Here is a 532,250-nt window from a genome sequence, read left to right on the forward strand (position 1 = left end):
CGCCGGGAGCCAGGTGGCCCGCCCGAGCCGGAACTCCGGGAGCGGCGGGCGCGGAGCCGGAGCGGAGCTGGCCCGGGACCGGCCCCAGCGAACGGCCAGAGCGCGAGCGAAGCCCGAAGGGCCGGGCAGCTGGCCGGCTGGCGGGCCTAGGAGGGCGCGAGCGAGGCAGGGAGCAGCGCGGAGCGGGCGGCCGGCGGGCGGGCGGACCGGCGGGCGGGAGAGGAGCGGAGCGGCGCGGGGCGAGCAAGCAAGCGGAGCGGAGCGCGGCGGCCGGGCCCGCACGGCGGCGCTGAGGGGCGCAGAGCTGCGCCGAGCCGAGACGGCCGGAACGGAGTGCGAGCCGGGCGGCCGCCGGCACAGAGTGAAGTGGCGCGGAGCCCAGGGCAGCTGAGGGGCCCGACACTATGAGGAGTGCGGCGTTGCCGCCGCAGCCGCCACCGCCCCAGTGCCCCGCACCGCCCCCCGCCGGGACGCCGGGCAGCGCCTAGCGGGCCGGGCGGCCGCGCCCGGGCGGCGAGCGAGGGAGCGCGGGAGGGGCGCGGGGACGGCGCGAGAGCGCCCCGCCACTCCGGCCTGAGCGGGGCCCCGGGCCGGCCGGCCTGCCTCGCCATGCAGCCCCCGAGGTAGAGCCTGGACGGCGCCGAGGAGCGCGGAGCGGCGCGCAGCCCGCTCGCTCGCCCGCCCGCCGGAGACGGCCGTCCGGCCTCGCGCCTGTCTGCTCCCTCCCTGAAATATGTTCAGGGGCGCTTGGATGTGGCCCGGGAAAGACGCCGCCGCGCTGACTATCTGCTGCTGCTGCTGCTGCTGGGCTCCCAGGCCGAGCGACAAACCTTGCGCCGACTCCGAGCGGGCGCAGCGATGGCGACTGTCCCTGGCGTCCCTGCTCTTCTTCACCGTGCTGCTCGCTGACCATCTGTGGCTGTGCGCGGGGGCCCGGCCCCGGGCCAGGGAGCTGAGCAGCGCTATGCGGCCGCCCTGGGGGGCCGGCCGGGAGCGGCAGCCGGCGCCTCCTCGCGCGGTGCTGCCCCTGCCGCCGCCGCCGCCCGGCCAGCCCAGCGCGCCCCCGGGCACCTGCGGCCCGCGATACAGCAACCTGACCAAAGCCGCCCCCGCCGCTGGTCCCGGGTCGGACTGCGGCGGCGTCCCAGAACCCACAGGGCTGGATGCAGCTTGCACCAAATTGCAATCTTTGCAGAGACTTTTCGAACCAACCACACCGGCGCCCCCTCTGCGGCCCCCCGGCGCCCCTATCCGTGCCCCGGCCGAGTTCCCCTCCGCCAAAAAAAACTTGCTCAAAGGCCACTTTCGGAACTTCACTCTTTCCTTTTGCGACACCTACACAGTCTGGGACTTGCTGCTGGGCATGGACCGCCCCGACAGCCTGGACTGCAGCCTGGACACCCTGCTGGGGGACCTGCTGGCCGTGGTGGCTAGCCCGGGCTCCGGGGCCTGGGAGGTGTGTAGCAACTGTATCGAGGCGTATCAGCGGCTCGACCGACATGCTCAGGAAAAATATGACGAGTTCGACCTCGTGCTACATAAATACTTACAGGCAGAAGAGTACTCAATCCGGTCCTGCACGAAAGGCTGTAAGGTAGGGACTGGCGTCCGCGGCCACAGTGGCTGCGTCTGCGGCGGGAACGGTGGCCGTGGGACCGGGAGAAAAAAGGTTTCCCCCTCTGCCCACCCCACCACTCCTCATCACCCCCACTGTTCTCAGCTACGTTGGGCCCCTCCCCAGAGAAGGGGCCTCAGGGATTAAGGTCAGGTGACCACCTGGCCAACTTCTATTAATTCTGGGTTTGGGCACTGTAGAACTGGTGCTTCCTGGCGCCACGCTCCCACATGAGGAGGGAGGGGTCCCGGGGCCCCTATCAGGAAAAGGGATGGAAAGAGGCTCTGGCTCGCCCAGCCCCCATCCTCAGCCAGCGGTGCCCCTCTCCTTCCTGAGCTGGAATGAAAAGTCCTGGGACTGGCTGGTGCAGCAGAAAGGCCGAAGGCCGGTGGGGGGTGGGGCGGGTGGCTTAACCCTCATCACCCTTTAGCCCCTGCCAGTGGACACTCCTGGTGGCGGGGTACAGCACGCCGTTGACCTTATATGACCTGAAGTAGCCAGACCTTATATGAGCCTGAGGTCAGAACCGAGGCAGGTAGCGCCATGGGGTGCCTGTTTTCTCCCAAGGAGGAAACCTGCCAGCTCCTCTCCCCTGACAAGAGAAGGGGCTGGGAACAGGGCACAGCAGCTTTCGGGAGGGCCACCAAAGGCTGGTGTATTACCAAAGTCCCAGTGCCTTCCTAGCACCTTCCCAGTGCCCCGGGGTGGCAATGGAGGGAAAGCTGGCTTTCTGGCTGCTGGGAACGGGCATTCAGAGGAGAGGCGAGGCTGCTGCAGATTGGGCCTGCCTAGGGCAGAGTGGAGTGTTGAAACCTCTTGACCCTCAGCAGGGTCACTCTTTGACAGTAGATGTGTGGGGGCTGTAAGCATTTGGGATGCGGTGCTCCTGCCCTATTGGATCAGCCTGGCCAGGTACCCTGCCTCTGAGAGGAAAGAACAGCAAGGTCAAAGGGTCAAGTGAAGAGGAGACCAGGTCAGGTGCTGGCCTCACCCATCCTTGAGCTGGGGTCTGAGAACTGGAGAGGGAGACAGTTGCCTCCTAGCCTAGCTTGTCTCCCTCTGAGGCTTTGGGGAGGGGCAGAAGGTGCCCCCCTTTCCATCCAACTCGACCCCTGTGGACTTCTGCAGGATTCCACTCTCTTGGTAGGCTCCTTAGGGATTTGGGCAGGGGACTGGGGAGGAAAGGGGTAGCTCCTTGATCCTGACTTCACTTTCTTGTTCTCCTTTTTCCTGTTCTCGTAACCTAGCAGTCTCCCTCCCGCCTCCCTCAGCCTCAGCTGACTCACTGCCTCACTCACACTACGAAATGAGATATTCCACTTCTTAAAGGTGTACAGACAGATAGACACACACATACTGCCAAACACCACCACCACCATCCTGGGCAAAGTCACACAGAGATACAGAGAGGTCGTCACACCCCCAGACAGTGCCACAGAAGCAGACACGGTGTCATACACACGCACATCTCCCCAGGATGTCAGAGACACACAGGCAGAAGTGCTGTCACATGAGAAAGGACACATTTTGTCATATAGAAATAGAGACACACACTCTTAATGTCAGCCACAGATACAAACACAGCATGAGCAGAGGGATGTGGTCCACTTGCAGACAGAAAAGGATGTCTGTCTTTTGTGGCCTTTCCTCCAACCCCATGGCCCCGGTTTTTTTTTTCCCACAGTCGCCAGGATGAATGAGAGACCACACCACAACTTTCCCATGGGGTTTTCTCCAGGTTATAGTTGGCTTTGAGCTCTGTCTGACCTCGCGCTAAACAATAATCCCTCATGTTGATTATTTTTGCCAAGCAGTCTGATGTAGGAGGAAGACAACCAATCTCTTGGATTCAGGATGCCTTATCATCTCTACCACTTGTTAGTAGTGTGACCTTGGGCATGTCACTTCACTTCTCAAGGCTTTTGTTACCTCATTTGTAAAACAAGGATAATAATCCTTACTCTGCCCATATCCCAAGTCTTTCGTGAGACTGAAGTGGGAAGAGGTAGCTGAGAGTAGTTTGCAATAACAACACCTGACATAGATGTAATGCTTAGGGTTTTCAGTCTCTCTCACATATATTTTGAGATCATGTTTGCCCAGGGAGGCTGATAATACCAGCACTGTTATCCCCATTTTACAGATGGGGAAACTGAGGTGCAGGGGCGCAAGCAGTTTGCCCAAAGGTCACTTGAGCAGGAGCGCCAGGCCTCTGACCCACATGATGTGGGTGCTAAGCCCATGCTTTTGCCGTGGCCTCTCATCAGGTTCCTGATGGCTGGTGCCCTCCCTCCTCGCCTTTGTCTCCTTGTGGCTGTCGTGCTCCTGCGCTCTCTCTCCCTCTCCAGTGAACTCTGCCTGCTCTCTTGCTGCCTGCTGTGCCAGGAGAAGGGCAGTGCCAACTCTACAGCTTTCTTCCTGTCTTTCCCACCCTCCCCAGTGCACTCCCCCTCCACCGAGGCCTACACCCCCAGGCCTCTCGATTCCGGCTATATTCTGGGCACTGAGGGAAACGACAGCCCTGTTTCCCTCCTTCCTGCAGCCCCTCTCTCTTCACCCCAGCACCCCTCCTCTATCCCAGGCCTTTTCTGCAGATGCCTGAGCCTTTCACCCAAGCTCCAGGCCCTCCTGTCCAGCCCCTGCCCCAGATGGGATCCCTGGGAGATAATGCCCCATCTTCAAAGCTTCTCTTGGGCGGAGGGCTCTCAGCCCCAGGTCAGGGTGAGGAGGCTTCCTCCGCCGCTGGAAACCAGACCCGGAGCCCCTGATTCCGGACCAGGTGCCTCCCATCCCCGGGGGTCCTGTCCTGACTGTTTTGGCTCGATCTTCCCTGGGCAACTCTAGAAACCCTGTTCTCTCCTTTTGCAATATCTGCCCCTGTTTTGGACCACACAGGGCCCCACACATCATACCTGTCCTCACTGCTGCCTGTGACACCTCCCAATTTAGTACCAGCTGCGACATTTCCTTAATGTGCGACTGACTTCCTCTCGCACAGCAGGGCGATAACTTAGGCAGGCCGATGCCCATCCCCACTCTGGCCTCTCCCAACCTGTGGGGCCATGCTCCACCCCTCCCTTACCTGCCTCACGCATACCCCACCAAAAGCCCTTGCTTGGCTCTCCTGACCTGCCTACCATTACTGGACCACCAGTTCACTCCCCCAACCCGCTCCATCTCCGAGCCCCACCAGGCCCTGCCTGGTTTTGATCACCTCTCCCTCCATCTCTGCCAGTTCCCTTCTCTAAATTCAGGATAATCCGATTGGGGACAGTAGTGAAGATGGGGACCAAACCCTGGCCCCTTCTCTCATAGCTCTGATCCGAGAGGGGATAGAAGCCCAAGAGAAGGCCATTTCTCAGCCCTCTCACCAGCCATAATGGCCGCATCACTAAAGGTTAGTGCCAAGGAGGGATATGCTAGTTCTGTTCTCTTCTGGACTAGCCCACACCCACTGGGTAGATTGTGTGTTTGGTTCTGAGTCTCACACTGAGCAGGTTAGGAGGAGGCTAGAACCCAAGTTCTCCCAGACAGAGTCGAAGAAACTGTTTCACCTGGAGAACAGGAGACTCAGGAGGATGTGGTCTGTGACTTCAGACTTCAGAAGAGTTGTCAGGGAGCGAAAGGAGAGGCATGTCCTGCTGCTTAGCCCCAGAGGGACTTCGTTGTTAGAAAGTCCCGGGTTCAAACCCAACTCTTTGATTTATTACCTGCGTGACCTTGAGCTAGGGACTTCAGCTCCCTCAGCCTCACTTTTTTCATCTGTAAAATGGAACTAAATCATCAGAATGGCCCTACTAGCTCATTATTAATGAGAAGTCTACACAGTCCCTAGGCCTGGCATATCAGAGTTGCTTAGTTAACAGTTGTTTCCTTCCAAAGAGGAAACAAGAGGGCCTTAAGAGGAGATGAGTTCCTACTCCCAGGGGAAGGGTCTGGCCTGATTCAGGCAGACCCCTGGAGGAAATGCTATGGAGATGACTCTGACTCCTGATTATAGGGCAAGTGGGACCAGCCTACCTCTGAGGTCTCAAGCAGCTCTGAGTTGAGGCCCATGAGCAGAGCCTGCTCCCCGAACAAAAGCATTAGAAGGGAAAGACTAGGGAAGGAGGCCTGACACCCACACACAGGGGAGGGGACTGACAGAGCCAGCATTCGTCTTCTACCCAGACCTGCTGGAGCCCTGCTCTTCCTCCACTCTGGCTGGCAGCTGTTTCTGCCTCTCTGCCTTCCTCTCTCCTCCCACCTGCCACAGCTTTCCTGCCAAGCAGGGCTCCCAAGCTAATGCTGGTGCTGCGAGCAGGAAGTTCAGGGCATTGGGCAAAGGGCAGGAGCCCCAGGTCGGCATGTGGTCTCTATTGTCACTCCAGCTGGCAGTCCGGGAGCAGTGCCCCACAGTCAGCCTCCCTGACCCAGGCTTCTTACGGGCAGAGAGGGTGCTCTGGTCCGAGTTTGGGGGTGGAGGAAGGGGGATACAGTCAAGAAGCTGCCTCCTGGGAACCATGGCAAAGCCGCCCCTGAGAAGAGGCCTCCCAATCCACAGATGCCCATTGCCCACCTACGTGAGTGTGGGGCTTCTGGGAAGGGCCTGGGACAGAGAAGAGGCAACATGTGGAGCTCGGACAAGCATATAGTGGATGAAACATGGGAGTGGGAAAGTGGTCTCATGCTTCCCACCCCTCTCCAGACACCCCCACCCCCATCCTGACCCACCCCCACTCCCAATCCCCATATTCCTCCCAAATTTTGACCCACACGCAACACCCCCATCCACATACCAGTGACCTCACAGCCATCCTAGTCTTTTACTATATCACCCTAGACCCTTCCCAGACCACACCCACATCTCACTCCCTAATCCTTACCCAGTCCTTACACTCCAACCCCTACTTCTCCCTGCAGTCACCTCCACCTGCTCCCTTCTAATGGCCAGTCTTTTCCTGTCTCCCATCCTACCCCACTCCCCTCATCTCTCACCTCTATCTCCCACTTGCCCAACCTCAACCCCATGTCTTTACCTCATCCTTCTAACTCCCCCACCCCAACACTGCATCTCTTGCCTTGTCACCTCCATGCTGCCTTGCCCCTCATATCCTTCTTACCCCACTCACACTTCACCTTCCTTTTCCCCATCCCTCTTCCTGCTCCACTTTCATCTTCTGGTCCCCTCTTCTCCTGTCCCCTTTACCCCTCCCTGCCCCTCTCCCTCTCTGCTCATTTTTTTCTTCCTCCCATCTCTCCTCCCCACTTAGGGTGGACGTGTGTGTGTGCACACATACACACACTCACACATACACAATCTTCTTCATGGCGACTTCCCATCCTTCCCACAGGCTAGTGTCTGACTACTATAGTCACCATAGCAACGGGAACCTCCAGGAAGGATAAACTGGTATCTCCTGAAGGTGGGGGCAGGGGGAGTTAGGTGGAGGAAGGGAGCCCAGCAGCCTCCCACCCAGTCTCATGGTCTGACTAGAAGAGTCTGCTGAACCCAGTGGAGGTGAGGGCGAGGCAACGGAAGACATTGGGTGGGGCCAAGTTTAAAGGAGGGTCAGGGATCTCTGAACATATCACAAGCACAAGAGGATGTACTTCAGTCTCCTCCCTGGGCGTCGGCACCTCAGGGGAAGGGCACACCCTGCCTTCAGTGTGTGGGTGCAGATGGAGGACGACTCCTCAGGCTTGCGGGTGGGAATTTGCCCTAGAAAAACTTCTCCCTCAGGGTAGTCTTGTTGTGTTCCCACTCTCTGGTGCTGTTTACCTGCTGTTTGCCTAGGCATACTGGGCATCAGATCTGCCCCCTCCCAGTCACGTCTCAGCCACGTTTGGATTCCAGCTGCAAGTGTTGGCTGGAAAGCCAGGGGCCGCTTCTGAGGGTTCTAAACAAACATGGACCTTCAGAAGCACCGTCCTCCGATGCTGACCCAGGAGGTCTCTGGGGAATAGGTATATTGTGTTCCCGCGGTTACGGGCGCACAGACCAGGGTGTGTGCAGGTGAGGCTGGGCTGGACTTTTCTCCCTGAACGTGAGAAGGGGTTCAGGAAAGCCTGAATTTTTGACACCTCAAGCCAGGCAGGTGCTTAGAGAGGAGAGCAAGGGCACTAGGCATGCTGCCGCTGGCCCTGAGGAAGGAAGGAGTTAGCACGGAGTGACAGGGGCTGCCAGGGCCAAAGCTCCTGCTTGAATAGATTCTGGAGAAAAGAACTGGAACCTGAGCCACAAGTCTCTGGGCCAGAAGGCGAAGGCAGCCTGGCACCAAAGAGGAAAGGGAAAGGGGAAAAGAAAAATGCAAGCTTTCAAGTGCCTGGCAGATGCCAGGGGCTTTCTATGCATCTGTAAACTCATTTAGTCCTGACAGTCATCCTAACAGGCAGGGACTATCGTTATCCCCTTTTTATGAATGCGACCACTGAGGTTCAGGGAGGGAAAGTGATCCATCCAGGCCACAGAGCTAAAAGGTGGGAGGACCGAGACACAAACCCAGGTCTTTCTGTTTTTTTCCCCAGGGCACACGTGTATAAAGAAACATCTTAATAAACTCCCCCAGCTGTCAGAGGTGATGCTCAGCTGGCTACTGAGAGGCTGGGGTGAGAAGCTGAGTGACCGCAAGGGAGGTCCAGCAGTGCCTACTGGCAACTTGTAGGGGCCCCGAGGAGTGGCTCAGATCCAAAATCGGGACCCACCAACATCCTCTTTGTTCAGTACCCCAGTCTCTTGTCCTTGAGCCCCATTGACAATCACCAGTATCCTCTTGGGATAGTGACAGAGGATTGCTGCCTTCTTTTTCTACAGGCTCTGCCGAAGAGAAGAGAGGGGCTGGGCTCCTATTGCCTGGAGGGAAGGTATCTGTGATAGTGTCAGCCCCAATCTGCAGGGAGGATAAACCAGGGCAGGAGGGGAGTTGATCTCCTAGGCAGGCCTAGTGCAGGCCAGTACCTACTGAGAGTGCTGGGAGGGGAAACAGTGGGACCTGGTCACCCCAGAGCCTGCTGAGGCCTGGTGTGGACTTTGGGCACCCTGTTCCCATGCCAGGATTTTGGTGAGCCCTGGCCTGGGATGGCTAGGCTTCTCTTGGGGGTAGAAGGAAGTGCCAACTCACCAAGTCCTGCCTGGAGAAGGAACACATGGTGTTACTATTGTTTCCTGCCTTTGTATTTGGTCTTCAGCAGATAGCATGGCTACCTACCTGGCTGATTTGTGAGAGGTGAGCATATCCGCTTAGGGTTGAACTAAGCTAAAACTGCCAACCAAGTTAATCCCTCAGAACTGTTATAGACTTGGAATCCATTAAAAAATACCTTTGTTCCAATTGCTGAGAAAAAAAAAGTCTTTGAGAAATTTTGGAAAATAGAGGTATAACAGGAAGAATGCTCAATGTTATTGTGTATCTCCTCCTAATATGTCTTCTTATAGCATGGTTTTTTATTGCGGTAAAATATATATAACATCAAATTTACCATTTTAACCATAAAAATGGTACAATTCAGTGGCATTAAGTATATTTGCAACATTGCACAACCATCTTCATTACTCATTTCTAAAAAGTTTCTCCTAAACTCTTTACCCATTAAACAGTAACTCTCCATTCCTCCCTCCCCCCAGCCCCTCTTAACATCTATCCTACTTCCCATCTCTATGAATTTGATCATTCTAAGTAATTCTTATAAGTGGATTCATACACTGTTTGTCCTTTTGTGTCTGGCTTATTTCATTTAACATAATGTTTTTCAAAGTTCATCCAGCTTGTAGTGTGTATCAGTACTTCATCCCTTTTATGGTTGAATAACATTCCATTGTCTGGACATAGCACATTTTAAAAAATTCGTTCATCTCTAGGGACATCTGGGTTGTTTCCACCTTTGGGTAATTATGAATAAAGCTGCTATGAACATTCATGGACAAGTTTTTGTGTGGACCTATGTTTTCATTTCCTTCCACATTTTGGCTATTGTGACTAATGTTGTTATGAACATTGGTATACAAGTATCTGTCTGAATCCCTGCTTTCAAGTCTTTTGGGTATATACACCCAGATCTGGACTTGCTGGATCACATGGTAATTCTACATTCAACTTTTTGAGGAACCTCCATACTGTCCTCTATAATGCTGCATCATTTTACATTGTTCTGAGCAATGCACAGGCTTCTAGTTTCTCCAAATCCTCATCAACACTTAACTCTTTTCCAGGTTTTTTTTTTATAATAGCCATCCTAATAGATGTGACTGTATATTTTTACATAGTTAAAATCATATAGTTTTCCACCTCGCTCTTTTTTATTTATTTATTGCTAAAGTCATACTGAGTATCTTTCCATGTAATTAAATATTCGCCAACATCATTCTTGATGAGTATACAATATTCCCTCCCATGAATATAGTGCAGTTTATTTAACTAGTCCCCTACTGTTAGATATTTACTTTACTTTCAACTTGCACTATTATAAATAACACTGTAATGAATATTTCTGTTCATAAATCTTTGTCAGACCTATGATTCCTTTTTTCTGTTAAATGCTATCTCAGTCGTTTTTTTTTTTCTGATTTCTCTTCTTGGCTGAGTTTCTTAAATCACAAAATAATGTACCCTCGTTGTACCAAATCTAACTATACAGAAAGGTTTATAAAGAAACATTTAATAATCCGCCCACCCCCTCCCCACTCAATCCTGAGGTCATTGATATTAAGAATTGGGTGTGTATCCTTCCACCTCTCTCTCTGAGATTACAGAAACATTTGCACACAAAATGACTTTTTCTTTCCCTTGTTTTACATACAAATGGAAGCATATACATTCATTCTGCAGGATGAACATTTGGGACTAGTCTTACAGAATCAGAGTATTAACCTTTTTAAGGCTTTTGACATACAAATTTCTTTCTTACCAGTCTCTTTCTAGAAGGATGACTGTAGTTTAAGTACCCTCACCAAAAGTGTGGGACGAATTTACCACCCTTGTCCAGGATTGAGTATATTTTTTAAAACTTTACGAATTTGGAGCTGAAAAAATGGTAATAGCATTGGTTTTTAATTTGTGTTCCTTAGATCAGTTATTTTTCTTGTTTGTGGGCCATTTGTATTGTCTGTTTTGTGAATCGTCTGTTCATGTCTTGTGTTTTTATTATTGACTTTGTACATAGTTGTTTTTATGTATTAATGATTTTTTTCTTACTACATTTGTGACAGTTTTTTTTTCCATTTATTATTGGAATCTTAGAGCTGAAAAGAGGGAATGGGAAAGAAAGAAACTATCCCAGGCATCTTTTAATATACTTTATCTCACTTAATTCTTACATCTATCTTGTGAAGTGCATATATATTGGTCCCCATTTACATAGGGGAAGACAGGCTCAGAGAGGTTAAGTAACTAGCTCAAGGTCATCCAGCTAATAAGACTTGGCACTGGGATTTGAATCCAGGTCACATCCAGGGATTTGATTGCCAGAAGGCAATGGTACCATCCATTCTGTGCCAGTGTAATTATACGATAGGTAAAGCTTTGTGCTAGTTGCTTTATGAACCTCATTTACAGAAAGGTTAGGGATAGGTGTTTTTATTATCTCCATTTTGCAGATGAGGCAAGTGGAGATCAGGGAATTTAAGTAACTTGCTTGAGGTTTCATAACGGATAAGAGCAGACCTGAGATTTGACCACAGGACTATTTGAGGTTAAAGATGTTTGACCCTGTCTTCTCCCCATATATGCTACCTCCGTAGGGACCATTTTCTTGGATCCAAATTGAGACCCAGAGAGGGAGAGTACTTGGCTTACAGTCACATAGCAAATTAGTGACTGTGCCCCTACCTCCTTCCAGTGACTTGTCCCAGTTCACAATGCCAGTTAGTGGCAGAGCCAGAATCTGAACCCAGCTCTGGCTAATTCTCCATCCAACTGGAGCAAAGGCTTTGCAATGAACATTTATGATATGAGCTGGGGAGAAGGAGCAATTAGGTAGAGTGTGTAACTGCCCTGAAACCTTTTTGAAAGGATAGACTCTGGTATTGGAGTCTTCTAGGTCAAGGCGGTTCCAGAAGCCCCTAAATGACAAGACCTGGGACAGGAGAACTCATGCCCAAAGGCAAGAAAATCTTTCTACAAGGAAAGAGCTGCCTTCCCTTCACCAGTTGACAAAGATTATAGCAGGAACAGTTGCCTCTTTTCAACACACTCAGAGTGTGTGTGTGTTTGTGCACGTGCACATGCATGTGTGCACGTGTATTTAGAGGAAAGAAGAAAGGGAGTGCTTTGATGGGGGAATGGAAATGGGCATTTGTAGCCCCTAGTACCCAAATGTTCTTCCCCCTATAGCTCCTTATAAAGAAAACCTTACTCATATAAGGAATGGGCTGAATACACTGATTTTAGAAAATCACTCTCCCATCCAGTCCTAGAAATCTCTCCCCATCTTGACCAGAAAGTCCATCAAAAATGAGTTATTTGAGTAACAAGCTAACTACTTCAATGGTGATAGTGAAATGAAGGGGCCATCCGAGCGGCAATATGGTGTAGAAGAACTTGGGCACTGAAGTCCAGGTAACCTGGCTTCAAATTCCAGTTTGAATTTCTGTCCTCATTAAACAGTTTTGAGACCTTGAATATATTCCTTCATCTCTCTTGAAACCTCACTTTCTTTGAATTCAAAACTGAGGAACAAGGTCATCATAGGCTTAAATGACATACAAGATGCTAATCTCAAAAGGACACAGTGCCTGTGAGCTGGAAAGTGCTCAGGAAATGGTAGCCACCCTTATTATTATTGGCTGTGTGGCCTTGGACGAGCTCTTTAAACTCTGGTCCTTCTGGTCCTTACCTGTAAATATGTCTCCACCTCAGGGGATGGTTGTGAGGATTCAATGAGTTGATAAATGTCAGTTGCTTAGAACAGAGCTTGGTGTATAGTAAGCACTTAATAGATGGTAGCTATTATTATTCTTACCTGAATTAGAGGTACTTAATCTAAATGACTGCTGAATACTCAATTGAGATTGGCAACATTTTCCCTTAGGAGAAGGGAAAGGTACTTTGGGAGCAGGAGGTGAAGTGTCTGGCATGGGGGTGGAAGGTTAGGAGCCAAAAGGCAACTGGAGAGATTCTTGTGAGTGAAAGCACAAATATATGCTTGGGTAAGGGAGGGAAGAGGCAGAGATGGAAGGACTCTAAAGCTGTGATTTACCTCATCCTATGAGACCAAGCACAACTAACTGACAGGTCTTTTTTATTAGGTCTCTGTTCTCCCCAGCCTCTCATCTGTTTAATAAGGCGCTGAGATTGGAGGAAGGAGGTAAGGTAGGGAGAGGGTGCTGGTATCACAGAAAACTGGAGATTTCTGCCTGGACCTTGGCCCAGAACTAGTGGTGTGTGGAAGACAGGCATGCCTTTGGAGGGAGCAGTGGAATTTTATGCTGCACACGTTTGTGACCTGCTCAAAGGAAGCTATGATTGTCACTGTCACATTGGTGCCATTCCTTTGGTGACCTGCATAGCCATTGGGCACTGAACCCTCCAAAGTTCCCCTCCTCTCATATTGGTTGGTTCCCTTTGGTTGTAAGACCACTCATTAATTCCATTGGCCTGTTTGTTAAGCTTATCTGGCTCAAGCTCATGGCCCAGACAGTGGTGATGGAGTAGGTGATCCACAACTAGGCGGTGCAGGGCCTGGGGGTTTGTGGCAAGGCTGGTCAATTCAAGTCTTTTGTTGTTTTTGAGGTTCATGGCTGCATATCAGTTTAACACTTTTATTTTATTTTCATTTTATCAAAGCAACATATATTCATAATTTTAAAAGATAAATAAGCTACATATATACACTCTTCAGAGTTAAACGCTTGAAACTCCCTTAGCTTTTTCTTCTGATATTTATCTTCACATTTTTTATCTCAATTTTTTAAACACATTTATTGTGGTATGATTCCTGTACAGTAAACTGTACGTATTTCAGAAATACAATTTGATGAATTTTGATATATGTATACACCTATGAAACCACTACCACAATCAAGACAGCAAACATTTCTGTCACTCCCCAAGAGGTGCAGATTTCAAATTACCAGTTTATCCCTTCCCACTTCCTTCCCCCACTGGTAACCATAAGTTTGTTTTCTATGTCTGTGAGTCTGTTTCTGTTTTGTAGATAAGTTCATCTGTGTCCTTTTTCTTAGATTCCACATATAAGCAATATCATATGGCATTTTTCTTTCTCTTTCTGGCTTACATCACTTAGTGTGACAATCTCCAGGTCCGTCCATGTTACTGCAAATGGCATTATTTTATTCTTTTTTATGGCTAAGTAGTATTCCATTGTATATACATACCACATCTTTATCTAGTCATCTATTGAAGAATATCTTCACATTTTTAATGGTGTGCCAACACTGCTATTTCTTGACTTTTCTATTTTAAATATTTTTGTATGTATACACACATGTGCAAAAATACACACATATATACATATATGCATATGTATATATGTATCTATCCCATATATATATCCTTGTAGCTTGTATCCATTTTTTAAATTATTTATAATGTAACATTTTAAAATGATAAATGTATATCTCAATGCTTATAATTAAAACAGAAGCCCTCTGCTACAACCATGAGCCTCACTCTTCAGTCAAATAATTCCAAACTTCTAGTTGTTTCTTGTTCTGATATTTACCTTCACATCTCTAAATGGTATGCCAATCCTGTTATTTCTTGATTTTTTTTCTGTTTTAAATATCTATTGACTTTTTATTCTATTGGAGGGGGATTTGGCTTTCTTACTACCAGCAACACTGTATGAGCACACATACTTCCCCTCCCCTATATCTAATATTGTCATATGACAATTTCTGGTTTTAACAGTATTCCATATTTACATTATTAGAACTATAAATATTGTTCACAGCTGAGTCATGTAGAATAGTGTGATTACATTTTCTTTCTTGGCCAACTTGTTTTCCTGGAGTTAATAATTGCCTCTTTTTTTCCTATTTGCTTAGTTTTCTATAACTTTTTTGCTAATCCAGCCCTAATTTCTCCATCAAAGCTGTAAAACTTATGCAACTCACTATATAACCCATTACTTATACCTTTTTCTTAGAGTTCTCCACTTTGCTTCAGTCTGGGCTAGTTGCTGGAGGCTTGGCTTTCAAGTGCTTGGATTTTAAGTGTTTAGCAAGCATCTCTTCTGTATACCCAGCTCAATATGAAATCCTTAGGGAAATAGCACAGATAAGTAAGATACAATCCCTGTCTTCAGGGAGCCTACAGTCTCAAGGATGTTTAGTTCATGGAGATATCTCACCAGAAAGCTAGAGCTCCTTCCAGGGACTTTGATCTAGGCTGTGTCTTTGACCCCACATTCCAGGCAGAACTTCCCCTCTCAATTTCCACTGAATTATCAGAAGAATACAATACAATCTCTCAGAGAACAAATATGGTCTTAGGCTGTATTAACAGAAACAGCTTCTAGGACAAGAGAGCTGATACTTCTGCTTGACTCTGTGTTGATAAACTCTGTCTGGGGGTTGCATTCAGTTGCAAGGGACATAGAAAAGTAGGAACTTAATCTGAATATGAACAACCAGGATAGAACAGAGAACTGGTAACCACATCCCATAAAATAGTTGAAAAAAACTGTGAACACTTGGCTTCTTGGAAGAGTAGTCTACACATAGCCATCCATCTTTCTTCCTTCACATTCCCTTTTAAATTGGCTACAGTTTGGTTTCTGCCCCCACTGCCCCGCTGAAACTGCTCTCACTATGATGAGACTGCTGGCATGTCCTTATCTGCTGACCGCTCCTTATTCTTTGAAACTCTTCTCCCCTAATTTATAGAATGACATTCTCCTGTTCCTTCTCCAAACTCTCAAACCACTCCTCCATCTTTGTCAGATTCCCTTCTTCCACTTACCCCTTAAATGTTAGTGTTTTTCAGGGATCCACTGTTGTTCCTTTTCTCTCTGTGTTCTCTCTCAGCAGTCTCATCCACTTCTTTGGCTTCCGCTATCACTTTATCAGTCAGAGCAAGCTAGTTTACACAAACGACCCCCAAATATCAGAGGCTTAATGCAACAGTTATTTCTTACTCACAATACCTGTCCAAAACAGGTCAGCAGGGAGTTCATGGATAGTCACCATACCAGGCCAGTAAAAGGTCCATTTCAACACTGCTTCCACAGTCAGCAACAGAGGGAAGAGAATGTGACAAATCATACACCAGCTCTTAAAGCTTCTCCCCAGAAGCAATCCTATCACTTCAATTCACATTTCATTGGCCAAAGGAAGTCCTATGGCCATGCCTGAGGATATTTCAAAGGATATGGGAAAGTATAGTCCTACTCTGTTCCTAATGATTAACTCCTTAACCCTTGATGACTCCCAAACCTTTATCTATAGCCCAGACCCTCCTTCTGAGCTCAGGCCATTATGTCCAATGGCCTCCTTGACATTTCTATCTAGTCTATGTTGACCTATACTTAAAAGTTAACATGACCGAAACCTGAATTTATCTTCACCCCCAAATCTAGTCCTCCTCCTGGTTTCCCTTCCTTAATGAATGATACTACTATTCACCCTGCTACCCAAGCCAGAAACCTGTTAGTCATTCTGAACACCTCCCTCTCCATCATTCCCCATATCCATAAGTTATCCTGTTGATTCTGCCCTTTTTGACATCTCTTCTCATATCCATCCCCTCCTTTCCATTGCTTAAATCTGCTCCTACCGCCTTAGCTGAGATCCCCATCGTTTCTCACTCAAATTGTTACAGTCGTCTCCTAACTGGTCTCCCTACCTCCAATCTTGATGCCTGTGCTCCATCATCCACACTTTCAGAACATAAGTCTGAAAATTTTGTCACAGAAGTGATAAGCAATCTTTTAAGAAGCAACTCTTTAAAACTCATCAAGAGCTGTCCATTGCCTGTAGGATGAAGCCTGGCTCTTCCTCAGCATTCAGAACATATCATAAAATGGGCATGGCCTTCCTCTACTGCCTCATCTCCCATCATGGTGCCCTTTGTACCCTCTGACTATGCTAAACTACATCCAGTGACTGAATTCGGCACTATTTCACACCTCCAGGCCTTTCTACCTGCTTATTCCTTTGCCTTCAGTGCCCTTATTCCTGCCTTATCCCACCTAGTGAATTTCTACTCATTTTCTCCCAGCCCCAACTCCAGCCTCTCCCACCTAGACATATTTTCCTGTGCTTTAGCCTTCAAAACACAGTTGATCCCTCCTCCCTTTATGCAATCACTGTACCAAGTACATACTACTTATCACAGTGACTTCTAATGATTGATTCACAAGGTTGTCTCTCCTGCTCCTTAAAGATAACAATCCTGTCTTCCTTATCTATATCATCTGTAGATCCCCAGCACAGGACTAGGCACTTGAAGATGTTCAGAAAGTGATCATTGCATGAAAAAAATGCTTGGGAAGACCTGACCCAATCCAAGGAGGTTTACAAATACCTCCTGCAGTGCTGGCATGGGGACAAGAAGTTTTGGGCCCCAGAAGAGCTAGTAGGAGCCATGAGGAATGTCGCAGAGAGGCATTATCTCAGCTCAAAAGAAGAAAGAACTTCTTTAACTACTAGAGTTATCTGAAGATACAGGCTGCCCTAGGACATAGTGAGCGCCCTGTGATAAGAGGTTCACTGTCAGTAACTGGGTAACTCTTGACAGTAATTTTGGAGTGATAATTCCAACAGCAGATAAAGGGGTGGAGTTACGATTCTCACCGTAGCTTCCATTCTGGAGTGGTCATGAGCCTGCCTCCTCTGCTCACCTGATTAATATGGATCCTGTAGGCTCCTTAAGAGCTGCTCCTGCACCAGGGACACCACTTCTCCACTAACCAAGCCACCACTGGCCAGGCCAGGCCCGACCTGCCATGGGCCTTGGAGCAGGTAGCCTAAGAGGCTTAGAGATGATTGGACCCTCTGGGTCTGCACTGGCCCTAGGTTCTTCTCACCTCTCCAGTCATCTCCCCTACCTTTCCTCCAGGCCAGACCAGGGTGCTTTGACTCATGGCTGCTCATTATCAGCAGCAGCAGGAGAGCTGTTGCTTATTTTTACAGCCAACTTAAGTAAAGCCATCTGATCCACCTGGATTTACCCTGTAATGCCTCTAATCCCAGTCTGACTCTGCCAATCCCAAGGAACTACTCCCAGAGTTATGTCTATGACCTCCTTCCTCTGGGTTGGAGAGATTGACTTTGACCTTACCCTGTTCTGCTCCAATTCTTTGAAAGCCAGAAGCAGGAATAGGAGTGCGTGGCTCTTTTCAGACCTGCCCAAGGATGTCCCTCACATGATGCTAGGTGTGTATGGCTGCTGTGCAAAGAGACATTGGATTGGTCGGCAGGGTACCTCCCTCGAATCCTGGCTGTATAGCTGATGTCTTGCGTGTCTCTGACTCAACTAACCCAATCCCCTTTTCTGGGCTTCAGTTTCCCCCTAAGTAAAAATCTAGGGGCAGAGTGGTTACTTGTGTGCTGTGGACAGTGGGTTTTATCCCCCAGCCAAGCGCAGATTCTTGCTCTGCCTCCACAGTCTCTGCAGCTGCAGCTCCTGGCCAAGTGTCCCAGGGGTGCATTAGGAAAACAAGCAGCCATGAAGAGAAGGTCTGCAGGGAGGCTTTGGATGGGGAAACAGGCCCTAGGGAGGAACGCAAGTTGGAATGCAAGAAGGAAACTGCCGATTTCCTGGTTGGCAAGAACTGAAACTCTCCTCTCTGGAGGGTTTTCCAGCCCCCAGACCAAGGAGTCCAGGATGGCCTCCTCTTTCCAAACCCTCCAGCCCGAGTCTTGGCTCTGAGCTGTGTGTGTATACACGCGCTCATGTGCATTCAGGCAGCACCCTGGGGGGTCAGGAGAAGTCAGGTGCTTCTCCCCAGAGGAGCATAGGGACAGGAATGCCCTGGCCAGGGCTGCAAGCCAGGGAGCAGAAAGGTCAGGCTCTCTAGTTCCCCACACTTCTCCCTAAACTGGCAGCTGCAGCACCCAGGATGGGTGGGGATCCCCCTCATCTTACTGGCTCCCCTTTCAAGAGTGGTTTAGCAGCCCAGCCAGGGGGAGGGGTGGGATAGCCTTCTCAGCTTCCTTTTTGGGTTAATTGGTGTTCCCTCTAGTTACTCGCTGCTTCCTTCCCCTCCCAGTTCCCATAGCAACTCAGCTGTAGCAGCCAGAACTTGATTGAGCCCAGCGGTGGCCTGCTGGAGGTGGGAAAGAGGGTTCTGTAGGGAAAGGAGGGCACTGCCAGGTCAAGGCTTCCCACCCTACCCATCATCTGCCACTACGTTGAGGGTCCCCGACAGGGCATAATGAAGCAGTCTCTTCTGCCAGGGCTGGAGTTGAAAGAGCCTTAAAGCCCAGAGCAGGCCTGGCTCTCTTCAGCTCTCCTCCTGTACCCTCACCCCTGGGTCACACCCCCTGAGTTTGGGATTCCCAGTCACTGGTAGGATGGTACAATAGAAAGAACCCTGGGGCTGGAGTAGAGAAACTGGGTTCCTCACTTGGCTGCCATTTTATTTGATGGTAGTCAAGTCTTTCCCCCTTTTCTGGGCCCCCATTTCCTCATCTGTAAAATGCAGTAGGGTGAAGTTCTCTGCGTATTAAAATTACCTGAGGTGTTTTGGAAAACTCCACAGAGGTCTGGGCCCCACCCACAAGGATTCTGATGGACTTGGTCTGGAATGTGATGTGAGCCAGGCAGGAGCCTTTACAAAAGACTCTCTGAGTGATTCTCATATGCAGCCAGAATTGAGAAACTAGAGCAAAAGATCTCCAAGGGTGTCCCAACTGACTGTTGTCTGATTTAGAGACATCTCTTCCTTCACCCCACCTGCCTGACCTGCAGCCAGCCTCTCAGTACTCCCAACCCGGGCTCTCCTGGCTCCTTCACACCTTTGATGATGAATGCCCAGGCCCCCTTTGACTGCCCAAGTCTTAACTGATGTGACAGGGCCCACGACTTATGCCCATCCAAGGAAGATGGCTGCAGCGACTAAGGCAGGCTTGTGGCCCAGGTGGTAGCATTGAGAGCCAGATTTTTTACCCAGGAAGGACGCTGGGCCACCTCTGAAGCACATGGGCCAGAAATGGCCTCAGCTGGCCATCTGTGGGGCTGAGGAACTGGATTACCTCTCAGCCTTGTGTCATTCTTCTTCCTCCATTCCCCTCATTAGCTCCTGGCCTGTTCCTGCCTCGCCACCCACAGGCCTGGTGTCCTCCTCATGCAATCTGCTCACCTACTCATTGCCATGGTGACTCTGGTTGGGGGTGTGGGGCTTGAGAGAGGGTCATCTAATTAAGGAGGAAGGTCCCACTCACACTGTCAAGCCCCCCTCTCCTCGCCCTGCCTCTCTCAACTCCCTCCCTCTTTCCCAGAGCAGAGGAAGGGAGCCCTCAGCCACCAGAGCTTGTTATTAGGCTCATTGCAGTTGCCTGGGAGAAGGGCTGGACCCCCTAGTGCAGCCTCTTCAGCTGGAAGTGGAAATATTGAACTAGAAGAGCCCAGGGAGGATCCCACAGGGGCCTCAGAACCCCAGCAGTGGAGGAGTGGGCTATTCCACACAGTCTGGGCCAAGGGTTGAGGCTCAACCTGGGTCCAGGATGCAGAGGTTGGGGCAAAGGATGTGGACAGAGACTCCTCTTGGCACTTTGAGGCCCACAAGATGGAAGGAGGTCTCTGAGATACTGGGGCTTTTAGCGCTAAGGATTTCCTTTTGTTTCCTGCCTCACTTTTCTTTCTTTCTCCTCCCATACTTCTGCTCACTTATCCTTCTTTCTTACCCCTGCTTTCCTCTGCTCCCATCTTCCTCACCCACCTTTATTCCCCTGCTCACTCTTAAACCTTCATCTTTCTTTTTTTATTTTTAATTTTTTTTATTGAAGTAGAATTGATTTACAATACTATGTTAGTTTCTGGTGTACAGCATAGTGATTCAGTTATACATATATATATTCTTTTTCATATTCTTTTTCATTAAGGTTATAAATACTCATCTTTTTTAATTTAAAAAAATTTTTAAATTGAAGTATGGTCAATTTACAGTGTTGTATTAATTTCTGGTGTACAGCATGATGATTCAGCTATACGTATATGTGTTTTTTCTTTTTTGAATTAAAATTTTTTGTGTGTTTTTTAGGGGGTAATAAGGTTTTGTTTATTTGTTTGTTTGTTTATTTTAATGGAGGTACTGGGGCTTGAACCCAGGACCTCGTGTATGCTAAGCATGTGCTCTACCACTGAGCTATACGCTCCCCCACATTCTTTTGCATACTCTTTTCATTATAGGTTATAAACCCTCATCTTTCCTACTCCCTCTTTGTGACCTATCCTCTTCACAGCCCCTCTTACATCTCTCATGCCCCCACCCTCTTATCCTCCTATTCTTTCTTACCCTTTGTCTTCTCTCACCTTCACTGCACCTCTTTACCTCCCTCACACCCTCTGTGTCTTATTCTCCTGCTTCCTCCTCAACCCTCCTTTTTTCCCTACCCCCACTATTACCACCATTTTTCATCCTCTAACTCCCTACTCTTTCTTACCCTTTCTTTCTGACTACCCTCCTCCCTTGTGCTCCCAGACCCCACTGCCACTCTCTCCAACCCATGAGGCCCTCTCCTATCCCTCCAGCTCCTTCTTTCCCTGCCTTCTACCTTCACTTGGTCCTTTCCCCACTCCTTTCACTCCATTCTCACTCCTTTGCACGCAACTTTTATCCCAATAATTTCACTTCGAACTTTATATACATAAAATTTAACACAAGTGTGCAAGAGATGTGTACAGAGCTGTCCACCAAAACCTTGTTTATAATAGCAAAAACCTGGAAATCACTTAAACCTCCATCCACAGGAGATTGGTACCCTTTGCACTTCATTCATACAAAACCATTCTCTGTTCTTTTTAGCGCACCATGCACATACTCATCTCCATATCTTTGGTTAAGCTGTTGCCTCAGTCTGGAATGCCCTTTTGTCTCATCTCTGCCCACCCCATCTAAAATCCTAATTTGAGTCCCAACTCGACTGTTATCCCCTCACTGAAATCTTTCCCTGCTTTTCTGTTTGCTTCCCTCCAATGGCCAAGGGTTTAACTTCTCCTATAATATAGATTATGTGCCATAGTTTCAAGTTAGATCTGTCTATCCATGAAACTGGAATTTCTCTGAGAATAGGGGCATGTCCTCTTTTACTCCTCTGGTTCATGCAATCAACAGACTTTTTTCTTTTAACATACATTGTACTGAGTACACAGTGGTCAATGAGACAGACCCACATCTGCTTTCATGCATTTTAGTGAGGTGGACAGAAAAACAAAAGAAGGATGCAGACAAAGTCATATTTTTGGTGAAGAAATAGTTAAGAAGAAGAAGAATGAAGGCGGCATGCTCTAGCTCAAGTGGCCAGGGAGACCTTTCTGAGGAGGTAACATTTGAACTGAGGCTTCAAAGTTGAGAAGGACCCAACCAGCCCAAAAGTGAGGGGAAGAGCATTCCAGGCTGAGAGAACAGCATGTGCCAAGGCCCCAAGGTGAAGAGAAGTAGGACAGGTTCAAGGAAAAGAGAGAAAACCTCTGTGTGGAGCAGGATGAGCTTGAAGGGAGAGGTAGAAAATGAGGTTGGAGAGACAGACAGGGGCCAAGTTATGCAGGGCGTGAAGTCTGGGGTCGAAAGTTTGGGTTTTATTTTCAATGCATTTAAGGGTTTGAAGCAAGGGAAAAACAGAGTTAGATGTCATTTTGAGATCACTCTTACTCCTGTGGAAACAGTGGATTGGAAAGAACAAGAGTGGAGGCGGAGAGGCCTCATAGGATAATTTTGTCCAGGTGACAGATGACCATGGCCTGCACAGAGTTGTGAAAGTGGAGGGACAAATCGCGCCTTGCTGATGGACTGTGTGCAGAGATGCAGGCAGAGAGAGAAAGGAATGCTAACACTTAGGTTTCTGGCTTGAATACCCAGGTGGAGAATTGTGGCCCTTAACTGAAGTGGTCAAGGTGTGGTGCAGTCAGATTTGGAGTACAAAAGAACTGAATTTTAAGATTTACAGCATGCTAAGTTTGAGATGCCAGTGAGATATCAAAGCTCTGTTCCTCAGGGGGTTGATTTTCATCACAACCCACCACCACCCATCACCACCCCCCTGCCCTTGCTTTGCCAAAGTCCATGTTCCTGGTGGAGTTCCTTGCATTTTAGTGTAAATGCTTAAAGTCTGTGTAAGAAGCTCTGAGCACACTGCTCAGAGTGTGGTTGAAAGGCCTCTGGCAGCAGAATGACTTGGACCCTTGTTCAAAATGATTCCTGAGTCCACCTCAACCCTCTTGAAGCTGAATTTTGAGGATGTCATCTGCATATTTAACAAGTGTCCCAAGGGAATTCTGGGGCACAATGAAGTCTGAGAACCATTGCTCTAAGGAGCCACTATGGGAAGGTACCCCAGAAGCTATGAGCACTAGATGTGGGCAGGGCTCTATCCCCACGTGTGAAAGTTGCCTGGGAAGCTTGTTAAAATGCAGGTGTAACTTGGCAGGTCTAGGGCGGGGGCTGGGATGCTGCATTTCTCACGAGCTCCTAGGTGATGAAGATGCTGCCAGTCTAGGTCTACATTCTCAGTAGCAAGGAGCTACATCAGTGGCTCTCAATGGGAGGTGATTTTGCCCCCTCCCCCAGGGACATTTGGCAATGTCCAAAGACATTTTTTTGGTTGTCACAGTGGGGTTGGGGAGGATGTGACTGGCAACTACTGGATAGAGGCAAGGGATGCTGCTCAATATTCTACAATGCACAGGACAGCACCCACTACAAAGAATCATCCAATCCAGTGTCAGTTGTGTTGCTGTTGAGAAACTCTAGTCTTGATGATAGCCAAAGAGTATAGAGCAGGGACCATTTCTTAGCTAAGACACAGTGCCTGGTAGGAGTGGGCTAGACAAGATAAGTATACCAGTGAAGGAGTTTACAAACGAAATGTGGTTTCTGCTCCACTCCAGCACAGAAGCCAACTGGACAGAACATGGATTAAGTAGAGCTTGAAGGCACCTGTGGTGCTTGGTAAGGCAGATTCCCATTTTTTATTAAACATAACCCCTTATATGTGTATTGCACTTGAGAGCTAGCAAAACATTTTCAGATGTGTCATATTATTTGATCCACACAGCACCCTAATGAGGTAGAACAAAGATTATTCTCTCTATCTCCTTCCTGAATTTGGAAACTTAATGCCATCAGCCAAAAGGGATGTTTGCTGAATTGAACATAACTGAAATTTACCTCAATACAGGTGACCTCCGACAAGTCAGGACATCTCTTGGGGCCAACTGTAAAATGGTACGGTTGGATGAGATGGTCTTCCAGCTTTGACATAAGAGTAATTTTGTAATTTTACCAATGAACCAATGAACCAATGAACAAGTCTTGAATGACTTCAAACTGGGGGACTCAGGAGTTCTGGAGATGAGATTAGAGAACTTAGGGTAGGAGGTAATGGTCTTGTCCCAAACCCTTCTGCTCCACACCCTGGATCCTGGGGTTGGGTTGGTGAGCACACTGCACCCTCCCCCAATAGAGTACAGGTGGACCCCTCTTCATCCCTTTTCTCTGAGCTGGGAAGGGGCTGGCACCTGGGCTGACGCTCTTTCCTCTCCCCACAGGCTGTCTACAAGGCCTGGCTGTGCTCAGAATACTTCAGCGTGACCCAGCAGGAATGCCAGCGCTGGGTGCCCTGCAAGCAATACTGCCTGGAGGTGCAGACCCGGTGCCCCTTTATACTCCCTGACAATGAGGAAATGGTGTATGGAGGGCTCCCTGGCTTTATCTGTACAGGTAAAGGCAGGGCATTGGGGAGGAGGGAGAAGCTGGGGGCGGGGAGCAGGGCAGGCACCGGGTTGGGGGGTGTAGGAGCAAGGAGGACAACAGAGAAGCCGGGTCAGGAGAAGGTTGGTGGCTGGAGGAGCAGGTAATGAGGCCCCCATGTTGGGACAGTGCTAAGTGGAATGGGGTAAAGAACAGAATGGCCGTCTCCAACCAGAACATGCCTGGCCAGGGAGTAATCCCCGAGAAACTGTCTGGGGTCCTTGGTCCCTGTCCAGAAAGGGAAGGTGCTAGGGGGCAGACTGACCCGAGTCTTGGGCAGGGTGACCCGAGCAGCCCCAGCTTTGAAGATCTCTCTCGGAAAGGCATAGCCGGCAGCGCCTTGAGCACCCCACCCCCACCTTCCTTATCCATTGACAGGGTTGCTGGACACTTCGCCCAAGCGGCCGGAAACCAAGTGTTGTGACGTGCAGTGGGTCTCCTGTGAGTCGGAGAAGAAGAAGTTCAAGGAGTCTGAAGCCCCCAAAACCCACCACCAGCAATTCCACCACTCTTATTTCCACCACTACCACCAACAGTACCACCATTACCACCCCCGACACGACCCCCCAGGCCACATCAGCCACAAGCCCTCCCTGCTGCCGGTCTCTGGGGGCTCCCGCCTCGGCCCCAGCAGGATCCGGCTCTATGTCCTTGTTCTCATGCTCCTCCATACCATGGTGTCCTTCTCCAGCAGCCAGGGTGGTGGGGGACCGGGGCTGGAGGCACTGCCTGCCCTAGATGAGGGCCTCACTCGGGAAGAATGACAGCAAGGTTGGAGATCAGACCTCCACCACACACCAACATCAGCTCCAGGCCCCCCCAGGGGGAGGGGGAGGGGCTCCTCCCATGGGAGGTGTAGGACCAGGTTGGGGGTGGGGGAAATGGGGGACCACGCATCACCTCCAACCAACCCCCACCCCAAAAGCAGCTCCCACAGAACCGCCAGAGGGCCTCAGGGAGCTGCAAAACTCATCTGGGAGAAAAAGGCAAGAGCAGCAGGGGCCCCCTCTCAGGCCCCCATCTGTGGGGCTTAGCCAAAAAAAGGTGGGGGTGGGGGCTGGAAATGCCCACCCCCACTGAGAGTCCTGACCCCAGGGAAGGAGGCTGCTCACCCAGCCTTTGCCCTGCAGGGAATGTTGGGGGGCACAGAGGGGAGAAGCTCTTTCCCCCCTCCGCATTCCTTTTGTTGCCACGATCCTTAATTCCCTCCTGCCCATACCCCTACAGGCAACGGCAGACGATGCAGTGGCCCTCCTTCCTGCTCCAGCACGCCTTGTCCCACATGCGGCCGCCACAGGGAAGGGCCAGGCTGGGACACGAGGTGTACACAGTTGCAGCTAGGTCGGAGCCCCAGTTTTAAGCTGTGCCCCACTACCCTAGGCAATGAGGTCTAGGAATAGGGTGCAGAACGAATGGTGAGAGAGAGTGGAGACAGGGAAGAGGGAGAGGAGAGGAAAGAGGTGGGCCGAGGGCTTAGAGAGATGGCTGAATGGGCTGTTGCCACTTGGCTTTGGGGAGGCAGATGATCAGTGTCAAGGCAGGCTCAAGGACAGCTCCCCAAATCAGAAAGGGTAGCCTAAGGAGCCCTCTGAAAAAAGAGCACAGAGACTGGGCTCTTGGGCCTTGAAACAGAAGGCTGAGGGCATGTGGTCAGACTGCCGCTGTCTGAAGGGCCATATTTTCCAGAAGGTGCACATACTCCCAAGGGCCGCTCTTGCCCTGGAGATCTTGGCCTTGGGGCCAAAGACGTTTCCATTTCTGATCTCCATGGGGAGGAGGGACTTAAGCCCAAGTGGGTCAGGCCTGGCCTGGGTCCCCAGACTCCCCTATCTTGCCCTAGCCCAGGCCTCCATGAAGGAAATCCTGGTGGCCGTGCCCCAGGGCTTTCCAGAGATGAGCCTCCCTGATCCCCAGCCTGTCCCTGCCCCCAGCCTACCAAAGAGTATTCATCCCTTCTGATCCCTAACCCCATGGGTTGCTATCCCAACTGTGGAACCACCAGACTGCTCCTCACCCTGTAGCAGGTCCCCTAACCCAGCCACCCCTGCCCCTTGCTGGAGAGAGTCCTGAAACTGACAAGAGGACCAGCTGAATAAAGACAATGTGCTGTCTGTTGTCCCTTGGCTGAGAGACTTGTCATGTCAGTCTCTCGTCAGGCTAGAGGGCTGGATGAGAAAGGAGGCACAGAGAGCCCTTTCGGGGGGTCCACTAAACTTGTGCTGATCTCCTGGGATATCTACAGGCCCATAGGAGCAGACAAGAAAGGGAGCCGTTGCCAGGACAGGCCAAGGGGCTTTCAGTGCCAGAAAGGGCCTGTGTTCTAGGATGTGGTGCCAGTGAGTTAAGGGGAGGGGTGGGCCTGGAGTTGCATTTAGGCAAAGCGAGAGGGAGAGGGGGAAGCAGCTGGAATTGGCTGGTGGGGGGGATACATGGGAGACCTCCCTAGTAGAGAGGGAATCATCCAAGGAACTCAGCTGAGTCCCCACATAGGCTTTGTGAGACTGGGGAGTCCTTCCCTGCCAGTGTTCTTTCTCTCAGTGTGTACCCCTCCCCTCGCCCCTTTGCCCTGCCCACAGACTCCCTGTTTGGCCTTCAGCATTTCAGGCCTAGCCACATACCCCATCCCTAGAGTGCTCTTTTCAGCTGGGGAGGGGAAGAGGTGCTGGCTCCTTTCCAGAGATGTTTATGTAGATGTGAGAGATCCTAGGTACTGCCTTCTAACTCCTGCATCCTCAGGAGGGGAAAAGGGACTGGGAAGTAAAGGGGGACCTGCAGGCCCCAGGGAATGGACCCTTGGAGACTCCCATCCCCTCTTCCCACTCACCAAGTGCCCAGGAGACCCCTGGCTCAGACCAGCCCAGGGCCTTGCCCAGTGGCAGGGGAAAGGGGCACCTCACTCCACCTCGAAGTCATTTGACTGTCCTCCACCCTACCACCCAGATCATCCACCACCACTCCAGCTGCCCCTGCCCTCTGTCACAGGCAGCGAAGCTGGGCAGCTTTCTTATGCCATTTTCTACACTGTGCTTCATAAGTAGGACTTTCTTGCACTAGTTCCTATGACTGAGTCTCCAAGCTGGATTCCTAGTAGTCGCCCGTCCCTTCCTCCCTCACCTGGCTACAATTCAGTTGTTGCCCTTCCCCTGCCTCCGTGTTTCGGTGAGAGTCTCTGTATGTGTACTGCTTTCTGTTTTGTTGCATTGTGGGGCAGAGACCTCTCTGCTCTTGTTTAACCCCATAAAGAAATAAATGTTAAGACTTGATAATAACCCTCCTATCATGGTTTTGTTCTGCGGCGTCAAGAGCGGCCCAAGGAAAAAGTCTGTGGCTTGGGGAGGAGGTAGGACCAAAGGATGCTGACCCTGTGCCCCGCCCCTTGTTGGTTCAAGTCTCAGAACAAAAGGGGGAACTCTGTAGTAGGCCATTCTCAACAAGGAAGCCCAAACTCAACCTCCTGCGAGAATCAGGCAGAAAGAGTGAGTGAAGGAAGTGAGCCGGGTGGGGTTGGAGGGCAGACACCAATGCTGGTGAGAATCACAGGGACAGAGGCGTCTGGACGGGCAGCTCCAGCCCAAGGTTGTCTTGTGGGAATGTGGGCCCAATGTTCCCAGGTCGTCTCATTTTTCAAGGGATATCAAGACTTGGAATTTTTCTATGAAGTCTTTCATTTCTAAATGTTGGCTCACGTCTGAAAAAGCTGCACATACCTCTGTAGGTTAAACGTGACTGCAGGTCCCACGTGGCCTGGGGATTAGCAGTTTTCCACCTTTGTTTCAGCCTTTGCTTCTACTCTCCCAGCCTCATCTCTTCTACCCTGCCTCACCGGGCCCATCTTCCCACCCCAGGCCCGAAGGCACTCAGGGAGAACTGAAGAGGCAGCAGACAGAACCATATGCCACTGCCATTTTCCCATGTCCATGGGGGAGGGGAGAGGGTAAATTGGAAGGGATCTGGTGTCCTCACTGAGCTGCTGAATTCCTCTGCTGGGAAAACCCAAGTCCCCCAACGCCTCCCAAAAGCAACAGAACGTGTAAGTCAGGGCACAGTCTCTGGAGCCTGAGTGTCTGAGTTCCAAGTCTAGCACCACCATCTTCTACTTGTATGACTTAGCCTGAGTTCCTTGACTTCTTTGAGCCTTAGTGTCCTCATCTAGCAAAAGGGTTATTGGGAGAGTAGATAGACATAAAGCCCTTTGCACAACATCTGGCACAAAGGAGCCAGTCAAATATTGATCGTTATTATTGTGATTGATCACCCAGTCTTTCTTCTCTTTCCTTCACCTCTACCTAAAACGGTCACCAAGGTCTGTCAGTTCTCCCTGTGGAATATGTGTTCAATTCTTCCCTCCTTTCCACCCGCCTCCCACTCAGCTGCTTCAAGCCCTCAGCAGCTCTTTGCCTGGACTACTATAGCATCTATCATCTCATCTCTCGTTCAGTTACTCCAGTTCTGATCCACCTTGCCCAGCACAGTGCCCTTCTGCACTTAAGACACACTCCGTAAATATCCTGTGAAAGACCCGCTGCCATCTTTAGCTGCACATGGCTGATCTTCCTAAAGGGTACATATTGCATCCGGGATCGGAAACATCAGATAGCTCCACATTGCCTGTAGAATCCAGTGGAAATTTTTAGTGTGACTTCCAAGGCTCTCTGTGTTCTGCCCAACTGATCTTCCCCCACAGGCTGTCACGCACCCCCATCCCAGCCACGTTTCACTGAATGAGCTCTGCTCCTTCTCGCCTCCCGCCCTTTGCTCACATAGTTCCTTCTGCCCAGGATGCCCTCTCTCCATGTCTGCCTATCACTGTCTTACCTAGTTTTCAATGCCCAGTTCCAATGCTATGAAGACTTCCATATCCCTTCTCTCTCAAGGTTGAAAACTCTTGTCCTCTTCTGTACTTCTATAACACTTTGTACCTTAATCACGGTACTTGTTACATTCTGCCTGTATTTGACTTAATCATTCATTTATTCAAAACAAACCTATTGAACAATTACTCTAAGTCAAATACTGTGCTGGGTGTTGGGAATACAGCAGTAAGAGAAAGACAAATATCATATGATATCCCTTATATGTGGAATCTAAAAAAATGACACAAATGGACTTATTTATAATACAGAAGCAGACTCACAGACATAGAAAACAAAGTTATGGTTACTGGAGGGAACGGGTGTGGAGAGGGATAAATGAGGCATTTGGGATTAGCAGATACTAATAACTATGTATAAAATAGATAAGCAACAAAGTCCTACTGTATAGCACAAGGAACTATATTCAACAGCTTGTAATAACCTATAATGAAAAAAATATGAAAAGGAATATGTATATATATATATATGTATAACTGAATCACTATCACTAACTAAACAAGAAACTAACACATTGTAAATCAACTATACTTCAACTTTTAAAAAAGACAGACACGTTTTTGATCCATAAGATAACATGATGCCATGTGATCAGCAACCATCATATGCTTACTATAATATTCAACTTTTTCTCTCACCACATACCCACGAGGGAGCCAGGCTCTCTTGGTCTTGAGCATAAGAAAGAAAGGTAAGGGACTAAAGACAGCTATACACTCACAGTGCTAATGGAGTCAAGGGCACAGTGACTGTACCAAGGAAATGACCCTACCAATCACCAGCTGCCCTTTGACTCCTGGATTTTGCCCTACAGCTGCTCCTCTGAGCGACCCCTTCCCCCTGGGCCCAGGCCCTGGTGCTCTCCCTTTAGGTCCATCCAACTGCAGGTAGCCTCAGACTCTTCCAGCCTCAGCATGTGCAGGAGGGGTGGCGGCAGTGGCTCACAACCCTGGCCGTGCAACAAAATCACCTGGGGAGTTTCCACTCTAGTCCCACCAGCAGCGATTCGGATTGAATTAGTCTTGGTTGGGGTCCCAGCTTCAGTTATTGTTTAACAAACTCCACATGAGGTTCTAATGTGCAGCCAGGCTTGCCAATCACGGGATGAAGAGATGGCTGAGGCTACATGAAGTACTTGTTATTCTCGGATAAGTGGTGCTAGAAAAAGGCCACTTACAATGAGTTCATTGAAAGTGGGGACTTATATTTCACAGTAGAGTGGGGGGAAAGGGAGAAAGGGTTTGATTGGGACTTTATCTTGGAAAATACAATTGAAAATGCAGAAAATATTTTTGTTTAAATTGAAAATGTGGAAATAATCACAAATACGCACTAATTCTTAGAATGAACAAAGAATGAATCAAGCATTGGGGAATAACAATTTTGCTGACGAAATGCATGACAACACAATATTGACTTTTACCACACAATCATAAACAGGGTTTTGTCTTGTTTTTCCAAAACTAGAGAGCTTCTTCAATTATCCCAAGGACCTCCTGTAATCCTTTGAGAGTTGAATCATTCTCTTTGAAGCCTTGATCCTGTCATTACCCAGGTCAATTTTCTCTTCTGCCAGTGGTAACTGGTCTATCACTGCCAAATTCCATTTATCAAAGACTTTATGTGACATTAGAGATAGTCATCAACATCACTTTCATGGACTTCATGAAACCCTGAATCTTTTTCAAGACCTGCAGTTTCACTCTGAAATTTATTTGCATTGCATAATACTAGCAATTAACAAGAGGCAGAAAAAGACAGCATAATGGGTATAGATAAACAATATTAGGGTGTGAAATGTGGAGAAGGATTTATATGTAGGACTCAGAATAGTGAATATTTTGTGTTATGACAGTTTTGCCTTTCATAAAGTCCCTTTGCCTTTTTGGGTTTTTTATCTGCTTATCTCTAAAATGAAGGGATAGGGTTAGATGTTGTTATAAAGATTAGATAATTCAATTAAATAAAGCAATATATGTGATAGCATTGAGCACAGTTCCTAACACAGAGGAGGAACTCATAATTCTTGCTTTTCCATCCCTTCCAAAACATTTTTTAGATTCTTTTAGAAGACATTGAGGGACAAAGGAGGGACAAGAGAGATGGGCAGCAGGGTAACTAGAAAGAAGACTCAGAACTTCTGCCCAGGGCCAAAGTTTCTGTCTGTCCCTCCTGTCACAGAGATCTATTCACTAAATACTGAGCACCTATTAGACTGTTTAGGGGTGTAGAGTGGGTCTCCAAAGATCACTTAGACAGGAAATCTGCCCTCAAGAAACTCCTGGGTTGGTTGGGAAAAAAATGAACAGAAATCGCTCAAAAATACGTCTAGAATCCGACAATTTCTCCCATCTCCATCACAGACCAGGCCATCATCAACTATCTCCTGGACCACTGCACTGGCTTCCTTGCTTCCAGTTTTACCCCTGCCCTCTGACACACACATAGTCTACCCATAGAGATCTTTTTAAAATGCAAATCAGATCATGTCTCTCCCCTGCTAAAACCCTCCAGTAGCTTCCCATCTACTTACCACGGCCCACGGGGCCCCACACGACCTGTCATTTGCCTACCTCCACTCACCCAGTACATTTACTTCACTATCCTTCTGCTGCCCTGCTTTATTTCTTTTTCTCTGATTTACTAAGTTTGTTTCTGTCTCCAGACCTTTGTACGTGCCCTTCCTCAGCCTTGAAATGTTCCTCCCCTAGATTTTTGCAAGGCTGGCTCCTTCTAATTATCAGATCTCAGCTCACCTGTCACTTTCTCAGCAACTCTTTCCTGACTCTTCTAGGTATGGTAGCATCCTTCTTGTCCCCAGACACTCTATCATGCCACCCTGTTTGTATATGATCTAGTGCTGGCAACTATTGGAAATGATTGTGTTTCTACGTTGTCTTTCTCATTCATTGCCTCTATTTGAATTCAAGCTCTGAGTAAACAAGGATTTTGTCTGTCTGCTCCCCATCTCCCCAGTCAGTAAAGGTTCATTGAGTGAATGGATGCTGATGAGGGTGAGTGGTTCACTTGAGCAGGCATGAGTGATGGGAAGATGTGGCGTGGGTGGCAAGAGATGAAGCTGGAAAGATAGCCTGAGGTCAGAACAAGGAAGGCCTTGAAGGTCAAGTTAGGAAATGTCGACTTTAGATCCAGGCCCCTGGGGAGCCAAGCAAGATTGTTGAACTTAAGAGGAATATTATCAGCTGACCTAGAGGAATATTCATCTAGGGCCACGTGCCGGATAGATTGTGGGGTGAAGTGAATGGAGGGTCTCGTTTAAGAGTGCATTAGCCACTAGGTGCCCCAGCTTGGCACTCGCTCGCCTCCAGGCCTTGGTCCATTCAGCTCCCCCACTCTTCCTGGGGCCACGCAAGAGCCCTGACCGCCGTTCCCAGGCACCGGCCGCTGGGTGGCGCTGTGGCTCCTCCTACCCGGGCCGGAGGCGCCAGGGAGGCGGAGGCGCAACCGCCGTACCGGGCCTGGCGAGGGGGTCCGTCGGCGCCAGTGAAGCGGGCTCTTCCTAGTCCGCCTTTCTCCCTCTTCCGCACTTCCCCGCGTTGAGGCCCTTCCCGCCCCCGCCCCCGTCCTCTTCCCGAACCCACCTCCGTCCCAGCTCTCCCCCTCCGGGGCCCGCTTTCCTGTCTCTGGCGCTCCTTGGCTTTCCGACCCGCCCGGCCAAAGTGGGGCTGGAGGCGGGAGCCGGGCGGGGCGCAGGGGCGGCTGGGGCCCCGAGGCGCCCTCTCTGTTCAGTCCGTTCAGGCCTCGGGCCTCCCTGGACTCCAGGGTCGAGAAAGAGCTCCGGCGGCCCCCACCCTGAGACACCAAGGCACCGGGTCAAGCCAGGCCCAAACTAAAGGGATGTCATGGATGCAGGGGCAGCCTTTTGATGGAAAGGGGCCTGACTCGAGCCATTATGGGGCCACTTACCCGTTTTTTGTGTTGATAGCCCTGCTTTTCTCTGGAGCAAGAAACCAGTCATGAGACTCCTCCCTTGGTCCCTTCTACTCCCCAACTCTTGGCCCAGATAGCCTATCTCTCGCTCTATGTATATTCTGTATCCTAAACTGATCCCTCCATCCTCACTGCTCTTGTCTGCCCACTTCCTCATTAACTCACAACAGGCCTCCCTGCCTCCAGCCTCCAGCCCAGACTTCCTTGCACGGGACTGGGAGACTCCTGGAACACCGGCCTGGCATCCTGCCCCTGAAACGGCTCCCATTGCTTGGAAAAGTTGAAAGCTGGCGTTCCAGACCCTCCACGCTGACCTCACTATTTTGGCCTCTCCTCCAACTTACGTCTAGAGTAAAAGCTGGTAGGCTGCCCTGAGTAGAAGAGGAGCCAGAATGGGAAGTGAACACAGTGGGAGGCTCTGGGGGACTCTATACAGGGCTCCATAGGCATCTGTTTGAACAGCTCGAACTCGTGGTCACACTGTCACAACTGGAGAGGTGCAGATGACACAGCACCTACCTCCCCTAGAGCCTGGGAGCATATCCATGTTTATTCCTTTGCCCCGTCTTGGTCTCCCCTGTACCCTGCATCTGTTCTGCTCTCCCGCAGTCTCCCTGTCCCTTTTTCCATCCACATTGCCCACTCCCTTATGCCCCTCCTGCTAGTACGTGAGGCTTTTTCTCAACAAGGACACACCAGCCTTTCACAAAGTGGTTGATGACATGCATGACCAGGTTTCTCCCTGCTGTTGAGTCTCACTTTCTGTATTTTTTTTTCCTGGAGGAACTTAATATTCACAGACATTAAGACTATAGGTAGCTCTTCATGAGGAAAGGTTGGAGACTCCTATATTAAATTTAGCCTTGTTGAACCTGGCACAAAAACATGTAAATTAACATGGAAAAAGCATACAAGTGAGCAGGAAAATTGGCAGAGGCAGATGTATTGGCAAACAAAGCACTGATGGTTAATTTCAGGCCGCCCTGCTCCCTTGAAATCCATGCCCAGAGTTAGATATGGCTCATTCACGGTCTTAGAAGTGGCTGGATAGACGAAAGAGCTTGAGATCCTTAACATAACCCTGAGAAGAGTGGGATATGAGGAGACAGCTCATCTTCCCTGGCTTCATCTCAGGGTAGCTTCTCTTGGGAAATGACAGCTTCCTGTCCCCCCAAACAAGCTCTACTGATAAGAATATTCTCTTCCATGGGGGAGGGACATTGTATAAAAACATAAAATAGGCCCTGTACCCTCACTCTGTTCTCAAGAGCGGTTGAAAACACAGGCATTGTGACCGAGGCGCAGGAAAGGGCTTTCACACGGCTCCTTGGCTGTGCTGACACCCAGCCTGGGTCTGAATGATGGCAAGAGGACTCCGTCACTATTAAGGCTTGCAGGACTAGCAGAGCAACAGACAGCCTCTAAAGCTGAGGTTTCAACCAGAGGCTTCCAAAGGCATTTTGTGTGGCTTGGCAGTGTTGGTCTGTGAAGTGCTTAAATCTGACTTTGGTTTCCTGAACAAGAGGTTTAATAAGAGTGTTTAAAATTTCAGATACTAACCACTATATATAAAATTAATAAACAACAAAGTCCTCCTGTACAGCACAGGGAACTAGTTCAATAGTGTTTAATATCTTGTAATAGCCTGTAATGAAAAAGAACAGGAAAAGGAAAAAATATATATATACAACTGAATCACTATACTGTACACCAGAAACTAACACAACATTGTAAATTGACTATACTTCAATTTAAATAAACAAATAATATTTACAATAAACACACACAAAGAAAGTTCAAATAAGAGTATAGTCATTAACATAGTAAACAAATTTATGGTCACCAGGAGGAAAGGGGGTGGGACAGGATAAATTGGGAGTTCAAGATTTGCAAATACTAACTACTATATATAAAATAGATAAACAACAAGATCCTACTGTATAGCACAGGGGACTATATTCAATACCTTATAGTAAACTATAATGAAAAAGAATACAAAAACAAATATATGTATGTATAAGTATGACTGAAACATTATGCTATACACCAGAAATTGACACATTGCAACTGACTATACTTCAATTTTTAAAAATTAGAAAAAAACAGAGTATAGTCATTAAAAGCATGGCCCAGGTTTGCATCCTGACTCTGCCACTTGTTCTGTGTGACCCTGGGAGGTTACTTAAACTCTCTGTGCTTCACTTTGCTCATCTGTGAAATGGAGATACATTCTACCTCATAGAGTTACAGTGAATTTTGAGGTAGGCTATCTAAAGCACCTAAAACATTGTTTGACACTTGGTCAGTGCTCTATGGATGTTCGCTATTACTATTATTACTATTTTTATTGTATATAAATTGGGGCGAGTTCACATAAAGTCTACATTTCTATCTTCTAAAAGTTCAGCAGTTTGGGAGGAGGGATAAATTAGGAATTTGGGGTTTGCAGATACTAACTACTATATATAAAATTGATAAACAACAAGGACCTACTGTATAGCACAGGGAACTATATTTAAATCTCATGATAGCCTATAGTAAAAAAGAATATGAAAAAGAATATATTATAATGTAACTGAATCACTATGCTGTGCGCCTAAAACTAACACAACATTGTAAATAAACTATACTTCAATTAAAAAGAAAATTAAGAGAGGGGAGGGTATAGCTCAGTGGTAGAGTACATGCCTAGTGTGCATGAAGTCCTGGGTTCAATTCCCAGTATCTCTGTTAAAATAAATAAATAAACCTAATTACCTCCCCCCATTTAAAAAATAAAAATTGAAAAAAAATTTAAGTCAAAAATAATTCAGCAGTTCTGACAGTACTGGGCCCCCATTGCCAGCCAGAACTGAATCTGCCCTCTTCAGACAGAGCGTGCTTGCTTCAGCTCATCCCCACCCCTACGACTCCCTATCTGGGCCCTGACACTGAAGCTAGATGTCTGTGGCCATGCATCCTCTTACACATAGCTTACTTCATGGGTTTCCATTGTCTGCCTGGTTTCTAAATCCAGTCTGTCATCTGGCCACTACTTAAATTGTTCAAGGGGCAAAAAAAGGTCCCCAAGTAGGAATTGCTAGCTAGTGGGTGTTGGACCCCTACCAGGCCTTTGCTGCTTTCTTTTTAATGACCCAGAATGGCACTTAGTTGCAGTAGCTTGAAAGTCAAGGAAAGCAGCAAAGCGAGAAAGGGAGGCAAAATTAAGCAGCGACATTCCAGAGCATTCCCTCCTGAAGCCTTACAGTTGGATTTAAAATCTGGCTCAAGGATTCTGCTGGGAGATATACTTACACCTCTGCCAAATTACATATGTTAAAGAATAGTTATTGCAGCAAGGATAGTATTGTGAATACTAGAAATGATTATAAGGAACCCACTTGTCATCAATAAAGGACTGCTTAAAAAAAGTTTGAGGCATACATACAATGGAATACTATGCAGCAGTTAAAAGAACATGAAGAGAAGTGTGGACGGAATGCTTCTATTTCTGTGGGGGGGATGGGAAATAGAAACATATATATTTGCTTGTATTTGTATAGAATATCTCTGGATGAATATATGAATATAGTATAGGCATAAAATATCCATGGAAGGTTATGTCAAGAAACGTGACCATGGTCATCTCTGGGGAAAGGAATTATGGGACTGGGGAAGGAAAGAGACATACTTTTTTCACTGTATGCCTTTATGTTCCTTTTGAGTTTATGCCATGAAGCTAATAAAAAAAATCTCATTTTAAGAAATTCTGCAGTAGATACAAAAGGAAAATCAATAACAAACAGACAAAACTAATTCCAGTCTCTCAAGAGATACCTGAAATCCTAGAGGGTTGCACAGAAAACATGGCACCTATAATACCCAAATCCTTGCTTAGTAAACTACTCGGCAAAGTCACTACTTCCATCATTATTCCACATCCAAGTGTACTTAAGTCAGTTTCACTCTGCTCCTGTCTGCCCAGGCTGCCTCTTCTACTCTGGTAAGCTTGGCTTGACTCAGCCTCTACAAAGTCTAGGTTTGGGTTGCCTCCTTGGTACCTAGAAGTGAAGCCTTCTGGGGATTTTGGCTAAAGCAAAAAGGGGTTGGCAAGAGCAATGCACCAAAAGACCAGGGGACTTAAACCCTCTTTCTCTAATTGTGTGTCTCCCAGTCACCTGGCAGGGAGATCTGAGTGGGCAGAGCCCCTGAATCTGAGTAGGTCACCCTCCTGACCAAGGCCCCCCTCCTTTACATGACCAAAGTCCCCTTCAATCCAGCAGACTTCTTTCTTTTTCCTCTTTGTTTTTTAACTCTGTGTGGAAAAGGGAACCCTCCTACACTGTTGGTGGGAATGTAATTTAGTGCAACCACTATGAAGAACAGTATGGAGATTCCTTAAAAAACTAAAAATAGACTTACCATATGATCCAGCAATCCACTCCTGGTCATATATCCAGAAGGAATTCTAATTCAAAAAAAGCATGCACCCCAGTGTTCACAGCAGCACTATTTACAATAGCCAAGATAAGGAAACAACCTAAATGTCCATCAACAGATGACTAGATAAAGAAGTTGTGGTATATTTATACAATGGAATACTACTCAGCCATAAAAAATAATAAAATAATGCTACTTGCAGCAACAAGGATGGACCTAGAGATTATCATACTAAATGAAGTAAGTCACACAGCAAAAAATGAACATATGGTATCACTTATGTGGAATCTAAAAAAACGATACAAACGAACTTATTTACAAAACAAAAACAGACTCAGACATAGAAAACAACTATGGTTACCAAAAGGGAAAGAAGGGAAAGGGATAAATTAAGAGTTTCGGATTAGTAGATACAAACTAGTGTGTGTGTGTGTGTGTGTGTGTGTGTATGTAAAATAGATAAACAATCTGAACCTATTATATAGCACAGGGTACTACATTCAATAACTTGTAATCACCTATCATGAAAAATAGTATGAAAAAGAATATATATATATAACTGAATCACTTTGCTGTACACTAGAAACTAACACAACATTGTAAATCAACTATATCTTGATTTGTTTAAATTATTTTTTTAATTAAAAAAATGAAACTGTGTGAAGCCCTGGGCCAGGTGTAAAGGTCCTGAGGAGACAGGGTAAAGGAGATAGAGCAGTTGCCCCCTAGAGACACATAGTCTAGATTCTAAAAAAGTCTGAGTTGGGAAGAATCTGGGGATATAACTGAGGTGATGATGTTTGCCTAGAGTTGTGTGGGGGCCTCAGGCTTTAGAGAGGACCTTCAGACATTCTGCAAACATTGGATGTGTTGGCAGATGTCAGACGCAACTGAGAGCTGTAACCCTTCATTTCAAATTATTAATTTAATGAAAATCAGCCTATAATTCTGATGGATTTACTTTATAATAAGGTAAATGAGATAAATTTTAACTCAATAAACACACTTCTGTTCACAAAGCACTGCATTTATCTGTTTTCTGTGGTAGGGTTCTGTGTGACATTTCATGAAACGGGGGAGAGTTCAGCTGCTTGAAAAGGTTCTTGTTTGGCAGAAGAGGAAACAGACCCAAAGAAAGGAAAAGACTTAACCTAAGGTCACAAAGCCTGGCAGAAGTAGAATCTGGTCTAGAAGCAGGGACCTCTGCCAACCCGTACTAGGCTGTGCCCACTATACTTCTTAAGTATTGAATATGAAATCTGAATTAAGAACTGATTTGGAGTGGGGAGGGCATAACTCAGTGGTACAGTGCAGGCTTAGCATGTATGAGGTCCTAGGTTCAATTCCCAGGACCTCTATTAAAAAAAAAAAAGAATTGAGTTGAGTTAGGGGCATTCTCTCCTTTGGGATTCTAACATGGCTGGAATCCCAGATATCCCAGGATAACTTGGAGCTCAATCAGCCCAGCAAACCACCATTTTCTCCAACATAGGACTTTCTTACGGGGCCTTAAGCTTTCAACAAAGCCCAAGTCTAGACTTCTTTCTGTCAGAGGCACCACCCTCCTGCTTGCCCTGTTTTCTGGGGCTTCCTGAGATTCCCTCAAGCCAGGGCCTGGGCTAGGAAAGCCAGAATTTCTTACTCAACATGGCTTGACTCCCAAAAAGTGGGTCTGAGCTCTGAGCTTCTTTCCTACCCTTCCTGGGGGCTCACATCTCTTGCCTTGTTCCTGCTCGTTCCACCCTCTTCTTCCCAGGTGTTGGACCCCTTCAATGCTCACTTGCTGGCAGACATGCCTGTGGGTCCTCCCCCATAGTCACCACTCCCCCTGAAACCACTACTGCTGCCTCAGACCTCCTGCCTTTTATCTTGCCCCAGAAGCTGAGCCCTCCAGTCCCTTAATTGTTCAGGTTGTTCTTTTCTGAACTCCCTCCAACTGAGCTCCATAAATTGAAGATAATTGGACTGTCTCACTCAGGTTATGAGCCCCTGAGGCAATGTCTTCTTGGTCTGGTACGGCCCTGCCCAGAAAGGGTGGGGGCCAAGGGGAGGGGCAGATAGGAGGCCAGCCCCTGGGGGAGAAGGCAGAGGGTCACAGTACAGGCATTCATCCACCCACTAAATTTGGCAGCCTTGGTCCCTGCTGCCTGCCCTAGTCCTCCCAGGCCAACGGCTGTGTGAACCCTTCTCCACCAACAATGTTTACAACAGTTGTCTGGTATATAAAGTGGTTTTCATATACTGTCCAAGAAGTTCTAGGGTTCTGGATAAAAGACCTTCCTTGGGGGGGGGCACATGAGTGAGTCACCAGTGAAGAGCTAGGAACTTATAGGAAGAAATTCAGACCAAGGAGAAGCCTAGGCAACTTGTCTCTCAGTGGACATGTTCCATTCCATACAATATCATTTTTCCAGGGAAGTTTATCTCTCACCTATCTTTGGCATGGCTAAGAAGGTTGACTTGGCCACATCCAAGATATCCAGGGAAATGGGGATCATTGTTACTCTAAGATGTGGTTACAGCAAGAATTGAGGAGCTAAAACAATAATGTTTGCTTCATACTCAGGACTCCCTCTCTGTCCACGGTCTTGTGATGTCCCATTATCGTGGTACTGCAGTAGGTCAGGACACATCCTGGAACAGCTCTTTGGCCATTCTCCCTGGACATGGGAGACATTCTTTCCCCACCACCACCAAGGCCATGTTCCTCTGGCTCATCCCTTTGCACTTTCTACTGTATCAAAAGCTTCTGTCACCATCCAGCAATACTCCTGAAGGCAGTAGAACCCACATCATACCTTCAGAGACTGGCACAAAGTAAACATCTCTTGAGCAAGTGAATGTAAATGAATGAACGAATGCAGTAATTATGGTCTGAAATTCTTCCATGCTTTACACCTGTAAAGAATCTATCCCCTTCCTCCCCTTGCAAATCCAACATCACAGCATACCCTCGTGGGAAATGACAAGGGAAGAGCATATTTTCTGTCCTCTTGCCTCCTTTGGGACTACTTCCAAATGCTCCAAAGTAGGTGTTTAGGACTTCTGCAAAATGAGGCCAAAAGGGAAGCAGCTGGGCTGTAGTTGAAAGAGCACTCAAACTTGGAATCAGAAGTCCCGTTGTGAGCTCTGTTCTTGCACTTGCTAGCTAGAACCTAAATTGCAAGACAGGAAATGAGGCTGGGAAGTAGGAACAGACTTTGTATGTCACTTCAGAGAGAATTTGGACCTCCATTCATTCAACAAAACCTTACTGAATATCCTAGATACTATTATAAAGATTTTCCATCACTCTGGCTGCTGGGTGAAGCAATCATTGAGGAGCAGGACTGCAGACAAGGAGACAAGTTAGTTATAAAAACCTGAATGAAGGAGCAATGGAGAGAAGTAGATGCACTGGAGAGCCATTTAGGAAGTAGAATTTATAGGACTTGATGATTAATTGAATTTGGGCATTGAGGGAGAGAGGACACTCTAGATAACTATATCGAGGTTTCTTTTGCTTGTTTCATTTTGGTCAAGGAGGGAGGTAATTTAGTTTGTTTGTTGTTTGTTTTACTGAAGGTACTGAAGATTGAACCCAGGACCTCATGCATGCTAAGCACTTGCTCTACCACTGAGCTATACATACCCTCCCCTATATCTGGGTTTCTGTTATGAGAGATTTATTGGATAATAGTGGCACCAATAAAGATGAGAAACAATTGGCTCTGGTTTTGTAGCTTGGTGGAATAGGATTCAGGAAAGTAAAGAGCTTGTTCGGGACATATAAAATATTAGGAGGAGAGGGAAGAGAAGGAGGAGAAGAAAGAGGGAGAGGAGAGATCCAATAGACAGTTGGATATATAAGTCTAGAGCTCAGCCAAGAGGTTTGACTGGACTGAGAGTCTGGGGAGTCCTCAGTATGAATCTACCTAGGAAGGTCTAGACAGAGAATCAATGAAGATTAAGGACAGAACCCTCAAATCTGCCAGCTTTTAAAAAACATATACAAGACGATGTATGATGCAGCCATGAAGACTGAGAAGAAGCGGTCAATCAGAGAGGTAGGAGGTGAGCCATGGTAGGGGAGAATCATGAGAGCCAAGGTAGGTTTTTAAAAGGTGTAAATGGTTAGCACAGATGAGAAGAATTCCAAGCAAAGAAAGATTGGAAATGTCACTGTGGATTCTGCCCTGACCAGCACCCATGGAGTCAGCAGAGTAGTGGAAGCCTGATATCTGTGATTTGAGGAGTAACTGAAAGGTAAGGAAATGGAGACAATGAATTAGATTACTCTTCCAAGAAGCTTAGCTGCAATCAAACACATGAAGAGGTACTGGAGTAGGGAAGTGTGAAAGCTGGAAGATTGTCATGGGACTCTGGGGATGACAGAATTCAGAGGTAGTGAGATTCTGGGTAATGCGAAGATCAGGATATGACCATGAAATTGGTTTTCTGAAGTGTAGTGGAAATGAAAGTCATTAGAATTGAGGGTGTCAAGGATCTGTGAGGCCAGAGCAGTAGCCCTCAATCCTGGGTTGCAAGGGAAATCTTAATCTTCATTGCAATCCTGGCATGCTAGAATCACCTGGGGGAGCTTTTAAAAACTGTCTTATGTTAAAGCCACATCCACAGACATTCAGATTCAGTTGGTTTGAGTTGGTCCCTAGGCATCAATATTTGTTTAAGGTTTCCAAGTGATTGCAGGTTGAGAACCACCGGGCTACAGAAATGGGTGGAATCATCCACATGGATGATTAAATCAGCCAGTGTGACAACAGGAATTGGAATGTGGAAGGAATCTATGAACCAGAGGGAATCAAAATCCTCTAAGAATGTTGGAGAATGGATGACAGTGATGGTGGATGTAAAACATAACAGTGGAGAGCAATGGTCTGGAAGCAGCTGCAGGGATTTAGGTGACACTGACCCTACTTTGAGGCAATGTGCTGATAGGATGTGGGCAGAGGAGCTGGGATGTAGAGAAAGTATTGTGCCCACAAAGAGCCTGGTTTCAGGAGTTAGAGCAGGAGGTACAGGGTGCATTCTGAGAAGGGGTTGAGATTGTAGGGGAGTTTGCTTACCTTAGAGTGGCATTTCCAGAGCACACAGTGGAATCAGGGCTGCCATACTGCTTAGCTCTGGGGATGCCATCCACATTGGACTTGATGAGCCTGGTAAGGAACAAAAAGTCCAGAGCAAGCACTTTGGGAGTGAGAGAGTAAGAGAATGTTTGTGACCATGGGATACTTCTGGGTTTCTTCTCACTCTTCTTGCTTTAGGTTTTGTTTTGTTTGTTTGTTTGTGGCTTCATGAGGGACTAACAAGTTTTGGATTACATTCATTTCAGGTGGGTCTCTTCTAATGGCCTTCCCCTGACATTTCTCAATTCACCTTTTTTAAAAAATTTTTCTCAGTCTTCTTGGCCACTTGCTTCTTACAATTTACTGGTGTGCCCCAGCTTGAAAGAACACTATTGTGACTTGATTTCACTCCATCACCTGCCATTCAAAGGACAGAGAGTCAACCCAGTCCATCTATGGTGGTAGCTGGTCCGTAGTTTCAGAGAAGCTCTTGGGGTCTTTTACTACAGGCTCCAATGGGGCATTCTCTTCTGCAAACCTGATTCTTTAAGGCACAAGAGATGTGGTAGAACTCTCCCAGAGAAGCACAGAGGGACAAAAGGAGTTCCATGGCTAAGTCACAGCTAAAAGAAGTTTCACCTTTGGGCCCCCAACACTGCTTATTAGCTTAATAGAACACTTATTAACTGAATAGATCAGAGACAGAATAGTGACTCTGGTAAAGATTAGAAAATAGATTGCAAGAGGGTGGGCATTTCCTATGTCAGTTTGGCCTAGGAAAAGCTTCTGTTCTGAGCTGGCTAATTCAAGCTCTATTTTCAAAGAAAAGGCTCATGTAATAGTGCCTTTCCCCCACCCCATGCTTCATGTCACCATTACAGCTATTTGGTGAAGAGTGAGAGCACCCAGCCCTGACTTTGGGAAGGAACAGCTAAATCATATTTTGCTTGGGGCTTGGCATGCACACATTCACACATACCTACCTTCAGCTCCCTATAGAACTTTCCAAACCAACCAATCCTCCCCTAGACAAGATGCTAAGTCTAGGTAGTGTTTCTCAAACCCAGAGGAGGGAAAAATGGGTGTGAATGGATGTTCCCAGCATGTGATAGACAGAATGCTAGGATGACCCCCTCAGTGATCCACACCCTTATATAATCCCCTTCCCCTTGAGTGTGGGGACAATTAAATATGATAGGCTATGCTACTATATTTTTAAAAGGATATTTCAGATGTAATTAAGGTCCATAATCAGTTGACTTTGAGTTAATCCAAAGGGAGATTACTCTGGGTGGTGACTTAATTGGGTAAGCCCTTAAAAAAGACAAGAAGTGTTTTCAACAACCAGTGCTGCTGCATTTGGATATCCATAGGCAAAAAATTAAACTTCACTTAAACTTAGTACCTTACATAAAAATTAACTCAAAGTGAATCATAGATTTAAATATAAAATGTAAAACCATAAAACTTGAAGAAGAAAACATAGGAGAAAAATCGTTGGAATCTAGGAGTTGGTGAAGGGTTCTTAGATTTGACATGAAAATTACAATCCATTAAAATTGATTAAAATTAAACAAATTTTAATAAAATAAATAATTTTAAAAATTAATAAATTTGACTTCATCAAAATTAAAAATTTTTACTCTGTGAAAGAGCTTGTTAAGAGAAAGAAAAGAAAGCTACAGCCTGGGAGAAATATTTGCAACCACACACCTGATAAAGGATAGATCTCTAGAATGTATAAAGAACTCTCAAAACTCAATGGTAAAAAACAACACAATTAGAAAAGAAGCAAAAGGCATGAAGCAATATTTCATTGAAGAGAATGCGCAGATAGTAAATAAGCACATAAAAAAAAATTCAACATCATTAGCCCTTAGGAAATTGCTAATTAAAGTCACCTATCCAAAAGGCTAAAATAAACAACAATTTAAAAAATAGTGACAACACCAAATGCTGATGAGAATATGAGAACCTAGATCACTCATATATTGCTGGTAGAAACATATGCTAGTATAGCCACTTTGGAAAAGAGTATAGTAGGTTCTTTAAAAACCACATATATCTTACCAAATAACTCAGCAATTGCACACTTACATTTATCACAGACAAATGAAAACCTACATTGACACAAAAATCTGCACACGATTATTCATAACAGCTTTATGTGGAATAGCCAGAACTGAAAACAACCAAAATATCCCTTACAGGTGAATGGTTAAACACCCAGACTGTGGAATACTGCTCAGCAATAAAAAGGGACAAATTATTGATGCATGGAAAAGCTTAGATGGGTCTCAAGAGTATTATGCTTAGTGGGGAAAAAAAAAGCCAGTCTCAAAAGGTCACACACTGTATGTTACATAACATTCTTAAAATGACAAAATTATAGAGTTGGGGAGCAGGTTAGTAGTTACCAGGAGTTTGAGATGGTGGGAGGGAAAGGGGTGAGTCTGACTATAAAGGACTAGTACTACGGAGACTTTTGAAGCAATGAAACAGTTCTGAATCTTGACTGCAGTGGTGGTTACACAAATTTACACATGTGATAAAGTGGTATAAAACTATAAACACACATTGCACTGATGTCAATTGCCTGGATTGGATATTGTACTATCATTATATAAGATGCAAGCCCTGAGGAACATTGGATAAGGATCCATGGGATTTCTCTGTACTATATTTACAACTTACAACTTCCGTGATTCTGTAATTATTTCAAAATAGAAAGTTAAAAGTGAGAGGGAGAGAGAGAGAGAGAGAGAGCCATGCAGATGTTCTCTTTTTGGCCTTGTAGAAGTAAAAACCCATGTTATGAACTCCTTTGGAAAGGGCTATGTGGCAAGTACCTGAGGATGGCTTCTAGGAACTGAGAGGAATCCGTGACCAACAGCCAGCAAGAAAATGGAGACTTAAGTTCTACAAGCACAAGGAACTGAATTCTGCCAACAACCAGTGAGCTTGGTAGGGAGCCCCCAGCTTCAGACGAGATTGCAGCCCTGTGGACACCTTGATTCCAACCTAGTGGAACCCTGAGCAGATGACCTAGCTAAGTTTTGCCCAGACTTCTGATGTATAGAAACTATGAGCTAATAAACTTATGTTGTTTTAAGCCACTGAGTTTGTGGTAATTTGTTATCCAGCAAAAGATACCTAAGATACAGCCCCAAGTGTGAGATGCCATTGATCAAATAGGAGCTTTCGTTCCAGGGGCCACAGTTGGGACTTACACACTCTGACAAAAGAAACCAAAAACATTGGTGGGGAGGGGCCAGTCTTGGAGTTGAAACAGATGCTCATGGTCTTTCCCCAAAAACATGGTTTTTCAGTTTAGAGTCTTGAACTACCTCCAAACCAACCCAGCTCTGCTGGCTGCTTGACCCTGCAGTCGGCTGTCACATCCCAAATATGCTGCTCACAATCACAAATGAATCTCACATTGACGGCACTAGCACTTGCCCTGCTTCTTGCTGCAGATTTTCAGCTGGAGCTAATTCCTCTTGCAGCCTTTCTGGCCCCGCCTGGGGAGATGGCCTCGCACCCAAGGCCCCAGCTGCTCAAGCAGCCTTATCTAGTTTCCAGGCAGCTGCATCAAGCCAGCTTAAGCCTCAGAAACTGGCTGCTTTCCCCTTCCTTCTAGGCCCTAGAGCCGGAGCCAACAGGACACTCAGGCGGCTCTCACTGAATACCAGAAAGGTCAAAGCCATGAAGTGGGATTGCACAAGTGGGTTGGAAGCTTCCTTTCCATTTTGCTTTCTGCTGCTGAATATCACGGTCGCTGCCTTAGTCTACTCAGGCTGCCATACAAAATACCACAGACTGAGTGGCTTAAATAACAGAAGTTTCTTTCCCCACAGTTCTGGATGCTGGGCTGTTCAAGATCAAGGTGCCAGCAGATTTGGTTCCTGGAAAGGGCTCTTTCTGGCTTGCAGACAGCAGCCTTCTCACTGTGGCCTCACATGGCAGAGAGAGAGAGAGAGAGTGCTCTGGGGTCACCCCCTCTTCTTATGAGGAAACCAGTCTATGGGATTAGGGCCCCACCGTTCCGACCTCAGTAACCTTTATTACCTCTACACAGACCCTATCTCCAAACGCAATTGCATTGGTGGTTAAGGCTTCAATATATGAATTGGTGGAGACATAAACATCCAGTCCTTAACAGCCACCTTCTGTTGTGCTGTCAGCATTCACAAATACCGTTCCACTACAGGTGAGCAGGTCGGGGAGGGATGAGGACAAGAGCAAACTGATCACGCCCTCATTGGCTTGACAGATCTCACTTCTGGTATTGAAAGGTGATATGTATAGTGAAAAGAGCATGGACTTTAATGTCGGGCACATGTTTCCTCTTACTGGTTGTGAGACCTTGGGAGAGTCATTTAAATGCTCTGAGCCTATTTCCTCATCTGTCAAATGGAGATTATAATACATTTTTCTCATGGGTGTTGTGAGTGTTAAATGAAATAATGCATGTGAAAGCACCTATCAGCACCTAGCACATAGTGGGTATGCAATAAATATTAGTGCCTATCTTCACTGGATCTCTCAGCCCATTCCCTACAGTATCCACCTTCACCAGGTCCAATGCATGTTCTGGCTACTACACACACTGATCTCTTGGTTCTGGGTAGAAAAGAAGAAAAGAAATACTCAACATCAAGTACTGGAAGCTGAACTGAAGGCTGTGGTAGGTGGAATTTCTGAAAATGGCCCCCAGGTTTCCACCTCCTCATCCCAGAACCTATAAATGAGATGAGGTACCACTCCCGTGGTTGTGTTATGCTATATAGCCCAGTTGACTTTAAAACAAGGAGATTCAATAGAATATTATTCAGCCTTAAAAAGGCAGGAAATTCTGATGCATGCTACCATATGGATAAAACTTGAAGACATGCTATGTGAAATAAGCTAGTCACACACAAAAAGGATTATCTAATTACATTTCTATGAGGTGCTTAGAATAGTCAAATTCATAGAGAAAAAAAGTAGAACAGTGGTTTCCGGGGGTTGGGGAAGGAAGGAATGGGGTGTTATTGTTTAATGGATATAGAGTTTCAGTTTGCAATGATGAAAATATTTCACAGATGAATAATGGTGATGGTTGCACAACAATGTAAATGTACTCAATGACACTGAATTGTACATGTAAAAATGGTTAAAATGGTAATTTTATGTTTTATATATATATATATATATTTAAATTTTTAATGGAGGCACTGGGGATTGAATCCAGGACTTCATGCATACTAAGCATGTGCTCTACCACCCATCTCCCTATGTTATGTATGTTTTACCATAATAAAAAAAGATTTTCTAGATGAGCCTAATAGAATCGCAGGAGCCCTTAAAAGAAGAGAACTTTCTCCAGCTGGTGGCAGAAGAGAAGGCAGAAGGAAAAGTCAAAGTTGACTCAATGGTGCTGGCTTGTAGATGGAGGGGAGCACCTGAGAAGAAATGCGGGTGACCTCTCTCAGAGCAGTGAGGGCCCTCAGCTGATAGCTAGCAAGGAAACAGGGCCTGAGATCTCCAGTGACAAGAAACGGGATTCTGCCAAAAACCTAAATCAACGTAGAAATGGATTCTGACTCGCAGCCTCCAGATGAGAGCCTAGACCAGCCAAAACCTTGATCTTGGTCTTAGGAGACCCCGAGCAGAGAATAAAGTGGAGCCCATTCGAACTTCTGACCTCCAAAACTGTAAGCTAATAAATAGGAGTTGTTTTCATCTGCTATGTTTGCGTTAATGTGTGATGGCAACTGTAGATAACTAATACAGAGGCCTTGAGGTTTTAGTCATCTGAGAAAGCATCACCCCATGCCTTAGCAATTTGTTGCTATAAGCTATATTCTTGGGAGGGGAGGGTATAGCTCAGTGGCAGAGTGCTTAGCATGCACAAAGTCCTGGGTTCAATCCCCAGGACCTCCATTAGATAAATAAATAAACTAAATTACCTCTCCTAAAAAAAAAAAAAAGCTATGTTCTTTTAGATAGGTATGCATGCAGTTTCCCACCTATTTGTTGAGTGCCTCCTAGGTGCCAGACACTGTGCTAGGCCTTGAGGATACAGTAACAGCATAGAGAGAGCTTGGAAACTTCCAGCCTAGTCCAAGGGCAGTATTCCCTCCCTCTGGCCAAATCTGGAGGCAGGCTTTCTGACCTGTTATCAGAATGCCCCTGGGCCCTCCCAGCTCCTAAATGCTTGGTGCCATTCTCTATTGGTTGTGATAGGAGTGGCAGAAAGGGGCATTGACAGAAAAATCTCTCTGCGGCTCAGAGCCTGGGCACTGTGATTCTGCCACCATAGCACGTCTGCCTCCCACAGGTAGGCTTGTGGGGGCTGGGCAGGGCTCTCAGCATCTTGGGCCAGACTGAAGCCCAAACAACTTAAATAGAACATTTTGCCTGGGCTTCTGAAAGAGAATAGGGAGGGGAGGTGAAGTGAGTGTTACCTGGGGCCATTTTCAAGGTTCATAGTGGGTATTTGGCAAGGAGGCCCAGAGTAAGGGGCACATGGTGGCAAATGTGCTTGAGGGATATTGGCTATTGGGAGAGTGGCTGGGAGTAGCACAGGACTGGCAAGAGATTACAGAAGTGCTCAAGGGAGATGGGCAGGAGCCCAGGCTTGAAAAGCAGAAAGAGTTGGAGTGGGATCCAGGAAGGAGAAGGCAGGAAGGAAGGGGCAAGTGTGAAGAGAGGCCCAGGTCTGGCCAAACTCAGGGCTTCCCTCAGCAACTGTGAGGCTGGGTGGGGCCTATGCTTTGAAGACCCAGTCCCTCTTCCAGGCCCTCCTGGGCAAAGCTGGGGCCTAAGCTATGGGGGAAGTGCCAGGGGTGGGGCAGGGGACAGCTCAACTCTAAACCCCTTAGCAGCCCTGACTGACTCACTGGTAAGCTGTTTATGTGTTTATTTGCAAGATTGGTTTCTGCTTCAGTGAGGGGAAGCTTGGCTCCCTGCCCTTCGGCCCCCAGTTTTGAGTTAAACTCCTCTACAGGGCAAGCTGCCTGCTCCCTGCCCCATTTGGCTGACTTTCCCCTGCCCTCTTGGTTCCTTTGGCCCCTGGCTGGTAGACAAGGAAGTCTGGGGGTGGGCAGCTGGTCCTCTGGGACAGGCCAGGGCTCTGGTTCCCTACAGACCCTGACATCTGGGATGGGGGTGGGGTGGGTCCGGGCAGAAACTCAGGCTCCCTCCGAACCCTGAGAAATTCAAACTGAAATCCTGCCCAAGGAAATCTGCAGTTGTCCAACAAGAGCTTCACTTTAATACATGTGGTAATTTTTTTTGTTGTTGTGCTTATTCAGACTGCAGCAGCTGCAGAGGGAGAGGCCCGCGACGGGGGGCAAGGAGGCTGGAGCAGGGTGACAGGGTGAGGAGAAGGTAATAGCTGGGTTGCTACCCAAGGCCGGAGCCTAGTGTAGGGGAAAGGGAGAGGTGCAGACAGTCAGAGTATAAGAGAAGAAATCCTCAGGAATGCAGGACTTTGTCTGAAAGGAGAGAGGGAGGGGAGGTGCGGTGGCAGCCAAGGGGTGGGGTGAAGGCCTGATTAGGGTGGCACATGGTGTGAATGATGGAGGCGGGGCAGAGGAGGGGGGGATGAGAGAGCCACCCTTTCACTGTTGATGAAGATTGTCTATTACCATAACTCAGCATGTGAAGTATTTTTCTCCTGAAAAACTGGAGAGATAAAATTCTGGAAGGTCATTCCCAAGGATAGGAGAGGGGCACCTGAATGAATCATCAGAGAAACCCTGGGGAAGTAGGTGGAGTTTGTAACCTGAACTGGGAAAGGCCTGATGATTCATTGGGCTCAAGACCTGTCAATCCTCTCTCCTCTGCCAATTGACTGAGAACTGGAGGTGTTCCTCAGACCAGACACTGAAACTCAAGAGAGTGCCGTAATAGGGGGAGGGGAGAGTTTTTGAAATGTGGAGAGCCAGAGAGTCTGCTGCTGACCTTTGAAGGGGCCTGACCTGAGTCAGAACTAGAAAGAACCTTGTGATCATCTGATCCCACTGCTTTATTTTACACTCACAGAACCGGAGCTCAGAGGAGGAAAGTGATTTGGCCAAGGTCACAAAGTTGTATTAGGGAACTGGACAGATGCACTGGGCTTCAGAAAGAGGCCACGTAGGCAACTAGAGAACAGTCCCAGGTATTAGCCTAGATAAGGTCCACAAATACTTGTTGACAATTAACCACTACAAATACAGTTGGCCCTCCAAATTGGCAGGTTTTCCCTCCGAGGACTCAACCAACCATGAATGAAAAATGTATTTTACAGATTTTTTCAGAAAGTCTCCAAAAGCAAAATTTGAATTTGCCTTGCTCTGGCAACTATTTACATAGTGTTTATGCTGTACTTACAACAATTTTCATAGAATTAACATTGTATTAGGTATTATAAGTCATCTAGTGATGATTTAAAGCATACGGGAGGATGTGCGTAGGTTGTATGAAAATACTAGGCCATTTTATATAAGGGACTTGAGCATCCATGGATTTTGGTATTCATGGGGGCCCTAAAACCAATTCCTTGGGGATACTGAGGGACGACTGTATATAGTACCCATTCAACCACTTGTGCCTATGGTAGACATTGCCAACTAGGCACTGCAGTCCAACTTCATTACTGACTCAACATCAAAATCTTTCTTAAACTGAGCACTCTAGACAGCACTGACACAGAAATGAAAGCAATTTGTGATTTCAGGCCTAGAAGCACAGCTGTGAGTCACAAAAGGGTAGAAGTGATCCTGATGTCTAATGGGTGAGATGTCATTATCCCAAGGCTCTTTCAGTTGCAAGCAACAGAAGAGTTTTGCCCTCAGGAAGGGAAGAAAGCAGGACAGCTCCACAGACCTAAACAGTAGAAGTTTGTGACCCTTTCCCACATGAGATCTTTCACGAAATCACTGCCACTTATGAGACTCAGCTCCAATGACTGGCTCCCATGATCAGTTTCAAACTTCACAAAGACTGAAGTTGATTGGAACAACTTGGAACAAATTTTTAAACCCTGGAACAATAAGTAATGGAGGGAGGACAGGGTCATATAGCATAGGGAAGACTTGACCATTAGGCCTGTGTATTGGGGCATGCCCAGAGATACTTTTAGCTGTAGTCAATAGAAAACATATCAAAAGTGACTCTTAAGCTCAGAGGAAAATGTCTTGTTTTACCAATATAATGGCTAGGGATATGGCGTTCAGGGATTGGTTCATTTATCATCAAGGTCCTGGCATATTTCCATCTATAAGCAAAAAAAAAAAGTGGGGAAAAGCTATTGGATAGACAATCAGCAATGACAGGCATGTTGTGAGCCAAACACCATCCTGAGAGGTGTCTACCCCAGATGCGCTTCAGGAAAACTAGAAGGGACCAAGAGAAACAGGCTGAAGTGAAGATGGACTTTTCAAAGGTCAGAGCCAAGATGTCCCTAAGAGGGGTTACAGAAACACCTGCAAGGCCCCCTAAAGTACAAGAAAGACCTCTCTAGGGCTTTCCTCACTTGTGGGACCAGGAGCCAAGGTGGTCCTCTCAGGGGCAAGCAAAGCTATTCATGACAAGTGTAAAGGATCCTAGGACCAGGACATAATCTGGAAATGTTTCCCACCTCACTCCCCACCCAAACCTAAATTAACATAGCAGGTTCTGGGAAGGACAGAGAATCCCATCAGTCCTAATGGTGGCACCAACCCAAACTTTCCAGGCAATGAGTTTGAGTAGCGTGGTTGAGACAGAATTGAGGCCAAGACTAGCAATAGGGATTGAGTGCCCTATAAAGTGTGCCAGCCAAGCCCATCAGTGGAAAGATCTGAGTTCCATTAGGAAAAGGAATGAGTCTTCTGTAAAATCATTGATTTCTAGGGTTCTGTAATTTAGAATCATTTGTTGTGTTCCCCTCAGCTTCTGAGAAAATTTTCTTTTGAAAATTCTCATCTTGTCTCAGGTCAATTCAAGTGAAAAGGGATTTGGCCACAGATGGGTCAAGACACCTAGGAAGATTATCAAGCTCTCAAAGAGGAGGAATGGAGGTGGCTATGATGGGCCACTTGAAGTCTTGGGATGAGAAGATGGAACTGAGGTAGATTGAAAGGTGGCATTTCTATGAGACCAAGGTCCTTCCCGGCTTTTTCCCTTGTGGGGAAGGGATGTAGATGACTGTGGTCTGTAGATAGGACACTGTTTGAGGGCTTTGGGCCTGAAGGCAAGATGGAGCTGGTGAGGATTCAGGTTGGGGCTCTTTTAAGGAAAGACTACCCCCTAGGAAGTTTCAATTCTTTTCTCTCTCTCACCTCTGCCTCTACCTTGGCTATATATGTGAATGTGCACATTACCAAATCTCACAGAGCCCCAATTTCCTCATTTTTCAGGTAAAGATACCAGGTAGGGATGCTGTGAGTATTAAATGAGATAATGTGCCAAGTATTTAACATTCTTGGCCCAGAGCAGGTGATCAAAGAGTCAATAAAACATACTTTCTTTTTTCTTTACTTCAGTTTGTGTGTGTGTGTGTGTGTGTGTCTTTGTATCTTTATGCTAGACACTGGACACTCTGCTAGGAGCTGGGTATTCAGAGATGAAATTATACAGTCCCCCTGCCATCAAGTATCTTGCAGTCTAGAAAAGAAGTGAGTTAAGGAAACATCATTTACAATGAAGTCTTTAGTAAATGTATGTATGTGTAGGCTCAGTGGTAATATGGAGAAAGTGAAACCAAAGTCTACCTGAAGACTAACTGCAATAAGTCACACAAAGAAAGATAAATATCATATTTCACTTATATGCAGAACCTAAAATAAATGATACAAATGAGCTTATTTACAAAACAGAAGGAGACTCACAGACAGAAAAGAAATGGTTACCAAAGGGGGATAAATTAGAATTTTAGGATTAGCAGACACAAACTACTATATATAAAATAGATAAACAACAAGATTCTACTATATAGCACAGGGAACTATATTCAGTATCATGTAATAAACCATAATGGAAAAGAATATGAGAAGGAATCTATCTATCTATCTATCTATCTATCTATCTGAATCACTATGCTGTACACCAGAAACTAACACATTGTAAATCAACTATACCTCGATTTAAAAAAAAATCTAACCAAGGAATTTGGGGAGGGCTTCACAAAGGAGATAGCATTTAATCAGGGCTCTGAAGGATGAGTAGGAGTTTGTTCAATGGACAAGCATGGGGAGAGTTTTCAAGGCAGAGGAAACAGTATGTGCAAAGCACAGAGGTATGAGAGAATATACCTAATTCAGTATTGTTGGAGCATTACCTGTTACCATATTGGGCAAAAAGGGTAAATTTAAAATTATTGCTATAGTCTTGGGCATGTTACTGAATAATTTTGAGCAGGAAAGTGGCTTATTATATTAGCAGTGATATTTTATGGTGATTGGGAGGGATAGTGAAATTAGAGGTTAGATGAAAGATTGCTATTTGGGGCAAGATGAGACCTTAATTGGAGCATTGGCAAAAGGAGAGGAAGAGGAGGCGGTGGATTGGACAGTGATTGAGAAAGCAGAACCTTTAGAACTTGGTGGTGAATCAGTTGTGGAGAATGAGGGAGGAGAGGGGTCTAGCATGTGTCTGGTGTTTGGGCAGCTGGGTAGTTGATGGTAACGTGCTCTGGGGTAGGCAACATGAGAGGAAGAGGGAACACAGGATGGGGCAGGGAGGAAGTGATGGGTTCCATTTTGAAAATGTTACATTGAAAAGCCTATGGGATGTTCAGGTGGAGACCAGCATCAGCAGCACAGGAGAGGAATCTGAGCTGGAAATGGAAATCTGGAAAATGTCAGCAATAGTTAAGAGGAGAGAAGAACAGCAACACTAAAAGGTCAACAGAGGCCTTTGGAAGACAGTCTGGTAGTTCTTCAAAAGGTTAAGCATACAGTTACCATTTGACCCAGCAATTCTGCTCCTAGGTATATTTTCAAGAGGAATGAAAACATATGTCCACCAAAACTTGCACACAAGCATTCATAGCAGTGCTATTCACAATAGTCAAAAGTTGGAAACAACTTAAATGTCCATCAGTGGATGAATGGATAAACCAATTATTGCATATGCATACAATGGAATATTATCCAGTCATAAAAAGGAATGAAGTGCTCACACATACTACAATATGGATACACTTTGACAATTATGCTAAGAGAAAGAAGCCAGACACCAAAAGCCACATAGTCCTTTTCATATAATTCCATTTATATGAAATGTCTGGAATAGGCAAATCCAGAGAGACAAAGAAGATTTATGGTTTCCTAGGGCTGGTGAGGATTGAGAATTTGCAACGATGGCAGGGGTGGGGCAGGTAGGGCAGTGGCTAAGGGGTCTGGGGTTTCTTTGGGGAATAATGAATGTGTTCTGGGATTATATAGCAGTGAAGGTTGCACAACTTAGTGTTTACATTAAAAACCACTGAATTGCATATTTTAAATGGATGAGCTGTACAGTGTGTGAATTATATCTCAATAAAACTGTTACTAATTTTTTTAAAAATATGAGCAGAGGAAGAAAGACCCTCAGATAAAATTGTAGGCTTTTCTGGGGCTAATACACAGAAAATAAGCCCAGGTCAAAAGAGTGTTCTAAAACAAGGGTTAAATGCCATGGAAAAGTCATGGAAGATCACAACTGCCTTTCTCCTTTCCTCTCCCTTTTTTTCCCTCTGCCTGGATAAAGAGACCTCTCCGCTGTGATCCCTAGAAGGCAGGAGGGTCTGTGTCCTCCCATACTTGGGCCCTAAGACCTGTACTTGTGCAAAATCTGGGAGTGGATGAACAAACCAGAAGCTTGTTTAGACAAAGGCAGGGACCACATGACAGGAAAGGACAAGATCATTACTAATGAGAAATCTTAGGATAATCATCCAGTCTCTTCCAGGTGACCAGTTTTTTTTTTTTTCCTGGGAGGAATATGAATTTTGTCAATGGCTGGTCCTGTAAAGCTAAATCCCAGCAGGATATGGCATGATGAAGTAGAATGACCCTTGCATACCCTTTACTTTGGCAAAGTCATCATCAAATAGCACTGAGTAAGTCATTTCCTATGCAAGACCCTACAGAAAGTATTTTAACCAACTGGATCTTCTGCCTTCGATTCTTCCTTGAATGGGGCTTGCACTCCAAACCTATAAAAGACCTGTGTACACTGGAACAGGAGTTCTATCACCTGTGAAAAGATCACTTGTCATTCATTTCTGTAGGTCCAGCATCCCACAGAGGATCTGATATAATACAGGTGTTCAGGAAGGATTCCTAAACGGACCAGTTGACTGGCTGCATAAATGAATGAAGAAAAAAATGGCACCATGTGTAAAGGCTGGAAGATAAGAGAAATTAAATTCCTCTCATAGTGGAGCATAGAAGTGAGGGAAGATACTGAAAGTTCTAGGTTTACTTGAGGGGAGCCTAGTTTGCCTTGCAAGTTCAGACCAGGCAGGGAAAATTTCTGAGTAGGGCTGACCTAATCTGAGGCAAGTGGGAGTGATGGACCTGGGGAGAAGCAGAAAGGCATGCCCAATCCACGGACACTTCACTCCCAACCTTTGAAAACACTGTGCCCAACAAACCCAACAAAACTGCAGGCCCAATTTGGCCTAAGGGTAAACTTCAGGAAGGTCTCTTAAGGGGAGGTGGCAGTCAGTCAGAGATGTTTGAATGGAGGGAGAGAGAAAGCTTGTGTCTTATGGGGAGTATGCATTCCAAGGTCCAGTTGGGACAGATGGCTCAGAGGACGGGGATTTTCAGTTAGGGACATTGAGAGGCAAGCCAATGGTGAAAGGGGAGATTGGAGAAATGAGGTGAGCTGGAGCTGCCAGGGAGAAGTCAAAGTCCCAGTGAAGGAACAATGGAGAAGCCACCCTAGGAGAATAAGACAGAATTTGGACCAAACTCGCAGCACTATTAGCAGAATATCACAAATATTTGCTGAAGGGCTCGTCTTACCCCCAGACTGAGCACAGGGTCCTCATCTGATTGCTCTGAGCATGCGCCCTACCCAGTGCCCTGACAATGCTTACAGACTGAAGGAACAGTTGGATAAATGGATAACTGAAGGAGAAGAGGTGTATTTAATGTGGTAGACAGGGGGTAGGTATAGCTCAGTGGTAGAGCATGTGCTTAGCAAGTGTGAGGTCCTGGGTTCAATCCCCAGTACCTCTATTAAAAAAGAAGAAAAAAATTAATGTGGTAGACAGCTTTGGAAACTAGCCAAAAAGAAGAAAAAAAGCTCTATGTGTCGAGATGTTTATTGCAGCATTATCTATATTAGTGAAAAATTGGAAATACTTAAGTAAATGATGGTGTTTCCACTCAATGGAATATTATGTGGCCATTAAAATTATAATTATGAAGACACTGTAGCAACACAGCAAATAATAATGATATAATGCTAAGTGACACAAGCAGAATATGAAATTGCATCTATGCTATGATTACAAGTATGTAAAAATGATGTATGCATATTGCCAAGCCCTGGCGAGGCAAGCATAAAAAATGAAAGCAGATGATTCATTGGGGCAGCAGGATTATCAGCAAATTATGTTTTCTTTTCTTTTGATTTGTGTTGATGTCATTGACGCCATTACAAAGGAAAAAAATAAAAGTACATAGGTAGCAGACAAATGGAACCATGACCTTGAAAATTGGACAGAGAGGGCTGGTGCCAGAGATGTGAATCCCCCCAAAATGATGCTGCCCGGGTGAAAGAAGGCTAAATAAAGCTGGCATGGAAAAGAAGGGGTGAGTTTGGGAGATGTACACCATTATTGTCTGCCTGCTTCCACTCCTGCAAATCTGGGACCTGGGCACTTTCTACCTGTGCTGGAATCAAGGGAATTCTGGATAGCAAATCTATCATAAATTTGGACCATAACCAAATAACTCATAAAAACGGCTTTGCCAAATACATGTCATCTCTAAAAAAAAAGAGAGAGAGAGAGAGTAGGGGATTTGAAAGAAAAAGACCACAGCTCTGTTACTTACTAACTGTGATCTTTGGGGCAAGTTTAGGAACCTCTCTGAGCCTCAGTTTGATAATCCGTAAAATGGAGCTAAAAATCATTAACTCACAGAGTTGTTGTGAAGAGTAAGTGGAAGAGAATGCTTATGAAAGCCCTTTGTAAATGACAAAGCCTCTATAGCTATAAAGAGTTATTATTACCATTACCATCATCATTATAGTTATTATGTCTCCCAACTTGGCTTGAAATCCATAAGACACTTATTTCAATAACGAGCAAACACTTCTGTAAGCATTTGAAGGAGGAGCTATCAGTCATTCAAGAGTCAATAGAGCCTAGTTCAATGGTTCTCAACTCTGGCTGCTGTTAGAATCACATGGGGAGATTTTTTTTTTAAATCAATACCCAGGTCCCACCCCTAAGCAATTAAGGCAGAATGGAGTTGGAATCTAGGCAAGGGTATTTTTTAAAGCTCCCAATTTGTACCTGGGGTTGAGATCCACTGATAAGTGGGCTCTGAAGCCAGGTAGCCCTGACTTCAAATTCCAGATTAAATTTTGTCTCCTGCACTTACTAAGTGTGTGACCTGGGAGTAGTTACATAATCTCTCTAAGCCTCACTTTCCTTATCTTTGAAATAGAATCAACAATGGTACCTACCGTAGTCCTGAGGATTAAAGGAGTTAATACACGTGAACGACTTCAGCACAATGCCTAGCACACAGTAAGGGCTAGGAGGTGTCAGCTGGTTGTTATTTGTAGGCTCCACTCCAAACTCATCCTCGGGTATCAATCTTGACCACAGCAGAGGGGAGAGAAGATGCAGCATGGAGTCTGCTTTATCACCAGTCTTGCTTTGACTTTCTAACTCCAAGCTCCCAGAGGCTAGTCTCTTTGCTCAGATGTTCTAATACCTTTAGCTTGAATCCCTGACATATGACTTTCACAACTGGCCCTCCTTAATGAAAACTGACTTCCCCTGAAGATATTATAGGCCCATTTCTCTCTTCAATATCCAGGCCTACTGTGTGCTGTGGACTAGTCTTGGTTGTCGCTTGAATAACAAGTCTGTCAGTTAGGCTAGATTCCACTTGCCCACTTTCACCTAAGCCTTGCCCAGTCTGGATCCACCCAACCCAAATATTGCTTCTGAAGCATTTCTGAAAAGAATACCGTCCAGATTGGTACACTCTCCACCTTTCTGGAGCAAAGGATAGACATAAAAGTCATCCTAGATTTCTTATCTAATGGGGAAGTGAGAAGCTAGTAGAAAGAGGCTGGGCATATCGCTCGCTCCTTTTCTTTTTTCTTTTTTTTTTTTTTTTTTTGGTGAGGGCCGTCTCTCTTGAGTGTATCCAGTCTACAGTGGTGACAGGCATCTGCAATAACTAAAAATACCTGAACATTTTTGGAACTCTGTATTAGTTTCCTGTGGCTGCTGTAACAAATCACCACAAACTTGGTGGCTGAAGACAACACACATTTATTTTTTCACATTTCTATAGGTCAGAAGTCCAAAATCAGTCTCCCTGGGCTGAAATCAAGGTGCCAGTAGGGCCATGCTCCTTCTGGAGGCTCTAGGGGAAAGTCCTTCTTCTTCCAGCTTCTGGTGGCTACCAGCAATCCTTGGCTTGGGGCTACATCACTCCAATCTCTTCCTCCTTGGTCACATTGCCTTGTCAACATTCTCTCTGTCTCCCTCTTATGAGGACACACATGATTATATTTAAGGACCGCCCAGATAATCCAGGATGATCTCCCCACCTCAAGATCCTTAAATTAATCACCTCTGCAAAGTCCTTTTCTGCCATCTAAGATAGCATTAACAGGTTCAAGGGATTCCAATGTGGATATCTTTCGGGGGACCAGGATTCTGCCTACCATGCACACCAAGGTGTTTTCTCCTTTAATTCCCCTCAAGCCCTCTGCCCCGTTCCTTCCTGCCTGAGAAACAAGGCCATTTAGGCTTCATGGATTTTGTCCATGTCTCTTCTGTGTGTGTTTTATGGTCTGTTTGTTGTCTGTTATTTGTTTGAATGGCCATCGCAGGGCCCTGAGAGCTTAGTGGCCTGGAAATGAATTCTAGCATTCTTAGGAGAGGTTCCCTTGCTTTGGCTATGTGGATCTGGGCCTCGCTGGAGCGGACCGTCAAGGGGCCAAATGGTTTGTTTCTTTGGAGAGATGGGACAATTGCTGGCCTGGAGTTTCCTGCTTCTATCCTGAGTCCCACGCCCTACACTTTTGACTTGACCCCTTCCTGCTAATACTGAAAGAGTAGACACCCCGATAGCCAAATTGAGATTCAGAGGCAGAGTTTTGGGAGAATTAGAGAAGGACAGCTTTATTGCTTTGCCAGGCAAAGGGGATTCACAGTCCCTAAGGCATTAGCCTGCTGTGACTCCCCTTCACCTGGCAAAGCAATAAAGCTGTCCTTTAATTCTCCCAAAACTCTGCCTCTAAGTCTCAATTTGGCTATCGGGATTCAGAAGCCAATTTTTCAGCAACAGTACCCACTCCTTAGGTGTAACCCCGTAGCCCACTCTGTGCCACGCACCAAGGCTGCTCTGTTGGTAGATACACAAATAATAGCAGGGGAGAGACAAAAGTAAGTGTAATTCCAGTGCAGCCTCCTGAGTGTGATACTAGGGATCCTAAGGTGTTATACCCCACTGAAAAGGGCCCTGACCCAGATGGGAACTGTGTGCAGGTGTTCAGGAATCCCCGAGCTGCCTCCAACAGAATGGTTGTCTCACTTGCCCTAATTCTCCCTGCCCCAAGATGCTCTAGGGCAAAGTATGTTGTGGACACAAGGCTGCGGTCGTGGGTGGTAAAAGAATTTATCAAAGGCCGTGCACGAGGAAGGTTTAGGGAAGTTTAACAGATATGCTGCTACAGGCAACAGAGGGCCACACAGTCAAGGGGTGCCTGTGTGAGCACCGAGGGAGAACATACAGGGTCTTTTATTGGGGGGAAGGGGCTGTGCACACAAGGATTTAGGGGCTGCATGATCAATTTGTGCACAGGTACCTGATTGGTTGTAAGATCTGTCAGGAGCTTTCTCTGAATATTTGGATTTATGACTCTTATAAGGGCAGGATGTGAAGCCTGTAAACCTAGGGTATTATGAAACTGGCTATTTCTTGGGATGGTTTAATTTTGTTAAGGTAAACACAAATCAAGAGATGTTTTTATCTTGCAGAAATGCAGGTAGGCAGAGTGGTCCAGGCAGTGGGGCGTGGGGGTTAAGGTGTCAATAGGCTCCAGGCACACAGAGAGCCCAGGGGTGGGGGTTTTATGACTCCAGAGAGTGCCAGCTGGCTCCACAGAGTACACACATGGCAGCTAGTGTACTTGGAGTCCTGGCTTTCTTATTTGATCACTGTATGACTTTGCCAGGTTAGTCTAATCTTTTTGTTTTGTTTTGGTTTGGTTTGGTTTTTATTGGGGGTAGGGGAGGTAATTAGGTTTATTTATTATTTTATTATTTTATTTTTAATTTAATGAAGGTACTAGGGATTGAACCCATGACTTCGTGCATGCTAAGCATGTGCTCTGCCACTAAGCTATACCCTCCCCCCCAGTCTAATCTTCTGAGCCTCAGTTTTCCCTTGTGGTAAAATTGAGATGGGAGTTGTATTACTAATAGCACTTACATTAATAATAGTTCTATTAACAACCCATATCATAATAGTGATAATTCATAATAACTTATATCATAATAGTTATATGAATGGATGATTGTGAGGATTCAATGAACAAGGGATGTGAACAGGGCTTTATAAAATATAAAGTACCATAACCTGTTCTAGCTGTTACTCTTAGCCCAGCACTCTGTCTTTTCTTCCCTTGCCCACTCTCCAGCTTCCTGCAGGCTAGTTTTAATGCTAAGCTTCTGTTGTAGCTAATTCAATCCTGCTTCTTTCACTGTTTCCTGACTCATTCCTTGCTCTACACACACCAGGAAACAATTTGTTTCTCACCTATTGTTCGGTTTCCAGTCAACCTCTTGTCAGTCGTACATTCACATTTATAAACAACCCTACTAATTCAAAGGGGGTTGTTTATCAGCCTTCCAAATTTATGCTCAGTCTGAATGTAATTTCTCTCCTGAGTTCCAGCCACTCATGCAGTCAGCCAAGATTTACTGAGCATGTACTAAGGGACCAGGTACTGTGTATGCATGTGTGTGTGTTTAATGGAGGTACTGGGAATTGAACCCAGGACCTCACACATGCTAAGCATATACTCTACAACTGAGCTATACTCCCACAACTCCAGGTACTCTGTTAAGCACTAGGTATAAAAATGAGAAGACAGTCCTGGTCTCTGGCCTCAGGGAGCTCACAGGCTGGTGGAGGGGTCAGACAAGCAAACGAGTGATTCAAGTTTAGTGTGAAGGTACCATTAGAAGAAAGCACAAAGTTTTGGAAAAGCAAATGAAGGGGCAGCATAACTCAGACTCAGCGGGTAAGTGTCATCAAGCGAGGCCTCCTAGAGGAGATGATACCCCAGAGAGGGCAATATCTAAGCCAAGGCCTAAAGGATAAGTAGAAATTAGGTGAGATGGAGGAAGAATTTTCCAAACAGAAGGAATGGGATCTGTTCTGGCTAAATTGGAAAGACTTTAGTGTGGTGGGAGTGTGGAGTGTGGAGTGTGAGGAGAGTGCTGGTGGGTGGTGAGTATGGAAAAGGAGGCAGGAGAGAGAGGCAGCAGCACTATCGTATTGGCCATATTCAGAGCCATGTATTGACTTTACTTCCAGGGAAGTGGGAAACCATGAAGAGTTTTCAAGAGTTACATAACACATATGCATTTTAGAAATCCTTCTCTAGTATTGTTTTGGCAAGTCTGGGTCTTTTGTGATTTCATATAAATTTTGGGACATGGAAAGCAAATTGATGGTTACCAAAGGGGAAAGGGGGCAGGAAAGGGATAAATTAGGAGTTGGAGATTAGCAGATACAAACTGCTATATAAAAAAGATAAACAACAAGCTCCTACTGTATAACAAAGGGAATTGTATTTAATACCTTGTAATAACTTATTATGAAAAAGATATGTATAACCAAATCACTATGCTATATACCAGAAACTAATGCAACATTATAAATCAACTATACTTTAGTTTAAAAAAAAAGATTTGGGATCAAAAAAAAATCCTTCTCACTGTTTTATAGGGAACAGATTGGAAGAAAGCAACAGCTGGACGTAAGGAGGCCAGTTGGGAGGCCCATGCAGGGATCCAGATGAGAGCATGTGATGACCCAGATAGGGTGATGGCAGTGGGGATGGAGCAAGTTAGAGCAATGCAAGAGAGATTTGGATGGTAGGGTCAAGGGAATTTGCTTGGTGATTGATCAGATGTGAGGGCCAAGGAGGAGGAAGGAGTCAGAGTTCCCATATTTCTGACCTCGTCATCTGGGCGGACAGCAATGCCATGCACTGGAAGAGGGAGCCCTGGAGGAAGGGCAGCTGCAGGGTAGAAGAAAACAGTTCATGGAGTTTGGGACATGTTGATTTCCAAGTGTCTACAAAACATCCAAACAGATGTGTGAATGTGCAGAAGTTAAGATCAGGCGGGAGAGAGATGTAGCATCAACTAACTAGGGCTGTTCATTGGAGCCATGTAAGTAAATGGGATGGCTCACGGGGAGTGTCTAGAGAGAAATGAGGAGAGGAGCTAAGGACAGGGCCCTGAGGAGGGAGCCCCAGTATTTAAGAGGCAAAGAACAGGAGCACAGAATCTGCCTCTTAGTAAATATGTAATAAATATTGCCAAATGAATGAAAGTAGACTGAGAAGATTAGCCTAGAGATAATTAACCATCTTTGGGATGGAGAAAATGAGAGATAAGCCTTCAGAAAGGATGTCAAGCTTGAACTACATCATAAAGGATGACTAGGAATTCATCAGGAAGACCAGGGAGGAAAATTTCATTTCAGGAAGTGTAAAGAATATGTTCAAAATTTCAAAAACATAAAAAGTCATGACCTTTGCGCATGGAATCCTCCAGATTCCACCTGTGTCTTTTTTCCCTTATGATCTGGCTGTGTATCCCTAATAAATCTTAACATCCTTAATAAAATCCTGTAATAAATCTCAGCCATGGGTATGAAAACACCAAAGTCATGATATGTACTCTGAAGATTTTCTGATTTACTATACAAGTGCCTTACTTTCTTTTTAGATCTTAATTTTTTTAATTTTTTAAATTGAAGTATAGTCAGTTACAATGTGTCAGTTTCTTAGAACTGTATTCATGGCTCTCTACATAACCAAGGGAGCCTAGATACAGGTGTTAAACACATTTCATGCCGCACTCCAACTGAATGGTAGCGACTACTTAGAGTGATGTGTTCAGTAGGACTCAGAGGCTTCAAGTAGACTCAGAGTGCTGTGATTGATTAGCAATGCCTGCCATGGATGATGGATAGAGGAGCTGTGGTACATGTGCCTTATGTCTCTCAAGCCAGCCCAGACTTTCCTTTAGCTTTTACCTCTCCCCTTGCCACCTGACCCCTTAGAGGGTGAGGATGGAATATCATGAATCACAAATTAGCAACTAATTGTGAATTGGCAACTCTCTGCCATAAAGGATATGGTCTTCATAAGAGAATGAATATTTACTGAGAATTTATTCATGGATCAATCACTGACTAGGTATGTACTATATGCCAGGAACTAAAACTAGCCCCTAGGGATTCCATCTAGAATACACAACTGTTCACTCAGCCACAGACTTCATTATGCTGACCTAATGGAATAAATCCCAGGTTCGAGGCTCCACGGTTAAAGAAGGCATGGCTCTTTGATTCCCAGAACATGGGCAACGTCCAGATTTAACTCTAAGGCACTAGCATGCACTAAAGATCTGTTTATTGTGATCTGGTTCTGTTTTTTACCTTAGCTTCTGCGGTGTTTACTGGCCCAGTGAGCACAGAAAAATGAGCGACTTGCTCTTACAAAACCTTGTAAATCACACAAGCATATTCAGCACAATCTAGCATACTCTTTCTCACACAGCAACTGCTCAAAGCTTGTTTTGTGTCTGCCTCTTACTTACCCTGCACCCTTCATCTTTCTATTCTTGCATAAACCTCCGTATTGGTCCTGAAACTCACTGCAGGACTGTTCTGGGTATTGTGTGATGAAGGTGAATGAGTGATAAAGAGGGCTCACCAGAACCTTATCGAAGGCTGCAGGGCTAGTTCTGGGGACTCCAGGAAGGCCATCATTCCTCTCCAGCAAACTGACAAGGAAATAGGCAATCGCTGCAGGCCAAACAGCAGAATTGAAATTGTGAACCCTTTCAAGGCCTGGGAAATTTGAAGCAGCAGAGTGAAGGTTTTAGCAGCAAGGACGCAGAGGTGAGAGAGTTTGGGAGCTGAGACGTCCAGAGGGGCTCATGACCAAGCAACAGGCAGGGTGCGAGGTGGCGGGAAAGGAAAACCAGGTGAAGCTGCTTTGCCCAGTCATGTCAGTCCATCTGTGCATCTCAGTTCCCAGGGTGCAGACAGAGCCATTACTGATCAGAGTGTCATGTCCATAGGAAAGGTGTGGAGGCAGGGGAAAAGTTCTCAGAACTACTGGCTAAACAGTAAATCTCTCTCAAGAGAGAGGGCTTGGGGTTTCTGTAAAGAAAACTTTTCACTGCTTGTACTGGGGTTGCAGAGTTCAAAACCTGTAGTATAGTAACCGGACTCTACTGTTACTATTTTCTATGATTATTTTCTGTTTTCTCTTAGGATTTAGTAAAATTCCTTTAGAGAATATAAGCTACCCTAAGGAAAATTGGAAAATAGGACTTTTTTCCCCCCAGGATCGGCTTGATTTTTAAAGAGAATGGAAACCCCCCAGAGGGCTGGGCATCATAGATTCTTTTATTCATTCATTCATCAAATAGTTAAGGACTTGCATGTTCTAGGCACTCTGCTAGGTACTGAGGATTCAAAGAGGATTAAGACACATCAAGGAACTTAGATTCTAATAGACAAGGCATTCATGTAAACAAGTAGGTGTATTACATGATTAAAACTGGTGCAGAGATAGAAATTAAATCAGGGTAGAGAATGGTGTAATCCCCCCCCTCCACAGGCTTAATGGGTTTAATAAGCTTACCCCTTCAATTCCTATTTGCAGCACCCGATATTCCTTTGAAACACCAGACAGACCCAGCAGTGGCCAACTGTGAAGTTCAGACCTCCAGATTTTAAAAGTTCAGGTTCTCTGAGCATTCTGTGTTGCAGTGACACTTGTCCAAAATTGGTACCTCCAAGTAGTTGGGGTACTTAAAAAGTGCCAGTAAAAAACAGCTTTTTCCTCTTCAAGGGGAAGAAGGAATCACTCAAAACCCAGAAGATCTGGCTGTGAGGTCTTTCTTCCTGGCCCATCTCTTCAGGCTTGTTTTTTGCTGTGGAGCAAGTGACCAAAATCTAACCTGAGAAACAAGAAACAAGACAGCGATGGCTATAAAGGGAGTGACCAGGAGCAACTGAGATTCTCCTTTACTTTACCACATCCAATATATGTGCTTCACAAAAAAGCAAAATACAATAGGTAGATTTACAAAAATCCATTCATCCCACAGTGGTGGAAGGCAGGAAGGGAGAGTGGGAGGGTAAATGGCACAGGGAGAAAAAGTATTCAAATCAGTCCAGGCACGGGGCGCTGGCAAATGCTAGAAAAAAGCTAAAGAAAGATCTGTGGTCCTTTCAGACTCAGATAATTGTGTAATAGTTAAGGTAAGTAAGGCTATTTGCTGTAACTTACGAACTCCCCAATATAAGGGATTTAATTCAAAAAAGTATATTTCTTGCTTACATCAAAGTTTGTATGGGTCAGCTTGGGAAGGGAGGCTCTACTCCACAAAGTCATTTAGAGATCCAGGCTTGTTCCATCCTCCACTAAAGACCCGCTAAGCATCACTCAGCTGGCATATGGGGAGAGAGATAACCAATTTGTCGCAGAAGTGACACGGCATGTGGTCATGTGGCCCCATTTAGCTGCAGGAGGGCTGAGAGATACAGTGCAATGATATGCTAAAAAGGATATTTGAAACCAGGGTTTGATGAACATGTAGCAGGTCTACCCCAGTTGGAATGGTCAATTCAATCTGAAAGGGGCAAGAGAATCTTCATAGAAGACATGACTCCTGAGTGGAATATCTAAAGGGAAGAAGGGATTGGGTATTAAAGTGAAATAATTCCATGGGAAAAAAATGAAACCCCAGGGGATGAAGTTGGGGTTGCTGTGACAGCTATATCTTCCTATATGGAGAATCTCTTTCCAGAACTCATTTGATTTAAATCATTTCCCTCTCTCCCGTTCCTTACCCATCTTCTTCTTTCCTATTCATCCTTAAAAGTCTCAGTTTAAATGTTACTTCCTCTAGGAGAGTCTTACCTGATCAATAGACAGGGGGAACTTTTCCTGCAATGTGGTCCTATAGCATCCAGTGTTTTTGTTGTAACTATTTAAATGTCTATTTTTTTCTTACACTGTAAGTACCATAAGGACAGGGACCATGTCTGGTTATACTTATCATTGTGTCTCTAGTGATTAGTACTGTGCCTGTCAACATAGCAGGCATTGGTAAGTATTTGTTAGATGAATGAGTCTGCCTTCCCAAAGCATCCTCTGACAGCACTTTTCTCAGTCATTCATGCAGTTAATCAGTCAACTGATACTTAGTTTTCATTAAGTGCTAGATATCCTTTTGTATACTGGAGTTAATGATGAATAAAATACTGTCCTTTTGGTTTGATCGTTGTTACCTCTATCCCCATTCCCTTGAAAGAAGTTAGGGTGGCCAACTCATCCTGGTTTGCCCAGGGCTTTCCTGGTTTCAGCACTGAAAATATTATATCCCAGGAGTCCCCCACCCACAGTGCTGTACAATCTGGGACAGTTGGTCACTCTAGAGTCTGCTTCTTGTCTCTATCCCAGATATCCAGCATTGTATCTGACACATGATAAGTTCTTAATGAAGACTTCTTGAGAGTATGTGTGTGGGCTGGTGGATGAATGTGGATGTGGATTTGGATGATTGAATGGATGGCTGGATGGGTGAATGGATGTGCTCACTTTAGGAGCTTCTCAAAATCTAGAGGGAAGGAAAAGTGACACCTGGAGATCACAAAACACTCAGGAAAGGTCTGCTGCAGAGGGCTAGGAGGGAGGTGGGGGTGTCCTTCCAGGAGTGAAAGTAGTAACACTGTTCTTTGGCCATTTGTCTGAATGAGACTGATCTGGAGTTTTCTATAGACCCAGAGGTGAGGAGTGATTGGCCACTGAAAGAAACTTCTAGCTAGGATAACAGGTGTTAGGGTGACCTGGCACAAAAAGTCCTCATTCCACCTTTCTAGTCTCTGGGATTAATATTCCCTGGTTGTATTCTCAGGGAGAGGTCAAGGTATAAATTAATATTTTTAAGACCTCATTTTGAGAAGAAAATGCAATAAGACTATTGCATGGAGGAGAGATGTGGAGAGGTGAGAAAATAGCCAGAGTATGATAATAATTGCAACTAATTACATGTTTAATGACTTAATTGATAAAATATAGCTAATAAAAGTACATTTACTTTTTTTCCCAGCCCAGATTCCTGGTGGAGAGGGGTCAAAATTTTCAAATAATTATTTTCAGGACATTATAGTAGCTGTGTATTCTTAGAAATCTATTCTCTACTGTTTTCTAGAATGTTCCTCCACCCCAACTCCACCCTTATTCTTCAAAAATGAATCACTTTGTAGAAATCTTTGTGGATTCCTCCAAGCACTCAGAGTATTTGGTTCCTCCCCTTTTATGACAGGTATCCTTGACTAGTACTGTGAGTTATAAACGTCTCCTTCCCACTGCCCTGAGTACAGATACAGATTCAAGTATCTACCCTGCCACTTATTAGCTGTATGACTTCCAGCTAGTTGCTTTTCTTCTTTTTTTCTCTTTACTTAAACAACAGAAATTTCTTTTCTCACAGTTCTAGAGGCTATTAGTCCAAAATCCAGGTATTGACAGGCTTAGTTTCTTCAGGGGCCTCTCACCTTGACTTGTAGATTACCTGTGTCTCACTGCATCGTCACAGGGTGTTTCCTCTATGCACAAGTGGCCCCCTTTTGTGTGTTTAAATTTCTCCTTGTGTGCCCAAATTTCCTCTTCCTATAAAGACAAGTGAAATTCCACTAAGACCTATCCTCCTGGCCTCATCTTTTTTTAAATTTATTTTTTAAACATTTTTGGGAGGGGGTAATTAGGTTTATATTTATTTTTTTAATGGAAGTACTGAGGGGTTGAACCCAGGACCTTGTGCATGCTAAGCACAAGCTATATATACTCTCCTCACCTGGCCACATGTTGAAGAGTGTGACTTCAACATGTGACTATGTCCACCCATAATTACTTAACAAAGTAAATACAGTTACAAGCCAATCTCACTTACAAACATAGATACAAATGTTGGCAAACTCAATCCAACAATAAATAAAATTATAAAACTGTAAGACTAAGTTTGGTCTTCCCTGGAATACATGGCACTTTTAACGTTAAAAGGGTCATTCAATTTAATTTGCCATATTAATAGTTAAAAGGAGAAAATGTAGTCAATTCAATAGATACAGAATATATTTTATGTCAGCCTCCATTCAAGATATGCCCAGCTAGTTACTTAATGTCTCTGAGCTTTAGTGTTTCCTTTTATCAAAGGATAACATTATTTATCTCATAAGGTTTTTGCAAGGATTAAATGAGATAATGTAAGAAATCTCCTGGCACAAGTGGGCATTTGACAAATATTATTTGCCTCCCTCTTCCCCTTCTTTGAGGAAGGAACTGTGCATTATTTATACATTTTTGGACCTCTGGCCCAGGGCTTGGCACATAGTGGGCCTCAAATGTTTGCCAAGCTCATATCAGGAGGGAACTCTAATTCGAAAAGACATCTGCACCCCAATGTTCATAGCAGCACTATATACAATAGCCAAGACACATAAACAACCTAAATGTCCATCGACAGATGACTGGATAAAGAAGTTGTGGCCTATTTCTACAATGGAATACTACTAAGCTGTAAAAAAGAATAAAATAATGCCATTTGCAGCAACATGGATGGACCTGGAGACTGTCAGTCTAAGTAAACCAGAAAGAGAAAGAAAAATACTATATGATATCACTCATATTCCACATATCTCTTCTTTATACACACAAATGAACTTATTTACAAGACAGAAACAGACTCACAGAGATGGAAAACAAACTTATGGTTACCAGTGAGGAAAGGGGGTGAGAAGGGATGAACTGAGAGTTTGAGATTTGCAGATACTAGATACTATGTATAAAATAGATAAACAACAAGGACCTACTGTATAGCACAGGGAACTATATTCAATATCTTGTAGTAATCTATAATGAAAAAAAATGAAAAGAAATATATGTATGTATATGTATGACTGAAACATTATGCTGTACACCAGAAACTGACACAACATTGCAAACTGACTATACTCCAATTAAAAAAATGTTTGCCAAGCTGAACTGTTAAAGACTCATGGTCACTTTGGGGGATGATATTAGGCAAAGTCTCAGTTACTGTATTGGTGTAAAATGTGAGAAACGGGAAAAGGAGGCTGGTCAAAACTATTTGCGAAGTTCAACATGAGCCATGTCCAACTCATCTATTTCTGCCTTTTTGATTCAGTACTAATGACATTTTTTATTCACTTTTTTGTTCACATTACACCACTGGCACACTTGTATCTTAGCAATGATCATGTTATAATAAAATTACAGATTTATACTTTGTCTTCTCAGCTAAACTATCAAGTCCTTGAGTGTAGAAAATGTGCCTTAAGCACCTTTGTATCTCCTACACCTAGAAAAATTCTTGCCATAAAAATGCCCTTTTGATTTTTTTTAAACAGTTGAGCTGTTTTCACTTACTTTTACATATCTATGTTTGGTGAAAAACTTCTCCCTAATATAAACCTTGTCTCTTCAACAGAATTGAAATTTCTTTCAAAGGTGGAGGCAATATTTCTCCTACAGATGCTAGCACAGGGTCAGACACACAGTGGGTGCTAATTGCATATTTAATTGACCAATGCATACTTTCCTACAAGAGAGATGTCATTCCACACCATAAAGAACATTTCTGTGTGAAGCAAAAGATATATAAGGTTCTGATATGGTCCATTAATGCCATATCATATCAGATAAAATTTGATTCCAGTGCAATTGAAGAACAAATAACAGTTTACTTTCTTCTGAAAAAAGAAAAAGAAAATGATGTTACTGTTTTTGTAGAAACTGGAGGTGGGTAGAGCTCAGGGGTAGAGCTCAGTGGTAGAGCATGTCCCTAGAATGCACAACGTCCTGGGTTCAATCCTCACTACCTCCACTAAAAAAAAATTAAAAATTAAAATTTTTAATAAAAATAAAAAAGCAACAGGCTACCCCAAATCCTACCATCCAGAAATAATCAGTGTTAATATTTAGTGAACATTATTTCAGACATCTCTCTCTGCACATACTCAGAAAAGAGATGGATGGCTAGTTTAAAAAAATATATTTTATGAAAATAAGATCATAATGTGCAGGCCAGTTTTTATTAAAAAGTATTCCATCTAATTTTACTTGAATTTAATAGAAGACTAAAATGAAACCACCCCCCAAAACAAACATAAATCAAATAAAATATTTGGGGGTGGAGGGTATAGCTCAGTGGTAGAGTGAATGCTTAGCATGTACGAGGTCCTGGGATCAGTCCCCAGTACCTCCATCAAAATAAATAAGTAAATAAATAAACCTAGTTATCTTCCCCCAAAACAAAAATAAAAATAAACTGAAACCAAAGGAATGGCTAACCTTTGGATAAATATTATTTCATCTCAAGAGATACTGACTCCACACTATGGAAGATAAGATTATCACTGTTACACCTTCTCTTATCTCCTTTACCCCAACGTCCAGATTTTTATTAGTTGTAACATTACTCTGTCAATGTTGTTAACTGTTCCATGCTGCTTTGCCACAGCATTATCCAAGTTATTTAGGGAATGTATAAGTAGTACAAATATTTATGTACTTCAGTGACTTCAAGGCTCTACCTGTATTCTTTTATCATGGCTTCTCTAGTCCCAGATTCTTTGATTTGATTTTTCTCTTGGTTGGCTGGATTTCAGAGAGGGCGTTATGAATGCTGTACTCCCTGAGTACTGCCTGTTGCCTATTTATTTGAAAAAGTAATTGGCTGGGTATAATGTCTTTGGGTCTCACTTCAACTTTGCCTCATCATTTTATAGACCTGCTTCATTGTCTTTTGCTACTGGATATTGCTGTGTAGTCTGAAGCAAGGCTGATTTTTCCATCATATAAACATGCTACTTTTTTCTGTCTATACACTTGAAGAATCGTTTTTTTAATCTCTGATGTGCAAAAGCTTATTTATGATAAGTCTCCATATCAGTCACACTTTTGAATTTTTTCTGGAGCACAGTGTGTCCTTTTTGTCTGCAGATTTGGTTCTTCTTTCATTTCAGGGAAAAAATTTCTCTACTATGTTTCTAAGTACCTTTTCTGCACAATTTGTCAAATTCTCCATAGACTTTAGGAAGCCTAGCCAGCCTAGTTAGATTGTCTTCATTTTCCATGACTATTATCCTATGATTGAATTAATACCTTTTTCCTTTAGCTTTGATTCACTATGATTATCACAATACTTTCTTCCATGTCAGTGAATCTATTTTCAGTCGTGGCTATTTTGAGACACACTGTTTCCAGCTAATTTATTAGTTCTGAAATAGTATTATATTAGTTCTTACTAGGTTTCTTTAATCCTGCCATATCCTCATTCTATTATTTATTATCTTGTCTTTTGAGTTCTTGTTTGTTGAATTCATGTTTTATTGAGTTCTGACACATGAAACACTCAGAATTTTCTTGTGTTTCTTGGGTTGTGTTTTCTTCCACATATTTTTATTTTAATTAAACTTTTTACTGAGACCATTGTAGCTTCACATGCAGCTGTAAGAAATAATACAGGGAAACATTGTGTTCTCTTTACCCAGTTTCTCCCAAAGGCAACATCTTGCAAACTATAGTACAAATCACAACCATAAAATTGACATTGATACAATTCATCTATTTTATTCAGATTCCCCCAATTTAATTTATATTCATCTGTGTGTGTGTATTTACCTCTACACTATTTATCACGTGTAACTTTGTGTATCCACAACTGTAGTCAGGATACAAAACAGTTCCAGAACCACAAGGATTCCTTGTGTTGCCCTTTTATAAACACATCCTCCCAACCGACCGTCACCTTACCTAACTCCTGGTAGCCACTAATTTGTTCTCCATCTCTATAACTTTGCCATTTGGGGAATATTATATAAACCACATATATATCATATGTGACCTTTAGGATTGGCTTCTTTCACTCAGCATAATTTCCTGAAGATCTATCCAAGGTATTGCATCAACAGTTTGTTCCCTGTATTGCTAAGTAGTATTCCATGGTGCAGATGTACCATGGTTTGTTTAACCATTTGCCTGTCGAAGTACATCTGGGTTATTTCTAGTTTGGGGCTATTATGAGGAAAGCTGCTATATAACAGTCATGCACAGGTTTTTCTGTGAATAGAAGTTTTCATTTCTCTAGGATGAATGCCCAAGACTACAATCACTGCTCCATATGGATTTAATCTCTTGCTTGCATGCTGTATTTCCTCCCTTTTTTCCCTTGGTTGTAGTGGTATATTGGCATGGCTACCATGCCTTTTCTTTTCCCTTTGCCTTATACTTAACATGGGTCTGGCCAGAGCTTCTATTTGCTTTGCTATAATTTGGTTGAGGGAGGAGGGTATAGCTCAGTGGCAGAGTGTGTGCTTAGCATGCACAAGGTCCTGGATTCAATCCCAGTAATGCCATTAAAATAATAAAAATTTAATAATTAAAAATTTTTTTTGTATTTTGGTTGAATTTTCCATGATACCCTTCCCAGCATATCAGTAATCTTTTCTTTCTTTCTTTTTTTCACTTTTTTTTTTTTTGGCAGAGGGAGGTAATTGGGTTTATTTATTTTTAGAGGAGGTACTTGGGATTGAACCCAGTACACCATGCATGCTAACCATGCACTCTACCACTTGACCTATACCTTCCCCCCCGTAACCTTTTCATATTCCTTTCCAAGATCTTGTTTGAAAGCAGAATGTTCTGTTCAATCCATTATTCTGTAGCCTTCAGGTAAATTGTGGAAAGGGGAAACTCAGTTCAAGCTGTGCCTTTCTTGCTGAGGGAACTGACTCTAATCTCTGTCTTCTAATGTTTTATTAAATATCCACATGTGGCCCATTTCCACCTGCCAGGTGTATATTCCAATCCCAAAGAGCTCAATACTCTTAAGAAACAAGGAAGTAGGGAACCTCGAGAAAACGGCAAGCCTTGACGGCACCCTTTGGCTGCAATCCTGCAATAATATGTTGGGACTTCTCCTCTTGGAGATATTTTCTGGACTCTTCCCCAAATGCTCTGTTGTTTAACTGCCTCTCCCCTGCCAGCCCATTCCAAATCCCTGTTGACTACTCTCCAAGTTGCTGGGTTTTAGGGATAACTTAAAGGATTTTGTTGACTTGGCTTTTTCCCTAAGTACTGCTTCTGGGGGTAGGAACAGAGTTAGAAACCTTGTAGCACTGTCAGAGGGTTTTTAATTTCCATCCTTGGCTGCCACTTTGGGGAATTCATAGTTGAAAGTTTTACTCTTTTGTTTGCTGCTGTGCAAATTATTAGTATTTTTTAAAATTATGATTTATTTTTGTTCATCTTAGGTATTTGGCAGCAGTGGTAGTGGATTGACTAAGTCTGCAGGTCAGCTTTATTCTATCAGCTTTCCCAAGAAATTTCAGATGGTATTTTTTAAATCCTCTTTTGTGCTGAAGAACCTGAGGCTGGAGAGGGACAGCACTTTTAGGAAAGCAAGGAAGTATAATAGAGTTGGGCATCCATGACCAGGAAGGGAAGACACAAGTTAGGAAAGGTTGTATTCCACTGTGTACCTATACCACACACCAGAAACTGATACAACATTGTAAATCAACTATATTTCAATAATAGAATAAAATAAAATGGAATGGAATACAAAAGGATAGGATAGAATAGGATAGGATAGGATAGGATAGGATAGGATAGGATAGGATAGAATAGAATAGAATAGAATAGAATAGAATAGAATAGAATAGAATAGAATAGAAAAGAAAAAAATAAATTAGGAAAAGCTGGCATGGCACACACAAACATGAAACTGCCCTTGGACCCCTAACTGAATATGAACCTTCTTTTCCTTCCTTGCCCTTACCCAACTCTTTCCTAGTTCTGTCAATTTGCCTCCAACTTCTTTCTCATGTGCGTCCCTTCTCTACCTTATTGTCATTACCTTTAGTCAAGTCCTCCTCTTTCTCCCAGATTTCTGCAATATTCTCCTAATAGAGCTTCATGACTCTAGTTTCTTTCCCACGGAAGTCATCCTCCCTACTCTGCCACTGAGTCAATTTTCTTAAAACATCATTTTGTGTATACCCTCTCCATTCAAAAGCCATCAGAGACCACCTGATTTCAAAAAAAAAAAAAAGAAGAAGAATAGAAAATTAAGTTTAGGCTTCTTTATATAGTCTACAAATAATAAGAGGTGCTAACATATATATGGTACTTGCTAAATGCTAAGAGTATTCTAATCGATTTTTTTAAACACCTAATATCCAGTTTTTTAAAAAGATTTTTTATTTTATTTTTATTTTTCCAATGGAGATACTGGGGACTGAACCCAGGACCTCATGCATGTTAAGCATGCTCTCTACCACTGCCACTCTCCCAATCTTTACATACTGAATGATTTAATCTTCAAACCTTTGTGGTAGTTGTAATTATCCTCATTTTGCATGTGAGGAAATTAAAGCAAAGGAGGTCCCATTATTTTCCTAAGGCCTCACAGTTAGTAAATGAAAGAAACGGGATTCAAATGCTGACAGTGTGCTCTCAAACCACCTCATGACGTTGCCTCCCTACAATGCCCTCATATGTGCTGCCAAAGCAGGGCGGAGTAGCTCAAGTGGTACAGTACATGCTTAGTATGCACGAGGTCCTGTGTTCAATTCCTAGGACCTTCATTGAAAAAAATAAAAATTACCTTTCCCCTGCTCAAAAAAAAAATAAATAAAAGACCTTTGCAGCCTTATGACTCTCTCATTACCACCCCCACACCAACATTCTGACATCAAGCTACTTGCTGTTCCCTAAACACACCATATTCTTTCTCACCTCTGTCCCTTTTCACCACTATTCTCTCCCTTGACCGCTCTCACTTTCCCCTGCCAAACTTACTTGGTAAACCCCTGTTCATCATTTTTTTTTCTCCTGTTATTTTTTGCTAGATCCAATTTTGCAATTGCTGGTTTGTCCTTCAGTGAGGCCCTATTGTCTCTAGGATACACGCAGCTTTCTCAGCACAGTAGCTAGTCCAGCCCCTGCCTACCTTGTAAGTATTACCTTTTCATTTTTCCCTTCACACCTCACACACCATCCACACCAAACTACTTGAAATTTCTGGAACATACCATTCTGTCCCATGCCCCTACGCTTCTGTCCTTGTTCTTCCTTCTATTGGAATCCCTGTCCCCCTAAAAGACTCCTACATATGTTTCAAGACTCAGTACAATCATCCTCTCTGTGGTGAGGTCTTCCCTTTCCCTTCCTTTTTTTTCTTCCCTTTTCTTCCCTTCCTTTCCCTGCCATGCCTTGCCCTGCCCTCTCCTTTATTCTCTTTAAGCAGAATGGGCTATTCTCTTACCAGTGTCACTGATGCATGTTGTATATTACTTCCATTGTAACCTTTATCAAACTATCACACAATTATTTTTTACACAGCTGTCAGCTGTCTCCTTTATAAACCTTCTTGAGGGGAGTGACAGGGTTTGTTTTCCCCATTTCTTGGTAAAGTTTATGCTAACTGGTACTTAGCACACAACAGACACTCCAAAAATATGTGTATAATGAGTGAATCTTAACAGCCCCTGCACCTAGCCCAGTGCTAGGACACAGTAGGTGCTCAATAAATATTTGTTTAGTTAACAAATAAATGTTGAAGCCCTTTTCTCAGTGTTACATGCTCTCCTTATAGGTAAGTTCCCACTTATTCAAACAGATCCTTTAGCAGGAGCCTCCAGAGCCTCTGAGTCAGCTTGTGGGTCTCTTTTCCAGGGTAAAGGGGTACCGTGAAGGTGTAGCATAATCCAAGGAAACATGGCTAGAGCATAGAGGCTAGGTCAAGCTAGGAGGAGCAAAGAAGGATAGAATATTTGCCAGCACCTTACAAGCTTGTGTATGCAAAGGTAGCTCTATAGATATGGCTAAGTCTTTCTGGGGCAGTGATTCCTAGACCTAAGTGGATGACAAAATTATTGGGCAATACTTCTTCATGGGTCTCTGCATGTGAAATGAGTAGAGGCATTGACTGCCTGTGCTCCAGACCCTCTTTTCAAGGGTGTTTACACAATGAATAGTCTTGAGAGATAGAGACACTATCTCTCTCCAGAACAAAGACCAGGTTTATTTCTCTCCCTTATAACAAAGATAATCTCTCCTTCTAGAGTAAAGATCAGGCATGTGTATTGCCCATTATAAGAGAATCAGTTTCCTTAAGCTTGGTGTTCTTCTGTAACACAACCCACTGCATCACTTGGCCCTCTTGGTGCCATCTGTGAGAATGAGGGCATGGAAAACTGACACACACACTAATACTCTGGCTACTGGTATTGCTGAGTAGTAATAATAATAACCATATAATATAATAATAATAACAACAACAACAACTCTTCACTCTGACCCAGGAATTTCATGTCTTCTGCCAGAATCCATGAAACCATGACAGGAAAACTTGTTAATTTGCAAGTAGAGTAAAATCTCAAACCCTTCACAGTTATCAACAAAAATCACCTGGAAAGCTTGCTTAAAATGTGTGTTCCTGGTTTCTCCATCAGACTATGATTTGATGGTTCTAGGATGAGGCTCAGTAATACGCATTCTTGATAAGTGATTCTGCTGTCTGCCAAGGTCTTTAGATCTCCCATGAGGAATACTGTCTTTAGGATTATGCTAACTTAGATTTGACTACAGACAGAAGACATCACTTTCTTCTTGCATGGTTAGAGGTAATCACAGATTAGCACATGAGCTCCTTTGGCAGTTTTTCTGGTTCAAAAGAAACCATTAAAATGGAAAATATCTACTCACTAGAAGAAATACATAAGAGAAAGTTATGTACTAGCCCGAGTAAAATGGAAAGAAATGGAACAGAAGAATAAACTCATACCTCTGTCGTTAAGCTCAACTGTTTAAACTTGACCTTTTCTTTGTCCTATGACAAAAAGTGGGAAGTGGTTTTTACATTCACACTTAACTGTTTATTGGATCGGTTCCTCCAGCCTGCATTTCAAGAAATATTTATTGAATAACTATTGTGTGTCCAGCACTGTTCTAGATGTCAGAAATGTAGTGATGAAAAAGACAAAGTCCCTATTTTTGTGGCACTTATATTCTAGTGGATGGACACAGACAATGAACCCATAAACAATACTTCACATATTTTCTGATGATAAAGAAACTAAAGCAGAGTAATGGGATAGAGAATGATCTGATGAGTGTTGAGGGACATTTTAGCTATAGGGGTCAGGGAAGTCCTGCCTGAGGAGGTAACATTTGAGCTGAGATATGATTAAAGAGACATTGTAACTCTAGCTGTCAGTCTCTGCCTGCTAGAGACTTGCCCATTTGCAGGAACTGAACCCCAGAACTTACACACACCAGCTTAGACTTTCTAGTAGCTTCTATGGAAGTTGCTGGTTTGAACTACCCCCTACCTACACACACCAGCCTCCCTACGTTAAGAGGGGAACTGAATCATGTTATGATTCTCCAGCTATGGCCTTGAATCCTCTTCAAACCAGACCAAATCCTGGAATTCAGAAATTTCCACTCAAATTTCTGTGCTTATCACCACTATGCAAATAACACTCTTTCTGGTCCTCAGGCTCCAAATTGGCTCTCAAAACCAGTGCAGATAAGACCTGAATTAGCCCCATCCCCTTGAATTCTGCAACTTGGACTTTTGGTCATCTCCCTTCTTCAGCTTGGGCCCTATAACCCATATCCCAGAGGTTCCCTTCTCCCCATCGCTGCTTGCCAGTCTACTCTATCCTCTCTCTCTGTCAAAGTCCCAACAAGCCTGTTGCTGTGGTTATTATACTGACTCCCAGAATTGCTTCTAGCTTCCTTGCTCGGTGCCCTTGTTGCCTGATGATCAAAGCTAAATGAAAACAAAGATGAGGGAGGCAGCGGTGCCTACATCAGCAGCTCCTATTGAGTGAAATGTTCCTTCCAATCAGGAAGAAGTTGCTCTGGCAACCAGACTTCTCACTTCTAACTTACTCTAACCCCTCTCTTATCAACTTCTATTACAATTGAAGGAGTTTTCTTTCCTGAGACAAGTTGCTTAACCATTTTTACAACCTGCTTGGTGGCACCAATTAGCCTTTTCTCAGGAAGCACAAGTCCTTTATCATTCTGAATGCTTTCCAATAATTATTTTAGTGCTTATCATATGTAAGGCAGTATGTTGAACCTTGGTGGTACATACAAAGCTGGAAATCTTTGATGTATGAGAAAGAGCACTGGATTTTGGAGTCAGGATAGCTGGTATTGTTAAATAACTTCTTAAATTTATAGAAGCCATACAAACACGTGGCCAGAAGCTAAAAGACCACAAAGAAGCATAAAAAGAAAGATAAAAGTATTTATCTCTCATTCCCATTTCTCACATATAAGTATATTTTTTCTTGTGTTCCAGTAATTTTCTGGACATATGCAAACATATATGCTTTTCTTGTTTTCCCTCACAAATGGAATCACTACTGTATATATCATCTTACTATTTGACTTTTTGCTTTCTATTTACTGAGCATTTTCTCTATCATCAAGAATCTATCACATTCTTTTTAATGGTTATATAATGTTCAATTGTATGGATGTACAGTCCCCTGTTGATGATCATTTACTTGTCTGAATTGTTTTTATTACAATGATTTTACAATAAACATCTCAGTACACATATTTTGGTGGAAGTCATAGTATTTACGTTGGATAAGTTCCCTAAACAGGAAAATGCTGGATCATAGGTGTGCACATTTAAAAATGTGAGCCTATATTGCCAAAATGTTCTCTAAAACAATTGTACCGATCTACAGTCTTGACAATAGTAAATGAGGATAACTGTTTCCCAAGAAAATCTGGTTCTGAATTCTATTACTTTCTAGTAGCAATTACTTTGAACAAATTACTTAAACTGGTTAAATTTCCATGCCTCCTCTGTAGAATGGAGATGATAATGCCATCCTTACAGAATTTTGACAACTGAAATGAGATGATAGTCTCAAAAGTTTAGCATGGAGTCACCATGTGACCCAGTAATTCTGTTTCTAGGTATATAACCAAGAGAAATTAAAGCACGTGACCACACAAAAATTTGCACTTGAATATTCATAGCAGCATTATTCATAATAGTCAATAAGTAAAAACAACTCAAATGTTCATCAATTGATGAATTAATAAATAATGTGGTATATCCATGCAATGTAATATTACTTGGTAACAAAAAATAATGAAATACTGGTACATGCTACAACATAGATGAAACTTGAAAGTATTATACCATGTAAAGAAGAAGCTAGTCACAAAAGACCACATATTGTATGACCTCAATTATATGAAATGTTTAGAATAAGCACATCTACAGAGACAAAAAAAAAAGTAGATTAATGGCTGCCTAGGGCTAAGGAAGAGGGAGTGGGGAAAAATGCAGAGTGATTGTTAATGGGTATGAAGTTTCTATTTGGGGTAGTAGAAATGTTCAAAAATTGACCATAGTAATGGTTGCACATATCTGTAATATACTAAAAACCATTAATTTGTACACCTTAAATAGATAAATTGCATGGTAAATGAATTATATCTCAATAGAGCTCTTGTATAAAAATATTAAAGAAGATAATACTTCTGGTTCCAGCTAAGATGGAGTAACAGGTAATAAATTTACCCTCCCACTTGAATTATCACTACCCCTAAAAAATCCAGACAAAATATATGAAACTAAGGTTTCCAAGACACTAACCACCAGGCAATGAAAAATAGTGATCCCTGAGAAATGGGAAACAAATAAAATGAGCCCTAAGATTGCCAGTTTACTGCTAGGAGAGAGTGTTCAGTCTATGACACAATGATGGGGAGCCCAGGTGGATCTCAGCACACTTCAATTTGAGGAGATGGAGCTGACAGTCCAAGAAGACTAAAGTGGTTAGAGTTCATAGGTTAGAGTACTGAAGAGAAGTGAGTTGCACAAAAAGAGACCCTGAAGATCTGTAGAAGTTCTACCTTGAGTACTCAACAGAGTACTGATCAGTGCATACATGTGAGGAAACTACCCAAAGCCAGGGATAGAAACATACAAAAGGATTAAAGGGAGTACAATATTCATATGGAGCCAATAATAGTGCTGGTTCCCACCAGCCAGAATGGAATACTCATAATTCACAAGGCATTGGATAGAATACTCAAGGAAGGTCTTATCTCAGTAATGGGAAATAATTAGCCCTAGATTGAGTACTATTCCAGATCCACATAACAAATCATAAAATCAAGACCTCTAAGGGTCAAAGTTTTTCCAAGTAACATAAATGCATCCCAGAGTAAACTTATATATAAAAATATATAGCACACAACAAAGTGAAATTCACAATATCTGGCATCCAATCAAGGCTTACTGTGTGGGCAAACAGGAAACACAAACCATAATGAGGAGAATAATCAACCAATTGAAACTGATTCTGAACTGACACAGAACTTACAACTAGCAAAGTGGGACACACAAAACATTTATTACAACTGTATTACATATGTTCAAAGAATTAACTACAGATACAGAAAATATAAAAAGCTCTCATTGAACTTCTAAAGATGAAAACTACAATGTGTGAGATGAAAAATACACTGGATGACAGTAACAATAAATTAGACATGGCAGAAAAAAATATCAGTGAACCTGAAGGGATAGCAATAGGAGCTATTCAAAATTAAACACATAGAGAAAACAGAATTTTAAAGAGTTAAAAGAGCATCAGTGAGCTCTGGGACAACTTTAAGCAATGTAATACATGTATAATTAGATTCTCTGAAAGTAAAAAGGGGGTACAGAAAAATGTTTGAAAAAATAATGCCCTGAAATTGCAAAATTTGATGAAAAGTATAAACCCATAGAATCAAGAAGCTCAAAGAACCTCAAGAAATATGAAGAAATCTAAGCCAAAACTCATCATAATCAACTTGCTTAAAACCAGTAATAAAAAGAAAATATTAAAAACAGCCAAAGGGGAAAAAAAAACACCTTAAGTGCAAAGGAAAATGCTACCAGCAGCCAGAGGAAAAGAGACACACTATATTCAAAAGAACAAAGAATGAAAGCAGATTTGTTATAAAAATGCATGCAAGCAGACTATGGCACAATATCTTTAAAAGACTAAAACAAAAACATAAAAACCCTGTCAATCTAGAAATCTTTGCCCAATGAACATATCTTTCAAAAATGAAGATGAAATAACGAATTTTCAGACATACAAAAACCAAACTAATTTATCACCAGAAGACCTGGTCTACAAGAAATATTAAAGAAGGTCCTTCAGGAAGAAGGAAAATGATACCAAATGGAAATACGAAATGAACCAAGTGGAATGAATCAAAAATAATAAATAACATAGAAATGGTAACTACATGGATTAACATATAGTATTTTTCTTATTATTTAATTCTATTTAAAAGATAATTGAGTGTTTAAACAAAACGAAAAACAATGTGTTGTGATATTTATAACATACCTCAAAGTAAAATGTATGACAGTAATGCAAAGGTCAAGAAAGGAAATATAAAAATATACTATTTTAAGGTTCTTATCATATCAGTGAAGTAGTATAACATCATTTAAAGGTAGATTTAAAAGTAGATTGTGAAAAGTGAAAAATGTATAAACCCTAAAATGATCAGTAAAAGAACAAATCAAAGACTTACAGCTAATAAGCTCAAAAAGGAGGTAAAATGGAGAAATGAAAAGCACTCTATTCAAAAGAAGGCAGGAAGGAGGAACAACTAGATGGACAACAACAATCAGGGCAGTCTCTGATCACCACAACACTGACCACACCCCCAGTCAAAGGGAAAACAGTCAACATTCATGGAAAAAAGACTTGGCAACCATCCATACTAAGAACAGTCTTCACAACAAAACTATTAAATGCACAATAGTCTACACAGGAATGCTCCCACTTTAAATAAAAACAAACAAAAAACAAAACAGCCCTTCAATATCACAGTAGATAACTGATACTCCTAAATCAATAGAGCCAGAGAAATATAAGTAAAATGAAGAGGCATAGAAACTACTCCTGATTAAAAGAACAAGAGAAGTCCCCTGTTTTAAAAAAAAATGAGATAGACCTTGAAAGTCTACTAGATCATGACTTCAGAAGGGGGATGATAAAAGCACTGAAGGAAATAACAGAGACTATGAATAGAGGCATAGAATACTATGAAAAGGAAATAGTAACTATAAATAGGAGCCAATTAAAGACATAAAACTCAGTTGCTGAGATAAGAGCCAAGCTAAAGGCAGTCAAAAGTAGACTAGATAATGCAGAGGAAAAAATAAGTGGCTTAGAAGACAGGATAACAGAAGCCACCCAATCAGAACAGCAGACAGAAAAGCAAGTAAAAATCAATGAAAGCAATATAAGAGACCTATGGGATAATATAAATTATGCCAACCTATGCATATTAGGGGTCCTAGGAGGAGAAGAAAGAGAAAAGGGAATTGAAAAGGTGTTTGAAGTAATCATGACTGAAAACTTTCCAAACCTAAAGAAGGAAACAGATATTCAAGTACAGGAAGCAAAGACGGTTCCAAATAAGATGAGCCCAAACAGACCCACACCAAGACATATTATAATTAAGATGGCCAAAGTTAAATATAAAGAAAAGATTCTAAAGGCAGCAAGAGAAAAACAAAGAGCTAGTTACAAGGGAACACTCATAAAGCTTTCAGCTGATTTCTCTACACAAACACTGCTGGCCAGAAGGGAGTGGCAAGATACATTAAAACTCCTGAATGAGAAAAACCTGCAATCTAGGATACTCTATTTAGTAAGGCTACCCTTTAGAATAGAAGGAGAGATAAAGAAATTCACAGACAAGCAAAAACTAAAAGAATTCAGCAATACTAAACCTTTGCTAAAAGAAATATTGAAAGGTCTACTCTAAAAGGAAGAGTATCAGGAAGATACAGAAATGAGAAAAACATAATTGGAAATGCAATAACTACAACTTGCAAGAGAATGAACATGAAGATGTTAAAAAAAAGGAAATCAAAATCATAAAAGGTGGGAGAGGGGAGCAAGAAAATATAAATTTTTTCTCTCTCTCTTCATTTTTTTTTCCTTTTGTCTTTTTTTTTTAATTTTTTAGGATTTGTTTGAGTCTAAATGACCACCAGTCTAAAGCAAACAGAGATAGTAAGTGGTTAACATACCTGAAAAACAGGGTAACCAAAAATCAAAAGCATACAATAGAGTCACAAAAACAAAAAGAAACCAAGCTAATACAAAAGAAAATTATCAAGCCACAAAAAGAAAAATAAAAAGGAAAAGAAATGAACAGAGGGGAAATACCAAATCAACAGGAAAACAAAGCTCAAAATGGCAATAAATATACATCTATTAATAATTACTATAAATGTCAATGGACTCAATGCTCCAATCAAAAGACACAGAGTGGCAGATTGGATGATAAAACAAAAGCCTATAATATGCTGCCTACAAGAGAGCCACTTCAGAGTGAAGGACACACATAGATTGAAAGTGAGAAGATGGAAAAAGATGTTTCAAGTAAATGGAAATGAAAAGAGAGTGGGAGTAGCAATACACATACATATACAAAACAGACTTTAAAACAAAGGCCATGAAGAAAGATAAAGCAGGACACTATATAATGATCAAAGGAGCAATACAAGAAGAGAATATTACAGTTGTTAACATATATGCACCCAATATAGGAGCACCTAAATATATAAAATAAACATTAACAGACATAAAGGGAGAAATTGATGGGAAGACAATCATAGTAGGACACTTTAACACCCTACTAACAACATTAGACAGGTCTTCCAGAGAGAAAATCAGTAAGGCAATAGAGGTACTAAATGACAATAGAAGAGTTGGACTTGGTTGATATTTTTAGGACATTACCTCCCCCCTAAACAGAATATACATTATTTTTAAGTGCTCATAGAACATTCTCTAGAATAGACCACATATTCAGGCACAAAAGGAGCCTCAACAAATTTAAGAGGATAGAAATTATTTTAAGCATTTTCTCTGACAACAGTGGCATGAAACTAGAAATCAGCCACAGAAAACCAAATGAGAAAAAATGACAACGTGGAGACTAAAGAACATGCTACTAAAAACACCAATGGATCAATGATGAAAACAAAGAAGATATTTTTAAAAATACTGTGAGACAAATGACAATAAAAACACCACATAAAAATCTATGGGACGCAGCAAAAGCAGTCCTAAGAAGGAAGCTGATAGTGATACAGATCTTCTTCAAAAAACAAGAACAATCTCAAATAAACAACATAATCTTCTACCTAAAAGAATTAGAAAGAGAAGAACAAACAAAAGCTAAAGTCCACATAAAGAGAGAAATAATAAAGATCAAGAGGAAATAAATAAAATGGAGATCAAAAAACAGTAGAAAAATCAATCAAACCAAGTGCTGGTTTTTTCAAAGAATAAATAAAATTGATAAACTTCTGGCCGGGCTCACCAAGAAGAAGAGAGGACTCAAATAAACAAAATAAGAAATGAAAATGGAGAAATTACAACCCACACTACAGAAATATTAAAAAATCATAAGAGAATACTGTGAACAACTCTATGGCAATAATTTGGATAACTTAGAAGAAGAGGACAAGTTTATAGAAACATGCAGTCCACCAAAACTGAATCAAGAAGAAACAGATCATTTGAACAGAACAATCACTAGAACTGAAATAGAATCAGCAATAAAAAAAAAAAACTTCCCTGCAAACAAAAGTCTAGGACCTGATGGCTTTACTGGGGCATTCTATCAAACATACAAAGAAGAGCTAATACCAATCCTTCTCAAATTCTTCCAAAAGATTGAAAAGTAGGGAAAACTCCTAAACTCATTCTGTGAAGCCACTATCACCCTGATATCAAAGCCAGACAGACTACCAAAAAAGAAAATTATAGGCCAATATTGATGAACATAGATGCAAAAATCCTCAACAAAATACTATCAAACAGAATCCAACAACACATAAAATTGTTTATACACCATGTATGCATGACTGGGACATTGTGCTGTACACTAGAAACTGACACATTGTAACTGACTGTATTTCAATAAGAAAATGCCAAAAAAGAGAGATTTTTAAATAAAGATCTAAGTGTTATACCTGTTAAAAAAATTATACACCATGATCAACTTTGGTTCATCCCAGGGACACTGGGATGGGTCAACATACACAAATCAATCAATGTGATACAACACATCAACAAGAGAAAAGACAAAAAACACATGATCATCTCAGTAGATGCAGAAAAAGCTTTTGATAAAATTCAACACCCATTTATGATAAAAACTCTAACCAAAGTGGGTACAGAGGGAACATATCTCAACATAATAAAAGTTATTTATGACAAACATACAGCCAGCATAATAACCAATGGTGAAAAGCTGAAAGCCTTCCCACTAAAATCTGGAACGAGACAAAAATGCCCACTCTCACCATGTCTATTCAATGTATTATTGCAAGTCCTGGCCATAACAATTAGATAAGAAAAAGAAATAAAAGGGATCCAAATTGGAAGAGATGAGTTAAAATTGTCATTATATGCTGATGACATGATATTATATATAGAAAACCCTAAAGGCTCCACACAAAAACTGCTAGAGCTAATAAAAGAATTTGACAAAGTAGCAAGATAAAAGATTAACATACAGAAATCAGTGACATTACTTTACACTAACAATGAAATATCAGAAAAGGAATATAAAAAAACAATCCTTTTAGAAATTACATCCAAAAAAATAAAACACTGAGGAATAAATCTGACTGAGGAAGTGAAAGACTTATACATGGAGAGTTATGAAACATTGACTAAGGAAATTAAAGATGACCCAAAGAAATGGAAAGGTATCCTATGTTCTTGGATTGGAAGAGTTAATACTGTTAAAATGGCCATACTATCTAAAGCAGTCTAAAAATTTAATGCAATCCCTATCAAATTAACCAGGACATTTTTCACAGAATTAGAACAAACAATCCTAAAATATATATGGAATCACAAAAGACCCAGAATTGCAAAAGCAAGACTGAAGAAAAAGAATGAAACTAGAGGAATAACCCTTCCAGGCTTCAGAAAATATTACAGAACTATAGTAATTAAAACGGCATGGTATTGGTACAAAAAACAGACATATGGATCAATGGAACAGAATAGAGAGCCCAGAAATAAACCCACAAACTTTTGGTCAATTAATCTTTGACTAAGGAAGCAAGAACATACAATGGAGTAAAGACAGTCTCTTCAGCAAATGATGTTGAGAGAACTGGACAGCTGCATGTAAACCAGTGAAGTTAGAGCACTCCCTCACACTATGCACTAAAATAAACTCAAAATAGCTTTAAGACTTAAACATAAGACAGGACACTGTAAACCTCTTAGAAGAAAACAGGCAAAACATTTTCTGACATAAATCTCAGCAATGTTCTCCTAGGACAGTCTACTCAAGCAATAGAAATAAAAGCAAAAATAAACAAATGAGACCTAGTTAAATTTACAAGCTTTTGCACAGCAAAGGAAACCATAAGCAAAACAAAAAGACAACCTACAGAATGGGAGAAAATATTTGCAAAAGATGAGACTAACAAGGGCTTAATTTCCAGAATATATGAACAGCTCATACAACTTAATAAGAAAAAAACAAACAACCCAATCCAAAAATGGACAGAAGACCTAAACAAGCAATTCTCCAATAAAGATACAAATGGCCAATAGGCACATGAAAAGCTGCTCAATATCATTAATTATCAGAGAAATGCAAATCAAAACTGTAATGAGATATCACCTCCACACCAGTCAGAATGGCCATCACTCAAAAGCCAACAAGTGATAAATGTTGGAGGGGCTGTGGAGAAAAGTGAACCCTCCTAGACTGTTGGTGGGAATGTAGTTTGGTGCAGCCATTATGGGAAACATTATGGAGATTCCTCAAAAGACTGAGAATAAACTTACCATATTATCCAGCAATCCCATTCCTAGGAATATATTCAGAGTGAACCTTAATTCAAAAAGATACATGCACCTCAGTGTTCATAGCAGCACTATTTACAATAGCCAAGACATGGAAACAGCCTAAATATCCAGATGACTGGATAAAGAGGTTGTGGTATATTTATACAATAGAATAATACTCGGCCATAAAAAAGGATAAAATAATGCCATTTGCAGCAACATGGATGCATCTGGAGAATGTCATTCTAAGTGAAGTAAGCCAGAAAGAGAAAGAAAAATACCATATGCTATCACTTACATGTGGAATCTGAAAAATCAAAAGAAAAAGACAAATGAACCTATATACAAAACAGAAACAGACTCACAGACATTGAAAACAAACTTATGGTTACCAGGGTGAGAAGGGATAAATTGGGAGTTCGAGATTTGCAGATACTAACTAACATATATAAAATAGATAAACAAGAAGTGTATACTATATAGCACAGGGAACTATATTCAATAACTTTTAGTAACTTATAATGAAAAAATGGGAAAATGAATATACATATGTTCATGTATGACTGAAACATTAAGCTATACACCAGAAACTGATACAATATTATAAACTGACTATACTTCAATAAATAAATAAATAAACACACACACACACACGAAATACTAGATGGAACAAATAGAAAGCAAATAAGATCATAGATTTAAGCCTAATTCTATCACCTAATTACATTGTATGCAAATAGTTGAAACACCCCAATTAAATGTCAGAGAATGTCAGATAAGGTAAAATAGAAAAACCCAATTGTGATTACTATTCTAATGTTAATTTTTTCTAAACAATGGCATTTTTTTCATGTCTGAAAATTCTTACTAGGATTAGTTATTAGTTGCTTTTATTAGTTTTCTTACCTTTTAGAGCTTGTTTCTTTTTCAAAATTTTATTTTGGTAAGAACACAAAATGAGATCTACCCTCTTAATAGATTTTTTTGGGGAGAGCACAATACACATGAATTCATTTGCTAGGCTGTTGTAACAAAGTACCACAAACTGGCTTGAACAACAGAAACTTACAGTTATGGAAATCCAGGTGTCGACGGGACCACTCTTCCTCTGAAGGTTCTTGGAAGGATCTATTTGAGATCTCTCTTCTGGCTTCTGACAGTTCCTTGGCTTGTGGCAGCAAAACTTCAGTTTTCACACGACGTCCTCCCTGTCAGTGTCCAAATTTTCCTCCCTTTTTTAATAGACTTCATTCTTTTAGAGCAGTTTCAGGTTCACAACAGAATTGAGGAGAAAATACAGGGAGTTCACATATAGTCCTCCCCACCCACACACATATACTCCCCTACCCTCAACATCTCTCATCAATGTGGCATATTTGGTACAATCGATGAACCAACATGGGCACATTATTATCAACCAAAGTCCACAGTTTATATTAGGGTTCACTCTTGATGTTGTATCTTCTATAGGTTTTGACAAATCATAATGACATGTAGCTACCACTATAGTATCATACAGAGTAATTTCCTTGCCCTAAATATCCCTTGTGCTCCATCTATTCATTCCTCCCTCCCTCCTTCTCCCCAAAGCCCTGGAAACCATGATCTTTTTATTGTTTCTGTAGCTGTGCCTTTTCCAGAATGTCATTTGGTTGGAATCATACAGTTTGTAGCCTTTTCAGACTGGCTTCTTTCATTTAGTAATGTCTTTTAAGTTTCTTCCATGTCTTTCATAGCTTGACAGATTTTTTTAACTGCATATATATTTTTTAATTTATGTATATGTACTGTTCATTGTTTCTAAGAATGTTTAGAGCTTTAAGTTTTTAAACTTTTTAAACTTACATAGTTATCAGAGAAATAAAGCCAACCACAAAATAAGAATTAATTTAAAAAGATACATACACCCTGCTATTAACAGCACATTATTCATAATTGCCAAGATATGGAAGCATCCTAAGTGCACATCGATAGTTGAATAGATAATAAAGATGCAGTATATATATATATATATATATATATATATATATATATATATATATACATATCCATTACATATATATATGTGGAATACAACTCACCCATAAAAAAGAAGGATATTTTGCCATTTGTGGCCCTTCATTCAGTTGTTTTTTTTTTCACTTCAAAAACCAGAATTTTATAACTGCCAGAGACATTTTCATTACATCAAAAACAACCAAATACCTAAAAATAAACTTAACCAAGAAGGTTACTTATAATCTGAAAACTGAAATGACACAAAGAAATGGAAAGATTTCTTGTGCTCTTGGATTGGAAGAATCAACACTATCAAAATGGTCACACTACCCAAAGCAATCCACCATCCCCCATCAAAATCCAATGCAACCCCCAGCAAAATACTCATGACATTCCTCACAGAACCAGAACAAACAATTCCAAAATTTATAAGAAACCACAAAAGACCCTGAACAGCCAAAGAAATCTTTTGTAGGTCTCTTTTTTTTCTCTCTCTTTCTTCTTTTTGTTCTCTTTTTTTATGGTTTGATGACTAGAGAAGGTCCTTTAACATTTGTTGTAAAGCTGGTTTGCTGGTGCTGAAATCTTTTAGCTTCTGTTTATCTGTGAAACTTTTGATTTCTCCATCAAGTCTGAATGAGAGCTTTGCTGGATAGAATATTCTTGGTTGTAAGTTTCCCCTTTGCATTACTTTAAATATATTGTGCCTTCTGGCCTGCAGAGTTTCTGCTGAAAAATCAGCTGATAACCTTATGGGAGTTCCCTTGTATGTAATTTGTTGCTTTTCTCTTGCTAGTTTTAATATTTTCTCCTTATCCTTAATTGTTGTCAATTTGATGACAATGTGCCTTGGTGTGTTCTTCTTTGGGTTGATCCTATGTGGTACTCTCTGCATTTCCAGGACTTGGGTGACTGTTTCCTTTCCCAAGTTGGGTAAGTTTTCAGTGATTATCTCTCTGAAAATTTTCTCATGTCCTTTCTCCCTCTGTTCTCTTTCTGGGACCCCTAAAATGTGAGTATTAGTGCACTTCATGTTGTCCCAGAGTTCTCTTAAACTATCCTCATTCCTTTTTATTCTTTTTTTTTGTTCTGAAGTAGTGATTTCCACTAATCGGTCTTCTAGCTCACTGATCCGTTCTTCTGCCTGATTTAATCTATTCTTGGTTCCTTCTAGTGTGTTATTCATTTCAGTGATTTTATTCTTCAAGTCTGTTTGGGTGTTCTTTATATTTTCCAACTCTGCTAAAAACTTCACTCTGTGTATCTATACTCCTCTTGAGTTCTCTGAACATCTTGGCCATCATTACTTTAACCTCTTTCTCAGATAAATTACCTGTCTCCTCATCACTTATTTTTCTTCTGGGATTTTATCTTGTGCCTGGGCCTGGGAGATATTCCTTTGCCACCTCATATATCATCTAGCTTTCTATGTATTTGTGGATTCCTTCCACAGGCTTTGGGATTTTTGTTTTCTTACCTCTAGTATCTTCCTCTGGTGGATGAGGCTAGACTAGAGGCTTATGCAGGTTTCCTGGCAGGAGGAGCCAGTGCCTACCCACTGCTGGTTGAAGCTTGGTCCTGGACCTCTGGTGAGTAGGGCCATGTCTAGAGGCCTTTGTGGCTTAGGAAGTCTGCTGATGGGTGTGGCTGTGTACCCACCCTGTATGTTGTTTGGCCTGAGGCTTCCTTACATGCTGTTGGGTGGGGCTAGGTCTTGGTGCTAATGATCCAATCAAGCTGTCAGCCTCCAGGAAAGCTCATGTAGATGAACACTCCCAGATCGTCTGCCACCAGCTTTTATGTACCTTAGATCAGCCACAGCCATCCTCCATGTCCCCAGGAGACCCTCCAAATCCAGCAGGCAGGTCTGGCTCAGGTTCTTATGAAATCACTGCCTCTGACCTTGGACCTGGTGCCTGTGAGTTTCCATATACGCTTCCCAAGTGAATGTAGTCTCCTCTTCCCCTAGTCCCATGGGGCTCCCAGGAACAAGCACCACTGGCCTTCAAAACCAGATATCCTGGGGTCTCCTTCTCTTCCCAGTGTAGGAACCTGAGCTGGGGAGTCTGATGTGGGGCTTAGAGCTCTCACTACTGTGGGAGGGCCTCTGCAACTTAAATCTTCAGCTTTTGGGTCACTCATCTGAGGGGTATGGGGCCCAATTATATCATGAGCACACCCCTCCTACCATCCTGCTGTGGTTCCCCCTTTGTGTTTCCAGTTGCAGAAGATCTTTTTTTGCTCGGTTCCAGTCTTTTTTTCAATGGCTGTTTAGCATTCAGTTGTAGTTTTGTTGTAGCCATGAGGAGAGGCAAGCTCATGGTCCTACCACTCTGCTATCTTCTCTTAATAGATTTTTTTGACAAATAAAAATTATATATATTTAAGATGTACAATGTGATGATTTGATATAAGTATACATTATGAAATGATTACTACAATCAGTTACAATTTTTTTAGTGGTGAGAACACTTAAGAATTATTTTCTTAGCAAACTTCAAAACACAATATATTATTATTAACTATAGTCACCATGCAGTACATTAGGTGTCCAGAACTTATTCATCTTAAAATTGACACTTTTTACCCTTTGGCCAACATCTCCCCATTTCTCCCTCCCACCAGCCACCACCTGACAACCACCATTCTACTCTCTGCTTCTGAGTTTGACTTTTTTAGAATCCACAGATATGTGAGATCATGTATTTGTCTTTCTGTGCCTGCCTTATTTCACTTAGAAAATGTCCTCCGGCTTCATCCATTTTGTTGCAAATGACAGGATTTCTTTTTTTTATAGCTGAATAATATTCTATTTTGCATATCTATGTATAGATATAGATATATCACATTTTCTTTATCCATTCATCTGTTGACTGACATGATGTTTCCATGTCTTGTCTATAATGCTGCAGTAAACATGGAAGGACAATTTTCCCTTTGAGAGAGTGATTTTATTTCCTTTGAATATATACCTGAGAATGGGATTGCTGGATCACATGGAAGTTCTATTTTAAATTTCTTAAAGAATGCCCATGTTGATTTCCATAATGACTCTATCAATTTACATTCCCACCAACATAGAAAAAGGGCTCCCTTTTCCCTACACCAATAATTGTTATGTTTTGTCTTTTAGATAATAGCCATCCTCACAAGTGTGAAGTAGTATCTCATTATAGTTTTGATTTGCATTTCCCTGATGGTTAGTGATGTTGAACATCTTTTATATATCTTTTGGTCATTTGTAGATCTTCCTTGGAAAAATGTTCAGGTCTTTTGTCCACTTTTTGTCAGGTTGTTATTGTTATTGTTGTTATTGTTATTATTATTATTATTATTATTATTATCATTATTATTCAGTAGTAGGAGCTCCTTATATATTTTGGATATTAACCACTTATCAGATATGTGGTTTGCAAATATTTTCTCCTATGCTGTTTGGCTTTTCAATTTTGTTTATTTTTCTGTACAGAAGCTTCTTAGTTTGATGTAGTCTTACTTGTTTATTTTTGCTTTTTTTTTCTTTGCCTGTGCTTTTGATATCATTAACAAGAAATAATGGCAAAGACCATTGTAAAGATTTTCCCTTATGTTTTCTTCTAAGAGTTCTATGGTTTCATTTATTATATTTCAGCCTTTAACCCATTTTGTGTTAATATTTGTATATGGTGTAAGATAAGGGTTTGATTTCATTCTTTTGCATGTGGACCTTCAGTTTTCCCAACACCATTTATTAAAGAGATATCTTTCCCCATTGTGTATTATTGGCACCCTTGTCAAAGTTTAGTTCACCATATATGTATGGGTTTATTTCTCAGCTCTCAGTTCTGTTCCATTGGTCTATTTGTCTGTTTTTAATGCCAGTATCATACTGTTTTGATTACTGTAGCTTTGTAGTATAGTTTAAAATAAGCTGTGTGATGTCTTCATCTTTGTTCTTCTTTTCCAAGGTTGTTTTGGCTATCCACAGTCTTTTGGCTTCACCCAAATCTTTGGATTTTCTTTCTGTGAAACATGCCTTTGGAATTTTGATAGGGATTGCATTGAATCTTAAGGCATCCAAATTGGAAAGGAAGAAGTTGAACTGTCTATGTTTGCAGATGACATGATCTTATATATTGAAAACCCAAAGACTCCACCAAAAAACTGTTAGAAGCAAAAAACAAATTCAGTAAAGATGCAGGATACAAAATTAACACACAAAAATTGGTTGCATTTCTATACACTAGCAAGGAACTATTCAAAAAACTAAGAAAACAATCCAAGTTATAATAGCATCAAAAAGAATAAAACACTTAGGAATAAACTAAGGGGATTAAAGATATAGATATATAGATATTTATACTGAAAACTATAAGCTATTGATGAAAGAAATTGAAAAAGATAAAAATAAATGGGGGAAAAGCCCATGTTGATGTATTGGAAAAATAAATATTGCGATGACTTTTTTGATGTGTCAACTTGACTAGGCTGTAATCCCCAGTTTCAGTCAAACACTAATCTAGGTGTTGCTGTGAAGGTATTTTGCAGGTGAAACTGAAGTCTCTAATCAGTTGACCTTAAGTAAGGGATTTTTTTCCCCCTAGATTATCTGGGTGAACATAAGTGAGTCCAATGGAAGTCCATAAAGCAGAGCTGATATTACCCTGGGATAGAGAAAAATGTTCACTTACACAGCACAGCTTTGGCTAGTATGACCACAGAATTCAACCATGCTCATGACTCATGATCTCTTCCTGATTGCCTGTCCTATGTATTTTTGATCTGTTTAGCCAGTCCTCACATAATTTCACAATTTCTTTTAATAGAGCTCTCTCTCTCTCTCTCCGCACACACATGCATACATCCTACTGGTTCTGCTTTATGATGTCAGTCACCCTAGGATTCCCAAGTCATCCTTCAATTTGAGTGTACTTGAACATCTCTGTCTATCTCTTTAATGACTCTATTTCTTACTTTTCCCAAATTCTGAAATCCTTCCACTATGCTCCCTGAAATCAACAATCACCACCAAATTCTCCTGTATGCACAACTGCTCTCAGTATATTCCCTTCATCTTCTCAATTACCTGAAATAAAACTCTCCTCTGAGGTCTTAACTCTCTCTGAAACCACTTAAATGGTGCAGTCTTTTCTCCAACACTGCTATCACCACAGGCCTGGAGGTGGGGAATGTGTCCTCCTCATTGTCACTTTCAGGACATTCTCCTCCCTCCTAGGCAACAAGCCTCAGATATGAATCTCATGATATCAAGTTATGTCACCCACTATCAGTCCTCACAGCAGTCAACCATGACCCCCAGATCACTCACACTTACTACTTGAAGGTTTAGTACCTGGCTTACTGTCACTCTAACACTGTTCTTGTCATAATTCTTGGTTATTTCATTATCCATATAGATTACCTTTTAATAGTCTGGCCTCTCAACTCCTTGACCTCTTCTCTAACTGATCTTCTCCTCCATCCTACTTTATCCACTATTCCACATGGCCATACCATTGAGCTCATAATTACTTAAAAAAAATTACTATTCCTCTCTTTTCTCAATTTCAAATGTCCCATTCAACTACCAACTTTTTCCTAACTCATTTCTTCTCATTCCCCCAGTCTAATGATACTTCAGCCTCATTCATTGAATCTACTACTCCCACTCTCCTTCATGTCTTCACTTCCCTCTATACCCAGTATGAATTCCATGGTCAATCATTACATTAATGCTTCTACATTGCTCTCAATTTCTTTGTCCCTCTCTCACATCTTATACAAATGGCCAAACCTCAAGTCTGGTTAAATCTAACTCTTCACCTATTATACACTGGCATTACTGAAACAAACAAAAAAAAAAAACACACAGCCATGTTCACTGATCTCATTTTATGTTCAGGAGAAATATCAGTCTGTAGTTTTCGTTCTGTGGAGTATCTTTGCTTGGCCTTGGTATTAGGGTAACACTGGCCTCATACTATGGATTGAGAAATTCTTCCTCTTCTTTTATTTTCTGGAAAAGATTGCATGTGATTGATATTATTTCTTCCTTAAATGTTTAGTAGAATTTGTGAGTGGAACCATCTGGGCTTGGAGTGTTTTTAACAAAATTAAATTTCCTTAACAAATATTAGACCATTTAGGTTGTCTATTTCTTTTTGAGTGAGTTTTTATAATTTGTATCTGCCAAGTAATTTGTCCATTTTATTCTATGGTGTCAAATTTATGGGCATAAAGTTGTTTATAGTATTTCTTTATTACACTTATAATGTCTGAAGAATCAGCTGTCATTAAAATAGAAAAAAAAAGAGTTAGAGCCAATAATAAAAAGAAGACAAAATAGAATAATAATTATTTAAATAATCCAAAAGAAGGTAGAAAAAAAGGAAAGAGGAGACAAAAATCAGATGGAACAAATAGAAAACAAACAATAAGTTGACAGATTAAAATTTAAATCTAAGCATATGTAAAATTACATAAAATAAAAATGGCTTCAATACTCCAGTTAAAAAGCAGAGATTGTCAAACTGGGTAAAAAAGCAGTACTCAACTACATTTGCTGCCTATAAGAAATACACACTAAATATAAAGCTGCAAATAGGTTAAAAGGAAAAGGATAGAAACAATATACTGTAGTAACTCTAGTCAAAAGGAACCTGGCGTGGCTATTAATATCAGACAAAATAGATTTCATAGCAAAAGGTATTACTAAATATAAAGTTTATTTCATAGTGTTAAAGGGTTCAAGTCATAAGGAAGAAATAACATTTCTAAATGTTTATGTATCTAATAAAAAAACTTCAAAATACACGAAGCAAAAACTGATAAGACTGCAAGGAGAAATAGACAAATTCATAATTTTGATTGAAGATTTTAATACCCTTCTCTCAACATTTGGACAAATGAAAAAAATCAGTAAGGGTATAGATTTGAACAACACTATCAAGCAACTTGACCTAATTAACCTTCATGGAACACCACCCAATGACAGAAGAATAAAAGTTCTTTTAAAGTGTACATGGGACATTCATCAGGACAGACCATATTCAAGGCAACACAAAACAACTTACGAAAATTAAAATGATTCAATTTATATGTAGTATTACTTTCACCACAATGGAATTAAATTGAAAATCAATACCAAAAAGATACATGGAAAATCTCCAAATATTTGAAAACAAGATAACACCTTTTTAAATAATCCATGAGTTAAAGCAGAAAATCTAAATGGTAATTAGTACATATTTTCATCTCAATGAAAATGAAAACAAAACATAACAAAATTTTGGGGATGCTACTAAAGCAGTTAGAAGTAGGAAATTTATGGTACTAAAAGAGCTATATTAGAAAAGAACAAAGGTCTAAAGTCAATGACCTCAGCTTCAACCTTAAGAAACTAGAAAAAAAAGAGCAAATTAAACCCAAAATAAGCAGAAGAAAGGAATAATAATAAAAATCAGAGTGGAAGATAATGACTGGAAACAGGGGGAAAGTAGAGAAAAATCAGTGAAACTTGAAACTCATTCTTTGAAAAGATCAGTAAAATTGATAAACCTCTAGGCAGACTAAGAATGCATTACTCATACCAGAAATGAGAGGTGATATTATTACAGATTGACAAAATATTAAAATGATAATGGAATATTACGAACAACTATATGCCCAAGAATTTGACAATTTACATGAAACAGGCTAATTCTTTGAAAGAAACAAACTACTAAGTTTAGGGCAATTGCATAAGGACAGTTAGATTACCTGAATAGTCTTATATTAATAAAAGTAAATTGATAGTTAAAAACCTTCCCACAGAGGGGGCCAAGATGATGGAGTAGGAAGACCCTGAACTCACTTCCTCCCATGGGCACACCAACGTACAGAGAAACTATCTATGAAAACAACCTGAAGACGAGCAGAAAAGATTTTCCATAAGTTAAGACATAAAGAAGGAAACACAAGACAGGTAGGAGGGGCAGAGATGCAGCATAATCAGGAATCACACCTCCAGGTCAGCAACCCACAAACAAGGGGAATATCACATTTGTAAAGGGTTTCCAGAAGGAGCAAGGGATCTGAACCTGACATCGAGCTTCCAAACCCCAGGATCCTGCACCAGGAAAATGAGCTCCCAGAATGTCTGACTTCCAAAACCAGCAGGGCTTGGGTTTGGGAGAGCAAGAGGGCTATAGAAAAAAGAGATTCAGCTTTTAAAGGGCACATACAAAAATCTCACATGCTCCAAGTCCCAGTGCAGCAGCAGTAGTTTGACAGGAGCCTGGGTCAAACCTACTTGCTGATCTTGTAGAGCCCCCCAGAGAGGCAGGATGCAACTGGGACTTCCCCTGGGGACAAAAACTCTGGTAGCAGTCATTTTCGAGAGTGTTCTACCATGATAACACCAGCACTAGCAAACACCATTATGGAATCTTCCCTCTAGCCTATCAGTGCTAGGATCTTACCTGCCCATGAGCAGGCTGGCACCAACCACAAGTCCCCCAGGCCATGCAGGCAGTTGCACAAGGATCTGGATCCAAAAACCAGCAGGGCAGCACCAGCTCCATGCCCCTCCAAGACCATGTAGCAAAACACAATGGAAGCCTAAGCCACTGCAAAAGCCAGAGCCTCGTAGTCAACCAGGCTGAAGGCCAGCACTGTCTACCAGCATGTCCATGGTAGTCAGCCCCACCACAAAAGAATGACTCACACAGCCCACATATGGGGCTTCCCTAGAGCATATAGCTCTGGCAACCAGAGGGGAGTGTGCTGCTTAACCCTTTAGGACATCTCCTACATAAGGCCACTTCTCCAAGATCAAGAAGTATAACTGACCTACATAATACATAAATACAAATACCAAAAAAGTTGGCAAAATGAGGAAACAGAGGAATATGTTCCAAATGAAGGAATAAGACAAAACAATAGAAAAAGGACTAAATGAAGTAGAGATAATAAATCTACCTGATAAAAAAGTTCAAGGTAATGGTCATAAAGATGCACACTGAACTCAGGAGCAGATTGGATGAACAGAGTGAGAATTTCAATAAAGAGTTAGAAAATATACAGAAGAGCAAAACTTGGCTGAAGAATACAATGACTGAAATAAAAAATACACTGGAAAGAGTCAACAATAGATTAGGTGATACAGAGGAACAAATCAGTGAACTGGAAGACAGAGTAGTGAAAATCACCCAAACTGAGCAGAAAAAAAATTTTTTTAAATAAGCATAGTTTAAGAGACCTCTGGGACATCATCACACACACAAACATTTGTATCATAAGGGTTGTAGAAAAAGGAGACAAAGAAAAAAGGGCAGAAATTTATTTGAACAAATAATAGCTGAAAACTTCCCTAACCTATGGAAGGAAACATACATCCAAGTTCAGGAGGCAAAGAGAGTTCCAAACAAGGTGAACCCAAAGAGATCTTTACCAGGACACATTATAATTAAAATAATAAATCATAAAGATAAAAAGGAAAAAGCAACTAGCTACATACAAGAACTCCCAGAAGACTAGCAGCTGACTTTTCATCGGAAACTTTATAGGCCTGAAGGGAGTGGCACATTATATTCAAGGTGATGACAGGAAAAAACTTACAACCAAAAATAAGTTACCTGGAAAAGCTATCTTTCAGATTTGAAGGACAAATGACAGTCAAAGACATCATTAAAAAAAGAAAATTACAGGCTATTATCACAATGAACATACATGGAAATATCCTTAACAAAATATTAGCAAACTGAATTCAACAATACATTAAATGAATTATATACCATGATCAAGTGGGTTTATCCTAGGGATGCAAAGATGGTCCAATATCCACAAATCAATAAATGTGATACATCACATCAACATATGGATGAATAAAAATCATTTTATTTCCACAGATGCAGAAAAAAGCTTTTGACAAAATTCAACATGTATTTATGATAAAATAATGATTAAAAACTCTCAACAATGTGGATGTAGAGGGAATGTAACTCAACATAATAAAAGCCAAATATGACAAACCCAGAGCCAGCATCATACTCAAAGGTGAAAATCTGAAAGCATTTCCTCTAAGTCAGGAACAAAACAAGGGGGCTTACTCTTGCCACTTTTATTCAACATTGTATTGGAAGTCCTAGCCACAGCAATCAGACAAGAAAAAGAAACAAAATGAGTCCAAATTGGAAAAGAAGAATTAAAACTGTCACTGTTTGCAGATGACATGATACTATATACAGAAAACTAAAGATGCTACTAAAAAATCTATTAGAACTAAGTGAATTCAGTAAAGTTGCAGGATACAAAATTAATATACAAAAATCAGTTGCATTTGTATACATTAATAATGAACTTTCAAAAAGGGAAATTAAGAAAACAATCCCATTTGAAATTGCATGAAAAAGAATAAAATACCTCAGAATAAATCTAACCAAAGAAGTAAAGCTTGTACTCTGAAAACTTATAAGATTTTGATGAAAGAAATTGAAGGTGACACAAATGAGTGGAGAGATATACCACACTTATGGATTGAAAGAATTAATATTGTTAAAATGATCATGCTACCCAAGGCAATCTACAGATTCAATGCAATCCTTATCAAAATATCAAAGTCATTTTTCACAGAACTTCAGCCACAAAGACCCAAAATAGCCAAAGTAATCTTGAGAAAGAACAAAGCTATACTACAAGGCTACCATAAACAAAACAGTATGGTACTGGCACACAACAGATACATAGATCAATGGAACAGTACAGAGAGCCTAGAAATAAACCTATACTTACATGGTTAATTAGTTAATGAAAAAGGAGGAAAAAGAATATACAATGAAGAGAAGACAGTCTTTTCAATAAATGGTGTTGGGAAGACTGGACAGCTACATGCAAAATAATCAAAGTAGACTACTTTCTTACACTATATACAAAAATAAACTCAAAATGGATTAAAAACTTAAATGTAATACCTGAAACCATAAACTCCTGGAAGAAAACTTAGGCAGTATACTTTTTGACATTGGTCTTAGCAATATTTTTTTTCAGATATGTCTACTCAGGCAGGAAATAGGAACAAAAATAAACAAATGGGACTACATCAAACTAAAAAGCTTCTGCACAACAAAGAAAACCATCAATAAAATGAAAAGACCACCTGTTGAATGGGAGAAGATTTTGCAAATGATATATCCAATAAGGGGTTAATATCCAAAATATTAAAATAACTGATACAACTCAACATCAAAAAACAAACAATTCAATTAATAAATTTGCAGAGGACTTGAATAGATATTTTTCCAAAGAAGATATACAGAAGACCAACAGACACATAGAAACATGCTCAACATCACTAATCAGGGAAATGCAAATCAAAACCAGAATGAGATGCCATCTTACACTTATCAGAAGGCTATTATAAAAGAACAAAAGTAACAAGTGTTGGTGAGGAAGTGGAGAAAAGATAACCCTCAGACCATTAATTGGAATGTAAATTGATGTACTACTATGGAGAATGGTATGGAGTTTCCTCAAAAAATTAAAAATGAAACTACCATATAATCCAGCAACTCTACTGGGTAATTGTTGAAGAAAACAAAAACAGTAAATTGAAAAACTGTATGCACCCCTATGTTCATTGCACCATTATTTTCCATAGCTAAGGTACAGAAGCAACTCACGTGTTCATCAATATATAAATGAATAAAGAAGATGTGGCATGCGTAGAAATGGAATGTTACTCAGCCATAAAAAGAATGAAATCTTGCCATTTGTGACAACATTGATGAACCTAGAGTATTGTGCTAAATGAAATAACTCAGTGAAAGACACACTCTGTATGTCCTCCCTTATATGTAGAACCTAAAAAATACAACAAATGAACAAACATAACAAAACAAACACAAAGTCATAGATACTGAGAACAAACTGATAGTTGCCAGAGGGGAGGGTGGTGGAAGGATGACTGAAATAAGATTAAGAGGCACAAATTTTTAATTATAAAATAAATAATTCATGGGTACATATTATATTAGTTTGCTGTACACCTGAAACTAATATAATGTTGTAAGTTAATTATACTTCAGTAAAAATAAGGACATCAAATAATAGGTGTTAGCTAGGATGTGAAGAAAATGAAACCAACAGACACTGTTGGTGAGATTGAAAATTGATGCAGCCACTATGGAAAACAGTGTAGAGGTTCCTTAAAAAATTAAAAATAGAACTGTTATATGATCCAGCAGTTTCACTTGTGGGAATATATTCAAATTAAATGAAAACACTAATTCAATAAGATACATGCACCCCAATGTTCATTGCAACATTATTTATAATAGCCAAGATATGGAAGTGACCTAAGTGTCCATCAATAGATGAATGGATAAATAAGCTGTGATATATAATATACACACACACATATACATACAACAGAATACAATACTATATATACACACACACATATATATATATATACACAATGAAATATTACTTATGCCATTAAAAAATGAAATCTTGTTATTTGTGACATGAATGAATCTAGTGGATGTTGTGCTAAGTGAAATAAGAGAGACAGTGAAAGACAAATACCGTATGATCTCTCTTATATGTGGAATCTGAAAAGCAAAACAAACAAACTAAACCAAAGGAAAACAGATTCATAGATACAGAGAACAAACAGGTGGTTGCCATAGGGAAGGAGGGTGGGGGTGCAAAATAGATAAAGTATATTCAGAGGTATAACTCTCTAGTTATAAAATAAGTAAGCCATGGGGACATAATATACAGCATAGGGAATATGGTCAAATAATATGGTAATAACTTTGTATGGAAACAGATGCTTATTAGACATATCATTGTGTTTATTTCATAATATATGCAAATGTCACATCACTATGTAATATACATCATTATGTACAAACTAACATAATATTCTGCATCAACTATATTTCAATTAAAAATTAGAGATGAACTATATAGTATTTTAACAATATTAGTAAGACACATGAAAAATAAACTGTTTCAAAGTTTAAAAAAACTTCTCAGGAAAACATTTTAAGAAAATTTATTTAAAAAGAAGAAAAGCTCCTTTAAAAACAATCATCCCACAAAAAATGTGACAATGAATATATATGTATGTTCATGTATAACTGAAAAATTGTGCTCTACACTGAAATTTGACACAACATTGTAGAGTGACTATAACTCAATTTAAAAATGTTAAAAAAAATCATCCCACAAAAAAATGCCAGGCCATAAATGAATTCACTGATGAATTAATTCAACCAAAAATTTCAGGAAGAAACAATATCAATCCTACACTAACTCTTCCTAAAAAATAAAGAGGAAGGGCTATTTCCTGACTTGTAACAACTGATAACAAAATATTTTCTATGAGGCCAGCACTACTTTGATACAAAATCTTAACAAAATTTCAACCAGTTGAATCCAACAATATACAAAAAGGATAGTAATACATTGTGATGAAGTGAGGATTATCTCAAGAATGCAGAGATGGTTAGAGATGGTTTAACATTTGAAAATTCACTGTATTAACAAATTCACCATATTAACAAACTAAAAAGGGAAAACCATATAACCATCTTAACAAAAGCAGAAAAGCAGTTGACAAAATTCAATATTCATTTCTGATGTAAATTATCAGCAAAGTAAGAAGATAAGGGAACTTCCCTCAAGCTGGTGAAAAACAACTATAAAAAGCCTACAGCTATTATCTTTCTTATTCATGAAAAATCAGGAGTAAGAAAAGGAATGTCCACTTTTACCCTCTTATTCAGCCTTGTATTGGACATTCTAGTCAGTGCAATCAGACAAGACAAAAAAACAAAAGACATCAAGTTGGAAAGGAAGAAGTAAAGCTGTCCTTATTCACAGACATAATCGCCTAAGTAGAAAATATGATAGGATTTTCAGAAAATCTTTTCAAACTACTAAGTGTGTTTATCAAGATTGCAGGATACAAGATCAATATATAACAATTATGTTTCTATATACCAGCAATTAAGAAAAACTGATAATCAAAATTAAGAAAACAATACCATTTGCAATAGCAATAAAATATTTAATGGTAACCAATCCAGTAACTAATCCCAAATACTTAGGTATGAATCTGACAAAAGTTGTGAAAGATCTGAACATTGAAAACTGCAAACATTGTTGTGAGAAGTTAAAAAAGACCCCAAATAACTGGGAAGATATAATGTTTATGCAACAGAAGACTCAACATTAGTAATGTGTCAACTCTCCCAAAATGATCTATAGATTCAAGTGCAATCCCAATCCAAATCCCTGCAGAATCTTTTAGAAGTTTACAAACTGATTCTAAACTTAATATGAAAATGCAAAGGACATAGAATAGCTAAAAACAACTTAGAAGAAGAACGAAGTTGGAGGGCTAATATTACCTGAGTTTAAGACTTCTTTTAAAGTTATATAGACAGCATGATATTGGTGCAAAGGAGATAAATAAATCAGTGAAACAAAATAAAAAGTCCAGCTATAGACTTACATATTTATGGACAACAGGTTTTTTTTAACTTTTTTTAAATTTAATTTTTTATTTTTATGCAACTTTAAAGGTTACTATGCATTTACAGTTATTACAAAATATTGGCTATATTCCTCATTGGACAAATGATTTTTGACAAAGGTAAATAGGTAGTTCAGTGGAGATATAATAATATTCTCAATAAATGATGTTAGAACAATTGGATGAATGTTCATATGTGAAAAAAAAGAACTTCCATCCATGTGTTGTGCCTATAAAAATATTAACTCAAAATAGATCATAGACTTAAATGCAATACTTCCAGATTGAAGATCATGAAATTAAATATAAAACTTTTAGAAGAAAACAGGACAAATTTTGTGAACTTGGGTTAGGTAAAAATGTATTAGATATGACACCAAAACCATAATCTATAAAGAATGGATAAATTGGACTTCATAGAAATGAAAAACTTGTTCTTCAAAAGATATAGTGAAGAAAATGGGAAGACAACCCATAGAATGAAAGAATACATGTGCAAAGCATATGTCTGATAAAGGACTTGTACCCAGAATATATTAAAGAACTGTTGAAACTTGTCACTAAGAACACAAACAACCCAATTTTTAAATGGGCAAAAGATATGAACAGATATTTCACCAAAAAAGATACACAGATGGAAAATAAGCACATGAAAAGATGCTCACCATCAAAACATGGAAAGTTGCTCAACATCATTAGTCACTGAGGGAAGTGTAAATAAAACTGCAATGAGATATACACTATCAGAATGGCTAAAATTAAAATTTTGCATACCGAAAGTTGACAAGGTTGTGGAGGAACTGGAACTCTCATACATTGTTGATGGAAATGTATATGGTACAATCATTTTGGAAAGCAGTTTGGTAGGTTCTTAAATAGTTAAAGATAAACTTACCATATGATCTAGCCATACTTCTCTTAGGTTTTACCCATGAGAAATTAGAGCATGTGTCAAAATAAATACTTGTATGTGAATGTTCATAGCTTTGTTGGTATTGGTCAAAAACTGGAAACAACTCAAATGTCCCTCATTCTGAGTATTGTTAAACAAACTGTGATGTGTCCATATAATAGAATACCACTCAGCATTAAAAAGGAATAATCTATTCCACGTGATTCCTTTTATGTAAAACTGGAAGATATGCAAACTAATGTATAATGACAGAAATCAGATCAGTTGTCTTGAGACAAGGCTGATGGGAAAGGAATTACAAAGAAGCATAATGAAACTTTAGAGGGTAATAGATATGTTCAATACTTAATTGTGGTTGTGTGTATATATGTTAAATCTTATGAAATTGTATATTTTCAGCATGTACAATTTTACTGTATGTCAATTATATCTCAACATAGCTATTAAATTAAAGATCCCAGAAAGCTTTTTTGTAGACATAGACAAGCTTAACCTAAATTTTACATGGAAAGGCACAGGACCTAGATTAACTAAAGCAATCTTGAAAAAGAAGAATAAAGTGGGAGGAATCACTGTAGTCAATATTAAGTTCTACTATATAGCTGCAGTAATCAAAACAGTGTCCTACTGGAAGAAGGATAGACACACAGATTGATAGAACAGAATATAGAACCTAGGTAATTTCTTACAAAGGTGAAAACCAATTCAATTGAGAAAGTATAGACTTTTCAACAAATGGTGCTGGAGCAATTGGACATCCATAGGCAGTAAAATGACCCTCTGTCTAAACCTCACACCTTACACAAAATGGATCATATGGATGGATCACAGACTTAAGTGTAAAATGTAAAACTAAAAAGTTTAGACGAAAAGAATAGAGAAAACCTCCAGGATATAGGACTAGTCAGAGTTCTTAGGCTTCACACTGAAAGCATCATTCATAAAAGGAGATATTGATGAATTGAAGTTTATCAATCAAAGTTAAAAAAAACTTTTGCTCTGTGAAAGACTGTGTTAGGAGGAAGAAAAGACAAGCTATAGACTGAGAGAAAATATTTACAAATCACATACTTGAAAAAGGGACTTCTATCTAGAATATATAAAGAACTCTCAGAACTTACTAAAAGAAACCCTCAGTGCAATTGGAAAATGGGTAAAAGACATGAAGAGATCAAGAAGATATATAGATGACAACTCATGAAAATATGTCATATCACTAGCTACTAGAGCAATGAAAATTGCTCTATGTTGTGGGCACAATGAAATATACTGAGGATGCAGAGAAACTGGACCACTCATACATTGCTAACAGGAATGTAAAATGATACAGCCACTCTAGAAAATGGCTTGACAGTTTCTTATAAAACTAAACACGTGGCTACCATACAACTCAGCAACTGCACTCCTGGGCAGTTTCTCCTCCAGAGAAGTGAAAATTTATGTTCACACAAAAATCTGTATGCGATATGATGGCTACAGTTAACAATACTGTATTGCATACTTGAAAGTTGCTGAGAGAGTAGATCTTAAAATTCTTGTCACAAGAAAAAAATGTAACTATGTGAGGTGATGGATGTTAACTAAATTTACTGCAGTCATCACTTTGAAATATATACATATATTGAATCATTATGTTGTACACCTAAAACTATACAATGTTAAATGTCAATTATATCTCAGTTTTTTAAAACCCTATATATGAATGTTCATAGCAGCTTTATTCATAACAGAAAAAAATCTGGAAACCACCCAGATAGCCCTCAACAACCCAGAGAACATTCAGGTGAATGACTAAACAAACTAGTAATCCATGCCATGGAATACTACTTAGCAATAAAAAGGAATGAACCACTGATACACACCACTTGGATAAATCTCAAGGTAATTATCCTGAATGAAAAGCTACTCCTGCAAAGGTATAAGGTATCTTATTCCTTTTCTATAATATTCTTGACATGACAAATCTATAGAAGTGGAGAACAGATTTGTGGTTGCCAAGGGCTTGAGATGGGATGGAGGAGAGCATGTGTGGGAAGATGGTATATATGGTTTTAAAGGGGTGACATAAAAGATGGATGTAGTGATGGAACTCTTCTGTATCTTGACTTTTGTTGTGAATACAAGAACATACACATGTGATAAAATCACACAGAAGTAAAGAGACATGCACACATAACTGAGTCCAAGTAAAACTGGGTTATCTGAATAAATTTGGTGGATTGTATCAATGTGAATATCACGATTGTGATAGTGTACTGTAGTTTTGCAAAATATTGCCACTGGAGGAAACTGGGCAAAGGGTAAATGCGATCTCTCTGTATTATTTTTACAACTGCATGTGAATCTACAATTGTCTCAAAATTAAAAGTTTAATTTAAAACGATTTCTGCTTAAAACACCTGCAGAAGAACTGAATGATAGAAATTGCATAAATGTTTCTGGCATATTTTACACATTTAGCAAACATTCAGGAAAAAATCATAATCATAACAAGTCATTTATTCAATCAATTATTTGACCTATATTTCTTGAAGGTATACTACATGTCAAGCACTGTTCCAGGCTCTGGGTTATACAGCAACACACAAAATAAAAATGGTCTACACCATCAGAGAACTTACAGTCCAGAGAAGGAGACTGACAGTAAACAAAAAGCAAACAAATCATTGAAAGTACAAATTTGGAGAAGTGCTCTGAAAGAAATAGACAGGGTGTTGTAATAGAGAACAATATGGATGGACCTCTTTTTGATAGGGTAATCTAGGGAGGCCTCTATAAGGAGACAATTTGAGGCTGAGAGCTGGAGGATGAGAAGGAAGAAGCTCTATTTTCTCACGTAGAAAAATGGGGTGGAAGGGTGAGGGTGACTAAACAGCAGTCAAGGCAGAGGGAATAGCATGTGCACCAGCCCTGAATTAAGAGAGAAGTTGTAGGGGGTCAGGGGGAAGGGGTACAGAAAGAAGACAGTTGAAGCAGAGGACATCACCAGGGAGAGGAGATGAGTTCAGAGACACAGCTAAAGTCAAGATTATGTAGTGCCCTGTAGACAATGGTAACGACTTTGGATTTTTTCTGATTGAGATGGAAATTATCAGAGAGCTTTAAGGAGGGGAGTACTATGATCTGCTTCATATTTTAAGCAGATCATACACACCGGTATATGAAGAGAATCAGGAAGAAAGGGGAAAGGCCAATTAGAAGGCTGTTGCAGTTATATACAGTTAAAGGATGGTGGTTTAGCCTAAGGTGAAAAGAACTCACCTGTCATTTTTGGGGAGTGAAGAAATGGTCGATGTTATGGATATGTTAAGGTTTCATACTAATACCTCAGATAGAAGAGATGGTGTTGAATGTAAAATTTTAGCAAGTACCTGCAGATGGTGCTTTCCAGCAGATGGTTAGAAATCCAAGATATCAGCAGGGACTAAAGATATAGATATGGGAGTCATTGTCATTGACGGTATGATTAGAAGGTATAGGAATAAATGACATCACCAAGGGAGAAAGAGAGGCAAGAGAGAACAGAGAGGACAAAGGGTAGAATTGAGGAGAGCACTCGTATTTATTTTATTTTTCTGTTAAAAACTACTTTTAATTGTAAAACTAATATAACTATATTACAGGATACTTGGAAAGTAGAAAAAAAATAATCTACAAAAATCTAACCACCTAAATCAACCATTTTGTCATTTGGAAGTATTTCTTCCTCCTAGGCTTTCATGTACATCTTTTAACTGTATGCATTTAATCTTATATCCTGCTTCCTCACTTAACCATATGTTTCAAAATAACCTACTATCGGAAGTGAGAGAAGAGTTTCCAGCAAAGCCTAGAGAAGTAGTAGTTAGCAGAGGAGAATAAATTAAGGGAATAAGTGGCATTAGACTGTTACTGGGGTGGGGTATAGCTCAGTAGTAGAGCACATGCCACATGTGCACGAGGTACCTATGTTCAATCCTCAGTGCCTCAGTTAAGAGGAGGGAAAAAAAACTCCATAGACTTTTATTGGTAACCTTGAAGAGGAAATACAAACATGTGTCTGGATGACCAGTTTTTAGTTTGGTGGCAAAAGGATAAGGAAGGACAAAATCTGGAACTGGTAACTGGGTGCAGGAAGGGTATTTAGAGAAATATCTGAGTATGTTTATAGACAGAGGAAGGAAGCAGAAGAGAGGGAGAAATTTAAAATGTTGTTGACAAATTATAATTAATGGAGCACAGTCTCTACAGAAGGAGGAGAGGTTGGTATTAAAAGCAGGGAATGAGACAAATTTCTCCCTCTAACATTGTAAAGAAGAGACTGGGTAAGGGAGGAAGTTGAAATAGCTCATGGCAGAAGATGACTAGAGAGTCTCAGTCAAGTAGAAGTTGAAGTCAAGGTTATTTCCTGACAGTGAGGAAGACAAAAATGGATCAGGGGCTTTGGAATGTGAATAATGTTTGGATTGATTAAAACAGGAAGTCAACAAGATTTCAGAGCAGACCAATGGATAACTAGAGTCATAGCATATCAGAAGTAGGCAGGACCTCCAATGTCATCTAGTCCAGTTCCTCGTTTATATGTGAGGGGCTTAGGCTCAGTTTAAGAGAGGTATGCCAGTTCATGAGAGGATGCTCAACATCACTAATTGTTAGAGAAATGCAAATCAAAACTGCAATGAGCTATCACCTCACACCAGCCAGAATGGCCATTGTTAGAAAGTCCACAAACAATAAGTGCTGGAGAGGGTGTAGAGAGGAGGGAACCCTCCTACACTGTTGGTGGGAATGTGGATTGGTGCAGCCACTATAGAGGACAGTATGGAGGTTCCTTAGAAAACTAAAAATAGACTTACCATGTGATCCAGTGGTCCCACTCCTGGGCATATACCCAGAGAAAACTGTAATTCAAAAAGACACATGCACCCCAATGTTCTTAGCAGCACTACTGTAATAGCCAAGACATGGAAACAACCCAAATGTCCATCAAAAGATGCTGGATGTGGAAGGAGTGGTATATATATGCAGTGGAATACTACTCAGCCATAAAAAAGAATAAAATAATGCCATTTGTAGCAACATGGATGGACCTAGAGATCATCATCCTAAGTGAAGTAAGCAAGAAAGAAAAAAGAAAGAAGTAAGCAAGAAAGAAAAATGCCATATGATATCACTTATATGTGGAATCTTTTTAAAAAAGGCACAAATAGACTCCTTATTATTTAAAACTTATATGATTGATTTCTTGAATATGTATAACCACATTTGACTGTCCTTTATGATTGGATTACTGCATTCTGTTGATTCTTATTTTGTACTTGGCTTTATTCCTTTGATAACTATGTAACTTTAAAAAGCTAAAGCTCTAAAGTGTTCTTAGAAGCAATGAACAGTACATATATGTAAATTTTAGAAAATATGAGCAGCATATTGCATATATGTATTTACATGCAATATATTGTATATGTGCAGTCAAATTGTATCCATTTTATCTAATAAAGCTGAAAAATGAAAAAAAAAGAGGGGTGTGCCAATTACACAGCTAGTAAGAGCTAGAGTTGGCATGTGAACCTAGGTCTACCTAAACGCTCATCCAGCCCAGAAAAACAAGCTTAATGCTTTCTTTCTGATCTAGCCCATGGGAAAGACTTTACCTTGTGCAGCCAGAGACAGAATAGGGAAAAACTAGCAGAAGCTTTTTTCCAGCTGCCAGCACTCTCTAAAATCTGAATGTTGGCTGCCCTTTCTCTGAGAGTCATCTTCATGGACAATCCCTGTCTAGAATATTAGAAAGCCAAGTACTGGCTTTCAAAAAAGAGTTGGAAGGCTTTTACCTTAATCAGATAGACAATACTCCTCAAAAGGGCTTCTTTCCTTTTCATTAAAATGAAACTGAGGCTAGCAAGAAATTGAAAACAAGCTAGGATGGCCAACACAGGGGCATGGTTTAAAAAATGATGATCCACCAATAGTAAAGAATACTACGTAGTCATTAAATTGTAACTGTGAAGCCTACAGAAATGAAAACATGCTCACAATATAATGGTAGGAGAAAACATAAAATTCAAAATGGCATATGTACCAGAATTGCAATATGTAAAGATCCTCTATGCTCACTGAAGTTAATACTCAGAAAGCAAAATGGTAATGTGATGAAATTATAAATGTTATGATTTTTTAGTGGTCCTTATTTTTGTTAGAACACCTAATCAAAGAAACATTTAAGTCCTCTGGAAAAGGAATACTTATGTTCATAGTCACTGAAAATAAATGTTTTCTATTGTTAAATACAGTTAAAAGGAGACGTGGAGGGAAACCTAATCCATCAGAATGCTCAACTTCTCCAGCACAGTAAGCAGAGGCATTCAGCAGCAATAAAGCTTCTGACTATCTCAGCCACACTTTCTTGGATACCTCTCTTTAGCAACAGCCCATTTTTCTCCCCTTTCCTCCTCCAGGATTAGAAGCAAATGGCAAGAGCTGGTAGATCTGGAAGGGCAGCACAGGCAGAGAAGAGATACTAATATTCAGCTCCTAAGTATTAGGCCAGTGCTTGTTTCATTTATTTATTTGCTTTAAAATAATTTTAACTTCTTTTAGAAACTGTACTTCATAAAAGGAAAAAAAAGAAATCATTTTAATCTGTAATCCCACCACCAAGCACAATTGTTTCTGGAGATAATTTTGAAAAACTTACAATGAAAATGTCTATACTAAATAAATAAATAAATATTGATTGATTGAAGAAGTATGAAGGTTAAAAAAAGTCTACACAATTAAATGTGTTTTATTTTTGCTTCAACCTCTTAATTTTATTGTGTTTAGGCTTTTCTATGACTATTGTGGTCCTCAGAATTATGATTTCATTTTGCCTCAGAATTATAATTTTTATCATCCACATAATATTCCATTCAATCTATGTGTCTTAAGTCACTTAACAACTCTGGTTTTGTTGGACATTTAGCTATTACCAGTTTTTTTCTAACGATGTATAATGGCATGTAAAATGTATTCCTATATACAATTTTTTCTTGCTTTTGGATGACTACCTTAATGACAAATTTCCAGGAGTGGAATTACTATGTGAAAGAGCATGAATGTTTTTATGACTTCTGATATGTATTGCCAAATTACCCTTCCAAAAAATTGTCCTTATTTCTCCTGCTGCTGAAATGATATGAGGATATCATTCCACCCTCTCCCTCCAAGCCCAACCAACATTGTGTTTGATAATATTTGCAACTTTAATAAGTATAAAATGATCATTGTTCTTTAGGACCAGCATGGTTGAATGTATTAAATCACATCATCTAAGACCCAGAAGGAATCTTATATCCAGGATTAGATCTGGGTGAGTCTTTAATCCTAGTCCAGTGCTTTTTTTGCTTTGTGTGTGTGTGTATGTGTGTGCCTGTTTCATGCCCCTTCCAGCTGCCTAATGGTGTAGATTGTTGCTGGAGAGGGGTGAGGGGAAAAGGGGCAACTACAAAAGCATTCAGCTTATCCCATGCCATATGCTGCTCTTCCACACTACGTAAGAGATGCCAGTTATCTCCAAGCTGGTCACTGAAGGGATGAAGAAAAAGGTTAGCAGATGAGTACTGCTTAAGTATGGAGAAAACCACCCATGGAAAGACTCTGGGCTGGTTTTGATCTCTGGACCTCTACTCATTTGCAGGCATACATAAAACCCAAAGGTGTACAGGCACTTAATAAAAAATCAGTTACACAAGAAGTAAAGCACCAGAAAAATTGGCAGAATTCTTCACAATGCTCCCTAATGTGTTTCTAAAGTGTCCCAGTGGGCCTGCCCATGGGGATTGTATGTACTTGTACTTTGTTGCCAGGCCTGAGTCAAGGTGTTGTATTTCATCCAGATGTCCTGAGTTGGGCTCTGCAAGATAGAGTAGCAAAGGGAGACATGTGTTTTCCTTTACACAGACCTTCCCAGGCCATCACCAGCTGCTTTCAGTCTCAGGGGTGGATCTCTCCACTTGTCAGATTTTCTAGCTCCCGAGGCTTTGGAAAAGCCACCCTGGATTTTTCTAATCAACCTTGGGCATTGCTAATTCTCTTTTAAGTGTCAAGTTACACTTCCCAAGAGTTTTCTTAGGTCATCCCCCTGGCTGCCTCCTGACCTGGGCCCCAAGGGTTATAGGCTTGCTGACCTTAAAGCTTTTTGATTGCAACAGATCTTTCTGGTGTCAAGGAAATTTGTGAAAGACTTTGAATGGACAAAAAAGATTATCGGATGTCCTGACTTGTGCACTCTTCCGTTACGTGCCTTTCATTGGCTTTGAGCTATTTAACAACTCTATAATTTGTGGAAAATTAAGGGTAATGCAAAATGTTCTTATTCAGAGAAATGCAAATGAATTTTTCCTGGTATAATGCAATTGGTTATTGTCCCATGGATATTGACCAGTTTTGCATCTATTTGAAAATTCATCACAGCATTCCTAATTGCCTTTGGGAATCTATGTCCTTTGAATTCTCTTCTGAACTGGTTGTAACATCATACTGCTTCCTTCATTAATTAATGAGTTAAATACAATTTTAGACATGTGTTCCTTTTACATTTGCATGAGAGTCATGATTTTACCTTTAAAAAATTATCCTGTAACACTAGCTTGCCTTTCCACAGGGGCTTACAAGACCGAATGGGCCATTTTGTCTGAACTGAATGCATTCAGCTCTGTTCACTGATATTTTCAATGTAACTTTTTTTTTCAAGGAGAAGAATTCAAAACAGCAATTATATTAGCTATAACTTTAACCAGTGCTCACTCCAGCCAGCTCTTCTCAGAATTCTGTTCTCCAGCTTCCCCAAAAGACATTTCTGGAAGAAGCAATTTACTTTGACAGCAGGTTTTTGGCCCCATCAGAATCTGCAGAAAGAAGCTCCTTGGATTATCCAGAATACGTCTAATCACCCCCTTTGGATGTTGGGGCTTCTTATAAGTGAATTGGTACTTTGCCAGTGGGCTTTGACCTTTCCAAAAGGGCAGCTTTGTGTAGAAATTATTCATACTAGAAACTTCTCATTTCTCCCTCAAATTTCAAAATATTTTAAGAGTGTATTTAAGGGACAGCTTGGCAGCTGCTTCTTCAAAAATAAATGGTACTAATAAAAGAATCAAGATCAGTTGCACAGAGCCTTTTTTGGTGGTGGGGTTCTGAAACGGTCAAGGTAAGATTAGGATTTACACTCAGCTGGTTGACTACAGGAATAAGAAACTGGAGGAAAATCTCAGGGCAAAGTACAAACCAGGAAACGTATCAGGGGTTGGGAGGGAATAGGACTAGGAGTCAGAAGCAAAGCCAGTGATTTCTAGTCAATTTCCTGTTTCCTGCTTTTGGCTCAGAAGAAGTAAAATGGAACTAATTCATGTGCTTTGAAAATGCTTTAAGATTGTCTGGTATAGATACATAAGTGAGTGGCTTGAGAGAAAAGGAGGGAGGAGCAATTGGTTCCAGCCTACTTAATTCATTAAAGTGATGCGCATGATTGTTGGCCTTCTGAGCTTCAGTTTCTTCTGAAAAATGAATGGGTTGGACTAGGTGGTCTCCAAAGGGCCTTCTAGTTCTGACTTCTTGAGTCAATTGTAGAGGCTGAGAAAGGAAAAATGGCTGTGGCTTTAGAAACTCTGGGGGTTAAACAAAGTGAAGCTCTGCTTAACTAAGGGTGTCATACCTGTTCTTGCAGGGATAAGGCCTTTGGTCTGAAACCAACTCCCCCTAAAACCAAGTTCCCCTATTGAGTTTATGATTAACCCCTCTATTCAAAACTTTTTTTCCCTTTCTTGTCTCTCCCCTGTTCCCCTCAAAATTGAGAAATATCAAAGAAAAGGGGGGATTGAAACTAAGCAGGACCCTGTGGGGCTCTCCTAGGTATAAAAGCCCCCCCATGTTCCCTGTTTCTTGTTTGTAGAAAAAGGCTTTAGTCTCCTAAGCCTTCCCTGAGTTCCAAAAGAGTAGGTGCATGCACTTATTAGTTCAGAAGGGGAGGGAATACAGATACAAAGGAAATGCAGTTAAGCAAGAAAAGTAATAATAATAGTTCAGGGATAAAACAGAATCCTAGTTCCTCCTCAAGGGATATACATAACAATTTTACACATCTTTGAATTGTTATGCAGGAACTAAAAGCTCCCCACCCCACCCCAACCATCCAGGTGGAGGAGGGTGACTACAAGCTGAACGCAAACACCCTAGATGATTAGTATTCCTGAAACATCACCTTGTTACCTCACCACCAACCAATCAGAAGAAAGTCATGCACCCTGCAGCCCTTATCCCACTTGTTGCCTTTAAAAAATCCTTCCCTGAAGGCATTGGGGAGTTCGGGTCTTTTGAGCATGAGTTGCCCATACTCCTTGCTTGGTGCCCTGTAAACAAACAATAAATGCTGTACTTTCTGTGGTGCCAACTGATGCCTGCCAAGACCCTGTGGCCCCTGCTGAGGACACTGGCCCACTGTGTTCCCCAACCTTTGCTCCTTCACCACAACCTGGTATCAGTAAATTAGCTTTGCCTTGTGGTAGGCGAATGGACCAAGTTTGGTTCAGTAATAGGCCCAAGTGCCCAAGTTCTGAGGGGTAGTAGTGACACTCAGGCCACTTTTCCGGGCTGCCACCTCCTTCCCTCTCGGAGGTCAATCTAATTTCCCAAGCAATTTGGCACATTCCTAAGGGAAGCTCTTAGGCATAGGCTTGGTGTCTCAACTCCACTTTCTAGGGATCCCACTTTTTATTGCTAGGTAAAGCTTAGCTTCCAGACTCCTCACAAAGGAGTAAGTTTACAGAAACTTATTCTTCAGTGGCCATTGCTGTAAAGCACATTGTAGTCAAGCAAAACCTGTATTCCTAGAATTAATTGGAGCTAGGTTCCCACAGGAAAAACGAAATCCCTAAATTAACTGAGTTGACCTTGTATGAAAAGAAGGGTTAAGCTGGTGGTCAGGACTTCCACAGGCCTATGGACCTGCTGGATTCTGCCTTCTGAGTATTCATTCATTAGTTTTCACAGTTCATGGAAGTTCTGTGATCTATGAGTGCCTACAACCAGTACTCCATAACTCTTTGAAAAGTGGAGAGAGATACATGAATAAAATTACAAATGGACAAATGAAAGAATCAATATAATGCCTTCTGGGAAGTTTCCACTGAGACTTTTCCTTTGCGATAACACTTTGAAGATCCTTTCTGCCACCACACACCGCTTCTCCTTGGTTCTATCTCCTATACTCTCCCGGGTCTCGATTTTTCTGCTGCTAGAATTTTCTTATTCCGTTTTGCTATTTTCAAGATCTAATTTCATTTCTCTTTGGTATCCCATTAGACTGTAAGATCATATTGGGGTGAAGAAAGAGCACCACCATCTAACGTCTAATAGATTACAGCTTGAAAATTACGGAAAACTCCTTATTTCTTGAGTTCCTGAGTATGCAAAAATAATGAAAATTATGGAAAACTCCTTATTTCTTGAGTTCCTGAGTATGTTTATCATGGTATAATGGAAAGAATGTGGATATTTCAATTAGGACAGACCTGGATTTGAATCCTAGTACTACCCCTTACTAGCTGGGGGTTGTTAGACACATTTCTCCACTTTTATTTGGGCCTGTTTCTTTAAAAAAAAAAACATGTAGGAAAACTAGCAATCTACCTCAAAAAATTGTCCTGTGGGGGAGGATACAGCTCAGTGGTAGAGCACGTGCTTAGCATTCATGAGGTCCTGGGTTCAATAACCAGTACCTCCATTAAAGTAATAAATAAATAAACCCAATTACCTCTCCCTCCAAAAAAATAAATAAAAATAAAATTAAAAAAAAAGTTTTATAACAGAGCAGGACCCTGTGGGGCCTTCCTGGGACAGACCCCTCCCCCACATCCTCTGCTTTAGCTTCTCTCTAAAGTACCTAGATAAAAGTATCTGATGCACACCTTTCCTGAGTTGTTTTATAGGTGTGAAAAAAATCACCAATTGGAAGAAGTTAACGACTTGATGACCATAAGCGCATAGCCCACAGTCCTACTGGAGCCCAAGGGCTGATCATGTTAATCCCTGTCACACTACCCTGTTAGCTCACTATCAACCAATCAGAGAATTGTGCACAGACTGATCACATACCCTAGGACTCCTCTCCCTCACCTTGCATTTAAAAATGTTTTGCTGAAACCCATTGGAGAGTTTGGGTGTTCTGAGCACAAGTCGCCCTGGACACCTTGCTTGGTGCCCTGCAGTAAACATTGCACTTTCCTTCACCACAACCCGGTGTCAGTAGATTGGCTTTACTGGGCACTGGTGAGTTGACTTGAGTTTGGTTTGGTAACAGTTCCTGAAGATTCAATGAGATAAACATATCTAACTTTGCCTAGCATAGTGTCTGGCACATAGTAGGTATTCAATATGAGGTAGCTGTTATCTTAATACTTAACATCTGTGTACACTTTCCAATTTACAAAGCATTCTCCCATAACTTATCTTGCTCATTTCATATACATAAAATGCACACACATACATACACACAAATGTCTATCAGACATTGATGCCCTAAGACTCAAGTTCAACTGGAGCTTATCTTCAGGCACTGACTGTTCGCCCTGGAAGTAGGCTTTCACGCTTCTTATCCTCCCATAAGCCAGATTGTTGCCCATAGATTCCTTTCCTGGGCTTTTACTCAGCAAGTGCTAAGCAGGCAAGAGTAGTGCTTCACTTCTTATGATAGGCTGAGTTTACTTAGCATTTCTTAGCCCAGGGCTGCATTTGCTGATTTTCCTGAGTTATTTAGAGGAAAGCCTTTGAATTGGGGTAATCTGTCCATTTGTTCAACATTTTCAGACCCTGAAACTGTTAAGAGATGGCATTTCCCAAAACCTGGGAGTGTGCCTGTGCATCTGGCCCATCTCAGAGGTATAGTGGGAGGACTGATAAGGCCATTTAAAGGCACTTTGCCGTTAAACTGTGTTTGTGAAAAAACAGTTCCCATTTTTCGAAAAATAATTGTAGTTGCAGACAAAAAGTGTCATCTGCCATTTCAGTAAACAAAGAATATTGCCAGCCATCAAGCCATCAGCCACTGCAGCCACCCCCGAGGGTGCACCCTGAGGGGAATTTAAGATGGAGAAAAACAGGATACTAGCTCTACACAGTTAAGCTGCCATATCAAAGGAATCATTTCAATGAGCCCAGACTCTTGCACTGTCCCATACTTAGAAAAGCACTAAAGTCATTAACTTGAGATGTCTGTTTTGTGTGATCTTTTGATGTTCAACCACATGTTTGTTTATTTTTTTCCCAGCAAAAGCTCCTGTATATCCTGGCTCTGCCCTTATCTCTTTGGAATAGTCCCTCAGAGCTGTCTGAGGGGCCTCTACAGTCCTCAATAAGGTCCCCAAATAAAACCTAACTCGCAACTTTTAGATTGTGCATTTTTCTTTAGTTTACAGTAGATTGTATTACTGCATACTGTATTGTTTTTTCCATTGGTGCATCTCCAGCACTTAGAAGGGTGCCTGGCACATAGCAGGCACTCTAGGAATATTTGTTGAATTGATATGATACTTCAACCACTGAAAGCCAACAGTATTCCCTCAATATAATCTAGTGGGTGGGAGGGTGGAGCGGGGGCAGTTGGAGCAAGTTTGGGAAAGTTATTATAGCTCTAGAGTCTTCCAAGTCCTGTCACAGATTGCTTATCATGGAGCCAAGATCCAATCCCCTGGCAAACATAAGTGTGATAAAAAAAAATGAAAGTTTAATTTAAAAAAGGAGCCCTAGTCTAAGAGTCAGGTACCCTGACTTTGTGCCCTTGGATAAATCATTTTCTCTCTATGAGCTTCAGTTTCCTCCCCTCTTAAATGAAGGCAATGGCCACTCTATCTACCACAAATAGTTGTTTCCAAGATGTGAGAACCTGTAAAGACACTGCCAGAGAGTCTCTTAAAGCCCTACTCTGTCAAAAACTGAACCTACAATCTTACTGTCTTGATGTGACATGTGTCAGTGACTCTGTGGACTATGCGGTTTGTTTCTAGGCTACTTGGTGGGACTGACACATATCACAAGGGACACAGATGCAAATAACATTCTGCCAGCAACAAAGTCTTCTATTTTTTGAATGAAAAATTCATCTCATGAAGTGAGAGCCCCCCTGTAAGCTCAGTTACCCTATAAGTAGCCAAAGACTTTATTGCAAAAATGAATATTCCATGTTGATCTTGTGCAATCTTGCTCCTTTACGGCAAGAATGTTTATCTCCTTATCATTGCTTCATGGATTTCTATAAACATTTCTATGCCAGCCATGGCTATAGTCATTTCCTCTAGCCAGTTAGAGGTCTGTTGCTCTTCCCTTTCTTCAGTGAGTGTTTTACAATTCTTTTCTAAACATTAAATGTGCTGGGCATTTTATTTTACTTTACTTTCCACCTAGAACCGTTGTCTTCCCTCCATCAAACCCAGACCCTTTCTGCTTTCAAAACCTTGCTTAAAATTCATCTCTACAGAGTCTTTAATCCATAAATAAAGATTGGGGAGGCACTTGCTCAAGGTAAGCCCTGTGGGGGCTAAGACAAAGCCTCACCCTTTGAAGAGCATTGGCTATAATCTGGGGGAATGAGGGACACAGAATGGGGGAAGAAATAACAATTGTGAGTGGCATATTCTAAATGCCAGAGGAGTTGCACAGGCAGTGTCCTGGTGGAGAGCACTATGGGCAGGCAGGGGCGGGAGAGGGAACTTGAGCTGGGCCTTGAAGAATGTGCTGATTTTAAGTAGGCGAAGGGGAAGGGACTGGATATTGGAAGGAGGAAGGGGAGTAACGTCAGCAAGAGGCAAATAGGCAGGAATGTAGATGTTTGTTCCCGGACAATGAGAGCTGCAGTTATGCAGAGACAGAGTTTTGTTGAGGCCTAGCAACAGCACGGCTGGAATGGTAGTTGAGGGCCAGATCAGAGGGCTTTGGATGTCAGGCTAAGGAGTTAGGTTATTGTTCTTTTCTGTAGTCAGTGAGACTACTAAGAATTACTGTACAGAAGAATGACTTGATTGGGAACCAGATTTAAGCACATTCATCTAGTCACAGTATGCAGTGTGGCCTTGGAATTGGGGGCAAAAGTGTGGTGGCAGTGTTATCAGAGAGTAGGTTCTTGTCTCCTGCAGGAAAGAATTCAAGAGCGAGCCATAGTAAAGTGAAAGCGAGTTTATTTAGAGCGATACTCATTCCATAGGCAGAATGTGGTTCATCTCACTCAGAAGGGAGACTGGCCCTGAGGTGTGGGGGTGGTTAGTTTTTATGGGCTGGGGAATTTCATATGCTAATGAGTGAGAGGATTATTTAAACTATTTTGGGGAAGGGTTGGGGATTTCCAGGAATTGAGCCCCAACCCTCTTTTTGGCCTTTTATGGTCAGCCTTGGAACTATCATGGCACCTGTGGGTGTGTCAGTTAGCATGCTCATGTGTTACAATGAGTGTGTAATAAGGCTCAAGGTCTACTGGGAGCTGAATCTTCTGCCATTTTGGGCCTAGTTGGTTCTAGCCAGTTTATGTCATACCCTCAATGGCTGTGTCATTCTTTTAATGGTCATGCCCTGCCCCCTTCCCTCCTGTCTCAGCAGCAGCAGCCAGCTTGATGGGAGAGGGAATTCTGATTTCCATCTGGTTTATAACTCTGCCACTCCAGGAATCTCACTGTCTCTTCGTGTCTAGCTCTATAAAGCTGAATTTTTTAATCTATCTGCCAGTAGGTGGGAGGTAAGTTTGAGACAAGTATGGAATTTTTGAGCCAGTCTTGCCTGGATTCCAATTCAGACTCTACTAGACACTTAGTTACTATGCAAAATTGGGGGTTGTCATTTAACCTCTCTGTTAAATGCCTCAGTTTCCTCATCCATGAAATGTTCACAACACGAACTTCACACAGAAGTTAATGAGAAAGGCTGGCACATAGGCGATAGATGGTCAACCAACGTTCCTCTCCTTCCTTACCCCTTCTTTTAATTAGCTGTGTGGTCCTTTGTGTCTCTTTCTCTGAGGGAGTTGCCTGATGGAAAATGAAAGAGTAGTTCCTTCCTGCTTTACTATGCTGGAAGAAAAGTCCTTGCCTATCGGTGTTAACTGGAGTAACACATTTCACCAGTCCTCCTTTTTCCTTCCTCTTACTCTACCAGGGGAGAAATTCAGTGATTCCATCAACAAACACTTACTGAGAGTATACTATGTGTCAGTAGATAAAGCAGTGAACAAAATTAGACCAAAAAAAATCTGCTCTTGTGGAACTGATATTCTAATTGTGACTACAGGGGTCACACAATAAACAAACACATGTATAGTAAGTCAGACAGTGATAAGTGCTAAGAAGAAAAAGACAGCAAAGGAAGGGGATACAGAGTGATGGGAAATTGGTCAAGGGAAGGTTCTCTGATAAAATGACATCTAAGAAGAGACCTGGAACAAGTGAGGGAGAAGCCATGTGGTTAGCTGGGAGAAAAGCATTCCAGACAGAAGGAAATACAGGTAAAGAGACCCTTAAGTGGGGGCATGCTTCTCAAGTTCAAAGAACAGCAAAGAGTTCAGTACATCTGGGGCAGAATGCAAGGAGAATAGCAGTGGGAGAGGAGCTCAGGAGGTGGCCAGCTCTCCAATCATGAAGGTCCTTGTAGGCCAAGATAAGGACTCTGAGACAGACAGGGAGCCATTGGAGGATTTGGAGCAAAGTGACAGAATCTGACTTGACATTTTAACAGAAAGTCTCTGACTACAGGCTAGGGAGTAGACTGGAGAGTAGCAAGGATAAAAGCAAAAAGCATGGAGCCCTGGGAGAAGGCTAAAGTAGTAACCCAGTGAGAGGACATGGGTGTTGGACTAGGATAGTGACCAGGAGGTGGTAAGAAGTAGGTAGGTTCTGGGTATATTTTAAAGGCAGAACTGACAGGATTCACCGAGAGATTAGATGTGGGGTATTCAAAAAAGACAGAATTCAAGGATGACGTCAAAGGTTTTGTCTTGTGTGAGAGGGAAATAACTCAGTGATAGAGTTCATGCTTTGCACAAGGTCCTGGGTTCAATCCCTAGTACCTCGGTTAAAAAAATTTTTTTTTAAGTTTTTCAAGGACCTATTGTATAGCATAAGGAACTATATTCAATTTCTTGTAATAAGCTGTAATGGAAAAGAATTTGAAAATATATGTGTATATATATGTATGTATAACTGAATTGCTTTGCTGTACACCTGAAACTAACATTGTAAATCAACTACACTTCAATAAAAATAAAATTAAAAAAAGTTTTTGTCTTGAGCAATGGGAGGTTGAGACACAGAAGTCTAAGGGATAAGCACATTTTGTGGGAGAAGAGCTTTGGTTTTGGTCATTTTGAGTTTAAGATGTCTACTAGACATGCAAGTGGAAATGGAGAAGAGGAAGTTAAATATATGAGTCAAGAGTTTGGAAGAGGGTAATGGGAACTTCGGTAAAGGTTCGATCTCAAACTTTAAGAATAAAAAATGGGGATAGGCATTTGACAAGAGCAAAGTATGTAGTTGCTTTTCTGCATTTCTGCCATGTTTGTGAGTACTGTTATATGTTTTCTTCTCATTTCTTTTTGATGAAAGTCTCTTAGCAGAGACTTACATTTACTATGCATTTACTATGTGCTAGACACTTTGACATATAAAGTACCATTTCAGCACAGCTATCTTACAAAGCATATGTTGTCATCTTCACTTTACAGATGACAAAACTGAGTTTGCAAGACAGGCAAAAATGACTTGTCCTAAGTCACATACCTGGTAAGTGAACACGCTGGGATTCAAACCAGGATCTAAGTCCTAAGCCCATGTTCTTCCTGACTATCTATCTGTTCATTACTAAGGCAGTCAGAAAGTCAACTCTGTCATCTCTATGTCAGTGATTTGTTCTGTGAATTAACCACAGCTCAGAGGTATTCAAAAACCAGTCCCTGCTTAGCTCCTTAGCATTTTCTGTTCAGTTGGTGGGTGTTCAGAGGTTGTCAACTTATTTTGTTTGTGGTTTTTGTGGGGGTTTTTTGTTTGTGTTTTGTTTTTTTTTTTAATTTTGGGTATTTATTATTCAGATATTGTCAACCAATATTAGTTGAATATTAGGCCCAGGTAAAATTAGGGAAATTTGATGGGACAGAGAGCCAATAAGTACTATAAACCAATTATATTTGAACTTCTGGATTATTTACTCTTTTGGATTATCCACAACTCAATAGCAGGACGAATAAGAAAATAATTACATAACTGTCATTTGGTTCTATTTCCTTTATATCTTTTAATAGTGTGTTATACAGCTCTGCACACAGTGGGTGCTTCATAAGTGGTACTGACAGTCATCCTTTGGCCCAGTTCCATTTGGGGAATTCTAGGTAGTCCAGACTACCACAGAAGATTTCATGTGCCATCCACTTGGCAAATGGTACTGGTATCTACTGTGTGGTAGTGCTATGCTATCTACTGGGACTACCAAAATGGAAAGGACATGGTTTTTACCATCAGGTAGTTCACAGGTTAGTGGTAAAAAAAACCTGTGAAAAAATAAAAACACAATGTGGTAAGAGATATCAATGAAAGATGTCCAGGGTGCAGTGAAAGAAAAAAGGGAAATCTGTTTAGAATGAGGGGTAGGGCTTACCCAGAGGGAGCACATGCTTTGATTCTTGAGGAATTTATCAGTGTTCCAAGGTGGGAGCATTCCTGGCAAAGAAACCAGCTTGTGCAAAGACACGTAAGTGTGAGAAGTGTCAGTGACTTTAGGATGGTAGGAGTATGGGTTCCTTGTAGGATGGCGGAAAATGAGGTTGGAGGGGCAGAATATAGGTCATGCTAAGGAGCTGGTATCTTGTTTCCTAGAGTACATGGGGCCAGACAGGTAAGGTAAATGGGTGACAAGGACACTAATGGAGACTAAAGGAAGGAGGTGGGGATGACTGTGTGGAACTTGATTGTCCATACTTGTCTCAAGGGGGCAGGTCTAGCTGACTGTAGCCAGATGGGAATGTGGATCCTGTGTTAGTAGGCTTTCAAAAAATAGAGAGAAGCAGGAAATCTGAATTTTTGATGTGAATTCTCCTGATTTCAAAATCCTGGTAATTATTTTTTTTTTAATTCAGTTTTAGCCAACACTGCACCAAACACATCTGTTTGCTGCCTATAGCCTGCAGGCTATCATTTTGAGACCTGTGCTATAGGGTACTTATGGAAGCATAGAAGCTAACTGAATTAACACTTCAAAACACTTTTTAAAAATAACCATGTACATTCTTCACTGGATCGCCCCATTCCAATATTTCTACTGCATCAGAAGCCATATGTTCTTCCTCTGGAGAACCAAAGTGAGGTCCCAGATCAAACGCAACTTGCAGGACTTCTGAGAGCCATGGTGCAACCCAAACTGTTAAAAGCCTGGTAGAACATGATAAACTGAGACCAGTAAGGCCCCTGAGCACCACCACCACTAGCAGGAGATGGCTGTTATTTGTTCCCTTTTCACTTCAAGGGAAGAAGCGGCTTCCTCTTTTTGAACCATATATACAACCAAGTCAGCAGATAAAATACAGCATTATAGTTGTTTAAGCTCAAACTCCTCATTTTATAGTCCCCACAGTGACTTGCTCAGAGTGACCCAGCAAATCAGTAGCAGGGTCAGGTCTACTGACTCTTAGTCTAGTATTTTTCCTAATAATCCTGGGCTGTGATAATTAAGGTAAATCAGCTTGGTAGTTCCCCTAGCATCTAGAATTCCTTGACTGAACAAGCAGGACTTGGGGTTAGCTGTTTAGTGCCCCTTTTTATTTTCTCATCTGTGTGATGATGATATTCTTTGCAAACTTTATATTTCATGAGTAAGGGCTAATAAGGAGACACAAAGATGTTTCTGAAGCCCTGAGACCATTCACAAAGTGTCTGGAAGGAAAGTTGGCTGTGGTTAATATATTTAAGGTTTACAACCTTTGTACTCTCTGGACTGACCCCCTCAACATATGCTTTGCTTTTGTTTTGTTGTTTCTCTTCTTTTGCCTTCTTTTCAATTTCTCCCTGTGTTTTTTATTTCCCACCAGCCTAGATCTTAGGCCTACCCTCTCAGGTCAATAATACTGCTAATTATTCATAACACATAAATGGGAGGGCATAATGAATAAGAAGCATACATTTCCCCCTTCTATGGTCATTTATCTGTCTATCATCTCACAGTAGTAACTCTTGTCAGTTTCGACTCAACTAATCCTTTCCATCCTTCATGTCAAGTTCTATTGTTCTGACATTTGCAACCTTCTTTTTTTTGTTGTTTTTTGTTGTTGTTGTTCTGAACCCTCTTCTGATTGGTACGGCTGTTGAAGATGCTGCAGTTGCAGCGGTGTACATCTGGAACATTTGGCTGACTTGTTGAACTTCCCCCAGGGACTACTTCAGGGAGAGAAAGAGAGGGATGGAGAGGCCAGAAGAGTTGCCTGTAAACAGAGATGCCATATACTTGTCTGGCCATTCTGTGGATTCTTGTAAAAATCCACCTCATCATGGCCCTCAGTTTCCCCATTTGCTCATTGAAGACACTTGTTCACTTAAAACTTCTGCTGCGGTGGAAGAAGAGAAACTATCCTGGCTGAGGATTCTCTCATACAGAACTTTCTGCAATGTAAAGGGATCAATACATTGAATTAATAGATCAAGAAATCCTGGGGGACTGTTTTATCCTGAGTGGGGTAACATGACTTCAGTTTCACCTGGCATAGATGGGCTTCTTGGTCACTTAGATTGAGGCCTTGGACTCACTCCAGGAGTGGGTCTGACTCTCACCCACCCCATTCTCACTCCCTTTGCTCTCAGGCTCCTGGGTCTCCTTTTCTTCTGGCGTGCCATTGGATTGCAAACACAGCAGGCATGGTTTCATTCCAAACCCAGAACTGTTTTAATTAGCTTAACGTCTGTTAAATGCTTTGAAGATTGAAAGCAACAGATAAGTACTGGATGATGTTATTAACAACTGCAGTTAATTGCAAATATTTCTATTAATACTAGTTTCCGCCTCCTTTTCTTTGCTCTTCTTTCTTTCCAAGGTTCCCCAATTCTTCTTAGCCTCCCCCTCCTTCCCTCCTCCTCCCTCCCGTACTGGCGCTCAAGGGTTAAACTGGGGCGGAGTCCAGGGATGAACGACAGTGGCAGTCACCAACTGGAATGGGGCGAGCGAGGAAAGCTGGGTGGAGCCGCCGGGCAGAGGCGAACCCACACGCCCCCAGACCCCGCCCCGCGGCTGGAGGCCCCGGGTGGAACGGCAGGGGGCGGGGCGCCGAGGCTTGGCGGGCGCGTTGGTTGGGCGTCCCGGCAGCCGCTTGAGGCACGGGGCGGGGTCGGCCAGGGCCTCCTCCCTCATTCCCTCGGCGGGCCGAGCCGCCCCTCTCTCCCGCCCCTCCTCCTCCCTTTCCCACCCCTCGGAGTGGAGCTGCACATGCGGCTGCTCCCTGCTCCGTCCCGCCCAGCCTCCGTCGCGCAGGAACGGGTCCCTGCAGCCCCCAGCCGATGGCAGGACAGTAGCCGCCTGTCAAGGGTCGCGAAAGGCTGAGGCAGACGCGGCTGCTCCCGGGCCTCAGAGAGTGGGTGTCTCTGGAGGCCATGGGCTACCCCGAGGTAGAGCGCAGGGAACCCCTGCCCGCGGCAGCGCCGCGGGAGCGGGGGAGCCAGGGCTGCGGCTGTCGCGGGGCCCCTGCCCGGGCAGGCGAAGGGAACAGCTGCCGGCTCTTCCTGGGTTTCTTTGGCCTCTCGCTGGCCCTCCACCTGCTGACGTTGTGCTGCTACCTAGAGTTGCGCTCCGAGTTGCGGCGGGAACGGGGAGCCGAGTCCCGCTTCGGCGCCCCCGGCACCTCTGGCACCCTGAGCAGCCCCGGTGGCCTCGACCCCGACGGTCCCATCACCCGCCGCTTCGGGCGGCAGTCCCCACAGCAGCCGCCGCTGGAACCGGGAGAAGCCACACTCCCTTCAGACTCCCAGGACGGTCACCAGGTGAGTCACTCCGGAGGGGCAGGGCCCCCTCCCCACGTGGGCAGGGTGGGGGCCCGGGGAAGACTCCGCCACCTCCAGCGGAGCTCGACGGCGGGACCGGGGAGGGGGCGGCCGAGCCAGGGAGAGGTCGTTCCAGGGCAGGTTGTCCGCGGTCTCTTGGCCCAGCTCACCCTGAGTCTCTCGGGACCCCTGGACGGGGAACTCTGGCGGGCGCCCGCCGCCCCCGGCTCCGGCTGCCTCGGGAAAAGTTGGCGGCGCTCCCGGCCGGGCGGCGGCGCGGAGGTGCCGGCGCTGCCCCCCTGGCTGACTAACGGCAGCAGCTTGGCCCTTCTGCTCCCGGTGAGAGTCTCTGCCCGCGGTGCTTGTTTTTTCGTGTCCGGAGCTGATGCCAGCACTAGCAGGCTCTCGTTTGGAGTTGGAGCTGTAAACAGCTGTAATAACTGCTCCACGCCCTTTGAGACAACTTTGAACCTTGTTTTCAGCGCGGGGTCCTGGTGCGCTGACCAGAACGTGGGCTTGTTCACACTTACCTGCAATTTGAGACGGATTGTCCTCGGTGTTCTAGTGAGGATCTGCGCCCCTGAGGAATTCTGGTAGAAATATGCTGTCTTGCTAGACAATTTCCGAACAGCAATTTAAAAAATCTGTGGAAATAAAACTCACCCTTTGCATGCCGGTTCTGACTGTTTTTTGGGGAGTAGAGTAGGGAGGGTTGGTGTGAAGTGTCTTCAATTACTGCCAACTTGAGAGCAGGACTCTACTGATGGAATAATCATTCAAGAATAATCTCTCAAGAGCAGTTTTGGGTTTTGTTTTTTGTCTTTTACAGTCTGTATGATGTTTGTGCCCTTATTAGCAAACTATCAGCTTTGGTGTTTGTTTTCTACTTTTTATATAGCTCTTTATTTAAGTAAATTTAGTGCACTTAAAAGAAGTATTCTCTTGGTTGCCATGTTTTGTCTCATGTAAAACTTAAGAGAAGCATCCAAGAATCCTTCTGAGGTAGTTAATAATAGTTTGTTCCTCTTGGAGAAGAGAGCAAGCTGTGCAGATAAGTTCCTTGAGGTGAGGAACCCAGGCCTTCTATATTTACTACCACATCCAGAGTCACTGTCATACTCTGTTAACATTATTTGTGCTACTTTGATCACCCATCCAAAGCTGGCATCATATTCATGATAATACTGTAATGTTAGGACTGACACATTTTCTGCATTTTGCATTGTTAAGTTGTCCTGAGCCTTAAAATGTCTTGCTAGCACACTTCAACTTATATAACAGCTTATCAAAGAAGAGAATCAGTAGACATGCTTCTCATATTTGAAATTTAAACACTGTGGCTAAATGATAATTAACTAGGATTCTGGTTCCCTTTATCTATCCACCCCCACCCCCAACCATGGCCAGTAGAAATACTTAGCAGCCAAACACTGATAGGCTGTGAAAAAAAGGAGCAATTGAACTTCCTTAGTCAAAAGGTGGCCAAGGCTTTTTGGCATTCAGAATGGACAGACGAATGTTTGTAAAGGATTAGCAGGACAGCTGTCTTCTAGGGCATCTGTGATGGTGTCGGATTCTCACAGGGTCTACAATGGCATTTAGTTGCTTTTCCTTTGTGTGGCACATCTAATAGTTCTGTCTAGGTTTGAATACAGCTCCCTCTCTTCTGCCCTTTATTCTTTCTGTTTTGAGGAGTAGAAGCGAGCATACTGGCTCTTAACACTTGCGGGCATCAACTGGCATCAGAGTTTTTTAGAGTTATGAAGGGCCATGAGTCCATTTTGTTCGTGCCCATGGGAGAACACAGAATTCCTGAGGACGCAGTGACTTCTCCAAGGTCATACAACTATCATCAAAATTAGAATGGAAGTTGACACCCAGTTCAGTGCCCATCCCCCTGTAATATACTGCTTCCTGGGGCCCTTTGTTGGGTAGCTGGGTGTAGTTTCATTATAGAATTTTTACACAGTACAGGGCTTGGCTCTGCATCATTTTCTTCTACTCTACCTACATTTTGGCCAGACTAACTTTATTATTCTTCCTGAACTTCTCTTTCAGGAGAATTAGAGTACATTTTGAAGGAAATTTAGTACAGTTCAACTTAAGTTTTTTTGAGGATGTTAGTTTTAGTGTATGGAAAAAAAAAAGGGAGATGCTGATTGGCTATTAGAATTGAACGGATACTACTACATCTTGGGTAAAATTTCTAGTGCCCTGGTGCACCCTCTGCTGGCTTTGCAAGGACATTTGATTGCAGTATCTGCTGACAGTCAAGATTCTAAGTTGTGCTGACAGAATCTGATTCATAAATAAGGAAGTAAACAGCCTTGTGGGATTTGGCCACGTAGGTCATATTTTTATATTTTAGTTTTCAACACAAACAGCTGCTGTTACAGCAAGTCTTAGATGGAGAGGAAGAAAGATAAAAATATACACCCTTCAATGGGCAGAACATTCAGGTTTCTCACCAGTTTATCTGCAAGGAGTGAAGGCAAACTGATGAGAATAAATTGCAGGAAGATCTCATGAAACCAAGTGGGCAGAAAAGTCAGAGGCATTTCATTGTATAAGGTCACGCAAACCTTTCTATGCTCATGAGATGATGGGCTCAGTTATGACTCAAGAAAGGGATCTAGAAATCATTGAAGATGTATGTATGACATCCTTCAATTTAAAAACTTTCAAAACAGAATATGGAAGGAAATTAGGGTGGTCAAGATACATAGCAGAGAGATCAGCAAAGTTCTTCCAGGCAATTATTAGAAAAGCCTCTCCAGTGGGGACACAGTTGCTGATGATAAAAAAAAAAGAGAGAGAGGATCACTTTGGACTTTCTGGAATCATACCTGTCTCCTTCCGCTGGAAGAGCTCAATATCTGTAGGTTTATCTGGAAACTCACTTAGGATGACCTCAGGAGCCAAATACATCCCATTAGTCTCTGAGTCTGACAATACACGATATTACTGTTAGAGTGAAAAATAAAAATCACCATTTATCAATCTGTGAAGAAGTTGGCCCAGTTGTGATTGTGGTCCTTAAAGCTAAGGCATCATCAGGAAGGGTATTGAAAACAATGACAAAAAAAAAAACCTTTATCTTTTCCATGTAAAAGAGCAAAAATGGATTTGCATTCACAATCATATATGTAATTCTGGTAGCTGTTCCTCAAGAAAAATTCAGCTGTCAGAAAGAGAAAGAAAAATATCATATATCGCTTATATGTGGAATTTTTTTAAAAAAGACAGAAATGAACTTATTTACAAAACAAACAGACTCACAGACATAGAACACAAACTTATCGTTACCAGTGGGTAGAGGGGGTAGGTAGGGATAAATTGGGAGTTCAAGGTTTGCAGACACTACTATATATAAAATAGATCAACAACAAGTTTATACTGTGTAGCCCAAAGAACTATATTCAATATCTTGTAGTAACCTATAATGAAAAAGAATGTGAAAACGAACATATTTATGTATATGTATGACTGAAACATTATGCTGTACACGAGAAATTGACACAACATTGTAAACTGACTATCCTTCGATAAAAAAGAATGCAAATTTTTTTAAAAGGACAAAAATTCAGCTGATAAAAATCCTTAGAAACCCAATTAAATTGGTCAAAATGTTGGAGGGACTTTCTAGTTGTTTTTTCAGTCTGAAGAAAAAGAGGTTGAGAGGGATATGATCAAAGTCTACCAAACCATGAGAGAGATGAGTAAGGTTAATATACTGGTGCAATTTGACAATCTAGTTCAATAAATAGAAAGCCTGCTATGAACCAGCACTGTATTAGGTGTTTGATATCTTTTAATGATTGAAACATTATTTTGTGGGAGAGACAAATAAAGGTAGTATTTCATTCAAATGATTATCCCAAGGGATATTCTAACTGAAACTCTAAGGTTTAAGTGTTTAGAAAAATATGTACGTGTAGATTATTAAGAGTTTATTGGGGACTTTTGGTGATCTTTGGAATATGTTCCTAATTATTTGAAGTGATGTTGTAGAAGTCAACCTTAACTTTCTACAAAACATCTCTTGGTTTAACTAGATAGAGCATTAATGTATCCAGATTTGACATTAATTATTAAGGCTGGTTGATCTAGAAAGTGACTAGGAATCATTAAATACAAGAATTTTTTTAGAGGAGTGGGATCCAGATAAAATAGTTTTCTATAGGTTTAAATCTAGACTTTTCAGTATGACATTCAAGGCTTTTGGTCAACTGACTCCATTATGCCTATCCCATTTTCTCTCTAACTCTACTCCTACAACTCACCCACCATATCCTGTCTTGGAGTCGTTGTCTAGTTGCTATTGCTGTTATTGTGTCTAACAAATTGTGTGTCTTAGGGTTCCTTAGAAACCTGCCCTCTTTTTTGTCTTTTCCCACAATACCTGACACAGTGCTGGTTATAGTTAGGGTAGTTCAATACTTGTTGACTTGGATATTATTGAAGGCCTTTGGAGGTGTTCGTGTAAAACAAAGACCTTTGTAACAGGCCTGTTTTCCTCAAGTCTTGCTAAGCCTGTGAGCTTCCAGCTATGCTTAGGTGAATAAATAGTTCCACTGGTAATGTTTCACTGGTTTCTAGAATCATTAGGTAGTGAAATGGAGAAGAGCCCTAACTATATTACCTCTAAGATGATGCAAAACGTTTTCTGTACAGTATCATTTCATCTCTCTCTTTCTCTCTTAGATTTTGTGAAAAATAACCTGTAATTTATCTGTGACTACCTCCCAGAGAAGATCTCTTACACTAGAGAACTTCTGAGGCCATTTAATCCCTAAGAACATTACCAAGAGAAACCACTTGCTTGCCTGCAGGGTGGCCCTGTTAGAGGACCATCTTTATCTGACTAGTCTACAAATATTCATCAGCTAGCTCTTCATTTCTTTCCTTTTTCTCCCTCTTTTCTTTTTTTCCCCCACTTTTCTTTTTCCCTCCACTGGAAAATAACTTCATTGAGATTCTGCCAGCTGTACGATCTGTTCTGACATTAGGCTCCTTCTTTCTTTGCAATTTGGTCTTTCTTAAGTGGTCCCATGAATGCTTTCTTCTCCTCCATAGTCTGGAAGCAGCCGTGGCCAAATTGGAGGTGGTGTCAATAAACTTGAGGTCAGTCTTTTCCAAAGCCCACTGTTTGGGTCTGCACCAGCAAGGACTTATGCAGGGTGAGCGCTCGCTTCTTGGTTCCCACCACGCAGCCTTTGAGCATGACAAAGTCATTGGTCACTTCACTGTAGTGGACAAAGCCATCTAGATGGCTGATGCTCTTGTCAGACAGACCATAATCAGTAGAAGCATTGTCCTTGATCAGTTTGCCATCCTTGATGAGATAGCCCTGGCCAATCTTATAGATCATCTTGTTGATCTCAGTGCGGTGATGGTAGCCTTTCTGCCCAGCCCAAGCCACAAAGAAGGCCATTCAGGCAGGATGCCACTCCCCAATACAGGCAACTTTGCACAGTCCTTGGTGAGTCTTACAGGGCAGTTTCTTGATGTGCTAATAGCTGGTGACGCCTGGCCAGATATAAAGCTTGAGTTAGAAAGCTGCAAACAAGAACAGGCCTTGGAGAATTAACCCTGTACTAGAATGTGATCATGTGTACTTTAAAGCATTCACAAAGTTCCTCTTTACATTTTGCAGTTGAACATATCATCCTCAGTCTCCCATACTATCCCAGCCACCTGACCACAGGGCTGTCTCAGAAGGAAGACATTTTTCCCCGTGTTTCTATTGAAGTATAACATACATACAGAAAAGGTCACATATTATAATTGTACAACTCAATGAATTATTTTAAAGTGAACATACTAATGTTACCAGAACCCAGATTAAGGAATAGAAGTAGCATCTTAAAACCCCCACCTTAAGACCATACTTATCACTATACCATCCTCCTTCTCCAATGTAAATGACTATCTTGATGTCTAACATCATAAATTAGTTTTGTCCATTTTGAGCTTGACATAAATGAAATCAAACAATATGTATTTTGGGGGGTCTTTTTTGCTTAATGCTATGTTTGTGATATCCATTATGTTGCATGCTGCTGTGGGTTTTTATTTATAGTTTTGTATATTATTTCCTTGTTTGAATATACCACAGTTTATTCATTCATTCTACTGATAATGAATATTTGGATTATTTATTGTTTGAGGTTATTATAAATAATGATACTATGAATATTATTATACATGTCTTTTGGTTATATGTACTTGAATTTCTATTGGGTATATACCTAGGATTGGAATTTCTGAGTCATAGGGAATGCACATTTTCAAATTTATTGATAATGACAGTTTTCCTCAGTGATTGCACCAATTTACATTCTCCCTGGCTATGTATGAGAATTCTAGTTGGTCCGCATCCTTGCCAATACTTGTTATTATCACTCTTCTGTATTATAGCCATTCTGGTGGTTGAGTTTGTAGTAATATCTCATTGTGATTTTAACTGGCATTTCTCAGAAGACTAATCAAGTTGTACTCCTTTTCATATGTTTATTATCTTTTTTAGTTATCTTCTGTGAAGTGCCTATTTTTGTACATTTCTGCACATTTTTATTGAGCTTTAGTTCTTTTCCTATAGATTTGTAGGAATTCTTTATATACTCTGGCTATGAACTACTTTTGTATTTTTTATGCTGCAAACCCTTCCCAAATTTCCTTATAGTATTCTTTGATGAAAAGAAGTTTTTAATTTTATGGTGTCTAGTTTTTCATTATTTTTCTTTATGGCTACTGTTTTTTGTGTTCCATTTAAGAAGTATTTTCCTACCTTGAGATCATGTATTCTCCCATATTATCATCTAGAAGCTTTATGTTTTTGCCATTTACATTTAGATCTACAATCCACTTGGAATTTATTTTTGTGTATAGTGAGATATAGGGGCCAAGATGCATCTTTGCTGTATAGACAGTCAACTGACCCAGTGCCATTTATTATAGAGAATGTCTTTTTTCCCTATTTCTCTGTAGTGTCACCTTTGTCATAAATCATGAGTCTGCATATGTGTGAGATTGTTTCCGAAATGTTTGTTTTGTTCTACTAGTCTATTTATCATTGTACCAATACCATAGTTTTAATTACTGGAGTTTATAATAAGCTCTTGATATCTGGTAAAGCAAGTCCTTCTACCTTGTTCTTTTTCTTTAAAAGTATCTTGGATGTTCTTGGCCCTTTGCCTTTCTATATATGTTTTAGAATCAGCTTGTCATATCTGACCAAAAAAAAAAAAAAAAAGAGTAATTCTTAAGAGAATGACATCAGCAAGATGGTGGATTAGGAAATCCTGGACCCTCCTTTCCCCCACGAACACACCAGTTCAGCAGCAATTCATGGACAACTTCCCTTTGTGAGAAATCCAAGAACTAATTCAAAAGCTCCTGTACTCAAGGAGAACATGAAACTAGACTCACTGAAGCCAGTAGGGAGAGTTGAGGCACCCTCTCATCAGAGTCCTTGCCACCACCATAGCACTACATGCTGAGGAAAAGACCCCCTAGCTCCCAGCTTCTCCTAGGGAGCAAGGGGTTGATTCACATATCTAGCACCCCAAGTTTTCTGAGAAATGGCTTCTGCCTTTCCAGTCTTGGGAACTCTGAGCGGTTTGCCTAGGGAAGAACAGAGATGGTGGCTTGGGCTGGTAAACACCATAGATCTTCCCTCCTGTTGAGCACAGAGCAAGAAGACAAAAAATCCTAGCTCTCAACATTCCCCTAGACAGCGTTTATCTGTTCCTCTAGTGCTCCAACTTCTCTGGGGCTTCCCAGAGAACTGACATGTGACCTGGTAATCTAGGAGCTCTGAGGGGTCCAGCACATTCTGGCATCCTGCAAGAGAACAGAGGCAGTGGTTGGAACTGGTAGATGCCATATATCTTCCTCCCTTCTCAGTACAGAGAGAGTGAATGAAACACCCAGCTTTCAGCTTATTCTTGGAGATGAAAGTGGAGATCTGTGTATTCAGTGCCAAAACTTCTTTGGGGCTGCCAAAAGAACTGGCAACTGTCTTGCCAGGCTTGGAGCTCTGATGGATCCAGCACAATTCAGCCACCTGGAGGTGCGTGGAGACAACATTTTAGACTGGTAAATGCCATAGCTCCTGCTTCTCCCCTCAGCACAAAGTGAGTAGACTGAAACCAGTGCTGCTTGCTTCTCCCTGGGGAGAAAAAGAGTTGGTAGAGGCCCCCAGAATCTCTTACTAGGCTAATTGGTGGAGGTCTTCTCCTGTACAAGGTAATTCCATGAAGATTGGGAGAGGTGCTTGCTCTATGTAAAATGCAGACACCAACAGAGAGTAAAGGAAAATGAAGAATCAGCAAAGATGTTCCAAACAAAGGAACACATTAAATCTCCAGAAGCTTACCCTAATAAAACAGTTATAATATTTACCTGACAGTTCAAAATAACTGTTATAAAGAGGCTCACCAAGATCAAGAGAACAATGCGTGAACAAAATGAGAAATTCAACAAAGAGAAAATATTTTAAAACTACCAAACAAATCATGGAACTAAAGAACACAATAACTGAACTGAAAATTTTATGAGAAGGATACAACAGCAGACTAGATAAAGCAAGAGAGAGGATCAGTGAACTAAGACAAGCCATTGGAAATAACTCAGTCAGAGGAACGAAAAGAAAAATAATGAATAAAGTGAAAAAGCTTAAGGGACTTATGGGGCACCATCAAGCTGACCAATAGAGGCAGTACTGGAATCTCAGAAGAAGAGAAAACCAGAAAGCATATTCAAAAAAATAATAGCTGAAAACATTCCAAATCTTGGGAAGGAAATGGACAACCAGATTCAAGAAGCCTAAAGAACACCAAATAAATAAACCCAGAAAAAATCCACATGAAGATGCATTATATTTAAATTGTCAAAAGTTAAAGACAAAGAGAAAATTTTGAAAGCAGCAAGAGAAAAGCAACTTGTAATATACACAAGGGAACCACCAAAAGACTATCAGCAGATTTTTCAGTAGAAATCTTGCAGGTCAGAAGGGAGTGGGATGATATATTCAAAGTGCTTAAAGAAGAAAAAAAAAACCTGTCAACAAAGAATATTATACCTGTCAAAACTGTCCTTCAAAAATAAAAACAGATAAAGACATTCCTAGACAAATGAAAGCTGAGGAAGTTCATCATCACCACTAGACCTGCCTTACATGAAATGCTAAAGGAGTATATCAACTTGAAATAAAAGGACATTAAACAACTACATGATAGCATAAGAAAGTATGAAACTCATTGGTAAAGATAAATATATAGACACATACAGAATACTATGTTACTGTAATGGTAGTGGATGTCACTTTTATATCTAGTATAAAAGTTAAATGGCAAAAGTATTAAAAATAACTATCAAAAGATACACAATGAATAGATGTAAAATGTGACAAAAATAATAAAGTGCAAATGGGGAAGAAGTTAGAGTGTAGAGTTTTTGTATGCAATTGAATTTAAGTTCTTATCAGCTTAAAGTAGATTGTTAAAAGATATTTTATGTAAATCTCAAGGTAACCACAAAAAATACCTCTAGAAGTTACACAAGAGAAAGAGAAAGGAATCTAAGACTATCAATACAAAAATATCAACAAAACACAAAGGAAGACAGCAAGAGAAGAAATACAGACAAAAGGCTCTCAAGACTTACAGGAAGTAACTATCAAAATGGCAATAGTATGTAAACCGACTATAACTCAATAAAAAATGGCAATAGTAAATCCTTCCCTATCAACAATTATTTTAAAAATAATTATTTTAAATGTAGATAGAGAAATTTCCCTCAATCCAAGACATAGAATGGCTAAATGAACAAAAGCAAGACTCAACTATATGCATTCTACAAGAAACTCACTTTAGATTTAAGGACACAGATGGGCTGAAAGTGAAAGAATGGAAAAAGATAGTCTATGAAAATGGTAAACAAAAGAGAGCAGGGGTAGCTATACTTATATCAGACAAAATAGACTTTAAGTCAAAAGCTATCAGATGAGACAAAGAAACACATTCTATAACAGTAAAAGGGTAAATCCAACCTGAAGATATAACAATTATAAATATATATGCACCAACATCAGAAAACCTAAATATATAAAGCAAACATTGACAGAATCAAAGGGCAATATAGACAGCAATATAATTATATAGGAGACTTCAATATGCCACTGTCAGTAATGGATAGAACATCTACAGAAAAGAACTATAAGGAAAAAGACAGTTCCCTTATAGTTCAACAACAGTATAGAGCAAATGGAACTGAAAATCATATACAGAACATTCCATCCAATAGCAGCAGAGTACACATTCTTTGCAAGCATACATATCTTTCTCCAGGAAAGATAACATGTTAGGTCACAAAACAAGTCTTCACAAATTTAAGAAGATTGAAATCATACTAGGTATCTTTTCTTGAAAGCCACAGGAAAATTGGAAAATTCACAAATATGTGGAAATTAAACACTGCACAACCATTGAGTCAAAGAAGATACCAAAAAGGAAATTAGAAAATACCTTCACACAAAGAAAATCAACATACCAAAACTTATGGGATACAGCAAAAGCAGTACTAAGAGGAAAGTTAATATCAATAAATGCCTATATTTAAAAATAAGAAAGATCTCAAATGAACATCCTAACTTTAAACTTCAAGGAGCTCAAAAAAGAATAAGCTAACTCTAAAGTTAGAAGGAAGGAAATAAAGATTAGATCAGAAGTAAACAAAATAGAATATAGAAAAATCAATAAAACTAAGAGTTGGATTTTTGAAAAGATGAACAAAAATGGTAAACCCTTAGCTTGATTAAATACAAAAATGAAGACATGAATAAAATCAGTAATGAAAGAAACAAGAGACCTTAAACTGATGGCAAAGAAATAAGAAGGATCATAAGAGACTACTATGAACAATTATATTTCAACAAACTGAATAACCTAGAAGTAATGGATTTATTCCTAGAAACATACAACCTACCAAAATTAAATCATGAAGAATTAGAAAGTCTGAACATACCTATAACTAGTATGGAGATTGAATCAGTAATCAAAAACCTCCCAACAAAGAAAAGCCCAGGACCAGATGGCTCCACTGGTGAATCTAGCAAACATGTAAAGAAGAAATAACATTTCTCAAACTCCTCCTTCAAAATGAAGAGGAGGAACACTTCCAGACTCACTTTATGAGATCACCCTGATACCAAAGCAAGACAAAGAAACCAAAAGAAAATACAACTACCAGTATCCAGGATAATATCCCTGATGAATATAGCTGTAAAAATCCTCAACAAAATATTAGCAAATCCAACAGCACATTAAAAGTATCATACACTATGACCAAATGTGATTTATTCCTGGGATGTGAAGATGGTTCAATATATGAAAATCAATTAATGTGGTAAACTACATTAACCAAATAAAGCTTATAAATCACATGATCATCCCAATAGATGCAGAAAGAGCATTTGACAAAATTCATCACTCTTCCATGATAAAAACTTTCAACAAACTAGAAGAAAAGGAAAATACCTCAACATAATAAAGACTACATGTGAAAAGCTCATAGGTAACATCATACTCAATGGTGAAACACTGAAGGTGAAAAACTAAGATCAGGAACAAGGCAAGGATGCCACTCTCATCCCTTTTATTCAACATAGTACTGGAAGTTACTGCAATTAGGCAAGAAAAAAATAAAAGTCACCCAAATCAGAAAGGAATAAGTAAAATTGTTCCCATTTGCAGATGTCATGGACTAATAAATTCAGTAAAGTTCCAGGATACAAAACTAACATACAAAAATCAATTGGATTTCTATACACTAATAGTGAACTATCTGAAAAGGAATTAGGAAAACAATCTCATTTTGGTGAGAATAAAAAGAATATCACACTTACAACTGAACTAAGGAGGCAAAAGACTTATATATTAAAAACTGAAAAACACTGATGAAAGAATTTAAAGAAGATACAAACAAATGGAAAGATATTCCATGTTCATGGATTAGAAGAATTAATATAGTTCAAATGTCCATAGTATCCAGAGCAATCTACAAATTCAATGAAATCCCTATCAAAGTCCAATGGCATTTTTCAAAGAAATAGAACAAACAATCCTAAAATTTGTATGGAACCACAAAAGACCCCGAATAACCAAAGCAATCTTGAGAAATAAGAACAAAGCTGGAGGCATCTCATATCCTGATATCAAACTACATCCCAAAGCTATGATAATCAAAACAGAATGGTATTGGCATAAAGACAAGTATATAGGCCAATCGAACGTAACAGGGAGCCTAGAAATAAATCCACACACGTACAATCAACTGATCTTTGGAAAGTGTGCCAAGAATGCACAATGGGGAAATCCACATTTGGTGGATATTCACATGCAAAAGAATGAAATTGGATCCTTATCCACAAAAATCAACTCAAATTGGACCAAAAACTTAAACCTAAGACCTGAAGCTGTGAAACACCTAGAAGTAAACATAGAAGAAAGTTTCATAATATTGGCAATGATTTCATGGGAATAACACCAAAAGCATGGGCAACAAAAGCAAAAGTAAACAGTGGGACTAAATCAAGCTACAAAGCTTCTGTACAGCAAAGGAAACAATCCACAGAATGAAAAGGCAACCTACAGAATGGGAGAAAATATTTGCAAACCATATATCTGATAAGGAGTTTATTTTCAAAATATATAAGGAACCCCTACAACTCAATAGCAAAAACAAATAACTTGGCTGAAAAATAGGATAAAGACTTGAATAGATTATTTCTCTAAAGAAAACTTGTAAGTGTTCAACATGTATATGAAAAAATGCTCAGCACCACTAATCATCAAGAAAATGCAAATCAAAACCACAGTGAGATACCACTTCACACCAGTCAGGATGACCATTATCAAACAAACAACCACAAGTGTTGGTAAGCATGTGGAAAAATTAGAACCCTTGTACCATGTTGGTGAGCACGTGAAATGGTACAGCCACTATGGAAAACAGTATGGAGTTTCCTCAAAAAATTAAAAATAGAGCTACCATATAATCTAGAAATCTTAAGTCTGGGTGTTTATTCAGAAGCATTGAAATCAGTATCACAAAGTGATGTTTGTACTTCCATGTTCATTGCAGCATTATTCACATTAGCCAAGATGTGGAAACAATAGAAATATCCATTGATACATAAATAGATATAGGAAATGGGGTATATACACATAAAAGAATACTATTCAGCATTAACAAAGAAGGAAATTCTGCCATATGTGACAATATGGATGAACCTTTAGGACATTATGCCAAGTGGAATAAGCCAGACACAGAAAGGCAAATTATGATTCCACTTATATGAGGTATCTAAAATAGTCAAACTTACAGAATCAAAGAGTGGAATAGGTTTCCTAGACCTGAGGGCATGAGGGGAAATGTGGAATTACTAATCAAAATGCAGTAAGTTTTACTTAAGCAACATAAGTTCCAGAGATCTGCCGTACAATGTTGTACCTATAGTCAACAATAATGTGTTGTACACTTGAAGTTGGTAAGAGGTTAGATCTCATATTAAGTGTTCTCACCACAGTAAAATAAAATTAAGGCAAAAAACACTCCCATGATATTTGTTTTGAATGGACTGAATCTAAAAATTAGTTTAGAGAGAACTAATATCTTTACAATATTGAGTCTTCCAATCTGTGAATATGGTCTGTATCTCCATTTATTTAGGTCTTTAATTTTTCTTGGTAATTTATGCTTTTCTATGTAGAACTCTTGTACACCTTTAACTAGACTAATTCCAAGGTATTTGGTAATTTTGAAGCCATTTAAAATATCTGCAATGGAGGCTATGATCCATCACCCAAGTCCTCCTCCAGGAATGGAGGATTTATTTCCTCAGTTGCTGGGAGTACTGCCAGAAGACAGATCTCAGCTGACAGCCCTCTTTTGAATTTGTCTTGGTTGAAGAAAATTATCTCAACCAAGGAGAATCTCTCTTCCAGGACATCCCTTATCCAGTGACTGATCAATGAGAAAGTATAAATGCCTGCGCCTTCCCCAAATCCAGAAACCTTTGAAAGGCCATACCAGTTCCAGAGCTCACCGTGAATTTGGCTAGGGTCTTTTTTGGATTGCTTTTTTCCTTTTTTTTTTTACACATATGTTTGTCCCAAAAGCACTTCCTAGTAAAAGTGGTGCTTGATAATCTAAGTCTCCCAATCTGCTTCACAGGAAAACCAACCTGGGACCATATCATTTAAAAAATCTCATTTTTAATTGCTTCTGGATGATGCTTAGAAACAGTTAATATTTATTTATTGACTTTGTATCCAGCATCTTGCTGAACTCATTTATTAATCATAGTAAATTAACTGTAGGTTCTTGTGGCTTTTCAACATACACTATCACACTGTGAAAAATGACGTTTTATTTTTATTTTTTCCTTTTTAATATGTATACTTAACATTTTTTCTAACCTCATTGTACTGACTTGAACCTTCAGGACAATGTTGAATAGAAATAATGGTAATAGGCTATCTTTGTCCTATTCCCAATGTCAGATGAAAAAGCTTTTAACATTCCATCTTTAGGTATAATGTTTGTTGTAGTTTTTGTTTTAAGATTTTTTCTAGTTATCAACTTAAATGTTCTTTTTTAGTACTAGTTTAGTAAGAGTTTTGTTTTAATCATGAATGGTTATAACATTATTTCAGATCGTTTTCTGCATCTATTGAGATAATCATATGATTTTTTCCCTCTGTTCTTTCAATGTGGTATTAAATCAACCTTGTATTTGCCATGCTTAGCCTTCATATTTTTATTTATTTATATATTTGGGTTTATTGTATAATTAACTTGGATTGTCATATTTCTTCCCATATACAAAATGTAAACCTGGAAGTTAAGGCTTTGACATTCGTATGAAATCACCAGTAATAATCCTGTTTATTTAAAAAAATTTCCATTTGCAAATATTCACAGTGGGTGACAGTCTACATAACATGAAACTTACCATTATAACCATTTTTAACTGTATAGTTCAATGGTATGAAATACATTCATAATTTTATGTACCCATTACCACTATCTATTTTCAGAACTCTTTCATCTTCCCAAACAGAAAATCTGTACCCATTAAACAATAATTCCCTATTCCCCTAGCCCTGGTAACTGCTATTCTACTTTCTCTTTAAATTTGCCTTAATTCTAGATACCTCATATAAGTGGAATCATATAATTTTTGTCCTTTTGTGTCTGTGTTATTTAATTGATGATATAGTATGTGTCAGAATTTTACTCCTTTTTATGGCTGAACAATATCCTACTGTGTGTGTGTATGTGTACACACCATATTTTGTTTATATGTCTGTTTTGATGGACATTTTGGATGTCTGTGTTTTTTGGCTATTGTGAATAATGTTGCTATGGATATTGGTGTTTAAGTATATGTGTCCCTGCTTTTAGTTCTTTTGTGTGGAATTGCTGGATCATATGGTAATTCTGAGTAATTTTTTTTGAAGAACTGACAAATTGTTTTCCACAGTGGCTTCACCAGTTTACATTCCCACAAGCAATGCACAATTTCTCCACATCCTCACCAACACTTGTTATTTTCTGGATATTTTCTTCTGACCTGTCTTCTAATTCATTGGTGCTTTCATTAGCTTTGTCTAATCTCCTGTTAAACTCATCCACTGAATTCTTAATTTCACTTCTCACATTTTTTTTAATTTCCAAAATTTCCATTTGATTGTTTTTAAAAATAGTGTTCATTTCTTTTCCATAATTTGTAATTCAGTATTTTCTTTTTTTAAACTTATTAAGTACAAATATTTGAAATTCTTCATCTGGCAACTTTGTTGTCTCAATCATTTGAAGTATGTTTTTGTTATCTGTTGTTTCTCATGATTGTTTATCACTTTTCCTTGTATTCTCATACACCTGGTGAGTTTTACTTGAGTGGTAGGCCTTATATATGGAAAACTACAGTAGAGATGGTTTGAGGCCTCTGTTGTTTTTCTTCATCTAGAAAGGATTTATGCTCCTTCTGGCTGGTAGTTATGGACACTAGCAATCCCACATCATCTTAATTTAGTCTGAGATTGAGGTAATTTGAAGCTGTCCTTTATTTTAGCCTTCCTTTTAGTATCTATCCTTTCTCAGTTGGAACCCAACATCTGATGCTTTTTCTAGGGTCCCCCCTCACTGATGGGCCTTGAGTTACAATTTTTTTATTTTAGCTCCATGAGCCTGTCGAAAGCTCTGTTGTCTCTCAGCTGACTCTGCTATGATCAGCCAATGAGGAAAAAAACAGCATCTCTGAGTTTTCTTTTTAGCCTGCATCTTGGCTCCATAGTACTTCATTGCTTTGTTAGAACTTGGATGCCTATATATATATATATATATAGGGAGAGAGAGAGAGAGAGAGAGAGAGAGGAGTATCTGACCCAGACTTTTGAAATCAAGAAACAGTTTCTGGACAAAGCATCTTCTAAGCTTAGACCTGAAAAATAAGTTATCTATGGTAAGACTGTTTTAGGCAGCAGGATTAACATGTGCAGAGATCTGGAGGTGAGAGATAACATGGCATATTCAGGGAATAGAAAACTCAGCTTCTGTAAAGCCACAGTTATCAAGACAGTGTGGTACTGGCATAAGGATAGGCATATAGATCAATGGAATAGAATTTTGTTCAGAAACAACACTTACATTTATGGTCAAATGATTTTTGACAAATGTACAAAGACAATTCATTGAGAAAAAAGATAACTATTCAACAAATGGTGCTGGGACATTTGGATACCCACATGCAGAAAGGTCATCTTAGACTCTCACTATACATCATAGCCAAAAATTAATTCAAAATGTATGATAAGCTTAAATGTAAGTGCCAGAACACTGCAACTTTTAGAAAAAAACGTAGGAGAAAATCTTTTAGACTTTGGACTAGGCAAGGATTTCTTAGATACAACATTGAAAACACAATCTAAAAAAGAGAGGCATTAATAAACTGGACCTCATTAAAATATAAAAACTTTTTTTGAAAGAAACATTAATAAATGAATTAAATGTGACAGACTAGGAGAAAATGTTTGCAAAACAAATAATCAATGAACTATTTGTATCCAGAATTTATAAAAGACTCTTGAAACACAATAATAAGGAGACAAGCCAAATAAAAATGGGCAAAAGATAGAAATAAATATTTCAGCACAGAAGAGAATTCAAATGACTACATGAAAAAAATACATGAAAAGATGCTCAATATCATTTTCCATCAGGAAAATGCAAATTAAAACCACAATGGAGACAAATACCATATAATCTCACTTCTATGTGGAATCAAAAAAAAAAAAAAACCAAGCTCATAGATACATAGATTGGCAATCTTCCAGTCATGAAATAAATAGGTCATGGGCTGTAGTGTACAGCATGGCAACTATAGTTAATAATACTGTTTACATATTTGAAAGTTGCTAAAGAAGTAGATCTTAAAAGTTCTTATCACAAGAAAAAAATTTCTGTCACTATATATGGTTACAGATTTTAATTAGAGTTGTGGTGATCAGTTCACAATATATACAAATATTAAATCATTATGTTGTATAGCTGAAACTAATATAATGTTATATGTCAATTATACTTCAATTTAAAAAATTTCTAAACTACAGTGGAGATACCACTTCACATTCACTAGAATGACTATAATGAAAAAGACAATAAGAAGCAGAGGTGCAGAGAAGTGGAAACCTTCATACACTGCTGGTGGAAATGTAAAATGATGCAGCTGATTTGGAAAACAGTTTTGCAATTCCTCAATAAGTTAACATAAAGTTACCTCATGACCTGGCAATTTTACTCCTAGGTCTATAACAAAGATAAATGAAAACATATGTTAACACAAAAACCTCTACATGAATGTTCATAGCAGCATTATTCATGATAGCCAAAAAGTGGAATCAACCCAAATGCTGATGGGTAAACAAAATGAGGTGTAATATTCTCTACAGTGAAATATTATTCAGCCATAAAAAAGAATGTAGTACAGACACATGCTGTAACATGGATGAGCCTCAAAAATATTACACTAAGTGAAAGAAGCCAGTCATAAAAGAAAACCACAATGTATGATTCCATTTATGTGAAATGTCCAGAATAGACAAATATGTGGAGACAAAAATTAGATTAGTGGATACCTGAGGCAGGTGGAGGAAATGGGGACTGAGTCAACATGGGCATGAGAGAGCTTATTGAGGGAGCTTGTTGGAGGGATGACAATATTCTAAAACTGGTTTAACGGTCAAGGTGGTAGTGGTGGAACTAGAGGGAAAGGAAATGATGCAAGATATATCATGGTTATATAACTTGGTGAAGTTACTAAAAAATGTTGAATTGTATACCTAAAATTGGTAAATTCCATGGTATGTGAATTATATCTAAATAAAGTTATAATTGTAAAAACTGTATGGTATATAGAATATGGTTAATAGAAGTGTAAGAAGTGTTGGTTGTTTCTGAGTGATACCTATTTTTAAAGGAAGAGAGTCTTCCAGACTGCATCCCAGTTACCCTCAGATCTATCTCCTAACTGACGTGTACAGAACCCCAGTCCAGAACCAACTCAGTAAGAAACTCCAGGGGTTGGGGTTTGGTCATTTATAATTTTTAAAAGCTCTGTAGATGATTCTGGTGTGCTCTCTACAGTAAGAATCTTTGACTTACAGAATTGTGCATGGCTTGGTATGGTTAGAAGCTAGAGTGAATATGGGGCCTAATGGCTACTTGCATTATTGTGGGCATACAGTAATCAGGAATCTTGGCCCAGAATGATCTCTGTCTCTGTTTCTCTTACTCTCATTCTCTTTGATCAAAATACCTAGCTGTTCCCAGATCCTACTAAGAGTTTTTTTCCAGAATTATAGGATTAAAATACACAGATCATCTATTGTAGTGGTTCTTAACTAAGAGTGCATATTAGTCTTACATAGGGAACCTTTTCAAGATGCATATGTCCTTTACCACACTCAGACATATGTCATTAGAATCTTTAGAGTGAGGGCCATGAGCATATATTGTTTGGGGAAAAAAAGGCTTCTCAGGTGATGTTGATGCTCATTTTATTGCTCTAAAGGAAGAAATAAAGGGAAGAGTATAGAGGAGATGACATTTGATTCCCTGTGACTAACTTCAGCTCCCCTGTTACGGATTATTAGGACTTTATCATCTGTGATACTGGGACAACCTTTGAAGACCACTGGACCATGAGCTTGGGTGGTAGTAAATGCTTAATGAATATCTCTGGAGAACACTATTTGGGAAATCAATTCATAAACTGTGTGTCTTTGCGAGAGAGAGGGATTTCAGTTGCCACTTCCTCAGTTAGATGTTAGTCCTGTGTGTTTGGAATAGCCAGAGGAGGAGGGTGGTTCCTTGGCTTTATGGGAACTCCCCTGCTGCTAGCTGCTGAAATTACTTTAAAATTATAGGCTGCTGAGTGCAACTTCTCCATTCACATCCACTTGTCAATGGGTCTGCATTTCGGAGATGAAGAGTAATTTTTATTGGAGCAATGGCATATAGCAGGGGTTGAAAATAAACAGCCACAATGAAACTGATTTTCAAAAGACTGCTTCTGAATTTTATTTGGTGGTTTGTGGATTGTTATTCCTGTTTCATCCTGCCATACCAATGGTCTACAAGGGCAATGATAGCATAAGCATTTATAAGGTTTTGGATCAATCCACATGGCTCCATGCCTAGAAGCATTACATGCTTCTAAAGCACTTTTGCTGTGTAGTCTAAATGCTTAGGCTGGGGAAACTATGAGGGTTTATTAAGGAGGATCTTAACACTTGTCATAGTCAGATTGAGAGGGAGAAGGAAGAGGGGCAGAGTTTAGGAGTTCCCCTGACTCACACCACTTCACAGAGTGCATATTATGTGCAAGACACATTGCTAGTGGGGACTCTATTCCTTAAAGCTGATTTAGCTTACAAAGAGTCAACCAAGGAGTGCAAACCTACTTTTTTCTTAACGATGTTATATAAATCTTTTTGGTACAGTTTGTTTCTGCTTGGAGTTCCAGCTGACCTCTCAAATTCACTAAGTTAAACTAAACTCACTTCCGTCCTTCCCCTCTCCCACCACACACCCTGAGTTTTTCAAAATTAAAGCCCAGTTTCATTCTTCCAATCACTCAGGCATTAAACCTCGGAGGCATTTTTTTTTACACTTCTCCCTTTCACTTGCTACTCGTAACTAGCAATCAATTGCTAAGTTGATTCATATTTTGTGAGGTTGATTTATACTGTTCATGATGTCTCTTGCATTACTCCCTTTCTTTTGAGTCCCACTGTGACCACTCTGGTTGTGTTTGGATTAGATGATCTTCAAGGTCTCTCCCAACCAAGAAAGTTTGTGATTCTACCTCAGTTACCTGACTCCTGCAGTGGTTATCTTGTTGAGAGTTGCTTTATTCTCTCCTCCATATGCATACCTCAGCTAGATTCTTTTTCTTCAAGTTTGTCATGTCACCCCCTTCCTCAGAAATCTCTTCTGTCTCCCCAGTGCCACTCTTCAGACTTCTTAAACTGGCATTCTAAGCCTCTCTGCACTCAGGCTTGAACTGTTCTGCCACTCTTCTTGCTAGTCTTCATCTGAATCTTGTTCCATCCAGACAAGTGCATTCATAGACCTCTCACATTCTGGCCTTTGTTTACTCATTCCCCAAAGTAGCATGTCCTTTCTTCCAGCTGCCTCTTAGATTCCTTCAGGTCCAAAAGGAAAAGCTCAATTTACACCTTACCACTAAAGGGAATTCTCCCTTGCCCATCCATCTCAACACTTCTCTAAACCCCTCATTTGACACTACAGTGTTGTAGTTTATCTCGTTTCCTTGACTAGATGAAAGTTTTCAAAGACAGAGACAGTGTTATACTTCTTTTTACCTTCTACAGTGCTAATCTGTACTCTTTTAGTTAAATATACAAGCAAATGTTAACATATTAAAACATTCTCCCTAATATTGGACTCTGAAGTGCAGTTGTACACATTTCTTAAGGGGAATATCATGCTACTTTAAGGTTCAGGTGGTTATTAATGGGGTCGACCACCAAGGCTTCTTTTCTTTTCTTTTTTTCTTTTTTTTTTAAAACATTTTTTATTGATTTATAATCATTTTACAATGTTGTGTCAAATTCCATTGTTCAGCAGAATTTTTCAGTCATTCATGGACATATACACACTCATTGTCACATTTTTTTCTCTGTGATTTATCATAACATTTTGTGTATAGTTCCCTGTGCTATACAGTGTAATCTTGTTTATCTATTCTACAATTTTGAAATCCCAGTCTATCCCTTCCCACTCTCTACCCCCCTGGTAACCACAAGTCTGTATTCTCTGTCCATGAGTCTATTTCTGTCCTGTATTTATGCTTTGTTTTTGTTTGTTTGTTTGTTTTTGTTTTTTAGATTCCACATATGAGTGATCTCATATGGTATTTTTCTTTCTCTTTCTGGCTTACTTCACTTAGAATGACATTCTCCAGGAGCATCCATGTTGCTGCAAATGGCATTATGTTGTCGGTTTTTATGGCTGAGTAGTATTCCATTGTATAAATATACCACATCTTCTTTATCCAGTCACATGTTGATGGACATTTAGGCTGTTTCCATGTTTTGGCTATTGTAAATAGTGCTGCTATGAACATTGGAGTGCAGGTGTCATCTTGAAGTAGATTTCCTTCTGGCCAAGGCTTCTTTTCTTTTTGAGCCCTGAGTCAGGTCAGGCACCCTCACAGAAAGCATATTTGACCCTAGAGCCTCCACCTGCAGTTCCTTTCCATCCTTCAAATAATTAATTAATTAATTAATTAATAATTATCTTTGGGGAAGTAATTAGGTTTGTTTGTTTGTTTGTTTGTATGGAGGTACTGGGGATTGAACTCAGGACCTTGTGCATGCTAAGCAACACACTCTACCACTGAGCTATACCCTCCTCCCTCCTTCAAATCTTTAAAAGCCTTCCGCATAGCAGGCACTCATATTCTACTTTGACCTGCTATGTATTTCTTGATTTCTTTAACCAAGCAAGTTTTTGTCTTTACAATGCTTTTGGAATTAATTTCCCCCACAGACTAGTAAAGGTACCTCAGTTTTTTGGCCTTTAGAATCTAACTGATTTTCCAGGTCATGGGAGGCTTCATACCCAAGTTCCCTTTCAAGCTAAAGGCCTTTCCCTATTATATATCAGAGTTACCTAACCTTCATTTGTATTTTTAACAATATCTCATTTAACGTGTAAATACTTAAGGTAAGGACACTCTATACCTTGTGTAACACAAAATATACCAGTGTTCCAAATAATAAAGGTCTAGGGAAAAGCCAGAGTTGTGGCTAATGTTTGTGCACCTGTTGTGTGTTTTTGTGTGTGTGTGTGAGAGAGAGAGAGAGCAGGAGACAGCAGAGATTGATTGTGTTTGTGTGTGTATGCATTTAAGTATTAAACACTAGAATTTTATCCTTTGATAAATGTTGTGTTATATATCACAGCTGCGTAAGTAATACAATTTTGTCTTTTGACATCATCCCAGTAAGAGAAATTTCAGAGTTTTCCCCATCTTTTATTTTTTTTCTGATTCTATAGTCTTTAATTTTTTATTGAAGTATATTCGGTTTACAATGTTGTGTTAATTTCTGGTGTACAGCATAGTGATTCAGTTATATATTTATATGTATATATGTATCTATGTACATATATATATTCTTTTTCATATTCTTTTTTCTCCATCTTTTAGCAAGACTCACAAAGCATATGGTTTGTGACCTGAGGACAATGACATAATAAACACATATTTGCCAACCACAGACAATGTGTGTACAGATTGAAATTTGTGCCATTAAATTATTTATTCAACAAATAATTACTCTTTTCCTACTATGTGCCAAGCATTTATAAGAGAGATGTGACTCACAGGTAAAAATGTAAGCCCAAATAGTATTACTAATTCATAAATTACTTTTTCACACTTTCAATTAACCCATTTTCTCCACAGTCCCTGCATTTACCTACTCATTCACAAAGTCTTGCTTCCTCCTTCAAAACCAAAGTTGCGTCATGCTTGTTTTGGTCTATTTTGCAGACTGGTATGTCCTGAAAGTTGGGGGAGGAGTACTGGAATGAATTCTGGCTCTTCACTTAAGTCAATTAGCACATTTCAATGTCCTTTGTAAAATGGGAAAGATAATACCTTCTGTATCTCCTTCACAGTGCTTTTCTGAGGATCCAATACAAATATAGGTAAAAAATATAAAACTGTACAGTTATTTCCTAGAGGATGTATTGATAAATGTTTCCCTTTGTCTCCTTAAGTGTGTAAAACTTTTATCCTGATTGTTACCTTATATATTACATATAGTTGCCCTGACTGTTGACATAAATTCACAGGAATTGATGATGGCATTGGAATTCTTCATGTTACATGCTTTTAGTTGTATTTCCTTTTTATATTTGCAAATGCTTTCTTTCAGCCTGGCCATGTGAGAGTTTCTTTCCATGTATGGTAGAAGGAGAACTAAACTGGAAATTGGGAGACAGAGGTTCTGGTCCAAGATATGAGTCAATTTGTTTTCCTCTGGTTAAGTTGGATCACCTTATGTAGGTCACTTCACCTTTCTGGCTCTCAATGTTCTTATTTGTAAAATGTTGGAAATTGAAGCTGGCGACCTATAAGGTGTCTTCTAACACTGGCAATTTTATCAGTGCAGCTCAGTAGAATCCCTATTGCTTTCCTCCCTCGCACCCAGATTTTCTTAGCTCTTTCCCCACCTTAAAAATCACTGGCATAATAAGTATAGTCCAAATGCTTTAGCTAGCCATTCAAGACCCACATCAATGTTGGTTTGCCAGCATTATCTGCTATTCATAATAGGAAGTCCCAGTTATATATATAGGTTGGTTTTCTTACTGCTGTTCCTACCTTCATTGTCACTTGTGTCACTCCTCCTGTTAAAATTCTCTTTTTTGACAGTAGAATACTCCTCATCTTTAAGGACAAGCTTAAATTTCACACTTGTTTGTGAAGCCTTTCCTGATCACTTAGTCCTTAGTGACTTTTTTCCCTATTTCATCTGAACTCAAATCAGCATTTATGACATGCCAGACATTCTGCATTGCATTGTAAGAGACAGAAAGATACAGTAAGTCCCTGACATTAGAGAGAAGCTGAAATTGCAAATGAGAATTCTGAGTAGAGGGAGCAGCACGAGCAAAGACTGAGACGGTGCATGAAAGGTGCATTTGGGTAAAGGCTTAGAGCCCATAGACCTTACTTATTTGGTCTATATATTGTCTAACAATGGTTCGTATGATAGTATGCTGCTATAATATGAAATTATGGTTCATTTGTTATTTATTGCCTACTCAGTTTCCATTTCCTTTTCTTAGTAGTACTGCAGTTTCCTTTTGGAGTAGTCTATCTCTGTTATTTTACAGTTTTGGTGGTATGGGAAATCTCAGTGCCTATATTTTGACAAAAGAAGTCAAAAGGATTAGATCTTTCTTCTTATTACTCCTAAAAAACTGAACAGTGGTGGCCCCATGATGTAAAGCCAACCAGCTTATGTTCTCTTTTGGACCTGGCTGGACTTTTTACCTTACCAGTCTAGATCCTTTTACCTGTCACTCCAATCACCCTCTTGGAATTATCCTCAAGTCTCTTGATTTCTTGTCCCCAGTTCTCCCTACTTTGACAAAGCCCCCAAAATTGTAACTGTTCCATTCCCCTCACTCACTGGAATCCCTACAGATTGAACTCCATTTGGACCCACTCTTGTGCTCCTGTCTTCATAGAGGAAGGTTGTCCCTTTGGTCCAAGACTAGTCCTTTCACCTGGGCTTCAGATCCTCTCCCACTCCCCTCCACTTTTTCATGGTTCTTTCTATATCAGTCATTTTCTTTCTCTCCTGTATCTTTGAATCCTCTCTAATGTCTTTTTCTTCTTAGCACATAATTATGTTCCCATCTGGCAGGGAGGAACTTTCTTTGATCCAACATATCCCTAAAGCTACTCTATTTCCCATTTCTCTTAATAGTGAAGCTTCTGAAAAGAATGGAATAAACTTGCTGTCTACAAGTCAACAAGTCAGTGATTCTTCATCTTCCTGTGGTTAGGTTCTGTGCCCTTACCTCTGAATCTGTTTTTCCTAAGGTCACTTATGATCTCCATATTGTAAAATTAAATGAGATTCTTGTTGTAATCATATTTCACTTTCTGTCATGTTTGGTATTGCCCAATCCTCTTTTTTATTTGTTATTTTAAAAAGTTTTTAATAATAAGCACAGAAAGTCATTTGACATTTTGAATTTACTGGTGATAGGATAGAGTCATTTCATTTATTAATGTTCCTCAGTGAATATTTATTGAATGTAAAGTTTATGTTTTTTTTTAAATTTTGTAATTGAGATGTAATTCACATACCACGAAATTTGCCCTTTTAAAGTGTACAATTTACTGTTTTTTAAGTATAGTCACAGAATTGTGCAACCATTACCATTATTTAATTCTAGAATGTTTTTATATCTCCAAAAAAGAAACCCTGTACCCATTGGCAGTCACTCTTCATGGCCCCTTCCCCCACTGGCCCCTATCAACCATTAATCTACCTTCTGTCTCTATGGATTTGCCTATTCTAGATATTTCATATAAATGGAATTATATGTCTGGCCTCTTTCACTTAACAATATTTTCAAGATTCATCTTTATTGTAGCATGTATTGGTACTTCATTCCTTTTTATGGCTGAATAATAGCCCAATGTAAGAATGTACCACTTTTGTTTATCCATTCATCCATTGAGGAACATTTGGATGGTTGCCGCTTTTTGGCTATTGTGAATAATGCTGCTATGAACAACAGCATATAAGTTTTTGTTTGAACACCTGTTTTCACTTCTTTTGGATATATACCTAGGAGTGAAATTGCTGGGTCATATGATAATTCTATGTTTAACTTATTGAGAAACTGCCAAACTGCTTTCCACAGTTGCTGGACCATTTTACATTCTCATTAGCAGTATATAACAGTTCCAATTTCTTCACATCCTTGCTAACAATTGTTATTATTTGTGTTTTTTATTGTATCCATTCTAGTGGATGTGAAGTGATATCTAATCATTGTTTTTTACATTAAAATTTTTTAATTTATTTTTTATTGAAGTACAGTCAATTTACAATATTGCATTAACTTCTGGTGTACAACATAGTGACTCATTTATATATATATATTATATATATATATATATTATATATATATATATATATATACACCTTTCCTTTCCATATTCTTTTTCATTATATGCCATTACTAGGTATTGAATATAGTTCCCTGTGCTATACAGTAGGACCTTGTTGTTTCTCTATTTTATATATAGTACTTAGTATCTATAAATCCTGAACTCCCAATTTATCCCTCCCTGTGCCCTTTCCCCACTGGTAACCATAAGTTTGTTTTCTGTGTCTATGAATCTGTCTCTGTTTTGTAAATAAGTTCATTTGTGTCCTTTTTTTCTAAAAAAAAATTCCACATATATGTGATATCATATGGTATTTTTCTCTTTCTAGCTTACTTCACTTAGTATGATGATCTCTAGGTTCATTCATGTTGCTGCAGATGGCATTATTTTATTCTTTTTTTAATCACTGAGTAGTGTTCCATTGTGTGTGTTTGTGTGTCTCACAACTTCTTTATCCAGTCATCTGTTGATGGACATTTAGGTTGTTTCCATATCTTGGCTATTGTAAATAGTTCTGCTTTGAACATTGGGGTGCATGTAGCTTTCTGAATTAGAGTTTCCTCCATATATATGCCCAGGAGTGGGATTGCTGGATCATAGGTAAGCCTATTTTCAGTTTTTTAAGGACTCTCCATACTGTTTTCCATAATGACTATACCAAACTACATTTCCACCAACAGTGTAGGAGGGTTCCTTTTTCTCCACACCCTCTCCAGCATTTATGATTTGTGAACTTTTTAATGATGGCCATTCTGACCAGTGTGAGGTGTTACCTCATTGTAGTTTTGATTTGCATTTCTCTGAAAATTAGTGATGGTGAGCATTTTTTCATGTGCTTATGGGCCATTTGTATGTCTCCCTTGGAGAAATGTTTGTTTAAGTCTTCTGCCCATTTTTTGATGAGATTGTTTTTTTGTTATTAAGTTGTATGAGCTGTTTGTATATTCTGGAAATTAAGTCCTTGTCAGTCTCATCTTTTGCAAATATTTTCTCCCATTCTGTAGGTTGTCTTTTCTTTTTATTTATGGTTGTCTTTACCATGCACAAGCTTATGAGTTTAATTAGGTCCCATTTGTTTGTTTTTGCTTTTATTTCTATTGCCTAGGTAGACTACCTTAGTAGAACATTGCTAAAAAATGTGGAATGCTTCACGAATTTGCATGTCATCCTTGTGCAGGGGCTATGCTAATCTTCTCTGTGTCATTCCAATTTTAGTGTATGTGCTACCAAAGTAAGCACTAATTATTGTTTTGAGTTGCATTTCCCCAAAGACTAAGTATATTGAGCATCTTTTCATGTGCTTATTGGTCATTTGTATATCCTCTTTGGAGAAGTATCTTTTCAAATCCTTTGCCCATTTTAAAATTTCATTGTGTATCTTTTTATGGCTGAATTGTAGTTTTTGATGTTTTCTAGATACTGAGCTCTTATCAGAGGGATAATTTGTAGATATTTCCTCCCATTCTGTGTGTTATAGTCTTATTTTTTTAAAGTCTATCTTCTTATTTCTGTGGCAATGGGCTTTCTTGTTTGTTTTCCTACCTCTCTGGCTGTTCCTTCTCAAGTTCTTTTAGAAGATCTTCTGCTCATCTCTAAAAAATGTTGACATTCCCTAAGTCTGCAGCCCTGTTGACATTCCCTAGGTCTACGTCCTTGTCTCTTTTCTGTTGTTAGTCTATACATTTTCCCACTGTGAACTCTTTAAAAATCATGGCTTTGATTGCCACTATCTCTGTGGGAATAGCTTTGAAATCAAGATTGCAGCCTGTACCTCTCTTTTTACTACATACCTACTGAGCTCCAGTATAATTTCTATTGGAAATCTCTTTGTGTCCCATAGGCAGTTAAAATCAACTTCTCCAAAACTGCATGTATCTTCTCATCCCAAACCTGCTCCTCCTCCCCTGTTCACTATCTCAATGAGTATCACTATTGTCCATTTCCAAGCCAGAAATCTGAATGCTTTAAATTATTCTTCTCACTCCTTCCCCACCCAAATTGTAACACTGAGTCCTATGGAGTCTACATCTTTAATGTTTCTTCAGTCTCTCCTCTTATTGTCTACTGCCTCAAATCTACCCTCACCTCAGTTTAGTTTACCTTCTAACTTTTTCACCCGAAGCTCAGTTTAAATGTCACCTACTCCAAAAAACTTCCCCTGACTGCTCACTGCCAAGTCTGAAGTAGATCCTCTTTTGTGTTCTCATAAGATTCTAGGCATACTCCTGTCACTGCACTTAACTATAATATACCGTACGCTGTGAATATCATTTCACCGGTCTGCCTTTCTTCCTAAACTCTGTCTTATGTGACCTAATACCTTCAGTGCCTAGAACAATGTTGTACACACAGTAGGTGCACAGACTTGTTTTGTTTTTGTTGCTCAAACTTTTGAAAGAAAGAATGAGAATGTGATACTTTATTATGAATTCCTAGGCAAAACAGCTTTCATCCCTAGGCAGAATAGTGTTCCAGGAAACTGTACTTTTATGAGACTGTAGCTTTTTGTTATCATAGCTGTTTAATTATTGAGAGGATTCTGTTCTGGGTGAGACCTGGGCTTGTGTGTGGTGAACAAAAGATTAGCTGTGCTCTGTCAGACATGCCATCTAACTTCTTCCATTTTACTCCAGTGGGGGTGTTGCAAGATTGTGGCATTGTTACAAGTAGGATAAGGGGTTGGAAGGATGGGACAAACAAACTTTTCAATCAGCAGTTTTTTAACATTGCTCTGGGAGATCACGCAAGAGTAGAACTGAGGAGTATTTGAAGAGGCTGTCTTGTCCAGGCCCTCTGCCATAAAGCAGGTGAATTCTAAAGCATTGGGATAAATGGTCACTCAAGAATATTCAAAGCAAATGGGAAGAAAAAGTATAAAGAACATGTATAAAAGTCTAAAAATGATGTATGTCAAGTAGTCTACAAGTCTACTTCTACATAGAGAAGAGATAAATTAGGAAGCAACTGACTAAGGTGCTACTCTATATACAGAACCATGTTTTCTCATTGCCTTCCATTAACATGTGGGAGGTTTCATTCCTCAGAGAACTGAGCACTTTTTCTGGTGTAGAGTCAAAGAAAAGAAGGAATTAGAGAGCAAAGAAGGACTCTTTGAGTTGCTCCTAGAATCTGGACAAAAGGAGTGGTGAGCCAGCTGCCTTGGGAGAGACCCATATCAGATAGATGAGGTACCCTGCTTCGAGTTGCTTAATTAATTAACTTAACTTCTGTAACTGATCCGTGTATGTAAAATCTGAAGACTGAGGTTAGAACGTAGTGTTGTCAAAAGATTTTTAATTTAAGCAGAGTATTGTGGGGATGTAGTCTACATGATACTTAGATACATGGGCTTGGCAACCTGGAGCCAGGATTTGAATCCCAGCTCTGCCATTTACTACTAATCTTCTACTACTCTTCTCCATTTCCTCATGTATAAAATTAAAAAATAATAAGATATCTACTCTATAAAGTTTTTATGAGAATCAAAGAGGAAATGCATATGAACCTTATACCATAGTGCTTGGCATTATAGTTAAGTGCTCACTAAATGTTAGCTAGTAGTAGTAGCAATAGTGGTAGTGGTGGTGGAGGTGGTGGTAGTGATGGTGGCAATGAAAAAAGGCTACCAATAGTGTAAAGTGGGTACCTAGAGTCTATCACATTTCCAGTGATACACTTGCCCATTATATGAGGGTTAGAGCTATCACAGTGGATTTAGCTTAAAAAACATTTCCATTGTCTTAATACTTTAGGCTCTGCCTCTCCTTCCAAAAATCAATAAAAACCAAAAAAAAAAAAATACTGAAAACTCTATTTTACTTCTGATTCTTAATTTAAGAAATACTGTAGTTCCCCACCCCCCACCAAAAAAAATGTTGACACTTTGCCAATGAATTAAACAAAAACGGAGAAAAAAACAAGAAGGAATGCTCATGTTGTACCAGAAACAGCCGGTGTTTCCATCTGATAGGTTCGTGAATTACAAGCAAGAGAAGTTCATGAATAGTTCAGTATTTGTAATCTGACTGCTAGATTAGGAAAACTTATGTAACAGGTTTCAACCCCAGTTTGAGGGAATTGTTTTAAAAACAACTTCCTGATAATCATTTACAGTCGAGTTAGCTATTTTCCTATTTGTAGTAACAGTTTTTATTCAGCCTGGTTCATCTAAAATTGGTTTTCAGTAATGCACTGGGGCTTGATAACGAAGTAAATTATGTTCTCAAATAGCATTGTGATGATGCCAAGTGCTCTGTGTGTTTTTTATGGCTTCCCCACAATTTTACATTTGAACATGAATGTGCTGAACCAAGATTTCTCTGGACTAGTCTAAGCATCAACTACTCGGCACTGTACTATAGTAAATAAGAGTATAGGTAGAAGAATCATCAGTATGCTTTTTAATTTTTTTATTGTGGTAAATTATACATAACATGAAATTTACCATTCTAACCATTTTTAGGTGTACAATTCAGTGGCATTAAGTACATTCACAACGTGCAATCATCATCACTATCCACTTCCAGAATGTTTTCATCCTCCCAACTGGAAATTCTGGACCCATTAAACAATAACTCCCCATTGTCCCCTCCCCCCAGGCAACCAGCATTTACTTAGTTTCTATGACTTTGACTACTTTAGATACCTCATATCAGTAGAATCATACAGTGTTTGTCCTTTGTGACTGGTGTGTTTTGTTTAGTACACAGTCTTCAAGGTTCATCCATGCTGTAGCATGCATTGAAATTTCATTGCTTTTTAAGGCTGAATAATATTCCATGATATGTATATATCACATTTTGTTTATCCTTTCATCCGCTGATGGGCACTTAGATTGCTTCCATCTTTAGGCTATTGTAAATGATGCTGCTATGAACATGAGTGTACAAATATCAATTTGAGCCCCTGCTTTCAATTATTTTGGGTATATATACCCAGTGGAATTGCTGGGTCACATGGTAATTCTATTTTTAATTTTTTGAGAGATCACCAAACTTTTCCATAGCAGCTGCACTGTTTTATATTCCTAACACCGATGCACAAGGATTCCAGTTTCTCTACATCTTTGCCAACACTTGTTTTATTTTATTTTTTTTTAATAGTCATCCTAGTGTTTGTGAATTGGTGTCTCCTAATGGTTTTGATTTGCATTTCCTTAATTATTACTGGCACACTGAGCATTTTATGCTTCTTGGTCATTTGTATAACTTCTTTGGAGAAATATCTATTCAAGTCCTTTGGCCATTTTTTAATTGGATTGTTTGGTTTTTTGGTTGTTAGTTGTAAGAATTATTTATATATTCTGGATAGTAACTCCTTATCAGATATATGATTTGTAAGTATTTTCTCCCATTCTGTGGGTTGCCTTATTCTGTTGTTAGTGTCCTTTGATATGCAAAATTTTAAAAATTTTGATGTAGTTCAATGTATCTATTTTTTTCTTTTGTTGCCAGTGCTTTTGGTGTCATGTCCAAGAAATCATTGCCAAATTCCATGTCATGAAGCTTTTCTCCTATGTTTTCTTATGAAAGTTTTAGTTTAAGCTCTTAGATTTGGGCCTTTGCTCCATTTTGAGTAAATTTTTCTATATAGTATAAAATAAGTGTCCAACTTCATTCCTTTGCATGTGGCTATCCAGTTTTCCTAACACCATTTGTTGAAATGGCCATCCTTTTCCTATTGAATGGTTTTGGCACCCTTGTCAAAAATCAATTTACTGTATATGTGAGGATTTCTTTCTGGGCTTCCTATTTCATTTACAGATCTGCTTTTGAATCTTGGCTTTGTTACTTACTAGGTGATAATATGTGGGTTACTTAAGCATTCTGGTATCTCCCAGAGTAGAAAGTAAACTCCATGAGGGCAGAACTTATTGTCCCTTTTGTTTACTATTATATTCTTAGTATTCAGAACAACTGATAATTAATTACAATCAATAATATTTGCTGTTTAATGAATAAGCACTAACTTTCCCCAGAAAGCTGTTGAAGAATTAAGTGAAATAATGTATGTAAAGCATTCAGCATACTACCTGGCAAAAAGTATGTAAGAAATGATAGTTATTTAAAATATTCATATTAATTGTATAACTCCAATGAATAAGTTAAATGGTGACTATTAAACCGATACTATAACTAGGTGGGTCTCTCTTCAGATACAAGGCACAGGTTGATGTGGGTATGAAGTTACCTTGAATTGAGTGGCCCTCAACTAGAGGACACAAAAGAACTTAGCACAACCATCTTCCCCCCTCCTAAACTGCTGAGACTGGCTCCCTTATTACTGCCACCCCAGAGACAAAGGCTAGATGAACACTGTTCCTTAGATGCCAAAGGAGAAAATGAAGTTTGTGGTAAAGTGGAGAGAGGAAAGTAGGCATCTGGCAGGCAGCTCCTTAGGTCTGAAAAGAACAAAATTAGTATCACTGTGATTTTGTAACTGCTCTGCACTAACACCAGGCCTGTCAGGAGGATTAGAGGGATTTGGATTATTGAGGGTCTACCATCTGCTGCTAAGTATCAACCATCGGACTAAGAGATTTACATATATTCTAATTCAGTCTTTATAATTTCCCTGCAAAGTAGGTATTAGCCCTATTTTACAGATGAGGAAACAAGCTCTGAGAGATTAAATAACAGACAGTAAATAGCATACCTGGGATTTAAACCCAGGTCTATTTTGACTCCAATGCCTGTGATCTGAAAAAACATAGATCTTATTTAGTTTCCTTTTCAAATTCCAATCCTTCTGATAAGTATGAGAGCAGCTAATACAAATTTGGGGGCTTATCCCATGTTTTATTTTGTTGTTATTTTCTGATACATAACTGCTCAGCCTTTGCATTATCACCATGTCCTGTTCTGTTGTTTTAACTAGCCAGTTGGAGGTTCCAAAGCTGCTAGCAAACAGTTTTTCTGAGAAATGTAAAATTTGCCGAATTATAAGCCTATGCTTTTTTATCATTTGCAGTGGCAATTATAAAAGGCAGAAGCAATTATGCTACATGTAGCTTGTTGCATTTGGCAAGATCTGTGGTGGTTGGGAGAGTTTATATGTTTATGTGTATATGACATACAGGACAATAGTAGAAAACATCTGAGTCAGTAAAATGGACATTGAGGAAGATGGCTTTAAAATTCCCAATGAAAATCACATTATTCTGGACCATATTGTTTCATTCTGCTTCTAAGCCAGACCAGTCATTTTTATGAATTCATGCTATTGTTTCAGGACAGAAAATGTAGCTGGCTCATCAAAAAGTTATTACTTTTACCATAAGATGACACAAAGGGGTATCTTTCTGGGAGATTGGTGCCGTCTTAACCAAAAGATAGGCTGTTGCTTAAATGTATGCATGTGTAAATATAATGGTGTAGCAGGAGTGACACCAGGACTTCCATGGGTGCATTCCCTCTGGACTCTGAGAGGACAAGAGCTCAGACTTAAGACCTGAGCTGCATGGCTTTGAATCCTTGTTCTGACACTACCTTTGTGACCTTGAACAAGTTACTGAAGGAAATCGAGGCTTAAAGTTTATGTGAAAAGTGGGAATAATAACAGGCTATCTACCTCCTAAGGCTGTTATAAGAATACAATAACACATGCAAAGCACTTAGAAAAATTCATGGCTCACAGAAAGTGTTGAGTAAGTGTTAGCTGTTATGGTTGTTATTGCTGATTACTGTTATTGTCACTGGTGGTAGTAGTAGTAGTAGTAGTAGTAGTAATATAGATCTGTCACAGACTGATAATGGGTAGGGAGACAATACTATATAGCTGCAAAATTTTAGCTTTTTAGGCTAGAAGGCCTAGGTTTGATTACTGCTTTTACTATTTATTATTTATTTAAGTGACTTAGAACTTACCTGGTTATTTCTTCATCTGTAAAATGAATAAAATCATACTACTGTGATGTTATGTGATGTTTATGTTACAGAATTATTGTGAAGACCACATATGAAAGCACATATATTAAAGTAGTTGGTAAGGGAAATACTATATGTTATGTGTATATATTGCCATTTACCAATACTCTTATAAAGAACCCAAGAGCATTGAGAATGACTTATTTACAATGACAAAATGTTGATAACTGCCACAATCTGTATAATATAAAAGATAAACCAAGAGTAGAAGGCTTTGAATTCTTATTTATACTATTTGTTGAGTATTTTCTTTGTGCTAAGTACTGTGCTATACACTTCCTAAATCTTGTTTCACATATTCCTTGCAACAGCTCTTTCAGTGGGAGAGTGAGGGAAGAGCTTCTCAGGGAGCGAGAACAACATGGGCAAAGGCCCTGGTGCAGGAGGGAGGTAGCATATTTAAGTAGAATTGCAGATGAAATACTGAGTGCTCAATTAAATCTGAATTTCAGGTAAAGTGAATAATTTTTTAGTAGAAATTATAATATATCATATAATATTTGGGATATACGTCTATTAAAAAATTTGCTGTTTATCTGAAATTCATATTTAATTGGGCATTCTGTATTTTTATTTGCTAAAGCTGGTAACCCTAATTTAAGAGGCTGAAAGAAGGCAAAAGTAGCTGGATTAGAGAAGGTAAGTGGGAACATGGTATGAGAAGAGGTCAGAGAGGTAGGCAGACAGAAGACTATGCAGGACCTTTGGAAGCCTTGAGGAGGGAGGACTTGGTCTTTGTTTTAAGGGTAATGGGAAACTATTGAAGGGTTTTTAGGTAAGGAAGGAACTTGATGGAATTTGAGTTTTGAAATAGTAAATAATACTATACCTGCAGCGTGAAGATCTCACAGAGGAAGGAACTGAAGTTCTGAGAAGTTAACTTACCTGTGGCCACTAAGCCAATAAGTGACAGAGCCAGGACTAGAATCCAGCCCTGATTCCAAAGCCTCTTCTCTTAACTGAAGTTGGAAGATGACAGTGGGAGGGGAAAGCTAGACATGTACAGAATTATTGAAGACAGTGTGATATTGTGATTTATAAAAGAAATATGTATTTGGTCCTCACCTAGTTTCTGGCACACAGCTTCTAAAACCTTTAGAACTTCCTAAATGTGGAGGGTGGTCAAGTTATCTTTTGTTATGTTAATAAGCTGAGTTTTAGAAAGCCTCTAGGTAACCTAAGGATGGGGGTTGGTTGTCAGTGGGGCCAACCATGTGATTAGAAGGTTGTCACTTTCAATCCCACTTCCAGGCCTCTTGGGAGGGGAGAGGGGCTGAAGACTGAGTTCAATTGCTATGGCCAATGGTTTAATCAATCATGACAACATAATGAAGCCTCCATAAAAACTCAAAAAGGACAGAGTTCAGAAAGCTTCCAGATTGGAGATTCTGGGAGTGTCTTGCAGAGGGCAGGGAAGCTCCATGCCCAATCATCTCTTCCATGTGGCTATTCCTGAGTTATACACTTTAATATAAAAAAAAAAGTAACAAAACAAAACCAAAAAACCCCGCAAGCAAACCAACAAAAATGGTAATCCAGTAAGTAAAGTGTTTCTTCGAGTTCTGTGAGCCACTCTAGGAAATTAATCAAGCCCAAAGAAGAGGTCATTGGAACCTCCAATCTGTAACTGGTAGGATCAGAAGTACAGGTGACAACCTGAAATTAAAATTGGCCTCTGAAAGGGCTGGGACACTCTTATAGGATTGAGCCCTTAACCTGTGGGATCTAATGTTATCTCCAGGCAGATAGTGTCAGAATTGAGTTAAATTGTAGGACCCCCAGCCGGTGTTAGGAAATTGGTTGGTGTGTGGAAAGAATCCACATGCTCAAATTTGTGTCAGGATTGTAGATACCCTTAGTAAATGTTTTTCCCTTCAGTTTTCAACCTTAATAAAAATGTTATTGGGGAAAATCTAAAACCAAGTGACTAACCTGAGGAAGCCAAAATACGTAAGCTTCAATGTGAGCAAGCACTATTTCTTCTTTACCGCTGGATCCCCTGTGCCTAGAATAATGTTTAGCACATATAGTAAGCTCACAACAAAAATAGCTATCTTTTTTTATAGAATGCATCAAAAGACATATGACAGCAGAAAGAATTAGTCATATTTTGAATTCTTATGAAATAAAATATTAGATAATGCATATGATAGTTCCTGAAATGGTTTCAGTGAATTTTGAGTGCATATAAATGTGAGGCTTGGTAAATTACAGCCTGCCTGGTCTATTTAATCCAATTCTCAGGGTCAATAGGAAAATGGTTACTCTGTTAACTTGTATAAGCAAAGCAATTGTTGTGTCTATCAGGGGACTAGATATTGGGAACCTACTTACTGACAGATTTATAAGGTAGGGCTATTATTTCTTTACTTTTATTGGCTTATAGCAAGCTTCCCAGCAGAATCACATTACATGCTATGAAAAAAGCACATGAATACCCAAACCTGTTTCCTTTGTCTCTTTGTAGTATGTGAAATATAGTTCTTTTCCCCCTGCAGGTGTGGAAAGAGTAGTACCATCTCAGAGAAATTCTTAAAGCCAAAGAACTGGAGTTGACATTGCCACATCTTTATGAGAAATGTGACTTAATGAGTTTATTATAGTATTTGTTTTCACATAACAAAGAACACTCCCTATCTGGCGAGGTAGTGTTAACACAAGAGCATTGGATTTGGAGTGAGAAGACTTTGGTTCTGCTACCTGCTGTGTGACTCTCTGCCTATACTGTGGGATAACAAACTTCCTTATTGAATAGGATATTGGGAAGTTCAAAAGGAAACGATTGTCAGGGGAAGGGTATAGCTCAGTGGTAGAGTGCATGCCTAGCATGCACGAAGTCCTAGGTTCAATCCCCAGTACCACCATTAAATAAATAAATAAATAAACCTGATTTCCTCTCCCACCACAAAAAAAGGAAATGATGGTGGTGGGGACAGTATAGCTCAGTGGCAGAGCACATGCTTAGCATGTAAGTACCTCCATTAAAAAATAAATAAATAAACTAATAAAACTTAAAAAAAACGTAATTACTCTCCCTCCTAAGAAAAGGAAATAATGAATGTTTGTTATTCATTCTTTTCAAAGATATAATTGAGTTACTAGTTTATGTGAGGTACTGTGTATTAGAGGCTGGGCATATGACAGTGAACAAAATAGATAGTGTCCCAGCCCTGATGTAACTTATGGTCTAATGACAGAGATAATCAGTATGTAAGTAAATATGGGTTTACAAAGAACCATGGAGTGTGCAATGAGAGAATAACAGGGGAGCACCTACTTTAATTAGAATGAACTGAGAAGGCCTTACTAAGGAGGTAGCATGGACAATGAGATATAGAATGAGAAGAGGGTGCTGGATGGGTCCCATATGCAATGGTAAGAAAGCTTGTGGAGGTCATGAAGGAAGGATGATCTTGGTATTTTAAAGGAACTGAAAAAGGAGCAGTGTAACCTGGAAGGAGTGAGTGAGGCAGCAAGTTGTACAAGATGAGGTTGTAAAAGCAGGAGGATCCCATGTTCTCCTGGCCACAGTTAGCAGCAGAGTTTAAATTCTAAGTACAGACTCCTACGACATGGGAGAGAGAGGCAAGGACGTTGAGGAAGTGATTGTAATGGTAGGCCATTGAATATACTGGGTAGGGAGGGAAAATGAGATGGGAGGTACGAACGGGCTCAATATATTGGAGTCTTGATGAAGTTCATCCATTTAGTCATTCAACAAAGAATTTCAGGGGTTTATATATACAGTGTAAATGTAAAAATTAAAATTAAATATAACTGTGAAGTATATAATTATAAATGTCAAAGACTGAGAGAAGACAGAAATTATAATATGTGATATTGCCTAGAAGTAAAGGGCAAGTAGAAAAGGTAAAGTGATCATTAGGCACAGCGGGGACATGTTTTTGGTGAATCTTAAAAAAAAGAGAGAGAGATTTTAAACTTCTCAATATATTTTATATGTGATTACACAATCCTTCCTTGTGTCTTTTTTTGAACAACTTTATTGTGGTATAATTTCTGTACAGTAAAACTACACATATTTCAGATGCCTTGTGCCTTTTTTTTTTTTTAGAGCAGGCTTCCAGCTTAAATATTCCCAATAGAAAGTAACTTCACACTTCAAAAAGTTCATCATTCTTGTCTTTGACCTTTTGCCTCTGGCCTCCATGGAGCTGGTCCAGAAAATAATTTTAAGATTAACTGCTTAAACTCTCCAACTGTCCTGTTGAGCTACTGTCAGTCCATAACTATCTCATGCGAAAGAAATAAGATATAGTGCTTAAAGAGGTATATCAAAATGTTAGAGAATTTTATATTGCTATAATCACAGAAGCAGTTTCATTTCATATGAATTATTTTTAAGAAGAAAAATCCGTACTTGAGATTTGTATAGAATTCTCAGATATAAAATCACTTTCCTATACTCATTCACTTAATAAATAGTCATAAGCACCTGCTTTGTGCCAGGTTAAGTGCTAGAGATACACTAACAAACAGTAAAAGTCCCTGCCCTCAGGAACCTTACATTCCTATGCACAGACCTTATGATTATTAGGGAGGGTGTGGTGTCATTACCTTCTTTTACAGATGATGAAACTGAAACTCAGTCTACTAAATTTGCAGCCAAGTCTTCAGACCCCTCAGTTTTGTCTTTCTTCTATTCTGCACTATTTCCTTGTTAGCATGATAATACCTGTGATCATTTTTGGATACATTTGAAGGATTTCTGACCACAGATTTTCCCCACGCGCTGAATTTATTCCAGTTATGTGTATGTGCACAGGTGTGAGATATCTTAAGAAGTTTTGCCACCATAATTTACATCAGTAGAATATATATTATACTTTGTGGTTTAAATTATGCTGCAAAAGGTGGTTGGAGGGGGTAAGAGGAGGCAAGCGTAATCACACACAACAGAATACTTGTTCCCTACCCCATGATTGCAGTTTTCATTACTGATCCTGTCCTAAGAGGCCATTCTGCTTCTCTAATTCACTGTCATTTAGGTGATAATCTACTCCATTGTCCACTGACCTCCTTGCCTACTGCTGGGGAGGAAGAAAATTTCCCCTACCCTTCTAGCTTCTTCTGGATGGTCTAAGAATTAAAATTGACATGAGACAGATTAACAGGAGAAAAATCAAACAAAGTTTAAAAACATGTATACATGTGCAGACCAAAAAAATTCGCCTGCCATTTAAGTAAACAAAGAATGTTGCCCACCAAAAAGCCATCAGCCACTGCAGCCATCCCAATGGTGCACCTGAGGGAAATTCAGGATAGAGGAAAATGGGATACTGGCCTGAGATAGCTAAAAAGCATATCAAATGAATCATTTCAATGAGCTCAGACTCTTGCATCTTCCCATTTGTAGAAAAGCACTAAAATCATTAACTTGCGATGTCTGGTTTTTGTGATTAGCAGTCATCTTTTGATGTCTGACTACATGTTTTGTTTTTTTTTTCTTTTTCTTTTTTCCAGCAAAAGCTCCTGTATATCCTGGCTCCTCCCTTACCTCTTTGGAACAGTTCCTCAGAGCTCTCTGAGAGGCTGCTTATAGTCCTCAGTAAGGTCCCCAAATAAAATACAACTCGCAACTTTTAGCTTGTGCGTTTTTCTTCGGTGGACACATGGGAGAGACCTAGGAAAACTGAGTAACTCACCAAAATGGCTAAAGTCCTCACCCTAAATACCATCCTCAGTTTAAAGAGGATATTGAGGGTGGGGAGAGTCAGTTATGGGAGATTCCAGGAAAAGCACAGTAAACAAGGGTGATCATGATGCAGATTTAAGTTTTGCTTTCTCCATTGAAAAGATTTTCTAGAGATTTGGTCATCCTCCTCTTCCAGTTACTGCCAGGGAGACATCCTTACAAATGGAGATTTCCCTTACAGATGTAAATGTTTCTTACGGAAGGGTAATTCCTACTTGGTTTTCAGAGTTTTTCCCATGTCTTCTGTTTCTTAGAAAATAACCCACTGAAAATAATTAGTATTCCAAAGAGACGTGCTTTGGGGTGGCAAATTCTGCTCCCTATACCACCATCAAACCTTTTGTCAGTTTAGGCAAAATGACCTTTGTCTTCCTCTCCTAATTTCCCTAGCCCACTGTTTGCCAGGCGTATGCCTTGTCTATGCATCTCAGATAGCCCTGCACTGCTTCAGGAAATCTAGGATTACAGCTGACCTCTGAAATCTGTGCAGCACTCTGTGCCCAGCAAGTGTTCAAATGCTATTGCCTGTCTAAAACTCATGTGGAGGCATTTTTGAGCCTCTCAGGCACCTTAGTTAGCTAAATTGTATCAGTCTGATCTTCAGGGAATATCTCAGTCTTATCTTTTTCTATTTCTAACACCACTATTCTAATTCAGGCCCCTGGAATGCATATACCTTAACTCCCTTTCTTTCTCTCACTTACTTCTTTTTTTTTTAAATTGAAGTATAGTCGGTTTACAATGTTGTGTTAGTTTCTGGTGTACAGCATAGTGATTCAGTCATACTTATATGTATGTATATATATATATATATATATTTTCCTTTTCATATTCTTTTTCATTATAGGTTACTGCAAGATACTGAATATAGTTCCCTGTGCTATACAGTAGGACCTTGTTGTTTCTCTATTTTATATGTAGTAGTTAGTATCTGCAAATCCCGAACTCCCAATTTATCCTTCCCCATCCCCTTTGCCCCTCTGGTAACTATAAGTTTGTTTTCTGTGCCTGTGTCACTTCTTTTTATTCATTTGGCAAAATCACAATCCTGGTAATTTTCTGTCTACTTAGTGCTTGTACCCATGCAATGAAAGAAGCTAGAGAAAAATACATGGCCTGATCTCACTTTAAATTCATGACCACAGAGCTCAAGTTAGACCCTTAATGCTACACTCAGTCCATTCTCTTCTTCCCTTTTGTAGTTTTTTTTTCTCATACTTTCTATCTCCCTAAACCGCCAATACCACTGCCCCCATTCTCACTCTCAACTGAGAACTTTGCTTCCTTTATTTGCATAGTATTTAGGAATTTACAAAGTACTCTTGCATGCCTTTCCTGACCATCTCTCCCTCTTCTGTCCTAGGAAATGGCTAGCTTGAATAGTATTATTATTTAGAGCAAATCATTTTTGTTATTCAGTCAGTTCTAGTATTTAGTTTACCTGTCTGCAGTCAGAAGTCCTTACCATTTAAGCTGCACGGATCAACCTGTGCTTATATTTCTCCTTCTGGAAAAGGGGGATCCTCACACCTACCATTTTCACTCAATTACAGGAACATTGTGTGAGCATTTGTCTGTACTCTGATCCCTTTAAATCTTAGAGTACAAAGAAACAGACTTGTCATCCACATTCTTTGCGAGATGAATGCACAACACTACAAAAGATAACCTCCTTGGACTGGGGATTCAGTGATTACTTTTTTTTGGCTCCAAAGTATATGATCTGCAATTTGATATTCAAGAAAAATACCGTTTGCACTGTAGCCTAGACTAGCTTCTACTTAAATATTAGTGTGCCCTATTTCAATATCTCTCCATGCACTAAATTTAAACTTTCAGAGCAAATAAAATAAGAATGAGCTTTAATTTTCTAAAACTATTCCTCTCTTTACTGAAGAGTTCCTTTTAGGTTAAGCGGGTCCTGGGTAGACTGTAAATGATTTGACTGATAGAAATTCCGTTTATACCACTTTTCGGAACATACCTTTTTTTTTAAAGTTAAACAACAGAAATTTATTATCTCATGGTCTGGAGACTAGAATTTCACAAACAAGGTGTTGCAAGGATTGGCATCCTTTGAGATTTCTCTTCTTGGCTTGCAGATGGCGACCCTCTTGTTTCTTTTTTCCTTTCTTTTTTAAAAATAGTTAATGTAAATTTATTAATTTATGTATTTATTTTAATTTTTAAAAATTGAAATATAATCAGTTTACAATGTTGTGTCAATTTCTGGTGTACAGCATAATGAGGAACATACCTTTTGTGAAAAGTGAGTTACCTTGTACAGGTAGGCCCTGATTTTCACCGACATGCTGTTCCTGAAAACTGCATCATAAAATGCATCATATTATCCTATAGGAACAATTTTATAATGGAGGGATGTGTACCTGAGCAGAGACTCAGCATGAAATAAATCACAGATATAATCAGTGGTGTGGCATAAAAAACAAAGATATAGGAAGTGTAAATCTCTAACCATTTAAAATAGTTAAAAATTATGCTCCAAGTCCTAGAAAACAAACATAAATATAGTATATGCAGTCATGCAAGGTGCACCAGTGCATTCTAAAGTGTGCATAAACCCCTTAAGATACAACCCAATTGTGTAGTAAATTTTATTTAACAATAACCTGCTAGCCTCAAGAAATCTGTTTTTAACAGTGAATCAATAATTGATTTTGCTCTTCTGTAATACAGAAATTCTCATGGGGTTGGGGATAGTGAATGATCTAGATGATCTAATCTTGGCTCTCAAACCTGGCAGTGCATCAGAATCACCTGAGGAGCTTTAAAGATGCAAATATAGGCCCAAACTCCAGAGACTCTGAGTAAACCTGGGGAAAGGGGACAGGAATATGTATTTTTTGAAAATTCACTAAGTGATTCTAATGCATGACCAAGTTTAGAACTCTAGGCACGGACATGTCAGTACCTATTTTTTTTCTTTCTCCTCCCTTTTCTTTTTTCAGCCAGCTGATACATTCAGAATCTCTTCATGACCATCACATTTGTGCAGAGGTTTAATAAATATGTTCAATGTGTTTCTTCCATTGAAAAACATTTTGAAAAGTAAAGAGTGTCTTGAAATTTGAAAACCGTTTTAATAAGTCAGGACTAACTCCACATTTCTCTACTCACCCACTCCGAACTGTAGCTTTGAATAGTCTCAGGGCTTGCAAGAAATGCATGCTGTTAAATCATATCTTAGGAAGTGACAGTTTTTTGACAGCCATCAGAGTTTTTCACAGTTGATTGGGAAGCAATAAGAAGTGCTAGGTCATTAATCACTAGTCATTTTAAAAGGAGCTGCACATGTCACATATTAGAGATATTTGTATAAAGTCTTTCTTCCCCTTGTAGATTGAAATCTCCATGAAGGCAAAGCCTTACCTAGCCTTTATTTTCCCTTATAAATCCTTACACCAGAAGGAACTCAATACAGTTGACCCTTGAACGACATGGGGGTTAGTAGGGCTGACCCTCCACTCAGTCAAAAATCTGAGTACAGGGGGTTGGGGAATAGCTCAGTGGTAGAGCGCATGCTTAGCATGCATGAGGTCCTAGGTTCAATCCCCAGTACCTCCTCTAAAAATAAAGAAATAAATGAACCTAATCCCCCCCTCAAAAAAAACCCATTAAAATCTTTATATTATATAAATAATTTACAGTCAGCTCTCTGTATCCACAGATGATGTAGTACTATAGTAATTAGTTCTGAAAAAAATCCCCAAATAAGTGGACCTACTTCGTTCAAATCCCTGTTGTTGAAGGGTAAACTGTAAATATTTATTGAATAGTGAATTACGTCATAGCACCTCTCCAAACTGGGAAGCCAGGCATAAGATGGTATTTCCTGGCTACTGCCCTTGTACACTTTTGAGAAATCTTTCTCTGAACAGGTTGCATTCATAGGTTCTGACATGTGAGCCCAAATTTTATCACATAGCATTTAAACCTGGGGGCTATGTATATAATGCTATATACCTACCTCTTCTTTATAATGAGGAAACTGAGGCCTACAGAAAAGGAAGTGCTTTAAGGTACTATGCCAAGTTTTTCTCCTTTTCATGTTTTTATCCTCCTGCCCCCATTTATTATATATTTGAGTACCTGCTATGTGCCAGCCTTAAGAAGCTAACAGCCTGTTTCTTCTAGGAAATAAGAGGCAAGGTCATTTTCTGAAAAGGGGTACAGCTGGGGGATTGTGTGCTGGAGGTTTGAAGAGAGTGGAGAAAATTTGCAAAAGTTGTGGAGGAGAGTGAAAAAGAGCATATTGACCAGAGAAACACAGCAAGATTGATGAGCAGTGTTCAGGGCCCTACCATATGTAGTGATTTTTATTTTATGTATTGAAACCCATCTGCCTGTTGTGTGATTTGTCCCATACTTGGCTACTGGATACTGATGCAGAGAAAGTGGATAGTAGGAATGATCAGTGGTTGGACTTTGGGCTAGATGAGTACAAAACCATCATTATCCCCAACATCATAGTGGGGCAAGAGATTTGTGGTTTTAGCAATAATGTTACCACAGTGATACACTGTGGAACCTAAGCTGGATAAGGAGGGAAGTGAGGAAAATTCTGATGAATAGGGAGAAAGTAGAGGAGGAAGGAATCAGTGAACTGGAGATCTTGATGAGCTGAAAGAATGGTGGTAGCAGAAGTAGTTTAACCAGAAATGTGGAAGGTTGTGATCAGATAATGTCATATTTGTATGAGTGATTTTGGATGACGGTCACTTCTAAGATGGAAAGAGTGGGTGGCTGACATGGAATGGAAGGAGAGTCATTGAAGATGAGGAGGTTAAGGATCTGAGAGGTCAGCATATTAGTTGTGCTACCCCACACTTTCATTAAATTTTCTTCCTTTTAAGTGGTAATAAAAATATACCCAACTCCCAGCCAATTTTTCCTCTATTCAAAAGAAAATCATTTAGAAGCAAAATTATTGGAATGTGGTGAATACATTCTATAGTCTGAGGCAATTCATGAGAACTAATAATGTTCAGTAACTGTTTCCTCCATGTTCAGTAGTTTTACTATGCAATTTATTGTCTGAATCAAGCTTTTTTTAGGTAGAGGATGGAATCTTTATTAGCGTTCACAAGAGACATGTTTAAATGTCAGCTCTAGGACAGCTATTCTAGGCTATTCAAAGTCCATTCTACAAGGAATTTGAAGAGCTCTCAGAATGGATATGTTAAATTAGCTGTTGCAGCAAGAAAGATGTGTGAATTTTCAATCTCTGCCTCTGTGCTAGCTCCTTTGTCTTGGCACATGCTCAGGTTTCCGCTTCTAAAAAATACTTCTTCAAACCCCGCTTCCCCATCAAGCCACCTCTCGACTCTTCTTCTTTTGATTGCTACAAATACTCACTTTTCTCTTTATTTATTGGAAAGAGCTATTTTTCTTAAAATATATTGGAGAGAAAAGAGCCATAATCCTATCATTATAACATACACCTTTTGTCATTTGAGGATATACTTTTCTCTGGTTGTGTATATGTATACACTTTTTCCACAGTTTTAATAACAGACTGTAAGTCTTATGAGGGTAGCAGCCCTGTCTGTTTTGTATGCCACTGTATATCAAGTATGTGCATATCATATTAGGAGGGGCTCCATCATTAAATGTCAACAAATGGATGGTGTATATTTTAAATTTAATTTTTTTCTATTTAACATATCAAGCATTTCCCTTTTTCATATTCTTTATACTATTTAACAAGTATTTTGTCTTACTCTATCAGGCATTACTAAACTATTTTTCCTTTGGTTGGATATTTCAAGTAGTTTGCAAATTGTTATTATTACTGGCAACAATGACAAGTACATCTTCCTGCATTCATGTATTTGTTTACTATTATTCTTTTGTTGAACCATTTTTAAAGATAAATTACAAAGAGTGGGATTGCTAAGCAAAAGGGTACAAACATTTTTATTCTGTTAAGCTTACTGAAAGAACATACCTTTCTTAACTGCCTTGGAATTTGGCTTCTACCCCTGCCACTTCAATGAAACACCTCTCTCAAAGGTCACCGATGGCTTCCTAATTGCCAAATCAACCTGTCTGTTTTAAGAAACCTCTTGACTTGTCTTGTAATATTTCACAGATTTATCACAATGTTTTAGAAACTCTTTTCCTCTCTTGGCTTGATGACATGGCATTATTTTGGTTCTCTTTCTACCTCTCTGACTGATTTTCTTCCCTGAACCTCCCTGCCACCACCCTGCCAAATGTAGCCTTTCCCAAATTCTGTGCTATCCCCTCTAACACTATTATCTCTATGTTAATAATCCTCCAACCTATGTCTTTACCCTGACCTTTACCTTTATCTTAAGCTCCAGGCTTGCATTGCTTGATCTCTCATTAGTGTCCTATGTACTCAGTATGACTAAAAATGAATTAATTTTCCCTCTCCAATCAGTTTCCCCTAACCAATGTATTTCTGATAATGTTACTGCCATTCCTGGAGTCTGGGCACCATGAAGGCATTTTGATCTGTTTCCTTCCTTGCTCCATCCATTCCATCAGTTGCCCTGTTATATAAATTCTGATTCTTCAGTGTCTCTTGTTTCTTTCACTTTGGTTTTCCTGAATTCATTCATTCATTAAATAAATATGTATTGAGAACTACCAGGTGCCACTAAGAATATAGTAGTGAATACAATAGACAAGAATCCTGGGCCTTGTGGAGCTGATAACTCTAATGGAGGAGGACACACAAGCAGTTAAGCAAAATATATCAAATGTCAGATAACAGAAAGTTATATGGAGAAAAATTAAAGAAGTTGGCTAGGGAATATGGTGACAGAGTAGGTATGTGCCCACAATTGTAAAGTATATTCTAGGAAAGCTAACTTAGAAGGTGACATTTGAACAGACATTTGAAGGAGGTCAGGAGAGAGCCAGGCAGGTATGAGAGGAGACAAGTAGAGCATTCCAGGCAGAAGGACTAGCAAGTGTAAAGACCCTAAGATGGGGGATAACATAATGTTCCAGAAATAGCAAGGTGGCATTCTGACTCAAGCAGAATGAATGAAAGGACGAGTAGGAGGAGGTAAGATCAGAGATATGGGGGAAGAGGACCACATCATGTAGGGCTGTGTAGGCCATCATAAAGACTTTGGCCTTTTATCAAGTGAAATGGGAAGCCCTTGGAGGGTTATGAGCAAAGGAGCAACCTGATTTGCCTTTTCGGGGGGGGGGGCAGGGGAGGTAATTAGGTTTATTTATTTATTTATTTATTTTTAGAGGAAGTACTGGGAATTCAACCCAGGACCTTGTACATGCTAAGTATGCGCACTACCACTTGGGCTATACCCTCCCTGTACCCTTTTTTTTTTTTTTAAAGCGGGAAACTCTGGCTGCTAGGTTGAGACTAGACTATAGTAGGGCAAAGGTAGAAGCAGGGAGCAAGTCAGGAGGCTGCTGCAGTAAGCCAGGCAAGAGTTGATGATGGCTTGGACTAGGGTAGTTGCAGTGAAAGTGGTGAAAGATTGTTGGTGTCTGGATTTGCTAGTGATTCAGTGTGGGATATGAGAGGAAACAGAGGAATGAAGGATGACTTCAAGGTTTTGCTCTGAACTGGAAGAATGAATTCTTAAATTATTGTTTGTGTGTTTATATGTTTTATCTCTTGTTTCTTGGAATTCCCATAATTTATGTTATTTTGTATCATATATCATATTCTATTCCTTAATTACTCTTCACCTGGGCTGTGTCAGTAGTCTTAGTAAATGTTCAGTGGTCAACCTGAACTCCTCTCCTGGCCTCTCCTCTCACCCCAGTCCATCCTTTACAAAGTGAGGCACTAATTATGACTATCTTCGATGGCTTCCAATTGCACTTAATTCAGCAGGCAGACCCCTCTGTCTTGGGCTCAAGCCTCTCCATAGATAGCATGAGCCCAACCTACTTCTTCAGCTCTATCCTTCACTCTCCCCTTATGTATTCCAGATAAATTGGCTTACTGCTCCTTGATTATAGTGTTTACATCAACATGTAACATGTTAACAGTTCACGCTTACTTGGTATTGCATAATGATTAAGAACACAAAGTCTATAGCTTGGACACTCCAGGTTTGAATTGTGATTCCATTTCTCCTTGTGTGCTTTTGGGCAGTTTATTTAACTTCTGCCTCAGTTTTCTATATGTAAAATAGAGACAATAAGTTGGGAGTTTGAGATTTGCAAATACTAACTACTATATATAAAATACATAAACAGCAAGTTTCTACTGTATAGCACAGGGAACTATGGTCAATATCTTGTAGTAACCTATAATGAAAAAGAATAGGAAACCAAATATATGTATGTATATGTATGACTGAAACATTATGCCGTACACCAGAAATTGATACATTGTAACTGACTATACTTCAAAAAAATAGACGATAGTAATCCACTTCATAGAGATGTTTTGAGACTGAAAGGAATTTATATGTAAAGCACTTAGTGCCTGACACATGTTAAGCTAGCTAATGTGTTAGCTGTTATTGTTGTCATTACTGTTATATATATTTTTTTGTTCCTCCCTTCATCCCCACCACTATAATATCAGCTCCATGAGGGCAGGGATTTTTGTCTGTTTATTATTCTGTCCCAGTAACTACAACAGTGCCTGATACATGATAAACGCTTAGTAAATATTTGTGGAATGAGTGATTGCAGTTTCTTCAGCCTGAGGTGTCTACTACTGCTGCCTCTTTCTCCCACTCTCTTAAGAACCTGTCCAACCTGTAAGGCTCATCATAAATGCCATTTATTGCATGGAATGCATTGTGAGTCTCTGATTCTTCTCCCCATACTAAATTTAATCTCTCATTTCTCTGAACTCCCATGAGATCTTGTTTATGCTTTTCTTACATCCCTTACTTTTCTTTGCCTTTCATGTTAACCATTTGTATTCAATCTTGCTTACTAAATATTAAGTTCTTAAAGCATCAACTGTGTATTACTCATTTTTATATTCTCTGTGGTGTCTAGTATAATGCTTTGAACATGGTAGATGCTCAATAAACATTTACTGTTTGAATTGAATTGAATTTGTTCTCCTATTTATATACTTAGTTTTGTATCAATTTTCAGATTTCTAAGTCATGTTTCCAAAGTATTTAATCCTATGCAATTTATTTCTTAGGTTATCCTGAGTGTTCCAGCTTAGAAAGACTATGCTTTTTTATCTGCAGTTGCAAAAGAAGTAGATTTGTCTCAAACCTTGTTTTAATTGCCTTGGGACTTTGTACCAGATCATAAATTGTCCTGATGATAAAAGGGAGGTTTTTTTCAAATATGGTATCACACAGCTGGAATTCAGTGGTCTAGTAACCTCACTTATGAACTAAGATGGAGAAAAAGGCTTTGTATAGATGTGTCACAAAATCCATGCACTTAAGGTCATGCACTTTTTGGGGTAAGCTCCTCAAATCCTTACTCATAATTTATTTACTTGTCATTATGCTTAAATCATAATTATCAGATTTCCCAGCCAACAGCTGTGGAGAGGCAATTTAGAAATGTTAGAAAGGCTCATAGAAGATAGTAGGAGGGAAAGGCAGCTGACTGTGAGGAAGGAGACAGAAAAAACAAAAAACAGGCCAAGGACTCACAGCAGTGTGGGACTAACAGCCCTATATTGCTTAAATAATCCCTGAGGGCATCAGTGCATTATAATGTAGTGTTGTAATTGATGTTCATAGTAACGACCCAAATTCGTCAAAAAACAAGTAAGTTGTGATCATCCACTGTAATATGCTTATGAAGATCAGCAAGCAGTGAGTGTTGTGTTTAGATTTCTATCCAATAGATTAAATTAAAAATAGTTTGTTTCTGAAGTATTAAACTTTTAACTAGCTGGGCAACTTGGATAACTTATTCCTGAGAGGTTATAGATAATCAAGGTTTTCCTTCATTCAGTATATACTTTCCTGTTCAGGTCCCTCTAACTAGAATTGAAATACAATGGCGAAGCAGCAAGAGGCAGTAAATCCATAAAAATGAATTGTTCACTCACACTACATTTATAACATAGGAAATACAATTATAGAACAGATGTTGACTGATTGAAATGCTGTATGCTCAATCATGTTAGTGTTTATTTGATAAGGAATGCCATTTGTTTGGCTCTGTTCATTTATTCAGTGACTGTGGCCTAGAATTTCATTAGATGTTATATAGCTGTACATCTCTACCCACCAAAATACTGACAGAATCTGAGCTTGAATGAGATTGGATAAGAACATGGAACTTTTGAGCTTGGGGAGTGAAGATGGAAATAAGTATTTATTTGGGAAGATTTTCAATGTTAAACTTCTTAGTTTTGCTTTATTTCATTTATATATAGAGTGTTGGAACAAACAGTAGTTTGGCAGTATTCTTTACTTATTTCACTTTTTTTCTGAAAACTTTCATCTTCCTGAAAGTCTTTTCAGTGACTACCCAGAGAGAGAGAAAACCAAGGAAACTTCCTGAAATGAAACCATTTACAACTGATGTATTTCTGAATAATGGAGAAAACTAAAATTTAATTTTAAAAGTACTACAGTACTAAACAGCTCTTATATTTGAAATAAATTATTCAACTAATTTTTATTCTCCCTTGGAGCCAGTTAGTGAATATCTTTCGTGTTGTGTAGCAAGATTACAGCAAACGATTTCATGGGAACATTTATTCAAATGTTTTCTTTTATTAGCTGATAATATCTGGGTCTTTATAATATACTATAATAAATATTTGAATGAATAGATTTAGGACCTAGATAATTTGGAAGAATCATTTCAAAACTTGGAATAACTATGATATCTAGAACTAGCGTATTAGGCCATATTGCAACATATTGTGCAATTCTAGATACAGTGAAACTGATTTTAAAAATTAAGACCCTAAGCAACGTATTTTAGAAAGAACTTTCTTTATTTTTAAGAATAAAATAAATAGGTTTCTAGCACCGTCACCCAAATATTTTGGGGTTTATTGTACCCTCTTGAGAAAGACAGAAAAGGGGTTTTAATTGTTGCTGGTGCAGTTCAAGAGTTGTTAACCTCCACAAGCTACATACCAAACTGAAATAAGTTCAGAAGGATGTGGTATGCAATATAAATGTAGTATGTTATGTAGCATTACAAGTTTCTTATAATTTCTATCAATAGCCTTTACATTTTTATTAATTTATTTAAAAATAACAATCATAAAGCCAATGCTTGCTAACATAAATAGCATTTAAATGAACAATAAGTATAACGTCTGATACTTCATCAAGAACATTCTTAAGTGAAATGGTATTTCTTTTCCCCGAAGTGCATGGTGGCAAAGAATACCCTGGCCACTAGTATAGTTTGGTGCCCTGCCTTAATCCATGCCAAAGTGCCAGCAGTTTTACTCACCACTGCTTTTATGTTAAACGATAGCTGTATGTGATACAATTCACATACTGTATACTTCACCCACTTAAAGTGTACAATTGAATGTTTTTTAGTATATTCACAGAATTGTGCACCTATCATCAAAATCAACTTGAGTCACAAAAAGAAGCACTGTTATAGCCATAACCAATCACTCCCTCATTTCCCCCTCATCTTCCTCTCCTCCAATCCCTAGAAACCATTAATCTACTTTCTGTCTCTATCGAGTGGACTATTCTGGACATTTCATATAAATGAAATCATATATTGTATGTGTCTTTTTTTTATTACTGTCTTCTTTCACTTAGCAAAATATTTTCAAGGTTCATCCATGTTGTAGCACGAATCAGTATTTTATTCTTTTTATGGTTAAAGAACATTCCATTGTATGGATTCTACATTTTGTTTATCCATTCATCAGTGGATGGACATTTGGGTTGTTTCTGCTTTTTAGCAGTTATAAATACTGCTGCTGTGAGCATTTGTGTACATGTTTTTGTGTGGACATTTATTTTCAGTTCTCTTGAATATATACCTAAGAATGAAATTGCTGGGTCATATGGTAACTCTATGTTTAACTTTTTGAGGGGCTGACAAACTGTTTTTTAAAGTGACTGCACCATTTTATATTCCCACAAGGAACATATGAGGGTTCCAATTTTCCCACATCCTTGCTAACACTTGTTATCATTTGTCTTTTTGATTACATCCACCGTAATGAGTCTGAAGTGGTATTTCAATTGTGGTTTTGATTTACATTTCCCCAAAGGCTAATGAAATTGAGCATTTCTTTTATGTGTTTACTGGCTAATTGTATATGTCCTTTGGAGAAATGTTTCTTCAAATCCTTTGCCTGTTTTAAAATTGAGTTGTTTATCTTTTTGTTTCTGAGTGGTAAGAGTTCTTTATATAGTTTGGATTTGAGTTCCTTATCAGATATAGGCATCACTTGCAAATATTGCCTCCAATTTGTGGGGTTTTTTTAAAATGGAGGTACTGGGGATTGAACTCAGGACCTCATGCATGGCATGCACTTTACCAGTGAGCTATACCCACCCCACCACATGGGGTTTTTCCCCCCACTTTCTTAATGTGGTGTCCTTTGTAGCATTAAAAGTTTTAATTTTGATAATGTCTAATTTTTTAATTTTTCTCTTTTGTTTGTGCTACTGATGTGATTTCTGAGGAACTGTTGCCTAGCTCAAGTTCATAAGAGTTCACTTCAATTTTTTCTTCTAAGGATTTTATAGTTTTAGCTCTTACACTGAAATCAGTGATCCACTTTGAGTTAATATTCCTGTATGGTATGGAATGAAGTTGTACTTCATTCTTTTGCACATGGGTATACAGTTGTCCCAGCACCATTTGTTAAAGACTATCATTTTCCTCCACTGAATTGAATTATCTTGGTACCCTTGTGAAAAATCAATTGATTGTAAATGTAAGGGTTTATTTCTGGACTCTCAATTCTATTCCATCAACCTACATGTCTATCCTTAGGCCAATCCCACTGATAAGTATGTCTATCCTTATGCCAGTACCACACTGTCTTGATCATTTTGTGACTTTATAGTAAGTTTTGAAATCAGGAAGTGTGAATCCTCTGTGTTCTTTTTCAAAATTGTTTTGGCTATTATATGCCCCTTGAATTTCCATATGATTTTTAAGATCAGCTTGTCAATTTTTGCAAAGATCCTGGCTGGAATTTTGTTAGGGATTATGTTGAATCTGTAGATCAATTTGGGAAATACTGTCATATTAACAGTATTAAATCTTCCAATCTTTCCACTTATGTAGGTCTTCCATTTATGTCTTTCCATTTATGTAGGTCTTCTTTACTTTCTTTCAACAATGTTTTGTAGTTTGCGGTATAAGTTTTATACCTTTTTTGTCAAATTTATTCCTAAGTAATTTATTTAATTTTTTCTGGCTATATTGCAATCTAATTGACATATAACATTGTGTAAGTTTATGGTGTCCAACTTATGATTTGATATACATTTTATATTACAAAATGATTACCACAGTAAGGTTTGTTAACAGCCATTATTTCATATAGTTACCATTTTTTTGGTATGTGTGATAGGAACTATTTTTTTGATATGAGTCGTATTTTATTTAATATTCTTCCTTGAATACACACAATTTGAAAAAAAAACCAAAACATAAAGTAGGCATTATTTAGTTTAGCATGTCCCTAAGCAATAACATCTATTAAATCATGGGTTTGCTATCTATGATTTCATAGATGTTACTATATGTATTTTTAAACTTTATTTATGTATTTATTCTACAATATCATATTTTTAAAATTTAGATATAGTTGATGTACAATATTATATGTTATAGGTATATAATATAGTGATTCACAATTTTTAAAGGTTATGCTCCATTTATAGTTATTATAAAATATTGGCTATATTCCCCTTGTTATACAATGCATCCTTGTAGCTTATTTTATACCTGATAGCTTGTATCTCTTAATCCTCCACATCCATCTTGCCCTTCCCCCTTCCCTCTCCCCACTAGTGACCACTAGTTCCTTCTCTACATCTGTGAGTCTGTTTCTTTTCTGTTATATTCACTAGTTTGTTGTATTTTTTAAGATTCCACATGTAAGTGATATCTTACAGTATTTGTCTTTCTCTGTCTGATGTATTTCACTTAGCATAATGCCCTCCAAGTCCATCCATGCTGTACACCAGAAACTAATAAAATATTTTAAATCAACTGTACTTCAATTAAAAATCAAGCAAACAAACAGCCCTCTTAGCACAGAAGGCAACAAACGTGGCAGTTTCATAGTCTGAAGGAACTTTTAATATTTACTTTTTTTAACAACTTTCAAGTTTACAATAGAGTATTGTCAACTATAGTTGCTATGCTGTTGATTAGAACCCCAGAACTTACTCATCTTATAACTGGAAGTTTGTACCCTTTGGCTGTGACTGCCTTCACCCATTCCCCACCACCATCCCCCCTTCTCTGGCAGCCATCAGTCTACTCTCTGTTCTATGGAAGGCCAGGTTTCTCTATGTTGTCACAAATGGCAGGATTTCCTTCTTTTTTATGACTGAATAGTATTATACACACACACATGCACACACACACACACACACATCCATATATGTTGTTATCACATTTTCTTTATCCATTCATCCATTGTAGGACACAGGTTGTTTCCATGTCTTGGCTATCGTAAAGAATGCTGCTATGATATAATGTGTATGTAGAGTCAAACTGTAATAATTCTACCTAATAAAATTTGGTTATATACTCAGAAGTGGGATTGCTGGATCATATGGTAGTTCTGTTTTTAATTTCTTGAGGAGCCTCCATATTGTTTTTCATAACGGCTATAGTAATTTACATTCCCACTAACAGTGCACAAGTGTTCCCTTTCCTTCAAAGCCTCACCAGCACTTGTTTATGTCTTATCTTTTTGGTAATAGCCATTCTAACAAATGTGAGGTGATATCTCATTGTGGTTTTGGTTTGCATTTCCCTAGTGATTAATGATACTGTGCACCTTTTCCTGTATCTGTTGGCCATTTGTATATCTTCTTTGGAAAAATATCTGTTTCAGGTTTTTTGCCCATTTTTTATTGGATTATTTATTTGTTTTTATTTCATTTTTGGTGCTATTAGAAATTAAATTACTAGATTAATTAAATTATTAGAAATTAAATTATTTAAAGTTTCATTTCCAATTGTGCATTACAAATATAGACATACAACTAATTTTTTATATTGACCTTGCATCCTACAAACGTGCTGAACTCATTTATTAGCTCTAATGGGTTTTTTTTGATTCCTTAGGACTTTTTTTATATAATATCATGTCATCTGCAGGTAGAGAGTTTTACTTCTTCATTTCCAATGTGGATGCTTTTTATTTCTTTATATTGTCTAATTCCATAGCTAGAACCTCTAGTACAATATTTAACCTTGGCTTGTCCAGTCTTTCACCATTTAGTATGATATTAACTCTGGGTGTTTCCTCAGTATTCTTTATCCAGTTGAGGAAGTTCCCTTCTATTCCTAATTTGTTGAATGCTGTTATTATGTTTTTGTCTTTTGAAATATTTATTCGTCCCTTTTATTCATATAGTATATTTCTCTAACTGATTTTCTGATGTCAAACCTGAATTCCTGGGATAAATCCCACTTGGTCATGGTGTATGATTCTTTTTATATGTTGCTAGATTCACTTTGCTAGTATTTGGGTGGGGATTTTATGCCTATATTCATGAAACATTGGTCTGTAGTTTTCTTTTCTTGTGATGTCTTTGATTTTGGTGTCAGGGTAATACTGACCTTATAGCATAAGTGGGGAAGTGTTCCTTGCTTTTCTGTTTCATGGAAGAGTTTGTGAAGGATGGGTGTTAATTGTTCTGTAAATGCTTGTTAGAGTTCACTAGTGAAGCTACCTGAGCCTAGAGTTTTTTTGTGTGTGAGTTGATTTTTGATTACTAATTTAAGTTCTTTGCTTGTTATAGTTATATTCAGATTTTCAACTTCTTTTTCAGTCAGTTTTGGTTATTTTTTTCTTTGTAGGGATTTGACCATTTTAGCTAAGTTATCTAATTTGCATATGTAAAGGTGTTCATAATATTCCTTTATAATCATTTTTATATTAGTACAGTCAAGAGTATTGTCCCCTCTTTCATTCCTGATTTTAGTAATTTGAGTCTTCTTTATTTTTTACTTCGTCAGTCTAGCTTAAAAGGTTTGTCAATTTTGTTTTATATATTATTTTGTTTTATTATATTCTTTTCAAAGAATATAAATAGCCTTTTCAGAAAGAAAACATCAAATTAATAATTAGAAAACAGCTAAGTAAACTCTATATAATGGTCTCACTGGCAGTGTGTTCTTGCCTACATGTTTTCTAACATCTTGGACACTCAGTTGCCTCATTTACAAAATGGGGTAATGAGACTTGTCTCACAGATTTGTCTTTAAGGTTCAGTGAAATAATATGTAAAATCTCTTGCACAATTCCTATTCATGGTAGACTTTCAAGAAATGCTCATGTCCTTTTCTTCCACATTATGCTGACCCCACCCCAATTTTACTGCTTTAGTCTTTGTTTGCCAGGTCTAACTTAATAAAGTAAACATTAGAAGTGACTTCTCTTTTATTAAAGTCTGAAAATACACTTTTTTTCTGTGCTGTCTACCTGCCATAAACCAAGATGATATTCATTGTCACTAACACAGGAACATGCCAATTTCTGAATGTAATTAGGTGAAACAATGATACTTTAGTATTTTTTAAACATTTTTATTGAGTTATAGTCATTTTACAATGTTGTGTCAAATTCCAGTGTAGAGCACAATTATTCAGTTATACGTGAACATACATATATTCATTGTCACATTTTTTTTTCACTGTGAGCTACCACAAGATCTTGTATATATTTCCCTGTGCTATACAGTATAATCTTGTTTATCTATTCTGCATATGCCTGTCAGTATCTACAAATTTTGAACTCCCAGTCTACCCCTTCCCACCCTCCTCCCACTTGGCAACCACAAGTTTGTATTCTATGTCTATGAGTCTATATCTGTTTTGTGTTTATGTTCTTTTTTTTTTTAAGATTCCACATATGAGTGATCTCATATGGTATTTTTCTTCCTCTTTCTGGCTTACTTCACTTAGAATGACATTCTCCAGGAACATCCATTTTGCTGCAAATGGCATTATGTTGTTGGTTTTTATGGCTGAGTAGTATCCCATTGTATAAATATACCACTTCTTCTTTATCCAGTCATCTGTTGATGGACATTTAGGCTGTTTCCATGTCTTGGCTATTGTAAATAGTGCTGCTATGAACATTGGGGTGCAGGTGTCTTTTTGAAGTAGGGTTCCTTCTGGATATATGCCCAGGAGCAGGATTCCTGGGTCATATGGTAAGTCTATTCCTAGTCTTTTGAGGAATCTCTATACTGTTTTCCACAGTGGCTGCACCAAACTGCATTCTCACCAGCAGTGAAGGAGGGTTCCCTTTTCTCCACAGCCTCTCCAGCATTTGTCATTTGTGGATTTTTGAATGATGGCCATTCTGACTGGTGTGAGGTGATACCTTATTGTAGTTTTGATTTGCATTTCTCTGATAATTAGTGATATTGAGCATTTTTTCATGTGCCTATTGATCATTTGTATTTCTTCCTTGGAGAATTGCTTGTTTAGGTCTTCTGCCCATTTTTGGATTGGGTTGTCTGTTTTTTCTTATTAAGTCTTATGAGCTGCTTATATATTCTGGAGATCAAGCCTTTGTCAGTTTCATTTGCAAAAATTTTCTCCCATTCCGTAGGTGTCGTTTTGTTTTACTTATGGTTTCCTTTGCTGTGGAGAAGCTTGTAAGTTTAATTAGGTCCCATTTGTTTATGATAATTTAGTATTAATAATCATGTTTTAGTCTAAAAGCACAACTGAGATCCTATATAATAAATTATCATGCTCTGTATTATTTTCATCTTTTTTCATCTCAGTAGTAATTTCATTTTCCTATCAAACTTCCATAGAAATAATTCCTCTCTTCTTGAAGGGGAGCACTATTTCTAAGATAACTTTAACATTTTTGAGAGAAAAATAATGATTTTTTAATGAACTTTGATTAACTTTATGATAATTTAGTACAGTTCTAAAAGTTATCAAAACTCCTTTCAAATCATAGTATACAGTATTCAGGTAAAGAAATGTACCTCTTATCCAATTTTACCTTTTTTTCAAATACTTTATTTATTCATTATTGTATTATTTAATTATCTTTTCTTTACTTTGGTAGGGGGGTTAATTAGGTTTGTTTAGTTTTAGAGGAAGTACTGGGAATCAAACCCAGGACCTTATGCATGCTAAGCATGCGCTCTACTACTTGAGCTAAACCGTTGCCCTGTAGGGTGCATTCTTAAGAGACCTGCCTTAGCTAACTCATGTCCCTTACTAGCTTTGTGATCTTAGACAAATTATTCAACTTCTCTGAGCTTCAATTTTCATGTATTTTAAAGAGTTGTTGTGAAGTTTTAATAAGATAATGTGTGTAAGTATTTAACACAGTGCCCAGCTCATTGTAAGGAATCTTTGTCAAAATAACTTCTCTCTTGTGACCCACCTGGGTGTTGCAACAGGCTCATTAAAGCGTTCTCTGACTGCATTAAAAATTATGGATTTTGGAATATTTGATCTTAAATATGGTTTAATTTTTTTAGATGCATACAAACTAAGTTACTACTGGTAACAGGCCACGTTTGTTTACCCTATCCTGTTATTGCAACTAGCTCTGCCATTGCTGGTCTCTTATTTTGTTTTTTCCTCAGCCTATGCCTGTGCTACCTTATATATTGCCACCAGCTCTTATAATTCTGCTGTATCCCAGCTGGTGTTCCCTACTTGTCTGGGATGGATCAGGCCCCCAACTCAACCAGACCAAATGGTATCTTACAGGGAAAAGTAGACCCCGTTGGTTGGCACATTGTTGTGATCGCAGGAAATGAATCTCAGTAGATGAAGAGACTCTTGCATTGTAACAGTCAGATTTGCATCTGCTTTGGTGATATTACCCAAGTTTGTTTATGGACCTTTATATATATAAGCTCTTATAGCTGGAAGATACTTTAAAGATTATCTAGTCCTATTTGATAATGATGATAGCAGACATTTATTGAGTCTTCATTGTATGTCAGGCACAGTGATAAATGCTTACCTGTATCATTTCATTTAATCCTCATAACTCCTAGATGTATCCTATTTTTGTCTGCATTTTTATAAATGAGGAAACATATTCAGAGAGGTTAATTTGCTTAGGTTGGCATAGCTAAAAATGGACAGATCCAGGTGTTAAATCCAAGTCTAATTCCAGAACTGCATTCCTCAATACACTATATAGTGACTCTCCTATACTACAAGTATCCCTTCTAGAGTATTCCTGAAAGATTATTCTGTATCCTGCTTGAACGCCTTCAAGGATGATCAGTTTACTCTTCTTTTGAGGCAGCTCCTTCCATTACTGGACAATTTTATTGGCTTAGTGGGAAAGATGTTGAGTTAAAATCTGATTCTAACAACAAAATCATACAGTAGGAGGGACTCCTCCAAGATTGTCTCATTCATTCCCTTCATTTTACAGATGAGAAATTTCAACCTGATGAAGGCAGGTGAACAGTCTCATAGAACTTCCAGAAATTCTATCCTCCAGAGCCTGACAGAGTAACTCTATTCTATATTCTTCAGATCAGTACTTTTAATATTTAAGATAGCTTTTATGAGAGGGGAGAGCATACCTCAGTGGCAGAGTGGGTGCTTAGCATGCAGGAGGCCCTGGGTTCAATTCCCAGTATCTCCGTTAAAAATAGCTAGCTAGCTAGCTAGACAGACAGACAGACAGACAAATGCCTAATTACCCCTCACAAGAAAAAAAAAAGAAAAAACATAAAAAAAGAGCCTTTATGATTTCTCTTAATTTTACCTTTATGCCAAACATCCCCAGTTTTTCATTCTTTCCTTGTATGTATGATTTGCAGAATTTCCATCATTCTGGAAACATTATTTGGAACCTACTCTTAGTTGTTTACTTCTCCTTTAAAATGGAGCACACAGAACTGGACCTCATACTTTAGAGATTATTTGTCTGATTCAGAGTATACTGGAATTATGCCTTCCTTTAATCCAGTCATTAGACTTCTATCAGTATAAACTAAGATTGCTGTAGGCTTTTCTTTTCAGCAACTATGTCATAAACTTGTGGCCAGATCAAAGGAACCATTTTTGAGACAACAGGCATTTCTGAAAGCATAGTTCTGAATCACTGATTCAAGAATTATTTTCTTCAGCTCTGAATCTCTGCATGCTGGTTTCATCAGTAATCTATTTGCTTAGAGACTGATTTACTGAACAAATGAAAAGGCATTTGTAATTGTGTATTAGACCTTTTATTTTTATGCCTAGATACCTACATTTGATTGGTTAACTTATAAACACCAACATTTTCCACATTTGCTGTTCAAATCTTATTTGGGTGGACTTGCTTATAGACCATTGACTTCAAATGAAATTGTGAAGCTAATGTTTATCTGAAGCCTAGATGATGAAAAGCTTTCTTTCCCAAACAAAACTAGTGATACTCCTGAGTTAAATGAAAAGAGCCTGACTGGAAACCTTCTCAGCACTGTACTAAAGTCTCTGCCCTCTAGGAGGAAAGGAGAGGGCAGCACAGCCTTTGGGAAAAGGCTGCAGGAGTCGGAGCAGCCGACCTGCAGCTGACCTGAACAATATTGTTAAAGGAAAAAGAAATTGCAGAATGAAGAGAGGATCAGTTTTGATTGGAATTTCGACATCTTAACTAGTCCATGGATGATTCAGCACCGATTTTTATAGGAGAAATCTTGAATAAGAAGGAAGCATGAAGGATTGAACCTCTTTTTGCCACAATTTAGATGATACCAGAATTACTTTGTTACATGAATAGTTTAAAGATGTAAATGCTTACTCATCCTAGTGGGACTATCATTTGCAAATATTTAAGGGTTTTTCGCCTTTGAAAAACGTCAGCTCCCTAGACTACACTCTGTACCTCGATTTCCTTACATATAAAATGAAGATAAGAATACTTCCAATTCCCCCTTGCTTCCCAGTCACCCCATACAGAAAGTCCTTTGCCTTTCTACTTAACTTTTCTAGTGCTTTAAGCTACTCTTAGGACCTAAAATATAAATTGTATGACTTGCAGTTACAGGTATATGATGTTTATGTCTCCTATTAAATTTTAATCTTCTTGAGATCAGGGGCTAGTTGAGTTTTTATCCAACTTTGACCTTCATAGTTCCTGGTGTAGTGCTTATATATTGAATACACTTAAATATTTATTGTAATAATTTCAGAAGCCTTCCTTAAATCATGATTTTGTCTCAACTTTCTGATGGGACAGTGGGAATTTATTTAGGCATAAGGAGCAGTGTGAACAAGAAATAAGTAGAAAAAAAGAAAGAAGAGAACAAAATAAAATGTACTTGACAGAAGAGCCAAGTTAGGAAGCACAAAAGGAATGAAAAATTATGTGGATGGTTTAAAATTTAAGCAGAAAAGTATCAATGACTATTATGAGAAGTCTGAGAGACAGAAAGCTAAGTGGCATTACTCTTAGTGATAAGTGAAAATTGACTTGCATGGTAACAGTGTTGGAAATGAGCAAAATTAGAAGATCTGGGGAAGTGAGAAGTCAATCATCAACGTGAGAGAGCATGCAAGTCATGGTTGTTTTTATCTCTAATAGTTGATTAGTACTAGTTCTCAAGTGCTCAGAATATGAGGAATCTAAGAAAAGCAAGTGCTTTGGAATCAAACAGCCTGGCTTTGCCACTTAGTAGCTGTATGAACTTGGCCAAATTATTTAAATTTTGTTTAGCTTCAGTTTCTCCTTCTGTAAAATGAGTTTTATAGTATCTGTTTCAGGGGATTTTTGTAAAAATCAGATGAAGAAGTATGTGTTGGTGTAATGGTATAAGCATTCAATAAATATTAGTTATTGCTGGCTATGTCTTCATGAAGTTTAATTACAGTGGGAAAGCAAGAGGTGTAACAAAGTAGAAGAGTAAGACTAGAGGCATGTCAGAGATTTGGATGACATGGATGAGAATGTAGTTTGGGAGGAGTTAGGTAGAATTATTATTATTATTATTATTATTATTATTATTATTATTAATGCATGTTTAGCACTTAATTTATAAATGTTTTCTGGTACAGTGTGTCATTTGGTCCATACTTCATTGTCCAGCGATCTGATTGATTTTGGCATGTGTGTGGAAGAGCTGTTGTTTAGTCAAGTTGCTTAAGCAGCCAGAGAAAACAGTAGTGATTGTCAAACAAGTCACCTTCTCCCCCATCACAGCTCCCCCATCCCTATTTCCCTAATCCCTTTGGTTGGAAGGGGCTTGACCTTAGTCACTTTGCTTATTAAAGGATGTGACAAACACATTGACCTTTCTCTTGCTCCCATTTTTGTCACACACACACAACCTTTACTCTTTTGAGCAACACTTAAATGGAACAATGTTTCAGAGTCTGTATGTGGAGCATGGTCTTTGAGGAATGGGTTAAAAACTTCAATGAAACCACAAGAAAGTAATCGGGAGTATAATTGAGCAGGTGGAACAAATTTGTTAAATCTGTTTTGGGAAAACAATAACCAGTTTTAAAGTAATACATCAGCCTCAGGTTCACTGTTCCATAATCAGGGTGGGAATGAAGGAGGAGAGAATGTATAGATTTTCTGCATACATCTGAGAATATAAGCACTGCCTCTAATATGGCTGATTCCAATGGGGAATGGAGGGACCTCTTCCTAGTCCCATCCAGAAAAATTGGGAAGCTTGTCATTAGCTGTACTGTGATGCAGATGTGAGTGCAAAGAACCCGTTCACTTCATCTTGTATATGTTGTGGTTGACAGCAATGTTTCAAACTACCACAAAACAAGGAATTTGGGACTTGAGATTAAAGTCTAACATGTACTACATGGAGAGAAATAATTTCTACTAAGTATTGATCTTTTACTCAAGACAGAGCTGGACATAAATGTTTGGTATAGGATTCTTTTTGCAAAGATTGATTCTTTCCCCTCTTTCTATCTAAAGCAGAGACCAAAAGTATCAGAGAATCTGGATTGGAACAGACATAAAGATCATCTAGCTCAAGTCCTCATCTCCTCTGTGAATCACCTCTACAGTATCTCTACCAAGTGGTTATCATCCAAGGCTTGAAAATGTGTCACTAATGGAGAATTTGCCCTCACTGGAGTCAGCCCATGCCATTTGTTGTTAGAATTAATTTAATAGTATAGTCAGCTACTCTGTCCCTCCCCTCTATGGAGTCATAAACTCTATTCCACTTGATAGCCATTCATATGGAAGACAGAAACCATCACGTCCTCGTCAATTGTCTCCCACTTGCTCTAGGCTAAATAACTTCTTTCAACTGTTCTTTTGTTATTTTGTTATACTTTCCACACTGTGTTGTGATCATATTTTGAAGCCGTATTTTCACACATCGTCTGAGTTGTGAGCTCCTTGAGAGCATAGACTATATCTTATTTTATTTGGGGGGGGTAATTAGGTTTACTTATTATTTTCTTTTATTTAACAGAGGCACTGGGGATTGAACCCATGACCTCATGCATGCTAAACTAAGCATGTGCTCTACCCTCCCCTATATCTTAGATTTGAATGTATATGATGTATAACAAGTGTTTGAATGAGAGAAACATGGTATTAAATCTCTTCACTACTGAGGCTACTCTTATTTGGACATTGTCTGGATTATCCTTCATTAAACAAATATATACTGAATGCCTTCTGCCTGTGTGAGACAGACATGGTCTCTGACTTCATGGAACTTAAAATCCAGTGTGAGTTACAGACAAGGGAATAAGCAGCACAAAACAAGATGGTAAGATTGCAATACAGGAAGGACATAGCACATGGTTTCCAACCTAGGCTTTTGGGGTCAGAGAAGGCTTTTTTTTCCTATTGTTGAAACAGGAAAAATATTCTAGATGTGGTCTGACCAGGCCTGATGATCACATATGTCTGTTATTGTGGCTTTAGGTGATATTAGCCTTTTTATGCTACTAAATTATTGTTCATTCATTCATTCATTCAATAAAATTTTATTGAACACCTACCACACATAAGGAGCTGTACTAGGAACTGGGGCTACAACAGTGACTAGAGTACTATAAAGGTAATGAAGATTAAGTTCCAAGGCCCCTCCCTTGTAGGGGCCCCTTCCAAGGCCCTCTAGCTAATTCTGTATTTATAATTTTGTGTTCTTTTCATTAAAGAACATCTTGCAATTTGTATATACTTCAAGTCCAACAAAACCTGTATCTGCCTCTGGCTAGTATTCCATGGTATGGATGTACCATAATTTGTTTAACCATTCACCTTTGAAGGACTTCAAGGCTAATTCCAGTTTTCTGGTAATTACAAATAAAGCTGCTATGAACATTTCATGTACAGGCTTTTATATGAACTTAGGTTTTCATTTTTTCTGGGATAAATGCCCAGGAGTGCAGTTGCTAGGTGATATGTAGTTGTATGTTTAGGGATTTTTTCTTTTCCCAAGTGGCTGTGCTGTTTTACATTCCCATCAGCAGTGTATATGTGTTCCTGTTTAACCGCATCCTTGCCAGCTTTTGATGTTGTCACTATTTTTTATATTAGCTATTTGGATAGCTGTGTAGTGATATCTTATTGTGGTTTTGGTTTTTATTTTCCTAATGGCTAGTGATATTAAATATCAGTGAATGTATTTATTTGCCATCTCTATATCCTCTTTGGTTAAATGTTTCCTTATGCCTTTGTCCATTATCTAATAGGATTATTTGCTTTTTAAAAAATTTACTGTTGAGTTTTGAGAATTCTTTATATATTCTAAGTATAAGTTCCTTTTCAAATATATGGCTTGCAAATATTTTAAATTTTGGTTGAGGTTCAATTTATCCATTTTTCCTTTTATGGTGTCATATCTAAGAAGTCTTTGCCTGGTCCTAGGTCCCAAAGACCTTTCTATGTCCTTTCTAAAACTTTTATAATTTGACTTTTACATTTAAACCTGTGATCTATTTTGAGTTAACTTTTTTTCTTTTTTTTTATTTTCTCTTTGAATTTATTTGAAAATCAATTTCTTAATCTTTTTTTATTTTATTTTTTTATTTCTAGAGTTCTGAGCAAATTTTCACTCCTTTAATTTTTTTTCTCATTGAATCAACATATTATTCACAGGAACTGATGACATCTTGAAAGCTAGCTGTCCCCATGGCTTTACAACACCAATATGTGAGGTCCCAATTTCCTCTTTATCTTCATATCTTCTTTTTTTTTAACATTTTTTATTGATTTATAATCATTTTACAATGTTGTGTCAAATTCCAGTGTTCAGCACAATTTTTCAGTCATTCATGGACATATACACACTCATTGTCACATTTTTTTCTCTGTGAGTTATCATAACATTTTGTGTATATTTCCCTGTGCTATACAGTGTAATCTTGTTTATCTATTCTACAATTTTGAAATCCCAGTGTATCCCTTCCCACCCTCTACCCCCCTGGTAACCACAAGTCTGTATTCTCTGTCCATGAGTCTATTTCTGTCCTGTATTTATGCTTTGTTTTTGTTTGTTTGTTTGTTTTTGTTTTTTAGATTCCACATATGAGCGATCTCATATGGTATTTTTCTTTCTCTTTCTGGCTTACTTCACTTAGAATGACATTCTCCAGAAGCATCCATGTTGCTGCAAATGGCATTATGTTGTCGGTTTTTATGGCTGAGTAGTATTCCATTGTATAAATATACCACCACTTCTTTATCCAGTCACCTGTGGATGGACATTTAGGCTGTTTCCATGTCTTGGCTATTGTAAATAGTGCTGCTATGAGCATTGGGGTGCAGGTGTCTTTTTGAAGTAGGGTTCCTTCTGGATATATGCCCAGGAGCGGGACTCCTGGGTCATATGGGAAGTCTATTCCTAGTCTTTTGAGGAATCTCCACACTGTTTTCCACAGTGGCTGCACCAAACTGCATTCCCACCAGCAGTGTAGGTGAGTTCCCTTTTCTCCACAGCCTCTCCAGCATTTGTCATTTGTGGATTTTTGAATGACGGCCATTCTGACTGGTGTGAGGTGATACCTCATTGTAGTTTTGATTTGCATTTCTCTGATAATTAGTGATATTGAACATTTTTTCATGTGCTTTTTGATCATTTGTATGTCTTCCTTGGAGAATTGCTTGTTTAGGTCTTCTGCCCATTTTTGGATTGGGTGAGTTAACTTTTATATAAGGTATGAAGATTAGGCCAAGGTTACTTTTCTTGCCAGTCAATATTCACTGTTCCAGCACCACTTGTTGAAAACACTATGCTTTGTCCATTGAACTGAATTTGAACCTTTGTCAAAAATCAGTTGACTATTTATATGTTCCTATTTATGGGGTCCCTATTCTGTTATGTGGTTCTATATGTTTATTCTTCCATCAATACCATGCTGTTTCAATTATAGTAGCTATATACTAATGCTTAATAAGTGATTGAGTCATTCCTCCTACTTTTTTGTTCTTTTCCAACATTGTTCTAGCTGTTCTAGTGCCTGTGCCTTTCCATAAGTTTTAGAGTAAGTTTGCCTATGTCTACAAAATTTCTTGCTGAAGATGAGTATTGCTGCATACAGACATTTTCTTTTTAGAGGTACAAAGAACGGAATTCATCTTGAAAAACTAATTTCCCCTAAATGCAGTCAGCTGTCTTCCAAAATTCTATGTTCCTAGAAATGCTTATGGTGCTACAAGGCATTTGAGCATGGGTAAACTGATGAACTTCCACCTGTAAGCCTTTCAATACAAGGCATGATATTTTCTAAAAAAACGTTAATCTTTAAAAATATTCTTGCTGAGATTTTGATAGGAATTACAATAAACTTGTGGATCAACATGGGGAGAATTGACATGTTTAATGTATTGTCTTCTAATCCATAAACACAGTATATCTCTCCATCTGTTTAAGTCTTTGATTTCTTTTATCAGCATTTTGTAATTTTCAACATATACATCCTGTACATATTTTATTAAGACCTAAGTATCCCATATTCTTCAGAGCAATTGTAAGTGGTATTGTGTTTTTAATTTTAGTTTCTGCATGTTCATTGTTAGTATTTAGAAAAGCGATTGTATATTTGTGTGTTGATCTTCTATCCTGTGAACCTTGATGAACTCACTTATAGATTCTAGGAGTATTTCTGTAGTTTCATTGGGATTTTCTACACATAGCATCTGAAATGGAGATGGTTTTATTTCTCTCTTCTAATCTATATGTCTTTTTTTCCCGACTTCTAATTCTGTGTAGCATAAAGGTATCAAGAGCAGATATCCTTGCCTTGTTTCTATCTTGGGGAAAATATTTAGTCTTTCACCATTAAGTATGATGTTAGCTGTAGAGTTTCTGTAGATGCTTTTAATAAAGTTGAGGTACCTTTATTCCAAATTACTGAGAGATATTTGTTCCTAAATGACTGTTGGATTTTGTCAAATACTCTTTGTGCATCAACTGATATGACCATATAATTTTTCTTCTTCAGGTTTTTCATTGTGGTGGATTACATTGATTGATTTTTGTATGTTGAAACTGCCTTGTTCAGTTGGTCATAGTGTATAAATATTTTTATATATTGTTGGACTTGATTTGTTAATATTTTGATGAGGAGTTTTGCATCTAAGTTCAGAGAAAATATTGGTTCTTAGTTTTCTTTTTCTTTTTCTTTTTCTTTTTCTTTTTCTTTTTCTTCTGTATTTTGTCTGGTTTTAGTATGAAGACAATATAGGCTCATGAAATGAATTGGGTAGTATCATCTCCTTTCTATTTTTTGAAAAAGACTGTGTAAAATTGGCATTGATTCTTATTAAATGTTTGGTAGAATCCTCCAGTAAATTCAGCTGAGGCTAGAGATTTCTTTTTTAGGAACTTTTAAGTTACAAATTGACTTTTCCTGTTGGTTATAAGGCTATTCAGATTGCCTGTTTCATCTTGGCTGAGGTTTAATAGTTTGTGGTTTTTGAGTAATTGGCCCACTTTTTCTCAGTTGTCAAATTTATAATCATAAGGCTATTTTTTGTATTCCCTTATTATCTTTGTAATGGCTGTAAGATTTAGTTTCATTCTTGGCATTGGTAATTTGTGTCTTCTCTCTTTTTACTTTTGTCATTCTTGCTAGAGTTTTGTCAATTTTACTGTTTCCCCCCTCCCCAAGGAACTAGATTTTTGTTTCCTTGATTTTCTCTCTTGTTTTTCTAGTTTCAATTTTGCTGATTTCTTCTCTTATTTTTATTTCCTTCCTTCTGCTCCCCTTGGGTTTATTTTGCTCTCTTTTTCCCAGTTCCTTGAGGTAAGAACTTAGTTTTATTGATTTGAGACATTTTCTTATTTTTAATGATGGTTTTTTTTTAGTGCTATAAATTTGCCTCACAGCACTGCTTTAGCTGTGTCCTAGATATTTTGCTATGTTGTATCTTTATTTTCCCTCAGTTCTATGTATTTTTTTAATCTTCCTTGATACTTCTTCTTGCATTCATGGATTATACAGGACTATATTTTCTAATTCTCATGTGTTGTTTCTTGTGTTTCCTGTATTTCCATGTGTTTCCTGTTATCTTTTTTTAAATTGATTTCCAGTTTCCTTCCATTATAATCAGATAACACAGTATGATTGTAATTCTTTTAAGTTTGTTAAGGCTTGTTTTATGGGCCAGGATATGGTCTGTTCTATGAGCACTTGAAAAAAAATGTGTATTATGCAGTTGTTAAGTAGAGAGTCCTATAAATGGAATTTAGATCCTATTGTTTGTATTTTTCTGATCTTCTGTATCTTTGTTAATTTTCTCTCTTGTAGTTCTATCAGTGGCTGAAGACATGATGTTTAATTCCCTAATATAATCCTCAATTTTTCTATGTCTACATTTAGTTCTATCAGTTTTTGTTTCATGTGTTGTGAGGTTCTACTGTTTGTTATACATACATTTAGAATTGCTATGTCTTACTGGATTGACCCTTTATCATTATGTAATATTCCTGTTTGTAGCAATTTTTTTGCTCTGCAGTCTACTTTATCTGATATTATTATGGTCATTTTTGCTTTTTGGAATGTTTGTATAGTGTATCTTTTTCAACAATTTTACTTTAACTTACCTATGTTGTTGAATCTGATGTGAGGTTTTTTATAAAGAATATATAGTTGGGTCATATATTTTTATCACTCTATAACTCTCTGTTTTTGGTATAATTTCTTGTTTAAGTTTAGTTGATTTACAATATTATATTAGTTTCAGGTGTACACTACAGTGATTCAGTATTTTTACAGATTATATTCCATTAAATGTTATTACAAGATAATGGCTATACTTCCCAGTGCTATACAATATATCCTTGTTGCTTTTCTGTTTCATACATAGTAGTTTGTTTCTCTTAATGCCATACTCCTAACTTGCCCCTCTCTGCTTTCCTTTCCTCTATGGTATCCACTAGTTTGTTTTCTATATCTGTGAGTCTATTTCTGTTTTGCTGTATACATTTGTTGGTATTATTTTTTAGATTTCACATATGAATGATATAATACAACATTTGTCTTTCTATGACTTACTTCACTAAGCATAATATTCTCTAGGTCCATCCACATTGTTGCTAGTGTTAGTTTCATTCTTTTTATGGCGGAGTAATATTCCCTTACATGTGTATAATGGATGTGTGTGTCTGTGTGTGTGTGTATCACATCTTCTTATCCATTTGTCTGTTGATGGACACTTGGGTTTCTTCTATATCTTGGCAATTATAAATAATGCTGCTACGAACATTGGAGTGTGTGTATTTTTTTTTTTTTGAATTAGCGTTTTTACTTTTTCTGGATATATACCCAGGAGTGGAATTTTTGGATCATATGGTAGTTCTATTTTTGGTTTTATAGGGAACCTCCATTCTGTTTTCTATAGTGACTACACCAATTTATAATCCCACCAATAGTGCATAAGTGTTCCTGTTTCTCCACATTCTCATCAACATTTGTATTTGTGGTCTTGATAGTAGGTATTATGACAGGTGTGAGGTAATATTTCATTGTTGTTTTGACTTGCATTTCTCTAATAATTAGCAATATTGAGCATGTTTTCCTGTGCCTGTTGGCCATCTGTATGTCTTCTTTGGAAAAATGTCTATTTTCGTCTTCTTCCCATTTTTTGATTGGGTTTTTTTTATTTGATTGGTATATTTAGGCCATTAATATTTAAGGTAAAATACATATATTGATGGCACTTTTATTATTCATTTTATCTGTTGTTTTCTCTGGTTCTCATTCTTCTGTTTCTTATTTTCTTGTCTTCTCATGGGGTACGTGAACATTTTGGCTTGATTTATTTATAGTATCTTTGAGTGTATCTCTTAATATAATTTTGTAGTAGTTGCTCTGGCTATTACCGTATACATATGTGACTTGTAATGGTCTACTAGTAACATTTTAACACTTCAAGTGAAAACTTCACTTACATTAGGTCTCTACTTTCCCCAATTTAAATGTAATTGTCTTGAGTATCAGATGGTGTTATAATTTTTGTTTCAATCATAAAATAAGATCTATGCAATTCATGAGAAAAGGGATGACTAATTGTGTTACCTATATATATTTTTTGCATTCTATTTTTTAACATTTTTATTGATTTATAATCATTTTACAATGTGTCAAATTCCAGTGTACAGCACAATTTTTCAGTTATACATGAACATACTTATATTCATTGTCACACTTTTTTCTCTTTGAGCTACCATAAGATCTTGTATATACTTCCCTGTGCTATAGTGTATAATCTTGTTTATCTATTCTACAATTTTGAAATCCTAGTCTATCCCTTCCCACCCTCCACCCCCTTGGCAACCACAAGTTTGTATTCTATGTCTATGATTTTATTTCTGTTTTGTATTTATGCTTTGTTTGTGTTTTGTTGGGTTTTTTTTTAGATTCCACATATGAGCAATCTCATATGGTATTTTTCTTTCTCTTTCTGGCTTACTTCACTTAGAATGACATTCTCCAGGAACATCCATGTTGCTGCAAATGGCGTTATGTTGTCGGTTTTTATGGCTGAGTAGTATCCCATTGTATAAATATACCACTTCTTCTTTATCCAGTCATCTGTTGATGGACATTTAGGCTGTTTCCATGTCTTGGCTATTGTAAATAGTGCTGCTATGAACATTGGGGTGCAGGTGTCTTTTTGAAGTAGGGTTCCTTCTGGATATATGCCCAGAAGCAGGATTCCTGGGTCATATGGTAAGTCTATTCCTAGTCTTTTGAGGAATCTCCGTACTGTTTTCCACAGTGGCTGCACCAAACTGCATTCTCACCAGCAGTGTAGGAGGGTTCCCCTTTCTTCACGGCCTCTCCAGCATTTGTCATTTGTGGATTTTTGAATGAAGGCCATTCTGACTGGTGTGAGGTGATACTTCATTGTAGTTTTGATTTGCATTTCTCTGATAATTAGTGATATTGAGCATTTTTTCATGTGCCTATTGATCATTTGTATTTCTTCCTTGGAGAATTGCTTGTTTAGGTCTTCTGCCCATTTTTGGATTGGGTTGTCTGTTTTTTCTTATTAAGTCTTATGAGCTGCTTATATATTCTGGAGATCAAGCCTTTGTCAGTTTCATTTGCAAAAATTTTCTCCCATTCCGTAGGTGTCATTTTGTTTTACTTATGGTTTCCTTTGCTGTGGAGAAGCTTGTAAGTTTCATTAGGTCCCATTTGTTTATTCTTGCTTTTATTTCTATTGTTTGAGAGACTGTTCCAGGAGAACATTTTTGAGATTTATGTCAGATAATGTTTTGCCTATATTGTCTTCTAGGAGATTTATTGTATCTTGTCTTATGTTTAAGCCTTTGATCCATTTTGAGTTTATTTTTGTGTATGGTGTAAGGGAGTGTTCTAGCTTCATTGCTTTACATGCTGCTGTCCTGCTTTCCCAACACCATTTGCTGAAGAGACTGTCTTTATTCCACTGTACATTCTTGCCTCCTTTGTCAAAGATTAGTTGACCAAAAGTTTGTGGGTTCATTTCTGGGCTTTCTATTCTGTTCCATTGGTCTGTATGTCTGTTTTGGTACCAATACCATGCTGTCTTGATGACTGTAGCTCTATAGTATTGTCTGAAGTCTGGGAGAGTTATTCCTCCAGCCTCTTTCTTTCTCTTCAGTAATGCTTTGGTAATTCTAGGTCTTTGATGGTTCCATATAAATTTTATTATGATTTGTTCTAGTTCTGTGAAATATGTCCTGGGTAATTGGATAGGGATTGCATTAAATCTGCAGATTGCCTTGGGCAGTGTGACCATTTTAACAATATTGATTCTTCCAATCCAAGAGCATGGAATATCTTTCCATTTTTTTAAAGTCTTCTTTAATTTCCTTCATCAATGGTTTATAGTTTTCTGTGTATAATTCTTTCACCTCCTTGGTTAGATTTATTCCCAGATATTTTATTACTTTGTGTGCTATTTTAAAGGGGATTGTTTCTTTACTTTCTTTTTCTGTTGATTCATTGTTAGTGTAAAGAAATGCAACCAATTTTTGAACATTTATCTTGTAACCTGCTACCTTGCTGAATTCTTTGATCAGTTCTAGTAGTTTTTGTGTGGACCTTTTAGGGTTTTCTATACATAGTAACATTTCATTGACATATAGTGACACTTTTACCTCTTCCAATTTAGATCCCTTTTATTTCTCTCTCTTGCCTGATTGCTGTGGCTAGGACTTCCAAGACTATGTTGAATAGGAATGGTGATAGTGAGCATCCTTGTCTTGTCCCAGATTTTAGTGGGAAGCTTTTGAGTTTTTCACCATTGAGTACTATGCTGGCTGTAGGTTTGTCATATATAGCTTTTATTATGTTGAGATATGTTCCCTCTATACCCACTTTGGTGAGAGTTTTTATCATAAATGGGTGTTGAATTTTATCAAATGCTTTTTCTGCATCAATTGAGATGATCATGTGGTTTTTGTCCTTTCTCTTGTTGATGTGATGTATTACATTGATTGATTTGTGTATGTTGAACCACCCTTGTGTCCCTGGGATGAACCCCACTTCGTCATGATGTATAATCTTTTTTGTGTGTTGTTGGATTCTATTTGCTAATATTTTGGTGAGGATTTTGGCATCTATGTTCATCAGTGATATTGGCCTATAATTCTCTTTTTCAGTGGTGTCTTTGCCTGGTTTTGGTATCAGGGTTATGGTGGCTTCATAGAATGAATTTGGGAGTATTCCCTCCTTTTCAGTCTTCTGGAAGAGGTTGAGAAGGACTGGTATGAGTTCTTCTTTGTATGTTTGGTAGAATTCCCCAGTGAAGCCGTCTGGTCCTGGACTTTTATTTGCAGGGAGGTTTTTTATTGCTATTTCGATTTCATTTCTAGTGATCGGTTTGTTCAAGTTGTCAGTTTCTTCTTGATTCAGTCTTGGTGGACGGTATGTTTTCAGAAACTTGTCCATCTCCTCTAGATTATCCAGTTTGGTTCCATATAGTTTTTCATAATAGTCTCATATGATATTCTGTATTTCTATTTTATTTGTTGTAATTTCTCCATTTTCCTTTCTTATCTTGTTAATTTGTGCTCTCTCTTTTTCCTTCTTTGTGAGTTTGGCCAGAGGTTTGTCAATTTTATTTACTTTTTCAAAAAAACAGCTTTTGGTTTGATTGATTTTTCTATGGTTTTTTTAATCTCTATTTTATTAATTTCCTCCCTGATATTTATAATTTCCTTCCTTCTGCTGCCTTTTGGGGTTTTTTGTTCTTCTTTTTCTAGTTCTTTCAGCTGGTGGGTTAAATCGTTTATTTGAGATTGTTCTTCTTTTGTGTTACCTATATTAATGCTCTTTCTGCTGTTCCTTTTCTTTTCTGATGTTCCAAGTTTACTTTATTATTTCCTTTGTGTTTGAAGAACTTTTTTTGTCCAATCTTTTAGGGTAGTTCTGCTAACAATAAATTCTTTTAGTTTTTCCTCATCTGAGAATGTGTTTATTCCCCTTTCACTTTTGAAAGATGGTTTCAGATACAGAAATTATGTCCAAGAGTTGTTTTCTTTCAGAACTTGAAAAATACTGTGAAACTTTCTATTAGCCTCCCTGGTTCCAGAATAGAAATCCTCAGCCTTTTGAATTGACGTTCCCCTATAGGTAATGTGTCATTTCTTCTTTCTGCTTTCAGGATTCTTTTTTTGGCCTTTACTTTTCAAAACATTAATTGCGATGTGTCTTGGCATGGATTTCCTTTAAGTTTGTCCTGTTTGGAGTTCATTCACCTTCCTGAATGTTTGTCTTTTACCAAATTTTAGAAGCTTCAATCAATATTTCTTCAAATATTCCTTCAGCTTCACGTCCTTCCATTTCCCTTTCTGGGACTCCAGTGATAGGAGTATTGAATATTTTGTTATTGTTCCATGGGTAACTGAGGCCCTATTCATGTTTTTTCAGTCTATGTTTTCTCTGTTGTTCAGGTTAGGTGAATTCTACTGTTCTTTTCTGAAGTTAACTAATTCTGTCCTTTGTCATCACCAATATACTATAGAGCACTCTAGCAATCTTATTTTTTTTTAAAGTCTTTGTTATTATATTTTTCAGTTCTATATTGTTTCCATTTGGATTTTTAAATATAATTTCTAATTTTATGGTGAGGTTTTTCTATGTTTTCCTTTGTTTTAAGAGAATTTGTAATTGATTTGTGAAGCATTTTTATGATGACCACTTTAAAATCTTGTGAAATAATTCCAACATCTCATTCATCCCAGTGTTGGGCTCGATTGTCTTTTCTCCTTCAGGTTGTGATTTACTTTTTTCTTGCTATGATGGGAGATTTTTTAATGTATCATGGATATGTATCTATTATGTTAGGGGACTCTGCGTCCTATTTAAATCTTTCATTTTAGTAGACAGCCACACTATTTAGGCTTAGCATGTGAGTCTTGGTCTACTTTTGTAGACTGTGTTTCCAGTGACAGTTTGCTTTTTATAGACTTTATGGTATCATTTTGGTTTGCTTGGTTTATCTGGTACTGCTGGGACTCCCACTGGCCCCTGCTGAATATGCCTTAAGGGGCAGGAGGGGTTTCCCCAGGGCTGCAATTGGATGTCTCTGAGTGAAAAATGGGCACAGTGGGATCCTTCTTCAGTATACCACTACCCCTACACTGGTCCAGTGTCTCTGGACAAGAGAGGAGAGTGTTCGGTGTGTGAGATAAAGAAGATTCCTAGAATTGAAGTATTTCTTGTGACTTGAGTCCCATTTCTGATTCCATCTTTTCTCCCATTGTCTTTGGGTAGGAGCAGAGTTTGGGGTCCATAGAGATAAAGGGGCTTCCCAGACTGGTCTGTCTGCTGTCACTGGGTCTCTCTTATATTCTCTGCCTGTTAGCCTCAGTATCTCTGGGTGGGCAAGGCCTCTTATGCCTGGTGGGAAAGGAAAGTACCTCGCCTGGCTGCTTACTTCCGGCTAGGCCTCTGTGATATTGTGATTTATAAGAAATATGTATTTGGTCATTCAGATGATTAAAAGATATTTCTCATATATTTGGTCTTCATCCACTGTTCCTGGCTTACACTCCCCAATCCTTTGGAATTTCCTGAGTGATAAGAGCAATGGGAATATGTTTTATTATAAAATTTGGTCTTTGTCCTCAATTCCTGAAATCACTTAAGATCCTTAAGGTGAAATGGGTGTCTTATTATTCGTAAGCTCTCTTCCACAACTGGGTTTCTGTTAATGAAGTAACTGTTGGAAAGCATCAAAGGATGGGGGCTGGTTGCCAGGGGAATCAACCATGGTTAGTGTGTTGGAACTTTCAGTCCCACCCCTTGATTTCCAGGGAGAGGCGAAGGGCTGGAGGTTGAATCAGTGACCAATGGTCAGTGATTTAACTAATCAATATGTAACGAAGCTAATATGTAATGAAGCTACCATAAAACCCCAAACTGAGAGAGTCAGAAAGCTTCCAGATTGGTGAACACATGGAGATTTGGGGGGAATTGCGTGCTCAGAGAGGAGATGGAAGCTCTGCACCCTTTCTCCATACCTTGCCCTATGCATCTCTTCCATCTGGATTTCCTGAGTACTATCCTTTTATAATAAACTGGTAACCTAGTAAATTTATTCTGCTTTCTGTAAGCCACTCTAGCAAATTAATCAAACCCAAGGAGAGGGTCGTTGGACCCTCCAATCTATAAGTGGTCTTTAAGAAACACAGGTGACAACTTGGATGTGTGACTGGTGTCTGAAGTTGGAAAGAAGGGGCAGTCTGTGATACTGAATCCTTAACCTGTAGAATCTGATGCTATCTTCAGGTAGATAGTGTCAGGATTGAGTTTAATTCTTGGACACTCTGCTGGTTTGGAGAATTTTTGGTGAAGAAACAAATCCCCTCCCCACATGTTGGAATTGAGTCCAGAACCCTTCTAGCTCCCAGTTGCTCCCCTGTACCAGTAATATTGGGGTCTCCTAATGTTGTCAGAGGGACTCCTGTTTAACTCTGGAAAGGAATGAACCAACCTGGGCTGACTTCTTTTGTTAGGGTGGAGGATCTGAAAACACTGGGTCTGATGACCTATCTCTGTTGGGTGTGAGGTTGCAAGACATCCTGTTGTTGTGGTGCTCCTCTCCTAGGATCCTGAAACAGCTCAGCTTCTTACGATCCTTTAGAGTTCTCCTTTGGTTGTCTTTTGTACCATTTCCAGCAGGACAAAACACCATTCTGCCCAAACCAGAACACTTCTTTTCTGTTTAATAACGTGTTTTATACAACTTGCTTAGAACTGAGTTCAAATTCACCAGCTTAAAAACATTACTTTCTTCTTTTTGAAAATCAAGATATTTACCTCTCTCCAGACTTCTGTCCCTCTCTCACTATTTACAATTCTATCTAGACAGCAGTTTGAAAACCTTAGCCCAAAGTCTTTCCAGTATCCTGGAATGTGATTATTCTAGGACAAGTGCTTCTTAATCTTTTCTCATGTCTCTGTATTCAACTTCTATTGTTTGTTGTACCCTTTCTTGTCCTTCTAATTTTTCTCAACAGAGGATACATGGAAATAATGTAGGAATTGGGTTTTTTCCCCTCTTTGTAACCTAACGGTACTTTTCTTATTATTGCTGAAGGCAGTTTGAAATTCCCCTTTGTTATCCTCAGAATATGTCTCCTCCTAAGACTTAGATCATTCAGAACCTTGGCTTTTTTTTTTTAGCGTTTTGCAGGTATATGGCACTCTTTTGTAATTATCATTGGTTATGTCTCCTTGGTTACATCAGCAGAATGATGTATACCAACTTGAGAGTCAGACAGACTTGTGTTTGAACCTCATCTCTACCTCTTCCAAGATGTGTGATTTGGATTGGTTTTTAACCTCTAAGCTTCCAGTTCCTTATCTATAAAATGTAAACAACAATGCTACCAATAGTAGGACCAGCTTCATAAGGTTGTTGAGGATTAAATGAGATAATACACATTAAGCATGTAGCACAGTTCCTGATACAGAGTAAGTACTCAATAGATGCTATTACTGTTGTAATTGTACATTTTAAAAATCCGAGATTATAGGTAACTTTTTATAGCTATCTCTTTTGATAGCTATCCTTTTCTTTATTGTAATTTTATAGTCAGAATTTCATTTTTGAGAACCCTTCAGCCAATCTATGTAAATTAAAGTTCTCAGCAAAGGAGATTGCATATCTTTTAAATTGTGAAATTTCATGTAATTTAATTGCTACTGGCATTCTTATGCCAGTGCGGGTGATGGTCCTCTTACTAAGTAGTAAATGCAAATATTTCACAGCTCTGTCTCCATGCAATTGATGTGTAGGTGTTAAATTAGCCTTTCTGGTTAACCATCCATAAATATTTCAAAATACATACCTCATGTGGGTACCCAGCTTGCTTCTACATGCTACAAAAATTCTGGCTTGTTAGACATTTCACATTATCATATGTCCTACCTGTATTTCTTGTTATATTTTAAAATAAGTTAATGGTTATAGTACATCAGCATACTTTTCTGGTGAAAAATGAAGTTTATCAGATACTTGATTTTAACTCTCTGGGCAAGAATCATATTGAATTTTATATTTTATACAGTGCCCAACCAATTGTCATTCAGGTGTTTATCACTAATGATTGTACCTAAAATGATGTAGCAGTTGTATGAAGGTCAGCAAATTGACATCGTTACCAGTATGTTCTAACTAACCTGTTTCTTCCAGTGTGTTTTCCCTCTGAGTTAAAGTTGGTAATCTTTTTAATCTTGGTAAATTCTTTAGGTTTCATGTTTGATAGCTATAATTCTGGAACCTCCCAAAACTGTCTTAATTAGAGGCATGTTGGAATGTGTTTGAAATTTTTCTGCTGTAGTTCAGTTACTTCTGGGCAGTATTATGTAATCTTAAGGATGAGTTTTCTTCAGGGATTCAACCTTTCCTGCTTTTCTCCACCTATTTTTAAAAATCTCCTCACCTACTCCCCTGGGGAGAATAGGTATCCAAATTGTTTTTAGTCTTTTGGAGATGATTGGAACTAGGTTCTTGATAAGTCTAACCATTGAATGTTCTAGATTTTTTTTGAGGGCCAGCACTGGCATCATGGCCAAATTCTGACTTGAGTAATTTAGATTCTAGTATCAGAAGTCTAACTGACATGGCACAAGGTTTAATGTTTTCCATCTTGGTATCATGAAATAGTGGTGTGCAGTGGCTAGGTATTATGTTTTCTCAATGATATTTCATTTGGTGAGTTGATTCCTAGATGTGATTTGTATATATGCTTGTAGAGTGTTCTTGAGTCCTTTCTGGGAATAAAGGATTGATTAGTGGTGGTTGGGGAGGTTGGAGATGCTTAAAGTTCAATTATAGAATTGTAACTTGCCAGCAAAACTATAGATAAAAGGGACCAAGCCCTTGGGCCTAAACTGCAGGTGACTGCTTTCTGATCTTTATGACCCGCTGCTCTTTCCTTATCTCTTCCTTTAGTGCAATCCATAACTTTGCTTTTCTTAAAGAGACATATTCTGACTTCTTTGTGCAGAATCCTCTTGTTTAGACTGCTTCCACATTGTACCATGTATCTGGAATAATGCCCTCTCCTTTGTCTGCCAAACTCTTTCTCTGCTGTCAGCCTGAGAGGGCTAGAAATCTCATCTCCTTCATTAAACTCTGCTGACCTAAGTGTCACAGAAGTGACAGCTTCCTGAGGCGTAGATCATGTAAACACTTCTTCTTGTCAGTTTATGTAAATGTTTAGTGTTTTTATACTGCTGTCTTGGTATCTTTGTGGGATAGTTATCTGTGTTGTCTGGCATCTTAAATTTTTAAATCCACAAAAGGGAGAAATACTATCAGACTTACTGGATATTCATCTCACAAGTAAGTAGGCTTTTGATAGATTGCTCTTTGATGGCAATGTCCTTGAGGGCAAAAGTGGACAAATAGCCTCTGAAAAATTAGAACCCTTGTTGCTACTTGTTGAACTTCCTAATAGATAACTGAGTTTATAAGCTTAGGAAAAGAGACTTAAATCATTTTATTTCTTGGCCACACAGTATCTAATTCCATGTTTTCAAAGGCTTATTTCTTATTCCCATCAATAGTCAGGCGACTCAATGACTTGACTTTATTGCTTAGCAATCCTACTACATTGCTTAGTAAGCATGATAATGCTGTCTTTGAATTTACAAGCCAGTGACTGAAGAAGTCTTAAATTTCTCTTGGTAAATTCTCTATGAATCTGATTGAACATCAACCTCTGGGAATGCTGTTATCCATTAACTAACTGAACAATAACTTATAGGATAGAGACAGAACCCTCCACAATCAGAGCTCATCCTTTCCCTTATCTAGCTCCAACAGTACCAAACTACTCCTAAGTTCCTATGCTTACTGCCATACCTTAACTCGTATAATGTTATCTCCTCTTGAAGTGACTTTCTTCTGTTTCTCCAGCTCCTTATTCATCTGGCATATTCTTCACTTACCTTAAATGTCTTCTATTCTGTGATCATTTGTTGACCCTTTCCCCAGACAAAGATAGTTACTTCCATTTCTCCCATATAACATCTTCTACACACCTAATTTTAAAGCACTTTGTGTTTTCACCATTTGTGTTTGTGGTCTTACCCCTACTGATTCCACTGTGAGTTTCTTACAGACAGAGATGTTTTATTTTTCCAGAGTCTTGCAGTGTTATTGAGACATCTCATGTACTCAATACATCTGAGAAAGAATGAATGAGTAAACCAAGGGCAGGCATGTCAAAGGAATTGGAAACCGTGGCTGTGGGGACTTATGCTTCTGGCTTTGACAGACTAGCTTGCATCAGACAAACTATCCCTCAAAAAGAATTAGAAAAGCTGGATAAAATTACAAAATGCTTATTTGAAAGCATCAGAGAGCTACTAAAGCACATAGTGATCAAAATCCCAGAGAGGGGGGATGTATTGAGGTGCACCCAACATTCTGTGCTACTTTTCCCTTTAAGGTGTTTGCCAATGTAAGTGGTATGGGTAGAGAGACTGAAAAGCCAAACTGAAAGACAGAGAAACTGAGCAGAGGTTTCAGCGGTCTCACAAGGCTGTAGAGACAAAAAGTTCAAGGCTACCATAGTAATCAGGACTTGAGGGTCCAAGATGGCAGAGAAAAAGAAAGTACAATAAATTTAATCCAATATTCTATGCTACTTTTTGTCTTGTGCATTTGCTGATTTGTAAGTGGTACAGGGCAAAGAAGTTGAGAAGTTAAACAGAAATTGGCAGATACAAATCTGAGTTAGCTAATCAGAGCTTTCAGCAATTTCATAATGCTAGAGACAGGAATTGGAATTTAGAGCCTGCCAAAGAGGAGGGACCCCAGTAATTACCTCAGGTTTTGGCCGTTGGGAATCCCCAAAGGGCTAAACTGGGAGTAAGAATGAACTAGAAAAATACCATTCCTCACAAAGACTAAAGCACAGCTTTGAATCAGCTCAATCTCAGGCAGGATTAAGGTGATTTGTCCTTCATCACCTGGCAGAAACAAAAATAAATGTTCTCTGGAGGAAGATAATATCATCCAGAACTACTCTAACTTTTAATATGCAATGTCTGGCATTTAATCAAAAATTACCAGGCTTACCAGTATGAGTTTGCTAGGGCTACCATAACAACGTACCACAGACTGGGTGTTTAAACAACAGAAATTCATTGTCTCATGATTTTGGATGCTGGAGGGAAAAAATCAGGATATTGGCAAGGTTGATTCCTTCTGAGGGCTGTGAGGGAAGGGTCTGTTCCAGGTCTCTCTCCTTGGCTTGTAGAGGGCTATATTTTCCCTATGTTTCTTAATATTGTTCTCTCTCTATGTGTATCTCTTTGTTCAAATTCTCCCCCTTTTATAAGGATACCAGTTGTATTAGATTGGGGCCTACCCTGATGACCTCATTTTAACTTGATTACTTCTGTAAAGACCCTATCTTTACAGAAATAAGATAATATTCTGAGGTAATAGGGGTTAGGACTTCAACATGTGTATTTTGGGGGACACAATTCAACCTGTTAGAAAAAACAGACAATAGAAAGGCCTTGACATAGAAAGATTGAGATTTTAGAGTTCGGAGACTCAGATTTTTAACTGTGATTAATATGGTCATAATGCTTGATAAGATGGAGAATTTCAGCAGAGAACTAGCTTCCATATGAAAGAAAGGAGAAGATGTGGTATATTTATACAATGGAATACTACTCAGCCATAAAAACCAACAACATAATGCCATTTGCAGCAACATGGATGCTTCTGGAGAATGTCATTCTAAGTGAAGTAAGCCAGAAAGAGAAAGAAAAATACCATATGAGATCGCTCATATGTGGAATCTAAAAAACAAAAACAAAAACAAAAACAAAAAAACAAAGCATAAATACAAAACAGAAATAGACTCATAGACATAGAATACAAACTTGTGGTTGCCAAGGGGGTGGAGGGTGGGAAGAGATAGACAGGATTTCAAAATTGTAGAATAGATAAACAAGATTATACTGTATAGCACAGGGAAATATACACAAGATTTTATAGTAGCTCACAGAGAAGAAAATGTGACAATGAATATATATATGTTCATGTATAACTGAAAAATTGTGCTGTACACTGGAATTTGACACAACATTGTAAAATGATTATAAATCAATAAAAAAAAGTTAAAAAAGAAAGAAAGAAAGGAAATTCTGGAACTGAACATTATAGCAATTAAAATTAAGATTTTTAATAGATGAGTTTAACATCAGATCAGATACAGCTAAAGAGAAGATTGGTCAACTGGAAGCTAGGTCAATAGAAAATAGTCAGACTGAAGAACCAAGAGGAAAAAAAGATGAAAAATACAAAAAAACATGTCAACAATTTATTAGCTTCACTTTAGTGTACTTAAATATATCACTTAGCCTGTTTTGTGAACAATAGATTTACAGTCACACACACATGAGTTAGAAGCCCAGCTCTGCCTCTTATTCTCTAACTGACAATATGATCTTGGATTAGTGATTGCCTGAGCCACAGTTTCCTCATCTGTAAAAGGAGGACAATAATACCTACCTGACAGGATTGTTGTGGGAATTAAATGAGATAATACCTGTGAAAGTGCTTTATAAACTATGAAGTCACATAATGACAACATTTGTTCTTTACTGTGTATAATACACAGTAACTTCTGACATTTCAACTATTCTGAGCAGAAATCTACAAATTTGCCTTAAAAACACTTCAGAGTAAAAGCCTGTTCTATCCATTGCCATGTATACTTGGTGAAGAGAGAGGTGTTTGCTGTGTTTTGCATTATCTTCTCACGTCTCATTTTACCATCTTTGTCAAAAGTTAAATCTGCTTCTTTAAGATTGATGGGAATTTCTGTGTTTTTTTCTATTTCTAAAACGTTTCATAGAAATATATCTTGTTTGGGTACGTTAAGTTTTATTTATGTTTTACCTGTCAACTTATATTTTTGTTTTATTGCTGTTTCTAATCCTTTCACTTCTACAATAAACTCCTTCAATAAATATTTGTTGATGTACTTTGTGCCAGGCACTGTGCTTAGTGTCTATGATAAAAAATGAGTAATAAAGCTAGTGGGGAAGTTTGATGCACAATTACTTCTGATACTAAGATGAGTACTATAGGGGAGACATGTGAGAACAGAAATGATGTTACCTCTGCCAGTGGTGCCACTGAGAAAGTAACATTTGAGCTGCGTCTCTCATGATTAGTAAAGATATCTGGTAGAAAAACAGAAGACATGCATTTCAGGTAAAGAAAACAGGATTGCAAGGGCACAGAGGAATTGAAGGATTTGATGTGTTCAGGGGTTAAATGTAATTTGGCATGGCTAGGGTATAGGATGTGAGGCACGAAAAGGGGATGGAGTGACATATTCAGCTGGAAATTTGGTCTTGGAGAGTAACTAAAAGAAGTAATAATGAAGGAAATTAAGCAGGGAAGTTGCATAAACTCTATATATTGGCAGGGTGTGGGGAATGTACTGGAGAAAAGGGAGAGGGAAGGTACAGTTAGGAAGCTGGTACAATAGTCCAAGTGAGAAATGATGAAGGCCTGAACTAGGGTGGTAGGGATGGAGAGGAGAGCATAGATTCAAGACATGTGACAGAGGTAGCAAATAAGATACATCCATACGCCTTGGTGTAGAGGTTTCTCCCCATAAATAAATGGGTTGTTTGTATCTCTTATTCTCTTCCTAGTAAACGGCACATATAGAGTACCCTTTTGGGTGAGGGTTTAATGAAGGAGCCAGAGCAAATACAGAGCATAGATGAACATATACCAACTAAGGAAAATGAGTCCACTTGGGGAGAAATTGATGTGTACATGCTTAGGGTTTGGTGAAGTGAGTAACTGGATCTGGATGAGTTTGGTCAGAGTAGATATCCTTGGATGACTATTTCCTGACCTCTTTTCTCTCCTTAAATCTCCATCATGTGTCTCCTCTTCACCTTCAGTTCCATGTTTCTCCTTTCAAGAGAAAGCAATCAATTGTGAACTTCCAAAAGTTCTTACTCCCACACCTACTCACCTACTTGTATCTATACCTATTTTCTCTATCTTCTCTCCTGTTACTCTAGAGGAACTGTCTATGCTTTTATCTAAAGCCAAACTCTCCACCTGTGTTCTTCTCCTCTTGCCTACAAAATGACATTGCTCCAGTAGTTATATCCTAGTTCTCCTTCACTTTCTCTCACACCTCACAGCAAATTCCTTTGCAGGTCCATCAGTTCAACATTCTAAACGTATCTAAACTACTTCTCTTTCTTTCACCTGATACTACTCTGATATAAACCACGATCATCTCTGAAATAGATTATTTCAATAACCTCCGAACTGGTCTTTCACTTCCTCTTGCCCTATTTTATTTTCATCTCCACACAGCAGCCATAATGGTCCTTTAAAAACATAAAGTTAAATCATGTCACCCTTCTGCTCCCATTGGCTTCTTATCTCAACATCCTGTAACATGGCATACACAGTTACCTTTTTGACCACATTTTCTATCACTTCCACCCCTTACTCTTAGCACCAAACATGCCAAGCATGCCTCGAGGCCTTTGAACTCTCTGATCCTCTGTCTGGAGTGTCTCCTCTTTCACAGATATGCACCATATAGTTTGCTTCCTCACATCCTTTGAGTCTTTCCTGAAATCACCAATATCCTTCCCAGACTACCCTTTATAACATACAAAACCCTCATGCTCACCATCTTTGTTTGACATCTCCTGCTTTGTTTTTTTTCATGTCATTTATCCACTACTTCACATGGTTTTCATTTACTTATTTATTTATTGTATGTTCAATAAAGAATGACAGAGTTCTTTTGTTTTGTTTGCTGCCATATCCTCAGGAACTAGATGTATTAAGTGCTTGATAAATATTTCTGAATGAGCAAATTAATTAATCACTCAGTGAATCCAACCTGGAAGAGATGAGTCTTGAGGAGGGTTTTCAAAGGATGAAGGGATATGACTTGGTGGAAAAGAAAAGGAAAGACGTTCCAGACAGAGGCAGTGTCATCAAGACAAGGCTGTAAGAATGAGCTTTTGAGGTTTGTAGGACAGCAAGCATATTACTACTATGCAGTGACTGCTAAGAGGTGGGTGGAAGTGGTAGCATTATCTTCTTGCTTTTAAAATTCTATTCTGTTCTTGGTCTTAGGAAGAAAACATTGACTCTTTCAGCATTATCTTGTTAGCTCTAGATTTTTTAATAAATACTCAATCAAACAGAAGAAATTTTCTTCTATTCCTAGTTTTCTTAAAGATTTTTATCAAGAATAGACTTTGAAGTTTGTTTTTTTTTTTACCTATTGACAAGATCATCTGCTTTTCCTTCTTTATTCTGTTGCTATGATGAATTATGTTGATTAACTTTTGAATGTTTTATTGAAGATTTTTGCATCTACGTTCATGAGAGCTTATTTACCTATAGTTTACTTTCTTGTAATGTTTTTGTTTGCCTTTGGTATTAGGATAACACGAGCCTTATATAAAGTGAGTTGAGAGGTTCTCCCTTCTCTTGTATTTCATGGAAGTTTGTATGAAATTGGTATTATTTCTTCCTTGAATGGTAGAATTCACCAGTGAAGCCAGCTGGGCTTGGAGATACTTCTTCTTGTGCAATATTTAACAATAAATCATTTTTTAAAATAAATGTGCGACTCTTTGGGTTATCTGTTTTTCTTCAGTGAGTTTTAATAGTTTACAGTTTTCAAGGAATTGGTCCATTTTGTCTAAGTTGCCAAACTTATGTGCATAGAGTTGTTTGTAGTATTCCCTTATTGTCTTTTTAATATTTGTGTGGTTAATAGTGATGCCCCTTTTTTATTTTTAGTATTGGTAATTTGTGTCTTCTCTCTTGTTTTCTTGGTCAGTCTAAGTATGCATTTATCAATTTTACTCATCTTTTCAAAAGATTATCTTTTGGTCTGATTAAAAACAGGAAAATAACAGAGACAAACAATTTAATTGATTTATTCTCCTATCTATATCATTTCTTTTCCTTGCCTTGAATTTAATTTGCTTTGTTTCTCTAGTGGTTTATGTTGGGAGTTTAGACTTCTAATTTTGGTCCTTTTTTCTCTTCTAATATATTTAATGGTATAATTTCCCATGTCCACACTGCTCTAACTACATCCCAGAAATTTTGATATATTGAATTTTCATTAAGTTTACAGTGTTGTAAACTTCCCTTGAAAATTCTTCTTTGGCTCATGGGTTATTTAGATATGTGTTGTTTGATTTCCAGACATTTAGAGGATTTTTTGCATATCTTTATGTTATTAATTAATAGTTTAATTCCATTGTGATTAGTGAACTTAATTTGTATGATTTCAGTTTCTAAAAAACATTTTGTCACACCTATTAGGATGGCTACTATAAAAAAACATAATAAGTATTGATGAAGCTGTGGAGAAATTGGAACTCTTGTTTACTGTTGTTGGTATTGTAAAATAGTGCAACCACTATGGAAATAGCATGGCATTTCCTCAAAAAATTAAAAATAAAACTACCATATGATCCATTAATTCCACTTCTGGACATATAGACAAAAGAATTGAAAGCAGGGTTTCAAAAAGCTATTTGCATACCCATGTTCATAGCAATACTATTCACAGTAGCCAACAGGTGGAAGTAACCCAAATGTCCATCAGTGGATTAATGGATAAACAAAGTGTGATACATACACACAGTGGAATATTATTCAGCCTTAAAATGTAAGGATATCCCATGGCACCTAACATTGTGTCGGTTTTATAGCCCCTATGCTTCTGTTAAGATGGTGGTAAACTAAAGTTCTCAGAGCTGCAATTACTTGAGGATTTCACCATGCTGTATTTATTTGTTAAACTGATTTTCTGAGAAGCATTAGCATGCAAAGATTACGTTTGGAAGCAGACCAGATAGATTTGAATCTCAGTGCAGATATTTACCATCTATATGACATTGAAGCTATTACTCTCTAAGCTTTGGTTTTCACGTTTATAAAATAGAGTTCCTAATAATCAAGTACCTATTTTATAGAAGTGTTGAAGGAATTGAGCATATAAAACTATTAGCATAGGACCTAATACACAGTAAGTGTCCAATAAAGGCAGCTTTTGTTATAGTTATTGTTGGTAGAGGTGTTGATGGTATTATTGTTGAAAAATAAATGCAGAAATTTACATTTATTAATGTATTACTGCATTCATTAATAATCTCACTGATTTGGACTCATGGCTCAAATGTGATTTGAATTATTTTGCTGAGTCATCATCTTTTAAAAAGGGCAAGGAAATCCTGCTGTCACATACTACAACATGCATGCACCTTAAGGACATTGTACTAATTGGAATAAGCCAGTCATAAAAGGACAAATACTGTATGATTCCACTTACAAAATGTATGTAAAGTAGTCAAATTTATAGAAACTGAAAATATAATATTGATTACCAGGGGTTATGGGGAGGAAGAAAAGGAGAGCTATTGTTTAATAAGTATGATCAGTAAAGAGTTTCAGATTTGCAAGATGAAGAACTTCTGGAGACCTGTTGCACAACAATGAATATACCTAACACTACTTCAACTGTACACTTAAAAATGGTAACTTTTATGTTATGTATTTTTTTTACCACAATTAAAAAACAACTTTTTGAGGTTTGTTTTGTGGACCGGAATGTGGCGCATACTTCTTGTGCTCTTGTAAAAAAACTATGTATTCTGCTCTTGCTGGGTAGTGTGTTCTAAAAATGTCAATTAGGTGAAGTTGGTTAATAGAGTTGTGCAGTTCCATATCCTTGCTGATTTTCTGTCAACTTGTTTTATTGATTGCTGAGAAATGAGTGTTAAAGTCTCCCACTATGATTGTCAATTTTCCAATTTATCCTTTTCAGTTTTATCACTTTTTGCTTCATGTACTCTGAAGCTCTGTCGTTAGCTGCACACATATTCAGGATTGTTATGACTTCTTGGTGAATTGATGCTTTTATCACTACATAATTTCCCTATTTATCCCTTGTAATATTCCTTGTTCTGAAATCTAGTTTGTGTTATTTTAATATAGCTACTTCAGCTTTATTTGAATTAGACTTTTCATGGTTTATAATTTTCCTTCCTTTCATTTTTAATTTAAATATGTCTTCATATTTTAAGTGGGTTTCTTGTACACAATATGTATTTTTAAAACCAATTTGACAATCTCTGTCTTTTATTAGGTATATTTAGACAATTTATATTCAACATAATTATTGGTATGGCTAGATTTAGACATTTTTATCATTTGTTTTCTGATTGTCCCCCTCTATTCTTTGTTCCTTTGTTTTCCCATTTCCTGCTTTTGGAGTGTTTTTGATAGTCCATTTTAATTTATCTATTGGTATTTTTGCTTTATCTCATATTTGTATTTTGGTACTTGCTCTATAGTTGACAATCCACATACCTAATATAGCACTATCTACTTTGGGTTAATATTGTACCACTTCAAGTAAAATATAGATGCTTACAACCATACAGATTTGTTTACCCTGTTCTACTTTATAATTGTTGTGTTTTACATCTACATACATTGAAAATTCCACACACCATGTTGAGTTTACTTCCAGTAGTCATACAGCTTTTAAACAACTTGAGTGTAACTTTTAATATTTACCAGATATTTACTATTTCTGTTGCTCTTCCATCATTCTTGAAAATCTAAGCTTCCTTCTGATACCATTTTCCTCCACCTAGAAAAATTTTCTTTAGAGCAGATCAGCTGGTGATGGTGAATTCTCTTAGTTTTCATTCATCTGAAAATGTCTTTATTTCCCCTTTATTTTTGAAGATATTTCATTGTATATAGAAGTCTTGTTTCACAATTCTATTGGTTTAGTACTTTGAATATGATTTTCTACTGTCTTCTGACCTCTGTGGTTTTTTATGAAAAATCCATGGTTCTTTGAATCTTTGTTCTCCTATATGTAATATGTATTTAAAAGAAACCGATTTCAAGATTTAAAAAAAAATCTTTGGCTTTCAGCACTTTGGTTATCGTTTTAGTTTTCTTTGAGTTTATCATGTTTGGTGTTAGCTGAGCTTCTTGAATCTTGTAAACATGACTTCACCAAACTGAGAAGGTTTTGATCATTATTTCTTCAAATATATTTTCTATATCCATTTCTTTGTCTTTGTCTTCTGAGATCCCAATGACATGAATGTTAGAACTTTAGATGTTGTTCCACGGGTCTTTGAGCATTTGTTATTTTTTTCCCAACACTTTTTCCTCTTTGTCTTTCTTACTGGATAATTTCTGTAGATTTATCTTAAAGTTCACTGACTCTTTCTTTTGTCATTTGCATTGTACTGTTGACCCCATCCAGTTTTTACAAACTTGAAATCTTACATTGTTTAGTTCTGGAGTTTGCATTTTTCCTTATAGTTTCATTTCTTTCTGCTGAAACTACTATCTTTCTATACTTAATATACTTTCTAAACTTACTATACTTAACATTTAAATGTATTTATCTTTACTTGATGGAGCATAATTTTAATAGCTGTGTATTAGTTTTCCTTTACTTCATAACAAATTGCCACACACTTAGCAGCTTAAAACAACATACATTCCCAATTTCTGTGAGTCAGGAGGCTGGGCATGAGCTAGCAGGTCAGAGTCTCACAAGGCTGTAATAAGCTGTTACCTGAGCTACATTCTCATTTGGAGCTTGGGGTCCTCTTCCAAGTTTACATGGTCTTTGGAAGAATTTAGCTCCTTGCAGCCTGAAGCTCCCTCCACATGGCACTCTCCATAGGCAGTTCACATCACAACAAATTGTATCTTCAAGGCTAGCAATGAATCTCTCTCTGTAGTCTCCAAAGATAGTCTTGTATAACGTAACATAGTCACTAAAGTGGCATCTCATTACCTTGCCATATAACTTAATCTAATTGAGGAAGTGGTAGAGCATCAATTTTGCCATAGAATGAATATTTTGTTGCCTAGAAGCAAGTCATAAATCCTGCCTGCACTCAAGGGGAGAGGATTACACAGAGCCATAGCTACCAAGAGGCAAGAAATCATTGAGAGGTCATCTTAGGGTCTGCTTGTCATAAGCTGCATTCAAGTCTTTTGTAATTCCAACATCTGTGTCATATAGGGTGTAGCATCTTTTGGTCGCATTTTCCTTGTTCTTTGTATGTTGAGTAATTTTGGATTGTATCCTGGGCATTGTGAATGTTATATTGTATAAACCATGGGTTACATTATAATTGCCTAGAGAAATTTTTAGAAGATAATCAAATTAGATTCAAACCACAAATTTCTGTCCTGCCTTCTGTGGATGGGAATTCTAATTTCCAAGTCATTGGTTTACTGTTTTATTTCTACTCCATGCATGTGCCACTCAGGTGTTTGTCTGAGTGTTGGGTGGTAGATTATATCTTAGTTCATTCTTCAAAGTTTTTGTTGTGATCCTTGGGTATTTCCTGCACATGCACAGTGTAGGAATGAGTACAGGACTTTATTCACAGAATTACTCACAGAATTTGGAGATCCTTTTCTCCAGCTCTCTTCTGTATAGAATTTCCTCATTAGACCATTCTTGAGGCAATGGGTACCCCCTTTCCTGGTTCCTCTGGCCAGAAATACACGGTATCTCTTGTTTTTGTTGTTGTTGTTGTCGTTTTTTAATTGCTCACACAGTCATCACTGCCAAACAACTCCATGACTGAGCAAGCTACTAGAAAAAAACAAAACACAACAAAACTCAACAGAATTACCTCCATACTCTTGGGCTCATGGTAGTCCTTTTTGTGATTACTCTGCCCTGTGATTCAGGGTTTCTACTGGAGTTTTCACCAACCATGCCACTTCTCTGCTGTGTAGTTCTGCAATTGGGATCCACCCTCAGGGAAAACCTGCAAGAGAAAAAAAAATATATGGGACATCCACTTTGATGCAGGCTACTTCTCTAAATTTTAACTCTGTTTCACAATCTACATGTTTTTGGTTACTTTTCAGCCTTCAGGTACTTGATTTTTGTATTTTGTCCATTTTTAGTTGTATCAGCAGGAGAGAGAGGTTGGAGTGGGCTTATTCCAACTAGGCCAGAACTGAAACTTGTTCTTTCACTTGTAAACTGTCTGTATATTTATATTTCAAGTAGGTTTCTTATAGACAGCATATAGTTTGCTTGTGCTTTTTTACTCAATCTGACATTACAAGGCTTTTAATTTGAATATTTGGATAATTTTCAGCTAATGTAATTGTGGCTACATTTGGGATTGAATCTACCATTTTGCTATTTGGATTTCATTTGTTTCACCTGTTTTCTAATACTTTCTCCCCCTATTCTTGCCTTCTTTTGGAGTAATTGAATTTTTTATGATTTCATTTTATGTCCAGTGTTGGCTTGTTAGCTGTATGTCTTTGTTTTTGGTGGTTGAACTTATTACAGTCTTACTTAAAATGGTATTATACTACTTCACATATAGTGTAAGAAGCATACAAATGTATACTTATTTTGCCCCTTCCATTCTTTGTGCTATTGTTGTCATACATACATTTTACTTCTACATGTGCTATAAACTCCACTGTGCATTGTTATTATTTTTGCTTTAAATGGTCATTTATCTTTTAAGGAGATTTTTTGAATAATAAAAGTTCTTTTATATTTACCATTTATGGCACTTTTTATTCCTTTATATAAATCAAAGTTTGCTTCTGGTATCATTTTTCTTATGCCTGAAGAGCTTCATTTAAAATTTCTTACAGTGTAGATCTGCTGGTAGTGAATTATCTCAGCTTTTGATAGCCTGAAAAAGTCTTTATTTAGCACTCAATTTCACTGGGTAAAAAATTCCATGTTGACAGATTTTTCTTTCATCACTTTAGAGATGTCACTCCACTGTCTTCTAAATAGTGTAGTTTCTGAGGAAATGTCTGCAATCGTTTTTACACGTGTTCCTTTATATAAAATGCCTTTAACTTGGAACCTTTTAGTATTTTCTCTTTATCACTAATTTAAAGAAATTAGATTAGGGGTGACTTAGTATGGTTCTTTTTTTGTTTATCTTGCTTGAGATTTACTGACCATGAATTTTCAGGCTTATCATTTTTAATAAATTGATAAAATTTTGGCCATGATTTTTTTTCTGTCTTTAGCTTCTTCTGGGAGTCCAATGATCTGCTAATTTCTTTTATTTTTAGTCATTTTTCTCTGTGTGCTTCATTTGGATTCTATTGCTTAGTCTTCAAGTTTATTTATCTTTTTCTGCAGTGTTCTGTTGTTAATATTTTCCAGTATTCTTTTCATTTTAGATATCATATTTTTAATCTCTAGAAGTTCTATTTTTTATTTCTGTAAGGTCAGTAGTGGTGTTCTCCATTTTTTACCCAGATCCCACTAATTTGATTGTTGTCTTTGTTTTATTTAGTCAGTCTAGCTAAAGGTTTCTCAATTTTGTAGATCTTTTCAAATAACCAAATTTTGAGTTTATTTATTTTCTCTATTGTTTTTCTATTCACCATTTCATTAGTTTCCATTCTAATCTTTACTGTTTCCTTTTTTATGGTTGCTTTGGGTTTAGTTTACTCTTATTTTTCTATTTTTTCTTGTCTTAAGGAAGAAGGTTATTGATTTGAGATCTTTTTTAATGTAGACACTGATGGTTATAAATTTCCCTCTAAGCATTGTTTTAGCTGCATTCCATAAGTTTTGATATGTTATGTTTTCATTTTTTATACATCTCAAAATTTTAAAATTTCCATTGTGATTTCTTCATTGATCCATAGATTATTTAGAATTGTGTTGTTTAATGTTCACATATTTGTGAATTTCCCAAATTTATTTCTGTTATTGATTTCTAATTTCATCCCCTTGTAGTCAGAGAACAAACTTTGTATGATATATGTCCTTTTAAATTTATTGAGGCTTGTTTGATGCCCTATCATATATTCCAACCTGGAGATGTTCCATGTACACTTGAGAAAAATATATATTCTGCTGTTGTTGGGTGGAGTGTTCTATCAATGCCTGTTAGGTTTATTTGGTTTATAGTTTTGTTCAGTTATTCTATATCTTTGTTTCTGCCTAGTTGTTTTAGTCATTATTGAAAATGGGGTATTGAAGTTAGCTATTTATCATTGAATTGTCTGTTTCTCCCTTTAATTCTGTCAGATTTTACTTCATGTACTTTGGGATTCATTTGTTAGGTACATACATGATTCATTATTACATTTTCCTGATGGATTGGCCATTTTATTGTTATATAATGCCCCTGTTTATCTCTAGTAAAGTAAGTTTTTTATTCTAAAGTTTATTTTGTTTGATATTAATATAGCTACTCCAATTTTCTTTGGTTGCTGTTTGCATGATAGAATTTTTTCCATTCTTTTATTTTCAACTAATTTATATCTTTGAGTCTAAAGTATATGTCCTCTAGACAGCATATAGTTGAATCTTATTTTTAATACAGTCTGACATTCTCTGGCTTTTGACTGGGTTATTTAAGCCATTCATATTTAATGTTGTTATTGGTGTAGTTGGAGTTATACCTATCACTTTACTTTAGTTTTCTGTATGTCTTTTACCCTCTATTTGTCCTTTGATGTTTTCTGTTGCATTAAATGACTATTTTCTAGTGTAATATTTTAATAATTATCTTTATGATTTTTTCACTAATTTTGAGTTACTTTCATAGTTGTTACTCTAGAGATTACCATATACATCTTAATTTATTATAATCCAGTTCACATTTTCACTAATTTAATTCCTGTGAGATAGAGACACTTTACCCACATATAGCTCTAGTCCCTCCTCCCCTTTTGTGCTATTGTTACTATATATACTATGTCTATGTATGTTATAAACCCAACAATATATTATTGTATTTATTACCTTATATAATTTATAATGTTTAAAGAAGTTGCGACAATAAAGGAGAGCAATTCTATATGTTTATAGAATTTATTATAGTAACCTTTTTATTACCATTTTGGTTCTCTTCATTTTCTCCTGTAGATTAAAGTTACTATCTGGTGTCATTTCCTTACTTCAATACAGTTTGTTCTCACCTACCTCCCTGGTGCTGTTATTGTCAAATTTATTACATTTTTATGTTATATTCCCAACAGTTCAATAATAGACATATTATCTCATACAATTAAATTAGTTAAAAGAAGAGAGAAAATACACACTTGACTATTACTTATAATTATATAATTACCTTTACCAGTGCTCTATTTTTTTGCTATTGTTGTGGGATCAAATTGCCATCAGAGATCACTTTCTTTCAGCCTGAATAACTTCTTTTAATGTTTTTTATAAGACAGGTCTGCTTGCAACAAATTCTTTCAGTCTCTGTTTTCTGGGAAGATCTTTATTTCACCTTAATTTTCTGAATAGAAGGTTCTTGGTTGACAGTTTTTCTTTTCTTTCACTCCTTTGAAAATATCATTCTACTGACTTTTGGCCTCCACTGTCTTTGATGGAACTTCAACTGTTAAATTTATTGGATTGCCTTGTATGTGATGAATTGTTTTTCTCTTGCTGCTTTTAACATTTTAACTTTTTCTTTGTGTTTCAACATTTTTGCTTTGATTTGCCTGGGCTTGGATCGCTTTACCTTTATCTTACTTAGAATTCATTGTACTTCATGTATGTGTAGGTGAATGTTTTTCACCAAATTTGGGAAGTTTTTATTCATTACTTCTTCTAAACTTTTTCTGCCCTTTTCTCTCTGTTCTTCTGTTACTTCATTACATATATGTTGGTGTTTTTAATGAAGTCCTGCATTGATCTGAGGCTCCGTTCATTTTTCTTCATTCTCTGTTTTTTGGATTGTATAATCTGTAAATCTTTCTTCAAGTTCATTGACTCTTTCTTCTGCCAGTCAAATCTATTATTGAGCCCCTCTAGTAAATTTTTTTCTTCAATTTTTGTCCTTTTCAATGCTAGAATTTTTTTGGGGGTTCTTATTTTTAAAAAAAAATTATGTCTATCTCTTTAATTAGATTCTGTATTTGATGAGGGATTGTTATGATAACTTCCTTTACTTCTTTAAACATGGTTTCCTCTCAGTTTTTTAAAACATCTATACTATCTACTTTGAATGCTTTATTTGCTAAGTCCAATATCTGAGCCCTCTCAAAGTTTCCATTGCCTACATTTTTTCTTTTGTATGAGTCACACTTTCCTGTTTCCTTACATGTCTTGTAATTTTTTTGTTGAAAACCAGACATTTTAGATGATGTATTGTAGCAATACAAATGCTGATTACAGCTCTTACCCTTCCAGGGCTTATTGTTTGTTATTTATTTGTTTAGTGACTTGTCTGTACTAGTTCATTGAAGTCTATTTCCCTCACAGTGTGAAACCTGATGTTACCTTAGAGGATACAAATTTTGGTATGTGCATAGTCAACTTGGGATGGCAGTGGTTTTACAGCCAGGCTCTATTTGATTGTCTCTTTCTCTGTCTTCCTCTCTGTTGTCTGTCTCATAGTCAGCTATTGCCACCATTAGTTGCCATCTGGTGCTTTACTGTTTTTGGCAGTGTCCTGGGGCATAAATTGCTCCATATGGTCCAGTTAAATTCAGGCCCTTTTGCCAGGGTAGTTTGAGACCAGTATCTGAGGTTTATTCTGACCCTGGTAGGTCTCTTCTTTCCCTGGCTGTTTCTGTTAACCTAGTTGATGTATAGTTTTGCTATCATGGAGCAACCAGTCCTTTAAGTGCTCACCATCAAAATCTCCACTGTTTTTCAAAGTGCTCTGAGGCTTAAACTTACTCATGCTTTGTTCTAAATAAAATCAATTCCCTCTGGGAGATTTAAGGAGTCCTCTATTCTTATGACCTTCCTTCTTGTGCCCCTGGAAGAAACGTCTATACCACTCTTCCAGAATTAGAGATTGAGACAGTAGCCTGATTCTCTCTCAGTTACATCCTTGCTTTATTCACAGTGTGCTGGGTGGAGTGGTAGCTTCTGGACTCCTTGGCTTTTTTCTCCTGATATGAAACCTCATCTTATAAGTGAGCTGAGGTGAGGGCATTTGAGACCTAGTATTCTTGGCCTGACATTCCTGGGATAAAGCTTCTGCCCTAATAGTTGTAGCTGGGTAGAGGAAGGGAGTCCCAGACCTTTCAGCCATACCCACCTGGATTAGAGCTTCTGAAACACAGGGTTGGGAGATGATTATTGTGGGCAATTTTGCCCCACCCCCACATGACACTGTAATCCTGGGTTGTGAGCTGAAGGGAGAGAGAGCCCTGTGATGTTGACTGCAACTGCCAAAGTAGTAGTTGTCATGCTGCGCTAGGGAGCTGGGAGTTGGGGCAGGGGATGGATCATGTCTTAAATGCCACAGACTTATTGCTCTTAATCAAAATTTAGGAGATTTTCTTGAAGAAATGTTTTTTTTATTTTCTGTGTGCCCTTTGGACAATTTCCAGAGAGTTTTAGTGGTTGTTACTTTTTAATAATTTTAACCAATTATGGTTCTTTAGCTGAGTTTTGAATCTGTTGAGCTCCACATGTCACTGTCCTAGAAGTCATTCCCCTTATTCCTTTCTGATGGTTTTATCCCCAGCTTTGAGTAGCTCCCTCTCCTGCATGTATAGTTTTGGTAATTAGCCAAAGACTCAAGGATGACCTCTTTATGGATCTCTGGAGCTCACACTCTGTGTTGCCCCCTTACCTCCTGTACTCTCCTCCACAGTTTTAAACCACATTGGTTCCTCTGAATTCCAGTAGTTTCCTCTTCAACTCAGTGAATCCACTGGTCTCAATTTGGATTCCCTCTCCTTGCACTGTGGCCTGGAAACTGCCTCCACACAGTAAACTGGGGCAATAATTGCACTTTCCTTGTTCATTTCCCTTGTTGTTGGGATCACTGTCCTGTGCTACTTGTTGTCAATATCTGGGGATAAATGTCGTTTTACATCTTTTTTTCCCCTTGATTTTCAGTTGTTTCAGGAAGGAGATTAAACCTGGTTCCTTTTACTCCATCTTGGCTAGAAGTGGAATTCCTGGTCTGGTGCTCTTCTGCTGCTTTCTTTTTGCAGAGTGATTCAGAGCTGAAATGCTAGGTTGGAATTCTGGCTCTCTAGTGGTTAAGGAAAGTCACTTTACTTTTCTGTGCCTCATCTTATTTTTCTACGAAGTGAAGATAATAGTACCTCTGTTCTAGTGCTGTTGTGAGGATTAAATGAGTTAGTGCTTGTTAAGTGTTTTTAACAAGATATGCCCCAAAGAAAATTGAAATAAAGTTTTACTGCTGCTATCACCATCATCACCACCACTACCACCCCTATTACTACTATTACTACTCCTATCTTCATTTCTCATTTATCATTGTGGAAATTGCCTACAGCATTGCTTGTGGTAGAGATGTAGAAGATTAGACCATATTATCTAGTTACTGCTAAATATTAGATATTATATGTGAATTTTTGCATTATGAACTCTCATTTATTTGTATTAGTGTACAAACTTAAGATGGTAGACTCTTAGAGCTAGAAAAGATCACCTGTGTCAATTCACTTAATTTACATAAGAGCAAAGTTAGACCTATACAGCTAATTCTCTGTGCTAAGACTATATAACAAGTCAGTCTCTGACTTCCATTAAGTGCTCTTGGTGTCACGCCATGATATGACTTGGCTTTTCTGTACCTAAAGCTCTCTTCCACCACTATCCAAGTGAAAAATGGTGCTAGTAAATCTCTAAAGTTGTGTGATTTTTAAAAATTGAAGTGTAACCAAAGATAGAGTTAACTGCTCATGAAATCTTAGGGTAATGTACCCTAGGTAGGTAAATGTGTTCAATACCCAGGCATTAGCAGAATATCCATGGCCTGTTTCTGTTTTATAAAGATCTGGCAATAGTTAAGGTGGCTAATTTTGGAAATGTGTTGCATTTCCATCTGGTCTGAATCAATGAACTTAAACTTCATGCTACATGAGATGCAGACATTTTATGAGACACCAGATTTAGAGACAGTTATATAATATTCCCAGAATCTTATTTTGGTATTATAAGAGAAGTTTAACTACTTCTCTGGGCAAAAGTGATGTGATGTCAGTAATGTGTCATGAAGAAAGCAAGTGGATGCTTCCTGTTGACTTAGATACCCTGTTTTGAGTTCTCAGGCCTTCCCTGTGTGAATGATGTACTCTGTGAGGATAACAGGGCATTGGTGCTTTACTGTAATACTCTTCAGCTATCAAGGTGATATTATAATAAAACTGACAACCTGTTATTGAACATCGGTGTGCCAGGCATTGTGCTACGCTCTTTGCATGTATTATCTCATTTAATCCTTACAGACAATTTAGGTAGGTATTATATTCCAATTTTACAGAGGAAGAGATTGAGGCTCAAAAAGATGAAGCATCTTTTCCAAGATTATATAGCAAGACAGGGAAGATATGGAATTCTGACCCAAGGTGTCTGGCTCTGAAGCCCTCTGCCTCCCATAAGGCTTATCATTGGAATTATTAGTGTGATCTTTGGTCATAGCACTGCTATCTAATGCATGGCTCTACTGTGTGAAGACAATATTATAAAGAAACTCCAGCACATCTTTGTGCCCAGGTTAACAGGGGAAGCAGGTAATTAAAGATTGCATATTAGGGGGGAGGGTATAGCTCAGTGGTAGAGCGCGTGCTTAACGTGCATGAGGCCCCGGGTTCAATCCCCAGTCCCTCCATTAAAAAGATAAATAAAAATTGAATTACCACCCCCTAAATAAATAAACAAATTAAATAAATAAATAAATAAAATAATTTTTTAAAAGATTGCATGTTAGATAAGACTTTGGTGAAAAAACACAAGAAGCTAGAGAAGTACTATGGACTGTACCCCTGAATGATATCCACCTATTGGTTTTACAGGCCAGCAGGTGATCTTTGAGAAAAGAGAATGTCAGAGGCTAAGCAAAAAGATACTGTGGTTTAGAATAATAAGCATGGGGGTGAGGGGATTTGCTACGTGCTTTATATACTTCTCATCTGATCCTCATAATGGTGCTTTAAGTAGGTGATATCATCCCCATTTTCAGATAAAGAACTTGAAACTTAATAACTTGCCTAAGGGTACAAGCTGGTATATTCTTGTTATAGAATTTGGCAATCATCCCCCCCTCCCCAGGACTGCCTACTCTAGAGCTCATTTTTTTTTTCTCTCTCTCATTTTGCCTAAAATGGTGTTCAGATAGCACCAACCCTGCAACTAACTCCTCTTCCTCTCTGCTTTGGACTTCAGGATTATTTACCAATTAGAGAGAAAGATATAGTTCTCCATCACTTAGTTTTTTTCACTGAAGAGCTATATGGGATTCTTTAGATCATACTCAATTCACCTGGAGTCTGTGAAGGGCAGGAATGGGGATCTTTGAGCATTTTTCACATGCTAATTAACATATTCCCGTTTCTGTGCTTTGATTTGGAATTCTATCAACTCCTGATAACACTCATTATCTCACAAGTTCGATCACAAGTTCTGATGGGTAGCTATATGTTTTTAATTGATAAAATCTAAAGAATGATTAATTAATAAAAGTCATTTATCTAGGAGATTAAACCCTTCAGAAATGGGGTCCTTTGGGTGAAAATACAATAAAAGTACCTTCAGTGGAAAGGTTTGGAAGTCACTGCACAAACAGATCAGAGCAGCAGTTCTTGTAGTAAATGCTATTTGAGATTGGTGATCTTACCAGCTAATGATTCTGCCTCCTCCATTAACTAACCTTTAATCAGAATTATCACAAAGGAAGAAAACAAATACATGGCTCTGAGTTCCAAAATCTTTTTACATTCGCTCTCTTGTGCTCTGGAGCATCAAAGCAGTCTACTCTTAGCTCATTAAGAAGGAAGAGACCCCACAAATAAAATACTAAAAGCCTTACTAATGGAGTTGACTTATCTCATCTGTGTTCCAAAATATCGAGTGCCCCAGAAACATTCAGCCATAAAAGCTAAATTATGAAAACCAAGATCCTCCACTTCTCCCTCCCTACCCCCTTTTCCCCTCCCCACTCTCTCATTCTCTTGTTTTCTCTCATTCTCTTGCTCTCATCCTCTCTCTTTTGTTCTCTTATTTTCTGTCTCTTCCATTTTCTGCCTCCCCCCTCATTCTCTCTCTCATCTCTCTCTCTCTCTCTCTCTCTCTCTCTCTCTCTCTCTCTCTCTCTCTCTCTCTCTCTCTCGTTCTCTTTCTCCCATTGTTTGCATTGTAGCTGCCTCTCCTTTATGCAAACACTAAGCAAGAAGTCATGTTTGCTCCAGGTTGCCATGGAAATATTGCAAGTAAGCCTTTTAAGGAAACTGGCTGGCTCCATTAGTGAAATCTCACCCAGATATTCTAAGGTTGATAATTTAGGGAGAGTTGCTACATATAGATTACAACTCACAACTCTGAAGTTTAGCCACCCCTACCAACCCAAACTTCTGTTCTCCTACATACAGTTTTCCTCCATTGTGTCTTCTTGGAGACTTGGGTAAAATTTTATTAAGGGAAATGGTGGATTTCTTCAAATTTCTATTAGGACTTGATTTTTTAAGCCCACAGAACCTCTTCTGTGACTTTCAGTGTAATCTTTTTCAAAGCAGAAAAGAGGGTACAAATTGGAGTTTGGGCCTATTAAACCTGCCTTTTTGCAGTGAAAGCAAAAGTGTTTTAGAGTGAGAGAACTGTCTTAACTCCTGCAAGGGGATACAGATAGAAAAAGATGAAGGTTTTCTTGGGCAGGATTTGATATTTCTTGTTGCCTTCAGTGTGATCCAGGTACCTTGATTTTAACTCTCAGGCTGATAGGATATAGAGAAACACCTGTTAAACCTATAGTAGAAAAACATTTGGAAATGAAAACCACAGTCTTATGTTTATAAAAGAGTTGATTAGATAAAAGGACAAAAAATAAGGTGATTTGCAAAGTTCTATTCCTGCCCATTCCCACATGTGTGCAAAGCTTTATTACTAAGGACTGTGCTTTGAAAAGCCTGTTATGTGATATGTTGTAAATATTCATTATGTAAACAAAGTTAGGATTGGTAATGATGGTTGCCTTTAAAATTATAATTTTAACATTATTGCATATTTTTTAAAAAAGAAAAGCAGAGAATCTTGAGGATAATCAGTAAACCAACAACCATCATTTGACTGTCTCCTTTGTGGAGATAGTATAGTATAGTTGCTATAAGCTTGATCTCTTGAGCTGCCTGGGTTCTAATCTCTTCACCACTTATTTGCAGCATGGCCTTTGTCAGTTAATTAACCTTCTCCAAGCTAAGTTCTTATCATCTGTAAAATGAGGAAAATAGAACTTCCTTCATGAGGTTGTGTTGATGATTAAATGTGTTGATGTTTATAAAGTGCTTAAAGCAGTATCCTTATCCGTTTGTTAAATAAGATAAAATAAGCAAGCACTTGGATGGGAGGCTCATCAAAGAATGTAAGACTGGTCTAGAATACTAGGTCATTGGGTAGAGTAGCCAGGACAGAGAAAGCAATTGGCTGGGAGTTGAGACACAAGTTTAGAGTGGCTCTGAAGTAGGACCAGAGGTGCCTGCTATGACTTGATTAGCCTTTTTGTGGCTGCAGAACAGGAACTGATAAAAACGTTTTAAGGCCCAGAGACAGGTGAAGAATCCCTAGATTCTCTTAACAACACTCAACTACATACAAGCAATATAGATAACTCCCTGCTGATGTAAGTTCTAATAGGATATTAGACCCCGAATACCACTGTTTTTTTCAAAGCTAAATTATGACTCTTAATGTGTCCTTTTAGAAATGATCCTTCTCACTGTTTGTTTTTTCTTTTGTTTTTCTCTTTCTTTCTTTCTTTTTGTCTTTCTTTCTTCCTTCCTTTCTCTCTTTTTTTTGGAGGGGAGGGGGCTATCACTTCTGTCAGAAGAATGGATGAAATTTTTAAAAATCCTTTCTCTTATAGTTTATCTTTTTCTTAAAGAAGTGAGTCTAATGTCTTTATTACATACATATTGTGTTATTTTTTCCTATTAACCAGGACTGTTCCTCCTCCTTCCTGTTTTTTCCAAGTATTCTAAACCAAAAGACTTATAATTGCATTCTTTATATATTAGAAGAACTACCAAGTGGTGTTTTGTTAGCCTCAAATGGCAAAAGTCAGGATCTGTGAATGGATCAGGTTAGTAGTTACAAGCGGCACATTTATCTTACTCTATTTGTGGAGTGCTGCAAAATTGAGACCCTTTTTATTTTATTTTATTTTTTTAGGTTGGAGAAACTATTTTATTTTATTTTATTTCATTTCATTTCATTTATGTAGGGCTGCATGGGTTCGGAGAGGTCTCATCCATCTTCCTCCCTCTAAGCTCAACTCTACCTAAGCCCTTTTTTGAAAGATGAGTATCTTATTTCTAAAGGGTCCTTGGGAATGAAACTTTGTAACCTCCTTCTAAGTCATTTCTGTGTTTTAGACTTTCACAGTCAGGACATTTTTCCTTTTATTCAAGTAAAATTCTATTTCAAAGACAAACATCTTTCCATCCCCTCTTGGAGGCTCTATAGTAATGGTGCTTTGTTGCATTGACTACAGTGGACTACATTACTGTGTAAACCTATACAAGCAAATTTTTTTTTCTGGCCCTGATTCAGTAACAGCTAATTTATAATACAAATATCTGGTTTTGTGTCTGCTTTGTGCGGGGGGAGAAGAGACTACAACCAAGGAAGAGGTGTGAGGGGTTTGCTTTTATAACCTTTCCTCGTTACTGCTTGGTTGTGATCACTTGCTAATTTACCATAAACAGCATGAGGTGAGCTCTCCTATTTCTGGTTCTGTGGGTTGGGAATGTGATTTCTAGCAATACGCCAGTTATTTTAAAATTTTTACTCAAACCAAAGAAATGGCAGTATTGGTTGAGGGAAGATCAGCTAGTGATCAACTCTTACCTGTATTGAACATGAGTCCCTTTTCTCTCTCCCAATGTTTGTGTCCTGGTCCTTTTGATTTTCTCATTTTTCTGAATGTAGCCCATGAGAAATTCCCGGTAGATCCTGCTGGACTAAGAAAAAACTAGTTAAGCTGTGTCTCTTTAGTAATTAAAGAGTGTGCTGCAAATAATTTAGTAATTAAAGGGGGTGCTGACTGACCAACCTTAGTTGATCAAGTATCATAGCTCACATTTGTTTAGCCAACTGATTTTCAGGGTTGAGCATTAGTTAAAATCTCTCTTTTTTGAATAGTATTGATTGTGTGATCCTGAGTATTCTATGTTAAATCATCTTAACTCAAAGCCTTTCTTTTAGTAGGTAAAAGATTATCATCTGGCATATATTAAAGACTTACAATAGTCCATACCTCTTTCTTTATAACTGAGAAGATATTCTAACTTCATCCCAGCAGATACTATGTTAGCTGCTTAACAACACTGTGTTCATAAGAAAGAAAATCTTACACATTTAATTCTGCCCGGAGGCACACCGCAAAGCATTGTGAAGAGAAAGCTGGGCTTTCATACTAAACCCATTGTAGATAGTCAAGATGTCATTTTAACAATCCAAAATTTAGTCATCCTGACTTTACCTGTCACATCATATTTTATTTTCTATTAGACACACACCTCTGAAATGCTCACTAAGGGGCAGTGGTGGCAGAATCTCTACCTGGCCTGAGATGTTTACACTGGCAGGTATTGGTGGAAGAATGAGTTTAACATTCTTTGTGCAAAGATCTCAAATATGGACTCTCTCTATGGAATATATATTCTTTTTTTTAAACATTTTTTATTGATTTATAATCATTTTACAATGTTGTGTCAAATTCCAGTTGTTCAGCACAATTTTTCAGTCATTCATGGACATATACACACTCATTGTCACATTTTTTTCTCTGTGATTTATCATAACATTTTGTGTATATTTCCCTGTGCTATACAGTGTAATCTTGTTTATCTATTCTACAATTTTGAAATCCCAGTCTATCCCTTCCCACCCTCTACCCCCCTGGTAACCACAAGTCTGTATTCTCTGTCCATGAGTCTTTAGATTCCACATATGAGCGATCTCATATGGTATTTTTCTTTCTCTTTCTGGCTTACTTCACTTAGAATGACATTCTCCAGGAGCATCCATGTTGCTGCAAATGGCGTTATGTTGTCGGTTTTTATGGCTGAGTAGTATTCCATTGTATAAATATACCACATCTTCTTTATCCAGTCACCTGTTGATGGACATTTAGGCTGTTTCCATGTTTTGGCTATTGTAAATAGTGCTGCTATGAACATTGGGGTGCAGGTGTCTTTTTGAAGTAGGGTTCCTTCTGGATACAAGCCCAGGAGTGGGATTCCTGGGTCATATGGTAAGTCTATTCCTAGTCTTTTGAGGAATCTCCACACTGTTTTCCATAGTGGCTGCACCAAACTGCATTCCCACCAGCAGTGTAGGAGGGTTCCCCTTTCTCCACAGCCTCTCCAGCATTTGTCATTTGTGGATTTTTGAATGACGACCATTCTGACTGGTGTGAGGTGATATACCTCATTGTAGTTTTGATTTGCATTTCTCTGATAATTAGTGATATTGAGCATTTTTTCATGTGCTTTTTGATCATTTGTATGTCTTCCTTGGAGAATTGCTTGTTTAGGTCTTCTGCCCATTTTTGGATTGGGTTGTTTATTTTTTTCTTATTGAGTCATATGAGCTGCTTGTATATTTTGGAGATCAAGCCTTTGTCGGTTTCACTTGCAAAAATTTTCTCCCATTCCATAGGTTTTCTTCTTGTTTTATTTCTGGTTTCCTTTGCTCTGCAGAAGCTTGTAAGTTTCATTAGGTCCCATTTGTTTATTCTTGCTTTTATTTCTTCTAGGAGAAAATTTTTGAAATGTATGTCAGATAATGTTTTGCCTAAGTTTTCCTCTAGGAGGTTTATTGTATCTTGTCTTATGTTTAAGTCTTTAATCCATTTTGAGTTGATTTTTGTATATGGTTTAAGGGTGTGTTCTAGCTTCATTGTTTTACATGCTGCTGTCCAGTTTTCCCAACACCATTTGCTGTAGAGACTGTCTTTATTCCATTGTATATTCTTGCCTCCTTTGTCGAAGATGAGTTGACCAAAAGTTTGTGGGTTCATTTCTGGGTTCTCTATTCTGTTCCATTGGTCCATATGTCTGTTTTGGTACCAATACCATGCTGTCTTGATGACTGTAGCTCTATAGTATTGTCTGAAGTCTGGGAGAGTTATTCCTCCAGCCTCTTTCTTTCTCTTCAGTAATGCTTTAGCAATTCTAGGTCTTTGATGGTTCCATATAAATTTTATTATGATTTGTTCTAGTTCTGTGAAATATGTCCTGGGTAATTGGATAGGGATTGCAATAAATCTGCAGATTGCCTTGGGCAGTGTGACCATTTTAACAATATTGATTCTTCCAATCCAAGAGCATGGAATATCTTTCCATTTTTTAAAGTCTTCTTTAATTTCCTTCATCAATGGTTTATAGTTTTCTGTGTATAATTCTTTCACCTCCTTGGTTAGATTTTTCCCAGATATTTTATTAGTTTGGGTGCTATTTTAAAGGGGATTGTTTCTTTACTTTCTTTTTCTGTTGATTTATCGTTAGTGTAAAGAAATGCAACTGATTTTTGAACGTTAATTTTGTAAACTGCTACCTTGCTGAATTCTTCAATCAGCTCTAGTAGCTTTTGTGTGGATCTTTTAGGGTTTTCTATATATAGTAACATGTCATCAGCATATAATGACACTTTTACCTCTTCTTTTCCAATTTGGATCCCTTTTATTTCTTTCTCTTGCCTGATTGCTGTGGCTAGAACTTCCAGGACTATGTTGAATAGGAGTGGTGATAGTGGGCATCCTTGTCTTGTCCCAGATTTTAGTGGGAAGCTTTTGACTTTTTCACTGTTGAGAACTACGCTGGCTGTAGGTTTGTCATATATAGCTTTTATTATGTTGAGATATGTTCCCTCTATACCCACTTTGGCGAGAGTTTTTATCATAAATGGGTGTTGAATTTTATCAAATGCTTTTTCTGCATCGATTGAGATGATCATGTGGTTTTTGTCCTTTCTCTTGTTGATGTGATGTATTACATTGATTGATTTGTGTATGTTGAACCAGCCTTGTGTCCCTGGGATGAACCCCACTTGGTCATGATGTATAATCTTTTTTATGTGTTGTTGGATTCTATTTGCTAAAATTTTGGTGAGGATTTTGGCGTCTTTGTTCATCAGTGATATTGGCCTATAATTCTCTTTTTTTGTAGTGTCTTTGCCTGGTTTTGGTATCAGGGTGATGGTGGCTTCATAGAATGAGTTTGGGAGTATTCCCTCCTTTTCAATCATCTGGAAGAGTTTGAGAAGGACTGGTATGAGTTCTTCTTTGCATGTTTGGTAGAATTCCCCGGTGAAGCCATCCGGTCCTGGACTTTTATTTGTAGGGAGGTTTTTAATTGCTATTTCTATTTCCTTTCTAGTGATCAGATTGTTCAAGTGTTCAGTTTCTTCTTGATTCAGTTTTGGTGGACAGTATGTTTCCAGAAACTTGTCCATCTCCTTTAGGTTATCCAGTTTGGTTCCATATAGTTTTTCATAATATTCTCATATGATATTCTGTATTTCTATTTTGTTTGTTGTAATTTCTCCATTTTCCTTTCTTATTTTGCTAATTTGTGCTCTGTCTTTTTTCTTCTTTGTGAGTTTGGCCAGAGGTTTGTCGATGTTATTTACTTTTTCAAAAAACCAGCTTTTGGTTTGGTTGATTTTTTCTATGGTCTTGTTAATCTCTATTGTATTTAATTCCTCTCTGATCTTTATTATTTCCTTCCTTCTGCTGCTTTTTGGGGCTTTTTGTTCTTCTTTTTCTAATTGATTCAGGTGGTGGGTTAACTTGTTTATTTGAGATTGTTCTTCTTTTTTGAGGAAGGCCTGTATTGCTATAAACTTCCCTCTTAGCACTGCCTTTGCTGTGTCCCATAGGTTTTGAGTGGTTGTGCTTTCATTATCATTTGTCTCAAGGTATTTTTTAATTTCAGCTTTGATTTCCTCATTGATCCATTGCTTTTTTAATAACATATTGTTTAATCTCCATGCTTTTCTTTTTTTCTCCTTTGTTTCTCTGTTGTTGATTTCCAGTTTCATGGCATTGTGGTCAGTAAAGATGCTTGAGATAATTTCTATCCTCTTAAATTTGTTGAGGTTTCTTTTGTGTCCAAGTACATGATCGATCCTGGAAAATGTTCCATGTGCACTTGAAAAGAATGTATATTCTATTTTTGGGGGGTGTAATCTCTGAAAATATCCACCAAATCTAGTTTTTCTATTGTTGTATTTGATTTCTCTGTTGCCTTGTTTATTTTCTGTCTGGAAGATCTGTCTAGTGATGTTAATGCAGTGTTAAAATCTCCAACTATGATTGTATTCCCATCAATATCCCCCTTTATCTCTGTTAGTAATTCTTGTATGTACTTAGGTGCTCCTATATTGGGTGCATATATATTAATGAGTGTAATGTCTTCATCTTGTATCACTCCTTTAATCATTATAAAATGTCCCTCTTTATCTTTGTTTATGGCCTTTGTTTTAAAGTCTGTTTTGTCTGAAATCAGTACTGCAACACCTGCTTTTTTGGCTTTTCCATTTGCATGGAATATCCTTTTCCATCCTTTCACTCTCAGTCTATATGTGTCCTTCTCCCTAAAGTGGGTCTCTTGTATGCAGCATATTGAAGGTTCTTGCTTTATTATCCAGTCTGCCACCCTATGTCTTTTGACTGGAGCATTTAGTCCATTAACATTTACAGTAATTAATGATAGATGTGTGTTTATTGCCATTTTGAACTTATCTTTGCAGTTGAATTGGTATATCCTCTTTGTTCCTTTCTTCTTCCTTTTGTGGTTTGGTAATTTTCCTTTGTATTATCATGGATTTTATTTAATTTTTGTGACTCCCTTGTAAATTTTTGTCATGTGGTTACCCTTTTTTGTAAATCTATTATCCTATACCTGTTTTTATTAAACTGATAATAACATGATCTCAAACGCATCGTACTATTAAAAAATTTAAAGAAGAAAGAAAAAAAAATTCTATATTTCCCTGCCTCCCTCTCCCACTCTCAGTGATTTGTATGTCTTCTTTTATAATTTCGTGTTTTCTTTATTTTTAATTCATGAGTTATCACCTTTCCAGTTGTACGTTTCTCATTTCTGTAGCATCCTGCTGCTTTTCTATTTAGAATAGCCTTTTCAATATTTCTTTTAGCATGGGTTTAGTGTTGCCAAACTCCTGCAGCTTTTTTTTGTCTGTGAAACTCTTTATTTCTCCTTCTATCCTAAAGGATAGCCTTGCTGGATAAAGTATCCTAGGCTGCATCTTTTTTTCATTCAGGGCTTTGAATATATCTTGCCAGTCCCTTCTGGCCTGTAGTGTTTGTGTAGAGAAATCAGCTGAAAGCCTTATGGGGGTTCCCTTGTAATTCACTCTTTGTTTTTCTCTTGCTGCCTTTAGAATCATTTCTTTATCCTTGACTCTGGCCATCTTGATTATGATGTGTCTTGGTGTGGGTCTATTTGGATTCTTCCTGTTTGGGACCCTCTGAGCTTCCTGTACTTGGATATCTGATTCCTTCTTTAAGTTTGGGAAGTTTTCAGTCATGATTTCTTCAAAAACCTTTTCAATCCCCTTTGATCCTTCTTCCCCTTCTGGGACCTCTATTATGCGAAGATTGGGACGCTTTATATTATCCCATAGGTCCCTTATGCTATTATCATTATTTTTTATTTGCTTATCTTGTAGTTCTTCTGAATGGGTGCTTTCTATTGCCCTGTCTTCTAGATCACTAATTCGTTCCTCTGCATTCACTAGTCGGCTTTGCACAGCTATTAGATCATTCCTCATCTCTGTCAATGAGTTTACCCATTCTACTTGGCTCTTCTTTATAGCTTCAATTTCATTTTTGACATATTTTATCTCTCTAAGCACTATCTTTTAATTCCTTCAGCAATTTGATCACTCCTTTTTTGAAATCTTGATCTAGTAGGCTATCGATGTCTATTTCATTGATCTTTCTTTCAGGGGAGTCCTCTTGTTCTTTTAATTGGGAAAGGTTTCTCTGCTTCTTCATCTTGCTCATACCTGTCTGGCACTGTGGTTTATGGAGTATCAGTTGTCTATTTTGGATCTTAAGGATTTTATCTATCTAATGCCTATTTATGAATAGAACTTAGGGGAAAAAAAAGAAAGAAATAAGAGAGAGAGAGAAAGATTTTTAAAAGAAGGGAGAAAGAGGGTTTGAAAACAGTGTGTAATGAATAATAGAAGAGCGAGTTGAAGCAGAGTATTAATTGGGTTGAGACGTCCTTTTAAAACCTTTAAAAAAAAAGAAAATGAAAAAGAAAAAAAAGGGGTGGGGAGATGAACAGATGTATTTGAAACCTGTGTCTAATCAATAACAGGACATCAAAACCCAAGAGAAATAGAAATGAATTAAGAAGTAAAAATTAAGAGAGTAATTGAAAATAGAACAGGTAAAAACAGATTTAAGAACAAAACAAAAAACAAACAAAAAAAACAAAAACAAAAAACAAAACAAACAGAAAAGGGGTTGTCGGTGTTCTCCTGGAGTCTGTGTGCTTTTAATGTGAAGTCCTTCTGTCTTCGTCCTGTTTTGGAAGCTCAGCTTGTTTTCATAGGCCCTCCATTGGCGCCCTCTTCTGTGCTGCTCCCAGCACCTGTCCGCAAACAGATCGCGCCTCCTCCTAACACGGGGTCAGATGCAGCTCTCCTCTGCTGCGGGCGGGCGGGTCACTGCCCCTCCGGATGCCGCAGTCAGATGTTGCAGACTGGCCAGGCAGGAGGGCGGGTCGTGCCCCCTCCCAGCACCTCGGTCAGGGGCTGTGTTCCTGCCCGACAGGCGGGGGTCCGCTCTCCCTCTACCTGCACCGCCGGTAGCTCCGCTGCTCTGTGCGGCTGCGCGCTCCGCCCTGGTCGCGCTCCGCCCTGGTCGGCACTCCGCCCCGGTCGGACCTCCGCCCTGGCCGCGCTCCGCGGGTGGGCTCGGGGAAGACCGAGGGGCAGCCTCGTCCCTGCTCTGAGCCAAGACCCAGCTCCTTGTTTGTCTTTGTGGAGCAAGTTCTCCGAGGGACCAGGATGGAGGGATCCCACCTGCCCCGGGCTGTAGGCCCGTCTCAGTCTGGCCCTTGAGGCTGCTGAGCCCTTTGGTGCGGATGCAGGTTTCGCCCCCGCCCCCGCCTGGGGGCTAAGCGCCGGAGAATATGGCGGCTGTGCCTGGGCCCAGCCTCTCTTCCCCTGAAAAGTTTCCGCGGGTTTTCAGAGACGAGGGTATGCACCCTTCCCCCGAGAGCACATCAACCTTGCTGTTTTATGGAGGGCCCAGGTTGTTCTGTCCTGTACACCCACAGCCACGGCGCCCAGCCCCTTGCAGGTCCCCGGGGCTGCCTCCGTGCAGCCGCCCCCGTCCTCCGTCCGGCTTGTGCAGCCTGGCCCTCCCCGCCGCTGCCGGCCCGCGTCTCAGGCTGGGTGTCGGGGGAATGCTTTGTGCCCGTTTAACTTAGTTCTGTCAGACAAGGGCTGCTCTGTACAGATCCGAGCCTTGGAGGCTCCCCCTCCGTCCCGCTGGCCTCTTAGTTGGAGAGGGGAGACCCAGCGAGCGAGCGCCAATCTTCCTTTGCCGCTCCCTTCCCGCGGGACCCGTTCCGCGCTGCTTTGCCTTTTGTTCTTTCTTTTTTCCTTTTCTCCTACCAGATTTTTGGCGTCTTTATCTTTTGAAGAGGGCGATGTTCTGTCGGGGTTCCACAGGTGCTCTGGTTGGCTGAATGAGTCTGTAGATGTGGATCTTGGTGTATTTGTGGGAGAGGGTGACTTACAAGCGTCCTTCTACTCCGCCATCTTGCCTCTTCTCCGGAGTATATATTCTTTATGTGGCTACAGATATGAACATAACAGTATCTTTTGGCTATGTAGTCATCATTTTTCAAGTAATTTGTCTGCATTTTTATTGTGTATCACTCAGAGATAGGGTTTATACTGAAGTGTACTTTGGATGCTAAAATAATTCATGTTTGTATCCCTCCAATTCTTCTACTACCATATGCTCTTCTTTGGAACTTTCCTTTGAGACGACTTGTAGATGTCAGGTATAGTGTTTAGAAGGTGTCCATCTTTGTCTATATACACAAAGAACAAGGGTTAGGTGTTATGATTCATCCAGATAATTGAGCGTAAGCCAAAAGTTTCAGTGGGTAAAGGGTAAGACTGTTGCTCATGAATTGGGTGAAATAAGGGTCTTGGATGAAATGCTTCAATGACATGGACTAGATTTTCCTACAGAAAGAAGATTCAGTATAAAGGTGTTACCCTATGCCTTTAGAAAGAGCTGGTTTGATGATCATAGTTTAAGAATTATCTTAGTGTGCTTACTTCTCCCTCTTCTGTTGCCCATATTTGGATTTTTTCACTATTGCTTAGACCTGGGAGCAACATTTATAATCAGCCAATTTTTTTTGAGCAAAGCTTAAGTACAAACTTAAGAGACAAGTTTGTCCAAAAATAAATAAATAAGTAAAGAAACAAATCAAAGAGAGACCCCATCTTTTTCCTTCTATATTGATACTTATGAAACCAATTGCTGAGGTTAAGGTTTTGGATTATATCCGGGTCTCGGTTTCACACAAGAATTATGTAAATCTGATCTGTTTATCTTCAAATGCATTATGATTTTTAAAGTTTACCTCAAGTAATTAAATACTTGCACTAATTGAAGAATGAGATTTATTATTCGGTAACTCTGTGTACCTTAAGGTTTCTTTACTCTCTGTTTGTTCTAAGGAAATCAGTGACTTTTTTTTTTTTTTGCCAGCATTGTTCCCCTGATACAGCATTGTAACTAATGATAGCTGGAATATACTCAATTCCAAGTGGACCGGTGTCATTTTTTCTGTACAGCAAGAGTGAATAAGATTATCTGTAGATTAGTCAAGAAAGAAAATGGCTTTGTGTTTTACCTTTGTAGCAGCCTCTTGGAAAGTTTTTAATTTGATACTGTTATCTGTAAGAAATAGAATAAAGCAGGATGAAGCATGTACATTCAAATGTGTAGCTGACAGCACTCTTGAAAGCAGAAAGTGCTAATTTTTTACTTTGAAAAAAATTGGAAGAGGGCCCCAAATAATTTAGGGGAAGACAAATGATGCCCAGGTAAAGTCACATGACTCAGTGGATAATTCCAGTGAAACCCAGGAAGAACCGCATTAGTGATAGTCTGTAAGTATACACAGTTCTTTACAATAGGTTGATTGCACTAAACAAAGAAGAAAATCCTTTCTCTAGGGAGTTTACAATCTAAAGATACAAGTTGGTACGGTACAATATAGAATGAGAACAATAAGTGAGCCCCATGGTGGGTGGTCTTCATAGCTGAAATGCTTCAAAAACAAGTGCCTTCTTGGAAAGGTGGAGGTTGGAGAGGGAGTGGCCCAGGCGTGCAAAGAAGTTGAAGGCTGTTCCTTTGGGGCTGAGGAGTACAGAGAAGGAAGGGGGCTTGGATCATGTGTCTGAAAGGAGGCTCAACGTAAGAATGGGTAAAGAGATCAGACTGACATTGGCATAGTAGAGCTTGGTGATTTAGAGAAGCAGGTACAATGCCAGCAGAGGAGGATTAAGAGAGAGGGGCAAACAACATACCATACAAATTCTCTATTACAGGAAATACCACACTTTTAAAGACCCAGATATGGAGAATGCGGCTTGTAACAGCTTCTTGTCAGTGTGAATGTGTTCTACAACAGAGAAAAGAATAGTCCAGAATGGTTCCAATGAGATATTATATGTGAAAGGGCTTTGTAAGCAGTAAAACAGTACAAATCTAAGTCATAATCATAGTCTGCTTAGCTTTCACTTCATTAAATTTTTGTTTAGTAAAATATTTTAAGACAAAAGGTTAGCAGTAGAACTTTCTATTTTCAGAGATGTTGACAGGAACAGATTTGTTATTATAAATGCTTCATTTGTTTCCATGTTAGCTCATTACAAATTCTCATAGTAAATGTTCCCAAAAGGGTTCTCTCTCTATTTTCCTTACAACTGAATATTGATCTTTACATCAGTGAAGATCCTCATTCTCATCTTCATTCCTGCCCTCACCCCTTGCTACCCAGACTCTTTTCCACCTCTGTTCATATGGTCATGTATTTTCTTTAATCTCACACTATCATTTTATACTGTGCCTCATTCTAACAAGGATTTGAGTTGGTTTACTGAGAAATTAATACAATAACAGGATAAACAAATTGGCAGAGAAATGAGTACAAAAGGAAAATCAACGTAAGAATTTAAAATTAGGCCAGAGTAAGGTTTACACCAAGTATCCAGCACTGGGGACTTTATAAGCTGTGCTCTTATGTTTGGCCCTGCATGTCTAAGGAGCTAGATGAAGAAGGAAAATACTAGTTCTAAGATTTGCAGGTATCTTCAAGGTATAAATGAACCAATTTCTCGGAAGAAGCACAATTGTCTTGAGACCTGTGAGAAATTCCTCCCATGGGTTTTTATAGATGCCAGTTTGGTGAGTTTGGATTTTATCCTGAGGGCACTGGGAAGCCAATGAAAGCTTTTGATCCAGGAGATGGCATACACGAAGCTGTATTTAGAATAAGTAAAGGAAAGCTCGAATGAATGGGGGGAAACTAGATATAGGAGAATCAGTGAGAGATGAGCTCTAAGAGTCTGGACAAATATGTATCGGAGGGAATGGAAGGGAAAAGAAAGCTCTAAGGAGGAGGGGGTTAAAGAAGGTGGATAGGGTCACTGCTTAGATATGAATGGAGGAATCAAAGATGTGTGCAGGGTTCAGGTCCCCCTAGAGTGATAGTAGCATAATCCCTTGCAAATATAAGGGGAAGAGAGATGTGTTAAACTAGAAAGCACAGAAAGTTATGGAAAAAGTAAGATAACCGCTGTGGATTTTATAGTCATATTTCAGAGCAAGCAGAACAAAGAAAATGGAAAGTTATCACTTATTTAGCACTTTATATTTTATGAAGTGATTTAACCTACAATATCTTATTTTGTCATTATGACAGTCTTGTGAGGGAAGTCTACATTTTACAGATAAAAGATCTGAGACTTGATGATTAACTGATGCATCTAAAGCCATATAACTAGAAAATGCCTTGTTTTCTCCCCCAATGTGTCACACCGCCTCAAGAAAGCCTTCTGCTTGGAGCTGTTGGTTTAATATTACCAGATGACAAAATCAGGACAAGGTTAGAGTTTTTCCATCATTGTGAACCTGTTTTTGGCTTTGCTTTACTATAATTCCACTGGGAACATTTGATATGAATAGGGCTGTTTGCCCCTACACTAAATGTCCCCAGACTGCTTTGCTTTTAAGATTTAATATCTGCTTTTTATAGTTATTTAATCTCTTCTACTGCTGTCAGCTGTTACTACTTGATGTATTTGGCAGCTCCTCTACTCCTAATCAGTTGTGCCCCTGGAAACCAGATAAATATGCTTGTTGCTTCTAGATACAACTTTAAGAGATACACTGAATGAGGACTTAGGGAATACTCTTTTGAGAACCTAAACCTACTGTTATGTTATGCTATGTTTTTATGAGTGAAGAACATTAGTCTTAATGCTTGATCATTCTTAGAATGTATATTTTTGGCCATCTTCTGGGTTATTGGCTAATTTTGGGTAGTTGAAAAGTGCTGAAAGGTGAGGTGTTGGTATATATATTTAGCATGTAATACCTGACCTTTACTTTTTAAAAAACAGATGCTATTGGTGGCAACAGAGAAATATAATAATGCTTTACAAACAGGATGTTGTGAATCTTTGGTGAATAGCAATCTAGTTTCCAAAGGTTTGGAATGACTGCTCTATCCCCTTTATTCCAGAATGACTTGTATCTCCTTCTCTCAGTCCCCAACCCTCTCTGCTGGAAAGGATGCAGACATTCCCTTTTGTCTGCGATAAGTCTTCCTTCCTGAAACAGTCACAAAAACGCAACCAGCCCTACCCTGGTTCACTTGTCTCTCCTTTTTCCCCTCTATGAGGAAGGCTTTTAATAAAGATTTATTGACGATCCACAGGGGCATTGTTCCTCTAGGAAGCACTGCACTCCTCAGTGTGAAATCTGTGTCTCCAGCTGGTTGAATAAAGTGTTTTGTGACGCTTGGTACAGTGTGTGTATAATTCAGATGTGTGGACTGTGGACATGAGCACGCCAGCCTGCCTCCAAACAGAAATGATGTTTTTTCCAAATCTACTTTTCAAATTAATTTTTAAGGTGATGGACAATCAGTCACTAATCAGTACATTTATTCAGCAATGTGAACTGGGTGGAAATGATAAAAAAGGAAGAGGAAAGGTGATTTCCCCTTACACTTTCCTGAAGGATGAAATTAATACAAGTTGATGTCATTAGAACTCAGCAAGGTCAATAGCTAAAACTCTTGGCTTTTCAAATGTTGGTAGGTAAGATTGTATTCTTCATAGTGTTGAGTAGGGAAAGTGTTTATTTCTTTGCAAGGTAGTTTGGGACAAAGAAGCTACTTATATTGTTAGCTAGAGACTCACATATCACCTTGTGTCCAGAAAAATATGAGTGATTTTGGATTAGCTGTGGGCTTTGGAAAATAGAGCTGTGATGCTAGCATCTTATGGCTCTGAATTGGATTTTAGTAGAAAGTGTCTGGTTTGATGTTCTTTGGAACTCATGACGAAAGATAAGATTTACAAAGATGATTGGTAGAATGCAACTCCTGATGCCCTTATATGAACGCATTTAAGGCATGAAAGCATTTTCTAGAAATAGACAGGGCCTCTATGAGAGTGAAGGATCTTTCCTACAAGCCCTTGGGCTTTAGTAGTTTACCTGCTCTGCATGTGATCACGTCAGTATATCTATTTTAGACTAATCTTTTAGAAGGAGAGACATTTGTTCCCTCCACCCTTTTTTTTTTTGCTTTTTGTCTAAGTATCTATTATGGGAACATACATTTGGTGGGCATTCAAATGTCTCTGAAGAGATGTTTATTGGTGAATGAAAAATGTTTTCTGAAGGGAGCAAGTGGTATGCTCTCTAAAGAAAATCGTATTTATCAGTTTGAAAATATGACAATGCAACTGAAGTATCTAGATTGAATGGAAAGCTATGAATTACGCCTGCAGAATGCTGCAACTGCTCCCTTATGTGACCTTAACTTTAGCAGTATAATGAAGGTAAATTATTCATAGCCTTACTTGCCAAATAAAAACAATCAGTGGCTTGATGTGTTATGTTTGGACCTAGCCCTAGAGATGCTTCATTCATCTGGGAGCACTGAGGCCAGCTCCCAATATTTTATTTTTTTATTAATTTATTTGTTTGTTTGTTTTATTGAGACTTAGTTAATGGATAACATTATATAAGTTACAGGTATACAACATAGTGATTCACAATCTTTAAAATTTGCACTCCATTTATAGTTATTATAAAATATTAGCTGTATTCTGTATTGTAAATTAGGAGTTTGGGAATAGCAGATACAAACTATTATATATAAAATAGATAAACAACAAGGTCTTAATGTATAGCACAAGGAACTACAGCCCCTGATGTTTGATGGACATTATGACATTTTCCCCGAAACAGCATGCTTTGGAGTTCTCTGTCTGATGCATTAGTTAGCTTTAGTGCCCTCTGACTAAAAAGGATATGATGATGGGTTAGTATCAGATGTATGATTTAAAGTAAATCAATTAGATTTGAGACTTGAGACATTAATTGCATCTCTCAACTGCATCGAACTTTCCTTTAGAAAGCCAGACTAACATTTACATGCTATAATAAATCTTGATTAGATATCTGTAGATATAATAGGGACAAGCAATGAGATAGTCAGAAAGGGAGAGGTAGGCATAAGGGATAGTTTTTGAACTGAGAAGGGGATAATGAGATTAGACCAATAGAAAGTTTATGTCTCTCCTTGTTCTTTCCCTCTGCCACTACTTTGGTCTAGTACTGAACTCTACTAATAGATCTCTTCCTATCCTTCCTTATTTTAGCTTTCTTCCACCACTACCACCCCCATTCATTCCTTACTCTTGAGACCATCTGTTCTAATGGAAATTCTCTATTGAATTATTAATTACATAATAAGAGAAGGATACTAAAAAAAAAGCTGTTAGTTTTTCTTTGTTTTTGTTGTATTTTTGAAAAATACTTCCTGCTTTCCCCCTCCTCGCCTTTCTTTATGGATGCTACCCAAATAAAACCTTTATCAGGTAATCTCTTTTCTCATATATTTATAAAGGAACCCTATTATAAATGACTGGAACTGAGATCATTGTGTTTTTCCAAGGAATAACTGTCTCTGGATGGCATCTCGATCACTCTGACATCTTGTCTTCTAGGGTGGCATCCCAAGGTATTTATAATCTTCTCAATGGCTAGCATGAAATTCCCAAACCAAAATTAATTTGAAGTCACTTTAACTTAAAATAATTTGGATAAGATCCCCAAATCAAGTTGTCATGGGCATGGTACCACCTGACAATTAGAAACTGGTGCTAGGGAAAAGTGGTTTTTTAACTACTTCATTTCTGGAGGAAACAAGATTCTATTAACACTCTTACCCTAAGGAGAGGAACAATCATTTATCACCAAATAGCCAAAAATTCTGCTCTTCCTCCCCACCACCAAAAAAGGTAAAGGCTGTGAGAGTTGTAGCAACAGTGACATAGGTAATAAGGAAACTGGCTTAGCCAACAAATATATATTCATAGCCTACCGTATACCAGCATTGTTCTATCTACAATTGTTATCCAAAAGATAATGTCTCCTAGTTTGAAAATGCCGATTCTCTAGTGGTGAGTAACCTATAGTTGAATTTAAATTAACCCTCATTTACACTTCTCTTTGGTAGCCAGTGATTCAGTACTACGTAGTTTGGATGACTATGAAGTATAGTGCCTTTGTTTTCCCACTTTAGGATGTCTCTGTAGTCTGCAGAATCTTACGAATCATTCATAACCATCATTCATGTTTGTTGAATTGTGCTTCTAGTTGTTTCCAATGTCTTGATTTTATTTTTTTCTTTTTTAATATTTTATGTTAAAACAATCATTTATTATTAATATGATTTAGTATAAATTATACATTTTAATATGACATTTTAAATTAATGTAAAATTTAATATAAATTTCACATGAAGTTACAAAAATAATACAGAGAGGTCTGATGTACCCTTCATCCAGTTTCCCCCATAACTAGACTGCAGTATCAAAACCAGGACAGAGACATTGGTACAATGTATGTATATAGCTCTATGTCATTTTACCACTTGTGAAGATTTGTGTAATCAATCAAGATATACCACTATTCCATTGACACGAAGATCTCCCTCTTGCTACCTAACCCGTTTGAGTTCAAACCCACCCCCTCCCATCCATCACCATCCCTAACCCCTGGCAACCACTAATCTGTTTTCCATCTCTATCTTGCTAGTCTGCCATTTTCCTGGACTTTGGCTAGAAAGAGCTGGCTTTTCTTGGGGCTTGATCTTAAACACTTAGAAGTCCTTAAAAGTAGTAACATAATTGCATATAACATAATGATTGTGTTAGCTATGTCATATTTTTCCACACTTTTATTGGGGTATAATTGATAAACAATAAAGCACATTTTAAAGTGTACAATTTGATGCATACACCCATCACCAAAATCAAGATAATTAACATATCCATTGCCCCCCAAAATTTCCTAGTGCCCCTTTATATTCCCTCCATCCCCTCTCTATTCACCTCCCAGGCAACAACTAATCTACTTCCTGTTACTACAGATTACTTTGCAGATTCTAAAATTTTCTATAAATAAATTCAGACAGTATGAACTCTTTATCTGGCTTCTTCCACTCAGCATAATTATTTTCATATTCATCCATGCTGTATGTAAAAATAGTTCATTCCTCTTTTACTGTTGAGTAGTATTACATTGTATATGACAATTTGTTTTTCTTTCAACTAATAGTTACTTGACTTGTTTCCACTTTTTAGCTATTACAAATAAAGCTACTGAAGAACATTTTTGTACAAGAGCATACATATGCTTTTATTTCTCTTAGGAAATAGTGGAATGTCTAGAACATAGAGTAAGTATATATTTATCATTTTGAAAACTGCCAAATGTCCAAATTTTTCATTAGCATTAGCAAAGTATGAGAGTTACAGTTGTACATCCTTGCCAAGACTTGACATAGTGAGATTTTTTAATTGTAGCAACTTCTAGTGAGTGTATAGTATTATCTCATAGTGGTTTTAGTCATCTCTGATGACTAGTGATATTAAACATCATTTCATATGCTATCCAGATATATTTTTAGTGACGTGTCTAAGTATTTTGCCTATTTTTATTAAGTTTTTTGTCATCATCTTATTGAATTGTAAGACTTCCTTATATATTCTAGATATAAGTCCTTTGTCAGATACATGTTTTGCAAATATTTCTCCCAGTGTGTTGCTTGCCTTTACATTTTCACAGTGGTGTCTTCCAAAGGGCAAACATTTTTAATGATGATTAAATCCAATTTAATCTTTTCCCTTTTATAATTTGTGGGTTTCTATCATACTTAGAAATATTTGGCAAACTCAAGGGCATAGAGTTTTCCCCTATGTTTGTGTCCAGAAGTTTTATAGTTTTAGCTGTTACATTTAGGTCTATGATTCACATTGACTTAATTCTGTATATAGTGTGTCATAAGAATCAAGGTATATTTATTTATTTTTTGCATATGGATATCCATTTGTTTCTGCACCATTTGTTGAATAAACAGTCTTTTCCCAATGTATTGCCTTGGCACCTTTGTTGAAAATCAATTGATAATATAAGAGCAGGTCTATTTTGGAACTCTGTTTCATTGATCATTTAGTCTTGATTACTGTAGCTTTATATTAAGTCCCAGACAAGCTAGTGTAAGTCCTCCAGCATTGTTCTTTTTCAAAATTGTTTTGACTATTCTAGGTGCTTTACATTTCCTTATAAATTTAGGTTCAAATTGCTAATTTTTACAAACATTTCTTCTTATTTGGATTTAGTTTATTCTTCTTTTACTGCTTACTTAATGTAAGATGCTGAGGTCATTGATTTGAGAACTTTCCTGTTATTTCCAAATATAGGTATTAGTGCTATAAATTTTCCCTAAATTATTGATTCTGATATAGTCATCATTATTCAGATCTTTTTCTAATTTCCCATTTGACTTCTTCCTTGACCAATGTAATAGGTAGAAGTATGTTATTTAATTTCCAAGTACTTGATGGTTTTCCAACTATATTTCTCTTCTTGATTTCTATTTTAATTTCATTGTGATGAGATAATACTTCTTATGACTTGAATACTTTTAAATTTATTAAGACTCATTTTACAGCCCAGAATATGGTCTATTTTGATTCCATGTGGAAGTGAAAAGAATAAGTACTCTTCAAATCCTTAGTGTTTTATAAATATCAATTAGTTCACCTCAGTTGATAGTAGCTTGCAAAGTCTTCTGTTCACTTACTGATTTTCTGTCTACTTATTCTACCAATTATTGAGGAAAGAGTAATGAAATCTGTGAGTAAAACTGCATTTGTCTATTTCTCCTTGCAGTTCTATCTATCACTTTTTGGTTTATGTATTGTGAATCTCTGTCATTATGTATAGGCATAAATATTTTGAATTGTTGTCCATTTTATTAATTCACCCCTTTATCACTATGAAATGACCTTCTTTGTCCCTGGTTATATTCATTGCTCTGAAACCTATTTTGTATGATTAATGTAAATACTATGGCTTGCTTTTGATTGGCAGTAGAATGGTATATCTTTTTTTGTCCTTTTACTTTTAACATATTTCTGTCTTTAAATTTAAAGCATATTTTTTGTAGGCAACATATAGTTGACTGTTCCTTAGCCTGTCTGATAGTCTCTGCCTCTTCGTTGAGATGTTTAGACCATTTACATTTAATGTGACCATTGATACATTTAGGTTTAAGTCTATCATCTTGTCATTTGTTTTCTGTTTTTCCTGTCTATTCTTTGTTCCACTTTCCATTTTTCTACTTTCTTTTGGATTAAATGAGTAGTGTTATAATTCTACTGCATTTGTTGGGTTATTGGCTAAAATTCTGTTTTATTACTTTGGTGGTTGCTTTCGGGCTTATAGTATACACAATAAAAAGAATACCCTATGTGTTTACCCAAGTAATTACCATTCCTGTTGCTCTTTATCCCTTTGTATGGATCCATATATCTGTCTGTTGTCATCTCACATTTCCCTGAAGGATGTGCTGTAACATTTCTTATACTGTAGGTATGCTGGTGATGAATTCTTTCAGACTTTGTATCTTTGAGAAAGTCTTTATTTCATCTTCTTTTTAAAAATTAAAATAATCTTTTAAATTTGAGCTAATAGTAGATTTGAATGCATTTGTAAGAAATAATGCAGAAAGATCCTGTGTACCATTTACCCCCATTGGTAACATCTTGTACAACTATAATACAATGTAACAACTAGAATATTGACACTGTTATGGTAAAAATTCAGAAAAATTCCATTACCATGAGGATCCCTCTTATTGCTATTTTATTAGCCACACCCACCAGCCCTCCCCTCTACCTAAATCATGGCAACCATTAATCTATTCTCCATCTCTATAATTTTCTCACTTCAAGAATGTTATGTAAAAGGAATCATAAAATATATGTCCTTTTGAGATTGGCTTTTTTCATTAAGCACAGTTCCAAGTTGTTGTGTGTATCAATAGTTTATCCTTTCATTGCTACAGTTTAACCATTCACATGTTGAAGAACATCTGGTCTGTTTCCAGTTTTTGGTTATAATGAATTAACCTGATATAAACTTTTTAATACTGGGTTTTACAAGTTTCCATATCTCTGGGATTATTTCTGTGTTGTCTGGTAGTTGCATGTTTAGTTTTATATTAAAAAAAAACTCCCAAATTGTTATCCAGGATAGTTGTGTTATTTTCCATTCCCACCAGTGATGGATGAGTGATCCAGTTTTTCCACATCCTTGCCAGCATTTGGTGTTATCACCAATTTTTATTTTAGCCACTTGGATAGGGTGTAGTGATATCTCATTATGGTTTGAAGTTACATCTTCCTAATGGCCAGTGAGGTGGAATATCTCTTGATGTGATTATCTGCCATCTGTATATCATTTTGGGTGAAATGTCTCTTCACATCTTCTTCTCATTTTGTAATTGGATTTTTTTCACCATTGCATCTTGAGAGCTCTTTATATGTTTAACATACTACTCCCTTGTTGGCTCTGTGGTTTGCAAATACTTTTTCCCAGTCTATAGCTTATCTTTTCATCTTTTAACAAGGGTCTTTTGATGAGCCAATGGTTTAATTTGGATGAGGTCCAATTTACCACTTTTTAAAATGAATCATGGTTTTGGTGCCAACCCTAAGACTGCTTTATCTAGTCCCAGATTCTGAAGATTTGCTCCTATGTTGTTTTTTCCTAGAAGTTTTGTAGTTTTACATGTTACACTTAAGATAGTAATCTATGTTGACTTAATTTTGTATAAGGATGAAGTTTAGTTCAAGATGGATTTTTTTTTAATTTATGAATGTTCAATTGCTCTAGCATCATTTGTTGAAGACTATACTTGCTCCATTGAACTGTTTTTGCTTCTTTGTCAAAAATTAGTTGTGCCATAAAAGGTAATAAAGTATTTATACATGCTTTAACTTATATGAACCTTGAGAACATGCTAACTGAAAGAAGCTCCATGTAAAAGGCCACATATTATATTATTCAACTTATATGAAGTGTTCAGAATAGGAAAATCCATAAAGACAGAAAGTAAATTGGTGCTTGTGCTGGCTGATGTTGAGAAGAGAGTGGGTAATGATTATATTAGGGCATGAGATTTCTTTTTGGAGTGATAAAAATGTTCCAAAATTAGACGCTGGTGATGGATGCATAACACTATATATACTAAATACCACTGGATTATACATATAAAAGGGTGAATTTTATGGTATGTGAATTATGTCTCAATAAAGCTGTTAAAATAAATTAATTGGGCATATTGTTTGTGTGTCCATTTTTGGGTTCTCCATTCTGTTCTGTTGATTTATGCACATGTTGGTCTGCCAATGCCACACAGTGTGATGTTAGCTGTGGACATTTCATATATGCTCTTTATCAAGTTGAGGAACTTCCTCTATTTTTTTCATGAAAGGATGTTGGATTTTGTCAAATGCTTTTTATATAACAGTTGATATGATCATATGATGTTCTTATTTATCCTGTTGATATAGTAGATTATTGTATTCATTATATAATGAAACATATTAATTGATTTTTAAATGTTGTACCAGCCTTGCATACCTAGAATGATCATGTTGTATAATTCATATTATATAGTGGTAGTTTCAATTTGCTAATTTTTTTAAATTGAGTTAAACTTCGCATTACATAATATTCACAGTGTTGTACAGCCATCACCACTATCTAATTTCAGAACGTTTTCAGCACCCCCAGAATAAACTCTTTAGCTATTAAACAGTCACTCTCGCTTTCCCACTTAACTGGCCCCTGGCAATCACTAACCCACTTTCTTTCTCTATAGATTTGGACATTTCATGTAAATGGAAGCATACAATACATGGTCCTTTGTAACTGGTTTCTTTCACTTAGCACAATGTTTTCAAGGTTTATACATATTGTAGCATGCATCAGAATTTCATTCCTTTTTAAGACAATAATATCCCATTCATCAAACTGCCATATTTTGTTTGTCCATTAATTTGATGGACATTTGGATTGTTTCCACCTTTTAACTTTTGTGAATAACACTGCTATGAATGCTACAAGTGTCCATTTGAAGCCCTGCTTTCAATTCTTTTGATTTATATATCTCTAAGAGTAAAATTTCTGGATCATATGGTAGTTTTGTGTTTAACTTTTTTAAAGTTTTAAAAAAATTTTATTGAAGTGTAATCAGTTACTGTGTGTCAATTTCTGGTGTACAGCATAATGTCTCTGTCATGCATATATATATATTAATTTTCATATTCTTTTTCATTAAAGGTTATTATAAGATATTGAATGTGGTTCCCTGTGCTATACAGAAGAAATTTGTTTTTTTATCTATTTTTATATATAGTGGTTAACATTTGCAAATTTCAAACTCCCAAATTTATCCCTTCCCACCCCCTTTCCTCCAGTAACCATAAAATTGTTTACTATGTCTGCAAGTTCTATTTCTTTTGTAGATGAGTTCATTGGTGTCCTCTTTTTTCTTTTGTGTTTAACTTTTTGAGGAACTGCCAGACTGTTTTCCACAGTGGCTGCACAGAGTTATATTCCCACTATTAATGCACAAGGATTCCAATTTCTCCACATCTATGCCAACACTCATTTTCCTTTTTAAAAAAGTAATTGTCATCCTAATTGGTGTGAAGTGGCATCTCATTGTATTGTATTTTGATTTGCATTGCTCTAAATGATTAATGATGTTGAATATCTTCATGTGTTTATTGGCCATTTGCATATCATCTTTGGAGAAATATCTATTGTGTCCTTTGCCCATTTTTCATTGAATTGTTTGGTTTTTTGTATGTTGAATTATAGAAATTTTTTGTATATTTTGGATATTAATCCTATACCAGAGATAGGATTTGCAAATATTTTCCCCTATTCTGTGGGCTGTCCTTTCACTTTCTTGATAGTGTCCTTGGATATATAAAAGTTTTTAGTTTTGTGGGTGCTGGATGTTTTTGTATTCCATTAAATATTCCTTAGCTGTGTTCTGGGATGCAGTAAAGTTTCTAGGGAACAGTTTAATCCATTTAGATATTGTTTTTAAGATTTGTTAGTGGAGTACAGAGAAGAGCTCAGTCTATGTAGTACTAATTATTCCCTACCTCTTAGGCAGCACCCTAGTGGTTACTCTGCTCAATGACTCATGAAATATGAGTTTTTCCACTCTAGCTGACATGAACACGCATTATTCCTGGGCCCTGCATGATCACTGGGTGCTATTCCCTCTAATCCATTTGGATGCTTTCCCCTCTGGCTTTGGGTAGTTTCCTCACATTCACGCACTGGCACTGATCAGTACTCTGCTGAAAACTCAAGTGGGAACCTTTGACAGACCTCCAGGTTTTTCTTTCTGTGCTTCACTCTCTTCTCTGGCACTCCATCCTGTGAATAAGAACAAGATACCTTGGTCTTCTCAGACACTCAGCTCTCTCTCTTCAGCTCAGAAAGTCTGCCATCCTTCACCTGGGTTCTTCCTCTCATAGCACTAAGCTGGAGCAGTCATTGCACTTACTTCATTTCCCATCTCTCAGGGATCATTCTCCTTGGTTTTCTGACATCCAGGGTCTTGAAAACGTTTGTTTTATACATTTTTGTTTGTAAAAAAAAAAAAAAACAAAAACTTCATTGCTTTGTTTTGGTTGTTTCAGGCTGTTACTCCATCTTGACCAGAAGTAAAGCTGTCGTATTGTTTTAAATTATAAAATTCTACTGGTAGCTCAGAGAAATCTGACTCCAGAGACTTCCCTGAACTTGCACAGCCTCAGGTTCTTTAGACATATCATATTTGAAAGGTTAAATATAAAAATGTAGTAGGGAGATGAGCCTAATCATCTTGGTTGTTCTCTTTGTTCATTTTCCAACCCTGCCTACTCAACTAACTGAAAACCTTTTCCCCCTGCAACGTAGTCCTCAAATTATTGTTCCATTTTGAACAAAGAAAAGCATGATTGCTCCTGCTGTCCCCAACCTCCCATGTTTAGGATAAGCTCCATGCATCCTAGTTCTCCTAGGAAAATATTATGATTCCATTATCCATGAATCTAACTTTTAACAAACATCATTTATATTTGTATCCTAAACCATCTTTTGAGATTCTCTTAAGTTTACTGCCCAGCATGAGAAGTATTCCTTCTGTTTTTGTTAGTGTTTTCTAAACTCAGATCCCTGTATTTTTGGCAGATATGTTTGGGTTCACCTCCTCCATGCTGTTCATGTTATGGTCTGACTATGATAATATCACATTTTAGTCATCACCTTTCAAAACTAAAGAGTTCTCACTCATCTTTTTAATCTGTTATCATATAGCAACCATCCTTTCTGTACCCCAACTAAGCCCTTCAATCATTTCTCTATTTCTATTCTTTCTTAAGAAATAAACCCCAGAGCTATGTTATAATATTCTATATTGTATCTAAAATATTTATGTCATAGTATAACAGAGAAGAATAATAGCCTTCTTTTTGTCTTTCTTGAAAAAAATTTTAAAACCTTTTTAAAGTTTTAAAAACCTCACATAGATTTGATATCACATAGATTTGATGTCTTCTGGAAATATTCCTATGTTTCTTTTTTATACAATTATCTTAGAAACACATCACATTATAAATTGTTTGTATCATTACTCACCAAATTTATCCCATTATCTGTATAAAAAATCACCTAATTGGTATAATTTATTTTATAAGCTCAATTTTTTATCATTTGTTGTAAAGTCAACAAATTAGAATATCATTGCTTTAATGAACACCAAAATTTGTAGTAAGAATGTTATAGATGATAGTTACATCCAATATCTGTCTGAACATTTATTTATTATATTTCCTTATTTTGGTTTTGATGCATATCATGGATAAAATCCTAATTGATACTGATCAATAATCATAAATGCCAACAAATTTTCATAGCCCATCTTGTAATCATAGATTATTATTTAATTAACTTATCATGAAACCTAAAGGAAGAGTAGTAGGAAACTTATTTTGAAACTGAATCATTTGCTATCTGGCAAGTGCTCATATTCTTTAATGAAATTATAAGAGAAACATCCAAAACTTACAAATAAGTGCATCAATGATAATGTAGTATATTAGCATCTTCACATTTTACAGTTGATTCTTATAACACGGCAAAGGCATACATTGAATAGATGCACACAGGCTCAGTTTAATTCCAGACAAGTCTTAGGCATATTTGCCATAATATTATTCTTGCTTTAAAATTTTATATAAGCAGAAATGTGTATCTCTGATAAAGGTGAAAGGTATGAACTTCCCAATCATAAACCTGCCCAAAAGAATTTAAATAAATGCACAGAAATGACAGGCCAAGATTTATTCTGAGGTTTGAACAAATACTAGTTGCCTTGCTAAAATAAGTTAATGATTAGGTGGTCTTCAACATTATATATTTGGTATATAACATAGGTGTTTATGTTGTTAGTTTGTAATTTTTACTATAGCTTTAAAAATAGCTAAAAATATTTTTAATTGTTCTCATTTTGAGTATTGGCAGAACCCCTGAAGCACCTCTATATCCTAGAATTCTGGAGACTACATTCTTTTTTTTTTTACATTTTTCAATTGAGTTATAGTCATCTTACAATGTTGTGTCAAATTCCAGTGTAGAGAACAATTTTTCAGTTATACATGAACATATATATATTCATTGTCACATTTTTTTTCTGTGAGCTACCACAAGATCTTGTATATATTTCCCTGTGCTATACAGTATAATCTTATTTATCTATTCTGCATATGCCTGTCAGTATCTACAAATTTTGAAATCCCAGTCTGTTCCTTCCTACCCCCCACCTCCTTGGCAACCACAAGTTTGTATTCTATGTCTATGAGTCTGTTTCTGTTTTGTATTTATGTTCTTTTTTTTTCAATATTCCACATATAAGCAATCTCATATGGTATTTTTCTTTCTCTGTCTGGATTACTTCACTTAGAATGACATTCTCTAGGAACATCCATGTTGCTGCAAATAGTGTTATGTTGTCATTTTTGTGGCTGAATAGTATTCCATCGTATGAATATACCACCACTTCTTTATCCAGTCATCTGTTGATGGACATTTAGGCTGCTTCCATGTCTTGGCTATTGTAAACAGTGCTGCTATGAACATTGGGGTGCAGGTGTCTTTTTGAAGTATGGTTCCTTCTGGATATATGCCCAGGAGCAGGATGACTGGGTCATATGGTAAGTCTAGTCCCTTTTTGAAGACTACATTCTTAAAATCATTCAAAACCTAAATATTTATTAGTATCCTTTGGCTAACTTATTTTTTCTCCTCAAAAAATTCAAATGCTTCTAGTCAGAGATTATTTTCCTTTACAAAATCTATGAAGGTTTTCTTCAATATCTAATGGTGATGGTTTCTTGTTATTCTGTTTTGTTTTTAAGACAGATTTTTGTAAATTTTTGAGTTTGTGGTTCTAAAAAGATCTTTAATGAATATTAAGGATATATCAGTAGGTATTTTGTTGAAAGCTCCTCAGACCTTTGAAATGATAGCCATAAATCATGGTAAGTTGTACTTTTATAAATGGTGATTTCGATTTCTCACCCGTGTTTCTTTAAAAATCTTGGGTGGATAGACCCTAATTAATGTAATTATATATGGTTTGTCATTTGGGGGCTAGGGGTTATCATCACTAAGTTTAGTATATCTAATCTGTGTGTTTCATAAGCCAAAATGGGAATAAAAGACTATCTAATGTCCTCTAGGTTAGTACTAACTCACAGAATTTGTTTTATCTTTCTGATAATCCTTTTCCATCTCTAATTCTATCCGTTTCACTATGATCTTCAAATGGCCCCTGTCACTCTCTTGTATGTCATGTGATATGATCAGAGCCGTGAACTGAGCTAGACTACATTATTTTACTTGTGATGCTATGTGAGTTTTATGGAGAAAGAGAAGTTTTGTGAAATTGCCCTCAAATTAAGGATAAGCCATTTCCACATAACATAGTTTTATGACATTGAAGATAAATTAGCATTTCAGAAAAAAATTGCTAAAAATACATATAAATGTTGAATATGCAGTATATGAAAACAAACTTATACCTTTTCCTGTTTAGGATATGATTTTTACATGGGCCTCCAGTAAATAAGCATTCTTGTGAATTGATTCCTCTTCATGTGATTTACGACTCCTGTCATGAGACACTGCTGGGTTTTTGTAACAATCTAAATTCCTATTCTTGTCGAATCTGTATAATGATCATAGGTAGTTGAGCTTCTGAAGTTTCAATTTTTTAATTTTAATTCAAACCTTTTTTATAATGTTGAATGTGTAAGTTTTTCCCAGTGGTACTTACATACGATTATAGCAATGGAATACAGAAGTCAAAGTTAATATGCCGGGATTTTAGAAATGCTGACAAGTAGAAGCACCCCTAAATATAGCTGAGATTTTCATTAAATATTTGAATTCAAGCTGGTAAGCCAAAGTGAGAATCTTTATAGCTACAGATAAATGAAAGGAAATATGGTTTTGCTATTGGTCCCTAATATTATTGACTGAGGAAAAAAAGTAACTGGAGGCAGGAGGTAAGCCAGACTCCTAGACAGTGATAAACAATGATCTAAAACCCATACCACTAAAGGTTTAAGAGTCTGAATGCCAGGGAAGTACTTGTTAAATGTCTCCTCCATGATTTATTTAGACAATTCTGGCTTTTGAGTGCCCCTTCATTTTCCTTTCTTGAAGAGCTTGCTAAGTAAACCTTCTAAAACTTCTGTGGTAAACCATGATTATATCCTGTGGTTTTGACAATTGAAGGGTTCATTGGATTTTTATGCTGGCTGTTAAGTACAATAATCATTAGTTTTACAAAGTATAAGAGGTCTGGCTATCTCCCTTTACTTTTAAATTGTAGTGAAGACAACCTCTTGTTTCAGCTTGAATCTTGCTACTCCAAGCATTCTTAGTGATAAAATTGAGCAAATTGGTGAAGGATCCATGAACTTTTAGAATGATGCAGTAAAAACACTTCCTACAATTTTTTAGTCTGACCTTCTACCTCGGGGTCAGTAAATATTTCCTGTAAATGACCAGATAATAAATATTTGGGGCTTTGTGGGCCATAAGGTCTCTGTCCCAACTACTCAAGTCTGTTCAGTGCATAAGTAGCCAATTATATGACTATAGACATAAATAAATGAAAATAAATGAAAATAGCTGTGTTCTTATAAAACTGTATTTATAAAAACAAGCAGAAATATTTCCCCAAAGAATTTATACAAATGACCAATAAGCACATGAAAAGATGTTCAACATTATTAGTCATTAGGGCAATGCAAGTCATAATCACTTTGTACCCCACTAAGATAGCTATAATTTAAGAAAAATTAAAAATAATAAGTGTTGGTAAGGATTTTGAGAAATTGGAACCCTTGTATATTGCTGGTTAGAATGTAAAATGGTACAGCCACTGTGGAAAACAGTTTAGCAGTTCCTCAAAAAGTTAAACATAGAATTACTGTATGATCCAGCAATTCTAGTCCTAGGTATTTACCTCCCAAAATTGAAAACAGATATTCAAATACTTTTACACAAATGTCCATAGAATTACCATTCACAATAGCTAAAGGTGGAAACAACTTAAATGTCCATCAATGGATGAATAGATAATAGTGGTATACCTATACAAAGGAATATTATTCAGCCATAAAAAGGAATGAACCTCAGAAGCATTATGCAAAGTGAAAGAAGCCAGACACAAAAGGTCATATATTATAAGATTCCATTTATATGCAATATACAGAAGAAATAAATCCATAAAGGCAGAAAGCAAATTAGTCGTTCCTAGGAGCTATGGAGAGGCAGGAATGGGGAATGACTGCTTAATAAGGTATGGAGTCTCCTTTGGGGGTGATAAAAATGTTTTGGAACTAGATGGTTGCATAATAGTGTGAATGTACTAAATGCCACCAAATTGTGCACTTTTAAATGGTTAATTTTATGTTATATAAATTGCACATCAATAAAGAATTAAAAATAAGCAGCAATCCTGAGTGGCCATAATTTGCTGACCTCTGCTCTAGCTAACAGATGAATATCTTTTATTTTCTATCTCTGTGAATTTTCTTCTTCTCTGATGTCATTTTGGTTACTTGTGAATATGTTGTGAAGCAGCAGAAAAGGCTTTTATGGCCATGGTGCAACTTGACTGCCAAGAACTGACAAAGCATGTAACATCAAAATTTTCTGAGGACTTTATCAGTCACTTTAGTGTTTGTGTTTTAAAGACAGAAACAAAACTTTTGGCTACTGGTCTTAACAAAAAATATCTATTAAGCCACTTATATATGTATATATATACATGTATGTGTATAAATAATGCATTTATAATGGAGGACACAAACGTTAATAGAGAGTACACAGATTAAATCCTATATAAGTATATAAATGTTTTGTGTATATAATATAAATAATATCTCCAAGAGTTTTTACATCTTTATCCTATAGAATAGGGGTTGGCAAACTATGGCTCTTATGCCATATCCAACCCACTGCTTGTTTTTGTAAATAACTTTTTTAAATAGTAGCTTTATTGAGATATAACTCACATAGCATATAGTTTTCCCATTTCAATTGTAAAATTCAATGATTTTTAGTATATTCACAGACTTGTGCACCAATTACCACAATCAATTTTAGAACATTTTCATCACCCCAAGAGGAAACCCCATACCCACTAGCAATCACTCCCCATTCCCCTTAATGACTGCAGCCCCTGACAACCACTATTCTACTTTCTATTTCTATGAATTTGTCAATGATGGACATTTCAAATGAAATCATACAATATGTGGTCTTTGTGGCTGACTTCTTTCACTTAGCATAGTGTTTACAAGGTTCACACATGTTGTAGTGTTTATCAATACTGAATTTCTTTCTATGGCTGAAAAACAGTTCATTACATGAAAGTATATTTTATTTATCCACTCATCAGTTCATGAACATTTGGGTTGTTTTCATCTTTTGGCTGTTATTAATAATGCGTCTATGAAAACTTGTGTGCAAGTTCTTGTGTAGATGTATGTATTCATTTCTCTTGAATATTTACCTAGGAGTAGAATGACTGGGTCTTATGTGAACCCTGTGCTCCTTTTGAGGAGCTGCCAGAATGTTTTCCAAGGTTGCTGCACCATTTTACATTCCCACCAGCAGTTTATGAGGGTTCCAGTTTCTCTACACTCTCACCAATGCTTACTATTATCTGCCTGTAAATAAAGTTTTATTGGAACATCATCACACTCATTCACCTACACGTTGTCTATGATTGCCTATGCCTACTTTCACAGTACAACGGCAGGGTTGAGTAGTGAAAAACACTGCCGTATGACTCATAGAGTCCAAAATATTTACCATCTGGCCATTTACAAAAAAAAAATCGCCAGCTGCTGTTGTAGAGGTTTTCTTGTGAAGTTTAAGTTGATCATGCTTTGAATATCTTAGCAATGTTTGCTATTTAGAGGAATTTCTATTAAATTGCTTTGTATGACTTTCTTAAGTGGTCTTCAGAAACATATAATTGCTTAAAACAAAGTTTACCTATATAACCAGTATCCAAGATACCCAATTATATCTGTTAGAAAATTGATGATTAAAAAAGAGAAAACAATTTATTGTCATAGTTTATTCTCAAAAGCTTTGTGATAAATGATAAAAATACCAGAAAAGGTAAGTATAGTATCAAAACATTAAAAAACAATAAACATGATGTCTAAAATGTGTAAAATATATGTTTTGGAGTATCATCGAATGGGAACTTTTTAAGACAGGAATGATTTGGGGAGGGAATTTTCAGGGAAAAGACGTGTTAGGCAGACTTTTGTGGATACGACTAAATCTTAGAAAAATCTTCAATGCTCATTTTGTTCCCAGAAGCAGCTACAGTCAAGTCATTCCCTGGTTTCTTTTCCACCAAGGAAACTGAATACAGACTGCAGTGGCTAGAGAGGTGGAAAGGTGCTATCAAGATCTTTCCTTTTTTTGTTTTTTGATAAGGGAAAAAATGCTATAAATTAGAAGTCCCATCAAGGTGGGAATGGGGGTGGATGAGGGGTCAGGAATAGAAAGATGAATCAGTTACACAGAAAATTAGATTTCTTGGCCCCTGAGCAGTTTTGTTTACTTTCAGCTGTGTGCAGATAAATAACCATAAATGTTAGAAAACATTAAACAGCCATCAAGGAGCCTTGGATGGAAGGGAGGGGGAGGGTTAAGTAACCTTGCCCAGAAGTTATTTTGGTCTCCTATGACCACACAAATGTGTAGCTTAGCAACTGTCTCTGACCATGAGGCACACTGGTACTGCTTTGTGTGATTATGAAGTGGTGCTTGTTTTAAACAGAGCCAGTTTCATTGTAGAGGAGCTTTATTCCTGGAGGATTCATTGATCGAGTTGTCCCAGTGATAGAGTTCTGTTTTAAATATATTGTAAGAAATCACAGGCATAGGCTAAGGAGCAAGCCAATAAAGCACATGATGCCTGGCTTCTCTGTTGTCAGTTAACAGATGAAAAGATCTTTGAAGCCAACCTAGCACTGGGAGACTTGACATAGCATCTAAAATATAACCTGTCTGAATTCTCAAACTATTACTGGAGCAAAACAACATGTACCTACACTCAAGATGAAAAGAGGTTTGAGTGACTGATAAAGGATATTTTCTCCTTCCTTCACTTGTATTGCAAAATTACTTCTTGTATAGAATGAATTGAGGCCACATCAACAAATTATTTTCTGCGGATCATTCACCCAGGTCACAGAAATAGTCATATTCTTCAGAATCTGAGTCTTGCTTTGATAGGTCTGAATTATAAATGCATCTGTAGATCAACACAGAATTATAGAATAAGGAATTAACGTTCATTATATGTGCAAATTAAGTTCAGTTAAAATTTAACATAGTGGGACTTAGGGCAAGTACACTACTGTCATTGGAGTTAAAAGTTTAAGCAAAGCAGTGAAATAGTTTTCACTGGATGATACGGTTTCTTGGAGGAGTTGAAAATCTTGGAAAAGTCTGAATGACAGAAAAGATATTTTTTGAGTCATGATGGGGAACACAATCTGATCTTGTTTCTTAGCAGAGCCAAAGGTATCTGCAGAATGACCAAACAAAAGAATTTATGAAATTAACAGAGATATTGGGTGAAGACGTCACCTGAGACTTCTAGGGGCAAATTTTCCAAATGAAAGCCCTGGACTAGCTATATCTATTTCCTCTCTACCCTTCTTCCTTAATACCGTATGGTATAGCACTCATGCACTGTAACCATTCTTTTAAAACCAGTATCAATGTAATTTCAGGCTAAATTCACAAACCCATTGACCTTTACTCAATCCTCATCATTCATGATCTCTTTGCTGTATTTGATGTAACTTCTCAAAACTATTCATTGATCTTGGTGATACTGTGCAAACCTCGCTTTCCTTCTGCTTTTTAAAAAACGTTCCAGCTGTATCCCTCCTTATCTCCTTTTTCTTCCTTGTCTGTATTCATCGCCTTATAAGACTATCTACTTTTCAAGTTGCAGTTACATAGTCTCTTGTCATAGATTCAAGAAAGTAGACAGTTGATCTGTTAATGTACGTTAACATCTCAAGTGGCTGGTGGCCAAACTTTCTTAAAATAAGAGGGAAAATTGAGACAGAGAGATGCTTTGTAATTGGTAAGTGTTAAAATAACGTATTGATGTTGGATCTAACTTGAACATAAAGTTACTGATTGCCAGGCCTGTTTTAGAGCCCTTTAGAAGATGTTTCTCAAAGCTTTTATTTTATTTATTTTACTTTATTTTGAGGGGAGATAATTAGGTTTATTTACCTATTTATTTAATGGAGGTACTGGGGATTGAACCCAGGATTTTGTGCTTGCTAAGCATGTGCTCTACCACTGAACTATATCTTCCCCCTTCTCAAGGTTTATTCTATGAGCCCATCTTGAGCATCTTGAGTACTTTTTGATTATTAGTGTGGTGGCTGCTTAACTAAACTATCCAATCCTTAACAAACCCTAATAGCTCTGATTTAGGAGTATTCATACAAGTTTGGTGAATAAAAATGTATAAAGGAAACCTAGTAAGTCAATAGGACCTGTGCCATGAGAAGACATTTTAAGTCCTCTTTGTTAAGATCTCTGTGTGTGTGTGTATGTGTGAGAGAGGGAGAGAGAGAACAAGCAAATGAGTTCAGATCCTACTTTTGCCCATTAAGTTGCTTAGCTACATGGTTTATTTAATCCTGGTTCTGTTGATAGCACATTAATCAAGACAGAATATCCAGCGCGTGACCAACTTAATGACTGAAATAGCTTGCTACCAGGAGTCCCTTAATATATGTAGCATACCTTGTATATTTGCTAAGACTATTCGGGCCTGAAAGTATAGCAGAACAAAGGATGAATCACCTGGCAACAAACTCTTGTTGTTTCTGTTCTCAACTTTGTGTGATATTATAGAACAATATATTTAACATGAACATATGTCTGACTGTCTTCTTGGAGTAAGTGGAGCAAAATTTCTAGATGGTCTACTCTACACTATAATATTAAATATACCACTGGTGCCAGCTATTCAACCCGTAGTCCAAGGTGCCTCATAGAATTTCTTGAATGAATTGTAAACTTTGGCAGCCAGGAATTTTCTTATTACTTATTTTTTTCTTGTTACTTGTTTACTTAGCAAATGCTCTAAATTTGTGTAATCTTCTCATACACACCTGCTCCCAAAGCAGGCAATTGAAGTAATATGGTAAGTGAAATACAATGCTTTGCTTTTCATTTGAGTAAAACATTGCCCTTTGAAGGGTATATATGCTTATACTTAATTTGTGACAGGGAAGATGTGCCTCCTTTAAGCTTTTTTTACTTTGTATTGTGGAAAATTCAAACATAGACCCAGATAGATTGGTATAATGGACTCCCCATGTGTGTATAGTTCATCCAGCTTCTACAACAAACAACCCATGGTCATTTTTTAAAAACAAAATTTGAATTTACAAAATTAGAAAATTAATTGTGGATTCTATATTTACTCCTAAGTACTTGATAAAATTTAGAGATAATTTGGGAAGTTCTGGAGATAAAAATAATAGAATAGCAACAAAATTAAATACCTATATATTGGTGCCAAGCCCTTTTTAATTGCTTTACTTGTACTAAATGCTTAATTATCATAAAATTCCATTTTGTGAGAACTGTATTATTACAACTCTATAAGTAAAAAAATTATCTGAGGTACAGAAGGTAAAGTAATATGTCTAAGGTACCCAGCTTGTCAGTGACAGAATTGGGATATAATGCCAGGAGACCAGGCTCCAAAAATCTATGTTCTTAATCACCACAAGAGAGATAAGATAGAGAAAATAAATGTGATTACCATTTGAAGGTCAATCATAAATGAAAACTGTGTTGTATGAAATTATAATGTATACCAATAGGCAAATTCTAATTTTATAGAAATTTGATTAACTCAACTTTTCAGGGCTACATCTGGTTCACAAAGTAAAGGCATACCTGTAGTTTGCAAGGGAACCCAGTTAAGATAGCAGAAACCCTCTGATGAAAGTTTTATTTTGTAGTCTGTATTCTACCATACTATATCATCTTTATCAATTAAGATCTCTGGCTACAAGTAACATAAAACCCAACTCCGAGTGGCTTTAACAAAATGAAATATCTTTACATATATCTTGGTAAGGGGCTCACTATATGCACCTGTCCTTCTATATTTTTTCACAAAACAAATATTATTAAATGCTTTTCACACAAATGCTTGGGTTGAAATCTGCAGGATGAACAGGGGTTAACTAGGCAAAAAAGGGAGTGACTAGGAGAGATTCTGGATGAAAGAAACACTCTGTGCCAAGACTCAGTACCATAAAAAAGCATGGTATATTCATAGTACCAAAAGAAGACTAGTGTGGCAAGCACAGAGAACAAAGAGAAGGGTGATTTAAAAAGAAAAAAAACTAGAGATAAGATGTAGGCAAAGATCAGACTCTGCAGGGCATTGTCAGTCATAGTGAGGGTTTTAGCCTTTAGCCTAATAGTGATAGGATACTACTGAAGGGCATTAAGTAAGTAGGAGATACTGTGATCAGTTTCACATTAATTTTTTTTTAACTTTTTATTTGGAAATAATTTAGACTCAGAAAAAGTTTCAAAAACAGTACAGGGAGTTCCAATGTATCCTTTACCCATATTCCCCCAGTGATAACATCTTAAATAACCCATAGTACAATTATTAAAACTAGGAAACTAATAACTAAACTACAGACCTTTTTTGCAGTGCAGAGGATGCTTTGGAGGACTAGAGTGGATGTGAGAAGACCAGTGAAGAGGCTATTACATTTGATGAAGTGAGTTGATGGAGGCTCAGACAAGAGTGTTGGCAGTGAAGATGCTGAAGATTAGCTTCAGTAGATAGTTAGAAGGTAAAATAAACAAGACGAGGTGATTCATTTAATGAGATGTTGAGAGAAGAAAAGTTAAGGATGACTTCGAGGTTTCTGGCTTGGAGAATTGGATAGAAGTTGGTGCTATTCACTGAGATAAGGACTAAGTTTGTGAGAGGATGATCAGAAGCTCATCCTTGGATAACCAGGTAGAACTGTTGAATTGGACGTGAACCTCTGAAGCTCAGAAGGGGAGCTACTTAGTATTTTATAATATGGATGTTCCCTGACATACTTAATAACGTATTCCTGTTAGACATCCAAATTATTTCCAAGTTTTTGATCTTACAAACAATGGTGCAGTAAACATAATTTTAGCTAAATCTTTGTGTACATCCTTAATTATTTCCTCAGGACAAATTCCCAGAAGTGCAATTTTTGGGCCAAAGAACAAGTATATTTTATTTTTAATACTATTCTCTAAATCATTAAAAACAACCTGATACCTTAGCAGTTTTTAAGCTAGAGTACTTGATGTGGAATTTCTTAAGACTTTCTGGTAGACTGTAAAACTGTCACACACCAAAAGACATCATAAGAAATCAAAAAAGTTTGTGGTGCTATCTGTAGAATCAGTGGGTTCCCAGGTATGGAAAAACGTTCAGTGTTCTAAGAGAGGCTAGAGGCTGGTCAGTAAGGGAAAGAAATTGAGAAAATTACACAAAGGAAAAGCAGTGTCTGAAGTTCTATCAGCCACCGATATGGTATGTTATGATAGTAACTGTCAATCCATTCGTCACTACATTTTTTTTAATTTAAAATGTTAGAGAAGGTCTCTACTTTTTAGGAAAGTAAATTTTGCTTTTATAGAATTCATTGATATCACACTTTTGCTATTCCTTGAAGCAAAGCGTATTTGAGAAGTTACTCTTAAAGAGATTCAAAGTCTCATATTTCCCATGACCTCTGTACATTTACCAATTCCAGAACCATGTTGCACCTGAGAGTATTGTGGAGACTCTTTTTATCACTTAAAAGGTCATGCACAGTTCCAGATTAGATCCAGGGAGTGCTTTGTTTAGCCATATTTATGACGTGTCCCTTGTTGGCCAGAGCTGAGCCTGACAGCTAAGTAAAATGAAGAGTATTTCCTGCATGCACTACATTCTTTGAAACAAATAACTACAGTGCAATAGGGAAAAAAATTAAAACAATACTTATAAAAATTTAGGTAAAAGTATAGGAAAATGTACTTATGACCTTGGAGTAGAGAAATTCCTGAGCTAAACTAGTGATCAACCATAACATAAAAAGTTGATAAACTTGACACATTAAAAGTTTAAATTTCTGTTCATCAAAAGATACTATTATAATGTGAAGAGATAACCTGCAAACTGAGAGAAGATACTTGTAACACATGCAACAGATAAAGGGCTGTTACCTAAAATTTCTCAAATCACTTAAAAATAAAAGATACTCATTAGAAAAAATGGTTTGAATAGGCAGTTCACAGAAGAAAAAACCTGTATGATCAATAAACAGAAGCAAAAACCTGTATGATCATTCTCATTAGTAATCAGGAAAATGCAGGTTAACACCAAGTTAACATTTCACACCATTAAATTTGCAAAAGTTACCAAGTCTGGCAGTTCCAATTTTTTGGCCAGAATATAGAACATTGAGACATTTTCTACACTGCTGGTGGGAGTATAAATAGGTCAACCCCTTGGGAGAACAATATGGCAATATCTATTAAAGTCAAATATGTGTATAACCTATGTCTCAGCACTTTTTCTTCTAGGTGAATTCCTGGAGAGATTCTCTCATGATAAGTTGGGAGACATGCACATGAATATTCACTTGACCTTTGAACAGCCTGGCTTTGAACTATGTGGGTCCGCTTGTACACACATTTTTTTCCATGAAATACGTACTACAGTACTAAACAATCTGTGGTTGGTTGAATCTGAGGAGGTGCCGCTAACTCCTGCATTCTTCAAGGGTTAACTGTATTTTTAAAGGCACATTGTTTTAATAGCAAGAAATTGGAAACAGCTTAAATCTCAATGAGCAGATGAATAGATAAATGAACTATAGTATACTCACACAGAGGAATACTATACAGTAGAGGAAAATGAATGAACTAGAGCTACATGAATCAGTATAGATGAATATCACAAACAGTGCTGAACAAAAAAAGCAAGTTGCAGGATAACATATGTACATAACAGAACAGTTTATATAAAGTTCAAAAATATCTCAAACAATTCTATATATTACTTAGAAATATATATATTTTTACTTAGAAGTATACATAGAAAGGCATGAAAATGGTAAACACAAAATTCAAGATGGCATTTAACTTTTGGGCAAAAAAGAGCAAGGTGATCAGGGATGGAGTACACAATAGGAATTCAACACTATTGGCAATGTTTTATTTCTTAAGTTGAGTAGTAGGGACATGCGTAGTCATTGTATTATCCTTTGTTCCATTTTATAAATTTTAAACATTAAAAAATGTTTTGTTAAGAGTATTAGATTGAAAATGGCTTAAAGACTTAAACATAAGACAAGACACAATAAACCTCCAAGAATAAAACATAGGCAAAACACTCTCTGACATAAATTTTAACAATATTCTCCCAGAGCAGTCTACCCAGGCAATAGAAATAAGATCAAAAATAAACAAATGGGACCTAATTAAGCTTATAAGCTTTTGCACAACAAAGGAAACCATAAGCAAAACAAAACGGCAACCTATGGAATGGGAGAAAATATTTGCAAATGATGTGGCTGACAAAGGTTTAATTTCCAGGATATATAAACAGCTCATACAACTTAATACCAAAAAACAAAAACAAAAACAAAAACACCCAAACAACCAAATCCAAAAATGGGCAGAAGACCTAAACAAGCAATTCTCCAATGAAGACTTACAAATGGCCAATAGGCACATGAAAAAATGCTCAATATCTCTAATTATCAGAGAAATGCAAATCTAAACTACAATGAGGTCTCACACTAGTCAGAATGGCCATCATTCAAAAGTCCACAAATGATAAATGCTGTAGAGGGTGTGGAGAAAAGGGAATACTCCTGCACTGTTGGTAGGAATGTAGTTTGGTGCAGCCATTATGGAAAACAGTATGGAGATTCCTCAAAAAACTAAAAATAGACTTACCACATGACCAAGCAATCCCACTTCTGGGCATATATCTGGAGGAAACTCTAATTCAAAAAGATACATGCACCCCAATGCTCAAAGCAGAACTATTTACAATAGCCAAGACATGGAAACAATATAAATGTCCATTGACAGTTGACTGAATAACGAAGTTGCAGTGTATTTCTACAATGGCATACTACTCAGCCATAAAAAAGAATAAAATAATGCCATTTGCAGCAACATGGATGGACCTAGAGACCATTATTCTAAGTGAAGTAAGCCAGAAAGAGAAAGAAAAATGCCATATGACTTGTATGTGAAATTAAAAAAAAAAAGATACAAATGTACTAATTTACAAAACAGAAACAGACTCACAGACATAGAAAACAAACTTATAGTTACCAGGGGGAGAAGAGGGTGGGAAGGGATAAATTGGGAGTTTGAGATTTTTCAGATACTAACTAGTGTATGTAAAATAGACAAACAAGTTTATACTGTGTAGCACAGGGAACTGTATTTGCTATCTTGTAGTAACCTATAATGAAAAAAATATGAAAAGGAATATTTGTATGTATATGTATGACTGAAACATTATGCTGTATACCAGAAATTGACAAATTATAAACTAACTATACTTTAATTTTTTAAAAGAAATAGTATTAGATTGGATTTAGAGTCAGGAGGGTGCCCTAGCTTGCCATTAACCAACTGTATGACCTTAGGCAAGTCACTTCCCAGAGAAATTTGGAACAACTCTTATGACTGCAAAAGTTGGGCCTATTTAAACACATTGTCAAACTGTAATGAGCACTTGCCAAGGACTGTCTGGCAACATCTGTGCTTTTTTTCTCAGTTTCACCTAAATTCATTAAAATAAAAAAGAAAATCATGCATAAAGGCCATAGAATACTGAAAGAAAACTTTTGCAATGTCAGAAGCTTTGCCCTTGGTCTAACACCTACCTGGCCCCACTCTGTTTAAATTATTTTGAGTTCTTTATTCTGTCCCTGACTACCAGGATATTTTGTAGATAGGTGCTAGGCTTACAAATAGGTTCTACATGATTGGGAACCAATCACCTACATTTAAAGACCTGAAGGAAGCAAACCTAAGTAATCAAAGAGAAGATTCAGTAGTTGCTGTTTTTCTTTTGGTATGTTAAGATATTTGAAGATGCCTGAAATAATTATGTATAGCTGATACAGATACTAAGATTTCTAAGCTGCATCCATACCAACCTTTCTGTGAACATTCTCTGTATTAAAATGCACTTTGTCTTTTTAACATTTGAAAAATAGTATTCAAAGCATGATTTTTTAAAAATTTGTTTTAGAAAAATTGTTCACATACCATGCATGATACCTAACATCATTGAATTATATTGCTCTTAATCATCACTATTCTAACTTACATTTGAGAGAGGATGTGCTTTACTTTCTGATATTTCATTTACATCAAGTAGACAAGATGTCTGATTATTTCTTTGAGCTGTACAACTCAAAGGATCATAGAAATCAGAGTTGGAAACAAAGAGTTATTTAGTGTCCTGAGAAAACTGAGGGTGTTATTTAATCATTGTCTCCACATCTACAAAGTATTATTACAAGAGGATGCCAACCACCAGTTCTCGTCTCACAAGGGCAAAGCTAAAAGATACAGGTTTAAACTACACTGGGAGTGTTTGGTTACACATAAGGAAAAAATGCTCAATAATGAGATTTATTAATTACTTTGTCAATCAACCAAGGGAGATAGCTGAATCTTACTCCTGAGAAAAACCTTATGAATTAGGATAGGCAATCCTCGAACATGATTAGCTAGGGGAATGATTTTCATGTAACTAAATGGTCTTAGTACTCCTTCCAAACTTTGGATTTTGTAAAAATAATTTCATTAAAACGTGTTACCAAAATAAATATGTAGTTTTTAATACTACATAGAATGGTTGAAAAGTTTACAGTATGTATCTACCAAATTAGCATAGAAATGTAGAATACCCTGATGCCTCATTATAAATATTGTCATAGAATCTTTGTTATTGATGTTATTGTTACTGTTTGAGCTGGAACATTATCCAGATGAAGAAACTGAGGATCAGAAGTTAAGTAACTTGCCTAAAGTCAGAAAGTGGCACCATATTTCTACTCTTGGTTCAGAGCTTTGCGTCTTATCACCCTAGTTGACCTTGGCTTTCTGTTCTGGGACTGCCTGGAGGTAAGGATTTCGTTTAACAGGGGCTTTCTGAAACATCCTAATTCTCCAAAGACATGTCCTGGACCAACTAATTTAATGTCAAATTCTGTTCTGTATCTTCCTATACAAGAAGTTTAGGAAGAGCTTCAGCAACCTTGAAATTAAGAAACATCCTAGCCTTTTTTGCCTCTGGAGGGGCTCAGGTAGTTAAGTAGTCAGTCCCTCCCACTACACTCAAAGGAGTGATGTCTGCTTTTGCTCACTACTGAATCTACAGTATGTGGTGCAGAGAAAGTACTCAAATCTCTGTTAAATGAGTGAACAGATATGGATGAAATTAACTTTCTTTATTGTCAATCAGACATATGTTGTTGTACTGGGCCACTGGCTATTTTTAAAGCTGGGTATATCCTTTCTTTTGTTCTCCAAAAATGTCTTTCCAAGATAAATCTTTTTAAAAAAATTTTACCCTCTCTGCTTAGAAAAGTGAGACAAAGCTCAACTAAACTAATACAAACTTTTAACTCTTTCCCAGGTAGGAGTTTCCATGTTGGTTCGCCTCTTGTGTTTAAAGTCAAACTCACTGCAGCAATTAACAACGGGTTGTGTTATTAAACTCAGCACCAACACAAAATGCTTTAATTATGCAACCATGTGCCCAGGATACTGGTTGAGATTAAACAGCTATTGTCCCTGCTTGTACTCTAACTCAGACAATACTGATCAGAACATGTTGTATGTGTAAAAGGACTCAAAGCTGTATAAATGACAAATAGATGTCCTAAATTATTTATATGCATGTGTTTGCCTTGGTATATAATATGTTCTGATAGAGGAAAACACAATATACAGAAGCTTGAATTTTAAGATGCCCAAACTGAGGTTCAGGTAACAGCATGTCCACATCTACTGAGTACCTACTATGTGCGAGGCATGATGCTGGGGGCTCTCTATATTTGTTCTTATTGTCACAAAAACCCTTTATGATAGACATTATCTTCAATATACAGACAGAAACAGGCTTGGAGAAGTTAAGTACTTTATCCATTGTCACACTGTAAATAAAACAGAATTTAAGGTCAGGTTACCTGAACTGATAATCCATAATCTTCCTATTGTACCATCTACCTTTTGTGATGTAGTAGAAGGAGCACTGGATAAGTAATCAAGATATCTAGATTTTAAACCTTGCTCTGTCTTGAGGAAGTCACCTAATCACTCTAGACTTCAGTTTTTTTCTTTGTATAATGGAGAAAGATCATTTATTGTTGGTGTTAGGGTATGCCTGTGATGACAGTATTTTCTAAATGAGTAGTCTTGACTGGTTCTATGAACAGGAGAGAGTATTTAACATTGGGATTATCAGTAAAGCTAAGGCCCTTTTGTATTTTGTTGGAAGTACATTTTTTTTAATTGAAGTATAGTCAGTTACAATGTCAATTTCTGGTGTACAGCATAATGTCCCAATCGTGTGTGTGTGTGTATAGATACACTCATTTTCATATTCTTTTTCATTAAAGATTATTACAAGATATTGAATGTGGTTTCCTGTGCTATACAGAAGATATTTTTTTTCTCTATTTGTATATGTAGTGAATGTAGGAATAAATCTGACCAAGGAGATGAAAGACTTATACATGGAGAACTACAAAACATTGATTAAGGGAATTAAAGACAACTTAAAGAAATGGAAAGATATCCCATGCTCTTGAATTAGAAGAAGCAATATTGTTAAAAATGGCCATACTGCCCAAGGCAATCTACAGATTTAATGCAATCCCAATCAAATTACTCATGACGTTTTTCAAGAACTGGAAGTACATGTTTATTCATCCAACAAGTATTTGTTGAGGACTTAGAATATGCAAGGCACGGTGCTATGTGCTGAAGGTACAGTGGTGTGGGGCAGACCAAAGACAATGAATCCCATCCTCATGGAGGTTACAATAATTTCGTGGGAGAGAGAGACATCAGAATTCACCAATAAACGTAAATTTTATGACTCTGTTAGATGCTACAAAAGAGAGAAATATGATGCCATGAAAGCATGGTAGGGTGCCTTAACTCAGTCCTGACAATGAGGGAGGCTTTCTTGAGGAAGTGATAATAAGGCTGAGATCTGAAGGTAAGAGCAGGAGTTAAGTTGATAGAAGAGGAAATAGGTAAGAGAGTTTGAAGCAGAAGGAATAACATGAACAAGGTCCTGTGGAGGAGGGAGCATGGCAAATTTGAACAAATGAAAGGATTCAGGTATAGCTGGAGCAGAGAGAGGAAGAGAGAGAGAATAAAGCAAGAGGAGGCTTAAAGGGTAGGTAGAGACTAAACCATGCTAAGGCTCACAGGACTTGTGAAGAACCTGGTTAAGTTCTGGCTAAATCCAGCTTGCTTTGGACTTTATGAGAACAGAATGATGCAATTTCTATTGTATTACTTCTGTTTGCCCAGTGTTTTTACAGAGAAATTATGTGGATATATGCTCTCCACACCTCTACCAATTAAGAAGAGTAAACAGTAGTTGGAAATGTGACTGAGTAATGAATGACATACAGTTGTGGATGGAAACAAGGAAGAAAATGTTATAGATAAGGAGAATTAAAATCTCTGGCATATAAGATCTTAAGAGGATTCAATCCACTAATTAGGAAAAATTGAAAATAACAACATGTATTTTTTGAACAGCTATTGTTCTAGATGCTGCTAAATAAAAAAATACTGCTGTATATGAGTAAGGACTAAAATGAGTGGAACAGATAAGTACTGATGGAAGTGAGAGAAAGAAGAAATGGCTATGGGCTATAGTGGTCTGGGAAAACATTATGAAGATGATTGGAATTGAACTCGGGATACTGGGTAGGATATGAATTACTGGAGGAGGGCATACTAGATACTTCTACCATGTCTCAAAAACACAAGTAATAATTGCAGATTTTAGATGGTAGATGAGAGGAAATTGATTTCTTAGTCTTTGCCTCTGCTACCACAGTTCTCCCATTTAGAGTAGATAATCTAAAGACAAGTTGCAGAGTTATTTCCTAGACCTGATCCTGTGTGTGTTTACCTAGCAACCACTTCTAATGCCATACGCTTTCAACATGTAACAGTACCTAAGATGCCATCTGGTCTACTTCCTTTATTGAATAGATTGGGAAACAGTTCCTGTCGTGCATTGGATCAGAGCTATCGGTGTCCACTCATCTGGTTATTAACAGGGAATACTCAGAGAGATACCATTTAAAGAGAGAAGCAGGAGCAGGAGAAGACCTGAGTGTGTCAGTATAATTAATGTGAACTTTAGAATCAGAAGATTTGGCTTCCTAGTCCTGATACTACCAGAGACCTTAAATCAATCAATCACTATCTCTGATCTTCAATTTCCTCAAGTATAGGATGGGGCTAAGAAAAATACATCCTCTACAAGTGGGTATAAGGGGTAAATGAGATTATGAATAAAATTTTTAAGAATAAAAAATATTTTGTAAATTATGAAACTTTATATAAATATAAGTTGCCGTCTTAACAGGATACACCGAACCAAATTGTATAACCAATGACAGCAGCAACTGTACTGTTGTATTTTGGCTTCCTCTTTTTTCTCATCCCTATTTTGTTAATTTCATTATTTTTATTATTTGTATCTTGTCTATTTACTGTATGTGCTTTATTACATGAAAAGAATACAAATTAAAACCAACCAAAAGAAGAGACCCATAGAGCAGAATCAAGGAGGGTTGCAAACATGAGGCTTCCTTTGTCCTCAGGATGAGTTCCCCTCCCAGCATCAGTATGTGTCAATACACACAGAGTATTGGCAACCCAGGTTGAGCCTTGGTGTCCAGACTTTTTACTGAGGCTTCATTACATAGACATGATTGGTTGATTGATTGCCCATGTGGCTGAATTCAGTCTTTAGGTCAATCAATACTGCATCACCCAAAGCCCCCATCCTGTGTGCTATGATTGTTGGTCTTAGCCCCCACCCTAAGATTCTCAGGTGTCATACCTGCAAAAATTGGATGTAGTTAAGATCTTGCTGGCAAATACTCTGATAACACGGCTGTTGAGGTATGCCCCATGAGTAGCCAGGTAAATGTGTATTGTATCGATTTGAAATGAAGGCAAATTGCATCTGAGAGGCTTTTGAAATAGGCACTGAATATTAACCTAATCTATGAAAGCAAAATATTTTTCAGTTGTTGATTGGATAGAGTCAGTAATTTTAATATTATTGGGGATTTTTTTAAATTAAAATATAGCCGACTTACAATGTTGTGTCAGTCTCTGGTATATAGCATAGTGATTCAGAGATATATATATTTAGATATATAGATATATACACATATATATTTCTTTTCATATTCTTTTTCATTATAGGCTATTACAACATATCAAATATAGTTCCCTGTACTGTACTACACAGTAGGACCTTATTGATTATTGCATATGGGGGCCTTAATTAGGAGTACCATAGCATTAAGATTGGTAATCCACTCTCAAATGTCATTCATTTTTATCTTGTTTAGACATTGGCCAAATTGGGCTGTTCAAGGGCAAGACAGTGGTAATAATGATCTCTTTCTTCAGTAGGTCTTATATAATGGGTCTTAATTCCTATAGGCCTTATTTTAATCATATTGCACCATATTAATTATTTAAACTGTGTGGGAGGGAGGTCTTGGGGTACCATTTGTCAAGCTTCATGTAAGTGCCAAATGCTTAATTTTATTTCAAACTGTTACTCTTTGAGTCACAGCATCAATGCCCATTATGAGATATTTTAGGTCAGTGAGCACTATGACCATGGGGAATGTAGACAAGCTAGTAGCTCCCATTGTTAAGGTGAGGCATACTTGTTTATCCTCTATTTTGTGTTTGGTAACTCCCCTAAAAGTATAAGGAGTACCTTGTTTAAATTTAGTGGGATCCTCAGGTATAATTATAATTGGAGGCAATGAAGTTTGGCCAGTTGGTGCATCTCAGTAGATGTTAAAATTAATTTAGAATCTTTGTAGAGTAAAAGCCAATTGGCACACTGTTTACCTTTCCAATGCATAAAAAATTTAGTTAATTTTGGATTTCTAGCCAGAATAAAATAATAGGTCTCCATTTTAGTTTTTTTTTTCTCCCTTCATCAAGGTTTTTTCTTTTGTTTTCGTGGTTTTATTGGCCATACTTTGATGGGAGGATGTTCTCTCTACCCTGCTCATATTTATAAGTTTCTTCCTGCAGGGAGTCCTAATTCAGCATCATCAGGGTTAAAGTTAATCTCACATTGGTGATCATCATTTAATTGGATTTAAGGACCCCAGGCTTAAGTTGACTTTGGCTTAGCCTGTTGGAATGTTGACAAGCCATGGCACTCAGATGAACCCAGTCTTTGTTGGTCCTTTTTACAGTTGTCCAGTAGGGTAATGGTGTCCTCTAGACCTTTAAAATGAATAGGAGTAAAGTATTCAAGGCTGCTTCTCATATGTAACTACTGGGTGCCATGGATATCTTTCTATAACCCTGACGATCAGGATCTTTTTTTTTTTTTGTAATACAGGCAGCAGCAGCAGTTGCAAAGGCATTTCATAGGGTCCTTATGAACCATCTGATTTTTCGAGCGTGGACTTCAGCTTGCCACATGATGACTACTCTTCATCATATAAGCAACCATCCAATGGACTCGTGCATTGTACAGTTTTGCCCCTGAACACTCTATAAAATGAGGTCTGAGACCTTGTTAACACATAAAACCAACAGTCTTCGGATGAGTCATTTTCTGGAGCCTAGCATCAGCCATGCCTTATGCTAGAAATCAAAACACATGATTCAATATGAAACACACAAATAGGCCCCTGCTAACGTACAGAACCCAGGGCTACTTTAAGGAGGGCCCCAATCCCATATCCCAATCCTTAAATGTCATTTACTGAAACTTCTGAATTAAGTTGGTTAAATCCATAACAGAGGCTCAGTAGGACTTGGCACTTACAGTGTAGCACAGCACAACTCATAGCACAAGCTGGCCAGCAGGCAGCAGCACAGCTCAAGGTGTACCCTCACCAGCAGACAGCATACAGAAAGCAAAAGAATGAAGACCCTGGGTGGTGATGGCTATTGCTTCAACAACCTACTCACAGTGCCATTTATCTTATATTTGCCCTGTGAGGGGTAGGATCAATTAATTCCCTCATCTCAAATACTGATGTCTGACAATGCCATACATGCACTAGAAGGCTTTGAAAAGGTTTATTTCTGACATAATGAGGTTTTCTGGAGGAGAGTGGAACTGTCTCCCCAGCTGGTCTGAAATGGCTTGAGTAAAGGCAGAGGCAAGTGGCTTTGGGTTTTATGGTGATTAGGTGGTAGAGTTTACTATGCTGGCTGTGAGTTGCATGGTTTGAACTTCCTTTCCAGCACTATGAGAAGGAGTGCCTAGGCCTTTCTTATCAGCTTGCCCTGATGTGAGACAAAAAAGGGGAAAGGTAAGAGGAGCGGGGCTTGAAAGCTATCATTAGTTATACATCAAAGATGGAATCAGACTCTTTATTGTCATTTTCGTCTCTAAAAACAAATTCGAATGCCACCAGGAGAAGGCAAAGCAAAAGCTTGCCAGCTAAACAAGACTAGAATGAAGAAGAACACATGTTCACTTTTTTAACTGCCAGTATTTTTAAAATATTGGTATTAATAATCTCAGATTTCTTATTAAATTCAGCTGCCTTCTTTTGCCATTATATTGAAAATTAAAATGTAATGGTGTTGTATATTTCCCTTACACTATGCAATTCTTTTTTTAGGAGTCCTATGTAGCATTAGTTTTATGCTCTAATTTTGAAAATATATGGTTTTATTTATAAAGATTTCTTATCAATCTGAAATTAAAGCCAGATATTGCCTCACAGAAACCGAGACCTCTGGTCTGCGTCAGTGGACTGTATTCTATAACAAAAGCAGTTGTGCTTTCTTGAGTGAATCTTATTCTGTGCCTCATAGTCTTCATCTGTAAATTGATCCATCCAACAAAAGGTTTTCAAGTGTTTTCTATGAGATAGTGAACAAGGTGCTGCTCTCAAAGAGCTCACAATCTGGTGGAGGACGTATATGTCTGCAATTGCAATATGGTATGGTAATTGCCTTGTTAGAAGTGTGTACATGGTGCCGGGAGTAATAATTATATGGTAATACCTTTACTATCTTCCTCACTAGGAGAGGAATAAATTGAGAACAACCATATTAAAATACTTTGAGATACGTGAAGCAAAACAAAAGCACAAGTAGATCCCCTGCCTCCTTTAGTCTAATTTATTCATTTTGAGCTTAAATACTTAGAGCTTTTGGTACTCTTAAAATTATTTTTGGACTTGGAATTACTTTGGGAGAATATTTGATATATTTCTAATTAATATTCAATTTGAGTTTCTAATGGTCTTATTCTCCAGATTATGGAACTGTGTGTTCCTCTTACCATAACAGCTGAATGCTGCTGGAGCAAATGACACAACTGTGCAGATTGCTAATACTATGAAAATATGGTTTCTAAAGACCTCGACTGGGCCCTTAGCATACCATTTAACGATCCTTGTATGTGTCCTTAATACTTTCCTCTCCTGTTGGCAGTGGCTGCCACTGCAAACCTTTACCACCTTTCTCATGACCACTGCTCCATGCATTCACCTTGACATAACCCTTGCCATCCTCATTCATCAGTCTTACCCCCTGTCATTCTCTAAGACACAGTTATACTCCATCTCTGTCTAACTATTGAGAGGGCCATGTTGCCTTAGATATCTGTACCTTTGCACATGCTAGCACTCTGCCTGGAATCACCCTCCTGACGCCAAATTAACTTCTACTGTTTTCAAGACTCAGTTCATGTATCTCCACTCTGTGAGGCCTTCTTTGACAGCCCAGGCATAGCTGACCACTCCTTCCTTTGCAACATCACTAGCTATAATATTTTCTGCTATTATAGAATATATTATACTGTATTACACTTACTTAATTTTATAACTATCTCCACTAATAAATTGTGAAATCCTAGAGAGCAGAGACTACCTTATTTATCTTTGAATCCCCAGCTCCCAGTATAGTGCCTGGCAAAAACATATTTATTGAGGGAGGAAAGGGAAGGAAGCAACATAAATATCAGAAGTATACAGCTACTTTAAGAACACAAAATAACTTTTTTACTATTTTCAACTTTGAAGTTAATTTTCAATGGTATATTCTTGTTTCCCTTTTCTCTCAACCTTTAGGAAAATTTCTTTCCATTTAATAGATGATGAACATTTCTTTTAAAGAACTTCAACAAAGACAGCTGTCTGACAGCTGTACACCATCTGGGCTTTCAGGCCTGGGTAAAAACATCTGACTACTTGAGAATAGAAGCTCTGTACTAAAGGAGTTTCCTAGGCTGGTGGTGATTAGCATTCTACAAATATCCCTTGCATTGTCTTGCTTTGACATGATAATGTATACAACTTGTCCCTCTAAATTATGAAGTTTCTTTTTCCTTGTGCACGTCAATGAAAGTAAAATAAGAAAAGAAGTATTAGCATGTTGCTACATTTTGCTCATAAAAATTGCTCAGTAGGTAAAAGACAACGTCACAATGCAGGGATGGATAGTGTGTACATGTATACCCACATATTTATAGTATTAAGTAACAACCTATACTGTACAGAAATTTCTTTTCAAACAAAATAATCAAACTAAATTTCAAACACCCCTTCTTTATTTCCCTGATTTGGAACCACCTCAGAAACTAGTTCCATTTTAAAAAGACTTAGAATAAATGTTGGATAAAAGATCTGGTTCCCTCTGTCAAAATACCTGCAATGCTGTCTAGCTAGTTATACTTAACCGTTTTATCAGCCTCCTCTAACTTACTTATACAGACCAGTTATAAAAAATAACCTATTAATCACCATAGGCATCACACACACATGCACGTGTGCACACACACACAAGTCTGTTTCAAATGTTCTGCCTTTAATAAAGCTGTGAGTAGCTATCAGTAATGATAGTGTTTGAATTTCCAAAATTCAAATATCATGTATCTCAGATTTCACAACTGTGATCCAGATTCATCCAAGATAATTTATGCTAACATTCTGTAATCAGAGTAAAATATATCCTAAATGGTTAGTCTCGCTAATAATTTAAAAGGAACCTTAATATATTAATTTGGTAATTACCTTTCATTAGCTTAACTTTAATATTAGTCCAGAATTGACAGCAGTTCAAATCTTAGTGCCACAATTCTGACGTGTGTGTGTGTGTGTGTGTGTGTTTGTGTTTGTGTGTAAAGATAGGAGTAAGCATACAGATGGATGTCTGATATGCCAGCAAGTGGTTAATAAATTGGAGTATTATGGCAGTGGTTCCTAGCCCATTGGCAACACATGTTTTCTTCTGGGTGCCAATTTTATTGTATCTATGCCTATTTTAGAGCACTTAAGTCCATGACTCTTGCTCCCACCAGAGTGCAAGCTTCTTCTGAGAAGAACCATTTTTAATTCGATTTTAAATCTCCCTAGCACCTAACATACTTTGCATACAACAAGTGGTCAACAGGTGACTGTTGAATATACTTGGTGAATGTGCTACAATTCTGTTATTGACAATTGGGGCCTAAGTCTTTACCTTACAAATTTTGTGGGTGTGTCTAAAGGCAGTATGACTTTAAAATAACTTATTAAGAAACTATAGTGTGTCCATTTTTTTCCCTTAAGATTGCTTTGGCAATTTGAGGTCTTTTGTGTTTCCATATAAATTTTAGGATTATTTGTTTTAGTTCAAATGAAAAGTGTCATGGGTATTTTGATAGGGGTTGCATTAAATCTGTAGATTGCTTTGGGTAGTATGGACATTTTTAAAATATTAATTCTTCCAATCTAAGAGGAAGGGATGTCTTTCCATTTCTTTGTTTCATTTTCAAATTCCTTCATTAATGTTTATAATTTTCAGAATATAGGTCTTTCACTTCCTTAATTACATTTATTCCTAAGTATTTTATTCTTTTCGATGTGATTTTGAGTGAGATTGTTTTCTTGCTTTCTCTTTCTGATAGTTCATTATTAGTGTATAGAAAAGCAATAGATTTCTGTATATTAATCTTGTATCCTGCAACTTTACTGCATTTATTTATTGGTTCTAATAGTTTTTTGGTGGAGACTTTAGGGTTTTCTAACATAGTATCATGTCATCTGTGAATAGTGATGGTTTTACTTCTTCCCTTCCAATTTGGATACCTTTTAATTCTTTTTCTTGTCTGATTTCTGTGGCTAGGACTTCCAATACTATGTCAAATAGAAGTTGCAAGGGTGGGCATCCTTGTCTTATTCCTGATTTTAGAGGAAAAGCTTTCAGCTTTTTACCATTGAGTATGATGTTAGATGTGGATTTGTCATAAATGACCTTCATTATGTTGAGATGTGTTCTCTCTCTACCAACTTTGTTGAGAGTTTTAATCATGAATTGATGTTGAATTTTGTCAAATGCTCTTTCTGTGTCTGTCGTGATGATGAAATACTTTTTATCCTTCCTTTTGTTAATGTGGTGCATCACAATCACATTGATTTGTGAATATTGAACAATCCTTGCATCCCTGGAGTAAATCCCATTTGATCATGGTGTTCGATTCTCTATATATTTTTTAATTTGACTTGCTAATATTTGTTGAGGATTTTTGCATCTGTATTTGTCAGACATATTGGCCTGGGATTTTCTTTTTTTGTAATGTCTTTGACTGGTATTGGTGTTAAATCAGCATGGTACTGGCACAGAAACAGATACAATAGGTCAGTGGAACAGGATAGAGAACCCAGAAATAAACCCATGCACTTAAGATCAATTAATCTTTGACAAAGGAGGCAAAAATATACAGTGGAGTACAATGGAGAAAGACAGTCTTTTCAATAAGTGGTGCTGGGAAAACAGACAGCTACATGTAAAAGACTGAAATTAGAACATTTCCTCACACCATATACAAAAATAAACTCAGAATGGATTAGAGACCTAATTATGAGACCTGAAACCATAAAACTCCTAGAAGATAACATAAGCAGAACCCTTTTTGACATAAATCATAGCAATATTAAAGTGAAAGAAATAAAAGGAAAAGTAAACAAATGGGACCGAATTAAACTTAAAAGCTTTTGCAAAGGAAACCATAGACAAAATGAAAAGACAACCTACTGAATGGGAGGAAATATTTGCAAGTGAATATGACCAATAAGGGGTTAATATCCAAAATATGTAAAAAGTTCATACAACGCAATATCCAAGAAACAAACAACCCAATTAAAAAATGGGCAAAAGACCTGAATAGATTTTTTTCTGAAGAAGATGTGCAGATGGCCAACAGGCACATGAAAAAATGCTCAGCATCAATAATCATCAGAGAAATGCAAACCAAAACCATAATGAGATATCACTTCACATCTGTCAAAATGGCTATCATCAAAAAGACCACAATAACAAATGTTGGTGAGGATATGGAAAAAAGGGAGCCCTAGTATATTATTGATGGGATTGTAAATTGATGCAGCCACTATGGAAAACAGTATGGAGGTTCCTCAAAAACTAAGAATAGTACTACCATATGACCCAGCAATTCTACTGCCTGGTATATATCCAAAGAAAATGAAAACACTAATTTGAAAAGATACATGCATGCCAGAGTTCATAGCAGCATTATTTACAATAGCAAAGATATGGAAGCAACATAAGTGTCCCTCAACAGATGAATGGATAAAGAAGATGTGGTGTGTGTGTGTGTGTGTGTGTGTGTGTGTGTGTGTGTGTGTGTGTAATGGAATATTATTTAGCTGTAAAAAATCGAAATTCTGCCATTTGAACAATGTGGATGGCCCAAAAGAGTATTGTGCTTAGTGAAATAAGACAGAGAAAGACAAAAACTCTATATTATCACTTATGTGTGGAATATAAAAAATAAAACGAATGTATATAATAAAATAGAAACAGATTCACTGAAATAGGGAACAAACTAGTGGTTTGAGAGAGGGAAAGGGGGAGGGGCAAGATAGAGGAATGGGATTAAGAGATACAAACTGCTTATGTATAAAATACATAAGCAAGAAAGATACATTGTACAGCACAAGGAAATATAACCATTATTTTGTAATAACTTTAAATGGAATATAATCTATAAAAGTATTGAATCATTATGTTACACACTTGAAACTAATATAATATTGTAAATTAGTTATACTTTAAGAAAACCTATAGTGTGTCCAGAAGAATCATAACATCTAGATGATCTGGAATCCCTAAACAACAGTTGAAGGACCTGAATCGTAGAACAGAGCACTGAGGGGCAGTATACTACTTGCCTTTGAATATTTGAAAGGGCAGAATTAGAGTCAATAAAAGAGATTGACAAAAAACCAATTTCAGCTCAGATTAAGAAAAAGACTTTCTAGTTTCTCACAATTGAGTGAGATGCCTTAAACACTGAAGGTGTTTAAGCAGTAGAGCAATGGCTATCTGTGTGTAATACATTGTGAGAAATATTAGAGTAAATGAGTTCTAACATCCTTCTGTGATTATATTAAAGATGTCAAAGGTCTTGAATGGTAGTCATGTTACCTGTTATATATTTTTCATTAGTCCATCGATGAAATAGTCTTTTTCACCTTTTTTGATTGTTCTACCATCTTGCTCGATGACAGTCAGTGTACCCTTTAGCTCTTTCTGTTTGCTCTGCCTAGAGTATACTTCCCCCAGTTAGAGCTTCAAATAACAGTGCCATTTTTTATCACTCATATCTCAGCTTAAATGCCGTCGTTTTAGAAAGGCCTTCCCAGACCATCTTATTTTAAAATAGTCCATCCCTACCCCTCCATCAACATCCCCCATTACTCTCTATCATATCACTTTCAGAGAAATTATTATATTCTGCAATCTCCTTGTTTGCTTTTTTCTGTTTTCCTCTACTCAGATATAAGCCCCATAAAGGCAGGAACCTTGTCTGCATTATTCATAGGTTAATCCCTAGTCCCCAGCACCATGCCTTGCATCAAGTTGGAACTTGGTAAATGTTTGTTATGTGGATGGAAAAAGACCCTCTCTCACAGGTTGGGTTTTGTGTTACATTAATGCCATTCTGGGGCTCGAAGTTCCTCACTCAGACATTTTGCACTTCTCCACCACCCAAAATCAAGTATTTGGATGTCCAGGATTGATCATTTTTTAATTTGTATTATGTGTCAAAAAGGAGTCCATCTTCTGACACTGGTTTCAATAATGATAGTTTTCTAAAATATAAAGACAAAGACTGGAACATTCATGGGAAAGAATGTTACTGCAATTAAAATTTTGTGTGCTATATTTAAGGATAAGTGATGACCATAACAGATGGTTGTTTGCAAAGATATATGTAAGTGCTTGCTTACTTGGGCTGTATCCAGTGATTTGCTATAACTTAATCACTTGACTGATGGAATCAGAAATAGAAACACCTGAGAAATTACAGTAGTACCTGTTTTTCAAATCACTATGGAAATTATCTTTATGGCATTTTACCCCCACCCCCACCCTCAGGGTCTACTGCCTTACCTTGGCCTGCCCTTAGTTCAGTGCTTACTAGTTATGTTTCTTTTGTTTTTTTCCCCTCCTCTTAAATGATTTTTAAAGAGAATTTCATTAGTTATATATGGGTGCTACTAGCATCAAGCCGCATTTCTCTTTTCATAAATTCTCTAAAAGCACATCTTATGAAAACATTTCAGTTTTCAATAATCCTGGGTTATAGTTTGCCATTACTTTATTTTCTGTATTCAACAGTATGGCCTAATGTATTTTGGGCAGACTTTTTGATCAGTTTTTTACCGACAATGACATGGAAGTATTTTCATTAGTCCTAGACTTCCTGCTTCTGTCACCCTTTTTCATTTTGCTTCTTCCCAATATATTTTTCTATTTATCTTAAAAATATTTTTCTTGAGTGATGTGTCATAAATTGCCATCAACAAAATGATTTCTATCAATAAATGACTTAATTTACTGCAGTTTTTAACTGAATTACTCAAAGCCAGAATGTCTCCTTGTTTCCTCCCAAAGACAAAAATCTGTTCATATCCACACCTGCTAATCTGAGCCTTGAATTCTTGATCTTTTGAAAGCCACAAAGCAGTATTCAGCAAAATTTGTGATTTTTTTCCTAAATGCCAGAATACTGGCAGCTGATGAGGTAATGATTTATTAGGTGAGTTAGCCACATGTATGTGTTATAATTGTGGCTGTTAGCTCCAAGTATGAGAAATCCTAGAAGCTGAAAAAATAACCCAATTCTGCATAAACCTCAAAATATTAAACTTTCAGGAAAATTATTTGCATAGATGCCATGTAAGATTGCCTTTGAAAATTAAAAAGAGAAGAGGGAAGAAGTTAATTTATGGAAAATTAAGACTTGTGTAACATCGTGACTTTTAACCACTAAAAAAAATAAAACTATGAAAATGGATAGTGTATCTTTTGGGTAAGCCATGGACATTTTACTTAAAATAGTGAGTAGGACAGTGTTTGATATGAAAAAAGCTTGCAGAAACGATTAGGTGGATAACTGGGTTTGTGTTGAAATATAGTGTTTCCAAATGCCAGCCTCTGGTAGAATATTCTGAGGCCTGGAATGTATATGTTTGTAGGGTTGCTTTACCCAAACTGGGGTTCTGAACCCCAGTGTAACATAAGATATGAATAATTTGCTTGAGGAGAATAGATGATCTTATAGTCAAAGAAGTTTGGGGAACACCACATACTGTATGTGGAGCCTTGAAGCTTTGTAATACACATTAAACTGTTGTTTACCGTTTTTTACCCATTGTGTCCAAACTTACTTGATAAGAAACTCTTTTTTTATAGGTAAACTACTAGTATCTTATGAGATACTAGTTTTTCTCAGAGCACAGTTTGGAAAATTCTATTTTAGTATACCCTCCAAAGTTGACTCGCTAGATAAGCTGTTACCTTAATGCTCTAATTGGAAACCTGACATATCTTTTCTTTAGCAAGTTTGATAATGTGTCTGATGTACCTCATCAGCAAACTGGAAAAATAAAGTCTGGATAACAATCTAAAGGCAAGTGCACAGTTGAATCAAAGACTACAGTCAAATTCATGGCCCACTCCAGTTCTCTATTCCTTATTTCTAGTCAGTCCATAGTGCTGCCACACAATTCTGTGTCACTGCTGCAAAACCTATCTTCTTGCTTTTATTTCAGATTCTTTTGTTTTATTGTTCCATGAGATGATGACTTTTCATTGTATTAAAGACTAGCTGAAATATCTGGCACTGCTTAAGAGACTCATAAACCAGAATTCAATGAAGGATAATAGAAACATTTTTGAAATGGGATTGTAATTTTTTTTATAATTGTAACATAGCTTTAAAAAAAAGATCGTGTTTTTCTTTCTATTCTGCAAGGAGCATATGAATAAATCCCTGTTTCTACTCAACTCTGTGACATGCTATGGAGAGTTGTTTATGTGACAAGTAGCTCAATTGAAAGCCAGTGCCTACAATTCAAAGGGTCTGCCCTTGTGATTTATGAATAGTCATGGAAGTACCCACTCACCAGGAAATGCAGATCTTTGAAAGCAAAGGGGTCACCCAAGGGGATTGGCAATGTCTATGGAATTAATTGTCCCTTTAACCATACCCTGTTGAAATGTGCTGTGGTAGGACCTAGTGCTGTGTAAATTCCATATGTTGTTATTCGAATTAAGATTTCAAGGGGACCGGGGAACTTAGGAAAAGATCCCAATATGATCTTACCATTTCATGTGTAAGTTGACCTTTCCATTTTAGAGCTTAACACTGGTGACACATTTCAGACATTATGCAGATGTTGGATTTCTTTGGGGCTCCTCTTTGAAATCACTGTTTACTTTCTCTGCCATAGTATCTCAACACTGTAAGGAGAATATGTCTCACCTTTGATAGCCACATACCTCCTCATGTTGAACTTCAGAGTCTACTTTATGATAAAGAATAGGGTTTTCCTGTCAGTAAGCATATAGCCTCTTAGTGGGACTCTGTTTTGTCTACTCTAGTAGAGAATGCTGTCTTGCACTTTGGGTGATCAAGCATTCCTTACATTAAATGTCAGTTGCTCTTGAAAGAGCATACTACCTTTCCAATCAACTACCAGATGATGTTCATATCATGTATCTCATTTGGCCCCCAGACTGCGTATCTCTTTTTTGGCCATTGAGTGATTATTCCTTTCAGACTGAGTTTCAGAGTCTCAAAATCCTCATTGCTTTTAGTGTTTGCCAATCTAGATTTGTTCATTTTCAAAATGGCATCTTCTTAGTCTAATTCCTTGAAAATATCCACGATGTAAAAAAGTAAGTCCAATATTGTAGATACTTAGAAACCCCTTGTATATTATAACAGCTATAGAAAATGTAAATTTATGAATCCAACTAATTGACATTTTGTTTTATTTTATTTTTAGTGAAATATAGTTGATGTACAATATTATAAAAATTACAGGTATACAATGGAGTGATTCACAATTGTTATGGGGTATACTCCGAGGCACATCCTAGCCTATATTTTAAGTTATACTATATCAATTCTGTTAAATTTCTGTCCAGCTGTTTTCAATAGTATGGGTACAAACAGGCTAAAAGTTACTTTCTGTTTATAAAGATTAAGTCCAAATGGCTTCAAAGCCACTCATCAGGCCACTTCAGACATGCTCATTTCCTTTTGCTTCTATTCATCATCTATCCTCCCCTCTTAATGAAATGGATTTATTTATACCCTTCATCTTTTTAACCTACACTCACAGTTGAACTCTTCCAAACACTATAACTTGGGCTTAGAACTTACTACCCTAAACACCCCAGCCTCTTCACTTCATTCTTCCATGAAGCTTTTGAAATCCCATTTGCTAGTTTTATCACATGGCATTACCCAATCAACTGAGAGAAAGATCATGCACCCTTTGCCTATCTCTGTCCAAAAGTACTGGGCTACTTGGCCTTAACTTGTCACATCACAATATGCATTTATTCCTTTGCCTAGTCAGAAGTCTAGTACGTTATTTCCTTTTGAAGATATTCTGTTCAGTACTCAGTGTCTATGCATTCTTCATGACCATCCATGTAAGTTTCTCCCTTACTTTTTTAGAGAATATCCCACAAATGTTTGCTTCTGACAAAGAACTGTATGTGATGGAGGTTGAGGGTGGAACAAGGAAGCCACTTCTGGCATCAAGAAGAGTTTATTAGTCAGATGGTGAATTAGTTGAGGAATGGCATTAGCAGCTAGGGTTGGGGAGTAACATGTGCTCTAATTGGTTATAGGCCCCAAACTCTGCTGCAGTATGTTAACAAGTGTTACAAAAAGAGAAGGGATTTATGGTAACATTCAGTCTGCTGTTTTTACTTATAGACCCCTTGCCTAAAACTCTACAGTAGCCACTCTCTGCAGTGAGAATAATTTCCAACCTCCGTAGCATCAACTGTAGGTTCCCTTCTCTCTCTAGAATTTCATTGGGTACAATGTTTCTCTGAATTCAGCTGTGCTCCAGGCACACTGGCCTTTTCTTTCTTTCCCTTAAACTCACCAAGCTTGTTCCTATTTCAGGCTTTGCACATGGTCTTCTTTCTGCCTGGAAAACTCTTCACCAAGCTTATGCATGGCTGTTACTCCTCTTACAGGTGTCAGCTCACACAGTACCTCCTCAAAGAGATCTCCAAACCTATTCATTTCTGATTATTTCCTTCATAGAAAATATCATGTTTAGTTAATTTTCTTTTCTATTGTCTGTCAGTCTTCCCCTACTACAATGAAAGCAGAGTCCTTGCTTATCTTATTTACCTCAGTGTGTCCAGAACATAGAACAGTGCCTGGCATATGGTTGGAGCCTGATAAATATTTGTTAAATAAATTAATGAATGAACAAAAGGAGTGAAATGTTGTCAAAAAGAATGTAGCAAATAAACTAACATGTTCCAAAATAGGAAACTAATAACATGAATTTTTTTTATTCAGTTCAGTGTAATATTTTTTCAGTTATCATAAACATCAAGAATATTATGCAGAAACATAAATATTTTGTTAGGATAAGTGGAAAAGAAAGAATACAATAGCCTGTATGCTATAGTGAGATATGTGTGTATATGCACAATAAAAGGAATTTTGTATGGGGATGGTGGACTCAGCTATTTTTTCCTGAATTTTAACATGTCTGTATTATTTTCATGATGAAAAGAAATGATGTACCTTAGGAGTCTAGTTAACTAAAAGAAATGCCAATGTCAATGCTTACTATGGGGAATAGTGCTAAAAATAAAGCAACAAGAATTTCAAAAATCCTCATTGGAGTGCCAAGATTTGTGCTCCAAATTTTGTCTTGAGGGATATGGAGAACTTGGAGAGATTTAGGAGAATTGAGATACAGTATTATTGGAGAAACACTAAGGAAACTCATTTTCTTCTTCAGGTAGAATAATTGCACTTCATAGTCTTCACTGAAAGCTGAATAAGCAGGAAGGGGTCTAAATTAGAGTAAATTATAGAAATCAACTTTTGGAGATGAGAGTCTTAAAAGCAACAAATTTGTGACGAAAGGGGCTGTGGCATCTCCCACCCAGGAGAGCTCTTGGTAACAAGGGATCTAGATGATTTTTTTTTTTTTTTTGTAGTCTAGGCTGTGCTGAGTTTAGTCCCACCTAAAGGCAATGAAAAGAATAGGTTTTTCCACAGGATGCTTTCAGTCTTATTTTTCTGTTTCTCTGACTTGGAGAAGACAGAAATTTTTCTTTACCATCTCTACATAGACTGAATTCATTTCTTGGAACAACTTGTTTACTAAGCATCTAACTTGTTCAAGGCTAGAGATTGTAAGGTGAGGGATACAGAGATACATATAATGAGGACAGTGCCTTAAAGGAGCTTATGGACTAGTAAGATACATTTGATAAAAATAAATGAAGAAAGAAATAGAATTTCCTCTAAAAGAAAATTAAGGTAAAACCTCCCCAAACCATCACAGCAATCCTTCAACAGTCCAAATTCTCTAATTTTATTCTTTCACAGACACTTGGATTTTAATAGGTTGTCTCTATTTTCTATTTGGCCATTTCCCTCTCGAAAGATATTCACTCTACCTTTTATTTTATTATATAAAATATTTCTCAGTCAGTGCAGCAGAGTGGAAAGAACACTAGATTTGGAATTAATGGATTGGTCTTTTCCATCCTGACTTTGTTCTGAATTAGCTGGGTAAGTCACTTGCCTTATCTGTAAAATGGGGATGGTAAGACTTACCCTGCTTACCTCAGATAAATACCTTGTAAGCTGTAAAGTATCATATATGTGCAATGGGATTATAAAGACTTCATTAAAATGAAGCAGAGTATACATAACACCCTTAAAAATGAGGGAAGAGAAGTAAAATATAATGAAAAAGAAATATGATTGAAAGTGAATTTTTAACCTGGCCTTTTATAGTCCTTAGGCACCAAGAACAGATCTCTCGTCCACTTTTGGCCCAGTTGAGATGGAAAATTTGAAGAGAGAATGAGAAAACTTTAAATATTCTCACGTCTTTAAAAGATAGACTCTGAAAGAACTCATGGATTGGTATCACTATTTTCTGACTTCTGAAAAATTTAAATGGACTTTTTATTAGTCCCTTTTACAGAAGTGGTGGGAAATAAAGGAGCTGCTATTGCATTGATCTTCTAATAGAAATCAAGGTGTTTGAATTTCTGGTGCAGAGTTATACTCCCAAGCATAGTGAGTTTTTCCTGCCTTGGCAGAACTACCCAGTACTCTTTTTTTTTTGGAGGGTGGAGGTAATTAGATGTATTCATTTGTTTATTTTAATGGAGGTACTGGGGATTGAACCCAGGACCTCACATATGCTAGGCACACTCTCTACCCCTGAGCTATACCCACCCTCCTCAGTACTCTTAAATGTTGTGTGCCTATCCCTTGTAGCTCAGCTTTGAGGTACATTGGAAAAAATTAATCAGCCTACCACATTGTCACAAACCCAGACCTTCTAAACCTAGTAGAACAAATTCTGTGATATAGTGCCTCATCTCTCAAAGGTTTTAGGCTGGATCTCTGTAAACTTCGGCCACCACTTGCATATGTTTTCCCTTTGCATACATTTTTAAAAACACTCCACATCTGCTTTTGTCTCAAGTCCCACAAGCACAATTGATTCAATCCTATATAAAAATGTCTTGAAATAAGGATGATGAAACCTGCTGTAATGATGACCAGTGAGTTCTTCCCCACCGCCACCTGACATAATTGGCATCAGCTACAGCCTAGTTTCACTCATTGTTTCCCAGGAGTGACCTCAGCATAAGTACATTTCTCCTCTTCAGGCTTAAATTTGATTCTCGTGGAATGTGTAATTAAAGTCTTGATGAGTGGAGAAGAAGGAAATGAGGGAAAGGAAAGTAAGTAATTATCACCAGTTGGTAACCTCATAAACTTGGCTTTTCATGGGACTCATAAAATAGCATACAGAGCATATTCAACTATAGTTATTCTTCTGGAAACTTCAGAAATATTCAAGCATGTTCATATATTAGGGCAGCTCTAGTTCAAACACAATGGAGCAGAAAAAACGTTTTTAGTTTACATCTTTAATTTGAAACAGAGACGTTGCTTATATGATAGTTTAATTGTGGACAACCTTTCACATCTAGTTTTGTTACAGTTGGTATTAGTGATGGTCTTTTTGACAAAGAGATCTGTCTGATTTTTGGATACATTTTTCATACATTTGGGTAAGTGGAAAATCAGTGACGTTGGTCTCTGTTCATTTGTGGATTTTCAGGATACTTATTCTTCACTTTTATCTTTGACATGCTTTTGTCTCTCAGTGCCTAATTATAGCTTCAGCCTTACATGTACAAGGCTTTATCTGCCAAGTACTTGACATTCTAATGAGAAAGAACAATTAGCACCCTTAGGTATCATATCTGTTTTACCCTTCCTTTGCTAGGGTTAATTGGTTAGCCTTTAGCCTTGATCAAATCTGTTAGGTTGAGAAATTAGGAAACTTTCATCTGGAGTAGTATTAGCCAGCCTCCAAGATGGCTCCTATTTAATCCCTATTTCTTGGTGTTTTAATGCCCTTGTTGGTCCTTCCCACAATGAATAGGGCTGATCTGTCAGGACATCATAGATGATGGAGTGTGAGTTTCAAGGCAAGGTCTTAATAAAACATTGAGACTTCCACCTTGCTCCCTTTTGGACACTTACTTATTCTGGAGGAAACCAATGTGATGGCAAAAGGGTACTTAAATATTCTATGGACAGGCTAGAATTGAGGCCTCCTATGAATAGCCAGCAAATAGCTGAGGCCTTATGCCAATCACCATGTAAGTGCACCATCTTAGAGGAATCCTCCAGCCCCAGTTAAGTCTTGAGATGACTACAGCTTCAGCTGACATCTTGATTACAACCTTAAAGAGACCCTAAGGCCAGAACTACTTAGCTAAGGTGCTCCTGAATTTCTGAACCCAGAAACTGTGCGTGCAAATAAATGTTTGTTGTTTTAGGACACTTAAGTTTTGGAGTTGTTGGTTGAGCAACAATAGGTAATTAATATAGGAGTCAAGTTTTGTGAAATTCAAACATGGTCTGATTTACTAATGACCAGGCTCAACAAAGGTTTTCAAATAAAGTTTTTAAATAAGCAGTTACACTTGAAAACAGAGGGCTAGAGGGAAAGTTAATTCACAGAAATTCCACTTTTTCTTAATGTTATTGTTTGTGTTAATTCCATCAGTCACCAGAAAGAAAGAAAAAATTGAGAAGGGACTGCCAGTGTTAGGAAACAACAAAAAAAATGTGCTCTCTCTCCCCCAACTTGACTTGTTAGTGTTGAGGAGAACGAATATAGGTTTGTCCCCATTTCACCAAGTATATGACTTCCAGGAATATTTGGGAGATTCTGGGCACCTGGGAGAGCCTCAGAGACATTTGTCTAATTAATTCCTTGAATGTACTGAAAGGAAATCTTGGTCTTTTCAGATTCCATGGGAAAAGAGTGCTTTGGAACCCACTGATACCAGCCCCAAACTTTATTGCTCCTTCAGTCTTACCTAATAATCTTCACTGCAAAATTGAAGGAAGAAAGCAGGAAATTTTGAGTATATGAGAGTGGCAGAGACCAAAGTAGCTTGTTCAGATGTTGATGAGAGTAGAGAACCAGACACTTTTGAGCTTTGATTGATAAGAGAATCACCCCATGGAATAAGTCATGTGTATGAAATTTGGAAGAATGAAGTGGAAGAGTTATTGGTGCTTATGAAGACAGGAGTAATGCAAGTACATTTCTAGCACTGATGAGCAAGTTTCTTAAGGACATCTGCCCCTCAGTGGCTTATGCCAGACATGCCAGGTTCTTGGACAAGCATGATTTCAAAAATATTGGGAGAACTGATGAATGAATGCTTACTATTTAATTTTTTAATTAACATACAGTAAAATTTGCTTGTGAGGTAAGGTTGTACCATTCAATGGCTTTTAATACATGCATAGATTTATTTACTTTCACCATATTCAGGAGACAAAACAGTTCCATCCCTCAAAAAAACTCTTTTATACTACATATTTGTTATCATACTCTCATCTCTCCACTAATCCCTAGCAAATACTGATCTGTTCTATCACTATAGTTTTGTCTGTTCAAGAATATTATATGAATATAAGTAAATGCTTAAATACAGCATGTAGCCTTTTGAAACTGGCTTCTTTCATTCAGTACAATGCCTTTGGGATTCATCTAACTTTTTGCTTGTATCAATAGCACATTCCATTTTTGCTGAATAGTATTCCTTGGTATGGGTATGCCACAGGTTATTTATCCACTCACACACTGAAGACGTTTGATTTGTTTCTGGATTTTGGTGATTCTCAATAGAGCTACTATAAACATTCATGTACAAGTTTTGTGTGAATGTAAGTTTTCATGTCTCTGGGATAAATACCTAAGACTATGCTGAGTTATATGATAAGTGTATGTTTTGTTTTATAAGAAACTGCTAAACTATTTTCCATCAGCAATGTATGAGAGTACCACTTTGTCCTCATCCTTGTGACCATTTGGTATGACACTACTTTTTAAAAAAATTTCTGCCATTCTAATAGGTGTGTAGTTGTATATTCATACTAATTTTAATTTTACATTTTTCTAGTGATTAATGATGTTGAATATCTTTTCATATGCTCAACTACCTATGTTATACTTTGCAAAAGACATTTAATAAACTAAGTGTAAAAGAATATTTTAAAATCAAAAAATAAATAATTGTAGCTTTACAAAAGGCTCACCACATTGTCTTGATTATTTTCATTTTACCTCAGGCCAGTTGAAATTTGATTTTGATTATACATTGGTCTACTGACAAGCCTTTGGGAAGCCTACAGTCCAGAATTGTTCTTTTGGGATTGGCATTATTGTAGGAATTCAGGGATCAGTATAGTCAGTTCCCCTTACTAAAAGGTCTTATTAGATAAATCTTCACTGGCTCTACACCATTTACAAGGTCATGTGTAAACTTTCTGGCACACAGTTGAGATACTTCATAATTTTTCTTCCCACTACTTTTTTTTTAGCTTTATCTTCTACCATTCCCCCCATTACTTAGCTTCTGGCAACCTCACTTACATTACTGCCCTCCAATGGAATCCCAGATTCATCCTTCATCTGGAATGGCCATCAAGACTATTCAAATTCTATTTATTCTTCACGCTGGTACTCAGTGTTTCACAAACTATATTCTGAGGAACGCCTGCATTGGAATAATCTGAAATTGTTAAATATGCAGACTTCTGGGCTCTGCTGTGGACTTACTGAATCAGACTTTCTGGGGATGGGAAATCTACATTTTAAACAAATGTTCCATATATGATCCTTAGGTACAACCGAGTATGATTTAGAATCTAGATGCTAAAACGTTACCTTGGGGAAGCTATCATATGTGACTCTCAGTCCACAGTGATTTCACCTTCCTCTGAAGTACTGTTGAACTCATTTCCTATTTCAGTTTGTCAGTAGCATTCATTTTGACATTTCCTCTATTATGTTATATTGTGATTTAAATGTTAAGTATGATTTAGTTTATAATCCACTGAATGATAGGAGTTCTTTTCATGCCCTCTGTAACATGTGCATAATATAGCATGATATCATGCACACATTCTTAATCTGTATATTTATTGGCTTGAGGTAAAAAAGTAAATCAGAAAAGAAAGTACGAGTGATAGAGAAAAATAAGACAGTGAAAGAGAAAACATGTGTACACATGTGCGTGCACACATACACACACATTTCCTATTTATATAATGAATTCCTGTGTATTCCTTTTCCTCTTCCATTACTCATTCTTTGAATTTGTCTTTTTTTCTCCCCTCCTGACCCTTTGGGAAAATAATGACAAGTCACATGCACATACAGAGTAGCTAGGAAAGATCACTTTATGTACAGTAAATGGAACAAGTACATACTTCTGGGAAGGAGGCCCACACAACTTCTTTTGCATCTCGGCAGTTTAAATGTGTTAAGAACTTGGTAAAATATGGAAATATACTAATCTTCACTTATAGATATCTAAATTTGAGCATATTATTTCTATCCTTTCTTATATTGAAGTTCTGAGATTCAAGGACAACAACAATTGTTTCTAATCATTTTTCAAAGGCATAGTTACCCTGTGAAAAATGATGATCTAAAGCTTTGGGAATCTTGCCTTTGATTTGAGACATCTTCTACTTGCAGTGCAAAATTAAGTTAAGCCTTTGAACGTCCTATTGACACTTTGAAATATCTTAAATATTTGTGATATCAAGGGGTAACTGTCTCGTTGCTTTTATAGTGCATTGACTAGCCAAATGTGATCATCCCTGAAACATACCATGTTCCTTCCACTTGCTCCCTCAATGCTTTACTCATACCTTCAAAATTTTGTACACTATCCCCTTTTCCTGCCCATATCTTTCCCATTATTCAAGTCCCACAGCAATTTCCAGCTCCTCTGTGATTACCACTCAAGCCCATGAGGATTTCTTCCTCCTTTGAACTCCTAGTTCATTTGACACCTAACATGCAAATTTTCTGGTAGTGTTGTTTAACTCTTTCACCGTTTAGTTTTCCACAGGTGAGTGTCTTTTTTTGCAAGTTAGCCAAAGGTCCTTGATATTAGGGACTTTTAAATATATATTTTTTTCTAACACTGAAGAAATGAATGAATGAATGAAGAATTAGGTAGTTGTAACAAAACATCAACCTTTGTAAAAACAACTGTTGGTATGAACTGGTAGAAAATGCTTCAATGCTAGTTTCATAAAGAGACAACCAGTTAAAAAAATATGCATACGGCAGATATGCTGGGACACAACACACGACTTTAACTAGTATATATTTTTCTTTCCTTGCTGGTAAATATGTTCATAATTTTCAGTGGATAATGATTAATGATGGGAGGATGTGATTGAAGCCATATCAATATTTGACCTGCATACTGATCTGTGATAAGCATGGCCAAACTGCTCATTTTTCCCATCTTTATAATCAATATTAATTGCCGTGACTGAATCCATCATGTGATGAGTCCCATTGGTTGTTAAGACAATCCTAGAAAACAGATGGCTGGTGCCTTGGTCTGTTGGTTCCACACATATGGATGTGGCCTTATATTCTGAAGGATAAGATAACAGTACACAGCACTGCTGTGGCTTATTAATAGAGCTGATCTGCTTCAAAGGGTACATCTGGAAATGACTTTTTTTACTATTACAAGGTCCAAAGGAGTAAGAAATGCTTGAATCCCTGTTATCTTCTGAAATTCTCATTTCTGCAGAAGCTACACATCCAACCTAGAAACCTAAGAGTCACCCATAGCTCTTCCTTTTCCTTGACTAATTTAATCCAGTCAGAAAGCAATCCCTATGCAGTCTAGCCCTATAACATCTCTGGAGTCAATGCTCTACACCCATCCTAACTGCTACTGGCTTAATTCAGTTTCCTGTTTCATCAGGATTAACTTTTCCCTGCCTACAGTCTCATCTGTCTTTCTAATACATCTTTCAAATTGTCTTTCTGGAGATATCATGTTATTCCTGTATAAAATGCTCCCATGACTTTCATTGCTTAAATGATAAAATCAAGTCTTTAACTGACCCCCATGGACTCTACAGCCAGCCACCATGAGACCCAGCTCCACCCACCAGCAGGCTGGCACCAGCGTTCGGAACACCCTGGGCCACACAGCCAGCCATGCTGGGATACATCCCCACCAATCACTGCACCAGCAGCCACTGCACCAAGGCAGGACGTGGCAACCAACCAGGTTAGGGACCAGCCCCACCTACAGGCACACTCATAGTAGTTAACCCAACCACAACAGAAGGGCCTACAGAGCCCACATAGGGGGCTCCCCTAGAGTATATAGCTCTGGTGACCAGAGAGGAGTGTGCTACTGAGCCCATAGGACATCTCCTACATAAGGCCACTCCTTCAAGATCATAAAATGTAACCAACCTACCTAATACATAGAAATAAACACAGATAACTAAGCAAAATGAGGAGAGAGGGGAATATATTCCAAACGAAGGAATAAGACAAAACCTCAGGGAAAAAAAAGTAAATAAATTAGGGGTAGGCAATCTATGCAATAAAGAATTTAAGGTAATGATTATAAACATGTACACCAAACTCAGGAGATGAATGGATGAACATAATGAGAATTTTTTAAAAAGGGTTAGAAAATGTAAAGAAGAAGCAAACATAGTTGAAGAATACAATAACTGAAATTAAAAAATACACTAGAAGGAATCAACAGGAGATTGGATGACACAAAGGAACAGATCAGCAAACCAGAAGCAGAGTAGTGGAAATCACCCAAACTGAACAAAAAGAGGAAAAATAATTTTTTTAAATGAGGATAGTTTAAGAAACTTCTAAGACAACATCAAGCATGCTTATATACATATTATAGATTTCCCAGAAGGTGAAGAGAGAGAGAAAGGGACACAGAACTGATTTGGAGAAATAATAGTTGAAAACATCCTCAACCTGGAAAAGGAAACAGACATCTAGGTCTAGGAAGCATAGCAAAGAGGTCCACACCAAGACATACAATAATTAAAATAATAAAGCATAAAGATAAAGAGAGAATCTAAAAAGCAGCAAGACAAAAACAACTAGTTACATAAAAGGGAATTCTCATAAGACTAGAAGCTGACTTTTCAGGAGACACTTGGCGGGCTTGAAGGGAGTAGCATGGCACATTTAAAGTGATTAAAGGAAGAAAACCTACAACCAAGAATATTTTACCCATCAAGGTTATTATTCAGATTTGAAGGAGAGTTAAAGAGTTATACAGAAAAGCAAAAGCTAAAAGTGTTCGGCACCACTGAACTAACTTTACAAGAAATGTTAAAGGGACTGCTCTAAGAAGAAAAGAAAAGATCATCACTAGAAATATGAAAATTACAAAAGGAAAAAAATCTCATCAGTAAAGGCAAACATACAGTAAAGGTAGTAGATTAACCACTTACAATGCAAATAAGACTGTTGAAAGAGGAAAATAGTAAAATCAACTATACCCTCAATAAGTAGTTCAAAGATTCACAAAACAAAAAGATGTGAAATATGATGTGAAAAACATTAAATATGGTAATGAAGTGGTAAAAATGCAGGGTTATTAAACTACATTCAAATGAAAGATATCAACTTAAAATAGTCATATATATGTGTGTGTGTATATATATCTTATATATATATATATGAATTTAAAATAGTTATATATCACTGTGTGTATCATGGTAATCAAAACCCAAAATTTTTTAATACATACACACACAAAAAAGAGAAAGGGTTCCAAACATAACACTAAAGATAGTCATCATATCACAAGGGAAGAGAGCAAAAGAAGAGGAAAGAAACAATAAGAACTACAAAAACAATTAGGAAACAACTTACAAAATGACATTAAGTATATACCAATCTATAATTACTTTAAATGTAAGTGGACTAAATGCTCCAATTAAAAGACATAAAACAACTGAAAAGGTTTTTTAAAAACCCATATATATACTACCTGTAAGAGACTTACTTGAGATCAAAAGACACACACAGAATGAAAGTGAGAGGATGGGAAAAAAGCACTCCATGCAAATGGAAAAGAACAGAAAACTGGGTAGCAATACTTACCAGACCCATGATTAAACTGCTATAATAACTTGCTACTCATGGCAAAAATAGAAAATCACAGAGATTCCTTTTCTAAAAAAGTACAAGACAAAATAGACTTTAAAACAATAAGAGACAAAGAAAGATGTTACATGATGATAAAGGGATCAATCCAAGAAGGAGATATAGCAATTGTAAATATATACCTGCTCAACACAGGAGCATCTAAATACATAAATCAAATATTAACAAACATAAAGGGAGAAATTGACAGTAAAACAATAATAGTGGGGAACTTTAACACCTCTCTTACATCAGTAATGGACCATCCAGATAGAAAATCAATTAAGAAACACTGGCCTCCAAGAACACATTAGATGGACTTAATAGATATATATAGAACATTCCATCCAAAAGCATAATAATACACATTATTTTTAAGTGCACATGAAACACTCCCCAGGATAGATCACATGCTAAGTCACAAATCAAGTCTCAATAAGTTAAAGAAAACTGAAATCATATCAAGCATCTTTTCTAACCACAGTGTTATGAGACTCAACATCAATTGCAAGAATAAAAACTGCAAAAAACACAAATACTTGGAGGCTACATGATACACTACTAAACAAATGAAGGGTCACTGAAGAAATCAAAGAGGAAATAAGAAAGATACCTGGAGAAAAATGAAACTTGAAACAGAATGATCCAACTATGGGATGCAGCAAAAGCAGTTCTAAAGGGGAAATGTCAAGCAACACAAGCCTACCTCAGGAAATAAAAAAAATATGAAATAAACAATCTAACCTTATATCTAAAGGAACTAGACAAAGATAAGCAAATAAAATCCAAAATTAGTAGAAGGAAAGACGTTCTAAAGATGTGAGCACTTCTTTGATACCAAAACCAAAGACACCACAAAAAGAGAGAGAGAGAGAATTACAGCCCAGTATCACTAATGAACATATATGCAAAAATCCTCAAGAAAATATTAGCAACCCCAATTCAACAATACATTTAAAGGATCAAATACCAGGATCAAGTGGGATTTATCCCCAGGATACAAGTATGGTTCAATTTCAATGAATCAATCAACATGATACACTATGCTAACAAATTGAAGAATTAAAATCATATGAATATTTCAATAGATGCAGAAAAATCGTTTGAAAAATTCAACATCATTTATGATAAAAACTCTCAAGAAAGTAGGTATGGAGGGAACATACCTCAACATAATAAAGGCCACGTATGCAAACCTACAGCCAACATAATACTCAACAGTGAAAAGCTAAAAGCATTTCCTCTGAGATCAGGAACAAGACAAAGATGCCCACTCTTGCCACTTTTATTCAGCATATTGTTGGCAGTCCTAGCCACAATTGTCAGACAATAGAAGAAATAAAAGAAAGAAAAGAAGAAGAAATTAAAGGAATTCAAATTGGAAAGGAAGAAGTAAAACTGTCACTGTTTGCAGATGACATGATTATAATATATAGAAAATCCTAAAGATACTACCAAACAAGCTATTAGAACTAATAAATGAATTCAGTAAAGTTGCAGAATAAAAAATTAATACACAGAAATCTGTTGCATTTCTATACAGTAACAATGAACTATCAGAAAGAGAAACTAGGAAAACAAGGAGTAAAATACCTAAGAATAAATCTAATCAATGAGGTAAAAGACTTGTAATTGGAAAACTATTAAGACATTGATGAAAGAAATTGAAGATAACACAAATAAATGGGAATTATATGGTGCTCATGAATTGGAAGTGTTAATATTGTTAAAATTACCATAGTTCCCAAGGCACTCTACAGATTTAATGCAATCCCTATCAGAATACCAATGGCATTTTCACAAAACTTGAACAAATAATTCTAAAATTTGTATGGAAACACAAAAGACCCCAAATAGTAAAACAATCTTGAGAAAGAAGAACAAAGCTAAAGGTATCACACTCCCTGATTTCAAACTATATTACAGAGCTACAATAATCAAAACCATATGGTAGTGGCACAAAACAAACACATAGAACACTGTATAGAGAGCCCAGAAATAAACTGAAATTCATATGATCAATTAGTCTATGATACAGGAGGCAGGAATATACGATGGGGAAAAGACAGCTTCCTCAATAAATGGTATTGGATAAACTGGATAACTACATATAAAAGAATCAAATTGAACTAATTTTCTCACACCTTATACAAAAATAAAATCAAAGTGGATGAGAGACTTAAAGGTAAGACCTGAAATCATAAAACTTCTAGAAGAAAACCTAGGCAGCATGCTCTTTGAAATTAGTCTTTGTAATTTATTTTTCGATACATATCTTAAGGCATGGGAAACAAAAGCAAAAATAAGCAAGTCAGGGCTACATCAAACCAAAAAGCTTTTGTACAGTGAAAGAAACTATCAACAAAACAAAAAGGCAGTGTATTGAATGGGAGAAGTTATTTGCAAATGATATATCTGACAAGATGTTAATATTCAAAATACACAAGGAACTCATACAGCACAGGAAACTATCTTCAATACCTCGTAATAGCCTATAATTAAAAAGAATATGAAAAGGTATATATTTATGAATCACTGTGCTATACACCAGAAATTAACACAACATTGTAAATCAACTATACTTCAGCTTTTAAAAAAAAAGGAACTCATACAACTCAACATCAAAAAGCAAACAAGCAAACAAACCTAAACAACTTGAAATAAGCAGAGCACCTGAATAGACATTTTTCCAAGGAAGACATACAGATGGATAACAGACAAATGAAAATATGGTCATCATTGCTAATAACCAGGGAAATGCAAATCAAAACCACAGTGAGATATGACCTCATGGCTGTCAGAATGGCTATCATCAAAAAAACAACAAATAACAAGTGTTCATGAGGATGTGGAAAAAAGAGAACCCTCATGCATTGTTGGTGGAAATGTAAATTGGTGCAGCTATGGGAGACAGAACATTAAATCAAAAAATTAAAAGTAGAACTGCCATATAACACAGCAATTCCACTTCTGGGTTATATATACAAAGAAAACAAAAACACTAATTCAAAAAGATATATGCACTCCAATGTTCATTGCAACATTATTTACAATAGCCAAGAAATAGAAGCAACCTACATGTCCATTGATAGATGAATGGATAAAGAAGCTGTGGTGTGTATATACAGTGGAATATTACTCAGTCTTAAAAATGAAATCTTGTCACTTGCAACAACATGGATGGATCTAGAGTATATTATGCTATGTGGAATAGCAGACAGATACCAATACTCACTTATATGTGGAATCTAAAAAGCAAAACAAACAAATAAAACAGGCTCAGACATAAAGAACAAACAAATGGTTGCCAGAAGGGAGGGGATGGGGGAAATAGGTGATTAAGAGGTACAAGGCTCCTGCTATATAATAAATGTGACAAGTATGAAATAAAATTACAAAAAAATTCAAATTTTCATAAGCTGACACCAAAATTATATATATGTATTTATATGTATAATTATATATATATATAATATACTTCTACAATACTTTTTCATTATGTGTTTTTCGCTACCTATTTTTTTTAAATAGTGGTAAGACTACTTAACATGAGATCAACCCTCTTAACAAAATTTTAAGTATATAATACTGTATTGTTAACTGTAGGCACAATGTTGTACAGCAGATCTCTAGAACTTAATCATCTTGCGTAATGGAAACTTTATACCAGTTTAAAAGTAACCCTCCATTTTCCCCTCCCTCAAAATCTGGCAACCACCATTTTACTCCCTGCTTCTATGTGTTTACTATTTCAGATATTTCGTATAAGTAGAATCATGTAGTACTTATCCTTCTGTAACTGGCTTATTTTACTTAGCATAATGTCCTCCAGGTTTACCATATTGTTGCATATGGCAGAATTTCCCTTTTCATGGCTGAATAATATTCCATTGTATTTATAAACCATATTTTCTTTATCTATTTGTTGATAGTCATATAGGTTGTTCCTACATCTTGGCTATAAAAATGCTGCAATAAACATGGGAGTGCAGATATCTCTTCAAGATCTTGATTTCAATTCTTTTAGATATATACCCAGAAGTAGAATTACTGGGTCATATGGTAGTTCTACTTTTAATTTCTTGAGGAAACTCCGTGCCATTTTCCATAAAAGCTGCACCATTTCAGGTGACCACCAACAGCACAGAGGGTTCCAATTTCTCACATCCTTTTTGATACTTGTTATCACTTATTTTGTTTTATTTAATAATAGCCATCCTAATGGATGTGAGGTGACATCTTACTGTGGTTTTAATTTGCATTTCCCCGACAATTAGTGATGTTGAGCATTTTTTCATATACCTGTTGGCTATTTGTATATCTTTGGAGAAATGTCTATTCAAGTCTTTTGCCCATTTTAAAATTGGGTTCTTTGTGTTTTGGCTATTGCATTGTAGGAATTCCTTATATATTATGGATATTAACTCCTTGTAAAATATATGATTACAAATACTTTCCCCCATTCTCTATGTTACTTTTCACCCTATTGATTGTTTCCATTGCTGTGCAGAAGCCATTTAGCTGGATATAGTCCCAGTTGTCTATTTTTGCTTTTGTTGCTTGTGTTTTTGGTGGTGTATCTGAGAAAGCATTGCTTTAGACTAATGTCTTGAAGCTTTCCCCTGTATTTTCTTCTAGAAAACTTTTACTGTTTCTTATCTTACACTTAAGCTTTTAATCCATTTTGAGCTGATTTTTGTGTATGTTCTAAGATAAGGGTCCAATTTCATTCTTGTGCATGTGGATATTCAGTTTTGCCAACACCATTTATCAAAGAGACTATCCTTTGCCCATTGTGTATTCTTGGCACCCTTATCAAAGATGAGTTGACCGTATATATGTGCATTTATTGCTGGACTCTGCATTCTGTTCCATTTATCTATAGGTCTGTTTTTGTACCAGCATCATACTATTTTAATTACTGTAGCTTTGTAATATATTGTGAAATCAGGAAATGCAGTGCCTTCATCTTTGTTCTTCTTTCTCAAGATTGCTTTGGTTGTTCAAGGTCCTTGTGGTTCCATAAGAATTTTATGATTTTTTTCTTTTTCTGTTAAAAAAATGCTATTGGAATTTTGATAGGGGTTGCATTGAATCTGTAGGCTGTTTTTGGCTAGTATGGACGTTTTATCAATATTGTCTTCCAATTTATGAACATAGGATGTCTCCATCTTTCTGTTTATTTGTGTCTTCCTTAATTTTTTCATCAATGTTCTGTACTATTTTATTTTATTTTATTTTATTTTCGAATAAGGGGTTAGGTTACTAACCTCCTTGGCTAACTTTGTTCCTAATAATGTTATTCTTGGGGAGTGGGCACCAGGCTGGGTTCAATCCCCAGTGCCTCCACTTATATATATAAATAAATAAATAAATAAATAAATAAATAAATAAATAAATAAATAAATAAATTTTAGAAAGTATTTTTAAAAGAATCTTTTTTGTTTGTTTTTTAATTTTTTTATTGATGTGTAGTTGATTTACAGTGTTAGTTTCAGGTGTACAGTAAAGTGATTCAGTTATACATATACATGTATATTTTTTCTTTTCAGATTCTTTTCCATTATATGTTATTACAAGAAATTGAATATAGTTCCCTGTGTTATACAGTAGGTCCTTGTTGTTTATTTTATATATAGAAATCTGCGTGCATTAATCCCCAACCCCTAATTTATCCCTCCTTGCCTTTTCCTTTTTGGTAATCATAGTTTGTTTTCTATGTCCATGAGTCTGTTTTTGGTTTATAAATAGAATTTGTATCATTTTTTGTCCTTATTCCACATAAAAGTGATGCCATATGATATTTGTCTTTCTCTGTCTGACTTACCTCACTCAATATGATAATCTCTAGGTCTATCCATGTTGCTGCAAGTGGCGTTATTTCATGCTTTTTTATGGCTGAGTAATATTCCATTCTCTGTATATACCACATCTTCTTTATCCAGTCATCTGTTGATGGACATTTAAGTTGTTTCCATGTTTTGGCTATTGTACATAGTGGTGCTATGAACACTGGGGTTCATGTGTCTTTTCAAATTATAATTTTCTCTGGATATATGCCCAGGAGTGGGATTGCTAGATCATATGGTAAGTCTATTTTTAGTTTTTTAAGTTTTTGGGATTGCTAGATCATATGGTAAGTCTATTTTTATTTTACTGTCCTCCACATTGGCTGTATCAATTTACATTCCCATCAACAGTGTAGCAGGGTTCTTTTTTAATGTTATTCTTTTTATGTTATTATAAATGGGATTGTTTTCATAATTCCTTTTCAGATACTTTGTTATATGTCTATAGAAATGCAACCACTTCTGCTAAATTCATTTGTTATATATCTAATAGGGTTTTGTGGGGAAGTCTTGAGGGTTTTCTACTCATATCATATCACCTGAAAACAGAGATAGTTTTACTTCTTCCTTTCTAATTTGGATACCTTTTGTTTCTTTTTCTTGCCTAATTGCTTTGGCTAAGACTTTAAGTACTATGTTAATAGAAATGGTGAGAATAGACCTCCTTGCCTTCTTCCTGATATTAAAAGGAAAACTTTTAAGTTTTTCACTATTGAGTATGATGTTAGTTGTGGGCTTTTCATTTAAAAAATTTATGTTTTTATTGGGGTGGGAGGGAATTAGGTTTATTTATTTGTTTATTTTTTAACACAGCTACTGGGAATTGAACCCAGGACCTTGTGCATGCTAGCCATGCACTCTACCACTGAGCTATACCCTCCCCCCTAGTTGTGGGCTTTCCATATGTGGCCTTTATTATAATTTTCTGAGACAAATGAAAATGAAAACACATCATACAAAATCTTACAAGATATGGTAAAAGAAGTACTAAGATGGGAATTTATCATGATAAATTCCTACATTGAAAAAGAAGATCTTAAATAAACAAAGTAACTTTATACCTCAAGCAACTAGAAAAAGAAGAAGAAACTAAGACCAAAGGTAGCAGAAGGAAGGAAATAATAAAGATTATAAAGCAGAAATAAATACAGAATAGAAAATAGAAAAAAAATCAACAAAATTGAGTTGTTTTTTGAAAAGATAAAACAAATTAACAAACCCTTTGGAAGTCTACTGAAAGCAAGGAAGGAAAGAAAAAGAAAAAAACAAAAGAAAAAGAGAGTGCAAGAGCGAGAAAGGAAAGAAAGAAAGAGAAAGAAAGAAAGAAAGAAAGAAAGAAAGAAAGAAAGAAAGAAAGAAAGAAAGAAAGAAAGAAAGAAAGAAAGAAAGAAAGAAAATAAAAGAAAGACTCAAACAAAATCTGAACTGAAAGAAGAGATATTAAAACTGATGCCACAAAAATACAGAGGATCATGAAAGACTACTGTGACAAGTTATATGCCAAAAAATTGGATAACCTAGAAAATAGATAAATTCCTGGAAACATACAGCCTAACCAAAACTGAATCATGAAGAAGTAGAATATCTGAACAAACTAATAATGAGCAAAGAGATTGAATCAGTAATTTAAAACTACCCAACAAAGAAAAGTCCAGGAGCAGATGAATTCACTGATGAATTCTTCCAAGCATTTAAAGAAGAATTAACATCAATCCTTCTTAAACTCTTCCAAAAACCTGAAGAAGTTGGGAAAACTTCCCAATTAATTTCATCAGGCCAGGATTATTTTGACACCAAGGCCAAAGACACTATAAGATAAGGAAACTACTATATCCCTGATGAACATAGATGCAAAAATCTCAATCAAAAGCCAGCAAACCAAATTCAATAGCACATTAAAAGGATCATACACCATGACCAAGTAATATTTATCCCTAGAATGAAAAGATTATTCAACATAATCAAATCAGTTAATGTGATCCACACTAACAGAATGAAGGATAAAAATCACATACTCATCTTAATATATGGAAAGGAAGCATCTGACAAAATTCAACACCCTTTCATGATAAAAGCTCTCAACAAACTATGGAAGGAATTTATCTCAAAGTATTATAGGACAGATATGTTACTGTGTTTTTAATTACATATCAATTTCATTTATTCTTATAGTTTCCATCTCTCTGCTGAAATTACCCATGTGTCCAGGCATGCTGTCTACCTTTTTCAGTAAAGTCTTTAATATATTAATTGTAATTGTTTTAAATTCCCTGTCAGAGCCTGGTTCTTTTAATTGTTTTGTCTCTTAACAATAGATTGTTTTCTTCTCTGAATGTGTTAGAGTGTGTGTGTATATCTCATAATCTTTGATTGCAGACTGGTCTATAGAGCAATAGAGATTGACATAAACACCATCTTAAAAGATGATAGTCATCTCTGTGTTCACTATTTCACTCAGCAATTAAAGATTTAAATTGTTGCTACAGATATTGTGAAATTTTATGAAACTACTTCTGTTGAAGACATGTATTTCTGTACTTTCCGTGGCTAATCTTAAAGAATTATGATCTTTTCACATTTGTTTCACCTCAATATAAGTTGACCACAGAACTTACACAGTGTCAAAATAAATCTTTTAGATATCATGGTAAAGATAATGGCAGCTGTAGTGAGGAATAACTAAATGCAAAGTGATGTCTTTACTGAGATAGTTTCTTGGCCTTAGCTGTCATAGTTAATATTTGAAACAGAATAAATACAAAACATACTAAGCTGAGAGATACATACTTGAAACATTTCTCTTCTTTGCTCTTTTAGAATTGAGAAATAATTCACTTACCATATAATTCACTCACTTAAAGTATACAGTTCACTGGTTTTTAGTATATTCACTGAGTTGTGCAACCATCACTACAATCTAATTTTAAAACATTTTAATCTCTCCAACAAGGAACTCCATGCCTATTAGCTGTCATTCCACATTCCCATACCTCCCTCCCCACAACCCTAGGCAACCATTACTCTACTTTATAGATTTGCCTGTTCTGGATATGTCCTATAAGTTGAATCATATAAATGTTGTCTTTTGTGATTAGCTTCTTTCACTTAGCATAATACCTTCAAGGTTTATCCATGTCATAGCAAGTACCAGTACTTCCTTATATTTTATTTCCTAACAATCAATGTATGGATATTCCACATTTTGTTTATCTGTTCATTGGTTAATAGACATTTGAGTTGTTTCCACCTTTTGGCTATTGTGAATAGTGATGCTATGAACATTTTTGTACAAGTTTTTGTTTGAATACCTGTTTTCAGTTCTCTTGGATATATTTTTAGGAGTAGAATTTCTGGTTTATATGGTTACTTTATGTTTAACTTTTTGAGGAGTTGTCAAGCTGTTTTCCAAAGTGGTTGCAACATATTGCTTTCCCACTAGCAATGTCTGAAGATTCCAATTTCTCCATATCATCACCACGATTTATTTTGTATATTTTAGATAAAAGTCCCCTACAAAGTATACGACTGTAAGTATCTTCTCCCATTCTGTAGGTTTTCAATTTACTTTCTTATTGTGTTATTAAAGCAAAAAGATTTTACTTCTGATGAAGTCTAATTTATCTATCTTTTTGTTGTTGCTTACCCTTTTGGTGTTGTATCTAAAAATCTATCACCTAGCCCAAGGTCATGAAGATTTATTTTTGCTTTCTTTTAGCAGTTTCATAGTTTTAGCTCTTTCATTTGGGGCTCTATGACCTACTTGGAGTTATATATTTTTTAATAATGTAGGAGTCCAACTTCATCCTTTTGCATGTGGATATTTTGTTATCCCAGTACCATTTTTTCAAAAGACTGTTCTTTCCTCATTGATTTGTCTCAGCATCCTCTTTTCTTGTATTTAATTTGAAGTGAGTGCACAAGGTGTTATTAGAAAAAGAGAGGGAAGAAAATTTTAATTTGAAGTGAATGTGCAAGGGCTATTAGAAAAGGAGAGGGGAGAAAAATTCGTGTGTGGTTGTCTTCAGAAGCTAAACTTTAAGCCTGTTAATCTTCGTGTCTTTTGAGTACAAAATGATAATAAACTTAATAAGATACTGTTTCACAACAAAGTATTGGGGGATACATATCACATTTTCAGAATGCCCTTAACTTTATTACTGCAAATATAAGCTACATGCATGCTTCTTGGATAAATGCTTGCAAATATGTATATATAGAAAGTTAACTGAGTTTTTTTTAAATAGGCTTTATTCTTTTAGAGCAGTTTCAGGTTCACAGCAGAATTAAGCAGAAAATACAAAGAGTTCACACACAGCCCTCCCCACCCACACATATATACTCCCCTACCCTCAACATCCCTTATCAGTGTGGCATATTTGGTACAATCAATGAACCAACATGGGCACATTATTTTCAACCAAAGTCCATAGTTTACATTAGGGTTCACTCTTGATGTTGTACATTCTATGGGTTTTGAGAAATTCATGATGACATGCAGCCACCACTAGAGTATCATACAGAATAATTTCATTGCCCTAAAAATCCCTTGTGCTCCATCTGTTCATTTCTCCCTCAGTCCTTCTCCCCAAACCCCTAGAAACCACGATCTTTTTATTGTTTCTGTAGCTGTGCCTTTTCCAGAATGTCATTTGGTCGGACTCGTACAGTTTATAGCCTTTTCAGACTGGCTTCTTTCATTTAGTAATATGTCTTTTAAGTTTCTTCCATGTCTTTAATGGCTTGATAGATTTTTTTTTTACTGCACATATATTTTTTAGAAAGTTAACTGAGTTTTTTAATGCATTTTCTGCTGGACAGGATAGATTCTGGTGTAAATGTCTTTTGCCAAATATGAGTTAATATTACATTCTTTCAATTTCTCTTTCATACCCAATAAGGCTTTTAGTAAGTGGAAATGATGCAGCGAGAGATCAAACTTACTGAGGTGTATTTTAATAGGAAAATATTCTTACCTGTAAATTTTAAATAATCCCATAAGAAGTGTTTACCATGACTTCTCCTTTAGACATGAACTGACAAAAATGTCATAGTTATGCTGTGACCACAGCTGCTATTGTCCCAACAATACTAGTGACCACAAAAGTCTTCCAGCTCTAATAACATATTACAATGCTAGGATGAACCAATTGAAACATAGAAAACCAGAGCCATAAGCACATTAAAGATCATCTAATATTTAGCCCTTAAATTTAGTTTGACACATAGTACTTTATTAATTAAAATGTTTCCTTCATTTTTTAATGGAGAGATTTCAAATAAAAGATTGAATTTTAAATTTTTCTTGAAATCCTAGTCCTCTGGCAATACTGGGTCTGCATTCTTAAAGGGTAATGATAGTCCGGGACTGAAAAGTGTTCATCAGATCATCGCTCTATTTTCTCTCTGACAGCAAGATGCTTATTCCATTTTCATTAATTATTACACCTATGCTCCTATTACACATAGCAGCCCATTTCACTCATTTACCTGCTTGCAACCTTACATCTGATCTGTACTCACCCAGTGTATTAGTTTCCTAAGGTTGTCATAACAAATTACCACAAACTTGGTGGCTTAAAATAAAAATTTATTGTGTCATACGTCAGGAGGCTAGAAGTCTGAAATCAAGATGTTACCAGGTTTTGTTCTTTCTGGGAGTTCTAAGAGTATCTGTTCCACGCCTCTCTCCTAGCTTCTGGTGGCTACAGAAAATTCTTGTCATTCCTTGGCTTGTAGACCCATCATTCCAATCTCTACCTCTGTTTTCATATCACCTTCCCATCTGTGTCTGATCCTCTCAAATCTCTCTCTGCCTTTTGCATATAAAAATACCTGTTATTGGATTTGGGGGCCCACCCTAAATACAAGATGACCTAATCTTACGATCCTTAATTACATCTGTAAAGACCTTTGCTCAAAATAAAGCCACATTCACTTGTTCCAGGGTTTAGAACTTTTTTGGGGGCTACTGTTCAACCCACTACACCCTCATTGTATAGAGAAGAAAACTGAATCCAAGATAGGTTAAGTAACTCGTCCAAAATCACACAACTAGCTTATGATACAGAGTTGATTCAAGAACCCTAGTCTGCTGACGCCAAAAAGTCCTTTCCACCATCCTGTGCTGTTGTTTCACTTCTGAACAGTTTATTTTCCAAATAAATAGAGAATATACAGAAATAATAAGTTGCCTCTGGCTCTATTGCTTTGTAATTTTGTTTGTTATTTTGGCTTATGGAGACCTTTAGAAGTCACAGTCCCTTTGAAAATTTCTGTTACTCTATGTAACGACAGCAAAGATTAGAAAAAAAAAAAACAGTTTCATGTTAATTTAAAGCTGTCTGAAGAAAAAAATTTAGTTTAAATCCCAGCTCTGCTGCTAACTTGCTATGTGACCTTGGGCAGATCTCATCTTCTCTAAGCTTCAAGTTGCCCATTGTAAAATAAGGGAAATGGACCAGATAACTTGTGAGGTCCCCTTCAGCCTCAACTAAGTGTGATTCTTTTTTCTTTAATCATCCAGTTTTCTCAAGATATAATTGACATCCAGCACTGTATAAGTTTAAGGTGTACAGGACGATGATTTGACTTACATACATTGTGAAATGATAATCACAATAAGTTTAGTGAGCATCCATCATCTAATATAGATGCAAAATATATTTTCTTGTGATGAGAACTGTTAGGATTTACTCTCCTAACAATTTTCATATATAACATACAGCAGTGTTACATGATATATTTATTATTATATCTATATTTATTAATATATTTATATTTAATATAATATATACATTAATATGTTATATTATATTTATCATGTTATACATTACATCCCTAATACTTATTTGTCTTATAACTGGAAGTTTGTACCTTTGACTGCCTTCATCTAATTCTCCCTCCCCCCAACCCATGCCTCTGGTAACCACAAATCTGATCGCTTTTTCCATAAGTTGGTTGTTTGTTAGTTTGTTTTTAAGTATAATTGATCTACAACACTATGTTAGTTCCTGTTATGCAACATAGCGATTCACTGCTTCTGTGATCACCAAGATGAGTCTAGTTATGATATGTCACCATACAAAGATTTTACATAGCTATTGACTATATTCTTGTGGAATTCAGTTTTTGCAAAATTATTCCAAATGTGGTTAGTCAGCCACTTTGAGGTTTGATTGTCTAGCTAAACTATTGGTAAAAGTACTTTCCAGCAGATAAAATCTATTCTACCACCACTCCTCTTTTGTTGGGGGTACTTAAAGTTTAGTTTTCAGTGGTGAGAGTAAATTTTCATAGCCTTCCTCCCCCAATTCTTTCTCTGTAGCCCTCTCTGACCTACAGACACACACACACACACACACACACACTGATGAACGCACTCTGTCGTCATCTCCCTGCCCAAGTCTAAAGCCAACAAAGAACATGCCAACTGGAAGACCAAGATATCAAACCTTGATGTTAGACATACTATTTTAAAACCAAAAACTAAATGCCATTTTGATTATAAATTAGGTAAAAGAGTAAAAATAAAATGTTGTTATGATTAAACTGTTCACACCCCGTCTTCTCTTCATTGTGCTCGTTCAGTCCCCTTGACACTTGGCTTTATGGGCTGCATGCAACCTTCCAAGATGGTAATTATCATTTGTTCTGTGTCTAGCTTCAGAAGCCTATAAGTTCTGAAATAAGAGCCAGGAAATTTGAACCTCCAGCAAAATCACCCTGAGTACAATTCATTACCTAAGATGTAAAAGTTTATTCCTTTTGGAATAGAGTTTATACTCAAATGATGCAGTATATTAGTTTGCTATGGCTTATATACAAACTGGGTTGCTTAAAAACAGAGACTTCTTTTCCTACAGTTTTAGAGATGGCAGTTTGAGACTAAAGTATCAGCCACACTGGTTTTTTTGAAGTCTCTTTCCTTGACTTGAAGATAGCCACCTTCTTCCTGCCCCTTCGCATGGTCTTTTCTCTATGCATGTATCCCTAGTGTCTCTCTGTGTGTCCTAATCTCCTCTTCTTATAAGGACAGTAGTCATATTTTGGCCTACCCTGACAGCCTCATTTTAATGTAATTACCTTTTTAAAGACCCTGCCTCCAATTAGCATCACATTCCGTGGTACTAGGGGTTTAGGGCTTTAACATATGAAACTGGGGACAGGGACACAATTCAACCCATATCATGTTCCATATTATTTCACACATTTTGAAATATTAGAGTTAGAAGTGACTTTACCAACTTAGTTAAATCCCTTCATTTTGCAGGCGGTTAGAGACTGAGGCACAGGGAGTTTAAAACACTTGCATAAGGCAAGCCACCCTGAGTTACTGGCAGAGGCAGGGCTAGAAATCAGGTCTCCTGACTCCAAGTTCCATGCCCTTTCCACTATGCCATGTTGCTACTTCAGTCCATTTGATTTATTCATGCCTTTAAACTTTCTCTCTCTCTCTCTCTTGATTATTTGGGATAGATTTGACAAAAATATAAAATTAGTTATTTTTAAAACTATGTTTACCTTTATTTTCCTATATTTACTACCCTCTACAACTCACATTTTGAAAAGAAAAATATTTAAGGAACTTTCTGCTTAATTTCATATCGGTTTTCCATTTTATATATACATTTTTCATTCTTGCTTTGAAATAACAGGATTTCTCTTCAAGGTAAATTAACTTGCCCTAGCCTGGATAGACAAAGGACTACAATCAAAGGAACCTCAGCTTTTTTCCACCTACTTGAGATCTGAGGTGGAGAAAGATTAGCATAAGCCTAGGCTTCTCCCCTTTCTTTTCACCTGTCCTCTTTCCTTACAGTAGGAACTCAAGGCTTCTAGAAACCTTGATATACATACATCCCTTCTCTCCACTCACCTTCATAACCCCTACCCCCTTCAAGACAATAAATACCAACATTGAACTGCTGGTGTAAAAACTGCCTGGGATTGTTTTTTCTTTATCCAAAGGTATTTAAGTTCAAACCTTGGAACCTGATAGAAAAGAAAATTCTGAATGCAAATGTACCTTTTCTTCATTTGTAAATCTTCTCCACTCTGCCTTTTGAGAATGAAATATCAAGAGAGAAATAAGAGAAAATTTGAGTTAGAGAGTAAAGTGCAGGATCCGAACATTCAAAGATTTATTAAAATTAGGTGTACTCTTCCATTTAATCCTTGAGGGTTTTACTTTTACTTAAACTACTGGCAGAAGCTATTTGTTCTCAACAGTCAGTTAGTTACCTCAGTGGACTAGGGAACACTTTACTTTCTCTAAATCCCCAGTTACTTGCTTCTGGAGAGATAGGTGCTTAATGACAAAAAGTCTTTCTTCAAATGAGTCCCTTTGGGTCTCATAGCCCCCATGCTGCCCCTCTCTTACCCTGCTGATTCCTAAGGGACTCATCTGGTTAAGTCATCCCCTGTGAAGACATTAGGGGGGGCAGGGATTCATCCCTTATTGCCTCTACAGCAGTGTGTCAGAGCTTGATCCTATTGCCCACTTACTCAGTACAGACAAAAACGCTGGGAGGCACTAAAATATTATAGATGCCTATGCCATTGAGGTACAAAAACAATTACATTCATGTCTGTCAAGCAGATATGTATGGTACCATGGTCTTAATGATTTTGACTCTCCAGGAGGTAGAAGCATAGATTAAATTTGACTGGCATGCTCTCAAACTGGACATGAATATCAGGGTGAAAATAAGTACAGGGTCGTATTATTTAATAAACAATCTGAACAACATAAGATAATAATGCAGTGATTTCTTTTTCAGACTAGAGATTCCCGATTTGGGGGTGGGGTTTGGCTACATGGCTCTATTCTTCCCCTACTCAAGTCATTTCAACTGGAAGTTCCATTTTATATATGTGTGTGTGTGTGTGTGTGTGTGTATTTTTAAGGAAGTGTGGTTAAAAACATATAACATAAAATTCTACTTTTTATGTTTTAAAATTTAATTTCTGTTTAATAGTTCCTTTGAAGAAAAATTTTCTCACCCTCTAAAAATTGTTCTAAAGTACCACTGGAGAGAATTTCTTCCTGTTTTGTGAATATATTTATATTAAAAATCTTAAGTATTGTCATATCCTTAAATAATTTTTTTAATGAAAAGAATAAAATTGGAACTGCCCTGGTTTTGCTCTACCTCCTGAACAGGTTTCCTTTACAGAGTGATGGTTCACATGCATCATCAGCTTTTCCCCATTCTTGTTTTCATCAGCCGGAATAACAAGTGCCACTGTGTCGTCTGATGTATCTGGAACCAGGCTTTGATAGAAACAGAGTTCTCTTGCTTTCTTCTCTTTGCAATGACTAAGGCTTTCAGGAGCAGACATTTGCACCCCTGTAATTTAGTGGCTGCCATTCTTACTGTGATTTTTAAGTGTTTTCTTCCGTTATGGAGTATAGTCCTGAAGAAAAGCTATTTTGTAGTGGGAATAGAACTGTTGAGCTCTAGTGGATGGTTCTTTTGTGAGATCATACCACTGAACAAGCCACAGAGGAATGTATTGAAGAGAGATATTTGAGAACTACTTCTATTCTTCTCCAGCACTACTGCTCATTCCCAGGGACAGAACTAGTTCTGTGAGAGACACACAATGTAGGGACATCTGGTGGGCTAGATTTGCTGCCATGGCCTCATCAACCAGTCCATGTTAATCCTAGCAACCAGCAATTGCTTTACCATTGTTCCAGTTTGCCATTTGCAGCAGTCTTTGTTTGGTAATGAACTGTCCTTAGCCTAACTGCAGACCTCAAATCTGTTGATCAGACCTGAGACCTTATCAGAACTACACCACTCCCATAGCATGACCTAAAGTTCTAAAATTCTAAAAGACCATGTTGCAAATAGGAGAGAGGTCATAATTTCTGTCTGAGTATTGAATATTCCAATTATTACAGTTTACATAGACACACATAAAATTTCTTTTTTTTTACATTTTTTATTGATTCATAATCATTTTACAGTGTTGTGTCAAATTCCAGTGTTCTGCACAATTTTTCACTCATTCATGGATAAAATTTCTTAACTGTTCCTACCTACTTTGTTCATTAATTTCATACAATTATATAGCACTTTACAGTCTCCAAAGTAGTTTCACATACATTCTTGTTTAATCCTTACACTATCCCTGTGAGTTTAAAATTGCTGTCTATTGTACAGATAAAGCAAGTGAGGCTAAGAGACGTAACATATCTTGCAAGATTTCAGAGCTAGGAAATAGTTGGTCCTGAATTGTTTTCTAAACGTCTAGCCTACTACTTCTGCCAGTTACACCCCAGCGATTTTTGTTACAGAGGCAGTGTGTTATAACAGAGCCAGACTGCCTGGATTCGAATTGCAGATCATCAACTTCCTAGTGGTGTGACCTTAGATATGTCATTAATCGTCTCTGTGCAGAACTTTCCCCACTTGATAAAGAGGAATAATAATAGTACCCACCTCGTAGGATTGTTCTGAGAAGTAGATGAGTTGACATATGGAAAGTACTCGGAACAACGCCTTGAATAGTCAATGTTATATTATTGTTTGTCACCATTATTACTTGTATTATTATCTTCCCTGTTATAATCAACAGCAGCATTGTTGCATAGCATGGTGGTTAAGATCTTATCCGTTTAATGCAGACTGTCTGGATTCAAATCCAGACTCCACGACTAACTAACTGTGTGACCTTGGACAAGTTACTTCAGTGCTCTGTGCCTCAGTTTCTTCATATATAAAATGCTAACCACACAAGGAAGGCTGCCATGACTATTAAATGAGTCAATCCATGTAACATACTTAGCCCATTGCTCGATGCATAGAACCCCCAGTTAGCTTATTCTTAACATCTTGGCTGCAAACTCAACCTCATGAAGTGTCTGTATGGCAGTTATGCATCATATATGGCATATGTATTTCATCAGTTCTCTATAGTCTAATCACACAAGCCAGTGGTTTAGTTGTCATGGCAGTTCTTCAGTAGGAATGTATTTGTCATATAAAAGTTATTTTTGGTCAATCAGTGTGGTGTGGGAAAATGAGCATTCACTGGAGATCTGGTTCTGTTGCTGCATGGCCTTCCAAGTGAAATTCTAGAGCGCAGAGGAACTATTTTAACAAGAATAAGAAATAATAACTTCCCAGTCACCCTCTTCTCTCTGCAGCTTATGCTGTCATGCTATAGTTTCCAGCCTATGGTGGACTGAACCTATACTGGTAAGGCAGTGTGATATCATTATATTTAGGGACCCCAAAAAATATTTCTAGTTTGAATTTTTTCCTGGTACTATAAGTCAATTGGAAAATGAGATGTACTTAGCAGTTACTTTAGAAGTAGCTTTGCTAGACCCCATTCATGAAGTACTAAAAGGGTTCCTAATGCACAGCTTCCTCAGTTTATGGGATGATTTTATTCTAAAAGATCATTTTTCAGTTGGTTGTTTGGCAATTGCATGTTTTCTTATAGAAATGGTGTTACTGTGGTGGGGGAGGTCCCAGGTGAGCCCCAAAAATTGAAATCAACCTGTGATAGAACTGAAATGTTGTGCACGCAGTTCATAAGTCATGTGCAAGAGTGCTGTCTCAGTACTAGTAATTAAAGCCGAAATAAAATTGAATAAGAAGCAGCACCTTGAATGCTGCAGCATGAGAATAGCAGAGTTAATTACAGGTTGAGAAGATAGATGGAGGCTTTGGAAGATTGTTTCTGAAGAGCACTTTTAGTTACTTTCAATGGACAGTGGAAGTTGATGGCACAGGTATTATGTCTAATTTCATTTCAGAAAGGATGGCTTTCCTTTTCCTTGATACAGGTCTCACTAACAGTGCTCTTATAACTATCCAGCCATGATTATGGTCATTTGTGGGTCACAAATAGAACAAATTGACTGAGAGAGAGGTTATCTTGAAGTAACTGAGCAAGAGAGAGAGCAAGGAAGAACTATTTAAAGGGACAGTATGGGTCCTTGAGAGAATATGTGATGGCTTAAGGTGGAGTTAACTAACCACCGTGAATGATGCGAGAAGAGAAAGTGGGAACTCCACTTGTACGCAGAATCCCAATGGAAAAAAGAAAGTGAGAAGCTTTCCACGATACCCCAGCACCATTTTAGTTTCTAGTCACACATGCTTCCTACACTGCAGTTCCTCATATATGTCCTCTTGTTCCTGCTAGACCACTTCTTGGAGGGAGAAGTTATTTCTTACTCATCCCTCTGCTTCCAACAATACCTAGACCATAGTAGGTATAGAACACACTGTATGTTGAAATGAAATCAGGTATGATCTCATAGCTGAAAGCATTTGGTTTTTCTTCAACCAGGGCATTCAAAAGCTGTAAAACTCTACCCTCAACTAGCATGTGGCACATAATACTAGTATTTGCTAGAGTTGAATTCTGAATTGCAATATCCCAAATAGAGAATTGAGAATTCATACGTGAATCATCTCTGGTTATAGACATATTCTCTTCTCTCCATTTCATAGGTGACAGCTTTTCTTAGCCTGTCTTCCTCTATCTCCCTGAACTCCTTGGAGCAGAGTCTGGCCAGATGGAATTTGCAAATACTCTATACATGGAGCTTTGGAGGCTCCCTGATTGACAAAGCTCTTTGGAGATACAGATTTTATAGCTTCCCTCAGGAATACATAACAACATACTGGTTCTGAAGAGGCGGTGTAGAGTTTGACTATTGATTCTTTGTCTTCCTCTTTGCTTTTGTTCATTTGACCCCTTCCCTGATTCATTCTTGCTGGAGACAAAGCCACATGCCGAACCATAGGGAACAGTCTGTAATGAAACAACAAGCTGATCCCAATTTTAAATATTGCATGTTGGGGCAAAGGCAGAGTTCCTTTTCCTCTAAAGCTACAACATTAAAAAAAAATTCTGTTTGATATTCAGAGTTATTTGATCTGGCAGTTTAACAACTGTTGATGTTTTAATTGCTTCTTTAAAGGATTTCATCTACATTTCTAGGTTTATTCTTATTTTACTCTGAAAGAATGTCAATATTAGCCATCACTTTGCGCAGTAAGTTACCATTGCAGGATCTTGGAGTAAAATCCAGTAATTACTGGAGCTGGTAATTTAAGACCCTGCTGAGAAACTTGGCAGTTTCCCTTTTCCTAAGGAGGCATCTCTTCCCATGGAGCGAGCAATCACTTATTGTACTGAATCAATTTTCCCCCAGTTTATGGAGAAATAATTGGCATACATAACTGTGTAAGATTAAGGCATACAGCATGATAGTTTGATTTACATATATTGTGAAGTAATTATCACAGTAGGTTTAGCTAGCATCCATCTTTTCATACAAATACAATATGAAGAAAAGAAGGAAAAAAACAAAACAAAAATTTTCTTCCTGGGATGAGAACTCATAGGATTTGCTCTCTTAACGACTTTCCTGTATATCATACAGTAGTGTTAGCTACAGTCATCATGTTTTACATTACATCCTTAACACTTATTTATCTTATGACTGGAGGTTTGTACCTTTTGACCACCTTCCTCCAATTTCCCCTCAGCCACAAGTCTGGTCTCTTTTCCTATGAGTTTTGTTTTTGTTTTTGTTTTTTAATTTGTTTTGTTTTTGATTTTTTTAGATCCCACATACCCACGTGTAAGTGAGATCATACAATATTCGTCTTTCTCTGTCTGACTTATTTTACTTAGTATAATGCCTTCAAGGTCCATCCACATTTTTGCAAATTGTAGGATTTCCTCTTTTTTATGGCTTAATTCCATTGTATGTATACACCACAACTTCTTTATCCATTCATTAATTGATCGACATTTAGGTTGCCCCCATGCTTGGCTATTTTAAAAAATGCTGCTGTGAACATGACAATGCAGGAATCTTTTCAAGTTAGTGTCTTTGTTTCCTTTAGATATATTCCCAGATATGAAATTGCTGGATCATATGGCAGATCTATTTTTAATTTTTTGAGGATCCTCCATACTGTTTTTCATAGTGGTTGTACTAATTTACAATTCCACCAACAGTAAATAAGGATTCCCTTTCCTCCACATCGACACCAGCATTTGTTATCTCTTGTCTTTTTGATGATGACCATTCTAACAGATGTGAGGTGATAGCTCATTGTGGTTTTAATTTGCATTTCCCTAATAACTAGTGATGTCGAGTATCTTTATACCTGTTAGCCTTTCATATATCTTCTTTGCAGAAGTGTCTATTCACATTCTTTGCCCATTTTTGATTGGGTTATTTGGGGGTTTTTTGCTATTGAGTTGTATGAGTTCTTTATGTATTTTGGACATTTTACTCCCTTATCAGATATATGGTTTGCAAATATTTTTCCCATTCCATAGGTTTTCTTTTCATTTTGTTGATGGTTTCTTTTCTGTTTGGAAGCTATTTAGTTTGATGTAGTCCTACTTATTTTCTTATCTTGTTGCTTGTGCTTTATGTGTCATATCCAAAAAATCATTAAGAAGACCCATGTCAAGGAGCTTTATTCCTATGTTTTCTTCTAGGAGTTTCATGATTACAGTTCTTACATTTAAGTCTTTAACCCATGTTGAGTTAATTTTTGTGAGTGGTGTAAGATATGGGTCCAGTTGCATTCTTTTACAAGTAAATATCCAATTATCTCAGCACCATGTATTGAATAGACTATCTTTTCCCCATTGAGTCTTCTTGGCTCCCTTGTCAAATGTTAGTTGATCATATATGCTTAGGTTTATTTCTGGGCTCTTGATTCTGTCAATTGGTCTATTTGTCTGTTTTTATGCCAGTACCATACTCTTTTTTAATTGAATAGTCAGTTATAATGTGTCAGTTTCTGGTATATATCGTAATGCTTCAGTCATACATATATTAATTTTCATATTCTTTTTCATTATGGATTACTGCAAGATATTGAATATAGTTCCCCCATACTGTTTTGATGACTGTAACTTTATAGTATAGCTTGAAGTCAGAAAGAGTGATGCTTCCTGCTTTGTTCTTCTTTCTCATGATTTCTTTGACTATTCAGGGTCTTTTGTGGTCCCATATAAATTTTAGGAGTGGTTTTTTTTTCTAGTTCTATTAAAAATGCCATTGGAATCTTGACAGGGATTGCATTGAATCTATAGATGACTTTTGGTAGTAATGATGTTTTAACAATATTTGGTCTTCCAATCCATATACACAGGATACCTTTCCATTTATTTGTGTCTTTGATTTCTTTTATCAGGATCTTCTAGTTTTCAGAGTAGAGATCTTCCACCTCCTTAGTTAAATTTAATTACTAAATATTTTTATTGTTTTGCCCTCAATCAAATTTAAATATGTGTTGTACCTTCAAGGTCAGCTTTCTATGCTCCTTTAGAAGAGATTGAGATCATTCTATTCTGAGTGTTATTTTTAAGGCACTCAACTCAGACAAATGTACAATTGTAAGATGTACTAACATGCTAACAAGAAAGACTTAGTGAGTCTTTTAAGGTCTTACTTCATTTTTGTCTATTCATGTTCTTTCAGAACCAAATAGAATATTTTGTTGGTATGCTACTTACATGTGTGCATCTAGACATTTGAATTCTCTGAACCAAACTAGTTACATTCAAAGCTCTTTAGAGATGAAATGGTCTTCTGAGATCATCTAATCTAGCCCCCTCTAAGTGCTTTAACTCATACTCATCAATAAAATGAGAGCTGGTTGGGCTCACATCTTTGCTCTTTTCTTACATATCCTTTGAATTTTTGCCATCAAGAAATGTTTATTAAGTGCTTACATACTGAACCCAGTCTGAAGCAATTGGCTTCAAAAGACATGGTTCTTGGAGATTTGTAGCTTACATGCTAAAACCAATGGTGCTGACATACTGCATATTGACTTTCACATTTTTTCTTCTAAAGTTCCTCTACACTCCCTCACCACCACAGCCACCCCCCACAGCATAGATTTTCAGGCGATGAAAACAAATCTAAACATTTATTTTTCTGCTTTGATGCAGCACTGCCAGGAAAGGCTTCCTTTTGCAGGACATGCTTTATCCTTGTCAGGGAAAATCAAAGGTTAAATGAAATGACCAGCCAACTGATTGACAAGGAGGGCAGGGGCACTGGCTAGGATAGTTGGGGAGAAGTGGACTAAGCAACTGGGTCTATTATTTAGCTACCGGTTTTCTTTTCCTGCCTTTACCTTCTCTCCCAAACACTAGGAATATAAGACCTTATACTTAAGACTTTATATTTATGTACTTTATACTTGTACAATACTATCAACAACCTCTTTTGGGGAATGTAACCAATTACTAGTTCAACTGTCTGTTTCCTCCTCTGAAATTTAAAAATAAGTCCTTAAAATCCAGAAACTTCAAATGAAGCTTCCAACTTTTTCTACTGGGTCATTTCTTGTGCCACCTCACTGAGCTTAAGGTCAGCCTCTTCTTTGGGCTGTGATTTTATTATTGTAACTCTGGACTATTTTCTTCTCAGTACCCCTTTTCAGTAGCTAGCACTCAGTCATTGAAAACTTGAGAGACTGCTACTGTATGAGGAATTTCAGAATATGAACTATGGTTGTTGGAAAATTATATGTACACAGTATAATGTTAGAACCTGTTGTTGTCTGGATCAGTTTCACTGAGTCTTCCCCTTTCTGTCAATGTTGACCCATACTAACCCTTACCAGCCCAAGTGTTTTTTTTTCCCCCTTGACTTCACCAGAAGTCAAGAACTCCATGAAGGAGGAGACTACCCAGGCTGTCTGATTCACTGCTATAGATTGGTGTATCTTGTGTGCCTAAGGTATCACTCAGCACATAGAAGGTACTCAGTAAATATTTATTGACTGAACTATGAGATTGATAGTCTTATCTTAGATCCTGTATTTGCTTCTATCACCAACCTAAATAGAGTCTTCTGGCTGAACTCTGCCTGGTTATTGATGAAACAAGGTCCTCAATGGCCTTTTATTTATCTTTGAGTATAGATTACACCTCAGCAACCCTCAACTACCTTCCTATTAATTCTTGGAGATTGCCTGGGTTCAAACATTTCATGCAGTGTACTATCCTTGCAGTCAGTTTCCTGCTTGATCTCCTATAGAGCACAAATTTGCATTTATACTTTTTTGCATAATAATGGCTTACTCCTTCCTACCCCAAAGAAGGGCTATCCCAAGTCACAAACAGTGGGGAGGATCTTTTGAGCACAAGGACACAAAGAAGCAGAATAATTCCGTTTTAAGGTAATTTTTAAAATATCAGATTGAGGTGATGGTGTGAAAGTGCTTCCCTTAAGTTAAATTTGCAAGTGTCTACCTTCCTATTCTCTTCTCTGGATATCATACTGACACATCTGCCATTCAAATTGGATTTTGTGAAGCTTTGAATTGGAAGTGGTGACATGGAATGCTGTGGCTTTCAAAATTTGTTTCTGTTGTTCCCTCCTGAGAGCCAGAATGATGGGATCTATTACAGTGTTGCTGCCTGTATTCGTAATCATCAGTGCAAATTGACAACAGCACCCTAAAGTCAGGCTTATTGGCCCCCTCCAAAAAAAAATCCCAGATTGCAAAGAGTACAAGTTCTACAGCATTTTTGTAGAAGAAAAAAGAAAGATTATATCTCGTCTTCTCTGTATTACCGCACATAGCTAGGAACATAGAACATATTCAATAAGTATATGACAGTTAAAATTGTTGCCTTGATAACAATTTCATTTCTCAAGTTGTATAATAATTCAAGCAAGAAATTGCTACTCTGTTCATAATTCTGAACAGGAAGAGCTGGTTGGTAAGACAGTGGTGATAGGAACCTTGGGAGAAAGTGAGTTTCTCATTTTAGAGTTTGTAGTAATGAAGTAAAGAAGTGTGGTTAATGGTCCCACATCTATTACATGCTTTAAAAAAGCATATTTCAAAAATTAAAGGAATGAAAGATAAATATGTCCCCATTGTCTTGACATACTACATTTTTAAATGATGAGAGAGTCTCAAAATCAAAAACTCCTAATTTCTGGACAATAAAGAAGGGAAGGGAGTACCTAAAACAGTCATACTCAACATTTCTTATGCCCTAATACAACAGAAGGGACACACACCAGAAGGAATATGACTTATACCTAGTAATAGTGTTCACTTCAGAAGCTACAGTAACACATATCACCATTTGTAGAGAAAAATGTGTATAGTTATCCCTTGGCATCCATAGGAAATTGGTTCCAAGACCTTCACGGATACCAAAATCCACAATACTCAAGTTTTTTATATAAAATGGCTTAGGATTTGCATATAAACTATGCATATCCTCCTATATACTTCAAATAATCTTTCAGTTAATTATAATGCATAATACAACGTCATTGCCAGCACATGGCAAATTCAAGTTTTTCTTTCTGGAACTTTCTGGGATCTGTCTTGTATCTATTTTTGATCCATGGTTGGTTAAATCTGTGGATGTGGAACCCGTGGATGTGGAACCCATGGATGCAGAAGACAGACTGTAGTTTGAAACCCCACCTAATTCTCCCTTCCCTAGCCCCCAAATAGCACCACTGATCTGTATGACTGCACAGGAAGTTCTCTGATAAGCTCAGATATGATATGATATGATATGATAATTGGACAAACATAGAACCAAGTACACATTGCAGAGAAGGACGTGATTATAAGAATAGTGTCAGAAAGGGCAGAGCCTTGTAAAAAAAAATGCTAAGGACCATTAAATGTGTGCTTATATTTAGTTCTGTTTAGAGTAAAAATAAGGAAGAGCTAGGCCTACTTTCCATGCTATGAAGTGATAGCTGACAGAACTCTTCATCCAGACTTCTCTACCAACAGGAATGATGTTCAAACAAAAAAAGTGGATGGAACATGGTTAAGGAGGAATTTGAAGCTCAAAATAGAGGAAAAGTTAGAAAAGATACATCTATTCCCTTTGAGTAGCATAAGTTTCCAGGCCCAGAAGAACTGGATCTAAGAGCACTTAGCTGCAGAAGTAATCACAAAATTACTTTTACCAGTTTTTGAAGCATCATAAAAATTTAGTTCCACAAGACTAGAGATGGACAAATGCTCTGATTTGCTCAAAAGAAGAGTGGTAGTGGTGGTGGGAGTGATTTGCTGGAACTATGGACCTGGAAATTTAACAATTATTCCCAGCATAATTCTAAAATTGATTTTCAATCAGATAGTTTATAGCCATTATTAAAGAATATAATGATCATCAAGATCTCCAAGTTGTTTCACCAAGAAAAGAATATTTATGTGTCATTTCTTGATAGAAATCAAAATTAGACTTTAGGGAAAAGGCATCAAAAAATAAGGATCCGGTAAGACAGTAAACCCTATGTTTTGTGTTATCTTTGTGGAAACAGGACAAAGAGAAGTTTAATAGCAGTTAGGGGGATTTATAGTTAGTTGAACTCTGTGTATTTATATCAACTGTGAAACAATTATGCAGTGGCTTACCATAGAGCTCTATCCTTTTCAACATTTCTATCAATAACTTGGACAGAGATATCAAAGGTATACATATTAAATTTTTAGATCACACAAAGTTAGAAACAATAGCTAATACGTGAATGACAAAATCAGGACTCAGAGGATTAAGAAAGGCTTGAATTACAGCCAACAAAATTAAAGTCATAGTTGCCATGTACAGTTGGCCCTTGAACAACACAGGGGTTGGGGTGCCAACCCTCCGTGCAATCAAAAATCCACATATAACTTTACAGTTGGCCTTTGGTATCTGTGGATTCAACCAACCATGGATGGTGTAGTACTGTAGTATGCATTTATTGAAAAAAATCCATTGTATAAGTGGACCCGTGCAGTTCAAACCCATGTTGTTCAAGGGTCAACTGTACTCTTCATTGGCTAATCTTGTACTAACCAAGGCTGGGTACCATACTTCAAGAATCATTGGAAAATATTGCATCTGCAGGAAGATTTACTAATAGTCTGGAAAACATGTTCAATGAAGAATGAGTGTTTTTGTTTTATTTGTTTGTTTGTTTAGTCTGGAGAATAAAAGATTTTACTGGGACATGGTAGTGGCCTTTAAATATTTGAAAACCTGGCATATATAGGAGTAATTAAAAGAATGAGGGAAGAATTGAATACAAATGGAGGAAGAATAGGAAGGAAGATTTTAGCTTAAGACAAATTTTCTAATTTTTTTTCTGTTTAACATTGCAGTGGTCTGTGTAGTAAGGTTGTGAGCTCCCTCTCTATCAGAGGAATTCAAGTAGAAACTAGATGACTATTGGGGGACTGTTTGGGGACTATTAAGATAATTCTTTCATTGGAACAAAATTTAGACAATATGAGTTCTGAAGTCCCTTTCAACTCTGAGGTTCTATGATACTATCTGTATTGGCAGTTTTCCTTGTCAACAACTGCTTCTATCATAATTTTCAAGGGGAAACTCAGTAATTCCCAAAGTCATGTCACAAATATCTATAAGACTTTTCCCCAAAAATATTTATTTTCCCTCTTCTTATACTTTTCCTCCTTTCTTTCCTCTCCACATACCAGTTTAAAGATGTACTAAATTAGTAATGCATCCATAGTGATGATCAAAACCCTGCTGATTTGTTCAAGACTTTGTGCCATCAGAGCAAATATATATATATATATTTATATATATATATATATATATATATATATATGTAATTTGCTCCTTTCTTTTGTATCTATGTGTTTGAGGGGAAAAAAACAGTCACAACTATATTTTTAATGGAATATGTTGATAATTATTTTGTATAAGTGGTATACTGCTCTGTCTCCACCATCTATGCAGTGAAATAGTCTATCTTACAGATGTATCAAGCACTATTTTGTAATTTAGGATATTACCTGACAAGATTAAGGATATAGTCCAAACATTCTAGTATCCTCTATTAAACCACTATAGATTTATCCCTTGTCTACAAATGTACATAACTTCTTTTGAACCTTTTTTTACACATTTCTATTTTCAGTCTAAACCATTTTTTAGTATAATAATGATAATAAATTCACTAACCTTGGTTGGGTAAAGTAGGATGTATTTTCCTTGGCACAAATGTTTAGTATTCTTGCATATCTCTTTCAGGTAAATAATTCAACAGTATTGAGCTATGTGCTAGTATTGCCTATGTGCTGAGCAGTTTCATACCTGTTATCTTTGTTCCTTTTTGAAAGTACTTGTGAAGTAGATGGCATTATTCACGGGTTTTAACTTTGGTTTTCAACAGGTTGTCTTTGATGTGCCTATATTGTGTGTGGGTGGGGGGAGGGAGAATTTTGCTAGGGGTTTACTGTACTCTTGAATCTTTAAAGCTATACATTTATATCTGACCAAATTTGGGGAAATTCTGAACATTTCTTTAGTGTTTTTTTCTGTCTCAATGTTCTCTCCATTCCTAGGATTCCAATTACGTATACATTAGACCATTTGATACATCACAGGTCTCTGAGGCTCTGCTTATTTTTTCCCCATCTTTTTTCTCTGTATTGTTCATATTGGACAGTTTCTCTGAATGTATCGAATTCATGGACTATTTTGTCATTTTCATGGACTGCTGCTGTTAAGTCCATGGAATGAATTTTTATTTCAGACATTGGATTTTTCTATTTTGAAATGTTTATTTGTTTTTTTAAATAATAAGTTGCTATTTCTTTGTTGAAATTTTCTATCTTTTTCATTCATGGCAAATAAATTTTCTTTTATGTCCCAGAGCATAGTTAAAATAGCTGCTTTAAAATCTTGTCTTCTGATTTCAAATGCATGTATCATTTTAGAGTTGGTTTTTGTTGATTGTCTTTTCTCTTGTGAATGAATCACGTTTTCTCATTTTTTTAATATATTAAATAATTTTGGATTGTTTTCTGGCTATTATAGAAGATTGCATTATAGACACTGTGGGTTCTGTTATGTTCCTCTAAAGAGTATTTTTTTAAATAGGCATTTAACTTAGCTGAACTCAAATTGTAAACCCTATCTCCTCTACAGTGGGATGCAGCTCAAATCTAAGTTCAGTACTTTTAGGTTAAGCTGGGATGCTTGTTATTTGCTCTGCACATGTACAATTCAGAAGTCAACAAGAGATTCAGACAGAATTTATAGGCAGAATTTGGGATATCCCTCTGTCTCTCTTCTTTGTAGGATTTTCTCTCAGTTCCCAATGGCTGTGATTGCCCAAGAACTTGGTCCTCTAGTTCTTCAAGCCAGTGAGACCACAGATTTCTATATGAGTTGTCCCACCCTCCCGTAAAGTGCCAAAAGCCATTTTTCAAAATGGGAAACTTACTGAATTTCCTTTTTTTTAAAATGTCTGTTCTTCCTATATCTTCCATCTGCCTGCTTTTATTTACAGTGTCTTCAGGTAGTTTTGTTTTTCTATTTTATCCAGAATTGACACTTGTTATCTACAAGAGGGTTGGTTTGACAGGAGCTTACTTGGTCATTACCAGAAGTGAAATCATCCTACTGTGTATCTACTCAAACATTTTAGAAGAGGAGACTGAGACTCAGAAAGGTTAAGTGACCTTTCTAATGTTACCTGGCTAGGAAGTAATAGAGCTACAGCTTAAATATAGGGTTTCTAGATCCAAATCCAGACCATCTCTATATGTTACTTTTAAATATCAGTAATACTCTTATTCCAGATGGGTGAATCCTATCTCTTGTCTCTTCACATATAATACCTATTGCTCCCATCACCTTAATTAAATTTTCCTGTAGATGTCCACTAAACATTTTCTAACTTCCTGCTAATCTTCCTTTAGGTTCCTATGATATTCCATCAACAAGTTTCATTGCATAAGAGGAAGAAAGTCACTTTTGCCTTTCTTTCTAATGACTTTCCTTTTTTTAAAATTTTTTTTATTGAAGTATAGTCAGTTACAATGTGTCAATTTCTTGTGTACAGCACAATGTCCTAGTCATGCATAGACATACATATATTCATTTTTGTATTCTTTTTCATTAAAGGTCATTACAAGATACTGAATATAGTTCCCTGTGCTATACAGAAGAAACTTAGGTTTTTTTAATCTATTTTTTCTCAAACTCCCAAATTTATCCCTTCCCACCCTCTTTCTCCTATGTCTGCAAGTCTGTTTCTGTTTTGTAGATGAGTTCATAGTGTCTTTTTTGTCTTTTTTTTTTTAGGTTCCACATATGAGTGATATCATATGGTATTTTTCTTTCTCTTTCTGGCTTGCTTCACTTAGAATGATGATCTCTATGTCCATACATGTTGCTGCAAGTGGCATTATTTTATTTTTATGGCTGAGTAGTATTCCATTGTATAAATATACCACAACTTCTTTATCCAGTCATCTGTTGATAGATATTTAGGTTGCTTCCATGTCTTGACTATCGTATATAGTGCTGCTATGAACATTGGGGTGCATGTATCTTTTCGAATTGGAGTTCCCTTTGGATATATACCCAGGAATGGGATTGCTGAATCATATGGTAAGTTCTAGTGACCTTTCTGAATGATGTACTAGAACATCTTCATGGAATAGTTTACAGGGCTCTTAGATCTCATTTCTGTGTTAAAAGTAGATGCTCAGAGACGAATCTTACATGATTCAAATTCTTCTTCCTCCTAAATATGTTACCCTACTCACTCTCATGAGAAATTTGACCTTTTCTACCCTTTCATGAGTCACATTAGGCCTTTCTTTTTGTAATACTTCCCTGTTGTGAAAGCATCTTACACAGAGGGAACTTTGTGTCATCTACAGTTTTAAACCCATACTCTTCTAGATCACTGGCAAAAATATTAAAATTGTATGATATAATGAATAAAAAGAGCATTACAAAAGGTATACATCCATATGAAAACTATTTTGAGTGACTGCTCTGCACCTGCCACTTTGCCAAGTGCTAGAGATAAGATCATGAGCAACACAGACACAGTCCTTGCCTTCATAGTACTTTTAAAAGTCTAATGGAGAAATCAGACAACTAAATGAGCAATAATAGAAAGAAAACTAAACGTGGACATGAGAGGTGCTATGGGAGCTCATAATAGTAACACCTTACCTATCTAGGATAGGAGAGAGCAGATAAGGTCTTCCAGATGAAGACTTAGATTCTGATCCCAGTTCTATCTCTAATTAACGTGGCTTCCACATCATAGCTCCTCTTTTGGCCTCAGTTTTCCTATGAGTCAAATGAAGTTGTTGGGCAAGATAGTTTTCAACACCTTTTCCAATTAGTTAATTCTTCAATCTCAAGTGGTGTATGATACCATAAGTAGACTTTGACAGCAGATACATCTGAGTTTGATAATCTTTCTGAGCTCCAAGTTCCACATCTACAAAATGGGAATAACTACTACTTCAAGATGCTAATGTGACAATTAAGTGAGATCAGAGATACAAGCCTGGAATTACAGAAAGGTTATAGGATAAACATGCACTATTTTCCTTCTATGACTGTTTTAATTAATGGCTAATAATTTAAAGCATTATTTTATAGTAAGACATATGCATTATGAAGTATAATGCAATGTTTATGTGACTTTATATGATAAACCAAAGGAATTTTCTATTATAGTACATACTCCCAGACATTAGTAGCATTAGTCTCTTCTGCTCTTGTGGCTACTTTCATAGAAAAATTTGAGAAGAACTTTGTGGAAATACCTGGGATGTTGCCTGGTGCCTAATAGGAACTCAATAAGTGATGGTCATCAGTATCAACACAGATCTGGACAGTTCTCATCATTTAAATTTTTCCTATTTTTTTCTAAAGCAATCTCCTCTGTTTACTATCCTTAAAATGGGTCTGCTGGTCCCACAACTTCTGTGTTAACTCATTTTTATTTCTAAGCAATCTTTGGTATGTGATCTTGAAAAAGGAAAGTATTGAAAACCCAAATAAATGGCACCCATTAGTTTCTCAATAACCCCATCCTTATTTACCTCCCGAGAGAACTCTTGTAAATGAATCAAGGTACGATTTCTACTTACAGAAAATGTGTTGCCTTTTTCCCACTGTGTTGTATTTCCATTTTTATGTTTGATTTTATAGAGATTAAAGATTTGAACTCAAAAATAAGAGAATATTTCAGAACCACAGTAAGCTTACAAAGCCCAATTCCTAGTGTCTGTGCTAATAGGCAAAGGAATATCATATCGTGGATAAATATGATCCACAGAGAATCCTCAAACTTGTCTTTAGCTATTGTTTGAACAAATTTTCTCATCAGAAACTACATGCCAGAGGAGGAACATTGACTAATTTCACTTTTCATTTTCTCCATCAAGTCAACCCAGTTTAACTTTGTTTTATGCTAATCATTCCTTTACTCCTAATTCCCCCTGCCACTTTGGTTTTCTGCATTTTAATAATACCATTTTTAATGCAATATGTTTTAAGTCATTGTCAGGCTTTTATATGCCTTGTGTTTTACTATCTCCAAAAGATCACCAGCCCCTATGCAATTGTGAAATGTATCTTGAGGTTCTCTTTTTATATATAGCCTATTCTGTAACCTCTTGTAATTTACAATTTCTGCACAATGTAGAATCTTAGTAACCATCTGTTAACCATATACCTTCTTGTGGGCTTAACTACACTGAAATAGGCAAATGAATATCAGCAGGAAGGAAATGAAAGGGAATTAATGCTAGTAAGTACTCATGGAGATGAATTACCCCCAAACTGAATTATTTCCTGAAATCAAGAGTAGACTAACCCATCACTTCTGCTAAAGAAAGCTGAATACCTATTAAAAGTGAAAGGTAAGTTGAACTCTCTGGAAAGAAATAATTATTCTAAAATCTGTCTTTACCATAAAATGACAGTTCTCTAAAAATGTATTACTTTTTTCCTACACAAAGAACCTTCATTCCTTTAGCAGTCAAGTGAGTTAATATCCTTTCAGTTTTTTCAAAACCATTTCTAAACTTCATCCTAGTTTCTCCAATGAAGGCAGTCAACTCTGGTGGTATCTGTATACATAGACTGGCTTGAAAAAAATCTCTGGAAGAATTAAATGTAAGGTTCTTTTGAAAGTAACTGGTTGGATTCAATTTAAATAGATTTATTTTTGAAAGATACTCGAAGTATTTGTGACTGGTTAACAGCAGGAACTATAATAAATTTTGTGATCTAAGAGAATTTGAACTGGAGAAATGGCCATTGAAGATGAAAAAATCCATAGCTGAAGGATAATTTACCATTTTGAGTACTATAAAATGGAGCAGAAAAGCCACTGTTAATTTATTAACATTTTTTGTCCCCATTACAAAACACCCTTCCTTGGGTGCATTTACAAACACATAGACACCAAGCATAACTAGGATCACACCTGGGCTATTCAGCTTCTCCAAACTCATTAACTGGAAAGATATAGATTAATTGGAGAGAGTTCAGAGAAGAGTAACAAAAATGATTAAGAGGCCAGAGGGATTGATTTATGAGCAAAGATTAAAAGAATTTTGTCTATACAATTTATCTAAGTGATGACTAAGGGGGAAGGGGGTGGGGCACAACTGTCTGAAGGGTGTAAACACCAAGGAGAGAGGAGAATAATTTACTATGCAACATGAGAATATAACTAGGGCTAATAAGCTATAATTACCCAAAGGGATAACAGAATAAATATTTCAGGGAAACTCAGAACCATAAGACTGCCAACTTGTTTCTCAAGGAGACAGTCGCAGACACTTATAACCTTAATCTCATCCAGATTAACAAGTATATGTGGTGTGAAATAATCATCTGATGCCACTGAGCTCCCACCTCCCCCCACCTTCTCCAACGGTCTTGCCTTTTACCTTATATAATGGCTACCTCAAGTCCAATCTAGTACACAGATCTACATAATTTTGTTTTTATTGGTGCTGGTGGTTCTTGCAAAATTTAATTCCAATAGTGGCTATAGAAGAGCACTTCCTTTTGGACTTACCATGAATTCAATTGTAATGATCAAATCTGGAGGTGAGAAAATCTTGGATTCTGAGTGGGATTGTAAACAAATAGAAAGTCATAGCATTTATGTTTGGAATCTCCAATAATGAACTTTCAAATTGTATCTCATATCTAAAAAAGTTCAATTTTAGTATTATTTGAAAGAAAAAAAAAGACACTAAACATAAATCTTTGTGGGCTTCTTGATTTGTGTAAACTTTGGAATGTGGTTCTTCAGAAAACAAATTAGTCTGTGGGTAACTGCAGGCTAAGTTATTTGGCTAATTCCTATTGTGCTATCATGACATTCCAGAGCATTATTATTTAACCTTGCCAGATAAGATTTTGCATGTCACTGCAGTGAAAGCAGCTTCTTTTGTATGCATACTTTTCTCCTTTTCCTTTGTGCTGGGATTTTCATAGGGTGATCCCACTCTGCAAATATCTTTAGCTTCTTCACCATTGCTTTGACAAGTTCTTCTGGTTTTACCTTAGGTTATATATTCCTTTGTCCAGTTTTTTCCTAGATAAAGAAGACCTTAATGCAATATTTTAAATAAACTTTTTATTTTAAAGTAGCTTTAGATTCACAAAATGCTTTGAAATATACTACAGAGTTCCCATGTACTCTATCTCTGTGTCCCCTAATATATTGTTATGGTGCATTTGTTACATCAAATGAACTAATACTGATATATTCTTATTAACTAAAATTCATACTTTATTCACATTTCCTTAGTTTCTGCAGAATGTCCTTTTTCTCTTACAAGGTACCATAAAGGATGCCATAGTGTACACCTGGTCTCTTATGTCTATTCTTGACAATGGCAATTTCTCAGACTTTCCTTGTTTTCAATGGTCTTAACAGTTTTGAGGGGTATTGGTCAGCTGTTTTGTAGAATGTCCCTCAAGTTGTCTGATGTTTTTCTCACGGGTTATAAAGTTTGGGGGAGGAAGACCACAGAGGTAAAATGCCATTCTCAACACATCATATTAAAAGTAAATACTATTAACGTGGCTTATCACTGTTAATGTTAACCTTGGTCACCCGGCTGGGCTAGTGTTGGGTTTCTCAACTGTGAAATTATTCATTTCCCCCCTTTCACTCTGTACTCTTTGAAAGTCATGAGCGAGGAGTTACATTCTACCTTCTCGAGGGTAAACTAGCTATATGAATTATTTGGGATTCTTCTACATGGGTGTTGTGTATTCTCACACATTTATTTGTTTGCTTAATCATTTGTTTATATAAATAGAGACATAAGGATTTTTTTAATATACTTTGGGTTATAATCCAATACTACTTTACTTTTTGTTCAAATTGTTCCAGCTTTGGCTATTGGGAGCTCTCTCAGTTGGCTCCTGTGTCCATTTGACATACCACCATCCATGTGGACATTTACTAACTACTTCTTTGTGGCACTATAACATGCTAAAAGCTCATATGTATATTTCCTGCCCCAGTCAGTCCTATCATTAACCAATTCTCCAAGGACCCCCTGATTCTTTTTTATTGGAAAAGGGCATTTAAAGCAAGATATAGCTCAGTGGTAGAGCAGTGCTTAGCATGCATGAGGTCCTGAGTTCAATCCCCAGTATATCCGTTAAATAAATAAATAAACCAAATCCCCCACCATCCAAAAGAGTGTAAAGTAAAAGCAAGACCTGAGTGCTTTTTCCCAGTGGGTTGTCATTACTTCTAGGCCTTCTTGGCTGACAGAGAAAAGAAATATATGTGTATATACTAGCCAGTATTTATACACATATACATTTCTATATATAACCATTTATATGTATAGTAAGCTAAACATGAGTGTATACTGATGTCTCCAACTCTAACCCATTACCATATGGATCGTTCTTGCTTTCTCCTCTGCTGCCTATAACCTCCCACTCCCATCCACCATCCATTTAATCATCCAAGGGTTGGGTATAGCTCAGTGGTTTAGCACGTGCTTAGCATGCATCTTGTGTTCAATCCCCAGTACCTCCACTTAAATAAATAAATAACCTAATTACCTCCCCTCAAAAAAAAAACATGTAATCATCTAATTTCAATACACATGTATAGTGGTTTCAGAATTGTTAACCCATACCTCCATGGAGGCAACTTTATCAAATAAAGTATATGCTTATCTACAGTTTCTTTTGTCTTTAGTCTGATGAACTCTACTCATTTCCAAAGTCATTTAGGTCAGCTCTTTTTCTCCCCACTCTCCTCTCAGTGAGGTTGTTCCATACATATGTAATATAATTAGTTCTTCTGTGACAATGTGCATTCCATCCTGAGATCAATCTCCTGATGACTTTTAAATTTTGCATACCTAAGATTCACTCTTTGTGCTGTAAGGGTCTGTGGGTTTTCAGAAATGAATAGTGTCATGTATCCACCATTGCAGTATCATACACAATTGTTTCACTGCCCTAAAAATAACCCTGTGCTTCACCTATTCAACCTTGCCTCCTCCTCCTCCTCGAAACTCTGTCAACCACCAATCATCATCTGTTTACCATCTCTGTAGTTTTTGTCTTTTCAAAAATGTTATATAAATGGAATCATGCAGTATATAGCCTTTCCAACTGGTTTCTTTTACTCAGCAAGATGTATTTTAGGTTCATCCACATCTTTGTGTGGCTTGATAGCTTATTCCTTTTTCTCACTGAATAGTATTCCACTATATTTATGTATACAGTTTGTTTATCCATTTACCAATTGAAGGACATCTTGATTGTTTCTAGTGTTTTGTGATTATGAATAAATCTGCTGAAATAGTCACATGCTACTTTTTGTAAAGAAATAAATTTCATATCAGTTGGGTAAATATTTTGGAGTGCAATTGCTGCGTTGTATGTTAAGAGTATCTTTAGCTTTGTAAGAAACTTCTAAACTGCCTTCTAAAGTGCCTTACTATTTTGCATTCTCACTCACAATGAATGAGAGTTCCCGTTGTTTTGCATCCTTGCCAGCATTTGGTATTGTCAGGGTTTTTTTTCCCTTAATTTTAGCCTTCCTAATGGATATGTAGTGCTACCTTATTGCTGTTTTAATTTAAATTTCACTAGTGACAATCTTACCCACTTTTGATTGGTTACAGTCTATGAACGCTTTAAACAATAGCTTTTGTTTTACTAACCAATTCTCCCCTTATTGGAATTGAGGGAGCAAATGCTGATAAAATCTTAGGCCTTTTTTATATTGGAAAAAGCTATTTAAATTCAGGCTACTACTTTCTGATAAATGTGTAGATTTTGTGCTTCGATTTTAATTAGCTACAACAAAGGCAAAGGAAGCATCTGCTAAAGTGAATGCTAAGTCACTGGTGGCAGAGAATCAATCCAATGTGATTGTTGTGCAGAAAGTAGAGGGAGTTTTATTGGTAAGCAAGATGCCTATAAGATAATTGTTTTTCTGGATGTATCCAGAGCATCCCTTTCTTCTCCCCTCCTTCACTATCATCACTAAACACACACACACACACATACACACACACACACACACATACACACACACACACACACACACGCACCCTACTTTCTCTTGTCACTCCTGAACATGGAAATAACAGAGAGAGACTAAAAATGTACTCAGAATATATATGCTGTATTTCTTCTCACTTTAGGACCAGATATCCAGAGTCACTTTAATTCCTTTTCCCATCACAATGTGACTCACAGATACAGAATTTCTTTTAAAACTCTTAGTTCCATCTGACTTTGATTGCCCTGTAACCCTAACTTATGTCCTCCCTCTCTGGGCATACCCAGTACCGCGACGTTGCCCCATCTCTTCCAAGCTTCAAATTTGTCTTTCCCCTTTGATTCCCAATTACATCTTATCCATTCTGTGTGCCATTTCTTCAGGGTCACACTAGGTGGAAAAAGTTAATTGGTTAAATAATCTTAAATGTTAAGGCAAAGAATGCAACATTGATTAAACATCTATGATGCACCAGGCACTTCCACACGTATACTCATTTCATTCTCACAACAACCCTATGAGGTGATTATTATTCCCATTTTATAGATAAGAAAATTTAGAGCTAAGTATCATGCTTTTAATACATTTTTACATGCTATTTCCTCTGCCTTGGATGCCTCTTAAGTTCCAGCTCTATCAAACTACTAAGCCTTCAGAAGCCCCTTCAGATGTTACTTCCTTAAGTGGTGATCTCAGCACTGCCTGTGTCAATTCTGAAACATAATTCTGATACTTGAACCTGATTAAGAGCCATCCTGCTGAACTGTGACTATGTGGATGGCAAGGACCATATCTTACTATATTTATATCTCTATTACATTGTCTAGTATCTTTTGCACTCCACAGTATTTTATCAGTAAGTGTTTATTAAGTGAATGATTTGGGGTTTTATGGAAATTCAGGTAGTTTTTGGTGTGTTGCACTGGGTGTTAGAAATAAATGTGCCACCAACTTTTGCACTGTACTGGGTGTTATTAGAAATAAATGTGCCACCAACTTACACTTAGAAGTGTCTTCATTCTACAAAACCTTCCATTATATGTTAAAGGTATTTGTTTTAACAGAATTTGACCTTTATTGGCAAGAAATAAGCAAAACATTTCTAATCAACTCTCAAGCACTATATGGCAGCACTTTCCACACAACTGGGTATCGGCTGATGAGAGATGAGGTCTCTGATTACTATTTCAATAGACATTATTAGTACAAGTCAAAAAATCCAACTGGCAAATGCTCAAGGATCTCAGTACTAACATGATTCTTCACTTTATTTATTTCTTAGAACTGGGCTATGCATGGTCCCCAGTTGAATGTCAACTGAAGACCCCAGCAAGATACTGTACAGCTGACTTGATTTGCCAAAGAAATTTGAAAACTTGTTTAAAGCTGGGTTTTGGCAGTGCTAGGTAGAACTTGGCTAATCATGGATCTGGGGTAATCAGAGAGTGAGCAAATGATAATTTAGGTCCTTAGGCAAACATACAAGCTTTGAAGCTAGAGTATTTCTAATTGCATGCCTTATGTTTGACTGACATGATTCTGAGGTTAAACAACTACCCCAAAGAAGCTGCTCCTAGTTTCTGATTGTTTACCAGTGACCTTCAGCTCTTTCACACAGAGCTGGCAGTAGTCTGCCAGGGTCCAAGATGTGTATTCCTGGAGCGTAGAGTCTACTCTGGGTTATAGAAAATCACTTCATTATATTAAACAAATATTTATTGTAATAGAATGCAAAATTTCTCTAAAATGAGTAAGGAGGGTATTGGAAGTGTGGGAAAACTTCTAAAGCACTGCCTTGAGTTGTAGCCACTTCTCTGAAATGCCCTTCTCTCTCACCTCAGCCTAGAAGTCTCCTGATTACTCTTCAAATGCCAGTTCAAAAGGCATCTGCCCCAACTTCCCTATCCCAAGCAGAATAACTCCCTCCTCTGTGATTTCACTGACTTTCCTCCATGACCTTACATCATACTGTACGGTGAAAGACTGAATGTTTTCCTTCTAAGATGAGGAGCAAAGTAAGTATGTTTCCTCACATCATTTCTAGTCAGCACTGTGCCAGAGGTTCTAACAAGTGCAATAGAGAAGAAGAAAATAAATAAGAGGCAACCAGTTTTGGAAAAAAAAAAGAGGCAACCAGTTTTGAAAGGAAATAAAACTGTCTTTATATGCAGACAATGTGATCATCTTTGTAGAAAATCATACAAAGTCTACAAAACAACCTCTAGAAACTAGCAGGTGAATATAACAAGTTCACAGGACAGAGTCACTATTTAAAAATTAATTATGTTCATATATACTAGCAATTAACAGTCAGAAATTGATATTTAAAATATCTTTCATAATAGCATCAAAAATATGAAATAATGTTAAGATGTCAGTTCTCCCCAACTTGATCTATCCTAATTTTTTTGTAGAAATTGACAATCCAATTCTAAAGTTTACCTGGAAAGGCAAAGGACCTAGAATATCCAGAAGAACTTTGAGGGGAGGAAAAAAGCTTGGAGGACTTACGCTTCCTGACCTCAAAGCTCATTGGAGAGCAGCAGTAATCAAGACACAGTAATGTTTATTGAAGTATACAATGTTGTGTTAGTCTCAGGTGTACAGCGTGGTTCAGTTATACACACACACATATATTCTTTTTCATATAGGTTACTACAAGGTATTGAATATAGTTCCCTGCTCTATGCAGTAGGACCTTGTTGTTTATCTATTTGATATATGGTAGTTTGTATCTGCCAATCCCAAACTCCCAATTTTTCCCTCCCCTTTCTCCCCAGTAATCATGTTTGTTCCCTATGTCTGTGAATCTGTTTCTATTTTGTAAATAAGTTCTTAATATAAATATAGACAGTAGATCAAAGAGCAGAATAGTGAGCCCAGAAATAGGTCCACACATATGTGGTCAATTGATCTTTAACGAAAGTGTAAGGCAATTCAGTAGAGAAAGCATAGTCTTTCTAATAAAAATCATGCTGGAACATTTAGACATCATTATTTTAAAAAACCCCTTGATTAATACCTCACATTCTACAAAAAATAACTCAAAATGGATCATAGACTTAAATGTAAATTCCTGAACTATCAGGCAAAGAATTTTTTAGATATGACACCAAAAATATTATCAATAAAAGAAAAAAACTGATAAATTGAACTTCATCAAAACTGGGGACTCTGCCCTTTATAAGACACTGTTAAGATAACTAAAAAGCAAGCCATAGATAGGAAGAAAAATATTTGCAAATCACATATCTTATAAAGGACTTTCCAGAACATAAATGTCTTTGCTCTGGGGCACTCATGCCCATACTAGCTACTTCAATTGTTCTTAGATGACAATCTCTTTAGAGAAGAATCTTCTGATTGTTTTTGTTTGTTTGTTTGTTTTTTGTTTTTGCCTTGGAAATAAATGCCTGAATACTAGGGGATCTATACACTAGGGCAAGAGATGATTTTTCAGTACCCAGGCTTTCAGCCTATTTCCAACATTTGATTCTCATCCTCTCCCTTACTTGGCATTTCCAAGTTGCAAACTTCTCTGGGGTCCTACAGGGCAGACCAGCATCCTCCAGGCTGTAAGCACCTCCTCTGTCACTTTCTCGGCCCTTCTTTATCGGTCAGCATCCTATCTACTTTCTGCCTTTCAGAAACATATTGAAATCTCTTTACTGCTGATTCCTTCTATTGTTTTCTTCATTTATCTTTTTTTGTTGTTGTTGTTACTTGCTTCATGGGATCCTGGGAAAGAGAGGAGGTAAAATTGGTTAGTCAACCACCTTGATCCAGATGTCTATATATTTGCCAAATCTTAAAGTTCATAACCTTAATGATTTGGAGGGGAAATGTTTGTAATTAGAAGCAATTAACTATAAATTGGATAAACCTATATTGTCTACCCATTAATAGAAATTAGAGGATTCATTGGGGTTAAAGGTCTGTGAAAGCTTTAGTAGACAGCAGTGAAATCTAATTCCCCATTGCTCCATGAAAGATAGTTTTAGTCCCTAAACTAACAATCAAACAATGGATATGCATAAAATTGACTTTAATGAATAGAGTATTTTGCTATACTTCATTTCATTTGTTTATATTTTTTCCTAATTTCTTTTTGAGTGGGTAACTGTTGAGATGCTATGGAAAAGATTTATGAGACAGTACTCAGCATGAGGCTTTCTTCACTCACTGTCATGGTTATAAGCAGGAGTCAGGAATTTTCCTCTGAGAAAAGAAGATTTCTATAGAAACACCCTAATGCTGGATTCTAATCAATATCTATACTTTTTTAAGAATTTTTTTCTCCTAGTTTTACAGCTACAGAAGCAGTATTGGTCTACTATTATGTCACATAACCAGTTGTTTTGTATTTATTTCAAGGTGGGCCCCAACCACACTTGGATACAAGAGGCACTAAAATGCCAAGTTATCTAAGGACAGCACTGTAACTTTAGATTTATCTAATCTCACAGTGAAATGGTCTTCCTGGCCTTGAAATTTTATTAGCAGGCCTCTTCTGCCCTTGGTGATTGTAGTTTTGCAGTGTTTAAAGTTCTGGACTTGTGTCCCAGGCACTTTACATTTTTCCCCTATCCTGAGGTTTGTGCTTCACCAACATTTATTGCTGGCCGAATCTTCTGCTGTTCGTATCAGCACTGTTTAACTTTTCTGCCCCTACAACACTTGTATCTTACACTCTCCTTTGAATTCAATTCATGGTATGTACACCCTATCCTGCCTGACCTTTCCCTTTGAGATTCTCTTTCTATACTCACATTCCTGTGAGCCAGTCCTGGTTTAATGGTCCACTGGTCATGTACCTGTGTTCACATCCTTGTTATCTACCCAACCCCATGAGTATGTTGGATCATTGTTTCATTGTTTCTATCCTTTCTTTCACTGTGAGCCCTATCTATAACTTAAACTTTATTCTGAAACATATTTTAGCATCAACTGAAACTGGATATGATTCATCCTTCCCTAAAATCCTTCTCACTGCTTAATTATTCCACAATGTTTAGAACATTTTTGCCCTTTTAGAATCAGTAGCCATCTGTTTCTTCATTTGCTTCTTACCCATTTCCTAGTCCCCTCCCGTCAAGTTCAAACTGTTGCAACTCTCTTTTCACTAGCTACCTCACTCTTACCCGTCCTCCATACTTGATCTTGAATGTGGTGGTCAGACATGGCTTAGAGGTAGTTTATGTTTTTTAGGTCTCCACTGGGAACCAGAAGGGATTTTATAGAATGCTAGTGGTAGTGAAATTTTGTGGGGTTTTTGTTTTTTGTTTTGTTTTGTGTCGGGGGCAGAAGTAATTAGGTTTATTTATTTATTTTAATTTTTTAATGGAGGAACTGGGGATTGAACCCAGGACCTCGTGCATGCTAAGCATACGCTCTACCACTGAGCTATACCCTCCCCCACCATAGTGAAATTTTGAACAAGGGAAAAACTGTAGTTTAAACTAAATGGATGATGCAGGCAGTCTCATTTTGGTCATAATGCTCCTTTAACCTGCATTGGTCCAGCTTTGTAAAGGTAAACTGCAACATTGTTATAAAATTTTCAAGAACCATTTAAGAATTCATAATTAAGAGGATGTACTTAAGCTAATGTTTTCTGAATCCAGAGCTCAGTATTGGTGAGATGGTTTTATCCTGGTGTTTATATAATAAGTTCTATAGGGACCTTCTAATTTATAAATGAATTCTATTCACAAATGATAGCCCTAAGTGATTCACAGGTATTACAAGTGAAAGTGTATGTTTTTCTCCTTATGTGTCAAAGTGCCTTTCACTTTAGAAATATGGGGGATTACATATTAAATAAGCAGATTCTCTCAAGGGAATCTGGCAGTGATGTCCAGTATATTTTGCTGCCCTTCTCCTTATTCAAAGATGTCACTATTGATTTCACACTTGGAGGGAGCAAAGACTAAATCTTCAACCAAAAGCCCTTTCTTTAATTTTTTTTTATTGAAGTATAATCAGTTACAATATGTCAATTCCTAGTGTACAGCATAATGTCCAAATCATGCTTATATATACATATATTCATTTTCATATTCTTTTTCATTAAAGGTTATTAGAAGACATTGAATATAGCTCCCTGTGCTATATAGAAGAAATTTATTTTTTATCAATTTTTATATAGTAGTTAATATTTGCAAATCTCAGCAACCAAACGTCCTTTCTATATGACATACATAAAAACTGCTCTTTGATTTGTGGCTGCAGCTTCTATTTGTAGAGCCTGTCACTGTCTATTTCTGTGTTCAAATTGTGGTCAGCTAAAAGCCTTTGCTCAGAAAGTTTCCAAATTCCATACTGTTGCATTCCAAGCTGGCCTCTGCTGCTGTTATCCCCAGCAGACCACGACTATGTCGTGCTATTTGAAGCTATGCTTCAGTGCATCCTTTAGAGTATTTCTTATGCCACCCTTTCTTATGGTTATGCTGTAAAGCTCACCATCCTGAAGATGCTTGGGCATCCTTCTGTCATTGAATCTCTGTACACGTTAACAGTGAAACATTGTTTTAATGTTCATACACCAGTTGACTTCCAGAATCTCAGTAGTGCTGGTCCTCTCTCTTGCCATTTCACATTAAGCATGACTCCAACGCTGACAACAAAACAGTTCAATGAGGTAGATGTGACATCTGTGGCAGGTGTGAATTTCAAATGATACAAAAGCTAGATAAACTTGCATTGTCCATTGATGAGACTCGCTTCAGTAATTGTCTATTTTTTCCAGCTCTGTTCTGGATGTTAGGAACAGAGCCAAACCTAGGAAACAGATGATCAGAGTAGGCATCCATTTTACTCATTTGTGTTAGTTGTGTGTTTAAAATAACTCATCTTTCCCCTTAATGTGCATCTTAATCAGATTTCACCTTATCCAGAGAACAAGTCCACACAGGTTTCTCAGGTTCTGTACCTACAAATAGAGCTACCTTTGAGGACCTTACTACCAATGGGGAGAAGACAAATTTATATGAAAGAGATATAAGGCATTATTTGATAAGTGTTAAATGATCTGTACAGCCCAAAAATGGGAGGAGGAAAAGCCAGAGACTGAACTGGTCTGTTGTATAATTTCTTGCCAGTGCCACACTATGGTAATCTCCTCAAAGAAAGATACTGTTCTTTTTTATTTTGCTTTCTACTTTAAACTCACTTGCATTATTGGGCCGTGATTTTTAAGTTAAACTACCTAGAAAGCAGAATTCAGCGACTGCTTTTAGTTCTATGTGGAAAGTGTTGATTCTGCTTAGCTTCCATGTTTAGGTTTACTACATAATTTCAATCATCATCAGATATATTTACAATAGGGAATAACAATCTTTGGCACTCACACCAGAGATGTCCAAGGAGCCAATTTCCTTTGGCACTTGGGCTGATTACTGCCACCTCTACACCAATCCCGCTGGTGGCAGCTTCCATGGGATGCTATGATCAATGTTGAAGTGTTCTTGTTTGCTCGCTCTCAGGAGCTGGCTTACTCGATTCAGCAACAGCACATACTGTGCTTCCCTTGTTGTCACACTGCTTTTAAAACCTTACTGCCTCCTGTTATATAGTGCTATCAGTGCACAATAAAGCAACTCAGGATTATTTGTGTGTTGTTTGTGTATGTTAAACATAGTGTCCAGTTCAGCGCCCTCCATGTGATAACTACTCACTGTTTGTTCCGTATACAACAGCACCCTTAGTGACCCTCTCCAGACCTCTTGTTGAAATTCAGACTATGTTGAGATAAGAGTTCTTGTAAGATTGAAATTATATTCAATGCCAGCTTCTATATTCATTTTATAGCTATGACATACCCATCAAACTAGTTTGGGCAGCCCTACTTTACTCATTGGAACTGGGATGCTCACACATTGCTAAGGGAGAATCACTTGGAGATTTTGTTAAATATCCCAGGGTATAAATATTTCTTTTTTTTAATTTGAAGGTCCCAGCTGATCACTGATGGATGGTAGTAGTGACGGCAGTGGTGTCAATAAAAAATAATTTACTCAAGAACATTGAAAGAGAAACCTTTCTTAAAAAATAGGTGATTTGCCAATTTTAGAAAGCCTGGTAGGTACCTGCCTCCTCTTGAGAGAGATGAAGTACCAATTTCTATAAACAGATTAACTTTAGGAATGACAGAATAAGAGGTGAAAAGCACTATCTATCTGAGAGCCCTATTTTACCAGTGGCAAAAGAGGATTTAGTCCTTTCAGTCTCCAAATAATGAACCCATTGAGGATTGAATAATATAACAGTTTCTCAAAATGTGGTTCAAGAACTACCTGCCTCGGAATCCCACAGTGAGCAAGTTGAAAAGTCAGAGTCTAGTGTCTCCTCTCAGCTTACTCAGTCTAGATTTGGGGGAGGAGAGGCCCAGAATTCTACATTTTAACACACATGCCTAGTGATTCTGACACACACCAAACTTTGAGAGTCAATGACCTACCGAAACTCACTCTTCAGATCCATTTGATTGGATTACTACCAGTAGTATAATGTGTCCTTAGTCTGCCTCTCCATGGTTGATCCTAGAAAATGTGGTCCAATTAGAGTCAAATAAAATCCTAGCTTTATGAAATGGATTACTGATAGTCTTATTATTTCAACAGATAGATACTTATTAGGGGCCTACTATGTGCCAGGCCCAGAGCTAGGCAATAGGAATACAAAAACTGGATAAAATGTGGCCTCCACCCTCCGGAAGCTTGTAATTTCCTATGAATCATATAACACAATCAAATATATTACTATGAAATATAAAAATAAATTAAATTTATTCCTTGTCATGGTAAAAATAAAATAGTAACCAATAATTGTGTGGGTTTAGATATTAGAAAAAATACATTTGTAGCCATATCTGGAGAGTCACTAGCAATAATGAATGTATCCCTCACGTATCACTATTAACGAATTGTTTCCAGCTGAGATCCCTGTCATCTGCAGATGCTGTTTACCATGTAATTTTACCATAGGAAACAAGGGTGTAATCAGCTAATAAAGTGTAAAGAATTAGATTTTTTTTCCCTTGAGCAAAATGTGTGGCTGTGGCCAACATTCCTGATGCCTCCTCCTTTGTGCAATAGGAAAGCAATATTCAAAGAGAGAAGGATGTTTTGTTCGTATTCTGCAACTTGCCTCTGGAGGCCAGATAATGAATGCAAAGCTAAAGCTAGAATTCCTGACTTTTGGTACAAGCAGCACTGATTTTTGTCTTTACCATTATACTACACAGAAGATAGCTTTCCCTCCTACTTCTAATTGAGACTCAAATAAGGGCACTGTGAATAGGGATCCTCTTTCAGTATAAGCCATGTTTTATGTTGTTTCCATTGAGAAAATAGAAACTATGTTCTCTTCAAAGCATTTTCATATACAGACAGTCCGCTTCTAATGAATACTTGACTTAAGAATGACCCATACTCAACAACAGCAGCCTCTCTTACAGGACTTTAAGCCACTCCTACCACCCATGGGAGCTGGAGTTGTTGCTTCTATCTGCAGGAGCCAGTTTCTCCCTCAGCTCTGCTCCCCTGGGAGCCTGAGTTCTCACAAGCTCCTATCAGACCCTTTGGGACAATTACTGTGTGAGCACAGTCTCCTACTGCTGCCCCTGGGACACAAGAAGGTGCTGGAGGCCCTGCCAGAATCCCCATAGGTTCTGAGCCCATGAGGGAAAACAGAGTATGAAGAAAATTCTAGAACTGTGGTTGGTGATAGTGGGGTGATGGTCTCCACTTGGGCTTCAAAATCATTTTCCCCTAGGAATAGCATTATACTGTAATAACATACCCATGTAAAACTCAGTTATCTGATAGATTCACCTACCCAGACCACAGCCAGGAATAAGCAGTAAACAAATGGCCTCTAAGCCGCCAGAGAATATGCCTCTTACTTATTGGAAGAGCCATTCAAAAACGCACTGACTGCCAATTCATTTTGTTGGTACATGATTCTAGTTAGTTTTAATGAGATGTCAAGCGTATAGGAGATTATAAGCAGCAAATTTGAAGGGACTAGAAAAGATGTTCCAGGTAGGTGAAGTAAAATCTGATAGCTGACAGCAAGGTGAGAGACAATAAAAGCATTAAAGAATTCATAGCAGCACTCTTTACGATAGCCAAGGCATGGAAGCAACCTAAATGTCCATCAACAGATGACTGGATAAGAAGCTGTGCTACATTATACAATGGAATACTACTCAGCCATGAAAAAGAATAAAATAATGCCATTTGCAGCAACGTGGATGGACCTGGAGATGGTCATTCTAAGTGAAGTAAGCCAGAAAGAGAAAGAAAAATACCATATGATATCACTCATATGTGGAATCTTAAAAAAAGAAGAAAAAAGAGGGCACTAATGAACTCATCTACAAAACAGAAACAGACTCACATACATAGTTAACAATTTTTTGGTTACCAGGGGATTGGGGATGGGAAGGGATAAATTTGGGAGTCTGAGATTTACAAAGGTTAACCACTATATATAAAAATAGATTAAAAAACAAATTTCTTCTGTATAGCACAGGGAACTATATTCAATATCTTGTAATAGCCTTTAATAAAAAAGAATATGAAAATGAATATATGTATATATATGCATGACTGGGACATTATGCTCTACACCAGAAATTGACACGTTGTATCTGATTATACTTCAATTAAAAAAAGAATTAAAGAGAAGTTTAAGAACTCAAAAGCCAACCACAATGAAACACCTTTTCCCAGCCACAAGCATGGTTAAAATTAAAAATATTGAGACTACCAAGTGTAGTGAAGATGTGGAGCACTGAAACTCTCCTACATTGCCAGTGGGTATAAAATGGTACAGTCACTGGAAAATAATTTGGCAGTTCCTTACAACAAATACTTGTAACCCAGAGAGTCTAACCTCTAGGTGTTTACCCAAGAAAAATGAAAACATATGTTCCCACAAAAACTCATCCATAAATGTTTATATCAGCTTTATTCATAATAGCCTCAAACTGGAAATAATCCAAATGTCCCTCAACAGGCAAATACATGAAAAAAATTATAGTATACCCATACAATAAAATCAGGAAGAACAAGAAATGAACTACTGATATCCACAACAGGGATGAGTCTCACAGACATTGTGTTGAGGGAAAGAAACAACATGAAAATCACATAATATTGTATGGTTCCATTTATGTGAAGTTCTAGAATAGGAAAAAACTAAGCTATGGTGATAGGAATCAGAACAGTGGTTGCCTGGGGTTGGGTAGCACTGAAGAATGACTGGGAGGGACACAAGGGAAAATTCTGCGGTGATGGAAATGTTCTGTGTCTTGATGTGGGTGATGGTTACAAAGGTGTGTACATTTTTCAAAACTCTTCAAACCATATGCGTAAAATGTGGGCTTTTACTATATGTAAACTATAGCTCAAATTTTCGTAAGGTACAAAGTTTACAAAAGGAAAAATCCTTCCTAGGACTCCCTGCTACAGGATAAATCTTAATTCTTTAGCATGATCTGGCCTTGATTTAGTGTCTCTTGTTTCATTCCTTCCCATTCCTCCCCACCTCCTATCACTTATTCTAAACTACTTGTATTTCCAAAACTGTTATTCTCTTTTTCCTCTGAGCCTTTAAACACAGTGCTCCATTTGCCTGGAATTCCTTTTCAATTTCCTCAGCATCCTTCAGGCCTCACAGAGATAGCACCTCCTCCCAGAAGCCTTGTCCATCCCCAGTCTGTATTAGGTACTTCTCCTCTTGCTCCCAGAGAACTTTATGCTTCTCTCCTACAAAGCGTGTCTTGCTCTGTAATGTAATTGTAATAATAATAATTAAAAAAAAAACCTCAGAACCATAGTGGACTGGGGCCATTTAATATACAGGCAAATAATCTTCTCTATATTCAGTAAGCACTGAATTACATTGTATATTGTAGACTAATTTCTATCTGAAATAGCTGAAGTAAGTTTCAGCACTCAACGTTATCAAGAAAACTCTTCTATCCAGGATGACTTGTTCTTCTAGAGTTGCAAATGATTGAGATTTTATTGCAAATAGCAGTTTAGGATTATATTATTACTAGTATGATAGTTTATTTATATTGCAGGTTAAGTAACTTTCTATGGGCTTTATCTGGAAACCTATCCAGACGTTATTATGTTGATTCTATGGGAAAGTACATTTCCAGCCAAGTGACAAAATTCTGCCTAGTGGAACCATGTGAAATTGCTGATATTCCACCATGCTTGACATACAAAAATGGTAGTTTCATATGATTCAACCTAAGTGTTTTTAAATACAACCCTATGGCAAGTTGAAGATTACCTATACATTCATTTATTAGATATTTAATACACAAATATATTCTGCAAGATGCTAATCTTGTATATTAAAACTATAGGATATACTTGTTCTATGTAAACAGTAAATCACAGGATTTTGAAGAAAGTTGTAAAGAGTATTGGGGCTTTCTTGAGTCCAACCCATTTTTTTTCCAATTAATCAGAGATGCAGCAGACATGAGGATTCTAGAATTGTTTATTTTTTGAACCAACATTAAGATGAAAATGCAAATTCATTTCTTCTTTTTTAACCCCCAAACTAGTTTTTTTAATATTAATTTTAATTATAATAACTAACATTTATTGAGTGCATATTACATGCTAGGTACTGTGCAAACCCAACAACTACTTTATGAGCAAAGTACTATTATTATCCCTATTTATAGATGAGGAAATTAAAGCTTAAGTAACTTGCCCAAGGTTACACGGCTATAAAGTGGCAGAGTCAGGTTTGGAATCACTTTCAGTCCTACCACTCTGCCTACTGTTTACTTCAAGCACATATTTTTTTAACCACAAAGAGGCAGGCACTTGTGCTGAAAGATTATTATTCAATTCAGCAAGTATATATTTAAGCTGTGATTATCATTAGTGAAACCAGGCTCATTCACATATGAAACATGTTGTATTATTTTAAGAGATCATCATAAGACAGTAGAGGACCAAGTACCAAAATGAATTTTATAGACCACAAGTGCTGTAGGAATCTAGAAAAGGGAGAGAATAATTGTGGGCCTTGGCATGACTAACTCCCAGAAGGGCATTGACATAAACAGTACCATCCAATCATAATCAGATGCAAAGCATACTGGGAACAAGCCAAAAGTTCAGCATAAAGAGGAATGTGGAAAAATCATGGATGTACAGTAATGAAGTCCAAGAGGGAGTAGCAAACTCAAGTTTACTTCTGGGCAGACATCAGTAGTATATGAGGAAAGTTAGAAATCTATGACTGGGCTCTCTGAACCCCAGAATTATATGGAGAATTGGGATTTGAAGGATTATTCATTAGATATTTGGAGCAGAAGAGAGGGGATTCAGAGATTAACCAAAAATTTGTGCCTACATGATTGGAATAATAATGGTAACAAAAATAAAAGAATTTGTCCAGTGGAGGGAGGATGGGCTTAGGTTTTAGACACACTGAATTTAAGGTGAAGGTAGACTGTCAACAGAGAGCCAGTTTTTAACGTTGACTATGGTTGACTGGGGTCAACCATTGACTCATCTACTTGTTATTTTTACAGATGGCCCTTCTGAATTTCTTCATCCCAGAAGAAAAGTCATACCCTGAAGAGGAAAGTAAGCGTGTTCGTCGCAATAAAAGAAGCAAAAGCAGTGAAGGAGCAGATGGTAAGTCTATTTGGGTGATCCTTTATCATATACCAGTTAATGAGAGTAGCCTTATGAGATCTACCTTCTCAAGTGTTCTTCACCAGTTCACATATTGTCCACAGAGCTAAGGTCACACAGCTTTTTCCAGCCTAAACTATCTAACCTACTCCTCTGACATAGAACTGACTATACAGGGATCCTTTCTCCTCCAACCCCAGATACATTTAGTCCATTCACAGTATGTCTGAGAGTCATGGTAGCATTTGTATCTCTCAAGATCACCCTCCATAAGGACTTCATCTCTCCTGGGGACATCCTATATCTACTAAGGCCACCAAGAGAATTCAGTCTTATTCTTGGAATTGACAGTGTTGTGCCACGGTGGCACTTTACATGATGTCTCAGATCCAATGATAATTATATCAACATTGGTATTAGTACCATGCTAATATATGAACTAGAGCTTCTAGAACTCATCTGTAAGTTCCTTAAAGTCAGGGATTCTTTTCTGTTTGTATAGCCCCAGAATCCAGCCAAATATCTAGCAAATTTTCAGTGTTTGTAATGTAGCTGATGGTGTTGCTTGCCCCTTCAGCTAGGTTATGGTGTGCCATTAAAACCACCCATATTGAGGGTGAAACAGATTTAACTAGCAATACACTTTGTGGGGCTTAACAAAATGTTGAGCCAGCTCCTGGACAGGGTCCTTGAATCACTATTTCAACATCATTCTGTCAGTTGACAGAATACTACCTCTTTCGCATAAGAAGGAGTTTGTAGAATGCATAGCTCTGGGCTGTTGCAAAGCCACCTGGATTCAAAGACAGCATGTGTCTGGCTAAATCTGCCAAAGATACACCTCTGGGAGGTTAGAAAGTAATATGACTTTATGAAGGTGAAAATGAGATTTTTTTTAAGCTGACATTTGTCAATGTAAGTAAGGGCCAATGATAGGAGCAGTTCCAGAAGCCATGTGCAATTGAAGAAATGGGGCCAGGGCTTTGTCAGTTGGGGCAAGAAGTGGTAAAACTGGATGAAGTTTGGGGGAAAAAAATCACTCAGAACAAGGACCCTGTAATAAAGAAAAGAGAGTCAGAAATAAGTGAGATGTTTCTAGTCAATGGAGGTGGCAGCAGCTTTGAGCCCTTGAACTGAGAACTGGACCAGTGGGGTCATTCTCTAGAGCAGACACTTTGCATACAATTGATGACCAAATTCGAGCCTACGAAATGTGGTCCATGAAGTTACAGGCATGCATTATTCACATAATGCTTGCAGCCAATTTCCTGGAAGTCTTCAAAAAGTGATGTGAAAGCCGAGAACTGAGAATCATGGTCACTTTCCTGTCCTTATCATCTTACTCTTTGATGCATGTAGGTCTTTCCACTTTTGACTCTTCCTCTGAAACTGTTCCCAGTACCACAAATCTTTCATATTCCCCAGTTGCTAAGGAGGAGAGAAGAGAGGTGGTGACAGCAATATCACCTTCTGTAATGGGCATTGTCTTCCTTTCCTCTCCACGTGGAAAGTCTAATAGCTTCTAAAGTTTAGCTCTTCATCTGGCCTCCCAAGTTTTCTTATAAAGAGGGAGCTTCCTCCGCTCTCCCAAACCACTTTATCTGGATCCGGCTACCAGCATCTCTGCTACTGATCTTCCTTACAGTGTTTATTCTGTTTTGATCCAAAATAGTTTCTCCTTCTGGTGAAGGCCAAAGCCTCTCATTAATTTTTAGCACTTCTTATCTAATGTCTTCCTGGTCTGATACTTTTGCCAGTCACTGGAATCTACTCACTTTGTGCCAATGCCAAATTTCTCATGCAATCCCAGGTATTTTCTTTAAACAGCGTAGCTGGGAGGAAACCAAGAGCTCCTAAGAATGTATGGCGGTCCTGGGATTTGATTGTATTTCCAACCTTTCACCTGGGAGGCTACATAACCATTTCTTTAGATGGGGTGAGTGCTCCAATGAATTAAAGGGTGATGAGCCAATCCACATCTCCTTTACTTTTGAACCATTCCTGTTACTCTGCTGAGTGTATGCTATATTTATTCAGTACACTCACCAAATAATTACTGAGAAAATACAGCAGCTTATATAATACTAGAATGAAAATGCCATAAGGATATGGATGCTTGTTTATTTTTACATTCTCATTGTCTAGAAAAGGACATGGCCTGTGGTAGACTCAATATATTTTTCTTCTTGCCTTCAAAAAGTGTTGTGGAGAACAAGCTGCAGGGCAAGAGAGAGAGAACGTGATGTGTGCTGTAAAGTCATTAGGGAAGGTCCCTCTAATAAGGGCACATTTGAGAAGAAACCTGAATGAAATGAAGGTGTGAGCCATGGGAGCCATAGGGAGTGGGGGTAGGGAAGGAGAGAATAAACAGGAAATACAAATGCTCTGAAGCAGAAGAATACTTGATATGTTCCAGAAAGGTCAGCGTGGCTGCGAGCAAGAGGAAGACAGAAGGAGATGAGATCAGAGAGCAAAGTCAAGTCTAAAGTCTTGTCATAGGCCAAGATGAGAACTCTGACCTTTACACTACGTGAGATGGAGAACCATTGGAGAATTTTGAGCAGAGGAGTGATAGGATCTGACATAGGTTTTAACAGAATCCCTCTGGATGCTGTATTGAAAATAACTGCAGGCAGAAGGGACAGAAGCAGGAAGACAGGTTGGGGGAGTATAACAATAACCCAGGTGAGAAAGGATGGTGCTTTAGACCAGCATGGTGGCAGTGGGGGTGGGAAGGAGTGATCAGATTGTGGATTGATTTTTGAAGGAATAGCTGACAGGATTTGGGGATTGATTAGATAAAGGGGTATAAGAGACAGAGAAGAGCCAAGGATGACCCCACAGTTTTGAACCTAAGGAACTAGACTAGTCAGATTGCCATTTCTGAAATGGGGAAAAACAGGAGAGGGAAAGGGTAAATGTGGGTAGAAAAGGAATCAAGAATTCAGTTAGGCATGCTAACTGTGAGGTGTCTATTATATACCAAGTATATGCGTTAAAGAGGCAGCTGGATAGGTAAGTCTATACTGTATATCACTGTGTCTCAAGACAATGAGATGACCCTGTTTTATAAAAAATAAAAACTTCTCATCAAAGAAATGAGTCAATCTATAAATCATATGAAGAGAGTAAGAGATCAGAAGGGGTAGGGAAATCAGAGTTGGGTGAGTTAAGACCGAAAAAAAAAAAAAGCTATCAGGCGTTGATTCTAAATCCACATTACTTGATGTATTATAGTAAAGATTTAGCTATCCAGCTCAGGTTTGCATCACAAGTATCAAAGAAAAAGTCATTTATCTTGAACATTTAAGAACATGACAGGGATTTCAGGAAGAAATTTTTCAAAAGTCAAAAATAGAGATAAGTTTAAAAAGATAGCAGGAAAATCAGTTCTAATTCCTTATATAATTTTTTTGATCTATTACTATCCTTGGATTTCACTTCAATTCCCCAAACTTTATTTTATTATCATTTAACAAGACTTGTACGCAGTACCAAGAGTATAAAGATGAATAAGACAAGACCCTCACATTTTAATGAGGAAGCAGATACATTTGTTGGCAACAGGTGAAAGAGAAACAAAGGCAGGGTAGTGAGAGTGGGTCCTAGAGTTTTACCTTACACAGCACCAGTGTGTAGAAAGCACTCAAACATTTGCTCAATGAATGATCGAACAACAGATGGGCAGGGGGTAGGAGTCTAGATTTTCTCTATAGGAGCTGTAGGTATTAAGTTTGATGATCTTCACTAATCCCTGTGGGAGAGAAAAAAAAAGTGTTAATAAATGGTTCATTCACATTTAGGAAAAGCAAGGAGTGTGAGATCTTTAGGAGCCTGCCTAGGTTCACCAAGAATAAATCAGGCTACAGAAACCGATTTTCTTGTTTTCACCAGACTACCAAACTAGTTGACTAGAAGCCTAGCATAGACATAGTCAATCTTGCCATAAAAAGTCATTGTATATATCCAGAGCATATCCAATCTTTCTGACCTATCTATCATTCAAGAAATGATTGAATTCATCTTATTTTCTTCATTTGGATTACTCTATAAATGAAGGCATTGACTAGGATGCAGGAGTCCCAAACACAGGGTTATTTCTCCTCCAATATAAATCTTGGCACTTTATAACTTTAAGAAAATGAGTGAAGTCTGTTTCTTGACTGTATCACTACCTTGAATTTACTGCTCCAGTTTTGAGTTGACCAAAAATATTTGATATAGGTTTTAAGTTCATTTTTGCTCATATATATATGCACTGTAGATTGTTGTTGTTCTGCAAGGAAAGCGTGATCCCCTCAGTGTAAGTGTTGTGAGTCACAACAGTTCCAGAAATCTGTGCCAGGATTTCCTGCTGAGACCCATCTTTGTGATGTTTCTGAAGTAATAATAGCTCTAGGTGGCTTGCATGTTCATCTCTTGCAGTGTACTCCAGAAATCTGCAGCGCTTTATCTTCTAGTGAGAATGAAAGAGAGGGTCATGAAGTCTTAGAATCAGATAACATGAGTCCAGAATTCCCATGGAGATAGTTTCTATTGTTTATAAATATTACTCTAAAACCATCTGTTCTCTTCCTGTAGGAGCACTCTCAGGAATCAATCAAAATATTAATATCTCTCCATACCTGCCATTCACCCGTGTTTCTCTCCTAGTAAGAGAATAAAAATAAAAGTACAGTATTGTGTAAAGGTACTAGACCGAGTCACAATCTCTGGATCCCGATCCTGATGTTACTGCCACCTTATCAGCCATGTGACCTTGGAGGAGTGATATCCCTCTGAGCCTCAGTTTTCTTAACTATAAAATGGAAATAATTAGCTCTGCTTACCTCATGCAGTCTTCATAATGATCAAAAGTGTTAATGTATGCCAAAATGCTTCAGGAATTATTAACAGCTATTACTAAATTCTCTCTGGAAAATGAACATTGTAGCATGGCCTCCCAGGCATTGTAGGCACTCATATTCACTAATTTATGGATAGCCATAATTTCTACAAAGATACCCTCTTTAAGCCAGTGTGTCCTTTTTTGTACTGACTGTTACTATCCAAGCCCATAGGAAGAGGACTCCAAGCCTCAAACTGTGGCCTGCCTCATCACAATAAATGATCACATCTGTACAGTTCTATGTCACTCTCTTACTCTGGCTGGCTGTGTATATGTGTCTTTCTGTAGTATCTCCTTGTAGTTTATTTTTGGACAGATAAAAAAAGTTAGTATTCTTTTTTGCTATTATAAAAGAGTAAAGGGAAAAAACAAATAAGACTGAAATATATCCTTTGTCCTTCGTTTCTTAAAACTAATAATGGACTAAGGCATAGCTACCGTTAAGTTGATACATATGAACATGAAAGGCTATTGTCTCAAAGAAACAGACTTTCCGCCTACACAAATGTTAGCTAGAATTAAGAAGTGCCCTCCTTCTAGTGTTGCTCTTGTATTTATTGCTTTTCAGTGAGCCATCACCATGCTAGTATCAAATGAGAGAGACTGAAATCATTTTGAGAGCTGATAGAGTCTTAGGGGCTTGTTCAAAAGACAAACTTAAAGCTTTTGAGGGTTTCTGATGTGTGTAGACTGGAAGAGAATTGTGGATTTCAGATGTAGAGTCCCCAGGGTTGTCTCCTAGTCATGGAAGCCAACAGCCTAAGTGCCCACAGCAGAATACTCTGGAAAGTGACTTTGTATCAAATAAGATAAATGCTTAGCTTGCTCATACTCCAAAATGCCCTTTAAAGCTATATTTTCATTCATGGAACTAGCCCTGCACAAAATGATTTCAACAGCCTTTTACCACTGATACTTGGTTAACAATCATTGTTAGAATACCAGCTACTTGTAAGACGTGAGTAGTTGGTGCAGCTACCAAACTCCTGTCCTTAGCACCTAAGTCCTAAAGTGAACTGAGTGTAGAGATTAGTTAAAGATTAGGTTCCTTAAAAATATTTATGAGATTTTTTTTAATTACAAAAATAATACATACCCATTGTAACAGACATAAGCAATACAGCATCTTATGAGGTAAAGTGTGAACATACCCACCTCCCACTGGGAAAATGCTGTAAAGGTAAGATATCTTTGAGGAATCTTACTTGCTTAAAGGAGGTCACAGGCCCAGTTTCCTGGGGTTTTCTAAAGGTGCTTCTGGTCTGTCTCACTCTCTCTTAAATTCCTTCTAGTTATTTGTTTCTTAATATTAGGCAATATTATGAATTCTAAGCCAGAAGACCAAGATTCTAAGCTCAACCCTGCCATTAGTAGTTATACTAGCAGTGTGACCTTGGGCAAGTCTTAACTTTACTTCTTAGATCTGAGCTTTCTCTAAAGGTTAGACTAGAATCAGTGATTCTCAACTCAGATATAAGAGATTCAAAATCATCTAAGGAGTTTGTTCAAGGTATACACACCCCTGGAAACTGACCACCCTGCACCCCATTAAGAAAACTATAGCAAAGTAGTACTCTTACTGATGAGATTATATCATATCCTCAAATGTATTAGGATAAGAAAAATATGTTAAACTATTAGAATAGATGATCTAATTGTTATAATTTGCTTGTAACTATTCCTGATTTCTATAATATAATATAGCTGGTAATAGCTAGAGTAGTTTTAGCCAATTAATGATGTCTAGATGATGAAATACTCAGGGTTTCAGTTTGCATGGTCAAATGAACCTTTTCATCAGCATCCATGAATAGGCTCAGTAAGGATTAAGAGCTTGTGTTTGGTTTCAAGAAGTGAAGGCTAAGGTTAATCTGCTGGTAAAGTGGTGAACTGTCAGTACCCTTTTGTACGGCTACTCAAAATATCACAGGCAGATGTAGATATGTAGCAGAAGACTCCTGTTGCTCTGTAGTATATTGCTTATGCAGCCCTGCCTTACCCAAGATTCTACTCCTAGACCTACAGGGCCTCTTCGGTCTCATTTATTCATTCAATAAATGTGTATTAAGTACCAGCTATTTATTGAATAAATGTCTATTGGTCACAGCTTGAAACACTAGAGACCCAGTGGTGAACAAGATAAGACCCTACCCTCATCAGGCTAGTTAGTGGGATAATAGGATAAGCATCAGATGCTATGGGACACATCAGCATCTGATCTATACCTGGGAGGTCAGGAAAAAATCCTAATGGGGGTAACATCTGAGCTGCAACCTATGCTCAAGGGTTAGCCAAGTGAAGATTTGAGGGAAGGGTCAACCAGGCAGCAAGAACATATATGTTGGGAGGCTTACAGTAAAGGGGAGCTTCACTCATTTGGGGAACCAAAAAAAAGTGTGCATGATTAGTGTGGGTTTCTAAAGGAAAAGTGATAATAAGTGAAATGGCCAACAGGGGCCAAATAATGCAGGGCCTTGGGCACCCATTTTATGGGATGTAGAAACTATCCTGAAGGCAATGGGCAAGCAAAGGATCAATATCAAGAATAGATCAAATGAATTTCCGGTAAAGATGGCCGAGTAGTAAAACTACGAGCTCACCTCTCTTTATGACTACGACAAAACCAAAACTGACTGCTGAACAACTATTGAAAAAAAAAGACTGGAACCTAGCAGAAAAGATCTTCTTCAACTGGAAACACAAAGAGGGAATCATAGCGGGACACTGGGAGGGCTGTATTCACAATATAATTAGGCCCCATTACCCCTGGGTGGGCAACCCACAAGCTGAAGAATAATTAAGTTTCAAAGGCCCTCCTACAAGAGTGAGAGTTCTGAGCCCCATGTCAGGCTCCCCAACCTGGAATCCTGGCATTGGGAGGAGGAGACCCAGTACATCTGGTTTTGAAGGCCAGAGGGGCTTAATTCCTGGAGCCCCACAGGACTGGGGGAAACAGAGACTTCATTCTCTTAGGAAGCATACACAGAATCCTACATGTGCCAGGTCCAAGGGCAGGGTCAGTGACTTCATAGGAACCTGGACCAGACCTGCCTGCTGGTTTTGGAGAATCTCTTGAGGAGGTAGGGGATGGCTGTGGCTCACCCAGGGGACATAAAAGCTGGTGGCCGACATTCCGGGAGCGTTCCTGGGGACTGACACCTTGATTGGATGATTGCACCAAGACCTAGCCCCACCCAACAACAGCCTGTAGGCTTAAGATCTGGGAAACCTCAGGCCAAACAACATACTGGGTGGGAACACAGCATCAGCCATCAACAGACTTCCTGATCCTCAAACACAGCCTAACCCACCAGAGGACCACAACCATGCTTTACCCAGCAGTGGGTAGGCACTGACTCCTCCTGCCAAGAAACCTGCATAAGCCTCTAGTCCAGCCTCATCCACCGGGGGCAGATATCAGAAATAAGAAAATCCCAAAGCCTGGGGAAGGAATCCACAAATATTGGGACTGGCTGGATCCTGGTCCTTGGGTGACAAGAGTATACTGCTGGGACACATAGGACGTCTCCCACAGAGGGCCACTTCTCCAAGGTTGAGAAAGTAACTAACCTACCTAAAAATACAAATAGCAAGAACAATGTGGGGTGGCAGAGGAATAGCTCCCAGTCCAAGGCACAAGATAAAATCCCAGAAGAAATAAGTGATGAGTAGATAGGCAATCTATCCAAAAAAGAGTTTAAAGTAATGATGAAGAAGATGTTCAGAGAACTCAAGAGGAGTATAGATACACAGAGCAGAGTTTTTAGCAAGGAGTTGGAAAACAAAGAATACCCAAACAGAGTTGAAGAATAAAATTACTGAAATGAATAACACACCAGAAGGAGCCAAGAATAGACTAAATGAGACAGAAGAATGGATCAGTGAGCTAGAAGACAGATTAGTCAAAATCATTGTTGCAGAACAGAAAAAAGAATGAGAAGACATGAAAATAGTTTAAGAGAACTCTGGGACAACATAAAGCACAGTAATATTTGCATTATAGGGGTCCCAGAAAGAGAAGAGAGACAGAAAGGACATGAGAAAATTTTTGAAGAGATAATAATCAAAAGCTTCCCTAACCTGGGAAAGGAAACAGTCACCCAAGTCCAGGAAATGCAAAAAGTTCCACACAGGATCAACCCAAAGAGGAACACACCAAGACACATAGTCATCAAATTAACCAAAGTTAAGGATAAGGAGAAAATATTAAAATCAGCAAGACAAAAGCAACAAATAACATATGAGGGAACTCGCATAAGATTATCAGCTGATTTTTTAAACAAAAACTCTACAGACCAGAAGGGAATGGCACAATATATTTAAAGTGATGAAAGGGAAAAACTTACAACCATGAATATTCTATCCTGCAAGACTCTCATTCAGATTTGACAGAGAAATCAAAAGTTTCACAGATAAACAAAAGCTAAAAGTATTCAGCACCACCAAACCAGCTTTACAACAAATGTTAAAAGAACTTCTCTAGTCATCAAACCATAAGAAAAGAGAAGAAAAAGAAGAAAGAGGAGGGGAAAAAAGACCTACAAAAGATTGCTTTGGCAGTTCAGGGTCTTTTAGGGTCCCTATAAATTCTGGAATTGTTTGTTCTAGTCCTGTGAAAAATGTCATGAGTATTTTGACAGGGGTTGTATTGGATCTGTAGATTGCTTTGGTTAATATGGCCATTTTGATAATGTTGATTCTTCCACTTCAAGAGCACAAGATATCTTTCTATTTCTTTGTATCATCTTCAATTTCCTCCATCGATGTTTTACACTTTTCAGAATATAAACCTCCTTGGTTAGGTTTATTTCTAAATATTTTGTTATTTTTGATGCAATTGAAGTGTTTATGCCAGTTATAAAATTTAGCGGTTTGAAGTGCAAAAAAAAAAAGTGAATGAAGGCCTCAAATGGCAAAATAGCCTTCTTTTTTATGGATGAGTTGTATTCCATTACATATATATATACTACATCTTCTTTATCCAGTCATCTGTTGATGTGCACTTGGGATGCTTCCATGTCTTGGTAATTATAAATAGTGCTGCTGTTAATAGTGGGGTGTATATATCTTTTTGAATTAATGTTTTTGTTCTTCATGGGTATGTGCCCAGAATTGGAATTGCTGGGCCATTCGGTGGTTCTGTTTTGGGGTTTTTGAGAAACCTCCATATTGTTTCCATAGTGGCTGCACCAATTTACATTCCCACCAACAGTGTACAAGGGTTCCTTTTCCCTTTTCTCCACATCCTTGCCAACATTTGTTATTTGTGTTCTTTTTGTTGATGGCCATTCTGACAGGTGTGAGATGGTGTCTTATTGTGATTTTGATTTGCCTTTCCCTGATGTTGGTGATGTTGAGCAGCTTTTCATGTTCCTGTTGGCCATCTGCATTTCCTCCTTTGGAAAAATGTCTGCTCAGTTCTTCTGCACATATTTTAAATGGGTTGGTTGTTTGCTTGTTTGCTTTTTAACTGAAGTACAGTTGATTTAAAATGTTGTATTAGTTTCTGGTGTACAGCATGGATGGACTTGGAGGTCATTATGCTGGGTGAAGTGAGTCAGACAAAGACAAATACTGTAAGATATCACTTACATGTAGAATCTTAAAAAATACAACAAACTAGTGAATATAACAGAAAAGAAACAGACTCACTGATGTAGAGAAGGAACTAGTGGTTACCAGTGGGGAGAGGGAAGGGGGAGGGGCAAGATGAAGGTAGAGGATTAAGAGGTACAAAATATTATGTATAAAATAAGCTACAAGGATGTATTGTTCAACCTAGGGAATATAGCCAATATTTTAGCATCTACATGTACTACTAATTTAAAATAAACAAAGAAAATTTAAGTTTTAAATAAATAAAATATGCATGTCATTTTTCTACCCATCACCCAAATACAATAGCAGTAATTTGATAATATAGTAACATCCTATGCTAATTAGGTGGAAAACCCCATATCTTTGTGAAAAGAATAAAAATTGTGTGCTTTTCTAGCTTTATTGAAGTATAATTGCCAAATAAATGTACATATATTTAAGGTGAACAATGAGATATTTTGATATACATACATTGTGAAATGATTACCACAATCAAGCTAATTAACATTCCTATCACCTGACATAGTTACCCTTTTTTGTGGTGAGAACACTTAAGATCTAGTCTTTTAACAAATTTCAAGTATATTAATACAGTATTATTATCTACAGACACCATGCTGTACGTTGGACCTCCAGAACTTACTTATCTTGCTTAACTAAAATTTTGTACCCTTTGACCAACACCCTCACCACCAACATATCTCCTAACCCCCAGCTACTGGCAACCACCTCCTCTGTGTGTGTGTGTGTGTGTGTGTGTGTGTAACGTTATCTTTTTCCATTCATCGCTCAATGGATACTTAGGTTGTTTCCATATCTTGGCTGCTGTGAATAATGCTGCAATGAACATGAGAGTGTAGATATCTCTTCAAGATATTAATTTCATTTCCTTTGTATATAGATCCCAAAGTAGGATTTCTGGATCATCTGGTATTTCTATTTTTAATTTGTGAAAAACCTCTGTTGTGTCTTGCATAATGGCTATACTGATTTACATTTCTGCCAACAGTGTACAAGAGTTTCCTTTTCTTTACACCCTCACCAACACTTGTTATCTCTTGTCCTTTTAATAATAGTTATCCTAACAGATGCGAGGTGACATCTCATGGTTTTGCTTTACATTTCCCTGATGACTAGTAAAGTTGAGCATCTTCTCATATATTTGTTGGATATTTGTATGTCTTCTTTGGAAAACTATTCAAATCCTTTGCCCATTTTTTAATCAGGTTATTACTTACTAACTTACTTATTTGCTACTGAGTTGTTTGAATTCCTTACATATTTTGGATATTGACTCCTTATCAGATATGTGGTTGCAAACATGTTCTCCCATTCTGTAGGTTGTCTCTGAACTCTGCTGATTGCTTCCTTTGCTGTGTAGAAGCTTTTTAGTGTGATGCAATCCCACTTGTCTATTTTTGTTTTGTTGCCTGTGGTTTTGAGGTCATATCCAGAAAATCACTGCCCAGACCAATGTCAAGAATGTTTTCCCCTATATTTTTTCATAGTAGTTTTATACTTTCAGGTCTATATTTAAGTCTTTAATCCATTTTGAGTTATTTTTTGTATATTCTGTGACATAAGGGTCCAATTTCATTGTTCTGCATGTAGACATCCAGTTTTCCTGGCATCATTTATTGAAGAGACTATTCTTTTTCCATTCTGTGCTCTTGGCAACTGTGTTGAAGACTGGTAGACTATAAATGCATGGATTTATTTCTGGGCTCTCTATTCTGTTTCATTGGTTTATATGTCTGTTTTTATGCCAGAACCATACTGTTTTGTTTACTATAACTTTGTAATTCATTTTGAAATCAGTACATGTAATGCCTCCAGCTTTGTTCTTTCTGCTTAAAATTGCTTGGGCTGTTTGAGGTCTTTTGTGCTTCCATATGAATTTTATTTTTTCTGTTTCTGTGAAAAATTACATCAGAATTTTGATAGGGATTGTATTGAATCTTAAAAAATGGCTTCAGGTAATATGGACATTTTAACAGTATCAATTCCTCTAATCCAAGAACACAAGATATCTTTCTATTTTTGTGTGTCTGTCCATTTCTTTCATCAGTGCTTTGTAGTTTTCAGTGTACAGATCTTTCATTTCCTTGGTTAAATTTATTCCTAAGTATTTCATTATTTTTGGTGCTATTATAAATGGGATTTTTGTCTTAATTTGTTTTTTGTATAGTTCATTGTTAATATATAGAAACACAACTGATCTTTGTTGTTGATTTTGTATCCTGCAGCTTTACTGAACTCATTTATTATTTCTAACAGTTTTTTGGTGGAGTTGAGAGTTTTGTATGTACAGGACCATATCATCTGCAAACAGAGACAATTTTAGATTTTCCTTTTCAATTTGGATGCATTGTATTGCTTTTCCTTGCCTAATTGCTCTGACTATAGGACTTCAAGTACTATATTGTTTAGAAGTGGTGAGAATGGGTATCTTATTTTGTTCCTGATCATAAAGGAAAGGCTTTCAACTTTTCACTGTTAACTATAATGTTAGCTGTGGGCTTGTCATATACAGCCTTTATTATGTTGAGATGTATTCATCCTATACCTAATTTGTGAAGAGTTTTTATAACAAAAGGATGTTAAATTTTGTCAAATGCTTTTCTGCGTCTTTTGAGATGATATGATTTTTATCTTTTATTTTGTTAATGTAATATGTCACATTTGAGAATATAAGATGTTATACCCATTTTAGATATTAATCCAACTTTAGTAAAATTAACCATTAGGATACCTTTGATACAGTTTTGGAAATCCATCCTACAGGTATAAGAATACCACTACATAGGTCAAATCTATATATAAGGATGTTTATTACAGCACTATTTTAGTGACAGAAAGAGGGCTAGCCCTAATATCAATGGATAAGGAAATCGTTGATTGAGTAAAGTATGACAAAGCCATAATATTGACAGCTATTAAAAGGAATGAGTTAGAGGTTCATATATGGACCTGAAAAATTAGCCATGTTCCTTTGTAGGTAATAAAAAGCAAGCTTCATAGTAATGTGTATAATATGATCACATTTTCATTAAAAAGAAAAAGATCTTAAAACTCTAAAAATGTTTTATAGACATAGATATATAGAAAATAGCATAGAAATAGATGTGGGAAGCAGAAAGAATTCCAGATTACCTCAGGTGGAAGGGAATTGGCTGGAAAAGGGAGAACCATTCAGTGATTCTTTGCATATTTCTGTATTGTCTGACTTGTTACAATAAGCATGTGTTACTGTAATTTATTTTTAAAATGTAATAAATGAAAAATTGGATCCAATGGGAAGGAAAAATGGACTGAAGAGGGCATGAGGGAGACAAAGAAGGCAGCTAGAAGACTGCTGCAATGATACATATAAGGAATTATGGGGGCTGGATTAGAAGAGCTGCAATGGAGACAGACATAGACAGATTTAGTTAATTGGTCAAAAAAATCAGGACTTGGTGTTTGATTGAAGGGAGAAAAAGAGGAGCCAAGGAAACCACCCAGGTTTCTGGCAAGTTGCTGTACTATTCACTGTGATAATGATCAGAGTAGGAAAATTTGAGGTTTTAGGCAGGTTAAGTCTCAGGTACCTGTAGGAAATTCAAGAGGAGAAAACTTGTAAGCAGTTAGAGATATGCATCTTAAGCTCAGGAAAAATATCTCGACTGGAAATATAGATATGGAGATAGTTAACTATGTTAGGACTCTCAGTTACAAGTGACAGCTGACTTAAACTCGATTCAGATTTTTGTAAAAAGAAGAAGACATAAGATTTATTGGCTCATTTATGACCATAAAGCCCTTGACAAAGCTAGCTTAAAACATGACTGAATCTTGGAGCGCAGATGATGTCATCAGGACTGTCTCAGTTCTGCTTTCCTTTGTATTGGCCTTAATCTTCAGGCAGTTTCTCTCCATAAGGTGGCAGAAATAGCTACGAGCAGCTCTAGGCTTACATCTTACCAATTTATCCCTTGAATTCAGTAAGAAGTATGTTGTTGGCAACATTGGTAAGAGCAATTTTAGTAGAGTAACAGGGACAGAAGGATTGAGAATCAAATCAGATGAGTCAATAGAAAATAGCAAATATAAATGAAAAGGTGGGAAGCTACAGCTCAGTGGTAGACAGCATGCTTAACATACACAAGATCCTAGGTTCAATCCCCGTACTTCCATTAAAATGAATAAATAAATTATGCTGTACAACAGAAATTGACACATTGTAACTGACTATACTTCAATTTTTTTTTACATTTTTTATTGATTCATAATCATTTTACAGTGTTGTGTCAAATTCCAGTGTTCAGCACAATTTTTCAGTCATTCATGGACATATACACACTCATTGTCACACTTTTTTCTCTGTGATTTATCATAACATTTTGTGTATATTTCCCTGTGCTATACAGTGTAATCTTGTTTATCTGTTCTACAATTTTGAAATCCCAGTCTATCCCTTCCCACCCTCTACCCCGCCCCCACCCCGGTAACCACAAGTCTGTATTCTCTGTCCATGAGTCTATTTCTGTCCTGTATTTATGCTTTGTTTTTGTTTGTTTGTTTGTTTTTGTTTTTTAGATTCCACATATGAGCGATCTCATATGGTATTTTTCTTTCTCTTTCTGGCTTACTTCACTTAGAATGACATTTTCTAGTAGCATCCATGTTGCTGCAAATGGCATTATGTTGTCGGTTTTTATGGCTGAGTAGTATTCCATTGTATAAATATACCACATCTTCTTTATCCAGTCACCTGTTGATGGACATTTAGGTTGTTTCCATGTTTTGGCTATTGTAAATAGTGCTGCTATGAACATTGGGGTGCAGGTGTCATCCTGAAGTAGGGTTCCTTCTGGATACAAGCCCAGGAGTGGGATTCCTGGGTCATATGGTAAGTGTATTCCTAGTCTTTTGAGGAATCTCCACACTGTTTTCCATAGTGGCTGCACCAAACTGCATTCCCACCAGCAGTGTAGGAGGGTTCCCCTTTCTCCACAGCCTCTCCAGCATTTGTCATTTGTGGATTTTTGAATGACGGCCATTCTGACTGGTGTGAGGTGATACCTCATTGTAGTTTTGATTTGCATTTCTCTGATAATTAGTGATATTGAACATTTTTTCATGTGTTTTTTGATCATTTGTATGTCTTCCTTGGAGAATTGCTTTTTTAGGTCTTCTGCCCATTTTTGGATTGGGTTGTTTATTTTTTTCTTATTGAGTCGTATGAGCTGCTTATATATTTTGGAGATCAAGCCTTTGTCGGTTTCACTTGCAAAAATTTTCTCCCATTCCATAGGTTTTCTTCTTGTTTTATTTCTGGTTTCCTTTGCTCTGCAGAAGCTTGTAAGTTTCATTAGGTCCCATTTGTTTATTCTTGCTTTTATTTCTTCTAGGAGAAAATTTTTGAAATGTATGTCAGATAATGTTTTGCCTATGTTTTCCTCTAGGAGGTTTATTGTATCTTGTCTTATGTTTAAGTCTTTAATCCATTTTGAGTTGATTTTTGTATATGGTTTAAGGGTGTGTTCTAGCTTCATTGTTTTACATGCTGCTGTCCAGTTTTCCCAACACCATTTGCTGAAGAGACTGTCTTTATTCCATTGTATATTCTTGCCTCCTTTGTCGAAGATGAGTTGACCAAAAGTTTGTGGGTTCATTTCTGGGCTCTCTATTCTTTTCCATTGGTCTATATGTCTGTTTTGGTACCAATACCATGCTGTCTTGATGACTGTAGCTCTATAGTATTGTCTGAAGTCTGGGAGAGTTATTCCTCCAGCCTCTTTCTTTCTCTTCAGTAATGCTTTAGCAATTCTAGGTCTTTGATGGTTCCATATAAATTTTATTATGATTTGTTCTAGTTCTGTGAAATATGTCCTGGGTAATTGGATAGGGATTGCATTCAATCTGTAGATTGCCTTGGGCAGTGTGACCATTTTAACAACATTGATTCTTCCAATCCAAGAGCATGGAATATCTTTCCATTTTTTAAAATCTTCTTTAATTTCCTTCATCACTGGTTTATAGTTTTCTGTGTATAATTCTTTCGCCTCCTTGGTTAGATTTATTCCCAGATATTTTATTACTTTGGGTGCTATTTTAAAGGGGATTGTTTCTTTACTTTCTTTTTCTGTTGATTTATCGTTAGTGTAAAGAAAGGCAACTGAGTTTTGAGCATTAATTTTGTAACCTGCTACCTTGCTGAATTCTTCAATCAGCTCTAGTAGCCTTTTTGTGGATCTTTTAGGGTTTTCTATATATAGTAACATGTCATCAGCATATAATGACACTTTTACCTCTTCTTTTCCAATTTGGATCCCTTTTATTTCTTTCTCTTGCCTGATTGCTGTGGCTAGGACTTCCAGGACTATGTTGAATAGGAGTGGTGATAGTGGGCATCCTTGTCTTGTCCCAGATTTTAGTGGGAAGCTTTTGAGTTTTTCACCGTTGAGAACTATGCTGGCTGTAGGTTTGTCATATATAGCTTTTATTATGTTGAGATATGTTCCCTCTATACCCACTTTGGCGAGAGTTTTTATCATAAATGGGTGTTGAATTTTATCAAATGCTTTTTCTGCATCGATTGAGATGATCATGTGGTTTTTGTCCTTTCTCTTGTTGATGTGATGTATTACATTGATTGATTTGCGTATGTTGAACCAGCCTTGTGTCCCTGGGATGAATCCCACTTGGTCATGATGTATAATCTTTTTTATGTGTTGTTGGATTCTATTTGCTAAAATTTTGGTGAGGATTTTGGCGTCTATGTTCATCAGTGATATTGGCCTATAATTCTCTTTTTTGGTGGTGTCTTTGCCTGGTTTTGGTATCAGGGTGATGGTGGCTTCATAGAATGAGCTTGGGAGTATTCCCTCCTTTTCAATCGTCTGGAAGAGTTTGAGAAGGACTGGTATGAGTTCTTCTTTGTATGTTTGGTAGAATTCCCCGGTGAAGCCGTCCGGTCCTGGACTTTTATTTGTAGGGAGGTTTTTAATTGCTATTTCTATTTCCTTTCTACTGATCGGATTGTTCAAGTGTTCAGTTTCTTCTTGATTCAGTTTTGGTGGACAGTATGTTTCCAGAAACTTGTCCATCTCCTCTAGGTTATCCAGTTTGGTTCCATATAGTTTTTCATAATATTCTCGTATGACATTCTATATTTCTATTTTGTTTGTTGTAATTTCTCCATTTTCCTTTCTTATTTTGCTAGTTTGTGCTCTCTCTTTTTTCTTCTTTGTGAGTTTGGCCAGAGGTGTGTCGATTTTATTTACTTTTTCAAAAAACCAGCTTTTGGTTCGGTTGATTTTTTCTATGGTCTTGTTAATCTCTATTGTATTTAATTCCTCTCTGATCTTTATTATTTCCTTCCTTCTGCTGCTTTTTGGGGCCTTTTGTTCTTCTTTTTCTAATTGATTCAGGTGGTGGGTTAACTTGTTAATTTGAGATTGTTCTTTTTTGAGGAAGGCCTGTATCGCTATAAACTTCCCTCTTAGCACTGCATTTGCTGTGTCCCATAGGTTTTGAGTGGTTGTGCTTTCATTATCATTTGTCTCAAGGTATTTTTTAATTTCAGCTTTGATTTCATCATTGATCCATTGTTTTTTCAATAACATATTGTTTAATCTCCATGCTTTTCTTTTTTTCTCCTTTGTTTCTCTGTTGTTGATTTCCAGTTTCATGGCATTGTGGTCAGTAAAGATGCTTGAGATAATTTCTGTCTTCTTAAATTTGTTGAGGTTTCTTTTGTGTCCAAGTACATGATCGATCCTGGAAAATGTTCCATGTGCACTTGAAAAGAATGTATATTCTATTTTTGGGGGGTGTAAAGCTCTGAAAATATCCACCAAATCTAGTTTTTCTATTGTAGTGTTTAATTTCTCTGTTGCCTTGTTTATTTTCTGTCTGGAAGATCTGTCTAGTGATGTTAATGCAGTGTTAAAATCTCCAACTATGATTGTATTCCCATCAATATCCCCCTTTATCTCTGTTAGTAATTCTTGTATGTACTTAGGTGCTCCTATATTGGGTGCATATATATTAACGAGTGTAATATCTTCATCTTGTATCACTCCTTTAATCATTATAAAATGTCCTTCTTTATCTTTCTTTATGGCCTTTGTTTTAAAGTCTGTTTTGTCTGAAATCAGTACTGCAACACCTGCTTTTTTGGCTTTTCCATTTGCATGGAATATCCTTTTCCATCCTTTCACTCTCAGTCTATATGTGTCCTTCTCCCTAAAGTGGGTCTCTTGTATGCAGCATATTGAAGGTTCTTGCTTTATTATCCACTCTGCCACTCTATGTCTTTTGACTGGAGCATTTAGTCCATTAACATTTACAGTAATTAATGATAGATGTGTGTTTATTGCCATTTTGAACTTATCTTTGCAGTTGAATTGGTATATCCTCTTTGTTCCTTTCTTCTTCCTTTTGTGGTTTGGTAATTTTCCTTTGTATTATCATGGATTTTATTTAATTTTTGTGACTCCCTTGTAAATTTTTGACTTGTGGTTAACCTTTTTCGTAAATCTATTAACCTATACCCGTTTTTAATAAACTGATAATAACATGATCTCAAACCCATCCTACTGTTAAAAAAATTTAAAAAAAGAAAGAAAAAAAAATTCTGTATTTCCCTGCCTCCCTCTCCCACTCTCAGTGATTTGTATGTCTTCTTTTGTAATTTCGTGTTTTCTTTAGTTGTAACTCATGAGTTATCACCTTTCCAGTTGTACGTTTCTCATTTCTGTAGCATCCTGCTGCTTTTCTATTTAAAATAGCCCTTTCAATATTTCTTTTAGCATGGGTTTAGTGTTGCTAAACTCCTGCAGCTTTTTTTTGTCTGTGAAACTCTTTATTTCTCCTTCTATCCTAAAGGATAGCCTTGCTGGATAAAGTATCCTAGGCTGCATCTTTTTTTCATTCAGGGCTTTGAATATATCTTGCCACTCTCTTCTGGCCTGTAGTGTTTGTGTAGAGAAATCAGCTGAGAGCCTTATGGGGGTTCCCTTGTAGTTCACTCTTTGCTTTTCTCTTGCTGCCTTTAGAATCATTTCTTTATCCTTGACTCTGGCCATCTTGATTATGATATGTCTTGGTGTGGGTCTATTTGGGTTCTTCCTGTTTGGGACCCTCTGAGCTTCCTGTACTTGTATATCTGATTCCTTCTTTAAGTTTGGGAAGTTTTCAGTCATGATTTCTTCAAAAACCTTTTCAATCCCCTTTGATCCTTCTTCCCCTTCTGGGACCCCTATTATGCGAAGATTGGGACGCTTTATATTATCCCATAGGTCCCTTATGCTATTATCATTATTTTTTATTTGCTTATCTTGTAGTTCTTCTGAATGGGTGCTTTCTGTTGCCCTGTCTTCTAGATCACTAATTCGTTCCTCTGCATTAACTAGTCGGCTTTGCACAGCTGTTAGATCATTCCTCATCTCTGTCAATGAGTTTTCCCATTTTGCTTGGCTCTTCTTTATAGCTTCAATTTCATTTTTGACATATCTTATTTCTCTAAGCATTATCTCTTTTAATTCCTTCAGCAATTTGATCACTCCTTTTTTGAAATCTTGATCTAGTAGGCTATCGATGTCTATTTCATTGATCTTTCTTTCAGGGGATTCCTCTTGTTCTTTTAATTGGGAAAGGTTTCTCTGCTTCTTCATCTTGCTCATACCTCTCTGGCACTGTGGTTTATGGAGTATCAGTTGTCTATTTTGGATCCTAAGGATTTTATCTATCTAATGCCTATTTAGGAATACAACTTAGGGGAAAAAAAAGAAAAAAGAAAAAAAGAAAAGAAAAGAGAAAAAAATAAGAGAGAGAGAGAAAGATTTTTAAAAGAAGGGAGAAAGAGGGTTTGAAAACAATGTATAATGAATAATAGAAGAGCGGGTTGAAGCAGAGTATTAATCGGGTGGAGACGTCCTTTTAAAACCTTTAAAAAAAAAAGGGGGGGTGGGGAGATGAATATATGTGTTTGAAGCCTGTGTCTAATCAATAACAGGACATCAACACCCCAGAGAAATAGAAATGAATTAAGAAGTAAAAATTAAGAGAGTAATTGAAAATAGAACAGGTAAAAACAGATTAAAAAAAAACAAAACAAAACAAAAACAAAAAACAAAAAACAAAAAAACAAAAACAAAAACAAAAAAAACCCAAAAAAAAAACAAAAAAAAAAGGGGGGGTTGTCGGTGTTCTCCTGGAGTGTGTGTGCTTTTAATGTGATGTCCTTCTGTCTTCGTCCTGTTTTGGAAGCTCAGCTTGTTTTCATAGGCCCTCCATTGGCGCCCTCTTCTGTGCTGCTCCCAGCAGCTGTTGGCAAGCAGATCGCGCCTCCTCCTAACACGGGGTCAGATGCAGCTCTCCTCTGCTGCGGGCGGGCGGGTCACTGCCCCTCCGGATGCCGCAGTCGGATGTTGCAGACTGGCCAGGCAGGAGGGCGGGTCGTGCCCCTTCCCAGCACCTCGGTCAGGAGTTGTGTTCCTGCCCGACAGGCGGGGGGCCGCTCTCCCCCTGCCTGCGCCGCCGGTAGCTCCGCTGCTCTGTGCGGCTGTGCGCTCTGCGCCGGCGCTCCGCCCTGGTCACGCTCCACGGGTGGGCTCGGGGAAGACCGAGGGGCAGCCTCGTCCCTGCTCCGAGCCAAGACCCAGCTGCTTGTTTGTCTTTGTGGAGCAAGTTCTCTGGGGGACCAGAATGGAAGGATCCTAACTGCCCAGGGCTGTAGGCCCATCTCAGTCTGGCCCTTGAGGCTGCTAAGCCCTTCGGTGCGTATGCAGGTTTCGCCTCTGCCCCCGCCTGGGTGCTAAGCGCCGGAGAATATGGCGGCTCTGCCTGGGCCCCGCCCCTCTTCCCCTGAAAAGTTTCCCCGGGTTTTCAGAGATGGGGGTATGCACCCTTCCCCGGAGAGCACATCCACCTTGCTGTATTATGGAGGGCCCAGGTTGTTCTGTCCTGTACACCCACAACCACGGCGCCCAGCCCCTTGCAGTCCCCCGGAGCTGCCTCCATGCAGCCGCCCCCATCCTCCGCCCGGCTTGTGCAGCCTGGCCCTGCCCGCCGCTGCCGGCCCGCGTCTCAGGCTGGGTATCCGGGGGACGCTCTGTGCCCGTTTAACTTAGTTCTGTCAGACAAGGGCTGCTCTGTACAGATCCGAGCCTTGGAAGCTCCCCCTCCGTCCAGCTGGCCTCTCAATTGGAGAGGGGAGACCCAGCGAGCGAGCGCCAGTCCTCCTTTGCCGCTCCCTCCCCGAGGGACTCGTCCCGCGCTGCTTTGCCTTTTGTTCTTTCTTTTTTCCTTTTCTCCTACCAGATTTTTGGCGTCTTTATCTTTTGAAGAGGGCGATGATCTGTTGGAGTTCCACAGGTGCTCTGGTTGGCTGAGTGGGTCTGTAGATGTGGGTCTTGGTGTATTTGTGGGAGAGGGTGACTTACAAGCGTCCTTCTACTCCGCCATCTTGCCCGGACTATACTTCAATTTTTAAAAATGAATAAATAAATAAATCTAATTACCTAATAACTGCCCCCTAAAAAGAACAAACAAAAAATAGTGGGGTTTTTTTAGAGGAAAACCGTCTCCAAAATATATATATATATAAATGAAAAGGAGGGGAGAATAGAATAATTGCTAGAGATTTACTGTATTCTACCATGTGTAAGACAGTGTATTATATTTAAGGATACAAAAATTGGTAATATAAGGTTCTTTAGTTCTGGAAGTCCATGATCTTCATAAGAAAATTCTTGTAAATACTTCCCAAAGGTGGTAAGTACTGATATGGAGGTGTGATATGATTGCAGTGGAAGTATAGAGGAAGGAGCCACAGAATGGCCAATCAAATATATTAAATGGGTCTCCAAGGAGAAGTGCACAATGCCTGACACATACTAGGCATGTATATATGAATGGATGAGGTGAAATTTGCATTGGCTTTTGGAGGATGAATGGGCCTTTGATGAAGAAAAGCAGAAGATACATTTCTGACAAAGGGAACAGAGAGTGCAAAGGTGCACCACTCCCCTAGGTTTTCTGACTCTCCTCTTGGCTTAGAAAACCTGATGTGTAACATAGGAGACATAAAGGAAAGACTGAGGGAAGCCAGAGCTATTGGGCAAAGAAAATGTGACAAGAGTCCAGAACCACCTCAGGGCTTTCATATGCTCACTCAAGCATTTGATCAATGGTATTTTAATCCCAAATTATCTTGGCATCTCCCCCATCTCACTACATCTCTCCTCTGCCCTCCATTTGAGAAATAAATATTAGCAAGGCAAATATAATTCTTCCTTGTTTACTAATTATAAGACATAAGCCATGTATAATGGTTCTTACCTTTGGTAACAGTTTTTATTTTCCTGATCTTGTACTTAACTAATCTCTGGTGCATAGTAGCACCATTTGGACCCTCAATGTAATTTAGAAACAACGATTGATCCTACTTCCTTTATTGTTGAGGACTCTAAGCTGACTTAGAAGACACAGATCCGATGCCATTAACATGTCCAGAAATGTAGAGAAAGCTATTTTTGAAATGGTGAAAGACCAAGGGTGCTTTGCTGTGGGCTTATGAATCTTGGCTGCATTTTACCACTGCTTCCAGTATGCAGCCCCTTTGATTACTCTAGTACTATGGTGTATTAGGTCAGTTGTTTAAGATCTAGCCTCACGGGAGTTCTGTATACCCCAACTGAGGCATGTAACCAATCTATGCTAGTTGTCAAATGGTGTACAAGAAAGAAGGTGGTTTTGTGCAGATCTATTCTCCCTATAGCAAAACAACTCATGGGCCTGGCCTGACACTACTTAGTAGTGTCATCTTTATAAATGAAATTCAGTGCATGATTATCTTGCATTGTGCCAGAAGAGCGGGAAGAAGATTGACTTGGTAATTCACTGTGTTTTGATCCTAATCTGTTTAGAAATATGATTTCTTAAAAAGGAAATGGAAAAAGAATGTGTTTCTCATGATAGCTTCACAGTATATCCTGAGAGGATGTTCAGTTATTGTAAATACAGCAATTTGATTCTCTCCTAGAATTTCGGATATCTTTCATCTCTCTTAAAAAAGAAAAAACCTACATTGAAATGATCAAATTTTAAAGTATGTATTGCATGCTACCCAAAATGAAATGTTGTATTTCAAACCACACACTTAAATTTCTATTTTGTTCAAAAGAAAAGACAAATTTCTTACATGACTCATAAAGTCATTGATTTGTAAAGCACATTATCTTTACAAGTTATCTCCAAAGCTCTTTAAAAGCATAGGTTTACATTGTAACCTATTTAAAGGAAAAGGGTATATTTGTGGTACAAATATTTTATCTCAGAGATTGGTTTCAAGTTTCAGTTCAGCATTTTGAATATAATCTGTTTTCCCCACCCCCTAGCATCGTGTACAAAATCCAGAGTCTATCAGAAACAAAACCCAAATTTCGTACAACAAAGTTCCCAGTTCATGGAAGAAATACACATACAAGAAAGAAAAACTTAGTTGATATCAAGAAGCAACTTCTCTAACCCTTGGTTTCCCTCTTAGATACCTTGGGGTAAGGAAAAGCATAGAATTTAAAGCCACATAGATCTGATTTAAATTTTAAAATCACAGTCTTAATTTCAGTTTCTAACTCTACTGCTTTTAGCTTTGTGGCTTTGGCCAAGTCATATAACCTCTCTCAGACTAACTTTTCTCATTACCTAAAGACTATAATAATGCTTCCTTTGATAAGACATTATAAAGGCTAGAGATATAGTAAAATACCTAACTCAATGCTGACACTTAACGGGTGCCCAATAATTGATAATTATTAATACTGACTATAAAATAAGAATAGAACTAATCCATCTACTTCTCAGGTTATGGATTGAATAAATGAGAATGCTTTTTCTCAAATATCACAATCACTTAGCCACTTTTTAGTTGAGAAAAAAAGCTATCCTGCTTATCTCACAGGATTGTGGTGATCAAAAGAGACAACACAAGCTAAAGCACTTAGAAAAACATAAAGCATTGTTAAAGATTAAAGTGGAGTCTTTATTTTAAATAAGATTCTTTTTCTTCTCCCACCAATGAATTAAGAATTAAAGAATTAGAAAGAAAGATACCATACGATATCACTCATATGTGTAATCTAATAAAAAAGAAAAAAGAGGACACTAATAAACTCATCTACAAAACAGACACACACTTGCAGACATAGTAAACAATCTTATGGTTACCAGGAGAAAGGGAGTGGGAAGGGATAAATTTAAGAGTTTGAGATTTGCAAATGTTAGCCACTATATATAAAAATAGACAAAAAAACAGATTTCTTCTGTACAGCACAGGGAACTATATTCAATATCTTGTAATAACCTTTAATGAAAAAGAATATGAAAACAAATATATGTGTATATATGTGTGTGTGTGTGTGTATATACACATTCCTGACTGGGGTATTATGCTGTGCACCAGAAATTGACACATTATAACTGACTATACTTCAATTAAAAATTAATAAATATATAAAAATTTTTTAAAGAGTTAAAAATTAGATATCACAAACTGCTGTCAATCACTATTGATAGTTTAATGGTTATATCTGCTTTTGTCCATCTTGTGGAAAGATACACAATGTGAGTTTTATAAACAAAATATAATTATTCTCAGTATACCCTGACTAGTCTTTTATTTAGCAACCTCAAATATTCAGAACACAGCCTAGAACCCTAAAAGGAGGGAAGATGAAACCCAGTGATCTGGGAACAAAATCTCAATCCACTGAGGCTTCTTACTTTACACCTGTAGGAGAGGAGTGGCACCTACCTCACTAAGCCTTTTGGTTTAGTGTTTTTTTTTTATTATTGAGTTATAGTCAGTTTACAATGTTGTGTCAATTTCCAGTGTAGAACACAATTTTCCAGTTATGCATGAACATACATATATTCATTGTCACATACTTTTTCACCATGAGCTACCACAAGATCTTGTATATATTTCCCTGTGCTATACAGTATAATCTTGTTTATCTATACTACATATGCCTGTCAGTATCTAAAAATTTCGAACTCCCACTCTGTCCCTTCCCACCACCTTCCCCTCTGGCAACCACAAGTTTGTATTCTATGTCTATGAGCCTGTTTCTGTTTTGTATTTATGTTTGTTTGTCTCTTTCTTTTCTTTCTTTTTTTAGATTCCACATATGAGCACTCTCATATGGTATTTTTCTTTCTCTTTCTGGCTTACTTCACTTAGAATGACATTCTCCGGGGACATCCATGTTGCTGCAAATGGTGCTACGGTGTCATTTTTTATGGCTGAATCGTATTCCATTGTATAAATATACCACATCTTCTTTATCCAGTCATCTGTTGATGGACATTTAGGCTGTTTCCATGTCTTGGCTATTGTAAATAGTGCTTGGTATAGTGTTTTATGTGAAGTTGAGGTACCTACTAATGTACTAATGAGTTCAGTTGTCTGGCAACCAATTAGAGTGGGAGAAAGGGTCTACCAGATGTGAGAAAACTGATATCCTACAAAGGCACAGTTAGCAGTGTAAGGAAAATAATTATTCTAAAAGCAGAATAACTAGAAAAGTGAAGACACTTGGGACCATTAATTTAGGGGTTCAGATTTCCCTACATGCCATAGTAAGACGCTGAGCATCTCACTCTATGGTCCAGTAGAGTATTTTCATACTGATGCCTAGCCCTTAATAGACAACTTTATCTAACATGACAAGACAGGGAAGTCTCAAAACAGAAAGATTTCTGCCAGATTTCAAAGTCTGCTATCAGTGGATTAAGTTCTAGTTACCCTGAAAACTCATTTCTGTGGAACCTCTTATGTGGTGCCAAGAAAGTGAGGTGTTCACTGTGCATTGAAGCTGCCAGGTGAGGACCAGATAGCATTGTAAATAGAAAGAAATCTGAGGTACAGTATTCAACCAATTCTACTAACAGCCAGCTTAAAGATTATAAGTTCTAAAATATTTCATATGGGTTTTTAACTTTTGAATAATAAGCAAATATTCTAAACATAATAAATGACCCAGGGCATAATTAAATAATTCCTGATGCAAGATATACACCAGAATCTTATAGAACCTTAAGAATATCATTTATGAATATCAATTATTGGTCAAAATGACATGTCAAGGTTGAAGATTGCACTGAAACTGATCTGGATTCAAGTCCTGAGCTCTCCACTTACTGGTCCTCTAACTTGTAGCAAGTCAGCTTCCATGTCATTTCACAAGATTGCTGTAAGGGTCAAACAAAATGATATATGCACAAATATTATGCAAACTACAGTGATGTACAGATATGGAGTTATTTCTCATAAAAATTGAATACAGAAAACAATGCAGTTTTATTATAAGAGTTTATTGGTGTGGGAATTTCAAGAAAGTAAGAGATTACAAGAAAACCAAAGACCTACTTATGCTTAATATATCATATAACATTGCCATGGGTGGCAGCCAAGCAGCAATATCAGCGGTCTTACCTTTTTCACCAGATCTTGCTGGTTACAGCCTCTTGAGTTTACTAAATCATTCCCCTTCCTCGACTGCCTTCTTACTGCCTCACTTCTTTTTTTAAAAATTTTTTATTGAAACGTAATTGATTTACAATGTTAGTTTCAGGTGTACAGCAAAGTGATTCAGTTATACATATACATACATATATTTTTTCTTTTCAGATTCTTTTTCATTATATGTTATTACAAGAAATTGAATATAGTTCTCTGTACTATACAGTAGGTCCTTGTTGCTTATCTATTCCATATATAGTAATGTGTGTCTGTTAATCCCCAACTGCTCATTTATCCCTCCTCACCCTTTTCTCTTTGGTAACCATAGTTTGCTTTCTTACTACCTCACTTCTAATCTTTATCCATCCTTTCAGGATCCAGTTCTAAATCTTCATGGTCTTTAAGAGGCTTTAATGAACCTTCATCCAGAGAGTGCATCTTCTTAATTTACATTCTTCCACGTACATGCTTAAGACACTTAGATTTTCTAGATCTCTTTCATGTACTTCTCTCATCTTCCCAGCTAGATGATAAGTCACAAAAGATTAGGGATTCCTTCTACCTTAATGTGGCAACTAGCTAGGAGAAGCAAACAGTCAGGTAGTTAGTGAATGCTGATTGAAGGAAAATATGCTACAGGTCCATGTTAAACCATTCCCCTCTTTTAGTAGAGAAGGCTGTATTTGAAGGATCTTAAGAGACAGGCATTGGACAATACAGATGTCCATGAAGCCACAGGAGTTGTATATGATGGCACATACTTGGTAAGTTATTGAGAGATTGAGGAAAGGAGTTGTTATAAATATTTGTTCATGTGGGTCCTTTCCAGTTCTCTTCCTGTGCCACAGTAATGATGCTGTCCCCAAATAGCTTCTTTTTATTTTTAATTGAGAGGAAGAGATAGATTTTATTTTATTTATTTTTGGGTTTTTTTCCCAAGTGAGGAGAGGTAATTAGATTTATTTATTTGTTTATTCTTAGAGGAGGTACTGGGGATTGAGCCCAGGACCTCATGCATGCTAAGCATGCACACTACCGCTTGAGCTATACCTTCCTCTCATCAAACAACCTCTTTAAAGGGCAATTCTAGGCAATGGACATAATTTCTCAATGGAGAAATTCCATCCTCACATCTAAACACAAATGAAGAGAGAAAAATTACATTGTAATTTATCATCATATATTTAGTATCTTACTCTTCATTCATCAAATTACCTTTCTAACAGCTATGGTGTATAGTGTGGCAGATCTTGACCTTTTATAAGCAAAATTTGCAGCGTGTATAGTCTCCCATGTGGGACTCCCTCCCTGGGGTCCCTGGGGTTCCATGCACTTTCCTAGAATGCTGGCTATAACTAGGTTCTTTTGTTTTCTGCTCAAGAAATCAGAATGCAAATGAGAGTGACACTATTACAGAAACACCATTAAATCTATTCCAGTTTTTTTTTAAGTAAATCATTACTTCAGTACTTTGTTAGCAGCACAGTATTAGCAACAGACTTTAATACCTCAGTTGTAAATCACTGGAGCAATAAAACCAACTTTTGTTTCACATTTAGGGACCTGGGTTCAAGTTGCAGGTCTGCTACTTAGTTGCTGTGAAACTTTGTCTTTCAGCCTTGGTTCCTATAAAATGGTAATACCTACTTCACTGGGTTACCGTGGGGATTAAATATAGTGTGATGTGAAAAACACTTTTCAGAATGTAAAGCCCTGGGCAATGCGAGTTCTATAGCCCCATGTGCACCTGTGTGATTCTCCTTTTCTTCAATGCCAGCCACTTGGCTTAAGCCCTGAACTTCCTATTGCTGTTTCTCATTTCTAACTTCATATAAATTCCTCAGCACCTCTTCCTTCAGAATCATTCCCTTGTAGTTGGTCCAGCTAACAGTCCCAGATTCATGTTTTTCCATTAGACAGCTATGCTAAGCCCTAACTCCTAGAGGTTATTTTTCCTGTACTCACTGATGAATTGTAATGCCATCTAAGACGGGGGTGGGGGGTGAAGCTCTTTAGTTTAGAATTTTCCACCTTTCCTCCACTCTCAGAGAATGCTTTCATATAAACCAAAAGTCAAGTTCTTGTCTTGCCCTGCCAGTACCTCTAGTATGTACCTGCACATAGCCCAGTGCAGAAAGACAATTTAGGGGATACAGAGGAAAGGGCTTAACTGCTGAAAACGAGACAAGAGTGGAGGGTCTAGGGAAGACAGGACCCACGTTCTCTAGATGTGCTGACATTGTCAAAATTTGGATGGAAACCTTCACCAGCAGGGCCCAGCTTTACTCACTGCTACTTTTCCAAGCTTTAACTCTACAAGCTGCAGCCCAGTAGAGCAAAATAGGATTGGAAAACTAGGACCAACTGCCGTTCACAAAGCCCTATCCCTACCAGTTGCTCTTCCTACTAGTTTTAACCCATACTGGAACTCCCTCTGGCTGATCGCCATCTGCCTTCTCCCTCACACGCTATATAGTTTCATTCGGGTGAGAACAATTCATAGAATTATTAATTCACATAGCCCATGTGAATGAAGATATGCTGTAAATGTAAAATACATAGCAGATTTCAAAGACTCAGTACCCAACAAAGCAATATTTGGGGAATATTGAGTTAATAAAGTGTGCCATGAAAATTAATTTCAGCTGACTTTTTTTACTTTTGTAATATAGCTAATCGAAAATTTAAAATTACATCTGTGTCTCACATTTTGGCTTATATTACATTTCTGTTGGACAGTAATGCTGTAAGAATTCTGTAGCACCAGTCTATATTTATAACAACTGTCTTTGGACTTAAAGCTATTTAATATGTCTTTTTAGGCTTAATAATTCCTATTTATTTTATTATTGATTTCTGAAACCTCAATTGAAAGTTTTAATGAGTACAAGAGCAGTACATGCTTCTTCTAAAATAAAGTTAAGCATTAGAGAAATTTATGATATGACACAAGGAAAGTAACACCACAACCTCCATTCGCAGACATAACCACTATTAACAACTGAGTACAATTTCTAGATATATGTGTTTTTAAGGTTTTAAAATATGAGCATCAAAGTCATCCATCTTCTTTCTCCCTTTCTATGACACCAGAGAAGCAACGGAAAACCATGGCTTGATGTTCATGCCAAGCCGAGAGCTAAAGCAGTAATTCCCACCTCTGGAGTTACAATACTCTTTTGTTAGCTGGATTTGGGGTTTCTTTCCCTGGCCAAGACTCCTTCTCCTCCCCGCAAAAAGTGCCGTTTGGCATATATTTATACTAAAAGCTAAAATGAACTGAAATGAATGTTTCCAGAATTCCCTAATACCCCTGGAAAAAAATCAGAGACCCAATGGGATAGTGTAAAATCAGAACTAAGAATCACTGTTTCAGTGTATTGATCTCCAACAAACTACCCGATCGTTTCTCCCAGTGGGTGTGAAGCAGGATTCTGATGGGAGTGTAACGACCTGGAGAAGACAAGATGCATCCATTTTCCTTCAGTCATAGATTTCTCTCTTTTCCTGGGAAAGTTTAATGGAGGTCAGAGGTAGTTGGATTATGTGCGTGATCTTGAAAATGTTCCTTGCAAGTTGCCTGAGGCTCTATATAAAAATCATTGATAAAGGAATAAGCTTCCCCCACCACCCTAGGTTGGGCTAAGTGCCATGGAGATTACGGAAGTTGTTTTCTTTGTTCACATTATTGATTGAGAAGTTCAAAGATTTGGGATGCATTACTTGGAACAAACACCAAATAATTGGACATTTTTCCTTATTGTCCATTAAGTGAAATAAATTCATTCAACATCATATTCTTAAGAAATATGCCAATGAATTTTTAAATAATATTCTATATGATTCCAGTCCTTGCATTTGTAGAGACTTTCATGAGAAAAATAAATACAAACTGCACTCTGCTATGCTGATTAGGATCTCTTTCCTCTCCATTTTACAGCGAAATGTCAGGCTTGAACTAGGCATTCCAACCAAGGCTTTTCTGAAACTTTCTGTCATTGTTCAAAGTCATCCTATCTACCCTCCAGTCCATTATAATTTTTCTTCTTTTTTTTAATTGAAGTATAGTTGGTTTACAGTGTATTAATTTATGGTGTACAGCCTGGTCATATAAATGTGTGTGTGTGTGTATATATTCCTTTTCATATTCTTCTTCATTATAGGCAAGATAGTGAATATAGTTCCCTGTGCTATAATTTTTCTTCTAACCTAATTCTCTTTACTCCTCAATTCAAATTTATATGTTTCTTTATTGGTCACATATTTGTTTTTGTCTTGCCTCTCCTCCTCCTCCCATTAGGTCAGCAGTTCCTTGAAGAGACCATGGCTAGATCTAATTCCAAAGTAATATAATGCACATGTCCAGAAAATACCTATCAACAAAATTATTACCTAGAACCCATGTGCCCCAAACCCTGTCTGGCTTTATCTTATGCCATTTATGCCTTTGTTAAAAAGCCATAAGTACACATAACATCGTACACTTGTTCAAAGTTCACAAAAACATAAATTGGAGATAGAAACACAAACAGACAGTTTGTGAGAGTTTTGTATATTAATGGCCTATTTATAAATTTTTCACATTTTTGGTTTGCCTTTATTATATAGAAATGTGTCCTGTGATTGGAGTACTGTGTGGTCTAATTTATTGAACAGAGTGGCAGATTAGACAGAGCATTTGGTTGAATAGATTTGGAATTCAAATCCAGTTCAGCCACTAAGTAGCTGTGAGACTGAGGTGGATCGAACGTCTGTTTAATTTCTTGGGGGAAGGGCTGGGGATGGCCTAACATCCATCCTGATCACCTCACAAGGATATTAACAGATCAGTACATCAGAAATATATCAGAAAGTGCTTTGTAAATTAAATACCATATAAATATGAGGTTCTTAAGATGTCATTTTATTTGCAGTTCCAACATTCAGAAGAACATTCATTTCCTGTTTGCTTCTTTTGTAGTTTGCGAGTGTAGCGACAAGGTACTTTAGCCTTTTGTCAGTAGAGTCCAAAATGCCATTTAGACACAGATGTAATTTATTTGAGAAAAAAATATTAGCTCGCTTTTATCTTTTAAAAAATTAAAATAGAATACTTTATTAAAATAGCTAAACACAGTATACAAATATATTAAAAAATGATACACACACAGAAAAATTCCCATGAACCTAAGTAATACGTTGGTTGCTCACTAATTATTGACTGTTATAATCCTAATTTTTTAAAAAGCAGCTTTATTGAGATATAATTCATACGCTATATAATTTACCCATTTAACATGTGCAACTACTTAGTTTTTAGAGTGTTCACAGAGTTGCACAACTAACAAAATCAACTTTAGAACATTTTCAGCACCACAAAAAGAAACCCTTCAGCTGTCATTCCACAACTGCTCCATTCCTTCCCCCATCCTAGGCAATGACTAATCCACTTTCTTTCTTAAGATATGCCTGTTATGGACATGTCATGTCAATGGACTCATATAATATATGGCTGTTTGTGTCTGACTGCTTTCTCTTAGCATAATATTATAAACATTCATCCGTTTTGAAGCTTGTATAAATACTTCATTCCTCTTTTATTGTGGTAAAATGTATATAACATAAGTTTACTATTTTAACCATCCTTAAGGATACAATTCAGTGGCATAAAGTATATTCACAATGTTATGCAACCATCACCACTCTTCCAAAACTTTTTCATCCTCCCAAAGAGAAACTCTGTATTCATTAAACTATTTCCCCATTCTCCATTCCCACCAGCTCCTGGTAACCAATGATTCTACTTTCTGTCTCTATGAACTTGACAACCCTAAGTACCTCATAGAAGTGAAAAATCATAAAATATTTGTCCTTTTGTATCTGGCTTATTTCAGTTAGCATAATGACTTCAAGGTTCATCCATGTTGAAGCAAGTATCAGTACTTCATTCTTTTGGGGGATGAATCATATTCCATTGTATAGATACACTATATTTTATCCATTCATCACTTGATGGACACTTGAGTTGTTGACACTTTGGACTGTTATAAATGATGCTGTTATGAACATCCATGCACATGTTTTTAAAGAAAATGTAGATGCAATTTTAATGCACCCCAATGTTCATAGCAGCACTATTTAAAATAACCAAGTTATGGAAACAACCTAAATGTCCATCAACAGATGACTGGATAAAGAAGTTGTGATGTATTTATACAATGGAATACTACTCAGCCATAAAAAAGAATAAAATAATGCCATTTGCAGCAACATGGATGAACCTGGAGATTGTCATTCTAAGTGAAGTAAGCTAGAAAGAGAAAGAAAAATATCATATATGACTTATATGTGTAATCTAAAAAAAAAGAAGTCAAATGAACTGATTTACAAAACAAAAACAGACTCACAGACATTGAAAACAAACTTATGGTTACCAGGGTGAGAAGGGAGTAGGAAAGGATAAATTGGGAGTTTGAGATTTGCAGCTACTAACTAATATATATATATATAAAATACATAAACAACAGGTTTATACTGTATATTACAGGGAACTATATACAATATCTTGTAGTAAACTTACAGTGAAAAAGAATATGAAAACAAATATATGTATGTTCATGGATGACTGAAGCATTATACTGTGCATCAGAAATTGACACACCATTGTAAACTGACTATACTTCAATAAATATATTTAAATATATCAAAAAAAAAGAAAATATGCTTTCATCTCTATTAGGTGTACACCCAGGAGTAGAATTTCTGGGTCAAATGGTAACTCAGTGTTTTACCTTTTAGGAACTGCTGGACTGTTTTCCGAAGCAGCTGCACCATTTTACAAGCCCACTAGTAGTGTACGAGGGTTCCAATTTCTCTGTATTCTCCCACCAACACTTGGTATTATCTGTCTTTTTTACTATAGCCATCTAGTGGGTGTGAAGTGGTCTCTCATTATGTTTTTTTAATTGAAGCATGGTTGCTCTAAAATGTTGTGTTAGTTTCAGGTGTACAGCATACATTTTTCAGATTATTTTCCATTATGGTTATTATAACATATTGAATATAGTTTCCTATACTAGACAGTAAGTCTTTGTTGCTTGTCTATTTTATATGTAGTAGTTCACATCTGTTAATTCCATACTCCTAGTTTATTCTTCCCCAACCCTTCCCCTTTGGTAACCATAAGTTTGTTTTCCATGTCTGTGAGTCTGTTTCTGTTTTGTATATAGATTCATTTGCATTATTTTTTAGATTTCATATATAAGTGATATCATATAATATTTGTCTTTCTGTCTGACTTACTTCACTAAATATAATATTCTCTAGCTCTACCCATGTTGCTGCAGATGGCAATATTTCATTCTTTTTTATGGCTAATACTCCACACATTCTTAAACCAGTCATCTGTTGATGGGCATTTGGCTTGTTTCCTTGTCTTGGCTACTGTAAATAGTGCTGCTATCAACATTGGGTTGTATATATCTTCTTGAATTAGAGTTTTCATCTTTTCTGGATATATACCCAGAAGGGAGATTGCAGGATCATATGGTGGCTCTATTTTTTGTTTTTTTTAAAGAACCTCCATACTGTTTCCCATAGTGACTGCACCAGTTTATATTCCCACCAACAGTGTAGGAGGATTCCCTTTCTCCACATCCTCTCCAGCATTTATTCTTTGTACTTTTGATAATACCCATTCTGACCAGTATGAAGTGGCACTACATTGTAGTTTCTGTTTGCATTTCTCTAATACTTAGCAATGTTGAGCATCTTTCATCTGTATGTCTTCTTTGGAGAGATGTCTATTTAGGTCTTCTGCCTATTTTTTGGTTAGGTTGGGTTTTTTTCAGCATTGAGCTATATGAGCTGTTTCTATATTTTGGATATTAACCCATTGTCAGTCACATTGTCTGCAAATATTTTCTCCCATTCTGTAGGTTGTCTTATCATTTTGTTCATGGCTTCCTTTGCTGTGCAAAAGCTTTTAAGTTTAATTAGGTCTCTTGTTGTGGTTTTACTATATATTTCCTTGGTGACTAATGATGTTGAGCATCTTTTCACATGTTTATTGGTTATTTGTATATCAACTTTGTAGAAATGTCTCTGCAGATCCTTTATGCGGTTTTCAAGTGGGCTGTCTTTTTATCAATGAGGTTTTTTTCTATATTCTGGATTCAGTTCTCATAAGATATATGATTTGTAGATATTGTCTCCCATCTGTGAGTAGTCTTTTTACTTTCTTGTTGGTACCATTCTTTTCTTAACATTTTTTATTGAGTTATAGTCATTTTACAATGTTATGTCAAATTCCAGTGTAGAGCACAATTTTTCAGTTATACATGAACATATATGTATTCATTGTTACATTTTTTTTCACTGTGAGCTACCATAAGATCTTGTATATATTTCCCTGTGCTATACAGTATAATCTTGTTTATCTATTCTACATTTTGAAATCCCACTCTGTCACTTCCCACCCCCTGCCCTCTTAGCAACCACAAGTTTGTATTCTATGTCTATGAGACTGTTTCTGTCTTGTATTTCTGTTTTGTTTTGTTTTGTTTTTGTTTCTTTTTTTTTTAAGATTCCACATATGAGCGGTATCATATGGTATTTTTCTTTCTCTTTCTGGCTTACTTCACTTAGAATGACATTCTTAAAGAACGTCCATGTTGCTTCAAAAGGCATTATGTTTTCGGTTTTATGGCTGAATAGTATTCCATTATATAAATATACCACATCTTCTTTATCCAGTCATCTGTTGATGGACATTTAGGCTGTTTCCATGTCTCGGCTATTGTAAATAGTGCTGCTATGAACATTAGGATGCAGGTGTCTTTTTGATGTAGGGTTCCTTCTGGATATATGCCCAGGAGCGGGATTCCTGGGTCATATAGTAAGTCTGTTCCTAGTCTTTTGAGGAATCTACACTGTTTTCCACAGTGGCTGCACCAAACTGCATTCCAACCAGCAGTGTAGGGAGTTCCCTTTTCTCCACAGCCTCTCCAGCATTTCTCCTTTGTGGACTTTTGAATGGTAGCCATTCTGACTGGCGTGTGGTGATACCTCATTGTAGTTTTGATTTGCATTTCTCTGATAATTAGTGATGTTGAGCATTTTTTCATGTCCCTATTGATCTTTTGTATGTCTTCCTTGGAGAATTGCTTGTTTAGGTCTTTTGCCCATTTTTGGATTGTGTTGTTTGGTTGTTTCTTATTAAGTTGTATAAGCTGCTTATATATTCTGAGATCAAACATTTGTCAGTTTCATTTGCAAAAATTTTCTCCCATTCCGTAGGTTGTCTTTTTGTTTTACTTATGGTTTCCTTTGCTGTGCAGAAGCTTGTAAGTTTCATTAGGTCCCATTTGTTTATTCTTGCTTTTATTTCTTCTAGGAGAAAATTTTTGAAATGTATGTCAGATAATATTTTGCCTATATTTTCTTCTAGGAGGTTTGTTGTATCTTGTCTTATGTTTAAGTCTGTGATCCATTTTGAGTTTATTTTTGTGTATGGTGTAAGGGAGTGTTCTAGCTTCATTGCTTTACATGCTGCTGTCCAGTTTTCCCAACATCATTTGCTGCAGAGACTGTCTTTATTCCATTGTATATTCTTGCCTCCTTTGTTGAAGATTAGTTGACCAAAAGTTTGTGGGTTCACTTCTGGGCTCTCTATTCTGTTCCATTGGTCTATATGTCTGTTTTTGTACTAATACCATGCTGTCTTGATGACTGTAGCTCTATAGTATTGTCTGAAGTCTGGGAGACTTATTCTTCCAGCCTCTTTCTTTCTCTTCAGTAATGCTTTGGCAATTCCAGGTCTTCTGTGGATCCATATAAATTTTATTATGATTTGTTCTAGTTCTGTGAAATATGTCCTGGGTCATTTCATAGGTATTACATTAAATCTGTAGATTGCCTTGGGCAATGTGACCATTTCAACATTATTGATTCTTCCAATCCAAGAGCATGGGATATCTTTCCATTTTTTTTTAAGTCTTCTTTAATTTCCTTCATCAATGTTTTATAGTTCTCCGTGTGTAAGTCTTTCACCTCCTTGGTTAGATTTATTCCTATTTATTTTATTACTTTGGGTGCTATTTTAAAGGGGATTGTTTCTTTACTTTCTTTTTCTGTTGATTCATTGTTAGTGTAAAAAAATGCAGCTGATTTTTAAACATTAATCTTGTAACCTGCTACCTTGCTGAATTCTTCAATTACTTCTAGTAGTTTTTGTGTGGACCTTTTAGGATTTTCTGTATATAGTATCATGTCATCTGCATATAGTGACACTTTTACCTCTTCTTTTCCAATTTGGATCCCTTTTATTTCTCTCTCTTGCCTGTTTGCTGTGGCTAGGACTTCCAGGACTATGTTGAATAGGAGTGGTGATAGTGGGCATCCTTGTCTTGTCCAGATTTTAGTGGGAAGCTTTGGAGTTATTCACCATTGAGTACTATGCTGGCTGTAGGTTTGTCATATATAGCTTTTATTATGTTGAGATATGTTCCCTCTATACCCACTATGGTGAGAGTTTTTATCATAAATGGGTGTTGAATTTTATCAGATGCTTTTTCTGCATCTATTGAGATGATCATGTGGTTTTTGTCCTTTCTCTTGTTGATGTGATGTATTACATTGATTGATTTGCATATGTTGAACCACACTTGTGTCCCTGGGATGAACCCCTCTTGGTCATGATGTATAATCTTTTTTATGTGATGTTGGATTCTATTTGCTAATACTTTGGTAAGGATTTTTGCATCTATGTTCATCAGTGATATTGGCCTATAATTCTCTTTTTTGGTGGTGTCTTTGCCTGGTTTTGGTATCAGGGTGATGGTGGCTTCATAGAATGAATTTGGGAGTATTGCCTCCTTTTCAATCGTCTGGAAGAGTTTGAGAAGGACTGGTATCAGTTCTTCTTTGTATGTTTGGTAGCATTCCCTAGTGAAGCTGTCTGGTCCTGGACGTTTATTTGTAGGGAGGTTTTTTTATTGCTAATGCGATTTCATTTCTAGTGATCAGTTTGTTCAAGTGGTCAGTTTCTTCTTGATTCAGTCTTGGTGGACTGTATGTTTCCAGAAACTTGTCCATCTCCTCTAGGTTATCCATTTTGGTTCCATATGGTTTTTCATAATATTCTCGTATGATATTATGTATTTCTATGTTATTTGTTGTAATTTCTCCATTTTCCTTTCTTATTTTGCTTCTTTGTGCTCTCTCTTTTTTCTTCTTTGTGAGTTTGGACAGCGGTTTGTCGATTTTATTTACTTTTTCAAAAAACAGCTTTTGGTTTGATTGATTTTTTTATTTTTTTCAAATCTCTGTTTTATTAATTTCCTCCCTGATCTTTATTATTTCCTTCTTTCTGCTGCCTTTTGGGGCTTTTTGCTCTTCTTTTTCAAATTCTTTTAGCTTGTGGGTTAGATTGTTTATTTTGAATTGTTCTTCTTTTCTGAGGCAGGCCTGTATCGCTGTAAACTTCCCTCCTAGCACTACCTTTGCTGCATCCCATAAATTTTGTGTGCTCATCTTTTCATTTTCACTTGTCTCAAGGTATTTTTTAATTTCAGCTTTGATTTCATCATTGACCCATTGGTTTTTTTATTAACATGTTGTCTAATCTCCATGATTTCCTTTTTTTCTCCTTTGTTTCTCTCTGGTTGATTTCTAGTTTCATGGCATTGTGGTCAGTAAAGATGCTTGAGATAATTTCTATCTTCTTAAAATTATTGAGGCTTCTTTTGTGCTCAAGTAAATGATCAATCCTAGAAAATGCCCCATGTGCACTTGAGAAAAATGTATATCCTATTTTGGGGGTGTAATGCTCTGAAAATATCCACCAACTCTAATTTTTCTATTGTATCATTTAATTTCTCTTTTGCCTTATTTATCTTCTGTCCACAAGACCTGTCTAGTGATGTTAATGCAGTGTTAAAATCTCCAACAATGATTGTATTCCCTTGAATTTCCCCATTTATCCCTCTTAGTAATTGTTTTATGTACTTGGGTGCTCCAATATTGGGTGCATATATACTAACGAGTGTGATATCTTCATCTTGTATTACTCCTTTAATCATAAAATGTCCTTCTTTATCTTTCTTTATGGCGTTTGTTTTAAAGTCTATTTTGTCTGAAATCAGTACTGCTACACCTGCTTTTGTGGCTTTTCCATTTGCATGGAATATCCTTTTCCATCCTTTCACTCTCAATCTGTATATGTCCTTCTCCCTAAAGTGGGTGTCTTGTATGCAGCTTATTGAAGGTTCTTGCTTTATTATCCAGTCTGCCACTCTACTTCTTTTAATTGGAGCATTTAGTCCTTTAACATTTACACTAATTTTTTTAACATTTTTTATTGATTTATAATCATTTTACAGTGTTGTGTCAAATTCCAGTGTTCAGCACAATTTTTCAGTCATTCATGGACATATACACACTCATTGTCACATTTTTTCTCTGTGATTTATCATAACATTTTGTGTATATTTCCCTGTGCTATACAGTGTAATCTTGTTTATCTATTCTACAATTTTGAAACCATTTACAGTAATTAATGATACATGTGTGTTTGTTGCCATTTTGGACTTATTTTTGCAGCTGATTTGGTATTTCCGCTTTGTTCCTTTCTCCTTCCTTTTGTGATTCGAAAATTTTCCTTTGTATTATCTTGGATTTTATTTAGTTTTTGTGACTCATTTGTAAGTTTTTGGCTTGTGGTTACCCTTTTTTGTAAGTCTGTTAACCCATTACTATAACTGTTTGTATTAAACAGATAGTAGTAAGAGCCCAAAGCCATCCTACCAAGAAAAAAAAATTCTAAAAAGAAAGAAAAAAGAATACTCTATATTTTCTTGCTTCCATCTCCCACTCTTAATGGTTTAGATGTCTTCTTTTACAATTTCATGTTTATTCTATTTGTAATTCATGATAGGTATCACCTTTCCAGTTGTGAGTTTCTCATTTCTGTAGCACCCTGCTTCTTTTCTATTTAGAGTAGACCTTTCAATATTTCTTTTAGCATGGGTTTAGTGTTGCTAAACTCTTCTAGTTTTTGCTTGTCTGTGACATTCTTTATCTCTCCTTCTATTCTAAAGGATAGCCTTGCTGGATAAAGTATCTTAGGCTGCATCTTTTTTTCATGCAGGACTTTGAATATATCTTGCCACTCCCTTCTTGCCTGTAGTGTTTGTGTAAAGAATTCAGCTGAGAGCCTTATGAGGGTTCCCTTGTAACTTACTCTTTGCTTTTCTCTTACTGCCTTTAGGATCATTTCTTTATCCTTGACTCTGACCATTTTGATTATGATATGTCTTGGTGTGAGTCTGAGTTCTTCCTGTTTGGGACCCTCTGAGCTTCCTGTCCTTGGATATCTGATTCCTTCTTTAGGTTTGGGAAGTTTTTAGTCATGATTTCTTCAAATACCATTTCAGTCCCTTTGTTCTTTTTTCCCCTTTTAGAACCCCTATCATGCATAGATTGGCATGCTTTATATTGTACCATAGGTCCCTTATATTGTTTTCATTGGTTTTTATTTGTTTTTCTCTCAGCTGTTCTGATTGGGTGCTTTCTGTTGTTCTGTCTTCTAGGTCACTTATTCATTCCTCTGCATTTTCTAGTCTGCTTTCTACAGCCTTTAGATCAGCTGTCATCTCAGTTTACCAATTCTACTTGGCTCTTCTTTACAGCTTCAATTTCATTTTTGACACATTTTACATCTCTAAACACTATCTCTTTTAGTTTCTTCAGTACTTTGATCACTCCTTTTTTGAAATCTTGATCTAGTAGGCCATCAATGTTTATTTCATTGATCTTTCAGGGGATTTCTCTTGCTCTTTTAATTGGGAGTGGTTCATCTGCTTCTTCATATTGCTCATATCTCTCTGGCACTGTGGCTTAAGGAGTATCAGTTATCTATTGTGGTCCTTAAGGAGTTTATTTATTTACCTACCTAAAGCCTATGCAGGAATAAAAGTTTAAAAAAGGGAGAGAGAATTTCAAAAGAGTGGTTCAAAAAAGGTTTGTAAACAGTGTATAATCAATAAGAGAAGAGCAAGTTGAAACGGAATAGCAATCAAGACTTCTTTTAAAAACCTTAGAAAAAGGAGAAAAACTCAAAAACCAATATTTATAACCTGCATATAATCAGTAACAGGAGATGAAAACCAAGAGAATTAAAAATGAAATGAGGTGTATTTTCAAAAATAATATTATAAAATGATTTTAAAAGAAGAATTTTTGAAACTGTAGACATATACAGTTGTTTAAAAAATAAAGATTAAAAAGGTAATAGAAAATAGAACAGATATAAAAAAAGATTTTTTTAAAAAAAAAAAAGGAATGTGTTCTCCTGGAGACTGTGCGCTCTTAATGATTTTGTCAGGAAGTTTTTCTGTCTTTGTCCTGTTTTTGTGAATTCAACTTGCTGCTTTCAGAGGCCCTCCGTTGGTGCCCTTGGTCTGTGCTGCCCCCAGTGCCTATCGGCAAGCAAATCGTACCCCCTCCCAACACTGGGTCTGGTGCTGAGCTGTTACCTGGTGGGCAGGTGGGTCACTCCCCCTCCCGATGCTGCGGTCAGATGCTGCGCTAGGGTGAGGCAGGTGGGCAGATCGCACCCCCTCCCAGCACCACAGTCAGGTCCTCCCTTCCTGCCAGGAAGGCAGGTGGCCACCGGCCCTCTGCTGGTGCCAGTTGCTCTGCTGCTCTGTGCAGCTGCCAGCTCCACCTCGGGTTGGTGCTCCACAGGCGGGGTCAAGGAAACCACGGAACATACCCGCCCCTGCTCCATGCTAAAACTCAGCTCCTTGTTTGTCTTGGCAGTGCAAATTCTCTGAGGTACCAGGGCAGAAAGATCCTATCTGCCTCGGCAGTAAACAAATCTGTCCTGCTTAGGAGGTTGCTGAGCCCCCAGGTGTGGATTCAGGTCTCGGCCTCGCCCCCGCCTGGGCGCTGCACACAGGAGGAGATGGCGGCTGTGGCTGTGCCCCACGTCTCTTCTCCAAGAAGTCCCAATAATGGCGCCACAGGTCTGTGGAGACAAAGGCTATGGCACCCCCCCCACCCGCTCCCTGGGCACACCAGCAGTGTTGCTTTGCTTTTTTTTTTTTTGTAATTTATGGTGGACCCAGGTTGTTCTGCTCTGTATCCCTTCCCAGCCACGGTGCCCAGCACCCTGCAGTCCCCCTGGGCTGCCTCAGTGCAGCTGCCCCAGTCCTCCGCCTGGCTCTAGCAGCCTGTCCCAGCCCCCAGCTGCCAGCTCGCGTCTTGGGCTGGGTGTCTCAGGGACCCTTGTGCCCGTTTACCTTAGTTCTGTCAGTCAAGGAGTACTCAGTACAGATCCGAGCCTCAGAGACTTCCCCTCCATCCCACTGGCCTCTCCGCTAGAGGGGGGGAGATTCAGAGAATGAGCGCTATTCCTCCTTTGCTGCTCCCTCCCTGCAGGACCAGTCCTACACTGTTTTGCTTTTTCTTCTTTCTTTTTCCCTTTCTTCCTACCAGATTCGTGGCACCTTTGTCTTTTGAAGAGGGCAGTGTTCTGTCAGGGTTCAGCAAGTGCTCTGGTCGGCTGGGTGGGTCTGTGGATGTGAGTTATGGTGTATTTGTGTGAAAGGGTGAGTTACGAGCATCCTTCTACTCCACCATCTTGGCCCCTTCTTTTGTTGGTACCATTCTTAGCACAGAAGTTTTTAATTTTTATGAAGGCCCAGATATCTATTTCTTTTTTTGCCACTTGTGTTCCTCATTTTTTTTAATTTCTCTTGTTACAACTTAGAAAAGAAAAATCCAGGATATGCTTCTACTCCCCATGTGATTTGATGTTTAGTCACAGTACAAATGACTCTGCTTTTACTATGATTTCATGTCTTCATAGCTTCTTTAACAGTGGTAACTACCTTTGCCATCTTAGTTTCACTGCAGAACTGGTGGTCTAAACTGAGGGACAAGGAGTCAGTATTTCCTCTCCATCATCATTCTGTAATGACTGTTCCTTCTTATCTTGTAGTTGGCAGAAATGGAGTGAGACTATAGTTATGTAGATATTTATCTGTGCCTTAGCATCTAACCATTCTATACTTGTATCTTTAATAATTGATTGAATTCTGCCTACAAAGACCTACTATAGTAAGTGTTCTATAACACTCAACTATGTTAGCTGTTAGGCTCTTGCAACGTGTGCTTTTCCTGATTACTATATGAAATCACATTTCTGCCAGAACAAAACTCTTACACATTTAAATTAAAAATCTTAGATGTCCCTACCAAATTACCCAGGACATTTTTCACAGAATTAGAACAAATAATCCTAAAATTTATATGGAATCACAAAAGACCCAGAATTACCAAAGCATTACAGAAGAAAAAGGACGAAACTGGAGGAATAACCCTCCCAGACTTCAGACAATACTACAGAGCTACAGTAATCAAACATCATGGTATTGGTACAAAAATAGACATACAGGTCAATGGAACAGAATAGAGAGCCCAGAAATAAACCTACAAACTTTTGGTCAATTAATCTTTGACTAAAGAATCAAGAACACACAATGGAGTAAAGACAGTCTCATCAGCAAATGGTGTTGAGAGAACTGGACAGCTGCATGTAAATCATTGAAGCTAGAATACTCCCTCACACCATACACAAAAATAAACTCAAAATGGCTTAAAGACTTAAACATAAGACAAGATACTATAAACCTCTTAGATGAAAATATAGGCAAAACATTATCTGACATACATCTCAAAAATGTTCTCCTAAGGCAGTTTACCCAGGCAATAGAAATAAAAGCAATAATAAACAAATGGGACCTAACTGAACTTATAAGCTTTTGCACAGCAAAGGAAACCATAAGTAAAACAAGAAGACAACCTATGGAATGGGAGAAAATATTTGCAAAAGATGAGACTGACAAAGGCTTAATCTCTAGAATATATAAACAGCTCATACAACTTAATAAGAAAAACAACCCAATCCAAAAATGGGCAGAAGACCTAAACAAGCAAATCTCCAGTGAAGACATACAAATGGCAAAAGGCACATGAAAAAATGCTCAATATCACTAATTATCAGAGAAATGCAAATCAAAACTACGATGAGGTATCACCCCACACCAGTAAGAATGGCCATCATTCAAGAGTCCACAAACCATAAATGCTAGAGAGAGTATGGAGAAAAGGGAACCCTTCTGCACTATTGGTGGGAATGTAGTTTGGTGCAGCCATTATGGAAAACAGTATAGAGATTCTTCAAAAAATGAAAAATAGACTTACCCTATGATCCAGTAATCCCACTCCTGGGCATATATCCAGAGGGAACCTTAATTCAAAAAGACACATGCACCCCAATATTCATAGCTGCTTAGCTACAATAGCTAAGACATGGAAACAACCTAAATGCCCATCTACAGATGACTGGATAAAGAAGTGTGGTATATTTCTACAATGGAATACTACTCAGCCACCAAAAAGAATAAAAATTGCCACAGCATGGATGAACCTGGAGAATGTCATTCTAAGTGAAGTAAGCCAGAAAGAGAAAGAAAGAAAAATACCATATGATATCACTTATATGTGGAATCTAAAAAAAGAACTTATTTACCAAAGAGAAGCAGACTCACAGACATAGAAAACAAACTTATGGTTACTATGGGAGAAAGGGGGTGGGAAGGGATAAATTGGGAGTCAAGATTTGCAGATACTAACTAATATACATAAAATAGATAAACAATAAATTCATACTGTATAGAATAGGGAACCATATCCAATCTCTTGTAGTAACCTATGGTGAAGAAGAATGTGAGAACGAATGTGCGTATGTTCCTTTGTGATGGAAGTATTGTGCTATACACCAGAAATTGACACAACATTGTAAACTGACTGTACTTCAATAAAAAATATATTTAAAGTCACAAAAAAAAAACTTGGTTAGCCTCAAAGTTTCCTTTCAGCCATGAAATTATGTTAATTTTAGGCAAACTTGAAATTATTGCATAAAAACTAAAGCATCTGATGCCTTTATTCTGGACTAAATAATGCAAGTGCTGTGATATAGATCTCAAGTTCTGTTCTAAAAACGACTATCAGCTTTTGCATTCCTCCCTTGTTCCAGTCCCTGTGCTAGGCACTCTAATCCTCACATCATCCCTGCACATAAAATGGAGGTTATTTTCATTTTACATAAAGACATGGACATCAACCTCAGAGATGTTAAGTAATTTGAGCAGAAAGAACATTTGGTAAGAAAAGCTAAAAACAAAAATAGTCTTCCTTGTCTTAGTTTGCCCCTCTAGACAGGCATTCGTTTTGTCTTTTTGACTAATCTTAACTTTAAAGTACTCATGTGGACCTTCTTTTGCCTGAATCTTGGGCAGGCTGGGCTTTCTTTAGAACTGCTTGGCTTTGAAGCTTTTTGTAATCATAAGCGTATTCCATTGGGGCTACAGGGCATCAGCTTGCTTTACTTTCTCTGGGTGGAAAAAGCTGAAAGTGAATTTTTTGAATGGAAGTTTAGAATCTTAGTCAAGCCATAAGACATAGACCCACCAGCAAACTGCTGTCTTGGTGATCCCCATCTCTCTGTTCCACCAGATCCTTTTAGGTCAGTTGGATAGGACTTTGGACATTATTGCCAGTGATGTACAGTATCATTGGTACACCATTAAAACTCAAAATTTAGATTCAAACCTCCCCCTCCTCCATTTCTACACCAGAAAAACAATCTCGGGACTATAGAAATAATCCTGTACTATAAAATAGAAGAAAATTGAGCAGGAACTATTTAGGCTGCATTGCAAATTTTTTTGAAGTTATGTTTTTTTCCTTTCTTTGAGCATCTTGGAGTTATATTCTGGAGATTAGAAATATTAAGTAATTATAAATATCAGGATAAGATGAGCATATCAATCTATTTCTGTTCTAAGTGAATTATGGCCATTTGTCCCATAAGCTGTAACATACATAAGTTCAGAGATTGAATTTAAGGCCTGGGAGAAGCAGGAAGCAGCCATTACATGGTAAGTGGTAGAAATATTAGATAAATACAGACATAATTGTCAGAGGTTCATCATGTTCTGTAGAAGCTTTTTCAGAATTGTTGAGCATCAACTTTTGGCCCTCACTTATGTCACTGAATTCTCATGACAATCATATAAATTCAGTATTATTCTGATTTACAGATGAGCAAACTGCAGCTCAGAAAGATTAGGTAATTTACCCAAATCCACGCAGCTAGTTCATGGCAGATGCATGAATTGATCCAAGGTCTTTTGACTCCACAGTTCTTTCAACTATGCTGCCGCCAAATGACTTAGAATGGTCAGACAATTGCTTTTTCCTTGTCACATCCAATGCTATCATCATCCTGGTACAAGTAATGCAGCAGCATCCGAAGCATACTGATTTGGGGGCGGGGGAGTGTTGGTTTTAAGGACCAGAAAATGGCATATAAGACAGGGATTGCAAAATAAAATATGGGCCTCTTCTGAAATGATGAATTTTAAATTACATACTTTACAACAAGATTCCCAGCGAGGAAAAGTCACTAATACTTAGAGTTGAGAATGTGAGTATGGGAAAATGTTGCTGCTATTGCTTTTGAGACTTGAAGCAGCTGCTATTGCAGCTCCCCCCCAGGGGGCCCTACTTCCACCAGTCTAAACTTTTACTTAACAGTAACTGTGAATGTCAAACCTTGTTTTATACACAAGGAGCTTAAAGTTTCCCTGCCACTCACATCTTTCCCCCACTAAAAAAAGCACAAAGAGCTTTACAAACCCACAAAGGAGCACCGTATAGAAAGAGAACTTGGGCCACATCAAGAGTGATCAGTTCAACATTCCACAAATTTCCAGCGAATTTAGGAAAGGTATCTTGTATCACCTTCCATAAACCTAGTAAATCTGCACCTCTTTAAGTTTTCCTTGACACTCTTTCACTATGGTTTATTCCTTAAATCATTATTGCTGTCAGAAATCCCCTTAGATATCAAAAAAAAGTCCATTTCTGAGGATGTGTGTGCTCTGCTGGTTTTTTTTCTTAAAAAAGAAATTAGGAGGACTTACATTTTTGCCAAGATGGAGAAACGCCAGTTCTTCTAAGTCCTCCCTCTTTCAACCAAAAACTCCTGGACATAACATAACAAATAAGACCATGAAAGATGGAAAGAACAAGGCAGACTGTCTCGAAACTTAAGAAATAATACAGAAGTGGGCTCCCTCAGTCTCCTTTTTGCTTCCTTTATATCCAAGACAGGTCACTGCCGAATCCTCCAGTTCATAACTGCCAACAGTCACTGACAAAAAAAAAGCTCTAAGGAAAACCTGAACCCCATATCTAAAGTAAAGGGAGAAACGTTCACCTAACTACAGAAAACCTTTTTGGCAATACCTGCCTTACTCTACCCAAACAGTAATGGAAAAAATGCACCCTTCCCACTGCCCCACAGCTTCAGTGGAGCCTAGTGAGAAGTTAATCTTCCACTCCACCCCTTCTTACCAAAAAAAAAAAAAAGTGTTGTGCTCCTGTTCCACTGCTGGGGTAATGTTGGCAAACCTGAGCAGGCAGTCCTTCTAATCCCTCATTTGGCAGAAGGAGACAGTGCTACTATTCTCCTTCCAGAATAGTGTCAGCCCAGTTCAATAGCAACCTAAGCAGCCACACTCACACAGAAGCAAGGAGAGTTAATGATTTAGTGTGAGGCAGGGCTAGTCGCCACTGGACTCTACCCGCATCTCCATGTCAGTGAGGTCAAACAGCTGAGGTTCTACTCCCTCCACATCAAAAAGACTGAACAGAAGGATGCATGTCAGAGCTAGTAAGCACTCCACTTTTCCCCCAACCCTGGTGTCAGGGAGGCCTCACTGGGAAGCTGAATCTCCACACTCACCTAGCAGCAATGAAAATGAAAGAGGTGGTGTGAAACAGGGCTGTCAGCACACTTATCCCCCCTCCCCTGGTATCAGTGGGCACAGCGGGAAGCTGACCCTCCACTCCCAGCCAGTATTAATGAGTCTTAACAAGGTGGTAAAAGGTGGAGCTAATTGGTACTTTGCTTCTTCCCCCTTCGCCTGGTGTCAGCAGGGCCCACCAGGGAGCTGAGCTTACACTTACATTCCAAGAAAACAGAACCCAGAAGCCCTGTGAATCAGTGCCCCACTTTCACTGGGATAGAGTCAGCAGAGCCAAGAGGGTAACTGAACTTCCACTCTACCCATTTGCAATAAGGAAGTGTGGGTCAGTCCTCCACTTTTGCCAGGGTCATGTCAGTGGGATGCAGCAGGAACATACACACTATTCAGCCCTCACAGTATACCTCAATACAGGGACTGCTTGCTTTAAAAAGAAGAATAAATAGGTTCCAGAGTCTCATAATATAGTATACAAAAACCTCCAGTTTACAGCTAAAGATCATTCATAAATAAGAATAGACACCAACACCCAGAGGAATCAGATTTTATCTGACAAGGGTTATAAAGTACCCATAATAAAAATGATACAACAAGTAATTACAAATTCTCTCAAAACAAAGGTATATAAAAATCTCAGCAAAGATATAAAAGTTATATAAAAAAGAAGCAAGCAGAAATTATAGAACTGAAAAATACAATAACTGAAATAAACTTGGTGGATGGGCTCAATAGTAGAGTGGAGATAACAGAAGATAGAATCATTGAACTTGAGGTCAGAGCAGTAGTATTAACTCAATCTGAACAACAGAGAGGAAATAGACTAGAAAAAAAGAATGGAGCCTCAGGGAACCTGTGGGACAATAACAAAAGATCCAGCATTCATATTATCAGTATCCAAAAGGAGAGGAGAGAGAAAGAAGTACTGAAAGAGACTCAAAGAAATAATGACTGGCTTCAAAAAGAAGGAAATTCTGACACATACTACAACATGGATAAATCTTGAGGACATTGTACTAAGCGAAATAAACAAATCACAAAAAGGCAAATACTGTATGATTGCACTTATGTGGTACTGAGAGTAGTCAGATTCATAGAGAGAGAAAGTACAATGATGGCTGACAGGGACTGGGGGTAGAAGGGAATAGGGAGTTGTTGCTTCACAGGTTTAGAGCTTTGGTTTTGCAAGGTGAAAAGAGTTTTGGAGGTTAAGTGCACAACAATGTGGAGGTACTTAACACTACTAAATTGTACACTTAAAAATGGTAAAGGTGGTAATTTCATGTTATGTGTATTTTACTATAATTTTTTAATTAAAAAAGAAATAATGGTTAAAAACTTTCCAAATTTGGCAAAATAAATAAAGCTACAGATTCAAGAAGCTGAGTAAAACCAAAATATAATAAATCCAAATAAATCCATGCCAAGATACAAGATAATTAAACTCCTGAAAACTGAAGATAATGAAGAAATCTTGAGAGCAGCCAGGGAAAAAAAAACAATATATTACTTATAGGGGAACACTAAGTCAACAGTCAACAGATTTTTTATTTGGAAGCATAGAGGCCAGGAGGAAATAGTACAACATTTTTCAAATGCTGAAAGAAAAATGTCAACCACAGATCTACATCAAGAATATCCCTTCAGGAGTTAAGGGGAAAATAAAGGAATTTTCAGATGAAGAGTATTTGTTGTTGCTAGCAAACCTGCACCTTAAAGATGGGCTAAAAGAAGTTCTATAAACAAAAATGATAACAGCTGAAGGCTTGGAACTTCAGAAAGGAAAGAAGTACACCACAATGGTAAAAATAGGGGTAAATATAATAGACTGTGTACATTCTTGTGAGTTTCTTAAATCATTTCTGATCATTGAGGCAAAAATTGTAACATCATCCGATGTAGTCCCCAATATACACAGAGGAAATGCTAAAAACAATTAAGATGTACTTATATTGAAAAAGTGGGGAGGATGCTCAACATCATTAGCCACTAGAGATATATAACTCAAAACTACAGTAAGGTACAATTTCATACCTACTAGGGTGGCTATAATCAACAAGATAGATAATATAGCAAGAGTTGACACCAACATGGAGAAATTGGAACTATCATATACTGCTGGTAGGAATGCAAAATGATGCAGCATTTGGGAAGAAGCAGTCTGGCAGTTCCTCAAAATGCTAAACATACAGTTACCATATGACTTAACACTTCTATTCCCAAGCATAAAACCAAAAAATTGAAACAGATATTCAAGCAAAGACTTGTACATGAATGTTCACAGCAGTATTATTTATAATGGCCAAAAACTGGAAACAACCCAAGTATCCATTAACTGTTGGATGGATAAATAAAATGTGGTATATTAATACAATGGAGCATTATTTGGTGATACTCCTGTTGTGTGGTACACTATAGATGAATCTTGAAAACATTGTGCTAAGTGTAAGAAGCCAGTAACACATTCTATGATTCAGTTTATATGAACTGCTCAAAATAGGCAAATTCTTAAAAACAGAAAGTAAATTAGTGGTTTCTTAGGGTTGGAGTTGGACAGAAATGAGGAGTGAACTGCTAAAGGGTACAGGGTTTCTTTTGGGGATAATGAAAATGTTCTAAAATTGACTGTGGTGTTGTTTGTCGAACTTTAAGAACCACTGAATTGCACATGTTAAATGGATGTGTTGTATGGATATGAATTACATCTCCACAGAGGTATTATTTTTTTTAATCTGACAAATGTAAATGGACCTAAATGGAGGTAAAGTTTCTACACTTTACTTGAAGTGCTAAATCGGTGATACCACTAGACTGCCATAAGTTATGTATGTGTAAAACCTAGAGCAACCACTAAGAACCACTAGACTGAGTGAAATACTCAAAAATATAAATAAAGATGGAATTATCTAAAAACGTTCAAATTACTCACAACAAGGCAGGAAAGAGAAAAAAGGAATTATAAGCAGAGGAAACAAAAAGCAGAGTATAAGATGGCAGACTTAAGCACTAACAGATCAATAATTACATTAAATGTAAATGGTTTAAATATACAAATTAAAAAACAGAGATTAGCAGAGTGGATTATAAAATATTACCCAACTCAATGCTGTCTACAAGAAACTCATTTCAAATACAACAAAATAGGTAGGCTGAAAGTAAGAATGGAAAAAGATATACCATGCAAAAATTAATGAAAAAGAAGCAAGAGTATTATATGAATATGAGACAGTGGAATTCCAAGCAAAGAAAATTACTAGAGACAAAAGGCACATTGATATGATTAAAAGGATCAATTCATCAGAATAACAATCCTAAATGTGCACACACCAAACAACAGGGCCTCAAAAATACATGAAACAAAGAATAGAAAAATTCACAAATATAGTTGAGGACTTCAACAACTTGCAACAATTGGTAGAACTACTAGATGGAAAATCAGCAAGGATATAGAACTGAACAGCTGAACACATTTTTTAAGCACCCATGGAACATTTATCAAGACAAAATCTATGCTGGGCCATAGAACAAACCTTATCAAATTAAAAAGAATTATAATAATAAAGTATGTTCTCTGATCATAATGAAATTAAACTAGAAATCAATAACAAAAGAACAATAGAAAGCTTTCCAAATACTTAGAAATTAAATAGCGTGGCTCAAAATAATCCATGGGTCTAAGAGGAAGTCTCAAAGGAAGTTAAAAAATACATAGAGCTCAATCACTGTAATTAAAATCTCCCCATCAGGAAATCTCCAAGCCCAGATGGTTTTGCTGAATAACATTACCACATATTTTAAGAATTAGCACCAATTTTACATAATCTCTTACAGAAAATAAGAGAGATAGGAACATTTTCCAATTTATTTTATGAGACCAGGATCACCCTGATATCAAAACCTGACAAGACAGCACTAAAAAGAAAAACTAAGTATCAGTATCTCTCACTCATCAAATTAGATGCAAAAATCCTTATCAAAATATTAGCAAATCAAATGCCATGATGTATAAAACAACTAACATTGTGACTAAGTGGGATTTATGCCAGCCTTTATGCAAGACTGGTTCAACATTTGGAAATCAATAAATGTAGCCCCAAATATTGGCAGACTAAAGAAGAAAAATTATATGATTGTATCAATTGTCACCGAAAAAGCACTTGACAAAATCCAATATGCATTCATGATTCAAACCCTCAGTGAACTAGGAATAGAGGGGAACTTCCTCAAAATGATCAAACGCATCTACCAAAAACAACTACAGCTAACGTCATACTTTATGGTAGAAGACTCAATGTTTTCCTCCCAAATTGGAACAAGGCAAGAATATATATATATTCTCACCATTCTTACCCAACATAGTACTGGAAGTTCTTTTCCTTGCCAAAAAGGCATACTGATCAGAAAGAAGAAATAAAACTATTTCTATTTGCAGATGATATAATTGTCTATGTAGAAAATCCAAAGAGATCTACAAAAAAAAATCCTAGAACTAATATATGAGTTCAGCAACATCTCAGAGTACAAGATCAAAATGTAAAATTCAATTACATTTCTGTATATCCTTGTCATATTTGAAATGAGTTTCTTGTAGACAGCTGTAGTTGAGTCATGTTTTTCAATTCTCTCTGCCAATCTGTCTTTTAATTAGTATCTTTAGGCCATTTACATTTAAGGTCATTGTTGATATGCTGGAGCTTAAATCTGCCAATTTTTCGGTTTTCTCTTTATTCTCTGATTTTCATTTCTGGGTTTCTTTTCCCTGTTTTCCTGTAGGGTGCTTGACAGTTTTTAAAATTCCACTTTAATAGTGCTTTTGAATATATCTTTATGTAGATTATTTTGTGGTTGCTCTTGGCATTACATTATATGCACATAACTTATCAGTCTACTGGTGTTGGAATTCTACCAGTAAACGGTAGAAACCTTACCTCTCTTTAAGTCTCTAGTCTCCTCCCCATACGTAGTATAATTGTCTTAAATATTCTTCTGCATATATTGTGAACCATATAAGACAATGTTACAACTTTTGATTCAATTGTCAAAAACAATTCAGAAAGTTCAAGAAGAGAATGTCTATTGTATTTACCTTATTTTTATTCTTTTATTTTGTTCTTCCTTCCTGATGTTCCAAGATTCAATAGATAGATAGATAGATAGATAGATAGATAGATAGATAGATAGATAGACTGAAGTATAGTCAGTTTGCAATATTGTGTCAATTTTTGTTGTACAGCATAATGCTTCAGTCATACATGAGCATACATATATTAATTTTCATATTCTTTTTCACCATAAGTTAATATAAGATATTGAATATAGTTCCCTGTGCTATACAATATGTACTTGCTGTTTATTTTATCAATATTAGTTAGTATCTGCAAATCTCAAACTCCCAATTTATCCCTTCCCAACCCCTTCCCCCACTACTCATAACCATAAGTTTGTTTTCAATGTCTGTGAGTTTGTTTCTGTTTTGTAAATAAATTCATTTGTCTTTTTCTTTTCTTTTTTTTAGATTACACATATAAGTGATATCATATGGTATTTTCCTTTCTCTTTCTGATTTACTTCACTTAGAATGATAATCTCCAGGTCCATACATGTTGCTGCAAATGGCATTATTTTATTCTTTTTTATGGCAGAGTAGTATTCCATTGTATAAATATACCACATCTTCTTTATGCAGTCATCTGTTGATGGACATTTAGGTTGTTTCCATGTCTTGGCTATTGTAAATAGTGCTGCTATGAACATTGAGGTGCATGTATCTTTTTTGAATTAAGGATCCCTCTGAAAATATGCCCAGGAGTAGGATTGCTGAATGATATGGTAAGTCTATTTTTAGTCTTTTGAGGAATCTCCATACTGTTTTCCATAACGGCTGCACCAAACTGCATTCCCACCAACAGTATAGGAGGGTTCCCTTTTCTCCACATTCTCTCTAGCGTTTATCATTCATGGACTTTTGAATGATGGTGATTCTGACTGGTGTGAGGTGATACCTCATTGTAGTTTTGATTTGCATTTCTCTAATAATTAACGATGCTAAGCATTTTTTTCATGTGACTATTGGCCCTTTGTATGTCTTCATTGGAGATTTGCTTGTTTAGGTCTTCTGCCCATTTTTGGATTGAGTTGTTTGGTTTTTTGTTATTAAGTTGTATGAACTGTTTATATATTCCAGAGATTAAGCCCTTGTCAGTCTTATCTTTTGCAAATATTTTTCTCCCATTCCGTAGGCTGTCTTTTTGTTTTGCTTAAGGTTTCCTTTGCTGTGCAAAAGCTTGTACATTTAATTAGGTCCCATTTGTTTATTTTTGCTTTTATTTCTATTGCCTGGGTAAACTGCCCTAGAAGAACATTGCTAAGGTTTATGTCAGATAATGTTTTGCCTCAATATTCTTTCTTTTATCATATCCTTTCTCTTTCAGAACTTCCTTTAGCCATTATTTTAGGTTAGGTCTGCTGGTGACAAATTGTTAGTTTCCTTCATCTGAAATGTCTTGATTTCCCTTTAATTCCTGAACAGTACTTTCACTGGGTATAAGATCCAGTGTTTGACAGTTCTTTTCTTTCAGTGCTTGAAAAATGTTGTGCCACTTCCTTCTGGCCTTCCTGGTTTCTTATAAGAAATCCACTACCAGTTGAATTATTTTTCACCCATAAGAAAGGTTTCAGTTTTTCTCTGGCTGCAAATGCTTTTTCTTTGTCTTTAGTTTTCATGAGTTTAACTTCATATGACTGCTGTTGAGCCCATTGGGTGAGTTTTTTATTTCAGATATTCTTTTCACTTCTCATATTATGATTTGTTTCTTCTTTATACTTTCCATTTCTTTGCTGAGATTTTATTTGTGAGGCTTTCTATTTTTCTCATTTGTTTCAAGCATGTTCATAATTACTCATTGAAGCACTCTTACGATGGCTACTTCAAAAATCTTCGTCATAAAGTCCTATCATCTCTACCATCTCACTGTTGGCTTCAGTAGATTGTCTTTTTTCATTCAGTTTGAGGTATTTATTCTTGGTTCTTGGTACAACAATTGATTTTTTTCATTGAAACCATGACATTTTGCATTTGATTTAAGGCTCTGGATCTTATTCTAACCTTCTGCTTTAGCTGGCTTTTTGTGACACTGTTCTGTCAGACAAGGAGGGGATTGCTACCTCATTACTGCAAGGTAGAAGTGGAAGTGCGGGTCCCTTCCTTTGATACCTGGGAGAGATTGGGCTTCTCATTACTGCTGGGTAGGAATGGGAGTTCCAACTTACCACATGTTCAGTCTCTTCTGACACTGCAAGTAGGGGAGTCTAGTTACCTGCTGGTAGGGGTGAAAGTCCCAGCTCCCTGTTTAGGACACCACATCAGCCCACGATTGGGTCACCTTGTTATAATTTTGTAAGGGTGGAATTCTAGGGTTCCTACTCGGACTTTGCTGGCATGATTGAGGGTAAGATCACAGATATTTTTCTGGAGTGTTGTCTAGAGTAAAGAGGTTTTTCTTTAAAACTTTTCTTTCATGCCAGACTGCTCCTTTCCTGGTCCTTGCACTTAAGAGAGGACGATTTTATTAGGACTTTTTCTTTATCTCCTCCTGTTGGTTTTCCTGGGTTGCCAGCTTCTTCAGTTCTAAGTCTGGAATATATGAGGCAAAAATAAACCCTGGGAAACTTATCACTCTGTCGTTCCTCAGTTCCCAAAATTCCTAAACAATTTGCCTTCTTCTCCTCTCCACCTTTCAGAGTCTTCTTATGTTTGTTTTATCATATAGTATCTGGGATTGTTGTATTTAATGGGAAGAATAAGAAAAAGTTTGTCTAGTCCAGGAAACTTATCCATTCAGTGGCTACAGGATCTATAGTGATCCTGTTTCATTCCTTATATTGGTGATTTGTATCTATTCTACTTATTACTTTGTCAGTCTTGCTAGAGGTTTATCAATTTTATTTATTTTTTCTAAAGAACCAAATTTTTGATTCACTGATTTTCTCTCTGTCTGCCTGTTTTCAATTTCATTAATTTCCACTCTTGTCTTTCTTCCTTCTGATTACTTTGGGTGTGTTTTGCCCTTCTATTTCTAGTTTCTTAAGGTAAGAATTTAGATTATTTCTTTGAAAGCTTTCCTCTTTTCTAATGTAAGCACTTAGTGCTATAGTTCTCCCTGTTAGCACTGCTTTAGTTGCATCCTGTAAATTTTTTCTTCCAGTTTTATTGAAATTTTTTTATTGAAGTATAGTCAGTTAAAATGTGTCCATTTCTGGTGTACAGCATAGTATGCCAATCATGCATATATATACACATATATTCATTTTCATATTCTCAATTTTTTGAGATATGATTCACATAAAGCACTATGTAAGTTTAAGTTGTATGGCATAATGATTTGACTTACATTGATGAAGTGATTATCACAATAAATTTAGTGAACATCCATCAACTGATAGATTAAATTAAAGAAATAGGAAAAAATATATTTTTCCTTGTAATAAGAGCTCAGGATTTGCTCTCCTAAGAACTTTCATATGTAACATGTGGCAGTGTTAATTATGTTTACTATGTTGTACATTACATCCCTAGCAGTTGTTTATCTTATAATTGGAAGTCTTTACCTTTTGACTGCCTTCATCCAATTGCCCCTCCCCTCAATCCCTACCTCTGGTAACCACAAATCTGATCTCTTGTTGTTGTTGTTGTTTTGGGGAGGAGGTTATCAGGTTTATTTATTAGGTCATCAGGTTTTTTTAATGGAAAAACTGAGGGTTGAACCCAGGACCTCGTGTGCATTAAGTATACACGGTGCCACTGAGCTTTACCCTCCCCCAATGATCTCATTTTCTCTATGAGTTTGTTTGTTTTTTGAAGTGTAATTGACTAACAGAACTGCTAGTCCTGTTACACAACATAGTGACTTGATATTTCTATACATTTCAAAATGATCACCAGAATAATTCTAGTTATGATCTTTCACCATACTAAGATATTACAGAGTTATTGACTATATTCCACACACTGTACATTTCATACCTGTGACTCATTAATTTTGCAGCTAGAAGTTTGTATCTCTTACTCTCCCTCACATATTTCTTTCCTTCCCTTACCTCCCCCACCTCAAGCAACTACCTGTTTGTTTTCTTTATCTATAACTGTTTCTGTTTTATTATGTTTGTTCATTTGCTTTGTTTTTTCAGATTCCACGTACAAATGAAATCATACAGTATTTATCTTCTATGTATGACTTATTTCACTTAGCATACCCTCTCAGTCCATCCATGTTGTTGCAGACGACAATTTCATTCTTTTTTACAGCTGAGTACTATTCAATTATATATACATACCATATCATTTTCTACTGTTAAATTTTTATTTTATACTTATATTAACAATAAGGAAGTGGTGCAAATGTGTAATTTGGTCTTTGTAGTGAATATTGACTTTTAATTTCATTTACATGTGATATTATGGAGCAATTCTGAAATTTTCTGTTGAAGTATAGTTGATTTACAATATTGTTACTTTCTGGTGTACAGCAAAGTGATTCAGATATATATATAATATATCTTTTTCTTTTTCAGATTCTTTTCCATTATAGTTTATTACAAGATATTGAATGTAGTTCCCTGTGCTAAATTCTGAAAAATTAATCAGTCTTCAAGACAGGTAAAATAAAGGTATTCAAAAGCAGATTTGAATAAATATTCCATATTTACAATTTTGAGAGCTTCATAGATACCACATCTTCTTTAAGTATTCATCCAGTGATGGGCATTTAGGTTGCTTCCATAGCTTGGCTATTGTCAATAATGCTGCAATGAACATAGAGGTACATATATCTTTTCTAATTAGTGTATTCATTTTCTTTGGATAAATACCAAAGAGTGGAATTGCTGGATCATATGGTAGTTCTATTTTTAATTTTTTGAGGAATCTACACACTGTTCGCTCTAGTGTTTGCACCAACTTACATTCCTAACAACAGTGTACAAGGGTCCTCTTTTCTCCACATCCTCATCAACACTTGTTATTTGATATCTTTTTTATAATAGCCATTCTGATATGTGTGAGTTGATATCTCACTATAATTTTGATTTACATTTCCCTGATGATTAGCAATGTTGGTATCTTTTCATATGCCTGTTGGCCATCTATATGTCTTCTTTGGAAAAATGTCTATTCAGATCCTCTGCTTATTTTTTAATTGTTTTTTTTTTGTTGAGTTATATGAATTTGTTGTATATTTTGGATATTAATCCTTATATATATATTATTTGCAAATACTTTCTCCCATTCAGTAGGTAGCCTTTTTGTTTTATTGATGGTTTTACTGTGCAAAAGCTTTTTTAGTTTGAAAGAATGTCATTTGTTTATTTTTGCTTTTGTTTTCTTTACCTGGAGAGACATATCCAAAAAATATATTATTAAGACTGATATCAAAGACCTTACTGCCTATATTTTCTTTTATAAGTTTTATGGTTTCAGATTTTTACATTTAAGTCTTGAATTATTTTGAATTTATGTTTGTGCATGGTGTGAGAAAAGCAGTTCAGTTTGATTCTTTTGCATTTATTTGTCGAGTTTCCTCAATACCATTTATCAAAGAAGCTACCTTTTCCACATTGTATAATTTCTCCTCCTTTCTCATAGATTAATTAATTACCCATATAAGTTTGGGTTTATTTGCAGGCTCTCTATACTGTTCCACTGATCTATGTGTCTGTTTTGGGGCCTGTACCATACTGTTCTGATGGCTGTAGCTTTATAGTATAGTTTGAAATCAAGGAACGTGATACTTCTAGCTTTGTTCTTCTTTCTCAAGATTGTTTTGGCTACTTGGGGTCTTTTGTGTTTCCTTACAAGTTTCAGAATTATTTGTTCTAGTTTTGTGAAAAATGCCATTGGTATTTTGAGAGGGACTGCATTGAGTCTATAGATTGCCTTGTGTAGTATAGTCACTCTAACAATATTAATTCTTCCAATCCATGAACACAGTATATCTTTCTATCTGTTTGTGTCATTTTCAGTTTCTTTCATCAGTGTCCTATAGTTTTCTGAGTACAGGTATTTTATTTTACCTCCTTAGTCAGATTTATGCCTAGGTATTTTATTCTTTTTGATGTGATTGTCAATGGGATAGTTTTCTTAATTTCTTTTTCTAATAGTTCATTATTAGCATAGAAATGCAACAGGTTTCTGTACATTAATTTTGTATTCTGCAGCTTTACTGAATTAATTGATGAGTTCTAGTAGATTTTTGGTGGCATCTGTAGAATTTTCTATGTATAGTATCATATTATCTTCAAGCAGTCAGTTTTTCTTCTTCATTTCCAATCTAGATTCCTTTTATTTCTTTTTCTTCTCTGATTACTATGGCTAGAACTTCCAATGCTATGTTGAATGAAAGTGGTCAACACCAGCTTTGGGATACCCCCACAGTCAGCTATGTCAGAAACCAGCCCCACCAACTAGCCAGCTAACACAAAACTCTGAGACCCCCAGCCCCACAACCACCTACCCTAGAACCTGGCTCTGCCCACTAGCAGGCCAGCAGTAGTCCCGGGACCCATAGGCTGCATCATGACACCACCCCACCCATCAACAGCCAACAGCCTCCACACAAGGCAGAGCCTAGCAATCTACCAGACTGAGTGCCAGCCACACCTACCAGATCACCCACAATAGTCAGCCCACCACAAAAGGAGGACCCAGGCAACCCACATAGGAAACCCCCTAGAGCATATAGCTTTGGTGAACAGAGGGACATGTACTGCTGGGACAAAAATGAATGTCTCCTACAAAAGACCACTTCTCCAAGTTTGAGAGATGAAACCAACATACTGAATACATAGAAATAAAACCAGCAAATTAAGTGAAATGATCTGACAGAGGAATATGTTCCAAAAGAAGGAAGAAAACCCCAAAAGAAGTACTAGATGGAGACAAGCAATACACCCAATAAAGAGTTCAAAGTAATGATCATAAAGATGTTTAAAGAACTCAGGAGAAAATTGGATGAACATAGAGAGAAGTTAAAAGCTTTTAACAAAGACAGAAAATATGAAGAAGAACTGGACCGAGATGAAAAATACAATAACTGAAATTAAAGGTACACTGGAAGGAGTCAATAGTAGATTCTATGATACAGAGGAACAGATCAGAGAGCTGGAAGGCAGAGTAGTGAAAAACACTGAAGCTGAACAGAAAAAAGGAAAAAAGAAATAAAGACAGATTAAGAGACCTCTGGGACAATATCAGGCATACTAATATTCTCATTATAGAGGTCCCAGTAGGAAAGGAGAGATAAAAAGGGACAGAGAATATATTTTTAAAAGTATTAGCTGAAAACTTTCCTAACCTGGCAAAGGAAACAGATATCCAAGTTGAAGCATGAAGAGTCCCACACAAGAACCCAAAAAGGTCCACACCAAGACACATTGTAATTAAAATGGCAAAAATTAAAGATAAAACAAGAATATTAAAATCAGCAAGGGAAAAGCAACAAGTTACATACAAGGGAAATCCCATAAGGCTAACAGCTAACTTTTTAGCAGAAACTCTACAGGCCAGAAGGGGGTGGCACGATACATTGAAAGTGATGAAAGATAAAAACCTATAGCCAAGAACACTCAACCTGGCAAAGCATTTCATTCAGATTTGATGGAGAGATCAAAAGTGTTACAGACAAGCAAAAGCTAAAAGAGCTCAGCACCTCCAAACCATTTTAACAAGAAATATTAAAGGGACTCCTTTAGGCAGAAAACAAAAGGTCATAACTGGAATTAGGAAAATTGTGAAGGTAAAAATCTAATTGGTAAAGGTAAATATACAGTAAAGTTACTAAATCAACCACATATAAAGCTAGTAGAAAGGTTGAAAGACAAAAGTGATAAAATTGTCTATATCCCAAATAAGTTGTTAAGGGATACACATAAACAAAGATGTAAAAGATGATGTCAAAAACAATGAATGGAAGAGGAAGAATAAAAATGCATTTGAACTTAAGAGATCAGCAACTTAAAATAATCACATATAGACTGCTGTATATAAACCTCATAAGTACAAATCAAAAACCTATAATAAACAAAAAAGAGAAAGGAATCCAAGAATAACAATAAAGATTGTCATCAAATCACAAGGGAAGATAACAAAGAAGAAAAAAGAAACAAAAAAGAGCTACCAAAACAACCCAAAAACAATTAACAAAATAACAATAAGAACATACCTATTAATAATCACTTTAAATGTCAATTAACTAAATGCTACAATCAAAAGACATATAGTGGCTAAATGAATACACAAACAAGTCCCATATGTATGCTGCCTACAAGAGACTCACTTAAGATCTAAAGACACATAGACTGAAAGTGAGGGAATGGATAAAGTTACTTCATGCAAAGGAAACAAAAAGAAAGCCAGGGTAGCAATACTTACATCAGACATAATAGACTTTAAAACAAAGACCATATCAAGAGAAAAAGATAGACCTTACATAATGATCAAGGAATCAATCCAAGGAATAGATATAACAATTTTAAATATGTATGCACCCAACACAGAAGCACCTAAATACATAAAGCCAATATTAACAGACATAAAGGGAGAACTGACAGTAACACAATAATAGTAGGGAACTTTAACACCCCACATACATCAGTGGACATGTCATTTAGACAGAAAATCAATAACGAAATGCTGGCCTTAAATGACACATTACAACAAATGGAATTAATAGATGTATATAGAATATTCCATCTGAAACCAGCAGAATACACATTCTTTTCAAGTGCACGTGGAATATTCTCCAGGATAGATCACATATTAGGCCACAAAACAAATCTCAGTAAATTTAAGAAAATTGAAATCATATCAAGAATCTTTTCCAACGACAATACTATGAGACTAGAAATCAGCTACAAGAAAAAAATTTGCTTAAAATGCAAATACTTGGAGGCTAAACAATGTGGAACTAAACAACCAATGGATCGCTGAAGAAAACAAAAAATACCTGGAGACAAATGAAAATGGAAACACAACAATCCAAAATCTATGTGACACAGCAAAAGCAATTCTAAGAGGGAAGTTTATAGTGGTACAAGGCTACCTCAGGAAACAAAGCTCAAATACACAACCTAACTTCACACCTGAAGGAATTAGAAAAAGAAGAACAAACAAACCAAAACTTAGTAAAAGGAAATAAATCATAGAGTTCACAAGAGAAACAAATGAAATAGAGACTAGAAAAAAAATAGAAAAGAGCAATGAAAATAAAAGTTGGTTATTTGAAATGATAAACAAAATTGATAAACCTTTAGCCAGATTTATCAAGAAAAATGAGAGGTCCCAAATCAATAAAATCAGAAATGAAAAAGGAAGCATTACAACTAACACCACAGAAATACAGAGCATCATAGAAGGTTTCTACAAACAGTTATACATCAACAAAATAGACAACCTAGAAGAAATGAACAAATTCCTAGAAATGTAAAATCTCCCCAGAGTGAGCCAAGAAGAAACAGAAAATATGAACAGACCAATTACCAGTAATGAATGTGAGTCAGTAATAAAACAACTCCCCAAGAAACGAAAGTTCATGACCAGATGGTAACACAGGTGAATTCTACCAAACATTTAGCAAAGAATTAACACCTGTTCTTCTGAAACTAATCCAAAAAAAAAGTTACAAAGGAAGGAACACTTCCAAACTCATTCTGCAAGGCCAGAATCACCCTTATACCAAAACCAGACAAAGATATTACAAAAAGGAAAATTACAGGCAATGTCACTGGTGGCCATAGATGCAAAAATCCTCAACAAAATATTAGGAAACTGAATTCACCAATACATTAAAAGTATTGTACATCATGATCAAGTGGAATTTATCCCAAGGATATTAGGATGGTTCAGTATCTGAAAATCAATCAATGTGATACACCACATTAACAAACTGAAGAATCAAAATCATATGATCATTTCAATAGATGCAGAAAATGCTTTTGACAAAATTCAACATCCATTTATTGTAGAACTCTCAACAAAGTGCTTATACAGGAAACATAACTCAGCATAATAAATGTCATATACCATAAGCCCACAGCTAGCACTATACTCAACAATGAAAAGCTGTAAGCATTTCCTCTAAGATCAGAAATAAGACAAGGATGCATCTCATACATTTTATATGTTGTGTTTTCATTCAGTTCTGTGTGGTTTTTGTTTATTTGTTTCCTTTGAAATTTCTCTTACTCAAGGGTTGCTTGAAGTATGTTTTTTAATTTCCAAGTATTTGTACCTTTTCCTATTTGTATTGCTGATTTCTTGTCTAATTCCATTTTGCTCAGAAAACACACTCTGTATTCTTTAAGTGCTTTTAAATTAGTTGAAGTTTAGTTTTTGACCAAGGATATGAGATGTCTTTGTGCATGTTCCATGGCACTTGAAAAAAAAATGTACTCTGCTGTTGTTGTGGAGAGAGTCTTTCATAAGTGGAAAAGCCCCTCTTGGATGATTCAAGTGTTCTGTTCTTCTGTATTTTTGCTAATTTTCTGTCTAGTAGTTCTATCAGTTGCTATGAGTCAGGTGTTAAAGTTCTTAACTCTAATTTGGATTTGTCTGTCTTTTCAATTCTGTTTTGGATCATGTATTTTGAAGCTCTGCTGTTTGGTGCATACACATTTTGGATTGCTATGTCTTCTTTGTATATCGATCCTTTAGCAATTTGTGATATCTTTCTCTGTCTCTGGTAGTTTTCTTTGCCCTAAAGTCTACTCCATCTCATAATAATGTAGCCAGTCCTCCTTTTTTTTATTAATGTTAGCATGATATGCCTTTTTTCATTCTTTTACTTTTAACTTGTATCATTATGTTTGAAGTAAATATTTGTTGACAACACATAATTAGGTCATGTTATTTTTTAATCCACTCTGACAATCTCTGTCTTTTAGTTGATATATTTATACTGTTTATATTTTAAGTAATAATTGATATGTTAGAGTTTAAGTATGCCATTTATTTATTATTTATTTTTGTTTCCTCTTTTTTCTAGCCTTCCTTTGGGTTTTTTGCACATTTTTTAGGGTCCCATCATGTTTCATTTATACAGTTTTTAAGTATATCACGTAATATAATTTTCTTAGTGGTTACTCAAGATATTAGTATATGTCTGTATGTGTGTGTAACTTATCACACTCTACACCTATTAACAATTTATCATTTTGAATTAAGTATTGAAACCTTACTACATTTAGGACCATTTAAATCCTTCCCACTTTTTACATATAATTGTCTAAAGTATTTCCTCTACATACATTGAGTATGACAACAGACATTATTATAATTTTTATTTAAACCATCAAATATGATTTAAGAAACTTGTGAAAATTTGGATAGTTTATTATATTTACCCTTATTTTTACCCATTCCATTGTTCTTCTTTTCTTTCTGAACTCTCAGCCTTCTGTTATCCTTTCCTTTTTGTTTGGAGACCTTCCTTTAGCCTTTTAAATGATAAATCTGCTAGCGAGAGATTCTTCTAATTTACCTTTGAGAATGTCTTTAATTTCATTTCATTCCTGAATAGTAGGTTTGCTGTATATAGAACCTGTGGTTATCAGTTCTTTTCTTTCAGTATATAAATAAAATTGTGCCACTTCCTTGTAACCTGCATGCTTTCAGATAAGAAATCTGTTCACCTTCTAATTGGTGTTCCTTTAAAGGTAATGCATCTTTTCTCTCTAGTTGCTTTCAAGATAATTTCTTTGTCTTTAGTTTTCAAAAGTTTAATTATGATGTTTATTGGTGTGTGTGCATTTAGGTTTATCTTATTTGGTGTTCACTCAGCTTGTTGAATCAGAAAATGTCTTTCACCAAAATATGGGGAGTTGTCAGCCACTATATCTTTGAATACATTTTCAGTTCCACTCTTTCTCCTCTCTGGGCCTCCATTGGTATCAACTTTAGCTATTTTGTTCTTCTACAGGTCCTTGAGGCTCTCTTCACTCTTATCAGTGCATAGTTCATATTGAATAAACTCTATTCATCTGTCCTCAAGTTCATTGTTTCATTTTCCACCATCTCCACTCTTCTATTGAGTCTATTTAGTGAGGTTTTTATATTAATTATTTTAATTTTTAGTTCTACAATTCCCATTTTATTCTTTTTTTATAACTTCTATTTCTTTGCTGGGATTTTTTTTTTTTATTTGTTTCAAGGGAATTTGTAATTAACTGTTAAAGCAACTTTATGGTGACTGTTTTAAAACCTGTGTCAGACAGTTCCAACAATCTGATTCATCTCAATATTGCATGAGTTGATTTTCTTTTCTCATTCACATTGTGATTTTCATGGTTTTTGTATGATGAATTACTTTATTGTATCCTTGGATATTATATTAGAAGACTCTTGGTCCTATTTAAATCTTCTATTTTAGCAGGCAGCAGACCTGACTAGGTTTAGGGTGTTCATTTTGGCCTACTTTTGTGAGTTACAATTCCAACAACAATTTAGTTTTCTGAGCCCTTACAATGCTACTCTGACCTGCTTCATGATCTGGCTCTATTTCAGCTCTTGCTTGCTCTCTACTGGTGCCACCTGTGGAAGCAGAAGGTGCTTCCATGGGCCATGCAGTGTCATTAAGTAGAAGGTCAAGAATGTCAGAGCTATGGGACAAAGAGTGTTTTCCCTTGCCTGTTTTCTGGACCCCCAGTACTGGTGAACTCTCCACTCTATGTCTCTTGGTGCCTACAGAGGCAGAAATTACCTAACTGGGCTACCTTATGCTGCTAGGTAAAGTGCCAGGAAACACAGGTTCTGTGTAGATCTTTGCTACCAGGTAGAGGTTTAGGAATCCCTGCCACTACTGCCACTCATTTGAGGGACAGGAGACATTTTGTACAAGAATGGATTTCACATATTAAAGGCCCTTAATGTAATGCTGATGTGATATCAGCCTTTGTGTGATTTTTTTCATATTGCCACCCTTGGATGTTCATTTCTTATTGAACTATCATTTTTCCCTCCTTTGAGCTTTCCAAAACTGTTATGAGGAAAGTTGTAATAAGTGGCAAAAATGATAGGTTTGGCATCAACTGACCTGAGTTTGAGTCTTGGTTCTGCCTTTGGCTGAGAGATACTAGACTAGTGATTTTCTGTTCCTTGAACTTCTGTTGTATTCCTTGTAAAATGGACCTACTACCACTCATCCTCCCACAGAGTTAATGTGAAGATTAAATCAAAAATAATTGCAAATTCACTTTGTAAAATGATATGCAAAGGGGGTGGTGGCAGTTCTCTTACTCATCTGCTATCCTCTGTAACCATTTCTGTTCTTGTCATATCTGTACCATGAGCACCCCACTAGATGACCCTATTGTGCCAACCCCAAAACCCTTGTTCTTATTTTAATGGACATACTGGAAACTGAATCCAGAACCTCATGCATGTTAAGCATGTGCTCTATCACTAAGCTATACCCACTTCCCTAAAGCCCTTGTTCTTAAATTCTAATCCTTGAACTGGTACCAGGCTGACTACATAAGAATCACCTAGGGCTTGCTTTTGAAATACAGATTCCCTTGCTCTACCCTCAGATTTTATTCAGTAGATCTAAGATGAGGCCTAGAAATCTGTATTTTTAAACTTCTCTCCAGACAATTCTTCAAACACAGCCAGTTATGGGGCCCATTTTTTCTGAAGCACTTCGCACCATATCTTGCATATGGCAGACAGTCAGAAAATGGTTGGTAAATTAAAGAAATTCTGGAAAAGAATAATCTGTATGACTAAAAGGATAGAAAGTTGGATCTTGAGAGGAGAGGATAGAGGTCTATATTCCTTGAGTATATGAAACCATAGGAAGGGGGACATTTCATGGCTGTTTTTTATTGCACCATGGGTTCTTTTGAAGTCTCAGACAAATTGTTCTCCATTTGTGCAATGAACTAAATGATAGGCAATAAGTGTAAATGGTCGCAAAAGCACTTTCCATTATGTACCAGGAAGAATTTCTTGATCCTGGGTGGGGTTTGAGGTTAAAGCAGATTACAGTAACAGATTGCAAACCAGCCTCCCATAATGTTCCAAACTCCTACCCTTGTTAGGTCAAAGGGAACCTATCCACATGATCTTTTAACATTCTCTTGCACATCTGTGATTCCAGCTGCATCATGAGTCCTTACAAGCAAAGCCTAGTAAATTAAACTAGTAATTATTGCCCTTTAAAATGCTAGTGATTTTAAGAGTTTTCTTGAAAAAGTCTTAGTCAATAGGAGCATAAGACTATGAATAACACCAAAATATTTAGCTGTCTATTGAAACTTCTTCACAGTATCAAATAAAATGGGAACAGATGCAGCTAGACCAGAACTTGGTTAGTAGGTAACAGATTTATTGGACCTGCTCATTTTAAAAATTAAGGTTAGAAGCAACATATGTCAAAAATCCTATAAAACTGCTCTGGAAATCGTCTTCCTGGAAAGCCAGAATCCCTGCTAATGTTCTGAATTTGCTTTTCAGAACTGAAAGATGACATCGTATACATCTGCAGCACTGTTTGAAACAATGCTTTTTTGAAACAGAGCTTACTCTGCGTGGGTGTGCATTCAGTAGCAACCCCAAAGTTTCAAACACCTGGTCTCTTCCCAGAATATAATCCATCCAATCCCTTGAGAGAAGAGAGCTTTTCTGTTTACAAATACAGGTGTTGTTGCTATGAGTTACAGTTTTCTGGAAGTTTTCGTACATAGTTCATGATTTAAAAGCAAAAGGAGATCACAGGAGAGTGAAGTCACCAGATCTTCGATCTATCCTGAAGGCTAGAGACTTGAGGAGAATCTCTGTTGGCTCTTTTTATTTTTGCTGTCACATATGCGAGTCTCCTGTTGAATCTCTCTGGTCCACCATTCCCTCTAATGAAGTCATGTTCTATGCTCAGGGCACTAATATCCTCAGAAGCAGATGTCTCCCATAAAGCATGACCTCATTCCTTGGAATGGGAAGAGCCAGCAGTAGACTGTTGGGCTAATGTGGAGGGGAGGGATTTGTTTAAAAATAGTTTTCTTAAATAATGTGTTCAACTTTTTTATGAATTTCTATAAAATGACAAATCTAATTTGTTGCTGTTTTTGTTGTTGTTGTTGTTGTTGTTGTTAGACTCATTCCTCAAATGCAGAAGGGGCAACCACTAGGCCAGAAAGAAGAGAGTCCTCACAGAGCATAGACACTTCCATCCAGTTATTTGTTATAGTGTGACAGATTTGGGTACAGAAGGGCAAAACTTGAGCTTTTCCAATGCGATATCTAGGCTTTGTATCAGACCCCACTGAATCACAGCCTAGATTTCAACAAGCATTTTATAACAGACCTGGAGCTCAGAGGAAATAAACTTAAATGTCCAAGGAAAGTTACTGACCCAGATGCTCTCAGCAAATTAGGCAAGTGGGAACACTGCTAGAGAAGGAAAGGGTAGAGGAAAAGAGTGGACCAATTAGAAAGATGCAATTTGAAGCCGTCCAAACTTGCTCAGGAGGATGGGCTTTCCAGGCTATTCCTGTTCCAGATGTAGGGCAGTGCCTAAGCACTGACTTCCGAAATTATTAGGAATAACCAAAATTTATGATATCCTGCACTCTCTGACACCCAATAACCAGGTCTTTCAATCACAACCCACATGTTCCAGTGTGCTCCTCACTTCTTTCTGTGTCTATGCAGAAAGTAAGCATCCTAGGGAAAGAAGATCCAAAGACCTAATTTCCTACACAAAAGGCAAAGATCTCTCCACAAACAGCATCACAAGAAAATATAAGGTACTTACCATCTGAGCTCAGTATCTGTAATTTGTAAATTTAATCACTACATTTCCATAATAAGTCTGTTTCAATTATAGTTGTGCATTAAAAAAATGAAGACATGCCAATAATTCTGTGAATATTAATTGATGGTGATAAATACTGAAATTATATTTATCTCTTCAACTTTCACATTAGCTACCTTGGCTGGCAACTAGCCTGCCTCCAAAGATCAATTTATGCTTCATCTCTACCTTAAAGCAAACATTTATGGAGAAAACCTCCCAGACTTCATTTCTCATGCTCCTTAAATCCATCCACCCTCTTCCTTCCTTCCACACCTCATCTTTCATCTTTCCCTCTGGAGGCAATGACACTGGTACCTGAAATGAAAGCACACAGAAAACAGATAAGAAGAGATCAATGGACTTTTTTTTTAAGTTAGCATGGCTGGATGAATGTTCAGAATAAGATGGAGACTGTGTATCAGTAATCCCTCAAGGAAGCGCTACATACTAGGAGTAGCAATAAGTGTTTTGAATGAAGACTATTGTACATTTTTTTCTACCAGAGAGAAAAACCACCTAATGACATCCTAGGGGAATAAAAAGACTTGGGCCCAAATCAGGATATTATGGAATAAATACTTCCCATGTTCTGTAAACCTGCACAAAGCAAAGAAAGAGAAGGAATACTTCTCAGTACATTTAATGAAATTGGTGTAACCTTGATAACAAACCCTTCCAAAAACAACACCAAAAAAAAATTAAAGTTGTCTCACATAAAAATCTTAAATAAACTACTATCAAATCAAGCCCTGCAAAAATAGTTCAAATATAACATGTCATGACCAAGTAGGGTTTATCCTAGGAAAGCAAAGATGGTTCAATAATAGGAAATCTCTTAATATCACATTACATCATTGGCTCAAAGGATATGTTATATGATCAGTTCAGATGCCACAAGGGCATTTGATAAAAAATATAACACCCAATTCTAATAATTCTTAGTAAACTAGGAATAAAAGGGAATTATTTAATCTGCTTAAGAATTTCCTGGCCTAATAAATAGCATAGTACTTAAAGGTATATATGCATATTGAAGGCTTTCCTGCCAAAATCAGTAATAAGACAAAGATGCTCATTATCACTGCTAATGTTCAACATTATTCTTGAAGTTCTAGCCAAGGCAATGGGGCAAGAAACTGAAATAAGAAATGTAACTATTGGGGAATTATACAGACTATGATTATTTTTACAGATATGATTCTTTAGCTATAAAGCCCAAGATAAATGATTGAAAAGATATGACAAATAAGAGAGATCACCAAGGTGGCCAGGTCTTATATTGTTGCTTTCATATAGTTCAAATATAGTGTTAAACATCTCTTGTTCAAACAACATTTATGAATATAATTGAAAGAATTAACTATAAGGAAAAAGCTTTCTACAGGAAGTTAAATCCTTCAAGACCATTTCAGAATATTGTTGTTCCTTAGGATTGTCATTCTGAGCATCAATTCACATTAGGTTAAATGTCTTGGTTATCTGAGATTTCAGTTTGCTTGGTTTGGGGATGAATGAAATTTATAAAGTTATGAAATTTTGCTAAGAATTTATATTTATTGAGTGCCTAAAGAATATCTTATACATGGTTTTATGTTATCTTTTATAATCCTTATAGCTCTCTAAGAAATAGTATCCCCATTTTACAAATGAAGATGCACTCAGAGAGATGAAACAATTTTCTGTGTCATACAGCACTTAGTAAGTGGTGGAGCTGTGGCTTGTATGCAATTCTGTGGCTGACAATTATGTATCCAGTGTCCCTGCAAAGGAAAAGATATTTCCCAGAACAAAGTTCTGCAGAATACAATGTGTAGAAGATGACATATGCACAATGGGGGTGCCAATACTGAAAATAGAAAAGCAAGGTAACATTTACCATGTTGAAGGATAACCTCAGATGAAGCCAGGTAGGTATACCCTTCCTAGGAGAAAGATAAAATTGAATTGCCTCTTCTTAAATTAAAATACTGAGCAGCACTTCCATCCTAGGGTAGGCACTAATGTAAATGACCAGAGTGCACACAAACTGAACATTGGAAATCCCTAGTTTGTCCCATAAGAAGAATCCAGTGTGACTCAGGTTGCAACCTGTCTCTGATTAAAGGGACATCATATGCACAGGAGCACAACAGCTTGCTATCTTCGACTATTCTGGAATCCAGTCTTGAGTCATATTGCAGATGTGTGGTTCTCAATGTAACTGCTGTATGTTTGGTTTGGCTGGCTAGCTGTCGTGGCTGCACTCCTCCCCAGTGAAGGGGAATCAGAAGACCACCCACCCAGCCTTAGCAAGGCTGACAAAATTACTTCTGGAAACAGCATGTGGTACCAGCCATCTGGGCCCATTGATAGGGTTGACCTGCCCACAGGAGGATAGGGTAGCTCTGATGATTTATGTCACGTCCCCAAATCAGATTCTTTCTCATTCCTCCATTCTGCCCAACAAAAAAGGTTGGGATGATAAATTGCCAGTGTAACCTTTACCATGTTTAATGAGTTAACACATCTCAACTACTAAAGCAATCCATTTGATCCATGTGCATACCACAGAAAATAATTCCTTGCATTTTTTAGCATCTCAGACTTTCCAAAATTTGATTTTGTTTCTATTATCTCATTGATCCCCAGAGCTGAAGATTGAATACCCCAGATTTCACACCCAAGTGACAATGGTGCTACCATTAACAAAAATGAAGGAACTGGCACTCAGGGTTTGACCTAAAGCAGTGATTCTCAAGTTTGGCCACACATTAGAATCACCTGGAGAGCTTTTAAAACTTCTCATGTCCATGCCCAGCTCCAGATCAATTGCATCAGAATCTCTAGGGATGGGATCCAGGCATTTAGAGTTTTTGAAGTTCCCTCAAGGGATTTCAATGTATAACCAGATTTGAGAGCCACTAACTTAGAAGACGAGTTCAGTCTGAAGCATGTGGATTCCAGGAAACGGAAATGCATTCAAGTGGCAGTGTCACAGTGGTAGTTGGGGACATGGGCTATGATTTAGGAAGAATGATTCTCCATTAGGGTTGTTGCCCTAGAAATAAATATACTCATGAGACAGTATGTACGTACAGAAAAGCAAGAGCCTGAAGACTAACTTTTGATATTCATAGTAAGATTTCTCTGTTAAGCTAGTTTAAAAAAATAATAAGCCTCATGGTTTCATAATGAAAAAAACATATACGACTAATAGAGGCCTTTGTGGAAGAAACTGTGGGTATATCTAAAGGGACCAATGGGTGTAATGTGTTTAGACATTAAAAAAACATTTAATTATAAAATAGATAAACAATAAGGTCCTACTGTATAGCACAGGGAACTATAGTCAATACCTTGTAATGGCCTATAATGAAAAAGAATTTGAAATGAATCACTATGCTGTACACCAAAAATTAGCACGTTGTATGTAAATTGACTATACTTCAATTTTTTTAATTTTAAGAAAAAAGCCTTTAACTGAAGCTCTACAGCAAAGTTTATTATGCTTTAAGTTGTGTCACCATGCACAGTGGAACTATAGGGACTATCCATCCTATGACGAGGGCTTGAACACAGGGCTGAAAGGTAGTGGAAAATGCACATCTTGCTAGGTTGGGAAGCATTAACAGTAGAGTTTCTATAATAGCCATTTCCAGTTTCATTTAACATTTTTATAGAAGGTCTGAGTGAGAGTTTTCAGTGAGATCTCTTTTAAGTTCACAGATGATGAATCATTTAGTCCAAACACCCATTCAAAGCTCTGCCACTTACTGGCTGTGTGACCTCTGACAAGTTACTTAACCTCTCCAGTCCTGTTTCCTCAGCTCTAAAATGATGAAATTGGACATAAATGTCTCAGCTAGAAATTCTATAGCTTAGCTTAACTCAGCTCCCCTCTCTATGTCTACAGTGAAAACAACACATAATCAAGTTCTTTAGTTGATTAGAGCTATGTTAGAGAGTGATGATTATGGGGTCAAGGACCAGCGAAAGCAATTGTTATACAGAATTATTCACTATACAGAGTTCATTGTAACCAGATTGGCAAAGCAGTGTTTCTGCCAGCCATCTGCTGGATCATAAAAATAGCTTTGTTATACAGGACCATCCTTTATAATTGGATTTAACCTGTACTACAGATTTCTTCAACAATAAATTTATAATCTCTCACATAGCATTTTAGAGCTGAGGTTCACAAAATTTTAGAGTAAGAGGTCACCTAGTCCATACCTATGTTTGGCAGAAAGAGAGAGAAATGCAGACAGTGAAGTGCTTCGCCCAAGGTCAAACGGCAAATAAGTCACAGAGCTATATCTCTGGACACCTAGTCCAGTTCTCTTCTTCTACTCAGTTCCCAACGCAGTCAGAAATATAGTCATTTGAGTCCTCAGGCTAGACCTATTTTGAAGCTGTTCTGGTAGGCCTGGCAGGCACAGATGTGGCTTGATAATGGTAATGAGAAATGAATGCAATGATTATAGCTTCTATTTGCTGAGTACCTATGTGCCAGGCCTTGTGCTAAGTACTGTGCATTATCTCACTTAATCCTCCTGACATCTCTTTTTATTTTATTTTATTTTATTGAGTTATAGACAGTTTACAATGTTGTGTCAATTTCCAGTGTAGAACACAATTTTCAGTTATACATGAACGTACATATATTCATTGTATACTTTTTCATCATGAGCTACCACAAGATCTTGTATATATTTCCCTGTGTTATACAATATAATCTTGCTTATCTATTCCATATATACCTGTCAGTATCTACAAATTTCAAACCCCCAGTCTGTCCCTTTTCACCCCCTTACCCCCTGGCAACTACAAGTTTGTATTCTATGTCTGAGTCTGTTTCTGTTTTGTATTTATGTTCATTTGTCTTTTTCTTTTCTTTCTTTCTCTCTTTTTTTTGTTAGATTACATATGAGCGATCTCATATGGTATTTTTCTTTCTCTTTCCGGCTTACTTCACTTAGAATGACATTCCCCAGGGACATCCATGTTGCTGCAAATGGTGTTATGTTGTTGTTTTTTATGGCTGAATAGTATTCCTCCTGACATCTCTTTTGAGGTAGATCTTATTATCCCAATTTTCATAAATGAAGAAATTGATTCAGAGAAGTCAGGGAAATTGCCCAAGGTCACATATCTACTGAATGTCACAACTAGAATTCCAACCCAGTTCTAAAAGAATAACAAAGTTCAAGCTCTTTCCACAACCTCAGTATTTCCCCAACAGTATAATCCAGAACATTCATTCAACAAGAGATGTATATTTCTCAAAATAAGTTCTGGGGCCAAATAGGTTTGGGAAATGCTGCATTTCATATTCCATTTTGGAGAATCACATTTCTCACTTGTGTATTAAAGGATTTGAGAAGTCCTCAGTGTAGAAACCTGTTTATTTTTCCTAAAACCTATGTTTCCCAAACTCTTTTTGACCAAGGAATCCTTTTTCAAATGACATCTGTTAATATCACACAGGACCCTGGTGCTCGCTGGAACACAGTGTAAAATTCACCGAACTAGACCACACAGTCCACTCCATTCATCTTGCTAATCCTCTTTAGAGATTGTTGCCCTTAGGCCTGGCTTTTTCATCGTAATTGCTAAAATGACCGAAGATTCAATGTTGCAAAATATTTCTTTAACTAGAACACACACTTGTCACTTTGGGAACATCTCTGGTGACATGGAGAAACCTATACCTCTTGGAACTTTGAGAGACCATTAAGCATCTGAAATGTCAGCAGTTAGTGGGAACGTTTTTTAATGTTGCCTGAACTACAGTCATATTTTGATATTTTTTATATTTTCGAGTCTTTCCCAAACCAAACCAGAATTGAGCCAGGAAAGTTTCACAGCTGATCATAACATAAGTCATGTTTGTGAAGCCTGAGGCCCCAATCATGAGCCCCGGCTGCAGAGCTAGAGAGGAAATCCTTGAATGAAAAGTGCAAGCCTTCTCACAGAGGGAATACTTTTGATATTGGGATGTGATAGGGTGGGGTGGGAATCAACTTGCACAGCCCTACCTTTTCTTGTCTTATTGTCATGCTTAGAGCAGGTGTTGAAACTGTAATCTGGGCTCTGAACGTGGGCATTCCATGTGGTTCTCATTCAAAATTCTCACTCTTCTTTGAAGCTAATGGCTTCCATCTTCTTCAAATGTATTGAACTTGCTACACGTATCTGTGCATTCATTCTGTTTACAATTATTAGGGTGTGAGACAGAATGGGAAATAAACTCTTAAGGTTACAAGATTTGAAGATACAGACTATATTGTAGGTATTTTCTTTTTTTTTTTAATAAAAATTTCCAATCCTCATCTGCCAGCCATTGTCCTTACTTTCTTCTTTATTGCTTATTACTGAAGAAATGTTGGCCATGTCCAGTTCTCTGGTGTAACTCTCTAAGAGGAGGAAAGCAAGAAAGTGAGGTGCCTACTATCTGTATAACCAAAGAACAAATGAAATTCAATATTTATTGAGTACCTACTATGAGCACACCAGTTTCACTTATTTAGCGCTGCAAAACAACTCTATAAATTGATTGATAATTTTTGATTGTCAATTTTTGATGCTGTTATTGGTATTCTTAGCATGATTATGATTCAGTAGAAAGTACAATGAACTTGGAGTCAGAAGAATCTTTGTTCACATCCTAAGTTTATTACTTTAGTCATTCATTTATTCATTCAACAAAAATTGTGTTCAGCACCTACAATAAAAGACATGCTTTAGGTGCTGGAGATACAGAGATGAATTAGGCATAGCCTTTGTCCTCAAGCAGTTAACAACTTAGTACATGGAAGAATCACATAATCAGAAAATTAGAATTTGATACTTTACTATAGTTTATTATGGGAACACAGAGGAATTGTTGCCTGAGCTGAGCCTTAAAGAATAAATAAGCATTGAGAAAAAGATGGACAGGAGAAGCACACTTCAGGCAGAGGATATGGAATGCAGGAAGGTACAGAGGCAAAAGATGTATGGAAGAGGGCTGTAGTGGATATAGAGCTAGGGCTTAGAAGTCCATGTTGAACTACATGCAGTTCAGTTTTGCTTTTAAACTAGTGGATGTTTTCTAAATTCATTTTCATAGTTAATAGACTATGTTTTAGAGCAGTTTTAGGTTTATAGAAAAACTGAGCAGAAACAGTTTCCATATACTCTCTCTACCCCCACCCTTGGCAACCAGATTTTTTTACTGTCTCCACACTTTTGCCTTTTCCAGAGTGCCATATGATTGGAATTACACAGTATATAGCCTTTTCAGACTGGCTTCTTTCACTTAGCCATATGCATTTAAGGTTCCTCCATGTTTTTGTGTGGCTTGATGGCTTATTTCTTTTTATTGCTGAATAATATTACATTGTTTGGACAGACCACAGTTTGTTTATCCATTCACCTATGGAATGATATCTTACTTGCTTCCAATTTTTGGCAGTTATGAATAAAGCTGCTATAAACATTCATATGCAGGTTTTTGTTAGAAGATAAATTTTCAACAAATTTAGGCAAATACCTAGAGTGTTATTACTGGGTTGTGTAGTAAAACTATGTTTAGCTTTGTAAGAAGCTACCAAACTTTCAAAGTGGCTATACCATTTTGCGTTCCCACCCACAATGAATGAGAGTTCCTGTTGCCCATCATCCTTGCCAGCATTTATTACTGTCAGTGTTTTGAATTTTAGCAATTTTAATAGGTGTATAGTGCTATCCCATTGGCTTAATTTGTATTTTCCTAATGGCATGATGTTGAGCATCATATGCTTCTTTGCAATCTATATATCTTCTTTGATGAGGTGTCTATTTCAATCTTTGGCCCATTTCTAAACTGAATTATTTGTTTTCTGATTGTTGAGTTTTAAGAGTTCTTTTTATACATTGGATACCAGTCCTTGATCAGATATGTGTTTTGCAAATATTTTCTCCTTGTCTGTGACTTGTCTTTTGATTAACAGTATCTTTCTCAGAGCAGAAGTTTTTAATTTTAAGGAACTCCAATTTAACCATTTTTTTCTTTAATGGATTGTGCTTTTGAAGTTCTACCTAAAAACCTATTGCCAAATCTAAAGTCAACTAGATTTTTTTTTCTATAGTGTCTTCTAGGAATTTTAGAGTTTCACATTTAGGTCTGTGATCCATTTTGACTTTATTTTTGTGGAAGATACAAGATCAGTGTCTAGATTCTTTTTTTTTTTTTTGGCATGTGGATGTCTAGCTGTTCCAGACCATTTGTTGAAAAAAACTATCCTTTCTCCATAGGATTGCCTTTTGCACCTTTGTCAAAGATCAGTTGACTATTTGTTTGGGTCTATTTCTGGTATCTCTATTCTGGTCCATTAATTTATGTGTCTACTATTCCATCAACACCACAGTATCTTGGTTACTATAGCTTTATGCTAAATTTTGAATCAGGTAGTATCAGCCCTCCAATTTTGTTCTTATTCTTCAATATTATGAGTCTTTTTCCTTTCCATAGAAAATGTAGAATCCAGTTTTTTATATCCACGAAGTAACTTCCTGGAATTTTGACTGGTGTTGCATTGAATTTATAGATCAGGTTGAGAAGAAGTGACATCTTAACAATATTGAGTCCTCCCATCCATGAACATGGAATATCCCTCCATTTATTTAGACTTTGATTTCTTTCATCTGAGTTTTATGGTTTTCCTCATATAGATCTTGTACATATTCTACTTGATTTATGCTTAAATATTTCTCCTTTTTGGTGCTAATGTAAAGTGTTTTTTTAATTTCAAATTCCAACTGTACATTGCTAGTATAGGAAAGCAATTCAGTTTTGTATATTGGGCTCATATCTCACAGCCCCACAGCCCTATTATATTTGCTTATTAGTTTCAAGAGCTTTTTTGTCAATGTTATGGAATTTTCTACATAGAAAATTATGTCATCTGCAAACAAAGACATTTTTATTTCTTTCTTTTCTATCTATTAGCTTTTTCTTGTCTTACCTTATTGCATTAGCTAGGAGCTCCAGTGTGATGTTGAGTAGGACTGGTGAGAGGAGGCATCCTTGCCTTGTTCTCAATCTCAGGAGGTAATTATCTAGTTTCTCACCATTAAGTATGATGTTAGCTATAGATTTTTTTGTAGACTTTTTTAAGCAAATGGATGAAGTTTCCCACTCTAATCTTAATTTGATGAGAGCTCTTATCATGAATGGATGTTTGATTTTGTCAAATGACTTCTCTGCATTTATTGATACAATCATATGATTTTCTTAAGCCTGTTGATGTATGGTTGATTAAGTTCATTTATTTTTGAATGTTGAATTAGCCTTGTGTACCAGGAATAAATCACACTTAGTTATGGTGTATAATTCTTTTAACATTGCTGAATTTCACTTGCTAATATTTTGTTGAGGATTTTTGCATCTATTTTCAATGAGATGTTGGTGTGTAGTTTTCCTTTCTTGTAATGTCTTTGGCTTTAATATTAAGATAATGCTAGACTCATGGAATGTATTAAATAGTGTTCCATCTGCTTCTGTTTTCTGCAAGAGGCTGTACAGAATTGGCATAATTTCTTCTCCAAATGTTTGGTAAAATTCACAAGTGAAACCATCTAGGCCTGGTACTTTCTGTCTTAGAAGATTATTAACTGTTGATTCAATTTCCTTAATATATACAGGTCTATTCAGATTATACAGTCAATTTCTTTGATATATAGAGAAGTTATCATTTACATATTACCTAGTCAGACTATATATTTCTCCTTGTATGAGTTTAGATTGATTGTGTCTTTCAAAGAATTACCTAGTTCCATCTAAGTTATTAAATTTGTGGGCAGGTTTGTTCAAAGTATTATTTTATTATCCTTTTACTATACATGATATCAGTAGTAATGGACCTTCTTTCATTTCTGATATTAGTAATTTGTGTCTTCTCTATCCTTTTTTTGGTTAGCCTGGGTAAGGGTTTATCAATTTTATTCATCTTTTCAAAGAACCAGCTTTTGGTTTAATTGATTTTTTTTCCTATTGTTTTCTTGTTTTCAATTTCATTTATTTTTGCTCTGATTTTTATTGTTGTTTCTCTTTGCCTTACTTTGAATATAATTTTCTCTTCTTTTTCTAGTTTCCTAAAGTGGAAGCTTAGACTAAATGTTTTCTACAATCATTTAGATCTTTCTCCTGCTGTAATATATGATTTTTGCAGCTGTCCTTCTCTTACTGATTTCTAGTTTAATTCCATTGTGATGTGAGAGTATAGTCTGCATGATATCTCTGCTTTTAAATTTGTTAAGGTATGTTTTATGACACAGAATGTTTATCTTAGTAGATGTTGAAGTAGATCTAATTGACTGAAGGTGCTATTCAGCTCAACTAAATCCTTACTCATTTTTCGGCCTGCTAGATATTTCAATTACTGGTTATAGAACGTGGAAGTCTGTATAATAGAGGAGTCGTCAGATTTTGCCTCAAGTTTTTGACACTCTATTGTTAGGCACATACACATAAAGTGATCTTATATCTTGGAGAATTGATTCCTTTATCACTGTATATTCCTCTCTTCATCCCTGATCATTTTCCTTGCACTGAAGTCATCTTTGTCTGAAATTTATATATTTATATTTTATATAAATTATTTTTTATTTTATATTATATAAATTTTATATATTATACATAAATTTATATATAACTTGCTTTGGATTAATGTTAGCATGATATATCTTTCTCCTCCCTTTACTTTTTTTTCATATTATTAGAATTTATTGCTAGAGAAATAATACAGGATGCCCAGTTAAGTTTGAATTTCCGATAAACAAGATACAATTATTTAGTGTGCCCCAGGCATATTTGCAATATATAGTTATATAAAAAATTACTTGTTTTATGAAATTCTAATTTAACTGGGTGTCCTCTATTTTTTTTACATTTTTTATTTTGTTATAATCATTTTACACTATTGTGTCAAATTCCAGTGTAGAGCACACTTTTTCAGTTATACATGAACATACATATATTCATTGTCACATTTTTTTTTGCTGTGAGCTACCACAAGATCTTGTATATATTTCCCTGTGCTATACAGTATAATCTTGTTTATCTATTCTGCATATACCTGTCAGTATCTACAAATTTTGAAATCCCAATCTGTCCCTTCCCAGCCCTCGCCCCCTTGGCAACCACAAGTTTGTATTCTATGTCTATTAGTCTGTTTCTGTTTTGTATTTTCGTTCTTTTTTTTTTTTTAAGATTCCACATATAAGTGATCTCATATGATATCTTCTTCCTCTTTGTGGCTTACTTCACTTAGAATGACATTCTCCAGGGACATCAATGTTGCTGCAAATGGTGTTATGTTGTCATTTTATGGCTGAATAGTATTCCATTGTATGAATACACCACCACTTCTTTATCCACTCATCTATTCATGGACATTTTGGCTGTTTCCATGTTTGGCTATTGTAAATAGTGCTGCTATGAACATTGGAGTGCAGGTGTCTTTTTTAAGTATGGTTCCTTCTGGATATATGCCCAGGAGCGGGATTCCTGGGTCAAACAGTAAGTCTATTCCTAGTCTTTTGAGGAATCTCCATACTGTTTTCCACAGTGGCTGCACCAAACTACATTCCCACCAGCAGTGTAGGAGAGTTCCCTTTTCTCCACAGCCTCTCCAGCATTTGTCCTTTGTGGACTTTTGAATGATGGCCATTCTGACTGGTGTGAGGTGATACCTCATTGTAGTTTTGATTTGCATTTCTCTGATAATTAGTGATATTGAACATTTTATCATGTGCCTATTGATCATTTGTATTTCTTCCTTGGAGAATAGCTTGCTTAGGACTTTTGCCCATTTTTGGACTGGGTTTTTTTTTTTCTTCTTAAGTTGTATGAGCTGCTTATATGTTCTGGAGATCAAGCCTTTGTCAGTTTCATCTTTTGCAAAAATTTTCTCCCATTCTGTAGGTTGTCTTTTTGTTTTACTTATGGTTTCCTTTGCTGTGCAGAAGCTTGTGAATTTCCTTAGGTCCCATTTGCTTATTCTTGCTTTTATTTCTATTGCTTGTGTAGACTGGCCTAAGAGAACATTTTTGAGATGTATGTGAGATAATGTTTTGCCTATATTTTCTTCTAGGAGGTTTGTTGTATCTTGTCTTATGTTTAAGCCTTTGATCCATGTTGAGTTTATTTTTGTGTATGGTGTAAGGGAGTGTTCTAGCTTCATTGCTTTACATGCTGCTGTCCAGTTTTCCCAACATCATTTGCTGCATTGACTGTCTTTATTCCATTGTATATTCTTGCCTCTTTTGTTGAAGATTAGTTGACCAAAAGTTTGTGGGTTCATTTCTGGGCTCTCTATTCTGTTCCATTTGTCTATATGTCTGTTTTTGTACCAATACCATGCTGTCTTGATGACTGTAGCTCTATAGTATTGTCTGAAGTCCGGGAGAGTTATTCCTCCAGCCTCTTTCTTTCTCTTCAGTAATGCTTTGGCAATTCTAGGTCTCTTGTGGATCCATATAAGTTTTATTATGATTTGTTCTAGTTCTGTGAAATATGTCCTGGGTCATTTGATAGGGATTGCGTTAAATCTGTAGATTGCCTTGGGCAGTGTGACCATTTTAACAATATTGATTCTTCCAATCCAGGAGCATGGGATATCTTTCCATTTTTTTAAGTCTTCTTTAATTTCCTTCATCAATGTTTTATAGTTCTCCATGTGTAAGTCTTTCACCTCCTTGGTTAGATTTATTCCTAGGTATTTTATTACTTTGGGTGCTGTTTTAAAGGGGATTGTTTCTTTACTTTGTTTTTCTGTTGATTCATTGTTAGTGTAAAGAAATGCAACTGAGTTTTAAACATTAATCTTGTAACCTGCTACCTTGCTGAATTCTTCAATTACTTCTGGTAGTTTTTGTGTGGACCTTTTAGGATTTTCTGTATGTAGTATCATGTCATCTGCATATAGTGACACTTTTACCTCTTCTTTTCCAATTTGAAACTCTTTTATTTCTCCCTCTTGCCTGATTGCTGTGGCTAGAACTTCCAAGACTATGTTGAATAGGAGTGGTGATAGTGGGCAGCCTTGTCTTGTTGCAGAGTTTAGTGGGAAGCTTTCGAGCTTTTCACCATTGAGTACTATGCTGGCTGTAGGTTTGTCATATATAGCTTTGATTATGTTGGGATATGTTCCCTCTATACCCTCTTTGGTGAGAGTTTTTATCATAAATGGGTGTTGAATTTTATCAGATGCTTTTTCTGCATCTATTGAGATGATCTTGTGTTTTTTGTCCTTTCTCTTGTTGATACCACACTTGTGTCCCTGGGATGAATCCCACTTGATCATGATGTATAATCTTTTTTATGTGATGTTGGATTCTATTTGCTAATATTTTGGTAAGGATTTTTGCATCTATGTTCATCAGTGATACTGGCCTATAATTCTCTTTTTTGGTGGTGTCTTTGCCTGGTTTTGGTATCAGGGTGATGGTGGCTTCATAGAATGAGTTTGGGAGTATTCCTTCTTTTTCAATCTTCTGGAAGAGTTTGAGAAGGACTGGTATGAGTTCTTCTTTGTATGTTTGGTAGAATTCCCCGGTGAAGCCGTCTGGTCCTGGACGTTTATTTGTAGGGAGGTTTTTTATTGCTAATGTGATTTCATTTCTAGTGATCGGTTTGTTCAAGTGGTCAGTTTCTTCTTGATTCAGTCTTGGTGGACTGTATGTTTCCAGAAACTTGTCCATCTCCTCTAGGTTATCCACTTTGCTTCCATATAGTTTTTCAGAATATTCTCATATGATATTCTGTATTTCTATGTTATTTGTTGTAATTTCTCCTTTTTCCTTTCTTATTTTGCTTACTTGTGCTCTCTCTTTTTTTACTTCTTTGTGAGTTTGGACAGCGGTTTGTCAATTTTATTTACTCTTTCAAAAAACCAGCTTTTGGTTTGATTGCTTTTTTTCCATTTTTCTTAATCTCTATTTTATTAATTTCCTCCCTGATCTTTATTATTTCCTTCCTTCTGCTGACTTTTGGGGGTTTTTGCTCTTCTTTTTCTAATTCTTTTAGTTGATGGCTTAGATTGTTTATTTGAGATTGTTCTTCTTCTTTGAGGAAGGACTGTATCACTATAAACTTCCCTCTTAGCACTACCTTTGCTGTGCCCCATAAATTTTGTGTGGTTGTGTTTTCATTTTCATTTGTCTCAAGGTATTTTTAAATTTCAATTTTGATTTCATCATTGACCCTTTGGTTTTTTACTAGCATGTTGTTTAATCTCCATGCTTTCCTTTTTTTCTCCTTTGTTTCTCTGTAGTTTATTTCTAGTTTCATGGCATTGTGGTCAGTAAAGATGCTTGAGAAAATTTCTATCTTCTTAAAATTATTGAGGCTTCTTTTGTGCCCAAGTTCATGATCAAACCTAGAAAATGTCCCATGTGCACTTGAGAAGAATGTATATCCTATTGTGGGGGGGGTGTAATGCTCTGAAAATATCCACCAAATCTAATTTTTCTGTTGTATTGTTTAATTTCTCTGTTGCCTTATTTATTTTGTCTGGAAGATCTATCTAGTGATGTTAATGCAGTGTTAAAATCTCCAAAAGTGAATGTATTCCCATCAATACCACCCTTTGTCTCTGTTAGTAATTGTTTTACATACATAGGTGCTCCTGTATTGGGTGCATATATACTGAGTGTGATATCTTCATCTTGTATTACTCCTTTAATCATTATAAAATGTCCTTCTTTGTCTTTCTTTATGGCCTTTGTTTTAAAGTCTATTTTGTCTGAAATCAATAGTGCTACACCTGCTTTTTTGCCTTTTCCATTTGCATGGAATATCCTTTTCCATCCTTTCACTCTCAATCTATATGTGTCCTTCTCCCTAAAGTGGGTCTCCTGTATGCAACATATTGAAGGTTCTTGCTTTATTATCCAGTCTGACACTCTACTTCTTTTGATTGGAGCATTTAGTCCATTAACATTTACAGTAATTAATGATACATGTGTGTTTATTGCCACTTTGAACTTATTTTTGCAGTTGATTTGGTATTTGAACTTATTTTTGCAGTTGATTTGGTATTTCCTCTTTGTTCCTTTCTTCTTCCTTTTGTGGTTTGATAATTTTCCTTTGTATTATCATGGATTTTATTTAGTTTTTGTGACTCATTTGTAAGTTTTTGGCTTGTGGTTACCCTTTTTTGTAAGTCTGTTAACCCATTACTATAACTGTTTCTATTAAACAGATAGTAGTATGAGCCCAAACCCATCCTACTGAGAAAAAAAAATTCTAAAAAGAAAGAAAAAAAGTACTCTATATTTTCTTGCTTCCCTCTCCCACTCTTAATGGTTTAGATGTCTTCTTTTACAATTTCATGTTTATTCTATTTGTAATTCATGATAGGCATCACCTTTCCAGTTATGAGTTTCTCATTTCTGTAGCACCCTGCTTCTTATCTATTTAGAGTAGACCTTTCAATATTTCTTTTAGCATGGGTTTAGTGCTGCTAAACTCTTCTAGTTTTTGCTTGTGTGTGACATTCTTTATCTCTCCTTCTATTCTAAAGGATAGCCTTGCTGGATAAAGTATCCTAGGCTGCATCTGTTTTTCATGCAGAACTTTGAATATATCTTGCCACTCCCTTCTTGCCTGTAGTGTTTGTGTAGAGAAATCAGCTGAGAGCCTTATGGGGGTTCCCTTGTAACTCACTCTGTGTTTCTCTTACTGCCTTTAGGATCATTTCTTTATTGTTAACTCTGGCCATCTTGATTATGATGTCTTGGTGTGGTCTGTTTGGATTCTTCTTGTTTGGGACCCTCTGAGTTTCCTGTACTTGGGTATCTGATTCCTTCTTTAGGTTTGGGAAGTTTTCAGTCATGATTTCTTCAAATACCTTTTCAATCCCCTGTGTTCTTTCTTCCCCTTCTGGAACCCCTATTATGCATAGATTGGCACTCTTTATATTATCCCATAGGTTTATTATGTTGTTTTCATTGTTTTTTATTTGTTTTTCTCACAGCTGTTCTGATTGGGTGCTTTCTGTTGTCCTGCCTTCTAGGTCACTTATTAGTTCCTCTGCATTATCTAGTCTGCTTTCTACAGCCTTTAGATCAGCTGTCATCTCAGGAAATGAGTTTACCAATTCTACTTGGCTCTTCTTTACAGCTTCAATTTCATTTTTGACATATTTTATATCTCTAAACACTATCTCTTTTAGTTCCTTCTGTACTTTGATCACTCCTTTTTTGAAATCTTGATCTAGTAGGCCATCAATGTCTATTTCATTGATATTCTTTCAGGGGATTTCTCTTGCTCTTTTAATTGGGAGTGGTTCATCTGCTTCTTCATATTGCTCATATCTCTCTGGCACTGTGGCTTAAGGAGTATCAGTTATCTATTGTGGTCCTTAAGGAGTTTATTTATTTGTCTATCTAATGCCTATGCAGGAATAAAACTTAAAAAAGAGAGAGAGAATTTTATAAGAAATGAGAAAAAAAAGGTTTGTAAACAGTGTATTATCAATAATAGAAGAGCAAATTGAATCAGAATAGCAATCAAGTTGAGATGTCTTTTAAAAACCTTTAAAAAAGGATACAAGGACAAAAAAAACAATATTTGTATTGTTTAATCAATATAATCAATAACAGGAGATCAAAACCAAGAAATAAAAATGAAATGAGAAATAAAAATGAAATGAGGTGGATTTTTAAAAATAATAATAGTAAAAATATTTTAAGAGAAAAATTGTTAAGTAAATAAAACTGGAAGCATATACAATTGTTTAAAAAGTAAAAATTAAAAAGGTAATAGAAAATAGAACAGATTTTAAAATGGGGGGATGTGTTCTCATGGAGAGTGTGTGCTCTTAATGATTTTATTGAGAGGTCTTTCTATCTTCACCCTGTTTCGTGAACTCAGCTCGCTGCTTCCAGAACCCCTCTGTTGGTGCCCCTCATCTGTGCTGCTCCCAGTGCCTCTCAGCCAGTAGATCACATCCCCTCCCAACACTACGGTGAAGTGCTGCAGTCTTACGTGGTGGCGGGCAGGTCACTCCCCCTCTCAGTGACACGGTCAGTTGCTGCACTCGTGCAAGGTAGGCGGGCAGGTTGCACCCCCTCCAAACACTGCCGTCAGCTGCTGTGCTCCTGCCTGGAAGGTGGGTGGCCACCTGCCCTCTCCCGGCACTGGTCGCTCCCCTGCTCTGTGCAGCTGCCTACTCCGCCTAGGGTCTGCGCTCCGTAGGCAGGCTCAAGGAAGACAGAGGAACAGCCCTGCCCCTGCTCTGTGCCAAATCTCAGCTCTTTGTTTGTCTTGGCAGCGCAAGTTCTCTGAGGTGTTAGTGAAGAAAGATCCTGTCTGCCTCAGGCTGTAAACAAGTCTCCGTCTTGACTTTGAGACTGCTAAGCCCTTAGGTACAGATTCAGGTTTTGACCCCGCTTCACCTTGGTGCTAAGCACTGGAGGATATGGCAGCTGTGGCTAAGCCCCACCTCTCTTCTCTCCAAAACCTTTGGCAGGTTTTCAGAAATGAGGGTAGGGCACCCTTCCCCCCAGGGCACAATAGCCATGTTGTTTTATGGAGGGTCCAGGTTGTTTTGCCCTGTGTACCCACTCACCCATGATGCACACTACCCTGCAGTCCCCCGGGGTTGCCTCTGTGCATCCTGCCCCAGTCCTCCACCTGGCTCTGGCAGCCTGTCCCATCCCTCACCTTCTGCATTGCCTCTAGGGCTGGGGGTTGTGGAGACCCTCTGTGCCCAATTAACTTAGTTCTTTTGGTCCAGGGGTGCTCCATACAGATCTGAGCTTCAGAGGTTCCCTCTCTGTCCCACTGAACTCTCCGTTGGAGAGAGGGAGATTCAGCAAACGAGCACTATTTCTCCTTTGCCACCCCTCCCTGTAGGACCAGCTTCACACTGTTTTGCTTTTTCTTCTTTCTTTTTTCCTTTTCTCCTGCCAGATTCGTGGCATCTTTGTCTTTTGAAGAGGCCAATGTTATGTCGGAGTTCAGCATGTGCTCTGGTTGGCTCGGTGGGTCCATGGATGTGAGTTTTGGTGTATTTGTGGGAGAGAGTGAGCTACGAGCATCCTTCTACTCTGCCATCTTGGCCCCTCCTCCCTCCTCCCTTAACTTTTAATCTACCTTTGTCTTTATATTTAAAGCATGTTTCTTACAGACAATATAGTTGGTTATTGTATTTTTATCCACTATGACAGTTTCTGTCTTTTAACCAGTATGTTTAGAACATTCACATTTAAAGTGATTATTGATACAGTTTGATTAATATCTCCTATATGTGTAACTGTTTTCCATTCATTGCCCATTTCTTCGTTTCTTTTTCTGTCTTCCACTCCTTCTCTGCCTTCTCTGGTTTTAATCAAGTGTTTTACATGATTCTACTTTCTTTCCTGTCCTATATGATTCCACTTTCTTTCCTCTCTTAGCATATCAATTACACTTTTTCAAAACGTTTGAGTGGTTACCCCAGAGTTTGAAATACACATTAATGACTTCTCCAAGTTCATTTTCAAATAACATTATACTACTTCACAGGTAGTGCAAGTACCTTATAGCAGGGTATTCCCAATTCCTCCCCCCATCCTTTATAATATTTCTGTTATTTGTTTCACTTATCCATAAGCTATAATCACTCAATACATCTTTGCTATTATTATTTTGAGTGAACCATTATCTATTAAATCAATTAAGAATAAGTAAATGCTCTCCCTTTCTTTACGTAGATCCAACTTTCTGACCTGTATCATTTACTTTTTCTGAAGAACTTCTTTTAACATTTCTTACAAGGCAGGCCTCCTGGCAACAAATTCAATCAGTTTTTGTTTGTCTGAGAAAGTATTTCAGCTCCACTTTTGAAGAGTAATTTTGTGGGATATAGAATTCTAACTTAGCAGCCCTTTCTTCTAATACTTTAAATATTTCACGGCACTCTCTTCATCCTTGAATGATTTCTGAAGAGAAACCAATGCAATTTTTATCCTTCTGTAGGGAAGGTGTTTTTTGCCCCTCTGACTTCTTTAAAGATTGTTTCATCTTTGACTTTCTGCAGTTTGAATATGATATGCCCAGGGGTAACCTTTTTGGTATTTGTCCTACTTGGTGTTCTCTGAGATTGTTGAATCTGAAGTTTGATGTCTGTCATAACTTTTAGAAAACTCTTATTTGATATTACTTCAAATATTTCTTCTGTTCCTCCTCTTTCTTCTCCTTCTGGCATTCCCATTATGTGTATATTACCCCATTTGTAATTGTTCCACAATGTTTGGATATTCTGTTCTATCTTTTTCATTCTTTTTTTCTCTTTGGATTTCATGTAGAAAGTTTCTATTGACATCTTCAATCTCACAGATTCTTTATAATCAAAAGAACTTTATAGTGTTTTTGATAGCCAACTTTTAAAAATACAGTTTATTTAAACTAAAAAAAATTTTACCCATTTTTCCTACCCCCTACCCCAGCCCCTACCTCTGGCAGCCACCAATCTGTTCTCTGTATCTATGAGCTTGATTTGTTTGTTTATTTGTATTCTTTTTAATTTATTTATTTTTAAATTCCACATATACACATGATCATATGGTATTTGACTTTCTCTATCTGACGTATTTCACTTAGAACAATGCCCTCGAGGTCCATCTGTGTTGTTACAAATGGCAAGATTCCATTCTTTTTTGTTCTTGCTTTTTTTTGTGTGTGTGTGGTTGGAAGAAGTAATTAGGTTTACTTATTTATTTATTCTTGGAGGAAGTACTGGGGATTGAACCCAGGACCTCCTGCATGCTAAGCATGCACTCTACCACTTGAGGTATACCCCCCATTCTTTTTTATGTGTGTATGTACATATATTTACCACATCTTCTTTATCTATTCATCTATAGATGGACACTTAGGTTGGTTCCACATCTTGACTATTGTCAATAATGCTGCAATAAACATGGTAGTGCACATATCTCTTTGAGTTAATGTTTTCATTTTCTTTGGAGAAATACCCAGGAGTGGAATTGAAGGATTAAACAGTAGTTCCATTTTTAATTTCTCAGAAGACTTTCATACTGTTTTGCATAGTGGCTGCACCAATTTGTATTCCCACCAACAGTGAACAAGGGTTCCCTTTTCAGCACATCATCGCCAACACCTGTTATTTCTTGTCTTTTTGATAATAGCCATTCTAACAGGTGTGAGGTGATATCTCATTGTGATTTTTATTTGCATTTCCCTGATGGTTAATGATGTAGAGCATCTTTTCATGTACCTGTTGGCCACCTGTTTTGCAATTATTTTATCCCATTCACTAGGTTGCCTTTTCATTTTGTTGATGGTTTCTTTTGCCATGCAGAAGCTTTTTAGTTTGATGTAGTCCTACTTCTTTATTTTTGCTTTTGTTATTTTTGCTTTTGGTGTCAGATTCAAAAAATTATTACCAAGACCTACGTCAAGAAGCTTACTACCTATGTTTTCTTCTATAAGTTTTATGGTTTCAGACTTCTAAGTCTATAATCCATTTTGAGTTAATTTTTGTGTATAGTGTAAGATAGTGCTGCAGTTTAATTCTTTGGCATGTGGTTGTCCAATTATTCCAACACCATATATTAAAGAAACTCTCCTTTTCCTATTGTGTATTTTTGGCTCCTTTGGCATAAATTAATTGACCATATATGTGTGGGTTTATTTCTAGCCTCCCTCTTCTGTTCCACTGATCTATGTGTCTGTTTTTATGCAATATCATACTGTTTTAATTACTATAACTTTGCAATATAGTTTGAAGTCAGGGAGTATGATGCCTCCAGCTTTTTTATTCTTTCTCATGATTGCTTTGGCTATTTGGGGTCTTTTGTGGTTCCCATGCAAATTTTGAGATTGGCTGTGCTATTTCTGTGGGGAAAATGCCATTGAAATTTTAGTAGAGATTGCATTGAATCTGTATATTGCTTTCAGTAGTATGGACATTTTAATGATATTAATTCTTACAATCCATGAACATGGAATATATTTCCATTTATTTGTATCTTCAATTCTTTCATTAATGTCCTATAGTTTTCAATATACAGGTCTTTCACCTCCTTGGTTTAACTTATTTCTGGTTATTTTATTCTTTTTTAAAAAGACACTTGTAAATGGTATTGTTTTCTCAATTTCTTTCCCTGGTAGTTAATTATTAGTGTATAGAAACAAAAGAGATTTTTGCATATTGATTTTGTATACTGCAACTCTACTGAATTTATTTATTAGTATTATTCTAAAAGTTTTTCATAGAGTCCTTAGGGTTTTCTATATGTAATATGTCACCTACAAGTTGCTTCTTCTCTCGCAAATTGAATGCCTTTTTATTTCCTTTTCTTGCCTAATTGCTGTGGCTAAGACTTCCAATACTTTGTTGGATAAAAGTAGCAAGAGTGAGCATCCTTGCCTGGTTCCTGATGTTAGAGGAATACAAGTTAAGTATGAAGTTAGCTGTGAGCTTGTCATATGTGGCCTTTATTATGTTGAGGTAAGTTACCTCTATACATACTTTGTTGAGAGTTTTTACCATAAATGGATGTTGTATTTTGTCAAATATTTTTCCTGAATCTATTGAGATGATCATAAAATTTTTATATTTCATTTTGTTAATGTGGTATATCACATTGATTGATTTGCAGATGTTGAATCATCCTTGTATTCCTGGAATAATTCTCACTGGATCATGATGAATATGATCTTTTTAATGCATTGCTAAATTTGGTTTGCTAATATTTTATTGAGGATTTTTGCATGTATGTTCACCAGGAATATTGGTTTGTAATTTTCTCGTGGCATCCTCATGTGATTTGGGTATCAGGGTAATGTTGGCCTTGCAAAATGAGTTTGGAAGAATTTCTTCCTCTTCAAGTTTTTAGAAGAATTTAAGAACGATAGATATTAATTCTTCTTTGAATGTTTGGTAGAATTCACCAATGAAGTCTTCTGTTCCTGGACTTTCATTTGTTGGGAGGTTTTTGATTACTGATTTAATCTACTTGCTAATAATCAGTCTGTTCAGATTTTCTATTGCATCTTTATTCAGTCTTAGTAGGCTGTATGTTTCTAGGAATTCATCCAATTCTTTTAGGCTGTCCAAATTGTTGGCACATAATTGTAGTCTCTTATGATCCTTTGTATTTCTGTGGTATCAGTTGCAATATCTCTTCTTTCATTTCTGATTTTGAGTCCTCTCTCTTTTTTTCTTGGAGACTCTAGCTAAAAGTTTGTCAATTTTGTTTCTTTTCAAAGAACCAACTTTTAGTTTCATTGTTTTCTTTTTTTAACATTTTTTATTGATTTATAATCACTTTACAATGTTGTGTCAAATTCCAGTGTTCAGCACAATTTTTCAGTCATACATGGACAAATACACACTCATTGTCACATTTTTTTCTCTGTGAGCTACCATAACATTTTGTGTATGTATATTTCCCTGTGCTATACAGTATAATCTTGTTTATCTAGTCTACAATTTTGAAATCCCAGTCTATCTCTTCCCACCCTCCACCCCCATGGCAACCACAAGAATACAGACTTGTGGTTGTCATTGTTTTCTTTTAATTAGCATTTCCTTTTGTATCTTTTTTGGGAACAGTTTTATGTTCACAGAAAAATTGAAGAGGAAGATAGATTTCCCATATGTACCCTGCCTTTGCACATGCAAAACCTTTCCTTATTATCAACATTCCCCATCAGAGTGGTACATTTGTTACAACTCATGAATATATATTGCCACATCATAATCACCCAGTTCATAGTTTACATTATGGTCCACTGTTGGTGTTGTACATTCTATGAGTTTGGAAACATGTATCTATTATTATAGTATCATACAGAATAGTTATACTGACCTAAAAATTCTCTGCTCCACCTATTCATTCTTCACCTCCCAAAATCTACCAACTACTAATCTTTTTACTGTCTTCATAGTTTTGCCTTTTCTAGAATGTCATATAGTTGGAACCATACAGTACATAGCCTTTTCAGATTGACGTCTTTCACTTAGTAATATGCATTTAAGGTTTTTCCATGTCTTTTCATGGCTTGATAGCTCATTTCTTTTTAGTGCTGAATAGTATTCCATTTTCTGAATGCACCACAGTTTATTTATCCATTCACCTACTGAAGGGCATCTTGGTTGCTTCCAAGTCTTGGCAACCATGAATAAAGCTGCTATTAATATCCATGTGCCAGTTTTTGTGTGAACATAAGTTTCAACTCCTGTGGGTAAATATTAAGACATATGAGTGCTGGATTGTATAGTAAGAGTATGTTTAGTTTTGTAAGAAATCACCAAACTATCTTCCAAAGTGGTTGTACCATTTTGCATTCCCACCAGCAATGAGAGTTCCTGTTGCCCCACATCCTCAACAGCATTTGGTCTTGTGTCATCAATGTCTGAGATTTAGGACATAAGTGTGTAGTGTTATCTCACTGCTATTTTAAGTTTTGTTTCCTATGACCTATAATGTGGAGCATCTTTTCTTATGTTTGTTTGCCATCTGTATATCTTGTTTGGTGAGGTATCTATTATGGTCTTTGGCCCATTTTTTAATCACATTTTTTGTTTTCTTGTTGAGTTTTAAGAGTTCTTTGTATATTTTGGATAACAGTCCTTCATAAGATGTATCTCCTACAAATATTTTTTTCCCAGTCTGTGGCTTGTCTTCTCACTCTCTTGACACTATCTTTCACAGAGCAAAAGTTTTTAATTTCAATGAAGTCCAGCTTATCAGTTCTTTCTTAAATGGATCATGCCTTTGGTGTTGTATCTAAAACGACATCATACCCAAGGTTATCTAGGTTTTCTCTTATGTAGTCTTCTAGGAGTTTTATAGTTCTGCATTTTACATTTGGGTCTGTGACCCACTGTGTGCTAATTTTTTCAAATGATGTTAGATTTGTGTCTTGATTCATTTTTTTGCATGTGGATGTTCAGTTGTTCCACCACCATTTGTTGAAAAAAACTATCTTTGTCCCATTGCATTGTCTTTGCTCCTCATCAAAGATCAACTGACTATATAAATGTGAGTTAGCATTTCCTTTTGATTCTTTCTTGGAGTTTTCATCTCTCTACTTATATTACATATCTGTTCTTACATATTGTCCAGTTTTTCCATTAGGACCCTTAGCATATTAATCATAGCTATTTTAAATTCCAGATCTGATCATTCCAAAATCTCTGCTGTATCTAAGTCTGGTTCTGATGCTTGGTTTATCTCTTCAGACTATTTTTAACTTTTTAATATGCTTTGCAATTTTTGGCTGAAAGCCAGATATGAGGTGCTGGGTAAAAGTAACTGAGGTAGATAGGCCAGTATTGTAAGGTTTTATGTTTATCTGACTAGGAATTAGGATGTGTTTACTGTTTGCTGTAGTTGTGGGGTCAGGGGCTAAAATTTTCTCTATTATTCTTGTTTTATTCTCTTCATGATGCCCTTGGGTGTCCCTTGAAACTCCTTAATAGGGTCTGAGACTTGCAATTTTTTTAGCTGTAATCCCCCGTTATTATACAGGAGTCCTGTTAATGTGGTGATAAAGTGTGAGTAGAATGGAAGCATTCTGTAGTCCTATGATTAGGTCTCAATCTTTTAGTGTACCTAAGATGGATATTTCCTATCCCCTAGGTCAGTTAGGCTCTGATAAAAGTTTTCCTTAAGGGCAGGTCTTGTTAAGGAGAATCGAGAGGACTGGATATATTTCAAGATGGCTACTTCCCCTCTCCTCTTGGTAGAAGGAACAAGAGAATTTTTCTCCAGTCCTCCCAGTGAGAACTTGGTGCTCTTGAAAGTAAAACTAATAAATAAAAGTATATGGAACCCCCTAAGACTGGACCCACTTGAGATTTTTAACCCTTGAGTTAGTCCACTTTGAACATCTAGCAATCTGTTTCTAGGGTTTTTTTTTTCTGCTTGTTTGTTTTTGGGGGGAGGTAATTAAGTTTATATATTTATTTTTAATGCTAGTGCTGGGGATTGAACTCAGGACCTCATGCATGCTAGGCATGTACTTTACCACTGAGCTATACTCTCTCCTCTGCTGTTTCCAGTTCTAAAGTGTTCTTACTGATACTGGCTTCAGTATCAGTTTTTAGTCTCTTCGTGCTTTAGTGTGAGCTTCTACTCCTAGTAAGCTATGATACTCCATATCCACCTGTCTGTCTCTGCATCTTTCAGAACAGCAGTTTGCCTTGTGATATCAATTCTCTGATAGATCTAAGAAGAGTTGATTTTAAGTTTGTCCAGACTTTTTCTTATTCTGAGTATGAGAGTGACAGCTTCCAAGCTCTTGATGTGTAAAACCAGAAATTGGAAGTATCTACATTTATTTGTTAATTTTCAAAACATACCTAGAACAACATGGATCTTTCTGAAGTTTCAGCTTACCTTAAAATACCTACAGGCTATGTGACCTTGTACAATTAATTTAGTCCATCTCTTCATCTCTTCATAATAAAAAATAAATAAAATAAAATAAGCATAATAATATATACTTTGGTAGATTGTCATAACAACCAAATGAGATATGTAAAGCATCTAGCACAGTGCATAGCTCATATACTCAATAAATGTTAGCTTTAGTTATGATGTCATTTATCTTTATCAGAACCCTAGGCCTTGAATAGAGACAAAGTATACAAAGTATTCCCTTATTTAGAAGATGAAGAATCAGAAGAAAATGGTCTACTTGCCCTATAGTCAGTTTATGGTTGAGTCAGGACCGGAATCTGGCTAGGACCGGAATGCTGGCCTCCATAGGCCAAATGCTGTTACAAGACCCCCTTTTCTTAATATCCGATAGCAGATACCCTGCCCACATTGATCAAAATCTGTCATATCTCCAATTTATTCTTATCACAGAGTCCCACTCTGATGTATCTGTGTAGTTTTTCTGCAGAAATCATGATGGTTATAAATAGAGGGTACTTGAATGATACAGAAATGTAACCTGTTACCATAGAACCAGACGTGTGACAGTGGTAGTACTCTGAGTCGTTATGAAAAAGGTTCTAAAGCATATAGAGAAAATAAGTCAATAAATCTAAAACGTTTTAGAACCAATCAGAGGTTACTGCCTTTGCTCTAGGTCAAGATGCTCATATCTAATATGGGATAGTTCTAGCTCCCTGGTATTTTCTCTCTAGAAGATGGGAAACCACAATGGCTTCAAGCAAAAAAAAATGAATATGGTAGATACAGAGCTAGGGCTTAGAGGTCCATGTTGAAATTCGTAAGAATTATTTACTGACCATGGTGAGCTAGATTAGAACAAGAAGGAACTCCTTTACTGCTGAGGTGGTGTACTCACTAGCATTTGTGGGAAATGTAATGCAATCTAATGATAATTTTGTCTATACTTTTTCATCCTCATTTTTTCCCAAGGGGAATGCCAAATGTCTGCTGAGTAGATAGAAGCTCTCTGGGAGCCCTTGTGTGACAGCCAATGAAGTGGAAGAAAAGGCTTTGAGCCCCTGTTGCTCTCATCTCTCTTCATGCCATGGTCATTTTGGAAAATTAAAATTAAAATTTTAGCTCCTTACCTTGCACTGTATACCGAAATCTATGCCAGAGTAATTAAAGATTTAAATGTAAAAAATGAAATCAGGAAAGAACTAGAAAAAATATAAAGAGTTACCTATATAATGCTGGTGTATACACATTTAATATGATAATGTAGAAATATAGTTATTGACATAGAGAAAAGTTAACAAATGACATTTTTCTTTGATCTCATTTTGTAAAAATACATATTTATATGCATAGAAAATTTCTAGATCTGCATTAAAATGTTAATAGTGGTTATTTGTGGGTAGTTTAAAAAGCTATTTTTTCCTTTTTGCTCCCCTTTTTTATGTATGCATGTATGCATGTATTTATGTATGTATAATAAGTTGGTATTTCTGGTATAAAAATAAAAGAAGTTAAAAAATTTTTAACTTCCCTTTCCCTCTTTGCCCTTATGGATTTAGGTCAAACTTCCTCTAGGAAGTTTTTTCCTCAACTAGCCAGTATAATTCCTTAAGTCTTCCCCTCTTTTTTTTTTTTTAAACATTTAAAGTTTTTTTTTTACTTTTTACTCATTTTTAAGGTTTTTTGTTTGTTTTTTGCTTGTTTCTACTCTTTATTTTTTATTTATTTATTATTTGGGAGAAGGCAATTAGGCTATTTTTATTATTTATTAATAGAGGTACTGGGGACTGAACCCAGGACCTCATGCATGCTAAGCAAGCACTCAACCACTGAGCTATACCTTCCCCTAGTCCTCCCCTCTTTAGTACTTTCCGATTCAACTGTCAGATCTCTGAGGATAGAGTAGTGTTTCATTATTTACTGTTCTACCTTCCACAGGCATGCTCAGTAAGGACTGGTCACATGGTGATGGTCTGATTTCCTCAAAGCCTGCTTTGAAGGCTGATGTAACAGTACTAACCCTTTAACCAGCTGAAATGGTCTGAAACTTGGCCAGGGCTAACACAACTTGTCTGTGAGGACAGTGTGGCTGCAATGGTTGTCACCTCACTGCTCTCCCAGGCTGTGGTGGCTGACCAGCTGGCTGGCAGCTGGTTGATGAGACCAGGCCATTCTATGTAAATCCTTCCCCAAATAGCCTTATTGTTCAAGGAAGTGGCCCTTCTCAGGTTGAGTTGCTGCCTCTTGGTAGTATCTGTGCTTCGTTGCCAGAACCACCACATACATTCTCAAGAATGCTCCATGCTGTTAAAAACATAAAGGATAGGCAGTAAAGGAAGAAAAGAACTAGGAGGAGAGAAAAGAAGTTAAAAAACAACGATAAAAGAATGGAATTTCATGGCCTTAAGTGTAGCATGTTGCTAAATCCAACCTAAAACATCCTGAGCATATAATAATACCTACTGTTGCATGTGAAATTACTTTGCCAGGGAAGTCTACACAGACATTGCTTTTCAAGGGAACTGTGCAAGCTCCGATGGCCACACTGGCACTGGCAGCCCTCCAGCTTAGAGACTTTACTGACTTCTGATCGAGCCTGCTCAGATAGAATCTTTGATAGAGCCTGCTCTTATAGGTAAAGGTCATTCCGGGCTTGTTGCAAGAATAAAATGAGATGCCCACACAGTGTGAGGAGATGGATGGTCAGCAATCCTTCCTCCTGGCAGTGGAAATTGGTGGTTACAGAGGCCAAAATTCACCTACAGGAGCCCTACTTATATCCTGGGCAACTTCATTCCCTCCAACTTTATCTGCAGCAGGGACTTTTGTAGACTTACTTCAACCTAAATTGTCTCCAGTTATAACCCCACCAAGTTTTGAGTTCATCTGCAACAAGTCTTCTTCCACCTTTAAGGAGTAAAATGAGATGATAACTGGAAACAGGTTTTAAAATCTATAAAATACGCAAATGCTTGGTGGGTTTTTTGCGTGTGTGTGAGCTCTTGAGAGTACTGACAGTGGTTTAATTTTGTCCAATAGGGTTTTCATAGGAGTTGGGAACAGACTTTAAATACTTGTATCTAAAGAAAATCAAATCCATCTATGGAATGAAGTGAATTGAGTCCCCAGTAGGGAAGAACATGCCTGCATGTTTGGGAGACACCTTAAACTGTGTACGTCTGAGGAGTAACCTATATGAGAAAAGCCTTGGGTTTTCTGAGTGACTTCATTTGATTAGAATTGTTTTCTTAAAGGTAATTCCCCAGAAAATGCTTATGATCGCATTGTCAGTGAAATGGTTGACACTTCTTTCAAAGTGTCTGTTAACTTAAGGTAAATTACACTGGGCATGCATGTGGCACCCACCCACCCCCTTGCCATGAGAGTCTTATGGTTGCACTGTTTTAATAACTAACAATGTAAATAACAATAAGGAAGTGACTAAAAAGTAAACTGCCACTGCCCTGCTCCTTCCAGACCAATGATCCTTTTTTCCTTCCAGCTTCAGCGCAGGAGATGTTATTTCAGTTCCTCACCTGAATGCGTGACTCTTCAATCTCAGGACTCGCATCATTAATGGAATGCCGTCCTAAGGTTGTTGAGTTCTGCGTTTCTGGGCATTTCATCTTTATGGGGAAGTACCCATTCCCTCACTCCAAAAGAGCCTGAAAGATTTTTCTCCCTAGGGAAGAATCTTCCTCATAACTTGATTGTTACAACAACCAGAAACAGATCGGGGCAGTTTGATAGCTGGGAGATACCTTGCCAATAACCTGACCTTTGGCACAGGACTCCCCGACATTTGCAGTGTCTTGGAGGGTCCTCCTGTGACTGTCTTGGAGAATAAACACTTTCTGTTCATTTCCAGTGATTTAATTTTCCATTTTCTCTTTTTAACAGGTCCAGTTAAAAACAAGAAAAAGGGTAAGTGAAGCTCCTGATTTTATAAAATTGCTTTCATGTCAGGTTTTTTCAAAAACTAGAGGAAAAAAATCAAAGGAGTTGTATTTTTATATTATATTCTTTCAGCGCTCATTGTCCATTATTTTATTCAATTGCATGCGATCTTCTTGAGTATTGTAGCTTTTGAGGAATAAGAAATATAAATTGTTTTCCAATGATGATCCATGAAAGATAGAATTGCTTCTGAGCAACATAGGAAAGTTGTTTTTGTTTTTCTTTCTTGCTCCCTCTTCCATACAATTCATTTAATTTAATTTTTCATTGAAGTCAGTTTACAATGTTGTGTCAGTTTCTGGTGTACGGCATAATGTGTCAGTCACATCTACATACATATATTCCTTTTCATATTCTTCTTCATTATAGATACTGTAAGGTATTGAATATAATTCCCTGTGCTATAGAGTAAGTCCTTGTTGTTTATCTATTTTACATATAGTAGTTAGTATCTGCAAATCTCGAACTCCCAGTTTATCCCTTCCCACCCTCTTAACCCCCTGATAACCATAAGTTTGTTTTCTATGTCTGTGAGTCTGTTTCTGTTTCATATAATTCATTTTATATCTCTTTCCTTCATTCTTCTTACTCTTTCCCCTGCCCTTCTCCTTTCTCCTTTTTTTTTCCTCTCCTTTGTCAAATCAGTGACCAAGTATGAATGAAGTCCTGAGGCAGCTTATGGGGACTAGGTATACTACCTCCTGAGAGATGTCAGTACCCTATCTCTTGACCTAAAAGCTATTCCTATCCTATTTTTCAAATGGTCAGGGAAAGTATTTCTTGCTTTGTTTCAATATCACTTTCTCTGTGATGGAAAAACTAGTCAAAGAAGCTTCTAGTTGACTAGCTCCATCGTACCATTGTTGGGTCCGTAAGCCTCCAGTGTACCTGTAATAGGAATGGCCCACGAGCTAGTACGGGTGCTTGCTTTCTTTAAAAGGAGAACCCAAAGACAGAACAGGTTCCATAAGACAGGACCAGGCAACACAGTCCACTCCTGAGGACTAAATGAACCCACTATGAAATCAGTTTTAAGTATCTGTTTGTTTGTGTTGACCTGGGAGGAAAACAGAGTGAAATGAGTGATTTTTCATTAACATACTGTAAGTGAAATGATTCTGTCTGTTAACATTTCTGGAGCTTTATAGAGTAGATTATCATCAACCCCAGACTAGGTCAAAAAGACTGGCTTCAGCTGCTCTCTGCCACTTCCCTGAGCACTAGGGTACTCTGGTGGCCCACATGGGAAACTTGTGTACCTGTTGGGAAGAAGTTGAGGAATGGCCTGGCCCCTGAGGACCTGAGCTGAGCAAAATTGGAAAAGAGCCAGAGAACTGGAGGAGTCAGTGAAGAAACATTTCTCTGTGGGGCCTGGGCATTCACCCAGATAGTCTATCTCTTAAGAAAAGGGGACCTACTGTATAGCACAGGGAACTATATTCAATTTCTTGTAATAACATATAATGGAAAAGAATCTGAAAAGAAAATATATATATATGCATATATGTATAACTGAATGACTTTGCTGTACACCTGAAACTAACACTGTAAATCAACTACACTTCAAAAAATAAAAATTTTTTTAAAAAGAAAGTAAATTTGATTTTCAAGCATGTAGTTTTTCATTCTTTCACACCCCTTTAAGACAGAAATTTTAACAAACCTACAAAGCTCACCTGGCCTAGACGCAGACACCCTCTACTAACACAAGCCCAGGGATGAAATCCTTTCTGAATAGGTAGACTTGAGAGCACTTTCTAATTACAGCTACTGGTTTTTTTTTCCACTCGCTCATTCATTAGACAGTGAATGAGCATCTTTTATTTGTCAGGAACAGAGATGCAGAGATGAAGAAAAATGGTTCCTGCCTTCCAAAAATCTCCCAGTATATTTAGAATCAAGGAAGCACACACAAATAATTGCAATACAGTATTTAAAAATGCTGTCATAGTAAACAACAAGGTCCTACCATATAGCACAGGAAACTATAGTCAATAACTTGTAATAATCTATAATGAAAAAGAATATGAAAAGAATATATATATCTATAACTAAATCATTATGGTGTACACTAGAAACTAACACAACATTGTAAATCAACTATACTTCAATTTTTTAAAAAATTCTATCATAGAAGCATGAACAGGGTGCTGCAGGAGCACAGAGAAGGAGCAAGGAGTTTTCCCTGGTGAACTGAGGGGCCGCATCTCAGAGAAAACATTATTTGACCTGGACTTTGAAGGATGAGGACAAAAGAAGGGGAAGAACATTCCAGCAAACAGAACAGCATATTCAAATCTCTCCAAGGCATGAGAGAACATGGCATATTTGGGGAAACAGCAAATAAGCTAGTAATTTACCAAAACACAGGGCATATGTGTGATGGGGAACAGCACCCAGTTGCAGTATTATCCAAGGGGTGAGCACTGAGAGAAGACACTTGCTAGTGGTGATAGTGTTACCGAAGTAATGTGTGCCCGCGCACCATGAGGCCAAACAAACTGAAGCATCACAGTTTGGAGCAGAGAAAGGTTTTGTTACAGGACCAAGCAAGGACAATGGGCTGGCTCATGCCTAAGGAAACCCCGAACTCCTCTAAGGGTTTCAGCAAAGTATACCTAAAGGCCAGGTGAGGGAGGGGGTCGCAGGGTGTGTGATCAGCTCGTGCACAATCCTCTGACTGGTTGATGTTGAGGTAACAAGGTGGTCAACACTGTCAACCCCTGGGTGCCAGAAGGTCTAGGGGGCTACATACCCTCTATCATCAAATATTTAATTTCTTCCCTTTGGTGGTGGTTTTTAGCATCTGAAAAACTCAGGACATATACATGAGATACTATTATCTGGGTACTTCTGAGATGAACTGCAGCAGAGGATATGGGGGAGGGGTCTGACCCTGGGAGGCCCTACAGGGTCCTGCTGGATTACAATAGAAGGCAATTGTCTAGGCTAGAAGCTCTGGAATGACAACTCGAGAGATTCTAATGCCTCTGTCAGGGACTCAGATGGCTGGCCAGCACTGCTCCATTGCATGTGGGCCGTTATTGGGAGAAGAATGCACATGGGCCTTAAACATTGACCTTGGCTGAAAGTGATTTAGAAGCCATTGAATACTGATTTCTTTGGACACAGTGAATGGGCACATGCCTGAAGAGGTCAATTGAGTTGTTCATTTAATTTCCATCCTGTAATGGAATTTCCTCCCACCTCCCATAACTACCTCTCTGACTCCCTTTCTCTCGCGCACATGCACACTTTTAGTTGTTCTTTGCACAATTTGGGCTTCACTAAAAGAATGTGTATATTCTTTCATCTAAGACAACACCGGATAACTTGGTAAGCACAAAAGTCTCTGGGCTTTATGTCTCATGAAGTGCTCTGTTAAAGTAAGATAATCCAGAGAAGGAATTCAATCTTCTAAAGTCATCCTCTGCGTCCAGGGGTCATTTTGTACGTGCTTCCCTCTGGGCCAACTTTCTGTAAGGCTACAAGTGTGCAAAGCACACTTGCCTCAACCTAGTTGCAGAGGAGCAAAGAGGACCAGCTGCAGGAGTAGATCCCAGCAGGCGCTTTTTTCCAGATACCTTCTAACGTTTTCATGAGTGAACCTTCTCTGTCGACACTGCAACCATTGTTCTCTTTGACCGGAGGAGTTGCTGGCAGTAATTATTCCTAAATTACATTGATAATCACAGGAGACTCATAGTCTTGACGATGAAGTTGGTTCTACCCAGAGAACCCTCGCTAGCTCAAAAATCATTGCTAGGCCTGGAAATCCTGGGACATAAGACAGTCTAATATGCACCGTCCTCTGTGTCCAGGTCATCCAGAGAACACTGACAGAGAAGCGAACTTTACACTCAGGCTAGGGAAGTTTACTGACTGCCAGGGGTAAGTCAGTTATGGTGGAACTTCAGTCTTGGGAGGAAACAGAGAAATCATCGAGGCCAAGGTCCTCGTTTCACCGATGGAGAAACTAAGGCTCAGGGAGAGGAAGGGATTTTTCCCAAAGTACGTCTGTGGCCAAGCTGGGGCTTACAGCTTTATCTCCCGACTACAGATTCCGTGTTCTTTCCACTACACTAGCTGGAATTGAAACTTGGGTGCTGAATAAGCCTGTCTTGGAAGCTGCCCAAATCTAAAGGGAGATGGCTTTCTTATTCGGCATCTTAAAATTTACTAGATCTCGCAACTGGGTAGATTCAATCTTTTGCTGCTAAGTGCAGGGAAAACACTAAAGCTCCTGCCTCAGGGTCTTTCAGGCTACAGAGACTCTCGCTGGGAGAGAGGCTATCAAGACTTGCCTTCCTCTCCTCCCTGGGGAAAGGGCCCCACAGTGACCCCGTTTGTTTCATGGCAAATGTAGGTGTGGTTAAACATGGACAACTGGCTTCTTGAGTGGCGTTGCCATGGGGATTGGGTTTCTTGAGCACACGGCATTATTCTTAAAGAAGGACCTGAAAAATCAGGGCAGGATTCTCCTGCCTGAGAGTCCCGGGAGCAGGGCAGCAGAGTCAGGAAGGAGGGATTTAAGGTGCGACTTGAGGGTTATATTTAAAACTAAGAAAGTGGCCCAGGTGAAGACACTGTGATGGAGTCTGGTGAAAGGCTTCCATGCCTGAGACTTCCACCAAATGGTGAAAAAGCAGTCTAGGGAGGAAGCAGCCTGTGACTGACCACCTTTGGTGCTTGAACTGCACTGCACAGAGCAGAGGAAGTAAACAGGAGGAACTGGAGGTTTGGGTTCAAGGCCACAGTTATGACTCAGTTAATGGAACTACATTCTTTCTTTTCTTTTCTTTTTTTTAGGGGGAAGAGCAGGGCTAGGTAATTAGGTATCTATTTATTTGTGAGGGAGGTGCTGGGGATTGAACCCATGACCTCATACATGCTAAGCACATGATCTACCACTGAGCTATGCCCTCCCCCCACCCCAGGAGCTACATTCTAGTGGGAATTTCGGAAGGACTGGAATATGGAATAGGAAGGTGGAGACTATTCTGAGAGTATGGCCAGGAGGAAACTGGGAGGATTTGTTGGCTAATTAATAGTGCATTCAAGAATAGGGCCTCTGAGGAAAGACTCTGGGAAGCCAGATTATTTCACCTATAAAAATCGAGGTTGATAGGTGACAATGTCTTTGAACACAGGAGGGTTATTGTGTGTGTGATGGTAACTATCCTTCTCTATCTATGAGAACAATGAAGTAAGAGCTTAAACTGCCACAGGAGGGATTTCAGTTAAATATATGGAAGAACTTCCTAACAGGGAGGAGTGATAAACATTGGAACATGCTACAGAGGAAGTTTGCAGAATTTCCTTTCCCGGGGATCTTTAAAAATAGGGTTTAGAGAGGTCAGCTGAGAAAGCCTGCCTGCTGCTTCCTCCTCAGCCCAGCTCTCTGCTCTCCACCTCCTCTTCTTTCCTTATGTTGCTCTCTCTTTTTCATTCCACTTTGCTCCCCTACCTCTCATCTCCCAAATTCTCTCCGATTCCAGATTCCCAGCTAGCACCACCTTCATCCCAAGCCCAGGTTGTACATCCTGTACATCCTGACTCCTATCGGAAACCTTCCTGGAGTCGATGATCTTCTTGAGGTCAGGCCTTAGCATTCTCTTCTTATCTACATCAAGTCCGCCAGCCTGGGCAGTGAACATGAAAGCCACGCTCTTCAACAGTAGCCCAGTTCTCAGTTCTAAAAAGTGACCCATCAGTCTAGCCCCTTGGTAATTCTGATCCTTTGGACTCAGCCGAACTATAACCTCCTTTTTGAAACCTTCCCTGACCACTTCAGCATTTTGTCCCTACCACTAATGCATCACTTTTGCTACCCTCTGACTGTGTCTATTTCCCCATAGTTTGAGTTCCTTAAGGATCATTGTATCTTCAAACCCAGACTGTAAATGATTGTTCATGAAAGGGAGTAGGGAGAGTGTGTGTGTGTCTGTGTGTGTGTGTGTGTGTGTGTGTGTGTGTGTGTGTGTGTGTGTGTGTATCATGTGTGATAAAAGTCTTTAAGGGCAAGAACCCCCAGGGGGCCAACTCTGTATCATTAGAAGTAGTAGAACTCCTGACAGCACATTCTCAGTCAATAACTACCAATGTGATACCGAATCTTGTCTTTCAGGAAAAAAGGCAGGACCACCTGGGCCCAATGGCCCCCCAGGACCTCCAGGACCTCCAGGACCCCAAGGACCCCCAGGGATTCCAGGGATTCCTGGAATCCCAGGAACAACTGTTATGGGACCACCTGGCCCTCCAGGTCCTCCTGGTCCTCAAGGACCCCCTGGTCTCCAGGGACCTTCTGGTGAGTTCCTCCATTTCTCCACCTCCCACCGCTAGGCTCCTTACAAGTTTTCTAACAGAGCAAGAGTGGGTGATCCCTAAAGCACTTTCAAATGGTGGTGTGTGGTAAGAAATTCAGGTCTCCTAGCTCAGTGAAGAGCTTGCAATTGAACAAGCCTGACCTACTCTAACTTCCCATTTATTCCAATCTGTCAAGGATGGGCCACCTGTTTTTGACCTGCCTCAACCCTCCCATCACAAGCCCTCCCTGACTCTAGGCCACCAGTGAACTCATATGAGCCAGAGACAGAGGTCCTAAGTGTTCACTGGAGTCCCCTCTGGGGATGGATTTAGTCTGTCTGATTCCCAACATCCAGCTTCACCTACTGGTGTTTGACTGGAAATAGGCTATGGGAAGGAATGTTGGGGACTGGACAGAATGACAAGCCCTAGAACAGTCCCATCCCATGAACTCTGAATTGTCTTTCCTGTAGAGATAGACAAGTAGGCACTGATGGTCAAGAAGTTGGAAACCTATGAGTCACTCAGGCTGTGAAAGAAGCAAACACAGGCACCAAGACAATCCCGTCGAGGAACTAAGTGCTTCTAGCACTACATCCTTCCCCCACCACGTTGTCCATTCAAATAGCATTTCATCTCTTTGCGTCTTTCCCCTCAGGCCCTGAAGGGCATCCAAAAGGAATAGATGCAGATCCAAACCTGCCTAATCAGAGCTGACAAGAGTCAGACTGCCTGGGTTTAGGTCAGTTGTTATTTCCTTCTCCTGCTCCCCTCTTGTATCTTGGGGCTTTAAAGAAATGGACTCTTTACAGCTGATTTCTCTAGGTCCAAGAATACTGTAGCCAGACTCAGGATCTTTGACTCATAGTTCAAATAGGGCTAATCAGTGTCACTGTGGCCCTCGAGGGACAGAGTTTGAGATTTCTGTCATCCAATCTTTCCACAAATATTACTTGAGCACTTTCTATGTGCAAGAAATATATTGATAAGTGGTCCCTGTTCTCAAGGCATTTATGTCCTAGAGGAGGAGAGAGACAATGAAAGAAGCAAGATATTTACAAATGCCAATGCACTCTTCGAAGAAAATTAATAGAAAGGGAGCAAAAGGCTAAAGAAGCAAACACCATTGTCTCAGGGTCACATGATGGCCAGGCTGTGCTCTCATCTGTCTCCATGGATGCACGGTGGCACTTGCCTTGAGCCCATGTTGACAAGAGGCCAGTTTCCCCGCTGGGTGCTGGGCCCACTGGAGATGCAGGTCAGAGACAAGTAAGAGAAGGAAGGGGCATCCTCTCCCACCCCAGGGCTCCGCATTGCCCCCCGACTCTCCCTGCAGCTCTGAGCCTTGGAGAATCATGCTCAGACAGGCCTTGGCTTCAGGGAGCAAAGCTCAGTGTTACTGGCTGCCTAGGGGAGGAGAAAAGGAAGGAGAAAAAGCCTGCTCTCTGATTGTCCTGTCCTATTTTGCAGGTGCTGCTGATAAAGCCGGAAGTCGAGAAAACCAGGTTGGCTGGGAATTGCTCTCTTCCAGGGGAGGAGGGAAGGCCACAGGCTAGGGCCACTTTTGAGTTTGGTCCCTATTAAATCTGCCAAGGCTTGATTTCATGAGGATACCCTAGAGGTTCTGAGGTTTTTCACTCTCAGCCCCCTCCCAGCACTATGCATTGAAAAGCTTTGCCCCAGGGCCTGCCTTTAGCGAAGGGAACTGAGTCTTGCTGTGGCCACTTTTTCCCCATTCCCGGGAAACAGAGGATCACCATAGCCAAGCTCAACAGGCAGCCGTCAAGAGCTGCCAGTCAGGCCGATTCACCGGGGCCTCCAACTCCCCAGCCACCCCAGACAATCTGGTCGGCACTCAGACCACCTGGGATCAGGAGCTTAGAAGTTTAAGAGTCTATCCTTGAAAATCAGCCAACCAGTTCCAGGTCAAGCCCAGCCTGGACGTCTGCCTTAATGGCCTGAAGGGCTCCTCCCTAGTCTTTGAGCTTCCTAATCCGTCTCGCCTCGTCTCATCTCAGCCTCCCTCACTACAGCTGTTTGGCCACAGTGATAAATCTCCACAGCTGCACAGCGCTGGATGGCTGGCAGGATGTTTTATATCCATCACCTTAGTTGATCTTCAGACATCCCTGTGAGAGAGGCCAGACAGATATTCTTATAATCCCCATTTCCCAGTTGGGGAAATGAGGCTCAGAGGCAGTGCATTTGGCTGAAGTAACAGAGCCTGAAAGTGGCAGAGCTACAAAATCACATTACCCTCCAGTAGAAATGTGGCCACTCACATCCCAAGGCAGGGGAGAGGGAGCCGAATTGAGATGCAAGAGAAGAGGTGGCATTCTGGAAAATGGTGGCTGAGCAAGCGACCATCTCTCACAGTGACTACTCTCTCTCTCTCTCTCTCTCTGCCCTCATCCTCCCAGCCAGCTGTGGTGCATCTCCAGGGCCAAGGGTCAGCAATTCAAGTCAAGAATGGTAAGAGTCAAAGTAGGCTCTCTCCCCGGGAGGAGTTTCTCCTCTCCTTCCCCACCCCTCAGCCTTCAAATAATCACCCAACCCAGTTCCTCCCAGGCCCCTGGGGTACCCTTGGCACTAGGGACCATTCTTGACTCCATTTTGCCCTCTGCTGGCTGTCCTGAGTAATTGTCTGCACCAAGTCCTGTCACTACACCCAAATGGCCTTTCAAATCACTGACAAGGAAGCTAAAAGGGACCTAAGACATCATCAAGACCAGGGAGTCTCAGGAGATGGAGGTTAAATCAGAATCACCATGAGGATATGTGTAGTTTGATCAACATTTTCACGATACCAATTAGAGAAAGTCAAACTACGTGAAATTGAATCTTCATGTCTGATGGGTTGATACAGAAACTGGCTTGAGGGGGCATTTCACTCAGGGAAGTGTGGGCATGTTAGACTCTCCAAGGAGTATAAGGTGCTAGTGTCTATAAAAAGAGGACAGGTTTAAGGAGGTTAGAAACACTAATTTTAATGTCATCCCTGAATTTAAAAGATGGGGAAACAGAGTGCCAGAGAGATTGGATAATACCATACTAAATCATACTGCCTTATATTTGCATGGTACTTTAGAGTTTTCCACATACTTTCTTTGTCTTTTATTTCATCTGATCCTCATGACAAAGGTGGGCATTAGCTCTCTTTCCCAGAGATAGACACTGAAGCTCAGAGAGGTTAATTAACTGGCCCAAGATTTCAGTTAAATATAGGAGCTGGGATTCAAAACACTGCCTGTCCGACTTTCGCCAGTGCACTATACGGCTTCAGAAATGTGTGTGTGTGTGTACTCCACTGAATGATTAGCTTGATTTTCTTCCCCGAAGAGACATGAACATTCATTAAAGAACAGCGCTTTGAAATAATGTCCAGTCCCCAGGGTGCACAAAGCCTAAAATGCATGAACCCCCAGGAGCCTCAGAAAGCAGCAAGCCAGCCAAGATGCCAGATGCTTACAGAGCTTGGAGTTAGAGGGAGGGGGACTGTGAGTACAGAAACAGTAAATGAAGGTTAAGAAACCTGCTGCATGGGACCAGCTTCTAAGAACCCGGTCGGTCCTGAACTGGCTGTGCTCTGCTTCCTTAATGATTGGGCTTAGGTACTTCCTGTACTGCCACCTGGATGCCTGACTTAATGGCCTTAGAAATATAAGTAGGAACAGAATGGCACCAAAATCCAAGCGGTCTGGCTGAGACTAGGTGCCTTGGACCCCAGGGTCCTGGGTGGCCCATGATCACCATCTGTCCAAGAAGGAATGAGACAGGCAGGAGATAGATTGGTTTGGCTGTCCAGATGGGTGGCCTCAGTGTTTATTCTATGCCAGAAGCTACTGGTTTTGCTCCCAGCACATAACAATACGGGTTCCAACCCCTCTGGGCCAATCCCCAGTACGATCTTTAGTTCCACCAGAAGCAGGAGTGAGGGGGCTTAGGGGCCGGCGGGACATCATGCAGAGTGGTCCCACATGAGGGGCAGAGTTGGGGCGTCTCCTCCCAACTCCTGTCTCATCTGCTTATCACCTCAAGGGAAGATGGGCACCTTTTCCAGAAGGTTGGATTCCTCACATCTCAGAAAAGCAAGCCTCCCGAGACCAGCCAAGGACGGACTTTCAAAACATATTTTCTTGCATGAAGAATGGATGGTGTTGATGGGGAAAGGCTCTGTGGGCTCGCCCCCTCTCCTCTTGCAGTGGGAAAGAACACCCCCCCTTGCTACAGGATGGAAAGGAAAGCTTTTCCTCCGCCCTCACGTGCCGGCTCCCACTGTCCAGCCAAAGCAGAGTGACTGCCCCTCCACCCCAAATGGGGTGCGACCGAGAAACAGATGCTTTGCAGGGGTGCCTCTGCACCCAGACACCCTCACCATCCCTTTGGCTTGCTCTAGTGATGCTTGGCAGTCTATACCTCACGCTCATAGAGGTCCCTCTCCCCTATGGGGCCTTATTTCTGGTGGTCAGTTGCTCTGGCGGCCATAAAGCCTGACTCACGCTCACCCCTGACCCCTAAGGTTCTCTTGGTAGACACTTCCTTGGGCTGAGTGGTTTCCTGGAGACCATGGGAGGCTTTCCCGAGAGGAGTCAGTGTGGAGGAACTATTAAAAGGAATCTCTTAAGGACAAGGAGAAACCCCAGGAACCTATAAACCAGGAGAGAGATTCAGGAGCTGGTGAAATGAAATGGAATAATAAGACCTAGCCTGCCCCTCAGTGTCTAGATCTTGCCTGTGCAGGTCCTAGAACAATAAAGAAAATAGGACAGCAGGCCCACCCTCTTCTTACCACCCCTCCAATTCCAGCTAGAAAGTGTTGGTTAAAGATCCTTTCAGACAGAGAAGTCGGGGAGAGAGAGAGGAAAACAGACAGGCAGACCCTAGGGGCTTGAGGCAGGCCTGGCAGCCACTTGACAAACAGAATACTCTCTCTCTGCTTCCAAATGCTGTTCTGAAAGCTTGGCCTCCCAGGCTCTCCAGGTTACATTGGCATAGAGGTGGGGGGCGGGGGGGTGTGCTGCCTGATAACTCTTGTTTCTTTTGTCCAGATGATTCTGACACGTACTGAGTGACTGCCCTTCTCTCATACTGAGATCTTTCAGGTGGAGTGCTCAATGACTGGTCTCGCATCACCATGAACCCCAAGGTGTTTAAACTACATCCCCGCAGCGGGGAGCTGGAGGTACTGGTGGACGGCACCTACTTCATCTATAGTCAGGTAGAAGTGAGTACGGTCTCAGGCCTAACTCTTCTTATATCCAGAATGCAGATCCGGTGCAGGCCACACAGGGGCGCTGTGGAGCCAGCCAAGATCAGCCAATGGCTTACTTCCGTCTTTGACGGCTGGGAGTGATGGGGACACCGCACTGGGAGGGAGCTAAAAGGAGGAAAGAGAGAAGGGTCTGTTTTGACATTTTTTCCCCTGGCCGGATACCCAGCCCTCTGGTTCCCTCCTACAAGGCCCCAGGCCCTCGTCTCCCCACTGAGCTGTTTGGTTCTACTGCCAAACTTGAACTCTGTCTCAGGATATCCTTTGAAAGTCAGCTCCAGGGCTGCCAAGAACTCCTTCCGGTGCCGCAAGCCCCGACACCACTAGCTTTATAATCATTAGTGTTCCTGCAGACTTTCTGTCCACCTCAAAAAGATTTCTGCCTTTCCTTCCCCTTTCTCCCATTTGTTTCTCCTCAACCTTTCTGTTTCTCTGTCATATTCTCCCAGCCCTTTTCTCCCTCTGTTTTGGTCCTTGTCCTGGCCTGGTGCCCATTCCCTAGGTCTGCCAGTGCCCACCCACTTCCACCCCTGTTGTTTGCCTCCAATTGGGTGGCTCCTCAGAGCTAGATGTAGATGAGCCTTGAGGTTGGGGCTTCTGTGGGGCAGGCAGCAAGCAGGTGGATGGACAGAAGGACGATGGAGCCAGCAGAAGGTTCTCAAGGGAGGGTAACCGGAGAAGGTGGGTTCACTAGCGTTTGTTGAGCCCACCAAGCATCCCAACCCAGCCTGGGTCCTGACCCACAAAACTGTGTGGCACCTGAATACACTGCTGCATCCTGAGCAGCCTTTCATAAAGTGATTTAGGGTGACAGCCGAGTGTCCCAGTCCCCAGGAGTGTAATCCCAGTGTCCTAAGGGCCATTTGTCCAAAATGCCATTTGCTGGCAGGGAATCAAAGCTTGGGGTCAGGCATGATGGATAAGGGTAATGAAGGAGAGAAAAATTAAGTTTCTGGGCCTGGGAGAGAATTGGGCGAGGCCTCAGGCCTTGGACCCCAAGGAAAATTGGGAAAACCCCCCCAGGATCACGCCACTGAACATAAGTTAGCCCTTCCTTCTGGCCCCAAAATAAGGTCGGGGGCTGGCTTTGGCCCTTCCATATTCTTCATCTCATGTGTGATGGAGAGCTCTCCATCTCTCTGGATCTGTTTCCTCAATCCTCAGATGAGCAGGTCAAGGGGCAATGGCAGAATCCGTGAGAGAAATTCCACACAGGGGAGGAGGGCGGTGAGCTGAGGGAGCCGCCATCCAGTAAAGAGCTAAAGAACTGGCAGGTGGTTTCTGCAGCGTCTCGGGGGCATTGGGGACTTCTAAGTTTCTCCACAAATAGTCCACACGGCTTGAAATTAGAAGGGAAGTTGGATCCTTTTGTGTCTGTAGCTCTGGTTGAGCACCTAATGTGTGCAGAGAACTATGCCCAGGAGGGCAGAGGGCAGGAGTCTGGAGCTGGGGGAGGTCAAGTGTCAAGGGACGAATGAGACTTGGTTCTGGCCTTCAGAGTGTCTCCCACTAGATTGCTGTCAAAAGAAAGTCTTGTTCAGCCAGCTGAGCCCCATGGAGTGAGGGAGGAACCATAAATAAGCCTTCTACCCGCCCGTCCTGGTGACTAACAGAAGGTCCCATCTGTTCATCACGGGGCAGGGGGGCTACCCTCTCCTTCCTCTCCCCGCCAATCCCCTCTCATTGCCTCTCACCCAGGTCTACTACATCAACTTCACTGATTTTGCCAGCTATGAGGTGGTGGTAGATGAGAAGCCCTTCCTACAGTGCACCCGCAGCATCGAGACGGGCAAGACCAACTACAACACCTGTTACACCGCGGGCGTCTGCCTCCTCAAAGCACGGCAGAAGATCGCTGTGAAGATGGTGCACGCCGACATCTCCATCAACATGAGCAAGCACACCACCTTCTTTGGGGCCATCAGGCTGGGCGAGGCCCCTGCATCCTAGATCCCTCACCCCAACCCCAGCCCCAGTTTTGCCCCTGCCTGTGCCCCAACCCCAGGTTTGGGATCCAGGACTCCCAGAACCTCCAAGTGCTGCTGTGGAGTGAGGCGTGTGGGTGTTGCAGCCGCCGAGAAAAATGCCCCCAGTGCTGTTTATGCCCCAGTGACTCCAGGATGAGAAGGTTTGCTTGACTTTCCAAAATGACCTTGAGTTAACAGGACAGTTGATGGAGCCCCAGGGTGGACATGAAGCAGAACCTTCCTCCTTGGCTACATGTTGACTGCTTATGGCCTGACCCGTCAACCTCGAGGTCCCTGCTGTCACTTTGTTGCACTAAAGTGAGGGTCTCGGGCAACAGGCAAGAAGGCAAAGGTGTGCCCCAGACTATGGGGTGAGCCTCTGACCCCCAAGGGGCTGCTGCTCCTATCTGCACTGGGGGTTGGGGGCAGGGGCGGGGCGGGAGGGGAGCATTGCCGCCTAAAGAGAGGGGCAGGGAGGGGAAAGGGCAAGTGCTCATGGCAGAGACCAAGTGAGGAACCTGCCAGACAGTCAGCGAGCTCTTCCCGCTCAGGCTGAGCCGTGTTGCAACAGCTTGCCAGGCTTTGGGGACAGGAGGTTGGTTCTTCCTTGGAGCAACTGCAGGGGATGGCCAGAAACCCACCTGCATAAGACCCTGAAGCCATACCTGAGGCCACATGTCTTTCACGTTGTTTACAGCTGTGCTCCACGCTCAGAAAACTCCCCGGGGCCCTGCCCAGTTGCCTCCTTCCCAGCCTGACTCAACCACCCGTTCCCTTCCTCCTCAGAGCCTACCTCTGTCTGAGACAGGTGCCAATCCTGGGCCTGTGTTGTTGTGAGTCTGGGATACTCCTTAGATTACCCGGGCACCAAGGAAGTTTTCCATTTATTAAGCAACACAAATATTCATCTAGTCAACCTGCGTCTGGGGGCCAAGGGTGGGACTGGATGACCTCCCTAGAAGTTCCTTCAAATTCTAATATTTAGGCAGCTGCTGGGCTAAACTACTAAAATTCCCAAACCCTGAACAACCCCTGGGCAGTGACAAGGCAGAACTTTTCTACCTGACCCAGAAAGGGCAAGAGGTGGGAACAGGACAGGGTTTTATTCAAGTTTGCTGCAACCCAAAAGGTCATTACCATAGGCCTTATCTGAAAGGACAGCAGCTGATGCCCTCCTGAACCTCCCCTCACCTTTCTTCTCTCTGGCTCTGGGAAGTCACTGTACGGCAGTGTCACCATAGATTCCAGTGCTGCTCCCCTGAATCCAGGCTCAGGAGAAGGCAGCACCTAGGCACTGGGCAGGGCTCTGCCTTCTAGCCAGGCCCAAAGACACCTTCCCCCACCCTCACCCGCACCCCCACCCCCGACCCCGAGCCTCTCATCAGATTATATGATAGGATCATTCAAGGGCCTTATTTCTAACTGCCTGGGCCCAGGCTGGCTTCTGGGTGCTGGCTCTAACCCATAGCTGGGAGGGCCAGTCTTGTAGAGTCTGCTCCTCTTATTCCAGAAACAAGTTTCCTTTTCAGGATAGGGAATAAGTTCCCTTGGGCAGCTGAAATCCACCAAGAACCACAGGTCCTCATTTCCCTGCTGTGCCTTCCCTTTCTAAGCAACTACACGGCTTGGCCCTTCGAGGGTCAGGGTGAGAGTGGGTAGGCTACACCGCCATTGTCGGGTTGCTAATGACAGCCTGGCCACCCCATGTGAGGGAAACTTTAGGCATGTATTTGACCCCAGCTCCTATAAAGTGCCTTAGACAGTCCTTGGTCATGGCGGGATCTGATGAGAACCTATCCTGCAAGTTTGGAAAGTCCTTTCTCTCATCTCCTTTGATAATATCACAAATCCCATGGTTTAGACCAGGCTCAGAGAGGTGAAGTGCTTTAACCAGGATCTCACCCAGTTTAAGGCACCTGGGCTTCAGCCAGATCTGACTCCAAAGCTGTTCTGTTCCAGCCCAGTATTGTGTTGAATCTGGAATCTAGAGAGAACCAAAAAAATGGAACTGTGGACCCCAGATCCTTGAGGGGCCTTGGGAGAAACCCAGAGATGCTCACCTTCATTCCTTGATGGTAATGCCTATTCTCTTGGCTGCCAGGGGCTCTATGGCAAAAAAGTAGGACGTTTGAGGAGGGGAAACAGCCATCAGCCTTTGAACTCTTGTGTTCAGAAGAATTGTCTTGGTACCACATCGAAACAGCAGGCCTCTAGTATCCACAGAATGGATGCCCCTTATGTCCTTTCATCCACCCGGCAAACCAGTGTACCAACCAACCATTGTATATGGCGCCCCTACTGCAGACAGGGTCCTCTGGTTACCCTGCAGACAGGTCACAGGAGCTGGCTGCTTCCCACAGCTACTAAGTAACTCCTTATCCCTTTCTACCATACCTCAGAGACCTCTGTGCTACCCAGATCTCTCAGGGATGGAGGGAAGACCAGAGAGAGGGCTGGCTCTAAGGCCAAAGGGGTGTGAGCAAAAGGAAGGAAAAGGTTTCGGAATTGTGCCCCGAAAGGACATTCTGATACCCACTCTATTCTTCCGATATGGAGGGGATTCAAAGGGAAAACAGGATCACACAGGACCTCTTTATTCATTGCAACCCCTCAAAAGGAACCCTGGAGGGAGACGAGTTGGGAGGGGACCCAGAGGTGGCTAGGGAGCCCAGTTGCCGCCAAGTTATTGGCAAAGTGGTGAAGCCATTTACTATCAAAAGAAGGTGCAAAGAGACTCCCAGTTTGGAATTATGCTGCTGTGACTTGGCCAGAAGGTCAAGGCCTGCTTGGAGAATGGCATGAGGGTATTTGTGAGCAAGCAGAGGGCTGAGGTTTGAAGGAGAATTGTGTGGCGGGGGCTTTGCCAGCTACTTGGGCTTCAGCAGCTGAAGCTGGCACAAAAGGCAGCTGTTGGGGGCTGTTCAGCTGCTGGTTCTTTGGAAAATGTAGTCTTTGCCTTCTGTCCCCTTTCATCCATCCTGAGCCAAACATCTGATGAGCAGTAAAGGGCTAGGAACCCTGGAGGTGAACCAAGACTCTGATCCACGTGTGAGTCAAGGTGTTTTATGTAACTTCTGATGGATGCAAACAGATTCAGAGAAATTGAGGTCTGGAAAGACCCTTAGAGGGAATCTAGCCTGACCCACGTTCTACCCCCCACCTGACTCACATGGAACCTGAGGCCCTGAAAAGGAAGGTGACCCGCCCGAGTGGAAGGAGCCCTGACCTCCAGACTGAGCAAGGTGAGGGGGGAGCAGTCCCTGGTCCCACACAGCTCCCTTCTTTCTGCCAACCCCAGACGTAAGGCTGTAAGTGTGTGGCCCCCTTCCAGAGCTTGGCCAGGCTGAGGAAGAGCAGCCACAGCCTTTGTAGGAGCACTTCCTTCCCCAGGGCGCTCTCCCAGCTTCTGCCTCTGGACTAGAAGGTTCTGGACAGGCCCCACACTGGGTGGGGGGGTCCTGAGGCCACCTTGGCACTGCCTTGGGCCCTGTCCCTGCCTGGAGGCTCCCCTAGGGCATATGAGCACAAAGAAGGAACAGGATTTTTTTTTCTTGTAATGCAATTCAGGGTTCTCCCCAAGTGGAGTTGAGGATGTGTCCTTTCTTTATTCCAAAAGCTCCCAGCTGGGGTGGGGGTGGGCTTTGTTGTGAGAATGGCCTAGAGCAGGCCCAGTGCTGCTTTGGGGGTTGGCACCCAGTGTGAGATACCGTGTATATAAACTATACATAATGTATATAAACTGGGATGTAAGTTTGTGTAAATTAATGGTTTATTCTTTGCAAATAAAGCTTTTCCCCCTTGTTCTGGAGATTGACTCAAGCACGTCCTCCATGCCAGGTGCTTCTCTGACATCACCCATGAGCTTCAGGAAGGACCGAGGCACCTATTGCATTTAAGAGGCAACAGGAGGAAGGTATTCCAAATTTCCAGTCAGAATATCCCACATCCTCTCTGTGCCCCAACCCCCAGGCACTCATCCCTATCCCCTAGGTCTTTTCCTATAGCCGTATGTCCAGTAGGCTAGAGGGCCTGCAAGAAGGAACACGGCCCCAAGGCAGTGACACCACATGGAGTTGCCCTCAGCTGGAGACTTATTTCAGGCCTGCATCCAAAAGAGCTTGGGTAGATGCAGTCTCCAGCTCCCCAGGATGTATCATCCCATTTTGCAGATGAGGAGACCAAGACTAAAGAGTTGAAGGAGCTCGCCTAAGGTCACCCAATTAGAAAGTTTACTTAAACTTTCAGAGAACTGTTGACAAGACCCTAGACCATAAACTTAAACTTTCTTTTTTTTTAATAGACTGGAATGTTGATTTTTTTTTAATTGAATACACTTTCTTTTAAACATTGATATGCCATGACATGTAGGGCATTGTTTGCTTGCAGACAGGAAATGGGCAAAATGGTTGCAGAAGAATTTTGTGTGCTCTTGGCTCAATCACTTCTGATATCGTTTGATCATTCCCAGCACTCTCTGAGGTAAGCAGGGGAGGGACAACTTGTCCCATTTTTACTGATAAGGAAACAGGCTCAGAGGTGACTGATAGCTCCAAGTCACAGGGCTTGAAGTGGGTGGGGCCTGAACTCAAAGCCCCCTGTATCTCAAGGCAGCCTGTCTTGGAGGAGCCTTGATGCCAGGAGATGAGGCTGCTTGAGAGCTGGAGGAGAGTCACACGCAGGGATCCTAGGCCCCTGGAACGGGCTGGCTGGGGCACAGGCAATGTCAGCAGGTGCTGATGCTGAGTGGGCCTCTGTGAGGGAGCCTTCAGGGCACCTCTCCCCCTAGAGCCTTCCCTGTCTTGGGGGCATCTTCGTCATGGCCTGAAGGAAAACACTGAGAAGAGCTGGAAGGAGGAGAGAGATGAAAGAGGAAGAGGGCCCTCCCCATCCCTATCCCCCAGCCCCCGTCACACTGAGGACTGGCTGAATCAGAAGCAGGAGCCCCACAGGTGACGTCTTCCTGTTTCCCGGCTCCATACCTTCCAGGCAGGCTGAGAGGCCCCGGGGATGTCTGTCAAACTATCACCAGTTCCTGGGTCTCTGAGAAGCCAAACTTGGTCTTGTGCTGGTCAAATAGATTGCGCAGGGCGCTGATATAGACTGCATGGTATTTATCCAGCGTCTGCTGGCTCGGGTTCTCAATCTTGGGCATGGGTAGAGGCTTCCCAACTGCCAGGGGAGACAGACAAGGGAAAGGGAGGAGTCTCAGAACGGCGCCCTCCTTAGAATGGGCCTCAGCCCTTCAGCCCAGTTTCTCCCTTAATGCTTCCCCTGACCCTGCACTCAGCCTGGTCCGCCTCCCCGCCTCTGGATACAGCCAGAGCCAAGGGTCAGCCTCAGAATTGGCTCCTCTAGCCCAGATGAGGCTGCCAGCAGAGGGACCCACTCACCGATGGTGGTCACAGGCCGAGCGTAGGGCAGAAAGCCCCAGGAGTTCTCAGTGAAGCCACGCCCATAGAAGGCACAAGGGTAGATGTGTACCATGCTCTGAAACCACTTCTGGAAGCGATTGACCAAGCCCCCAGGAGTGAAAATATGCTGATTGTAGAGTTCTGTCTCCCCAAATGTGTAAGCAGGGATTAGAGCCACCCTGCAGAGGAAAACCATGTTCTTTGATGGCCCAAAAGGTAAGGCCCTTGCTGAGAGCCAGACACACTGACCACCAGTAGCCCCTGGATCTGCCTATAAGCTCCTCAGTTCCTGACCCAACTGGGCCCAGGCCCAGGCTAAGTGTGAGGGTCACATGGTCTACCCCATATTGCCCAGGGAGACAAAGTAGCAGCCAGCTAAAGGACGTGAGTCCCAGCCCCTTCCATAAACCCTCAAGTCTGAAACACTGGCAGATCAGAGGGGAGGGCGTATCTCAGTGGTAGAGCGTGTGCGTAGCATGCACAAGCTCCTGGGTTCAATCCCTAGTACCTCCATTAAAATAAATATGTAAATACATATACTTGATTATCTCCACAACAAAGCAAAAACAACCAAAATTCCACTGGCAGATTAGACCCAAGGGCCGTTTCTTCCCTTTAACCAACAGGGTAATTTCGGCTCTCTCCGAGATGGGGTCTCAGCCAGTCATTTTTATAGAGGGACTGGCCCAGATGAGAAGCTAGTGTGAGGGAGCACAGGCTCAAGGCTGATCTGCTAGCTTTTCTTTATAAGCAGAAATGCTTCCAGAACCTGGCCCAGGCTCTACTCTGACACAGAAGCTGCTCCCCCTCCCCCTCCCCCTGCACAACCAGCTTGTACATCATTTCCTCAAAACCACTTACCCCTGCCCTGATGGGCTTTTGGAGCCCTTTTCCCCAGTCTGGACCAGAAACATCCTTACCCATGCCGAAGGGCCATGCGGATAAAGCCCATGCGTTTCTTCAAGACCAAGGTGGTAGATCCTGGCACGCTGAATCTGCACTCACTCAGGCCGCCAACCACCACAATCAGCATGTTGCCTGTGCCTCTATGGGTAAGCAGGAAGTCCATGGAGGACTGGCTCACAGAGCAGATTCCTGGTGGTCAGGAAAAGCCAAAGGGTCATTGGTCACTTGCCAAACCTCCGAACTTTCCTCCCTACCTCTTCAAAGGAGGAGCAAGCCTCATATCAGGCAGCCTAGCCTAAGGTAGCTTCTTAAGACCAGAGGGGGTGGGTGGGTACAGCTCAGTGGTAAAGCACATGCCTAGCATGCATGAGGTCCTGGGTTCAATCCCCAGCACCTCCATTAAAAAAATAAATAAACCTAATTACCTTCCCCCTCAAAATAACAAACAAAAACGACAAGAGGGGATCCGAGAGTTGGCCTTGTTCTCACCCATTCATTCACCCAACAGTTCTCCCTCAGGGAGCCAGTTTTTCCTTGGCTTGATGTCCTAGGAGCCAACTCACCTGTCATCATGACATAGTCTCTGAGGAGAGGCACCCAGAAAAAGGCTCCCAGTGTGAGCAAATAAGGGGTGATGCCAGGAAAGATCTTGGAGAAGCCTGAGGCCTCTGTGGCAAAGTGGCCAAAGTAGGAATGGGACAGGAGCCCATGAGGGTGGCAGACAACAATGTAGTTGTGGCTTGGGGAGAGATCATGAGTCTTCAAAAGCTGTGGAGGAGAAGGAAGTTATAGCTCAGTGGTAGAGTGCATGCTTAGCATGCATGAGGCCGTGTATTCAATCCCCAGTACCGCCATTAAATAAATAAATAATTGTCATTCTAAGTGAAATAAACCAGAAAGAGAAAGAAAAATACCATATGATAATATGATATCACTTATATGTGGAATCTGAAAAAAAGGATACAAATGAACTTATCTACAAAACTGAAACAGACTCACAGAGAACAAACTTAGGGTTACCAGGCGGTAAAGGCGGGTGGGAAGGGATAAATCAGAAATTCAAAATTTGCACCTCTTGGGGAGTGATGGAAATGTTAGCTGTCTTGATTGTGGTGGTGGTTTCATGGGTGTATGCATCTATCAAAACTCATTATCAAATTGTACATCTGAAATATATGTAATTTACTGTACAGGAATTATACCACAATAAATGTGTTAAAAATATACATAAATAAATGAACTGAATTACCTCCCCTCACAAAAATAAAGCTTAAAAAAAGAATTTAAGGTTCAATTAAAAAAAAATAAAGCTGTGGAGGCAAGTGGAGTCAGGAGGGGTATAGCTAGGGAAGAGGACTCCTCTTCTGGTCACAGACCTAGAAAGGAAAGCGCTGCAGGGTCTGGCCACACAGGTGGAATAACACACAACTCCAGGAAGCACCATCCACATGGGCCTCGATATGAATGATGCCTCTGACCTCCACCCTGACCTGGCTGCTGCTGGGCCTGGGGCCCAAGTGGGGATCCAGGACGACTCACCTTGAGTGGGAAGTAATCACAGTACTCTTTCCACAGGCGCCAATGCCTCACACAGGTAAGCCGGCGACCACCTGGAAACAGAGCCAATGCAGCCGAGCTTCACCCACCCCACCCCATCCCTGCACTGTCTTCTCCATAACCCTTTAGGGCCTGCCTCAGGGTACGCTCACCCCCTGCTGTTGCCTGCTCTCTTAAGTGACAGCCAGGCTGCAAACCAAACATTCTGATGTCCCACTTAGGACCAGCCTAGCCCACTCCAGCTTTGATCTGGGCCTTGCTTGCAGCATGCAAAGAGCTCTTCCCTCTCCTCTAGCCCAGGGAGGAACAGGCTGCAGGGCGGCCTGGGAATTGTCCAGAACCTCTCAGGAGTATGAGAAGACACAGAAAGCATGTGGCAGGTGGCAACACAGCCCTCACAGGGCCCTTACCTCGCTCCGGGGTCTTCCAGTCAAAACCCAGCCAGGCGAGAAGGAGCACAGTGAGAGGCCAGTACGGCGTGAACACCACCAGGTAGAGGTTGGTGATGATCACAGTGTTGACTGGAGGGAGCCCAGGACAGAGTCAGTGAGTGGTAGACAGTCCTTCCCACTTGCCCGACCTCTGGGGTTTTGTCCACTCCAAGGTTGCAAGCACGCTCTCACTGACTCACTCCAGCACACAGCCTGTATGCCCATGGTCTCTGCACCCCTGCTCTGGCCTTGGGAACCTGTTTGGAGTCTAAAAGGCAAACTGTGTTCCTCCCCAGCTGTGCTACATGTGGTTAACCCTCTGACCCACTCCCCATCCCCGGCCCCAGGACCTGCTCCATCACTGGTCCAGGCTGCATTCAAAGGCATGGACCAGTGGTGGGTCACACTGATCTGGCCATCAGAGGTTGGAGCCCTGGACAGACAGACCCAGGAACAGTCTTCCTCCAACTCCCGTTTTTCCTCGCCACATCAACTCTGGGAGGCAGCAGTGAAAGGAGTACTAGAGAAAGAGGATACCCACCTTCCACCAGGTGGGGAGCACACGAGATGGCGAACAGGACACAAAGGAGAACGCACACGGGGCTAGAATAAGGCATTGGGCCATGTTGAACTCCAATAAGATAAGAACAATATAGGTCAGGGTAGTTAGGACAGACTTCACGGAGATGAGTCACAGAATTATTACTGGACTCAGTTTTTAAAAACAGCCATGGGAGAGAAAGTGGGTCAAAATGAAGGTTAGAAAAGAAAGAAAACATTTCTAATTGAACATGGCAGATTGAACACAAGTTTTTTTTTTTTTGGTTTGTTTGTTTGTTTGTTCGTTTTGTTTTTTTATCTTGACTCCTTGCTGGAGCCCCCCTGAAAATGACTGGAAGAATTTTTGAAAAGATATAGATCCTGCAAAGAAAAAGAGAATTAGAGAGATGTCAACCATGGATGAGAGCTATCAGCAAAATGTTTGCATGCTGGACAGTAGACAGAGGAGGGATTAGCTGACTTTGAACAAAGGAAGTTGGAACCTAGTTGCCTACAAGGGGAATGCCTTCAAGAGCTAGCCTGTTTGCACTGGAGAATCTTGGAAAGACTCAGAATTTGGACACTAGGTGTCACCAAAAGCAGGTATGGGGCACAGAGCCTGACTGAAAGCCTATCAAAATAATTAAAACCCTGGACCCCATCCCCTCCACCACACAGCTGGACAATGGGAGGATTATTCTCTGAGAAAATGAACCCAAAAGACTCTAGACTCAGATACTGACACTAGACGCAGCTAAGATATCCTAGATGCAGCCAAATTATTATTCAAGTATGAAGGTAGAATAAAGACAATCTCAGATGTATAGTCTCAGATAGCGTATCTCTCATGTCCCTTTCTCAGGAAACTACCGGAGGATGTATTCCACCAAAATGAGGGAGGAAAGCGAGACAGATGAAGGCAGAGGATCCAGGAAAAAGATCCAACCAGCAAAGGAAGGGAGCAGGAAGTGAGCAGGTAAGGAGAGCAAGGTGCCTAGGGCACAGGATTCAAGGAGACACTCACTCTCAGGGTCAGACAAGTAAGTACTGAAACAACCAACAGTTGTACAACCCTGAGAATGAGTACCTTCTTTTTGTTGTTGTTGTTTTTAGGGGGTAATTAGGTTTATTTATTTATTTATTTATTTTTAATGGAGGTACTGGGGATTGAACCCAAGACCGTGTGCATGCTAAGCAGGCACATTACCACTGAGCTCTACCCTCTCCCCTGAAAACCTCCTTAAATTGTGTACCCAGGGTATCTCAAGGGCCCGGGAGACGACAGCGATGCATGAGACCAGATGTTAACAGGACAATGCTAAGCTCCAGCCGTGATGTTCGTGAGGAAATTTAAAATGGCGGGAGAGGGAAAGGGGCATCTAGATTCCTGATGTGTTTGTGGAGAGTCCAGGGATGAATAAGCGATAACTGATAGATAGCTGCTAGATAACTTGAGAAATTTAAAATGAGGCTATTATGAATTTCAGGGCAGACAAGAAGTTGCACAAGAAAGGAAATGAAATCTTAGGGCAGGAAATAGCTCAATTGTGGATAATATTTCCTAGTCATTTTCCATATTAGGAAGTCAATGCCAGTGTCTAAAATTGTTCAATCAGAAAATAGTCATCTTTAGAAATTTCAAATGGTCAAATTGAGACCTAGGGAGGGAAATAGAAGAAAGAGCTGCCTGAGTTGAGAGTAGCTGCCCCTAGAGAACAGATCTAAGGGTGACACAAAGGCTGCTTTAGGCCTTGGATCTACTCCTTACAAAACGAGTCTTGACTTTTTCAAGAAGTAAGGGGAGGCATGGGTCTAGGCCAGGGGAGACCTCCCTGTTTCCCTTAGGCTTTGCTTGAAACCAGACAGTATTGGGGACATCCTGGGAGGCAGTGTGGCCTCAGGTGGGGTGCCCTGAGGTGAGACGAATCCTGTATCTGCCACTTAGCATGAGTGTGATCACAGGTGAGCTGCTGAATTTCACTTGGCCAGTGGGGACCACAATACCGGTACCTACTTTATCTTCCTTACAGACTCCATGTGAAGGTCTTCTCTTCAGGACGTTAGGGTCTAAATGGATATGATTCCACTCTCGGATTCTAGGGCAAAGAGCTGGGAATGCTCTGAGGGACGATTTGCGAATGAGTGATGGAGGGACCAGTACTGGAACCATCATCTCCCAGGGCCCAGCCCTTCACCCTGCCCCAGGTGGTGACCTCTCCGTACATCCCAAAGCCAAGGCCTGAGTAAGAGCCCTCGGGGATGGTTCTCTCTGTACTCAACCCCTCCTTTCAGCCACTCTCCTCCTTCGTCCTTCTCTGCTCTACTCGTCCCTCTGCCAGCTCCCACTGGGACCTGCACCTTCAGTGTCACCTCCTCCCTGTCTCTCTCCCACATCTTCTGATCATCAAATCCTACTAATTCAACTCCAATTTCTTGAATGTCTCCTTTTATTTCCTCCTCTCTTCATCCCAATTACTCCTGGGCTGGTCCAAATCACCACAATCTCTCACCTGGACTATAGCAATAGACTCTTCCTAAAATCGGTTTGCTGTACAGAGCTATAGTGATCTCTCAAAGAAAAACCACCTGACACATTACTATATATAAAATAGGTAAACAACAAGGACCTCCTGTACAGCACAGGGAACTATATTCAATTTCTTGTAATGAGCTGTAATGGAAAAGAAATTGAAAAAATATATATACATATGTGTATGTAGGAAAAAAATCTGAAAAAATATATATGTATGTATATGTATAACTGAATCACTTTGCTGTACACCTGAAACTAACATTGTAAATCAACTACACTTTAATAAAAAAAATAGAATTAAAAAACCCACCCCCATCTGATGTTATTGCCTCGTGCCCAACCCCATCACTGTTCCACACGGCCCTCAGGAAAATGTCCAAACTCTTTCCCATGCTTGACCATGCCCTGCACAATCTGTCCCCTTCCTCTTTCTCCCCAATCTCTTCTGTCTTCCCACTCCCGTTCATCAATTCATTCATGAACATTAGTCCTGTGCCACTGACCCCCTCATCCCACTTAACCACTGGCAGATCCTTGAATGCTCTGTGCTCTTCTCTCATCCCAGCCTTGTCAGCTATTGCCCACCCTCTTCCCTGAACACGCGTCCTTCCTCATCTATTTTCCAATTATCCTTTAAGAGTAAACTCACATTAAATAGAAAAATGGGGAACGGTCATGAATGCGCTGTTAACAGAAAGAGAGATAATCACTGCTGATGAATACATGAAAAGATGCTCAACCTCATCATTAACAAAGTTCAAGGTAAGGCTCACGGGGGTTTACACCTCTCACTCTGGAGGACAGAGTCAAGAGTGCACGTGATCCCTCTGTTCCCTTTCCTGCCCACACTAGGGTCATCTCTGAAGCCACATTTTGCAGCATCACAGTTTGGGGGTGGGTACAGCTCAGTGGTAGAGCACGTGCTTAGCATGACAAGGTCCTGGGTTCAATCCGCAGGACCTCCATTAAAAATAAATAAGTAAATAAACAGTTTTGGCATGAACAAAAACATAAGCCACTGACATTTTCACATTAGTTGGTTACCACAGCATACACTTTCACACTCATTTTTACAAATGGAAACAAGACTCAGAGAGGATAAGTCACTTGCTAAAGGAACACGGATAGTAAGTGGTAGTGTTGGGATTCGAACACAGGAGTGGCTGGCTCAAGAGAGTGTGTTTTTAGCACCCATATTTTACTGCCCCTTGGCTATATGTCTGTGTCTATGTCTGTGTCTGTGTGCACACACACATGCATGTGGCAAAATATATATATATATACACATACACACACACATATATATATTTGTGTATATATATATATATTTGTATAAACATAATTTCTGGCTATATACACAAAAGAACTGTTAACAGTGGTTACCTCTGAGGAGCAAAATTAGGGACTATTAGGGAGGGAATGGACTGAGGAAGGAGACATACCAGCCTAGAGGCTCCAGCCCCACAGGGGGCCTCGCCCAGGGTGGCCTTCCACAATGCTCTTGCTTCTGCCCCAGTGTAGTGTCAGTTCCTAGGCCCTGAGGACTCTGCTTTCCCAGAGGGACACATTGGCAATGAAGGGACAGGGATAGTAATGAGACCAGTCTGTGGAGATAGGACCAGAACTCAAGAAACACAATAGAACAGAACCCAGTGTCTTAAAGCTTCTGGGTCGGAGCAGGCTCTAAAGGCAGGAATTGGTTTCTGAGAACCCTGGAGCCAGGGCCAAGAAAGAAAGCTAGCCATGTTAACCAAGTGGAAGAAGGCCCAGCCCAGGCAGGAAAAGTGCTCTTCCTAAAGAATAGCAATGCCGAATGCCAAAGCCACGGCCTGTTTGAAAAAGCAGGTGATGAAGCAGTCCAGCTTGGAAAGACCAGCTCTGGCTGACTGGTTTCAGGTATTTTGGAGAGCCAGCAGCTGGAAGTATGAGAGTGAGGATCACCGCCGCTCCTGCCAGACGAGGGACTCAGCCTTCACTGAGGAGAGAGCCTCAAGGCCTAGGCCTCATGGAAGGAGTGAGCAGCGGCCCAGCTGGGGCCCTGGTCCTTGGCGAGAAGTCACTCTGAATGGATAAAGAAGATGAGGTATATAAACACAGTGGAATATACTCAACCATAAAAAAAAGAAATCATGCCATTTGCAGCAACATGAATGGACCTAGGATGATCATATTGAGTGAAGTAAGTCAGACAGAGAAAGACAGATATCATATGATATGACTTATATGTGAAATCAAGTTGCTAATACACACAAATTCCTTTCTCCTGGTCCCTTCCAGCTCTGATTGCCCATCATTCCTAGGTTAACGCTGCTTTTTTTAGCCTGCGGGGGTCTTGGTACCCAACCAGGCAGGCCTCTGAGCCCCTCATTCCCTGTTCTCTGGTCCACTCTCCCTGTTCCCTGACAGGCCCCAGGCTCCCAGCACCACCCCTACAGCGTTCTTCCTTCCCAGATATCTTCCGAGGTCATTCCATTCTGGCCTCTGCCTCCAGCCAGTACCTAAACCACTTAAAGATGAGAATGGTTTTCCAGGCCTCTCTCCCATGGAGATGATTTGTTTCAACACCTAGAACACCTGCATCAAAGTAACTTTCAAAAGTATGTGTGGTGTGGAAAGTGAAAAAACAAATGGATGGATCCATGGATGGATTCCTTTGGGCAAGAAGTTTGTCGGAGCTCCCCTGCCACCAAGGCCACTGTCTCGCACCGTGGGTCTACTCAGGTCCCCAAGGTTGCAGCTAAGCCCATTTCGTGGGCAAAGCCTCAGTGGAACTGCCCCCCGTCTTCTCCAAACATGCCCTCCACTGGAGACCCAAGAGGGCTCACCACACACACCTGCAACAAGGCCCACTCACACACACATGTGCACATGCACACACATACTCCTGCATGGGCACAGACCCATACCCACATGTGCACTCACAGATCCCATGATTACCGTGCCCAGGCATGTCAAGCTAGAGACCAGGGTGGCCAACTGCCCTGATCTGCCTGGGACAAACCCAAGTTTGAGCATCAAGAGTCCTGCTATACTTTCTAACCCCTCAGTCCCAGGCAAACCAGGACATTTGGCCACCCTGCCCAAGACTGTAGTCTTACCTATAATAAAGGCACTGAGGCACCACTGGAAAACAGCGAAGACCTCCAGGGCGGTCTTGAGGTCCTTCTTGGAGGGCAGGAACATCATGCCCAGGGTCCTGGAGTCTCCAAGTCAGCGCTGTTTGGCTGTCCAGCCCCAATTGCACAGAGGCCAGCAATGTTTCCTCCCTTCATGCTTTCTCGTGCTTTCTTCTTCAGCCTCTGCCTGGTCTCCACCCCCAACCCCCCCACCCCACCCCGACAGGATCACAAGACAACATGCTGCTTCTGCTCATCCAGTTCCTTCCAGCCGTCACCTGCACTTTCACACACTTGGGCGTGGCCCAGGCTGCAATTATGACATCCCCTTGCATACCTGCATAGAGAAGTGTGGATGAAGCTCTGGTGTGGGAAGGGAGTGGAGGCAGGAGTGGGACTGACTTAAGGCCTCCAGAGCCCGTGGGTGGGGTGAGAGAAGGGAGGGAGACCAAGGCCTACCTGGCACCTAGAGCCTGCATTTCTGCTGATAAGGCCCATCTGTCTGTGGTCTCTCAGTGACAGCATGACTAGGGAGGAGGAGAGAGGAGGTCACAGACCACACCTAGAAATGCCTTTGGCCTTGTGCTCAGTCCAGGAGTACCCACGACTCACCATAAACAGACATCAGATGTGCTATCAGTGAGTGAATAATTAGGCGCTGAATTAATTTTGTATTGAATGAATGGACAACTGTAAGTACATAGATCAAATGATTCCATGTTCACGAAATTCTAGAACAGGCAAAATTGATCTACAGGGAACAAAATCAGAGCAGTGGCTGCCTCTACGAGGAAATTGTCTAGGAGGGAGCATGATGGATGTTTTGGGGGTGACAACAATGTTCTCTGTCTTGATAGAGCTTTGAATTACACGGGTCCAGAACCCATTTGTCCAAATTCAGCAAATCCCAACTTAAGATTGGTGCATTTCTCTGCATGCAAATTTACCTCAAAAGAAAACAAATATCACTCTCATTAATGCTGACATGTTTAAGGGTGAAGAGGACTGATGGCAGCAGTTGACTTTGAAATGCACGTAGGATGTTTTGATGGCTAGATAGAGGGCTATATTAATGGACTGATGTGCAATAAATCAACTATAGCAAAATATCATCAGTACAAGATAGGTGGTGGGGGCTCACTGCATAAGTCTTTCAAATATTCTGTAGGTTTAAAATTTTTGATAATAAAACTTCACTAAAAAAAGTTCCCTCAAAGTCACAATAGAAAATAAATTTTAAAAATCTGATTTCTTCACTAACTATCAGAGAAATGCAAATCATAACTACAATGAGATATCACTTCACACCAGTCAAAATGGCCATCATTCAAAAGTTCACAAACAACAAATGCTGGAGAGGCTGTGGAGAAAGGGGAACCCTCTTACACTGCTGGTGGGAATGCAGTTTGGTGCAGCCACTGTGGAAAACAGTGTGGAGATTCCTCAAAAGACTAGGAATCGACTTACCGTATGACCCAGGAATCCCACTCCTGGGCTTGTATCCAGAAGGAAATCTACTTCAGGATGACACCTGCACCCCAATGTTCATAGCAGCACTATTTACAATAGTCAAGACATGGAAAGAACCTAAATTTCCATTGATGGATGGCTGGATAACAAAGTTGTGGTATACTTATAGAATGGAATACTACTCAGACATAAAAAAGAATAAAATAATGCCATTTGCAGCAACATGGATGGAACTGGAGATCATCATTCTAAGTGAAGTAAGCCAGGCAGAGAAAGAAAAATAGCATATGATAGCACTCGTATGTGGAATCTAAAAAAATAAGACACAAATAAACTTATCTACAAAACAGAAACAGAGTCACAGAGAACAAACTTATGATTACTAGGAGGGAAAGGGGGTGGAAAGGGATAATTTCGGAGTTCAAGATTTGCAGAGACTAACTACTATATATAAAATAAATCGACAACAAGTTTCTACTGTATAGCACAGGGAACTATATTCAGTATCTTGCATGTACATGTGCATACATTGCATTGTGCATTGTGTGTGCTTATGTGTGTACAATGGTAAATATATACCTAGTTGCCAATATGTATTTATATCTCCATATCTATAGGTGACATCTCCAAGTATACGTTTGTGTGCTAGGGGGATCTGTGAATGTGAAATCATCAAAGTCCAGCCAGGGTGTGTGCTGCAGGCCAAGTACATGCAAATGTGAAAGACTGAAAGGGTTTCTTAATGTGACACATAATTACTGAGGACATAGTATATGCCAGGGACTGTTCTAGACAGCTGGGTTACATTAGTGAGCATTAAACAATTTTTAAAAAATCATGCTTTTGTGAAGTTTACACTCTGGTAGGGGAAGACCGATGATAGAAATTCATCAGTTACCTTAAGTATATAGTGTGCTACACAGTGATAAGTGCTACGGAAAAAGAAAAGTCATTTGAACAGAGCAAGAAATTTCTAGAGTGGCAGAGGAGGGTATAGGTCAGTGGTAGAGTATGTGCTTAGCATGCACGAAGTCCTGGGTTCACTCCCCAGTACCGCCATTAAAAAACAAATAAATAAACAAACCTAATTACTGCCCTCCAAAAATTTTTTAAATGTAAGAAGTTTCCGGGTGCTGAAGAGGAGGAGGGGTTAGGTAAGGAGATCAGGCTTTACAATTTGAAAAGGAGAGGTTGGGAAAGGTTATGCACAGAGAGTGTCACTTAAGCAAACACTTGAAGGAGATGAGGAAGCCAGCCGTGTGGTGGTCTGGACTGAGAATGTTCCAGGCAGAGGGCACCGCCAGTGCCCAGACCCTAAGGTGGGGTGTGCCTGGCAGGTGGCAAGGAGCACAAGACTCGGGCTGAGGGAGTGACAGGAACTGACAAGGTGAAGTTGGAGAGCTCAGTGGGGCCAGATGGTGGAAAGCTTTGGCCTTTTCCTCTGACTGAAATGGGGAGCCATTGTGGGGTTTTGAGCAGAAAAGGGAAAGTACTGCCTTAGGGTCTTAAAGAGCCAAAGAAGAGGAAAGAGCCTTTTGAGGGATTCTGACAACCATACAGGCAGAGATGATGGTGGGGGTCAAGATGGTGGGAAGTGATCGGATTCTGGATGTCTCCTCTGACTCAGAGGTCCCACCGGGCATCCCCTTTCTGAGGCTCAGATGCCTCTCCCTGGGAGTCCCGTGAGTGAGCAGCCACCTTGGGCCCCGCCTTGACCTGGGTCCTTTTCTGGCCTCCAGCTTCATCCTATACAATTCTGTAGGAAAGATGTGGAGGGTGTTGGGTGCAGCTCACTTGCTGGTTCCGTAAAGCAACTGCTGGGGAGGGAGGCTGAGGAGAGCAACAGAGCCAGTCACTAAAAGAGTCTGGACACGGGGACGAGTTTGGGCTTAATCCTGGGATCACTCAGGAGGCGCCATCAGCTTTTGAGCAGGGAGACTAACTCATGCCAAATGCCACAGTAGGACAACAGTCGGGCCCAAGGTGATGGTCAGAGCCCCAGAACCAGCTGCCCCCATGACTGACCCACAGGCTCATCCTCTCCTCCTCACTCATACATATTTACAGGATCAATTCTACCTCCATAGTGTGTAAGTGGATGGGTCCTGAGAACTGTCTCCAGCACAGCAAGGCCTGCTGGCCCAGAACTCTCTCCCCATAAGACTGACTTCATTGTTTGGGGTAATGGTAGTCCACTCCTTCTCCAGGCTCCTGTCAGGGAAGCTTCCTGAGACCATCTGTCGATCAGGGAATGAAGCTCCACAAACACTGAACACAGGTGAGAGGCAAGGGATAGACAAGGCTCCAGCAGATCGGAAACAGTCCCGCCTGGGTACCTGATGTGGAGGGGGTGTGGGGCAAGAGACACAGGGAATGGCCAAGATTCTGACTCGGTCTCTGGGTGGATAGTGTAGTGGGGGTGGAAACGCAAGAGAAGGAGCACTTCTTGCAAGGTCGCAGGAGCGAATTACAAGCTTAGTTTGGGCTGCCTTTTTTTTTTTTGTCCAGAATGGATGCTGATACTTCTTTTTTTTCTCTCTCTCTCTCTTTTTTTTTTAAACTGAAGTATAGTCAGTTTACAATTTTGTGTCAATTTCTGGTGTCCAGCATAATGTTTCAGTCATACAGATACATACATATATCCCTTTTCATGTTCTTTTTCATTATAGGTTACTACAAGATGTTGAATATAGTCCCCTGTGCTACACAGAAGAAACTTGTTTATCTATTTTATATGTAGTAGTTAGTCTTTTTTTTAAATGAAGGCACTGGGGATCGAACCCAGGACCTCAAGCATGCTAAGCACGTGCTCTACCACTGAGCTATACCCTCCCCCGCCTCCAGTTTGGGCCACCATTTTTGAGAGGGGCCTGTGGGACAAGTGGGGCCTGTGGGACAAGCAGGCCCTGTGATGGCTCATGAAGCTAGTTGCTGGTTTCTAAAGTATGTTCTGCTGACCCTTGCTTCTGGAGATCTGCTACCGGGGCAATTGCAGTGGGGGCCAAGCAAAGGACCTTGAACTTGCCAGCTCCCACTTAAAACAGAGCACCACAGCCACTGTGGAGAACAGTACGGAGGTTCCTTAAAAAACTAACAATAACCTTACCATATGATCCAGCAATCCCACTCCTGGGCATATAAACAGAGGAAATTCTAATTCAAAAAGATACATGAACCCCAGTGTTCATAGCAGCACTATTTACAATAGCCAAGACATGGAAACAATGTAAATGTCCATCAACAGATGACTGGATAAAGAAGTTGTGGGGGATATATATATATATAATATATATATATACACACACACACACACACATACACACACAATGGAATATACTATTCAGCCATAAAAAAGAATAAAATAATGCCATTTGCAACAACATGGATGGACCTGGAGATTGTCATATTAAATAAAGTAAGTCAGTCAGAGAAAGACAGCTATCAATTGCATGTAGAATCTAAAATAATGACAGAAATGAATTTATTTACAAAACAGAAACAGACTCACAGACATAGAAAACAAACTTATGGTTACCGGGGGAAAAGTGGGAGAGATAAATTAAGAGTTTGGGATTAGCAGATACACACTACTATATACAGAATAGATAAACAACAAGGTCTTACTGTATAGCACAGGGAACTATATTCAATAGCTTATAATAGCCTATGATGAAAAAGAATATATATATAATTGAATCACTATGCTCTACACCAGAAACTAACACATTGTAAACCAACTATACTTCAGTTTTAAAAATTGTTAAAAAAAAAAAACAGAGCATCAGCCCTTTTAATTTGCTTCCAAGTGGAATTCCAATAAAGATTATATTTGACAAAAGAGGGGAGGTGGGGAAAGGGAAGGTTCTGCAAGGACCTAGGGGAGTCTAGCAGGGAAAGGACCTGCATTTTCCTGCCAAGAAGAGGCTGCCTGAGCCTGGCCAGGGTGGGCTGTGGGCCAGGTACAATGGGGCCCAGGGACATTTCCAGGGTGCAGAGCCAAGGCAGCAAGTGGAGACTGTGGCCAGTCTGAAAAGAGAGGACGTGCTGCCTGATGCAGAAGGAGAACACCTAGACCCTGAGTGATCACTGTCTCCGCAGCCCTGAGGGGTGTTCCGCATTCATGCTAAGCCCAGCTCTGGGGACTTGTGTTTGGTTATTCCTGACTCTTCATGCATCTGTCTGCTGACCATGACTCCTCCACCTCCCACCCTGGTCTGGGAGCTCTCAGGGGCAGAAACTGGGTGGGACAGGACCTTACTGTTCTCATGTGCTCAGCTCCTAACATAGATCGCACAGCAGGCCAGCACTGACATTTGTTATAAAAATGCCTGAGTTGGGGTGGCAGCCTGACCCAGAGAGCTGGCACTGGGTACATTTCTGAGGTTTGTTTTCCTCAAATGTAAATAGGAGATGAGTCTTCCCTCTTGGATTTGTGAGAATCCAGACAAGGGAGAGATGGCTGGTCACTTTGTGACCTGTGACATGGTGTCCACAGGGAGGCTGCTGCTGTCACTGTCATTCAGAGGAGGGGTGCAGAGAGTGGGGCAGGATACTGAGGAAGCCCAGAGTTCAACTGGGCCTTCCCTGGGATGAGCAGAGAATGGGTATCACAAACTCAAAAGCAGAATCAATAACCAAGTGAGCATATGGAATATTCTAGAAGCTCTGACTCCCCATCTGCTCAGAGAAGGCTGTGTGCCCAGGTGATGCACCTGCATGCATCCTACCATCCCAACACCAGAGAAACAGTCAAGGCTCTTTGGGGGCTCCTAATTCTTAGCCTTAACCTCCACCATCATCTCCCCACCTGATCTGTTCAAAATCCCTGGAGAGTCTGAGGCTCAGAGACTGTCAGAGATAGAAGGACTCTCCAAGGTTTCCAATTCCAAGTCACCCAGGGAGGGCTCCTCATGGACTTAATTGAGTCCCGGCCAGTGAAATCCTTCTTTCTGCACTCAGACAGGGGCCCAACTCTCCACTGGTCCTACTCTACAGTCCTGGAAACAGATCCCTCCCCCAAAAAGCTAGTCCTTCCCTAACATAGCTGTTTCCACCCACATAGGGGTTACCAGATAAAATACAGGATGCCAGTTAAGTTGGAATTTCACATGAACAAGAAATAACATTTTAGTATAATGGGATATACTTATACTAAAATATTGTTCATCTGAAATTCACATTTAATGGAGTCCTGCATCTTTCTTCCTTTGGTTTTCTTTTTTAAAACTTTAAAAAAATTTTTGAGGGGGTGGGTAACTAGGTTTACCTATTTATTTATTTATTTTAACATTTTTTATTGATTTATAATAATTTTACAATGTTGTGTCAAATTCCAGTGTAGAGCTCAATTTTTCAATTATACACGAACATATATATATTGATTGTCACATTTTTTTTCTCTGTGAGCTACCATAAGATCTTGTATATGTTTCCCTGTGCTATACAGTATAATCTTGTTTATCTATTCTACATTTTGAAATCCCAGTCTATCCCTTCCCACCCCCCACCCTAGGTTTACCTATTTATTTATTACTCTTGGTGGAGGTACCAGGGATTGAACTGGGACCTTGTGCATGCTAGGTACACACTCTACCGCTGAGCTATACCCTCCCTGCCTGTGTCTTTCTTTGCTAAACTTGACAGGATCAGGTGGTCAGCCACAGACACACTCTGGTAGCCGCAGCCAAGGCCTTGTCTGTCACATCGAGAGAGCAGACCCCACTCAGTGACTTGGGAGGTCTGTGGGTCACCCCCGACTGCACAGCTGCCCCAGAGATCACACTAGCTCCCATCCCCTGCACTTCATGATTGAGTCCAATTATTTCAAAGATGTCCTCACTACCTAGGGGATTTTTCCTACATGGCTCACACCTACAGATGTCACATCTGTCTCTTCTGCTTGCTGGGCAGGTCTTTCTGGTTCAGTTTCCCTTTCTCTCATCTGGCAAACTAAGAATGATCGAGATGGAGGCCTGACCGAGACACCAAAACAGGAGGTTAAGGATGGGGGCAGGAAAGGTTGAGGCTGACTCAGTTACAAAGCACCAGATTGGGCCTCTTCTGCCTCGGAGGACTGGGAAGGGCCTGTCTCCTCTGCCCTGGTGGGCCACAGAGACCTTTTCTGGGCCTCCAGGATTTGTGACCTCCAGTGGCCATTTCTCTGGGAAGACTCGCCCACGTGAACATACGTGATCCCTTAGCAGGTCCTGGAAGAAGCTTCTCTGGGCCTATAGACCATCGACGAGGAGGAACAAAGGGAGGAACAGGGCTGGGACTCCATGTCAAGAGCTAGAGATTGTTCCAAAGTTCAGCTTCAGTTTTGCTTGTCATTCTGCAGTTACTTGGGGTTTTTGTTTTGTTTTGTTTTAGGGGAAGGTAATTAGGCTTATTTATTTATTTTTTAACAGAGGTACTGGGGATTTAACCCAGGACCTCATGCATGCTAAGCACGCTCTACCACTCACCTATACTCTCCCCTCATAGTTACTTGGTTTTTTGACTGTCTTCCCCTACTTGGCTGTCAGCTCCCTGAGGTCAGGGATCTTTATTTTGTTCACTGCTATATCTCCATGGCCTAGAAAAATGCCTGGTCCACAGTAGGACTGAGAAATGGTGGCTGACTGAATGAGCAAAACAGGTCCAGCGTAGGAGCTGAAATCAAGTTTAGGGTCAGTGCAGAAACCTAGCATGAATGGAGCAGGGCACTCTTATGACCTTAGAGCCTGAAGGGACAGGTAGGAGGATGAGGAAAGAGCAACTCCTCAGTGACATGATCCAAATACCTTCAGTGAGGTCAGCTCCCTGTTGCCCAATCTCCTGTCCCCTTTATTCACATTCCCACACCTCCACCACCAGGGATGTTAATCCCACTTCGGTGAGTGCTGGGGAGTGATTTTCCAAATGCCCAGGAACTATGAGCTCTGTACATGATGGTCTGATTTCCTCACATCTTCTCTCTTTACACAAAAATATCATCGTCTGCTGTTGTCTCTAATTCAGAAGATTTGAAGATAATGGCTTGTGTTTGACAATTTTTCAACAGCCCTTGAACTCACTGGGAAGCTCCCTCTGATGTGAGCTAGGAACCCAGTCCAGGCAGACACTTAGGGACCATTAAGCTCCAAACTAATGAGGGTGCTGATTACCATGGAAACGGAAGTCTCTGGTGGCTTATGAAGGGGAGGAAGGGGGTTGTTGAATTGGAAAGGGGAGGATGTGGGAGAATGGAACGGGGAGCAGGGGCTGAGAGGTAGGAACTGCGGTGAGGTAGGGAAAAGAACCGCTGTTTATTAGTGTCTTCCACTGAGCTGGGTCCCTGACATACATTTGATCATCACAGCCCCCTGCAAGATAGGCATTCATTCTTTTTTTTTTTTTTTTTGCTTTCTTTTTATTATTGGAGTACAGTCAGTTTACAACAGTGCATCAACTTATGGTGTACAGCATAATGTTTCAGTCATCCAGATACATACATATATTCCTTTTCATATTCTTTTTAGGCATTTATTCTTTTGCCCCTGCCACCTCACTGACTGGCAAAGCATATACTGTTAACCAGCAAGACGATCTCAGTGCCGTTCCCAGCACTTCTTATTGGAAAAGGTAACCTTGAACTCCCTGCCATCTAATCCGGATCAAAAGCTCAGTTGTGAGAAATGATATTCACACAGAGCTGCCTGAAAAGCAGGCAGCCCATCCACTACTGGAGATGTGTGACTCTACAAGGCAGGGCATGTGCTCCAGATGTTGGTTCATAATCTCTAGATGGGAGAGTGTGTGCTGGAGGTAGGTGGCGGGGGGTGGAGGTAGAGTGGTAAGCCTCGATGCAGAGCTAGAAAAGGCACAGTCAATATTATATTAATTATGGTTTCCTTAGCACAAACTGCAGATAATGAAGTTCAACATTTGCAAAACTGGTTTTTCTGCACTTCAGGCCACAAAAACAAACCCACATCATGGGGTTTGACATTCAAAGGACCCTGTCAGCCCTTCTGCAGCATCTGAAAAAGCAATCTTGATTGCAGCAAACAAGCAGACTCGATGTGACCACTGCTAGCATGTCATCAAAGTCCAAAAGATATCTCTTTCACAAGCAGCATAATGATTTTCTAAAATTATCATTGCTTTGATTCATTTAAGTCACGGTATTTAATTTCTTTGAAACATGCAAATGATAGTAAAGGAGGGTATGAAGTATTTGTTTATTTTTAAAAAGATGGAGGAAGATGGAAGAGCTGTGCTTTGCCCTATTTCTCTTGCTATTACAACTAAAATCCCTGGACATTCTGTATAAAACAAACATGAGAAGACTCTGACCAGTGGAGAGAAGAAGGCAGACCACTTAGTCCTCAGGATGGGACAAATGACATGAAAGTTCTTTTTGCCTCATATCTCCCAGACTTGGAGCTAAAGAAGCCAGAAACCCAGACGCACCAACAGGCACAGACAAGAGGAGCCCTGACCAAAGCCTTCTCTTTCTAGTCAAAGGACTAGGGAAAGATCAACCTTGCAAGACAGAAAAGTTTTAGACACTCACTACTCTACTTCAGCCAAAACCAGAGAGCAAACTGTGGCCCTCTCCCCACCCACACTAGCAAAGGCTAAGGGAGGGAGCTTAGATCTCAAACTTCCCGAGGCTGTAATGACTTGCCCCACCACCCTCAGCCCCCTCCCTGCTGGTGTGGTGTCAAAGAAGGCTAAGTACAGAGAAAAGACTTTCATCTCCACAGGCAGGTAACAAGATCCACCCACATACCATGTCAGTAGAGATAATGTGGGGAGCCTAGAATTCCACCCCCACCTGGCAGTAATGGGGTCCGCCCCTCTCTCCTCCTGGGGTGATGTCAGAGAAGACCTAGTAGAGACTCAGGACTTTCACCACCACCCAATGGTAAAGAGACCAACCTTCTACCCCCAGGGTCAGAGGACACTGTAACAAAGGAAGCAATAACTCAACACTCTGATCTGGCCCAGGCAGGAAGCTATCAGTGGAGGCCAAGTATGGAGCAGAAACTCTCAGTGCTTCCCAGCAGTAATGAGGAGTCTCTCTTTGGATCGATCAGTTGAGGCCAGGTGGGAAACCTAGACTTCAACCTCTATCTGTTGGTGGTAATGTGACATCCCTCTCCCCTGCTGGTGGTGGTGACAGAGGAGGCCAGCTAAAATAGATGGCTTAAATGAGATTCAGAGTCTGATGTATACCCATGACACAATGACATAATACCCCAAATGCCCAGGTTTCAAACAAAGATCACTCAAGAACCAGGAAAATCTCAAACTGAATGAAGACAACAGAGAGATGGCCAAACCAAGATGATAATGTTAGAATTATCTGACAAAGATTTTTAAAGAGGCCATCATAAAAGTGCTTCAACAAGCAACAAACACGCTTGAAACAAGTGAAAAAATAGAAAGACCTAGCAAAGAAAGAGAAAGAGAAGATTAGACAGAGAGAGAGAAAAAGAGAAAGTGTCCACATAAAAATAGAAGATATAAAGAAAAAACAAATGGAAATTTAAGAACTAAAATACAATAACCAAAATTAAAAACTCAATGGGTAGGCTCACTAGCAGAATGGAAGGGACAGGGGAAAAATTCAGTAAACTTGAAGAGAGAATAATAACAATCATCCCATCCAAACAACAGAGAGAATATTCAGTACCTTGTAATAGCCTATAATGGAAAAGAATACGAAAAGGAATATATAAAAGTATAAAATGAATTACCACGCTGTACACCAGAAATTAACACAACATTGTAAACTGACTATATTTCAGTAATAAATAAATAAATATTAAATTAAAATAAATTTATTGTCACAAAAAATTTAAAAATGAACAACAGATAGAAAATAGACTGGAAAAAAATGAATCATGAGAATGAGAAGACAAGCCATAGAGTAGAAGAAAGTATTTGCAAAACATAAACCTGATTAAAAAAACTGTTATCCAAAATATTAAAAGAAACTTAAAACTCAACAAAATGAAAAAGAACAACCTAATTAAAAAATAGGCAATAGACCTGAACAGGCATCTCTTTACAAAACATATACAGAGGGCAAGTAAGCATATGAAAAGATGCTCAACATCATATGTCATCAAGGAACTACAAATTAAAACAACTAGATAATACTATTAGAATCTATTAGAATGGCCAAAATCCAAAGTACTGATGACACCCAAATACCGGCATGGATATGGAACAACAGGAACTCTTATTCATTGCTGGTAGGAATGCAAAATGCTGTAGCCACTTTGGAAGACAGTTCGGTGATTTCTTACAAAACTAACCATTCTTACTATACGATCCGGCAATCACAGTCTTTGGTATTTACCCAGATGAGTTGAAAAGTTAGTTCCACACAAAAAAACCTGCCCGTAAAGGGTTATAGCAGCTTTATTCATAATTGCCAAAACTTGGAAGCAACTAAGATGTCCTCAGTGAGTGATGGATAAACAAACTATGGTACCTTCAGACAGTGGAATAGTATTCAGTGCCAAAAAGAAAAATGACCGTCACGCCATGGAAAGACATGAGGGAATTATAAATGCAGATTTTAAGTCAAGGAGGCCAATCTGAAAAGGCTACCTATTGTAAGACTTCAACGATATGCCTGGTAAAAGCAAAACTATGGAGCCAGTAAAATGATCAGTAGTTGCCAGGGGTTAGACGGAAAAGTGGGAAGGACAGGTGGAGCATAGAGAATTTTTAGGGCAGTGAAACTGTTCTGTAAGATACTATAATGGTGGATACATGTCATTATACATTTGCCCAAATCCATAGAATGTACAACACCCAGGGTGAACCCTAATATAAACTGTGGATTTGGGGGTGATAATGATGCAACAGTGTAGGTTCATTGATTGTAATAAATATACCATCCTGGTGCAGGATATTGGTGGGGGTGTGGAGGCTGTGCCTGTGGGGGGGGGGTGATAAAGGAACATTATACTTTTCCACTCAATTTTGCTGTGAACCTAAAACTGTTCTAAAAATACAGTCTACTAGATTTTTAAAAAATTGAGCAGAGGCTCAGGGACCTGTGGAACAACAAAAGATCTTAAGTTCCTGTCAGTCTCAGAAAAAGAGGAGAAAAAGTGTAGGGCTAAAAAATACTCAAAGAAATTATGGCTGAAAACTTCTGAAATTTAATAAGAGATATAAACCTACAGATTCAAGAAGCTGAGAAAACCCCAAATGGTATTAAAGACCCCAAAGAAATTCACACCAAGATACCTTATAGTCAAATATCAGAAAACTAAAGACAAAAGAAAAAAAACTTTGAAAGCAAAGAGAGAAGCAACACCTTATCAATAAAGGAAAAGTAATTCAAAAGACAATAAATTTCTCACCAGCCACCACAGAGGTCAACAAAAAGTGACACCACATTTTTCAAGTGCTGAAAGAAAATAATTGTGAACTCAGAGTCCTACTTCCAGTGAAACTATCCCCCAGGAACAAAGGGGAAATCAAGACATTCTCAAAGAAAGGAAAACTAAGAGAATTTGTCACAAGGAGATCTACTTGAAAAAAATGCCAAAATGAAGTTCTCCAAACAGTAAAGATAAAAGAAGAAATCTTGGAAAATCAGGTGGGAAGGAAAGACACGATAAGCAAAACTATGGGTAAATAGACTTTCCTTCTCCCCTTGAGATGTCTTGAGATCGAAGCAAAAATTAGAAAACTAATGTGGTTCTGAATGTAAATAGGAGACATTTAAGGTAGTCATATTACAAATGGGTGAGGGTAGAGAGATGCAAAAGGAGATAAGGTTTCTATGCTTCATGCAAATTGGTAAAATGACAATATCATAGATTTTTGATAATATACACATGCGTGCATATGCGCACACACAGACACACACAAATATACCTAGAGCAATCACCAAAAAAGTACACAAAGAGGTACCCTCAAAAACACCATACAGGAACACCTCATTGCACTTCACAGATGTTGCTTTTTTTTTCTTAATAAATTGAAGGTTTGTGGCAATCCCACATTAAGCAAGTATATTGGCACCATTTTTCCCACCAGCAATTGTTCACTTTATGTCTCTGTGTCACATTTTGGTAATTCTTGCAATATTTCAAACTTTTTCTTTATTATGGCATTTGTTACGGTGATCTGTGATCAGTGATCCTTGATGTTACTATTGCAAAAAGATTATAACTTGATGAAGGCTCAAATGATGGTTAGCATTTTTCAGCAATAAAGTATTTTTTAACAAAAGTTTGTACATTTTTTAAATATAATGCTATTGCACACTTAATGGACTACAGTGTAGTGTAAACATAACTTTTATATGCACTAGGAAACCAAAAAATTGGTGTTACTCACTTTATTGTGGTGATATGGAAGAAAACCTGCCATATCTCTGAAGTATGCCTGTAGATAAGTCAAAATTGAATTCTAAAAAACTTTCAAGTAACACAATGGAAGGTAGGAAAAAGAAAACAAACAGAACAAAAAATTAAGTGTCAGACTTAAGCCCTAATGTGTTGATAATTACCTTAAATGTAAATAATCTATATACACCATTTAAAAGACAGAGATTAGCAGAGTAGATTAAAAGATAGGACCTGGGGGGAGTGTATAGCTCAGTGGTAAAGGGCATGCCTAGCATGCAGCAGGTCCTAGGTTCAATCCCCAGTACCTCCATTAAAAAAATAAATAAATAAACCTAATTACCTTCCTACCCACCCCCAAAACAAGAAAAAATCAAGGTAAAAAAATTTTTAAAAGACAGGACCCAACTATATGCTATCTACAAAAAACTTACCTCACATATTACGAAATTGGGAAGTTGAAAGTAAGAGATAGAAAAACATATATCATGCAAACATTAGCAAAGAAAAAGGAATGGTTGTATTAATATCCAATAAAGCAGATGTTAGAGCAAAGAAAATGACTGAGACAGACGGGCATTACATGATAAAAGGGTGAATCCACCAAAAAGACAAAGCAATCCTAAGTGTGTAAGATTTGCAACAGAGGTGCAAAATATGTGAAGCAAAACCTGATAAAACGGAAAGGAGAACTAGAAAAAGCTATGATGACAGAGACTTCAATATACCTCTTAACAACAAATAAAAGAATTTGACAGTCAGGAAGGATCTCGAAGTCAACAACACCATCAACCAATGGGATCTAAACAACATTTATAGAACAACCATAACAGAATATACCTTCTTTTCAAGGGCCCATGGAACATATGTCAAGATAGAATATAGCTTGAGCCATAAGCAATCCCCAAGAAATTTAAACAAATTGAAATCATAAAGAGTGTGTACTCCAACCACAAAGGAATCAAAGTAGAAATCAATAGCAAAAAGATAACAGGAAAACCTGCAAACACTTGGAAACTAATATTCATTTCTAAAAAATCCATGGGCCAGAGAGTCTCAAGGGAATTCCCCAAACACATTCAACTGAATGAGAAGGAAAATACAATATATCAAAACTTGTGAGATACAGTTAAAGTAGTACTGAGCTGGACATTTATGGCACGTGTATGTACACATTAGAAAAAGAGGAAAAGCCTGAAATCAATCATCCAAGCTCCCAACTCAAGAACCAGAAAAAGAAGTGACCTACACCCAAAGCGAGTAGAGAGAAGGAAAACTGAGAGCAGAAATGAATGAAATTGAAAACAGAAAAGTAATAGGGAGGAGAAGAGGCAAGATGGCGGAGTAGAAGGACGCTCGTAAGTCACCCTCTCCCACAAATACACCAAGACCCACATCTACAGACCCACTCAGCCAACCAGAGCACCTGCGGAACTCCGACAGAACATCGCCCTCTTCAAAAGATAAAGACGCCAAAAATCTGGTAGGAGAAAAGGAAAAAAGAAAGAACAAAAGGCAAAGCAGCGCGGGACGGGTCCCGCGGGAAGGGAGCGGCAAAGGAGGACTGGCGCTCGCTCACTGGGTCTCCCCTCTCCAACTAAGAGGCCAGCGGGACGGAGGGGGAGCCTCCGAGGCTCGGATCTGTACAGAGCAGCCCTTGTCTGACAGAACTAAGTTAAACGGGCACAGAGCGTCCCCCCGACACCCAGCCTGAGACGCAGGCCGGCAGCGGCGGGCAGGGCCAGGCTGCACAAGCCGGGCGGAGGACGGGGGCGGCTGCACGGAGGCAGCCCCGGGGGACTGCAAGGGGCTGGGTGCCGTGGCTGTGGGTGTACAGGACAGAACACCCTGGGCCCTCCATAAAACAGCAAGGTTGATGTGCTCTTGGGGGAAGGGTGCACACCCCCATCTCTGAAAACCCGCGGAAACTTTTCAGGGGAAGAGAGGCGGGGCTCAGGCACAGCCGCCATATTCTCCGGCGCTTAGCACCCAGGCGGGGACGGGGGCGAAACCTGCATCCGCACCGAAGGGCTCGGCAGCCTCAAAGGCCAGACTGGGCCGGGCCTACAGCCCAGGGCAGATAGGATCCTTCCATCCTGGTCCCTCAGAGAACTTGCTCCACCAAGACAAACAAGGAGCTGGGTCTTGGCTCGGAGGAGGGACGAGGCTGTCCCTCGGTCTTCCCCGAGCCCACCTGCGGAGCGCCGACCGGGGCGGAGCGTGCAGCCGCACAGAGCAGCGGAGCTACGGGCGGCGCAGGTAGAGGGAGAGCAGCCCCCCGCCGGTGGGGCAGGAACACAGCCCCTGACTGAGGTGCTGGGAGGGGGCACGACCCGCCCTCCTGCCTGGCCAGTCAGCAACATCTGACTGCGGCATCCGGAGGGGCAGTGACCCGCCCGCCCACAGCAGAGGACAACTGCACCTGACCCCGTGTTAGAAGGAGGCGCGATCTGCTTGCCGACAGGTGCTGGGAGCAGCACAGAAGAGGGCGCCAACGGAGGGCCTATGAAAACAAGCTGAGCTTCCAAAACAAGACGAAGACAGAAAGACTTCACATTAAAAGTACACAGACTCCAGGAGAACACCGACAACCCCTTTTTTTTTTTTTTAAATCTGTTTTTACCTGTTCTATTTTCTATTACTCTCTTAATGTTTACTTCTTAATTCATTTCTATTTCTCTTGGGTTTTGATGTCCTGTTATTGATTAGACACAGGTTTCAAATACATCTGTTCATCTCCCCACCCCTTTTCTTTTTTTTTTAAAGGTTTTAAAAGGACGTCTCAACCCGATTAATACTCTGCTTCAACTCGCTCTTCTATTATTCATTATACACTGTTTTCAAACCCTCTTTCTCCCTTCTTTTAAAAATCTTTCTCTCTCTTATTTTTTTCTTTTTTTCCCTAAGTTCTATTCCTGAATAGGCATTAGATAGATAAAATCCTTAAGATCCAAAATAGACAACTAATACTCCATAAACCACAGTGCCAGATAGGTATGAGCAAGATGAAGAAGCAGAGAAACCTTTCCCAATTAAAAGAACAAGAGGAATCCCCTGAAAGAAAGATCAATGAAATAGACATCGATAGCCTACTAGATCAAGATTTCAAAAAAGGAGTGATCACATTGCTGAAGGAATTAAAAGAGATAGTGTTTAGAGATATGAAATATGTCAAAAATGAAATTGAAGCTATAAAGAAGAGCCAAGTAGAATGGGTAAACACATTGAAAGAAATGAGGAATGATCTAATAGCTGTACAAAGCCGACTAGATAACGCAGAGGAACGAATTAGTGATCTAGAAGACAGGGCAATAGAAAGCACCCATTCAGAAGAACTACAAGATAAGCAAATAAAAAATAATGAAAATACCATAAGGGACCTATGGGATAATATAAAGCATCCCAATCTTCGCATAATAGGGGTCCCAGAAGGGGAAGAAGGATCAAAGGGGATTGAAAAGGTTTTTGAAGAAATCATGACTGAAAACTTCCCAAACGTAGAGAAGGAATCAGATATTCAAGTACAGGAAGCTCAGAGGGTCCCAAACAGGAAGAATCCAAATAGACCCACACCAAGACATATCATAATCAAGATGGCCAGAGTCAAGGATAAAGAAATGATTCTAAAGGCAGCAAGAGAAAAGCAAAGAGTGAATTACAAGGGAACCCCCATAAGGCTCTCAGCTGACTTCTCTACACAAACACTACAGGCCAGAAGGGAGTGGCAAGATATATTCAAAGCCCTGAATGAGAAAAAGATGCAGCCTAGGATACTTTATCCAGCAAGGCTATCCTTTAGGATAGAAGGAGAAATAAAGAGTTTCACTGACAAAAAAAAAAGCTGCAGGAGTTTAGCAACACTAAACCCACGCTAAAAGAAATATTGAAAGGGCTATTCTAAATAGAAAAGCAGCAGGATGCTACAGAAATGAGAAACTCACAACTGGAAAGGTGATAACTCATGAATGATAACTCATGAATTACAAATAAAGAAAACATACAAATCACTGAGAGTGTGAGAGGGAGGCAGGGAAATACAGAATTTTTTTTCTTTCTTTTTTAAATTTTTTTTAACAGTAGGATGGGTTTGAGATCATGTTACTATCAGTTTAATAAAAACAGTTATAGTAATGGGTTAATAGATTTACAAAAAAAGGGTAACCACAAGTCAAAAATTTACAAGGGAGTCACAAAAATTAAATAAAATCCATGATAATACAAAGGAAAACTACCAAACCACAAAAGGAAGAAGAAAGGAACAAAGGATATACCAATTCAACTGCAAAGATAAGTTCAAAATGGCAATAAACACACATCTATCATTAATTACTATAAATGTTAATGGACTAAATGCTCCAGTCAAAAGACATAGGGTGGCAGACTGGATAATAAAGCAAGAACCTTCAATATGCTGCATACAAGAGACCCACTTTAGGGAGAAGGACACATATAGATTGAGAGTGAAAGGATATTTCATGCAAATGGAAAAGCCAAAAAAGCAGGTGTTGCAGTACTGATTTCAGACAAAATAGACTTTAAAACAAAGGCCATAAAGAAAGATAAAGAAGGACATTTTATAATGATTAAAGGAGTGATACAAGATGAAGATATTACACTCGTTAATATATATGCACCCAATATAGGAGCACCTAAGTACATACAAGAATTACTAACAGAGACATGTTACTATATATAGAAAACCCTAAAAGGTCCACACAAAAGCTACTAGAGCTGATTGAAGAATTCAGCAAGGTAGCAGGTTACAAAATTAACGTTCAAAAATCAGTTGCATTTCTTTACACTAATGATAAATCAACAGAAAAAGAAAGTAAAGAAACAATCCCCTTTAAACTAGCACCCAAAGTAATAAAATATCTGGGAATAAATCTAACCAAGGAGGTGAAAGAATTATACACAGAAAACTATAAACCATTGATGAAGGAAATTAAAGAAGACTTTAAAAAATGGAAAGATATTCCATGCTCTTGGATTGGAAGAATCAATATTGTTAAAATGGTCACACTGCCCAAGGCAATCTACAGATTTAATGCAATTCCTATCCAATTACCCAGGACATATTTCACAGAACTAGAACAAATCATAATAAAATTTATATGGAACCATCAAAGACCTAGAATTGCTAAAGCATTACCGAAGAGAAAGAAAGAGGCTGGAGGAATAACTCTCCCAGACTTCAGACAATACTATAGAGTTACAGTCATCAAGACAGCATGGTATTGGTACCAAAACAGACATATGGACCAATGGAACAGAATAGAGAGCCCAGAAATGAACCCACAAACCTTTGGTCAACTATTCTTCAACAAAGGAGGCAAGAATATACAATGGAATAAAGACAGTCTCTTCAGCAAATGGTGCTGGGAAAACTGGACAGCAGCATGTAAAACAATGAAGCTAGAACACACCCTTACACCATATACAAAAATCAACTCAAAATGGATTAAAGACTTAAACATAAGACAAGATACAATAAACCTCCTAGAGTAAAACATAGGCAAAACATTATCTGACATACATTTCAAAAATTTTCTCCTAGAAGAAATAAAAGCAAGAATAAACAAATGGGACCTAATGAAACTTACAAGCTTCTGCACAGCAAAGGAAACCAGAAGTAAAACAAGAAGAAAACCTATGGAATGGGAGAAAATTTTTGCAAGTGAAACCGACAAAGGCTTGATCTCCAAAATATATAAGCAGCTCATACGACTCAATAAGAAAAAAATAAACAACCCAATCCAAAAATGGGCAGAAGACCTAAACAAGCAATTCTCCAAGGAAGACATACAAATGATCAAAAAGCACATGAAAAAATGTTCAATATCACTAATTATCAGAGAAATGCAAATCAAAACTACAATGAGATATCACCTCACACCAGTCAGAATGGCCGTCATTCAAAAATCCAAAAATGACAAATGCTGGAGAGGCTGTGGAGAAAGGGGAACCCTCCTACACTGCTGGTGGGAATGCAGTTTGGTGCAGCCACTATGGAAAACAGTGTGGAGATTCCTCAAAAGACTAGGAATAGACTTACCATATGACCCAGGAATCCCACTCCTGGGCTTGTATCCAGAAGGAAATCTACTTCAGGATGACACCTGCACCCCAATGTTCATAGCAGCACTATTTACAATAGCCAAAACATGGAAACAGCCTAAATGTCCATCAACAGGTGACTGGATAAAGAAGATGTGGTATATTTATACAATGGAATACTACTCAGCCATAAAAACTGACAACATAATGCCATTTGCAGCAACATGGATGCTCCTGGAGAATGTCATTCTAAGTGAAGTAAGCCAGAAAGAGAAAGAAAAATACCATATGAGATCGCTCATATGTGGAATCTAAAAAACAAAAAGAAAAACAAACAAACAAACAAAAACAAAGCATAAATACAGGACAGAAATAGACTCATGGACAGAGAATACAGACTTGTGGTTACCAGGAGGGTAGAGGGTGGGAAGGGATAGACTGAGATTTCAAAATTGTAGAATAGATAAACAAGATTACACTGTATAGCACAGGGAAATATACACAAAATATTATGATAAATCGCAGAGAAAAAAATGTGACAATGATTGTGTATATGTCCATGAATGACTGAAAATTGTGCTGAACACTGGAATTTGAAACAACATTGTAAAATAATTATAAATCAATAAAAAATGTTAAAAAAATAAAAATAAAGTATCCTGAAAAAAAAAAAAAAAGAAAAGTAATAGGGAAAAAAAATCAATGAAACTCTGAGCTGGTCCTTTGTTTTTCTTTTTCTTTTTTTAATTTGTGGGGGGGGTTAATTAGGTGTATTTATTTTACTTTAAAGAATTTTAATGGAGGTACTAGGGATTGAACCCAGGACCTTGTGCATGTCAGGGATGCACTCTACCACTGAGCTACACTTTCCCCCGTGAGCTGGTCCTTTGAAAAGATCAATAAAATTGACAAATCTCTAGCAAGACTGACAAAGAACAAATAACAAAAGAGAGAAGACACAAATTACTAAAATCAGGAGTAAAGCAGAGAATATCACTACAGATCCCGCACACATCAAACCATAATAATAGAATACTAAAAATAACTCTACAGGCATAAATTTGACTACTAAAGTGAAATAGACCAATGCCTCAAAAAGCACAAACTACCAAAATTCATCCAATGTGGAATACATAATTTGATTAGCCCCCAAACTATTAAGGAAAACAATTTTGTAATTTTAAAGCTCCCCCGATAGCAACCTTTTGTCCCAGATGTTTTCGCTGAATAATCCTACCAAATCACTGAAAGAATTGACACTGATGTTACATAATCTGTTCTAGAAAAATAAAAGAGGAGGGAGTACTTCCAAATTCATTTTATGAAGCTAGCATTACCCTAATACCAAAACCAAACCAAACAGTGCTGAAAGAGAAAACTACAGACCAATCTCTCTCATGAAGGTAGATTTTAAAATCCTTAATAAAATACTGGCAAATAGAATTCAGCAATATATAAAAAGAATTGTAAACCATGACCAAGTGGGGTTTATTCCAGGAATGCGAGACTGTTCGATACTTGACAATCAATTAATGTAACCCATATTAATATGCTAAAGAGGAAAAATCCCACCAACAGTTCATCAATGCAGAAAAATTTTTTTGACAAAAATTCAATACCCATTCACGTTAGAAACACTCAGAAAAATAGAAACAGAGGGGGAACTTAACTTGATAACATCTGCGAAAAACCTACAGTTAATGTCAACTTAAAGGTGAAAGAGGAAACGCATTCCCTTAAGAAGAAGAAAGTAAGCCTGCCTGCCTTCACCACTCTTATTCAACATAGTGCTACAAGTTATAATCAGGGCAATAAGGCAAGAAAGGGGAAAAAAAGAATACAGATTGGAAAAGATAAAATAAAACTGTCCCTATTCACAGGTGATATGATTCCCTACATAGAAAGTTCCAAAGAATCTACCCAAAAAACCCTCCTAGAAATAGCAAGCCAGTTGAACAAGGTCATAGAATACAAGATAAACGTACAAAAGTCAATTGTATTTTTATATACTAGCAATGCACATGTAGACATCAAAATTAAAAATACAATACCATTTACAATCACTCAGAAAATGAAATTCTTAAGTGTAAACCTGACACAATATGTGCAGGACATACATGCTGAAAATTATAAAACATTCATTAAAAAATCAATGAAAATCTAAATGAATGGAGATACATACCCAAGTGTTCATGGATTGGAAAACTCAACATAGTAAAGATGTCAGTTGTCCCTCCCCAAATTGATCTATGGCTCTAACATAATTTCTATGAAAATCTAAGCCACAGTTTTTTGTAGACAGAGAAAAGCTTATTCTAAAATTTATGTGGAAAGACAAAGGAATTAGAAGAGCTAAAACAATTCTGAAAAAGGAAAATAAAATTGAAGAAAAGGGTCTACCTGTATTTAAGATTTATTGCATAGCTACAGTAATCAAGACTGGATGGTATTGGAAGAGGGACAGACATATACATCAACAGGACAGAATAGAGAATCCAGAAATAGACTTACACAAATATGCCTAACTGATTTTTGACAAAGATGCAAAACCAGTTCAACAAAGGACACATAGCCTTTCCTGCAAATGATGCTGGAGCAACTGGATAACCACAGGCAAAAGAATGAACCCCAGCATAAGCCTCAAAACTTACATACAAAAAGAACCCCCACAAAATAGATCACAAATTTCAGTTCAAAACCTAAAGCTATACATCTTTTAGGATCAAAAAATCTTTGGATTTAGTATTAGATGAAGAGTTCTTGACACCATAAAACACAACCCACAGAGGGAAAAAAATGATAAACTGACTTGATCAAAATTAAAAATGTTTGCTCTGAGAAACACCAAGTAAAGAGATGAAAAGACAAGTTACAAGGTGGGAGAAGATATTTGCAAAACATGTATCCAAGAACTAGTATCTAGAATATAGAAAGAACTCTCAAACCTCAACAGTAAAAAACAGTCCAATTATAAAAGGGGCAAATGACATAAACATTTTACCCAAGAGGATACAGCACAGATGGCAAATGGGCACAGGAAAAGATGAACATGATTAGTCGTAGGGAGATACAAGTTAAAACCATAGTGAGATGTCACTGCACATGTATCAGAATGACTAAAATAAAAAATTATGACAACACCAAATGCTGGTGAGGATGCAAAGAAACTGGATCCCTTACATACTACTGGTGAGAATCCACAATGGTACAGCCACTCTGGAAAATCACATCTTAAAAAACTAAACATACACTTACAATATGACCCAGAAATGACACTCCTGGGCATTTTCCCCAGAGAAATGAAGATTTGTGTTCACACAAAAACCTGTATATGGATGTTTATAAGCAGCTTTATGCATAATAACACCAAACTGGAAGCAACCCAGATGTCCTCCAACAGGTGAATGGAAACACAAACTACTCTACATCCATATTATGGAATACTACCTAGCACTAAAAAGGACTGAAAATTTGAAATATGCAACAACTTGGACAAATGTCCACCTTCCTCATTTGTAACAAGGGAGAGGTCCTCTCAAGAGCCTTCCTGTTTGGGAATTCAAGATACAGATGGGCAGAGTGGGGCAAGATGAGAGCATATTTGAAAGAGCTTAGGGATTTTATCTTTCTTTTTAGAAATTTTAGAGATTCAAAATAATCAGAAAATAATCAGAAAGAAGTGGCTTGATGAATGTCAGTTGTCGTGCTTCCTGGGCATCCTAGGGAGCCCACTTAGGAAGCTGGGAACCTAGAAGAGAGTTTAGAGTAGGTGCATTCTGTTGGCACAAGCCAAGAGTTTGCTTAGTTGTAGTGAATGACTTTACGGACATTGGCTGTTCCTTTCTTATACTGATATAGGACAGGGTGGATTTGAGCATAAACTGAAAGGACTCTGTGTTCCCAGGAATGTAAGGAAATGTCTTTGTTCTGATACACAAAATTAAGTGATCACCAGTCAAGGCGACTGAAGAACTGGTGAGAGCCACTTTGCCTCCTGAATGCTAGGAGTAAGGGGAAGTCCAGTGTCAGAGAATATTTTGCTGGTGTGATAGTATTTGTCATGTGATTCTTAAGCATGACCAGTATCTGCACTGTGTTCAGGCTCGGAAGTTAAGCAGGCAGTTAAGAGTACGTAAAAATCTCCACAAGCCCAATTGCTGCATATAACGTGCAAAGGTGGGATTTTATGAGCTGAATTAGCACCGCCTGCAAAAACAGGAAGTGCCCGTTGCTATGGGTTCCATGGCAGGGGGTGTATTTAAGGGGGGGGATGGTCTCCCAACAGCCAATCATAGTGCCAAGCGTGTTTAAGGGGCGTGGCTGTAGAGACGGTGGCCAATGGCAGAGAGAGCCGTGAATAAGGTGAATGCCATCAGCCAGTGAGAAGAGAGTGCAACCGCCACGGGAGGCTGAGGGTCTTTGGCGTGTTACATGGTTAGAGCCATTAGCCTGAACTGTAGTACTTTTCCTGACGCTAAACTTCGATTCTTGGCTGCTGTTAAACATCATGGAAGATTCACAGAGTGAGCAACAGCGGATGATACGCCGCCACAACCGCGAGAAGAAAGAGCTGCAGGCCCGCATCCAGAGCATGAAGAACTTGGTCCCCAAGAGCGACAAGAATAAGAGAAAGCAGTTGCTCCTAGACGTGGCCCGGCTCGAGGCCGAGATGGAGCAGAAGCACCAGCAGGAGCTGGAGAAGTTCCAGGAGGGTTTACCTGATAACATCAGTGTCAATTCTGTCACTGAAGATCTGGCCAAGATGGATCTCGAGAACCAGCCTCCTCGCTTCTCAAGGTCGCAAAGAAGGCGCGAAAGAAGGGCGGCCCTTGAGAGAGAGCGCCAGGAGAGGATCGCTGAAGGCGAGGCGGAGTATTTGGCCAGCTACCGCCACGACGAGGAAGAGAAGCTTCGCACCATCCTGGGGGCCAAGAATCTGGAGATGAAGAATATCACGGCCAACGGCCAGTGCATGTACCGCGCCATCCAAGACCAGCTGGTGTTCTCTGTGACCGTGGAGAGCCTCCGGAAGCGCACCGCCGACTACATGCGGAAGCACGTTGATGAATTCCTGCCCTTCTTATGCGACACCGAAACCGGCAATGCCTACAGCCGCGACGACTTCTTGGGTTACTGCGACGACATCATGGGCAGCCTGTCGTGGGGAGGCCTGCTCGAGGTGAGGGCCCTGTCGCACGTCCTGCAGACCCCCATTGAGGTGATCCAGGCCGAATCGCCCGCTCTTGTCTTCGGGGTAGAGTACACCAAGAGACCGCTCACCCTGGTCCACACGCGCTACTCCTGCAGCCTCGGGGAGCACTACAACTCGGTGAAGCCGCTCGAGGCCGGAGCCGTCGGGGGCGCGGCCCCACGTCTCTTCTAGGCCCGAGGACGCCACGGAGCCCTGCCGCCACCGCCATCACCATGGCCATTGTCGCCGGAGCTGAAGCTGCCGCCGCCGCCACATCTCCTCAGTAGGCTCGATTTTTGTTTTGTTTTGTTTTGTTTTTTGGTTTTTTCTTCTTCGGTTTTCTCGGGTTTTTCTTTCTTCATTTTACTCAGAATTCACCCCCACCCCCACCCTCCGTCGCTTCCCCTCTCACCTGGCTCTTCTTTCCTCGATTGTCCCTTCGTTGCTTCTTTCACGGGGTGGGGGCCGGAAGCCAGTGACCAGGAAGAGATCGGTATTGTACGACCCGAGGGGAGTGAGTTTGCTTGTTCTCACCGTTTCTTGCCCTGAAGGGTCTCTGCCTCCCTCACCTATGAGAATTGGTCAGGTTGCAAGTAATTTGAGGGTTAAAAAAAATGGCTACTTGTTTTGATGCGTTCTTCACTTGGCAAAGAAATCAATTTAGTTTAGAATCTTCCAGTTGTCCCATTGAATATATTGGATTACTTAGATAAAGTTGGAGTTGGTGTGATTGAAATAATTTGCAAAGGCCTTTTGCTTCAGTTTTTGGGAAAAGTATTGTGGGCTGTTTTTTGGTTTGCTTTTCACTTCACCTGGGCTACTCTGGAGACATCTCAAGTTGTGAACAAGTCTTCCTCTAGTATTTTGTTGTTTTTTCATAGAAACGTGTGTGGTTGCAAATTAATTTTAGTTGTTTAGATGTGCTGAATTCTAATTAATAGCATTTGTTAAATTTATAAGTTAAACCTAAGTGTTAAATATAGAAACTAGATTTACATAAACTGATAGGCTAGAGAAGGTTTACTCTAAGATGTGAAAGACCTCGATTTAATTTTCTTTATTAAAGATAGGAAGGGATATGGCTTTATTCAAGTAGTTGATCCATTTTATTATATCTACAATTGGTGTGAAGTAAAAAGAGACAAACTGATAGGTAGCTTAGCTTACTGTGAGAGGTTAGAGCTGAACTAGTAAGTTTCCTTTATTCTCAGACATAAGAGGGTATGACTTTATTCAAGTAGTTGATCCACTTTCTTCCATCTACAACTGGTATGAAGTATGAAAGATATGCACTTAGTAATTTTCCTTAGTTCTTAGAGATTAAAAAATATTTTTAAATATATGTTAAAAAGCATTAAAATAGTTGATTCATTTTGTTATATCTGCAACTGATGAGGCAAAAAAGTGAGCAATATACTATTGTTGATATTTGAGACTTGTTGATATTGAATATTCCAAAAGAATGATAAAAGTGAAATATTTGCAGTAAACAACTTTTTAAAAATTTAATCTTCAGATCCTGTATTTCAGTGGTACAACTTAAATTCATTTAAAAATTCTTTGTACACATCAAATGTTCTAAAATAAAACCTATAAAATAAAAAAAATGTAATTTGTTTAAAAATAAAAGCAGTTTAAAAGATATCTTGTTCTCTATTTTTGTATAACTGACTTAGTTCATACAGAGTTCATATCCCAGGATCTACTTCAGCAAAGGAGTCCTGGAGGATTAGGGAGCAGGAGTGAAGTAGGGGGACATGATGACAGAAGAAGCTTTTGGGAGGAGGAATGGGTCTGCAGTCTTGGTGGTGGCCTGGAGTGTCTCCCAGGGGAAGGATTTAGGGAGGAACAAGATAGCTGAGGTTATCCAGAGTTGATGTTTCACTCATTGAAACCATCATGAAATGGTTTCAGTTAAGGATGTTCTCATTGCTATGCATGAAAAAGAACTCCCACTTTCAAAAACTTGCCAGTCCAGGGCTAAACTGCAGGAGGAAAAGAAGTGCCACTGTTTTTTCAGAGGAAGGAGGCTATTCTCAAAATACAAATATGGAAAGATAGCTCACTGTGTAAATGTGTGTATCAGAGACATTCTCAGATAGCTAGCTGGCTGAGAAGAGGAGCTCTCCAAGAATACTAGGTGTTTGGATGCATTGTGAGAAGAGAGCCTTTCATAGGGGTGTGCATGCTGGATGGGGAAGGAAGAACAGCCAGAAAGGGTGCTGTAATCCCGTAATACGTAGAAGGGTGCTTGGCTGGGAAGGAGGGTGGAAACTGGGGAAGCGGTTAGCCTAGGAGTATGAATGGGATATGGCAGGTGAAGGGGAGACAGCTGGGCAAGGGAAGCTGGATGTGGACTGGGGTGAGGGAGTAGGGGGCCAGAGAGGTGGGGAGGCATGGCTGGGAAGGGGATAATGGGGCAGGGCTGGTTAGGGAAGGAGGAATTGGCAGGTCAAGGGAAAGAGACCTAGTTGAGTTAGGGGGCAGAGGATGAGAAAAGAATCCTTGACTGTTATAAGAGGGAAAGCCTGGGGAATGGCATGTGACCAGGGAAGGAGCTCTGGCTGGGAAAGTAGGCTGAGGCTGCGGAAGGGGCCTGGAGGTGGGAAGGGGCCAGGCTTGTAAAAGGAGCACAGACTTGACAGGGCGGCATAAGCAGAGGATGGGAGACTGGCTGGGATGGGGGCTTTGGGAGGTGAAAATATCCAGGTGGGGAAAGATGGTGACTGGAGAGGGGCTCTGGTGGGGCGGATGGGGCCTGGGAGGGAGGGGGCATCTGCCTGGGTAGGGAGGCACAGGCTAGGAAAGGAACCTGGTGGTGGGAGAGGTTTGAATGCTGAGAACGACAAAGGCCAGGCATAAGATAATAGGCAGCTTGATGAACCTGGCTGGGAGAGGGGACTTAGCAAGTGGAGAGGATCCGCCTGGGAATGAGGGTGTGTGTAGAGACAGAGGTCCTGGCTGAAAGGAGGGCACATGGGACCTAGCAGAGGAGGTGGGCACAGGCTAGGGATGGGAGGGACAGTCTGGATGAGGAGGAGGGATCAGCCAGAGAAGGGGCTTGGCTGAGGAAGGGGTAGAGCAGTTGAGGAAGGGGGCCTTACTGGGAAGGAGGCCAGCCTGGGAAAATGAGCACAGACTGAGGAAAAGGATGTAAGTCCCTGGGTGAAGGGAGCCTGGCAGGGAAAGTTCACATGACTGGGGAGTGGACTTGACAGGTGATGGAGAGCTGAGCGCAGGGAAGCCTTTTGGCTGGGGAAGGAGGCACTGGCTATGAAAGGCCAGTGACAGGGGAACTCCTTGGGAAAGTGGTCCAGCTGAGAAGGGGAAAGGCTGGGCACAAGCACCTGGCTGTGGGAAGGAGGCACTTTCTGGGGAAGGGGTCCCGTGAGGGCGAGGGGACAAAGGGTTGAAAAGAGGCCTTGCCTCAGGAAGGGTAGCCTGGCTAAGGAGGCTGTCAACAGGGTCTCATGTTGGAGAATGGGCCCTGGCTGGGTGAGGGGCCTGGGAGCCGAAGGATCCTGCTTAGGGAAGAAAGTAGGGGCACAGGATGGTAAAGAGGCCAGGTTGTGGCACAGGGTGGGAGATTCCCAGGTAAGTGATTAGAAGCTGGAGAGTTGGACCTGGGTCGGTAAGATAGCTGATTCAGAAAGGGGGGCAGTCTAAAAGGGGGGCAGAGGCTGAAGAGGGTCTGGCTGGGGTAAGAGGCTTGACTGGGCAAGGGGACATGGGCTGGGAAGGGAAAACCAAGTTGAGTCAGGGAGTATGGGCTGAGGGTGGGGGCGAGGGCCTGGGTAGGGTTGCTACAAAAGGGGGCTGCAGGCTGGGAATGTGGCTCAGCTGGCTGGGGAGCGGGTATAGTGGGTAGAGGGAAAGCCTGCCTAGCAGAAGGGAACCGGGCTGGGGAGCTAGCCTTGGCTGTGGAAGGGGGCCAAGGGACGTAGCTGGGGAGGAATGCATCAATGGAAGATGAGAGCCTGGCTGAGTGAGGGGATCTGGCTAAGAAAGGGGGCCTGGCTGGGCTTCTGATGGGGGACAGGTTATCTGCTGGGGCAGGCTGTCCAATGTGGGGAAAGGGGACCACCTGGAAGAGAGGGCCTGGCTTCAAGAGGGTAGAGACTGAGGAGCAGGGTTAGGGAAGTGAGGGGTGGGAAATAAGCTGGTGACAAGGACCAGATGCCTGGCTGGTATAGGGCATACATTGGTGTACGGTGAAAAAGGGATTCCTGGCTTTTGAAGGGGGAAGGGCTAGGGAGTGGGACCTGGCTAGGAGAGGGGGCACTTGCATGGAAAGTTATCTGCACATACAGTTGGGGGCAGGGCTGGATGGAGATGGGGCACAGTTGCAGGGGAAGGGTCCAAGGAAGGAGGCATGAGCCGAGCAGAGGCCCTGAATGGAAGAGGGTGTAAGTCGGTGATGGCGGGCACTGCCTGGATGACGTGGGCCTCATTGGGAGTGGGGGGCTGGTGCTGCCCAAGGAATTCTTTGGCAGAAGGTACCAAACAAATCATCTTGTCCCTAAATACAAGAGATATAACTGTTCCTGTCTTGGGAACACTTTAGATCTTACTGGGCCTGTTCCATCTGCCTCCACTGAGTTTGCCTTCAGCTGGAAGGAGAGAGAAGAGTAAACCCAGGCCAGATCCCATCCAGGTCCAGAACACAAACCAAGAAGGGGCCTCTACTCTGGGATCTGGAGGACATGAGGGATTTTCAGTCTGTTCTATTTTGTAAGTGACCAAAGTCACCGAGGACAGTGACTGTTCTGGGCAATTTCATGTGCAAAAGCCATGGGGCACTGTTCCTAAAGGGATCCAATTCCAGAAGCAACTTTCATTCATTTACTTACTATTTTTCATTTACTCATTTACCCATTATCATGCCCTTTGGCCTTAGCTTCCAAAAATAAGGACATCTCTCTGGATTTGAAGCCCAGCTGACCCACCCACTTCCTAGCTTGGTGACTTGAGTAAGTCACTTAATCTTTCAGGGCCTCAGTTTCCTCATCAATAACATGGAACAGTTGATACCTGTTATAGAGGCATCTCTTAGGATGTTAGACACATTAAATGAAAATACATATAAAATGCTCAGTAAATGTTAGTATTGATACCTGGGGGCCTAAGAATAGAACACTCTCAGCCGTGCTGGCAACCAGCCCTTGATTTTGTCTACAGTGACTTCTGGAACCACTTGGCCGCTTCCCACAGGTCCTGCAGTGGAAGCCAGAGCTTCTTGGACTGCAGTGTGAAAGCAGAAGCCAATGGAGCTTACCAAAGTGCTCTCCTGGGGATCAGGTGGCCTGTGGGCAGGGACTCTTCAGGCCAGTCAGTATCTTCCTTCCAGACTTTTTCTACACAAACACATAGACAAACATATTTTAAAAAACAAAACTGTTGTCATTCAATTCAAGCTACCTTTTTTTTCACTTAACAATACATTATAAGCATTTTCCTGTGTCCTTAGTCTTGGATAGGATGATTTTAATGCCTGCATCCTAGCCTGTGAATGTGCCATAATTTATTTAGCCTCTTCTATTGTTGGACATTTAGATTGCTTTCAATTTCTCACTGCTATAAATATGCCAGTGTAATATCCTTGTAGCTGAGTCTTTGTCAATATTTCTGATTATTTCCTTTTTATAAGATTTCTAGAAGTGATCTAGGTCAAAAAGAGTGGCTTTTAATGAATACTGGTAAACTATCCTCCAAAAAGAGTGGGCCAACTTACACTTTCAGGGTATCTTCCCATATAGTTGCCAATGCTGAAAATGATCATCTTTGCTAATTTGTTAGTTGAAAACTGTTGTATTAGTTGATCTTTTGTTGATGATTAGTAAGGTGGTATATTCCTCTAAGTATTTATTAGCATGTCTATTTCATTTATGCAGGAACAAATAACTCTTAATTTATTGCCTGTTCCTAACTCTTGCTTAATTTTCTCTAGGTTTGCCTTTTTCTCATGGATTTTTAATAGATCCTTCCACTTGTCATTTGGATATTTAAAAAAAGTTTTTCTGAGACATTATTAGCCTTTCAGTATTGTTTCTGACTTTTTGCATATGCTTAAGTGTGAAACTGTAATGGAGTCTATTCATCGATCTTTTTCTTGGTGGATTCTGTCTTGGTATCATGCTTATTAGAAAGGGCTTCCCTGTCCAGAGATTAGATCAATACTCATGTATACTTTCGTGTTTTTTATGCATTCTCTTTATACTTAACAGTATTTAACATACCTACCTGGAAATTGCTTGGGTGTAAGATAAGGACATAAACTGATTTTCCCCAATTATGGTAATTAACCAGTTAGCCCAACACCACTTCTTGAGTAATCCACCATTTCACCACTGATTTGAAGTGTCACTTTCTATTTTACATTCTTACAAGAGGGTAAATCTCTTTCCAGTCAGTCACACAGACAAGCTGCATTCCAGTGACCTCCATCTGAAACTGCCAGCTGTTCATTCATCCACTCCATATGAAAAGAATGGTGATAAACAGTAGAGGTAGAAAGATAAAAGATCCATTCCCAGGACTCACCATCCAGTGGAGGTGGCAGATAAGAAAATAGGCACAAATAAACAGAAAGCAGTGTGGCCAGTGCTGTGATGAAAGGAAGCACAAAGGAAGGACACCTCATCAGACCTGGGGTGTCGGAGAGGATTAGGAGGAGCTCACAGAGAACACAGCCAGAGCAGAGGCGGGAGAGAAAGAGTAGGATGTCTTCCTGTTCAGTGAACCTGGAGGATAGAGGTAAGAGGTCAGGGAGTTGTGGGAAAGAGGCTTCAGAGGGAGGCTAGCAAGGTCTCCCAGTGTAAGCAAACATCAGTTTAACACATAATATTGCAAATTAGATAAATACAAATTAAATGAGATAGATACCATTTTTCATCAGTCAGATTAGCAAAGAAGTGAAGTCTAATAATATGCTGTGTTGTTAGGGAAATGCAGAAACAGGCATTGTCAAACAGGTATGTAAACCCGAGGGTAATTTGGCAATAGCTATCAAAGTTCAAGTGTGAAAACCATTATCGTCTGGACTTTTAGAGTTATAAATATACAGTTTCCCTTGTGCATGACTTAAGAACATATTTTAAATGGTAACATTGTAGCTTTTGAGGAGGGGAACCAGGCTGCTGGGGAAAAAGGATGGGAGGTGACTTTTCACTGTGTAATCTCTTGAATGTCTCATATTTTGAACTATATGAATTAATAAATCAATTTAAGCCTAACTTACTAAATAAAATGCATATAGCTTGTGACCTAGCAGTCTGCATCCAGTGATCTATAGTACAGATAGACATATTACACAACAGTGTATTTCAAGGTTGTTCATTACAGTGTTGTTTGTCAAAGCAAAAATCTAGATACAACCTAAATATCCTCAGTAAGGACTAGCTGAATAAATTTTGAATCATCCATATGAGCTGTTTTCTCTAGGGAGTGGGTAGAAATGGGTGGGTGGAAAGAGGAAGATGTTGAGCTTTTACTTTTAAACTACGTACTTGTATATAGTTGAATTTTTTCATGGTGGAGGTGTAAGTATCCCCATTCTATCTCCCACAGACCCTGGCAACCAACATTGCACTTTCTATCTCACAATTCGACTACTCAATATGCCTCATATTAGTGAAATCGTACAATATTTGTCCTTTTGTGATTGGCTTATTTCACATAGCATAATGTCTTCAAGGTTCATCCATGTTGTAGCATGTGTCAGAATTATCTTCCTTTTTAAAGCTGAATGATATTCCAGTGTGTATATATTACCACATTTCATTTATACATTATCTCACTGAATTTTTTTTTTGTAGTTTCAGGTATACAACATAATGATTTATTTTTGAAAGATTATATTCCATTAAAGTTATTACAAAATAATGGCTTTATTTCCCTATGCTGTACAGTATATCCTTGTTAATTATTTATTTTATACATAGTAATTTGTACCTCTTAGTCCTATACCCCTATATTGCCCCTCCCCCTTTCTCTCCCCACTGATAACCTAGTTTGTTCTTTATATCTGTGAGTCTATTTCTGTTTTTTTTTAACATTTTTTATTGATTTATAATCATTTTACAATGTTGTGTCAAATTCCAGTGTTCAGCACAATTTTTCAGTCATTCATGGACATATACACACTCACTGTCACATTTTTTTCTCTGTGATTTATCATAACATTTTGTGTATATTTCCCTGTGCTATACAGTGTAATCTTGTTTATCTATTCTACAATTTTGAAATCCCAGTCTATCCCTTCCCACCCTCTCATTGAATTTTTAAGTAGAAAATTTTATCTATGTATCATCTAAAAAGTAGGAAAAATGATTTCAGAAAACTAAGACTCTTTCCTTTCTTCCTTTTGCTCTGGAATAATTCAAATAGCATAGGAATTACCTGCTCCTTGAAAGTTTGAAATATTCCATTCATTTATGAAACTGAGCCTGGGCCTTTTGTGAAGTTAAGAATCTTCGACAGTCAGGTACAGTCCTTGGAAGAAAGGCTATGCAATGTAAAAACAATCCTAATTTATCTAAAGTAGATAGGGACAAAAACTAGAGAACAAGAAATCAGGAGGTAAAGAGTAAATGTGAAAATTTTCTTAGCTGTCAGAGGGCGAATCAAAAATACCATTTCACTTTTGAAGTTGAAAAGTTGAGAGTTATAGGCTTAAGCATGGTGCTTAACATCATAAAAATAACCACCAGTAGAACTAAAACAGATATTTAGAAGATTTTTTTAAAAAAGAAGAAAAGAAAAAAGAAAACCTAGCCCTCAGAGCAAAAGGAAACAAAGGAAAGAGAAATAAACAGTTGACTGGCCTTCTGTCATGGGATAGGGGAGGGTGTGGGAGGAACAGGGTAGATTGTGTATTTTCTCCTGTTTTTTTCATTTTTACTTTGATTTAAATTATTTTGCATGTGGAGACACCAAGGTTGTGCTATGCCTCTGTGGCCTGTTCCTAGTTTCAGAAAGACGACATCTTCTTATCTGTTTTTGATTCCTTTCTATTTCAGTGGGTCTCTCCTAAGGGGATTATGCAAATACACATTTACTCAACCATCAAGTCCCAACTTCACTTTGAATAGGAGAAAAGTGCCCCCTAAATAAGTTTATTGCTCTTGAGTTAATCTTACCAAAAAACTTTGTTAACCACGACCTAGATGACGTCTGTAGGCCCTTCTAGCTCCCTTTGTGTCTGTTTTGGTTTCTTTCTCTGTCTGTCTATCTCTCATACACAGACACACATACACACAAATCTAGGCTCTTTCTCTGAACATTGTGTATGATGCCACAGCACCACACGGCAGAAGCAATAGGGAAGCGGCTTCGGTTTGGCATTAAGGAAGAATGTTCTGATAATCAGAGGTATTCAAAGATACAAAGAACTATCTCACAAGGTGGTGAGTTCTCTTGTTATTGGAGGTGTGTAAGCCCAGGCTGGATAACCACCACCTCGCAGAGGTTTTCAGGCCATTCAAGCATCTAATGGGTATTTAGAAGCTTTCCACTTCATGAGAAATCAGAAAACAAAAGAGGTTGGAGTGGGGAGTGAGCCAAAAGAATACCACAGAAGCCCCAGGGCATGGGGAAGCCTGGGCTGGGAGCTAGGGGAGCACTAAAGGAGGTTTGCTAGGCCTGTTTTACCCAGTTGAGTCCTCGGTCTAGAACCACATAAATGTTAATCCCTTCCTCAGGTCCTGATCAGTCTTGAGGAGTTTGAAGATACACTAGTATTGTTGAACTGGAGGAAAAGCTTAAGGAGACATCACAAGTGTAATGTTGACTCCAGCCCTTGTTCTTAAGTGCAAAACTGCTAGTTCAGCGGTCTTGAAGAGTTTCTCAAGGGACCTGTTCTAATGAATAGCATAGAATGACTTGAACACATACTCAAGTGTGTAAATAGTGTTTCTAAAGTATATGAGGGGGCTTGAAAACAGCATAAGTATCCTAATCAGTTCAACCAAATATAATGAGTATCTACAATGGCAGGCACTGCTAGCTGGGTAGGGGCCCAGGAAGGCCAAGCCAGGAGCCCACAAATAATTAAGACTGAGTTCGTGCTCTCCATGGCAGCCTCACAGCCTTGGAGGTGAGAACCACACAAATCTAAGTGATTGCTAACCCAAGGCCCACCAGTAAGTTCTGTGGTCCATTAAGATGATGAGGAAATGAAGTGGGAATGCTCTGGGCCAGCTCAGGGCTGATTGGAGTGGGGATATGAGGGAGTGGGGAGCCTTGAAATGTCAGTTTAGATTTAGGCGGGAAGCCCTGAAGAGAAAGGCATTCCAGGCTGTGAGGACCCCATTAGGCAAATATGAGAGGAGGCAGTGGGCAAAGATGCGAGTAAAGAAGAGTTGTTCACATCTCCAGCGTCTGTTTCCCTCCATTCCCACAAAAGCCTCTGACTTCCTTTCGGGGTGCTATTCCTTTGTCACTATCCTGGGCTGAAAGGGGTTCATAGCCAGGGCCCTCCCCTTTCAGGCCTGCCAATCAAGGCGCAGATTCTCCCTGGCTACAGTGATTGGTTCAGGGTGACGCTATGGCTTGGGCTCGTCCAATCAGAGTGAAGCCCAGGGCTTGATGAGCGCATGCGCTCTGTTGCTCTTTAGAGGAAACACAAGCCGGAGCCTCCGCCATCTTGGATCTGTGGGGGTGGCGGGTGGAGGCGGGAGGCAGAGACAGCAGTGACCAGGGCGGCTCAGGTAAAGCCACCATGGGACATGACCAAATTGAATCAGCTCCTAGGATGAGACTAATAAGGCTTTCCTGGAATTGGAGGTGAGTTTCAAAGTTCTTGGAAAATCCCAGTCAGAATTTTGTTTGAAAGAAAGGAAGAAGGAAATGGGTAGCCGCGACAGTGTTTGCCCCTGTTGATGAAACCGCTTTATATGGGTTTCTCAGCCACCTTGAAACCAGGGGGATACTCAGGATATTGTAGCCTCTGAGGAGTGGCCTCTCTGAGGAGTAAGTGGGACCTCTGGGGTCTGTGGCAGTCTGATGTGAATTGAGTTAGTGTTTGTGCATTCCCAGAAACGCAAGCATCACTGAGGGGCCCTGGGAGTACCCGGTTTCTGCCCCTGAGGACAAGCCCGTGTAGCAGCTTCATGAGCTGCCTTCCTGTAGGGCCCCTTTTCAGTGACCAGCCACACCTGAGAAGAGAGAATATTTCTACAACTCACTCCACCCTTTGTGGGAAAATCTTCTGTATTGAGGGGATAGAATGTCACTCTGGAGGTGGTAGAATCCATTAAAAGTTTGTTTTTTTCAGAATGAATGAGACGTTGGAGCTATGCTTTAGGGATAAGGAATCTTAGGGGGAAGAACGGAGTGCAAGGAGAGAGACTTGAGGCAAGAAGATGATTTGAGGGGCTCTCTTTTAATCCATGACAGATGACACTGACCTGGCCTGGGGCTGTGGCAGCAGGGAGAGAACAGGGGACCTAAGTGATGGACACTGGGAGTAGAATTAACATTTGTTTTATGTGGAGAGTAAAGACGAAGGCAGGACTAGTTTCTGGCTGGAGCTCAGAAAATGGTCCACTGAGATAGGTCCTTAAAAATCCCTTAAATTACCAATCAAATAGAGTACCCCCAGTTTCATGTATACAGCCTTTGTACACTAAAGCTTTTTGTACCTCTGAACCAAATGGAAAGGCGTGTGTGTGAGTGAGCACAGACTGTCTTAGACTGGATACACAAAAAACTCCAAGGAGACAAATTCAGCAGCTGAGAATAGGATATGAATGTGCTACTTATTCAAAATATAACTAGAGTTTAAATTTTTAAATATATAATTTAAAAAATATTTTTAAAGCCAAGTGTGTATCAACAGTCACCCAACAGTACTGTCACCAAACTCAGAATTATTCAATTGATAAAAGAAGACAGGAGCTTCAGCAGGACAGTGCAGGGAGGGCTCTGCATCCTTCTTCCTGTAGTTCTCCAGTAGATAACAGTTTAACCACAGTTCGTAGTCTCTCTCTTTGTCATACACACATCCCACTGCTTTCCTTGAAAGCAGTGATTCTCAGAGATAGTAAAGTTTAAATTCCACATTTTAAAAGCAGTATAGTGGGGGAGGGTATAGCTCAGTGGTAGAGTGCGTGCTTAGCATGCACGAGGTCCTGGGTTCAATCCCCAGTACCTCCCTTAAAAAAATAAATAAACTTAATTACCTCCCCCTTAAAAAATAAAGGAAAAAAATAAAAGCAATATAATTTTCCCCTGAATTTGGACCCACAATGGATTTTGAGTTTTGCATCATTTGCAAAGCAATTTGTTTATTTCTTCCACTTTTACTGATGCAGATACCTGAGGCCCACTACAATGTCTTGTCTAAGAGCAGAACCACTAAACCCTGGTGACACACAGAAATTGCAGCAGAAGCTTTGAAATTCAAGAGCTTTTTGTTTTGCTTTGTTGTTTGTTTTTGATTTTTTACTTTGAGCCAGGTCAGATTTTTAGCCTTGGTGTATTCCCCTCACTGATCTTTGAAGATAGAAGGCAAGTCCCCAGAGGTCATGTGGGGAGAGTGATAGGCAGATAGGATGGTGGGAAGCAACTCTTATAGTTCTGTTAAAAAATAAAATTCAACTGAGTAAATTTGAATATCTAACTGGATTTATTTAACAATTCATAAATCAGGCAGCATCCCATCTAGCAGACAGGAGCTCCAAGGAGCTGTACAGAATGGGAAGTTGTCAAAGGCAGAGAGGGGATGTGACAAGTCAGAAACAAAAGAAGGAGTTATTTCAGACACAGTCACCTTCCTTTGGGGAAGACAGGACTCTATGTGGCAGACTACCTCACTAGTGCTGGCCAGGAAATTCCAGACTGACTGGTTAAAGGTCATGTTCCTGGGATAGAAAGAAACTACAGTTAGGTTAGGATTAAGTTTTTGTTTGCTGATATGGGGCTTAGTGCAGGTGACTCCATTTGGGGTCTATTGTTTCTTTATTTAACGGTTCCATTTGCATAGAATAAGCATGGCAAGAATGGACACAGAATATTAAGAGAAGTTTTCCCCCAGTAGAATTATAGGTGAATTTAATTTCTCCAGATTATTGACAGTGAGCATATGTTACAGTTTAATTTTACAGTGTATTTCAAAAAAAAAACAAATCAATGTAAATATTCCTAGATTCTGTAACAGACTCATTAAAATTATTTTATAGTATTTAACTCTGCAAACAAAATACCTTTCTTCAAATAAGAAAAAAACTTATTTAAAATTGCAACTGCTTTCCTTTTTTAAATGAAAAAACAATCAGCTGTGATTTTTTTTCAGTGAATAAAAATTTCATTGACAGGCTTGCTCTAAATGTTAAAATGTTTTAAATTTCAATATTGTAGTGTGCTAACTCTATACACAACAGCTAACATGATTAAAAGTTAAATCTTTCTTAAAATACTGAAAATCATTATAATGAATAATTCAAATTAAAAATTAAAATTCAGTATTTTCCTAGAAATAGCTTCATATTTTAAGTGCTTATTAGAAAAATGAATCTGCAAAGTAATTTGTAAAATAAGACCATACAAGCAGATAGGTAATTTATGATAAAATTAATTGTCCTTCTAAATTTCTAGGTATTATATAAAAACCATAAATGTTAAAAATAAATTTTTACAATGGGAGAAGTGACTAAGAGAGTAGGGGTGAGGGGGGGTACTTCTGTTTCTTAATCTGAGCACTAGTGATACAGGTATATTTATTTGAAAAAACATAGAGTTGTACCCTTAAGAAATGGGCACTTTTTCATATGCATTTTTTTTCAATAAATAATGTTAAAAACAAAAAAGGGGGAAGTCAAACAGAATTGAAAGTCACAGAATTTGGGGATGAGCACTGAGACTAGATTGTTGGCTATTGTGAATAATAATAATAGCTACCATGTACGTGGCTAATGATTGTTATATTGGACACTTAACCATGTGCCAGGAATTACTCAAAGCACTTTACATATTTTAATATATCTTAATAAATTTAATCCTTCCTAGTCCTCTGAGGTATGTACTGTCATAGTACTCATTTTACAGATGAGCAAACTGATGTACAGAGTGGTTAAGTAACTTGTCCAGTAGGTTATGGACTACTCTTTCAAGAAGTTTATAGTGAATGAGAAGAGAGAACAGTAGTTCAGGTAGAAAGCGGAAAGGTTTGTTTTTCTGTTGTTCTAGGTAGGATCGAGTACATTTATGGTTTGAGGAGAGAAGCCAGAGGGGGAAGGGGAAAGAGGGCAAAAGTGCTTGATCCTCCCCCAGGAGGCCAGAAGGGGATGGATCAAGAACCCGTATTTGTACAGTTTTGCCCAAGAGAAAGGCACCTTCTGAGGGCTGAAAAAAGGAGAGGTGCTCTGCACAGTGGAGAGCAGAGAGATCCTCACAGGAGATGGCGGGAGCCTTTGCTGAACCAGAAGGAGGCCAGGAGTGGGTAAAGAAAGCTGGAAAAAACCTGCAGTGAGGATTACTCAGTGTTTATGACAGTTCAAATGATGGCAATTACTCATTTCTGGATCCCATCTCAGGCCTACTGAATCAGATTCTCTGGAGGTGGAGCCCTAGTGCCTGTGTTTTTCACAAGCTCTGAAGGTGGCTCTGATCACCCCTGAGTTTGCAAGACATACTGGCTTATGAGATCCACAGGCCTTAGAGGATGAAGGGATGATGGGTCCACCCTGTGAGACAGAGCGCGAAGGGATAGTTTCCCCCAGAAATTGGAACTTTTTAATAAGCTCTCCAAGTGATTCTTATACAGGTGGTCTGTGGATACACTGGGGAAATTTTGCCTCTAGGGTGACAGTTGCTGAGCATGGGGGCTTTGGAGCTAGATTCTAAATACTACTATATATCTCCCATGCCACCTCTGGCAAGTTAGTTAACTTCTCTGTGCCTCAATTTACTCATCTGGAAAGGGGGGCTAATAATAGACAGTACCCACTTCATAGGGTTGTTGCAAGGATTAAATAAGTTAATGTATGTAAAGTGCTTGAAACATAATTAACATTCCACACTCAATAAATACTATTATTGTTGCTATTTTTATTAATCCCCGTAATTTGGAGGGGTGAGGCTGCTGAAACCGTGACCTATGAAAAGTAGTTCAGGCAGTAGAATGTGCAAGCAGATTCATGAAAATCACCCAGAGAGTGGAAAAGACTATCTTGTGACCAGAGAAAAGCTCACAAGCAGAAAGGGGAGCAGTGGCAAAGTGAGGGTTGTACCCTCTCCTGAGTGTTCCTACTAGGGTTCCTGGCCCGCAGAGATAGTCAGTGACAAGGTGTACTGGGTCCCCACCCTACAGTTAGTGAAGGAAGGCAGCGTGGGGGTGGTGAGAGAGGTGGAGAGGGAAAACTGCTGATACACCCTCCCCAGGTGGATAGGAACCAGTACTGCATCAAGGGCTGACTACGTAAAACGTGCCTTTGCCTCCAGTGAGAAGTACTAGGTTCTAACAATGTTCTCAAATGAACAAAAGTTCTTTATTATTCACCTGACTAAAAGCCTGCCCTTAGATTTGAAGCCAAGCCTTTTGGATGGTCAGTTGGAGCCCTATCTCCTGCCATGGCTTCAGGCTGCTGCTTAGCCTCTTGGTCTCTCTTTCTACACCTTTGCACTCAATCCTGCTGGGGTTCCAGTTAAGGGGAGCCCAGACAAGGCTGGGGAGAGAGCTGGCATGCTGGTCCCATGAGAACAGTTGAAGGAGCTAGAGCTGTTTAGCTTGGACAAGAGAAGACTGAAGGCAGTGTGGTTTCTGTACCTATGAAGGGCTTTTACCAGACAGCAAGAGCAGATGGGGTGAGGGGTCCAAGGGGCAGGGCTAGGACCCATAAATGGATAGAAACCATGGTGAAGCATATTTCAGCTCAACACAAGGAATTGACTTTCTAACAGAACTGATCACCCATGAATCAGAATAGATATCTTGTGAGGTAGTGAGCTCCCTGTCACTGGAGGAGTGCAAGCTGAGGTTGGATGACAGCTTGAAAACAGAGAACATTTAAATGTCTGGTTAAACTTTATAGCTAAAACACGTGTTCTGTGCTTGTGTTTGGCAACCTGGTTTCATTCCATAACCTTTGGTGTTCTTAGCCTTGCTTTAGTATCTGGTAACCAAGTCATATCTAAATATACTAGGGAATGGCTATTGGAGAGCACTCTGAGTTTCTTATAGGCCTTGTTTGGGTCCATGCATGTCTCTCCCTTCTAGCTACCATCACCTCTCCCCTCCCAGACTGCCTACAAAGTCAGATACAATTTCTCTAGTTCCCTGCTTTCTTGCTGTCTCTGAAATAGACTCAGAGGCCCATTAGGATTTAGAGTAAAGAGTCATTGATGGCAAGTGACAAAACAGGAAACATGGCAGGTAATCCAGAGGCCCAAGAATTCCGACCAAGTTTCCACGGCAATTGTCCATGGTCTACTAAACAAGTGCTTCTCAAACTTTAGTGTGCATTGAATCACCTGGGATCTTAAAGTGCAGATTCTGGTTCAGGAGCCTGCGATTCTGCATTTCTAACAAGCTTCCAGGTGCTGCTGATGCTCCTGTCCATGGATCTAAATCATTATACAGATTATCAGGGTTGTTGCTGTGGTTATAGTTATCATTACGATTACCATTCATCGTTCCATGGCAGGGTTGTAATAAGGGTTGCAAACTCAAAATCCCATCAGCACTAATACAAATGGGTGAAAGAAGCCAGATGTAAGGCAATGACTTCTAAACTATTTGGGTTGAGACCCAGCATGACATCAAATACAGAGGGTAGACACCCAGCAGCCACCAATCTGGGAGCTCTGAGTCTACATCAACTGTGTGTGTGTGTGTGTGTGTGTGTGTGTGTGTGTGTGTGTGTGTGTAATTCTTGATGAGAAGCCTCTCATCTCGATGTCAGTTTTGTAAGAGGTCTCAGGAGTTCTTAGAGAGGAACAGAAGGCTGAACCAGTTGCTCTTTGGGTGCCTCTAGACTCCCTGGGGCTTAGACCATCCCCCTCTTTTGCCAAAGTGAAGGCTTCCTTGGTACTTTTCTCAAATTTCTCCCTTCAAAACGGAAGGCTCATTTATCTTCATTGAACACACTTAGCAATGGGTGTCTCTTTCAAGCCCTTTCCCCTCCTGCACATTAAACAGCAGGTGTACTGCGGTCATTTTTGGCCAGTAGACTACATGACAGAGCCCAGGTCAGAGGGATTGGAGGTGAACTGGGCAAAGGCCAGAGTCAGGCTCTGTGCCACAGGAGAGTCCTAGCTCAGTACTCTGGCCCTAGGTTTGGGGAGAGGAACTCCTTTTGAACGGGAAAGGATGATTTTTCAAGCTGTAACTCAAGCTAGATCAGAGGATCCCTGTGAACATTTACCTTTGCTCTGAATCTCGTGGCATCCTTGACACTCCAAGATGGAGGGGATCGTAGAGTGTTATTTAGTCTAGTTCTCCACTGCTCCCTTTCACCCAGCAATGCCTCAGTGTCTTCTCTATTACCGAGCATATTTTTGAGTTGGTGTTTATTTTCCCAAGTGATCTTTCTCCCCTAAAGAAGAATTTTACCTGCCAGGAAAACACTGTTCTTAGGCTAAATTCTTGGGTATAAGTTAGTCTTGAGTGAGTGTGAGCTCTTTCAAATTTCAGGGCCTGATATCTACTGTCAGGGTCAGGTGCTCGAAGTCCCAATGCTCAGTGAAAGTATTGTTCTTCCACAAGAGGCCTATCCAGGAAGAAAAACAGCAGTAGGGGCAAAGTCTTAAGCCCAGGTCTGTAATTAGGGATAGGAAACCCCACTCCAACCCCCTTAGTCCCCTTGGGAAGTGGCACTGGAGAGTAAAACCCAGCTCATTCTACAGAAGAGATAGGACGTTGTGCTTCATTTTCTCACAGCCTCTAGCCCTCTTTTGTAACACAAGCACAAGATACCTCCCCAAAAGGAACTGTAATAACTTTCAAAAGTGGGCAGCCCATCATTGCACACAGCCTGGGCACAGAGCCAAATGAGCTAAGAAACATCAAAGATCCCAAGGAGGAGAAAGGGCTGGGAGAATTAGCTGCCTCCCTTGAAGGGAAGGAGGGGCTGCTGCCAAGGCTCCAGTGCTTATCCTATTCACAGGCTCTGGACATGTCAGAGGGGGAGTCTCACCCTCCCCCCAGCTAGGGGCATCAAGGGAAACCTCTACCAGCCTATCTCTCCACCCCACCCCCCTAAATTGCACCTCTGTGCTGGATCAAGCCTTTGGCTGATTAGAACTTAGAGGAGCCAAGGTCTCTGCCAGCTGGTCCTTCACAGGAGTGATGAGAATGGTGATGGTGGCCCCAACCAGGCATGAAGATGGGCCCCAGGACGGATAAACAAGGATCCAGTCAGGTCTGCTCCCAGGTAGACTGCTGCTTGGTATGAATGTATAGCTATTGCAGAGAGGCTGAGTTGAATTGTGGGAAAGCTTGCTTTGAGAATCAATTCCATTCGGTTGAAATTGAGCTCTTCCACTTTCTAGCTCTGGGACCTTGAGCAAGTGACTTCACTGCTCTGTGACTCAGTTTCCCCATCTGCAAAAACCGAGAGGAACCTACCTCTTAAGTGTACTGGATTTAATGAGGTATTTGTAAAAGTGCCTGACACAGAGCATGTGCTCAATAAGTGTTTCTCCCCTTCCCTTGGCTTGGCAGAGTATGTTTACTAAAAGCTAAGATACACAGAGGCCTGCCCTACCTTTGGACTGGTGTCAAATTGGAGGCATCTAGATGCCATGCCCAAGAAACAAAAATACGACCAGAAGTAGGTTAAGTAAAGCTGCTGTCTGCTTGCCTGCCTGCATGACAGTGTCCTGTCCATCAAATCCATAGTTGGTTCCTCTTGGTCCCCGGGCATGTTTAGGGGGACGGCCTCTGCACCAGGCTTGCAATAGTCTGTTCTTGTGACCAAAAGCAGTCATTAGTCCATGAAGTATTTTGACCTTTGCTCCCTCCTATGTTGAGCCCCCACAAATCTCTTCCTCCACCCTTCTCCTGGCTAACCTCTCCTCCTACTGACCTCGACCTTAAATATTAATTCTGCAGGGAAGCCTTCCAGATTGCTAAACTAGGCCGAGAAGTTGTACTTTGCCTGAGCACTTTGCACACCTGCCAGTAATGAAACGATTGCACATTTCTGTATAAAGACTGTTTGCTCCGCATGACTACAGGCTCTTGAGGGAGGGACAAGGCCCGTTTTGTTCAGCTCTGTAAACCCAGCATCTGGCATATTGCCTGGCACATGGTTTGCACTCAAAATATTTGTTGACTAACTAGATGATGCCCGCAGCCTTAGGATTGTAGGGTCACACAGGCAGGCTATTCCTCTGTAACCCCCAGTGGCAAGGCCATAGCTAACCAGCCAGAGTCCAGTCTGAAAAGGGTTTGGGATACCCTGAAATATGACATCTTTTTTCCCCTTCTTTTTCTCTTCTTTCTCATCACCATCTCTATTGAGGTGATGAGGGGCAGAATCTTGAAGAGCCATTCAGCCTCTGCACAGTATAGAGGGAGAATTAGCCAGCAATCCTAACAGTTCTTCTGGGTTCTGACAAAGGAGCACAAGTCAGGAGACACATAGCACCAGCTCTGGGTGTTTCAGAACCCAGATCAAGATCCTGAGTTCTGGGTGACAAATACAAAGTCCCTAACTGCCCCCCACCCCCGGCACAGAGTCTGGGGCTGGCAAATGTGTAGGAGAGGGCTCGATGGGAGAGTCACGATAGCTCAGACTCTGACTGCCAGGAGAAATGTGGTTTCTGGAGTCAGAGGTCAAGAAGCTTCCCTCCCGCTGAGTGCTGGAGAAGAGTTCGAGAATGAACAGGAAGTGCAAAGAGAGAGCCAGCTGAGAGGCAGCCTTGAAGGAACCATCCATCAGAGGCTCAGATTGCAACTGCTCTTCTATGCGTTGGCTTAAAAATCAGATTCCATTCTAGACAAATTTCCTTATTGCATGCAAGCTGCTCTAATTTCAAGAATGTCAAATATGCAGCCAAATGCAATTACACTTTAAGCACAGCACTCACTTGAAATATAGCACAAATTTCTAAACCAATTTTAATCACATTACAGAGAGGGCAGACATGCTCAGCAATCTGAAATTCCACCTTATCCAGAGAGCCTTTCTTGATTAGTTAGAAGAGTGGCCAATTTGCTGACTCTGCCCTGCCTATTCGCCTCTTCACTCTCCACTGTCAGGTATGCATTTATCCTTATTCTTGTACATAATGTAGATGTGTTTGTCGATTATTCATTCTGCTCTGGTTACCTGTTCACTCGGTGAATCACATGCCCTTTATGCCTGAGTAGCCTTTTGGCTTTTTCTTTCTGGTTCCCCTCTGTGAGCCTTGGCCTGGCCTTGGAGTCCTTTCAGGCAAGGCTTGCCCCAACCCCACCCCTGCCCAGGTGCTTAATAAGGGTTCTTTGAGAGTGAAAGCTCTGGAAGCCATAAGCCAGACCAGGTGGTTGCTGAGACACTATGTGGCAGCGAGTCCAAGCTCTCCCAGAATGTAGGCACATAGGTGACTTCTGTCTGGGCAGTAGGTCTATCTAAGTGCCTTGTCATCACTCTCGTCTGGGAGACTGGCACACTCCTTGTGGGCCAACATCACCAGAGATGCCTGCATATTTCTGCCATGGGGTAGCTGGAGAAAGGACTGTGGGTGCTCCCTGTGTTGCCCAGCCTGCTGACCAAGACCTGAGGGCACCACATTCAGGGGCAGCTGATAGTAGGGAGACCAGAAACTAGCTAGTTGTAGGGTCTGTGACTGGCCTTTGGAGTTCTTCCAGTTGGAAAATCTAAGTGGCTGATCTCTAGGTTGCCCTGAAAGGCTTCAGGACCATCATTTAGGAAGGAAAGGATTCCAGGCTCTACAGACAGCCTGAATCTCCTGCTCACTTGCTCTTGCTGGCTTGTATGTGTGTGTGTGTGTGTGTGTGTCTGTCTCTCTGTCACTTGCACTCTCTATTCTCCTTTCTCTCCGTCTTTCTACGGATCTCAGTCTCTCTCTCTCCTCTCTTGCTCTGTTTCTATGTGTGTACATGTGTCTCTTTTGGTTTCTCTTTATCACTGTCTTGCGGTCTGTCTCTCTTCTCTCTTCTACCCCCATTCACTCCTCTCTCTGTTTCTTCTCTGATTCTTGCTCTCTCATCTCTGTCTGTCTCCCTCTGTCTCTCTCTCCTCTGAGTATGCATCTCTCCCTCCTCTCTCTCACTCTTCTTTCACTGCTCACTTCACATGCCCAGATATAGAAATGCCCATTTTTCCTGCTTTGTCAAACCTACACATTTAAAAAGGTAATTTCACTTAGAAATGAAAGGAGAGGAATCTGGCCCAGAGCACAGATGTCTGCCTCAGTCAGAATGCTAAACCAAGCCCCTTAACTCTTTTTCTGGTTTGTGTTGAGGTCACAGGGCTTGATCTCCTACAGAAACTGCTGTCCTACTCAGGTCAAGTGGGTTATGCCAAGATAATGCCACTTGGCGGGGATGTTCTATCATGGTACCAACTGCAGCTGCCTAAGCTGGGGATAGGGGATTTGATTCTAGAAAGGCCAGGGAGTTGTCAGAGAGATTAAAATAGAGGCAGTGGTATCAGGTGGGCAGAAGTGGGAAGGTGCCTCAGCCAGTTATGAGTCAGGTCTCATCCCTGAACCCAGTATGCCCCTTCCCTCTCCCCAGCTACAGATAACTGCAGGCCATTGGGCTCAAGTGGAGCTGCCACAGGTTGGGAGGCTGAAGACAGAGATGCAGGGAAGAGAATTCCTGGCCACGGTGAGCTCCCAGATCATGGGCAAGCCAGCACATTTCCAGAATGTAGTTGTTGCTCAGTTTGCTGTCCAACAGAAAAAGGGAGCCAAGAATGTGCCCTGGGCCAGGCAGGTCATGTGGTCATCTGAGAGATTTAGGCTCTCCAGTGAGCTGACTTTGGTCACCTAGTAAGCAGCCATGGCACTATTGAGGCTATTGGCTGAGAGGTCCAGAACCTGAAGGTGACATGAGAACTGGAGTGCTGTCATTAGCCAGATGGTTATGGTCCAGGAGATTGGCTGCCAGGGTTGGGAAGCTGAGCCAACAAAGCTGGTTGACAGCCTCTGAATCCAGAACCTCTAGCTGGTTGCTCTGAAGGGCCAAGCCTTAGTCTGGTCTCAGTCACACCATCCGTTCTAAGGCTTTTAAAAGGTTGTAAGAGAGGTCGAGTTTTTCCACACTGTGTGTTAGCCCTGCTAGAAAAGTTTGGAAGCCGAGGCCCTGGCAGGAAACACTCAGCCTGGCTGTCAGGGTTGGGGAGAGAAGAGAGTATCCTGTAGCTAGAGAGAGGGGGGTGGAGTTGGGGAGGAAGAGCTGAACCCCATTTACTCAAAAAAAAAAAGGATCTTGAGCACTTCCCTTGACACTGTCACATATATTACCTCACTGCAAGAAATAGGGGCAGTTGTTCCTGCTTTTATAGATGATGAAAGAAGCTCGGAGAAGCAAAGTGACCTGCCCGGTGTACAGGATCTTAACCCAAGTCTGGCTGACTCAAAGCCTATGCCCTTTCCACTATTTATCTTGCCTCCTTGAGCATATCTTTTTCTAGTTCAAAGAGCCCTTGTTCTCTATGGCAACAGGAAATTTGTTTCTATCCATGAATGAATCAGGCGATCCTACAGTACAATGCAATCAATACAGTCCTTGAATGTTAGAGCTAGAGGAGACCTTAGAGACCATTTCTCTCTGACAACACTCTCATTTTATAGCTGGAACAAAAGGCTCAGAGAGGGGAAGAGGCTTGTCCAAGGGGACAGCAAACCCAAGGCTGCCCACTCACCCTGTGCTCCAGGAGTTCGCCCAGTGGGGGTGAAGAAAGGAGGGAGAGGCAACAGTGAATCTATGTATGGATCCCTTAGGTAGATACTGCCAACCCCTGGTTACGCCTATTCTTGGAGATGGAGCACCCACCCTGGACAGGAGAAACCTATCTTTAGCACTTTCTTTTGGGAAAAAGGACAACCAGGGAGGTTCTCCCCCAACCCCTACTCAACCCTCAAAGCCCCCCCCCCCACCTTCCTGAACATAACTTCTTGGGTAAAAATGGATTTTGAGGTGAAAACACATGAGTGTAACTCCTGACTTCACCACTAATTAGCCTAATAATCTTGGGCAAATTCTGTCATTTCCCTGAGCCTCAGTTTCCTCATCTGTAAAATAATGATACTAATACTTCCCTCATAGGATTGTTGTGGAGATGCAGTGAAATAACATGTATAAAGCACTTAACACAAAGCACCTGTACATAAGTATTTTTTGTCCCTTTCTTATCCACCACAAACTCCCAGATTTTCACCCCAGACTGGGCCAGGAAAGCAAAATCCTCAGCAGCCTTGGTAGCAGCCTTGAGGGAGAGGAGCAAAATTTCAACTACTGTCCATGACCTGCAGAGACAGCAAGGCCAGGAGCAGGCTGCATTCTGACTGGACCTCGCTGTTGGGTTCCTTTAGTTTTCCTCCAAACCATGAAACTTGAGTAGCTGGACCTTGAGCAGTTTTAAATAAGCCCATGCCGGGGCAGGACATGCTGATATAAGATGGGAAAAGCAAGACCCAACAATTTTCCCTGAGGAAAGATAAGGCAGAGAAGTTGAGGAGGGGAATGAAGGCCTCTGAAAGTTAAAAGGAAATAGAGAGATGCTGGGCTTTCCTGACATCTTGGGGTGCCAGGAAATGAACAAACTGGAATACCTTCCATGATAGGCTTATAATGGCCTCAGTCCTTAGGGGCCATTATGGGGAAACCCCTTAAGTGGAAGGCGAATCCAAACTGAGTAAATTCACCAGCCTCTCAGCCCCTGTATCATGGGACTCTGGCTCAGAGATGAGAGAGAAGTCAGAGGGTGGGGACCAGGCTGAATCTGGGACAGGCCGCTACCACTTAGCAGTTATTGGACTGCGTGCCCCTCCCTCCACTTATTGAATTAATTAGCGTCAGGCCCTATGGAGAGTAGAAGAGCCTCAAGACTCACCTGTATTATAAAACCAAAATCTGTATTGTACTTCCTTCTCTGGCCCTAGCTCTCCTTCCTTTTTCAGGCAAGCTCTTAGAAAAACTTGGTTGCTGATTTCTTCCTCTAAAAAAAATCCATGGACTTCCCTTGGCCTCCATCCCCACTGCAACTTCTCCAATCTAAGCCCAGCTCATCTCCCACCTGCCTCCAGTCTCTGCCCTCCTTCAAGGCAGCTGGACCTCCAAGCCAGCAATTGTAACCATCCGTTTCCTTGCTTTCAAATCTTTGATGGCTCCCCACTGCCTGCCAGATCAGGTCCCAGTCTCCTACCCAGGCACTCTTTGTGATCTGGCCCCTGTCTTTACTTTGTGTCACTTCCCCACAAGAAACATGCATTTCAGTCATACTTAACTACTTACAGTTACTAGGATGGACACATACCATTTCATTCCTCTCTTTATTTGCACATACCATTCTTTCTTTCTGGGATGCTCTTTGCAGAATTTGACCTGTCCTGTGAGCCACAGCTGAAATGTAGTCTCTTTTGTGAAACCTTCCTTGATCTCCCACCTTTTCTGGGCTTCAACCTTCTAGTCACCTAGGTGGCACCCTCGTCATCCTCCTTAGCCAGTTCCTGTCATGTCTGGCCTTATTTAGGCCCTCTCCTGCCCCTGATTTTTCTTCAATTGAGTCTTCTTCTATAACCAGGCACTCTGCTATATGTGTATGTACAACATTATCCCATTGAATCTTCCTACCACCCTGTGAGTTTGGTACCATTATTACTGTCATTTTACAGCGGAGAAAACTAAGGCTTGAAGAATCTAGGTCAGTTACCAGACATCACCTCGGATACAAGGTTAAATAAGCAGCACAGTGGAGATCCAAACCCGGACTGACTCAAAAGGCTTAATCCTGGCACTTATGTACCTAGTGTAGTAACACCGCTTAAGGGAGAGGCTTGCTGAAGCTGAGCAGAAATAGAGATGAAATCTCTTTAGGTCCATGTGCCCTGATGTCCTAGAGGCTGCAGAGAGTGACCTTGGGGCAGCCCAAAAGCTCGTATCTGTGGCTTCTTCCATTTGAGACAGAGAGCAGAATAGGAAGGAAACTAGTACCTTTCTAAGGAGAAAAAGATGCAGAGCTTCAGGTACTAACACCACCTACTTCAACAGCTCACATAAAACCCCCTGGCCATGCCTTGACAGAGAAGGTCAAACAGTCCTGGGCAAGATTGACAGGAGGCAGGGAGAAAGCAGGTGGGGGAGGAGTAGGGGGAACAATGAGGCCAGAGTTCAGGCTTCAACTGCCACCTGGTGGCCAGGCTTAGAGAGGCAAGTGGATGGGGATAGCTAGGGTCTCCTCTTGGCACAAGCCACAGGGCAGAGAGGCTGTTCAACTGGGCTGGCCCTGGCTCATAGCATTTGTTCATTCACTCATCCATCCATCCATCCATCCATCCATCCATCCATCCATCTATCCATTCATTTCTTCATTCCTTCAATGAAGGTGTATTATACTGGGCACAGTCCAGGCACTGGGAGTACAGCAAGTGAACAAAACAAAAATGTCTATCATTGAGCTCATATTCTAGTGGTGGGAGACAGACCAAAAATAAATAAGTTGGTGACATTGTGGATTAGATAGCAAGGAGTGCTATGGAGAAAGGGGAGAGGTAAAAGCCATGCCATTTTAAATAAAGCCTCACTGAAAAGATGAAAATTTGAGAAAAGACTTGAAGGAGGTAAGGGAGATAGGCATGGAGATGTCTGTGGAAAGAAGGTTCTGGGATAAGGAAACAGCCCAGGAAAGACCCTAAGGAGGAGCATATGTGATGTGATTGAGGCGCAGTCAGGAGGCCACTGTGGCTGGAGCAGGGTGAATAAGGGGAAGAGTAATAGGAGATAAGCACAGAGAAGTAGGCAGGGGTTAGATCACTGGGGCTCTGAAAGCCTGTTTTATATACTGAATGAGATGGGAAGCCATGGCAGGATAATTTGCCCAGGATCACCCAAGCTAGCAAGTGGCACTAGGCATTCTGTCTCAAAAGCTTGTGCTCTGCAGCACTGATGGGGACAGACACAGAAAAGAGAACCCAGAAGAAGACCCATACAAATCTGCCCAACTGAGTTTTGACAAAGGTACAAAGGAAATTCAATGGAGGAAGGATAGCATTTCCAGCAGATGGTGCTAGAGCAATTGGACAACCATAGGCAAAAAAATAAACCCTGACCTTATACAAAAATGAACTCAAAATGGATTACAGACTTAAATATAAAACATCAAATTATTAAATTCTTAGAAAAATATAGGAGAGCATCTTCAGGATCTAGGGTGAGGCAAAGAGTTTTTAGGTTTAACACCAAAAGCACAGTCCATGAAAGGAAAAGTTGATAAATTGGACTTCTTCAAAGTTAAACACTTCGCTCTGTGAAAGACGTTTCATTCACACAAAAAATATGAACGTTCATAGCAGCTTTATTCATAATAGCCAAAAACTGGAAACAGTCCAGATGCCCTTCATCAGGCAAATGGCTACACAAACCAGTACACCCATATCATGGGATCCTTGTTATTCAGCAGTAAAAAGGAATGAACTCTTGATACATGCAACAACTTGGATGACTCTCCAAGGGAATTATGCTGAGTGAAAAAAAGCCAATTCTGAAAGGTATATGATTCCATTTTGTAACATTCTTGAAATAACAAAATTACAGAGATGGAGAACAGATTTATGGTTGCCAGGGATTAGGGATGAAGTAAGGGAAGTAGGTGAGTGTGGTTATAAAGGGACAACACAAGGAACCCTTGTGATGATTGAACAGCTCTGTGTCTTGACTGGGGCTGTGGATACATGACTCTCCACATGTGATAAAATTGCATTAGAACTACACACACACACAGACACACAAATGAGTTCATGTAAAACTGATGAAATCTGAATAAGCTCTGTAGATTGTATCAATGTCTGTTGACTGGTTTTGATATTGTACTGTAGTTAGGAAGCCAACACTGGCAGAGGTGGGTTGTAAAGGTTGCCCAAGATGTCCCAGGAGCTTCCTGTGAATGACTTCAAAATAGAAATTTCAAAACAAAAGAAAAAATCCTAGAAGAAACCACGAGAGATTTTCAACAATAAACTTAGAGCTTTCAATCAAAAAAGTCTGGTGACCGCCAATATGCCAGTTTAAAAAAACAAACATCTTAACAGGTTTACTAGCATTCATACCTGCAAAGTCAGCTCCTCGAGAGAAGATTGGAACTACTTACGATCTGACATTAAAAAGGCGATATTCAAGATGACGAGTCCAACACTCTGATTTTACAGATGGGGAAAATGAGGCTCAGAGACAGGAGGCTACTTGTCCAAGGTCATACAGCAAAGAAGAATGGTGGAAATAAAATCCTCCTGGTTCCCGGTTTCAGTGCGAATGATCTTATTGGAGTCTCAGCAGGGGAAGCAAGGCCAAGTGCCTTCACCTCTGTGAGCCTCTCTCCTCCGGAAATTTTGTAAAACGGCTGATTTGAGTATGTAAAGTGCTTAGCCCAGTGCCTGGCACATAATTGGTACTTTATAAACTGTAGTTTCCTTACCCTCTTTGAGAGCAGGGGGAGGTGGGGAGGCAGAGGGGGGCAGCTACACCTTCATTCAAAGCCTGAAGAGCCAAAGACTGCAGCCACAGCAGGGAGTCACCCTCCCCTTCCTTCCAGGCGTCCCAGAGTTCTAGACCTCTAGGAAGGATTGATCCAGGTTTTGTCCTGGGGGCCACACTGAGGGGTCACCATGGAGATGCCTGGGAGAGGGGGATGAGATTTCTGTCTCTATGGTGACAGCCTGAGAAGCTGGATGTGATTTGGAAGAAAGGTTGGGGAGCGTAGAGTTCTTTCCGTGGAGATGGGGAGGGGGCTCTCTGAGGCTCACCTAGGGGTGGAGGTAGGGGAATTGGAGAAAGGAAGCTACTCATCTCCATGGCAACAGATGGGGAAGGGGTGGAGTCATGTAGGAAACAGCAGGAGGTGAAGCTTTCTATCTCTGATGCTAGAGGGCTGCTAGGGGTTCGCTTAGATCTATTTAAATGTTTAAAATGTTCCTCCATGTACTGCCTAAATTCATCTCTCATATCACCAGTATGCCTCCACACTTTGGAAAGTCTGACCAGTATATCTACTATAGTCTCTCTCAGAGGTACTGTGGGGTACAGTTAAGACATTATCTAAGTCTTTTGGAAACACTTGCTATAGAAATGGGCAGGCAGTAGTTCCTGCTTGCCTTGCAATCCCCAGGGGCAGGGGTTTTGTCTGTCTTGTTCATTCCAGCACCTAGAACAGTGTCGTACACATAGTAGATCTTCAATAAATACATGTTGAATGAATTAATTACCTACTTCTTCTTGCCTCCAACTGTAAGTTCCAATAATATCAAAATGTTTCAAGTTCCCTGAACATCCTATCACCATTCAAGACTCAGTTTTGGCATCATCTCCTTCAAAGGCCTTCTCTGAAGCCCCTGGATAGACTTCCCTCCTGGCTGTTTCTGTCATACCCTCCGTGTATCACTTTAACATCATTTACCACTTTACGCTGAAATCATTTGTTCTCTCTCTCCCTCACCTAGCTGTTAGAGCCTTGGGAGCAAAGACTATGCATATTTACATCCCAGCAGCTAGCACAGTGACTGACACATAATAGGTCCTCAATAAATACTAAATTAAACCAAATGCTTCCCTATTGCCTACACCACATCAAATCTGCACACTTCTGGCAGACTGTACATCCTCCACAATGTGGGTTAGCCTACTGATTCAGCCTTACTTCCTTTTATTTTAAAAAATGGGGGGGACAGCAGTTAACTAGGTTTATTTATTTATTTGTTTATTTATTTTAATATTTTTTTGATGGAGATACTGGGAATTGAACCCAGGACCTTGTTCATGCTAAGCATGCACTCTACCACTGAGCTATAGCCTCCCCCTCATTTTACTTTTTAGCACAAATCTGTTACATATTCATTTCCTCTTTTGTTCTTTACTAGGTCTGTAATTTCCCCCCTCTTTTATAGTATAGTAGTTAAGAACATGAGCTCTGAAGTAGGAACTGGATTCAGTGGATTGGGTTCAAATCCCAGTATAAGGGAGCACTAATGGGCCAGTTACTTTAACCTCTCTGAGCCACAATTTCCTCATCTGTAAAATAAGGCTGTGACAACACCTCTTATGTCAGTTGTGAGGCTTAGTTGAGAAAATTCATTTAAATTCTTAGCATAGTCACCTGGCAGGAAGTGAGCCCTCAGAGAAGGTAAGGTATTATTGTTATGTAACATGATGCATTTAACACTGAGTTCTTACCTAACTGGGGTCAGGTGCCGTGCTGAGGTAAACCGAGTCAAGTGAGGCACTCTCCCTGATCTCAAGGAGCTCTCAGGCAAGTGAGAGACAGTTGTGGATGAAGAAGACCATAGTCCAGTACTGTCATAGGGAGATGAATAAACTGCTGTGAGAGCTAAGAGGAGAGCACCTCACTTGGAGGTGAAAGATCAGGAAATGCTTCCTGGAGGAAGTGATTCTTGAGTTAAGTCTTAGGTAATGAACAGACATTTGCCAGGCAGACGAAAGAGAGAAGGACATTGCAGGCAGAAGACACAACCCATGTAAATGCGTGAAGGCCTAAGAAACATGATAGTTTTGGAGAACTAGGAGAGTTTGCTGAAGGTGGAGAGGGCTTAGGATCCATGGGGGCACAGAGTAAAAAGGATGTCAGCATCAGATCAGAAAGGATCAGAAAGTCAGGTATGCTATAATGAGAAAGAATATATATCTGTTTATATGTATAACTGAATCACTATGCTGTACACCAGAAACTAATACAACATTGTAAATCAAAGAAAATTAATGAGACTCAAAAAAAAAAGTCGGATATGGAGTTTGACCTTTAACAGAATCCCACCCTCAGGAATAAAGTTATTCCCTCCATTCTTACCATATTGCTATTTATTTGTTTACCTATCTTTTCCATTGAACTATGGGCCCCTTAAGGGCCCAACCCCAGTGTCTTGTTCTTCTTTGAATTCCCAGTGCCTGGTATTCAGGTAACACAGGACAAATGTGGAAAGAGGGGAGGAAGGGACTTCTTCTGCAGGGTCATACAGCTAACCAGTAGCAGAGGTAGGACTCAAATATTAAGTTTCCAGAGTATTTTTAAATGCTGTACTGCATTCCTCAGAGCTGGATGTAAAAGTGGGAATTTAAATCTTTCATTTAATGCGGTCTTCATTGTATTGCAATTTTTCCTTTCATGGCTTAATGAACTTCCTGCTGCTAGAGAGGCAAATTCAAATCTTGGAAATACTTACTGAAGATAGCTTGAACACTAAGGATTGTCATTATTCCATAAATAATTTTTTGGCAAGTTACAGCCTTTTCTTGACTTCACACTACACACACTTTGATCTCATCTAGTGACATTGCTGGCATTGTAGGTACAAATATCAGTAGAATATTACTCACTCAAGACAAAACAGCAGTAGGCCCTCTAAAGTAGACCAAAGAAGGTCTGAACTGCCAAGCACCTCAATTCAGACAGGCAGGAAAGGGTCTACTATAACATTTCTCTCATGAATCACACAGTTCATCTAAGATAACAAATCTGTGCTGAGGTCCAAACATGACAAATATCCATCATTTCAGGGAGTCACAATAGGAAATACTTGAAAGGTTGTGCGTAGATTACTTAAAGTGTTTCCTACTATTTTCCTGGACTCTAGTTCCTCCCCATCCACACTCACTCTGTATACTGTTCCTTAGTTAGTTGTCCTAGCTGTGCAACCTTGGGCAAGTCACCTGACTCCTCGGGGTCTCAGTTTCCTTATCTGTTAAATGAGGGGGGCTGTGCTAGATTAGTGCTTTTTATACTGTGTTACTTAGAGCCCTTGAGTCCCTCAGAAGTGCTTTGCTGCCTTGGGTGCTGCTGCACAAGTTGGGAGAAAGATGGGCTGAGTTGGTGGCAGGCTTCTTTGTATCGACTTCAAACATAGCAGCCCTTTTAGGAATTATAGGCCTGTGTAAAATTTGGTTTGGAAAAAGAGTTCTGCTACTAACAAAAAGTTTAAGTACCATTATACTCCCATAATTTCTAAGGGCCTTTCTAGTTCCCCTAAACTAGGATTTAAAAAAAAATCTCCCATACACAACAGGGATTTAATGTGATAAAGTGTTTACACACAGAAACACAATACACAATTCATTTTTTCTAATCACTTTTTAATCTTGGTATTATATCAAAATAAGTTGCAATACTTAAAATGGTGATTTGAATATATAATATGCACTCAAATAGTTGCCAGCTACCATGAAAACTCATTCTGAAAGATATAGAAAAATGGCTTACAAAGTTCAGGACCAAATTCAAATTATGTATGTTTTTCTTCTCTTAGGCAACAGTGAAGCTATGTCTTAGTCCAAGCAAATGTGCAGGAACAAATTATCTTTAGTCTCACAATTACTGAGTTTCTAAGTCTCCTACACAAGTACTATTTTTCTTCTTTGTATTCCTGGCCAAGGCTGACCCTGAAAGTTCAATGTACTAGAGTCATTAGAGGTGCCAGACAAATCAAATAGGTAATTCGCCAGAGCCTCCCTTCCTCCTCAGCTTCTAAAATGGGTTGCAAGGAGAGGCTTATTAGAATCGCCTGGGAAGCTTTTCCAACCTACACTTATGCCCCACTCTCCTCTCCCTCTTGCCAAACAGCGTTTTAGCAGGGCTTCATTCTGTCCCACATAAAAGGCCTCTCTCTCCATTTTTA

At 38.8% G+C, this 532,250-nt stretch overlaps 4 protein-coding genes, 1 non-coding gene and 1 pseudogene across 11 annotated transcripts; 3 read left to right on the forward strand and 3 right to left on the reverse strand.

Moving 5' to 3' along the window:
• The first annotated feature begins 474 nt into the window (after positions 1-474).
• Positions 475-27,726, forward strand: NALF2 (NALCN channel auxiliary factor 2). Its single transcript, XM_006203272.4, has 3 exons — positions 475-1,594; positions 24,262-24,433; positions 24,842-27,726. The coding sequence occupies exons 1-3, from the start codon at positions 734-736 to the stop codon at positions 25,225-25,227; spliced, it is 1,419 nt and encodes a 472-aa protein (XP_006203334.3). The 5' UTR covers positions 475-733; the 3' UTR covers positions 25,228-27,726.
• Positions 27,727-127,006: 99,280 nt separating this feature from the next.
• EDA (ectodysplasin A) lies at positions 127,007-462,290 on the forward strand. 4 transcript variants are annotated; one of them, XM_031675255.2, is made up of 8 exons: positions 127,007-127,634; positions 349,201-349,306; positions 447,311-447,334; positions 453,495-453,674; positions 455,144-455,178; positions 456,094-456,145; positions 458,767-458,897; positions 460,641-462,290. In XM_031675255.2, the coding sequence occupies exons 1-8, from the start codon at positions 127,248-127,250 to the stop codon at positions 460,890-460,892; spliced, it is 1,167 nt and encodes a 388-aa protein (XP_031531115.1). In that variant the 5' UTR covers positions 127,007-127,247; the 3' UTR covers positions 460,893-462,290. The 4 variants fall into 4 exon arrangements, with proteins under 4 accessions (XP_031531115.1, XP_031531116.1, XP_031531117.1 ...); XM_031675256.2 differs by having other exon boundaries at positions 458,767-458,891; XM_031675257.2 differs by having other exon boundaries at positions 458,776-458,897.
• On the reverse strand, positions 132,640-152,421 carry LOC116279217 (large ribosomal subunit protein uL3-like; annotated as a pseudogene).
• LOC116279226 (U6 spliceosomal RNA) lies at positions 155,066-155,172 on the reverse strand. The gene has a single exon (XR_004188603.1). It is a non-coding gene; the product is annotated as a U6 spliceosomal RNA (small nuclear RNA).
• A 2,366-nt stretch (positions 462,291-464,656) lies between the features above and the next one.
• AWAT2 (acyl-CoA wax alcohol acyltransferase 2) lies at positions 464,657-475,595 on the reverse strand. 4 transcript variants are annotated; one of them, XM_072956665.1, is made up of 8 exons: positions 475,386-475,595; positions 469,194-469,304; positions 468,766-468,836; positions 467,790-467,994; positions 467,241-467,415; positions 466,300-466,499; positions 465,889-466,078; positions 464,657-464,792 (listed from the first exon to the last, which is right to left on the reverse strand). In XM_072956665.1, exons 1-7 carry the CDS (start codon positions 475,471-475,473, stop codon positions 465,924-465,926), a joined length of 1,005 nt encoding a protein of 334 aa, XP_072812766.1. In that variant the 5' UTR covers positions 475,474-475,595; the 3' UTR covers positions 464,657-464,792; positions 465,889-465,923. The 4 variants fall into 4 exon arrangements, with proteins under 4 accessions (XP_072812766.1, XP_072812767.1, XP_006217742.2 ...); XM_072956666.1 differs by lacking the exon at positions 464,657-464,792 and adding an exon at positions 465,122-465,753; XM_006217680.4 differs by lacking the exon at positions 464,657-464,792 and having other exon boundaries at positions 465,122-466,078.
• Positions 475,596-499,695: 24,100 nt separating this feature from the next.
• OTUD6A (OTU deubiquitinase 6A) lies at positions 499,696-502,107 on the forward strand. The gene has a single exon (XM_006217679.4). It carries the CDS (start codon positions 499,782-499,784, stop codon positions 500,655-500,657), a length of 876 nt encoding a protein of 291 aa, XP_006217741.1. The 5' UTR covers positions 499,696-499,781; the 3' UTR covers positions 500,658-502,107.
• Positions 502,108-532,250: the final 30,143 nt, after the last annotated feature.

The sequence above is a fragment of the Vicugna pacos genome, chromosome X, assembly GCF_048564905.1.
Source record: "Vicugna pacos chromosome X, VicPac4, whole genome shotgun sequence".
Taxonomy (NCBI): Eukaryota; Metazoa; Chordata; class Mammalia; order Artiodactyla; family Camelidae; genus Vicugna; species Vicugna pacos.

Excerpts from the sequence above, each read along its gene's own strand:
- OTUD6A (XM_006217679.4), top strand. The coding sequence starts at position 499,782 with ATGGAAGATTCACAGAGTGAGCAACAGCGGATGATACGCCGCCACAAC.
- AWAT2 (XM_072956665.1), bottom strand. The coding sequence starts at position 475,473 with ATGATGTTCCTGCCCTCCAAGAAGGACCTCAAGACCGCCCTGGAGGTC. Across the intron at positions 467,995-468,765 it reads GTGATTACTTCCCACTCAAG|CTTTTGAAGACTCATGATCT; the intron begins GTGAGTCGTCCT and ends TCTCCTCCACAG. Across the intron at positions 467,416-467,789 it reads AGACTATGTCATGATGACAG|GAATCTGCTCTGTGAGCCAG; the intron begins GTGAGTTGGCTC and ends CCTGACCACCAG.
- NALF2 (XM_006203272.4), top strand. The coding sequence starts at position 734 with ATGTTCAGGGGCGCTTGGATGTGGCCCGGGAAAGACGCCGCCGCGCTG. Across the intron at positions 1,595-24,261 it reads CCTGCACGAAAGGCTGTAAG|GCTGTCTACAAGGCCTGGCT; the intron begins GTAGGGACTGGC and ends CTCTCCCCACAG. Across the intron at positions 24,434-24,841 it reads CCCTGGCTTTATCTGTACAG|GGTTGCTGGACACTTCGCCC; the intron begins GTAAAGGCAGGG and ends ATCCATTGACAG.
- EDA (XM_031675255.2), top strand. The coding sequence starts at position 127,248 with ATGGGCTACCCCGAGGTAGAGCGCAGGGAACCCCTGCCCGCGGCAGCG. Across the intron at positions 349,307-447,310 it reads AAGCAGTGAAGGAGCAGATG|GTCCAGTTAAAAACAAGAAA; the intron begins GTAAGTCTATTT and ends TCTTTTTAACAG. Across the intron at positions 455,179-456,093 it reads CCGGAAGTCGAGAAAACCAG|CCAGCTGTGGTGCATCTCCA; the intron begins GTTGGCTGGGAA and ends TCATCCTCCCAG.